Source organism: Ursus arctos, unplaced genomic scaffold, assembly GCF_023065955.2.
Source record: "Ursus arctos isolate Adak ecotype North America unplaced genomic scaffold, UrsArc2.0 scaffold_3, whole genome shotgun sequence".
Classification (NCBI taxonomy): domain Eukaryota; kingdom Metazoa; phylum Chordata; class Mammalia; order Carnivora; family Ursidae; genus Ursus; species Ursus arctos.
Window position 1 is genome coordinate 100,327,416 of NW_026622985.1, and position 560,656 is coordinate 100,888,071.

Sequence of the window (560,656 nt, forward strand, 5' to 3'; positions counted from 1 at the left end):
CAGGCTTACAGATGTCTCCTGATTTTGTTGTAAAGATGGCATTTGCATTTTTATTTTTCAATTTTCTTGCTGCTTTTGGGTGACTTTCAGGATGATAGGATGGAAAACGCCATCTTTACATAGCTAATTCTAAGTAAGAATCTCTCAATAAATTCTGGGTGGAATTTTAAATACAGAGGGAAATGGGTAACAGTAAGACTCCCTGAGGTCTGAAGCCACGAATGCCTTCAGGAATCCACATGGCAGAGGCTGGGCCAGTGCAGGAGACCAGATGCCTGGTGGCAAGCTGAGGGAAAGGCTTCTCTGCCAGATGCCAATGCTTAGGGCCCAGCACTGTGCAGGGGTCAAGTGCAGTCACTCAGGGGTTTGCAAGTGTGCTGCGATGATCTTACCCAAAGAAACTAAAAACTGTTCTCATAAGGAAGAAGCCAGATATCAGAGACAGCTTGAAGGCGACTTCCAGCAGGCAGCAGTCCGGGACGTGCATCCTCAGCACCCAGATGCCAGGGTCAGGACAACAGAAAGGTCTGCATCTTAAAAGCTTCTTGCCTTTTTTTTTTTTTTACCTTTTAGTGAAGACCCTTCTATAAATTTCAGCCTTTCTCAGCTTTCTCAGAGTAAAATAAAAAATATTTTCTGCTTCATCTTATCCATGATCAGGCCACGAAGAGCACACAATGACTGGATTCAGGAATAAACATGCTTCAAAGCTGTGTGTGCACACGTGTGTGTGTTTATCTATGTGCCTGTGTGTGCACACGTGTGTGTGACACAGAGGCGAAGGAGACGAGCCTGACTCTGTTTACATGGCTGTCTTCTATGAGCAGACTCTTCAGTTCCCGGCCTCCGCTTTGCTCAACAAGACAAGCATGGTTAGAACGACGGTCAGGGAGGGAGACGCAAATCTGAATAAACAAGTCTGGAGGAACGTGTCCATGAGACAGTGGAGGGGAGCGGTTCAGCACGAGAAAGTGAAGCGTCCACGATACCAAGTTAAAGAGAAAACACTGAAAATGGCCATCTTACACATTTTCAACGGTTCATCCCATTGTTCCCTCTACCTACCTCATTCTCCCAATACAGCACCGCATTCTCCACTTGGAGATAAGTGAACAGGCTCGGAATCCTCACAGTCACACAGCTGGCCTCCCAGGGCTGGGCAGGGAGCCCCCGTGCCCTAGTGCGCCACGCCTGTGCGCCATGCTGCACCACGCCCCACGATCCTGATGCATCATTAGTAGCGGGACATGCATAACCCCATTTTCTGTTGATTCTGGTTACTCAATAATAATCTTTCTTTTGTAAGAAAATAGCCTGCTCTGAGACAGATACTATCCAAAGCAATAACCATGCCCTCCACTTGACCTTCAGGCACAGCCACGGCCGGACCTTCAACGCTGCAGGGAAGGCTTCCCAACTAAGTGCACAACACGAGCCAGTGCCTTGTAAGAGCCAAACGCGACTCTCGTGAGCACCGCCGCAAACCGGGACAAGAAGCAGTGAGTGTCTGCCGGGAGAGCATGTAGGTCAGCATCACCCCCCGTAACTGCCCACCCCTCGCGAGGCATGGCGCTTGTGCCCCTCGGGCTTCCGGTGAAGAAGTGCCGGCATCCTCCCCAGATTCCAAACGAGTTATGATTCCTTTAGCTGAGGATATTCTGTGCTTCCTTCCTAATTTTTCATAGAAAGTGTTCTGTGGAATGTGTTACCCGATAGCACCACAAACCAGACAGGAGAGACGACAGTAAGTGCACGTATTAATTACGCACCGTCGTCGTCAGAGACAGGGAAATATGCGGGCCCACGCCAGCACTTCCAGAAAAGCACACATGAAACGTCTTCAGCAGGAATTACGGCCACGCTGGATTTGGTTTTGAAGTAGTGTTTTGCCTGTTTGTTGTTCGCTTGCTCATCGTGGGACAGTGACATCGGCAAGCCATCGTGAGCGCAAATATCCCACATTCTTCAAAGATTCTGGGTCCAGAGTCCAGAAGGCTGAGTCTGAGGCCCAGGCGCACTGCAGAGCAGCGGGGTGACTGCTCACCTCTCGGGGCTCCGTGTCCTCATCTAAAGGATGGGGGTTGCATTCACTCACCACACGCTCCACAGATGCAAGTCGAGGGTATCTGAGGTGCCGGGCAGAGACCAGGGAGGGGGTGCAGCGCGGTGCGTGAGACAGACCCAGGGGCCCCGCTCTGGGGCACTCGTGTGGTGCGTGACAGCAAACAGGCATCTCATGCCTGTAGGGGCCATTTTGTGTCATACCCCAAATTCAACCATCCCTCCTGTCAGGAACATTCTGCATGGGAAGTCTAGGCCTCTGACCACCGACTGGACGGGATGTGAGTTGTCTTTGGGGCAGGACCAGCTCTCCTCACAAAGCGACCAAAACTCTGAAGAGACACTGCTTTTATCATTTCTTCCTGGAACAAAACTATGAGAAACACTCTTCTCACTGTCAATCAATAGAGGGAGGACTGCGGCTTTTCCCCTAAAACACACAATGAAATTACTGTGGACTTTGAGGAACCAGAGAGCCCTTCCCCACTCTACTCTGACAACGGCCCCGGCATTCCTGTTGCACAGTTGAGTTTTCGACATAAATTATGTGAGGCCACATGTATTTCATCTGGGTTGATTCAAGAAATTACAAGTGTCCTAATACTCAGTGACAGAAGTTGACATATCAAAGGGTTCACAGGAACACCAACAAAAAATAAATCACCATTTCGCTGCCCCTCCCCAAAACTAAATTCCTCATTTTACAAAGACCATGTAATCCTTTCGTTTTCAAACAAATACCACTGCACCATTGTTATTCTAGCATAAGCTAGCATAAATCTTACAACAAGGAGCATGTCCAACGAGCTCTTTAATAGCCCTGCTTGCGGGGCTCCTGCCTGACACGGGGCCGCGGCAGAGTCGGAGGGGATTACGCGCGTCAGCCCCGTCAGTTGGTGGCAACGGCAGCACAAAGGATCGACCTGAGAACTCCCCACAGGAAACTATGCTCTGTGTTTTCCTGCCTCGTAAAAGGAGGGGGGAAAACAGCTATTAAATTAATTGGCACTAAAAGCATGTAATAGTTATCTAATCTATTAATTTTTAGTTGAATATTAACTCTAGTGTCTGCCATGACACGCATTTGACCTGCACAAGGAGCCAGGTCACCACCTCCGTCTTTGAAAGGAGACAAGGGGTTGGGGAAGCGAGGGGGAGGGCATTCTTTCGCTCTGACCTTGTATTCGAAGATTGTGTTTGCTTTTAGACAAGTATTGACTTTATGTGGGGCCAACCTCGTTGAGCCTGATGTAGCACGTTCCTCCGTGAATTTTAAAGGACCGCAGTTCAAGAGGTAGCTTTTAACTCTCAGACGTTTGGAAAAGTTAAGGTGATACCATCATTCTTCAAAGGAGAAGAGAGCATTAGTTCCTAAGGAGAGAGCGCAGGAAGCGTTGCCCAGGGCCTCTCAATAGGACGGATGATGACGCAGAGCCCCCAGGTCTGTTCTCCCTGTGGTCCCCCAATTTTCTATTCCACATTCCAGGAGCGAGCATGAACTCCGGAAGAAAAATCATAGCAGTAACAATCTTGCCATTTGCTTGTGCTTTTAAAAGATATGGCTAAACCCAGAGTGATTCCTTAACCTGTCCACCTCCTTCAGAAGAAAAACCGTGAAAAACTATGCAATTCCCTGGAAACTATCTGATGATCCAAACCACGTAAGGACTTCCCACCCAGTGACGGGAGACACTGGGACAGACACAGACAGACTCTGGCTGAGGCCGCCCTAGGAGGGGTTCCCAGGCTCCCCATCACCGTCTGTCACTCTCTGTGCCGGTGTTTTCTTACAGCCTGCGTCCTGGAGCTCAGAACTTCAAACCTTGGGTTCATGGCACAACAAAGAAAGTTGGGTATTTTCACAAGCAACGAGAGTCTCATTGCAGTGTTCCTCTACCGGAGAGCTGCGTGCCCAGGCTGCAAGGCGTACTCAGTGGAGAAGAGCCCAGCCAGCCCGCAGGGAACACAGAAGCACCTACTCATTGGAACAAGGCATTGGTTGACCGTCAGAACCATTCAACAGAAGCTGGTGGGATCACCAGGCTGCCCTCCACACGTCCTCGAACGACAGGATGCCTGTGTGGAAACAAGTCCAGCAGGTGGGTGCTCCCGGGGAGCCCACCGCCTATGAATCAGAGACCGCCTGTCGAAAGCCCACCATTGGTCCTGATAGCAGAAGTGTTTGTGACCCACCTCCCAGCTGTCAGAGGGAGTCTCTGACCAACAATGGCCTCTCCTTGATGACAGCGTGGAGGAGCCCAGGGCAGAAATGCCCCCGGGTCCCCCAGGAGCGACTTGCAGGTGCTCCCAATCCAGAAACCAGGGAGAAGCCCCAGACTATCCCTGTGCTACAGGCATATTGCGGTGCGAACTCGGAACCCCGCGGGGCTCCGTGGGCAAGTGCAGTTGAAACAGAGAGCATTAGTTTAAAAATGATTTTGCCAGCTGTCATCAAGTTCCAACAACCACATGTGTCCCTGTGTCTTTGGTGAGTATATTTTAGTACTGAACATCAGATAAAACTATGGAATGGATTCATCGGGCCCAGTGAGGGCTGCCCAAGCTTGCCGCGGAAATACACTCTGCAAACAAGAGCCCGTGCTCAGACCACCACCTGGGATGTCTGTGGCCGGAGGCGTGGCTCTGCGGGCACATTTTGCTTTAGACACCCGCTAACACCTGCCTTGTGGGAAAGACCCTGCTGTGAGAGTCAGAACGGCTCCAGACACTCCCGCCACGTTCCCTGCTCCCCCAGCAGCCCCCAGGCCCCACTCCTGAAGAAAGTCGCGGGAGAGGGATGCCGCACCAGCAACGTGAACCGAGCGCACCCCCCGCACAGCACCTCCCGCCTAAGCACGCCTCCCTGTCGTCCGTCTGTTTATATTTTGTCTGGCATCCAGCTTTAGATTGTGTGAAAATGCCTGGCACTCCAATAGCAGAAGCACGAAATACCGCGTAAGATCAGGGTCGCTAAACGAGGTGGCTACACGCAACAGCAGGTGCTCAAAAGTCAGGGGGAGCGCGTCAGACCATTGTTACACCTTCTCGTACTCGCAAGTGACTTCACTGCGTTGTGTGCTATTTTCCCATGATTCACTCGTGACCTCCGTGGTGTATGAAACACCAGGTGTTGTGCTAACATGTTATACATGGACTACCTCATTCACCCTTATGAAAGATAAGGTCATTATCCCCGCTTTTCAGCTAAGGACAAACTGACGCGCAGGGAGGGCCCAGAGCTCATCCAGACTGAAGAGGGAGTGGCAGCGGGCTGGGACTCACCCCCAGGTCTCTGTGACCTCAGAGCGGAGCCCCCGACCAGCCAGGGGGCTGCTGGCGCATGTCCCTGTCGGAGGGGCGGCAGCAGCCCCGGGGCTCGTTAGCCGGCTCCCGGTCGTCAAGCGCAGCCCGGGCTCGTGCGGCAAGGCTCTGCTCTGTAGCTGCGCAAGGACCTCGGCTCCAGCTGCAGACGTTGGAATGTGCACAGCTCATTCCAAGGCCCTGGCTACACGCTGCCCTTCCCTTCCTAAGAGGACAGGCCCCGCATCTCTGATGCCGCAGCCCCAGGGCTCCCATCCACGGGGTCCGAGTGGGGCTCCCGGGATCTTAGGGGAGTTCCCCGGCCACCGCTGCTGACAGCCCAGCCAGCTTGCCCTACGGCGCGCTTGTCCCCTCACCCACGCCGGGCACGGTGGAGCAGTTGCGCCTTCCTCCTGCTGCGCTTGAAGCCACATGGGCTCTTGTCCAGCCGTGACCCCGTTAGGTCTGGCGGAAAGCGGGACCAGATGGCTCCTCCTCTCCCTTCCTAGTGTGTCCTCTGTTTTTAAATAAAGGCGATTTCTATCTCTGCCTGACCAGGGTTACCTGCTGTGAATTATTTTTTTCCAAAAGTTAGGAGGCATACCTAGTTCTCACCATCTCTGCAAATGCCTTCCTGAAAGAGGGCCAGGCAGAGAGCCCATCCCACCTTGGTTTACCCATGACTCTGGCCTCCCCCCTGAGATCCAACCCTTGAAGCTGGTTGGATCCAAGCCTTCCTGCAGGCGACAGGCCTATTTTTCCTTCAGATACACTAGAAAGAGAAAAGATGTAGAAGAAACCAGTGTCTCAGCTCTCATGAACCGCAGTGTCTCAGTGGAGGTTGATTTTACTGACCTAGAACTGTGTTAAATGTGTGTGTCGCGGCTGCAGGCCCAGGTATCGGCACCCTCCCCAATGCTCTCTACCTGTGCGAGCGCGGTGCTCTCAGGGGCTCTGAGCACTGGCATCCTGAGGCCGAGGCCCTCCTGGGGAGTGGGGAGCGATGCATACAGCCAAGTGCGGCTCATTTACCGGGGCCCAGCGCTGAGAACAGCTGCCTTTCATCATTTCCCTCCAATTAATTTAGGCAAGTGTGTCTCCTCCTCGGCAGACGGAGCCCACAGACAGCAGGTGTTGATGATAATGACATCAAGCAATATTTATCAGGTGCCAAAATTTAATGGGCTGCCGCAAAATTAAAATGGTTTTGTAACTCACAATGAAGTGTCCATCTGAGGTAGAAAGTGTTTGCTGTCTTCCATGATTCTTGGTTTATTTTGGCCAAATGATGAAGTAACTCTGAGGTGCGCTGTTTCCCTTGAATTCTTGTCTAACAGAACAGCAGGCGTTTCACAGATAAGAGCTGTAACTTTCGGAAGAGCTGGACATTTCCAAGTATGTTTGGAATTCAGAAGGACTGTAGCCATTACGGTGTGTGTCTCATTCCCAGCCTGAAGTCCTTGGCGATGGAATGAAGGGCTGAAATGGGGCAAAGTGGTCTCTTTTCCTTTCGTGTGGGAGGAAGCAGGATGGGGTTTACAGCAGTGCTCTCGGAAGAGCGGGTTATTTATTACACCGCCCCGACACCGTGCCTGTGTTACCGTAGAGACGGCACAACTGTATTCTATGCACTGTCTTTTCTGCAAAAGAGAACCAAATTCTCTCAGGCCACAGACCATGTTTCCATCCATTCTGCTCACCAAGGACATGCTTCCCTGACTGCCTGGGGTCTGGCCCAGATGTCTGGGCTGGATGGTCAGTGACACCAAAGCAAACCTGGTCTGTGACAGTGAACGAGACTTTAGTGTGCACCCTGAAGGACGAGGGTGGGAGGCACAGAGATGCTGAGCGCTCCCACAGAAGTTCTGCCAAAAACGCTGCCTCTAGAAAAGCAGCCATCCAGCAGCACTTAGGCACAGGGCCCGGTGTGCCAAGAGAGAAGTTTATGAATGGGGTGTGTCCCACGGTCAGACACAGAAGTGAGCATGCCCTGTGGCCCGTAAGTGGCATCATGACTGCCACCAGCACTGCCCTTTATAACCAGGTGTGTTCAAATGCAGGCCACGCAAGCAGCAACTACCTTCCTCTCCAAAAGTGTCCCCAGAAGGTGAAGTGCTGGGCCCCGCCCCACCCCCTGCTCCACGAGGGCTCCCCGCTGCCTTTCCTGCCTCCATCCTCAGGCTGCCTCGACTCCGTCCAGCCTGGGCAGCCATGTGTTCTCCTCTGCCTGTTACTGTCCGGTGGGGCAGCAGGGCACTCAGCAGAGTGTGGTCCCGCCAGGTAGGGGGAGAAGGACCCAGGTGTCTGTTTATTCCTACTCACCACACGCCCCCACAGCCACAGAATTACACATTTAAAAAGAAAATGATGAATTGGTGCTTTTCGAAATAAGTACAACACAATATAATAAAATTTCTAAACAAGCACCACAATCAGAACAAAGAATAAGGATAGGAATAGTAGGATGAGCCGGGAGCGACAGGGACACATCCAACATACTCTCATGTTCTGTATGTGCCCGAGCTGGGGACACAAGTCTGGGTCCAAGTGTCTAGTGTCAAATACACGGGCAAACCTCAGCTCTTCTAGGCTCCAAGGCAGGCCCCCCTGTCAAGACAACGGGTGCAAACAGCATAGCAGTAGCCTCACGGTGCTCACGGCCATGAGGTTATAGGGTCCCCTCCAGCCGTGGCCTCAGTTGCTAAAATGCAATTCAGAAAGGAGCAGTTTGTAGTCCTTCAACAGCCAGGGACGCCCCAGTACCGGGCCAGCCCTGGATGTGCAGTGTAGGACGGAATGGTCTCAAGACAATTATGGTCCAGCAGGGGAGACAGGCAGCAAGCACTCAAGTCCGTATACACGTGCAGAATGTAACCAGTGTGTGCAAGAATGTGAACACGTATGTTGAGAGAGGCCAGCAGGGAACTCGGAGTGGAGGGGCAATGTTATAAATGCATCCTGAAGGCCGAGAAGGAGCTATTCATGCAGGGAGGGAGGGAGGCTTTCAAAGAAATGGGAAAGTGGGTGTGAGCGCTCCATGGAGGAACAGCAACCCCACAGGGTCCAGCAGAGAATCCACGGGTCTGCAAACGAACATATGGAAAAAGCACACCTTTGTTTTCACCAACCTCTTACTGAACTCCAGCGTTCGTCCAATGATGAATGTAGGCAACCAAACCTGCCACCTCTGAGATCACGGAAAATTTCACGTCCAGTGACAACTGCTGAAGATCTCCCAAAACAGTGCTCGGGCTCAGTGCTGCCCCAGAGCCTGGGGGCGTGGAGCCACCAGGTCCGACACCTGAGCAACACTTCTCTAAAAGCACAAATGTCACTATGCCGCCAATTTGTTGCACCTTCCTACAACATAGCTTTCCTCTAGAGCAACCAGCACAACATGTCTTATGCACTGCAAAATCTTATTTTGAGAAGGGACGCAGAGGCTTCACCCAAGGTCTGTGGGCAATCGATTTAACAAATAACGATAAAATTAAGAAAACTCTAGATGAACTAAATCTCTTTCAGAGGTTTCTCCATCGATGCCATTTTGTGCAAATGACCGTTTGATAATAACTGAATAGCAGTGGGATCCAAAGTAACTCACCACAAGAAATAGGAAAAAGAAGGAAAACCACCTCTAACGAATTTAAAAATGGGGAAATTCAATATCCACTTATGATCTATTACTTCCAGAAAACTATGGATAGAAGAGGATGCTCTCAACCAGATAAAAGACGTCTTCAAGAAATCGACATCAAACATGGCCCTTCGTGAAATGTAAGCGTCTTCTCTGTGAGGCAGGGAATGGCGTCCAGCCTCACCACCTCTGTCCAACACGGTACTGGAGGTCTACGTGCTTCCATAAGACAAGAGAAAGAAACCAAATGCAGAAGCACTCAGAAAAAAATAAGACTGTCAGTACTCACAGTTGATGCAACTTTAACTTTGTAAGTCTAAAATCGAAGAGAATCTATGGATAAATTATTAGAATTTGTAAGTGAATTTAGGAGGGTTACTGGATTGTGGTCAACATATACAAATCAATCGGCTATCTTTGTACTGACAGCAAACAGACGTAATTTTTAGAAAAGAAAAAGATCATGTAGCAGATGCTTGCAGTGCCCTGAGCTGCATCCCGCTGGGCAGCCTGACTTCAGCACAGCTGTGGTGGACAGCTCCACGCACACTGATGGCCCCACAGCAAGCACACACGTGGGGTCTGCTCGTCCGCTCCGTGCACTGGTCCAAGCCCTGGACGTCCTCTCGGTCTATGCACAAAGACACTCAGAAGTACAGCAACAGGGACAGTGATGGAGGCAACCCTCAACCATTGCAGGAATAGGATTGTTGACAAATGTCCCAGCCTGTCCTCTGGTGGGAAAATCCCAGGACCCATTCTCTGTTTCCCGTGAGACTGAGTCCCAGTTGTCCACAGTGGTAGGAGCTCACTAACACCCGCCTTCCTGGCTTTCCTCTCTTTCCTGTCCCACACTTGCTGCTCTGCTTCTTGGGACCATATTCTAAATGAACTAACTGCTCCCATATCCTTGTCTCGGGCTCTTCTTTAGTAGAGTATAAACAGAAGCCATTTATAGAGCTTCAAATAATACGTATAACGATGAATGAGTCTTACAGAGCCATGCGAAACTTCTCTGCAGAAAACTATAAAAGAGCATAATAAATTAAAGAACTTAAAAAAGTTATAGTACATAAAGCATTTGTAGGTTGGAAGGGTACATATGGCAAAGATATTCATTCACCAAAATGGTTCTATCTATTAAATACAATGCTAATCAAAACCCAGAAGACTTTTTTTAGAAACCTGATGAGCTGATTCTAAAACTATACAAAAATTCCAAGAGCAAAGAGTAGCAAAAATGCTCTTGGATAAGAACAAAGCAGGAGACATGCTTTACTAAACATTAAGAACTTTTAAAGTTACAGTAATTAATATGCTGTAGTATTGATGAAACAAGAAACAAATTGACAATCAGAACAGAAAGGACAGCCAGACATAGGCCCCTAAATGTACAGTCACTTTGTTTAATACAAATGTGGCACTAAGACATGGGGAGAAGTTATTCTTTGTAATAAAAGATTCTAGGATAATTAGATACAATATATATTTTTAAAGGCCTTGATTATTATTTCACTGTGCATATAAATCAATTACATGTGGATAGTAAAAAGAACCACAAAAAGTAAAACAAGGAAGTTTGCTAAAAATAATACAGGAAAAAATTATTACTCTTTCTACTTACAATCATATTTATTGTCTACCCTTCACTTTTTAAGGGGCATTACAGGTTAATGATTGCTTAAACAGTGTTGTTTACTGTACCTTTATATATATAAGACACTTTAGTCTCACGTCATGACTTCTACTTTTAAGGACATTTTAGTGTTAACATCATGACTTAGTCTGTGTTAGTCTCTGTCTGTGTTTTCTTGATGTACTTTTGCCTAACCCTGCTCTGACTTTTTGTTCAGGTATGTATTTTATGAGTGGCTTGTTTTTCTTTCTGAACCACGATGAAAGGTTTTGCTTTTCATTCAAAATCTTAACCCATTTGTATTTATTGTTATGACGATATTTTCTCTTGTTATAGTTATAATTTCCATTTTATGATTTCTTGTTGCTTCTGTGTTTTCTATACTTTAAGAAATATAATTGAAAAGGTCTCACTTAATAAGCAGTTATAATAAAGCATAAAACATCTAGAAATGTAAAACACCTTGGGAAATGTGCCAGACACCTGAAGAAGATTTAAAACTTTACCTGAGAGGCATAAAAAAGGCCTCACAGAAACGGAAGGGTAGAGCATCACTACCACGTCGGTTAAGCTAAGGATTATAACACCACCAACTTTCCTCAGGTTAACTTGTATGTGTCTTGCAATTTCCATGTCAAATAGCTTGATTGCTGTTTTGGTAATTAGATGAGTGAATCTAAAATTTATATGAAAAATAATCTGGCAAAAAGTATAAACATATCTGAAAACCTCAAGATAACAGATGCAGAGCTACAAAGAGCCCAGTGTGAGGTGGAAGAAGACGGGCAAGAGGGAAGGAGCCTGGTGGGAACGAGACGCTGGCAGGCGGGAAGGCACCGTTTGAGAAAAGGCGTCTCACGTAGCAACAGTACACGTGTGTGGATTTGGTGGCGAACACATGTTAGAAATGCACACCACCCCAACGCTGAAGCCTCAGTTTCTGGTCTGTTGTGCGGGGGCTGCAACAGCATCCATGGGAGGGTTAGTTACACAGATGGACACACGGAACATCCTCGGAACAGGACCCGCTGCACCGCCACCGCTCGGAAGGACCTGTCCGCGGCCGCCATTATTCCCGGCGTGCTCGAGCACGTGACAGACTCTGAGATTCCTACAGGAAAGAAGGCTAATCTCACTTCTCCCAAGCTTCCAAAGAATGATTTGAATGGAGCATGCCTTTTCTAAACCTATCATCTCTTCAAATACCTCATACCCTTGGCCCTGAGCCTTCAAAGGAACGAGAATTTAGGATGTAACAAGGACGACATTCAAAGTTACTGGGGAAAAGAGGAGCACTTTTTTAAAATGATACAGAGAAAACTCAACTATTTGGAAAGAAATAAAATGAGGACCTCATTCCAAACTTTGTATAAAAATAAACTATAAGATACTAAATAAACTGAGAGAGAAACAAACTAGAATAAGTGAAAATTGATTAATTAATTAATTGAAAATAAACTACAAGACACCAAACTGCATTTGTTTTCTAAAAACCCCTGTTTTAACTGTGAGGTAGAGGTTGCCTGTATTAGCATAGCCTTGAGGCAAAAACCATAAGGAAAACCTTGGCAGATTTATAATACGATCACTTATAAGTTCCGCAAATTAAAACATGTCATAAATACAATGAAAAGGAAAACTAGCAACCTTTTAAAATATTTGCAGGTATAATCAGTAGGTAAATTAGGAAAACTATGGCCCAAATGGGAGATCATTTAACAAGAAGAGGTGTGATATCCAAAGTAGTATTTAAAACAATTCAAAGAAAAAAAGTAACCAGATTGCATTTTCCCCCATCAACCTGGCAAAGATTAAAGCCCACCTTCGTCAAGTGTCTGGGGAAATGGACAGTGTCCCCTGCAGACAGTACTGGCCTACACTTCCTGAAGGTCACTTTGGAAACTGTAGCAAAAGCTTTAAGAATATGAAGCAGGTTGGTGTGGACGCTTCAAGCCCAGGGGCCGAAGCTAAGGCGTCATGGAGGCTGTAAAGACCGTTATCAAAGCACTGATTCCCGTACCAAACATCGGAGCACAGTGTTCACGAGAGGCTGGCGAAATAATTTTGGTATTGTTACAAGAGAGTCACCTCATGCTGTAGAAGGATATTTAAATAGTTGGGAAAATGCCAAAGACACATTATTGGACCACAAAAAAAAAAAAAAAAAGCAAGCAAGCAAGCAATTTCCCCAAGGGAAATTGTCCGTGTGGTGCGGGGGGAGGCTGAGAGACCGAGACGGGAGACAGACCCGAGCCCCTGACAGCAAACTGTTAGATGATTGTGTCTCTTGTGTGGCGCAGTTTCCAGAGGAAGCTCAGACAGCTGGTATCTCGGGCTCCCGCAGAGCCGGGCCGTGGGTGAGGGTTTGAGGACGAGCAGCTGGCAACGGCGCGGGCAAGAAGAGAGGCAGAGAGGGAACCAGCGTCTCCCTGTGGCAGGCGCCCAAACCCCCCTCACAGGGCTGGGAGACAGAGCAGAAATGCACCCCAAGGTGCCCTACCTGAGAGATGAGAAGCCTGTGGCTTTAATCCACCCCATCCGCCACTGAGGACCACTGGGGGCACCGGCGAACCAGAGCGTCTGACCTCTGCGTGGGGCTTCAGCAGGAGCTCAGGTAGAGGGCTGCAGGTGCTAGCGGGCAAAGCCACGAGGAGGATGAAGGATGCTCAGGGACCAGGCAGAGTACCTGCAGCTTCTGGTCAAGATCGCCAAAGAAGAGCAAAAAGATGGAGATTATTCTTGCAACCATATTAAAAAACAGAAAAATAAAACCCTATTTGGGACACACCTAAGCAGCATACATGACAGTAAGAGTACAAGAACCAGGGCAACCTAGTCAACAGTGCCGGACTCATGCCCCTGCGGCGTTGGGGGGGGGGGGCAGGGTGCACAAGCAGAGGAGCTGGGGTATCCTGCCCCCACCAGTGGGGGTCCTGTGACAGAGCAGGCTGTGTAGACACAGGCCTCGCCTGGGAGGGGCGGGCAGGTAACATCGTTTGCACCTCACATGTGGTGTGGCAGAGGCACACGGAGGGAAGAAAGCAAGTGGGATGGCACCGGCGTGAGCGGCATCCCGCCACCCCTCACTTGGTCAAACTGGGCACAGAGTCAACAGCGCCCTCTCAGCCAGCACAGACCTGCTCCCCACCAGCCCAGGAAGGGAGTCAAGCGATCCCTGATGATACAGTATTAACACACAGACTTCCAACGTTCTACCTTAGGGCAGTCAGCTCAGCCCCGGCGGCAGGCGGGGGGGGGGCGAGCTCCGTGCTGCTGCTGAATGCTGCGTTCCGCCAATGCACAGCAGCGCTCACTCTTTGCCACACTTCCTACTTCTGACCCAGGACTGCGTGTCAGTCTTTTCTCACAAGGATCCGATGGCTTGCGACACAGAGTTTGCCTGAATGGACAAGAAAAGACAGACAGAATCGCATACAATATGCAGAGCGTCGGCGAGAGCGGGCATGGGGCGCTCTGGGCCGCCCTGCACGGCCACACGCTCTTGGGACACAGAGCGCCTGAGCAAGGAAGACAGCCCATGCTGTCTGGGCCTGGCTCACACCTCGCCTCTGCCACTTCAGCCCCGCGGTGAAATTAGTGGTGAACGTTCAGGCGGGGTCCCGACAGGACTATAGGGTGACAAGTGATACCAGAAAAGCTGAACATAGAAACCGCTGATGGGTGTTTTGGCACTGGCGTGGACTCCATAATGCCTCTAAAACCCAGTCGCAAATTTGTAAATCAAATCAAAAGTATGTGAAATGAGCCCAAGTGGGAGAGATAAGTGGGGATGAAATCAAAGGAGGGGTAACATATTGCATTGTGAGTCTGAATTTAAAAATGAGAGACCATCTTGGAGGGAACTAATCACTTTTTGGCAGAATAGTTTCCTTCCAATGAAAGTTCCGATGCAGACTATCAAGTGTTACTTGAAATAGTTTCTGCCTCATGTTACCTTTATTCTGATCTTTTTAAAAACTGCCATTAAGTTTAGTTCAACTCACACTGATTTAGCAGAAGGTTGGTGCAAATAGGGTTCGTGCGACCAGAGTCTGTTGTCAGAGTGCTATACAATGCACCCATTGATTGGGGCACAGCCAACTCCCTCTCCAGGCTGGCCCCCATCCCTATCTCACCCCAAACCTGGAAGGGGGGAGAGCAAAATCCACAGACACCACCCCTGAACTGTGGATTGCTTGTGGCTACATGGGTAAATGGCCACTTGAGACATAGGCATGCACATCTAAGGAGAATTGTTTTCATAAACATCCGTGGACAGAAAGTTACTCGGGGGATGTCCAAAGGGGGGCTGCCAGCTCCTCCTCCGCACTCTCTGCCTGGGAGGTCTGGACGGGCCCCAGGCTTCATGAAGCTTCTGACCACGAACGCAGCCAGCTATGTTTGTGGTGGAACGGACCCAAAGCACAACGCACCTGTCCCCAGGCCTTCTCCTGCACACGCAAGCACATGGCCTGCCCACAACCTCAGGGAAACACAGGCTCTCTTCAGATGCTGAATATTATTTTGACTTTAGCCTGGGACCTGTAAGTGAGCAAAAATATTTTTAAAAACTCACACATTTGAAGCGTGAGTGGGTCTAGCCTCGTGGGCAGACTTCCAAGGCACAGCCGCCTCATCGAATGAAAGCGGCTGGTCCCTCCTCATTGTGCTTCAGACCCCGACATCAATGTGCTGACTCTGGGGTCCATATCTAAACTGCCTCCCTTGTGTGTCCTGGGAGCAAAATCTCAGGGCAGATGGGAAACGCAAACCAAACAGAACAAAGCCCAAATCCCCACAACTGGAGGGACAACTTTGCTTTACAGGAGCTAGAAATAGTCTTGGCAGCGACGCCTTGTCTGAGGGAACATTTCAGGCGACCGTGCTTGAGGACACATCTTATCTTCTGTGCTAATGCCACTTTTATTGGGCTCTGCATTTTGTGATTGCTGTGGGGCTTGCAGCTGTTGTCTTGTTCCACACTCCTTTATTCCTTTCGCCTACCCAGTGCAAGGGAGCCCTTCCTTTCCTGGGTATATACGGCGATCGTTTTCATAAATACTCTATTTTTTACTAGAAGTATCATATGTGCATGTCTTGTGCTCCAACCGAATCAAAGGATGCTGTAGGACATGGCCTCTATTCATGCCGTCACCCTGTCATCCCCAGCATCATGCTAGGCACACAGCAGGAGCTCAACGAGTATTTGTTGATTAATGGAACTTGAACCATGAAAGACAGCCCTCTTTGGGGAGCTCCATCCCTTAAGTGGGCCAATTAGCTTGTCTGCTCCCCATCACCACTGATGGGATATTGTGAATTACCCACGTCTACAATCAGCGGATGCAGGTACTCATCATTGTGAATAGCTTTCCACTCCTTCAGGCTACCAAAAATAGCTGTACAGTAAACTCTCATTATGCAGGATGATGGTAAGATGGGGTATTCTAATTAATTAAACATTCGAGGGTCAGTAAAAAGAACATATATATGCAGAAGACCAACTTTTACAAAATGAGAATATAATAAGATACAGTTAGTCCTAAAATCATACCAAACATGATATAACTGCTTCATTCGAGAACGGACTAAGAGCCTCGTCTCGGACCTTGTGCTGTGCACACAGGGTGTCAGTTTGGAGAGAAAACCTGTAGTGCCATAAACATAGCATGTTCAAAAGAGAGTCTGAAATCTTCCCTGACTCCTGATACATCTGTGAAACTCCATTTTAAATGTTCTAGGATCAGCACTATTTTCATTAGCTGAGACTTTAATAAGTTACATCAACTTCCTGGCTGCTTTAATTCTGGACAAAGGGTGATTAAAGAACACAGCTTCCAGACTTTAAAGTGAATGAGAAGAAAGTTTGAGAGAAAATTTCCAGGGAGCTAGAATGTTAGGAGTTTCCTGACTCCCACAATTTTGTCTGTCTCGCTCTACAGGAATTAATTAATTAGTATTCTCTTTTTAAAATTCTATTTTGGTCACGCGTGTTAACAGCCATTTCAGCAGAAATTGAAGCAGTTAAAATTAAATTTTGGCATATTTACACAGCTTTTATTCAACTTTAAATTTATTTATTCAAAGATTATCTAATGAACAAAAAAAGAATGTATTAACTATTGTTTCTGGCTTTTTAGCCTGGGAAATGTAGGTTTCGTTATGCATTTGCACTCAGAAGCATTTGAATAGTAAGAATATTTTTAAATGAATAAAATGACATTAAAACACAACGTGGACCCATAAATCTGTGGTTGTTAACCCAGGCCACACACTAGGATGACCCAGGAGTCCTTTAAAAAGCCACGCCCAGGCCGTGCCTGAGCTTTTTTTTTTTTTTTTTTTTTTTTAATTTAAATGTTCCAGGGTGGGGCCCAGGCGTGCTTTCGCTATTCAGGGAGATGCTAACCCGAACTGAAACCCAATACTGGGGCAGAGAGAAAAATGAGCTTCTTAATTGAATATGTATTAAAACAAGAAGGATCTGTCCCATGTGAACAAGAGAGGAAACTCCCATCTCTGTGGGCAAGGGCCACATCCGCGGAGGAACATTCCCCAGCAGGACTTACCCGCGGTCCCGAGGCACTGATGAGCCGCCCCTTCTCCTGTCTCAGCAGGCTTCCCTCACCTTGGTGCTCCTCACACAATTCCAAACCTTAAGGGAAAACGAATCCACAAAGTCTTCTCATCTTTCTATTAATTTAGAAGTGGCCCAATCCCTCACAGAAGGTCCTGGAAGCAGAAGCATCCCGTAATTGGTTCCCACATATTTACACTGGGCACACAAGTTTGCTCACCAGATAACATCTCGGGTGAGCGTCTGCGAGGAGGTGGCTCGAAAAGCTCCCTATCACGACATCAAAGTAGTTGGGAGATGAAAGGGCATCTGTATATTTGCATCATAAACAAGCTTTACATATTAGATATTCCAAGAATCTTTCATTTTAACAGGTGGAAAAACAAGGACAGAAGCAGTTATGTCAAACACAGAGCCTCCCTTGTGGTTGGTGATTCAGTTTGTGCGGCTTGGGAGAACCACTGCAATTAAGTGTCTGATGAGCAAGGACTTGTTCAGCTCTTTGTAAGGTACAGTGTTTACTGATCCCTGGTTTATGGGGTAAATCTATCAGCATTTGGGCACAGCTGCAAATAAATTTTATGGGGACGATTTTTATGCTAGGGAACAAATTCCAAAATTTTTATGTCCTTTCTGAAGTTTTGTAACTTGAGCAGGGCAGCTGGGTACGTCAGCCTGCCTAGTGCACGTGAAGACCCGCATCGCATAGGGTTGGGGTTAGGGACAGCATCGCTCCGGACTGTCTTGCTGCAGGTCCGCGGGGCAGGACCCGACGCAGGCCTGCCGCTCAGCTCCCCGGCTGCACAGCGGCGAGTGGGGACCGCCACTCCTGCCCTCAGCAGGAAGCAGGCTGCCCTGTCCAGGTGGCTCACCATCCTCCTCCACCTGTGTGAGGCAAGGAGCCAAACGGCTCTCACCAAGGAGACTCAGCAGCAGACCAGGTGTGTCTACCTGTACCAGAACCTTTGAAAGAGTCCCACTCACACGCACTGCACGTCTGAATCACAGAAACACCTCTCTGAGACGGCTTTCAGAAGGAGAACACCATCATTTGTTGGAAATTATGATCTACTGTCCACACAGCAGTCCTATACACAAAATACTTCACTAAAATGCCTCTCCATTTAGAACGATGTTATCTAACACTGCAACTTCAGCCTCTTTCAGAGATAATGTTTGGAACACAAGGACCTTGGAAATATTTAAATAAATCAGCTACTTGATGCCATCACGGGAAGACACATTTCACATCAGCATCATTAAAGACAGGTTCTTTCATTACATGTATGAAAGAAATACAAAAAACCCACACTGTTTTGTGAGCCACACTTAACCCCTGAGAAAGCAGCAGGTGCCACTTGGGAGTGGATCCTAGCCAAACGCAGCCCCCAAATACACAGAACTGACCCATTTCCTTGTGTGCTGCTGCCATCAGCTAACATTTATTGGGCATTTATTTCTGTGGCATTATGCTGATTGCTATTTGCTAAAATAAACATTAAAAAAAAAATCCATACCCGTGCCCTCAGAACCCTGGATATTTTACTGGGAAAAGCGAGACTGGGGGGTCAGAGCACTTTCCGGTGAGCACTGGGCTGGGTGTAGTATGACAGAAATGTGCCAGATGCTGACTGAATCCCTGAGAAGGTAGACCAGTTGCAAAAAGGCTGGCACTTAGACCTGGCGCTCAAGCGGCTTTGCTCCTTCTGAGTCTGCCCCTGCTCCAGGGCAAGAGGAGCCTGTGTCCAGTGGCCAGAGCAGGGTGGGGCGAGGGCCACACATCAAAACAGCTCGAGATATCCTTGGGGCTAGATTCCCCTCCGCCCCGCTGCAGACCATGGGAAAGCCTGGAGTATGGCCACAGGCCCATGCACCCACACAGCCCGCCAGCCCCTCACCATGCTACGGCATCATGTCAGCTCCGGCACCAAGACAGACGTAGAGCTCCTGCCAGGGCCTGGCGGCGGGTGTGCTGAATGCCCCTGCTCTTGATTTTCTGCACACAGCGCTCTCTGGAACCTTAACCCTGTGGGGGCAGGGGAGGGGGTAGCGTCTCCTGCCTGCCCTATGCTGCTCTCCTCCCCGCTCCCTGCCTCGGGGTGCGGGTCAGAAGCACTCAGCTCTTCACGCCCCGTGCCTCCTGTCCTGGGCTCCCCACCAGGCACACGCAGTCTGCTCCACGGACCTGCTCTCAGTAGCCTCCTGGGAATAAAGGACCTTAGAAAAGATTTCCTCTCCTGACAAAGCCTGGAATTCATGATTATTTTGTCATCATAAAAATCCTATTCGGGATGTCAAAAGTTGAAAATCAATGTCCTTTCTTCTTTCTACCCTGTAACAATGCCAGTCATCCACAAAGGGGTATCTCGGAGAGGGGAGTGATTTTATGCTTTTTTGGCACAATTACACCTGAATTTTTCTAATTTTATTTTCCAATTGTTTGCTACTGGTATATACAAATTCAATTGTATTTTTGAATATTGACCTTTTACCCCAAAACTTTGTTAAATACACATATGTATTCTAATAAGCTGCTGTTGTTGTCAACAATTTAGAATTTTCTATGTAAACAATCAGGTTGTCTATGAACAAGGACCATTTCATGTCTTCATTGCTAATTCGTATGCTTCTTCTTTTCCCCACCTTCCTACACTGGTGAGGACCACCAGTACAATGTTGAACAGAGGTGATGACAGCAGGCCTCTCTGAGCTGTTCCCAATCTTGGGGGAAAGCATCCAGTCTTTCAACTTTGGGGATTATGTGACGTGAAGGTCTCTGTAGCTGCGTTCTACCAGACTGAGGAAGTTCCCTCTATCACTAGTTCCTTGAGAGTCTCATTTTTTATCTTAGTTTTTATCAAATGCTTTTTTCTGCAACTATTGAGATAAATACACCCTTTTATCTTTATTCAGTGACTATGGTGGGATATACTGGTTTTCAAACATTAAACCAACTTTGCATTCACAGGATCAAGCTCATCTGGCCATGATGTTTGTAACGTGTTGCTGGATTCCGTGCGTTACCACCTTACTAGAGATTTTACCATCGATCTTCCTAAGAGACAGTGGTCTACAATGTTCTTTTTCTGTGAGTCCTTTGTCAGGCTTTGGCATCACAAGTACACTACCCTCATAAGATGTGTTGAAATTTTCTTTCTTTTTTTGTGTGTTTTCTATTTTTTTATTCTTTTTTTAAAGCTTTCATTTAAATTCCAGTTGGTTAAAATATAGTGTAATATTAGTTTCAGGAGTAGAATTTAGTAATTCATCACTTACATATAACACCCAGTGCTCATCCCAACAAACACCCTCCTTAATGCCCATCACTCATTTAGCCCGACCCCTTACCCACGACCCCTCCAGCAGCCCTCCGTCTGTTCTCTATAGTTAAGAGTCTCTTATGGTTTGCCTCCCTCTTTTTTTTCTTTCCTCCATGTTCATCTGTTTTGTTTTCTAAATTCCATGTATGAGTGAGATCATATGACGTTTATGTTTCTCTGCCTGACTTATTTTGCTTAGCTCCATCCACGTCATTACAAATGGTAAGACTTCATTTTTATGACTGAATATTATTCCATTGTATATATGCCACATCTTCTTCTTTTTAATTTGTTTTTTTATTATGTTCAACTAGCCAACATATAGTACATCATTAGTTTTTGATGTAGTGTTTAATGATTCATTCATTGTGTATACACCCATTGCTCTTTCTCTATTTTCTAAAAGAATTTTGTAGGATTGGTAATATTTCTTCCTTAGGTGTTTGAAAGAATTCACTAGTGAAATCATCTGGGCCTGGAGTTCTCTTTGTGGGACATTATTCTGAGAAAGTTTAAGGTCTTTGATAGATAACAAAACCTATTCCGATTTTTTCTTTGTTCTTATGTCATTTTTGGTAAGTTATACTTTTTAAGGAATTTGTCCATTTTAATTTGTCATTTATTGACAAATTATCAATAAATTTATTAAATTTATTGGCATAAAGTTGTTTATAATATCTCCTTATTATACTTTTGATGCCTGTAAGATCTATAATGATCTCCCCTCTTTCATTACTGATACTATTATGTTTTCTCTTTTTTCTGAGCCATTATAGCCAGGGATTTATTAGTTCTATTAATATTTTCAAAGGTCTCGTTGAGTGTTATCATGTTCTCTGTTGTTTTCGTACCTTCCTGTTTCACTTATTTCTGCTCCTACCTCCATGATTTTCCTCCTTACAGTGACTTTGGGTATCACATGCTCATTTTTTCTCTAGTTTCTTAAAGTGGGAAATTAGATCATTGATTTAAATCACTTCCTTTCTAAAATAAACATTTTGGAGTTATAAATTTCCCTCTAAGCACAGCTTCAACTATGCTCCATAAAATCTTATATGTAGTATTTTCATTTTCATTCAGTTTGAGTTATTTCTCTTTTCCACTGTGATTTCTTCATTGACATTTCAGTTTTTTTTGAAGTTCATCATTTAACATAAATATTTGTTATTTTTCTAGAGCTCTTATTCTTATTGATTTCAAATGCAATTCCACTGTGGCCATAAGACAGACTCTGTAATATTTCAATCTCTTGAAATTGATTGAGTGTTGTTTTACGGCTCAGCGTGTGAGTTACTGTGATAAGCATTGCATGTATGCTTGAAAATAACACAGATTCTGCAGTGTTGCATGGAGTTTCCATAAATGTCGATTAAGTCATTTAGATCCTATAACTTAGATTTATAATTTAAATGTATAGATTTATAAATGTATTAATTTATAATCATCATTTATTGTTTGGATCTTATATCTTTACTGACTTTTTGTCTCGTTTTTATAGATTATTGAGAACAATTTTACTATGATACTGCATTTATGTCTCTTCTCTGTTTTGGTGCATGTATTCTGAAACTCTGTTACTAAGTTTATATAAATTTTTAGTTATGTTTTGCTGATGCAGCCCTTCATCATAAAATGTCCTTCTTTACTTTTGGCAATATGCTTTGTCTCAAAGTCTATTTTACCTGGTATTACTGTAGCTACTCTAATTTTTAGTGATTACCTTTGCAGTATGTTTAGTGCACTAAATTTAAATATATATATAAACCTGAAGTTTCTCTCTTAGGGCAACATATAGCTGACCTTGCTTTTTTATCAAGTCCAACAATCTGTGCCTCTTCATTGGTGTTTCAGTCATTTATATTTCTATCGAGTATTAATATGGTTTAATTTAGGTCTACCATTTTACTCTTTGTTTTCTATTTATCTTGTTTGTTTTTGGTTTCTCAGTTTCTCCTTTCTTGCCTTCTTTTAGGTTAATCACAGTTTTTTTGGCATTCTATTTTAATCCCTGTATAGGCTTTTTAGCTATATTCTTTAAAAATTTTTTAGTGGTTGCTCTAGAGATCACAATGTACATCTATAAGTTATTACAGAGATTTTATATTTACTATTGTATTACCTCACATAAAATACAGGGATCTTAAAATACTATAGTTTCCTCCCCCCATGTACTATTGCTTTCATATATATTACCTCTGCATTCATAGTAGAATAGTTTCATAATTTGTATTTTTAAAAATTCTTTTGTCTTCTTTAAAAATTAAGAGAAGAAAAATATCAATATAGTGTTTACCCATGTATTTACCATTTCCAGTGATGTTCACTAAATCTTCTCAATCCAATTACCACCTGTTATTTCTCTTTAATCTGAAGAACTTTCTTTAGCATTTATTAGTGTAAGTATGCTGCACGTGAATTTTCCTAATGCTTGTTTATCCAAAATGTCTTTCATGTTCATTTTAAAAATTGCATTAATATGTTTTATCTAACTCAACATATCTAAAATATCATTTCAACATGCACTCAGTGTAGTAAAATTATTACTGATATAGTTTACCTTTTTTTATTCATGCCAAGTCTGTGAAATTTGGTGTTTATTTTACACTTACATCTCCGTTCAGACAACTCATATTTAAATGCTCAATAGCTTTCACCAGTGACACTGAACTGGACAGCACAGTCCTGGAATGTCTCTTGGCCTTCAATGTTGAAGACTAGCTTCATCGATATAGAATTCTAGGCTGATACTTTTTAAAAAAGATTTATTAATTTATTTTAGAGAGAAAACACGAACAAGTGGAGGGGCAGAGGGAGAGAGAGAGAGAGAATCTCAAGCAGACTTGGCACTGAGTGTGGAGTCCAACACGGGGCTCAATCTCATGACCCTGAGATCGTGACCTGAGCTGAAACCAAGAGTCGGACTCAACCAACTGAGCCACCCAGGGGCCCTGACACTTTTTTTATTGCCTCACTTTAAAAATGTCATTCCATCGTCTTCTGGTTTCTTTGGTCTCTGGTAAGAAATCTGCTGTTAACTGTATGATCCTTCACCTTATGTAACATGCCATTTTTCTCTAACTGCTTTTTAATGTTTTATATTTGTATTTTAGTAACTTAACTACCATATGCCTACGTGTGTGGGTTGATTTTTTTTTTTTTTTTTTTGCACTCAGGGTTCTTTAAGCTTGCTGTATTTGTAACTTGATGTCTTTAATCCAATTTGAGACATTATTAACCATGATTACTTCAAATGTATTTTTGTGTTCCATTATCTTTCTCATCTCTTTTGGGGATTCTAATTACCATATATTAGATGACTCAATATTTCTCCACAGGTTTTGGAGGCTCTGTTTATTTTCTTCAATGCTTTTTTCTACTTCAGAATTGATCATTTCTATTGACCTATTTTCAAGTTCGATGATTCCTCTGCCACCTACATTCTTTTAAGTCAATTCTGTGAATTTTAATTTCTCTTACTGAACACTGAAGGTCCACAATCTCTATGTACAGTCCTTCGCCAGAGTTGCCACCTACACGTTCATCGCGCATCTGTTTTCCTTCAGGTTCTAGCACACACTTTATTAGGTGCTTCAGGGTATTTGTCTGCTCATGGCAATATCTGATTCATTCAAAATTATTATTTGCTGCTGCTTCTTTTTTTCTTGATTAGGAGTCACATTTTCTTGTTTCTTCATGTATCTAGTTTTTGTATTATTATTAAATACAAGTCATTATGAGGAAGACACTGAAGTCTCTGGATTCTTTTATGCTGCTCTGGATTCTTTTATGCTGCTCTGGATTTTTATTTTAGAAAGCAGTTAATTAGGCTGGCTCAAACTCCATGCTCCACAGCAAACAAGAGCTAACACCTCTGTTTAAGTACATTGGCTTTCAGATGCTGCCTTCCACCAGATTTTCTGGGATCTCCCACACACAAGCATAATTTAGCAGTTAGCCTATTATTTGGGTGGATTTTAAATGCAGATTTGCGGCACTCTCTTTTTCAGGATTTTCCCTCTTTCTAGATGATCTGCCAGCTCCAAATTCTCTCTTCTAACACCTCAGTCCAGAAACACTGCAAGGTTTCTCCTCTGCAAAGCCACAGATCGTGGAGTACCAGAAGGCAAAAAGGTGTGAACTCAAAACTGTTACCAAGTGCTTGAATTTGAAAGGTAGTCTCTCCTCTAGTTCTACCTACTTATCAGTTACACTCCTTTAACCACGCCCACACACACACACAGTTGTTCAGATTTTGTGATTAACTATGGGACAGTTAATCTGACTGAGCTATTCCATCATTACAAATTTCAACTTCCACATTGTGGATTTTGAGTCTAGTCTTACGATAAGCTCAATAGTTCCTATGACCAAACTCTAACCTGAACCAGCATGAGATGTTTCTCTTCCTTTACTTTTCCCAGCAGGAGTTCTTACAGTACCTCGAACAAGTCCTGTGGACCAGACCATGTTAAGACCACCAGTGGAGATTTTTTCTCATACTCTGAAGCCAAGCCGAGTAGAGCAGTACATTGAAAAGTATTGCAGAATTCATCTAAACTTGCCATCTCCCTCCCCAGAAAGGTAACCACAACCATCTCCCATAGACAATACTCTGAAGCTCATGTTGATTGTATCCCCTAAAATTCATTTGGGTTAAAAAAAAAAAAAAAACCTGATAAACTGCAAATCTTCAAAAAATCTATTTCTGAAACAAAATGTCCTTCTTGCCCCCTTTCCTTACCTGGTTTAGAACTAATCAACCTTTTTTATTGTACTGTTCTATTAAAAATATTGTAAGCTGGCTTCATTTTACTAGAGCCTAAACCTGAGAAAGAGTCAACCATGTTTACTAGCCCAGCTAATCATGACTGTGTGTCCAAGCTTTATGAATGTTTGTCTTCTTTTTTTTCTCTGTAGGGCAATATAAATTTAAAATGAGAGTAAAATTCCTAATATTTACTGATCTCAGTAGGAGAAGGAAGGGAAGAATGGGGGGGGGGTAAACGGAGGGAGAAATGAACCACGAGAGACTATGGACTCTGGGAAACAAACTGAGGGTTTCAGAGGGGAGGGAGGTGGGGGATGGGCTAGGCCGGTGATGGGTATTAAGGAGGGTGCATATTGCATGGAGCACTGGGTGTTATATGCAAATAATAAATCATGGAACATTACATCAAAAACTAATGATGTACTGTATGGTGACTAACATAACATATTAAAAAAATTTTTTTAAAAATCGTAATATTTAAGTCTGAGATTTAAAAGGAAACTAGCTATCATTGCTATATATCTTGATGAAAATAATATGGTAATAATTTTTAAAAATATAGAAGAAAAAGAAACACTCACAATGAAATACCACTATACCCCACCAGTCTGACAATACAAAGTGTTGGTGAGATGTGGAGTATTTGTTATTTTCATCATTTCTGTGACACCAGGCTACAGAAAATGGGACCCATGGGTTGAGCTGTCCCATTGCTCATACTAACCTAGAGGTGCTAGAAACACGAGGGTAGGAGGTGCGCTGAGAAGCTGGTGGATATGAAAATTGCTACATCATTTAGGAGAATATTTTGACATCCACTGGCAGTGATGAAATTTACAAACATCCCACATCTCCCCAACACTTAGCACTGTCAATCTTGTCAACCTGTAATGTTGAACACAGACCTACTCTTCAATCCAGCATTGTCACTCCTCATTTTTCCCTAAATAATCTCATGCATATGTACAGCAACACCCATGTAAAAGAACATTCTTTGCAGTGTTTTTGTGCAATAGCCAAAACTTGAAAACAGCACATGGTGATCAATGGGAGAGTGGATAAATACACTTTGGTATGTTCATACAAGGGAAAACCATACATAAATAAAAATGAAGCCATATGAAATGAAAAGAAAACTATAATGCCAGGCAACTATGTGGGTGAACTTCACTAACATAATGTTGGGCAAGAGAAGCAAGACACAAAAAAAGAGACCACATGATTTAATTAGTATAAAGTCCCAGATAGACTTTCCATACTATGTGGTTTCAGGATGCACATATAGGTGGCAAAATGGTAAAGAGAAGCAAGGAAATCATTACCACAGATGTCAAAGAAATTGTGGAGAAGAAGGAAGCAATACGGTAAGGGTGGTGGATCCATATATTTTTGCTTGAAATTATTTATTAACCTTCCTTCACACTTAACACACTTTTTCATATGTATATTTCACAATAACATCTTTAAAATATAATAAAATTAAGAAATATTAATGGTCCTGAAGGCCACTAAATATTTAGCACTTTAGTACTTCCAGGGCTTTAAGAAAGTTTTGAAACACACCTACTTGCCACCATCCCCACTCCCACCAGCACCATAGTGCTTTCCTATTGTTCAAGAATTCCAAATGAGTCCCTATTACATATATTTACATGTTAGAATGTTTTATCCAAATGCACGTCATAAATAGTTGATGAGAACCAGTGAAGATTGTTATGGAAAATCTTTAAAACACTAAGGATTTCTCCTCCTCCTCACATTTATTAGATTGGCATTAACACAAATTATCTCAAATAAAGTCTACTGTGTTTTCAGAGCAGGTTCAGAGGGGAAACATTCCCATTCTTCCTCACACGAACCATAGGACCCTCTACTGCAGGTTGAAACAGCACCTCCTTCTGTGGGTAAGACCACTTCCGTGGTCTTTGGTGACTATGTACTCAGGGCATAAAGCAGCTGGCCCAAATCTTAAACCCCCTCAGCCTCGGAGATTTCAAAGATCCATCTCATTATGCTTCATATGCATAATGCATATGCATAATGCATAATGATCATTCAGTGACCTGAATGATCACTTCTGATGAGAAGTCCCCACAAGACTCTGGGCTCCCCCACCCTGTTCTCCCAACCTTGCTCTTGGCCCTAAAGTCATGCCTACCAACAGCAAGTTTCCCACCTCCCTGCACATTCTCCTCCTGCTCCAACCACAACTGGCGGTGCTCTGGGGACACTGCCTTCACGACCCATCTGTCACATGACTCCTTGCCCTCACTGCACTTCTGAACCACCTCCCCCTCTTCTGTAATAAACAAAAAGATTCATTCAAGGACATGGAATCAAACTTTACTATCCTTTCCTATTCTGTGGCTCTCCCTAGTTCATGGCTGACCCTCTCACCTCGCTCCTTCCTGTGGACTCCAATACCACCTTGGACCAGGGCTTCTCCACAGTGGCACTTACCAGCATTTGGGGCCAGATAATTTGTGTGGGGTGTTTTTGCGTACATCGTGGGATGTGTAGCACCATCCTTGGGCTCTGTCCGCTAGATGCCAGGAGCCCCTCCCAGCTGGGACAACCAAACTGTTTCCAGATGTTACAGAGGCCCCCTGACAACACCTCCCATAAATTGTTGCTTTAAATGATCCATCTCCTATCTGAACTTTCAATTCCTTAACCGTCTTAACTCTAACAATCCCATCCTCCACCAACATTAGATACCTCTCAAAGGGTAGACGCTAGACCACACCACGTCCCCAACCTCAGTCTGGGACATTCCACGCTGCAGCCTCATCACTGCTCCCAGTACACTGCTCAGACCCGGCCGAGTCTCTGTGCATCACACCCCTCACCACCCTGGACCCTCAGTCCCTCCTTCTCCAGCTTCGATTCTGAGATTTCACTACAACTGTTACTAATAGCTTTACCTCCCTTGCTCTCCTGTTCAGATTAATTAATGCAAATTTTGCTCACCTGGAAAATCCCTAACTCTGGTCAAGCCCAGCTATCTGCATCTGAGCAGGTGAAAGTTGCTGCAGAAAATCCCTCAATCTGCTAACAAGACTCACATCAAGTGTGTGGCCAGTGGTCTCAAGAGAACACTCACAATGCCAGACAGTGCTGCTCGGCTCCCTATGAAACCCACTCCCACATGTCACTGACAGCCAGTCCCTGCCTCCTCCTCCTCCCTTCCAAACTTCCATGTACCACATCCTCCAAAATTAATGGTCCGTAAACTATCCTACATCCCTCTCACCTCCCAAGCCCTCCAATCTACCTGCATCTGTCCCTATGTCCTCTGTCTCTGCTGTTTCACAAAGAGGATCTAAGACCAACCCCCAATGTGCACCCACTGCTCACACCCCTACAATCAAACTTCCCTCTCCCATGGTGTGGGGTCTCTCTTTTCTACCAGATAATTCCCGTTATCAGATGAATGTTCCCTGATAGCACTCAACTTAGAAACAAACAAAACACAAGCCGTGTCCCCTCTGCACTGCCTGCTTCTTGGTGCTGCCCACGGGCTGCCCACTGGCTGGGCCTCAACCCCACCGACCCTCCAGCCTCTTGGCTCCAGCCCACTGGCCTCCTGGAGGGTCCCAGGACACACCAGGGCCCTGGTCCGTGCTCTTCACACAGATGTCTGGGGGGCACTCTTCCTTACCTCCTTTACTCAAATGTTCTGGTGCCATTTAAAATTGCAGCCCTTCCCCCAACACTCCCTAACTGTATCTAACATAATATACATTTTACTTATTTCATTGATTGTCCTTCTCATTGCACTAGAAGAAATGCTCCCTGAATAGAAGAATTTTTCTGGTTTGTTTACTGCTGTATTCCCAGAGCCCCCTATATAGCAGGTGCTCAATAAATATTTGTTAAGTCGATGAGTAAATGAATAAACAGTGCATATATGCATGACGGAAGGAAGTGTTACCTGTTTATTGCCTGTCTCACGACAGCAGAGAACATGGATTGCATTTTATTCTTTACTTTTGTGCCCACAGTGCCTGGCACACAAAACTAGATGCTTAATAGTTCATCGACTAATCTTTGAGTGATGGCCTTCTTTTCACTTTTCAGGTCTCTACTCAGCTAGAAAAGGACAAGCTTTTGAATATTTGGTATTACTTGCATCCCCCCAGAGCAAGGAAAGTGCTTGTCATATTGTTCAGTAATTATTTCTTCAATAAACAGGGAGACATGCACCATCACACATAGTGATTTCACCAATTTCACCAAAAATAAAGTACAATATGTTTTTCCTTGGATGTGATTCTAACTCTGGATCAATGTTTTTAAAAGAATTTGTATCCCACATATCCAGGCAGCATTGTGACCAGGCAGAATGAGACCATGTTACAGGTGTCCCTCCTGAGGGGCGGGTCATCCAAAATGACCCTCTTTGTCCCCGAATTTATCCTTAAATTTAAAAAGGCCTCCTTTAATATAAAAGCCATTCTTCCTTTCGAATTACAAATATGCCTTAAAAAATAACTTTAAACTGATTCTTGTTGCTAATGTTAGGGGCAACTGGTTGACCCTGTCCCTAATGTACATCCTTCCCACACGGCAGCCACCTGGCCCCCACCTGCGGTCCCAGGAAGCTGGAATAATCTGACCTCAGACAGCGGAATGTGTACTACCCTGGGACTCACACCTGGCCCTGTCCTGCCAGCACCCGAGCTCTGAGGGGTGGGCTTCTCCTGTGGCTTGTTCTTGAAGCCGAGTCCCTATCAGAAGTCCCAGTTCTAATATCAGGTTCTTACCTTGTTCTCTGTTAGGCACCTGCCCACTACTCTGCTCCTTGATGCTTGGAATCTTCTCATGTCCTTGCAGATCCCCATCCCAGACGACCAGCCCAGCCAGTGACTGTCCTTCTATCCGTGTGGACCTCCCCAGCACGGGTTATCTACCAGCCTCTCCAACTACCACCAACTTTGGTCTTTCCAATTTCAATCAATCCCAGGATATCCGGTCTAGGTACAGCTAATCGGATGATGCAGCCACTCCCACAAAATGTGGTATAAACATCTCAGTAGGAATGAAGAGTGTGGTGGGGACAGAGGGTCTCAGGATCTTGTATAGGGATGTGCGTGTGTGTGCGTGTGATGCACCAGCCAATGCATCCCGGAGACTCAGAGCCTGTGCTACCATGCTCCATTGACAGGCCGCTGTCAAGAAACCCAGGTCTGCCTCAGACAGCTCTCCAGATGGCTCTGGGTCCGAAACCGCAATGGCCCCAGGCACACGTACATACTAAAATATCCCCGGGTACCCACGGGCACTGAGCAGCCACTATTTGTCACTAAAGCCACACTATGCTAGGCTTTCCGGGGAAGGGCCAAAATAAAGAACACAAGTCTGCTCCTGTGATCCTGAAAGAGGAGGCCAAGAGTGAGGCATGAAACCAAGGACTGCCAACAGGGGTACGAGGCAATCTGAACACAGAGCTCATGACTCTGACTAGCACTGGACCCCGTTCCCATGCCCGTCCCTCCCTGGCCAAGTTCAACGAAAGCCCAATCAACAGGCCCCTCACTGCATTCCTTCTGCACAACCCATGTGAATGCAGAGGGTGATTTGGGGAGCATGCCCAAGAACAGGGCCTGTTTGTAAGCAACCATCTCTTTCTCCTGGAGTCCTACTGTCCCAGTCGTCTGCTCCCGTGGTTATAGGTTACCTAGTAATGGTCACTGATCATTTTGCATGAGTTGGTCTAGACCCTTCAATTAGACCACAAACTTCTTAATGATGAGACCCCTCTTCCTCTGGGATCTCCAGAACACTGAGGAACGGGTTCAGCCACATGGTAAGTCCTTAGTCCTAAACCCATGCTGGTTTGAGGGTACCCAGTGCAGGGATGCTGAAGATCTCCAACCCAGCCACCACACAATGCCCGAGGACGGGATCTTGGCATAATTTTGGAGGCAGCATGAGAGGTTTAAATTTCAGATCTTCAAAGACACACTTTAATTTCAACTTCGGTTTGAAGTCAAGTGCCTACTATGTGTCAGGCACTCTGCTAGGGGCCAAAGTACACACTGGTGTATAAAACAAGGCTTGATTCCCCGATATCAAGAATTCATAGTCAAATGGGGAAACATAAATAAGAATGTGATTAGAAATATCATAAATGTTAGTGAAGGAAGTAAACAGTAGAAGACCAATCAGTGTGGAGGAAGTAACTCTCCGACAAGAGTATGTATCAGAAAGCGCCAAGGTCTCCCTGAGAACTATTACTTCACCCTAACAGAGGGTAACAGTAATACTACACAGACGCGCCATGCAGCCAACATTTCAACTAAGGCCAGCGGAAAATAGCAAGAGCCTCTGTACCTCTGTAGAACATAAGACTCCTTCCCGACAAGGGCCTCTCCAGGCTTGTCAATATTTTTTCTACTCCCTATCCTCTGTTCCTCACAAGCATGCAATCTTGAAACCCAGCTGAGAAAATGAGGCCACGTGATTTAAGGTCATATAAACGCACAGGTCAGGCAAGAACCTCTCAATCTGCACTTACGTTTAGCTGCACACTCTCCACTAAGAAATGCAGGAGCCTCGGGCGCCTGGGTCAGCTAAGCAGCCGGCTCCTAGTTTCAGCTCAGGTCACGATCTCAGGGTTCGAGATCCGCGTCAGGGATCGAGTTCCGCATCAGGCTCTGCACTCGGTGGAGAGTCTGCTTCAGGATTCTCTCTCTCCCTCTGCTCCTCCCCCCACTGACTTGCTCACTCTCCCTGTCTAATAAATAAATAAATCTTTTAAAAAAAAATGCATGAGCCTTCAAATGCCCAGTCTCGCTGTCTGAGATATCTATTACTCATTCAATGCACAGGAACAGACTTAACAAAAGCGACAGCACTTGGTTTCTCATAGGGCCTGGACACACCCCTGGAATGAGAGGGGGAGTATCCTGAATTCCCTATGAATTTGGCTGGGCGTATTCCCAAATCTAGCTCTGAGGCTGGTAAAATGTATAAATGATGTCTCTTCACAATGCACAAAGATTTAAATTTCCCCAGCTCAATTATAATTAGAAAATATCTAAACTTTACCTCAGTGATTTGGTTTCCCTATTAATAATTGGATCTCCAGAATTAACTTCTTATAAGAAAACCTTTCTTCAGACACCCAGTTCTGGTTTCACAACATGCTACATGGAAGAATTTCTGGCTTCCCGTAAATTCAGACTATATGAAAGAATGAGGGGCAGGCGTGGTTTGGGGGGACACTGACACCATTGCTTTTGTGGCTGTCAGTGACCATCACAACATGCCTCCTTCTTGAGCAAATACAGGCTATTTACGGGAAGATGTTTAAGTGGACTATTGATAAGGCCAAAATTTAATCATCGTGAACTAACCAGAAAAGTAATTTGTACAAACAACTGGATTTCTAATTACAATAAACCACCATTCAAATCAACACCTACTTTCAACATAGCTCCTGGGAAGAAATCCCCTATATTACATGAATAATGGGCTGGATTATGTGGAAGAGACACCTGCTGATTCATGTCCTCCTGGAAGGAAGTATCTAGTGGTCTGCCAAGAGGCTCTGTAGGTGACCCTCTCCTGATGAATACTTTTAACAATTTGAGTAAAATATTAAAAAGTGTGTCCATCAAGTGCATATGTAACAGAACAGAGGAGAAATAATACCTTGGGTCACAAATACTTCACAGGCTAAAACAAAACAAAAAACCAAAAACTAGCTAAAACTAATGATATAAAAAGTTCTAACTTCAAAAGCTCAACTGCAGAATCTAGGGGAAACTAAGGACGGCAATTTGTGTTAAAGAAATGATAATAATCCAGAAGCGGTTTTGAATGACATCGTTTAAATACGGTCCATTGGATGACAGACGATTATATTCCTCACCCACAGAGCTAAGCCTCGTTTGCTTGGCGTCATATCCTGGCAACAGCATACACTGGGCATTTAATAAATCTGGGCTGAGTGAATTAGTGGACAAGGCAGCCCACAGTGGCCCCCACAGAAGGTCTGGTGTGGTCAGGACACGACACTAGTCTGTGCAGACGAGGCAAGGAATGGCCCCATGGGGCTGACACCCACCAGCATCTGCAGGAGTTCCGATCTGAAGCAACCTGACTGAGACGGGCCACTGATACAGTGTCCCAAGCCCCAAGGCAGGCCACCGACATCCTGAGAGGGTGCTGACCAACCTGGATTTTTAGAGCAGCGAGAACACTGCAGGATGCCATCCTGGTGGGTACACATCGCTACACGAGTACTAACCCACAGAACGCACAGCCCCGCCCTACGTGTGCACTACGGACTCCAGGTGATGGGGACATGGTTCTGTCAAACGTGCCACCGCACCACTCTGCTGAGGGATGCTGTGCGGGGGTGCGGGGGGTCGGGGGCACACAGGAACTGTCCCTACATTCTTCTCCACTTTGCTGTGAACCCAAAACTGCTCTAAAGTCTTTTAAAAAGATAAAATTAGTGAAAAAGCTATCAATGTTAATATTGGGGAAAGTAAAAACTAAGCAAAAAACTGAGTAGGCGTGATGACAGACCTCACTGATTCGAAGGACCGCCGTACGGCACTGGCACAGTCCCTGCAGGGGCGAGGGGCTGACTCCCAGGGAGGTGCATTTTAGTGACAGGAAGAAGGAACTTTGTCCAAACATGGAGCTGCCCGACCATGACACACACTGACCTGGACAGCAACCATCTCTCTGTCGCGGGACTCATCACGGAGCAATCCAGCCACCTCCCATCAGGACTGCTGAGAGGAACTCGTCTGTTCCTGCAATGAAGCACGCGGTAAGTAGCTGCTGTGTGCCTGGTGTACAGGGAGGGCAACGGTGCGAGAAAGGGGAGCGTGCGGAGCAGCCCTCGGTGGCTCACTCAGGGCGCTGGCCTGGGTCGGGGCAGGAAGTGGGAGGGGACGGGCCCATGCGCCATGGCGACCAGCGACGTCCTCCCTGCAGGCTCGCAGAGAGTCAGAAGCGAAACATGTTGCAAACACGCTGGTACCGAGTCCCTGAATGTTTCAGAATCTTCCAACAGAAGAGATGCAGGATAAGACCACAGGCCTGACTGCATCATCAGGTAACACCCGATACCCCCTGCCTGCTCTCCACACTGCAGACTTCCGGTGACCCAAGAACAGAGCCGTAAACGGCTTCCTGCTAACATGCCATCTGCAGTCACACCCAGAAGACATCTCTGTGGAAGGCTCGCACTCACAAAGGACATAACTCGTGGAGCTCATCAGGTCTGCTCTTCTTAAATCATGGGGTAAAACCGAGAGGAGCCCCCCCCAGGCTGGTATGCCCAGATTTCAGAGGACAGGCCCTGGGGCCCTGGCTGCCACCTCAATGCACACAAATCCAGGTGTCTTTCCACTCCCTGAAAAAATTTTAAGGCAAATCTACTTTCCTTCGGGAGACAGACGTTCAAGGTCATTTGGTCATGTGGTTTCCACGTGAAGACCCCCGAAGGGGGCAAGTGTAGCAGAAGCCAACGCCAGCCGTGCACGCATCCACAGCGACACTGCACAGCAGTTACTCGGCAATCCCCTCCTGCTCTGTAGGAAGTACCTTCCCGGTGCTTCGGGGGTGGGGGAGGGGGAACCACACACTGGTGCTTGCTCGTGGAAAAGCTGTTCGCCACGGAGCCAGTACAATGGGCTCAGTTTCCACGTGAGAACCTCAGAGGAACCGAGTTAACAGACTGGCGGGCTCCGCAGAAAGCTGCTGTCTGGTCAGATGTGAACATTCGGAATTAGGGGGAGTAAGAGCTCCCACAAGCAGATGGGTTGGAAAATGTGAACTCATTCCCTTTGCTTTCTGGGAGGGCTGAGACTCACCTGCATGTAACCAAATGTCTCCCAAACGCACGAGATCTTAGATCCTTTTTAAGCCATTGAGAAGGCCCTGTTTGAGGAATACAGACTTGGTTCAGTGACCACCTCGGCGAACACTGGTCTACCGTCATGGAGACTGAGGTCCAGAGAGAGGCATGGCCAGGTGCAGAGGCAACACGTGATGGCAACAGGTGGCACAGGAGTGAGGCCCCTGACCACAGGCCACAGCTCATTCTTCCATATCCACGCTACCGCTCTGTGAACGAAAATCACCCCAACACATAACCAGCTCACACGCACGCAGACGAGTTCCCGATCCACAGGTATTTCCGTAAGCATGGTTTAATAGAAATGTAACTCAGAAAAGCATTCCGGCTCCCTACAAAGGCTTCAAATGCAACCACTAAAAAGACTTCAGGCTAAATCTGAAAGGGGGGAGGGACAGCCGTATTATGCAACAATTTGTTGTCCTTGCCAAACACTGGTGCTTAGAAGTTAAGAAGAGACAGCAGGCGCACCTGTGTCCATTGGCATCAAGTTAAATCGATCCAAAAAATTAGGCAAACAGCCAATTACCTGTCACCCAAAGATTCACTTAAAGGATTTAAATAGTTTTTACAAGCATGAATTTAAATTTTCCTTACTCCTAAGATAGTCTTCCTCAGATATTTACAGAGACATTAAAATTTTATGATAGTATTCATGAAAAAGTAGGAAATAACCAGGTGCCTAGCAGCAACGTGTCAGTAGCTCTCTGGGGACCCTCAGGTAAGGTGTAAGTATAAATCCTTTCACCATTCATTTGCACCTTTGGTATTTCTGGTTCCAAATCATCGTGATCATACGTCCCTGCCATTTCCCCCAAGCATCCTGTTGGTTCTTACTCTCTGCGACAGATTCCATCCCTCCTTCCACAGCAGACGCCCCCGATTTCTACTCTGCCAGTCACAGCTCTGTGCCCCCAGGAGAGAACTGAGCAGACAGACAAATTACCCTGTCCTCATGAAGTTTACACTGCAGACGGGTTATTAACACAATCACAAACCTTGCTTTGTAAACAAATGTTTTTCTCTTCTTCAAAAGTAGACAATGACAGCACATGGAATATCAGAGAAATACACTGTCGAACTCATTCCAGCAGAGAGATTCCCTGGAATTCCAGATTCCCAAATATGTGCTTGCAAGGAATTCCCATGATCAACAGGCAGTAGTGGGAAAGACATGTCGTAGGTAAGGGTTTCCTCGGTGGTTTCAGCTACTACAGCAAGAGTATGCCATACATTTATTTCTCTCCCTGAAACTCAACAAGTAGGTACTTTTAAGAAAAGTTTTAAGACAGTTTTCTTTTTTTTTTTTTTTTGGTTATAACTTAGTGGGTAAACAACAGTAACCGGGGGCATTATTTTAGCACTGTATAATTTCTGAAGTGCTTTCCAGAACCAGTCCAGACATGTGGATTGTCTATGAGTCGCACACAGCCATATGGCATCAGGTGGGGTAGGAAATCCCCCGCCAACAAGCACACACGGACCCCTGGCCTTAGACCAAGAGTGACGATGGGGTGTTTGGACCTTGTCCTTTGGTGAGCCACTGACTCACCTCCTGGAACGATGCGTTGTATTGGGGTCACTATGAGAGATCGCTTCATCAAAGTGCTCACTCCAAATCCTTCATGGAGCAAGTAACGGTACAAATAATTAAATTTCTTGCCACGTTTGTGGTTGTTGAGGACACGGCATGCTAACCATCTGGGCCTAATAGAAAAAGCCCAAGGTAACTACTGTTTGCATCCAGTTCTCAGAAAAGGTTTGCTTCTCCCCAGGAACTAAGATGTTTCTTCTTTTTTTTTTTTAAGATTTTATTTATTTATTTGACAGAGAGAGAGAGATGGCCAGCAAGAGAGGGAACACAAGCAGGGGGAGTGGGAGAGGAAGAAGCAGGCTCCCAGCAGAGCAGGGAGCCCGACACGGGGCTCGATCCCAGGACCCTGGGATCACGCCCTGAGCCAAAGGCAGACGCCTAACGACTGAGCCACCCGGGCGCCCGTTTCTTCCTTTCTAATGATAAGAATATGGTTCTCACAGCATCTTCATTTTCATCATCCATTCCAGGAAGCTCAAAACCGAATGTGAGGCAGAAATATGCCTCTGTGGGCCTTTAATCTATTTGTGCTCTTTTCCTCGGTTACTACTCTTTTACTCGCTTCTATTTCTATGCTATTACTTCTTATTAACAGTGTTTTTCTGCTGCTGGTTTTAAGCTGCCTTTAATCCTTTTCTGGAATGAGTGGGACCCAACAGTATGCACACATTCACATAAACCTTCAACTGACAGGGAAATTATTCATACACATTCTAAGTGCTAGGGCCAGGGTAACAGAACCTGATGGACCTAGAACTGGAACTCAGATCTCTGAAATATTAGTCTGTGCTCATTTTATTATGCCCCTCCATTCCCCTTGTTAACTTCAAGTAAATACCCAGGACACCTTGTACAGGAAGTGTCTGAACCTGACAGGCCACATGCGCCTTCCCTCCCTGGGACCCCCTCTCCCAAAATGATCTGGTGTGACTCGACGGCTGGTAACAGTTCATCTGCGTCAATCTAAATCACCAATAGCGACAATAAAAATTCGCTTCAATTTATCTAAAACCTAAGCTGGTTTGGCCCAAAATGGATGAAGTAACTCGGTGGTTTCATTCCACCAAGAATTCAACTTTAAAAAACACAGGCCGTAACTAAAATTTTTTTAAAAGGCAGTTGGCTCTAAACTCCACCAATGCTGAGATCGATGTCTATGACCTCCTGGCAGCTAAAGATAATCTCTTCTTAAACTTTTCCTCCTGCCCAGCAGAACTCCCTTTGACTTACTTAGGGTTATGTCCAGACATGTGGATTGCATCTAGAATGACCAGTCCCCAGGCACAGAGCGAGAGCTAAGGCAGTCCTATCAATTAACAGGCTATGGTTGCAAGAGAAGTTCTACTGTCCCTTTACCAGTTTTCAAGCTCTGGCTAAGTGACCATATCCCAAGTGGGAGTTTGTTTTTCTCCCTCTCCATTGATCTAGGGGCCCCAGTGGCGTGTCTTCCAGGGAGCTGAACACCACTTTATTTAATATACTGATCCTGGGATTCCGTTAACATAAATGGTTGCCTACCTTTTTAAACCTGTCCACTGCAAAGACAGATTTCTGTTCAATCTGAGACTACTTAAGTTGTCTACTTCATCATGACGATTATCCCCTTGCCTGCCCCCTCTGGCAAATCTTTATGATTTACTAATAATAATTACAGAAGTTTCAAATGAAGAATTATAAGCTGTCAGACGGCCAAGTGAAGAGTTGACCAGTCTACGATCTTGGCATCTACATCAAGGCCACCAATAAAGCTAAACACAACCTATTTCAACTTAGAAATGCAAAGCATTCGATAAACTATTTCAGCCAACAACTATGCATCAAGGTGCTTCTAAGACTCAGACTGGGAATGCTTCGCTAGGGGTAGTGTCATAAGCATGAGACACAAGGCTGTTTTCAGGTGAGCTCATATGCCTGGGTTCTGGTGAGTGGGGAGAGAGGAATGGGCAGGGTGGGGTGAGGGGCTGGAGACCACGAGAGACAGGGCATCAGTAAGCGGCTCCAGAGACGAAAAGGAGGGTAACCGCACAAAGGGACCAGACAAGCACCGAGCCGGGAGTAGGAGGCGCAGGGAGAGTGAGGACAGAACACAGGACACAGCAGGTGTTGGCGAGGACTCGGAGACCAGGGAACCCCAGGCATGGTCACCGCGAATGCAAATGGGTGCGGACGCTGTGGAAAACAGGATGGAGGGTCCTCAAAAAACTAGGACTACAACATGTGATCTAGCAAGCCCCTTCTGAGTCTTTACTCAAAAGAACTGAGAGCAGGCCCTTAAAGAGCTGTCTGCTCTCCGAGTCACTGCAGCATGACTCACCGGATCCCAGATGTGGAGACGGCGGCCAGCAATGGACAACTGGAGAAAGAAGATGGGCCGTGCACACACTAGGCAGCCCTTAGAAATCAGGGAATGTGCAACATGCCACAACATGGTGAACCTTGAGGACACTGTGCTCAGTGAAATGAGCCAGCCACAGAAAGACAAATCCTGCATGAGGCATCTATAGCAGCCAAACTCACAGAACCACGGAGCAACAGGGTGGTTCCCCGGGGGCTGGGGGCGCTGAGGGCGGGGTGGCGGGCTGCTGCTGACCTGGGGGCCTGAGGTCTCCTGCGGAGCAAGGTGAACAAACTCCAGAGCTCCGCTGCACAGCCGCAGACCTGTAGTCAGCAACATGTACTGTCACTTACAAAGCCATTAAGAGAGTACATTTCACATGAAGTGTTCCTGCTACAATAAAATAACACTTTAAAAAAAAGAAAAGAAAGGCCACAGGAGAGGGAACAAGACGCACCGAGTCGGTGAGGTGGCAGAAGGCCGCTCAGAGCCCTAGGGACTGGGGTTGGGAGCTTGGGGTCTCCTATAAATGCCACAGAAAGGCCCTTTTAAAGTCTCCTAAGAAGAAGAACAAGATCGGATCCCGTTTTAAAAGTGATCACTGTGACTTCTGCATAGACCAGAGGAGGACGAGCGGAAACAGGAAGACCAGCAAGGAGGCTCGGCACCAGTGCCAGGTACCCTTCCTGCGCCAGCTCACCTCTTCGACCCCATGGCCCTTCCAAGAACTGCAGCCACCGAGACACACGCATTAGTAGCTGGGATGCACGGGAGCATAATGTGTAGTTGAAGGCTGTCCACGTGCAACACCCAGTCACCTGCATGGCCCTGAGTCGGAGGTCTTTTCCTCCCTATGGTATCTCAGATATGCCCACTAGAAACCAGCCTGGAAGGAAACCATGACAACCACAGGAATTCTCCTACCCACTGACGGAGCTTACAGCCCTCACCACGAACCCACACTAGATGCTAATTGCTCAAATTAGCCCGCGAGCAGCGTCCCCACTGACGAAGGCCGGTTTCCCATGAGGAGCTGTGCAGAGCCCGGTCTGCCCCGCAGGCGCAAGCATTTCCAAACGGTCCTGAGTAGTACCGGCTCTGTGAACGTGACTCAGGGCCCAGGGGCTCCACGCCTCCCCCCTCGACTCACCCGTTTTCTCTCTGAGGCTTTGAATAAGATTTAACTTTGAAATAGGATTCTGCTGTCTCCCCAAATACTGAGAGTCCCGTAAGTAGTGATCTCAGAGGACACTTACAATCTGGTGACCTGTCCTGTGTCATCTGGCCTGGCTTCTGACCTCTGTGCTGCTGTCCAGACCGCTAGTGACCCTCCTGCTACCTGGGTCAGCCGATGTGTCCGCTTCCTACCTCCCTGGGCCCAGCAGCAGCATGTGACCTGACGACTCACCCCCTCCCTGTGGGGATGCCCCTCCCGCCCATGCCTGCGGCCCTGGCTGCCATGTGAGCACACACACCGCAGTATGCACACAGAAGCCTCCAGCCCAGGCCTCCCTTCCAAATGCCGCCAGACACTAGCATCAGCCTTCTGAACACGACCAGTGTGTGTCCTGCAGCCACGGAAGCTCAACAAGACCACCATCGAACTTACTCCTCTTCCCCAAGCCTGGCCGTCTCCTGTTTCCACAGCGACTGCAGCCGTCACGTCTCTTGTCGGAGCCCTTCCACATCGCGTGAGCTGACAAGCACTGTGCGTGTGCACACACGCCTGCATAAGTGTGCATCTGCGTAAAACCTGCATCTTCACCCACGGCGAGGCTCCAGTCTGTTATAAGCTAACTATATTATATATACTATGCAACAAAATCATTCTATTCTATGTATGATGAGTTGTGGGCTTCTCCCCGACTTTCTTCCCCTCTATCATAGCCCCCCTCATACTCAGTGGCCACGGCCTGCATCACTGTTTCAGTACCTAAATTAGAAACAGCCAGAGGGATGAGCGCATGTGACAATGACTCTGCGTTAATGGGGTACCGTAACAAGGGACACATCTGAATTGTAGAGAACGCTTCCAAAAGCAAGGGCTAACCCCAGATGTGCTGATGCTTCGTTGCAGAAGACCTTCGGCATTGTAGGAGGCTGGATAACCAGAATTCATGTTCTGTGAGCAGAGCCTTCTGGTGAGTGCCACGTTCCCATGGTGGTAAGATGCCTGCTCGGCCGAAGCCGGGCTGCCGGTCTCCTGCTGCATCAACTGGCTCCGCTCAGCCAAGGCCACCCTGCCGTCCCGCGAGACTGCGCCCTCATGGCATGCAGGTGCTGCTCGCACGCTGGCACCAAAACAGCACAAGTGCGGGACCGAAGCCCAGCACGGTGAGCAGAGGGAGAGAAATCTGGCCACACAGTGAGAACTGCCTCGCCCCGTGCAGGCAGACAGCATGAATCCGTGCCTGGTGTCTCGGGCACCTGCGGTCAACCAGCTCACAAACACACCTTAGCCGCTCAAATCAGTTTCAGGATAGCAATGACAAAGAACGTTTTCTAACCATTAATTATAGCTAATGTGTAAACTGAGGACAAAAGCACAGGAATCGACTGTCTTTTATTTGTCCTTAAAATACTACGTGCATTTGCATTATATCTGAGTATCTTCTTTATTCTCTGCCAGAGATTACTGCTATGGACCACATCTGTGTCCCCCCAAATTCGTGTGCGGAACCCTAACCTGCAGGGCATGGGTTCATGAAGGCAGAACCTCAGGATGGCTTAGTGCCCTGGTAAGAAGGGGCACCAGAGAGCTCGCGTCCTCTCTCTGCTCTCCCTCGAGTGACCGCGATGCGGGACCGCAGCAGATGCTGAAGCCGCAGTGCCTTTGGCCCCCAGATCTGTGAGAGGGCATGTCCGTGAAGCCGCCCACATCCGTGGCATTCTGCTCCAGCAGCCTGAACCAAGACGAGGGCCCGCAGCACGGCACGCTGATCACGCAGATCCGTCAGTACAAACGGCGCTCTCTGCCCACGTCTCCCTACGTTGCAGGTGTGCTCTCCGCACATCATCTCTCGGATACCCTCTCCACACTTACATACCCCCAACAGCTGCTTGCATGTCCTCACAGCACTCGGACTGTTTTGGAGTATTCTCTCCAACGCTGAGTGTCCCGCATTAAAAGTACTGACAGCTAGAATCCACCAGAAGTCATCAGAAAGGTGAAGTACTGAACACCACTGTTTCAGGAACTTTTGAGGAGCCGAGAAGAGCAGATGTGGGGACGATATGCAGCTGTTCTGAAATGTCTGCAGGGCTCACCGGCTGAGAGAAACCCATCTAGGCCCCTCACAAGGCAGGAAGGGGGCTAGTAACTCAGCTGCTAGGTTCCACACAAACCCTGGCCCCGACCTCAGGTACCCTCTTCTGACACCCGGGACAGCCTCAGCACGCGCAGTGTGATGTGAGATCCTGGATCGTGGAGGCAGCACTCGCATTCCTGCACGTGCGACGGTGCTCGGCAGAGAACCCTTCATCCTGTTTTATCAACACTTAGACTAATTGGCCATAGACAGCGTGAGTTTCACATCATTACCTGCACAGACATTTATGGACTGAAATCAGAGGTAACTTTATTTGTTGACCATGGTGAAATCTGAGGTTTGCCAAAAGGGCTTCTTGACAAATAATACTGTCTGCCACTGTCGGCCATGGTCCCTCTTCTTGGACACGGCCTGAGATTTGCAAACACCAAGTCACTACTGGGTTATTGTACATAAACAACTCCCAGAAGAGCCCCGGGGGTGGGCACAGGGTTAGTCGGGGCTCTCCTAGCCTTGCCACAGTCATACACCCACGTAGGAGTCAGATTAAGCTCTCCAGTGCCGGCCCTGCTCACAGGGGGATTCAGCAGTTGGCTGCATACATACAACCCTCCTCCCATTGAGAAGTGGGGTCTGCACCCACATTCTTCGAGGCCAGCTGGGCTCAGAACGGGCAAAGAAGGGTGAACGTGGAGTGGAGAGGCAATAAACCGGTAACTTGAACCCTCAGCTTACAAACTGCCTCCCAACTGCCACGCCCCACCTCAATCTTCCACTCGGCCGTAGTGACACCCCTTAAAGTAAATCACATCATCCCCTCCCCTCTCCAGCCCCATGCTTCCAAGGGCCCTGGCAGCCTCTCCACATTTTTTGCTGCCCCCACACTCTCTGCTCCTGCCACAATGCCCTTCTTGTGGGAACAATTTCCCGTCCCCAACACACACTCCCCATGATGGTTATTAATATAGGTGTCCATGTGACTGGCCCATGGGGCACCCAGATATTGGGTCTAACATTATTCTGGGTGCATCTGTGAGGGTGTCTTGAATGAGATTAACATTTGAATCAGGAGACTGAGTAAAGCAGATTGCCCTCCCCAGTGTGGATGGGCCTCCTCCAAGGAAGAGAGAATTCTCCTGCCTGAAGAGGCTTTGAGCTGGGACATCAGCTTTTTCCTGCCTTTGGACTCAAACAGAAACTTCTGCTCTTCCTGGGTCTCCTGCCTGCCATCCACACATCATGGTACTTCTCAACCTCCATAATCATGAGAGCCAATTCCTTATAATACATTTCTCTGTATACTACAAGATATATACACATGGTAACTAATAGGATAGTTGTACACATAGTTATGTAGTTCCCAGGTCCTGGCAGACTGAGGCCCCGTTCATCAGGACAGGGAACTTGAGTAGGATGAGGGACAAGAAGTTCATCTAGAGATGTTGTGGCACTTGTGGGACATGCAAAGAGCCACGTCTATCCAGATGGCAGGTGGGTCTGGGTCCAGCTGGACGGGAGTTGGCAGCCACTAAGTCATCAGAACTGCAGGTATGGCCCCACTGCGGGATGGCCAATGCCCGGGACAGAAGCCTGGGAACCACCAACATTTGGGGAAGAGCCAGAAGAGAGGCACACTACTCTGGAGGTGAGACAACTAAGAGTGCAGGGAAGCAAGGACCGCACAGAGCCTCAGAAAGGAGACAGTGGCCAATAGCAGCCACCAAAGGGGTAGGACCCAAACCACCCTGGGCTCAGCGGCTGGCCCAAGGACTGGGGCAGGGGCAGGGAATGGTTCTAGTGTACTGAGCAGCGTCTAAGAAGTGAGGTACTTAGTTTGAACAGGAGGAAGAAAAGGAGTTGCAGGGAATGGAGACCCAGGGTCAGGGAGAGCTCCTCTGAGGCTGAGAACTCTTAAATATAGTCAAAAGCATCAGGAAAGCAGGGACATTTGCAGAGAGAGAATGCTTCTTAAAGAGAGTTCACTGCAGAGGTGGCCGGCAGAGCAGACCCCCAGGGGCGCAGGCGGGCAATGGCAGGAGCAGGGAGGGGACCAGCACCAGAGGCATGTCACCCTAGAGGACAGGCAGACCATCTGATGAGGATTTGGGGAGGGGGGAGGGGGACAGAGGCAGAGGCTGGTGCAGGAGGTGTGAAGCCTCTCCAAGGGGGGCAACAGAGTGGGCACGTGTCACTGGGCAGTGCTGAGGAGGTCCAACACGGCAGCCACCTTGTGACTCTTGGCACCATGGCTTCAAACCCACCTTCCAATCAGGGTTGAGTTTTGCTCCTAACTTCTTGAGGCCACAACCAGCTCCTTCCAATGGGATCTCAACATGTTGCACAGGCCAACAGCCAGTGCAGCGCTTAGCACCAGCACCACTCGGAGAGCCTCCATCAAGACAGGCTCCATGTCGGACAGACCTCCTTCCAGCAGCCAGACTCTGCAGACAGCTCCCTGCCACCCATCCCCCCGGCTCATGTCGAGGAAGCACCTTCAATCCACCCCTGCAGCTCACACGAAGACTGAGAAGTGACGGCCAGCCACACCCAGGGCAACGTGGAGCTTTTCATGCCTGGCAGAGCAATATGCTCAAAGGCATTCTTGGACGAAACCCATCCTTTGTCAGGGATCTGGAAGTGAAAACAGATCGCATATTAATTAAATTCACAAGTGATAAACACACGGAGCTCCCAGCCGTCGCTGAGCTGGGAGCCAGGCCAAGGCTGGCGGGGACAGTTCACTGGCCGGTCTCCCCGTGGCCCCTCGCCCGCAGAGACCTGCACCACCCGCACCTCTGCGGCGGAGCCCGGCTCACCCCTGCTCAGACCAGTCCTTCTCTCCTCCGTGTTGCTAAGAGAGTATTCAGTCGCTGAACTGGCCAACAACCCAGGTTAATTGCCTATACAGGGGTAGGGATTTCATGTGCCATCCTTCTGGGAATACTTGTCTGTTAACAGGGGAATGCTAAAGGCTCAGGAATTTGACCCAGAGGTACTCCAATGGGATGTGAGGCAGGATGGCCGCTGACGGAGTGACGAGTACAGGAGGGAAGACCCAGAGCCTCCTACTTGCAGCTGCGGGAAGGTGGGTTTGGAGGCAAAGAGGCTGCAGAACCATCCCAGAGGGTGTGTGCCACTAGGAGCGGAGAGCCAGGTCGGCTGTGGGATCAACGGGGACAGAGGCTGGCTGTGGGCATGCAGGGTGACTCATGCAGGAGGGCCACCCCAGATCGGCCTTCTAGGATGGGTAATGTTTAGATAAGCAGACACGGTCAGCAGCAGGTGGAGCGGGAGGACAGGCCATTCCTGGCAGAAGCAACAACCTATGTCAGTTCAGGTCGATGGCCCAGTGTCCCATGGAGAAGGGAAACGCCAACAGCATGAGGCCACATGGCAGCGGGCCGGTGATGGAGGGGGCTGGGCGCCACACACACTCAGTGCCAGGAGAAACATTAAAAATAGCTTTGGGGAGGAGTGCGCCCGTGGAGCACCCTGACATGACGACAAGGTCCAGGTCCCAGGGTGGTGGAGGGTGAATTCGGAGGAAGGCAGTGTTGGCTGACAGACAACTTTATGTTACCAAGTGAAATTACAGTTGGGGGATCTGGAAGGATCCTTGAGGAATGATGTTTGAAGGAGGGCTAAAACATGAGCGGCCCTCAACGGAGGTCTGGCAGCAAGTGGGGGGTCAGCCATGCAGCCTGCAGGCAAGATGGACACACGGGCAGTGTGAGGACTGAGCCGGGGTGGACGGACAGATGGAAAACAGAGTGCCTTCAGCTTTTATAAGCATTCACATGGAGCCAAACACACGCACACATGTACACACACCCACACGTAATCTGAAACCACCCAGTGCCCAAAATTCTTTTCAGATTTAATACTATGTAATTAATTAACTGCAGAAGAGGTCTGTCATAGCTGAGCCAGAACGTAAAATAACATTCAGGGTATGAAGAGCAGTAACACCTCAGGAACACCCAGTTGAAGACGAACCAGGCAGTTCAGTACAAAGGAGCAAAGTCAAGTGGGACAATACACGGCACTTAACTCTAAATCCCAAACAGGAGTAAAATGAACAAGGGTTTACCAAGAAGATGCTTTTATAACCATGGCCTTCAGAATTCAGTCTCTGCCTGCAGGAATGACTCACAGAGAAATTAATGAAAGTGACCACCACGACAAGAAAAAGCTAACAGCAATCAGATGTCGAGCGCCCATGAGCCAGGCTCCACAGTGGGGGCCGCAGACACAGTATCTAGTCCTGCTAAACCCCGTGGCCGGCTGGAATCCGGCCATAATTACCGTTCTCTTCCTATAGACTCAGAGAGGACATCCAGCACACTCAAGGTCATGGAGCTGTGATAATGTAAATGTTATTGCTGACACCTGTTAAAATTCCATTTTTGAAACAAGGGGAAAATACTCGAATTCAATGATCTAGTTTCAAACCTCCCTCGTTGTTTCCTTTTCTCTTGAGTTAGCAAAACCCCTTTCCTGCTTACTGTCCCAGCCAATGATCTAACTCAGCACCCCGGAGAGCGGCGTCCTTGCTCCTGGCCCTTCCCCAGGGCTCCAGGAGGGTGTGAGGCCAGACCCTCGGAGCCCATGGAGCACGGGACAGTGCCCTCCTCCCGTGAACCCTGCAGCCCTTTGGGCCAGGGCCCACACTGTCTCCCTGGGTGGGAAGGACTGTGAGGCCATGGCTGAATCTGGGGAGACCCTTCCCTTGAGGCCACACAGGGAGGGCAGCATGCCCGGGGGGACCACCAGGCTCCGTGGTCCCAAGCCATCTCCTCCCCACATGGCAGTGCCCCAGGCTCACTCAAAGGGAGGAAGTGACAAATGGGGGAGGGAACTCTTAGGTGTCCCCTACTATGTGTCCCTTCGCCGACGAGAAGCCCCACCATCAGATCGCCCAGAAGCCTTAGTGGAGCATGGCCCCCGTTCTGTGTCCCCTGGGGGCAGGGACAACCGGACCGTGCTTCCGCTGCTTGGGCCTGGAGTCCGCATGGCTGACTGTCCGCCCACCTGTCTCATCTGACGCTCCGTTGAAAGCCTCGGCAAGCTCCACGTTGATATCAATGCTTTCTCCTCAGAGATAAATACAGCTGGGGAGCCTTTCAGAAGTTCTGGTCCCGTTTATTGAAGGTGCCGTCTCCAGTACGCCTTTGTGCTAGTTACCGAGCCAGCCTCCGAGGCGGGGCGCTTGGCGGAGCTGAGAGCAGGGCTGGGGGGCTTTCTGACCTTCCGTCGGACTCCCAGATGCTTACAAGTGCCCTCCACACACAGGGCCCCCGGGCCGCAGTCCTTGGCTTTGCCATATGAAGAAGAAAGCAAAAAGGAAACGAGGGATATCCCTAAGATATAAGAAGCCTTAATGCCACAAGTTTCGAGAGACAGCTAATTTTCTTACGTGTCCTGACAGCTGCTGGACATTCATCCCCATTTGGCTAACACTGAACTTTGCAGAGGCGCCTGTGGAGGCCGCCTCTGAGCCTAGGCCGCTGGAACCAGCAGCTTCCAGAACGGCTCTGCTCCACGTAAGCCCACGTGAGCATTTTAATTTCTCACTACAAAGTTTCGTGGAAGTGTATTTTTAAATGTATAAATATTTATGCCCTTATTTTAAAAATGCTTCGGCAGTCATTTTGTTTCAAGATGCTGGACTGAGCCCACGGCCAACCGAGGGGCACTCGGGTCCCTTCGTGAGGGAGCTCCTTCCCCTGGAAGAGGGGGGTCTGGCGGACAACATGGTGCCGAGCAGCCACAGGAATCAGACATCTCGCTGGCGACCACTCCTTAAATCCCGAGGTCATGCCTTGGAGCCTCGGGGCATCCCTCAGTGTAGACTCCTCTTTTCAGAGACTGAAATGGTTAACCACATCGAGGACCTCACCCTTCAGGCGCCCCCATGGCAAACTCATGGGAAATGGCTAAACCTTAATAAAACAGCGGCTCTATCCTGACCCAGTGATGGATGAGCCTGAGTTCATTTATTCGGCAAATATTTATTGAGCCTCCAGGATGTCAAAGGCCCATACCGGTGCCGGGCTCTGCTATTACACTATTAAATGTTAAAACAATTAAATTTTTCTGTGTCTAGAATGGTTTATAACTTACTCAAAGTGCTCTATGCAAAGGACCCCTGAAGTGTGCGGCGAGTTAGCCACAGAGATTTCGTCACTGACTGTAAATCACACAACATAAACAAATAAGAACATTATTTAAATGAGAGGCCCTTTACTTACAGAAACCGTATCACAGATATTTTCTTTCAAGATCTAATTAGATTTAAAGCTTCATTTGGGAAACAAGATGAAAATGAACGTCTTCTCCTAAGGGCATCTGGACGGGAGTAAGCTGCATGCATAATTTTTTTTTATCGTATAGCAAATTTGCCCAGGTAATAATCAAACAAAAGAACTCTGTTCTAGGAGGAGAGTAAAAGGGAAGAAAAAATAAACTGAGCCATGCATTGTGACAGTGGACGATCCCACCACCATGCTCCTGACTGGTCTCACTGACCATCAGCCACGGATTGTGACAGTGGACGATCCCACCAGCACGCTCCTGACTGGTCTCACTGACCATCAGCCACGGATTGTGACCATGGATGATCCCACCAGCACTCTCTGACTGGTCTCACTGACCATCAGCCACGGATTGTGACCGTGGACAATGTCACCAGCACGCTCCTGACTGGTCTCACCGACCATCAGCCACGGATTGTGACCATGGACGATCCCACCACCATGCTCCTGACTGGTCTCACTGACCATCAGCCACGGATTGTGACAGTGGACGATCCCACCAGCACGCTCCTGACTGGTCTCACTGACCATCAGCCACGGATTGTGACCATGGATGATCCCACCAGTGTGCTCCTGACTGGTCTCACTTACCATCAGCCACGGACTGTGACCGTGGACGATCCCACCAGCACGCTCCTGACTGGTCTCACTGACCCTCAGCCATGGATTGTGACCGTGGACGATCCCGCCAGCAGGCTCTGACTGGTCTCACTATTTTTAACCACTATTGGTGGAAAACTAATACTGTTTAATTCAGTGACTCCCAGTGTGTTTAAAATGTACAAATTCAAGGACAGTACTGAAGTTCCTAAAATAAAATACCTTAACATATATACATGGATGCCTCAGAGTGCTCTGACATTCAAAACAGAACAAAAGATAAGCTCCACCAACCCTTAAAGATGTGCGGTGAGTCACCTGACCCTTCGTAGGGCCCCTAAGTACCCAAATGCACAGATAAGCATAGACCAACTTAGCCTGCTGAGGCCTGCTTGCTTTGAAAGCACACAGCTCTACCCTAAACTCATTATATTAGGTGCCATTATTTGTCTGAAAATCATAAAAATATAACTGATGTCCACTTTGATTTAAAATACTATAAATAATACATAAATTTATTATATGAATAAGATATATTACATATAACATAATATAAAGTTAATATATATATTTGTAAAACAGATTGTATGAAGAAGAGATACACTAAACAGGAGGAATTCTTTATTTTGCAAAAATATTCTTTACTTTAAAGGAACTGCTGCAAAGTTCTTTTAAGCATTGAGCTCCCAAAGGCATTGAAGTGTTGGTCTATAGGGCAGTGACTTTTGGACAGAAATGTGAACTCTGGAGGAGCCACTGCTGAGCAAGGACAGGGCAGGAGTGAGCATCACATGACCTCTGGGGAGAGGATGCCCAGGGCCAGAGTGAGTCCCACCGGCTCCATCTGCATCCGCCCAGGGCTCCACCCTGCATCACAGCGGCAGGTGTCCGCACAGGTGCACTCTCTGTAGCTGTATGCAGGTTACTGGCAGACAGATGCCCGCATATTTGTAAGGCAGATCCAGAGAGAGGAGGGCCTTGTGAGGCTCTGTGCACCCAGGTGCTGATGCCCCTGCTAGCCGTCCCTCACCCGGTCAGCTTGGATCTGGCTTCCTGACCCCAGCCCCAGGCCCCTAGCTCCACATGAGAGCCCTCGCCAGACCAGAAATGTCCCTCTGTCACTTGGCCTGGCCCCCTAACAGCAGTGGGGCAGGCCAGAAGGCTGGGAACCACCTATTAGGACATCACCTATCCCCCGTCCTTGGCTCTGACCTCTCAGCTTGAGCCTGGACGCCTGGGCACAGACCACACGTATCAGCTACAAGGCATAGTCCACAGAGCCATGTCCCTGTCTCACAGCTGGACCTGGGTGAGGTGAGGCTTGGTCACGTCTTACAGAAGATAAAGGAGGGACTCCAAGGGTGGCCCCGAGGAACCGGCCGCAGTGAGCCACAGAGACCACAGGCAGCCACGCAACACTGTCTGCCACATGCCGGTCTTCACACTGAGTGACAGCCAACCAAAGAGGATGGGGTGAGAGGAATGGCGCTTTCAGCACAGGGGAAGCCCCCCGGGGATGAGGAAAATCTCATCCACAAATCAGGGAGGACAAAGCCTGCACCTTCCCCAGATGAGCACTACGTATTTGCGAAAAAACAAAAAATTTCTGTGGATTGAAATGTCCAGCTCGCTAAACATTATTATTCGAGGGTCTCCAGTGATGTTCGTGATGTTGGCTGTCAGTTAAGTAACGGGGGGAGGGGAGGTTGGCAGATGCCATGGCCTGTGATCCCTCCCCTGCTGAAGGAGGAGTCAGCACAAGGGGGGCTCAAGGGCCATGGTGGCGCGGTGTCCGCAGGAGGGAGACCCTTCCCCAAAGGAGGGCAGTCACTTGACCACCAGGGCTCATGACACTCTTTTCCTGACTTCCATGATAGGCATTTTCTACACTTCCAAGTAAGAAATATCTGGTCGTATTTTTGCTGAATTATCTCACACTTGAGAATCCTCACAATCCAAAGTATGGTGAGATCCTGTGAGCATCTGTGTCCTGCCGGCATCCTCCAGTTCACAGAAATGCCCATAATTTCCATGTCAGAGTCTACGCCGGCACCCACCAAACCAGCAATCCAGTTTGGACGCGCCCTCCACTCCCAGACCCGTGGTCCCAGCTACCAGCTCCACTGGGAAACTGAATGCCCGCCCCCTGCAGGGATCCGTGTCTCAGCCAGCCACACAAGCCAAAACCCAGGGACTCCTTCCATTGGCGCCTCTCAAACCAACCCCAGATTCAAATTCTAGCTGTTACCAAAATCCTGCCAGATTTTCCCAGTAAAGGTTTCCAAGCACTATACTTTCCTCTTCGGACCACCTCTGCCACCGTGTCTGAGACACTGCACCCCTCTCCTGCCCACTCTCCTCTTCTACAGAATTGTCCGTGCCCCTCTGAGATCCATTCTCACCCGACAGCCAGGGGATTTTATGACCACAGATCTGAACTTGTCATGCTTGTGCCCAAAACCCTCAGTGGCTTCCCAAGACCTTCCAAATCAATTCCACCACCCGCCTCCTGCTGCTGTATAAGCTCCACTGGCCCCACACCCTGTTTCTCCTGACACACTGTGACCCAGACACGCTGACCTCCTCCCTCCAACACAGCTGCCTGCATTCACCTCGGGGCCTTTGCACACACTGTTTCCCCTCCCCAGACTGCTCTTCTCTTAATTCCTGTTCTTCTGAAGCACTACTTCCTCCACAAAGTTTCTACCAACTTCGTTCCCCTTCTCTACACCCTCAGGACACCCTCTTCTCCTGCGCAGCACATGACATAGATTGTGATCACATTCTGAAGAGATTGTTGGATTAACGTCCATCTCCTGGCAGGAACGATGGCTCTTCACACTTCCGAATGCTCTGGGCCTAGTGTGTCCCAATTCCCTGCAGAATTGACTACCGGATAAATGAGCAAACAAACCAATCGAAGTAGTTGATACATCCTTCCACGTTACATCACATCCAACTTGGCTAAACCACAAGAGGCTAATTCCTCCCAAAGGTTGTGTGTTTCCTAGCTGGTGCTAAGAAGACCATTATAGAATCGGGATTTGGGACTTTTCTAGCATGACTCGTGACAGTCTTGATGGGATTGTCTATGGCGTCCGCACAGAAGCAGCCGAGAAAAGGAGCAGCTGAGCAGAGCACAAATGGAGTCTCTGCAGACATACGGCAAGGCTGTGGGGTCTGAGGGGAGGGGGGCACGGCAGACTCACACATGACACACCCAAGTCAGGGCTGAGGGACAGGATGGTTATCAAGGCCCACTGGCCCTGGCCACCATGACCCGGCAGGGAAGGAGCCCCCTTTCTGCCTCCAGTCTCTCCCTAGTGCCACCACTGCTCAAACCCAGCAGAAGTCAGAGGGCGAGGGGCCCAGATGATGAAGCCCACAGAGGTCAGCCCGCCGCGGCCCACCACAGGGCTGAGGATGAGAGGGAATGGTTTGGAATGCCAAAGAGAGTATTAGCAGCTCCCATGTCATCTGTGCTGTCAGATACAGAGGACGAAGACGGGCACCGAGGCCTTGTTTAGTGCGGGTCCCACAAGGTCATGCGGGTCCCACGAGGTCATGCACGGCGAGTGTGAGCTGCAGAGACAGCAGCAAGCAGAGTCCGGGGATGTGCCCCAGGGCCTCTCTGTGCTGTGGCCAGGCGGACCCGGCGCTGCCCTCACCCCGTCCAGCACGGTCCACACACCACGGAGGAGCTCACTTCTCTTCCCCTTTCCCCTCTTACAAGACAAGAAATGAAACTGGAGACATCTGCAAGCAACCCATGCTCCTTACAGCATGTTCGGCCTCCAAAGCCACTGGACGTTTTGCCAAGCTATAGTTCTGAGCTAATCAGGTGAACACACAGCACAGCACAAAGGGTGAGCTAAGGGCTGGCCTCAAACACTCTCCCCACATCCCTCCTCAAGTGCATTAAGATATTTTAGAGCTCGCTTGCAAGTTCCAACCTTAAAATCCTGATTATTTATTTATGCCCTTTTTGTCTAAGAAGTTAAATCCCCAAAGCATCTCAATTTAGATCAAAAGCAATTTACCAAACTCCAGCTGGCACACCTGTGCCTATGATTTGTTAATTACCTGCTTAGCATTTCCAGGGCTGTGAGGCAGAGGCGCAGCCTCGCCGGCTGCAGGAGAACCCTCTGATACTCCCCTCCTGGAATAGAGCCTTCCAGAACGCCTGAGGTGTCAGTGGGTGAAGCGATTCCACAGCTACCGAACCACATGCAGTCCTGCAAATTGCTTTTCTTTTCCAGGGTGAGGAACTCAACACCGAGCAAACAGACACATAAATGAAGTGAAGCTGCTGACATATTTCTTGGCTACCTGATCAAATTATATAATGGCACTAATATATCTTATCAGCAGTGATCTATCACACATGGGATCATCAAGTACTAGCACCCCATTTATTTCTCCAGTGCCCTTGGTTTACAATTTGGCTTTAGGATATTAGGAATAACAATAATTACTTGCTTTTACATTGCTTCAAACGAAAGAAATCATTAAACTGCACACATGAAAAGATGATCTCATTTCAGAGACGGCTTTGTTAGCTTTGCTTTCTTGCTCTCTTTTCCTTCTTCCCTCATCCCCTCCTTCTTTCCTACCCCCTCACTACATTCTTCACAGTCATCTGGGTAAGCATCACCCTCTGTAGCAGTATAACCAGTGGCGATGAATGCCAAGCAATTAAGAACATAGGGAGTTTATTATAGCAATGCAATGCAAAATGTTTTTTTCTGGGTCCCCCCCCCCAGTTTTCTTGTGAAGAAATGGAAAGCATAACCTTTTCTGAGTCCCACCACTGCCGGAGAGAGGCAAAGAAACTGGGGCTCTGTAGTGGGCTGCATCACATGCAAGGAGTTTTTAAGTCTTAATTTGCTCACTGCTTTTTCAATTAAACTCTGAGGGAGTTGAATATGCCCTGTGCTTTGAAAACATCTAGAAAATTAAGATTATAAAACGTACTGGCTTCTGGGAGTAAGTAGCAGAGCTGCAGCTCAACACCTCTGGGCAGCGGCTTTCTGATCCTCTCCCCCCCCATTAAGCCCCCACCATACTCTATTTTTATCTCTTCCATGAAACCTGCCACGTTTTAACTTGTGTTGTAATTGTAATTATGTCCTAGCTCGTTCATTACGCTGCAAGTCCCTTTAAGGCCAGATCCTATCGTGGATTCCTCTCTGCATCCCGCCCCCACCCTGCACCCACCCACGGAAACCACTCAGGACCCACAAGGACTGCCAGGAGCCGGCCAGCACTGTTGTCTCTCCCAGGCTTCGCATCTTTCTGGTCTTCACTCCACTCCTCTCCAGGAAGAGCACTGCAGCATCTTCCCAGCAGAGCATGTGTCTCCAATGTTGTTTCATGTTCCAACACAGAAAACTCCACCGAAATGTCTTCACAATTACCCCTCTCACTTCAGTCAGTCCTACGCCAAGAGCTTGATGTGCCGGGTTAGAAAAAATGGTATAAAAACGTATTCTAGTAGTCACAACGAAATGAATTCTATGCTTAATAACACAACGCGAACAATTTCAAAAAATACAATGAATAATGAGTCTAGAGCCACTCGTCTGTTTCCCTCCGTGCGGCGTGACATGGGCAGAGGTTCTCATTCGGGAATTGCAATCCATTTGGATAATGAAGCTAACAAAATGCTGTGTCCGTTGGGTGTCCTAGGACCCGTGAGTGTGTGCGTGCTCAAAAATGCTCACCTGTGATCTCACTTGTGCAAACGGAAGATAGAGGCATGTGTTCATTCAGTGACATAATGGCAGCACAACTAATGCCAAAGCAATGCGCCATCATCGCCCTCGAAACCCACAGGAATGAAGCGCTGTGCTGGACAGCACACGGGGTCGGGTTCCCTCTTCAGGTAGGGACCGCCTCCTCGGCTACCTGGTCTCACTCCATCCTCTGGCCGGCTGGAGTCAGAGCGCTCCAGGCTGACGGTCTCAGGAGAGCTTGCATCCTCCACAGACAGCCCAGAGTGCCCGACGGTCACAGAAGACCCGCGGCCACGGGCAGGGAGGGGCGGCAAACATCCTCGGGCTCAAAGCTCCTTAGGGTCTAACCCATGTGGGGGAACCGCAGCTCGGGCGACAGCCACTCAGACACACCAAGGCTCCAATCACCCAGCGCTTCCGAAGCAGTCACAGCCCGCGCTGCATCGTTTCTGGAGCGTCCGCGTGACCGCTCCCTGGCCCCCACACCTGCCTCCGTGGCTGAGCTTCGGGCAGATCCAGCTTCCCAGCCAGGCGTGTCAGGAGCACAGTCCACCTCTCCTCCCAACCTAGAATCCCATTGCTCATGGCTGATAACAACAATGAGAGACACCACGCCATGGTCCAGAAGGCACCCCACCTGTCCCCTCAGAAACACCCTGAGACTGAGCTCAAAGTGAGTTAGGGCAGCGCCAGGGGGGGCTCGGTGCCCCCGCATCCACGTCCCCCTGCCTGTCATGGAGTCACATGTTGTGCATTAGTGTTCTAGGGCTGCTGTAACAGATGAACACAAAAACAAGAGAAATGTGTGTCTCCCCGTTCTAGAGGACAGACACCCAACATCAGGGTGTCAGCAGGGTCGGTCCTTCTGAAGGCTCTGGGGGAGCGTCTACTACAGGCCTCTCTCCTGCTTCTCGCCACTGCCAGCAAGCATGGCATTGCCGATCCTCTGTCACTCGTGGCCTTCCTCCCGAGTCTCTGTGTCTGTGTCCTGGGCTCCAGAGCCCACCTGGTTCATCCAGGATACTCACATCTTGAGATTCTTAATTACATCTGCAAAAACCCTTTTTTTCTAAATAAGGTCCCACGTGGGTAGACATACCTTTTGGGGATGGGAGCCCCAGTCTACCCACCACACACACTCCTCCTCTGAATCCTTACAAACCCTGGTAACCTGTGCCTCATTTCTCCCGCACTGGTCAGTGAGTCGAACAAAACACCACTTCCCTGCAAAGTGCACGGTCAGCGCCATGGACAGGTGACATTGTTGCTAAGCAGCTTTTCCAGTGGGGCACACTGGTCTTGCCTTTCCAAACTCCCGGAGAACAAGAACAAAGGGTTTTGTTTTGTTTTGTTTTTCATTTCCATAGAACAGGCCTCTATTAGGGACATAATGTTTTAAACTTCTCTTGTGATTGTCTGTGGTTAGCTGCATTATTTCCCCGAGATTCGATTTTGTGGATTTGGATCAGGGAGAAGAGAGAAGAGCTGAGAGTGGAGAAGTGCTATCTTTGCAGACATTCCTGAGCAAGCACCTGCCAGCCACACGCCCTGCCGGAAGCCCTGTTCAGAGCAAGACAAAAGCAGAGTTGGGTCCTCAGGAGCTCAGGGTCTAACTGGGAACACAAACACGTAACAATTCACTATTGATACAATGTGATACACGCAATAATACAACCCTGAACAGAACATAAGGGCAGGACGCAACTCACTCAGCGGACAGAACTGAGGGCTAATGTCTCAGATGAAATGGCCCTCTGTCAGGTTTGAAGAGAAGGGCATTTAGAACAAACGACAAGAGGACAAAAAAGTAGAAAGAAATAAAGATTTGGAGATCATGCAGTTTTATTTGGGGGCAGAAGGTGGAGGAAGCAAAGCTTTAAATGCAGATTGAAGCTGGTTTGGAAGTTGCCTTAAATGCCACTTTGAACTTCTGTCCTATAGACAATGGGTGTTCTAAAGGTCCCCACCTCCTCAGCTGGGGAAGACCCCTGCCCCTGCCAGCATTTCTGCACATAAAAGCACAAATTGTTCACTGAAGGACTCCAGGGCTACCATTCACACGACAGTCCAGAAGAATGACCCCCCCCCCCGCCCCAGACTTGTGCAGTGTTCAACACTGCAACCGTATAGGGCCATCCTGCCCTTCATTCTCTCTTCCCACCCAACAGCCTTTTGTGTGAAAGGAAGATTTTTGCAGTTAGATATTTTGGGACTGGAAGCTAGTACTGGTAATACATCAGAACTAATCAGAATAAAGCATGACAGACTGTCATAAAAGCTTGCTTGGTAATTCATGCTAGCATTTATAACATATAAATAAGTCATGTATAGCGTAGCTGTGCAGAAAGCCTGCAATGAGAGAGTAAATAATAAAATGATGAAAGGTTGCCAAACTAGAGTATGTCTATCAGGGTATTACAGGAATTATTTTAAGGTTTCATTTAAGAAGAGAGCATAAGAACAGATTTATGAAATGGAAGGAAGTCCAAGCTGATCACTGGCACAAACTTGAAAGCAAGGCAGCGCTGTGTGTTGGGGAGAGCTGGAAGCAGTTAGCAGACCCAGGTGACCCAAAGCCACTGCCTTACCCTCTTCCTGAGGTCACAACACTCATGAGACAATCAGATGCTGACCATTTTACAGAGTCATTGTGAAGATCTTGTACGAAAACTGGGAAAATAGAAGGGGATATATTCATGTAAACCACAATTTTGTCAGGGGAAAATGAAAAAGCACGCTAAATTCTTAGGCATTGGAAAGGAAATGAAGAAGTTTACCCATTGTGAACTTTTCCCTCCTCCTGACTCAGATATCAGCATCTAATATATTGGGAAGACAATTAGCAATGATCCTGCATTAAAAAAACAGAGTCAAGAGAGAGCAAAGGATCTGACATATCTACAGCTAGAAATGCAGGAGGGGGAGACGGCTTAATTTTAGAAGGCTTGGGCCAAAGTATTAGCACACGGCGAGGGTACATTAGTAAGTCTGTACCCATAACAACACTGCCTTCAGCTTATTCAGGCCAGGCAGCTCAATACAAGAAAGATCGACAATTTGGAAGAGGTTCAGAGAAGAACAGAGTAACAACACTGTTAAGGGGCTGGTTTCAAGGATTGATGTAGGAGGGAAGATTAAGGACGCTAAGTGTGCACAGCTTCCCTAATCATGGTCTAAGTGAAGACAAGATAAACATCATCAGATATTTAATGGGTAGAAGCAGTGAGGATAGAAGGGGATTATTTAGACGAGATTCTCAATTTATGCAACACATTGTAAACTGTTGTGCAGAGCTACAGGATGAGGACTTGGCTCGTGGAGAGGACCTGGAAACGAAGTTGAGCCGAAATTGGTTTATAGGGCTCCACTTACTTCCAGGGAAGCCTCTATCCCAGCCATTGAAATGGCTGAAAAGATGAGGTTGATCTTCATTTGTGGAATGACAGGCTGTGCTTACACTAACATAAGCCGCATGTTGGCAGGGAATAAACTGGAATAAATGGATTTAGGCAAAATACCGATTACCCATCCCAGTCCTAGCATTCTATTCCAGGGAGCCACCATGAAGGAGAACAGAGCTGCAATTCTACTCCTGTATCTCAACGAAAAACAATCTCTCAAGTGTCTAACTCCTTAATTCACCCCCACTCCTTCCGGGTTGACTGGTATTTTCATTCTACCAAGACCTTACCCACTCACATCATTATTATTATTTATAATCAACACGTTCTACTGATTCTTTGCTTGCCATTGCCTCTGGCCATCTTTCGTGGTGACTAGATTTTGTTGCTGTGATGGTGGTGGTGGTTGATGGTGGTGACAGTGGTGATGGTGGTGATAATGGAATGGCGCTGATGGTGGTGATGGAGGTGGCGATGGAGGTGGTGATGGGGTGGTGGTGGTGATGGTGGTAGTGACTCTGGTGGTGACTGGTGGTGATGGTAGATGATGGGTGTGGTGGTGATGGTGGTAGTGGTAGTAGTGGTCATGGTGGTAGTGGTGATGGTGGTGCTTTTGGTGGTAGTGACTGTGGTGATAACAGTGGTGGTGGTGGTGATGGTGGAGGTGATGGAGGTGGTCATGATGATGGTTATGAAGGTGATTTGGTGATGGTGGTGATGATGATGGCGATGGTGGTGATGGTGGTGGTGGTGATGGTGGTGATGATGATGGTAGTGTTGATGACAGTGGTGATGGAGGTGGTCATGATGATGGTGATGAAGGTGATGATGATGGTGATGATGATTTGGTGATGGTGGTGATGGTGGTGGTGATGTGGCGGTGATGGTGGTGGTGGTGGTACTGGTGATCTTATAAACTACCTCCGAGGCTTATGCTAAGCCAGTGCTATGTGGGGGTCAGTAAGGATAGTGGGTATTTAAAAACTGAGATGTATCCTACCAGAAAACAATGATGACCAGGGAGACTCAATACCTGCAATTCCATGTGGGTTTTATTTGTGCATTATAAATCCGTATAAATGGTATTGAGCTACAGATCACATTCTGTTTGTTTTGTTGTTGCTGCCGCTGTTTTAGTTAACACCATGTATTTAGGATCTGTCTCTACCACTTCCGGGATGCGTCATTCACTATTTTCTGCCGCACCATGTTCTGCAGCATCCATCTGCCACCATGTGACCCAGTCATTCCCCAAGGGATGGATCCACCAGGTTGCCTCCCGCGTCCCAACACTACATTCAAAGCTGGAGTGAACATCTCAAACACTACACATATGGCGGACCTGTGCTGGAGTTTCTCCGGGGCATGCCCAGGAGTGGGATGGTTGCATTACGAGATATACAGAGTATCTACTTTTGCTACAGAATCCCAGACTGGCCTTCAGAATGATTGTCCTACCTATCTTTCCTCTAAACGTGGGGTAACTCCCATTTTCCCACATCCTTGGTAATACTCGATATTAAAAGATTGTCCACTTTTTGGTACTTTTATATATGTATGATGGTATTTCATGATTGTTCTGATTTTTATTTCTCTGATAACTGGAAATCAAGAACATCTGATTGATGGTAAACTTTCCGAGTCAGAGACTGACCAGGAAAATAGAAACCACACTAGGTATTTCAAATGAAGGGGATTTAATTTAAGGAACTGATTACAAAATTGTAGGAACAATGGAAGGAGGAAATCAGAAGGGGTGGGGACCCAGAGGTTAGTCACTGCAGGATGCCGCCGTACCCTCCAGAGAGCTGGAGGAGTGGGGAGGGAAACGTGCAGGCCACAGCTGCCATAATGCCGCTGTGGGAACTGCCAAAGGCCTTGGGAGACCCCAGCCACTGCAGCCAGGCCCTGGCGCTCCTGAAACCCCAGCCAGCAGACACCAGCACTGCCCGGTAACCACAGCTGCCAGGGCCACCAGGGGGCACAGCCATGACAGCCAGCTTTGGGCACTGGATCTCAAAGTTACCCACCGCTGCTGTTGCAGGAACTACCAAGGACCAGTGGAACCCAGGGAGGCCGACCGCAGTGACTCATTCCGACGACCATGGCGCAGGCCAGCAGACCTGCTTTTTCCGGCAAGATGAAGTCAGGCCAGTGTCATCCAGACTTTAAAAGCTCCCACCTGACCAGTGAATCACTGTGGCACTTGATTCATTAGCATCAGCTTCCAGGTGGTTCAAATAATCCCCCAAAGTCTGGGTGTCCCTCTCTCTCCAGCGCATGTGTCCTCAGGACCCCTTCGGGAAGCTCAGATGTAGATGTGCCATTGACTCCTGTACACGGATGTGGAGCCCCTTCTGCAAAGAGACTTGATCTTCCCATTCCTGAGGCAGTGGGCTGGCCTAGGTCTAGCAGATTGCAGGCGATGCCTTAGATGACCGTTTCTGTTCCCCCATGGTTACTTATGAGTACTGAGAGCTAGCTGGCCCCCACCCATTTCATTCCTGAGGACAGTGTGGCCAACCAGCCATGCCAAGTTTCCTGCAGTTTGAAGCATTTTTACTGTGCATTTTTACTGTCACTCCACACCTGCCGCCCATAAGGACAGCCAGCCAGCCCCATCTTGCCTCTGAAGTGACATGCCACCACGTGGAATTTATGCCTGGGGACAAAGTGCCTGCTGCAAGCAGGCCCCCATTTCGAAGGCAGCATTTCCTTCTGCGGCCCATGGCTTAGGGAAGACAGCGTTCTGGGCTTCACGAAGGTTCTGCAGCTCTGTCATCTCTGTATTTCTCAGGACCTTAGCAATGGGATGTCCTCGGGGCCTCTTGGCTGACAAAGGGGAGGGTGGGGAGGAGCCCTGTACACGACGAAGGACTTCCTGTACCCTAAGCCCGTGGACCAGGCTCACTGGAAACAGACTCTGAGGTGAGGAATGGTGGTGGAAGGTCTGCTGGGATGCACTTGGCAGATAGGCTGCGAGGGCATAAGGCAGGCAGGCTTAGGCACAAGCATAAGCAAACCGGCATCGTGACTGACACCAAGCCCTCATCCAATTTTATGGGCACCTTTGAAGCTGAGCAATCCTTTCAAAATCATTGCAAACGGAGGCAGCGGGGCTGGGCCTTTGTGTCCTCGCATAAACCACCTTCTGGAAGGAAGAGCTGTATCCGCGGGCCAGGCGGCTCCCTGCAGCCGCAGATGTTTCTCAGTGAGGCACCCTGGGAGCCAAAGGTGCTGCTGATCGCTGTGAGGACGGGCTCTGGGCAAAACCCTGCGAGGACCCTTGCAGCCCCCGTCCCCACTTCACTCCAGGGAGGCCCTGCTGTTCCCACCTCGGGGCTCCAGGGCATGGTCAATGCACTGCCCATGAGCCACCATGTCTCCTTCTAAGAAATGCCTGACCTGCGTATATCCCCTGCGCATTTTTCTATTCAGGCTCAAGTCCTTTTCTTATTAATTTACGGGAGTTCTTAATATAGTCTATTTAGGACATTCCAAATATCTTCTACTTTCCTACCCACCTGAAACTGTTATTAATGATGCTCTTCACTGAAGAGAAGTCTTTAATTTGGAGGCCACCACTCCAAAATTGTTTCACCCTCAGGCCTTGGGTCTTCTGAAATGTCTCCCCCGTCAAGATCACAAAGATATTCCACTGCATTTTCCTCTGTTAATTTTATCATTTTTTTTAATTTGCACAAAGTTTGACTCTACACATCGTGTGAAGTGGGGATATAACAGTCCTTCCCATTCAGTAAGTCAGTTTTCCCAAACCGTCTCTGAAGAGCCCGTCCTCCCGCCTGCGTGGGGCTGCCGGTCAGACCGTTCCCGCACACATGTGTCTGGTTCTGGGCCCTCTGTCCTGGCCCCCAGGTCCACTTAAAATTTCATGCACCAGCACCAAGTTCTCTCCTTGGTTTGGTTTGGCTTGGTTTAGTGTTCTGTGTTTACTGTTGACTTTTAACACCCTTAATATGTGGTAGGGGGTTTTTCCTGTTTGAGCTTCTTCTACAAACATTTCTAGGTTATTCATGCACCTTTATTTTTCCAAATAAATCCATTTCTTGAGTTCCTGAAAGAAATCTTGCTGGAATTTTCATTGAAATTACAGTGACATTATTGATTAATTTGGGACAAACTGACATCTTACAATGCTAAACTGTTCCACCCGGGAGCACAATGTCTCTCCCCATTAATTCAAATCTCCTTTTCCGTTTCCATAACAGAGTTTTTAAATTTTCTTACAAAGGTCTCCTGGATTCTTTGTCAGGCTAAGTTCTCCGCACTGAATGGCTGTGTAAGTATTCTCAATGTGGCTTTATTTCCCCCCACATAATCCAGCTGTCCACCATCAACGAGAGAAAAATGCAGCTGAGAGCTACAGGTTGGGCTGGAGTCCAGCTTCTCCACTAGCCTCTCTTGTGGCTTCAACAACTGACCTGCTGATTCTGCTACGTTTTCTCTATAGATACTTGCATCGTGTGAAAAATCCCCAGCTGGTCTCTCTTCTTCTTTACACCACGTGTCCTTCCTGGTATTGACTTTCCGTGTCCTGTCTCTTTGGCCAGGACACATGTTGGAAATGAGCAGGGGTAGTCGTCACCCATGTCTGGGTCCTAATCATAAATAAATTCTCTAAGGCTTCTCCATAAAATATGTTGCTTACTGGTCACTTTTGTTTATACAACCTTATAAAGTCAAGGAAATGTCTTTATATCCCTAATTTCTGAGAAGTTTCTTTGTAAGTAAATGTTGGACATCATCAAACGTGTTTTCTGCATCTACTGAGGTAACTGTATGACTCTTACTCCCTCAGTGCATTAATGTAGTGAATTATGGAGAAATTTCCAGTGATGAGACATTCTTGCTCTCCCAGAATAAGCCATGCTTAGCATAGCGCATCCGTAATACACTACTGAATTAAGCGGACACTGTGACACTGCTTTAGGACACTGTGCACGGGGATATTCGCAGAGTAGGCTTATATTTCTCATTTCTTCTGAGCTCCCACAGAGTCCTTGGACTTGATCCCTCTGCCTGGAATGTGCTCCCCTGCTCTTCACATAGCAGTTCCTTCTGGACATGAGGTCTGGTCTCACGTGTCATGTCCCCATGGAGGCCTTCCCTGACCGCCCAGACCTCTGCTGGTTACTCACTATCACCGAGTACTCTGCGAAATGGTTATTCATTGCTTACTAATTGTTGATCTCTCCTAATAGAATAGAAGTGTATGCAGAGCACGAACGTTCCCTGCCTTCTGTGCTTCCATTCGCCCACCACCCAGAACACAGAATACAACAGACAGTCCATCAGTATTTACGTGAATAAGTGGATGCCGCCTGGGGACTCGATGCGCCAACATTTTAAGCCGTGGGAAGCGCAGATCGTGCCAGTCCCTAAGGGACCGCCTGGAGAACACTGTAAGAAGCTACAGATCCTACCAAGGCTAGATGACACTGACATTCAGGTGTGTGTGACCAGACGAGACAGAGAGAGGAGAGGGCTTGTTTAAAATCAGAAAACCATAGACAGGCGTGCAGGCCACTAAAGATGTCGTCCTCTAAGGGGCGCCTGGGTGGCACAGCGGTTAAGCGTCTGCCTTCGGCTCAGGGCGTGATCCCGGCGTTATGGGATCGAGCCCCACATCAGGCTCTTCTGCTGTGAGCCTGCTTCTTCCTCTCCCACTCCCCCTGCTTGTGTTCCCTCTCTCGCTGGCTGTCTCTATCCTGTCAAATAAATAAATAAATAAATCTTTAAAAAAAAAAAAAAAAAAAAGATGTCGTCCTCTAACAAATGTCACTAAGCAAATCTTGGAGAATCCTTGCAGAAAGCAGCCATCCGAACACATTTTTGAGTCTTTAGGCTGCACACAGCAGCCTGGGGAAGGGGATATATAAACCAAATTCCCCAACCTTCAGAGCTGGAATTTTGCTGGGGCAAGTGTCCAACAAACAGCCAAAAGGCAGGACAAGTGGAGTATACAGACTGTCCCGGTCACTAATGGGAGGAGGACATGTGGGATCTGGGGATGACCAAGAAGCCACCCAAAGTGGCTTCCAAAAGGCTGGGCGGTCGGAGGATGTAGGGCTGGCAACGTGGCCAAGAGAACAAGGCCCAGAATGAGAAGTGGGGACATCCCCAGGTCAGAGACGAGGCTGGGAACGTGAGATGGGTGTCCCCAGCATCACGCACACACCGGCAGAACAGCGTTCTTTGCTGAGCGTGCCTCCTGCAGGAGAGGGCAGAGGCCTGAGTGGGCTTCCCCTCAGGCTGCAGGCAGCTTCCATGCTGGTCGGGTTTTATCACCGCACTAGACTACTACGGTGTGTCAGCCCGAGCACCCCAGCCGTACCCTGCAATGGCAAACCCTGCGGCCCACACAAGTGGGAGAAGAGGGGTCCCTCCTGTTGGGTGGAAGGGCCCCGAGAAGGAGAGCACCATAAGAAGGTAAAGTCCTCGTGCAAACGCAGGCAGCATATTGAGATTACTCTCCAAAGGGGCTATATTTGGTCATTCCTGTTCTGGACCTTTTTTCAGAGACAAGAAAGGGACCAGTTGCTAGAACAGCTTAACTGTGGTCAAGGTAACTCCCTGATCTGAAGGGAGGGATGGAAAAACTCCCACTTCCTTTTGCTCCCCACCGGATTGTGGTTTTCAGTCTGCCGTCACCTGCGTGAACCAACGGACTTGAGATAGTCACCAACAGTCCGTTACCGACCTCGCTAAAACTTGAACAGCCTTGGGCCACTAGGAAAACATCTCACTTTTCCACAGCTTGTGTACTTCCCAAAGATGCCAAGACTTTGCTTAAATGCCAACAGCCTTTAAACCCCACGAACACCATTCTTCCCATGGACCAGTATACTCTGCCCCTCCGTGCAGTTCAGATCACGTCATCTGTTCATACTTCCTGTGATTCTAGGAAGTATATCCTTAAGCAAGAGGGAAAGCTCGACCACGTCCACGTTTGCCTTCTGCTTATCCTTAGTTAGATGAGCAAGGTCCACGCAAGCTGGCCTCCTCCACTCCGCATCAGAAGGACGAGCAGCAACGTGGCTGCAAGAACCAGCACGAGGCAGGCCCCGGGGGTCTTCAGGAGGCTGGCACTGCTTTTCTGCCCCAGCATTCCCTCTGCTTTCATCTCTGGGGTGCACTTGTCACTGTTCCTCTGCACTCCAACACACAGCACTTCCATCAGGGGAAAGACCCAACAGCCGTGTTCACCCGCCTGTGTGAATCTCTGATGGCCTTGTTTAAGCTTATTTCCATGTATAGTATTAAATCAAGACCAAATGAAGAGCTTTAGAGGCCTTAAGCCCCCCAAAAGATTGCTACTCTCCCCCATTTAATTCAACAAAAACGCTATTATTTCCCAAAACTGGGTGCACAGAAATTCAACAAGTTTTGATTCTTCTTGACAATTTCTTCAATGCTTTAAAAAATAAATAAATTCTTTCCAGGACCTGTTTGCTCTCCTGATTTTGGAGCTTCTGTGTTGCTCATACCTAATCCCTGGTGAGACAACCTAGGGCTGGATGGAGGACCTCCTCCCTTCATAACAACTGCAGCGGCCACCACCGGCTTTCCTCCAGCTGAGCCAGGCACTGTCTGGGGCACCAGACTCCTCTCCGATGGTGAATCACAAGTCCCTGGACCTACGGAAATCATTCCAGAAACCCCAAAATGAATCCATGGTAATCCAGAACCTATGGGTCTGGAAACACACTTTCAGAGGAGCTGGATTCAAACTTCAGGAAATAGATAAGGTGCTTGCAACTGGCATTGCTGCTGCCGGTCCTAAGTGTCTCAGATAGGGACGTGGCCGCACAGTGGTCAGCGTGCATCTGGGGACGCGTGCTGCCCGGGGAACGGACGTCTACACCCTCAGCACAGGCTGGCCACCGCACAGAGCAGTGTTCCCAAATATAGTCACATGCATTATAGCACTGGCTCTCACAACCCTGTGCTGGGTGCCAGCTATGACTCCACTGTGCAGACAGGGAAACTGAGGCTCAGTGACTTTCCAAGGCCCAAGAGCAAACTGACCCTGAGCTTAGAAGCACAATCCAAATCACCTCTCTTCCAAGTGGGCCCAGGTTCCTCCAATGTTGTTTATCAAAACAAAATTCAACCAGGAAAGCAGACACACACCTGTGCGATTCTGGACCCGTAACAGTACTGCATTCACACTGGTATTCAGCGTGCTGATTATTTTTTTTTTTAAGATTTTATTTATTTATTCGACAGAGATAGAGACAGCCAGCGAGAGAGGGAACACAAGCAGGGGGAGTGGGAGAGGAAGAAGCAGGCTCATAGCGGAGGAGCCCGATGTGGGGCTCGATCCCATAACACCGGGATCACGCCCTGAGCCGAAGGCAGACGCTTAACTGCTGTGCCACCCAGGCGCCCCCAGCGTGCTGATTATTGTTACCAACAGGGCAGTGAGGGAAAGTCCTGCCCACCATTTGTGGGCTCAGGGGCTTAAAACAAACCCATCCTTTTTAATGGCCCACGATGATCAAATCAGCATTAGGGAGAAAGGCTCATGGTTTTAATCTCATTTCTTTTGGGTCACATTCAGTACCAGGTCATTGGGTGGACTGCACACAGTGGGGGAAGGCCCCCGGTTGACCCAAAGATTCACCCAGACATTCTTAAAATCTGTCGGGGGGCTGACTTGCCTGAAACATCGTATGGACACTGCTGATCTAAAGCAAGGACAGCGAGATTACCGGAAGCAATGACACCTAATAAAGTCATGTGATCTCTTCACACCAGTGGAAACGTAGCTGATCTGAGATTATGGAAACCACAGCAGAACTTTCTGGGTGATATCATGATTTTTGTGGGACTTTCTGTGTGTGTGTGTGCGCGTGTGTGTGTGGTGACATTTATGTGCATATTAAGTGTTTTTAATGCCAGGGACTATAGTAACAGCAATAACAGGATCCAGAGGTTCACTGGAAACCCACGGAGCCGATCCCAGAGGGAGGAATGTGCTGAGCACCTGCAGATGCAGGTGGGGGTAAGAACAGCAGCTCTCCAAACCGGAGAGCGCAGTCTGTCTCTGCCCCTCTCTGCTGATGGGGTCCGGTAGTGAGGTTTTCATAGAGCTGAATGAATGAACAGGGGGTTCAGCAGATACTTCACATGCACCAGCCGCCCTCGTCACCTTGGCCAGGTTGTGGGGGGAGAACCACCCCAGAAAGTCTGGCTCACCTTGGGAAGGGCAGGTGCTCTGTGCCTCGCCCTCCCACACTCACAGAGCTGGAGTGAGCACAGCTGCCCTGCCCGTGGCAGCGGCTGCCCTGAGGACCACATCTGCACAGAGAAGGATCAGGACAGGTAAGACGCTGCTGCCTAGGATGGGTTCACGCCAAGGCCTTTCCCTTCTGACCGAACCATGGGCAGACCTGGAGGCGGCTAACTTTTGGCTTTTACAGGATGACACCCTCCTGCTTGAGATTTCCAGTTCAGAACAGTGAGACCTTGGCCGGTTTGTAGGTAAATTGCACAGCACTTAGTGTGAAGTATTATTAGCTTAAATGCCTTCATGCTCTCCACTCTGTTTTTATGGATATATATTTCCATGCCGCAAAACCACATTGCAATTGGCAATGAAGGCGAAGAGAGGAGCCACCCAGGAGTGGACAGTAAGACAGGAGGCCAAGGAGTGAGCAGAAACGACCCAGGAGCTGCTCTCTGGCCCCTCGGAGAACACAGGGTGTGGACAAGACGACAGCGGGGAGTGGAGGGTCTGGAAGGGCCGCAGGAAAAAGGCAACCGGCATTAAGGACCCTCAGACGCAGCCAGCAGTGTCTGCCATAGAGTCACCTGCTGCGGGGCACATGAAGCTTGAAGTGATGGGCTGGGACCCTGCAGAGCAAACCCAGCTTTGACATTCGGCAGGTCCCCTCAGCGGTGGCTGGGCGTGTGTGGGGCGGACAGGGCAGAACACTGCTCTGCACTCAAGAAGCAGACCTTTTGGCAAGAGAGGTTAAGAATAACTGGGTGTGGACTACTGACTACAGGGGATATCGGAGTCATGAAGCTCTACATCTGTGTGGAGTAAAATTAAAAGTTAATTTCTGAGACAAAATGGCATCCACCAGACATTTAGGGAAGGATGACGTTTCAGACAGAAGGAGGAGAGGCATTCCAGGGGAAGAAACAACACAAATGATGGAGTGGGAAGAAGAACCTGGTGTGGTGGGTGAAGATGTAAGCCAAGTTCTTGGCGTGGGAGGGGGAGGAGCTGGAGGAGAAAGGAAGGGGGAGGGGCAGGGGAGGGGCTGGTAAGGGGAGGGGCAGAAGGAGGGAGGGAGGGGGAGGAACTGGAGGAGGGCTGGTAAGGGGTAGGGAAAGGGAAGGGAGGAGGCTGGTGGGGGAGGGGAAGGGAGGAAGCAGGGGTAGGGGCTTCACGCAGTGAGGGCCAAAGGACTGGCAGAGAAGCACCAGCAGGAAGGTACAGCTGGGTGTGGAGCCTCATCACCAACATCAGCAAGTGTTAGCTGAGATCCTGGACAAGACCCTGACTCGCTCAAGGCCTGGGTGTGCTCAGTAGAGGAGGGCTGCTGGCTGGACACGCCCCCAGCTGAGAGCCCCTGGAGCAACACAGTGGGGCTGGGCCAGCAAGAGGCGTCAGGCAGGGCCCCTCCTCCCAAGACCTCAGGCCTGCAGAGTCTCCGGCCGCCAGCACCAAGTCTGTGTGGTGACCTGGAAATGAGGAGGATGGACAGAGGACACCCCAGGGAAAATGTCTGTGTTGCTCTAAAACACTTGAATCCGAGGGTGCATGACTTTCAGCAACTCTTCATTACTAGAAAGAGATGTTTGCTAGGATCTTGAAATCACAAAATCAGGAAACAGAAGAATCAGGAGTTATTAGTACATGCCCCGCTAGCCCATCATCCCAGACCCCACCGTGTCACGCTCACATCGGCCGGCCCCCGCCCCTGCATTTATCTTCAGCCTGGTCATTGGGAGGAGGTTCTCCTCCTCATCTTCCTGGAGGTCCAAGGAATTTGTAACTGTGCCCTTCCTCTGCGTCCAAGCCCATAAATTCTGAGACCACCTGCGAGGCCCTGACTCATGATTATGGCCTTGAAAGATGCCCTTCTTCTCGGGACCTGACTAGTCCCCCCTGCCTGCCCAAATTCCAGCCGTGGCTGCTGTTGGGTCTGCCCACTAGCACTCACCCCGCTTGGAAAGTGTCTGTGCTGTGGACCCCATGACTCCCCACCTCCACCCTGAAGCCAGGCCCCACAGCCCCCAACAGAAAGACAACTGTTAAAGTCTTCATTTATAAAACCAATCACTGAAAGGTATTTACAGGCACCATCTTAGGAGTGCATAACACGTTTTTCTACATGCTCAAAGTTGGAAAAAATAAGAAAACCACATTCCAGATAATAATATACAGAGACACCATAGAACTTCAGAGGAAGGGGAGGGAGAATCAGAAAGATTTCACAAAGAAATCTGAGCTTGAAGTCAAGAATGGGATAGGTTTTGGAGAGGTGGAGAAGAGTAAGAGTTTTTAGCAAGAAAACATCCCATTTATAGCCACGGACTCAGAAAGCTCAGGATGTGTTCCGAGAACCCAGCAGGTCACCCAACACACACAGAGTGTTGCCGGCAGGACCTGCAAACCTCCGAGGACAAACAAGGACCTCCATGCCAGTGCCGCCAATTCCAACCAGCGACCAGAGCCTGGAGAAGCAGGTCACGGAGGAGAAGGGCCGGGGGCGGGTACAGGCGGAGTGGAAGGTCCACCTGAAGAAGCCCCAGCTCCATTTGCTCAGGCACTGGAATTCGGATCAGAAATGCCAGGGGCCCGGCCCACCCTTCCGTCATCGTGGCAAACTGCGGCCTGGGCGCTGAACCTTAGGGTCTCCATCTCCCCACCTTTAAAATCGGGGGTAGGAACAGATCTCACTCAAGAATTCTATGACGGGGGCGCCTGGGTGGCACAGCGGTTAAGCGTCTGCCTTCGGCTCAGGGCGTGATCCCGGCGTTGTGGGATCGAGCCCCACATCAGGCTCCTCCGCTATGAGCCTGCTTCTTCCTCTCCCACTCCCCCTGCTTGTGTTCCCTCTCTCGCTGGCTGTCTCTCTCTCTGTCGAATAAATAAATAAAATCTTTAATTGAAAAAGAAAAAGAATTCTATGATGGTGGTTACATCTTGATTTTCAAATAAAATTTCTGGGATGAGCAGGAAAAGCAAATCCAGATAGCTGTTCATTTGGTTCCATTTACAAGGGGCAATTGTGTTTGTTTTTCTCATTTTGGTGATGAAAGCCCAGGCTGTGTTTGCAGACCTTCCTTTGTATTCAAATCTGGCTTTACATGTCATATAGGAGCGACAGGTACACCCTGTGTGCCTGAGGTCTGGAAAAGGCTGAAAGGCCCCCAGATAATTTCTGCCCTGGAACTCCTGGGAGAGATCCGGGGTGCATGAGCTCCTGAAGATGCATTCGCTGTTCAAGAAGTGTCCCGTTTGGGGAGGCGGGGGTCAGGCACTAACTAGCTGGCAGTGAGCTGTCTGGAAAAGACAGGAACAGAGAAGTGGGGGAGCAGGTGGTTTGGGGGTGGGAACGGGTGGCTGAGCTTTCTCCTTGGTGAATAGCACTGGCCCTTGCTGCTCCGTCTTTTTCTGCTTCTGCCCTACGTCTCAAACCAAAAGCTCCCTGCGAAGTAGCGAAGACGCGGGAAGACTGGTTAGCAAGTGTCCGTAACACATCCAAGGTCCAAGGTCTTTCTCTAGTGAGACCGGGACAGGTGAGGCTTCGAGCAGCAGGTACGGGCTCCGTCCAGGCAGGTGAGGGATTGGAATTCGTGAGGCCCTCTGGCAGGTATCAGGGCGCAGTCGTAAAGAGATAATTCAGGCACTGAAGGATGGAAGTTCAAAGCCAATGACACAGAGAGAAATCTGAGATACCGAGTTCAAAGTCGACAGCAGCAAGAACAAATTGCCGCTGCGTCTGGAGCTGTGAACGAGGGCTCCTTGCAAGGCTCCGCCCGCATCTCAGGTCGGGCGGGGCTGCTGGGTCGGTGCGGGCGGCTTTGAAGTGCCCGCAGATGACTGTGAGGGCGCGGACGGAGCCGGCGGGGCCCCGCAGGAGGAGACAGCATCAAAGCCCGAGGTGCGGGCTCCACCGTTTGCTCAGGGCTGGGCCTATCTCCAGTTACAGCCGCGTAATCCACTGTGTTCACCACTGTTTGCTTAGGTTTAACACGGAGTTAGAATTCTGGTTTTGTTTCTCACTTAGGAAAAAAAAATAGCTTTGTACAGCGGGGTTACTAAATAAAACTCTGAGAACTCTGTTGCCCTCCTAGGATGACTTCTGGCCTGCAGTCTGATCCCTGGCAGGTTACTGTTGGTGTATAGAATTTCCAGGAGACTGGAAGGCTTTCGGAAGGCATTCTTACCTGCCCTGGGAACCACAGAGGCACTTCCCCCTCAGGCTCCGAGCCTGACGGCCACAGTACCCCATTGCTCTCCCAGGAAACACGGGACAGTGCCTGCACTGAAGGAGGCACTGCGCTGGGGCCTGGCACAGAGGAAGATGTCTAACTACATTCTCCACCCTTGAGGACTTAGAACGTCATGAAACTACACGGAGAATTCGGCCCCATTGAGTTTTCAGACTTTTTTCCAGCCGACAAAATGCCATCAGCTTTGTTAAGAAAAGCCGAAGGCCCTGAACTAGAACTTTGAGAATAAATGTGGTGGGCAGGGGCCAGCCCCACGAGAGAGCACAGCATTGCCAGGGGGTCTGGAGAGCACTCTTCCTGAGAGCGCTCTGCACGGTGCCGTCTGCAGCAAGAGACTGAGTCCCGCGTGGACATGTCTGGGCCCTCCTGAATATAGGGCACTGGTCACATGGCATGTGTTCCAGGTGCCTGGGACAACACATGTCCACGCTTACTCCCCCTAGCTGGCCACGTGAGTGTGCAACCAAGCTAAAGCACCTGGCATGAGTTCTTCCTCTTCAGACCCAAACCCCTGTACTCACATTGGACTGAAGTACTTGCGGAAAGATGGGCCACCGTCCCCAAAAATGACGGGCCACATCACACCAGTGGGCTTGCTCCCTATATTATCTTATAATGAACCATATATTTCTGTGAAAGAAAACTCGAGACACTGTAGTGTGTGATGTGTACAACACATCCTCTCTCCACAAGTGGTTGTTGACCGTGTCCTGATCTATCCACCACTGAGTCAGAAAGTGACAGGAAGAAAGAAGTCACAGACACTGCTCCTGTCCCCACACACTCTCTCATCGAGTTGAGAAGAAACACGTTCCCACCAAGAAAGAGGATCATGTGCCAGAATGACTCTGACGTGGCAAAACGCAGCGCTCTGAGGTTTTGGGGGGGGTGTCCCACAGGTGGCAATGAGAGGAGCAAAGACCGTCCGGAAGCAGGTCCGGGTGCTCCTGGACGATTCAAGAGTTACAGCAGGTGGAGGTGACGCGGGTTTCTCAGGACGCAATCTACAGAAAACAGCTAGAGCGAGGATGGGAGGGTGGGCGTGGGGAGGGCTTGTTTGAGGTGGGGAGACGTCAGGCTGCAGCGGGCAGACCGGGCCCTGGAAGAACCAGCCTCCGCAGGCACAGCCGCGGCCCCGCGCTGCGTCCCCATCATTCCCAGTCTGCTGACACAGGTGAACTTCAGATGTGTCCCCGGCCTCAGAGATCACGTAATCAAGCATCCGTGAGTGCTGGCTGCCCAGAGACGTGATGCAGAAGCCAAGAGCACCAGAGCGTGGAGGGAGTGCAGGAGACCCCAGCCTTTGGGAGCAGTGTGCTTCCACAGGGACATGGGAGAGATGGGCAGGAGAAGGAAACAGCTCGAGGGAGCAGGGACGGGAAGGGCGCAGGTGCAAACATAGAGCAGAGAGTGGGGACAAATGCAACAATTCTTCCAAATCTGAGCCTTTTTCTAGCCACTGCCGAGGGACGAGTCAACATTCCCATGCTGTGTCCTGCTGGTCCATGAGACTGCTCAGGATTTTGCCAGAAATGCACAAGTCATAGCACAGCCCGTCCTAGTCTTGTGTGCAGAGATGACTTATGCTGTATTTGCATCTGCAAACTGGCACCCGTCCCACACCTGACTCAGCCAAGGAACGTCTTCCTGTTGCTTGTGCAGGACAAAGACACTCGGCTCCTCCTTGGCATCCCTCTCTCATGGTCAATGCCTAATCTATCAGCAACACATAGGGCTTTACCGTCGGAGCAGAGGTGGGCCCAGCACAATGCGGCCCCTCCACAGCCATGCTCACGACTATGCTCACGGCCACGGTCCCCGGAGGCCCGTGTGCTTCTGCCCTGGGCCCGATGACCTTGTTTCAAAGAGAAGCCGCGTTCCCAAACCACAGAAGATAACCAGTGCTGTTGGGGACGTGAGAAGTTAGCTGTGTGCTGCTGGGGGGAGGCAGGTGGTGCAGCATGGGGACCACAGGCCGGCTGCTCTTGGAACCAAACGCAGAGCCGCACGTGCTACGGCAGCCTCACGTCTGGGCGGGTGCACAGAAGAAAGCGGGGACTCACACCCACGCTCATAGCAGCCATACTTCCAGTAGCCAAAAGGTGGAGACCACACAAAAGGACAGGTTGTTTAAGCACATTTGTTTATCCAGAGAACAGTATTCAGGCTTCAGAAGGAGGGACATCCCAACACCCAGTCCCACACGGACGAACCCCGAGAGCATCACGCTGAGTGAGGTAAGCCAGTCACAAAGGGGTCAATGCTGTGTGATTCCTCGTGCGGTCCCTGGAGGGCTGAGACTCGCAAGGGCGGAGAGTGGAGGGTGGCTGTGGGGGGCGGGGGGAGGGGACTTCGTGTTTCATGGGGACAGAGTTCCAGTTCTACAAGATGAGAGCGTCCTGGAGCTGCTGGTGGAGATGGTCGCCCAATGAGGTGAGTGTGCTGGACGTCACTGTTCACTTGGAGATGACGGAACAGGTCGAGTTTATCTTACATGTATTTTACCACAATAAAAAAAGAGAGAAGCCAGAGTAACGGCTTTCAGATGTGGATCCGACTGGCCGCTGCCCCACATGCAGCCCTCCAATGGCTCCCATCTTGTCCTGGGCCTTCTGCCCCCGATGCCCTTCTTGTCCCCGCTGCCCCTGGCCCCTGCAGCCCCAGGACGGCTCTGTGGGCCCCACCCGACTGGCACAACCCCCGCTGGCTTTGCTCCACAGCACTTTCCACCACTGACATAGCAGGGATTTTACTTATTTGCTTATTTATTTTCTGTCTCCAGAAACGAGAGTGCAAGTTCTATCAGAGACGGATTTCTCCTCTTTTAACCCAAACACCCAGAACAGTGCCTGGCACATAGTGGGCAGTCAACACCTAACTCCTACATCTGTCAGGTGAGCAAAGGAATGAATGAATATGTCAAGCTTAATTAAGTCAAGGACAGAAGGCATATTTGCTTCAAAATATTAGTATTTTCTAAAACTCTGAATCGGGGTATACTGATTTTTGCCTTTGTGTGAAAGTAATGTTGTTAAAAAGAGATCCATACGGCTGATGTGCACACAGCACAAAAACACAAGTAAGGAGGCAGAAAGTGGCTCTACAACACCAGGGTCCTGCGGGCCACGTTTGCTATAAATTCCTGCATCCCCACGACAACATCGCAAACGCGCGTGCGCGCGTGTGTGTGTGTGTGTGTGTTGAGGAGGCTTTCGCAAAGTTCGCAGTAAGAAGTAGTCGTAAGAACAACATCTTCGCTCTGCATTGTCCCTGCAGGTTATTTCTGGAATAAAATTACCAACTCAGGTCGCTGCACTGGATTTCACAGGCTCCGTAAGCTGAACTGAAGAACCACATTTTTGAAGCCCTGCACACAACTGAAAACCCGTCTTGAAAATGCCGATAATATTCAGACAAATAGCTGGATGTTTGGGCAGAGAATAGCATTCTTCACCCAGCAGCATTTTCTCCTAAACCTCAGCTGTCAACACGGGCGACGACCCCGCCTATCAGATGTCACGGCCATACCTGAGTCCCCTCGCCCACCAGCCACTTAAAATACTTCATTTCCTTTTAATCAGCATAAGCTCCGATTATCTCCCTGCAAAACGAGGCTGTTGTTTCCTGGCGTGGACTGAGGCAGCAGCACCACGGCCCAAGCTATGTCTGCCGTCTGCGGTCTGGGAAGGCCGCTCCATCCGCACACATCATACAGGACAGACACAGCTTCATGCAGACAGCAGGCAGATACTCTGGAGCTTCAGGGAGCACCACGTGTTACCAAAAACACAGAAGAGCAGTGCCTTTTTGCCCAGAAGGGAATTGTTTCTGGATATTTTGCTTCCTCGGGCTTCCTTCTAAACTGATGGGGAATAAAACACAGCTGGCTCACTCTTAGGAGCACAGGCACATATCTGGGCAACCAAAGTAAATTTGGAAACACAAAAGATGGGGCAGGTCATCCTTCTAATGGTTCACGATCGATGGAGGGTTTCTGTACGGTAAACTAAAAACGACAGGAGAACACTTCCTGCCAAATCCTCCAGAAAAGACATTTCTCTCAAATTATTTTCAAAGGGAGCAAAGCTCCTATTGCCTACATAACCTGATTATGTGAGAACATAAGGACGGCCACTCTGGGCTGGCGCCTCGGTCCCTCCGGCCCGGAGACACTGGAGGGATGGAGGGAAGGAAACCCTGGCTCTCCTCCCTGAGGTCAACCCTGAGGCCTGAGGCGGACCGCTGCCCCCAGTCCCCACATCAGCTGGGGACCCAGCAGCGCTCCACTGTTGTCCGTGTCTCTTGATGGACTTTAGCTTCACCCCCTAAGAGAAGGCTCCTTCCTGGCAGGGGGAGTTCCTTTTTTTTGTAGTCTACCCAAAGTGTATTTATTTGGGGGAGACGGAGGCGCTAGGATCTTATGTAAGAATACTAGGATTTTTAGAATAAGTTCTTATTTGCCCTGAGTGCCTCCCCTCTGCGTCCATGGCCTTGGGTCAGTTTCCCGGACTTGCCCTGGTCTTTTCAGCAGGGCTCCCACACCTGACCACACTTCTCTCCAGCACGCCACCTGTGCTACTGTATGACATCTTCGGATAATTCACTAGCGCGATCCGCATCTGTGCTGATCAGATGCAGCAGGAGGAGAAAGTTCTAACCTAGTAAGGAAATCCACTAGCTGTCGGACACACTATCAGGAGAGAGTTCTAGCCCCAAAGGGCAGATCAACAGAGTGATTGCTTCTCCTATTTTGTATGGTTGGGACGAATACCCACAAGCATGATGTTATGTCCCCAAAGCTGCATCTTGGCAGCTGACTTGTTAGTACAAAGCTTTAACTAGAGTTCCCCAATTGAAATGAGTGTTTTTCAAGATTTTGTCACATCATTAATAACTTCACTCAAAGATCACACATCTTTAGTTCAAATAAAGCATTCAACCATGTAGTTAGCATCTTGCTGACCTCACAAACAACCTTTGACAGTTCAGTAGAAGTATGACTAATTGCTTATCTCGTGTCTGTACTTACAAAATACTTCATATGTGTTGTTAATTATCTTTCCACGGCTGCACAAGTAAGGGATATAAAAAGGTGCATTTGTGTCTTTGAAATTATTTCATAAAAATTTGTGTAAGTGTATGCATACAGACACGCACTTTTTGTATATTATTTAATTGCAAAACAAAATGATTCGCTCTAAACTTCCCCGCAACAGTCCTAAGTGAGAAACAGTACCATTATCTCAAGGCAATGAGTTCACATCTACGGATCAAATTGCTTGGTTATTTCATTTAAATTTATAAACACGAAAGGTAAGTGCACAAGTTACCTCATCAGCTTTGCCAGGTTGTTCCCACTCCGTATTGTGAGGGACGCAGTTTACGGTGCCTTCAAAGCATCTGCTCTTCATACGTCCCAACCTGGGACAGCTGGGGTCCTTGAAGGGGCCGAGCCTGGGAGACATCAGATGCCATGATGGCGGAACACAGGGCCCACAACACTCGGCAGCAAATACGTGTTCCTATGTTCCTTTACACACTCTGGCGTTAAAGCAGCAACCCCTACTCCCCAAGCACTTCTTACTCACTGGGTGTTTGACCATCATGCGTTTAAGCTCAGAGAAGTCGCCCCAGTCTTTGTATCATGTGAATGGCAGGTGCGATCATCCCTTGTATTTGCCCAGTTCTGTCAAGTGACTTACAAACATCATTTGGAAAATGATAGAAACAGTGTTCAGTAGAGCAGGTAAGAATAATCGTGGCCCGACCAGTATGTGGAGCAAAGACCATGAAAAATAGAACTCAAAAATAAATAGACAGGCAAAGAAACAAGCTGGAATCTGCGACAGGTGAGCTCAGACCTGTGTGCACCTCCCCTTGCTCCCTCCCGACCATGTCACCTTGAAGGTCCATGAAGGAGCTTTCGATTCCTGAGCCTGCTTTCAGTATTTTAGTTTCAGAGTTTTATCAATTTTAAAGTAATTCATCCCAAAGAAAAAACATACCATTGAATATATACGTTTAAGTTTGTCAAGCATTGGTTTGGCTTTTGCTTGGCTTATTATTTGTAGGGAAGAATCTGAAGAAGTTCATTTAAAAAACTGCATTGGTAGAAATATACATTTGATTCCATTAGGTTTCTCTTCCTGAATGGGAGCCACTTTGAGTCACTTCCCTGAACTGTCTTCACCCGGGCTGCGGTTTGGGCCATGGACACGGAGGGAGACAAAGGACCAACGGGAGAGCCTTGAAAATCAAAGCTGTATTTATCTCAAGAACGATAAAGTCAGAGTTCTTTCACCAGCCAGAAATTATTTCAATGCTTTAAAAAAAATTACTGGAAGTACAGAAAGCTCATCTTTATAAAAATTATTATACCTTTAGTTTGCTTCCTGTGAAAAGGTCAGAGGGCCTAGATCCAATTAATGGTAAAAATCTACTTCAGTCCACGACATAATTTAGTGGGGACCACATTTTATTATTACCACCATCTCTGAGACAAAAGCTACTACTATGTTATGTCATCTAAGCCCATTCAGAAAGAGACTCGTTGTTGGACTAAATCTCCATTTATCGTGGAATTTTGTGATGGCAAATACGTCCGCTGTCTTGTCTGGAAGACAAGGGGTGAAGCAGACTGGTCTCTAAGTTCTTACTGTAAATTTGTCATTCAAATGACCACTTCGCGCCCTGAGGAAAAAAGAAGGACATCGCACAAATACCTTCCCTGCTCTAAGTTCCAAGGGTCCCTTTTGTGTGTCTTTGTTGTTTGTAGCTTAGGAGTTGAAGTGGGTTTTCCTGCCTGGAATGGTTGGAATTCTTCAAGTGGCAGGAGGCTGGGGAAGCCAGGCGTCATTGACGGCAGAACACAAGGGCCGCGCGGCTCAGCGACAATCCGCCAGTCCTACCGCCCCTTCCAGCCCACAAAGCAGACAAAGATGAAAGACGATGCGCTGCCCGGGAAGATGGGTCGTGCTCTGATGAAGACAGAGCATTCTGGCTATGGACAGACCAGTGCAGGCTGTTCACCAGGAGGGGGGCGCTCCGTATCACGGACCCTTCCCCCAAGACTGGTATGAGTGTGACGTCGTCACACCTGAGCCAAGGAGCCGGGTCAACCACCTGTCGGTCCGAAGAGACAAGGGACCAAAAGGCTCTGCTCTGCAGGCAAAGGTGAAACCCTGTGGGATGGTGGAGACGTCCTCGGTCACCATGGCCTGGCCACTTTCTCACCCCAAAGGGCACAGTGTGGATGCCTAGGACTGTGCAAGGGCAAGGAGCCATCTCAGGTGAAAAGGCCCTTGTGGTTCTTTGTGCCGTACCCTCAGTGAAGGGGATGCCTCTAACACGGTGTCACCCGTGTGGCCGTGTCACACCCCAGGGACCAGCCCCAGGCACGTCAACAGGGAGCCGCACTCCCCCACCACCTGCCAGCCTCCCTCCAGCTCCTGGCCTCCGTGGCCACACACAGCCCTGGATGCTTGTTCTGCTCTCATCTTCTAGAAGGCCAGTGAACGCCCTTCTCTACAGTTTCCTGGTAGCTGTGGACAGGAGACAAGACTCCACAGCATCCGAATCAGAGTCTATAACTTTCGTCGTCCTGAGCGTAACAGGACCATGAGTCTCCAGGAACACATTTCTTGGAGAGTCGTGTTCAACACCCGAATTCAGTGGTGAGCGACAGAGCGAGGCAGTGGGGACAGGTGAGCGCAGAGGGGTGACTAATGTGTGCAGCCGTGCTCCCCTGGATCTCTCCCAGCAAACGTAAGAAAACACCAGCGAGAACACTATAAACAGAAGATGAACGCATTCCTCCTTTGCAACTTGGGGCCATTCTTTTCTTCTCTGCCTTCCCTCTGCACCTCACAGAGAAAATGTCAGTCTTCTTCCCCATCAGTCATCACTTCCCGTCCCGAGAGCCAGGATGAGCCATTTGCCTCTCACTGTCGCAAGCTTTACAAACCAATTGCCCGCGTGCTAGAAGGCCTGAGAGAAAGGGTAAAGCCGCCAAGAAGCTGAAGCCTGCCTGCCCTCACTCTGACAGGTGGGGAGTGAGCCCACGTCTCTTTCATCTGTATTTGTCTTTCGTTCCAGTTTCTAGCCTGTTATCTGCTTATGGACAAAGGGAGCTAATATTAATTAAGAATGACTCCAAGTTCTTCACGTATCTTATCTTCGCAGGTGTAAATTAAGGGATCAGGGGATGCCCAAGGTCACAGGGCTAGCAGGCAGCCCGGCCTGGTGAGACTCCTAGGGCACGGATTACTCGATGGAGTGCAAGACATGGCCCAGTACAGGCACGGAATACACGTAACCAGCACTCGAACGACTGAGTCAGCAAATGCCAAATAATCTCATTAAGAACTTACTCCCCTTCCCCTCCTTTGAAACACACAGGCCTTTCTTCCACTGCAGCTACGGGGAGAAGGCACCTGGAAATGAACACATTAAGGATTTGTTGTGTCAAAGACATGGCCTCCACGTGAACATAATAAACACACAAGCCTACATAACAGCCCCATCATGGAAACCCAACACCATTGTATCCAAGTGTGTTTTTCTTGACTATCAAGCCCAGGGGCTGTCTACGATTTTAAAAATTATTAATAGTAACCCTACCCTTAACTAATTGCAGAACGAGGAGATGCGGGTGCAGGTCTGCCTAGAAACATCTCCCTACAGCCAGTGGTGCCAAGAGAATCACAGTGACCCCCAAGACGGGCTCTGTTCACACATGCTTGACTGAGCCTTCTATACTGAGGGAAGGGAGAAACCCACGGGACCATTGTGTGCCCCCCACGCCTGCCCTCCGCTTGCCAGAGACCTTCCCTTTCTGTAGACTCCACTTCCAGAATCTCGCTCGAGTCTGGCCCACCCTCTGTCTGTGCTGCCCCCCAAGACAGCCATTCAACATCTCAGGAACGAATTCATCTCTCCTCCCTTAGAACTGACCGCCGTGTCGCCGCCGCCGGTACCATGCCTGACACGTAGTAGGCGCTCATTAAATACTCTCCTCATAAATGGCCAAGGAAAGAGAGTTACCTCATGCTCTCCCTTCCCTCTGTCATTGTTTCCTGCACACTGCTAGCGTCAACCATCTAAAGTACTCATCCGTTTTAAGAACTGAGGGGTGAGAAATATTCTTCTCTGAGAAAGAATAGGCACTTCTTAATCTCAAAATAGATGCTCCGCAAGAGGAATATTTTTGTAAAAATAAAGGATAACCTGAGAGAACACACAATAGAACTGTAATTTTGACAGAGGAATTCGCTCTGCTCGTTTGAAGCATCGGCAGTATATATTACTCTGCATTAGCTACAGCGATAAATAGTGTTTTCAGATTAGAACACATCAATTACAGCGTTCCTGGGTATTCAGACGTCTTTTCCTGTTCCATTTTGTACACAGTTCCTCTCAGACTTCAAATCAGCGCTTCAGAAATATTTATTCACTAATTGTAAACTCATGGTGGCCATTCTTAGCTTTAATATTCTTGTGAAAACCAGGAAAGCCAAATTCGCCTTGAGCAAAATGTATTTATCACACTAAATGACGTATGGTTTTGTTATCCATCCAGATAAAAAGAATACTGGTAAAGTTAGAGGTAGAAGTAAATCTTAAACATATTTTCTGAACTGGTTTACCATTGAGAGCTGAAACTCCATTAGCAATCCAATCTTTTGTGGCAAACGTTATTCTGTGCATCTGTTCCTCTGGTAAAAATGAGTCACTAACATTTTAGTATGAGTTACTATTAGTAAATCACTTTTCTCCAAGTAGAAGGGAAGAACGGAACAGAAAAATGGGGAGGCAGGGGGGCAAAAGCATCAAAATTTTGCCACACACAGCCTGTGCGTAAGGACGTTCTCTCCCCCACCTCCTTTAAAAATCAAGATTGGGGAGGAAAGAGCCTTTGTACTATAACTGATGAGAATGGAGACTGGAAAAAATATCCTAAGTACAGTCCTTGAATCTCCACAGTTTGAAACACTACACAAAAATCTAGTGAACCTAGAATACCAGAAGCCGTAATTCCCAAATTCCGTTTGTAAAATAATAAATTAATGTGTTAAGAGCCTGCAGCATGGCGCCCTCTGGTGCCTGTACAGGGAAAAGTCGTTCTCACCCCCTTTGTTAGCTCGAGGGATGAAGAAGAAAAAACACAACAGTTATCCGTCATCACACTCAGTCCTCAAGTGCTACTAAAAACAAATACAGTCCAAAAATAAACTTGGAAATTATTCACAGTTTAGCCAAAATGGTCTTATTTTGAGACGGAACACGTTACGTTCTGCCAGTACCAACACTGAGTTCTTACAACACAGCAACTTCCCTAACTCTTTCCACATAAATATATTTTTAAATAACAAAAGCATTTTACAAGTGAATATGCTAGTGAGATTTCTTTGTCATGGGAATTCATGGCACAAACGGGAGCTTTCTCAGTCAAATTCTGTTCCTGAGGGCACAGGCACCCCTCCCCCCAGAAGGTAAACTTGAAGTCACAGATCTAAAATTGGACTTAGAAATTCAAAATACTTAGGGAAATAAAAGTGCAAAGACCTCAGAGTTGAGTTTACTTTTACTTCCCAGAATATAAGCACCCTCTCCTAATTGTATCTACTGGAAATGGGCATGACAGCAAAGCCCCCCATGCGAGCCCCACTTCGCGGCCGCCCAGACTCATCCCACCTCTGTCTGGTCTCTCATGCTGAACCGACCCCACTACTGGCAATAAGTCACGGTGTTTACAAAATCGCTGTTGAACACAGAAGGCTTTACTTTGCTTGTTTTATGTCATTTCTGATCTTCCTGACTTCAGTCTCTCGTACGCACGGCTGCCTGGTGAACTGTCCTTGATACTTCATGTCCTGTGCGGGGCGTCGCTCACCGACATTCTCACTTAAACATACTTGCTCCTCCAGTTCTTCCTTTCCAGAATATTCCACCACCACCACCACCACCACCGTCAATCTGATGCCTCCGGGCTCCTGTTCAAGACCGTTTCTTCCATAAAAACCCTCCCAATCTCTCCCACTTTCCTGCATGTGAATACTGGCCTTCCACACCATTCACATGGGAATTTCTGGAGATTTAATATTGTTATATTGATGTTTTGAGTTATAGGTCATTTTCCCAACTAGATGATGAGCTATTTTTTTGGATTTACGTGCAGAATGCTTTATACAGTATACAATGACAATAATACTTACTGACAGTTGCTACATAATTGCTATGCTCTCTGTGTTTACATAAAAACTCTGTAAGGCAGACACTACTATTTCCCTCATGTGGAAGACGAGGGGACCGAGCACAGAAGGTAAAGCTGCTCAGCTAGGACACAAGAGAGCAGGAACCCGAGCCCAGTCTGTCCGCCCTGCGGCCTGCCCAGGTCTTCACTGCCGCGCTGTGCTGCACACACCACCACCACCGATGGACCGCGGCACCCGGGGTCTTCACCGGCAAGTCTGACAGCAGCCGATGCCGGCGCGCACCCCAACATCCCAGCCACGTGGGGCACACCACATACCCCCCGGCAGTGCCACTCCAAGTGCACAGGTGGACAGCACAGAGTCAGGAGGAAGCACCAGGTCTGAGGTCTGCAGGACGCTGGGCTTCAGCCACTCCAAGCACTAACCAGTCTCTGACCTCGGGCAACTGGCTGCCCCTGTCCGGACCTCAGCTTTCTCATTCCTAAAACAATGTCCACTTTGCAGAGTCTGCACTGCAGGTCTGGTATCTTCTTTGATGCTAAGCTGACAACAGGTTGTGGTCCGGACTCCGGAAGCAAGCAGGGCACCCTCCCGTCCCAGCTGAGCTGTCTCTGGCCACACCCTCAGGGGAAAACAAACTTGATTTCTTCAGGACGCGACACCGCCTTGCCTATTTCCATGGCCATGTACATCATCTGTCTTGGTGGAATGCCTGTCCCCTTCCTCCCCTGGGCAGAGTCAGCCTCAGCTCAGTAGGCTTGGCTGCAGCACCCCCCCACACCCCCACAGGCTTCCTGGTCCCTCGGCACCGCCCCTGCTCTGCAGCCTCATCTCCCTCATAGTGGACTGATGTCCCTGTCCCTGTGACTGGGCCGCAAGCCCTGGGGACAAGGGCCCGACGCTCTGTAGCACGCAGTGCCAGTTTGAGAGAGCGCAATGAGAAGGGGTGGGGAGCAGGAGGGAGCCGTGCTGGGTCCTGGCCTGGGGCAGCGAGCCAGCCTGTCTTTGGTGCAGGCTGGGGCCACACGCACCCCACACCCAGTGGACTGTGTCCCACCACTCCCACCCCTACTCAGCAGCGAGTCCCAGCCCCCCAACCTCCACCTTCCCCAAGACCTCGTCTATGCTGCTCCTCTGGGGAGGCCCTGCCTTCCCAGGTTAGGCAGAGCACAGAGCGAACCAGGCTCCAAAGGCATCTGGAAGAACCACAAATCCATGCCAAGCCGCCCTCTGTGAGGGCCCCTTGTGTCTCATCCAAACACCCCACGCACAGCCCCCACGCACAGCCCCCACGAGGCAGCGAGCCTAACAAGGTGTCCCACCTCCATAAATGCGACCTCTGCCTCACAGTCCCCACCGGTGGAGTGCCCCCAGGTGGGGACAGTGCTGAGGACAGGCGCCATGGAGAGTTCTGGAACCTCACGCTGAAGGGCTGTACCTCCTTCTACCGACTGTAAGAGTCCCTCCTTACATTCTCTGCCAGCATCACTGTGCGTCTCTGATCTCTGAAGCTGCATCCAGCGGTGGCCTCTGCTGGGCAGGCCTCCCCCACAGCTCAGAGGCTTGGGCAAGGGGCACCGGGGAATCTGGGCTGAACCTGGGCCGGCCTTCTCCATGGAGTGCACTTCCCATTCATTCCCCAAAACACAACTACATTTACAGACAGAGCAGATGCTCAATTATTGCTTTTTGATCTTAATTACCAATCAATCTGGGAATCAATCTGCTGACCCCATATTACCCAACCCTGAATTCTTGCCAAAGTCACTGCATGTGGAGGAAGAGCAAGGACAGCAGGAAGAACTTTCTTTGAGAACGGAGATCCGAGGACAAAAAAAAGGGAAGGAGCATCGGTGTTTGGAGGCCACGCTTAGAGAATGAAGTCACAGACTGCAGAATGTCCCAGTGGAAAGGGGTCAAGGGCTCGAAGCTAAGCGGGAGCTCGGGGGTGCACCCAACCCCCCAGGCCGGCTTTCTGATCCAAGCTGCCCATGTCCTGACTCCAGCCAGACCACAGCCCAGCCTGCGAGGCAGCTGACCTCTGGGGGGATGTGGAGAAGCTGGGACACGTCCACTGCTGGTGTAAGATGGTGCAGCTGCTGAGGAAAGGTCTGGTGGTTCCCAAAACAGAGAGACAGAATTATCATATGACCCGCCAATCCCACTTCCAGGTATTCTGCTCAGAGCAGCATTGTCACAGCGGCTAGAAGGTGTCGCAGCCCAAATGTCCATCAACAGTGACACGACACAGATGTGCCCTCTCCATATGCCGGAGTATCCTTTAGCCATAAAAAGAAATGAAGTATTCATCTGCCGGAACACGGAAGAACCCTGACAACAGTGCACTATGTGACAGAGGTCAGTCACTAAAGGTCATGTGTAGTGAGTCCAGAACAGTAAATCTACAGAGACTGAAAGCAGACAGGTGGTTTCCAGGGCCTGGGAGGAGGGGAGGCAGGGAGCATCTGCTAATGGGGCTGGGGTTTCCTTTTCGGGTGAAGAAAATGTTCTGGAACTACACAGAGCTGAAGGTTGTACCACAGTGTGAGTATACAAATGTCAATGAATCCTTCACTTTTAAATGGTTAATTTTATGTAATGTGAATTTCACCTGAGTAAAAAACAAAAACAAAAAAATTAGATTTAGTTTGAAATGTGTTAAGATTAAACATAATTATCACTTTCTCTTACAACTTTTGCTTTGGACTTCTACCATCTAACCCAGTTGAGAGGCCCCACAAGAGCCCAGCCACCCAGAGCTTCCTCCAGAGCGGTGCCGGGGGAGCCGTCCACCTGCGACAGACACACTGGCTGAACAGCAGTCAGCCCTCCCACATGGGCTCCGAAGCCACGTGTGAAAACCTAAACTCATGCATGTTACTGTAGAGGCCGTACACATGACACAGAAACACCCCCGGGTTCCCGAGCCACAGAAACGTGGCCTCTCTGTTGGGAACAGCACAGCCTTCCGGAGTCCACACATTTCTGACACAGCCTCAAAGAGCAAGGCCGACAGAATCCCAAACCCCGTCATAATAAACTGGGAGCCAAGTGTGCTCCCTTCGGTAGGAGAGATGAACCGGGTGGAGTTAACTAGCTGCGCTGACTGCTCTTTGAGGATGAGGACCGCCACGGGGGTGCCACAGGGTTGTGGACTTGCGGCTTTGTCCCACGGGAGGGCTGTCATCCTCCATCTGTCCTCACTTGATCTCGCTTCCATCACTGGATGCCCCTGGACGCCAAACTCCAGATGGGAAAGCCTTGCTCTTCACTTTCCTACAGAAGTAACTGGATTTCTTTAAAGTAGAGGTGCTGTGCCTGCTAAAAAGAAACTTCACACAAATTTTTGGCTGCATGTGGCAACCTCTATGCACTGGGCTGGGCTCGGACTCTGTAGACGCTGTGTGTGTCTCCCCCGTGTCAGTGACTTTAACACCGCCAGCCCGTCGGCTCTGTGTCTCCCAGGCTGCCGCCCGGGCGTATCCACGGTCTAAAGGCACTCAGCGGGTGTCAGAAAGTGAAAGCGGCTGCAACCACCTTCTAGACGCTACTCCACAGAGCGGGACGGTGGCAGCAACGCGCCCGGCAAATGCTCCGCAAACACCCACCCACACAGAACACAGCGCCTGCCCTCAGGACACCTACTGCGGCTTTAGTCAATAGTTATGAAATGAGGGGAAGAAAGTCTTAGAAATTAAATCAATTATCATCAATATTTAAAGGAACGCTGTAATAAATTATTTTATGATTATTTTATAATTCACCCCATAATTTATTGATCTATAATTATTTTTGAGAGGCAAACCTCTATTATTAGCTTTATGACATTAGTTAACATTTTCCTTGAAGCGAAAGATTTAGCAACATCACCCACAGTTCAGTCATAATGCGCTGTCATTATTGACAGTATTTCAAATGAGGCTGTCTTCAGCAAGTGCAGGCATAAAGGCTAGTCGACTGAAAACAGGAAGAGGAAGGGAGAGAGATGGAGACAGATGGTTGCCTGGAACACAGATGAGGTCTGCAGGACGTCACCAAGTACCGAGCACTCACGACGTCACAGTGATGAGAGTGTGTGTGCGCACGTGTGCGCACGTGTGTGCGCGTGTATGCACGTGTCTGGGGGTGTTATTCTGAAAGTTGCCAGGCATACAGAATTGCACAAAAAAGATATCCCAAACCCAAAATAACAGCCAACACACCCTGTTCCAGGACTCATGAGTTTCCAAGAAAGGGGAAGAAGAATCTGGTTGCATATCACCTAACTGGCTTTCTGGCAAATAATTCTTCTACATAATCGCATAACAAGCTACAGGAGAACCCTGAGGGGAGAAGACATGACAACGGCAACAGAATCCACACAAGCACCCAGAGGTGCCCTCACAGGCTACAGGACACCCGGGCTCCTCTCCTCTCTGCAGTCCCTTCACTCAGTATCTCTGACTGCTGTTTATTTGCAAGTTTCAAATTTTTCTGACTTACAGAGTGAAATAATTCCAGGAGACTTTTTAAAGAAAACTGGGTTCTATGTCGCTAATAGGTTACAGGTGTTTTCACCGTGGACCCATGCGCCATGTACCCACCACTCTGGACTCACATTATCGGTGCTGATCTGAGGTTTGATCATGGCCACAACAGTAGTGAAAGCACTCTCAGAAATGACATAGGCGAGGCAGAGAAAACACTCAGTGAATTTAAGTAAATTGATGGAAAAGATAGGATAAAACACCATTTGAGCACATGTGACCCACTTAAGCCTTGCCCTAAAGGAACACGTGTGAGAAAGACTGGCTGTCAAGTCCAGTGCCAGCCTAAGATTAGCAATCTGCCCCCCAGCAGCCCTCAATAACACCACCGTACGCTGCCCGAACACGAGCCACGGTGAACCCTGAACACCCTGTTGACATGTCCACACAGAGCCACACCTAGAAGACGGTCCCTAAGCTTACTGCCCCACACAGCACTTGCTTCCTTCTGAGGAAACCTCAGGTTTCCTTATCTGTGGTTTGGTGAAGATGTCCCAACGAACTGCACATTGAACAAGCCAGACGCACAAGTGACCAGAGGCACTTTTATTGTGGTCTCCTACTGTCCCTTTCAGTAGCGACATCATCACAGATAACCTCTCTGCTCAGGACGGAAACCCAGCAGGCCCCGTAAATTCCCCAGCTGTTCAGGGGCCTCTGCTCCAAACTCAGAGCTCCCTCTTGAGCCTCCAGGAGTCTGACAGCCACCAACACAGCTAAAATGTGCTTCTCTGGAAAAAGTAATAGGCAAATTTCTGGGGAAACTGATAAAGAAAGAAGACAAAGACACAATTCAGTAATATTAGTCATGACTAAAGACACAGAATGCCAGATATAATTAATAACATAATGTCAAAATTCAAAAACTTGGACAAACAGATAAATTCTTTGTAACTTACAAGACCTCAAAAATAAACAGAATTCCTCGAGAGTCTTATTACTATTAAAGAAACTAAAGCAGTAGTGAAGAATTTTCCCAGAAAGAAAACACAAAACAAGGGGTTTTTAGAAGTGAGTTCTAAAAACTTTTTAAGACACAGACTATTCTATTCTCATGCAATTCTCTTCTTCTAGGGGATGAGGAGAGGGCCTGCTCCCACCTTACGAAGCCACTGTAAACTGGATGTCAGATTTACACCAGACCAATCTCACTGGTGAACACAGAACCCAAATCCTAAATAAAATATTCGTAAACCAGACCCAACAGTGAATAAGAAAACATTATATGTCCTGGCCAAGTCTGAGTTCTTCTAGATATGCAAGTGTTCTTATGTTGGAAAATCTATAATCTTCATTCCCCACATCCTCAGAATATCCTATGGTTATCTCCACAGAGATATGGTCAAACATCATTCAAGCTAGGAACAGAAAGAAACGTCTCTAACCTGGTCAAGACTGTGTCTAAAATACCTGTTGTCTTCATGGGAAGACTCCGGAAGCAGCATTCCCTCAAAATCAGGTGCTGTCCAGGATGCCCACTGGTGCTGCTCTAACTCAACACCGTGGTGGGGAGTGGAGCCAGCACATGAGGAAGTTAAAATACATTCAAGTCATGAGGATTGGAAAGGAAGAAACCACGTCCTTATGAACTGCAGAAGACACATAGCAAAAATCAATAACCTATGGGAAGATGTTCAATCTCACCAGTAATTACCTCAGTGTAAACTAGGAACACATGAGATATCACTCCACAGCCACTGTATTAGAAAAATCCAGAATCCTGACCACACCAAAGCTCAGAGATTATGTGGACCAACGTGTCACAGAGTGCAAGCTGACACAACCTCTTGGAAAGCAATTTGCTATTATTTTGTGGCGCTGAGAGTTTGGATGTCCTCCAACCCAACAATCCCACATGTGGGTGTACGTCCCACAGGAACCCTTGTGCACACGCCTGAAGAGAGTCCAGGGCAACGTCAGCTGCAGGAGAGCTTACATCATCAAAAGACTGGAAAGAACTCGAACGTCCTCAGTGGTGAATGGATACACAGATGGTGGCATGTTCACACCAAGGAAGGGTCTGCAGCTAGGAAAATGACAGACAGCAGCCAGGTGCAACAACGAAATCTCCTCAACTCAAAGGACTCTCAGAGCAGAGGTGGGCGAAGCCACTAGGGGACAACCAGCAGTGTCAGCAGGAGACGTGAGGAGTTCAGGTGACAGTTGCAGGCAGAGTCACAGGGCCTTTCAGGATGAGAGGAAGAGGACTTGGTGACAAATCAGCAACGAGGATTGTCAGGGTCAGTCCTGGGTCTCAGGCTCATGCACTTGGTCGAGTGATATCACTCTCTGAGATATGCACACAGGAGGGCATGGAAGAAGCATACATAATGGAAATTTAGAGAGGGTGGTGAGATTAGCCACTCTATAAGGAGAAGATGCCCAAGGGACGTGAGAAAAGACCATGCCTATGATGAGACAAGTGCAAAGGCCCTGAGGCAGGCATAGATTCGGTGTGATCAGGAGCATCAGGGAGACTGAGGGCTCCCAGGAAGCCGGAAGACAGGAGAGGAGGCAGGGAGCCTGGCGACGGTGAGCCTTCAAGGAGGGTTAGGTAGATTCCATCCTCCTGTGTCTTCTGGAAGTTCCCCCCACACAAGGAAGCCCCGTCTAAGGGGCACAGATAGATTACCCCCAGTAAAGTCAGGCGTTACTTTTGTAAATGAATAATCACTTCTGAATTTATTTCTATATTACTGATCTCCCCCTCAGGCAATTTAAGTTACTACTTGTAAATCACTATTCTGTCTCATTCACGTTCTTCTTTTCAAGCCTAAAATTTCCAATTTATCAAATCTCTCCCCCAAACTAAGGTTTAAAACTAGAGCAAAAATGCAATACTAATGAGCTAGAAATAGCATGTTGGTATAGTAACATCAAAATCTAAAATTAGATTTTGATCTATAAAAAACATAAAATTCATTATTGTGCTACTCGTTTCTGTCATTTTTCTCTGGGTCAAGCCCATTTCAAAAAGAATCTTTATTACATAGACTCACAGAGAGCCTGTCCCACAGTGAGAAAGAGATAGACCAGGTAATTGAAGTCCACAGGTAATCCAGAAACCTCATTTCAGTTCAATTTCAAAACTTTCTGCCATCAATACTTTATTATATCCACTCTCAAGTCACAAAATTGGTTGATTTATGAACTTGGACAAGTTTCTTGGCCTCTCAAGACCTCTATGTCCTCCATTACCAAGTTGGAGAGCCTGTCCAGATGATCCCGTGGCACCCCCAGCGCCTCCAGGACCTCCCCTTCCTCCCATCCCGCAGGCTGACGGCTCGTGAAGGCACCTCAAAACTCAGTTGCCAATGGATTAATAAGTAAGGCACTGAGCCATTTCACGGAGTCTCAGATCCAGATCTGCAAGTGTTCAGGCCACAGTAAATCATATGTAAGAGTAAAACTATACTAGCCAATAACATAGGATACTGTGACCTTATTTCATACAAACACACAAACACAGAGATAACAGAGGGAGGGAAGCCAAATACACGGGCTTTAAATGCCTGACGGGAAATACTTAACTAAGAGAAAACTGTGCTTCTGAAAAACAAAAGCTGGGTGATAACAGAGAAAATCGCAGACAGGAGAGATGAATCCAAGTTCTCAAAGTGCAGCAAAAACATTTAGAACGTCACCAATGTCAAGCCCTGTTGACCAAAGATTGTCAAACCGCCTGAGCAGGTGATATGTTTTGTAGCTCCACACGTTGAGTTTAATCATTATAACACGGCACAGATCCCTTCCCCAAAATTCACCTTCCAACCAACTTTGCTGGGATGCATTGAATGGATAAAGTGGGAAATACGTGTGGACCGGTTTTTCTCAACCCTGGGGTTTCTAAAACGCCGGTGCCAGAGCCCTACCCACAGCCAGCCTGACTTAATTGGACTGGGGTACGACCTCAGCTTCAGAATTTGAAGAAAGATCCCAGATGGTTCTAACATGCAGCAAGACTGAGAACCACTGAATACTCAAAAGTCAGGAAGCAAAATGGAGGAAAAGTCACAAGATAGGAGGGCCACGTAAAGAAGGGCATGGAGGCTGATCGAATTCAAAATCACCTTCTTCTTATCTTACCAAATCACCACCAAAGTGAGAAGAGGCTTCCGTCCTACAGACCCCGGGCTCCATTCTGTTACGTATGTAATTATATTTCCATTTCTTTCCTTCCAGCAAATTTTCCCACCGTGCAAATGACTCAAAGATTCCTATATCACCGATCTAGTCAAATGTGTAGGCCTTGTTGTCTGATAGGCCCGTGCAACTTCCTTTCACGTGACCAAGATGCTTGAAGACCACGCTTACGTGCCGTGAGTGTTCTGCATTGCCAGGCCTCCATCTATGCGGGCAGTACCAAGCCTGCCAGCTCCTCTACCCACACATGTCAGCAGCTATCTCAGCTGCAAGTTGGATCAAACCCTCAAGCCTGATATTTACAGTTGTGCAACCCTGCAAACGTTACTGATTGCGTGGTTTTCACACTGACCCAGTGAAGACGCTGCCGGGTCCACACAGGCCCCGTCGGAGCCACAGTCACATTCGCTGCGGCTGGTTTCAACCTGGGCCGCCCTCGGGCAGCGTCGGCAGAAAGCCAAGCTGAGTGCAGGGATGCAACACAGGACTCCGAGCGGTTATGTAGCCGTCGATCAGTCTGAGCTGATAGTTTAAGCTCAGGTCTCTGCTGTGCCTACAGGAAGAAAAAGATTCAAAAACTAAAAAAGCCCTTTTCTCCAGGATCCTCCGTATCCAGAGTACTCACACACCGCTGGCAACCGCCCGTCCCACCAGAGCCAGCTGGTATGCTCCCGTGTCCCCCACTGCATGACATTCCTCCTCCACCTACTTCCATCCACCCTGTCCTACGAGCTAAACATGTTTGTGCCCTGGACCCCCCGAGATAGTAAGACGGGAGAGCAGATGAGTTATTTTATAAATACGCATTGTTCTTATAATCAGAAAGAAGTAATACATTAAAAAAAACCCAATGCTCTGGAGTGTCGGAATGCTCATAAAACACAGATAGGAGCATAAATTGGTAAAGAATTCTGATGGAAAATTTGGTAAAGGAAATTTGAAATTTTTCAAAATAAGCATTTATTTTGAAAAGCATTTATTTATTTAAATTGATTACACTATAATCACATGTCTAAGAATTTGTTTCCAGGAAACAAAAACTTAGCACTAGTGGGCCATTTCACGTGTAGGCCATGTCCAAATGGGATTGCAGGTGGTTGACAACAGTACAGACCAAAATCAACCAACCCTGAGAAAAAGATGGAAGTCAGGAAGTAAAGATTGGCAATAGGTATAAGGGTGGTCACTATATATCTACATACCTACATGGATGGTGGACGGATGGATGGATGGATGGATGCATGGATGGATGCACGGATGGTGGACGGATGGATGGATGGATGCATGGATGGTGGATGGATGGATGGATGCATGGATGGTGGATGGACCAATGGGCAGGTAGACAGACAGACTCCCTGGCAGTCAAGGCATCATCCTTGCATCATCCTTATTTGAAGTAAATATATCAGCTCATGTGAACATAGAGTTTTCCCTGGTCCTGAGCAATGTGATTCTGAACTATGCCATCAACGGAAGTTTTCTTTAAAATGCAAATTTGAGCTACATGTGGCTGTTTCTTTATTGGCCTTATGGACACAACATAGAAGCATGACTATGTACCTTTATTTCTCTAAAAGTCCAAATGATATGGTTCAGGTCACATAGCCTTATCTATCTTTAAAAACAGAGCTAGCAATGGGGAATAGTGGAAAGGACTGACCATACCTTACACATCATCATTGCAGTCAAGCCTTCCACAGGGAATGCTACTGAAACTGAGCGATATTTGGCCATGCAGGGAGCAGACTGTCTTTTTGAAAAAGCAAAGGAACCCAACTTGTGCACTGGCCATAATGGAGGGAGCTGACAAGCAAGAGCTACTTGGACAGATCCAGTATTCGTGACTGCATAAGTAGTTTCCTGAAGCCATGAAGTCCACCAAACGAGCCACCTCTAATTTTTTGCTCCTATTACCGAATTCCCACCTACTCCACTGTAGATGTTTAACATCCCTCTTGTGTTACATGTGCCGATAGATTGCACATAAAATTAACCACTGAATAAGTACCTTTATTTATTTTAATAGAGGTATTTGAGATCGTCCACCCAAGTGCCAAAGGAAAACCACCAAAAATGATTATTTGAGTTTGGGCAAAATTGTAATTTAGATGATATTCTTGGCCCTAATTTGCTAAATCAAGGGCTTCTTGATCCCACTCCAGAAACATGAATGTAGGGCCCCAATCATCAGCATACAGGAAAAACACTCAATTTTTCTAAAAACAAAAAAAAAAGTGTACAAATATTAGAGTACATGTTAAACATAAAAGGGGCTAGGTCTCAACATTAGTTTACACCATTTAACATGGAGATTTGATAAATTAGAATGTCATTTTGCCCTCTTGGTTCTCATGATGGCATTAGGATAAAACGTCTAAAAAACCATTTAAAAGCTTAAATCAATATTAAGATCATTCAAATTGCCCAGTTAACAATTTCTGTCCATTGAGTCAAAGGTTGATGGTGGATACATAAATTCTATGAAATGTCTTGAAAGATGCTTGACGGGTTTCTTTTTCCCTATTAGTTGGAACGATGGGTGTTTTATAATTAGCACTAGGAATCAGAACAGAATAGTGATCTGAGAGAGAGAGAAAGAGAGAGAGAGAGAGATGACCCAAGACAGGTTTTAAAGGACAGACAAAGCCTAGGCAGCCAACAGGATTTGGGACCCTGGGCCATGATGGTGCCACCAGTGAGGGACATGTCTCAAGCTGTGCAAGCGGCCTCAGCCCCTGAATGTGTGCCTGCCCCTCCCCAGCCTGACTGCTCTCCAGAAGAGGCGCTGTCCACCGTCTCCAGAACGGTCTTATCCTAGAGAGGCTGAACGTGCACGGCTAAGAGCAAGCCTCAGACGGCTTCCACAATTTCCTTGCATGTCCAGCCGGGGGGACCTTCCTCTAGGTTACGGGGTTGGCTTTCACCTGTTTTCCTTAGTGCTGTTTTCACATCCTTGCTGAATTTAAGCAGCTAGCTAGGAAAATCTGACTCCGGCCAAGATTAATAAGAACATCTCTTGAAAAAAGAAAAGTATCTTTTTTAAGGCTATAATGTATCTTCTTATGTAAATTATTTCAAAAAAATACTCCATTTCATTGGGTATGTTAAACAGTTGTAAATTTACCCCAGAACTGGAACAGTGGGCCCTCCTGGATCCTCCTGGATGATGGCTGTGGGCCGCATTTTAAAAGACCAACTTTCAATGTGTAACTTTTCCATCAATCACACAAACACACACTATGCCAATCACACAGTTGCCTCCAAGAAAAAAAGAGACTTCTTCCTAAATCTTTAGAAATCAGAAAACTTTGGATGTTGCTCTACTATAGAATTTTGGCCTGAGATAGCAGAGAATAGTTTCTCCCCAAAGCAAATGTTCCATTTTTCCATAATTGCATTTCAATCACATATTTGGATAATCATCAATCACAGACCTAAAAATACTTATTAAACCTACAAAACTAATTAGTCCTACTGGGAATTCCACCAAGAGCGTCATCAGCTGCTCCTACCTTCTTCTCAGGTGAGTCCCCCAACCCCTTGGCTTTCAGTATGGTCCCCCAATATTCCCCACCTCCATAGTCAGCACCACAACCCACCCAGGGGCTCAAATTCAAGAGACCGAGGTCATCCTGCTTCCTTTCCTTCCCCGACACAGCAAGACACACCGGCCTTATTCCTACCTCCAGACATGCATATGCCGTTTTCATCTCCCTGCACCGAGATCACTCTGCCTGGCTGCCCACTAAACAATGTCTTCCCCCGAGGTCTTCTTCTAAATCAGTCCTAACTCTGTCTCTGCAACACATCTTTTGCTTCCTTCCAAGCACTGCTCCCTGCCTTTAATTGTTCATTTGTTGGTCACTTACTCTGTGCTGCTTCCCCCACTGGAGTGTGAGTCCCAAGAGAGCTGGGGTGGTCTGCCCACTACCAAGGCCTGCACGGGGGAGATATGCAGGAAGCACCTGCCAAATGGGTACTCGTGGTAGCAAGTACATGTAAGGATTGTGATACTGAGAAAAACACATGACAGGGTATAGATATTAAGTACCTGATGGACTGAACAACAGGATTCCCCCCGAGATGGGATTCTGTAAGAGCACCCCAGACGCGTGGAAGGGAGAGAGAAATGGTGGGGGCACACCAGCTTGGTCGTGCCTCAGCGACAAGGGGTGCGTTGCCATTGCTCAAGCTCCCATCTCCTAGAACTCAGCCGCAGGGCTCCAGCCCCATCACAAGGGAAGCCTGGGAGCCCCAAAGAGGGTGAGCTGGCAAACAAAGAGCATTTTCTCCACCCCAGGGAGAATCAGAGAGAATATTCCCCATCTGAGGAAGCTCAGAGACTGAGGCAGAAGATGCACTCGTGAGGAAGAATGTGGAGGCATGAGAATATTGGCTCTGATTTCACATGTACTATTAAAATTCTACCAAATGGTAGTTCTATGTTACATGAAATTGGGGGGGGGGGCATTTTTAAAACTCCCAAGACTGCTATGCAGAGGGACTCTGACTGTAACAGTCTGGTTCCTTCTCACGCTTTTGAGCTTGTTCTCGCCACATGGAGTTTGCATGGAAAGGTTGTTCTCACTTCAGTTCAGCTGCCCTCACACCCTCCCCATGGCGGCAGGACTCTAAGGATGGGTCCTCCTGGGGCTCCCTCTCCAGCAGAATCCACTCTACACAGTGAGCACAAGAGAAGAGCAGGGGTCTGGTCTTCCCACGAGTGCGCGTCCCGGGTGAAACCGGGCAGGCACAGCAGGTGCTTCCGATGCCTGGCCGCGGGCTGCCCTGGAGATCATCACAGACGATCCACAAACCAGACATACTCTCACAGCAGTCTGTCTCGAGACGCAGCTCCATGGGGAGCACCTAGCCAATATACACAGGGCAGGCCAGAGATGTGAAGGGGCGAGGGCACACAAGAGCCTCAACCAATGGGGAAGGGGAGATGTGCATAAATACTCCTGCCTCAAGAGGGCTACTCGGAAGTTCCACCCAGGGTCTCCAGGGCAATGAAGTCCAAGCAGACACCTACTGGTAAACACAAGACCCAGCGAGTTCTCCCTGCAGTGCCCACAGTTGCACAGAGCCCTTCACTTAGTGGGTCCCCACTAAGCTTAGCTTAAAGCTCTGCTGTGATTGTCTTGAATTTTATTCATCACTTTCGGACAAGGGATTCTGCGTTTTTATTTTGCACTGGGCCTGCAAATTATGGAGCTTGTCTGACTTATTGGTCTCTCTCAGATAAACCACTCACAACCAAATCCTCATCTCAGGGGCCGCACTAAGAGAAACTTGCACTAAGTCAGCAGAAAATGCTCTTTGCTTTTCCTTGTACTCCTCCCCTCCTCTCTGCCTCCTCCGTATTTCCTTTAATCTTGGGATATCACAACACATCACAAAGTGTGAAGCCTGTACCCCAGTTTTGGTCCCCCCATCAATCAAAGTCTAGCTGCAGTGAAGAGATTTGTATGGACAATGTGTGTTGTGGCAACACAATACAATGACTTTCATGACACTCACTGATCATTCCAAGAAGGCTTGCACCTCAGGACCTTTGCATTTACAGCTTTCTGGAATGTTCCTCTACCCATCATTAAGTGTCTAACATGGAGAAACACACACGTGTGCTCAGTCTGCTTCTACACAGACCAGGGCTGGGATATTCACAGGAGGAGTCCTTGTCTTCCCAGTGATTCCACACAGGTTCCCTCTGAACCCAAACTCCCCAAATACACGTGAAGTGACTTCACTTCACTTCACTTCACTCATCATGTGAATTGATTTCAGAGCCCACCTCAGTATAAACTAAAGTGTGCCTTCTCTACAGATGACTGACTCAGAGAGAACTCCCAAAATCCCGTGAGTCACCGTGCTCGCCTGGGAAGCTGTCCTCGCCCACCTGACTCCACTTAACCTGCACAACCTCAGGACACAGTCTTGGGCTTGTGGACATTCTAGAGTAAGAAAAAGTTTCATCAAGTATCCAGTACTGGACCATTTCCTGGGACAGTGCTCAGTGATTCACTGGAGCCCGATGAGCCCACATAAAATCTGAACGGGCAAGACACTGGGCGAGAACAGCTGAGACAGCTGAGTGTTTTCTTTTCCTTCAGAAATGTTCCATATCAACTACGTATTCATTCCATAATGGTTAATGTGAATATTTTCATCTCTGAGTCCTTTAATTTAATGTGTTGGTTGAGCACTTGTTATGGGTTGGCCATTATGAAAGCACAGCACACGTTTAAGATACAGTTTCAGTCCTCAAACAATAATAAATCTGGTTGGGAAAGCAATTTATTTATACTTGAAAATTGTGGTTAAGTTAAAAATATCCTTAAACAGACAATGTATGCTGTAGGAGAACAACAGAAGTTCCCTGAAGATATCAAGCACACTTTTACTTCAAGGTCTTTACACCTATGGTTCCTTCTAGAATGTTCTTTCCCTCAGATACCTCTAAGGTTTGCTCACTCCCTGCATTCAGGTCTCTGCTCAAAGGCCCTGTCACATGGGGACTTCACTGACACCCTCACACCCCTGCTCCCCATCTCCTCACCCTGCACGCACCTGCCAATGCTAACCTGCACTGACTCCTGTATTCCTAGTGCCTGTCCTCCCCTCCCAGCAAGTGCACAGTCTGTGGGGGCAGGAACTTGATCTGCGTCTGCTCACCGCTCTGTCCCTAACATCTGCAGGAATGCCTGGATCACAATAGGCATGGGACAAAAAGTTCTCAAATTAATGTTTAAGCAATGAGTCCTTACTTCACAGTCTGAGGTCGTGGGGATTCAGACGTCTTCTGGGAAAGGTTTCAACTGCCATATGAAATTACAAGGATAAGCCCTATCTCCCAACATCAGCACTTAAAATCATGCCAGCAAACTTTACTACAACTTGCTGATCACATATATACCCCAAATAAATGCTGAATTTGTGTACAAACAACATAGATCATTTATGACCAGCAGATAAAGACGAGCCCCGTTAAACATATTCTCAACTCTGGACATTAATACCAAGGCTGGTGTTAATTTTAGATGTCCACGTAATTTGAAGCAAATAAATTCCATATATATCTGAGCCATATCTTCTAAAGACAGACCTTTCTCAGCATGGATGATGCAAAACAGACAGGAAAGCAACTGTGACGCTCTCTCACCCGCTGCGGTCGGGCACTCACTACGGGGTTAGGGACGGTCCCCTTCTATACGACAACTGTTTAACTACGCTTGCTTCCTTGTTGGTTGGTTTCAGTCCAGGTGGTGTACTGTGCTCGCGGACTGAAATCGAAATTTCTTGCATGTGTAGTCTTCATCCAGTGAAATAAAATACGCTTCCAGAAAATCCCCTAGTGGCAGAGTCATGCATAAACCAGCCGAGCTGGGTGCCTGAGGCCAGAGGAAGGGCGAGCACCCTCTAACCCCCGCCACTCACTGCGCGTACCTCGCATCCACACCTCGCCTGTCCCTTCTCAGAACTGCTCTGACGTCCTTGTGGCACCACACCACTCGGCGATTACTTACCATAGCTATGTTGCTTGGCGTTTAAACCGTACATGGAGCAGAGTGTGTCCGTGTACAATTTCGAAATTTCCTAGGGTAGTTATGTAAAAGCGCACGGTCTCGGGTATGTGTTGGCCGACAGGTACTTCTGCTACAAAGCCTGGTGGGCCCCCCGCAATGACCATGCTTTGTGAACTGAGGAGGGAAAGCAGCCTGAGACTGAGCCCCAGCACCCATAAATGCCAGCCTGGGGCAAAGTGTGTGTTCCCCATGCTTTCTCTGTCCCCCAGAGCAAAACTCTCCTCGTGACGTGGAAGAATCACACGAGTGGAGACTTTTGTCTCTCTGATTAAATAGTAAAAGAATTCTGCTACAACGTGAAGACCATGCCAAAACAAAGAAAGATGTTTCAGAAAGCATTCTCTTTCCAGGGATGGAGAAGAGGGAGCACATGCTCTGTTCACACGGACAGAGGAAAACTAATGCACGGAGCACAGCAAACCCACACAGGTGATGAAGACAGTGCTTCTGCGTCTCCATTCGGTCTGCGTGCTTCCCAGTGGCCCCACCGACCATGGCAGATGGCATGGGCAGCGAGCACCATACTCTCTACCGGAACACAGGCAGACCCCGGTGTCCGATTTCACTGCCGCCCAGAACGGAACACAAACATGACATCAGGAGAGCCATCCAATTGGAAGGGCCACCTCCCTCTTCATCTCTCTGATAGAAACCAAGCTCTGGACACTGCCAAGGTGTGACTAATGCCTCCTGATTCTGAGCTTACCTTATTCCTTTTTTTTCCCATGTAATTCTGCAAAGCTTTAAAACAGGAAAGGAACATTTGGCCACGAAACGCTTTACACGAAATAAAAATCCCCAGCTCCAGTCCCCACCTCAGCCCCTCAATACAAAGCAAGTTTTATTAACACAAGGCAAGTGCTCAATTTAAAGAGAACCATGGGCATTAAAGCAGATTGTTTTATGTCTCTGACATGAATACTCCGGGTGGACGAACTATCAAGCCCTGGGTTCAAGTGTGATTAATGCCTAGTACTTGGCAAGCATCCAAACTTATTAAATCTGATGGAGTAAAACAGCATAACTTTCTCATATTATTTCCAAGAGATATGATTGGGCTGAACTGTAGTAGTGAAGGAAACTGGGAAGGAGCCGTGGTGCAAGGAAGAGGGAACTCTGGTTTATTTACAAAGAATTCCGCAGAGGGAGTGGGGTGTTTCAGCAAGTGTAGGCAGAGCTCAGTCACCTTGGCCCAAGGAAAAGAGTGAGGGCTGAACACAAAGTCAACACAACCTTCCTGTGTACCCTGCGGCTTTTCCACACCCCCGAGCACGGAGCCCTACTGGAAGAAAAAGGAAAAGAAAGTATCTGATAAATGCTCCCTCCTCCCCCCCAAAGCGAGTATGTCAATACATTCCCACACACGTCCTTTTGTATTCGGCATGGGAGATCTATTATCAGCCTGCTGTAAACGGTCCCTTTCCACGGACAGCTACACAATCTGATGTACGGTGTGTTGACATAGTATGTTTGCAGCCCGGACAAGCTTGTCTGAAACCGACTGTTCACAGATTTAATAGTTTAGGGATCGTGCATGCTTTGCCCTTCTGAGCTGGGTGCTGCTCAAACCAAGCAGTCCTCATCATTCAGACACTCACTGAATTCATTCAGCTCTGCTTTGAACAAAATGAAATTCCAAGGACACAAATACACAGAAGAAAATGACAGACTGAAGAGCCTGTTCGGTGTGTCCCATGTGCCGGGCGGGTGCTGAGCAGACCGGCCCAGGCAGGTCGACCCTCACCACAGAGGGACATGGAGGAGGACCCGGCCCACACAGACTCTGCCGAGACTTTACACACTGGCCATCCAGACGCTCAGATGCTTGGACTCGGGGTCATTATTTGAGAAAGAGAAACATACAAAAATGTGTGTAATATCTGAGCCCATCCCAGTCGATGACAAATCTCAAGGCAAATCTGAGACGTGGGAGGGAAGACGAATGCCCCCCTCCCAGTCTCTTAACTGATAAAAGAATAACAAATACAAGAGAAAAAATCTGCCAAACAACAAAGCTTCAATTTATTATACATGCTCATCAATTTAACCCAAAAAAACCCTTAAAAGCCTGAGGGTGATCCGGCCCCTTTAATACGTGGGCCCTGAGCGCGCCGCAGATCAAGGCCCAAGCCCCGGCCTGCTCTGTCTGCGAAGATGAAAGCCGGGCGAGCACAGGTGAGGGCTTTTCTTGAATCATCACCTGCGATTAAGCAAAGGAAAACGAGGGGAGAAGCGGTAAGCCGGACTCACTTTCAAACAACATCTCGGAGCAGGTGGATGCTTGCTGCGCATCACGGTGCTGTCTGCTGACGCGCTGCCCAGCCCCATTCGCCGGGCTCTCCTGAGTGCGGACCAGACTGCGCGCCGGGAACGTGCAGGAGCTCCCCGCCAGACACAGACACACAGCGCGTCTGCGCCTCCCCTGACATTCTCGGAATGCACGTTCTAACGGCTTGTCCCAAGCAAGACAATGACGCGCGAGGCGTAACTGAGCACCTAAGCACGAGGTCTCCCGAGACTCCAGCCCACAACACCATCACACATACTTGAAAGTTGCTAAGACAGTAAATCTCAAACATCCTCGTTACGAGAGAAAAATTGAGCGACTGTGTGAGGCGATTATTGTTAAGTAGACTTACTGTGGTGATTGTTTAAATACATTAATATATCAAATCCAAAAACAATCCACCAAGTAAATAAACATAAAGGTCTTTGTTTTACTTCATCCTCCACCAACCCTCCAATGACTGCAGTTACTAGGGTCTTTCCAAAGGCAGAGGAGTGTTCACCCAAAATCTCCAGACCTGACCCATTCTCCAGTGACAGGACTGTCCCAGCCAAGCTCTCTTCCTCCTGAAAGAGCACAGCGACTTTGGTAAAAAGACATCTCAGCAATATATTATAGCGCTTTGTTGTCATTTTCAACTTTTTTCAGAAAAGTCGCACTGTTTGAACGTGGCTGCCGCTCACGGACAAGCCGTCTTCCGCTGTGAACTGCGGGCACCCGCCTGGCCCTCGCCCCAGCTCCCTGCCACCTTCCCGGGGCTGGGGGCACACTCCACGAGCGGCACACTTAGTTCAGCCACACACCTGCAGAAAGGACAGCAGACATTTTTACCAACAGATGCATGGGCTCTAAAGGCATTTACTGTAAAAAGGAAACGGACAGTCAATAATGTGGGCTTTGCGTTTGTGCGCTGCCAATCAGGCAGCCCGGGAACTCGCACCAGAACTTCAAAAAGAAACCCCAACTGCATCAAAATGAGTATGTGAGAAGTTAGTTGAGACTGACTGCTCATATGATAGGAAGCTCCAAACATCACAGTTTTCTCCTACAGACCGTCTGGGAAGCGACGGGAGGAACGCATTCCCTCTTGTGTCACGACTCTTCGTGAGCTGCTAAAATTCCAGGTGCACCCTGACTGCTTTCATTTTTGTAAATCGATAACAAGGATCAATGAGAGCTTGCTTTCCGTCACTGAAGAGCTAATGGTGATCATAGTGCATTAGGCCAACAGAGAGAATAGCTGTTTTCGGCTTCTGGAAAGTATCTTCTCCAAGGTAATTTTTTTTTTTTTATCTCAATCAATGAAGAGAGCAGAGGCTCGTATGCTGCTGGGTCACCACCAGCCCCGTGCTGGTCCACATAGCCCTGCTCCCAAAGTCAGCCAGATGTCTACATCTTCTCTCCTTCCTGCGTCTCATATGCAATCTGCCAGATGCTCTGTATCTCGGTTGCTGGTGGGCCCTGTTTCATGCTTCCTACCTGGTGCCCGACTATCAAACTCTGAAGGCCATAGTTCCCACTCGCCTTTCTGTGTGTCCCAGAACAGTGACCCTTCCCAAGTCAAATCAACCTGTTGAGTGGAACAAAATCAAACCTTCTGGCTGGGTCTGCATCTGTGGTTCAGATCCTGTGGATTTCCTACCTTCCTAAGCGGATGATCAAACAGTCCAAAGCAGCGGTGTTGCCGGGTTCCCTGCTATGCTGTCAAGGAAGGAACCGGGGATGTACTGTATGGTGACTAACATAATATAATAAAAAATCATTATAAAAAAAAAAAAAAAGGAAGGGACTATGCAAGCAGCAGCACAGGCAGAGGGGCATACCCAAAATAGCACAGCCCTTCCTCTGTGTGCTTGCTCCCTTGAGCCAAACGGACCAGGCACAGTTCCTCAGGCCCAGCAAACAGCTGCACGTCACTCCTGCACCCTGAGCCACCACGTGAAATTGTGAAACAGAATTCTCCTGGAAGAAGAGTGCGACTCGGCGGGTTTGCCAGGCAAAGCCGAAGGACTGCATCACTGCTATGCCCATCCACTTTGTGCAGATAGGAAATACATGTTTCACCCCTAACAGAAAGGAACCTGTAGAATTTGTCAGTTCAAACTAAGGGTGGACGAAGAAGTACCAGGTAACAGCACTGTTCCCTCCCCTGACTCGCAGGAAGCAGAGGTTCCATGTGAACGGGCTTCAGCAAACCTGCCCTGGAGCCTGGAACATTCTGGGGAAAGACCCTGCAACGCTGGGACGACTTCCGTCGACACACGAGCCAGGCAAAGGTGGACGACTCCAGTCCAGGGAACAGGCTGGACCAGGTGCCCAATGCTCCAGTCCTGGCCTCCCACAGGATTTCAGGAAACTCGTGGATCTGCTAGGCTCCCCACGTAGCTGTCACTCGTCAGGATTTGGGGACACGTCAAGGTCAGGGCCTCCTTCCTTTCCTCGCTCCTGGCTCACATCACACCTTGCGAGCAGCCGGGCTCCGCATCCTCTCCACACAGGCCACACCAGCACTCTGTAAGAACGAATGCCTGCTTGCTGCGGGCGCCCTCACCCCACCCTGTGTCTTTCTGAAGCAGTGCATCCTTGCTGCAGGCACCTTTACACACGGAGCTTGCAAGCCCAGGGACCGTCAGCTCTGGCAATGCTCAACGGGAGCTCATGCTTGCTGCTGCCTGGCCACTGGCAGCCAGGAGCCGCGAGGGCCGGCAGAGGAAGAAGAGGCTCGTGAGCTGGCGCCTCCGTCAACCTCTGCACCCCAGCCACCCATCTGCACAAAGGGCCTCAGCCCGGCCTCCACCTGCCCACTCAGCACTGACGACGCTCGCATGGGCTCTCTCCTCAGGAACCCCCCACAGGTTCCGCTCAGAACCCAGAGCTGCGTACCCTCTGAGCACAGCTGCAGGGCCCACCACCTGCAACTGAGGACGACACAGAAATGGAGCCTACAAACCGCCTGTCCCTGACACTCTCCCATCTTCTGCGCTGCTGCACGAACTGATGGGCAGCGCTTGGGCCCCACAGCCAGTTGCCAGCAGCTTGTGGGAAGGCTGACTGAGGCAGGGTCCAGGTCTGTAACCCGAGAGAAGGGATCTACCTCATGAAACTGGCCGTTACAGACAGATCTGGCCGTGGGGCAAGTTCACAAGAGCCGCCGTCTGGCTGGGGGTTGCAAGACGGAGCAGAGAAATCAGTAAGTAAATACACGATTTCCTGGCAACAAATACCTTTTCAGTATATTTCAATATTTCATAAACATACTTCTATCGAAGAAGCTATTTGTTGTTCGTTAGACATCTTGGATGTTGTGTGGCAGCCCCAACGCTGGCTGGGCCGGCATCTGGCCTCGTAAAACCCACTTGCCTCCACCCCTCCTGGACACGCCCCTCTCCAGAGCTCTGCAGGGGAGGCACGGGGACAGACGTCCATGGCACTGCTGCATGCAGTGTGACGACTCTCGTAGGTACTTCTTAGGGAAGAAATACCTATGGAGGTCACATCGCCAGGTCCTTCCACAGCTTGGCTCTCCTTCCCACTTCCTATGCCATTCATTCAAAAAGAAGCCCCTGCAGGCCTCCGAGTTCCAGCCCCATGCGAGGCACTGGCAGCACCCAGCAGCAAGCAGGGCAGTGGGGCTGAGCAGGGCTTGCGTTCCAGAGACAGGAGGCAGGCCTATCCGTCCCGGGGACTCCGTCGACAGCAGCCTACCCCTCTGGTCCAGTTTGTTTCTTCAATAATTCTGAGCTGCTCCAACAGTTCCACATTTCTCTAAATTGCACGGCAGGGGAGGGTTTGCAGGGGCTCGGGTGGGTGCCGAGGTGGGGCACACTCAGTTCCGTAGGCCCTTCCCGGGCCCTCCCGGCAGCAAGGGCAGAGTCTCCGGTAGCCAGCACGCCAGCCACCGGCTTTCAGGAGCCGCCACGCTGGATGTTTATGCACCCAGGTTTACAAACTCATTACAAGACCCACGTGGTTGTCCGTCTGTCTGTCCCTTTTATAATCTCAGGTACACTCGCTCAGTCTGAATGTGCTTTACGTTCATCAGGCTGTGGAAAAACATCCCTTTGCACATGGCTGGGCCAGAGGAATGTTCTGCTCTCCTCTGCTCACATGCTCTCCCGGCAGGCCTCGTGGCCGGCGCAGTAATGCTGGCAAGTAAGCACCGAGCAGCCGCCCTGGTCGGCGCGGGCACGGGCCGCAGCTGCTCCACAGACTCGTGCCCGCGGTCACACATTAATGCATCAGAGCTCCGCTGCGGCTCCTGCAGATTCGGCCCAGGCCCTGGCCTGCTGCTGGGCTGCTCCTCCCATGTTCTAGAGCCTTTCAGAGAAAGCCAGCACCTTCAGGCTCCTCTGCAAGGCCAGGGCTCCCCTCACCCGGCGTCTGCTTCATCTACTGTCTCTCTGGCCTCCAGGAACCTGCTGCCCACAGTCTCTGTTTTAAATGCTTGTCCACGGGGCATCCGGGTGGTGCAGTCGTTAAAGCGTCTGCCTTCGGCTCAGGGCGTGATCCCGGCATTCCGGGATCGAGCCCTGCATCGGGCTCCTCCGCTATGAGCCTGCTTCTTCCTCTCCCACTCCCCCTGTCTGTGTTCCCTCTCTCGCTGGCTGTCTCTCTCTCTGTGTCAAATAAATAAATAAAATCTTTTAAATAAATAAAAGCTTATCCAGATTCTCGGGTCTTCAGGGTGTATCCACTATTTATTTATTGTTAACATTTAATGTACAGACCACTTGCCACTTGACCTTAACCATTTCTCCCCAAAAGCCACATGGTAACTGACTAGAGCAGGTGCCTCGTCATCCACCTTCCCAGCCTTTCCGTCATTCGCCAGTCAACCTTTGGCTTTACCCATGCTGCAGACGGTCACTGAGAACCGCAACGAGTCCGCACCCTGGGAAACAGAACGAGTGAAAGTCGCGGCAGACCTGGAGAGGCTCAGGGCCCCGGGGAGGAAGTCACGGAGCAGGAGCGCCATCCAGGTGGAGGATGCTGGCGAACGCCACGGGACGTGGAGGCAGGTGCCGGGGGAGTCCTGCAGAGTGGGAAGCTGTTTCTGTGTTAGGGGGTCAGAGGCAGCTTCATCGAAGAGGTGACATTTGACCCAGAAGTTGAAAGAGAGAGCTGACTGTGCAGACAGAAGGAGGGAGGGCGCTGCATGCAGGAGAAGCAACTTGCCCAGGCAAGGCGAGCAGTACAAGCATCTGTGGGCCATCCGCGGTCCTTCACTCAGCAGCGAGCGGAAATGGCTGGTAAGAGAGCTGGGAGCTGGACGCCAGATTAAGAAATGTAGACTCACCCGCCCACTCAACTCCCATTTCCTGAGCACTAATTACACACCAGGCACTGTTCTCATCCTGGGAATCCAGCACTGACAAAACCCCTGCCCCAGAACCCATATTCTAACGGGGTCAGCAATGGTGATGAAATTAACAAAACATGTCAGACTCAGAGTGTGATAAACGCTAGAGAAAAATAAGGAGGGTGGAGACAAAAAGAATGTCCAGGTAATGGAAATGTTCACTTCAGAATAGTTTTGGATTTGTAGAAATGATGCAAAGATGGTGCAGAGAGACCCCCTCAGTTTCCCCTATGGTGCACTTGCCACCACGAAGAAACCAGTGTCGCCATATCACTAGCAGAACTCCAACTTTGTCCGGATCTCATGGGCTGTTCCCCTCACATCCTTCTTCTGCTCCAGGACCCCACCCAGCACACCCACTGCCTTGCATCCTCATGTCCCCTTAGCCTCCTCTGGTTTGCCACAGTTCCCCAGCCCTCCCCTGGGTTTTTGTGACCTTGACAAGTTTCAGAAGTACCAAATACCCCTCAACGGGAGTTGTCTGACGTTGTTCCCAGGCTGGGGTTCTGCATTTTGGAAAAGACTGCCCTAGAGGTGACATGCCCTTCACATCATATCGTATCAGGGGATAGGATGCTCAGGAGCAGACTCACTGAGACACGAAGACAGACTCTGAGCAAAGACCTGAAGGAGATGAGGGAGTGAGACACGCAGGTACCTGGGAGGGAAGAGCTCTGAGCCTGGGAGACAGCAGGTGCAAATGTCCTGAAGCAGGAATGAGCCAGACATGTCAGGAACAGCAGGGAGGCCAGGGTGACTGGACATAGTGCCCAGGACAGCAGCACTAAATGAGGCTGGATGGACACAATAGCCAGACCACGGACAGTCTTTAAGAAATGAGGATTTTTTTTAAGTTTTTTGTGCAAATGAATGACATAATCCGAACAGTTCTCAGTGTGCCTTAGAGACTGTAGAAATCCCCTCCTCGTCTGGGGGTGGGGTTGTGAGAGCAGCAGATCCTGTGACCCCACTCTCCCTGCGGTTGCAAAGGATCATGCAAAGACTCTTCCCAAACCAAGTGAAGCCAAGTCAATCAGTCTTTCTCCTAGAAATTCGAGCCAAGAGATACAGAGGGAATCAGGTAGTGAGTGAGGGGCACTGGAGCTGGGAGGGCTTCAAATCTGGGCTGAGCTGGCCACTGTAGACTCATGTTGGAGCAGAGGAAGGCAGTCTACCAATGAGAGAAATGCAACCAATAGTTGTTTCAACCCCTGATTATGTGGCTCCCACTTCTAGCTTCCGTGAGACCCAACTGCTCATTTCCTGTCTTTGACTTCTCCAGTGCCTTAAAATGAATGCCCTTCCCCACTTCCATTTATGCTAACTTGAATGGGTTTCTGGTTTTTGCAACTAAAAGAACTACTGTAACAAGAAGATTAAGTTGACAAGTATACTTAGGGCAGAGTAGAGGGGAGGGACCCAGGATGCAGGTAAGACCTTTCAATGTCCTTCTGTGGCTCTGATGCAGCACTGCCCAATGGTGTGAAATAAGCTCGCGACGATCCCACTGCCAGTGGTGCAATTCATCATCATTTCCAGAGTTCTTAACAACGAATCCTGGAACCATAACACCTTAACACTATGGAAGCAGTTCGTAAGGGTAGAACTCCAGGCACCTGAGCACATGGGTATGGGAGATCATTCTGAGCAGGTGAGCCTTTCAAGTGCCGTCACTCCAATCCTCCCACCAGGTGACTCTGTGACTACATACAGGTGAGCGTGGCTGGGACTGCACCACAATATTATTATAATGCCCCTCCCTGCAGGCAGGAAGCTAGCATAAAAAGAAGGCATCCTGAACATTGCCAAAAGGGTTTAACTAAATCTCGAGCTTTGATCACAAATGTAACAAAAATATCTCATTATCAAACGATCTTGCCAATTTATTATAAAGCAATATTTCCTTTATACACATATCAAAGGAACTATTGGTACAAGAATCTAGAAATGTGTTAAAATAAATACTCCCCAGGAGCCCGGTAGAATCATTATGAAGGATGAACCCATACAGGTCTTCAGACGCCTTCAGATCCAGTCCCCTGTGGGGCAGAGAAGGGACTAGGGGACTGAGCTGAGAGATGACTCAGCCCCAATCACACAGCTGGTGACAGAAACCCAGGTCTCCACTCCTACTCACCCCTGCACCTCCCACACCAGCTCCAAAGTACACCAGTCGGAACACCAGGCCCATGTCATCACCGTCAGCCCCGTGATGTGCTCCTTTCTATGTCTGTGAGGTGACTGTTTACTGGTCCCAGGGGGGATGCACATTCTTCCTACACAGTTACATCCATAGGTTTAGAAAAATAAACACACACTTTCCCCTCTTCCCTCTCAGAAAAGAGAAGCGAGCTTTCACAGGAAGTGGGAGTGTTCGCACAGACTGCAAGGCACCTGCACCCTGAGCTGAGGAAGCGAGGGAAGCCCTGGGGCGGCCCGGGAAGGTGCTCCTCCATGGTCACGGTCTAAAGCAGAGCAAAAGCAGCCGTGCCTCAGGCTTAGCTTCCAGATGGTGGGAACAGGACGTCACCACTGCCTTTCCACACATAGGCGCTCCTTCTCCTTTATCTTTAACCTCTTCACTGCGTTGTCCTCTCCACCGACAGCGTTGCTCTGTTTCCTTTTATGGCAATGTTACTGCTCTCCTGTGCTTACTTTTCAATTTCTAACAACGTAGTCTGGAGTTTGGTGAGTTCCAACAACTGTCTCATAGACTAAAGCCCTGGCGCCCCACTCCCCTGTTCTCTCCTGCTCTGTCTCTCCACCAGGCCTCATACCCCATCTCCAGCACTGGAACAGTGGAAAATAACCCAGCATGGGCCACAGCCCGAGGGCTGTTCACCCAGAGAAAAACCACCTGCAGCAGGCAAGAGCACTGAGTCTGTGACCTTCCTGCTTGGGGCATTCCCAGCCCTCCTCTCCCCAGATCAGGTGGGAAGGCGCTGCAGCTTGGGGTTAGAGGTGGTGGGCTTGGTTCAGGGTTGGGGGCAAAGCAGCTAGAAAAGCAAGCGGGTACTGTGGGAGTAAAGAGCCGCAGGGCAGCTGAGATACGCTCACAAGTCACTGGCTGACAGTGACGTGGCACATGGAAGTGGGGATGCTGGGCAGGCTCTAAAATTACAGGCATGAGACATTTGTGAGATTGCTGCCCCTTCGCATGCACACTCAAGCCACACAGGGCCCAGAGGTCAGAGGGTGGAGTCCCTCCTATGTTCAATGTCAGAGTATAACCTCGAGTCAAGTCACTGTCAAACTACTCAGGCATGGGGAGACCTCTGCGGAGCAGGCTGGTGACAGCTGGGCAGAGAGGTGCATGCTGCACACTGCAAGTGGGACACCGCGTCTGAGCCCAGGCAGGCTACCTGCTGACACCCCCAGGGGCACAGACCAGAGTTACAGGCACCTCAAGGTATTACCTAAAATGGCCAGTTTCCAAATACAAGTTACCAGATACACAAACAAACAGAAAAATATAAGCCCTCCTGGGGGATGGGGATACAATCAATAGAAAGTGACTCCAAGTAGACCAAAAGTTGAATTTAGCGAAGATTTTTTTTTTAAGTTAGCTATTGTAAATATTCAAATCTTCAAAGGAAAATAGGTTCAAAGAACTGAAGGGAAATGTGTTAGGCATGAGTGAGCAGAGAAGGAACAGGAAAAACGTGGAAATCGCAAACAGGAACCAGACCGGGGCCTGAAGAGTACAAAGATGGAAATGGAAATGTCGCCTGATGGACTCAACCGCAGGGAGGGGCAGCAGAAGAAAATACTCAGTGAGTGGCGAGAAAGACAACAGAGATCCTTCAGTCTGAAGAAAGGAGGGAAGACGGACTGAAGAAAGATGAGCAGAGCCTCAGAGCCCTCAGAGCAACACTGCGTGTCCTAACATACATGCAACTGGAGTCCCAGAAGGAGACTTGGCAAGGGAAGGAAACTTATTTGAAATATTGTACAAAAACATCCCAAATTTGGTTAAAAAAAAAGTACCACAGAGATCCAAGAAGGTCATCAAATCTAGGTAAGATAAACAGTAAGAAAACCACACCTGGACAACAGCATAGTCAGACCACCAGAAGCCAAAGATAAAAATAAACTCTTGAAAGCAACCAGAGAAAAATGACCCATCACACAGAAAGGAACAAAGATACAACTGAAAGCTGATTTCTCATCACAAACAATGGAGGCCAGAAGATGCTGGAATGACATGGTCAATGTGCAAACAGAAAAAACTCTCAACCAACAGTTTTATGTCCAGTGAAATGATCTTTCAAAACTGGTAGTAAAATCAAGATATTTCTAGATGCACAAAAACTGATAGAACTTACTGTTACTGAAACTGCATCATTAGTGCTGATAAAGGAAGTCCTCTGGGGTGAAAGAAACCGACAGCAGCAAGTCACTCAGACCCACAGGAGAGAATGCAGCACACCAGAAATGGTAAATACATGCACAAATACATGCTTTTCTCTTTTATCTATTACCTTCTTTAAGAGTGTTTAAAGCAAACACTGTATGTGTTGACAGATTCTAACATACAGAATATATGTGTGTACCGGTGTACGTGTTTGTGTATGCGTGAGCACATGCAGCTAATTCTACTCACTACGCCAGAGCAAAATACCTATATTTTACCAGAAGAAAGTCATCGTTAATGTGAAGCAGACTGTAATGAGCTTACAATGCCTATATAACCTCCAGAGCAATCACAAAATAATTTTCAAGAAAATCAAAGAACTATAGGTAAGAAATCAATGGAGATAGTAAAGTGTTCTATGTAAATATTTAACACAAAAGAAGGAAGAATAAGAGAGTCAAACAGTAGACATGAATCCAACCATATCAAGAATTATGTTAAATACAAGTTTACTCCAACAAAAAGGCAGGATTGCCAGACTACACGTAAAAGCAAAATCTAACTATATGCTGTGTATATGAAACATACTTTAAATCTGAAAACACAAAGAAAGGAAAAGTGAAAAAATATGCAAAGTTCACACACAAGAGAGCTGGAGCAGCTGTATTAATATCCAACAAATAGTTTTTAATCTAAGGAATATTACTCAAGACAGTACGGTTCATAATGATGAAATGCTCAGTATAGCAGAAATGTATAATTTAGGCATATATGCCCCTAACAACAGAACTCCAAAGAGACAGATTATAGCTAGAGACTTCAGTCTTCTCTCCAAAATTGTAGATCCAGCAAACAGACAACTGGTAAGGACAGAAGTCTTAAACCACATAGTCAAAAAAATGATACCCCTAAAACTCTTCTCCCAACAGTAGCAAGATACACATTCTTTTCAAACACACATGGAACATTTACCAGGACTGACCACAGAGCAGGTCTCAATAAGTTGAAAAATCATAAGGAGCATGCTCTCTGACCACAGTAGAATTAGACTTTAAATTAGTAATAGAACAAATATTCTGGTAAATCCCAAAATATGTGGAAAGTATACTAGATACTTATAAATGACCAACAGGTCAAAGGAGGAATCATAATGAAAACACAGCTTGAACAGAATGAAAATGGAAACACCACATGTCTGAGCCTGTGAGGCGCAACTAAAGCAGCACTCAGAGGGAAATTCATCGCCAGAAGCTTGTACTGGAAGAGAAAGAAGTCTATAATCATTGACACAAAATTCCAATGGGAAATAGTGAAGTGACAGATACAGATCAATGAAACCAAGAAATGGTTCTCTGAAGAGATCTGTAAAATTTATAAACCTTTAGCTAACCTGATGAAATAATACACATACATCACTACTGGATATAGAGACCAGAGAAAGTGTGGCCATTTCTTATTTAAATAAACACACACTTACCAACAGCCCCATCAACACAACGCCACTTGTAGGAATCTACCCAAGAAAAACAAATGCGTCCACATGAGAGCTTCATGTGAAGGCTCATAACAGCACTATTCATGACATCTAGAAATTAGAAAAACCCACATGTGCATCCTCTGGGAACAAACAAAACGCAGTGTGTCCATGCAATGAAACGTGACTCAGCAGTGACAACGAATCACCTACTAAAACGTGCAGCAAAATGGATGAATCTCAAACCATCATGCTCCTGAAAGAAGCCAGACAGAAAAGACTACACACTGCATGATTCTTTTTACCCGAAATTGCAGGAAAGGCGAAACTCTGTATAGCTCAGTGGTTGCTGGAGGCCGGGGTCAGGGAGGAATTGAGCACAAAGGGACAAGAAGGGATTTGGGGGGGGTGATAAAAGTATTCTAAAATTTTATTGTGGTGGTATTTCCATGGCTTTACACTTCTCAAAACTCAGCAAACAGTATACTTTAAGTGGGTGAGTTGTAGTTTATGTAGATTACACAAACCAGTAAATAAGACTGTAGTATGCGTGTGTGTGTGTGTGTGTGTGTGTGTGTCACAAAGAAAGAGAGAGAGTGAGAGAGTGAGCTCAGGAGCACAATCCCATGTCACTCACTCGGTCGAGCACCCCTATGCTGAAACAAAGGCCCTCCACCTGGTACCACTGATCTTTGCAGCCTGCTTACTCATTACTGTCTAACATGCTGACTCCTGGGTAATCATACATACCTTACTGTTTTCAACCCCAAATCATTTGCCCCTTCTGACCCAGTTTCTTTAAACCCCATTCCACTATCTCTAGACGTTCAAATCCCAGTAATGTGTGGAAACCCAACTCATTCTTCTTTTTGCACAGTCCCTTCTGATTCTGTTCACCCTCCTTCCCACTTCGACTCTCCAGCCTCTCCACACTGGAAGCAATGCTTCCCTCCTCGGAGCTCCAGCCACCTCTGATTGCTCCCATCATTCCCCTCTGCATGATATCTTCAGGGTTATTGGCATAATCTCTCAGATTTCCAATATGGGAATCTGCTATGCTAAATACTGCCACATTCCAAATAACATTTATCACAGGTTTGCACTTGATAACCAGTGTTGAGCAAATCTTGATTTTGTCATCCGCATTCCCTCCAAATCTCCTGCAAGCTATTGTGAATGATCTCCGACATGCCAACAGTTCCAAGTCTTTCCTCAGCATGCTTCCGTTCCTGAGACACCTCTGGCCATTGGTCTGTCCCTGGCCCTCTACACCCTAGCCCAGGGCGGTGGACTTCCCGAACATTTAGCCTGCTCCCTGTCTCCCAGTAAACTCACCCACTCACAGCGTCACAAACACCTCCCTGACAATGGCTTTTCAATCTGTCCTTGAACCCACCCATCCTCCAGCCACGCATCTGCACCCTCTTCCTACCGGCTTCTCCCACAGCTGGCCTGCAACGACCAGAGCTCCGCGTGCCATCCTCCCCCAGGCCAGCTCCACCATCCCGTTACTCACTGAATTTCAAAGACATGTTCTTACGGTGTATTCTCTGACCCCATTCATGACTGCAAAGATAGGTGAGGTCAATCTTCCTCATTTTTTCATATCTCAATATGATTAAGAAGACAGTACTTTACACACCATAAGCAACCAACAATATTTTTGAATTAAAATGCCTTACGTTCATCTCCACAGCCAGTGACTGTGATGTGCCCCTTGGAGCAGTCTCTTCTGTTTCTTCCTATCCTCCCATCCCTGCCATGCCCTTGGTGTGTCTCACACTTGAATTACAGCCACGGGTTATCGTACATGTGCTGGTTTCCTTTAGAAGCTTGCCTCTCATTTAAACCATTAATTCAAGAGCTGTACTTTGCATCCATCTTCTGAGCCTAAAAAGCCTCTCCTATAATGGAGGTTGTGGCCCACTTGTCCAGTGTGGACCACGGGCTTTTTCAGGCATCTACAGCACCCCCTCCTTGCTGTTTTCCTTTCCTAGAATATCAATCCACCTGCTCCCTTATTCTCTGAATCATTACCACCCTTCAAGGTCCAGACCAACACCTCCCTCCGTTAGGAAGCTCTGCCATCCTCTCCAAGTCCAGAGCATTTATTGTCTCTACTGTTCTCACACACTTAGTATTTCAGAGGCAAGAATTTTCTTCTTCTAACAAGATTATAAACTCCCTGATATGGAGGGCAGTACTTTATTTGCAGCCCTTATAACTCCCAGCACAGTGTCAAGATAAAATAAGTAAGATCTACTACATCAGATTAAGAGGTCATGTGGTCTCCTAAGACAAAAATATAGATGAACACATTTGAGAATAGAGTGTACTTCCCAAATCTCTCCATTTTGCCTCTTTTGTGTAATTTCATTTAGGTTGGGACTCCAGATGTTTTCCCAGAATTAACATTTTTGTTTCCATTACATTGGTTTTCCCAAGAAAGTTACCAGGGAATTATTTTTGTTTATTTAGTAATTTAGAGAGAGAAAGAATAGCATAAATGCTTGAGACAATAAGGTTCAAAAAACTGAAATGTGAGTTTGATCCCTTCAAACCACCTCCATGCTATAAAGAGCCTTATAATAATTAAACCCCGTGCTCCCCACAAAGGCCACCAAGAACAATGTGAACGATGGGCATGAGCAGCAGGTGACAGTTTAGGGTCTCATGTGTCCCCACAGAGGAGCCCTTCACAGAACACAAGCCACAGGGTCAGCAACCACATCAGACAAAGGAGGCGATCAACAGAAACTCAGTAATGCAAGAAGAATCGAACAGGGCCAAGAGTACTCTCTTACACCTGAGGAATGTGTCCACCAGATCACTCTGGAGGAGAAGTTTATTCCTCATGGCTGGTGAATGGGCAGTCTAGTGGCTAGGGCCCCAAACCCAGGGAGTGGGGCGGGGGGGGGCAGTCCATTGTCTGGCTCACACCCCAGCTCCTGCCCCTCCCAGCCGTGCAGTCTCAGGGAGCTCCCTGCTCTGTCTGGGCCTCAGTTTCCTTCTAAGAAATGGACATAATAATAGTACTTACGTGTTATAATACACACATCGCCGTACTCGATAAACACCACCTACTAATGATAGGGTCATAACTGTTTGTGCTGACATGATCATCTGCTGTTCCCATCCCACCCGGCAGGTGCACTTGCTCTCACCTAGCCTCTGCTACCTTCATGAAGTACCACGTTACCGCGCCCCGTGCATCCTACTGGCAGCTGTCTCAGCTGGACAGGGCCCACCTGTTTCTGTTCAGATTCTGGTACCCAGACCAGGAAGGGCAGGATGAGCAAGAACCCCACAGGGAACACTGTTTTAACAAGTCTTGTTTCTCAGCATTGATTTGTTCTACGTAACAGTAAGCCACGTGGAGTCAGGACAACCAAACTCTGAATCCTTATTTTGGTTTTCCTGATTGATTGGTTTGTTTTTTTTTGTTTTTGTTTTTGTTTTTTTACCATCAACACATTTTGTTTATAATTCTGCTCAGCATTACCTTAGGCTAGACTCTCAATTCCACCATCAACATCACTACACAGTCTACATGACACAACCCTTCTTTAAAAACATTGCTACTTAATAACTTGCTTTTTCTTGCATATCTACACCCACCCATAGGACCTGACAACAGGATGCCTCCTTGTCTTCATCATCCTCACAGGTAAGAATCTGAGTGGAAGGAAGGCTATCATTTACGTGGAGGGGGGGTGATCAGCAAGTGCCCCATAAACCCAGCTTGTTGTCTCTCAAAGGGAAGACGTCAGACACTCTGAAAACCTCATATCCTTTGAAGTACAGCACATTGTAAGAAAATTGTAAACATATTTATGGTGAACATTTTTCCCTGTCTAGCATCTTGCCCGCCCCCACTCTATTCACACCTGCCTCCTCTGGCATCTGGACAAGGATTTAGGCAGGAGGGCTAGACGCCCTTCCCCAGCCCAATCCAAGCAGAGACTGGGCGTGTGAGCCGCGCTGGCCAGCTGAGAGCTCTTTCTGACGTATCTGTGTATGGAGGGGACGGGGGCCACATCCAGCCCCGTGGTCCTGCAGGTAGCCTCTGAAATGGGCCCTGCATGGGGGCCACTCGGTAGCTGCTTCTCAAACCCCAGGCTCCTTGAGCCTCTGGCCCCTTTCCAAGTCTGGTTTTCAACCTTCAGTCAAACTTGGGGCCTCCTCCATATCTTTCTAATAAATCCCCCCCTTTTTTTATCTGAAATGGTCATCGTGTCCACTGTTGTCAACTAAGAACTTTGGCTCCTACAATGGCTGGAGGCCGAGTATTTGTTATCATGAAGAATCCCACATCTGCTCTCACAGCAGGCCCCACTCTCCCTCCCCACTGCAGCAGGGTGATACGGAGGATACGTGCCATGTGCCTGAGATGATCCCATTCCCCGGTTTGTCCTCTCTACTTGGGGAAGTCACGTTGTCTCTGAGGCCATGAAGTGATGGGCAAGGGCGAAAACCCATGTGGCTGGGGCTGTTCCCACAGGATTACATTCATTTTGTGTCCTAGAGACACTGAGAAGTAAACACAAACATCTTCTGTGATCTGCACACCCTAACGCCCCTCATCCCATCCCCCACTGCCATCGCCTTCATCAAGGACACATGGGGCCCTAGTACCCGGTCCCTGCGGAGCCCAACATAGTCCATCCCCACAGGTGCTGCCCTGGAGAGCAAAGTGCATGCAAAGGAGAACCCAGAGCAGGTCAATTATGGCTGAGGTGCTAGTCCCCAGGAGCCCCAGGATGGAGAAGCAGAAATGCAAAGTCCCAAGGAGAGGGACAAATGTGGAACAGCAGCCAGCAGGCTATTGGTGCACCAGCTGCAGCGGCTACACGGAAAACTCTGGGCCACGAGCCTCAGGAGAGGAGGCGGCCCGGGAGCTGCGGTAAGGACACTGTGTGACACATACTCATTAGAAAGTGGGTGACAGCACAGATCCTTCTGGCTTGTCAGCTCTTCCTGTTCATTGTCTAGGGTGGAAGCCTCCAGAAAAACCACCACAGCCAGAAATCACCCTCCAATTCCCTGGGTCCAGCCTTTCTCCCTTTGACTCTGCCCCCAAAACAGATGTAATTAGCTCAAATCTATGCTTAAAAATCTGGGATAGCTTCCTCAGACATTTCTGGAGGAGATACAAATGGTTCAGCTGCTGTGGGAAGAAATTTAGCAGGTTCTAAAAGAGCTAAACACAGAACCACCGAGGACCCAGCAACCCCACCCCTAGATATTGACTCAAAAGAACTGAAACAGGAGCTCAAACAAATTCCCTGCACATCCATGATCCCAGAAGCACCACTCACAAGAGCCAGAAGGTGGAAATGACCCAGAGGCCCACCAGTCCATGAATGCATACACAAAATGTGGTCCATCCATACCCTAGAATGTTACTCGGCCACAAAAAGGAACCAAAGTACAGCCACCTGCTACAACATGAACCAATCTCGACAACACGATGCTGAGTGGAAGGTAACATACTGTATGATCCTACTTACATGAAATATCCAGAATACGTAGGTCCAGAGACAGAAAGAAGATTGGTATTGACAGTGTTTTAGAGCCAGAAAGAGGTGGTGGGTGCACAACAATGTGAGCACATTAAATCTTTAAAATGGGTACTTTCATGCAATGTTAGTTTCACCTACTTAAAAAAATACAATATGGGGACATAATATTCCCATTTTACACTGAGCTCAGGGCTACACTCAGGTTTACTTAGAGCATCTCAAGTCTTCGGCCTGCAGTGGGGCGGGGACGGGCCAGGAGGAACTGACTGTCCCTCGACTAAATGTGTGTGGCAATCCCGTCTGCATCTAGAAAACACCTGGGCCAGTCAGCAGGCCCAGAGGCCACCGGAGGTGGGCCTGGAAGTCACACTCCGTTTGGGGAAAGAGGCTGGTCAGTACTCGGATGTTAATGACATGGGGCAATCTTCCGTGTTTCCTATTTACCGTAGTAACTTCCAGGGATGAATGTCCTTGGACCTTCACAAAGAAAAGATGGGTGTTTCTATGCATTTCTCTTTGCAGCTTCCATCTTAAATGCAAGACTGGCCTATTTTTTCTCCTTCCCCTTCTCATTTGTGCTTTAAATTATTGGAAATCTGTTGCATTATGTTAACACACTTTTCATCTGATGCCTTCATGGACCTATTCGTTTTCCAGTGTTGGGCAGAAGTATTTTTAGCCTCCTAATGCTATTGATTTAATTACTTTTAATTTGATGATCTGTACTTGACATTTCTTGACCTTATGTTCAAAACTAAAGTCTTCATTATGTTCGCTCTAAAAAAAAATCATAGCAGAGTTTTCTTTGATTATCGGTCAAATGGTGTCACTGAAGAAAAACCAGGTGTCAGATATAAAGCTAGTAAGTATCAAATAGATTATAATATATGTGGAGGAAAATGCAAAGATATGACAGCTAATACAATTCTATCTTTAAATAAACTTATTCTTTTCCATCCTAGTCAAAAATAAAAATGCCAATCTAATAGAAATATATCAGCAGTGTTTATTACCTGCCAAGTGACAGGGTTCTAAATAAAAGTGATTCTGTGCCCCTGTAAAGTACACCGACACCAGTAAATCATGATCCCGAAAGCAGAACCTCATTTTCTGTGTGGTTAGTCGTCCTCTGCCCTCATGGACTGCCTCTTTCCCTGTGCCTACACCTGGTAAATGTGTGCCTCCCACCTCGATATCCAACAACATACCTTACCCTTTACACAGCACTAACTTGCAAAGAAACCAACAGCCATGAAGAAGTGTTATGGGTTTTTTTAACTATGGAAATAAAGGTGGAAGGAAGTCCACCAACAAACCCATTACTTCAGGAAAGACTTTCAAATAAAAATCTAAAACTCCTTTCTAGAAGGAATAAATGCTGCAAGGGGCAAGAAACTATAAACTGAGAGAAATTAGTAAATATGCAAAATGTGTTCTAATAAAGAAAATTGCACCAAATACTTCAAGAATTTCTTAAGCTCTGATAGAGTTTGAATAACGAGGACTGCTAACTTCTTACAATTATATTTGTTAGAAAGGTAGAATTCCCAAGAAATAAGAAGTAGTCTGTGCATCAGTTTGTTTTTTCTTTTCCAAGTGTCTCCTCGTGTGAAATGGGTGGTTGTGACATTAATAAAATTTAGGTGAATGAATAACATGGTGCTTCCCACAGTATATGGCAGGTAGTAAATACCCTGTGATTTGCTTCTTTCTTTACAATTTCAAATGCGTTATCTCATCTGACCTTCAGAGGACATCTGTGAGGTTCATAAACACCTCAACACGACCCTTCAACAATGGTTTCTCAGCGTCCCTTCTGTTGCCCGGGCGCACAGACCTGCACACCGGCTTCCTCTGCCTCTGAGGAGTTCGGAGTATGGACGTGTGAACAAATCATGTGAGAATAACACAGTAGATGCCAAGAAAGGCTTTTCCCAGGCGAGGAAAAGAGGGTGGTCCGCGAGGGCTCTTTTCAAGGACAGCACCCATCTGTAAACACAGAGACGGCATGCATGGTAAACCCACGAGATACAATCAGCACACGCAGTGTTTTAAATTCTGCTTTGCACGATGGTGCACACAAGCTGGGGCACTAATGCACGTGGGCCGGCCGTGGGGCCGCGTCGCTGTGAGGCGGGGCAGGCAGAACCAGGTGCAGCCCCGCGGTGACTGTCGCCAGGCTCCGCGCCAAGAGGCCAGAAGCTTGGAGCTGAGCAGAATGATGCACCTGACCGCTAGAGAAAACAGCCTCCGCGCCTGCGCAAACCTCCCCTGGGCCCCCTCTGCACCCAGGCGCACGGTGTCAAATGACAGCTCGGACCGTCCTCCCCGCAAATCCAAACCCCAACGCCAAAATAAGTGGAACCGAATTGAAGCACTTTTGTTTCTTCTACTCCCAGAAAACTCTGGCCACTTGTACTTTCCTGGTTTCAGTGGAGATAATACTGTGTAATTTTAGGACTTGATGATATAGTTTCAGGCACTTTTCATTAGCTAGTTCACTTATATTGTCCTGCTCGGATTTAATCATGCACAGTCATAGGAATCTTACAAAATCCTCAGATACTACCTGGCACCAGGCTCCGCATATACTTGGGCTTAATTTTAATTAACTCGAGCAAATCTGAAGGACAGGCAGAGAAAAATGAGAAAGATGCAAATAAAATGGAAGAGAAAACAGGTAACACGCTTCCTCCTCAAACATGGAGAAACAAAGAAGGGCCCCAAACAGCAGAAGGACCCCGCACCAGAGACGGACTGGTCGGCGCGCCGGGCAGCACAGGACCCCCAGATTCCATCATCAGTGCCCCCTCCGCAGTTCATGAACCCCCGGATCCTGCTGCCCAGCTTTTCTCAGTGTTATCAGCAGAACCCCTTCAAGTACAAAGAGCCAGTGACCTATTTTCTGAAATTAAACAAAAGCAGAAGGAAAGTGAGGGAGGTGCGGCTTGGTGGGCAGCCGGCCAGGAGGCAGGAGGCCCCCAGGACGCGAACTGCCGCCCAGGGCTCGGGAAGAACAGAGGAAATCCAATAATGTTTCTATGACTGATAGTAGCAGCACAGCGATGGTGTATACTGTGCTGATGAGGGATCCCCCGAACCCCGGCTTAGAGAGAGGAAACCCAGGGATTCTCTGTTGATTCTCCGTAACTCCATCTCCAGGTGAATCTGCAGGGAAATGACAGAAACGCCATCCCACCACCCGTGACTCAGCAGCTGTGGCCGGCAGCAAATGTCACTGCAGGCACAGAACCAGAAATTAGGAAGATGGAGGGCGCATAGGAAACACTCTCTCTCCTCTAGACACTGACTGCCCTAGAGACCTTGTTGGCTTTAAGGTAACCCAACACTAGAAAGAGAAAACATCACTCACATGACCAAGAGGTTAAGGAACTCGTATTTTCTTCTAGAAACAATGCCTTTCATTTCTGTTCATTGCCAAGCTCCTCCACGGCCTGGAGCTCGTGCTGTGCATGTCATCGACTGTGTGATGGCAGACCGCGGACGACCAGCATTAGAAAGGATGGTGAGCCACATTACATGACTGCGCTGACACAGTCGCTGTGAAGTCACTGAACCAGGGAATGAATGAGTGGGCGGGAGGGTGAATGAATGAGGTGGCACTGCGAAGAAAAGCTGCACAAGGAAACTGGCTCTTGAACTGAGATGGAGACTGAATACGCCCTGGATTCGCAAAGAAGTAAAAGAAATGCCAGGGGAAAAATCACAGGGTGAGGACGATTTCGGCAAGGACCAGGGCAAGCAAGGGAAGTGATTCACAGCAGGAGCCTCCGACCACAGAAACCAAAGTTCAAGGCGGAAACCCAAAGGATCCAGGTAAGTGTGGTAGTTTGCTAGGACTGCCATCACGAAGCACCGCAAACTTAGTAGCCTACACCGTGCAGAGGTCAGAAGCCCGATCTCGGGTGACGACCAGGCTGACCCCTTCTGCAGCTCTGAGGGGATCCGTTCCAGGGCACTCCCCTTGGCCTGTCGATGACCCCCCCTTACTATCCCACGGTGTCCCCCCTGCATGTCCATCTCCATGTCTGAATTCCCCTTTCTGTAAGGACACCAGGCATATAGGATTAGCACCACCCCAATGACCTCACCTGAACTTGATTTCATCTGCAATGACCATTTCCAAACAAGGTCATGGGGGTTAGGACGTCAACACACAAATTTGGGAGTTGCAGGGGGACACAATTCAACCCGTGGTAGTAAGCTGTATTGTAACTTTCACAGATCCTGTGTCCTAGAATGAGACGTATGGACAGCAAAAGACAGAATCTTACAGTACACTAAGGATTCCACACATCGTTCTTCAACAAATGCTCCTTGATTCGTATTTCTTGCCTAAAATATGAAGTTATTTTTTGTTCATCTTTATTAAGACTGGATGTCACTGATCTCTCCCTGTGGAGAACAGCAGAATTTTATTAAGCGAACATCTCTGTCAAATATAGGTGGAAGGTGGGTGGGGGGTGGGCTAACCAGGTGATGGGCATTAAGGAGGGTAATTGATGTAATGAGCATTGGGCGTTATATGCAACTGATGAATCACTAAATTCTACCCCTGAAACTAATAATGCAGTGTATGTTAACTAAACTTAATTTAAATAAAGAATTAAGATATATATATATTATTTTCGTGGCCTCCATTTTTATTAGAAAGAGGCAATCCTCTGCTCAGCTAAGTTATGGTCTATATTGCATTTTTTTCCCTTTTGTGTATCTGTAATCCATAAAGTTTCTAAGGTGAATATGCATTACTGTTTTATTTTTCTTTTTATATTTTGACCCCCTTCACCCATTTCTCTCACCCCCCATCTCTGGCAACCACTAACCTGTTCGGTTTGTCTATGAGCTCGGTTTTTTGTTTGTTTGTTTTTAGATTCCACATACAAGAGATCAGATGATGTGGTATTTGTCTTTTTCTGTCTGACTTACTTCACCGAGCATAATGCCCTCGAGGCCCATCCGTGTTGTCACAATGGCAAGACTTCATTCCCTTTTATGGCTGAGTAGTATTCCACTGTGTGTATGTGTGTGTTTAACAATTTCTTTATCTACCCAGCCATCAGTAGACACCTAGGTTGTTTCCATATCTTATTGTGAATAATTCTGCTATGAACGTGCAGGTGCAGACATCTTTTCAAGTCAGTGTTTTTGTTTTCTTTGGATAAATACCCAGAAGTGGGATTGCTGGATCACATGCTAGTTCTAGTCTTAAAAGTTTGAGGAAGCTCCATACTGTTGTCCACAGCAGCTGTACCAGTTTGCATTCCCATCAGCAGTGCAGGAGGGGTCCCTCTTCTCTACTTCCTTCCCAACAGCTGTTATTTCTGACCTTCCTGAAAATAGCCATTCTAACAGGTATGAGGGGATATCTCATTGTGGTTTTTACTTGTATTTCCTCAATAATTAATGATGTTGAGCATCTTTTCAGGTACCCACATCTGTGTGTCTTCTTTGGAAAAATGTCTATTCAGTTCCTGTGCCCATTATTAAATTGGACCGTTTGTTTTTTGCTGTTGAGCATATGGGTTTGTTCTATATTTTGGATATTAACTGTTCATCAGATGTAAAATTTGCAAATACCTTCTCCCATTCCGTAGGCTGCCGTTCATTCTGTTGACAGTGCCCTTCACTGCACAGAAGCTTTTTTATTTGATGTAGTTCCCCTTGTTTATTTTTCCTTTTGTCACCTTTGCTTTTTGTGACAGATTCAAAAAATCATCACCAAGACCAACGTTGATGAGCTTACCATCTATATATTCTTCTAGGAGTATTATGGTTTGAGATCTTACATTCAAGTCTTTAATCAGTTTTGAGATCTTTTTTCTTTTTGTGTATGGTACAAGACAGTGGTCCAGTGTCATTCTTCTGCATGTGGCTGTCCAGTTTTCCCAGCATTTTTCGAAGAAAGTGTCCTTTCCTCATTGTACATTCTTGGCTCCTTTGTTGTAATTAATTGACCATATATACACAGTTTTATTTCTGGGCTCAACTCTGTTCCATTGTCTATATGTTCCTTTTTATGACAATACCATACTATTTCAATTACTATAGCTTTGTAATACAGTTTGAAATCAGGGAGCATGATACCTCCAGCTTTGTTCTTCTTTCTCAAGATTGCTTTAGCTATTCGGAGTCTTTTGTGGTTCCATTTAAATTTTAGGGCTCTTTGTTCTATTTCTGTGAAGAATACCACTGGCATACTGATGGGAATTGCACGGAATCTATAGATTGCTTCGGGTGTTGTGGACATTTTAGTATCTAAGTTCATAACAAGAACTAACATTTACCAAGGACCATAAGCCAAACACTGAGAGCTTCACATACCCTTCTTATGGGGCCTCTTAGCAACATTATTAGAGAGGTCCTTTTATGCTCTCCCTTCTTCATTCAGGCAAAAGGAGGTTTGACTCACTCATCCACTTAGTGGCTGAGTGAGAACTCTGTCCCCACAGGCCAGACTGTCCAGCCTCTATGGCAACCTCACGGACAAAACAAAATTTGCTTTCAGAATCATGACCCAGACGAACTCAAGATTCTCAGTTACACAAAAAGACTAAATTTTGCTCACAAGGTATTGCTTCCTGTAACAAAAATAACAGCAGAGTTCATACCTTTGACAAGGACTTTCAAAGATTACCAGCAGATGGGTGAAAGGGAACATTCCCCGTGTTCAAGACAAACAAGGTTTTATAGCAACACGCTTCCCATTCACTGGACTCCAAGATTAGGTTTTCTTATAACCTGTGCCAGTTTTCCCCTCTTTACATTTTATGAAAATCTGTATAATTTTCATCTCCAATAGGCTCTCGTGGCCCATAAATTTTTTAAAGATGATTAAGTAAGGTTACTGGTTAAATCTTAACATTAAACACTGTGCCTCCAACTAAAGGAAGGATTCATTGCTTTCTCCCCCTTTGATATATTCTGACTCCTAAGAACAAAGTAAGTATTATTGTAATTATTACCCATTGCTACCCTAAATGGCCATGTATGAGGCTTTACAAGTGGATTTTTTTTCTTTTTTTTTTTCAAGTTTTTATTTAAATTCCAGTTAGTTAACATACAGTGTAATACTAGTTTCAGGTGGACAGTGTAGTGATTCATCACTTATATACAAAACCTGGTGCCCTCCTTTATCCTCATTGCCTGTTTCCCCTATCCCCCCACCCACCTCCCCTCCAGTAGTCCTCAGTTTGTTCTCTAGAATTAAGAGTCTGTTTTATGGTTTGCCCCTGTTTTTCCCCCTACGTTCATCTGTTTTGTTTCTTAAGTTCCACATATGAGTGAAATCATATTGTATTTACAAGGGGATTTTCAATTCACAGGCAAAGTTTACTGGTGCTAATTTTGTGGTCCCAATGTCATCTCCTTCATGAAATATTAATAATCCATTTATAATAATAGTTTCAAAATTCTACTTTATTTTGTGAAGTATAATTTAGAGAGCCTGAAAGTACACAAACTTTTGCAAAATCTAAACAATAAATTGAAGGACGGTATAACTCAACTTTCTAGAAACACAGTTTAATCTGAGGTCACAGAGAAGGAGTAGTACTGAGGATATTCAAGTGTGAGGACATCAGAAAAGGCATCAGCACAGAGACTAAGGATAAATGTCAGCCTTGTATGATACCTAAAAATAGACTTTTCAAAGGGACTTGAGGTCCCTAGTCCAACATTTTCTACAGGCTGTTTCATGAAACATTAGGTTTACAGAAAGTTAAAGTATATCCTACAAACTCAAAAGGGGGAGAGGATCAACAGACAATTTCAGGAAACTCTGAGTTTAATCAAATTAAGCAGCTTTCTTTAATTCAGAGTATTTAAAGACACTGCGATTCTCCAAGAGGGAGAAAAAATGTTCATTGTTTCCCAAATTCATTTGACAATGAAGACATTTGACAATGTTTTCCACAGAGCATTTTACAGGCTCAATGCACTGAAGAAAACATTGGGAGCTATTCATCAAATGGAAGCCCTCTCTATTGAGATGAAGACACTGGGACCAGGGAGAACGTGGGTCCCTGGACTAGAACTTTCCTGCTTCCCCTTCCAGTCCTCCTTGAACAGCCCACCTCTGTGTAATCCACCCATACTTTATAGTTAGTCCTGTGCACAGAATTGTACTTGCCTGAGGAGGCTCTGGGCAGAGTCCAACGCCCACACGCCGGCATACCAGAGGAACTACATACGCCACGTGTTAACAAAAACAGCAGACGTCCACTGGGCACTGCCTGTGTCTCAGGTGCTGCACCAAACAGTACAGAGGGGTGCTACTACGATCCCCCTTTTCCAAATGAAGGAACTGAGCCTTAAGATTGCTCAAGGTCAGTAAGAAATCAGCAGATTCAAACCCAACCCAAGCTCTTAACGACCACACACCAGTGAGTGTCTCTCAGGTTAAGTACTCGATAAATGCTGATGACAATGGGTAATGAGTGACCCAGGATGAGAACACCAGGAAAAGGTATTACCAAGGTTTGGGGTGTTCGCTCTCCATTGTTAGTGTACTATAGGACTGAGCTAATCATTAAAAGTCCTTGGTTTTGTCCTGAATCTTGTATTTCTACCTGGCCAGGCTTCTCTTCTTCTGAAATTATGCCAATGGGAGGCGTTCCACAAAGACTGCTGTCCCCTGTCCTTAATGCCTCTGATTTTTATCTAAGGTCAAATTCTTCAAGGAAGTAAAGGATGCAAAATATTTCCCAGAAGAATGGCGACAACAGAAGCCAGGGGCTTTATTCCATAAATTTTATCATTAAAAACCCTCTGTCTTTAAGTACTAAATTAATCAAAATTATAAAATTGGCATTGCTCCCCATTCTTCACTTACTATTCAGAGATGAAGAAGGTAGTCTTCTCAGTTATTGAGCAATAATTATGATCTGTGACTACCACAGATTCAGAGCATCACAGGAGCTTTCAGTGCCGTAAAGAGTGTCCATGATACTATGCCGAGGCTTTGGGGGGCAAACAATGTACTTGCAGAGATCAGACACCCAGAACATTTAAAAAATACCTAATTTAAGACATGCCATATTTCATAAGGTCAAGTTTTATAGCCAATGTCACATTTCTGAGTGTGGGGTTAGTTGAAGAGATCCCCGTGACTGGAGGGAGGAGAAGCAAACCTGGAGAAACTCTGGAAGGATGGGCCAGAAGCATTCTTTCTTGTGGACAGAGTGCTGAGGAGCCTGATGGCTCGCGGAGGGTAATGGCTGTCTGGGCGTCCCACGAGCTGTTATCTGTGAGGCAGGATATCTTCATTGGCCTCAGTGATCACCCCTTCCTACGCTGGAGATCGTTTTCTTGAGGTGATGGGGGCTTCCGGTCTGGGGAGTCCCCGAAACATAAAAGCTTCTCTTAAACCCATATTACACCTGCTGGAGTGATGATGTAGAAAGTCCCACCCACTTTGTCTCTGGGGAATCTCATTTCTACATAAAAGTGATCCCTGAAATTAATATTGTGCTTTCAGAGGGACTCCATGTCTATTTTTCCTGGTCTTATGATATTCCCATAAAATAGGAGATGTGGGCGCTTTATCCACCATTTAGCAAGTAAAACGGGAAGTCTGAGGCCCTCGGTGCTGGAGACAGAAATAAAGTGACCTACCAAATTGAGGGCACAGTCAGTGACTTAGGGACACGGCCTGAACATTCCATGGTAATTGTTAATTTTGTTTGTTGTGATCGAGGCATTGTGTTTACATAGGAGAATTCCCGTGTTCTGGAAGAATATGTGTGGAAGCTTTTCCGGATAAAGCACCCTGATGTCTAGAACATCTATAATCTACTTGAATAGGACTCAGCAAAAACGTTCTGGCAATATGTTCATGAAGAACGTGATGCCTATTTATCTGTGTCAGTTCTATCCTATTGCTTTTTAGGCTTAAAATTTTTCACAATAAATAGAAGAAAAAATAAAGTAAGCCATCGATAATGCTTAACATGTATCCTACAGGTATCATTATGTATTCTAAATCTCAAGATCTGGTGCAATTAAGAGTGTTTGTTGGAACAGCAAGAAGGAAAATGCACCATCTAAACTCCTCTATTATTAATACGTTGCACAAGAAACTAGGATCAATTCTGCTTGAGTCCAGAGAGAAACACACAGAATCTATCTGCTTGGACAGGCGCTAAACCGTGTCAGCCACTGCCTTGAGGAAGCGACAGCTCCGAGCCAGACAAAGGCGTGCCCTTGACGGTGACATTTCAGAGAGCCCTCAGAAGGCGCGCCAAGGCAAACAGTGAAACAGTGTCGTCCGTGAGAATGGCCACTGGCCAACCTTGCCCCCTGGCCGCCACCACTGGCTCCTCTTCCTGTTCGATACTTTTAATTTTGACCTTCAACCTCCCCGTGGCCTCCACTTGTTTCCGCCCAATTTCTGGGCCTCTCTCTGCAGGTCTCCTTCAAAGACGCTGCCTCCTCCTGGCTGAGGAGCTAATCTGGGGCATGTGGAGCTGGGCCCAGCCCCTCGTTCTGGGCCTCACATCTCCCTCCTAGCTCACACAGTTCAGCCTTGCTTCCCACCCCACAGAAAGGACAAACCAGAAAACTCCATACAACACGGGCCGAAGGAGCCAGATACACCCTGGGAAATTAATCTCATAGGTGGGTATTTCGTGATACCCAGAGACACATTCAATACAGGCCGCCAGTCCAGACAAACTCCACCGTGTATTTAGGCATGCTCCAAGCGAAGAGGTCATCACGTATGCAAGTAGGTGTGTTTTTGCGAAGTGCGTGCTTGTGCGTGTGTGTGGTATGAGACGGGCATTGGGTGACGTGTTCAGTAACGGTCACATTGCTCTTCTCAAGTGCCTCGCTCGGGCTACACTGATCTGTCAGGAAAAGGAACTTGAAATGTTAGCATGAGAAGTATTTTGCCTACTTGTAATATAGTGACGAAAAAGAGACCCGCTGCCCTTTGTTTTATGAATTAAAGTGAGGGATACATGTATACACCTATATACACTTTTATTTTTTTCAAATAGTAATTTAAAATGGTAATAATGGATGGCTTAAGATTGATTTCTTTTCCATGCAATATGGCTCATTATAGGTGCCTATGATATGTAGTCTGAGGTAGCCCAGTCACAAACCCATCCCCCGAAGGTCCATGTGTGTGATGCCCACGGTCCATCCCTAGTGCGGGACATTATAGGTACCTCCCGAGAACGTCGGGTTGCCAGGGTCCCAACAGCACATTGCTCACCCTGTCGGTGCATTAGGAACTCGGGCCAGCACAACGGGGCAGCTTAAACACCCGAACCTCATTTCCTCACAGCTCTGCCAGCTGGGCTAGTTTCCTCTGAGGCCTCTCTCCAGGGCTCGCAGACAGCCACCTTGCTGCCCCTTGCGCTTCTTATAAGGACACCAGTCAGAGGGGACTAAGGGCACATCCTAGTGATGTCATTTCCACTCACTCCTGTCTTTAAAGGCCCCTTTCCAAGTACAGGTGCGTTCTGAGGGGCTGGGGTTCAGACTTCAACATACAGGTGGGGACGGGGACACAGGCAGATATGGGAAAACTCCATTTATCTCCATTTAGAGAAGGAAACCAAGACACGGAGAAGCTCTGCATTCCTGAGGTTAAGGTTCGTGCATCACGACTGATGATGGATATCGGAAACTGTTCCGTCCTGCCTGCACCAGAGCGGATGGGCCAGGTGTGGCATGGAGGCCCATCTTGGTACCGGGGACGGCAAGACTTAGTGGTGAGACATGGACACTGCTCCTCCAGCTCGAGGACAGGAGCCCGGGAGGGCTCAGGACTGGTCGGGAACAGACCCGCCGGTGGTCACAGGTGAGAAAGAAGTGTAGGAAGCTGCAAATGTGGTCAACACAGATCTTCCCCACCAGGAGGCACCCCCTGCAGGAGGCCCTGAGAGCCACTCCCCTGCCGCGGGCAGGAGTCTCTCCTCCTCCATCTGCACCTCGCTGCGCGGCCCTTGCGGCCACCTTCACACCTCTGTTCCCCAAATGCCTTGTGCTCAGTCCTGCTCCTGCCTGTGCGTGCACAAGACTCTCCCAGCCACGGGATGCTGTGCGTGTCCTGAAAGCTAAGGCACCTGGAAACAGCAGCACAGAACCACTGGCCAGAGGGCGGCTGTCCCCAGCACACATTCAGCCAGGACAGACTCAGCCCAACGGACCCCATGTGTTAGCGCCCGAGCGACCCGTGGACTGGCCCATTCCCACCCACACCCGTGAGGCTCTCTCCACAGAGGTTCTTGTTGCTTTATTGTCAGATTGGATTTACTCTCCCCTCTCATTACAAGCAGGTGCAAGGTTTTCTACATGACTCTGCAGAGGTTCACAAGAGAACTAAAGATCTCTCGATGCTTCCCAAATAAACTACAAGTTTAATTTTCATTTCTCATAATGTTCAGCTCCTAGGTTAAAAACACGTGCTAGTTTCATAAATGGGAATAATGTCCTCTGAAATGACCTTTGTTACCATCTTGGTGGCAGGACCAAAAGAATGATAGAGCCTCATCAATTTTCAGAATACCACAGATTTGAGAGCAGGGAGATATCTTGAAATTCAGACAAAATCCTTTGAAGCAAGGAATGCTGCTTCTTCAGGCAGAATGTAGGTGCTTTACTTATGAGGCAAGTGTGCAGAGGATGTGCACACATGGGAGGCCGAGAGAGATGCCCACTGCGCCCCCTTGCCCTTGCCAGGCCGCCACGCTGGCGTGACCATGCACACTCTCTCCCATCCTCACCACCACTCTCCAGCCTTCTCTGCACGACTCTGGGACAGGAGCCCGCCATGGAGGAAGTGCGTTCCCAGACCCCGTGACTTCTGGCTTCCGGGTGAGTCCACTGGGAGACTCAGTCAGGTGACAGATGGCCAGGGAGCCACATCTCCAAGGCCAGTCCTCGTGCTTGGGGGCTTCCTCCAGCTCCAGCTCCCCGGATCCTGCAGGCACCAACCCCCTTCCCCCCTGGCCCCGGCTCGCAGCTTCCACTAGCTCTCTGGGTGCAGCAACTTCCCAGATTGTTTCCTGAGCTCCCCCATTCTGCAAGGAGACCCTTCAGAAAAGCTCTGCATTGGCATCAGTTTCTGCCAAAACCTTCACTGCCAAGACAGTAATAAAAGGGAAATAGGAAGAGATTTAAGCAAAACAGTAAGTCCCAATCAAAAGGCCATGTTCCTGTTACCTCAGTACCAATAAGACGGAGTTTCGACATTTAAAAATTTGGCAAAAACCACCACAGGCCTTATCAACTTGAACACAGGGAATGGAAAGGTCCAGGTGACGACTTAGCATCTTCACACAGCACGTCTCAGACACCGCGGCCCTCATGTGACCTCCTGTCCCACAGCAGCACCACACAGAGAACTGCATGGAGTGATGGCCCCATGAGGCCCACTGCTCTGTGCCCAGCACCCTGCAGAAGGCAGACCACCCCCCACGAGCCTGCTTCCTCCATCCCCTCACCTCTGTGGGAGTTCTGTTACGTGGAAAGATGCTGCGTCCTGTTAGGAACAGCAGATAAAAAGAACAGCATCGGCCTCGAGATGGACCCCCATGCCTTTAGTGCCATGCTACCTGCCCCGGGGAGCTCAGCTTCCTGCCCACAGCGACCTGCTAAACCAGCACCCATCCGAAAACCTTTCTCCACAGCAGCTCAGAGACAAGGAGTCAGTTGTGATTGAGAAAAACAGGATAAATGTATTTTTTAAAATCAAACAAACCTGATAAAGAAGCCACTGCTTGTAGGCTAGAAATTATCTCCTAGAGAAAAAAATGTCTCCTGCAGTTTGTTTAGTAGGAAAAGAGGTTTCTGGGTCCAGCAGTGGGTTTCAAGTTCCTGATTCTCCTATGGACTCTCTCTGAATCACTGAAGACCCACCGTGACATTTATGCTGCAAATACTCTTAAGCCATTTAGGGAATGATATACTGTTTACGCTCATCATTTGTTTTGAGGATTTTCTGACTTCCTCTGCCTCCGTGTTCCCATCAGAAAGGCTCGTCAACCATCCAGGCATTCAGATCACGGGCTAGCTTGGTCGGAGTCGGCAAGGCACTATGAAACGCTCTGCAACGAAACACGACTTCACAGGAGACCAAACGTAGGTACAAGGTCTGAAACATGTTTCCGGGGCACAGCCGGAGTTCCCCTCATTAGCACCAAGTTCTCCCACTCTGCCCAAAATGCGCTATGCTGCATCCCAAGGCACCTTAGTTGCTTTCCTTTGCCTGGGTGCTCTCTTCTTTTTGAACCGGGTTTCCTCTGAGGCTTAGATGTTGAACATGTGACAAGACAGCGTCACCTAGTGGAGAGAATGCCAGTGGAGACTCCAGGACACCCAAGAGTTCCCTCATTTCCTTGTGTCTTGGTTTTCTCTGCTATAAAATGCATCACCACCTTCCACCTCACTGATATATCACAGAGACAAAGGCCATCGATCTGGAAAAACTTCTAACTTGCCAAGGAAAGTTATGGTGGAGTTAGTCAAATCTCTGTCTTGAAAGTTCTCACGCATGATACTCTGGCCACGTAGCAGTGGCTTGAGGCTTCTTCTGACCTCCAGCTGGAGGGACAGGGTGAGGAACAGGGGTGTTTGGGCTTCGGTGTACTTCCCCACCAGTGGCTGGTGTCACTCCCTTCCGTCCTCAGTGGTCCCTCGAAAGGTCTGTGCGGACATCAGTGCTGCTCCTCTGAGGCTGTCTGTTTTGTTCTGGTTTTTACATTTTGGTAGGAAATTATGGAAAACTCCAACTGTATTTAACGCTAGACTTCCAAGGGCTCTAGAAGGACGTCTGGCAGGGCTCTGAGTCTTCTGAGACATTCCTCAGTCTACCCCCAATGCAGACGCCCTGTGTTCTGCCTCCCTGGGGTCAGATCCTTTCTGAAGACACTATTCTGGCCCTACCCACAACATTAAAACTCAAGAATTAGATAAAGTCGAAGTGGATGAACACTTGTAACTTACTGGAGAAGAAACCAAAAGTAAAGCTGTCTTAGCCTGTTGGTGATTTCTCATAGTTCAGGGGTCCAAGATCAGGGGCAGGTGGTGGGGGTCACTCCCTGGTTCCGCAGGCACTCTGGGGTTCCTTTTATAAGAGCACTGATCCCATCCATGAAGCTCCAACCCCATGACCTAATTACCTCCCAAAGGCCCCACCTCCTAACACCATCCTGTTGGGGTTAGGACTTGAACAGAAGGATTTGTGGGGGGAGGGGACACAAACGTTCAGACCATAACAAGAGGCAACACTGTGATGGAAATATTTACAGTTAGAGGATGACCAAAATTCCCTTTGGCTGTAAAATCGGCTTTGTCTCTATGTAAGACTCACAGCCAGGCTTCACAACTTAAACCAGCCCCCGTCAGTGGTTTCAACCAACCCCAATGTGGAGCCTGTGTCCACACCCCTCTGTCCCTTTAAGACACTTGCCAATTTTCAGCCTGTTTGCTTCAGTGAGATTTCCTCTACTGTGGTTTTCTACTGGGTCTCTGTTCCCTGTATCTTTTCAAATAAAATTTGCCTTTCTTAACAGAATATTCAAAATCTTCCCAAAATGTGACCTCAAACTTGTCAGCCTAATATCTCTGTATCACTCAAAGCAAGTCCTCCATTTCAGGACATCTCAGAGATCCCAAACAATCTCCCTGATTTCAGCCGACACAAAGCTCCCCTGGGTCAGCTCAGGTCCTCAATGAAGCAGATGCCAAAGGGGAGTGGGGAGTACAGGAGACTGAGTGAGGGGCACTCCACGGAAGATATGGGGAGAGGGAGCAGGAGGAGGCAGGGACAGTCCTCATGCAAAGTCACAGGCCTGACACCCATGAAAGGAAAGGGGAAGAAAAGAGGAAGGATGGCAGGAAGGCCCCCAGACCACCATGTGGCTGAGTCTCTGCCAGCCCCGCACGAGTTCCATAAAGAGACAGCCGGTGGAGGAGCCTCAGGACAGAGAGAAGTGGCCAGACCTGAGTACCGACACCAGCACACGCACGGGCTGGGAGCCGCCTGGAGGGCACAGACCTGGAGGTGCAGAGCGCAGGGCGTGTCAGCTGCCTGCATCCGGTGCACAGAGATCGGAGTGCTGTGGCCCATGGCTGTCATGACCCCCCTCTGGGCACCACAGCCCCACTTCTCTACATGCTTGTGCAAGCAGCTTCCCATGGCTCCTCTGGGCTTAGCTTCCCACAGGAGCTAGAAGTAAAAGTTACAGCCCTGTCACCCACCACCAATGAATCCAGGAAGTAACCTCCAGCATTTATTCTAAATCTCCACCTCTCGACTATCACTTCCTCAGGTCTTAGTGGCTTATTTGTGGCACAGCCCAGAAAACCTCATCTCTTCTCAGGTCACAAGTAGACAAGGGCAACCATGACAGTCCCAAGAGAACCACCAAGAGAGTGGCCAACACACTCCACCTGCCCCTTTGTGCACCAGCAGCCCTGCTTCTTCCACTTCTCATGGTCAACCACACCTGCCAAGACCGTGACTCTTGTCTGCAGTCCCTGGACACAAGGAGACCAGAGCACTTGGCAGCAGTTGGGCCTACAACGTAATTAAGACCCGGCTGTTCTCACTCTTGGGGGCCTAAGACCTCCTTGCCTGCAGAGCCCAGAGTGGGAAAGGACAAGATTATTACTATGAGGACAAACTGTTGGCCCTTCTGGACAAAAGAAGCCCAAGAAAGTCAATTTGCCACCAAGTGGCTGGAGAGTCTCCTTACGGATTCGTGCTATATCAGAGCTTAGCAACGACTTTAGTTGCTGGCTGGCTGAACATTCAGAGGAGCTGTAGCTAAATTAACTTTGGTAAGCGGGGCTCTCTGCCATTGAGGCCATGGGTCACCTCCACCTCTGCAACTATGCTCTCCATGATAGTTCTTGCCTTCCTAGGCTAAGGACCTGTCAGGGAGGTTCCAACTCTGTGGGCTACTTTTTTAACCATCTCAAGCACTTAGCCTCCCAGCCTCAGTTACTATCTATGCACCAATAACTCCAAAATCTGCATTTCCATTCACGAGTTCCATTCAAGTACATGTGTCTCAAGGTCTACCACCCATCTCCACTTCCATACTTCGCAGCATTTCAAACTCAGCCGAAGAATGAACTCATAAATTCCATGCAGTCTGCTCCTCCCACCTTTCCATCTTAGCCAATAGCACCACTGTCCAGAACTCATGTCCCATCAATCATAAACTCTTAAACACCTCTGCTTGCTCACAATCTCCACCTTAATCAGAGCCATTGTTGTCCTTCTTAGACTATAATAGCTTCCTAGCTGGTCCTTCTGGCTTTCCACCTCCAAACCATTTTTCATTTTGCAAATAGGGTAATAATTCAAAGACATTTACCTACTTAAAACAGCTCAAGAGATAATGCCTGATGTCATTAACATGGGTGAAAGGGCTCTTTGGTATGGCCAGAATTACGGAGAGTCTAGAAAGTATAACTAATGAAAAACAGCTAAAGAAATGAAATGGAACATGTATCTAGAAACTAACTGAGGGGAAGCCGTAATAGCCACTGTCAACTTTCTATGGCTCTGATCCTTTTACTTCATCCAAATGTAACTTATTTGAGAGTATAAAGTGAGAATCTAAGTTGACCTTTCAAAACAATATCAAAATTAGCAGCTATCATATATAGAATATATGACATACTCGTATATATAGAAATATGAATATAAATTCAAAATGAATACATTTTCAACTTATTTACTTTCTTGAACAGGTATCACATTGGTTAATGAAGTACTTTATAGCATGTTTTGTGGGGCCAGTATTCCCTTACCACTCTTTCTTTTTAAAACTTTCATAATTAGGGATGCCTGGGTGGCTCCGTTGGTTAAGCATCTGTCTTCGGCTCGGGTCATGATCCTAGGGTCCTGGGATCAAGTCCCACATCTGGCTCCTTGCTCAGCAGGGAGTCTGCTTCTCCCTCTGCCTGCTGCTCCCCCTGCTCGTGCTTTCTGGCTCTCTCTCTCGCTCTCTCTGACAAATAAATAAATAAAATCTTTTTAAAAAAATAAAAAATAAAACTTTCACAATTATTCGTAGTTATCCTGTTCTTAATTCGTGGAAACTAGTTAAAAATAGATAAAAATTATCCGGCACATAGTAATCTCTAGGTAAATGTTGTTAATAATAGTATTATTGCTTATTAGATTTATTCAGAACTTTAAAATAATTTTCTCAATTCAAAATAATAAACAGAGACTGCAATCCAATTTTCATTGATTATTTTAGCCCTAGCAATTCATTTTTAAAAGACTGACATCTCCACAGTATTCAGCGTCTGCATGAATGAACAGAAGATGTTTCTCCACTTATTCTATCTCTTTGTTTCTATCTCTCAATTAAATAAATAATAGTTTCCCTCAAATAGGTTCTATGCTTTCCCTCTTAATATTATTATTTTAGGGAGGAAGCACTGGCTTCAAAAAACAAAACACTAAACTAACACAAAAAAGGAGATTTTGTTAGAATATACCCCATGGAATTCAAAGGCAAAAAAACAAAATAATAGATGAATGTCACTGAAACAGGATCATCAGGAGCCATGACTCTTCTTTTCACCCCTCGCCCTGGAGCCACATTATTTTCTATTTCCTTTTACCATGAATGTGCTCCATTCTGGTGCTTCTGTCTTCAGACCAACTTCTCTACTTACTCATGGTTTCTCTTTCTCCATAATTTTAGTTGACACATAGCTTTGGTTTGCCATGGCCCATTTCTATCTTTGAATGAATTTAACCTCTGTCCCACTCCCTCACCAATGAACTCTATAGTCTCTGTGTCTCTTAGCTCATATTCATAAGAAAGAAAAATCTGATGTGTTGTTGGCTAGTCAGTGGCTGGTTTGGATTAGCAATTTCACTCCTGGACCAGTCACATTTGGAAGCGAATGTGATGTAGTGTGAAGAGCAAAGCAGTATAATGTAATACGAAGGCTATCTATATGTACAACAGTGGATGAGACAGGCATGATCTCTAGAAGTACAGGAAGTTGGTCAGGAAATGATAGACATGTCTAACAGTATTCTTAAACATTGTATACAAATTTGTTAGAAGCAGAATTTGCTTTTCATTATACATCCACAAGTTATCGCCATATATAGTAATAACCGTGCCATTTGTGTATTTATTTTGTATCCAGCAACTCTACTCATTGAATCCAATTGTTTTTATTCTGCTTCCTTTTAGAGTTTTGTTCTAACACTTAAAATAATGAGTGATTTTTTCCTTTATTTTAAAAATGTACTCTTATTATCATGCCATCTTTGCATCAGAATAGCATTAAATAATAATAGAATACTAAGCATTCACTGTTTTTCATGTTTTTAACAGTATTTCCTCTAATGCTTCACTAGTAAGTATAATGCAGGAAATTAGGAAATTATATCACAAATGTTTCAGAAATGTAGATGAATAGGGGCACCTGGGTGGCTCAGTCAGTTAAGCATCTGCCTTCAGCTCAGGTCATGATCCCAGGGTCCTGGAACTGAGTTCCAGGTCACGCTTCCTGCTCAGCGGGGAGCCTGCTTCTCCCTCCCCTGCTCCCCCTGCTTGTGCTCTCTCTGTTAAGTAAATAAATAAAATCTTTAAAAAAAAAGAAATGTAGATGAATAATAGCACACATGGGACAAGGTGAGACACTGAAGACCAGCTTGCAACTCCCAGACTTGAGAAGAAATCATAGTAAGAAAGATGAGGAAGAGAGGTGGGAGCAGATTATGAAATGAACTGGGAAACACCCTCTGTCCACTGAATATTTGAGAGTGGCTTTCCTGAAACTCCAGTAGCTATATGAAGCAGAAAGTCAGAAACACAGAGGGTGCTTCCTCCTACAGTGGTGGTGCCAGGCCAGAAAGGGTGTTGGGCAGAGCTCTCCTATCCCCCTGACATGGAGGTAGGCCAGAGAGATGAATGCAGAAAGCCAGCCCCTGACATTACAGTCATTTCACCAACTCTAGTCATCTTAAATAATATTTTTGGGTGGAGGAGAACTTCTAAAGGATAAAAATGATATGCTGTGAAAGTAATTACCGTGCCACAGAAACCCTTACATTATGTATTATTCTAAAATTGAATTTATAAATATTACAACATGCTATGAGCAAAAATCCATTCTGTTTTTTATAGTCATTATTTTTCCATGGTAAAATATTTTTGTTATTTACATGGGTTAAACCAGTTATGTTGATTATAACATGTCTCAATTAGCATAATATGTATCTATCTGCCTTTCCAAATAGTTTAAAATCTTCTTGGAACAGTAGCCATGGTTTATGCTTCTTTTATATTCTACATAGCAGCTGTCATTTTGCTGTAACTATGACAGGCATTCAATAAATACTTACTGAATATAAACAAAAATTGCAAAAAGCTGTTGATAGCCAGGAATCCCACTACTAACCTGGGTCATTATGTCATAAATACTTCCTATTGGTATCAGGTGCAACAGAGTTCAAAAGAGTTTGAATAGACTGGTATAAATCCATTTCCATCCCAGTTTGAAACGATCAGCCTGTAACATGGTGGAAAACTAGAGAATGTGATGGGTGTGCGTGTGTATAGGTGTGTGTACAAGCACAGGTAAAGCTGATTTTGCTTCACAGGTGTTTTGTTTTGTCTGGAAGAGACATGGGGCAAGTATAGCTCCTACAAGTCCAAAGCACAAGGCTTGTAAGAGAGCTCTTCAGCTTTTTCTCAGAATGAATTCATTTTTTACTTTTCATGTAATTTTAATAATCTTGGTGTCTGTCAAGTTTTTACACTGAATGTTTCACATAACACATAAAAGTTTCATTTTTTAAATAAAAACTAAAGATATTTTCTATCTACAATTCTCTTGAAAGAACTGGAATGTGCTTGGGACCAGAGGCAAAATAAAAATGTTGTTTTCTTTGGTTTATTTATCTTTACATAAATCAGAAAAACACGTTTTAATTCTTTGGAAGTCAGAGACCAAACGGGTGAATGGATATCAGGCACGATACATACAAAATTCTGCAATACCAACTGTGGAGGGAGGAGTAAAAGGCATGTATGCTAGCAGCCTACCGACGCACACGTCCGCCCAATGGTTGGTCAATAATATCATCTTCCTACACGTGGGATATGGGCCACGTGAACACGATGACCCACCATGTTAACTTATCCGGTGCTCAATCCCATGGGCCTGCTATTAGATTTATGGTATCTATTATTGAGTTGTAGATCAACCTAGATATTACATGTCAGTGTAAACACCTTTTCACACTCTTCACCATATAACTTGTCATTTTTAATCTCCTACAGTGATGTTAAGCATCTCCTTACCATCAAACTGTAAATACAGCATGGACCATATTTTCTACGTGACTAAAAGGGATGATTGAAGAGTTGATTGAAAAAGAAATTCCTTGATTCATTTCACCTGCAGTTCCCTAGGAATATGCTATGATTTATGTCCCAGCACGGGCTGTCTGATTAGTTCACTCTGGGCTAAAAAGGCAAACCATTAAAGGCATTAAAATTTCAACAAGAATGTTATCTGCACAGTAAGCACAAGAGTGACATCTTGTGCCTATGAACACATGAGTTCCTGCAGACCTGCCATTTCTCAGTGAAAATCTGGGGACTAATGAATCAGCACAGAGCCAATTTGATACTATTTAAGTACTAAAACTTACAAAATGCTGCCCGTGCCTTGGTATATGGACCAACCCCAGCAGGGGAGTCTGTTCTAACTTTTCACTTAGCTTATACAGTATGCAAATGTGGGGCCTTATAGCTTTTTTCATTATTTAAGTATGTCTGGATGTAACAGAAAGAGCACAGGACCAGCAGCCCAGAAGCCAGGTTTCCAGCCCTCGCTCTGGCCATTATCAACTCATTGTGCTATTTCCTCATCTGTAAAATAAAAGCTTTAAGCCTGAGGCCAACCACAGGAACACTTCCATATTTATAGTTCTTGGATTATTTTTATAAAAACATTGTCCAGAAAGAAAGAAAGAAAGAAAGAAAGAAAGAAAGAAAGAAAGAAAGAAAGCATATGTCATTGTTAAGTACCACATTTTGTGTGACTCAAGACTTCCTTGACTGCTGACACAGGTAATGGTTACCTACACACATGATAATGTTGCGTAACAAATAACCACAAACTTCAGGAATGCAAAAGAAGCATGTATTTGGCTCATACCTCTGAAGGTGAGCTAGGAGGTCAGCTGATATAGATTGGGTCTGGCTAGAGCAACTCAGCTCTTCTTGCTGGGAATAGCAGGCCATCTTGGGTGAGCTCCCACAGCAAAGACAGGTGCAAGACAGTGAGCAAAACACACAGGTCTCCGAATGCTGGCTTATAACTGCACACCATCATATCTGCCTTGCCTACTGGCCAAAGCAAGTCACATGAACCCAAAGTCAAGGGCAGGGAGGCACATCAGCCTTTTAGTGCAGGAAGTACAAATTCACATGATGAACCACGTGTTAGAGAGGAGTGAAGACACAGGGCAAGAACACAGTCTATCATGCCAACACAGAAGAAGAAAATTAACTGAAAAAGAGTAATCCCAATCCACATTTTCATTCACCTTACACAGCGGACACTCTAGCCCAGCTACGGGAACCCACTTGTGTAATTTAAGTGAATAAGTATTTGTTCTGACTACCTCTGAACAAGACTTGAGGTTGGACCGGGGTTATTGATTGGTTCAGCAAGCTCCTAGCACCTGTGAGCCTAGGTCTGCAGACGGTCACTGTGCAGGCAAAAGTCAAAGATGCTTCCTTCTCATTACACAGAATACTAGAAAATACACACTATATAAATACAAGTTTCACTCAACTGCTCTTCCAAAACATATATTCAAAATGCAAATGAATAATAAAGCAGATAGATACGTAACCTGAATCAAAAGATTTAGTTTTCCTTTTACAAATAACTTTAGAATAAAAACCTAAATGTGAGAAACTTGAAAATACATCGGTCAATAATCTGAATGAAAAATTATTTCTAATATGTTGGTACTAAAGTAATCTTTCCCTTCCCAACATTTTTATCTGATCGTATTTTTGTGAATTACATGTTCGCGTGATTCTATATCCAACACATTTCATGAGTGGACGTGAAATGTCTACTAAGGTCGGAGTACACGGGCCTAAGAAAACACATCAGTAAAACATTTCAAAAATTTGAAATATTTATTTGTTAGCTGAAGAGAATGAATAAATAAATTAATTAATTAATTAATTAAAATTCAAAGTCTCTGGAGAAGGAAACAGAAACATGGCACTAATGTGTTGTCTACAAGACATACAGTGGCTGGAATCAGAGGGACTAGTGACCTCGCTGTGATTTTAGGAATGTCCCCTTTGCTATGATCGCCACCTGTGAGCAGTTAGAAAACAGTCGGAGATAAGAATGATCAGAAAGAAGTGGGGGAGCTGCAAAATGCTATCTGTGATCCCTCAAAGGTGGGTTATTTCAAAGCTCTCAAAGTCCCTCTTGGATATATTTAAGTTACATAAAGCCTGAAATCCACTTTCTACTATTTCAGGAAGGTGTCCCTTTATGTCAGTGTCCCTTATAGAAGTCTTAAAACTTCCATCTGTGTTGAAAATCTCCCAAATAAAAAGTTGCAAACATCCAACAATCAGTAAATGTCTTCTAGCATCTAGTCAAGATGTCATAATAGAGTCAGTTTTTGACGAACCCTCTCAGCCCCATGCACTTAACATGATGGATAGAATCTACCAGACAGAAATCAAAACAACAAAAGAAACAAAAAAGACACTTGCAAGCTCAAAATGAGATAAACGGCTCTATGAACCAGAGGCAGCACACCAGTGTAACACTGGGAGCAGGACTAGAGTTTCAGGCTTGCTGGAAGTCAGGTCTGGAAAGAGACACACCAGCAACGATCCAGTGTCCCAGGCAGGGAGTAGCAAAAGCTCACACAGACCAAGACCCAAGCAGGTGTCTGACTCATTCATACGGCCAGCAAAACATGCATAACGAAGCCAGAGAATGACCTCACTAGAGCCGTCACACACCACTCATCCTTTTGATCATAAATGCAAAAATTCCAAATAAAATATTAGCGAATCAACAGTGTATAGAGATAAGCTATCACGACAAAATGGGATTTCACTTAAGAATGTAAAATGGTTCAGCATGAGATTATCTAATCAGGTAACCTATCAAATTAACAGATTAAAGAGCAAAAGCTGTGTGATCTCCTCAATGGATTCAGAAAACTCATTTTATAAAATTGGCAATCATTCATGCTGTTCAAATGATACACAAAATAGAAGCTTTCCTAACCTGATTCCCATCCCCCCTCCAAAAGGGATCATCAGAACCCACAGCAGGCTTCCCCTCTATCTATGGTAAAGTAGCTTGTGGCAAACCACTGTTCCTGCCAAGAATAAACAGAACATCTGGGGGTGGGGAGGGGGGAAGTGCCAAGAAGAAATTCTGTTTGAAAGCCTTGTGCACTGGGTGTTATACATGAGTAATGAATCATGGAACTTTACATAAAAAACTAGGGATGTACTGTATGGTGACTAACATAATATAATAAAAAATATTATTATATTAAAAAGAAAAAAGAAAAGAAAGCCTTGGAGAGCAACTGGGGCAACAGGGACTCGGGGAACAAGATGGTGAGGAAGGGGAAATCACATGGAAGGTGAGCCAACATCCTGCAGCTTTTCCCTTCAAGGCATTTGCTGATTCTGGTGCAAGGGGGGGGGGCAAGGCCGTGGACCTAAACAAAGGGCCGCCCACAGGCAACCCTGAAGGGCAGAGAAAGCCGCTAGGGCTTCAGCAGTTCTGCAGGGGTGGAGGAGTCAACTGGAGGTGTGAAAGACTAGGGCCCCGGCAAGAAGGGAAGACTGCTGGTCGCTGCAGGCTGCCAGTTCTCTCCTCCGCACACACGCCGGGGCACGATGCTGTGAAGGCAGGAAGATCCAGGATGCAGTAATGAATTTGCAGGTGGTTGCTAAGAAATAGGGGACTAGAGGCAAGGATGGGCAGGGGAGAGGGCCCGGGGCTTCACCGCTGGCTTTCAGCAGAAACATGTGGGAGGACAGGCAGATAGGAGATTTGCAGCCCAGGCCTGAGGGAGTCCAGCCCACGGCCAACAGAAGCCATCACATTCATGTGAACCCAGAGAAGAAGGGGTAGACCCTGCCTGGGAGAAGATCCCATCAGAGGCTTTCCTCTTATTCACACGCAATGTGCAGCATTAAGGGGGAGGGACACCTTGCAGGGAAAGAGACAGAGCCATTTCACCAAAAGTCAAGGAAAGACAAGCCAACAGAAATAGACCCATATCCGAAGGAAAGATTAAAATTATCAGATAAACAACTTAAAACAGTTATGAATATATACAAGGAAATGATGGGGAAAATGATGACAGAAAGGATATTCTCATCAGGAACAGAAATCTATTAAGAAGAACCAATGGAAATTTTAGAGCTGAAAAATACAGTATTTTGGAATTACAAATTCGTAGGAGCAGCTTACAGTAGATGATACTCAGTGGAAAGCAACACTTGTGACGTGGAAGGCAGGTGTGTAGACAGCATCCAGACGGCAGCCAAGAGAGAGCAGAGAGAGAACAGGGAAGGGCAGGGGACGCGGGACACAGGGCTCCAGAGGGACAAGGGCCACACAGCATGGAAAACAACGCACTGTGTCAACAGATGATGACGCACTTTCCTAAAACTAATGGAAGACGTCATCAAGCCACAGAGTTGGGAATTCCTGCAAATTCCAAGCAGGATCCATTGTGGGGGTGCTCAACAAACACCACGCTCGTGGTCAAAAGCTTGAAGCCCAAGAAGACGGCATAAAAAGCAACCACAGCCACAGAGATGTTTAGAATTCATAAAACCAACAGAACATGAAAAACCACATTACATTTTTTTAAAGTTGACAAATCAAGTTGTGAGCAAGTAAGTCATTCCCTCTTCTCGGTGTGAGAGCCTCAGATCACCGCGCTGAAGGCCCAGGGAGCCTCTCGCCCCATCTTTTGGGGATGACGTCAGAGGGCTCTTCCCCGAGCCCTGCCGCTCCCCGGTGTTAGGCTGGGAGTAAAGGCCCAACGTGCACCAAGCCCACTCTTCTTCCTCAGCCCACTTCCCCTGCAGGTGCAGGCTCTGCGAGCCCACAGCCTGCCTTCCATGTGCCTATCGCCAGCGGCTCTTGTGCCAAACGTCCGGTCACGGCCTACCGAGGTCCCCATGGGTCTGCCGACAATGTCTATTTTTCCCCACCGGTCACCCGGCCGCTAAGCCAACGCGCACCACCCCACGTGCAGGCTCAGACTGCAGATGAGGTGACCGACCAAGACGCGGAAACACAGTGGGATCAATAAGACAGCAGTTTGTTCTCTCTCGTGTCACACTCCAGACGCCGTCAGTGGCTGGATGGCAAAGGCCCCGGGCTGGCCAGTCAGCCCTGCCATGTTCAACGTGTGACAACCTCTGGGTCCAAGGCTACCAGTAGGCAGGTGAGGAGAGGGTCCGGGGCAGGGGCCTTCCGACTTGTGCGCATCTGTCATTGTGCACCTTAGCCACACAGCCACACCTCGTTGTACGAGTGTCCGAGCAAGGCAGCTCGAACTCTGACCTCTCCAGACACAGGAAGGACACGTAGAGGCTGACAGAGCCAACTCAGAGCACTACGGGGCCAGTCCCGTGACCCCACAAACCCTGGCCCTTCCCAGGGGGGACAGGTTTGCCTGAGGAGCTGGGCCGGGCCGACCAGGTTATGGTGTACGTGTCCTCACAGACTCACCACCGCACTTCTGTATCCTCCTCCCAGACCACCGCCAGGCTGTCGGCCATTCTCACCTCTTCCTGTCAGCAGGACCAAGTGACATCAGGGACTTAACTCCTGGCCCTTCGTCTACTTCCAGGCCAGCCTGTTGAACCCTGGCAGGTGTCCCTAGGTCCAGATCCAGGAAAGAAAAGGTCAAGGTATTGGCTTCCTCCCAGAAGACCTTGGACCCCCTCTACAAACAGTGTACCCCTCCCAAACTCTGCCTTCCAAGAGAAAAAGCTGAATTAATGTGCCAAACTATGTCATTCCTTCACTCTGATATGTAATTTTGCCAAGGCAGGGGTATAATTAAGAGACAGCAATTTATAGAACAAACAGGATTTCCTCTAAGGTAATTTCCTACATGCTCATAAAGAAAAGCAACGAGCAGTATCTTTTGTCTACACACACCACACACCATATACACACACATACACACACCGCACATACCACATACACATGCACCAAACACAGAGCTGCACACACACACACGTGGACCAGACACACACATACACACACCACACATACCACATACACATGCACCAAACACAGAGCTGCACACACACACACGTGGACCAGACACAACACACACACACACACACACACACACACGTACATTCAAGCCCTGGTGAAACCCCCACGTCCCAAATGAGGCATTCCATTACACAATAAATAGTATACACCACTCAGGATATAAGAGAGACTTAAGTAAGAGAATACATATTTTTTTTCCTGAATGGAAAAATTCAGCATTGTAAAATCTCAGTTCTCCCTAAATTAATAACCTAATTTCCATCTGAATCTTCATGAGATTAGTTTAGAAATTTGAAAATTGTATTTCACAATTGATGAGGACTCAAATAGGAGTCTATCTATGGACAGAACTAGGAAAACTTGTACTACCAGATAATAAAACATATAAACAGTAATCACAATGGTCTAGAACAGGTGGAAGAAATAATTATATGCATAAACAGAACAAAATGGAGTCCAAAAATAGATCCTAGCATATGTGGAAATTAAATATAAAATAAAGGAGGCATTTTAAATCACTGTAGTAAAAATGACCTAGTAAGAAACAGTTCTTAGAACAACTATATTGCTATTTAGAAAAAAATTATGTCCAACCTATATCTCAGATCTTACATTAAAATAAATTACAGGTAGACTACAGATGAAAGGAAGGGAAATAAGAGCATAAGCAGAAATAATTAGATGACTATTTCTGTAATCTACAAGGAAAGAAAGGTTTTCTAAGACTGATATCAAAGCAAGAAACCATAAATACTAGTCGAAATGAAAATGTAAAATATCTTCATGCCAAAAAAATGTTACTTATTGATTACAGTGAAAATAGTAATATAATCATATTGAAGGAGAAGGTATGGGTGATATAAAATAGTTAAATATTCTTCAGTCATATGAGGAAATCAGAAAACACAATGTCTAAAATGCTAAATCAAGGAATTGCAAGTTAGGATGGCAAACATTTGGGAAAAGGGTATCCCATTCACTGTTTGTAGAAACAGGAGTTGTTACAAATTTTAAAAAACAAATCTAACTATCTTAAAAAACAAATACACAGAAAAACGTACATGTACCTCTCTCTCTCTCTTTCTACCTATTGCTATCCTAAAGGGCCGAAAGTGCCAGTATGTAGAGTAGACAGACTTGAAGCCTAGTCATTTCTTGTATGGCCCTTACGCTTCTAGAAGCTTCCTTGGTCCTTATTTTGTGTGGATGGAGTCAATAGGCAGTGGTCTCACAGCTCATGACAGAGATCAGCTCCAGTGTTCCAACACCGTATGTAGACCCAGGCACATCCTGTTCCTGCTCCAACTCACTGCATGAGTCCGCTCAGCACTCTGGGCCTCAGTTTGCCCACCTGTCAAACAAAGTCGTTGGACCTGACATATAAGACGTTCCTAGTTCTAAAACTAAAGGCTCCATCACTGGTGTTAGAAATGATGGGTAATATGGTAGAAGGTCTTGGAACAGAACCAATCGACTTTGCTCTCCCCCCAAACCCCATTGTGTGTGTGTGTGTGTGTGTGTGTGGGTGTGTGTGTGTGGGTGTGGGTGTGTGCGCACGCGTGTGTGTGTGTGCGTGTGTGTGTGAATACACAGATATTCACATGCTGTTGGTTGTTTCTCTGGAGAACGCTGACCAGTACAGCTCTTCGATCCATCACTTGACCTTCACCACAACCCTGTGATGAAGATGTGACGGATGTGACCATGAGCAACCGTCACTAGGCCATGCACAGGTATCTCAGGCCCCCTCCCCTCCCAAGCTGCCCCAGTGATGATCACTCTGAGCATGGGCCGCTGTGAGCCCCTTGGAAGCTGTAAAGCATGTGAAATTCAGAAGACCACGGTCTGTGACCATGGTGATAAAAACACCAGGGACACGGGCATGCCCACCAAATCTGACCTCATGCAGGCTACTGGCCTGTTGCCCGATGAATGAGCTGTGACATCACAGCTACTGAGGAATCAGCCCATGTTAGAGTTGACGCAAGGAAAAGTTTTCTGTGAATGTTTCTGTGAAAAAGCAAAAGAAGTGAAGGGTACTGGTTTTTCATAAACACGTTCCAGAATTCCTCAGTGCAGTCTACGGCAACGGTTTCATTGATCATTCAAGCTCTGTTTAGGATCATCTAAACTTCACAATAAAGTTAAGGTACCAGCCAGGATAGTAAGACAGTTCCTGTAAAATCTGACTTTTTCCTCCTTGAAAAAGAAAAACAAAAGTGATACCATTTATGTGTAGGATCCATCCAGAAAGTTTTTGGTTAAAATATAAACAGGTTAACTATAGATTCAGCATGACTTGGGTAGAGAAGTATGTTGGATTTTAACACTTTCATAGTTTTTAAATTTGGGTCCTTAAATGAGATAAATTATCAAAATAATTAGATTCTCTCTTGGGGGCAAAGAGCCAGTGAAGACCCGCTTGTGGTACAAGTCTTGGGCAGGGGAGGGCAGCAAGAGCAGGCCGGCTTCTAACGCACTGGGTGGCGGGTCTGAGTGGGGAGCAGGTGTGTCCCACAAGACGACAGGGATGCGGCAGGGCCTCGCATCATTCCCACACACAGGCCTGGCTTCCCCGTGAAGAACTGTAGCCAATGAAATGAAGACCCAGCCACAGGCATCAGCGGGACCCGTCTCACCCTGGTGCCTGCTGGGAGGGCTGCCCTTCGGAATAATGGAAAATGGTGCTCCTGTCATCCTTTACTGTTTGGTCTACAACAGCCAGATGGTGTCAAGGGACTCAGGTTATCTGAAGGAGAGAAGGTGCCGCCCCAACTAAATGAGTCTGACTCTAACTTTATGGAACATACTAGCACTGTAAAGGAAAAACGGCAATCTACAAGTTTGGCTGACTATGAAATTTATGTAAAATTTGGGAGACACCATTTGGCTCAATCCAGGGCAGAGAAAGCCTCAAGAACTCCAGACCTTCTAGAAAGGTACCCTTAAGGTGGGTGCTGGGTTCTAGGAAATGGACTTCTGGTGTCCTCATCCCAGGGATCTGATGGTCTCTGTTGGAGGCATGTGATCCCCCAAAGATACAACTCACCTACTTGCGCTGTTGGCGGCTGTGCTCACCAGCCCTGGGACTACGACCAGCAGGTCTGCTGCCACATGAGCAACACGCTCTCCATGTACACATTGCTAGTCCTCATCGACCTCTGACTATTCTTTCACATCAGAAATTCATAAAGCAGCATTCTGGTTTTATGCATGTATCTCATGAATTTATTTAGGATAAATTTGTCCTAGGATTTGCAAAGCTCAAAGGTTCAATCCCAAACCCCAGGAAATCATGACGCCATCCCAGTCCAGCCAGCTGGACTGACCTTGGCAATCCCCTTACTACTGCCACATGGCTACAAACATTCTGAATTTCCATGGTTCTGCAAGATGAAATCTGTACTCCTTCACCGGGCACAAAAGATGGTATTGCCTGGCGCAGCCCAGCTCCCCAGCCAGCCCTGTCTTTGTCACACTGCACTTTGGAGCAATTCTCAAGGACGTATACCCCCACCCCCGCACTGTGTGTGCACATGTGTGCGTGTATGTGCATGTGTGTGTGCACGTGTGTTCATGTGTGCGCTGCATTCTTGTGTGTGCATGTGCATGTGTGTGCACGTGTGTGCACATGCGTGTGTGTGCCTTATTCATAAGTGTGCCTCCACACCCCTGGCTCCCCTCGTAAGCTCGCCCAGCTTGCAGGGTTTGGTGATTTACCTCCTCTTCGTCATGGCCAACCCCACGCTCCAGGCAGCGGGGAGCCTCTCGTCCCTGCCGTCTCTGCTGCACTGGCGACTTATCTTCTCTACAGCAATTATTTTACAATGTCTTCTTTCATGTCTGTCTCCTATACAGCAGGCTCCTAGAAAGGAGTGAGCCCATCATTGAACATTTAGGTCCCCGGGATCTGCGACCTGTGGAATACACACCCTGCAGGCATTCACCCAGGAGAAAAGTAACCTGTGCTTCAGAGGAAGCCTCAGTGTGAGCAGTGTCCCGGGCATCTCCCCATAGGCATGGGAGCGGAGGGAGGGAGGGAGGGTTCCCAGTGCCTCACAGCTGTGGGAGGGAGCAGCACGGCTGTCCTGGCCCGGAGCCCCTCCTGCAGCAGCTGTGACCCAGGAGGTGTGGCTCCAGGCCTCAGTGGGCTCTACTGCCCCGAACCAAGAGGGGATCCACGTGGATCCGATAGGAAAGAATCCCAGGACCTATGTCCCTATTGTCCAGGCCGATGCTCCTGCGGATTTATTCTCTTGTAAAAGTACCTAAGACTTAAATTGCCTGTAAAATCATAAATATTTTCTCCTGACAATTTTTTCTAAATTGGGTAAAGAAAGATATTAAATCCAATTTATAATAAAATAATCCAAAATTTGAAAAACTACTTTGTATTCCACAGGGAAGATTCAGGCAGGAGGAATGTTGCCGTAACCCTCACAGGCTTTGCGGATGGCTTTTCACCACGAATACCTCATTTTATGGTCCCATTTTTCTAAGTGATATCCTGAACTAAGGAATAATTTAGATAATAAATCCATTTCAATTACTGTCCATTAGAAGACAGGAAAACATTAAACCCAAGCAAAGCATGTAGGAATTACGAGCCGCCTTTCAGGTGAAAAGAGTGTAATGCACCCACAGGTAGCACCCTCGATTCCAGCCCGAGTTCTCTCTTATGCAAAGAGCACTTTCCCTCCAAATGACATGCTTCTCTGCAGCGCGTGCTCACAGCAAGCCCCTGAGGCCTCCTAACACAAGGTCGGCCACCCTGGCAGACACGCAGGACAGCGGGCCCACATGCCCTGCAGGATTCAGAGTCCCTCCTCACTGCATCCCTCTCCATTCGTCCTTTGACCCCTTCGCTCAACCATTCTAGAGCTCGAGACCCTCCTCCACTTACAGACAGAAGCACACAAGAGCTCACGTTTGGCTCCAACTTCAAATCTCTTACAGGATCTGACAGGCCAAGCGCAGGTCAGTGTCCACCCCAGTCCCACCCTGGGGTCATGGGTGGCCAGGCCACATCAAATAGATGTGTTTTTTAGGCAAAGCAGGTCAGAATCTCAGAGGAAGAGGGCTGGCTCAAGAATCAAGCAAATACCACCAAAATGTGTCCATTTCAGTAGTTTTCCCTAAATTTCTCCCTAAAGCACTTAAGAAAAAATACATTTTGAGGTAGTGATTTATGCTAGTATCTATTAAAAGATGGAGAGACTTATTTTTCTTTTTTCTCTGTGATCACAAGCTTCTATGTATCTTAGCCATCCTTACACAGTGAGGTCACGGGCAGGGAGCCCCTGCCATCCTCTCGCGCTCTCATGTCCCCTCATGTTCAACAGGAGTAAATAAATAATGATAATTTTGTTTCCATCACTCACATTTGTAAAATCATGGGACAGGCCTCATGAATCTAGTAATTCCAAGAGGCTTTCATGATGACTGCTCAGGACTGGGAAGGAGGAAGTGGCCGGCGAGGTTGATCAAAACACCTGTTTGTCACAGAAACTCGTACCGCACAGCCGTCGGTGCTACGCGAAAGGGAGGCACACACCCTGTGTGTTAACACTGCATTCTTTAGGTCTGCCTCTTCCCTCCCCAGTTACCATCAGGTGGCCAGGCCCACGCAGAGTGCCACCGCCCTTCAAATGAGTCCCAGAACCCTAACAGGCAACCCATTGATTAAACTCATTACCGCAGAGGGTAATGGAAGCAGGAAATAGAAGTGGATTTAAGAATGACGGGGATAAGATGATAATATTCAAGTCACAAACAGCCACTGAGAGAAGCCAGGATATACTTAGCCTTTAAAGATGAGGATTTTAGGGTTAATCCTACAACCCATGTTCCTACGGGCAGGATTTAATTGGGAAGTCCATAGAAAGAAGGCTCTTTGGACAGCAAACAGGAACAAAATGTGGGCACGAGAATGAGATGCTGAGCTTCAGGGCAAGAGTAAGCTGCTATATGCAGGAGAGAACGACCTCCCTTCTGGCTGATGTCCCTGTCCTGTGGGCGTCAGCACATAAGGAAGGCGACCTTCAGGAAGATCGCTCCTGAGTGGCTGACATAAGTAGGTGCTGCTCACTCCCGTGACGCGTCTTCATGTCTGCAGCGGTCACTAAAAGCACATACACGGTCAGCGGTCCCTCATCTGCCACCCCGCTCTCTGCCATGCGGGAGCAGACGGTCCTCCCCTGACGCATCGTCACATGCCTGAGTCACTCACCTCCCTTCATCTCGTCACGGAGGCATCTTGTCATCTCACGTCATCACAAGAAGGGTGAGTGCAGGACGGTAAGATATTTTGAAAGAGACCAGAGTCATATAACTTTTATTACAATATATCATTATAATTGTCCTATTTTATTATTTGTTGTTAATCTCTTTACCGTGACTGATTTATAAATTGAACTTTATCATACATATGTGTATATAGGAAAAAATGTAGTGTATATAGGGTTTGGTACGATCTGCAGTTTCAGGCATCCGCTGGGGGTCTTGGGACGCATTCCCAAGGGACAAGAGGAAACCACTGTAAATCTATATTTGTCTTCCATTACACTATGAGCTATACGAGAATTTGGCTAGTCATAGTGGGCAGTCGGTCTGGCTTATACAGAAGTAAGGAAATGATGGGGTTCAGGACACATTTCCCCCAAATATGGTGCCTGGACATAGAAATATTTCAAGGTAAAGGAGTTAGAGACCATGCCTGAGCAAGAAGGTCTCGCTGACGACCCCTTCTTCCTGAGGCAGGTCACAAGACCCTCATGAGACAGGTGCCCTCCCTGGACCCGGAGGAAGGGAGAGCCCATATCTCCCAGACAGAGCAACGCAGAGCAGAATCCCTCAGTCTCCCCACGTACCGCCCTTCCTACACGCTCCTTAACCTACCGTGTTCCCCACCACTGTCCACCCTGCATCAAATCCAGCATAAAATACTGGGGTCTGTTTCTTTGGGTCTTCATTTTCTTATGTTCCCATGACATGTGCACCTTGTACTGAATATATCTGTGTGCTTTTGTCCTGCTCGTCTGTCTTTGTCAGTTTGACTGTCAGACCCAGCCAGGGACTGTAGGAGGGTTGAGGAATAAAGTTTTACTCTCCTGCAGAAGGAAGGAAAGAAGGAGGAAGTGGGGGAAGTGGGGAAGTGGGGAAGTGGGGAGGGAGTCTCCTCTACCTGAACCCCCAGACCAAACAAGACAATCTATCGGCACAGACTGCAGAACGTTTGCTATGTTCTATGTGATTCTAGCAATATGGCTTGCTTGCTTCTGAGTGGCTCCAATGCATCGTTGATATAACTCAAGACACTGACACTCTACTCTTTCAGCTTATTGTCCCAGTTAATCATTTGAGCCAATACTTGGCGGACTTGTTTACTTCTTAATTGGCAAACCTACTCATTGTCCTAGAAACACACTCTAAGATGTCACACCCTGTGCCTTTTCTGGTTCAGCTTCCCCTATCATCCCATACCTCAACACCACACATATGTCACCCCCCACAAATTCCCCAGCCTTCACCTTTATCAGAAAAAGATACAGCATTTGACTGAGAACAGAAATTTCAAAATTATACTCTTCCAGTTGGCCGTTCTGGAGCCAGCCCTTGGCTTCATATTCTACACTTCTAATCCCAAATAAAGAGAATTCGCCGGGAAATCAGCACTCAAGAAAAGATTTACCTGGAGGCTGTGGGCTCCCAGAGTGTGGGAGCTTTTTCATCTTTACTGTCCCAATTCCTGGCACATAGATATTAGCTAGTCCGACATCAGTCATTACTGAAGGATTCAATTATTTTTATTGCATCATACCAAAGCTTTCACTAAAACTTCAGGTCATTAAATAACAGCTACCATTTTCCAAGCATCTCCTTGTGTTGGGGAACATGTCACCTAATTTAATCCTTGCAAGAACACTCTGAGGTACAGATTAGAATGATGAATAAAGGAGATTAAGTAATTTGCCCAGGTTCAAAAAGCTGGTAAATGATGGAACTAGTTTCCAAATCCAGACCTTTCTGACCTCAGATGAAAGTTAAAAATCAATGATCTTTGCTGACCAACTCTGTGATTAATCAGAACATTCATTTGAACATGACACGCCAGTCCCCAAAATGTGTAACTTAAAGAAGACCAACAAAACTTAGCTGAGCTGAAATCATAAGCACATATCTTTAGAACTAAATTGGGATGACGCACAGTGGCTTGCCTATCCAACATGAGATCCATATGTCGAACCTGCTCACTGCTCCTCAGGGTAAGGGAGCTTATGCATTTTCATCTTGCCCTCATGGGCAACACAGCAACATAGAGACAGGTGTTTCAGACACACATTACACAGTTGGCAAATATGATTACCTAAAACTTCCCTTAAAAACAACCCTTCTTGGGGCACCTGGATGGCTCAGTTGGCTAAGCATCCAACTCTTAGTTTCAGTTCAGGTCATGATCTCAAGGTCATGAGATCGAGCCCCACGTTGGGCTCACACTGGGCATGGAGGCTGCTAAGATTCTCTCTTTCCCTCCGCTCCTCACCCCCTCACTCTCAAAAAAATTAATAATTTAAAAAGTTTTTAAGTAAAAAAATAAGTGACCCTTCTTGGGAGCCTGGTGGCTCAGTAGGTTAAGTTCCCAACTTGATCTCAGCTTAGGTATTGATCTCAGGGTCATGAGTTCAAGCCCTGTGTTGGGTTCCATGCTGGGTGTGGAGCCTGCTTTAAAAAAAAAAAATGACCCTTCTTAAGCATATGTGGTTTAATGGAAGCCAGAAACAAGAGTAATAAGCAGAATTTTGACACTTACTCTGAGTATCTGCTACATAAGAGTTTGTTGACATTAATTCATATCATTTCTTATATCTTATATCCAAGACAGTAATTAGAGCCAGGGAGACCCTAGAACATTTTCAAGTTCCATCAGTGGTGTCCGTGGACACTTCTTCATAAACTGTCCCTCTGGTTCCTTCAATTCTGTATTAACCTCCACCCAAAGGTATCCCCGTCAAAGTTGTTACCTAATTAATTAGCTAACTCTGGGGTTGGTTCAGTTGAATTAAATAAGCATGTATGGAGAGCCGAGATGTGCAGATTCAGTGCTGGGCACCCATCAGCAACTTGACGTACAGCCCCACCCACAGAAGTCTTGGCACTTTATTAAGAAACGTAAAGAACACTTTGCTCTGAGCAATGACACTGGGGTTGAATGGCTAACGTCTTTGGGCTAGCACCCTGCCTACCTCCTGTGAGGTCAGCCATCCATCCCAAAGGCAGAGGTGAAAGAGAAATGTGGGGGCACCAGCTGCCCCTACTCTTCCTCCAGTCTGAAGGAGATGGAGCAGATGGAGCTGGAAGACCACATCGCACATTGCCCTGCCCCAAACCAGGGAGCTGCCCTTGCACCGCTCACCCCTTCTCTACTAAGCCTTCTGTAGCCTCCACTGCTCCATTCAAGGCCACTTCTAAAGATAGGAAAATCGCTTCACCCGTGATATAATTCCACCACGTAACCTATTTCTAGTTTAGACAGCAAGCGCAACCAGGAGTGAAAGTCAGCATCAAAGTAAGAAAAATAGTTCCTTTATAAAACTCCTGATTTGCCAGGTTAAAAACAACCCGCTCACAAAAAAAAAAAAAAAAAAAAAAAAAAAAAAAAAAAAAAAAACCCGTATATACATTTTTAAAATTTATATAACCAAGTGAAGTAAATTTTATTTTAAAACATAAATAAAAAATTCCTTTTTACCCTGAAGTATGAAACACACTGTTTGGACACACTTTTCATCTTATCGGCATGTCTTGAAAATAACTTTAATTTTAAAATGCTCATTGTTGATAGAGACCAAGAACAATCTATGCTAGAAAAGTCCTAATTAGACTGATAGCTGAAGGCATCAAAAACCTCATAATTGAAATAGAAACTGTGAATGAGTTCTGCTGCAGGTTCCCTGGTTTTTCCTCTGGAATTAATACTAGAGAGACCCATAAAAGATTAATCAAGACAAGCGATCAATAACTTCTCAAGTGCTAATAAGCACTGCCTTGTTCTGTGATATGTTGAGCAGTTTATCATGTTTGGCCATATGAAGATTTATAGAAAATCCATAGTTAAAACTGAAGGATGAGGTAATGCAGCACTTAGTAAATGAAGCCCAGTTAAAACTTAGGCTTGGTATCATGCATTCCCAAGATCTGCAGAAATCATTTTTGATCCACCCTCCTTTTTTAAGAATCACAAGAGAAAAAGAGTCGAGTCACTTCACCAGGGTTGTCAGGGGAGTGATGGAGACAGCACGTGCCATTCCCGTGATCGTCTGCCTGCTCTGCGGTGGGAGGCAGAAAAACGCCTTGGAAATCAATGAAAATGTTTTCTGCTCTCTTTTTCATCCAAGTATCAACTTCTCCTAGAAATTTTTTGGAAGTTATATAAACTTTTAGGACCATTTAGCTCTCTGCTTGCAATCAAGCTGATGGATCAACAGGTCACGTGTGTAGATGGGCTAATGGGGGATTAACAGTTCGTAAACTGTAGGTCTTGACCATCAGGTCACACCACTGAACTTTGCACCATGGCAGGCTATTAATTAAAAGCATCAAATTGTATGTTTCGTAAATTAACCTTTGAAGCAATATTATACTGACAAGAATATACCTAATCAAATAGACGGGTCACAGCGCTCTCATTCATGTGGGAACACAGACTAAGTGTGTGTGACTACAAACAGGCACACCAGTGGGTGTCCAGTTTTCTCCCGTGGCAACAATTAGACAAGGAGATACACATAAGGCAAATACGAAACCACTAGGTGAATCAAGGTTTAACATAAAGATATATAAAAAAATGTGGAAAAGGCCAAATATTCTTAATAAAAAATAAAGTTTGCCACCATACCAAACTGGTAGATGATACTTTTAAAGTAGATAATGTGAGAGATCCTCAACGATAAAGAAGACATTTCCTAGGGGAAATTCTGATATTTGTAATGCTTTCTGGTCCAATTACATTGTGAATTTTTTTTTAATCGGAAAATTTTGGTAAATAGTGAGATTTAAAAAGTTATGTTAACAATGGCTCCTACCATGAGTCATCCCACATACATACCAACGCATAACTGACACACTTGTTCTAACTTGGGCCACTTGTTAAAATTTATTTGAAATGCCTCTTTCAGAAGGTCATTTGATTTGATAGTTTCAATAGTGCCAAATCTCTTTTCATTTACAGTTCAATTCAAGGTGGGACTGGCCAGAAATCACACAGCAGCAAGCAGAGCAAGTAATTAGGCTTAAGAACAAAGGGTATGTTCCTATCCATCAGAAGTTGCCAGGGGACGAGGGCTGTGTGCAAGCAGAAGGTCATTTACATCAGTTAGCATGCCGTGGCCCTCTAGTAACGGAAAACTCAACCCGCAGTAGGAGAACGTCCAGAGCTCTCTGGGTTTCGAAGGTTAATGCAGTGGTTCAAGGACAGCACTGTGAACACAAATGACTTCCCTCCCTCCAGGCTGGCGCCCAGCAGTGACCTTGGCTACCAGACCTTGACAAGCACACCAGTGAACCAGTGAACGAAGCTGAGGCTTTCCATGACTCTCTCTCTCTGAAGGGGGGAAGAGCTTCTCCCACAGTCCCCAGAGAAGTTCTCCTCAGTCTCACAGGCCAGAACCGGGTCACATTCCCATCCCTAAACCAATTGGTGGACAGGCTCATGGGATGATCCCTGGATGAGCTGGGTCCTCGCCTGAGGTCAGTTCCTGCAATGGAGCTGATACACATGGGCTCACACTCCTGGAATGGCACAGATGCAGGATGATACAAATAATACTCAAAGCACACAGCACTGTGGTCCCCAGCCAAGGCCCAGCAGCCTCAGGAGGGGAGGTCAGAGCACAGCCCCGCTCTTTAATCTTCGTTAGCGAGGCAGCATGATTCTTATCACAACTCCTGTGCATTCGAGTCCCTCTGCGCATGTGGTTAGCTGCCCTTCTACCTCGCAAGATCTGGTTCAATGATTTAACTACATCAGAAACTATAACTAATTATTAAGGTACAGGTCAAGGTCATCGCCTCATAATCATAGGATAATTATCCTTGCTGTGTAAATCACATTATTTTGCTGAAATATAAAATTTACATGGCAAATAAACATTTAATTAAATGGCAAGTTCAATGTAATTATTATTAAGTAATCCATCAGAATATAAAATCACTACCCAATGGGTTATAATGATCAGCCCTGTTACTGCCAAAAGTTCCACATGGCTACTCATGTCTTGTAAAAGGAAATGATTCTAAAATAGAACAGAGTGCTAAAAAACAGAAGACTTTTTCTTTGTTTTGCTTTTTGTCTTGTGGGTTTGTTTGCTGCTGTTTGTTTTTACCAAATAGGGTCATAAGTCTTTTCATTAGGGCTCAATTCATGGAAGCTTAGAACACGGGGGAAAAAAGGCACAACGTAAGGGAAAGAACAACAACAAAGGAACATGAGGAAGAAACAGAAACAAACAAAATCTTAGGTTTAAAAGAAAGTCTGAAACCAAGAACACAATACAGTAAACCGTTGAAGAGGTGAGGGCTCCTTTAAAGATCTGTCTCTAATTTCTTGAGAATTTTAGATGGGAGAAAGACTTTTCCAGGTCCTCCTCAATAAGTGAATAGTAACAGGTCACCACAAGCCTCCCTTCATTAAACTTATTGACAGGGGGAAGCTCAGCCCCACCAATCCTATCTTTCTCATCATGGATTTGTTCTTCCAAAAAGCAGGACCGAAAAAAAAAAGAAAAAGAAAAAGATCTATAAGCAATTGGTATTCATGCCCATTTGGACGAATTTAAAAAAACTACAATCTAAGAATTTGGACAGATCACCTCCACATGCTGCATTTTGTTCTAATTTCTTTCTATTTTTCATCACTTTTTCCCATTCTTGCTCTCATTTTCCTTGGCCCTACAACATCTTCCATACTAGTTTCCATCAACTTTGGATTCCACAAGTTATGTGTATTTGCCATACATTTATTTTTTTTAATAATAATATTTTTTATTATATTATGTTAGTCACCATACAGTACCTCCCTAGTTTTTGATGTAAAGTTCGATGATTCATTAGTTGCGTATAACACCCAGTGCACCATGCAATACGTGCCCTCCTTAATACCCATCCCCAGTCTATCCCATTCCCCCACCCCCTCACCTCTGAAGCCCTCAGTTTGTTTCCCAGAGTCCATAGTCTCTCATGGTTCATTCCCCCTTCTGATTACCCCCCCTTTCTTCTTTCCTTCCTTCTCCTACTGATCTTCCTAGTTCTTATGTTCCATAAATGAGTGAAACCATATGATAACTGTCTTTCTCTGCTTGACTTATTTCACTTAGCATTATCTCCTCCAGTGCCGTCCATGTTGCAGCAAATGTTGAGAAATCGTTCTTTTTGATGGCCGAGTAATATTCCATTGTATATATGGACTGCATCTTCTTAATCCAGTCATCTGTTGAAAGCATCTCGGCTCCTTCCATGATTTAGCTATTGTGGACAATGCTGCTATGAACATTGGGCTGCCTATGGCCCTTCTCTTCACTACGTCTGTATCTTTGGGGTAAATACCCAGTAGGGCAATGGCTGGATCATAGGGTAGCTCCATTTTTAATTTTTTAAGGGACCTCCACACTGTTTTCCAGAGTGGCTGTACCAACTTGCATTCCCACCAACAATGTAGGAGGGATCTCCTTTCTCCACATCCTCTCCAACAATTGTTGTTTCCTGCCTTGTCAATTTTTGCCATTCTAACTGGCGTAAGGTGGTATCTCAGTGTGGTTTTGATTTGAATTTCCCTGATGGCTAATGATTTTGCCATACATTTAAGAGCTTTCATTTACTGTCTCTTTCATTCCTTGACAGGCACTGCCATACACATAAAAAATTATTCAGATTTCAAGTTAACCAACACTGAGAAAACAGTGTGGACTAACCTGGAATTTGTACAAAATAAGGAGAGCGAAGAAAGGCGGACGAGGCGGGGTGGCAGAAGTGAGGACATGGAGGATGGCCGCAAATGGGGGGCAGCAGCATGGGCAGGATGGGGAGATGCTGGCCCGGCCAGCCCCCCATCAGGGCTTCTTGCCCCTCTCCCTCCCAGCCGGATCCACACCACCTGCCAAAACCCCTGCAGCTTCTGATGTCTCCTCTCCACTTCTCCACCAGTGGAGAGCGAGCTCAGGTGGGGAAGCTCCCCCCTCAACCAGAGGGACAGAGCTGGGCTTCCCCACACCGCCCAGTGCCCCTGCTGACCTCATGATCGCGGAGGAGTGGCGTGACCCTTGTGCCTACCATCCTACTTGAGCATTCCCTACATTCAAGATCCAGTTTGTTACCAGCTATATCTCAATCCCGTGGCAATGAAGGGCATCATCATCTCACTCCCTCTGGGCCTCAACCCCAGTCAAACATGTTCTTTTCCCTCTGCCTTCCACCCAAACCCTCTGGTCTCCCTGAAGCACTCCATACCTTTCCCTTGTGAATTCCATCACAACTCAGTCTTCCTTCTTCCTCGGTTCTCTGTGGCATTTAACCCAATCTACACTCCATTCTCCCAAACCCTCCCCCCAAAGTCTCCCCATCTGTTATGTGACACTGACCCTTCCTGTCCTGGCTCCTTCCTGTGGCCACTCCTTGGCCCAACTCAACCATGTCTAAACAGCCATCATCACACCCTCCACCAGCGCTCCAGCCTGATTCCCCATTTCCACAGACCCTCGGGGGCTACTTCTAGAAACTTCTCCAATCAGTCTGAGACTTCCTGCTTTGTTCCTGGACCAGGTTGTTCCATCCCTCCCTGCCCAGTAATCTGCGGGGCCCCCACCAGCCCACGATTCTACCCCTCACACTCGCACCACTGCAATCACACCACACCAATGCACAATCCCAGCAAGTACAAATAACAGACTTATCTTCCTACGGGTGCAACTCTACTTATGGAACTCCACCTCAAAAGCAGTCCCCCCAAAAGTCCTCTTCATCTAAAGTTCAAGGTCTCTACGGCTCCACAAAATCTCATCACCTTTACTTGGGAGGTGATCCAGCCTTTAAGCTTCCTCATCCACTCTCGCCTTTCCCATGAAACTTTCTTTGAATATGATGATGCACCCTAACACCTTCCTCTCCAAAACCTTGAACTTACTGTCACCTTCACATATTTGGTATTTAGCTATGTATAGGCTTATATTATTACATAACTGTTCTTTTTTAATTTTTTGTCCCTACCAATTAAACTATTAATCTAAAGTTTATTTTTCATTATTGCTGAACACACAATGGTATTTAATAGCTATCAAACACTATTTTATTTACTCAGCAACTATTTATACAGAACTACTCGGTCACTGGTATTGTGCTGGGCACTGAGATACAGTGGTGTGGAAGACAGACAGGATTCCCACCATTAAGAGGTTTCAGTCTGCCCTGACAGGGGAGTTCATGTGCCACGGAAGCCCAGAGGAGGAAAACGTTGGACTTGGGAACATGCAACGTATACATATTTAAATAACGTACAAGCCAAACGATCCTTTCTATCACTGTCTCTGGATCAGAAACCCATCTACCTCCCTCACCTAAATCCCACACACACAGACGCTTTTAATCCTAAAACTCATTCATGCTCTTCCTTCTTTATGGCCTTATCCTCCATGAATGATCGCTATATGTTAAAATGAAATTCCAAAGCTTTATAACACACATGCCATAGTATGCGGAACCATCAGAGCCTTCTTTGCATGTATTCTTTTTTTCCTGAACAAAACTGTCAGTACATATTATGTTACCTCTGCAAGGGGATTACTTAAACTTTAGACAGTTAATCATCTATAGAATGCAATCACTGTGAACAATTCCTTCAGCTTCAGTTCATTTTACACCTGTCTGTGTAACATTATTGTCTCCAGATGCTCTGATCTTTTCTGGTAAGAGTGTGTTATATCCTCTCTTTCCTTGTATGCTCTAATAATATTAATACCCTAGATAATCTAAGAGAAAAAGCATCAATAGCATATAAATTTTAGCCTTCAATGGCATAGTAACTTCCTCTATGCTCTTTTCTTCAGAAGATCTTTAGAAGACCCATAGGTAACACTCAAAATAACATACACCTTTTCCTATATACTCCACTCTTGATTCCTATTAAGCATTTCTGTCTGTTTATTACAACCAGGTCTTCTCCGTTTCTGCTTTTCCCAAAACAGTGGACATTGATCATGTTTTCTGAAATGGGAAAGACTAATAGAATTACAAGTTAAAATGGATAGAAATCAATCTCTGGTTTGAGTCATTAAATTTAACATGCTTTTGAGTCAACTGTGTATAAGTGACAAGACAAAGCTGGATATCCCACTCTGGAACCTGAGAGGGAGATGTGGGTTGGAAATAACAATTTGAGAATCATAGACACATAGATAATATACAAAAAGTAAATGCTCCCACCTCTATCTGTAGGGTTAATCAGTATGCACACATAAAAGAAGGAAAATTAGAAGTACCATTTGAAAGTTCTCTCATTAGCAAGTCTGGTCATTGGTGTGAGACACCTAAAAGGTTAATAGCCAAAATGCAGGTGGTCACATTAATTCTTATGCACAAGTTTGAAAATCAGAAATATAACCAAGTAAAATATCATGGTTTTTCTTTGATTTTTCAAAACCTCCATATCTATATTACTTCAATCTAGAGTATTAATTGTGAAACATAAATAACAGTTAACAGTAACAAACTGCATCATTTAGAAACTACTTAGTAACAAACTGCAATGTTTAGTGGCCTCACAGTAACGAACTACAATACTTAGTAGCTGTGTAGGAACGAACTACAATACTTAGTAGCCTCATGGGAATGAACTACAATACTTAGTAGCCTCATAGGAACGAACTACAATACTTAGCAGCCGCAGGGGAATGAACTACAATACTTAGTAGCCTCATAGGAACGAACTACAATACTTAGCAGCCGCAGGGGAACAAACTACAATACTTAGTAGCCACGTAGGAACGAACTACAGTACTTAGTAGCCACGTAGGAACGAACTACAGTACTTAGCAGCCGCAGGGGAACGAACTACAATACTTAGTAGCCTCACAGGAACGAACTACAATACTTAGCAGCCGCACAGGCACGAACCACAATACTTAGTAGCTACATCGTAATGAACGACAATATTCAGTAGCTACATCGTAACAAACTGCAGCACTGGTGATCAGCGCGCTCACCAATACCAAGGCTGTCCTGAAGATGACTTACCAGAGGCTGAAATGGATTTCAACCACACAGCACTAATAACACTAATAGAAACCACACTGCACCAACATATTTCTGATAGAGTTTACAAGTGAGAATCCAATTTTATAGTGAAACCTCAGTGATATCAGGGTCTGGCACACTGATGGAAACACCTACTGGTAAGGAGACAGAGCTTTGTTTCTGAAAAATGCCACCTGTGTCATGTGGCAACAAGCTGAGTTAGGCTACACAAACTTGAAAATCATGCTTCCTCCATAAGCAAATGCATCCCTGGATATAGTTTATTCAGGATAAACCAATAGATTCTATGAATCGACTACCTGAAAACTGGAGACACAGAAAAATAAGGAGAATCACAGTGAGACCAACTTACCTGGAGGAATTAAATGGTGATTTCGGTGACTTGCTAGTGGCTACACGTGGACTAGCTTGAGAGTGGGAAATTCCTGGGGGCCACAGCTCTAGGGGAATCCCACACTTGTACAGGTTTTACCTCCAGGAGCCCCAGGAGATTCTTGAGTGAAGAGCCAAGAAAAATCCTCCTCTGTTTCTAGCCAGGAGAGGGGAAGGAACCATTCTGAAAGACAGCTGAGGAGCATTCACCATTACAAAGGCCTACTCTGCAAGGGAAAGGCTCTTCGCACCTAAGCAGAGACACTCCAGCCCCTCCAGCCTACCTTCCTCCTCCACGATGATAGAGGTCAGAGGTCAGCGGCCTGGGTGTACTTGCAGAAAGGCAGAGCATCAGAGAAGGAATAAATAAAGGAAAATACAAAATTTTTTTCATATTCTGACTTAATCTGAAAGATAACTGCTTTTTCCCCATTAGGAATCATAGTAACAATGCACGGGATGACTGCAGTATATGGGTACGTGCAGTGAATGACAGCAGTGGTACGAGGGATGAGGGGTCGTGACACTGTGTTATAAGGAGCCTGCCTGCCTCATGAAGCAGCATAGTGTTATTTGAAGAGAAATTAGCTTAGTTGTAAATGTATGTTCCAAACTATCAAGCAACCGCTGAAAGAAAATCAAGAAATAAGTATAATTGATGTGCTAAAGAGAAGAGAGAAAATGGGATCATATGACATTTTGATCCTATGACATCAATTAGAACCAGAGGAGGCAGAAGAAGAAGGGGAGGGAAATAAACAATGAGTGCAACAAACAGAAAACAGTTACAAACATGATAGACAGCAATCACTACAAATGTGAATGGCCTAAGCACACTCGTTAAAAGACAGAGATTGTCTTATCAGTGGGGATAAAAAGCCAAGACCCAAATAAACATGGTCTCCAAATACCTAGTGCACTTTCTGATTCCCTGACCAATCACAGCATTCCACCCAAGCTTGGAGCTCTGCAAGGATGGAGCCTAATTTGTTCACCGTGTCTCAGCAAAAGGATGGACACTAAAAATGATCATAATACCCCCCACTGACTGAGCATCTACTGTGTGTTAGGCATTGTGACCTCAAGACATGAGAAACCCTTAATGCCAATTTGGTGAATAGATGGATAAATTAATAAACCAGTTAATTAATGAAAGCTCCAAGCAAGCTGAGTTTTCTCTTCATCTGTATCTATGCCCAGGTTTCTTTTCTGGAGATCTCAGACCTGGGTTTATCAGAGCTGCATAGGGAGGGAAGGGCATAGATTTTACCCCAACACTAAGTTCTGCATGAAAAAATCATCTCAATTTAGTCAGTGAACTTTTTGTCTTTCCCTGCCTCGCCACTCACTAACACTGCTCAAGACTGTCTCCCTGCTCTTTCTGGCTGTGTACGCTTTTCAGGTGGAGAACAGGACATGAATAAAGGACACAGCCGAGCAGCTTCACCAATCAGGCTATCATTATCTAACAGATGTTTATCTAACAGGTAAAATGTTAAAAACGCATTGCTATGTTCAGCTACATAGGGTGCTGTGTAACCAAAGACAAAGTAAATGGGATGCAGAGCCTGAAAAATTGCTAACATAACCTGTAACTCCTGATCTCAGATGTTCATCAGAATTCACTATTGTTTTCATCGATTTACTTTATAATAAGACAGTCACACATTTATTATGTATTATATACGTCCAATATACTATCATTATTGTTTGTTTTGTCTTTTGAGGTTCCAGGCTCATTTCTGTCTAGAAAAGGGTTCTGGTACTAAGATATTTGAAAACTCTGATAGAGCAGTGAGAGCATGGTGTGGACTCAGACCGGAGCGTGAATTTTGGCTCTGAAACCTACTAGACTTAACACATGGGCCACACGACTTAACCTCTCGAAGACTCAGTTCCTTTATGGATTAAATATGGATAATACCTACTTCATAGTTCTTTAAATGAGGCCAACAACCTTGCTTTCTTGGTTGCCTCTCCTTACAGGGAAGCTATCACAGAAATACTGCCCTGGGTATTTTTTAAATGCTCCCTTTTGAGATACAACACTAAGTCAATATTTTGTAGGCTAGCAATGCCTTGCCAAGTGTCAAAAAGTAAAACAGCAGAGTGACTGGCTTCAAGGATTTTCTTAAATAATATATAGTTTTGGTACTGAGTAATTCATTAACAAAACTATTAGTACCTGATATGTTGTTGTCAAGTTTTGCAAAAATGGCATAAATGTTTAAGATGCCATCCACACAAGCTAACTGCCAGGAGAAAAGCAGGACTTTATGGAATATTTATAAGATCCAATTTAAAAGAGTTCCAGGCCGTCAGCAAAAAAAAAGTGCAAGATAGTTGCTTCATTTTTATAATTTAAGCTTCCTATGAAATTCAACAAAACAGAAAAGGAGGAGAATTTGAAAAATTTTAGGTGCCCAAATAACACTTTTCTTGAGATTGTTCAATATACTCATAGATGTATTTTTATATGGTTATCCATTTCTTTCCAAAGAATTCCTGAGATGTCATCAGAATTTCATTATGCTGCAAAAAATAGCTGGTCCTCGGTGGACTTTCAGCACAGTCAACATATGGAAGAGAGCAGAGAGACTGCATGAAATACCCACAGACGGACAAAGGCACTGGGATTATTAAACCGTCCGACAAACTGCACGTGCGACACAGTGGACAAAGCCCATCGACAGCGTGCCCTGAGTCACCCAGTGAGGAGGAAAGTCTCCAGCAGCTTCAACGTCTAGCTTTGTCTTCATACTGTGTGCTGAAGATGGGTCATCCCTAAGCAACAACCGAAGCTTCAGTCAGTAGGGAAGAAGTTCACGCCAATGATCTCGCTACAGTTCAACTTCTCATACAGAAAAGTATACAGTAAATGAACTGTATGAACTAATTTTTTTAAAATCCAGACTCACTTGCTCCAGGTCAGTGAAAGGGGGTGCCATTTACTGAATAAAACAAAAATTGTGTCAGACGTACTACCCTGATGAGCTTGAATATTGTGGCCTACTTCTAGGAATTTGGGGCCAGGCCTCATGCAAACGAGGTTTCTCCCGCTCTAGCATGTCGGAACTAGTCCAAAATAGAACAATTAAAAAATACACAGCTGAACCTAACAAAAAGAACAGAAAACCCTAGAGGCCAAGAGCAAAAAGAGAAGCCAGAGGAGGAAGTGTGTCAGACGATACTTTGGTGACCCAAGACTCCAGCGACTGGGAACTGACCTGTGGAGCCGCAGCTTCTGAGAGTGGCCTGTGCCTGCAGCAGTGAACTCCAGCCCAGCCTGGGGTCAGCCCGGAACCCCCAAAGGCCACCAGTCAGCACATGACACATGGCAGGATGCCTGCCTCTCTCCACAAGATACAGAATGGCCAAGTCCAAGAAGGAGACCAAGTCTGAATGTGCAACCCAGAGAGCAGGAGCTCCATGCACAGAAACTACTTTCAGCTCAGTCTGGAACCACGGACCCCTACGTGGGCTGAGAGCGCCACACTGAACACGCTGCGTGGGGAGCTCAAACCAGGACAGATGGAAGGCTCACTCACACGCACTGGCACGCACAGGCACACGTGTGCACACACGCACACACATATGCATGCGTGCACACATACATCACAATACACATCTTATTCTTCCCCTTTTTGAGTTGAGGAAACTGAACCACACAAGAATTATGTCATTTTTCCCCACAGTCAAAGCGCTGATAAGTAATACAGCTGATATTTGAGCCGAGGCAGTCTGGCTAGACTACAGTTTTTAAAACCCGATGTTAAATCCAACCTGAACCTTAACGCTGCTGCACTCACACAGCCGAATGAGACAGGAGAATGTGTGTCCCTGCCAACAGATGTCCCTTTGAACAGAGACTACCAACTTAGAGTCAGAGGAAATGAATGCAATTTAAGAAACAGCTCCCACAGTACCTGAAGGGAAACAGCCTTCTGTGTATGTATGAGAAAAAAATTAGAAAGTGATGAGTGAAGAGCACCGCTTCAGCTTGTCCATCCAAGAAAGGAGAAGGAGGGCAGTATGGACAAAAGGTTTGGGTCCCCAAATTTGTATGTTGTGGCCCTGACCCCCAGTGTGGCTGTGTTTGGAGATGGGGCCCATAGGGAAGTAGTCAAGGTTAAATGAGGTCACAAAGGTGGGAGCCGGATCCAACAGGATTAGTGTCCTTGTAAGAGGGGCTCCAGAGAGCTCTGCCCTGGGAGGACGCAGCCAGAAGGCGGACATCTGCGAGCCAAGGGAGAGGTTCTCTCCAGAGCCCGGCCATGTGGCACCCTGATCTCGGCCTCCCCGCCTCCCGAGCTGGGAGAAACAGACATCTGTTGTTTGAGCCACCCTGTCAAAGGTATTTGTTTTGGGACCCTGAGCTAACTAAGACAGAAGGAAATAAAGGTAAGAGCAGAATGGATGGAACAGGAGATCGGAGACGTGTTTTCCTTCATTGACTTCGGGAGCCATTTTCATCTACGGTAACTTTGGACACTCAGAACATAGGTCGTCTTCCAACTATTTTTCTTCTTCAAACCTGCCTTTGCTATTCTTGGCCCTTTTTAGTCTCATATCACTTTTAGAATCAGCCTGTCAATTTCCTTAAAGTACTGCCAGATTGTTATTGGATTGCCCTGAATCTACAGATATACTTGGAAATAACGACCTTTCTACAAAAATACGACATCCAATTCAGAACATAGCAAGTTTCTCCGTATATGAGGAGGGTCTTTAGAATTTTCAGTATAGAGATTTTACATATCTTTCACTAGATTTATTACTAGGTGTTTCATGTTTGGGATGCTAGATATGAGTTATTAAAATTATATTTCTAATTGCTTGATGACCATGTATAAAAATGCAATTATCATTAGCCTTACATCTTACAACCTTAAAAACTTCACCAATCAATCCTAATAGTTCACCTGTCGATTCTTTTGGATTTTCTATGTATACTTTCCAGTGCAATATCTGAACGCACTGAATCCAGTATCTGAACAATTTCTATTTGCTGAGTGATTTCTTCAGCTGTATTCCTGACTCTATTTTTCAAAGTAATATTCAGGAATTACACTTCTGGCCTATTTTAGTCAGATTAAGGACATCAGAGGAACCAGCGTCTTCTCTGCCCACACACCTTCAGCCCAGGCTGCACATACAGACAGCATACCGTGCTGTCTCTGTCCTTCTGAAATGATCTGTGTATGACATCATGTTCCCTTGTCTTTCCTTTGTCTTGAAAACAACCGTCTTCTTTGATTTTTTATCCCCAACACCTGCTGCAAGAATATAAGCTCTTAACAAATATCTCTGGAATCCAAGAGCCGAACAAAGTCACCTAAGTCCAATGGTGACCATGGGTTTCTCTATGTGAACTTACACAATTTTACCCAATCTTCACAAAAACCTGTGAGGTAGGAAGGGCACATATAATGAATAACCAGGTTACAGGAAACTATGGGTCAAAATAGTAATTAAGTGGGGGTTGTTGACAATTACAAGCCTGGCCTGGAGCAGAACTAGGGCCAGAGACACATGAACTTGTTTTTTGGTGTACTGTTTGCATACAAAAATGGAAACGCTGAGAATGTGACTCTGGGTTAGATTTGTGTGTGGTGTGCACATAGTGAATTGCTTTGGTTCATTATTGACAAATGCGTGTATTCTTAGCATCTGAGGCTTCAGGAGTCAAAGGGCCATTGCGGCTGCCGCGAGCCGCTGTGGGAAGCAAGGGGGCCTCCTGCTCTTCCTTAAAACGGACCGTGATGAAGCTACATGGTTCAAACCAACTGATCATTACAGTCAAGACAGGCTGCCATCAACTGAAGTGTGACTCACGAAAACTCACATGTTAAAGCCCTAACCGCAAATGTGAGTGGATTCGGAGAAAAGGCCTTTAAAGAAGCTGTCAAGATTAAATGAGGCCATAAGGGTAGGGTCCTGATCCTACATGACCAGTGTCCTCAAGGGAGGAGGAAGAGGCACCAGGGATGGGCGCAGAGAAAAGCCACATGTGAGGACACGGAAGAAGGCAGCCATCTGCAGGCCACAGACAGGCCTCACGAGAAACCCCACCTGCTGACACCTTGATCTTGGTCTTCCAGCCTCCATAACTGAGACAATAAATGTGTGCTGTTTAATTCCCCGCTCTGCAGGATTTTGTTACAGCTGCCCGAGCTGACAAAGACATGGGCACTAAATGAAGCTATCAGACACAGATCGTCTCTCGTGGGTCTGCTTATCCCTTGCTTCAACATCCTCCTCCCTCACTTCCAGGGACCCAGGAAACTCAAAACAATGGCTCTTCCACTCACAACTATCTTCTGCAGCAGCACCCTACCTTGGACCGTGCCTACCCTCAGTCCCAAAATGCTCCTATCCTGTGTGTACAACTTCATATGTGGATATAAGAGGACCCAAAGGAGAGGAGAGAGGGGCACACTGCTGTTGCAAGGACGAGTGAGGTCCCATTGGCGTAACGCAGCCCACCAGGCTGTCCACACAAGGGTGACCCCAACCACTGGGGGCACTTCACCCCGAAACAAAGGTAAGAGGAGAGGACCACAGCCGAGCAATAGGGTTCCCAGCTTGTTCTGATGCCGGGCCAACTCCTTTCCCACTTCATGGGTTATTCAGTGCAGTGAGAGCAGCACAGCAACCAAGGCAAAACAGAAAAGGTACTACCAGCAGGTTCCTTAATCCGTCCCTCAAGCAGAAACAGATCTGCTGGACAAACAAGCTTGCATGCACCAACCTTGCAACTGTACATTTATGGAAAACTCTAAATTTTTATAAGTAGTTAAATTCTTACCAAAAAATTCTTATTCCTTTGCTGCTTCTCTTGACTTCACAGAAGTTCTACCTACTATAACTCCTTTGGAACAGTCACATAGAGCCCCATTGCTGGGGTCAAATGAGGCTCATATTTCTAGTTACTTCTATTAGTATATCAATATATTATGAGAACATGTTTGTGGCTCTGTGCCGCCTGTGTAGCTTTCTTTGATGATTGGTCTTCCAGGGACGAGTGGACCATATTTTGCTTCTATATCCAAACCACACGAGAGCCTCACATTTTGTTCCAGCTATGTCCCACCAGGTCCCTGAACTAGTAAAATCCAATAACGTCCGTAGCTTAATAGTATTGTATCGCTACTGGGTATTTACCCAAAGGATACGAAAACACTAATTCAAAAAGATATATGCACCCCTATGTTTAAAGTAGCATTATCTACAATAGCCAAGATATAGAAGCAACCCAAGTGTCCACAGACTGATGAACGGAGAAAGAAGATGTGGTGTATACACATACAGTGGAATATTACTCAACCATTTAAAGAAATGAAATCTTGCCATTTGCAACAATATGGGTGGAGCTAGAGAGTATTGTGCTAAGCGAAATCAGCCAAATACCATATGACAAATACCATGTGATTTCACTTAGGTGGAATTTAAGAAATGAAACAAATGAACAAGGGGGATAGAGAACAGAGAGAGGAGCAAACCAAGAAACAGACTCTTATTCTAGAGAACACAGTGCTGGTCACCAGAGGGAAACACGGGAGGGGGATGAAGGAGGGCACTTGTCCTGATGAGCACTGGTGTTGTATGGACATGTTGAATCACTACACTGTACACCTGAAACTAACATAACACTGAATGTTAACTGGAATTAAAATTTAAAAATAAATAGAAAGTAGTACTGTGAAAATGTTAATTTCTTAGGTGTTTTTCTTAGTTTTGATCATTATATGATGGTTAATTTTGAAATCACCGTAACATAAAAAGTTTTTTTTTTTTATCTGACTTTGCCATTGGCCCGGAAATGAGAGTAAAGAAAACATTAAAGCTGGTGCCTGATTTCTGGTTCAGGAAGTGAGGGGTGGTGGTCCCATGGCTGTTAACAACGAACGCTCTACTTAGTAAGAAAAGAGTGGATCTGTTACCCACAATCCCCAAACCTTCCAGGGCTTAGGTGAGCAAAACTGTATTTCTCCCTCAAATGCCTGTCCCACGGGGGTCTCCCATCTTGGACTCACACTGCCGAGGTTCTCAGGGTGCGGATGGCAGAGGTAGGCGGGGAGGGCCCAAAGGCCTGCCCAGGAGGGGTGCTCACAGCCAGGCCAGAAGCAGAACACACCACTAGCATGTCAAGCCCAGCAGCCGCCACTCAGTCACGTGGCCAGCTTAATGGCAGGGGGAGCCGGGAGCCCAGGCTTTCTGTGTGCCCAGGACAGAGATGGCGGTGGGCTCAGGCTCCTCAACACCAGTCACTAGCGATGCATTCACGAGCATCCCACCTTCACACAACAGGCGTGGTTTCAGACAACGGCCATGCTCTGAGCAGAACCTCTGGAATCACACGCTCTCACGGTGGAATCACACAATTGTTCGTGAGAGGTGATCAGTCTGAAGTTCTCCATCTGGGTCCCAGGGATTAAGGTCACTGTAAAATCACAAACGGGGGTTGCTGCTCTAAGTCCTGTAGTTAGTCCAGAGTGAGGGTGAAAAGGCACCGCTCTTGGTAGCCTCTGAACTCACTCCAGGCATGAGAAAGGACACAACTAGCATTCAGCACAACCCTGCAACGGGCCAGATCTTTGTCTGTGTGCGACATAGCATTACCGGCTTGACTCCTCACATCGGCCCTGAGAACGAAGGGCTGACAGGCCCATTTTGGGGCCGAGGAATCCACAAAAGCACGAAAGGACACAGCCCCTGCTCCCCAGGGCCTCACCCTCAGGGGTTCCTGCAGCCACGTGCAAATGAGCGCATAGGTCGGGCTCCAGGGTGACAAGGCCTCAAAGTCCACGCCTTCCCACCTGTGACATGCAGCCCAAGGGCTCAGCAAGAGCTGTGACACTAAAATGTCCCAGCAGCAACTTGGCAGCTTTAAGGTGGAGGCAGTGCTATTTTATCTGGTCGAGTCCTTGTATTTAAAGGACCCAACCTGCGGAGTCTCTGGCCACATGATGCCTGCAGGGGCATCTTCTCTGAGTACTCCTATGAGTCATGTTAACACCGTGTTTAAAAACTGGGTTCAGGACACCCCTTCTCACAACTTGTAGCTTTTCTTGGTGAACCTCCACCTTTGGATGCTAATACAACCTGAACTTCTGGAAGTAACCATTCCTTTAAAAAATAAAACTATTTAACGGAAAAGGAAGTCGGTGTCCAGATCATGCATTTCCGCACTGGCTCTCTTGCATGACTCTGACAGACATTTGCCACTCTAATCAAACAACCATAGTTTGACAAAGCTGTGATCACAAAGACAGCATGGTACTGGCACAAAAACAGACACATAGACCAATGGAACAGAATAGAGAACCCAGAAATGGACACTCAGCTCTTTGGGCAACTAATCTGTGATAAAGCAGGAAAAAACATCTGGTGGAAAAGAGACAGTCTCTTCAATAAATGGTGCTGGGAAAATTGGACAGCTACATGCAAAAGAATGAAACTTGACAACTCTCTCACACCATACACAAAGATAAACTCCAAGTGGATGAAAGACCTCGATGTGAGACAGAAATCCATCAAAATCCTAGAGGAGAGCATAGGCAGCAACCTTTACATAGGCAGCATTGGCCACAGCAACTTTTTTCATGACACATCTCCAAAGGCAAGAGAAACAAAAGATAAAATGAACTTGTGGGACTTCATCAAGATAAAAAGCTTCTGCACAGCCAAGGAAACAGTCAAAAAAACTAAGAGGCAGCCCACGGAATGGGAGAAGATATTTGCAAATGACACTACAGATAAAAGACTGGTATCCAAGATCTACAAAGAACTTCTCAAACTCAATACACAAGAAACAAATAAATCATAAAATGGGCAGAAGATATGAACAGACACTTTTCCAATGAAGACATACAAATGGCTAACAGACACATGAAAAAATGTTCAAAATCATTAGCCATCAGGGAAATTCAAATCAAAACCACACTGAGATACCACCTTACGCCAGTTAGAATGGCAAAAATTGACAAGGCAAAAAACAACAATTGTTGGAGAGGATGTGGAGAAAGGGGATCCCTCCTATATTGTTGGTGGGAATGCAAGTTGGTACAGCCACTCTGGAAAACAGTGTGGAGGTCCCTTAAAAAGTTAAAAATTGAGCTACCCTATGATCCAGCAATTGCACTGCTGGGTATTTACCCCAAAGATACAGAGGTAGTGAAGAGAAGGGCCATAGGCACCCCAATGTTCATAGCAGCATTGTCCACAATAGCTAAATTGTAGAAGGAGCTGAGATGCCCTTCAACAGATGACTGGATTAAGAAGATATGGTCCATATATACAATGGAATATTACTCAGCTATCAAAAAGAACGATTTCTCAACATTTGCTGCAACATGGACAGCACTGGAGGAGATAATGCTAAGTGAAATAAGTCAAGCTGAGAAAGACAATTATCATATGGTTTCACTCGTTTATGGAACATAAGAACTAGGAAGATCGGTAGGAGAAGAAAGGGATAAAGAAAGGGGGGGTAATCAGAAGGGGGAATGAAGCATGAGAGACTATGGACTCTGGGAAACAAACTGAGGGCTTCAGAGGGGAGGGGGTGGGGGAATGGGATAGGCTGGTGATGGGTAGTAAGGAGGGCACGTATTGCATGGTGCACTGGGTGTTATACGCAACTAATGAGTCATCGAACTTTACATCAAAAACCAGGGATGTACTGTATGGTGACTAACATAATATAATAAAAAATATTATTAAAAAAATAATTAAAAAATAATTTTAAAAAATTAAAAAAAAAAAAACAACCATAGTTTGAAAACTAACACAACTGAAGAGACAGCTGGACTGGACCTACTTCTATTGAACTAGGTCCTCTCATTTTCCCCTGGGTCCCCGTGCCGTGTCTCCTTCTGGAGAATTCCTCTGGGCTTTACAATCCCTTCCCAGGTCCAAAAGACTCCCAACACTGTGCCCTGTGAACCCGGAGTCCTTTCTTTCTTTACTTTTCTTTCTGTTAATGAGTGTGGGCCTGAGTGACTGGTGTGGCATGCCCACAGGAGGTGAGTGCCTGATGGACGGCAGGGCTCTTTCAGGGGCTCAGCCCACCCATTAGCCATGCCACGGCCCCGCCACCACCAAAAACAAGCTCCCTCTGTCTCCCTGCGCTGATAGGGAGGCTCATTATCGCCGGCTGGACCGCGAGGGCTGCCACGGGTATGTGCCATCAGCCACTCTCCAAGCAGGATCTATTCATCACAAGTGCTGAGACCTTGAAAAGGACTCACATTCCTGAGTAATATTTGTTCCTATGCTAATTTGATTTTGGAAAAACCAGGTCTCCCCCCCCAAGAAAGGCAAGGAAGACAAGAGCAGGCTTTTAGCCAAAATAAATGGGAAGAAGAAACTAATTCACTGTCTACTCATCTCACAGACCCTCTCCGAGTTAGGTTTTAAAGAGGGTCCCCGGCTCTACTTGTTTGTCCCTGTGACTTAAGACAAATCCAGCTGACCACGGCAAAGCACTTCCTTTGTGCCCACGTCAGTTAATTGAAAGGGGACATGTTTACTAACAGCTTAATCTATTTAGTGCAAATACTCCTTTACATTCTTTTCCTCCATCAAAACAAAACAAAAAAGGCTTCAAAACTCGCATGGAAACTTCCAAAGTCATAAGCTGGCCTTCGCAGCCACGTGATGGCTTTGTGCACGTTAGCTGCACAAACATACCACGGTCAGCTCTTAAACGTCCTCCCTTTGTGAAATGCTAGGGCCAGAAGCTGGCGTTTTGAGTGGCCAGCCTCCATTATCACAACTCCACGCCGCGCGCATCACACAGACAGAATAATAGCAATGAAAGCTCACTTTGATCCAAAAAATCTCTTCCTCCAAGAATCAACTAAAAGAAAAGCAACTTTTATGTTCAGCAGAAATGACCAGAGGCTTCATTAGACTTGATATATTTAATAAGCAAGCAAGTGCTTGTAAGTTCACAGCAGACACAGGTCTGCTTTCCTGTAGCCGTTACATAGTTACATCAGGAGACATTTGTTTCTACCGAAGGAACTGGCTACACGGAAGCTTCAACAACAGATTTTCCAGAGAAGTACAATATAATTCTGATACTGTGCTTGCTTATATTTTACTTTAATATAATCTTTTAAATTGGATTTAACTATAAAACTTTCATAAAATTAAAATGCATGATCTCATAAAATCAAATCAGTCTTTAATTGAAATAATAAAAATCGCATTGAAGTAATGGTCTCTGAGTCAAGAGCCCGAGGAAGTAGCAGCTGCAGAGCCAATCTTTGCCGTCTGAGCGGCTATTTCTTCAACCTTTATGTAATTAAAAGATGAAGGTCAGATACAGACTCCAACTGCAGCCCGACTTGGCAGATCTCCCCCCCGCCCCGGCCCTCCTGCCCTCCGAGCAGGAGGTGGTGGAAGGCCCAACGCGCAGTGGAACGGCAGCACCAACTCTGGAGATGTTAACAACAAGACCAGCCCTGTGCCAAGTTCATACTCGTGCAGCTAGAGATGAAAGTGAATTTTTTGTTGTTTTCACTGCACACCAGAAATAATGTTTTCCCAGTATGATACACCATGATTGCTAATTTATGGATTACAGGATTTATAAGTATGATCTCCATTTTTTTCAAGTATCATGAAGGAAGTCAGCAAGAAAATTCAATTTTACAAATACGTTTTATTTCTAAGAAAGGCTCCTATTCATTTAAATCTTCAAGGTAACACGTGTTACTTTTGTGGGTCGAACAGATTTTGAATTTTTCTTGAGTGAGTGTAACAAAGGGAAGGAGGGACAAAGGAGCTCAGGGCAGAGCCAAGAGTAATCACTATTAAGTGTGTATCCTGGATTATGACAAACCTTAAGCACACAAGCTGGGCAGGAGAGAAGTGAGGACGGGGCGTGGGCAGTAGTGGGAACGCGGCAGGGTGAACAGAGATGGTTGTGCACAGAGCCTGCACAGACTGGGGAGGAGCAACTGGAGTCGGGGTGGCAGGGCAGAGCAGGCGCCCAGCCGGGAGTGCAGAAGAGCACACAGGCTAGGGAACGGCGAGGCCTGGTATGGGCAGGGCAGCAGGTCTGGGGTGGACCAAAACCTGAAAGAGGGGAAGCACAGGAGCAGGGCATGGGAGAATCAGCATGGCAGTACCATAGTTACCTGAACTATGGCAGCGGTGAGACTGAGGACAGGGAGCCAGGATAAAATCTTCCAGAAAGGAAATAAAAGGCACACATTAATGGGACTCCTGAGGGGCTCAGTTGGTGATGCATCTGCCTTCGGCTCAGGTCATGATCCTGGGATCCTGGGATCAAGCCCCACGTCGGGCTCCCTGTTCAGAGGGGAGCCTGCTTCTCCCTTTGCCTGCCGCTCTCCCCCTGCCTGCGCTCTTGCTCTCTCTCTTTCTCTCACTCTACATCTATCTCTCTGATAAATAAAATCTTTTTAAAAAAAGATTTAAAAAATTAAATTTAAAAAGAACACATTTAGTGGAGAACAAAAATTATTAAACTGAAAAATACAATCACTAAAATAAAAAACCCAATGTCCTAAATGCCACAGGAAAAAAGGAAATGACTGCACTGTAGGACAGAGCTGTGGAGATTACCTACAATAGGGCGTGAAAAGATGGGCCGGAGGCAGAGAGGTTAAGGGATGGATGGGAGGCAGCACGTGCCCAACACAAGTGCTCCAGGGCAGTGACGCAAGAGGAAGGGGAGAAGCAGAGTTTAAAAGACAACGGCACAGAATTTTAAAGAATCACTCAGAAATACTTCTCAAATCAAGAAGCATACTGAGTGACTGGGGGAGTAGACAAGTCAGTCTATCCCCTGACACACTGCAGTGAGTCTGCAAAACACCAGAGGTAAGATTTTCAAAGCAACTAGAGAGGAAAGACAACTAATGTGCACGGGACAAAGGCTGGCCTGTGAGCGACGACAGATGCAGCGCCCACGTCCCATGGGCACAGAGGCTACAGCCACAGTACCAGCACATCCGCCTACTGTTCACCACGTCCAAGCCTTCTTCCTTCTTGGCCCCGGTGCACTTCCTGCCACTCCGGTCCAGAACCTCTGCACAACTCGCCTGAATCGGCACAGCTGCCTCTCCTCTTATCTTCAGGCTTCTCCTTTCATTTGCCTGGACTCCTGCACCCCCACCCCCACCACCCCACAGAAACCTGACCACGGAGCCGCACGTGCCCTTTATCCTGCTACCCCTCCACTCAGACCTCCAGCTGCTACTGCGTGCTCGCTCACTGCACAACCACGTAAACAGTCTGCGTCAGACACTGGACAAGCACACAGATAGCAACCGAGTTCCGCAGCCTCAACAAGCCCAAAGCCTGCTGGGACAACAAATACATTGAAAACAACTAGTTGGAAAATCAGATGTCTCATATTATCAGTTATATATATATATAAATTACTGCAGAAATATAGAGACAAACAGGGAAAATCAAATGCTTCATCAGTGTCCACATCACCTTTGCAGAGGAAATGAGGACATCAAGTCCAAGCCCCTGGCCCACCCAAGGCCCGGGCTCTTGGCGATATGGCACCTGTCACTCCCCCATGTTTCCGGCACTCTAGTTCTGCTCACCGTGGGCAGACTCATCCCTTCCCTTTCCTCTGAGCGCATCACAGTACACCCACTGCAATCATGATGCTCCCACCCCTTTTCTCGACTATACTCGCTCCCTCCACTCTCCCACACCCACCTGGGTGAGACCCTACCACGAGCACGCCTCAGGCTCCTGCTGACCTTCTCCCTGACTGCCTGTTGAATGTAGGGACACAATTATTTTCACTTCTGTGTGTGACCCAAGTCTTCTCAATTTAAACTTTAAGCCCCCTTGAAGGCGTTGTGGAATAATATGAGACCAGAAGATGAGACTTCTTAGTTCTGACAATAAATAATCTTATAACCCTTGTATGATCTACTTAATTTTGTCTCAGTTTACTCTTCTATAGACTAAGGGTGACAGGCCAAATCATCTCTTCTACCTGCCTCAGCTCTCGGCTATTCCACTGTATTCTTCACGTCAGCGAGGACGACAAGACAGTAAGTGAGCGTTCAACAACTACTTGCTTCCTGATCTCTTCTACTAGCTTACCTTGCAGGCAAGCTGGAAGGAAGGGGCGAGGCCAGTCCTTACAAGGGGGACTCCCGCAGGCTCCCAGTCCAGCAAAGAACACCTGTATGATTCCAGAGGGACCCCCGCAAGCAGGCAAACACGGAAGGTGTAAAGTGTTCTTAAATACCTTATCAGGTACTGCGCATTGTCTGAGACCGACCTCTGCTCCGGGTCAGGCACCATGTCTACCACCCTTGTATCATGGTCAGACTCTCTGAGACGTGGTTTTGGTTAATAATTTTTTTTTCATTACTTAAAGGAAACAAAGTGTATCTGGCAAATTCTGTTTTCATTTCAGTCCTAAATGACAGAACGTTAACTAATTTTTCTTGGCATAAATGTTTTGTTTAGAACCCAAGGACCTCTTCCAGCTAGATATGAAACAAAACTGGACTTAAATCCATACATGTCACATCGCTTTTATTTCTAAAAATTATTGACAACAATTTACTGAAGTTGTTTCAGAAAGACTTCTCGGTGATGATAACCGAAATTGAAAATTTAAGATGACTTTTATCTCATGCATCTCTGACAAGCTGAGCATGTGGCAGAGCTACCCAGACTGCGGACGGGGCCTTGGGATCGGAGCAGCGAGAGGATGTGGTACACGAGCCAGGGCTCAGACAATGACTCTGCGCAGATACAACTTCTGGGGCAGCGGTTCGCGAACTTTAGCTCCACTGGAGTCACCTGGAGAGCTCGTTAAAGGACAGATGTTCCTGATTCGGGGAGTATGGGGGGGGGGCACCCCGGAATCTACACGTCTAACAAGTTCCCCCGTGAGGCTGATCCTGCTGACCCAGGGACCACCCCAAGAAGCACTGTGGAGAAAGGATGGGACGAGCAAAGGGGCTGTCGGCGTGCCAGGGTGAGGACCCCTCTCCCCAGAGACACTGGCTAGCTTAGTTACGGCACCTTTAAAGCTCCCCAGCTAATTCTAATATGCACCCAAGTTACCCATGAGTAGCCCAGGCCAGGGCATGAGCAAATTCCCTGGCTTTGTATCACTCACAGACCCAGGTAATTCTTAAGTCACCAACGAAGCCACTGACAGCTCTGCTGATTTTCTCCTCCCAACTCACAAGAGCAACATCCCAGGTCTGGTCCGGGCCCTGGGCACTGTGGTCTGTCCACATCTCTATCCCCATACTAAGTTATAAACTCCACCCAAGCAGGGACCTCAGCCATCCCATTTGCTGCTATGCCCAGTGCTGGGCAACACTCAGTGTGGATCTTTGCTGAATGAATACTCTGGGGGCCATTACAGCCTTTCACGTGGGGAAGAGCCATGGCCAAATCTGCATTTCACATGGGTCCTCCAACTGAACTTTGTACGCAGGATTTAAAGACAAAAACAGAGAGACCTTTTCTTGTATTGCAACAGTCCTGGAAAAGGTAAAGAGAATATTGGAATGCAAGAAATAGAAAAGGTTTAACATCATTCCAGGTAAAATCTGTAAGACTCAAAGACAAGAAACATTGCTTACTTTAGAGAGCATCTGTGGCTTTTATCAATAGAATTCTCAAAAATGTAATTAAGATATATTAAAGACGAAATACCAGACTTCTTAATTCTATCTCTGCCCCATTTCTCCTCTTGCCTTACTCTTCATCATGACCTGGATGCTATCTGACCCACAGAATCACAAAATGGGGCCTGCAGGGCCCCTCTCCACCATCAAGGTGAAGTGGCAAATATTGATTGGATCAGACCCAAATAGATTCTGAAATCACAAGTATGTTGCATGAGCAAGTGACTTAGCCCCCATAGCTCATACTCTTCTACCTGACATCCTCTCTTAGCCTGCAGCTATGGCCTCAGGAAGAGTACACTGTGACCAGCTGACTCAGAAATGGAGAGCTCAGGCCTGGTGTACAGATGGTAGTGTACCATATGCTGGTACCACCCAAAAATGGGCAGATGGGGCACACAGCCCCACGCAAGATGGCTCTGAAGGACAGCAGTGGAGGGAAATCCTCCCAACAGGAAGAAGTTCAAGCAAAGCACCCAGCTGCTCATTTTGCCCAAAAGGAAATATGGCCAGAGATATCATGAACAGTAGCTATCACTGTGGTGGACAGAGATTTGGAAAGAATATTTGGGAAATGGTAACAGGGAAGCCTTGGGAGGCAGCATGTGGAAAGACCTCTTGAACAGACACAGAGTGTGCATCTATTTGAGCCACCTGGGAAGCTTACCCAAGGGCAACTTCATCAGAGAAGGACTGGAGAACCAGGCTTATGACCGGCCTGCCTCTGTCCCCAGCCACCCGTGGCCTTGGCCCAGGGGCTCTTGAACAGCATGGCTGAGGCAACCAGAGCAAGGTTAGGGTGGCAACACGGACTCCTGTTCATGAAGGCTGATGTGACTACGGCGACCGCCCAGACTGCCAACCACAGAGACCAACTCTGTGTCCTCAACATTGCACCCCCCCCCCCCAGGGATAGCAGATGCCCCACAACAGTGTGCTGCCTGCACTTCCAACACATCCCCCCCCTTGGAATACACAGGTACTCTGAGTAAAGGCTTGTTTTCCCTGCCCACGGTGCTTTTGCCAAAATCACCACCATGAAACTGCAAAACACCTTTATCATCAACAGATACTCCACATAACATTGCTTCTGACCAGGGAACTCATAGCAAATTATGTGTGGCAATCCACTCATGTTCATGACACTTACTAGTTTGACCATGTTCTCTGTTACTGAAGCAGCAGGCCTAATGGTAGAATGGCCTTGTACACAGCTTGGTTATGGAACCAGGTGTGTGGGAACACCTTGCAAGGTTGACATATGCTCTGAATCAGTGACCAATATGAGGTTTGAGGTTCAGCTTGGGTGTATATCCCAGGAAATCCTTCCTGAGTCACACTTCCCAAAGCATACACACTCAGACTGAGCTGGGTCCTCCTGTATCACATACCTCCTCTTAGCATAATCATTACAGCACTTAACTAAAATTATCTGCCTACATATTATTCTCCCTCCGCCCTGAATTTAAATGCTCAAGGGCAGGAAACATGTCTTACTTGTCTCTATATTCCAAGAAGCTAGCATGATGCCTGCCCATATACCACGGTTGATAAATATTTAAGTCTATCCCATCAAGCTTTACAATGTATATGCTTTGACACACATACAAGCAATTCTGTAGCGGTCACCAAAAAATTATAAACACCAAGCAAACACATCGCTTCAATACCTCACCTTGTTATTTCATTCAACCCCAATCAGGATACTTAAATAGCTGTCTTTCTGACCACATCTCTTTGCATCAGAGCCATCTACTCCCATCAAAGTAGTCACACGCATACAAACTACAAGTTTTACCTTTTCCCCTGTATCCCATGCTGATCAAGTGTAAGATATAAAATAATCATTTAGAGAGGTTTTAGTAGATTAGAAGTAAAGGGACTAGTAAAACAATCATTAAGAAAATATTACCTAGAAAATTTGTAGACTTTAGCTAAAGCAATAATTAATGGAAAATTTGTGGTCTTAAATGTATATGTTAGAAAAGAAGAAAACTGAAAATAAATGAGCTAACCATCCTTCTCAAAAAAAAAAAAGAAAAAAAATGTAAAATAAATCAAAGAAAATAGAAGAATGAAATAATAAAGAGCTGAAATTAATGAAATAAAAACATTCAATAAAGAGGGCCTTTTAAAAAGCCAAAAGCTTGCTCCTTGAAGGGATTGGTGAAATTGACAAGTTTCTGACACTGAGCAAGAATTTACAGAAAAGGAACAAACCACCAATATCAGGAATGAAAAGCAGGACATCACTACAAACACTTCAGGAATTATAAAGATAATATAATAAACAACTTTATACTACAAATACAAACATTTAGAGCAAATTGAAAAATTCCTGGAAAAATACAACTCATCAAACTGACTCAAGAAATAAAACATAACTTAAACTGAGGGCTACAGAGGGGAGGGGGTGGGGGAATGGGATAGACCGGTGATGGGTAGTAAGGAGGGCACGTATTGCATGGTGCACTGGGTGTTATACACAACTAATGAATCATCGAGCCTTACATCGAAAACCGGGGATGTACTGTATGGTGACTAACATAATATAATAAAAAATCATTATTAAAAAAAAAAAAAAAGAAATAAAACATAACTTAAATGGCTCTATAACAATTAATGACATTCAATCAATCAATAGTTTTCCTGCTAAGAAAACATTCAGATGTTTTTATAAGTGACTTCATCAAACTTTCAAGGAACAGATCACTAATCCCTTAACAAAAGTGAAGGAATAGAAGGGAAATCCTTTACCAGATGAGGAATATCTGCCAAAATCTGAAGCAAATGTCACTTCAGTGGCGAAACATGGGAAGCATTCCTTTACTATCGGAAACAAAGCAATGATGCCACCACCTCTTCTCCTCGACACTGGGCAGGAGGTATGGCCTCCACAGCAAGAGAAGAGAGTGAGATTAAAGACCTGACAATTGGGAAAGAAAGAATTTCATTATTTATAGATGATGTGGCTTCTAGAAAACCCAAAAAGAATATTCAGGCAAATTATTAGAAAAATCAGAGTTTATCAAAATAGCTTACCAGACAATCCACATACAACAATCAGTACCATTTCTTAACCAGAGACAGAAAAGAAAAATAATACCATTCAAATAGCAATGGGGTATGAATCTGACATAAGATATGCAAAACCTGCATGGAGATATTTTTATGAAGGGTACTGAAAGGCATTAAAGAAGAACCAAGACCAAGTGCAAAGACCACGTCTGTGCACAGAGAGACTCAGTATCTTGATGTGTTCTTCCACAGCAGACACAGGCACAACAGAATCACAGTCCCAGTTCCCATGAGGCTTTCCATGGAATACGACAGGCTAACTTCAAAATTCATATGCAGCAGGAAAGGGCCAGGAATAGCCAAGATAACTCTTGAGGAAGGTGACAGTGGGGAGATGTAGTCCCCCAGAAACATCATAACTCCAGAGTATACAGGACAGTGATGCAGCACTGACAACCAACCACTGGAGAAGAACAGGAATCCCACAGTTAGACCCAGGCAGAAAGGTGGAAAGTTGATATAAAACGGGGATAGTTTGTATTCCATTGAGGAAAGGACAGCTATTTATCAAATGGTCCTGGGAAAAATTAAATGTCTACTCTGGAAAAAAAATCAGACTGGGTCCCTACATTCTACCATAAACATAGCTCTATTCTAAGTAATTCAAAGACACTTTAGGTGAGTATCTTCATGATCTGGAGGCAGAGAGCTATCTCTTAGAACACAAAAAGCACTAACCATAAAGAGAAAGTTTGATAAATTGGGCTACATTAAAATTAAGGACTTCTCTTTACCAAAAAATAATATAAATAAAATGAAGAAGTCCGTCACAAACTGGGATATTAGCAACACATCTAAGTGACGAAGGACCTACATTCAAAACGTATAAATTACCACATACGACTGTACTAGGGAAAGTAAGTGATATTAGATCAGGAGAAAGAGGATATGAATGGGGATTTCATGGCAGAGGAAATATAAACAGAATTATCACATAAACAGTTTTTCTACCTTAGTAATCAAGAAAATCAAAATTAAGACTGCAATGAGATTACACATTACACTTCACTAGATTTAAGAAGCTTAACAATGCCAAATGTTGGAGACACTGCCGGTTAGTGAGAATTTACCTACCCTCTTGGGACTGTATTTTGTTACAACCACTATGAAACCACTATAAAAAGCATCTTGAGGGGCACCTGGGTGGCTCAGTCAGTTGAATGTCAAACTCTTGATTTCAGCTAGGATCATAACCTCGGGGTCTTGGGATCCCACACTGGGCTCTGCTCAGGAGGGAGTCTGCTTGCAATTCTCTCTCTCTGCCCCTTCCCACTCTCTAAAATAAATAAATAAATCTTTTTTAAAAAACCATCTTGACATCGTTTTCTAAAGTTGGACACTTGCATACCTCACCTAGCAGTTATATTATCAGGTATATACCCTGGCAAAGTTCTTGCACCTCCACGTTCCACGTAGGCACTCTCATAGCAGCCCTGAGTCTAATAAAACAAACAAACAAACAAAGAAAAACCTGAATGGCCACTGGCTGGAGAATGAATAAACAAATTAAGGTGTAAGTATCACACAGTAGAAAACTATGCAGCAGTAAAAAAACAAATGATCCACAACTATAGGCAACAGCATGGATGAACCTTAAAAACAACATTAAATGAACAAAGTCCAGAAGATGATAATCAGTATGATGCCATCTGTATAAAGCTGAAAAATAAAGAGGAGAATGTATACACGTTGCTGAGGATTAAAAACATACAGAGTAAATATACAAACAAAAGCAAGGAGATGATAAACACCAAATTCAACATGATGGTTACTCTGCAGGAGAATCCTGGCATAGAATACGAAAGGAAAAGAGGTGCATGCAAGGCAGTCCCTGCATTGGGGTGGTGGGTTCAGACATTACCGCATTAAACTTTCACATATACATTTATATATAACATACAAGAGGCAGGAACCCTACTCCACCTTACCCTGACACCAAAACCAGGCAAACCCATTATAGCAAAAGAAAACCACATACCAATAACCCTCATGAACACGGACACAAAATTCTAGCAACAAATACTAGCAGATTAAATCTAGCAATACATAAAAAGAGTAATATTCCATTATCAGGTGAGGCTTATCCTAGGAATACAAAGCTGGTTCAACATTCAAAAATCAATTGAATCCGTTATATAACAGACAAAAGAAGAAAAACCACATGATCACATGAATTGGTGCAGAAAAGCACTTAACAAAATTGAACATTTATTCATGATAAATACTTGGCAAACTGATAAGAAAGAAATCCCTTAATCTGATAAGGGACATATACAGAAAAATCTAGAGCTAACGCTACATTTAATGGTGGAAAACCTGACTATTTTCTGCTTAAAACAAGAGAACCAATCACTACTCCTATTCAACATCACACTATAGGTCCTAGCCAGTTCAGTATGGCAAAAAAAAAAGAAAAAAACAGGTGCCTGGGTGGCTCAGTCAGTTCAGCATCCAAATCTTGGTTTCAGCTCAGGTTATGATCTCAGGGTCATGAGATCCAGCCCAGGATCAGGCTCCATACTCTGCAGGGAGTCTCCTTGAGATTCTCTCCCTCTCCCTTTGCCCCTCCCCCTGCTCTCACTCTTTCTCTCTCAAATAAATAAACCTTTAAAAAAGAAGGAAAAGAAAAGGCATACAGAAAATTTGCTGTATTCTCAGATGTCGTGGTTATAGAAAATCCCAAAGAACCTACAAAACAAGCTTCTAAAACTAATAAATGAGTTTATCAAGTTTGTAGGATACAAGGTCAATTCACAGAAATTACAGTTCTATATACAAGCAACGAATAATGAGAAAGAAAAAATTTAAAACAATACCATTTACAATAGCTCCAAAAATGATGTGTCTAGGTATAAATACAAAACATCTTTTGAAAACTATAAAATCCTGATGAAAAGAAAGGAAGAAAGACCTTATTAGATGGAGAAGCATACAATGTTCATAGGTTGGAATACTCTCTCCAACCAACCAAGAGACGTAGTGCAATTCCAATCAAAATCCCAGTAGGACTTTTGTATATACATTCAAGCTGATTCCAAAATCGATATGGAAAGGCAAAGAATCCAAAATAGCCAAACAACTATGAAAAAGAAGAACAAAGTTGGAAGACTCCCACTGTCCAATTTTAGGAATTATTTTAAAGCTACAGCAATCAAGACAGTATAGTTTTGGCAAAGGAAGGGAAAAAATACCTATCAATGGAACAGAATAGTTCAGAAATGGACCCACGCAAATGGCCATTCAATCTTTGACAAAAATATAAAGGCAATTAGAAGAAAAATGATAGTGTTTTCAATAAATGCTGCTGAAATAACTGGACATCCATGCACAAAAAAGTTTAACGCTGTTCTAAACTTCACACCTTGGGGCATCTTGGTGGCTCAGTTGATTAAGCACCCAACTCTTGATTTCGGCTCAGGTCATGATCTCAGGGTGTGAGATCGAGCCCTACATCTTGGACTTCACACTGGGCAAGGAGCCTCCTTAACATTCTCTCTCTCCCTCTGCCTCTGCATCCCCCCGCCGCCTCTGCTCACACTCTCTCTCTAAAAAAAAAAAAAAAAAAAAAAAAAAAGTAAAATAAATAAATAAATAAACCTCACACCTTATATAAAAAGGAACCCACAATGCACCATAGATCTAAATGCAAACTGTTGATCTATGAAACTCTTGGGAGAAATCATGGGAGTGATTTTGTGACCTGGAGTTAGGTAAAGGTTTCGTACATATGACACCAAAAGCAGAATCCTTGAAAATAGAAACTGATAAATGACTTCATCAAAATTAGAAATGTTTGCTCTGCAAAGACACTGTTAAAAAAAAAAAAAAAAGATAGGCTATAGACTGGAGAAAAATATTTGCAAATCACTTATCCAACAAAGGATTTTTATCCAGAAAATACAGTAAATCCGAACAACCCAATTTAAAAAGAAAAATGGGCAAAAGACTTGAACAAATGCTTCACCAAGACATATAAATAAGCACCTGAAAAGATTATGAACATCATTCTCCATCTGGGGAAACTTAACGCATGCTGAGCTAGAACCACATTAGGACGGCCACACGGAGGAAGGCCGAGAGCAGAGGTCAGAGGAAGAAAGAGCGACCTCACCTGGTGCTGCGGAGGATGGAGAGCAAACGGAATGCCCCCCGGTGCACACAGGAACGCAGCAAAACACCCCCACCACAGGAACCACAGGCCCACTCTGAAATACTTATCCGAGAAAAATGCAAACATAACCTAAAACAAAACCAGCACGTGATTGTTTACAGTGGCTTTATTTATTGTTACCAAACACTGGAAACAACCCAAATGTCCACCAACCTGTGAGAATAACCAAAGTGAGGCGGATGGAATATATCTCAGCCATGAAAAGGAGCCACAGATGCAGGTCACAGTGAATGAATCTCCAGTGCACAACGCTCAGGTGCAGAAGCCAGATTCAAAAGGACACATATCGTATGATTTCACAAATATGAACATTCTGGAACAGGCAACCCTACAGGCACAGAAAACAGATGAGTGATTCCCAGGGGCTGGTGGTGAAGACAAGGGACCCAAGGAACCTTGTTGTAATGGTGGTCATGTTGTAAATCTTGATGGTGGTGGTTACATGACTGTTTGCATCTGTCAAAGTGCATGAAACTGTACAATTTAAAGGGTCTGTGCATCATTTATCTAGCCATACTTGACTTTAAACACATATCAGGTACAGAAATCTAAACTCCTGGGAAACCGACTGCTTCCAAGAGGGAGCTGAGGCAATGGGGATAGAGGGGTGCCTGAACAGACTGTGGCACCTCCATGCCAGGTAGCAGTTTGTAGCTTTGAGTAATACTGTTATAAGCTCAAATCTCCTTTTAATAATTAAATCTACAAACACAGATGGAACAACATATCTAAATACCTTTTAAGAGAATCACAGTCATAGTAAAAGTTGAATATATACATACACCCTACGCCCCAAACCTCTTTCTTTTACCTTTTTCTTGGTCTGAGTCATTGTTCGTTAAAACCAGAGAGGAAATGGAAGTCCAGAACAATCCTGGAAAACAATTAATTTATCTCACAATATAATCAACTCGACCTCAATAAAAAGAATCTGAAACCAAATGTTCAAATGAAGAGTATATGCCTTTGTTTTCCACCCAGTTTTCACGGTGTTTAAACAAGGATTTTTTAAAGCCTTGACTTTCAGAAGGTCACATGTGCAACATTTCCCTAAAACTTCGTCTGCTCTCTCAACAAGGTGAGTTTCTTAATGCTGCTGCCAGTCAGGTCAAAGGCACGCCGAGGGGAAAGTTAAATAAAAAGCTATCTCGAATAGCATTTTTTAAAAGGCAAACACCAACCTTGTAAGTATTAAAGCACATTCTAAAATCCACTCTGATGACAGTTTAAGAAAGCCGCTTTTATGTGCACGGAGCCCTGCTCTGCAAGGTCTTTTAAATGCGAGTGTTTACCTAAAAATACAGGCAAGGGCCAGAATCTGGCCTTGAAGAGGCGCCTTTTGATTGCACACAGTGAACTCAATCTTTAGCTAATAAATTGTCCCACACCTTTGTCTCGCCCAAGAAAGGCAGAGGTCTGCTCTCACAAGAACGTACAAGCCTCTTTCAAGGAGCAGGGCTTTTCACTCTGCATCTCTGTACTTGTTGATTTAGAGCTTCTGTGACTGACAATGCACATCACTGGCTTTTTTTTAACTCTGTCATCTACGCTACTGAGCGTACTTTGACTCAGATCAAAGTTGAAAGCTTCTAGAAAGATACACAAACCACAGTGTGACAAACAGCACGCTGTGTTTGACCCGGCAAACAATAAATTACTTTCATCAACCCAGGTAAAGAATCCCATGTTTTCAATTCGGATTCTGAGGTTTGAAATGATAGAACTTTACCACATTCTCCAAGAACGAAGAGCTTTAAATAATAAGGAAAAGACGTAAATGAAACTCACATACTACAAGCGCTGAAATTTCCACTGTTCAAAGGACTGTGGTTTCAATTTGCCCTTGTCTGAAGCTATTGTAAAGTTTCAACTAGGTAGCAGAAGTTCAACTAAAACATGTTAATTTGACTCTATTTTCTTAGTTGAGAAATAATTCGTAGCATGCCTGTGGCCAACCAGACTATATAAAAACGCCTTCAATATTATTCAACAGCACAACCAACTCTTCCTTTCCTGCATAAACCTTTACCGCAAGGGGCCCTTTAATAAGGAACGCAAACAACAGTGGACAAGACCTGCCCACTTTGCCTGGGTTGTGCACTCCCCCGACTGTAACCACCACTATCAGCAGAGACTATGACGGCTCACTGAGCATCTGTTACCTACTCCGCACCGGGGAAGTGCTTACACAGATGACCGGATTTCGTCCCTGCAAAAATCCTGGGAAGCAGAAATTTCTACTCCCATCTTCCAGATGAGGAAACTAGGGCACAAAGAAGTTAAATAACTTGCCCAAGGTCACAAACATCTAGAAAGTGACAGAGCCTGGACCTGAACCAGTCTTTTACTTCTGCATTGCACTCACAGAGTGAGAACACTGAATTCTAACAACCGCATGAGTTGCCGTAATGGCTTAAGAAGGGACACACTGGTCTTTTATTTCAAATCCTTCCTGAATCAAAGAGAAAAAGTCTTCCTAGTTTATCCTTACTGAGCACTTTAATTATATGGGTATTCCAACAGGGAAAACTGTGAATCCACAAATATTCATTGGGTGCCTCCTAAGACAGAGTGCTGAGATGTGTGGTGGGACCATAGTAAATAAGAAAACAATTTTTGATTTTGTAAGAATTATGTTTTTGATTTATTTTAAAAATATTTTTTTGGATTCAGATGTCCTTCCAGCAACTAAAAATCAGTAAATCCAAAACATGTGAGCAAAACATCCCACATTTCAAACCATCACTAATGCTTCTATCCCCTACGATGACCCAGAATAATTAGGAAATGTGATTTGTGCCATTTGGGCAGCAATTGATAATCACAAAACAAAAATGGGGCAATTGTAAACTGCTGGATGAAAGCTATGGTGCTTCCTCTGTCTGCCAGAACAGTGAGTAAGACGCAATAAAATGTGTGAACACACTGTGCTAGCGAAAGCCCTCGTCGTTAGAGTGAAAGGAGCATTTTCACTCTTGGGCAAAAACAATGTTCTCGACTGGCTGTGCTTAGTGATGCCCATGTCTTATGGCTATAGACATCTTTTTCAAGGGTTATTATAGAAAGTCCTATAGGAAAAAAATCCTTTCAATTCAGAATCTAAAGCTTCCTTCTTTCCACAATGAAATATTGTTTGAGTTTCCAGACAGCAGAGCACTTTCCCCTGGGCTCCACCCCTCCTGTTGCCCCTTTCCTAACCCTGCTCTGTGGCCTCAGACAGCTCTCCTGAGCTCCCCTCTTTGCAAGGACCCCACTGTCTCAGCACCGACCTGGCCGGGTGTTCCCTGCACTCGCTGACCCCTGGCTTGCTCCTAGCCTTCAGCAAACAACCTGCAGGACAGTGGTTCTTGCCCACAAGGAGCTCAATGGCTCTTTATAAGCCCGTTCCCCTCCGTCCCCTCCAATGCCCTTCCCCAGCCAGACCTGCCTTTCCCAGGCCCAGGACGGGTCTTCTCTACCTGCATGTCTATCATCCTTCTGGGCACATCCTCCCATACTCGGCAGGCCTACCTCCTCTATGTCATCACAGCCCAGTTCTGCCCTCCAAGCTCATTCCAACCCCACACGCATACCTCCCAAACCACAAGTGCTGTCTCTGCTCAGAACCCGCACCAAACTGACCCAGTGTTCCTCCTCGGCTCCTTGCACCTGGATCTTGTTTCTTCGTGTGCACATCTTTCTTCTCCTTCCAAACTCACCTCTCCTTGAGGGCAGGGCTCTCACCTGGTCTCCCTGGTTATCTCTACAGTTCTCAATGTCATTTTTTCATAAAATAGTTTAATGAACAAACAAGTCAAACATAAATTTAAAGACACGGCCATCAGCTTTCCTAAATCGGTTATGTTGAGAATAACACAGAAGTGGACGCCAATTAAAATAAATACAAAAATACATAAACGAAACCACTGAGAGGATTACAATAAAATAGAACAATTTTAAAGAATGAGAAAACTGATATTTTATGTATTATTCTTTTACTTAACAGTTCCTTTTTGTCTTTATGCTAGCATAAAACACACCTTTTTCTGTTAAGGAAGTTTAAGCTCAGTAACAGTTAACATGACGCTTGTCCCAGTGCAGTGTTTACTGCCTCCATGAACAAGTATTTTAAGAGTAAGAAAGCATCTCAAGGCACTCACAATAGGACACTCACAGCTGAGGCAGCGGGACCCTTTCAGGCCTCAACTGTAGGCATTGCTGTGCACACAAAGCGTGATGATATCTTATAAAATCACACACCTGCTACACTTTAATATATTCCAAACACTTTCCTTAGCATCCATTTAAGGGTAATAAAGGGATAGTGACAGTTATTATAATAGGATTTAATGTGAATACAAAGTATAACCAGTCTGCAAGACTGTTGCTACCTAAAGGCTCATGACTAAGAAACCGAGTGCAATCAAAAGGGAAGAATGGGCACTTCACTGTGGAAACTCCCAGAGGGTTTCAGCAATGGTGAAAATAGATACGAGTGACATATAGAGGGCTCAAACGTTCACAAAAACATTTACTTCCAAATTACCTTTGTCTGTGAAAAAATACAGAGATAAGTGAACAGCAGAAAAGTAGCCTAATGGCCTCGTTTTAAACATTTGATCTATGTATTAACAAATTCTAGACTCGCGGATTAAGATCTCATTTTAAAAGTAGTAATGATACGTTTCATCTGTGAAAACTAATGAACAACCATCAGCGAAGCTGTTTTCTTACATCCAACAACTTCACTTGCCTGGACAAAGCAGGTCATGCAGCCAAGCTTGGGTCGGGGCACAAAACTACGAAGACTCCAGACAAAGAGATTGCAAAACCAGCTCCAGGTCATCACTCCTCCCCATACCCGCACGTGATGCCAGGCGACTCTGCAGCATGGCCCGTTCTGATTCTGGGCCCCACCATGTGACTTGCTTTGCCTGGTAGCACACTCCCAGACACACAAGCAAAGGTTTGGAACAGGCTTGTGCACTGGGGCCTGGCCCCTCGTGCTTCGCCATCACCACGAAGAACACGCCTGGGCTAGCCAGCCGGAGGATAGAAAGCTTGTGCAGCGTGGCTGAGTTGCTCCAGTCACCCCAGCCAACCGAGATTAGCCAAGAGCCTGCCAATTCCACTGGAATGATAGCTCTTTTTGGTTTCTTCTTCAGTAAATTGCCTGTTCATACAGTAAGGTGATCCCAGTTGAGACCAAAATAACCTCCAAGCTAAGCCCAGCCCAAAGTGCGAACCTACAGGCTTCCTTGTAAGTCAAGTGAATCCTATTGTTTGAAACCACTGACTCTGGGTGGGAGAGGGGCTGAGATACAGCATAACTGGAAGGACAGAAGAGTGACACTGAATATACAAATGGACTGTTGCCAGACCATCCATGACAAAGAACACTGACCACAACCTGCAGCAACTGGCCCGTGAAGTCAAACCACAGACTCAGGAGCAACTGGCCCCAAATGGTCAGGACCCAGCTGGTGACTATGGCCCCTCCTTCCAACTCAGGACAAGCTAGAGAAAGCCAAATATGCCTCATACCAGCCACGCAAGATGTCCCACTTCTCTCTAGCCCACTCCAGCTTCCCTGTGCCAACAACGTTCATCAGGGCCCACTTGAACCTTCCCCTGTTCCCTGTGCATCTTCCCCACTCCCCTGCCTGCTGCTGAGTGTCACTGGCTACAAGTGATGGTGCTGACTCCCCTGGCACAGCAAGCTCTGAATAAATACCTCTGTGTCCCCATCTGACTGGTCTTTCCTCATTTCTACAACATGAAGGACATAGAGAATTGTGAATATTATTACGAGCCATAACAGATACATAACCAGAAGCCACATGGATGTATCATAGAGTATGATTATGGTTAATCTGAATAAATAATGCCAGATCAAAAAACTACATTGACACACTTGTTCACTTCTACTTTGACTTCAAAAGCATCGTCTTTTGTCACAAATGATTCAGAAGACTCTTCCTCGTGTTACGAGGAGCCTCTCTCAATCCTCAGCCTGCAAACCTTTCTCTCTTGAAGCCCCTTCTTGCCACCATCCTTGTCATTCTCTCCTCTACAATCATCACCTGGTCCGGGGCACCTGGCCGGCTCAGGAGGTAGAGCATATAACTCTTGATCTTGGGGCTGTGAGTTCAAGCCCCATATTAGGGGTGGAGTTTACTTAAAAATAAACAAATAGGGGCACTTGGGTGGCTCAGTTGTTAAGTGTCTTCCTTCAGCTGGGGTCATAATCTCAGGATCCTGGGATCGAGCCCCATATCAGGCTCCCTGCTCAGCGGGGAGCCTGCTTCTTCCTCTCCCTCTGCTGCTCCCCCTGCTTGTGCTCTCTCTCTGTCAAATAAAGAAATAAAATCTTAAAATAAATAAGTAAAAACATACATACATACATAAATAATCATTACCTGGTCTAATTCTGCCAGATTTTCAATCAATAATGGCTTTATGTCATTTTTATCAAGTCCATTGAATCCCAGATCTTACACGAGATTTGTAATATGACCTTTGCAATCTATTTGCCTCATATTTTTACAAGTTTGCAGTGTCCCTTCTGTAAGACACTCCCAAGGATCCTGATGGCACAGATGACAGTGGGACAGGGGAAGGGATATTCATTAATCTTATAAATGGTTCAGTAAAGGAATTCAATAATAAAAGTAGGATATCAGTACCTCAATGTTTTCATAATTTTCCCTATACTTTAGAAAAATCTTTTAGAAACAAAAAATTGGTAGTAAAGAACATTTATCAAATAATAAAACTCAATAATTTTTATTTTAAAATAGCAAATATAGTGTGATTCCCCTTATCTCAAATTAATTTTCACAATCTATCTGTATATGTGCATTTTAAATACAGCTAAATAATGTTTGCAAATGTTCACCATAATTACTTCTGGGAGGTGAGATTTTAAGTGTGTGTGTGTGTGTTTACTTTCTTCTTTGCACAGTTATATATTGGTAGAAATGTTATAATAAGGTTCTATCATTTGACAAAAGAAGTAAGGGTATTCTTACAGAAAACCCAAAACTTGAAAATATACAAATAAAGATCTAAATCTATTTATTTGATAATTTCCTGACAATTCATGAAAGTGGAAGAACCAGAGAAAAGTTTAGAAATATGAACACACCAAGTAAACAGTAGGTACTAGAGGACGAAGGGAACACAGAAAATCATCCTGGGGTCATAGCAAATAAGGGTAGAAAGACTAAAAGGACAGATAATGAGGGAGAAAGAAAAAAATATCTAATGAAGGGGAATAAAAGGAACTAACACAACAGTTAAAGGAAAAACAAAACAGTCAAACAAGCAAAAGCTTGTCCAGCCTTACCAATTTTGGTTTTTACTCCAACACAGACCTTGCACCCATCACTCCCACCCTCACACCAAGAAAAACGCTGAGTAAACTGAAAATCAACAACTCTTCTTAGAGCAACCAGAGGCCTGGGGTCACAGGGCAAACCACCCATCCAAAAACCAGAGAGAAACAGGAATGCAGGGCACCACAGCTTGCTAGGTCTGGCTGAAGCTTGCAGGTACACTACATGGTAACTGATAACCACTGGATGCTGAGTGTGGATGAGCTTTGGGGTTAAAAACCACAGCAGGTGCCGTCTTATGGAGCTACCACACTTTCATGAGTTTTACCAGCAGGAGCCTGACCAGGTGCTCCCAGTGAGTACTGCACAAAAATCCCCTAGTGCTTGTGGCAGTGGGAGGGGTAACTAGGCATTCTGAAATACAGCCAGAGTGTTCTCTTCTCTTCACATTGCTCTAGGGATCTGCCCTCAGGGGAAGCATTCTTGTTGGAGTCTGTGTGACCTGGGGAAAGGACAACTGATGGATTGAGACCCTGCTCGTTTTCCTGTCTCATATAACGGGAGGGGGAAAAGGACTGAGGGACTCTTGTAAAGATCACAGCCCAGGGACATTAGTCCATTAAAAAAAATGAGGATTCAATCATAATATTGTAGAATGCTTCTCCTCCCCAATACCTTGCCCCATCAATAGAGCTCCAGTATAATCAGAGCGGGTCACAACTCAGTGAGCTGGTAATGGAGGCACAGCAACTATTTAAGGAGTCTCAAGTGATACCCAAGGACAATGGAGGTGCACCCAGTAAGAACACTGAAGGAAATGCAAGCTTTGGCACCTATAAGTACAGTGAAGATTGAACACAACACAACTACTCACCAGATAAAAACACAGTTCTCATTAAAGGCCTATTTGCCTCGGTTCCTATTACCCAATACATATGTCTGGCTTTCAACAACAAAAAAGGCATGCAAAAAGGGAAAAAAAGGCAAAAACAGAAGCAAGAACACCGTCTAAGGAGACAAAACAAGCATCATAATCAGACTCAAATATGGCAGAGACTTCTGGAATTATCAAATGAAGAATTTTTTAAAACTAGGGTTAAGATGTTAAGGGTTCCAATAGGAAAAGTGAACAACATTCAAAAACAGATGGGCAATGTAAGCAGAGAGATGGAAACTCTAAGATTCACAAGGAAATGCTAGAAATCAACAACACTGAGGCATAAATAAAGAGTGCCTTGATGGCCAAGGAAATCAGTAACCCTGAAGACATGTCAATAAAAGCTTCCCAACCTTACACTCACACAGGAAAAGCAATGAAAAAAATGGAAGAGAATATCCAAGAACTCTAGGGCATTTTCAAAAGATTTAGCATACTTCTAACGAGAATACCAGAAGAAAAGGGAGGTGCATAAAAAATACTTGGAGTAATAATGGCTAAAAATTTTCTAAAACTAATGAAATACATCAAACCACAGATCCAGCAGTCTCAGAGAACATCAAGCAAGATAAATACAAAAAAATGTACACCATGGCATATCATATACAAACTGTAGAAAACAAAGAAAAAGAGAACATCTTGAAAGAAGCCAGAGAAAATCACCTTACCTATAGAAGAATAAGAATGGCACCAGACTGCCCTTCAGAAATCATGCAAGCAAGAAGAAAGTGGAGTAAATATTTAAAGTGTTGAAAGAAAAAACCCCACTAACCTAGAATTCTGTATCTAATGAAATTATGCTTCAAAATTGAAGGAGAGTGGTCCTGAGTGGCTCAGTTGATTAAGCAACTGATTCTTGGTTTCAGCTCAGGTCCTGATCTCATAGCTCATGAGATCCAGCCCCACGTTGGGCTCCACACTCAGCGGGAGTCTCCTTGGATAGTCTCTCCCTCTGCCCCTTCCCCCACTCACTCTTTCCCTCTCCCTCTCTCTCTCTCTCTCAAATAAATAAATATTTTTTTAAAAGTGAAAGAGACACTAGCAATGAACAACCTGATAAGGAAATTAAGAAAATAATTCCAAAAGGAGAGGCAAGATGGCAGAGGAGTAGGGGACCCCACTTCAAATGGTCCCCTGAATTTAGCTGGATATCTATCAAAACATTTTGAAACCCACAAAATCAGCCTGATATGTAAAAATATATATCTGGATTTCTACAAGCAGAAAAGTGACTGCTTTTTGCAAGGTAGGACATGCGGAGTCATGAATCTGCAGGGACATATTGAAAGATAAACAGAAGAGGGAGGGAGTCTCCATAAGCTGGCTCCTGGAAAGTGATATAACACCACAGCACAAAATCAGAACTCTTAGAAATCTGCTCTAGTGAACACATCCCTTTCTGAAAGGGGCTCTAGAAATGAAAAGGGAGAATTCTAGGTAGGGCATTGTGGTCTTGGGATATGAAGAACCACAGAGCTTTGTAAAGGGGGTACCTGAACCAGCAGAGTGCCCAAGCAGAGGAGCCAGAAAGCAGGTTATGGTCAGCGAGCCCAGGAAGGGACTCTCAGCTTGGATCACCATAAACCCTGAGCTAGGCCGGTGGATAATCACTCTTTTCCTGAGCAGCCTGAAAAAGTCTAGAACTTGAGACCCAACCAGGCAAGAACTCTCAGGGTGGTAGCGGCCCCGAAAGGACATTAGAGCAGCACCCAGACATGATCCAGGAGCTTTGGGTGTGTGCATGAGCCCGGGGCAGCTCAAGGTTTTAGAATCACAAAGGGCAGTGGCACTCCCAAGCCCCTGGGACTCCCTCTGAGAGAGTTGCTGTAGGCACGCGCACAGCGGAGGCTGCGGTTTCGGGAATGCATACAGAAATGGTGACTGTCCTGGAGGGTTTATTAAAAAGAGAAGACTGTGATTTTTCTGCTCTGGGCCAGAGGTTTGGATGCAGGCCATTTTTGCTCTGATCCTTGGAAGAGGCATGGAAAGCCTCCAGGGAACAGAAGCCACACAGAGAACAAGTTTCCACTGAGCCCGTTCCCCTGACAGGGGGAGGGGCAACCCTGCCCAGGCAGGGTTACATGAGAAACAGCATGGCAGGCCCCTCCCCCAGAAGATAGGCTGGAAGAACAGCTGGACGACAACCCTATGGATCCCATAAGATTGTAAAATCCCAAGGCCAAAGGAAAATAGTATATTGAGCTCCAGGTGTTGACTCATGACTTGTTTATTTCTCAGACAAAATTCTCCTTTTCTTTTTCTTATTCTTTTTCTGTTTTTTTTTCTTTTTACCTTTCTCTCATTTCAGCTAGATGTTTATTATATCAACTTATATTTCATGGTTGCTTTTTAATTTGTATTTTTTCACACCTGTATGTTTTATAGATATATGCCTCATTTTAGTCCTTTTTTCACTCTTCAATTTTATCTATGTATGTGTGTATGTGCACATAAATATATATATATATATATATATTTTATCTATGTATGTGTGTATGTGCACATAAATATATATATACATAAATATATATATATATTTTATCTATGTATGTGTGTATGTGCACATAAATATATATATATATATATATGTATATATATATATATATATATATACATATATATATATGAAGTTTTGCTTTCCTTGCAATTTTGGGACATAGTGTCCTCTAACACACAGACCAAAATACACCCAGGAACAACTGGAACATCCTGCTTTGTCCACACTGAGAGATTATAGGTTCTCTTTGCCTCCCCCCTTTTTTTTATTTTTTTTATTTTTTAATTTTATTCTCGTGTTTCATTTTGGCTTTCTTTTTCAGTGGTGGCTTCTGACCATTCTGGATTTTGCTAGGGTGCATCATGCTTAAGTCATGGCTAATATTTTGAACTCTGCTCACTCACTCAACCATCTCTTGATAGAATGACTAGAAGGAGGACCTCTCAACAAAGAAAAGAACCAGAGACAATGTCCCCTGCCACAGAACTAATGGATATAGATCTAAGCAAGATGTCAGAGACAGAATTCAGGATAGCAATCATAAAGTCAATAGCTAGGCTTGAAAAAAGCATTAGTGACAATATAGAATCTCTAAGGGCAGAAATGAGATCTAATTTAATCAGGCCGAACTAAAAAATGCTATGAATGAGATGCCCTCTAAACTCGATACTCTAACAGCCAGGATAAATGAGGCAGAAGAGAGAATCAGTGATCTAGAAGATAAGTTGATGGAAAGGAAGGAAGTTGAGGAAAACAGAGATAGGCAGCTAGTAGCACATGTTGGAGAGATTAATTATGCCATGAAATATTCCAATGTCAGAACTATTGGAATCCCCAAGGGGGTGGAAAGAGAGAGAGGGCTACAAGGTATACTTGAGCAAATCATAACTGAGAACTTCCCTAATCTGGGGAAGGAAACAAGCATTTGAGTCTAAGAGGCAGAGAGGACCCCTCCCAAAATCACTAAAAATAGATGAACACCCCTACATATAATAGTGAAGCTTGCAAATTTTACAGCCAAAGAAACTATCCTGAGAGTAGCTAGGGAAAGGAGGTTCCTTACATATGGAGGGAGGAACATCAGAATAACATCATACCTATCCACAGAAACGTGGTAAGCCAGAAAGGGCTAGCAAGACATATTCAGGGTACTAAATGAGAAGAACATGCAGCCAGGAATACTTTATCCACCAAGGCTGTCATTCAGAATGGATGGAGTGATAAAAAGCTTCGAGGAAGGGCAGAAACTGAAAGGATATGTGACCACTAAGCCAGCCCTGCAAGAAATATTAAAGGGGATTCTGTAGAATGGGATAGGTTGGTGATGGGTAGTAAGGAGGGCACGTATTGAATCATCGAACTTTACATCAAAAACCAGGGATGTACTGTATGGTGACTAACATAATATAATAAAAAAACATTTTAAAAAAGGGGGGGATTCTGTAAGCAAAGAGAGATCCCAAAAGCCACATAGACCAGAAAGAAACAGAGAAAACCTACAGAAACAGGGACTTTGCAGGCAATACAATGGCACTAAATTCCTATCTTTCAATAGTTAGCCTGAATATAAATGGGCTGAATGCTCCCATCAAAAGACATAGGGTTTCCAGATTGGATAAAAAAGCAGGACCCATCCATATGCTGTTTACAAGAGATTCATTTTGAACCTAGAGACACCTCCAGATTGAAAGTGAGAGAATGGAGAACCATTTACCACACAAATGGACCTCAAAAGAAAGCTGGGGTAGCAATCCTCATATCAGACAAATTTTATTTTAAACCAAAGACTGTAGTAAGAGATGTAGAGGGACACTAGATCATCCTTAAAGGGTCTTTCCAACAAGAAGATCTAACAACTGTAAATATCTATGCCCCCAACATGGGAGCAGCCAGCTACATAAGCCAACTGTTAACCAAAATAAAGAAACATATTGATAATAGTGCATTAATAGTAGAAGACTTCAACATTCTACTCACAGCAATGGACAGATCATCTAAGCAGAAGATCAGCAAAGAAACAAGAGCTTTGAATGACACGCTGGACCAGATGGACTTTGTAGATACATACAGAACAGTCCATCCTAAAACAATACTCATTCTTCTCGAGTACACATGGAACCTTCTCCAAAATAGACCACATACTGGGTCACAAATCAGGTTTCAATTGATACCAAAAGATTGAGATTATTCCCTGCATATTTTCAGACCACAATGCTTATGTGGAACATAAGGAATAGTGCAGAGACCATAGGGGAAGGGAGAGAAATCTGAATAGGAAGAAATCAGAGAGGGAGACAAACCATGACAGACTCTGGATTCCGGGAAACAAACTAGGGTTACAGAAGGGAGGGGGGTTGGGGAATGGGGTACCTGGGTGATAGGTATTAAGGAGGGCACGTATTGTGATGAGCACTGGGTGTTATATGCAACTAATGAATTGTTGAACACTACATCAAAAACTAACTGAACATAATAATACATTTTAAAAAAAGAAAAAAAGAAAAGAATTCTATTTACAATAACATCAAAAAGAACAAAATATTTAGGAAAAAATTTAACCAAGGAAGTGCAAGACTTTTATACTGAAAACTACAAAATGTTGCTGAAGGAAATTTTAAAAGACCTAAAGAAATGGAAAGATATCTTGTGTTCAAGGATTGGAAGGTTTAGTACTATTAAGATGAGAGTACTACTAAGGTTTAGTACTACTGGAAGATTTAGTACTTACCTCTCCCTTTTATATTCTCACCTCACCCTTTCATATTCTTACCTCACCCAAAGATACAGATGTAGTGAAGAGAAGGGCCATATGCACCCCAATATTCATAGCAGCATTATCCACAATAGCCAAATCATGGAAGGAACCGAGATGCCCTTCAACAGATGAATGGATTAAGAAGTTGTGGTCCATATATACAATGGAATATTACTCAGCTATCAGAACGAATGAGTTCTCAACATTTGCTGCAACATGGACGGCACTGGAGGAGATAATGCTAAGTGAAATAAGTCAAGCAGAGAAAGACAATTATCATATAATTTCTCTCATCTATGGAACATAACAACTAGGAAGATCGGTAGGGGAAGAAAGGGATAAAGAAGGGGGAGGGTAATCAGAAGGGGGAATGAAGCATGAGAGACTATGGACTATGAGAAACAAACTGAGGGCCTCAGAGGGGAGGGGGGTAAGGGAATGGGATAGACCGGTGATGGGTAGTAAGGAGGGCACGTATTGCATGGTGCACTGGGTGTCATACGCAACTAATGAATCATCGAACTTTACATCGGAAACCGGGGATGTACTGTATGGTGACTAACATAATATAATAAAAAAACATTAAAATAAAAAAAAGAGATACACACACTCAATGTGATGAATCCCCTATCAAAATCCCAATAATGTTTTTGCAGAAACAGAAAAATACATTCTAAAATGCATATGGAATTTCTAGGAAACCAGAATAGCTGAAACAATCTTGAAAAAGAAAAGCAAAGTTGGAGATCTCACACTTCCCAATTTCAAAACTTATTACAAAGCTACAGTATCAAAACAGTATGGCACAAGCTTAAGGACAGACACACAGATCAATGGATAGAATTGAAAGCCCAGACTAAACTTTCACATCTATTTTAATTGATTTTTGATAGAAGTGCCGAGACCATTTAATGCAGAAGGAACAGTCTTCAAAAAATGGTGTTAGGAAAAATAGATATCCACAAATAAATGAAGTTGGACCCTTGCCTTACATCATATATAAAAGTTAACCTCAAATGGATCAAAGACTTAATTGTAAGAGCTAAAACTATAAGACTTGTAGAAGAAAACATAGAGGAAAATATTCATGACATTGGGTTTGGCAATGATTTCCCAAATATGACACCAAGAACATAGGCAACAAAAGAAAACAGATAAATTGGACACCACTGAAATTAAAAACTTCTATGGATCAAAGAAGACTATCAAGAAAGTGAAAAGACATCCCACAGAATGAGAGAAAATATTTGCAAATCACAAATATGATAAAGGTTTTATATCCAAAATACACAAAGAACTCCTAAAACTCAACAACAAAAAGACAAATAAGCCAATTATAAAATGGACAAAGGACTTGAATAAACATCTCTCCAAAGAAGACAGATATACAAATGGCCAAAAAGCACACTGAAAGATGCTCAACATCACTAATCATCAGGAAAATGCAAATAAAAACCACACTAGCAGGATGGCTATAATGAAAAAAAAAAACTGGAAAACACCAATATTGAAGAGGATGTGAAGAAACTGGAGCCCTCATACGATGCTGGAGGGAACATAAAATGGTACAAACACTAAAAAAAAAAACAGTTTGGCAGTTCACACAGAATTACCATATGACCCAGCAATTTCACTCCTAGGTATATATACAAATACATGTACACAGTAGTGCTACTGGTACTAGCCAAAAAGTGGGAAACCACCCAAATGTCTACCAGCAGATGAATGCACAAACTGTGCTATATGCATACAAGAGAATATTATTCAGCTATAAAAAGGATTGAGGTACCGATACACATAACATGGATGGAGCTTGAAATATTATGCTAAATGAATGAAATTATTGTTCCATATAATGAAAAGGAGCAATATATTGAGTGATTAAAGCTTATGGATGATAAGTGAAATGAATGATAGCAAAATTATAAGGGATGGGAGGCAGAAGTTAGGAATATTTTTATAAGGTCCCTGCACTACTCATGAAGTAGTATTGGGTTATTTGAAATTGGATCCAGGTTAGCTGTAAATGTAATGGTAAACTCTCAAACAATCACTAAAATAATTTTTAAAAGAAGTATAATTGGGGTTCCTGGCTGGCTCAGTCAGTAGAGTATGCAACTCTTGAACTTGGGGTTGTTGAGTTCAAGCCCCATGTTAGGTGTAGAGATTGCTCAAAAATAAAATCTTTTTTAAAAATAAAAATTAAAAAGTATGAACGATATACTAAGAAAAAAGAGAAAATGAAATCATATAACTGCTCAGTTAAAATCACAGAAGGCAGGAAAAGAGGGGAAGTTTTTTTTTTTAAAGAAACAAAGGACAAATAAACTGTAGAAACAGTTTGTTAATCTCCACAAAATAACTTGCTGGTTGTGCTGAACTCATAGATAAAGTTGGGAAGAACCAACATCTTATACAGAGTGAGTGTGAGTCTTCCTCTTCAGGGACATGGAATATCTCTTCATTTACTTAGATCAACCTTGATTTCTTCCATCAGCTTTGTGGTTTACCTCATAGAGATCTTGTATGTATTTTATTAGATTTATACCTAAGTATTTCATTTTTTGGTGCTAATATAAATGGTATTCTGCTTTTAATTTCAAATCCCTCTTGTTCATTGCCAATCTATAGGAAAGTGGTTGGCTTTTGTATCCTGGGACCTTGTTACAATTGTTTATTAGTTCAAAGGGGGGTTTTTTTTGGTGTTTTGGTTCTGGGTTTTTGTGGGGGTTTTTCGCCAATTCTTTGGGATTTTCTACATAATCATGTCATCTGTCAACAAAGATAGCTTTATTTCTTCCTTCCCAATCTGCATACTTTAATTTCCTTTTCTTGTCATACTGCATTAGCTAGGACTTTTGATATGAGGTTGAATAGGTGGTAAGAACGGACGTTCTTGCCTTGTCAGAGGAGTAAAGCATCTAGAGTTTCACCATTAAGCATGATGTAAACTGTAGTGTTTTTGTAGTGTTCTTTCTAAGTTGAAGGAGTTCCCCTCTATTTCTTATGTGCTGAGAGTTTTTATTGAGAATGAGTATTGAATTTTCTCAAATACCTTTTCTGCATCTATTGATACGGTCATGTGAACTTTCTTCTTTAGCTTATTGATGTTATGGGTTACATTAATTGATTTCTGAATGTTAAATAAGTCTTGTATACCTAAGATAAGTCCCATTTGGTCATGGTATGTAATTCTTTTTATACATTGCTGAATTCTATTTGCAATATTTTACTAAAGAATTTGGATCTATGTTCATGAGGATATTGGTTTGTAGTCTTATATCTTTAGCTGGTGGTGGTATTAAGGAAATGCTGACCTTATGAAAGGGGAATTCTCTGTACTATCTAGTTAATTTATCAGTAAATGTTTTTACATAAAAACTATTAATTAAAAAATCTACCTTGATTTAATCAGGAAACAGCTCCCTCTCTATGAAACATATCAGCGCATAAACCAATTCAGGTTCAGAGAAACTGTGCTTTAGCTGCAGTGGTTGGCAACCAGCATGCACTGATGTCCCAGGTTATTGTAGAGACTGTACTAGTAGCCTGGCCTTTGTGATACTTTTACATACCTCCCAAAACTTTCAGTTAGGGCAGAAAAATTACCAATGTCTGAAATAGGTTCACATTACCCAATCAAACTCCTTTGATACAATGAATATGTACTAATTGCTTTTGACAAGATTTTTTAAACGTCTGGTACATGGTGAGCACAGCATTTTTAGCATGAATATCTTTATCATGTTAGTTTTTAGATCATAACAGGACACTGTTCTTTACCAAAGTGATAAATTGCTTCTAACTATATGGGATTCAACAACAAAGAATGAATATGCTCCATTTTCTATTCAGAAAACAAGTTTTTAAGAGAGCTCTTTTGTTATACCCATGACTTTATAGACAAAGAACTGAAATAAGATGATTTCTCCTCATTTCTCCAGTGCACTAGATATTTTCATCAGTGTTACTTTACCACTATTGTAATGTGAACAGGAATGATGTAATCATCATACCTCTTGTTAGACATTAAATATATATATATATGTATGCATTTTGCCAGAGGAGTTAAAATAATTTATCCTAAAATCTTTTTCTTTCTTTATTAAAAATGAAAAAAAAAATCTAGCATAATCTCTAGCAAAGAAAATATTTTAGGAACTCCTACCAGTATACCTGAGTTTCTACAGTGACCGCTGCTGTGGGAGGAGGAGAGACTGCAGATTTCTCCCAAAACTGCTGGATCTCATGTGTCGCAAAATACGGAAAAGGACTTATTTGTGGGGAGGGGAAGGAAGCCCTAGGGTAGAAGCAAGTTTAGGAATAGAAATCAATAATAAATCTGTGTTAGTATAAAATTAAAGGCAATACTAAAGATTAAGAGAAATAAATTGAAGGAAATGCTTTTTCAGTGACAATTAAACTTGAAAGTCGTGTTAAGGAAGAAGATGGACTCTGTGCCTCTGACTTCTGCTCCTTACATTTATTCTCAGTGTCAAGGACTGTGTTAAGAGAGGCAGGAATAGAATATGCATTGGGTAGGATTACAAAGAAGAAATGTAAGAGCACTGAACTATTAAATAGGAGAGGAGGAGGATGTTGAACCAATAGAACCATTCTGACCCACGTAGGTGTCTAGTGGGGACTATGCAGAGGGGCACGTGAAAACCCTGTGGGCAGGGCGTACTAAAGATCCATACATTCCCAGCATTACTGTCCATGACTTGTCTCTGGTCATCAAGGAAAAACGTCATCCTCAACCTGCAAACTCCAGCTGCCATTCTAGAATTTGGACGCTTTCTCTGCTTTGCCTCTACACAGACAAGAGACAGTATAAGATTCCCCTCCATATCAATGTTACCCACTTAAATAGCCAGGCCTTCCCAGCCTTGGACCCTCTTCTCTGAGACATGCAGGCATCACCACCTTTCTGGTCACGATGTTTACACACGCGTCTCTTTAATATGGTGCCATGCACGACAGCTGAGTGCTTAGGCATCAGAGCACAGGTGCCCAGCCCGTTCATTCCAGGCACATCCCCTCCCTTCTGTGTGTGACTGAGCAGGGCAACCACACACCACTGGTCATGTATGTACACAACAAATTGTCTCTTGTCTTCTTCAGTCCTTTCTCTTCAGATCACTCCCAGGACATTCAATTCGTGTTTTGAAACTCTAAAATAAATTAGTCATGTGAGTGCTTTTGCAAAGCACACTGAACAGCACCACGGAGAAGGGACCCCACAAGGCTTTTAGAAAATGCAAACATATTCCACCTATGTGCAGTATCTTAGGCCCATCTTTAGACAAACAAAACACTAATGCCATAACATTAAAATATAAATCATCAAGAGCACTTTTTGGGAGTGAGACCAAAAACAGAACACACTGCCTGGAGGAAGGATAAGGGACATGCTCCCCACCACATCTTCTTCAGACATCAACCATGTCAGCTATGATTTTGTCAAGAATTACAAAGTAAGAATTACAAGGTTAAATTTCCAAGCAAAAGCCTGCAAAGAAATATTCTGTGTAGCTAACAAGAAAAACCATTTCTTTTGGACAGAAAACATGCTGGTAGTAAAATTGTTGTTTGTTAAACACTTGGATGCAGGGGGAAAATTTTTAATGGGGATTTTTCTTAGGACTTTATGGAGTTCAACAAAGATACCTTAAAATGGATACAGAGAGTAACAGGCACCGTACTAAGCACTTCATAGACATAAGACACTTTTTAATCTAACCACAGTTATAAGGTGGTTAATAGTACACCCATTTAAGATTATTCCTGTTACGAGTGACAGAAAACCAGACCCAAACTGGCTGAAGCATACAGGAAACCTATTCACTCAGGTAAGTAAAAAACAGAGAAGGGCTGGCTTTGCGGCTTCAGCTATGTCGCCAGGGCTTGGACCCTGCCCCAATCAGTGCGGTTTCCTGTGTGATCCTCTTCTGAAGTTCACGGGACGGCCCCACAGCACCAGCTCTCTTGACATGAGAGCTGGAACAGCTGCAGTTTCATGTCTTCTCTTGTTTCTACGTCAGTAGAAAGAATTAAAAGAATTTTCCAGTAGCTCCCACAAAAATACCGAGTCCACCTGACTGGCCAAGCTAGGTCATATGCACATCCCAGCTACGTCACTGTGGCCAAGACACTGACTTTCTAACTAGCTCAGGCTGGTCATGTTCCATCCTAGGACTGACGAATCCCCAGGGTTGTTGCTGAAGGGCTGGCAGATGCTGATGAGAGAAGTAGCAAATGTCCCCTTTACGTATAAGGTACCCATAGTTTCAGAAAATGAAGTAACTTGCCAAATTCAGACCCCTAAAAAGTCAGTCTAGGTCTGAATTTAGTCTACCTATCTAAACCCAAAGCTTTCCCACCCTGTCCTCTTTACAGTCCTAACGCTCTCACAGAATGAAAAACTCTAAGGACCACAGAGAGACCCCTACTTCTGTTCTAGACCCATCACCACTGAAACATAAATCAAGATTACAATATTTGTTTGGAAAGTTTAAGAACTTAAGACTAACTTAATTATGAATTTAATTTGGCTTATCAAAAAATTTTAGTTTGTTTTTAGTCTGTTTTTTAAAAATTTCCAGACAGGAGTGGCCAGCTTAGAAAATTTAATTCCACTAAGGAAACAATTATCTGAAGTAGAGCTTCAAATTACTTGTTTCACAATAGAATACTATCTATTCCAGAGTCACCTCAAACGTTTTAACTTTTAGGTCTTTTAATGACCAATGATCAATTTCTAATCAACTTGGTAACTTCTTTAGACCTGCTTTCAGAGGTCTAAAAAAAGGGGGGGGGGACGATTTGCATTTTTATGTTTTATTTATAGTTTCAGCTTAACTTTATTTCAATAAAAGTCCAAACATAAGTTTAAATAACACAACCGAGTCACTGTCATTTAAAAAAAAAAAAAAAAGACAAACTTCTACTGATTTCTGCTTCTGGCCATGATGGGAGTTTTAGGAACCAGATTTAAGCTCTTATCTCAAAAAACTAAAAAATCAGACAAAATGTATGAAACAATGATTCTGGGGCACGTGACTATTCTCCTTAAGCAAAGGGAAACCAAGTGAACAAGGAAGAGGCCACAAGCAGAACAGGGCCAACAGTGGATCTGCGGACACAGAATTAAAACCTGCAGGAGGCCCTGTGACAGAATTAAAACCTGCAGGAGGCCCCACAGGGCGTCAGAGGCGAGGCCCTGGAGAAAGAGCCCGGGGTCTCCAGCCAGGTTCTGCTGGCTGCCAGAGAGTGGGGGACAGAGCACCCGTCCGAGCTCAAGCCCGGCCCCCGGGAAAGCGCCCGGGGTTTGCTCAGGTCGTGGGGACCCCGGGGCGCTCGAGAGAGTCAACCCACTGCTCCCAGGTAACTCAAAGTCACTCCAATGAGCATGAAAAAGCCAGCACCCAATAATATAAAATTCGCGCCCGGCATCCAATCCAAAATGGCCCGGCACCTAAAGAAGTAGAACACAGAGAATCCAGGGAAACGTCCAGGAATGACAGCGGGTGCGGGCAGTGCACCTGCAGGAAGAGACCCCCGCAGGACCGGCGCTGGAGGGCACGGCGACACAGGTCACCCGAAAACAGAGGGAGACGAACTGAGAATGAATTGAGCATCGGTGAGCTGACAGGTGCACACCTATCAAGAACGGACACAGATGTAAGTCGGCGCACAGGAGAGACATCTGAGCAAACATGGCTGAGAGCCAGTCAAACGTGCCGAACCCCCCAGGCGTCCGCAGCTCAGGGAGTCCACCCAGGGCGCGGACGAGCACACCGCGAGCGTGCGCCACGTGGCCGTGCGCGAGACGGGGGCCGGCGAGCGTGCTCTGTGCGAGGGAGACGAGCCGGCGACGGACAGGTCGGCCGAGTGCCAGGGCAAAGCCGCCGAGCATGCGCAGTATGGCCGTGCGCGGGTCCGCGCCGCAGAGCAAGCGCGCTGTGGCCCCGAACTTGGGGCCCGGCGCGGGGCGGGGCGGGGCCGTTGAGCATGCGCGCCGGGTTGCTGGGCAACGACGAGCGGCGCGGAGGCCTGGGACCGGGTTTGGTGCCGGGAGCAGGTGCGGCCGGAGCTAGCGGGGCGGGAGGGGCCGCGGGGACCGTGCCGGGCAGCCCAGATCCTCGGTCCCCAGTACCGCCGGCTTTATCTTGGCCGCTCTCGGGAGGGCCCCAAAGCGGGGACGGTGTCTGAACGCGGTGACGCCGCCCGTCACTGGGAGGGAGCCGAGCCCAAAGGTACGGGGGTCCCAGAAAGCGTCGGAACCCGGGGGCGCTACCCGCTCAGGGCCGGCTCGTCCAGACGTACAGACAGGGAGCCCACGGGTCACCCGGAATAGCCGGCAGGTGTCCCACTGTCCTGTGCGTGCTTCTCATTAGCACACGGCCACTGCGACGGAGCGGCAGCTAAGGACTTGGGCACCAGGATGGGCAGTGTTGTTACCAAGCCCTAACACTGTTAACCAGTTGTTAGTAATGCAGTTAACCAAGAAAGAATATTCCCATTCATGTTGGCTCTTCAAACTGGCCAAGGATTAAGTTTCTAACCCGCCACTCCTGCAGACCAATTATGTAATCCTGAAGAAGTCACTCATCTCTGGAGTTGGACAAAATATCTGATGGGTCCCAACCCTGAACTGTGATGACACTACAGGATGTAGAAGGGGCAGAGTTTTCAAAAGCTCACAGTACAGATACTCGAGGTAAAACTGTGGAGTGTAGACAGCTAGCTGCGACTATTAAAGAGTTTCAGTGTGATGTAAATTCTGTTCTGCCAGGCGATAGGCATTTCGAAAGTAGAAGATTCTGGAAGGGATCCACAGCATTTTAAATATCTTGTACCATTTCTGCAGTCTACACAGTCCTGATGCAACACTAGACAGAAATTTCCTTCGTGCATCTCAAGGCCAGAATTGAAAGCGAGCAGGGAGAGGCTGCAATGAACACCATGTAGTTTCTAAAGCGGCTTCACAGCCACTGAGCCCTGGAGACCTCACAGCTCTGTTTCCACAAACCCCACTTCTACCCTCTGCACTAATTTAAGGCAGGTGTTGATCCTTAGATACATAGTTTGGAGTAATTCCTTGCTACTCTTAAAAGTAGGCCTCATTTCCTAGATTAATAATTTACCGTTTTTCCCCCATTCTGTGTATTTTGGCCTTGTCTTGAGAAGCTATACCTTTGCCTAAAAATTAAAACGACCGATTCAAATTCTTCCCCCCGTTTCAAAGGGAATTAGAGCAAAATAACCATTTACAGAGTATCTTCTGCATGAAAAGGCCCATTCAGATACTCTCCAAAGATGGTCTCATTTAATCCTAAACATAACCCTGCAAGGAGTGTATTATTACACCTGTTTCAAGGTGAGGCAACTGGAAGTCAGACAGTCAGCATCTCACCCAGCTCACAGCTAGAGCAAGACTGGAAGCCAGGTTTGCCCCCCATTCTGTCCATGTTCCAGACAGACTGCAGGCAGCCAGTTACTCCCCATGCATCCCAGTATATTCATTGTTCCCTTTCCCCCCTAAATAATAACCAGTGCCGAGGTCCTGAGTGCCTTTGCTCCTCTGGTACCTGTAGTGTAGTGTGTTCACTTTCCTCTTATCTGTCCTGCAAATCCCAGTTTAAATGTTCTCTCTTTAGAGGTATTTCACTTACGGGGCTGCCCGGCTGGCTCAGCTGGCGAAGCATCTGCCTGCGGCTCAGGTCATGATCTCAGGGTCCTGGGATCGAGCCCCGCGTCAGGCTCCCTGCTCGGCGGGGGTCTGCTTCTCCCTCTGTGTGCTCTCTAATAAATAAAATCTTTAAAAAAAGAAAAGAGGTATTTCACTTACTATTCTCTGGTCTTTTCAGTTTCAAATTTTGTTGTACTTACATATTATATAGACCAATGCACTGTTCTCATTCAAATTCGTATGTTCCCTCCAGCTAGCTGGAGGTTTGAGGACAGGGCCCCACCAGTCATGACTGGCTTGCATCCCACCAGAATCACAGTGCGTAGCTTAGTGCTGTGCTCTGGTAGGCATTTCCATAGCAATCAGACTCTCAAACATACCTTCCCTCTAGACTTTATAAGAGATGTTTACATACACTCTAACTTGGACTTTCTGTTGATTATGTTTTTACAGTGGAAGAATTAAAGGAATGTGATATGATGATATAACTTGATATAGCCAAGCAGCAAGTTTGCCTGACTCAGCATGTCAAAAAACAAGGTACAGAATCCTGTTCTAAAAAAAAAAAAAAAAAATACTGTTTTAAATCAAATCTTGCCATCTGCAATGACATGGACGGAACTAGAGGGTATTATGCTAAGCGAAATAAGTCAGAGAAAAAGACAGTTATCATATGATTTCACTCATATGTGGAATTTAAGAAACAAAACAGGATCAAAGGGGAAGGGAGGGAAAAATAAAACAACAAAATCAGAGAGGGAGATAACCCATAAGAGACTCTTAATCATAGGAAATAAACAGGGCTGCTGGTGGGGAAGGGGGTGGGGGAATGAGGTAACCGGGTGATGGACATTAACGAGGGCACATGATGGAATAAGCACTGGGTTTTATATAAGACTGAGAATCACTGACCTCTACCTCTGAAACTAATAATACATTATGGGCTAATTAATTGAATTTAAATTCAAAAAAATTTTTAAATAAAACAGTTTTACTCATGACTATATTTTAATTCAGCTGTTTGAAAGTATAAAAATAAAGTTGCAAACCTCACTCCAATGAGGAACTATCCACCATAGTACTGACTGCAAGCAGGTCATAGGTGCCCAGCAGTTTTATTCCTTGTTAAGTTTTTGCCAAAAAAAGCACATACTTAAATGCAAGATTCCCTTTCATATTCCAGAAGCAAGATTTCGCCTCGAATCTAATTTAATTGTAATGAAACAGAATGTGTTCAGGCATGTACAGCTTTTATAGGTCATAATGAATTAATTCATATTATATTTAAGACCTTAGTAATTAAATGAAAAGATGTTACTATGTCACCAACATAAATGATGAGACTGGGCTTTCCCACACTTATGTAACGTGGGTCAAGCATTCTTCACTATTAAAGTTGGTCTAGTATGCCACCCGGATTGAGTATTAAAGCCTAAGTTTTCGTCCAAATGATATATAATGTTCCATATATAAGTCTTTTTTCCTACTTTTTAGGGTCGTTCATTGAAACAAGATAACTTAGCAGTCACTGCAGTTGCTTTACAAGATCACATCTTACATGATCTTCAACTTCGAAATCTTTCAGCAGCAGATCATTCCAAGACAAAGGTACAAAAGAGAGAGAGCAGATCCAAATCTCTAAAAAGAAATACAAAAGCAATAATAGATACTGGACTTAAAAAAACTATACAAGGCCCTAAAGTGGAAGATCCAGAAAAAGAATATGTTCTTGATCCAAAACCACCACCATTAACTTTAGGTAAGTTAATCTTGTCATTCATATTTTGGCTCATTAGAGCTAAGGAATCTAGTTGAGATTAATAGTACAATTTTTTCTGGAACAGAAATGGTTCTAATTTATAATCTTACAGAAAGAATGTATGTAGTAAAGTTTGAAAATGACGATGGGGACAATATGAGCAAGAAAATAAAGACAGTACTACATAGGATAAATAAAAATAGTAGAATACAATTAATATCCACTAATCCACATGGATGGAAATCAATCAATCAATCAATAATGGAAAAGAAAAAGCTCGCTCTTACAGTACAATGACAACTAATAAATTTATAGACAGGGGCCAGAAATAGAAAATAACCACCCAGCCAACAGCACGGTAAGATCAAGCATCAGTGGAAGCTAAGACGCAGGATGTGGACGCAGCCTCTCAGCGCGCCCACGCACCACAGCGGAAGCATAGCAGCCTCATATTGGTGACACTGTGCCAGCAGCACCCTGACCACGTGACCCAAGTGCCATCACCAAAGGGATACATGCTGACATGCCCCCCACCCCATGCTCTGAGAAACGTGCAGCAACCCCTTCAGGGTATTCTTGCCAAAATGCGTATCTGAATTTAATCACAAGAACACCACACCCACCCAAACTGACGGACACTCTACACACTTCCTGGCCAGTACTCTTCAAAAGTGTCAAGAAAAGCAAGTGAAGACAGAGAAACTGTCCCAGATACAAGAGACAAAGGGGACATGACAACTGAGTGCTATGTGTAATCTGAGTCCCAAAAAAGGACTTCAGTGAGACAAGAACGAAATCCAGTACGGAATACAGATTAATTGGCAGTGTTAGATCAATGTTAATTTCCTCGTTTTGATCATTGAACTAGGGTTATGAAAATATTAACATTTGGAAAAACTGGGTAAAAGGCACATGAGGATTCTTTATACTGACTTTACAACCTTTTGCAAGTCTCAAATTATTTTAAACTGTAAATTCAGAAATAGAAAAGATTTTTAAAGATTTTTAAATGATGCTGGGCATGGAAACTAGGTTTGTCTGGGGGCGTTGTGCCCTTGCACAAGTGCAATGGATGGAGGAGGTGCGGGGAGTCCTGCGGGCTGCAGCTGCAGGTGTAGAGCCTGCTGCTACTGCAAGGCCAGTGGAGACTCATTACTTCCCGCTGCGCTGCAGACGGTGCCACTCGTCCTCTGGGAAATGGCGTAGCTCAAAAACACACAGAGGCTCGGAGGGATGTCATGCAGTCATGTAGTGAGTATCCTGTGCATTTATAACTTATGAAGATGACCAACTAGATGACCATCATAGTCAGTTTAGCAGGAGAGGTTTAAATTAGACATCAGGAAGGACTTCCCAATTTGGAAAATAAGTGAGGTTAAAAAGGAGCTCTTTATGAAAAAGAAATTTTTAACTATGATGCATATTAGTTACCAATACGTGTTGAACCATATGCTCTTCATTATTATCTATTTATCATATTGCACTCGGGTCTCTTCTTGCTGATTTTCTGGAGTTCTTTATGCACTCAGCATATTAATCCCTGTTGATGTAGCCACTGAGAAGGTCTCTCAGTCTGGCACTGTCTTTTAATTTTATGTGTTATTTTATATTGAATAAAACCTTCATTCTGATTACTGTTAAATCCATCAGTTTTTCTCTTTATTATTTATGCTTTGGGTGATTAAGAAATCCTTACCCATTCTGAGATCACAAAGATTTTCCCACATTTTCTTTATTTACCTTCACAGTTTTGCCTTTCATATTCAGACCTCATCACAGTTTATTTTGCATACAGTACTGGCAAAATCAATTGATATAAAAATTGACATTAGATTCCTCCCTCAAACCATTAGCTATTTTTTCTTTGTGGACCAGCAGCACCACCTTTTGCCTATGCCAAGTTTTCCATGTTCATACAAGGCAGGGAGAAAGAAAGAGTCGGATGTATGATTTAGGGGCTTCCGTTTCTACGTCAGGATTTTACTGTTTTAATTCTTCATAGTTTTGTAATATGTCTTAATAACTGGCAAGAAAAGACCCCAAATTTATTCCCCCAAATCTCAGAAGTATATTCTTTCCATACACTAAAATACAGGGGGTGATATTCTAATTTTATCTTTGTGGAGACATGCCTTCTAAAACCTTCCATTACTCTGCATCCATATGGACCAGCTTCTCTGTGGGACTGGTGCAAAGCCGTCAGCCTGGGATGTCTTCTCGGCATCACCCTGTGGGCTGACTCCCTTTGGTTCTCTTGCACTGGATCCTCTCTCCCTGATCGCACAGCTTCTCCTTCTTAGTTGACGCCCTTATTGGGGAGAAGTGGCTCCTCCAGCATCTTCCTGGGAAAGTGCATAAGAGACCAGTGTACAAGCTTATAGACACAAAGATATCTTTATTCTCTCACAGTCCATTGACAGTGAATAAAGAATTTCAACATGGGAGTCTTTCTCAGAATTTTGAAAAATTTGCCTTCTCACGTCTGGGTTGTTGGAAGCAAGTCTGATGTAATTCTGACTCCTGACCCTTTTTGAGACCTGTCGTCTCTCCCTCCCTCTTTCTCTCATACACACAAACACACAAAACTTTGAGATCTGCTTTTTGTCCGTACAGCTGTGACGTTTCACAGTGGTGGGATTTGGTGTGAATCCTTCGTTCTGGGCCTTCCTGGGGCCTCTCAAAGAAACTCACATCCTCTTCTGGGAAATGTTCTAGGCTATTTTAAGATCTTTACTCTTGATTTTCTGTTTTCTTTATGGAATGTCTGTCTTTCAGATGTCAGGCCTCCTAGATTGTTCCTTTAGGTTTCTTATCTTCTGTCTCCTGCTTTATCTCGTCTTCCTACTTTCTATGAGATACTTTCACTTCCTCTTCCAGTCTTTGAGTTGACTTTCACGTTTCTACTATAAGATCTTTGATTTTTAAGAGTTCTTTTTTGTACACTGAATGTTCCTGGTACAGCTTCCTGTTCTTGTTTTGTATATGTAACACTTCACTTTCTATCTGAAGAGAGCCCACAGGGTGGCACTTTACCCATTCCCTCATTTGGGGGTGGTGTGCGGGTGGACGCTGGTGCTCGTGCCCCCGCCAGCACTGCGCCCCAGCTGTAGCAGCCCCCACTGGGATGTGAGCTCTGTGCTTGATCCAGAGGGGACACATGGTGGGCTCTCAAATATTGCTGAGGTAAGGAATTGATCCTGACAATAATTATACGTCATAAGAATTTTTATCAAGGGAAGAACCTGATTGATGCTCTTTCTGTGAAGGTCACTAGTGGCAAAAAACAAAACAAAAACAAACAACACACAACTTACCTGGAAGAAGACAACACTGAAGGTTGAAAGATAAATTAGGTGAAAAGTAAGAACCTTTGGCCAATACATGTGAAAACCTAGTATTCTTCAACTTTTCTTCCTGAAAATTGGATAGCAGTCCTGCCTACTGTAGAGAATATTGTGAACATGATATAGCTGTAGGGAATTCTTCATAAATAAAAGCATAAAACACAAGTGGAAGGTATTATTACCATTGACTTCAATGCAGCATGGAAGAGCAGTATTCCACATATGGTGGAAGAAAGTGGTATGTGTTGCTTTCAAATTTGTTTACCAAATAATGTCATTAAACTGTATATGAGTACTATGTTCTAAATATATTGCAACTTCTATTTCGTATTGTTTTAACTTTAGCACAGAAGCTGGGCCTCTTCGAACCTCCCCCACCGCCACTATCCTCAGGTGAATGGGAAAAAGTGAAACAAAGATCCATCCTGCAAGGAGACTCTGTGCAGCCATGCCCAGTATGCAAAGAAGACTTTGAACTTCGCCCCCAGGTGTGTAGCCTGAAGATCAGATAAGCAGGCTTGGGGACTAGACTGAGCTGGAGCCTAAGATCCCAGGCTTCATTTTTCTAGTTTCTTCCACCTACATGACCTCAAATACTTTTACATTTTCTTTTCCATTAATTAAAATGTGTGTGTGTGTGTGTGTGTGTGTGTGTGTGAAAGAGAAAGAGCTAAACACCCTCATTAAATAGTTTTGTTTATTTACTGAATGATATTCTCAAGTACAAAGTTCATACAAAAGGAATGCTCCCATTCCACCAGCTGGAAATAGCCGAGGAGCGACTGGAGGCCCTGCTAGGAGGAGCCCAATGCAGGAAGAATGAAAGCAAATGGGAATTTTAAGTTGTTTTATAAACTGAAATCATAACAGAAAAGAAAAACTAGGCTTAACTATCTCCAAAGAATTTGTGTAAGAATCTTTAAGTAAAATCTTTTAATAATCTTTATTCATGAAACTTTACCACAGTAAGATTGATGATATTATAGATAATATGTAATCAGTCTGGGTCATACGTTTTTCTGTACATACTATGTCTGCCTAATCTTTTGTAATCTCTTAGCAGTTAGGGATGCTTCTACTGCTAGAATTTTGTGTTTTGTTATAAGCTAGTGGCCACCCTACAACAGTTCCCTATGCATGCAGCATTGTGCTTCTTACAGAGCAGACACTTGGACATTTGCTGGAAAAATATAGCAAACGGAGTCAAAGCAGGTCTAAAATTCATAGCCTGGGAACCTCGGGCTTTACTCACTACCTGGCACTTATAAACTCTCAAACTTAATTTGTTTTAATGAGTTTCATCGTTAACAAGTTAGTTCACGGTCATAAAACGTTTGTTCTTCACTAATTTGAATTCACAAGTTATTTTAAACATACTCATTGTATTCCACTTCTCTATCAAGACCTAATCTTACATATATGAAAGCTGGGTATTTTGGAAAAATTTTAGCCCTTAAACCACAGAATTATCATCTAGGATAATTTAGTATTTTAGTGCAGCAAGAGTTAATAGAACCACAAGGAGTCTTTCTGCCCCCAGCAACCTCTTTTTTAATTATGCTATAAATATTTAGCCTGACTGTGTATGAAGAATGAAAGCTTACACTGAATATCTTCAGCAGGGCAGCGGGGGGATCAGGATGCATCATGCCCACCATTTCTTCCATTCTGTTTTTTATAAATTTCTCGCTAAATTATTATTTTTGTTTGGTTAACAGATAGATGCTTGTGTTTATTTTGCATTTTCAGTTAGTTATTGTGCCGTGTTTAGGTTTTTCCTTCGTTATACACAGTACTTGGCATTTCCCCAGCATTTAATGATTTCAGAGGACTTCAGTAATTCTTGTGCATCACTGAGGGAGGCATTGTACCCACTTAACAGATGAGGAAATAAGTCAAGTGATCTACAGCAGGGTGGCTCAGGAAGTGTTCTCAAGGTCAGGTGGAGTCTAATCCCAACTTCTAGGACATTTTTAGTGTATTTACCACCTCTTAATCGTTTATTTTTATCTTAGAGAATGTTTGCCAATAACAAAAATTTACGGACATTTAAAAGTATAATATTTTAGGGGCGCCTGGGTGGCGCAGTCGTTAAGAGTCTGCCTTCGGCTCAGGGCATGATCTCGGCTTTATGGGATCGAGCCCCACATCAGGCTCCTCCGCTGGGAGCCTGCTTCTTCCTCTCCCACTCCCCCTGCTTGTGTTCCCTTTCTCTCCGTCAAATAAATAAATAAAATCTTTAAAAAAAAAATAAAAAAAATAAAAGTATAATATAAATACACGGAAGTGTATTCAATACAGATCATCAAATATCTGTTAATAAAACACTCAAAGATTATTCTATATAGCCTAAGGACAGGAGTTAAGATGGAGGAAGAGTAGGGCAACCCTAAGATTGCCTTGTCCCTCGAACACAGCTAGATAACTATCAAATCATTCTGAACACCCAAGAAATCAATCTGAGGACTGAGAGAACAAAACTGCAAGTCTGTAAGTAGAAAAGCAACCACCTTTTGGAAGGTAGGAGGTGCAGACAGTTGATTTGGGAGAGATACAACTGTGGGTACTGCGGCGGGAAAGGAGCCCTGTTTACAGAGACTACCGCAAGGTTTTCTACACAACAGAGTGCAAAATCTCAAGTTTTAGAAGTCTGCCACCGCCAGGGTCATGCCTGGCTTAAATGTGCTCAGGTGGGTAGGCGGGATGGACTCAGGAGTGGATAGGATGGTCTGAGGATCCCCTGCGTTACAAAAAGAATGGGTGGCATCAATATGCTTCACTGTTTCCAGGCAAAGGAGCTGGGACTCTGGTTGACGGCAATGAGCATGGGTGCCCGCACTCTGCTCCACCTTGCCATGAACTCTGACTGCTGTGTGGTCCTGCGACCACTTTCCCAGCATGGTCCAGGCAAATGGCAAAAGCACAGCAAGACCCTCCCCCAGAGGAACAGCGCCGGTCCATGCCACAGGTCCACAAAGTTTGTGGAGTTGTAAAACCCAGTCCTACCTGGGATAAAACAGCTCGGACACAGGTTGGGTGAAGGCAGGGATCTGACAGAAGCTAGGAACACAAGAGTGGTGACTGATTGCCCTTCTATGAGGGCTCACTGAAGAGTGGCAGGGAGCAAAGCACTTTCAGCGCCAGACTAGAGAGCAGGGTGCCGCCATATTCATCCTACCCATCAACGCTGAAAAGTCTTCAGGGAGCAAAACAGCGCCACCTAGTGGAGACTGGCGCTGCTTACACCAAGCCCCGCCCCCCTGCACCCTGCAGGTGCACTTCCACTAGAGCATGTCCACCTGAGAATCAGCGCAACAAGTCCCTCCCCCAGAAGGCCAGCAAACACCTGGCAGGTACACCAAGTCTACTGATCATAGAGTACTGCAAAGATTAATTAAGCTCTAGAGGAAATAGGATTTAGCTTACTTTTTAAATTTTTTTATTTTTCTTTTTAATTCTTTTTTATTTTTTAATTTTTATGTACATATTTTATATATATATATAGATTTTTTTTAGATCTAACTTCTTTTAACAAGTAGACCAAAAGGACCTAGTTGTGTTTTTTTCTTTTTTTCTGCACAAAATGATAAGATGGAGGAATAAATCCCAAAAGAAAGAACAGGAAGTAGAACCGATGGCCAGGATTTTTTTTTTCAAATTTTTATTTAAATTCTAGTTAGTTGACATACCATGAAATATTGGTTTCAGGAGTAGTATTCAATGATTCATCACTTAACATACAACACCCAGTGCTCAACAGGACATGAGCCCTCCTTAATGCCCATCACCCATGTGGCTCATCCCCACCCACATCCCTCCATCAACCCTGTTCTCTATCTTTAAGAGTCTTTTATGGTTTGTTTCCCTCTCTTTTTTTCCTTCTCCCTCCCATATGTTCACCTGTATTGTTTCTTAAATTCCACATACGAGTGAAATCATGTGGTATTTGTCTTTCTCTGACTTTTTTCACTTTGCATAATATACCCTAACTCCATCCACATCATGGAGAATGGCAAGACTTCATTCTTTTTGATGGCTGAGTAATATTCCTTCGTGTATATATACCACATCTTTATCCATTCATCAGTCGATGGACATTTTGGGCTCTCTCCATAGTTTGGCTATTGTTGATAATACGGCCAGGGATTTAATCAAGACAATATAAGTAAGATGTCTAAACAGGAATTGAAAACAACAATTATAAAGATACTAGCTGGGCTTGAAAAAAAAGCTTAAAAGACTCTAGAGAATCCCTTATTGCTGAGATAACTAAAATCTAGTCAGGATGAAATGTAAAATGCTATAACTGAGATGCAAATCCAAATGGATGACATAAAATGAGGGTGGATGAAGCAGAGGAACAAATCAGTGAGACAGAAGATAAAATTATGGAAAATAATAAAGCTGAAAAGAAGAAGAAAAGAAAGGTAATGGATCACCACGGTAGACTTAAGGAACGTAGTGACTTATTAAAATGCAAAAACATTCGTATCATAGGAGTCCCAGAAGATGAAGAGAGAGATAAAGGGGCCGAAGGTTTATTTGAGCAAATTCTACCTGAAAACTTTGCTAATCTGGGGAAGGACACAGACATCAAAATCCAAGAAGCACACAGAATTCCCATCAAATTCAACAAAAGCCAGCCATCGCCAAGGCATATCATAGTCAAATTCACGAAATACACAAACGAGGAAACAATCCTGAAGGCAGCAGGGGGGAAAAAGTCCTTAACCTGTTAGGGAAGACAGATCAGGTTCACAGCACACCTGTCCACAGAAACTTGGCAGGCCAGAAAGAAGTGGAAGGAAATATTCAACATGCTGAATGGGAAAAATATGCAGCCAAGAATACTTTATCCAGCAGGGCTCTCATTCAGAATAGAAGGAGAGACAAAGAGATTCCTGAACAAAAACTAAAGGAGTCTGTGACCACTTGACCAGCCCTGCAAGAAATATTAAGGGGGACTCTTTGAGTGGGGGAAAAAAGACCAAAAGCAACAAAGACTAGAAAGGAACAGAGAACATCACCAAAAACACCAACTCTACAGGTAACACAATGGCACTAAATTCCTGTTTTTCAATAATCACTCTGAATGTAAATGGACTAAATGTTCCAATCAAAAGATACAGGGTATCAGAACAGATGAAAAAAAAAAAAAAACCAAGATCCATGTATATGCTAGCTATAAGAGACTCATTTTAAACCTAAAGACACCTGCAGATTGAAAGTGAGGAAGTAGAGAATCATCTATCATGCTAATGGTTATCAAAAGAAAGCCAGAGTAGCCATACTTATATCAGACTTATTTATCTATCTATCTATCTGAGACAGAGAGAGTGTGTGTGTGCATGATCTGGGAGTGGGGAAGCAGAGGGAGAAGGAAAAGCAGACTCCCCGCTGAGCAGGGAGCCCGACGTGGGGCTCAATCCCAGGACCCTGAGATCATGAACTGAGCCAAAGGCAAATGTTTACCTGACTAAGCCACCCAGGCACCCAAACTAAATTTTAAAACAAAGACCATAACAGATGAAGAATGGGGGTGCCTGGGTGGCTCAGTCATTAAGCATCTGCCTTCGGCTCAGGGCGTGATCCCAGAGTCCTAGGATTGAGCCCCGCATCGGGCTCCCTGCTCCACTGGGAAGCCTGCTTCTTCCTCTCCCACTCCCCCTGCCTGTGTTCCCTCTCTCACTGGCTGTCTCTCTGTCAAATAAATAAAATCTTAAAAAAAAAAAAAAAAGGAGATGAAGAAGGGCATTATATCATAATTAAGGGGTCTACCCATCAAGATCTAACAATGGTAAATATTATGGCCCCAACTTAGGAGCACCCAAATATATAGATCAGTTAATAATAAACATAAAGAGGGGCACCTCTCAGTTGGTTAGGCATCTGACTCTTGATTTCAGTTCAGGTCATGATTACAGGGCCGTGAAATCGAGCCCCACATCAGGCTCCATGCTGGGGATGTGCATGCATGGGATAGGTGGGTGAAGGGTATTAAGGAGAGCACTTTTTGTGATGAACACTGGGTGTTGTATGTAAGTGATGAATCACTGAATATTGCACTGTATGTCAACTAAGTAAAATTTAAATTAAATTTAAATTTAAAAAGAGAAAAATCCCAAATACACAACCTAACCCTACACCTAAAGGAGCTAGAAAAGGAACAAGAAAAAAAAACCTATAACCAGCAGAAGAAGGGAAATAATAAAGATTAGAGCAGAAATAAATGATTTAGAAACAAACAGCAGATCAATGAAACTAAGAGCTGGTTTTTGAAAGAATTAATAAAACTGACAAACCCCCCAGCCAGACTTATCAAAAAGAAAGAGAAAAGTCCCAAATAAACATAATCATAAATGAAAGAAGAGAGATCACAACGAACACCACAGAAATACAAATAATCCTAAGAGAATATTATGAAAAATTCTATGCCAAAAAACTGGGCAATCAGAAAGAAATGAACAAATCCCTAGAAACCTACAAACTACCAAAACTGAAACAGGAAGAAATAGAAAATTTGAACAGAGCCATAACCAGCAAAGAGATTGAATCAATAATCAAAAATCTCCCAAAAAACAAAAGTCCAGGGCCAGATGGCTTCCCAGGGGAATTCTACCAGATATTTAAAGAAACATTAATACCTATTCTTCTCAATCTGTTCCAAAAAATAGAAATGGGAGGAAAACTTCCAAACTCATTCTATGAGGCCAGCATTACCTTGATTCTAAAATCAGACAAAGGCCCCACTAAAAAGGAGAATTACAGGCCAATATCCCTGATGGACATGGATGCAAAAATTCTCAATAAGACACTAGCAAAACGGACCCAACAGCACATTAAAAGGATTATTCACCACAACCAAGTGGGATTTATTCTTGGGCTGCAGGGCTAGTTCTACATATGCAAATAACTCAATATGATCGCCACATTAATAAAAGAAAGGATAAGAAAGAACCATATGATCCTCTCAATAGATGCAGAAAGAGCTTTTGACAAAATACAGCATCAATTCTTGATAAAAACCCTCAACCAAATAGGAATAGATGGAACATACCCCGACATCATAAAGGCCATATACAAAAGACCCATAGCGAATATCATCCACAATGGGGAAAATTGAGAGCTTTTCCTCTATGGTCAGGAACAAGACAGGTATGTCCACTCTCACCATTGCTATTTAACACAGTACTGGAAGTTTTAGCCTCAGCAACTGACAATAAAGAGAAATAAAAGGCATCCAAATCATCAAGGATTTGGAGACAACATGATACTCTATATAGAAAACCCAAAAGACTCTACCAAAAAAAACTGCTAGAACTAATATATGAATTCAGCAAACCCACTGGATATAAAACCAACATACAAAAATCTGTTGCATTTCTATACACCAATAACGAAGCAACACAAAAAGAAATCAAGGAATTGATCCCATTTATAATTACACCAAAAACCATAAGCTACCTAGGAACAAACCTAACCAAAAAGGTAAATGATCTGTACTCTGAAAACTACAGCACACTTAATTAAAGAAATTGAGGAAGACACAAAGAAATGGGAAAGCATTCCATACTCGTGGACTGGAAGAACAAATACCATGTCTATGCTACCCAAAGCAATCTACACATTTAACACAATCCCTGTCCAAATACCACCAGCATTTTTCACAGAGCAGGAACAAACAATGGGAGACTCTTCAAGACGGAGAACACACTGAGGGTTGCGGGAGGGAGGTGGGTGGGGGATGGGCCACATGGGTGGTGGGTATTAAGGAGGGCTCTTGTGATAAGCACTGGGTGTTGTATATAAGTGATGAATTACTGAATTCTGCGCTGGAAACCAACATTGCCCTGTATGTTTACTAACTAGAATTTTTTTTTTTTTTTAAGATTTTATTTATTTATTCGACAGAGATAGAGACAGCCAGCGAGAGAGGGTACACAAGCAGGGGGAGTGGGAGAGGAAGAAGCAGGCTCATAGCAGAAGAGCCTGATGTGGGGCTCGATCCTATAACGCCAGGATCACGCCCTGAGCCGAAGGCAGACGCTTAACCGCTGTGCCACCCAGGCGCCCCTCTAACTAGAATTTAAATAAAAATTTGAAGAAAAAAAATAAAAAGAATGGGGACTTGAGCACACAAAGGATGCTATTAGATTAAACGGTGATAATTTAAAAGGACCCAGATTACTGAGGCTTTCCAGTTTAGGCTTGTTGGCAGTAAGTTTCAAGTCGAGGTTTTATAACTTGGTGAGTTCTATTTATTGCAATATGTCTTCCATTCTTCCTATTTGAGAAGTAAGGAGTAGAGTAGAGGAGGGGGGTCCCTAAGATCAGGTGCCCAAGTATCTGAGACGTCAGTGGTCCCCAGAGTCTTGCCCGCCCTCTCTTCTCTTGGTCCCACACACTTGAGAGAAGAGAAGCCAGTGGCTGAAGGCTCAGCCCCCTCACCAGGCTCCCGCTGTGCTTGAAGCTCACTGGTGCTGGTGTCCTGCTATCATCCCCCCAGCTCTCCTTCCGGAAGAAACACCCACCTCCCTCCTTATCCTACAGCCCAGAATATCACTGTGTGATAGGGAATCTGGGTCACAGAGAGGTGATATTTTCCTGTGAGCGTACTTCCCCCACATTTAAGAAAGAAAAGGTGATTCCTATGTCTCCAGGATTTACTTCTGAAACTCTGTTTAAATTTAAGTGTGTTACAGTTAACAAGCTGTGATTCTAAGCCCTTCAGGGTGCCGCTCAGTTGAACAAAGCCCCACACAGAGATGCCTGCTCCCCCTCCCTCTGCTCCTCCTTCCCCCCACATCCCCAGTGTGGGCTGGGCCTTCCCCCCACCACACACTCCAGCTTGCACCCCTTCTCAGAGTCTCCCCAGGAAATACACCTACTTCAGAAGTTGTAAATATACACTAATTTTAATGACTTAGTAGCAAACATCGCATGTTTGATGTTTCAGATTGCTGTTAACTTAGTTTTTCTTGTTGAATTATATGCCTGTGCTGTGCTCAACTTCAATACTAAATATTAGAAGTATCAAGGTTATTAATCTGCTTTTTTAATTTTTCAAAGAAACAACACAGCCTACCTTTTAAGCATTCCGAATTTTTATTTTAATTAACGCATTTACGCTGTTGCTCTTTTAACACTAATTTAAACTTCAAACATTTTTTGTCTTCTCTTGCACAGGTGCTGCTTTCATGTTCGCATGTGTTTCACAGAGTGAGTGACTCCGGCTTCCCTCCCCTCAGAAAGTGTGCAGTGCGTCAGCCTTGTAGCTCTCACTCCTCTAAAGTCTAAGAAGAACCGCGTATTTTATCCATAATCACCACTTAGAGTTAGAAATCTGACTTTAGGCTACGGTACAATTCATCCTGTTTTGAAAATCATGAGTTTTATGTGACAAAAGAACCACAGCTGTTTGTGTAACACTGTGCTGTTAGTAATGCTCATCACGGTGACTGACAGCTTGCTTCCTACGACTTCGCTGCCTGGGAGCCTGCTACACTGGGATCAGCTACCTTGACACAAGTGGTTCTCAGAAGTTTTTGATGTATCTGCATGTATGTTCTTGTAAAATTTCATTTTTGGAACAAGTTTCATGAGGAAGGTGTTAACATCTGATGAAACTTCTTCCCTTTATAATCTAAATTGGACTGTCTCATCATTATGAGAGAAAAGAACACTATAATTACATTAGAAGTAAAAATGTTATTTATAAGTAATTGCTTATAAAATTTTAAGTGAAATGTTTTTCTTCAGGCATGCCTCCAGGCTTTTGAAAAGTTCGCAAATAAAAAAACCTGCCCTCTCTGTAGGAGGAACCAGTATCAAACCAGAGTGATTCACGACGGAGCCCGGCTATTCAAAATAAAGTGTGCGACGAGGTAGGAAGGGTCCCCTCACCCATGGACACACCCTGCTGCAGCGCCAGCTGCGATGACTCATTTTAAAGCAAGGAGGGATTCTGCCTTGGCCCTTGCCTCCCCAGGGCCTTACCCTGTTCTGAAGTACCTGTTAAGGCCATTCTGAGTGAGTCACTTCAAACATCTGTGTTCTAGGATCCAAGCTTGCTGGAGGGGACACGTGGTCAGGAAGTGGTACCAAGACCTGAGGAGAAAGGTACCTCCCACAGATGCCAAGATGAGAAGAAAATTCTTTGAAGAAAAGGTAGGTCAAGATCCTTGAATCTCCAAGTAGTCTGTGCCCACCAGTGATTCACTGGGGTCAGGGAGGCCCACAGAGGCAGTGAAGCCCGGAAACTCACTTCATTTGTAGGCTTTGTACAAACTCTTGAGATCCGCTGAAAACCCCATTCAACATAAACTGGCTTTCCACCCCAGGTGGTAAAATACACCTACATTTTCTTTTCTAGCTAAATCATAAAATTCATAAAAGTGGAAGAAGGTTAAATTCAAAACAAATTTGGTTTGGCCATTTCGTGACACTAGCTTAAATAATCTCTTCAGATAAAGGAATGGATAAAGCTTAAGTTTTTCACATCCCCTGAACGGCATGTTGAAAAAATTTTATTTATAAAAATAAAGCTCCCACTGTGCTACAGTTTCACCAAGTGTCTCCTTGGGCCTCATGAGGTCACCAAAATGTGAGTTTCAGAAATATAATAACCTCAGTTTCTACCCTTTCTTTAAGCCATTTTTTAGCTTTTATGTTTACTTTTTGCCTTACCAATTTCCATCACTGTACCCCATCCAAAAAGGGCAGGCGTGGTAGACCGGAAGGAGGCAGCGGAGCCCGGGCTCCGGCCTCAGTCCTGCCTCATCGGCTGGTGGCTCCAGGTGAAGCCTCCATCTCCTCACGTGTAACAGGACAGTAATGCCCTCGACCCTGCAGGGCTGCTCTGACACTAGAGCACAGCAGGCACGTGAGAATGCACGGCCGTCATACATGTTAGGATGCTGTCTGAGCTCATCTTTATGGTAACTACCTTCGGATTTCATCATAGTCCATATTGTTCTTGGCAGCATTCTATGACAGAACAGTGTTCTGACATCATGTGGGCTTTAAATCACGAAGATAAAACTCACAGTTGCACTTTCCTGTAATCATTATTTATGGTAGGGTCCCTTACACATTTATTTAGATCTTCCCTACACTTAACTTGATTTTTGAGCCTGCACTCCCGTTTGGAAAACGAGTGATAGAGGATTACTCTTGACTGTATAAAAAGATCCCTTTTCTCTCCCTAACTGTTAAGTCCTTCAGCATGTGAAGCCTAAGTGACCTCAGTCCTGTGCTTTGGGGGAAGAGGCTGATGTTCACCGTATGCTTCATGGTTTTATCAGACTCCTAATCTGACCTTCTCTGTGCATCTTGTAACCTCGCCATCCTTGTTTGTGCCCTGGGTGAGGGGCTTCTTGACAGTGCCCAGGACTGTGTAGGGATCCTGAAACTAAGCACATTTAGGCTCGACTCTCAAACAGGATGACACCAGATTTTCCCAGTACCCTTCCTGATCACTCAAGCAGTTGGTCCAAGCAATGTAGTCACCAGTGTGTGCAAGAGAAAATCAGGATCTTGGCTGATTGTGATGTCATTAAATCTCAGATTTAAGCAAGAAAATACACTTCTCTGCCCTCAAGAGTAGGACAACATTCAATGCAATATATGGATAAATAACCCTAAAATCCTATGTATCTTGAAGACGAGAAGACTGAACCGCTGGTGGAGAGATGAGCCTGTACAGCAAGGGCAGCCTGAGCATTGGGCGGAGAAGCCGCATGTGCTGCCCTGCCCTGCACTGCACCAGGAGGGGTCCGCTCCAGCTGACACCAGCATGGGGCGGCTCCGGGACATGGGCAGCGCCTACAGCAGCGCCTACTGGTCACTGAGGTAGAGGCAGGCGGGGGGAGCTCAGAGGCTATGGAGAGAGAATCTGCCATTCTACATGTGAATAAGAAAAGCTGTATTTTCTGAGCCATTCATGCACCTTATGGCATGAATTAGGGAGCAAAGGATATTTAAGGAAAGGGGACAGAGTCCTAGTGAAAGCCCCTCTTCCCGTTTCTGCGTGTGGGGAGGACAGGAGAAAAACTTTGCTTTGTTCGCCACCACCCACTTGACAGAAGAAACAGCAAATCGGCTAAAACCCCTGAGAACTTACTGGGAATGTGTGCCACCTTCATCTTTCTTGACAGTGAGCCTTTGCTCTAACTACTTACAATGCGGTGTGCTGACCTCCTTTCTCCATCTCCACTCCTCTGACCTTTGTATCTGGTTTTAAAAGGTCCTTGTCTGTAGACCAAGATAATGAATTCAACCTAACCTGGAGTCTTCAGTTCTGTTCCCCACAGTGAACCTGTCTTTTGGGCAGTTTATCACTTCCTCAGCAACATCTTCCCTCTCCATCAGAGACTGGTGGTCTCTTGAGGGGTCACTCATGCTCAAGTCAGTGAGTGACTGTGTCCACGGCAAGTTTTCATCCTTCTCATACGTCCTCCTCTGGCTTTCCTCTATTCTGTGTTCTGTCAGCAATTCTAATATATTATTACTCTTAGTAATTCTAATGTAATACTGTTTTGGCTTTCAAATCAGAAATTGTTGATTTTTTTCTCTTACAAAATTTTAATTACAGATGATAGTCTTCTACCTATGTGTATAAATATTTTTTCATTTGCATACATCATCTTATTATAATTTTTGAAAATATAGGCTACACTCTGCTTTTACATAAAGCAGAGTTATGAGGCTCGACTGACTATATATCTATACACAAAACACAAATGCACACACACATGCTTGCAAAAGACACACACTGTAATTCAGATCATTCCCCAAAAGTATTGATTTAGTATTATACTCAATTTGTTGCACAAATAGGCATTTTATAATTGCTTCAGCTATCTATTTTTTTAATTAACTCTATAATCCTCAGCTCTCTCTGCTAGTTCCCTAAATGTTCTCTTCAATTTCATCATTCCTCACTCTACTCACTTATCCCATTTGGCCATAAACATTGTCATCTATAAGCCCAAACTTCATTTTATTTTTTTTAATCCAGTTAGTTAACATACAGTGTAATATTAGTCTCCGGTATACAATTTAGTGATTCAGCACGTCCATACACCACCCAGTGCTCATCACAACCAGTGCCCTCTTTAATCCCCATCACCTATTTAACCCGTGCCCCCACCGACCTCCCCTCTAGTAACCGTCAGTTTGTTCTCTAGAGGGAAGAGAGTTCTTGGTTTGCATCACTCTCTTTTTTCCCCTTTGTTCATTTGTTTTGCTTCTTAAATTCCACATATGAGTGAGATCATATGGTATTTGTCTTTCTCTGACTGACTTATGTCACTTAGCATTGTACTCTCTAGCTCCATCCATGTCACTGCAAATGGCAAGATTTCATTTTGATGGCTGAGTAATATTCCACTGTATGTATACACCACATCTTTCTCCATTCATCAGTCAATGGACACTTGGGCTGCATCCATAGTTTAGGTATTGTAAATGATGCTGCTATAAACACAAGGGTGCATGTATCCCTTTGAATGAGTGTTTTTGTATTTTGGGGGTAAATACCCAGTAGTGGGATTACTGGGTCATAGGGTAACTGTAGTGTTGACTGTTTCCTTCACTATGCAGAAGCTTTTTATTTTGACATAGTCCCAACAGTTTATCTTTGCTTTTGTTTCTTCAGGAAACATATCTAGAAAAAGTTGCTATGGCCAACATCAGAGAAATTACTGCCTGAATTCTCTTTAAGGATTTTTATGGTGTCAGGTCTCACATTTAGGTCTTTAATCAATTTTGAATTTATTTTTGTGTATGGTGTAAGAAAATGGACCAGTTTCATCCTTCTGCATGTTGCTGTCCAGTTTTCCCAACACCATTTGTTGAAGAGACTTGTCTTTTTTCCATTGGATATTCTTTCCTGCTTTATTAAAGATTAACTGACCGTATAATTGTGGGCTTATTTCTGGGTTTTCTATTCTGTTCCATTGATCTACGTGTCTGTTTTTGTGCCAGTACCATATTGTTTTGATCACTACAGCTTTGTAATATAACTTAAAGTCTAGAATCGTGATGCCTCCAGCTTTGCTCTTCTTTTTCAAAATTGCTTTGGCTATTCAGGGTCTTTTGTGGTTCCACACAAATTTTGGGATTGCCAAACCTCATTTTAAATAAATGAAGACAGGGGCACCTGTGTGGCTCAGTTGGTTAAACACCTGACTCTTGAGTTCAGCTCAAGTCATGATCTCAGGGTCATAAGATCAAACCTCACACTGGGCTCCATGCTGGATGTAGAGCTTGCTTAAGATTCTCTTTCTCCCTCTCCCTCTGCCCCTCCCACCCTCCCACTTTTGCTCTAAATACATAAATAAATAAAGACAGCATTTACTGTCAGATAGTATATTAGTAGGTACATACTCTTATCATTGTTCCTGGTTGCCTATACGGGTACATGCCTTACACAGTTGTCTGCCCTTATCCCTGGGAGATGGGTTCCAAGATCCCCAGCCGATGCCTGAAACCGCAGATGTACCGAACCCTACATATACTACATCTTTTCCTATACATACATACCGTATAAAGTTCAATTTATAAATTAGGCACAGTAGGAAAGGAACAACAACAAATAATAAAATAGGACTATTATAACAATATACTATAATAAAAGTTATATGACTCTGGACTCTCTCTCTCTCAATATATCTTACTGTCCTGCACTCACCCTTCTTGTGATGACCTGAGATGACGAAATGCCCCCAAGACGAGATGAAGGGAAGTGAGTGACACAGGCATGTGACTTAGCATTAGGCTATACTGACCTTCTGACAGTGCATCAGGGGAGGGTCATCTTCTCCAGGACCATGGTTGGCAATAGGTAACCAAAACTGTAAAAAGCAAGACTGCAGGGAAGGGGACAGCTGTGTCTGAATGTCTATGTGGTCAGAGCCCAGAGGCTATCCTTTCTTACACACACCACTTCTTAGTCATTTACTGAATGGCTCTTACAATTTAATGAGTTTTTCCTACCTATTTAAAACTCTCCTGCTCACCTATTGGCATGGTCTAGGAAATGTTAATCTATAATTTTAATTTATAATTTTAAATGCCAATGTGTTTTAATGAAATCTGAAAATTACTGAACTATTGAATTTCACATTACCCAGGATTATATAGATGCATCCAGACCATGTGGATATATATACACAAGTGATAGTTTGCGGAGAACTTATATCGATAAATTAAATTACTATAAACTACTGGGTGAAAGGTTGTTGAGGAATAGGATATTCACACAGTCTCAAAGTATCGACCCACAGATTACGTATAATTTACAAAGAGTATGAGAAGTCTTTACATTGGAAAGGTCTGACAGACATCTCAACCCAACAAAAGAAAGTACCAATAACTGGACAAGTTGACACCATGTGCTAATATGCACAGAGTGCACTAGAACAAAACATCACCTTTGCACTTTCATGCCAAAAATGCTTAACCTGAACCCAATCAAGAAAGCATGTGATCAGGTAAATCCAAAATGAGGAATATCCTGTAAAACAGCTTGTTTGGACTATAAAATGTCACTGTCATAAAGACAAAAGAAATGGCTGAGGGATGTTCTAGAATAAAGAAGTCTGCGAACTATAAAATTAAGATGTACTGACAGGTCTTTGGTTGGATCCTGGATCAAACTAAAACAAAAACGTGTAATAATCGGGATATTTGGGAATGCAAATATGGATCATTATTATGATGGTGGTATGTCAATGTTAAATCTCTTCAGTGCATTACCAGTATTGTTGCTGTTGGGTATGGTGTTCTGGTTCTTGGGAGGTACATGCAGAAGGACTTAGGTAGGGGTGGTGTGTGGTGATGTTTACAGCTAACCCTTAAAGAGGTCACACACTCAGACATAAGTACATACATACAGAAAAGATAATACACTGTAGCAAAATATTAGCAATTAAGACATAAGGATAAACTCCAGCAGTGTTGCACTAGGATGCACAGTTTCTAAATCCAAGGCAGTGGACTGGGAATCGGAAGGAAAGGGAGGATGGGAAAAGAAAGAGAGAGGGTATACACAAAAATAGGTTTCACAACTTATACCAAAATATACTCTGTATGGAACAAAGAGTTAAACAGGAAAATGGAAACAATGCATTTAGAAGAAAGCATTATAAATTTATGATCTGGGAGTGGGGAAGACCTTTCTAGTAGGATTTTAAAACCACACACACAAACACAGACACACAGACACATACACACACACACACACACACACACACCATAAAGGAACTGACTGCTAACTACATACACTTACGGATAGGGAGAAAAATTAAGACCGATGACAAATCAAGCAAACATATGTGCAATTCAAAGGACCAGGAGCAAACTTCCTTAGTACGCGACAAGCAGTTACAGAAGGAGGACTACAGATGTGTGGTTACTATATAAAAAGATGTTCAACCTGACTCATAATTTTAAAAAACTAAACAAAAATAAGAACCTGTTTCACTTATTAGATTGGCAAGAATTGAAAAATGTGATGATAATTATCTAGTATTGATGAGAATGAGGGGGAAATGGACATTCTTCCAAGCCATTGGTAGGACAAGGAACGTATATCCTTCTGGCTGACACTTCTCTGAGCCCTCCTCTAGAAGTCACCCTACAGATATCCATGTTCACTTAGATGTATCCATGACTAGGTTCACTACAGCAATGACTATAAAAGAGAAAGAACCATAAACAGCCAAAGAGTCCGCCACCAAGGAAAATCCACACAGTGATTACTACACAGCAACTATAAAGACCAAGGTAGACCTACATGTGGGGCAGTAAAAGATTTCCCAGAAAGGGCAACAAGAAAGAATAATAAGTAGAAAAGGTAGGATGGTAGGGTTAAAATATAACATGGGGCACCTGGGTGGCGCAGTCGTTAAAGCGTCTGCCTTCGGCTCAGGGCGTGATCCTGGTGTTCCAGGATCGAGTCCCACATCGGGCTCCTCTGCTGGGAGCCTGCTTCTTCCTCTCTCACTTGCCTGCTGTGTTCCCTCTCTCACTGGCTGTCTCTCTGTCACATAAATAAATAAAATCTTTAAAAAAAAAAAATATATATATATATATAACAATAATTACAGCAAACATGATTGAATTTCCCATTAAATATCAAACTGGAATTACACTGAAAAAAATCCACTAATAGCTGCTTATGAGAGACATATTTGAATCAAATGAAATAAAAATGCCCTATATAAAGGCATGTTCAAAAATAAATGAGGCAAATGCAAAAAAAGAAATATAATGGAAAATTACAGGGCACCTGGGTGGCTCAGTTAAACATCTGCCTTTGGCTCAAGTCAGGATCCCAGGGTCCAGGGATTGAGCCTCAAGTCAGGCTTCCTGCTCATCGGGGAGTCTGTTTCTCCCTCTCCCTCTTCCCCTCCCCCCTGTTCATGTTCTCTCTCTCTCTCAAATAAGATCTTTAAAAAAAAAAAAAAAAAGGCAGGGGCGCCTGGGTGGTGCAGTCGTTAAAGCGTCTGCCTTCGGCTCAGGGCGTGATCCCGGCGTTCCGGGATCGAGTCCCACATCGGGCTCCTCCGCTGTGAGCCTGCTTCTTCTCTCCCACTCCCCCTGCTGTGTTCCCTCTCTCGCTGGCTGTCTCTCCGTCACATAAATAAATAAAATCTTAAAAAAAAAAAAAAAAGGCAAAAGCCATAAAAAATAGAAAATCAATAAAATAAATGAATATTAAACTGCATCTGGAAATTCAGAGTCTAAATTACACACTGTCCTGGCACTCACGACAGTGAGCACACTAGTATTCTATGGTATATAGCTAATGCTATACTTAGAGGCAATTAGTGTTAAGCACATTTATTACTAAACAAGAAAAATGAAAAATAATGAACTAACCAGTCCAGTCAGAAAGCTATTTGAACACTAAAGAATTTTTAAATGTAGGAAGTAGAAAGTATAAAGATAAAAGAAGTAATTTATTAGGAAAAAAGTAAAACCAGTAAGTGAAGCCAATAGCTGGTATTTGGGGAAAGAGAAACCAGAAATGAATATCTCAACAGTGTTTAAAAACTAACAAGTACAAGGTAAAGTCTCACCAGGGTTAAAACAGATAAAACAGAATGCAGACACAGAGAATGGGAGGCATAACCATATATGTGGAAATCATTTTAAAATGATAAAAGACTTGTATGCAAATTCATGCTCTTAAATCTGAAATTGTAATTAAAATTACCTCCTATCAAAATAGGAAACACAGAAAGAAATATATAAAAATGACTGAGAAAATTATATTAAATCATCTCAATCTTTACTGAAAATACACTAAATTAAACAGCCATTCCTAATAATGACAGCAATCTCGAGCTAAGTGACATTTCCTTATCACAGTAAAGACCATACATCAGAAACTAAAAACATATTTTTTAGGTAGTGAAACCCTAAAGATGCAAAATAGGTTACCCACTATCATCACACTTTGGCCAATCCTTCCAAAGCAATAATACAAGAAAATAAAATACAACATGTGTGTGTTTGGATGTATTATATAGTACATAGTACATATATTATCTATACATATTGATTTAAATTCAATAAAATCATTTGAAAAGTTATTAGAACTATTAGAAAATGTTCAAATTCAAATTAAATATGCAATAATTATTTCCTATAGAGCTACAAGAATCAGATACAAAGTGCAATGGATAAGGATAGTTAACACCTAAAAATAAACTTAACATGGAATGTACAAATACTGATCAGAAATAAAATATTTTCTGGGGGTGACATTAGCAACATGGCCAAATAAAATGTTCCTCACTCATATCCACCCCCCCTTCAGCAACAACAGTCTGGCATCCAACCACAGGTAAGAGTGCCTCTGTGGGAACTGTGGGATCCAGCACCATAGAGCAAGGGACCCAGAAGGAGTCTCACCCACCCATGTGTCCAGTAATAGGGATACACACCTTGGTTCCTGTGGACCCTGAAGTGGCCCATGAACCTTCTCTAGCCCCTCTTGGCCACAGTCTGTGAGCCCCTGGAGAGCAACACCTCAGACAATTACCCACATATAAGAGGACTTTTGTTAAGTCCAGGTTTCCAAAGGAAAAGCTCCACAACGCCCACGGGAATGCTGTGGAGAGGGTCAGAGGAGGAGTTACACTTTACCCATGTCACCCCTCCCTCAAGGAGACACAGCTCAGGGCCAAGAGAGATCTTCTTGCCCATGATTTCTCCTGCAGGGGAACATGAGAGCATGTGAGTGAGCACCCAGCTTCTTCGGCTGTGTGGGACACATCCTTCCATCAGAGTACTGAGTCACAAGCTGCATGACTGGAGGAGGGAAGAGGCTGGAAGAGCAGTAGACAGACTCTCTGAGGGCATGAAAAAGACAAGGATCCTACTGACTGTTGCAGCCTCCATCAAGAAGCCCCACTGGGGGTGCCTCATCTGCAGATCCCCCCACAAGGCCTTCAGTGCTACATGTGCCTCACCTACACCCTGTGGCTGGCTTCCTTTCACACTCCTGATGGTGAGAGCAATCTCTGGCAGATGGCTAGTAAGCACATGCAGAAAGCCAGCCTGAATCTGTGGGCCAGGGAGAGACCACAGACCCAAACTTTTACATCACCCTTGGGAAAGCCAAAGGGAGGCCATCAGCACCTTGCCTGACATGATGCAGAATCCAGAGAAGGCATACAAGCATAAGAATTCTGCCACAAGAGGGAGCAAGATGTGGAGCAGGTGTACCCACACAAGGTCGGAGAAAGCCTCAGAATCCATAGCAGGGCTGACAGGTCTCCCCTGACTCCAGTCAGTAAAGACATAGGAGGCAACTGCTACTTTGGTTTGATGAGAGCAACACAGGACTGGAAGAAACATGAAAATCAGGGAGACATGACACCACCAAAGGATCTCAGCAACCTTCCAGTAACCAACCAAAGACGTGGAGAGCTACAGGTTACCTGGTAAAGAATTTGAAACAGGTGTTTGAAAGAAGCTCAATGAGGTGCAAGAAAACACAAAAGGAGCATCTGATGGAATCAGGAAAACAATACATGAACAAAATGACAAGCTCAACAGAGAGAAATAACAAAGAACCAAAGAAGTTCTGGAGCTAAAGGACAGAGATAGTAGCACTATGAGAATGGATCAAGCAGAAGGAAGAACCTGTGAATTAGAAGAAAGGAATTTTGAAATTATCAAGTCAGAGGAAAACAAAGAAAAAAAAGGAATTAAAAAGAGTGAAGAAAGCATATGTGACCTTTGTGATACCATCTGAGGAAACAACCTGTGAGTTATGAGAATCTCAGAGGAGAGAGTAAGGGTTTTAGAAACCTTGTCAAAAGAAATAATGGCTGAGAACTTCCCAAATCAGTGAGAGATTTGGGTAGCCAAGGTTATGAAGCTCAGAGTCACCAAAGTCACTTTAAAGAGATCTTCCCTGGAGAGCCTGGGTGGCTCAGTTGGTTAAGCATCTGCCTTCGGCTAGGGTCATGATATTGGGGTCCTGGGATTGAGCCTCAGGTCGGGTTCCCTGCTTAGCGGGGAGCCTGCTTCTCCTTCTTCCTCTGCTCCTCCCCCATACTTGTGTGCTCTTGCGCTCTCTCAAATAAATCAACAAAATCTTTTAAAAATAGAAATCTTCCCCCAGATATGTTACAATAAAACTCAAAAACCAAAGAATCTTAAAAGCAGCAAGAGAAAAAAAAAAATTCCATACCCCCAGGGGAACACCCATAAGGCCATCTGCAGATTTCTCAGCAGAGACCTTGCAGACCAGGAGAGAGTGGGACAAAATATTCAGACTGCTGAAAGGAAAAACTTCAACCAACAACACTCTCACTCTCTCTGGCAAAGGTATGCTTCAGAAATGAAGGACATTTAAAGATGTTCCCAGATAAACACAACTGAGGGAGGTCATCACCACTAGGCCTGCCTTACAAGAATGCGAAAAGCTCTTCCTCAAGCTGAGATGAAAGGATGCTAATTAGTAACATGAAAATATATGACGATAAACAACACATTAGTGAAAGTAAGTATGTAGGCAAATTCGGATTCCACTAACACTGTAATATGATGAACTCCGTATATAGTTTAAAGGACAAAAGTATTAAAAATAAGTACAGCTACCCCAATTTGTTAGTGAATGTACACTATAAAAAGGTAAACTGTGGGGCACCTGGGTGGGTCAGTCGATTGGGTATCCAGCTCTTGATTTCGGCTCTGGTCTTGATCTCAGAGTCATGAGATCAAGTCCTGCATCAGGCTCCGAGCTCAGTGGGAAGTCTGATTGACACTCTCTCCCTCTGTCCCTCCCCCTGCTCGCACTTGCTCGCACACACTCTCTCTCTCTCTCAAATAAATAAAATCTAACAAAAAAAAACAAAAAACAGAAACAAAAAAACACAAGCTTGCCAATAATATGAAGCTTGAAAATCTAGCATAGGCTGAGATATTTGAAATAAAGATACAACTCTTGGTCTTGGGTTCTCATCACCATCCAGCCGGGGTCAGAACTAAACATGCGCACTCAAGTCCAGCTGCAGGAGAAGCAGTGTGTGTAGCTCTCCTAGTAATCCACCTTTTAAAAAACCAAATAAATTCCAAAGCCAGAATGAACAATGACTTTATCAAGGCTCCTCTGGGTGGGAGCCTAGCTTTGCAACATAGTGACATTCCAGAAATGCTGGGTTTTCCTCCAGAAGTTTGCCTCGCAACTCTGCCTTCTGACACCTGTGCTTTTCATGTGCCTGTCCACCCGCCACCCTCCCCACCATCTAAATGCGCATGGAACTGTACATCAGCAAACGGTTAGACGTCTAATGTTTGAATTTTAGAAACTGGAAAGTTTACAAAGCAAAATGTGCAGTAACAATATGCTACCTTCAGGGGAAAAGTCTATAATTAATAGGAAAGAAAGGCAAAGAGGAAGAAGAGTGTGATATTTTTAGGCATAATAAACTAGGAGGCGCTTGCTTTGTGTAGAGCTTCAAGATCTCACCAAGATGGACATGTTTTTAATACTGTAGATTAGATTAGCTCACGTCATTCTGTTTTTATAAACTGACCTCTCTTTCTTGGAACAGAACTCTAGCCTTGCCTCTTCCTTCCTCTGTTACAGGGGGATTAATGAAGTCTCTTACTTTAGTTTCCACGCACCTATTGGATGTTAGCTAATTAATAAAATACAGAGGTCATCTTTCTACAAATAGTAATGCTTCCATACACTGAGAATTTCTTTTTGCAGGTGTGTCTTGCTTTAAAATATCATTGGCACATTCCTAACAAACTGAACCAGAACAAAGTGATGTCGTGTTATAATGTGGGTTCTTTTAAATAGATTACAGTCCTGTGTAGAGAACTGATCAGATGTTGGATTTTGTCCCTGAGAGTGTCAGAGAATTCAGCTGGAGTCAGCAGTGCCTTTGTGAGAGCGGGCCCTGGGGCTGTCCGGGATGGCACAGCAGTCCTGGGGCAATCTCACAACATGTCTCGGTGAACTCCAACGAGAGCTGCCCGGAGAGGTCAGGAAAGCTGCTGTGCTCATACCTGTCACCCATGTGTACCGAAAGCCCGAGTGTTGCCCACAATGCAGTGCTTGATCCTTGAATGCCTTTGATCCTTATCTAGAAATTCTGCTAGCATATGTCATATAATTGAGGAACGGTCTTTTATTGCTGCAATTAAAACTTTTCAAATGCATTATACTATCTCCACCCGAGCTAAAAGTCCTGACCATTGTTTGAAAAGTAAGGTTAGTGATTTGTCAGATGCTGTGGTTGACCTGAGGGGCTGCCTGCGCCCACACCCACCTACATGAGATTTCTCCTACTTTTTTCATTGACATCTCACCAAACAGCATAATGGTCTTAAAGTTTGTTTAGTCTTTTGACTTCCTTTATCACATAGAGATGGCAAACATTCTGTTGCTAACTTGAAGTGGCTCCAAGCAGCAAGACTGGGAGGATATTAAACCAGTAAAAGCTTATCAACTGATTCATTGATATGCTGTAAATTCCAGGCTTTTCATTTTGCTGAGGGTGGTCATAAGTCAACACATTAGTAAGCAATTTGCTGACATCCAGACGGATCACTTAGAGAGGCCTCCCGGGCAGACAAAGTTCACCTGGGTACTTTTGTTAGTATATTTTTTTAATGCTTAGCCAGTATGTTACTAGTAAATGACCAGTAATTGCTTTACATATCAATAACCTAAATTCTTACTTATCAAATATCTGAAATATGAGACTTAAAAGGAAAAATAAATGAAGACATTCATTCTTTTTAAAACTGAATATTTTACACACTTTGTTTCTGTAGAATTAATAATATTAACCATTGGCTTTAAAACTAGAACTCAACTGTCTTTTTTTTCTTTTTTTTTTTTTTTTTGCCAGTTCTTGCCCTTTCAATTACTAAGGGCATCTGACCCAAATAACAGTAAGGAAATAAAGCAAGAAGGAGCTGAATACATTAGAACTTGAGATTTAAGAAATAGTTAATAATAGCTACACTGAGGACATAGCTTTGAATTGGCCACAGTAGGTGATCGATAAGTATATGTCGATCTAACTTTACAGATATCACCCTTGCTAACTTCTGAAGACGCGAAGCTACAAGAATATGGTCACGCCAGTTCACTTTTAGAAATCTGCTGTAAATATATACTGAAAGATTTTCAGTATATGTTTTAACAAGCTAATGTCAATGTTATGATTAAAAGCTAAACACCAATGCTTTGTTGAATCTTGATAGTTGGAAATAACTCAAAATCTTTCCTCATAGGCATTGTTCTTTTTTTTTAATCCCAAAAAGGATATTGTACTGCACTCCTTTAGAATTTGTACGTTGGGGCATATATGTGTCCTCATTTCTAATCTACCACAAACTTAAAATCAAGATTTTTTTAATGAATGCTAAGGGCCTCAGCATGAATCAGGTGCTTCTCTGAATCTAAGGAACTCATTCGAGGAGATAAGAAATACACACAGGAAAAAGATAACAGCATCCAGCCAATGCTAAGTGCCCAGGGAAGGGGCCACAAGTGCTCTGTGAGAGCTGAGAGAGCGAGCTCATCTGAGAGGAGCCCACGCACACTGGGCATACATGCAGCCTTCAGAAGCCATTGGTGCAGGGAAGTCACGGAAACCGGAAAACAGGACAGTTATTCATGGCACTCTGTAAGTGACTGGCCAGCTGGGAAATTCCTACAGGAAAGTAATGAGAGGAAAGGTTGGTGCAAGGCTGCAAGGCTGCAAGGGATCTCAGCCTCCAGACAGGCCCAAGATGAGGAGTCTGGGATCAAAGGAGAGGTGTCGAGGCCAGTGCTCCAAGAAGGCAACATAGGCATCAGAAGAGGGCTGGAGATAGCCCGGCTCCTCCTGCCACACAGGCCCCCGTGGCCTTCTCCTACCTGCTGCCTGTTGCAGCTGTCAGAGCCACCCCAACTCCACCCTGAGCCACCCCCAACTCTGAGCCCTGCGCTCAGCCCTCCTTGTTCCCACCCAGCCTTCCTGCAAGCTAGGAGGCCCCCTTGTTGAAGGTCACCTGGGTCCCCGTCTCGCACAGTGCAGTGCAACCACAGCTCAGCCATTCCCACACTGTTGTATCAACCCCGTTAATCACTCACCGCGCACTGAATGGTGAAGTTATTTAGCTTAGATTGAGTAAACTCTGTTCTATAGTCATTAACCACCATTACATAGAAAAGGAATTATTACTTTTCTCATTTATGAAATGCTTTTAAAGTGCAACCAAGGAAGAAAGTATGATTTGTTAACAAATGTGAAAATGATATTATGTTTGTTAGGCAGAATAGATAGGAAAATACAAATTAAACTGTTCCAAGCCCCTTCCAGTGACTGATGCCTGCAGTTTTGCACTTGGCAAAACTTGTCCAGCTCCCTCTCTTCCCCCCCCAAATCCCTAGGGCCACCTCCTTGGTGGGGGGTCCCTGTCTGCTGCACCCGCCTTCCTGTGGGGGGGGGACGACAAACAACATGTGTTGTTAAGAATGTAAATTTCAAAAAGTAGTGAGAGTCATAAAAGTAGAAGAGATGCAGAGGACAGGGAGCAAAGTACAGCGCAAGGGGTTTTAGGGCAGGGAGGACTGCTGAGATGAAGGGGAGTGGCGGGGGGGGCAGTGCAGACAGCAAACCAGAGGGACTTCGCAGACAGGGTGAGTGGCTCCAGAGGCCTGCACTGGGGGAGGTTCCCAAGTAGGGAGCGCAGGTGCAGGGTGGCCAGTAGCTGCTTGCACTCTTGTTGAGGTGAGAGCAGCAGGAGCTCCACCTGGGCACTCAGCAAAGGGCGGGCCTGAGAAAGAAGCCGGGACACAGGAACACTGCCCAGTGAACACTCAGGCCCTTGTTCAAAACCAAAACTTTCTTCTCTGGCCGTTCTCAGTCAGCCTGTCCCTCTTTCTCTCTCTCACTCTCTCTCTCTCTCAGTCAATCCTGGTGGTTTTTATCTGCTATTTAATGTTGTTCCAAGCAAAGAAAAAGTTTTAAAGTATTAGCATGAATTTTATGCTGTACAACAGTGCCAATTTTAAGAGAATCTAATTCATATGTGAAATCTCCAACATTACACAGTTTGCATCTCCTACCTCATACCTGTGTATTTAACTCTTATGCAAAGAGATACAATGCTAAACAAAACTGAGTCTGAGCCCTCGGCTCACAGCAGGGAAGGGACTCTGGGTCTCCCCGTGCCTCCCTTTCCTTCTGTGTGGTCATCTCTTGTAGAAGTACGCGCTGAGGAGAGGACATGAAGGGCTCCTCTGGGAGCCAGACTTTAGGAGGCAAAGGGGGCATGGGGATAGAGGTGCCAGCTTGATGCAGAAAGGCTACGAATTTTTCATATGGGAAGGAGATACACAGACTTAAAAAGCCCAAAGAACCTCAATATGATTTAAAAAGAAGGCGGCATATCTAGTGAAGCTGCAGATTTGCTGGAAGTAACAGCAGAAGCCAGAGGATGGAGGAGGACATATCAGCCAGCCTGGAATTCTCCACGTACCAAATGAAAATTCCAGTCGGGAACAGAGGCAAGAGGTGCATGCCTGGCTCAGTCAGAGGAGCACACCAGTCCTGATCTCAGGGTCGTGAGTTCAAGGCCCACGCCGGGCATAGAGACTACCAGGAGGAAAAAAAAAAAAAAAAAAAAAAAACAGAGGCAAAAGAAAGACAATTTCAGAGAAAAATGGGGAGAGTGCCACTAAAATGTCTTCACTAAGGGAAATTCTGAAAGATGCCTTTCACGAAGAAAGAAAATGATCCCAGATTCGCAGACTCAAGAAGGGGTGAAGTGCAAAGACAGTGGTGACGATGTGGATAAATCGCATGGCACGGACTCTGTAAAGCGACTACTAATGTCCTCCAGGATTGGAGGAGAGGAAGAGAGAGCCTGAGAACACGACAGGGACATACTCAGGAGAATATCCAGGCCAAGTGCTCCAAGATCCTTGCTTATGTGAGAGGAAGAAAATTCTGATTGATTTTCGACGTTAAGAATTTCAATATGCAGGGGCGCCTGGGTGGCACAGCGGTTAAGCTTCTGCCTTCGGCTCAGGGCGTGATCCTGGCGTTATGGGATCGAGCCCCACATCAGGCTCCTCCGCTATGAGCCTGCTTCTTCCTCTCCCACTCCCCCTGCTTGTGTTCCCTCTCTCGCTGGCTGTCTCTATCTCTGTCGAATAAATAAATAAAACCTTTAAAAAAAAAAAAAAAAAAGAATTTCAATATGCATTGCTGAGGCAACCACTAAAAGAACTGAAATGGAGTTTTAACCTTCAAATTAGTAGAGAGAAAACTAGGGAGAGAAATTTCCACTGAAGAAAAGAGCAGAGATCAAAGCAAAGTGACAGCGGGACAACTAGAGACACAGACAGGATCACACTGAGCCGTCTCCAGACCGGACGTGCAGGTGAGGACAAGCCCGGCCACAGGTCACTCGGAAGAGACTCTTATGCATGAAAAGAAGAATGAAGTGTGTATGACACATGCGTAGATACACACACACAAGCACGCACACACGCACGCACAGAACAAGACGGGGTGCTGACGTCAGACCAAACAGACGTGAAGCCAGGGCACCAGGGAGAAGGACACACAGAACACCCACCAGCAACTGTAGCACACGTGCTGTTTCAAAATACAAACAGACCCTTAAAAACACTGACCGTAAAAATTCCCATCACACTGTAAAGAATTAAAATATGCAGAGCACGGTCTCTGACCACAGTGTACTTAAGCTAGAAATTTAAAATAATTTTTAAATAACTAGAAATATCTCACACATTTGGAAATTCAGAAAGAGTTCTAAATAACCTGTTGGTTAAAAAGACACAATAATGGAAACCAGAGAATATTTTGAACTGAATTAACAGCAAAATACATAACAAAACTTGGGGAATATGACTAAAGCAGTATTTGTTTCTTCTATACTAGGTATCTTTTGCAGAATCAAACATTTGAGTATAGAATTAGTTTATAATTCTCACATATTATAACATGTTCTGAGCATGTAGTTACTGTTTTGTTATATGACACCAATTAGCATTCAATTGGCACACTGAGCATTAAGACCCATCCTCCCCTGATTTACTCGCTGCACCTGCAAAACTGCAAGCCCGTGTTTTCCACAAGCACCGAAGTGCCTGCCATGGTCAGTGCAAATCCTAAATCCTCAAGAAATGCAAAGATGGAGTGGGAACCCTTGAAAAACACCGTAGGGTGTAACAGCCCGAGGTCCAGAACTCCCAGCCCCCACAGGAATCTATAGTAATAAAGGCAACAAGGCGTATGCCAACAGCACTGGTGAAGGCGGGAGGAGGTGTGCCTGGGTAAGGTAACACTTAGGGCTGTCCTCACCAGGGCCACTTGGGAGTCACCAAACACAGCTGTTCAGAGCATATCAGCTGTGTTTCCATCTAAGGTGCTTTATCTCAAGCTGCAAGAACTCATCCACATGTCGGAACAGTCTGGATTCCTGCAGTTAGCCGGGCACACACAGATCTATTAACACACACAACATGTGAATTAATATAATATAAATGTGTGTGTCAGGGGCGCCTGGGTGGCACAGCGGTTGAGCGTCTGCCTTCGGCTCAGGGTGTGATCCTGGCGTTCTGGGATCGAGCCCCACATCAGGCTCCTCCGCTATGAGCCTGCTTCTTCCTCTCCCACTCCCCCTGCTTGTGTTCCCTCTCTCACTGGCTGTCTCTCTCTGTCAAATAAATAAAATCTTAAAAAAAAAAAAAAAGTGTGCGTGTGTGTGTGTGTGTGTGTGGCCTCCACATTTACTCTGTTGCTCTCTAAGGGACCTCTGAAAGCTCACAGTGATACCTAACACCTGGAGCTGGGAGGTCACACCCCCAGGAAGGGTGATGAGCTGTGGTAAATAACTTTGACTCTTAAAATCAAGCAGGTGACTTCTGCAACAACAGTTCTTAAACTTGAGTGAGCATCAGAGTCCCCTGGGGAGACAGTTAAAACACAGCTGGCTGCCGCTGCCCAGGTTCTGACCCAGCAGGTCTAGGACACGGCTGGGAATCAGCATTTCTAACAAGCTCCAAGGGGATGCCGAGGCCGCTGGTCCCAGCACAACAGTTGAAAATGAGCCCCCAGGTCAGTCATTCACACTCATGCATCTTCTCCAGACAGCACCTCTGTTTTCAGAATATGCCTCATAACCCGAAATCCTTTGTAAGGTCTGGAATAGAATGTGACCCCTTTTTTTCTGAGGCATAATTTTGAAGGAAGAAAAGATCTTACATTCCATTCTATGTATATATAGGAAATTGCTCTCACTTCAAGAAAATTCAGAGAGCACATGGATCATGAAACATGAATCGGAAGGCCATCGTACAGATTTACACAGTAGGGAACTCTTCTCTCAATCATTTGTTTCAAGATTATAAAATAGTCGAAGAGACAAAGAACAAAGAAAATTAAAATCAAAGCCCTAGGACACACTGTCAGTTGAAGAACCTAAATTAAGCTACAGCTGCCTGGCAATTACAATTAGGGTCAGCGTGGAATAGAATCTGATTCCTAACAGAAAAGCATCTTCCTCCAGGCCTCTAAATACAGATGTTCCTTGACTTACGATGGAACTAGGTCCTGATAAACCCATCATAAATCAAACATATCATTAAGTCAAAAATGCATTTCACACACCTAACCTAGCAAACATCACAGCGTAGCCCAGCCCACTGTAAGTGTGCTCAGAACTCTCACGTTAGCCCACAGTTGGGCAAAGTCATGGAACAGGAAGCCTCTTGGACAATTAAGTGTCAAATACCTCCTGGAATGCACGGAACGTTGTACAGAAAGTGACAGACGGGACAGCTGTGTGGGTACAGACGGTTGTCGGTGTTATCAGCCATTGACCCTTGTGATCGCGTGGCTGCTGGCATCAGGGGGAGGGTCAGACCACATATCATTAGCCCAGGAAGAGATCCATATTCAGAACTTGAGGCGTGGTTTCTACTGAGTGTGTATCGCTTTTGTACCATCATAAGGTCAAAAAATTGTGAGTCAAACTACTATAAGCTGGGGGGCATCTGTATGGCTAAAAAACAACTGCAAACAAACCCCCAAAACGTAGATGCCTGGAAGATTCCCACACACACCATTAAAACCCCCAACCATCAGCCATGCGGGTGCCTATCATGTCACAGTGTCACCTTTCCCTGAAACCCAGCACTCATCCTGTACCAGCCGGGGACGAAGGCCAGCAAGGCTCACTCACCACAGCTGCCCTCCCTTCCTGTGTGTCTCCACGTCTTCTTAGGCGAGGAAAAGAAGTGGAAGGGTACACTTCATCCCTGAAGGAACCTTCTGAGGTTCAAACTTGGAGTAGTAGCTCTGGAGTGGACTTACACACTGCATTCTGCCGGGTGGGTCCACATAAAAACAAACAAAAAAACACACACACATGAGATGTCCAGTAGACTGGAATACTTGAAAGCTGAAAAGTCCTACACCATCTAGAATCTATGTACTCTGTATCACTCATCTAATTATCTCTGAGATTCTGACAGGCTTCGTTCACGTCACCAAGCCCAACAACATGAGACAGGTGTGCTCACTCAATCAGGACACTTCTAACTGCTGGAGCAAACGACCCCCAAATTTCAATGACTCAAAGTAGGAGCTTTGGTCCCACTGAGTGCAGCATGCCACCCTGTAGAAAGCAGGCACTGTCCTTTCCAGCCTTTTGCTGTGCCGTCCCTGAGGCGGCAGAGACCTGTGTGTCCAGCCCGAGACCCCACCTGCATCTGGAAGAGCTATGTCATGTGGCCAGCTAGCACGGGAGGAATGAGAGGCCAACTTCTATAGAGAGCTCTGTGCTGCGGAAAGACCGCCAAGAGAGTAAGAAGGTGACAGACCCCACAGCCCTTGGAATAGATGATTCCATACCTATTTACATCAGTCTTCAGATGTTCCACAAAGGAGCCCCTGCTGCAGCCCTGGTTGAGCGACGTCTCCGTGCCTCAGGCGCTATGGTCGCTCTCCAATGACCCGGCTCTGTGTAGTGATGTCTGCGTGAGCCACAGCCAGAAACCGCATGTGCCTGCCGAGTCCCTGAAGCGAGGCCAGTCCAAATCGAAACAGGCTAGAGACACACAGGATCTCAAAGACTTAATAGGAAAAAAAGAATAAAATATCTCATTCATAGTTTATTCAACTGACATATTTTGAAATAACAGTATTCTGGATATGTTGGGTTAAGTAAAATATTAATATTAATTTCACCTTAAAATTTTTTTTTAAATGTGGCTTCTGTAAGTTTTAGGATTACTTGTGGCTCACGTTACATTTCTTTTGGACAGGGATGATACGGTACTTAAAGGGTTTTTTCCAAGTGTATCACAATATTTTGAGAAAACAAAGAAAAATAATACAGTCTATCCCCAAAACTTTTTTTTAATTTGATATAGTTGGCACACAATGTTACAGCAGTTTCAGGTGTGTGACGTAGTGACTCGACGAGTCCATACAGCATGTCATGCTCACCACAAGCACGGCTCCAATCGGTCCCCTCACGACACTGTCACGACACCACTGACCGTATTCCCTCTGCTCTGTCTTTCATCCCCTGACTCATGCATCCACAGCCGGAAGCCTGGGTCTCCCACAGCCCTTCACCCGCTTTGCCCATCTCCCCACCCTCCTTCCCTCGGGCAGACATCAGTCTGTTGTCTGCATTTATGGGTCTGTTTCTGCTTTTTGTTTATTAATTTTTTTTAGATTCCACACATGAATAAAATAATATGGTAACTGTCTTTCTCAGTCTGACTTATTTCACTTAGCATAATACTCCCTAGGTCCATTCGTGTTGTCTCAAATGGCACAATCTCATCCTTTTTATGGCTGTGTAATATTCCTGTGTGTGTGTGCACCACATCTTCCTTATCCGTTCATCTATGGATGGACACTTGGGCAGCTTCCTTATCTTGGCTATTACAAACAATGCTGTAATAAACATAAACAATGCATGTATCTTTTCAAATTAGTTTCATTTTCTTTGGGCAAATACCCAATACTGGAACTATTAGATCATATGGTAGTTTTAAGAAACCTCTATACTGTTTTCCACAATGGCTGTCCCAGTCTACATTCCCACCAATAGTGCATGAGGGTTCCTCCCCAAAACTCTTTAATAAAAACCATTCACTCTGCCCCCACCCAATGCCCTAGCTGTTTCCAGTCTTTTCTCAAAAGATTTCCTCGACTGTGATTCCCTTTTCTCTGATAATCCAGATCTTTACAATCTAACTGAAAACCATGACACCATTCTGCCTTCCAAGCCCATCAAAGGAGATTGACTTCTGGACTCTTGAAGTCCTTTGTAATCACAAGATCACTTTTCTATCTAGGCATTGCTCCTAACGTGTTTGTTCTGGGGACCTCATGCAGGACTTATGGCAGGATGGGCAAACCATCTAAAACCCGTAGAACTGTAACCAAGACACTAACAAAAGAATAACTGTCTTAATAAAACCCCTACTGAGGGGCGCCTGGATGGCACAGTGGTTAAGCGTCTGCCTTCAGCTCAGGGCGTGATCCCGGCATTATTGGATCGAGCCCCACATCAGGCTCCTCCGCTATGAGCCTGCTTCTTCCTCTCCCACTCTCCCTGCTTGTGTTCCCTCTCTCGCTGGCTGTCTCTATCTCTGTCAAATAAATAAATAAAATCTTTAAAAATAAATAAATAAAACCCCTACTGAAGATTTAGACATGTTAAATTTCTAATAAACCAGTAATTGTAGGACTTTTCCCTTTTTGAAAAGAAGTGATGGTATCTTTGGAGAAACCAGGGAGAATCACACAGTAAATATTTCCAAATCAGAGCACACACCAAACAGAATCTGGGGAGGAAAAGAGAGTGAAGGATATCATGTTAAGCTACTTTGCAACTGTGACTTCTACGTGATGTAGGCATGTTCCACTTTGCTAATCAGATATGAGTGAATTCTCACTGCAAATCCATGCACGGTAGCAGGAGAGTCTGTAGTGATTTTGCCTCACCTGGCAATTCCAGCATGTCATTCGGAGGTGACAGCGCACCATCCCACAACCAGCTAAATCATTTGCCTAAGATCACTGTGTTTTTCTAAGTACTTTTGTATCAAAAATGTAGTACTTCATTAAAAAAAGTAGTACTTTATGAAAAGAACTGAGCTGGGGGGGCCATTAGAGAACTCTATTTAAGGACAGTACTTTCAAAGCAAACGCTTTAAAAGTTCGAGATAAAATGTAATATGCTGCCTCCATTATGGTAGACTGACAAGGGAAACAATTTTAAAGTAAGTCCTAAAGATCTGTTCTGTAGCAGGGGGCCATACAACTGTCCATAAATTGATTACCTCCCATAAAGGGATTTTTAAGGTCCTTAGGCAATGGGAGTTTCAAATTATGATTTTAGGGCTTGGTGAGAAAAGCAGAATGAATAGCTAGTTTAAAAGAAGGGGATAATCTTTCTCTTAGACTTCCTTTTTTTTTTATGGTCACACTAAAATGATCATTCATAATCTGCAACTACAGTGGAAAGGCAGCTGACAAGCAACGGGATGGGAAGAGCACTGGTTCCAACAGCCGGGCAAGAGCTCGAGGGCACTGTGGCCACACGCGGTGAGAGCCCTGCTCACAGATGAGAACACATGCGACCACAGCAGGGTGATAATGGGACTAATTTTGCGCAGTTCTGATTCCTTTCTCCTCTCCACTTCCTTTTCCATTTTATTAGCTCTCAACTTTTAATTACAATGTATTCCTTGTTAACCACCACCAAGACTTACAACCAGGTGGACCTTTTTGAATCTCTGTGCATCAACTATCTAGACATGGCTTTCGTAGGTAAATATCCATAAGTCTGTTTCCCCAAAAAGTCTCATTCAAAGCTAGAGACCTGAGGAAAGTTAGTAAAAGAGGTGGTCAGGACTCAAGAAGGCACTTCCCTTGCACCTACAGGTAGAATCTCCCCCTGGTCGTGCTAGCGCACTACCTCCCGTGTCCTTTCCAGTTCACAGAGATCAGTCACCGCATACTGTGCTCCTACAGCACCGACATAGAGGACCTCTTCCAGGAAATCGACCACTGCCTGGCCATAAACCGAAGTGTTCTTCAGCAGCTGGAGGACTGGTGTGGCCATGAGCTCACAGAAGAAGACTGGGAGAAGATCCAGACCCAGGTAGGCATGGGTCACTCACTGGAAGCAGCAGAGCCCCCAGGAGTCTGGGTACATTAGAGGGGAGACTTGGGGACCCTATGGTGCTGCACTTTCTGCCCTGGCTGTGCCTGTACCCTGAACCTTTGTCGTCCAGTCTGGGGTAAGGTCAAGGCCCTTCCTGTTGGAAACTCTGCTTTGATGACACCTTTTTGTGAATAATGAAAACACAAAATGGAAAAGACCACCCCACATGTTAGCTTCCTGGTTTCCCTTCAAGCCCTAGACTGTCCTCTTGTGTCTGTAGTAGCCCCGGGAAAAAGAGACTCAGAATTCAACAGAGGAAAAACTTACTTAGAAAATCATTACAATATGAAAATTTATAAAGAAGTTGAGCAGCCATATAGGGTCAAGGATTTTGAAAGACCACTCTATTGCTCAACTACAAGGAAATCTATACCATTAATGTTCAGCATTTTATAAAGTATTTTTGTTTGTTTTAAAACTGCTTATCAGAAGCGGTTGCTATCCCTTTCCATTTTCCACGAGACTAACAGTACATGTATAATTAGTGTTATTGTAACACAGGATGAAACTTCATTTCTAGAAGATCCGTGTCTCTTGGTATATACAGTTCTCACTTAAATTTAGGAAGCTTCCCATTATGACAGAGCTACTACCTGCAAGACAGCTCACGTCCTCTCCTGTGTTGCAGGCTCTGCACCGGGAGACCTATGAGTGTCCCATCTGCCTCACCCCACTCCCAGCCAGCAGCGACGGTCACCAGGACCTATCAGGGACACACTGCGGCCAGCCTTCCCGGGAGACAGTCCTCCTGTCCTGCTCACATGTGTTCCACCACACGTGCCTCCTTGCTCTGGAGGAGTTCTCCTTGGGGGACAGTTCTCCTTTCCATGCTTGTCCCCTCTGCCGCTCTTGCTATCAAAAGAAAATTCTTGAATGTTGAATTCACAGTCAGGAAAAACTGTATCATTCCTGGGCGGCAATGGGGTGGTGGGGGATTACCTCAATTTTGTACAAATTGTATGAGTTTGGGGTTAAGTGCTACAGTGTAATCTGCTCTCCAATGAAATATACTCTTAGTAGCTGTACATAGGAACCCAAACATATTTTAAAAGCTGACAACCTATCCTTTTTTTAGTCTTTAGTTTATAAAAATTTCAAATTGATGAGTTTAATCAGTTGAAATAAGTAAGGAATGGGTAAAAACTTGAGCTTCGGAGATTCTATAATTTAGTGACTTGCTCTGTGCTTCGAGTTCATCAGTTGGGATTGCTCCGAACAGCAGAATCACTCCCTTTCTTTCATGGTCATCCGATTAACTGGCCTATTTCCACGCGGTTCTGATTGGCAGCAGCTGGACCTGCCAGGCCATCCTGGCAGGCTGTTCCCAGGCTCACCTGTGTACACGGTTACTTATATATAGCTAGCGTCTGACCAACAAGCTGGTAACCTAAAAACACTCTTCAAATTGTCTTAGGCCCCCTGCCATTCCTAATACTTGCTTTGTAGTAATCGATTTATGTCTGTGTGATAAATTACTATAATACTTCAGCACTTCAAATATGTAAAGCCAAAGTATAAAAGCAAAAGTCAGTGGTATTCAACATCAGAAGATAGTAAATCACATTTTAATAACTTAGAGCCATACTATTTTCGTTTGTACATGAAGAAGAAATCCATGAAACCGCTTTGATCAGAAGCATCTGACTGATTTGTTCTTCCTGGGAGTTTGGTTGTTTACGAAAACAAAAGTACAGTTGTATAGGTCGGGAACCTGGCTGCCGTAGCAGATAAGGCCCCACATTTCTGTGGCTTACAGAGAAGCCACTGGCAATGGGCTGAGGCTAAGGGGCTGGGCAGTTGCTCTAAGTGGCCCCTGGCTCCCCGGCTCCTCTGCCCTGAGTCGGCGGATGTTCTCATTGCTGGGGAAGAGCAGGCAGATGTTTTTGGCCCACGCTTGGGCAGATGGGCACACAGCACCATGCCACAGCTAACTACAGGCCAGAGACAGTGAGTGAGAACCCAGGAAGAAAAAGACGCGGGTCACCAAGCCCAGGTACGTACATGTCAAGGGTGTAGGACAATCCTAATATCTTATGGAAAGAAATAAAATATGTATTTCTATTTTTTAATCTATTTATTTCTAATTTTTTTTATTATGTTATGTTTAATCTCCTTTTAAAATGCTAGTCTGGTATGTTTTATTTATAAATAGCTGTGTACATACATATCACTTATGAATAAATACACATATATTGGGCTGTGCTCAAACATTTTTTAAATGATGGAGTATCCCATTGCAAAATTTGAACAAGAAAAATTTGTCCAATATTTGTTACAGTTGTCCTCCCTCATCCATAGGAGATGTGTTCCAAGACCTCCAGTGGATGCAGGAAACTGCATATGGGGAACCAAACCCTATTTTTCTACTATATTTTCTCCTACACATATATACTTATGATAAAGTTTAATTTATAAATAAGGCTGTACTAAGAAATTAATAATGATAATAAATAGAACAACGTACTCTAATAAAAGTCACGTGAACATGGCCTCTCTCTCAAAACATCTCATTGTGCTGTACTCACCTTCTGCTGATGATGAAGTTGAAAGAGAAAATGCCTACATGACAAGATGAGGTGAGGTGAATGATGTCGGCCTGTGAAGCTGCGTCAAGTTATTACTGCTTCTTCTTCTGACCTGTCAGGATGACAATCTGCTCCAGGACCACGGAAAGCGGGACTATGGTTGGGGGGTAGGTGGAAGGGTGGGGGACAGCTGTAACTCAGACAGTGCTCTGAACAGGGAGTAAGCACTTCTGTCCTGAGAGAGCAGAGGGAAGCTGTTCACAGACCTCAGGCGTCCATTCAGAAGGCCAATGAAGCAGACGTCTCTCTCTGCTTCATGCCCTGACAGGAGAGCAGAGCCATGTGACCAAAGCCTGGGCAGTCTGATTCCACTGCCCCAATCTTGGAACCTGGAGGGAGAGTCCAAGGTTGCATGGGTCACTCGGTGACAGGAATGAGGGCCGTTTGTGGCCACATCCCAACACTTGTCCCTGGGCATGACGACCTGGGTCTTGCTGCCCAGACTCCCTGCGTTCCTGCCTTCCTTCTGAACCCATTTCTCAAGCTTTCCCACTGGTATCTGTGCTGCTACATATCCTTCCAGTAAACTTTTTTCCTGCTTAAGTGGGCAGAATCCATTTCTGCTCTGTGCAACCAAGTACTTTACTTGACATAGGAATTAGTGAGTTGTAGGCAACACTCAGGAAACTCAGTGGGGATGGCATCTGGAATTGGTCCTCACTGGGGATGAGGGCAGTGAAAATCTCATGAGTGCTCAGGGATGAGTCTCGGGCAGCTGTAACAATCAATGTCAAATCGGGTCATTTTCTTATCGAAAAGCCTTCTGGAATGACAGTCCATAAAAGGTTTGGGGAGACCCAAGTCTCGACCACAGAACGATAAACAAGGGCTTCAGTGGGGTAGCTGCTCCTCTGGACAGGTGGACGATGATGACATGTTTTCAGGTCAAGTCACAAAAACCATGTGGACTTCCATACGATTATAGCATAGCCTCAGGTCTCTTGTATAAAAACTGGGTCACTGACCAAGAAAAAGTTGGGGCCCCAAGAAGTGGGGCATCAGTACAGGACGTGGGAAAGGAAAATTCTGTGATGCTATTTAAATCCATCATCGTAATCATGTTTACATTGCCCAGTGGTTGGGTACTTGGTTTATTACCATTCTGATTAGTAAATTCCAGTTTTGTGTCACGGGATCAGGGAATAGAATGTATCAGTCCTGTTCCTGTAATAGTGCTTGCAACAACAAGCACTTATTTCCTGTTTGTTGGATGGGGGTTGGCTGGTCTGCACTGGGCTCAGCTGGGCTTGGCTCCAAAACGTGAGTTAGATCCAGACATGTTCCCTGAGCTTTGTGAATTTGGTTTCTGGCACCTGCAACCAAAGAGTTCTGATGAATACAAGAAAGCACAAACTCAGGTAGAACCAAAGAAGAGAAAGCAACAAGAGTGGGGACAAAGAGGGGAAGGAAAGAGGCTGAGCGACACGTCACGAACACCGCGTGTACTTGCTTTGGAAGCACTGCACATTTGGTTCTGAGCTTCCTAGTAGTGGACCCAAAAGGGACACTCATGTCTGTTACACAACTCGTCGTGTCCACGAGTTAAAAATAAGGCAAGTGTTCAGAAAAGAATGACTACTCTTTTTTTTCTTTTTGAGAAGTGTCTCCTCTCTTCTGTTCTTTGAACTGGTCATTGGAGCGGCCATGGAGGAGCATCCCACAGATCTCATTTCAAGAGAATCGAATGTGAGGAGTTAGTGAGCTGACATCTGCCTGCCACTGCCCCTTCAGGTCTGCCTGAGTGCTCGCACCGAGGCCATATGCTTCCAGGCCACCCCGTAGCACCATGGGGGTCCAGACCCTGCTACGGGGGAGCACGCCATTCACACAGATACATATTCCCACCTTGTGGACAACCATTGCTCATCCTCAGACATGACTTTCACCATAAAGACAAAACTTTATGACACAATAAAATGGTGTTCACTTTGGTGTCCCTTCAGATATGTAGTGGTGAGTTACATGGGACAGATTTTGTAAAATGTTCCTCAGTATGACGGCCACTCCATGGTCAATGACACCAGTGTCTGAGCTCGCTCTGCTGCAGTCTACTGGGGATGCTCTCTGTGCTGTGTCTGGCTTGCTTGTCCAGAACATCTGTAAGCGTGTACGGACTGTGTACTTCACGTAATTCTGATGCGAAATCACGTCCAGTGCTACTTTGATAAATACTGGTTAACAGTTAAGTTTCAAAGTTACTCCCTAGTAAGTACCAGGACTGTTTGCTTCTTTCATACAAGCCAATTTGCATATAAATTGAAATACCTTAATAGACAACAGCGTGTTAAACATAGTTAACTACTTCCTGGAAAAGCTGAAAGCCCATGAAGGGTACCTGCAGACAGAGCTGTCCTGACTGTCCTCTGATGTGAGCCACTAGCAGCACCAAAATTTCCATTTAAAATAAATAAATAACACAGCATAGGGAATACAGTCAATGATGTCATGGTGACAGATGGTAGCTGATGTTGTGCACCTGAAACTAATGTTAACATTGTGTGTCAACTATACTCAAAAAAATGTTTTTAACAAAAATACAAATGAATAAACAATAGGTGGATCTGATCTCCTATTCTAGCAAACTAGGCAAACTCAAATGCCTTCTGCAGCCAAGCAGGTAACAGATTAGTGAAGAAAGCAGTTATTATTGCCATGATTCCAAAATGTGGACCTTAATGTTGCCAGATTTTCTAATACTTCAAAAGAATATCTCTCAATCAAAAGACGCTTAATCTTTTGACACTGACAGCAATATGGTATTGGCATAAAAACAGATCAGTGAAACAGACAGCCAAGAAACAAACCTATCCATATACGGGCAATTAATTAATGCAAAGGAGCCAAAAATATGCAAGAAGGAAGGAACATTCTCTTCAACAAATGCTGCTGGGAAACTGGAAAGCCACATGCAGAAGAACGATACTGGACCACTATCTTACCATACACACAAATCAACTCAAAATGGATTAAAGACTTGAACCTAAGACCTGAAACCCATGAAATTCCTAGAAGAATACACAGGTGGTAAGCTCTTTGACATTAGCCTTGGTGATGACTTTTTGGATTTGACACCAACAGCAAAGGGAACAAAAACAAAAATAAACAAGCAGGACTGCATCAAACAAAAGAGCTTCAGCATAGCAAAAACAAAAACAAAAATAAAACAACCCCCCCAAAACAAAAACAAAAACCCACAATCAACAAAATGAAAAGGCAACCTACTGAATGGGAGAAAATGTTTGCAAATCATATACCTGCTTCAGGGTTAATATCCAAATATATAAAGAACTCATACAACCTAATAGCAAAATAAATAATCCAACTTAAAAATGGGCAAATCTGAATAGTCATCTTCCCAAAGACATACAGAGGGCCAAAGGCACATGAAAAGATGCGCTGTTGGTAGGAATGCAAACTGGTACAGCCATTGTGGAAAACAGTACGGAGGTTCCTCAAAAAAGTAAAAATAGAACTACTGTATGATTTAGCAATTCCACTTCTGTGTATTTATCCAAAGAAAATGAAAACACTAATTCAAAAAGATATTAGCACCCCTGTGTTTACTGCAGCATTATTCACAATAGCCAAGATATGGAAATAACCCAAGTGTCCATCGACAGATGAATGGATAAAAAAAAAATGTGGTTCACATATATACTGGAATATTATGCAGCTATATAAAAGGGAAATCCTGCCGTCTGGGACATGGATGGACCTCAAAGGCATCCTGCTAAATGAAGTAAGTCAGAGAAAGACAAATACCATATGATCTCCCTTATATGTAGAATCTAAAAAACCACAAAAAAACAAATGCTTAGATACAGAGAACACAGATTGGTGGTTGCCTAAAGTGGGGAGTGGGGAGTGGGCAACATGCATGAAAGTGGTCAAAGGTACAAACTTCCAGTTATAAAATAAGTCCTGCTGATGTCATGTATGGTATTGCAACAACAGTTAACAATACTGTATTGCATATTTGAAAGCTGCTGAGAATAAATCTTAAAAGTTCTCATCACAAGAAAAAAAGATGTGTAATTGTGTGGTGGTGATCATTTTACAATATATGTTAAATCATTATGTTATGCACCTGACACTAACAGAATGTTGTATGACAATTATATTTCAATTTAAAAAAGACACTGAGGTTACAGCTATTAGCTAAAACAGCTATGGTATTGTAGAATTTTTGTGATTCGTTCATGTTGACTAAATTTTTTAAATGTTGAACTGGCAAAATCACATGTTTCAAGTTGAGCACAGCCCCCAGGCCACTTGCTTGCCATCTATGTATTACACAGACACACTGGGGAGGGAGGCCATGAAGATCAACACCGTACGATGTAACCAAGTATTCTGGGCTTGGAGAGTTTTCTTTTAGATGGATTACCACAATGACATCCTAGTAAAGCACCCACAGCATAACTGGCTTTGAATGACGCTATTTCTTAATGTACTTTTCTAAAACCATTTACTAAGATAATCCAAAGTAACCTGGTGGATGTGATTGTTGGAAGTTGGAAAACACCCCCCCCCCCAAATGAGTTAATTTTAGCAGAGCTACTCAGTAGCCAACAATCAGGTAGCAAGAGCAGTTGTTTGTCTGGATCCATCATGGATCAAGACAAAAATATTAACTGTGTTAAGAGACAGCAAAGGGGAAGAAAAGTCTTCTTTGACCCTCTTGGATTCCTGGCTGGGTCTAAAAATTAAACTGACAAAGACTGTTTAACAGGAGAAAAGCACACAAGTATATTTAGTACAAGTTTTACCTGACACAGGAGGCTTCATAAAGAAATGAAGACCCAAAGACAGAGACCTATTTTCCACTACATCTGAGGAAGAGAAGGCAATTGTGGGAACTACGACAGGTTAAGGAGTGTGAGGTAAGTGTGTAAACCAGGGAACTCAGCAAGGCCTGTTAGGATTCTTTGAGATGAGGATGCCCCTTTCCTCTGCTATAGGGAGGACATCTCTCACAAGAGGGTCTCGGACCTGTTTTAGGCAAGACGGGAAGAAGGGTTAACCTCAAAGGCCTTCAGCTTAAATATTCAATATGCCAATGAGCCGCATGTGAGAGTACTATAACCTGAACCTGACCCCATGTTTGCTTTCTGCAGGGGTGTAGACATACATATAACTTCTCTAAAATGGTGTGAGAATTGTATCTCTGGTTCTCACACTAGTGTTACGGGATAAAGTTCTCTTTAAGCCCCAATAATCAGGAATAATATTAAATTCATAAGCCTAAGTCATGACCTGTATCTGCCCAGAGAGGGAAAGACTTAAGATCAAACATTGCACTGTCCTCGGCAGATTTTCCATGAGTTTTGTTGAAAAACTGCAAGGTTCTCAGGCCTACATGTGGAAACACACACACTACAGTTTGTCAAGGAAATAGCTGGTGTACAATATCAAAAGAATGCCTGTACAAGCTTGTACTGGGGGTGGGTGAGGAGTAGCACATGGTCTTTTGTGAATACACGATCATCTCTGGATGCAGCCTAGCTAGACCCTGCGTACAGGGCTGAGGTGGGCAAGTCAGGGACCACAGATATTTGTGCCCTTGAGACCGCACACTTCCTTCTGTTCCATCCTCCGCAAGTACATGGCTTCCATCCCTGAGGGCACTTTGCAGATGAGTTAAAATTTTAGGTACATGTTTCTGAACCAAGCATAATTACTTTACAGCATAATTCTTTCTTACACAATGTCTCTAGGATTTTTAAATTGTTGCAAATGATTAAACAGTTGCAAAAATAGAATTCCCATATCCCCTTCACCAGCTTCCCCTCATGTTAACACACCATAGTAAAATTATCTAAACCAGAAATTGACAATGATACAAAAGTGTTAACTAATCTACACATTTTATTCAAATTTTGTCAACCCTCTCTGGGACGTTTTGTGAATAAAAACTTTCTTTGCCAACGTGAATGCTAATGTGTCTAAAAGAATACATCTTCTAAATTATAATTCAAGTGTATCTGCTAAAGTCACCATATTAACTGGAGGTTTCCAGACAGCAGAATGAGTCACTGACAAGATCTACAGAAGTCAAGAGTAAATTTAAGTATTAATAATTCAAAACACAAGATTAGTGTTTGTTTGGTACATTAACAGAGGAGAATATTCTTCAAAATCAGTTTATGAGATACATTAATTAGAGGATTTAGGATATAAAATTTAGAAAAAAGCTCAATTTTTATGGACATTTAGTTCATGAAAATAGCATTCAAATCACACATACTGTTTAATATATGGTTCTGTCACATTGGCTCGTCATCTGGGGAAACAATAAAACTAGTCAAGGATAGGTTAGAATTGCATTCAGGTGCTCCTATCAGATCTGAGTACAGCCGTCTGGATACATGAGGAGTCGCCATCTCCACAGAAGCCAAGGAGGGAGGCAGGGCAGCTGTGCATTCAGTGGGCATCCAAACTCTTCAAGCTGTCTGCACCAGCAATTCATGATCTGAAGTGGCTCTTGGAGTCCCAGCTGTCACATCCTGTCCATCCATGGCACCATCAGCAGGAGAGAACCGGGGAGGTGGGATGGTGCTTCTTCTGCCTGACTGGCTTCTTCCAAGTCATCTTTCTGGAGGTCCCACATGATAGGCTGCATAAACTCCCAGGTCAGATCCAAGCCACATGGCCACACCTACCTGCAAGGGAAGCTGGGCACACTGCCACCCTGATTAAAACTGGGGCAGGGTTGCCTGGCATGAACAGTTACTGTGTGGCCACTGACATCTCTGTACAACCATTATCTCATTCCTTTCAACAAAATAAATCTAGATAAAGTGTTGATGAATTATGAAAAAAAAATGAAGACATAAAAGTAGTTAGGTTTGGGGTAATGAAAATGATCTGAGATCACATGGTGAGGACGGTCACACAACCCCAGGAATATACGACACATCAGTGAGTCATGTGCTTTAAGAGTGAATTTTATAATATGTGAATTATATCTCAAGTAGATAACGAAAAATACTGGGATATATTTTTAAGTCTTAGAGTAGAGAAGGTCTAAGTATGACACCAAAAAATTATGGGAAGTTGCAAATTTTGACTACTTCAGAATTTAAAATGTCCATACAGAAAAATAAAAACCCAATGTGGAAAAATACACACATCAGAAAGACAAACATTTAGTCCATAATATACAGAGTTTTTATAAAACAATGAAGATATTATGAAATACCAAAAGAAAAATAGGCTAAGTATATTTAATGATAATTCACAAAAGTAGAAATACAAATAGCTCTTAAAAATTAAAGTTCCCCCCCAAAAGTTATTAAAAATGCAAAGAAAAACAATTCAATATTTGCCTCTCAGGTTAGCACTAATGTAAAAGACTGGCAAAATCCAGTGTTAGCTAGAGAAACACAGCTTCACACACTGTTGATGAGAGTATATATTGATAGGGTCTCTCGGGAAGTAGTTTGAAAATGTGCATTGTCTTTGATCCAAGACTTTAGCATCTAGTAAATAGTGGAACTGGGTCACCTGAAGCAAGCCGCTGCTCCAAACCAAATCCCTCCAAGTAATTAATAATAAGACATATGTATTTGGTCTTCCTCCCCATTCCTGGCACAGAGCTAAATTAAACCTGCGGAATTTCCTAAGTGATAAAATCAAGGTGTCTTCTGATACTCATTAAGAGGCCCCTTTCAACCATATCTGAGCTTATGCTAATGTGCTGTCTTTTGGAAAGCCCCTAAGGATGGTCAGTGGAACCAACTACTTTGTTGGTCCCACCCTTCTGACCTCTGGGGAGTGGGGAAGGGCTGGAGGTTGAGCTAATCACTAATGGCCAATCCTTTAATCAATCATGTTTATGCAGTGAAGCTTCCATTAAAAAAAAAAAATCCCTAACTGAAGGGATTCAGAGAGCTTCCGGGGCAGAGAGCACATGGAGGTGCTGGGAGGCTAGTGCACCTGGAGAGGGCATGGAAGCTCTGCGCCCACCTCCATCCCTGGCCCCGGGCAGCAACTCCATCTGGTGTTCCTGAGGTGTATCCTCTGTAATAAACAGGTCATCTAGTAAGTAAACGGTGCCCCAGAGTCCTGTGAGCTGCTCTGACACATCACGGAACCAGAGGCGGTGGTGGGAACCCTGATTTATAGCTGGTTGGTCAAAGCACATGGGACAACCTGGACTTGGGACTGGCATCTGAAGTAGGGGTGGGTAGCCAGTCTTATGGGACTGAGCCCTTAACCTATAGGGTCTGCACTAACTCCACATAGATGGTGTCAGAATTAAATCAAACTGTAGGATACTGATGTGGTTGGTATCCACAGAGAATTGGGAGAATAGCTTGGTGTAGAAAAAAACCCCACAGATTTGGTGGCCAAAAGTGAAGTACTGAGAATACAGAAAAAGAGAAGTTTTTCACCACTAATTTCTAAAGCAATAATAGAACAATGTGCTAAGATATATGTAAAAATCCATTTGTTAGTACTTATACCCATTGAATATGATATACCAGCTACACGGCATGACAGAACAGCTACAGCCACTCTAATACTAGAGCATGTCCTGGGTTCTTAGAGGCCACTGTTGATCAGCAATATATCTTTTAATAAGAGCTTTTCAAGAGAGAAGACATTAAAACATTCACAAAGGATTTTTAATAACTGATCAAACTTTCCTCCTCAGATTCACATTTAAATCTCTACCCCCTCACATGCAGACAGTAAAGCTCTTTCTGTTCACACTGACCCTCAGAAATCATATATATCAGGTGCTGCTACCCTACTTTTCATAACCTGTGCTTGTGAACTTGACTTCTACAGTATGTTTAGGAAGAACGTAATACCAAAATCACATTCGAGAATAACTGGGCTTTGTCTGAATTTCCTATTTGATCACATTTGAACTTGAAAACACTGTTACCTAATTGAATTACACAGAAAAGGAAGCTAAATAACTTCTCTTCAAAACTAGGCCCCAGCTCTACTCCTCCAAGAAATATGTATCAACCACCTAGTTTTGAAATTTTATAATCCATTTTTTAAAGTTTCAGCAATTTCTATTGATTTTAATTACATTTTTTGCAGTGCAACAAGTAATCTGCATACATAATACTTTTGCTTCAGTATTATTTGCGATAATGAATTCTACCTAATATTCAAAAGCCAAAAAAGGTTTTTGTGTTTGTTCATCTTTCAACTAGATCCTGGAAGTCACGTTTTTCAAACTAAAGTTGACCATTCATTAGTAATAGTGTGGTTTGTGTCTAGTACTCTAAAAAATAGAACAGAAAATGCCAGCACACATCACATACAGTAAAAGTAGGTACTACTTTGTTAAATTTTTGTTTACATGTATAGAAGTATGGGTGTGTGTTACAATGTAAAAAAGTATTTCCTACTGTGGTCAGAGAGCTGGAAAGCCACTGCTGTTAAGACTTCTGCCAGTGAATTCACCAGATGCCAAGGGCATTTATTCTTCTGAGAGCTCTGGATTAATAAGAGGCCTGGACCACAGGTAGGTGTGGCTCAGTCCTTTTATGGAAAAGATTAGAAGAATCAAATGTATCTAAATAACCCGAACAATTAGATGACATACATGATTTCATTGCTGATGTTACATTTTAGCTAAAAACGGTTGGAAGAAACTCATCTACCAATAACTCCACAACAAAAACAGAAAGAAAACATTCATTTCTTCCTCAGTCCAACATCTCATCAGAACCATGACTGCCCCTTAAAAAACTGACATGGAAGTAACCTACATACACCCTTAAGTTTTAGCCACGATGGGATTCAAGATGTAAAACTAAAACAAAAACACATTTGAAGGCTTATAAGCCAAAACATGAAATCACTTTTTGTAAAATTTTAATTTCTAAGACATTTAAAAAGTCACACTAAAAGTACCTCATAGAAACACACAAGGCCAACAGATAATTTGTAAACAAAACACTCTGTAAACAAAAGTAATATACCAGTGCATCTAAACATTAGTTTAAAAGTAACATCATACCAGTTTTTTTAAAGTCAGTACTGCATATATGCTCATATTTTTAAAAAATTATTTTAAGAACTCTACCTTTATACATTAAATACTGTGCTAACACTAACAACAAAGAAAACCACACAGGGTTTTCAAACGATGTAAGCCTATGTTGTAGGCAGGTTAAGTGGTTACGGAGGCACAGAGAGGTAGGTCTACTGTGCTCCAGCAAAGCAAGGCCGATGTCGACGCCCCTAAGAACACGTATACGGAGTACAAGCCCTGAATACATCCAAGAGTCAAACCATGCAGGAGATTTCATCCCCATCCACTAATCAATCAACCTCTCAGTGTGGCGCTGAAGGAACTAACCTGTATGTGCACACGTGTGCACATGCATGTGTGTGCAATTTTCACAGTCTCTTCTTTTAGGTCTATTTTTATATAGAATATATATATAAAGCTAAGTAAATACTGAATCTAAGAAATGCCTTGGAAAAGTCAGTAAAAATTACAAATGTTATAATCTATAAAATTTATAATTTTAAAATAAGTATCGCAGAACCAAATATTAAGAACTGGCTAAGTCTCCTCAAGAAACTTTTTAACTACAGTGTCTAATGCCCCTTTAAAGTTGACCCTAAGGTGAGAAAGAGTCAACAGAGCTTCTGACTTCACACAGTCACCTAGATCCCCCCACCCAATGAGAACAAAACGGCCATCCCCAGGGCCACTCTGACCGTGGGCACAGGGCACTCTGGCATCAGGCCGTCTGCGGCCTCCTTCACTAGCACAACAACTACAATGAATGAGAGACCTGAGGGGTACCTGTCCTTACCAGACTTCAAGGGCTTGGCCTCAGTGTGCTGCCACCCATTTCTGTCGCGGCCTCATGCAGCCAGCCTCTAGTGTGTGTCCAATAGAAGCACCTGCATTTAGACTAAGTCTCTCACTTAAGAGGAAGACTCTTGTGTATGTGACCAGGAATATACTCTTTACAGAACCCCAAGTGCTTGTAATCATGCAGCAAAGAGAGCATAAAACCACCTGCATTTGTTCCCATGAAAGGCATCTGAGACCCAAGGCTCAAAGCTGTACCTCCACACGAGGTGTATCCTCTGTTCTCAAAAGCAATGAAGTGCACCCAGTAACAGCCATAGGAATTTATAATACATTTTACTGCTTACTAATCCAAACCTAGCCTAAGTTTTTCGATGGAAAGAAACTTTCAAATGAACAAAGAATTGATACAGACATTGAAAAGTTTAATATTTCACTCAGAAAATTTCAGACATCTTACAAATACCCAAGAACTTCCTATGGATGTGCCCGGAAACCAGTGTAAGTTACAAGTGATGTTCTTTTAAGAACTTTCTTTTTCTTCTCCCTTTGATCTAGTCTGCTCAAAATATGGATTGCAAGCAAATTTCAGTAAAAATCAAAGCTTGCAATTAATGTGTAAATAGGTGTAATTACCAGTGAAATTAGGAAACAGCTAACTTCTATTAATTTTCTCAGTATGCAGATCCTATGCGGAAAGATTTACCAATACTAGACCTGTGGTATTCACAGAGTGTTGTTTAGAATCACAAAATGTTCTTTTACTTTAAAACTGGGCTGTACTTTAATGACAAGAAAAGCTCAGAAGGAAATGCAGAGGAAAAATAAAGGAGAGGTATACTCAATGGAACCTAGGAATACACAAATTTTTCTTATTATTTTGGCTCTAAGTGGAAAATTTTTATGACAAATATATACAGTCTAATTTTCATAAATTTCTCGAAAAAACCCTTTAAACTCAACAAGTTGAGAAAAATGTTCTTTTACTTTTGTCTGAACACAGACAATCTGTCACCATACACATAGTGCATGTGAACATACGTATTTATAGAGACTGCATAACTACGAAGTGTGTGCAAAGGGGCTCATCTCTTATTTCTGCATGCACAATTTTCAGTACTCTATCCTCGTGGATGGTAACACAGAGTTCAATTTTATAGTTTTTATTCAGTGGACTTAAAGTCAAGAAGCCATCCCCCAAATTATTTACAATTTAATAACTGAATGATTATCGGATCATGAAACACTGAAAAACTATTCTTACATCATGAATGCTGACACTGTGCAACTGGGTGTTAAACTAGTAACTTTTGTAAATCTGAGGTTTAAACTGGCATATACGAAAAGTAACCAAGGCCTGAAGAATGTGTTGACAGAAGGGGTTTCTACCACAGAGCATTTGCAGTTTCACAGCGGACACAGGAGCACAAGGAACTGAGGGATTTTTGAAAAAAAGCTTAAAAAATTGAGTGTACATATAGCCTATAAGGCAAAATCTAAGTTACAAGTGTATTTGACACTGGCAACTATGTTATGAGAGGTAATACTGAATGCTGTATACATAAGATGTCAGAGAACTATGATTACATAATACTTCCTACACAGCTTACTACACCGTACAGTGGAAGGTATCCCCCCATGGTTGAAAACCATGGATCAGGTTTTCAAAAGAATTTTGTATTTTTCCCTTGACTCAAAGTCCAGTCAATGTCATTCTGAAATATAAACCAGAACTATGCTTTTGCCTTTTTCTCTAAGGAAGTGAAAAATACCATTTGCATACTACCGTTCCAATGCACCCACTGCAATACCAGCATATATAAACCTGCATTTTTGCAGGGCCTTCACTTCACATACAAATACCAAGGATGCCTTTCACAACGGCTTCTCCATTTTGAATAAAGTATATAATGGGATTTAACTGAATTCTTAGAAAGCCCCAAAGTTTGCCTTTTCTAACATTGTCATATGGGTGATTGTATCAACTGATGCAAGCAAATGTGTCCACAGAAGAATGTGCTGCCCTGAGGAACCTGCATTTGGCTGGAAACTATAGGGTCCATCACACACTTAAATGAGAAGGCCTGTGGCAGCCAAGTTCTTAGGAGGTTATGAAAAAACTGGTGCTGCCAGGCCCAGGCCCTAAATGTGAAGCACAGTCAGTGCGCGTCATTTCTGACTGACGGGGATGTCGGGAGTGTGGGGCTCCCAGGTCTCTTGATCGCAGAGTGCTGCTGCGTGGTGTCTCACAGTGCTTTGTGATGCCCGTTTGCAGACGGCTTTGATGTTTCTGAATCCCTTGAAGTATTTGATAAGTGAAGCTTATGAAGCCCTGCAGAAAAATTAAGAAAATGGTGAGAAATGATGTAGTGTTGCGTGGGTGGGCAGAGGGCTAACGAGGCAGAGTGTCGAGTGTTACTGTGAAAGCGGTGATGTGCTTGCTGGCCAGACCCCCTTTAGGATGAAAGAACTCTTGTCCCCACTGGAGGCTCCCAAGGGCCCTAAGCAGAAGACAGTTGTCTTTTAGGAAGCCTTGCCTTCGTCTCAATTCCATGAAGCTCTGGGGCCCGTGGAAGCTTCTGCTTTCTTCTCTCTGCACAGTTAGTTCCTTCCCCACTTGCTGCCCTCCATCCAATCCCAAGAGCACCCTCTCATACACCTCCTCCTGCAAGCGTGTCCCAGCCCCAAAGTGTGCTTCCCAGGGGAACTAACCTGAGACAAGTATGATCCCATTTTTGTTTTAAAATACACACATGCAAGTATACATACAGGAAGACATAGAGAAAAACACACCAAAATATTAAACACGCAATTAAGAGGAAAAGCAATGGAAAACATGACCAAAAAGAAAGAAGAAATGGCAAAAGAATAAATTGAACATAAATATTTCATTATTCAAGGATACTTCACAGAATAAAAAGTTATCGCTATGTTTTAAAGTTACGTTAGTTCCCCTCTGTATCATACATCAGCCATTTACATAATGTACCTGATATATACAATAATACTGTGCAACTCACAAGGATAACAGGGAGAAGAAAATCTAAGAGTTTATGTGGCACCAAAGCTCTCAGCACTTATTAATAAAATGAAGCACAAAGATGTTCAAGAATACATAACCAGCACATCTATGGAAAAGATTTTGAGGAAACATTTTTACGAGGCTCAGACCTTTGTGACACATCAAAAACATACTTGGATAAGATTCTATTCCCCTAAGATTCCAGAAGTCTATCTACCTGGCAGTTAAGCAATTTTATATCGCTCTTAAGTACAGCCCTCTGAATTTTAAAGTTTCTACCACCTGCATACCTTAATGCAAGAAAAGGTAAAATTAAGCCCGTCTATGATGGATGAATGGGAAGGAAAAAAAAAAATTCAATCCAACACAAGAAACAGTTCTGGTCCCAGGAACGGCCAAACCACTGAGTGACAACAGGAACCCACAGCTGTTGGGTGTGGGGAAGCGTGTTTAAAGAGGGCCTGCTAGTGAAGGAAGTAGGTGGAGAGAGAACCAGTGGGGTAATCAATACCCGAAGTGAAAAGGAATCCCCTCTGAGGATAATTTCCATTATTACTTCCAAATTTGGGCACAGCACAGGCTTCACATCTTTAAAGAAAACTACAGTGTCTCTCTGCAGAAACAATCACCTCCACCACCATCTGGTTTTTATCTACTATGTACCAGATACTCTATGAGACAAATACTATCATTATCAATTGACATAGCAGCAGAGGAAAAAAGCCTACAAAACAAAGGAGGGGGAGGAAATAGTTAAATTTTGTAATCATATTATGATTCCAGCGAAATCAAATTTAAGATCTCAAATCATTCACACATTATTACATATACTTGATGAGGAACTTTTTCTACATATAATGCATTTCTTCCTTAAAGCATTCCAAAGAGTAACAGAAAACATTTGGAAAAAAAACAAATCCATCTATTAGTTTTACACAAGTGTTTTAATTCTACTGCCTGTTATGGTCAAAGAGCTGACACAACATACATGACTTCACCTTAAGTTAAACGATATTTCACTATATTAATAAAGACTTCCTTAGAAAGATGATATCCAGAATACTGAACTCAAAACCAAATTTACTGCAATTCGTCTACAACCATCTCATGTTAGTGACTGGTAAATGGTAACTTACCTGACATTATGGCTAACTTATCTCACTGATGCTACCACGGGCTTAAAAATGAAGTTCTAACTTTAGACATTGGGCTGAGAGAGCTGCTGATTCCCACCTCACCCTGCAGAGTTTAACCTGGACAGCATTATGAAACCTAGGCATGAAAATCCATAAATTATCTGGTGCTTCAGCTGAAATGAGATGTCACTTTCACTTCTAGGCACTATTGTGCCAGCCATCCCCTCACAGGGTAAATTTAATAAAATACAGATGAATAGATAATTTGAAATCTTTTTTCCTTCCCAAAGGTCATCCCTTCAATCACAGGGGTTGGAAGAACTTGGTGGGGTGCAAAGTTTTATTGTTGCTTAGAAGGCTGAAGTTATCTGGACCTTAATGAATCAATCACTACGTAGCCTTTTGCGACAGCTTAAAGCCACAAGAGAATACAGAGGATAAGCACTCAAATGATGTCAAGTTAGGTAAATGACCTAATGTTAGGGTTTTCTACAATAAATCACTGCGTTTCCCTTCTTTTATTCTAAAATTACTCCAAACCCAAGAGGGTTTATATAGCAAGACAGTTTATATTGCCCTGGTATTCCTTACAATATAAAATAAAACTTATAAAAATATAAAATAAAATAAAAACATATAAAATGTTTAGTACTAATGTGGAAGTAAGCATGAAAAACTCATTCATAAGTTACATTTATACCCTTTATACCTTAGCCAAACCTAAAGTTTTTAAGACTGTCACAATGCATGTGACTTACGGAATACATGATAATGAATGCCCTCTCTCCTATTAATGACAAGAATATTAATATTTTTATCCTGAGTTATTTGGCTTACTGAAGAGAATTATGCATCAGCCTGATACTTCTAAAATCCAAGTAATCAAAAGAAATCTGTAACTAAAAAATGGTAAGAGGTATCATTACCAAAAAATAAGTCTCTAGCCCATTATTGGCCTCACCTCACCACGACCACCATCATCATAATAAAAGAGCTAATTTTATTGAGCTCTTATGATGTGCCAGGACTTTGCTTAGGCCCTTACAAGAAATATGCCAGTGAATATTTACAACAGTCCTTGAAAGAAGAAGATACTGTCACCATTTTACAGATGAGGAAGCTGAGGCTTAATGAGGTAATTTCACACAAGAGCATAACCAGTAAGTAGTGGGTCAGAAATGGGACCTCTATGGTTTCACATAGCAGGAAAAATGAACAGATGAAGATTTAAAATTAATTCAAATGACAAAATTAAAAATTAGTAGAAAGAGAGAAAAAAAATATCCATAAATCTCAGAATTACCTAGGGCCTTGAAAAGTTCTTCTCGCACAGCAGAGGTGAATTTTCTGACCAGACACAATGTTGTCACAATAGCAAAAAGCAAATTGTAGGATAATACAATATAGAAATTTCCCAGCCAATTAAACCTTCCAAAGTCTCCAAGTAGATCAAATCTAGTGATTCCTGTTAAAAATAAATAAGATAACCCTTAATAAAATAGGGTACAATATACTTAAATACATGACAAAATAAAGTACAAGTCAGATCAAATTCCACGGACTTTCTCGTTTGTTAGTGGGATTCCTAGTTAGAGTATGTAATTGTTACCTTGTGGGACAACCTCAGACAGCCCTAACCTACCTTCTCCACACGTCACAGTCTCTTGGAAGTGATGGGGCTGGAGTGAATGTCCCTTGGCACTCACTCCACTTACACTGACAAGAAATCTACTGTGCTGCTCATGGAGAGAATGGGCACAGCGTGCTCAACTGAAACAGGAAACAAGCATCATGACGGAGAAGAAACCTGACAGACCTTTATACCTCTCACCTCCCCGCTACTTGGTCCCTCTCTCCATGCAGGTCCCAGGTCAAACATTACCTCCTTGGAGAGGGAAACTGTTTCCTCTACATATAACAGCTGGACCCTCCACAGCCATCTGTCCTAATTACATTTCTTTGTAGCTCATGCTACCTGAAATATTTCTTTTCCTTTCTGGTTTATTTATTGCCTACTTTCCCCACTAGTATATAAAGCCTATGAGAAAAGGGACTTTGTTTTTTTCACTCCTATAATCCTAATGCCCAGAGCAATGCTTGTACATACATAATAGTTACTACATGAATGAATAAACAACCAGGGTGATTCCTTTCTGGGTTGGTGGGGTGGGGGGCAGTGGGAATAAAAACATTATTAATCTGAGCTGGAACCACAGGCTTGTGGAGTAAAATGGCAAACCTAGAAAGGCAGTTATCTCATACATACATTGAAGTTACTTAAATTCACCTATATACATTTTAAAAAACAAGTCTTTTTATTCAAAAGAATAATTCAAATAGTCATCCTATTCAGTAATAATATGCCATAGGCCAAATACTTATTGGAAAGAATACGTGAATGTTAGGATTTTTCTGACCACTGGTAAATAAATAAGTAAACGGCATTCAGGTAATTAGTCAAGTGACAGATGATGGGACTGTTGACAATCTTCAAGGAAGAAAATGAAGAGCTAGTTGGGGCCATATAAAAATCTAACCATAAAGGACTATATAAACAAAATCTTGTACACCTTTATTTTTGAGTGGTCTAAGGATTTCAAGAGTAACCAAACTTCATTTCACTCTATCAGCTGACTTTTGAACTTAGCTCTCATCCCCACCCAAAGCAATCCCACCACCTATTACAGGGACAGACTCCACAAAAGCAGTGCATAGAGACAAAAGAAAAACCTTCACACCCAAAAGTATCACAAAAATAGGAGGTTTCAAGAGTAGTTCTTTTTTTTTTTTTTAAGATTTTATTTATTTGTCAGAGAAAAACACAAGGAGGGGAGAGGCAGAAGGCGAAGCAGCCCCCCCCCCTCGCTGAGCAAGACGACCAGTGCGGGACTCGATCCCAGGACCCTGTGTTCATGACGTGAGCTGAAGGCAGCCACTTAACCGACTGAGTCACCCAGGAGTCCTAAAGAAGTAGTTCTTTTATGGCCACATTTACACAGGATCAATGTATTTGAGCTGTAGAGACAATAATCTACCATAATATTTTAAAGAGAAGATTAATAAAAACATACAGTAAAATGTCTTTTTAAAGAAGGTAAAGGAACCCAGACCCCAGGAGAATATGCCACGTAGACTACACATCATGAGTCATGGCAACAATCATGGCCACAGTTTCTCAGATAAAAGCCTTAATAAAACTTTACTTTGGGCGCCCGGGTGGCTCAGTCAGTTAAGCATTTGCCTTCAGCTCAGGTCGGGATTCCAGGGGATCGAGCCCCACGTCAGGCTCCCTGTTCAGTGGGGAGTCTGTCTCTCCCTCTCCCTCTGCCCCCCACCTACCTCGTCCTCTCCTGTGCTCTCTCATATAAATAAAAAAAAAAAAATCTTCAAAAAAATAAACAAAAAACTTCACTTTGTCAAAGGAATACAGATCTAATTATATATTTTATTTTTCAAACAAAGTACTATTTAATTTATCCTAGGAAGTTATCTATAGACAAGACACAGTCCTTCCAAAACAAATTTCAGTGATTTCAGCCCAAGGATCCCAGACAAGAAATTTATTTGATCTTTAGGACCAAATACTCCTTTGAGAATCTGGTGAGAGCCATAGATCTTTTCCCAAGAAAAACACAGATATGCATATACACACAAAATCCTGCATATGATGATGCTGATTTGTGGAGAAACTGATAGATCACAAAATAAAAACCCTTGTCCAGATGATCCAGAAAAGTCTTACCTGGTCTCAAGACATTTTTAATCACCATTAGCAAAAATAAAATTAGAACACATATACCCAATATAGGTGCATTTAATTATTTTAAAACTATATATGTACTACTCACTGGCTTTTACATTATATACAAAGGACAGACTTTAAAAAAAAAAACAATAAATGTAAATAGGAGTTCTCAGTTTCTTCGCACAGCCCAGTGACCGACTCTGTGAATGCTGGGGGGACAAACCACTTTGGACAGCACTGGAACATACCAAGAAGTGACTGAGCCGCTACCCTGAACCTGGCCTATGTACCGCACTGGGACAGCAGTGCCACACGCTGAGCTCAGTGAGGAGAAGAGTGCACTTAGCACAGGGACAATGGAAGGTACCTTATGAACAACGGGAAGTGCTTTCACTAGGACTTCTTGGTGGATTCAACTTGGTATTCTGAGAGTCAGGGCCAAGACTTCATATGAAACCCAAGACAGAGAACGGTCTCCTCTTTATAGGTTTGGTCCCAGGGACATCTCAGGTTAACCTCATAGACAGAAATCCAGGAGCCTATTGCTACAGTGCACCAAAGCACTAGGCAAAGTATCAGATTAGTTCTAAAGACGCTGTTGTTCCAAATGTAATTTAAATACCTAACTAACATTGTCTGATTAAAAGATCACTCTGGAGATACGAGTTAAGATGGCGGAAGAGTAGGGGTCCCCTTTCTCAGCTGGTCCCCTGAGTCGAGCTGGATATTTACCAGACCATCCTGAACACACACGGAATCAGCCTGAGACGCAGGAAGATACATCTGGATCTCTACAAATGAACATCTCCAGTGCTGAGTATTGAGGTACGAAGCGGGGAGCCGTGAAACCGTGCACAGATATCGGAAGATAAACGGAAGGGGGAGGGAGCCGCCCCGTTCGGGCGCCGGGAAGCGGTAGCCACCTGCACGGGGGAGCGGGCGGACTCGCGGACCGGCACCTGCGTGAGAGCAGACAGAGACCTGAGCCGGGGAACAAGCGCAACCAGACTGAAGACCAGAGCTCCAGAGTGCGGGAACCACACTGAAACGGAGCTCTGGAGCGCGCGGGGGCGGCTGGAGGCTGGCGGTGTTAGAAACACAAAGGACAGAGACGCAACGGCCCTGGAAGTGAGGGCTGGGACGCCGGGTGTTGGGCACACATCCCGGGACACTGTAGGGTTTAGCAGCACCAACAGAAACAGAGTTAAAGTGGCCAGAAGAGCACAGCGGAGAGCGGACTGCAATACCTCCGTTCTGAGACAGAGGCTGGGATTCGGCCTCTGCTGCTCTGACTCTCAGAAGAGGCACAGCAAACCGCCAGGGAAAGCTGCCAAAGAACAAAAGCCTGGAAATACTGGCTCACAGTGTGCCCATCCCCATCCCCCCTCGCAGGGGACAGGGAAACTCCACCCAAACAGGGTTGCCTGAGTACCAGTGCGGCAGGCCCCTCCCCCAGAAGGCAGGCTGAAAAATTAAGAAGCCCACATCCCTAAGGTCCCTACAAAACAAGTGCACACTGCATGGGTCCTGGTCAATAATTTGGGCTCTGGGCATCCCCGCAACCTCTCCTCATCAGAATTACGAGAAGGAGAAATCCCCCCAGCAAAGAAAAGACAATGAGTTTGTGGCCTCTGCCACAGAACTAATGGATATGGATATAACCAAATTATCAGAAATGGAGTTCAAAGTAACATTGGTCAGAACGATGTGTAGACTTGAAAAAAATATTAACGAGAATATAGAATCTCTAAGGGTGGAATTGAGAGCGAATCTGGCAGAAATTAAAAATGCTATGAATCAAATGCAGTCAAAACTAGATGCTCTGACAGCCAGGGTGAATGAGGCAGAAGACGAATCAGCAAATTGGAGGACAGGATGGTAGAAGAGAAATCTAAAACAGAAACTGGGCTCAAAAAAATCCAATCTCAAGAATGTAGGTTACAGGACATTACTGACTCAATGAAACGATCCAATGTCAGAATCATCGGCATCCCCGAGGGGGTGGAGAAAAACAGAGGTCTAGAAGAGATATTTGAACAACTTACAGCTGAAAACTGTCCTAATCTAGCAAAGGAAACAAGCATTCGTGTCCAAGAGGCAGAGAGGACCCCTCCCAAGCTCAACCACGACAAACCTACACCACATCACGTCATAGTGTAATTCGCAAATATTAGATCCAAGGATACAGTATTGAAAGCGGCCAGAGCAAAGAAATTTCTCACGTACCAAGGCAAAGGTATCAGAATTATGTCAGACCTGTCTACACAGACCTGGAATGAGAGAAAGGGTTGGGGGGGCATTTTTAAAGCTCTTTCAGAGAAAAACATGCAGCCAAGGATCCTTTATCCAGCAAGGCTGTCATTCAGAATTGATGGAGAAATAAACACCTTCCAGAATCGCCAGTCACTAACCAATTTCGTAACCACGAAATCAGCCCTACAGGAGATATTGAGGGGGGTTCTATAAAGGTAAAAAGGCCCCAAGAGAGACACAGAACAGAAAGTTACAATCTATAGATACAAAGACTTTACAGGCAACATGGCATCATTAAAATCATATCTCTCAATAATCAGTCTCAATGTAAATGGCCTAAATGCTCCCATAATGCCACAGGGTTGCAGATTGGATAAAAAGAAATGACCCATCCATTTGCTGTCTACAACAGACTCATTTTGAACCTAAAGATACATCCAGACTGAAAGTAAAGGGATGGAATACCATCTTTCACGCCAACGGACCTCAAAAGAAATCTGGGGTAGCAATTCTCATAGCAGACAGACTGGATTTTAAACTAAAGACTATAGTTAGAGATACAGAAGGGGACTATATTATTCTTAAAGGATGTATCCAACAAGTGGATATGACAATTATAAATATCTATGCCCCCAACAGGGGATCAGCAAGATACACAAGCCAACTCTTAACAAGAATAAAGAGAAATATAGATAAAAATATGTTAATAGTAGGGGACCTCAACACTCCACTATCAGCAATAGATAGATCACCTCAGCAGAAAATCAACAAAGAATCAAGAGCTTTGAGTGCCATACTCGACAAGTTGGACCTCATAGATATATATACAACACTACCCCAGAACAAAAGAATACTCAGTCTATTCTAATGCACATGGAACATTCTTCAGAATAGACCATATACTGGGTCACAAAACAGGTCTCAAATGATACCAAAAGACTGAAATTATTCCCTGCATATTCTCAGACCACAATGCTTTGAAATTGGAACTCAATCGCAATGAAAAATTTGGAAGAAACTCAAACACTTGGAGACTAAGAACCATTCTGTTCAAGAATGATTCGATAAACCAGGAAATCAAAAATCAATTTAAACAATTTATGGAGACCAACGAGAATGAAAACACAACGGTCCAAAACCTATGGGGCACTGCAAAGGCAGTCCTAAGGGGAAAATACCTAGCCATCCAAGCCTCACTCAAAAGAATAGAAAAATCTAAAATGCAGTTTTTATATTCTCACCTCAAGAAGCTAACAGCAACAGAGGGACAGGAGGAGGCAGCAGGAAGCAGTTGACCACGCACGAGGAAGCAGTTGACCAAGATTAGAGCAGAGGAAGCAGTTGACCAAGATTAGAGCAGAAATCAATGAATTAGAAACCAGGAGAACAGTAGAGCAGATCAACAGAACTAGAAGCTGGTTCTTTGAGAGAATCAATAAAATTGACAGACCACTGGCAAGACTTATCCAAAAGAATAGAGAAAGGACCCAAATTAATAAAATTATGAATGAAAAAGGAGAGGTCACAACCAACACCAATGAAATTGGAAGGATTATTAGAAACTTTTATCAACAGCTTTATGCCAATAAATTAAGCAATCTGGAAGAGATGGAGGACTTCCTGGAAACTTATAAACTACCAAGACTGAAACAGGAAGAAATTGATTTTTTAAACAGGCCAATTAATTATGAAGAGATTGAGTCAGTGATAAACAACCTTCCAAAAAATAAAACTCCAGGCCCGGATGGTTTTCCTGGGGAATTCTACCAAACATTCAAAGAAGAAATAATACCTATTCTCCTAAAGCTATTTCAAAAAATAGAAACAGAAGGAAAGCTACCAAACTCATTCAATGAGGCCAATATTACCTTGATCCTCAAACCAGGCAAAGACCCCATCAAAAAGGAGAATTACAGACCGATTTCCCTAATGAATATGGATGCCAAAATCCTCAACGAGATCCTGGCTAATAGAATCCAACAGTACATTAAAAGGATTATCCATCATGACCAAGTGGGATTCATACCTGGGATGCAAGCGTGGTTCAACATTCTCAAATCGATCAGCGTGATACATCATATCAACGAGAAAAGACTCAGGAACCATATGATCCTCTCAATTGATGCAGAAAAAGCATTTGACAAAATACAGCATCCTTTCCTGATTAAAACCCTTCAGAGTGTAGGAATAGAGGGTACATTTCTCAATCTCATAAAAGCCATCTCTGAAAAGCCTACAGCAAATATTATTCTCAATGGGGAAAAGCTGGAAGCCTTTCCCTTAAGATCAGGGACACAACAAGGATGCCCACTCTCGCCACTATTTTCAACTTAGTACCAGAAGTCCTGGCAACAGCAATCAGACAACAAAAAGGGATAAAAGGTATCCAAATCAGTAAAGAAGAAGTCAAACTGTCTCTCTTCGCAGATGACATGATACTCTATATGGAAAACCCAGAAGACTCCACCCCCAAACTATTAGAAGTTATAGAGCAATTCAGTAATGTGGCGGGATACAAAATCAATGCTCAGAAATCAGTTGCATTTCTATACACGAATAATGAGACTGAAGAAAGAGAAATTAGGGAATCCATCCCATTTACAATAGCACCAAAAATCATACGTTGTCTTGGAATTAACTTAACCAGAGACGTAAAGGATCTATACTCTAGAAACTATAAATCACTCTTGAAAGACATTGAGGAAGACACAAAAAGATGGAAAAATATTCCATGCTCATGGATCGGAAGAATTAACATAGTTAAAATGTCCATGCTACCCAGAGCAATCTACACTTTCAATGCTATCCTGATCAAAATACCAATGACATTTTTCAAAGAACTGGAACAAATAGTCCTTAAATTTGTGTGGAACCAGAAAAGGCCACGAATCGCCAAGGAACTGTTGAAAAGGAAAAACAAAGCTGGGGGCATCACAATGTCAGATTTTGAGCTCTACTACGAAGCTGTGATCACAAAGACAGCATGGTACTGGCACAAAAACAGACACATAGACCAATGGAACAGAACAGAGAACCCAGAAATGGACCCTCGGCTCTTTGGGCAACTAATCTTTGATAAAGCAGGAAAAAACATCCAGTAGAAAAGAGACAGTCTCTTCAATAAATGGTGCTGGGAAAATTGGACAGCTACATGCAAAAGAACCTGACCACTCTCTCACACCATACACAAAAATAAACTCCAAATGGATGACAGACCTCGATGTGAGACAGGAATCCATCAAAATCATAGAGGAGAACATAGGCAGCAACCTCTACGACATCGGCCACAGCAACCTTTTTCATGACACATCTCCAAAGGCAAGAGAAACAAAAGGTAAAATGAACTTGTGGGACTTCATCAAGATAAAAAGCTGCTGCACAGCCAAGGAAACAATCAAAAAAACTAAGAGGCAGCCCATGGAATGGGAGAAGATATCTGCAAATGACACTACAGATAAAAGACTGGTATCCAAGATCTACAAAGAACTTCTCAAACTCAATACACAAGAAACAAATAAACAAATCAAAAAATGGGCAGAAGATATGAACAGACACTTTTCCAATGAAGACATACAAATGGCTAACAGACACATGAAAAAATGTTCAAAATCATTAGCCATCAGAGAAATTCAAATCAAAACCACACTGAGATACCACCTTACGCCAGTTAGAATGGCAAAAATTGACAAGGCAAGAAACAACAATTGCTGGAGAGGATGTGGAGAAAGGGGATCCCTCCTACATTGTTGGTGGGAATGCAAGTTGGTACAACCACTATGGAAAGCAGTGTGGAGGACCCTTAAAAAGTTATAAATGGAGCTACCCTATGATCCAGCCATTGCCCTACTGGGTATTTACCCCAATGATACAGACGTAGTGAAGAGAAGGGCCATATGCACCCCAATGTTCATAGCAGCATTGTCCACAATAGCCAAATCGTGGAAGGAGCCGAGATGCCCTTCAACAGATGACTGACTGGATTAAGAAGATGTGGTCCATATATACAATGGAATATTACTCAGCCATCAAAAAGAACGATTTCTCAACATTTGCTGCAACATGGATGGCACTGGAGGAGATAATGCTAAGCGAATTAAGTCAAGCAGAGAAAGACAATTATCATATGGTTTCTCTCATCTATGGAACATAAGAACTAGGAAGATCGGTAGGAGAAGAAAGGGATAAAGAAAAGGGGTTAATCAGAAGGGGGAATGAAGCATGAGAGACTATGGACTTTGAGAAACAAACTGAGGGCATCAGAGGGGAGGGGGATGGGGGAATGGGATAGGCTGGTGATGGGTAGTAAGGAGGGCACGTATTGCATGGTGCAGTGGGTATTATACGCAACTAATGAATCATGGAACTTTACATCAAAAACCAGAGATGTACTGTATGGTGACTAACATAATAAAAAATATTATTATAATAAAAAATAAATAAATAAATAAATAAATAAATATCGATCACTCTGGACAACACACGCAGCTCTTCAATTCTGAAAATCTTCTATAAGACTGAACAGCAAGAAACTTTAAACAATCACTCCCCTAAACCTCCATCTGAGAGTTTTATGTCACAGTAATAAACTGTAAAATGTACTTTTTTGTTAAAAGCAGCAACACTTAAGAAAAAGTAACAATACTTAAAATTTTAACTTAACATTTATTGTACAAACATGTAATACTTCAAAATCTCTATTTCTGGAGAAAGACATAAAAGGGTATTAAGGCAGCATATTTTTAAAATACTACTAACTTTTTTAGTTAGTTGTATTTTTTAATTAGTAGTATTTTTTAATTCAATTATCAAATGCTGTTATTTAACTCTCCTAGTCAAATACTGAAATGTTCACTCCCATCCCGAAGTCATTTCTTTAAAAGATAAGTAAAATACACACCAGGTAAAAAGCCAAGTTAACAACTATCAGAAAGAACGAGTTCTCAATATTTGCTGCAACATGGACGGCACTGGAGGAGATAATGCTAAGTGAAATAAGACAAGCAGAGAAAGACAGTTATCATATGATTTCTCTCATCTATGGAACATAAGAAGCAGGAAGATCGGTAGGAGAAGAGATAAAGAAAGGGGGGGTAATCAGAAGGGGGAATGAAGCATGAGAGACTATGGACTATGAGAAACAGAGGGCTTCAGAGGGGAGGGAGGTGGGGGAATGGGATAGACTGGTGATGGGTAGTAAGGAGGGCATGTATTGCATGGTGCACTGGGTGTTATACGCAACTAATGAATCATCGAACTTACATCGGAAACCAGGGATGTACTGTATGGTGACTAACATAATAAAAAAACATTAAAATAGAAAAAAAAAAAAGCCGAGTTAAGCAGTGGCTAAGTACAGGCCATATTATCTGGATTATCTGTGAATAATACGCACTAAGATGCAGCTAAAACGTTTTATGCATAATTCCTTGAATAAAGATCTTTTTCTATTCTTACCTATACAAGAACCAAGATACAAAACCTCATTTCAGGAAAGAGCTGGTTACTCCACCTACAATATGAATCATGAGAATTTACCTTTGCTAGCCCACCTGGGTTGACTCTGATTTCTAGCAAGCATACTCCTGTTCCTTACTAACAAGAAGAAACTGAGAGTTTATAAAGCTTGACAGACTGAAGGTATCATTAAAGTAACTTTACCAATAACTTTACCAATAAACTTTACCAATAAACAAATAAACTTTACCAATAAACCAGATGTGCTGGCATCTCACACAAATGGCTGACATGATATCCACGGCTTTAACGTAAGATTCCCAAAAAGAATACATACATCTTGTCATAAAAGGATGAATTTATAAGTTAAATGTTCTCTGATAAAACACCAAGATTGGGGCGCCTGGGTGGCTCAGTCAGTTAAGCATCCGACTCTTGATTTCTCCTCAGGTTATGATCTCACTCAGGGTCATTGTTTAAAGCAAAAATGGAAACAATGTATGATAGGGCTTATAATGTGTACAAATAAAATGTATGATAACAAGAGAAGGAGACTGGCAGGCTAGAAATGGAAGAACACTGTTGGAAGTACACTCTTAGTATACTATACTAAGTGCTATGATTTTACATGAAGGGGGACTGTGATAACTTATAAATCTATGCTATGAACCAGAAAGCAACTGTCCAAAAAATACCACAAACAGTTACAGATAATAGGCCAACAAAGAAGATAAAGTGGAATCATTTTTTTAATGCAGCTTATCCAGAAAAATTAAGATAAAGAGGAAAAAGGGAACAAAGAAGAGATGGGAAGAAATAGATTTTAGCAAGATAATAGATTCAAACATAATAATATCAGTAATCATACTCGAAGTAAATGGTCTAAACATCCAAATTCAAAAATGAAAATTAATAGACTGGATAAAAGAGCAAGACCTAACTCTACATTATCTGTAAGAAATGAACTATTTAAATGTAAAGACACAAACAGGTTGAAAGTGCAAGAACGGAGAAAAGTATACTATGTAACTATAATCAAATGTCACACAAAGTAGATTTTACAGCAAAGAATATTACCAAGGATAAAGAATGTCATCATCACTATCATAATTATAAAGGGGTCAATTCATCAAGAGAACATAACAGCCCTAAATACTTATGAATCTAATACGAGAACTTCAAAATACATGAAGCAAAAACAGAAATGTAAGAATAAACAAATCTACAATCTTAATAGATTTCAAAACTCTTCTCTCAATAATTGATAAAATAAATAGTTAGAAAATTAGTAAGGATACAAAGAACTTGAGTAATGTTATCAACTAAATTGACCTGACATTTATAGAACACTCTACCCACGAATACAATACACCTTTTCAGGCACAAAGATATACGAGGATAGACCATGTTCTGGGCCATAAAGCAAGTCTCAATAAGTTCAAAATCATTCAAGTCATATAAAATATATTTCCTCCTCACCTCAATGGAATTAAATTAGAAATCACTAACAGGGGGCGCCTGGATGGCACAGTGGTTAGGCGTCTGCCTTCGGCTCAGGGCGTGATCCCGGCGTTATGAGATCGAGCCCCACGTCAGGCTCCTCCGCTAGGAGCCTGCTTCTTCCTCTCCCACTCCCCCTGCTTGTGTTCCCTCTCTCGCTGGCTGTCTCTATCTCTGTCAAATAAATAAATACATAATCTTTTTAAAAAAAAATCACTAACAGACAAATCACTCTGGAAAATTCCCAAATATGTGGAAACTAAATAACAGGCTTCTAAATAATCCATGGTCAAAGACAAAATAAAAAAGGATACTGAACTGAATGAAAATGGAAACACTACAGATCAAAATTCAGGGGGGTAAAGCCGAAGCAGTACTTAGAAACTCACGGTGCTAAGTGCCAATGTTAGAAAATAAAGAAGATCTCAAATCAGGGAACTCAGCTTCAATTTTAAGAAAGCAGAAAAATAAGAGAAAAATAAACCCCAAAATAAGTAGAAGAAAATAAATAATAGTGAATCAATAAAAGGAACATAGAAAAAGAATAGAGAAAAATAAATGAAACTAAAAACTGTTCCGTTGAGAAGATCAATAAAAATCAATAAACCTCTTGGGGCACCTGGGTGGCTCAGTCAGTTAAGCAGCTGACTCTTGATTTCGGCTCAGGTCATGATCTCCAGGTCATGGGACTGAGCCCTGCACTGGGCTCTGAGCTCAGTGGGGAGTCTGCTTGAGATGCTCTCTCTCTCCCTCTCCCTTTGCCCCTCCCCTGACTCGTGCACGCATGCATGTGTGCGTGCTCTCTCTCTCTAATAAAATAAATCTTAAAAAAATCAATATACCTCTAACAATACTATTAAAGAAAAAGAAAAGAAACAAATTACCAATATCGCTATGAGTAGGTAATTAGCACTGCAGTGCACTGATGTATCTATCTATACTAGAGGGATAATAAAAGAACTTCATGCCAAAAAACCTGACAACACAGATGAAATAAACAAATTCTTTAAAACACATTAACAAACTCACTCAAGAAGAAATAAATAAGCTGAGTAGTCCTCTATCTATAAAAGAAATTGAATTTGCTGTTAAAACCTTTCCACAAAGTAAATTCCAGGTCCAGATGGTTTCACTGATGAACTATATCAAACACTGAAGGGAAAAAAAACCCAATTCTATAAAAACTCATTGTCTTAGTCCATTAGGGCTGCTGTAACAGAATATCATAGACTGGGTGGCTTGTAAACAACAAACACCTACTTCTCACAGTTCTGCAGGCTAGAAGTCCAAGATCAAGGCTCTAGCACAGTTTGCGTCTGGTGAGGGTCCACTCCCTGGTTCACAGACTGCTATCTTTATGGCAGAAAGGGCAAGGGAGCGCTCTGAGGCCTCTTTCATAAGGACACTGATCCCATCCATGAAGGTGGTGCTTCATGACCTATCACCTCCTACAGGCCCCATCCCCCTCATACCATCACAGTGGGGATTAAGTTTCAACATACGAATTTTGGGGGGACACAAACATTTAGTGTATAGCATTCATCCAGCAAATTGAAGAGGAGGAAATACTTCTGGATACTTTCAATCAAGACAGCATTACTCACATAATCAAAGCCAGAAAAAAGTTATTAACAAGCAAAAAGAACTACAGATCTATGCACTCATAAATACAGATACAAAAATCCTAAGCAAAATGTTATCTAGTTAAACCCAACATTTACAAAAAAAAAAAAAAAAAGGATACTATGTCATGACCAAGTGGGGGCTATTCCAGGAATGCAAGATTGATTTAACAATCAAGAATCACTCAGTGTAATTCAGCACATTAATAGTCTAAAAAAGAAAGCCACGTGATTATGTCAGTAGATTCAGAAAAAGCATTTAACAAAATCCAACATCCGTTCCCAATAAAAACTCCAGCAAAGGAGAAAAGAAGGAAACCTCCTCAACCTGGTGAAAGGCATCTACCAAAGTAAACAAGCAAAAAACCACCACAGCTATTATCAGTTAACAGTAAAGGACAGAATGCTTTCTTGCTATGGTGAGAAACAAGTTAAGAATGTCTGTTCTCACTGCTTCTATTCAACATTGTCCTCGAAGCTCCAGATAGTGCTATAGACAAGAAAAATAAATTAAAGCATCCATATTGGAAAGGAAAACGTAAAACTATCTTTATTCACAGACATCATCCTCATCAACAAAAATTCAACAAAATCTATAAAACAGATACTATTACTAATAAGTGAGTTTAGCAAGGTTGCAGAATAAAAGACCAATATACACAAATCAACTGTATCTCTATGTATCAGCCATGAACTATTATAAGAAATTAAATTTTTAAAGAAATACCATTACAACAGATTCAAATGTGCAAGACCTAAACAAAAAATGCAAACTTTGTAGAGACAAATTAAAGAACTAAATAAGTATACACTGTTCAGGGACTGAAAGACTCAATATTGTAAAGATCTTAATCCTCTCCAGTTTGTTCTACAGATTCAACACAATCCAAAACCCTCGCAGACATTTGTGTAGAAAATGACAAGCTAATTTAAAAAGCCACAGGGAATGCAAAGGACTTAGAATAACTAAAACCACTCTCAAAAAGAACAGACTTCACTGCCTGATCTCAAGTCTTACGCTCAGTCTACAGCAACCCAGACAGTGCAGTATTGATGTAAAGACAAACAGAGACATCAATGGAACAAAATAAGAGTCCAGAAACAAACCCACACCCACACATACATGGACAACTAATTTTCCATGAAGTTTTCAAGGCCATTCAGTGGGAAAATGAATAGACTTTTCAAGCAGTGGTGCTACAATAATTGGCTACCCATATGCAAAAAAATGTATCTCAATTCATACCTCATACTATACACAGAAATTAACTCAAAATGGAGTTAATTTCTAGATCTAAGTACAAAACCTAAAACCTAAAAGTATAAAACTTCTAGAAGAAAACACAGGAGATAAATAAGTGATCTGGGGTTAGAGAAAGATTCAGTATACTAATATAACACCAAAAGTACAATCCAAAAAGAAAACTTGGTAAATTTGACTTCATGAAAATTAAGGATGTCTGTCCTTTGAAAGACATTGTTAAAAGAATAAAAAGACAAGCCATCAAATGGGAAAAATATTTGCAGATCACATATCTTGATAAGGAACTTTTATCCAGAATATATAAACAGCACCCAAAACTCAAGAATGAGAAAATAATGCCAATTTTTAAAATGAGCCAAAGATCTGAACAGATACTTCACCAGAGATATACAGACAGCAAATGAGCGTTCTAGTCATCTGGGAAATGCAAGGTAAGTCCACAAAGACATACCACGACACACCCATTAGAATGGCAAATGTTAACTGATGAACTATACCAGTATTGGTGAAGGTGGAGAGGGACCAGGATTCCCATACACTTGTGCTGAGAATGCAAAATGGATAAGCACTTTGGAACAGTCTGGCAGTTTCTTAAAAAATTAAGCATACACCAGGCTTTCCATTTTCTAGTTAATACCCAAGAGAAATGAAAGCATATGCCCATATACAGACTTGGATGTGAATGTTCAAATTGTGGTCCACACATAAAATGAAACACTACTCAACAATAAAAAATGAACTACTGATATATGCAACAACCTGGGTGAATCTTAAAATAAATACACTGAGTGAAAAAAGCCAACAAAAAAACAGTACATATTGTATGACTTCATTTATATAAAATTCCAGGAAACATGAACTAACCTATAGTTAGAAAAAGCAGGTCAGTGGTTGCCTGGGGATACAGGGTAGGGGTGTGATACAGTGGGAGAGGTGTGAGGGAAGAACTACATAGGGCCAAAAGGAAACATTTTGAGGTGACAGGTATGTTCACTATCTTGATTATGGTAATGATTTCACAGGTGTACAAATAAGTCAAAACTTGTAAAAAAAAAAAAAAACTTATCAACTATATACTTCAAATACGTACGGATTATGATATGTCAATTATACCTCAGTAAAGCTGTTAAAATACATTTATTAGTCTTCAGACTATATACACACCATTAGCATGCATACCTATATTAGTTTATGGCTGTGGCAATTAGATTTAATTAGAAGTTCTGTATTTCTGTATTTGGTCTTGCATTATAAGTTAAATTTTTATAGTATTTTTCAGTCCCTATCATATTCCTAACAGTATACTGTATACAGTATACTGTAGGAGTTACAAAGTAAGTACGTAAGGTATTTATTCCCTTCATGGATTTGTCTTCACGTCCTAAGAAGTGAAGACTTTCAATAACATATTTCATATTTCCATATATATTTCTAGTAAAACTAAATGCCTGTGCAGTTAAGTAAAATGGGAAACTAAGAAGCATGAATTCCCACAGATGTACTGAAAGCTGCATGCAGACAGAGCAACCCTTTCCTCAAGGAACTGACAGTTTTATGGAGGGAAGAGAAAAGTGAGCATTTAGAACACAACATGCTCAGTGATGAGGCAGATGTGTGGAGAATGAAGAAGGGCGATGGGAGAGCACACAGGAGGGATGCCTAAAGGGCGGAGACTCAGGGAAAACGTTCTCTGTGGGGTTAATGGCTGAGTCAAGTCTTGAATGACACTGTGCCAGGGAATGGGGTGTGAACAAAATCACTCATGTCAGATGGAGTCACATGTTTAAAGGTATGCAAAGTAGAGCAGTACTCTGTTCCCACCCAGTACACCCGAAGAACACCGCTATTATTAATCATGGTTCAAAGCAGGTGAGGCTCAGAGTGGCAAGAAATGAAGCTGGACATACGAGCAGGGGTTAGGTTTAAAGGACCTCCTGTGCCACCTTAATGAGACAGAACCTTATTCTAATGGCAAAAGTCTCTGAAGCATAGAAAGCAGGGCAGTGACAGGATTACATTTTCCTTGTAAGAGAAGGGGATGGGGTGCTAAACTAGCCATTAAATCATGAGAAGACTTTGCATGGAGAGGAGGGAGGATGGAAGGTGCTCCTGGTTAAGTTCTACCTATACTAGAAAGGCCCCTGCTGTCTGCCCCGCTTCCTCTATCAAGTGCCTATCACTAGGGTAACAGAGAACACTCAAAGGCGGACTCACAATCATAAAAATAGGTAGACCTCAGGAGTAGTTAGATTACCACACCAAGGAAACAGAGGACAGAGCAAATATTTACTGTCTACTATGTTACTGTGTAAGGGTCTTTAAAAAAATAACAGTTTATTAAGACAAAATTCACATATCATAAAATTAACGGTTTCAAAGAAAACAATCCAGTGCACTGAGTACATTCACAATGTTGTGTAAATTTACCTAGTTCCAAAACACTTTCATAACCCCAAAGTGAAACCCCAGACCCACTAAGCAGTTTCTACCCATAACCCCTCCCCCCAATCCCTGGCAACCACTACACCTATTTTCTCTCTCTGTCGAGTTCCCTACTCAGGACATTTCATATAAATGGAATATTACGACGTGTGGCTTTTGTGCCTGACTTATTTCACTTAGGATCATGTTTTCAAGGTTCACCCATGTTGTGTCAGTGTCAGAATACCACTCATTTCCTTTTTTTTATTTGTGGTAAAAACACACACAACACAGAATTTACCATCTGAACTATTTTTAAGTGTACAGTAAAATACATTCACGCTATTGTACAACTAACCTAAAGAACTTTTATCTTGCAAAACTGAAACTGTACCCATTAAAGAACAATTCCCCATTTTCCTCTTCCCCCCACCCTGCCCCAGACCCTGGCAACCACCACTCCCCCTTCTGTCTCTGTGATTTAGATGACCATGGGACCCTCATGTAAGGAGAAATCACACAGTATTTGCTTTTTTGTGACTGGCTTATTTCACTTAGACTTCATTCCTTTTTATGGCTGAATAATATTCCCCTGTATGTATTGGACCACAATTTGTTTATGCATTTATCTGTCGATGAACTCTTGGGTTGTTTCTATCTTTTGGTTATTATTATAAGGGTCTTTTAAAATAATAAAACTAAAATACTTGGTCAAACAAGCTTGAAACATGGAAATAAAGACAATCAGGATGGACAATAGACACCTGATTTCTTAGTTCACCTATTCCAAGACCACAGTCCACACTCAACGCAGGGCACCCACTGACACCACAAATACTTATTAACTAGATGCTGGAAGGGATAAAAAGATGCATAAAATATGGTCTTGTCCTTTATGGGAATGTAAAGTTTCTTGACAAAGCCAGTAGATGCAGGTATGTATAACACAAGGCTGAATGCCTAAGAATTTGAGAGCTTCACGTGTGACCAGACTGTGACCTGGCCTTAGAGGATGGGGAGGAACTGGACAAGCAGACAGGTGAGGAGAGAGGTGGGAGCAATGTGAACCAAAGCTCAGAGAGGGCAAGTGTGTTTGCAAATATCAAACCAATTTTAGTCACAACTATTTACACGGTACAAATTTATTTTGTCCTAATATGAAGGCAACTTAATTAGTAGGCCAGATGAACTGGACTATGTGAATTTTAATAAACTAAAAGCCAGTGAATGGGAATGAAAATCACTGTCCAAGAAGCACCTAAGTTCTGATTTTCAAATAGGTGAATAGTTTAAGCCCCCCGAAAATTGGACAGAAACTGTCTACTCTCTTCCTGAAGAAAATATCCAGAGATGGAGCCTCCACAGTGTCCCTCAATAACACTTCCTGACCTGGAAAAGCAAATACTTCTTCAGTTCATTTCCTTTGGTTTCACTTCTTACTCTATTCTCCTCAAAGAAAAGAACACCTGTTTAGAATCTACTTCATGAACGTTCCCTAATAATAAAGTATTGAAAATAAAATCATAAAACTCAGCTCTCTGCTTGGATTTTACAGGAGTCTGATTCTTCTTACTTCTTTGTAAGGGAAATGGGAAGGAAGAGGCAAATGTGAGAAATATTAACAAGATGAAACTGAGTATCACTGTTAGGTGTCAGCATGAAGAAGTAGAGGCATCTAACATAACTCTCAGGTTTCTGCTTTGGCCTGTTAGATAGAAAGTGGCCAAGGACTGAAGGAAAATACAGAGGAGGGAGGGAGGAAAGAGAAGGGGCAGCGGGAGGGAAAGAAGGAGGGAGGGACAGAGAGAGACACACACACCAAGTGTGGGTCCTGCTGTAGAAATGACCAGTGTGGGATGGCACCCACATGGAGTACAGAGTTGGGATTATCTGCTCTTCGCTCAGGGGTACGTGCTGGGTTGGAGGTTTGGGTTTGGGGACAAGTATACAGGTACAGCTGAGGAGCAGGAAAAGAGATAGCTAAAAATGGCCAAAGGAGAAGAAAGAAACAGGGGAATGGGGACCAGAAATAAAGAAAGAAGAGATATGGGAAGTGGGATTACAAACAGCAAATGCCATGGTGCAATTAAGACAAAAACAGAATCCACAAGATCAGATAATTAAGAGGTCACTGGTGACCTGAGCAAAAAGAGATAATTAAGTATTTGGAGTCTGAAATTCACTTTCAGATGACTGAGTTCCAGTACAGGAGATGATTTCAACTCCTGCTGGACAGCACACTGAGGTCTGGAGGCAACAGAAAGAACAAAACAATGACCAGAGTCAGCATCCTGGTAACCCCAGGTGAGGATTTCACATTTCCTGCAGAGACACCAGGTATGTCTACATATGCACAGAAGAAGATGTGAAGACCTGGACATTCTGAAAAGGGGATTGGGAGTAAAACTGGTGGTCACAAGGAATTGTAGCCTGATCTCTAATTTTAGTATTCTTTATAAGGAGAATTTATTCATGTCTATACTTACATAATTAATTAAAATTAATTTTAAAATAAAATCTCCTACAAATAAAGAGATAATACATTCACTGATCTCAGAACTGATTGTGTGCAGGTGTGCTATAAAGTACTCTCGGCCAGGCTAAGGCCTTTTTTCTTAGTACAAAGTAGACCCTTATTTTAGCTTACTGTCTGGTTTTTAATTGTAACATTTTAAGGATTACATCTTAAGCCGCTTTCTAGCTAAATTATCCTAACTAGAATTATTTTCATATAAAAATATTTTATAACAAACTAAAATTTAAAATATTTGAATGTTTGTCAACAGACGGCTATATTATTTAGGTAATGTGTAGCCAACATGACTTTTTCTCAGACAGGACTATGTTCCCTGAAACAAGAGTGGCACCAGAAGAATACAACAAGTAGATACTGCAAATAAAGAGCATTTAGGGATTGAGCATTAGTTAGTCTCTTAACTCTTTAATGCATCTGACACAGAATACTTTCTCTTTATTAATAAATATTATAACTAGATATAGATTTATTATTCACATATAAGAACAGTAATCACCCAAAAGACAATTAGTGCCACTCTCTCTGCAATATAACTGAATATAAGTAAGTCATATACAAATTTTTTGCTGAGAAATTTTTAATTATTTTTATATCAAACTCATAGTTAGGAATACATATTATGATTTATACTTCTATTTTGCACTTGTCATTTCTAAGCATCATTCACTTTTGTTTTACACTGAGAATTGGAAAGAACTGGCCCAAGGTAAAGATTAATAGTATATTTGTGAAACCCCAAATCAAGACTTCTCCAAGATGGACCAGTTTTTAAACAGGTTCCCTTCATCAAGGAATGAAAAAGTAATCCACTTTATCTCCTACAAGATGAGGGACTAGATAGGACCCAGATAAGAAATATATGGAAATACTAAAAAATAAATTCAAGGTGATTCAAAGGGGTAAATATTCTTGTTTAATATCATAAGTATATTTTCTTTTAAAACTCTGCATTTTGGGCCTTGTATAATTTACAAGTTACAGAAAGAGCTTCAAGATAACAGAACTATCAAAATAATTTTAAAAAAGAAATTAATGACAGTATTGCAAGGTCTGTTGGTTACATTTGAGAAAAATCTCCCCTGTTAAAGGAGATTGCAAGTAACAATTGGAAAAAAGGTCCATCTCTCAGTAATTTCTTGATTAAGCATAATACAGAGCATGTCAGCAATCCTACAAAATCTTTCTTACAGAATTCATTGTTGCTTTTGAAATATTTGATTACAGAAAAGTTTGGGCATCTACAGAGAGTTCCTTAGGCTTGGTCCTATTCTGTTTTCACCTTGTTTGCCAGCCACCTCCTCCAGTCAGGGTCAAACAGTAAACTGTTCACTGCACATATGGACATCAAATCCCCCAAAATGTTGGATTCTTCAAAACTGAAGTCTAAATAGGCAGCAAAGCAATGTTTTGGAAATCATATACACTGACATGACATTACTTTTAAAGGACTTTAAAGAGTTCGAATAAGAAATGTTAAGCTCAGATTCTTTGTCTTTCCAATAGACAACAAAACCATCATTTATATTAATTATATTTAGCTTAAAATACACGGTCAAAATCGTCCTCATGACTTAATTCTTAGTTGTCAAGTATATGCTTATAAAATCTACTCTGTGGCAATTTTGCAATTAGTACACATTTTTCCATATTCAAATATAAGAAGCTCATCAGAGGAATTCTTTAATGAATGTGTCCTATCACACCAGGCACTGAACTCTAAAGCTAGAGTTTAATGATGCCTCCGTTGCACTAACACCACCAGCTAGCAAATTAAAAAAACCAAAAACCAAAAAACTCATATACACTATCATTTTGAAGCAAAAATATCACCAAATCATTTTATACAGGATTCAATGTATTTTCAATTTATAATTAAAGTAAAAACTATCACTGATAAATTGTTGAAATAAGAGAAAAGCTGCTCATATACAGGTAACGTTGGATTTTCCTTGTTATTTCATGTCTCATTTCACTTCAAGGGACGGGGTGCTGCTAGTGGGATTCCCAGGGGCAGATGAGAGCATCCTAAGGGTCAGGCTTTCCTCAGGAGAGGCAAAGAGAAAAAGTAAAAACTTTCGCAGCTTGGAATGTGGTTGTGAAACACATCCTCTATTCTAGGCTTATGAGCTTTTCAGCTGGTAAATCAAAACCCTGTTATACACCAGGATAACATTCATGACAATTCTCCACATTTTATCTTCTTAAAAATCAAAGGCTCAGTCCTAAAGGGTTAATAGAGGAATTACAAAGTAACTCTCTAGTTTGCATTTCCCATAATACTAAAATAAAGCTGCTTCTTTTAGTCCAGAAATTTGCTTTTTTAATACTGTGAAAAGCCTCCGTGAATCTGTTTAACGTATTTACTTCTTTTCATCTATTCAGTGCCACTGGGCATAACCTGTAATGCAGTGCGTGTTGATATTTTGCAAAGCGCCACATGACTCACTGTACCCTAATGCGCTCCATTAATCCTGTTTGGACAGCTGGGTCCAGGCGTTTGTTAGCTGCATTCTAATTGTCCCATCTTTCTTTTTCTTCTTTTTAGTTATCTCTATGGCAAACTATTCAGGAATTTAATTTGTTGATCTTCAAAAAGCAAATTTTGCCATTAATTTGTTTTCTTTGTATTAAAAGTATACCTACTGTGCAATTTTCTACCATAAAATTAGTATATATCATTATTAACAATTAATCTTAAATAACAGATCACAGTGAGTTTTATAAATGACTAAATGGTAGGGTGGCTATAATATCACAGAAATTACTGTTGGATGGTCATAATACAAATGATATCACTTAGTTACAAATGAAGTTACTAACGGGCATACTTTTGGCATTTTCAAGATTAGCACACCATAAGCAGATGTCAAAACAATAACAAGTCCTATAAAGCAAACACAAAAGAAGTAAGACCACTAAGTAAATAAGCTTTGTATTAGTCTGTGAAACAGTGGTCCCTTTACATTTATACTTAGATTTCACTTTAAAACGAAATTCTTGGTAAGCACTGCACAGATAACCATAAAGCCTCTATTTCCCTCTTGCAGCCCGCCTCCCTGCTGGCCAGGAGTCTTGAATCAACAACAGAGGCAATAGAAGACGTAAACAAAAGCAACTCAAAGTGACTAGTAATTTTTGTTATGAGCAAGTTGCCGAGGTTGAATGATGGGATTCTTCTAACCATTTGTGAACACTCTTAAGTGGAAACCTAAGTCCAGAAAACCAAACAGAACTGCCTAACGGAAACTTTTGTCTGAAATAATATTTAGCCAAGAAGTGAGATCACAGCCTGCAACATGCTTTATAAAAGATAAGAAGGCCAAGTGAAGAACTGTTCAACTATTTCAATAACAATGTAGAAATGTATTACTTTTAAAAGATGATCAAAGTTCCTGTAAATCAAAAAATTAAGAAAACTATATAAATGACAGGCAAGAAAAAAATTAAACTACAGGACGTCCTTGAAATCAGCGCATGCTCGCAAAGACCTCACTGTTTTTAAATCTATTTCATGGACATGAAGCAGCTTAAAATAAGTTTTATACATTTACAGTTTTTTAAACCACATGCTAATTATAAGTTTTAAAAAACATTTCATACAAAAAATTAGTTTTATACTTTCTAGACATTAAACATTTTTTTTAATACCACAATTTTCTCACCAGAGAACTCAAAAGCTTAACTAGTCAGTGGAAAAAACTGTCCACTGTTTGGAGAAGGAACATTTTTATGTATTTAAAAAAATAAGTGGTCTTTAGTTGATAAAAGTACTTGTTTTGGTATGGTTCTCTACATTAAATGAAGTACAGAAATAAAGTTATAAAATAATGTGAAAGGCAATATTATATTTCAAAGGATGATCTTTTTGAAAAAGTGCAGAATCTAAAAGTTAAGGCAGAAGTTTAAGAAAGATATGTTAACAAGGTATGGACTTTGAACAGACATTTCTCCCGTAAACTTACCCAGTGTTCTTGACATCACAGGCAGTGCAGAGCTCAAGACCAAGATGGACACACAATTCCCAATGATCTGTGTGGGGATCACAAAGAATATTGGGCAGACAGCAGAATGATAAATGCAATCAATCTACTCACATTCTGGGAACTTAACTGCACATTCTACTTACCTTGTACTATCGTACTGTACTTTGCTAACTTCTTAATGATATTACTCAATATAGAATTTAAAGAGAGTAAGAAACGTTTTCTACAAATATTTAAAGTTACATCTGTAAAGTTCTAGAAGATATTTACAGTAGCTAGCACAAATATGAAGTTTAGAACATTTAAGTTACACCTCGAACAACGCATTTTACATTACTGATCGAGGTTGCCAATTTTAAAAAGGTTTGCCTGTCAAGTAAAATAGAATGAATACATTTAATACTTCTAACTGTATTTTTAAAGCCAGACTACTGCTCAAGATATATGCTACTTCAAATACGTTCAACTATTATAAGATTTAATACCAAAAAGCTAGAAATCTAAAACCCCTAAATTCTAATAATTCATTTCCAATGTATCCTATGCTTATTCTTTCATATTAAATAAAAGGAGCTGAAAATACTGATTAATGCTGATGATCACTTAAACTAGATGCTAAGTATCTCAACAAGTCATAGCATTCTATAGACAGGTACATAAAGTACATAAAATAACTTTTCCCTTTTAAAACAGGCTGAAAATCTGTGATATATAATAAAAAGAAAAGAAATCAGCAGCTCTTATTACTTATTCTTCATGGTCAGCCTGTGGGAATATTTTAAAAAGATGCAGTCACTATATAAGGTAACAGTCTTTGTTATTCCAAAGCCAATGACACATTGTAGGAAGTCAAATTAGCCTCAGACTACAAAATGTTTCTGAATAGAACTCTTCCGTCTTGCTTTAATTATTCAAATTTGAAATACTTTGTCTCTACTACTTGTAGCAACTAAGTTCTTCAGATTTCAAACAAGCTCCCTGAAGTACAGTTTGCACAATCAAAGTTACTCATTAGCAATACGTTTTCTTTAGAGGAGAAAGAGTCCTTTCAACAGTTTTCTGTAGCTGGTTAACAAGCTCTGCGGTTCTATGCATTTACAAGTGAATGGATGCCATCCAAATTAAACAGAGCAGCACATCCTTTTCCCACTCATTTCAGCATTCTGAAAATCTTTCAGTTTGTGTTTATGCAATTTACAAACAAATACCTATCACTGCAAATGAACCATTCAGGGCGATTACAAAATAAAACAGTTCATTTGCCTTTGAACGTAAAAGGGAGGCACAGCCACCTAAAACTTTACCTTACCTTTGTCATAGTTGTGTCATCCTTCTTGGGAATAAAATTTCCAAAAAATCGGAGGCTATAGAAACCGACAACAGAGGACACCATAAGATAGCTGTGAGAATCAAGGAAAAAACTCTCCAAAGAATGCAAGTTTCCTTAAGTTCTCAGTAGTCTCCAGAAACTCTTAAGGTCCAAAGGAAAAACAAAACAAAAAGCCACTTGGCGTGCTTGAGGAAGACTGACTTGTTTTTCCCTTTTAGACAAGTGTCTTAGTAAATTACCACTGTCTCAGGAAACTAAACAGAAAATTTGTTAAACAATGTTTAGTTAAAGAAAGGATACAAAATCAAAATGATTTCAAGTGCAGCTCCCACAAAACCAAAAGCAGAAAGAGAAGCATTTCCTATTCCAGGACCCTGGGGGGAAAAAATCACTTTTCAGAATTCAATGACACTATGTATTTGCTTTCCCTAAAACTGATTCATAAATACAGGAATTAGGAATGTTTAATACCCTAGAATAACATCTAGATTTTAAAGGACAATAAAACATGACATTAGACTACGTTCATCAACTAATGCAAGCACGTGTTAATAATTTTAACAAGCTCTAAACATCTCTGATTTATCTCAAACGTAATTTACTTATCAAAATGATATTATGCTTATTGATATTATGCTTATTGTCCTGAATATTGTTGGAAGAAATTTTTTTAAAACAGTACCACAGGAATAGAACATATAATTATTTAAATGAACCCTGAAACAACATATAAAAATTATACAATTAAAATGTATCAAAGTAGGCTAAGCATAGAAAGAAAGTGAATGTGCATATCCTATTTCTACAGTTGAAAGTTTTGATTCCCCAAATCTTCCTTGGGAATTCAGACATTTTTAAAAGACATACCTTAATTAACACAGATTTTTTTTTAATGTAACACTACACATTTTTCCAAAACATTATACCTATTGTCAAAACCTATCTTTATCTAGAACTTAAAAAAACAAGCAGAAAAACTAATATTTATTAACGAGACCAAACAGGTAAAAAAATAATTTCTTACTAAAGTAGAAAGAATATTTTCAAAGCTTACCAATTAAAGGAAGTATTCAAATATGAGCTACTTTTCTACTATCAGCTTTAATTGTATCAAACAAAAATACCAGGAAAATTAAGAATGTACAGTGAGGTTAATAAAAAATAAACCAATAAATAACACCATACATGTCATGTATACATTCTAATTTTGACATAAAGAAGTAAGAATACTCATGGAAATTTTACATACATAAATAAATCTAAGAACTATCACTTTTTTGTCAATCTTTTGACAAAGAAATGAATAATGCTAATAGAAAGCTTACTGGCCAGGTGAAAAACATTTTGGAAATATTCCCTGTCTCAAGAGAAGTCCTCCAGGCAGGATTAAGATGATCTGATTTATTTAAACAATTATGCGTGGGCCCTACCAGGTATAAGTCCCTCTCTACGATACACTAAGGGGATGGTCCATAAATGTACCATGGGGGCTTGGGACTTACGCATTGTGCAATGTATAAAAGAAGGTTACAAAGTGAATAGAAGCCAACACAGTAGATAACTTCCTGCTCTATCAATGAATTTGGGTCTAAACAAAAGATAAAGACCAGGTTGCAGACGAAGTACTATTTAGTGTTGCTGTTCACCTGTGGAATGAGGCACATGGAAAGCATGCTGGCAGGCTAGACAATGGGCAGTAACAGAAGGCACAAGGTCCAGCAAAAGTTAGAGCAGGGCAGCATCTAACTGGAGAATACGGCTGAAAAAAAATTAGCTTTGAAAGAAAAGAGTATCTCATCTTGGACTGAAGGGAAGAAATTTAGGTTGATATTGGCTTTTTTCTATGAGAGGAAAAGTATACATTCTCTGGTTGAGAGAGAGAAGCAGCACTAAAACCCTGGAAGAATTTTGAAGTCCTTTCTATGGGGAATAAGAAAGCTACTGACTTCGAAAAATATAAGAAAACGTTAAAATGTAAATGCTAACTTTAAGTCATCAAAAGTTTACAGAGACTCCTAGAAGTACACCAAATATGAATCTTTAGTGATAACTACCTTCTATATGGAAGATATATTTAAAAAGGCTAAGAGAATTTAATAGAATCATCAACGTTTAAACAAGACAGAAAACAAAGTTAATTCATGAAAAGATGTACATCTGACTCTCCTCCAGTAACTAAACATTTGACTCAGTTTCATAAAATGTGTGACTCTTTTGAAACATAAGTCCCTACCAACCATATATCAAGATCTTTTGCAAACACTATGAATCGATCTAATAAACTTCTTCCACATCACTATTTCAGAGTACACATTTTCTTAAAGAATTACAAATATGAACTTTAGTAAAACAAAAATAAACTGTGATACAAAATCTAAAAGGAAACTCTGATATTTGATAAAAGGATTGGCCAACGGAAAGTAAGAAATTAGAAACAAAAGTCACAGTTCACAAACACTGTTTATGAAGGCTCTTTACATAAAGAAATTCATACAACCTGAAACATAAGTGCAGAAAGGTGATGTTTTAAGTTACTTATTTGAAACACTCGGTATATATACAGAACACTTTTGCAAAAGAAAGACATTTAAAGCACTTTACCCTTGTTCCCTTTGGCATGGCTGTTTCATCAACCAACAGGCAAAGAATATTACAAGCCACCAAGAGGACCGAGATGGACTACAACATAAGAAATGATCATCAGTTCCGAATTTCACAGATATTTTGTAAGTACACATGTATTACAATCTAAGTTATCGACCAAATATATGCTTCAGAACAGAGAAGTCAAGATCAAAATTCTACCCACAATCAAACTGAAAGTAATCAAACTATCTGCAAAAACTCCAGAGTAAACTCTAAAAGCTTCTGCAAATTATTACAATTTCAAAGCTTGTGACTAAAGCTAATAATATAGATTCAGTTACTGACGGATTCCACCAATTGGAAAGCCACAACTCCACAGATTTAAAAAATGATTAAAATGTTATCAAAACTAATTTAATAATATAATTTTCACATCCCATCATAGAGTCTGAAGCAAGATAGCTGCAATACCTCGTCTCTTAATTCTAAACAGCACAAAAGAATAAATGTCCTGCTTTCATGAAGAAAGAGTTAATCTTGAGGAGTTTTTAAAAATGCAATTACCATTTTTGCTCTATTGGGGTTTTCCAAATAAAGGTATAGATGGATTTTAATCCTGTTGATAGAAAACCAGTTTACTTGAAACCATTTAGCTGAGGAAGTTGCCATACTCAAATACCAAATAAATAAATAAAAAATAATTTGCTTTATTTAACTAGGCAAATAAATTCTTACTGTCTCAATAAGAAGAAGAACCATAACAGCAGGATACACCAAATTTCTTTCCCATGCTGAAGCTTTTTTTCGCCTTTCTATTAGGAAAAAAAACAAAATACAACAAAAGATTTCCAAAAATTCTCTCCAGACCCACATTTTCATTCCTTACTGCTATAACCAGTATGTATTATTTTTATATAATTTCTTTTTCGCAAACATAAATTATTTTTAATTTTCCTCCACAAACTATAAAAATCAGACTTTTAAAATCACTTTGCTACATTAAATACCTCAATTCTATGATGATTACATTTTAGCTCTGTAAAGACATTTCAGTTGCTAATAAAATGTACTGTTAATACACAGCTTACTATTAAAATATAGAAATATTTGCATTTGATGTAGATTTACATATTGATATAGATTTGAGTGAATAAAGTAACATGAGTAAAAATCCCCTCTAATCTAAAGATAAATATCTCCAGTTTACTAAAGGTGGAAGCAAACTTCCAGCTACAGTGATCTAGCTGATATCATACCAATCCTCATGCTATGAACAACTGGTAAAAAACAAATCAAACTTAACCAAGAAAAAAAATCTGCATGAAGGAATCACAGAGCTACCACGACAAAACTGTGAGGTCAATACTCTGTGAAATGGATTGATGTGAGCCTTCACATTTGCACTATCTTCAACAGAGTTTTCTAACATATAACTGACATGGCCCCATGAAGCTGAGAAATCAAGCAAATATTAGTGGGTAAAAGAAAATGATGCTGAAGCAATGCTTTCAGCAAACTCAACAGCATCAGGAAAACAAAAATTGGAGTATGGGACTACCAAGGCAGCTAAAATTTGAGAGGTTATGATCACAGAGAAAAGGAAAGAAAAGAAAGGGAGCCTAACATTCAGCCTCTTGCCCTTCAAGGCACCAGTGGCCAGCAGGCTGACAGAGTGACAGGAAGGTACAGCAAAGAGCAAAGCTTCTGTGGCGTTCACATTTCTTGAGATAAAAACTTAAGTTCAGGGTTCATGAAGAGATGGTATCAGAGTCAACAACAAAACACCCAGGCTTTCACTTAGGAAAGCTATACACTAGGAGCAAGGCCAAACTGCAAACTGACCGCCCCTTGTGAAGACCAAAGCCACTCTGGAACGATCACCAGCCCAGATAGACGAAAGGATTTGTCCCTACTCTAACTGCCTACCAGAAGAAAAAGTAAACCCTCTCAAGAAAAAAACATTATCCAGAGTTTTTATTTTGTGTAAGAAATGCCTCACACTCAGGGAGCCTGGGTGGCTCCGTCATTAAGCATCTGTCTTCGGCTCAGGGCATGATTCCGACGTTATGAGATTGAGCCCTGCATCAGGCTCCTCCACTGGGAGCCTGCTTCTTCCTCTCCCACTCCCCCTGCTTGTGTTCCCTCTCTTGCTGGCTGTCTCTCTCTCTGTCAAATAAATAAATAAAATCTTTAAAAAAAAAGAAAAAGAAAAGAAAAGGAACGCCTGACAATCAAATGTTCCCTGGAGATAGGACAAAGAAAAAAGATAATAGAAACAGACTTTCAGTTTATCCAGAAATTGAACTTACCAGAAAGAGGCCTTAAAATGACTAATATGTCCAATAAGATAAATGACAAGATGGCAAATGTCATAATTTGAATCTACAAAATAACTACAAAATTCTGAAAATTCTAGAACTGAAAAATACTGTAAAATTAAGACTTGAAGAGATAATTTAGCAATAGTTATGATACAGCTGAAAAGAATGAAATGGAAGACACATCAATAGAAAATACCATGGCTCAAAGAATGTGATAAAGGAGGGGAAACTCAGAAAACAATACAGGAGTGAAAAGGTCTAGCACATGTGCAGCTAGGGTCAAAGGAACTAAAAGAAAAGGAGCAGAAGCAATATTTGATGAGACAATGGCCAAAAAGTCCCCAAATGGATAAAAGACACTAGGCCATACACTTACAAAGTGCTGCAGATCTCAGAAGAATAAACACAAAGAAAACCAAACCTGAGCATATCAGGGTAGAACTACTAAACAAAGACAAAAAGAAAATCTTAAAAGCTTTCAAAAGGGCAACAACACAACTTTAAACCAGAAATCAGAAGATACTAGAAAGACATCTTTTCAATGTTGAAACTACCAAATAAGAATTCTAAAATCTGGGGCGCCTGGGTGGTACAGCGGTTAAGCGTCTGCCTTCGGCTCAGGGCGTGATCCCGGCGTTCTGGGATCGAGCCCCACATCAGGCTCTTCTGCTATGAGCCTGCTTCTTCCTCTCCCACTCCTCCTGCTTGTGTTCCCTCTCTCGCTGGCTGTCTCTATCTCTGTCGAATAAATAAATAAAATCTTTAAAAAAAAAAAAAAAAAAAAAAAAAAAGAATTCTAAAATCTGGGGCGCCTGGGTGGCTCAGTCGTTAAGCACCCACCTTCGGCTCAGGTCATGATCCCAGAGTCCTGGGATCGAGCCTCACATCGGGCTCCCTGCTCAGTGGGAAGCCTGCTTCCTCCCTCTCCCTCTGCTTGTGTTCCCTCTCTCTCTGTGTCTCTATCAAATAAATAAAATCTTTAAAAAAAAAAAAAAAATTCTAAATTCTGTAAAAATGCCCTACCAACGAGAAGGTAAGTAAAAATGTTTTCAGGTAACAAAAACTGAGAGAAGTCATTGCCAACAAACCAGCACTAATGAAATACTAGCAGATGTTTTTCAAGCAGAAGCTAAATGAACACTGGAAACACAAATCAGGGACATACAATATAAAACACCAGTGAAAACCACTTCATATCCACTAAATTGGTAAAAATGTAGAGTCCGACACTTTCAGTTGTTGACAAAGATGTGGAGCAACAGGAGCGACATGCCCAAAACAAATGCAAAATAATAAAACTATCTGGGAAGATAATTTGACATTATTTTTAAAAAGTTGTATATCCACATACTCAATGATCCTATAATTCCACTTCCAGGTAGGTACCCTGAAAAACATATGTACCAAGAGACATGGAGAACAATGTTTATACCAATATTATTCATAATAACAAAAGATAAACACATCAAATATCCATCAACAGCAGAATGAATAAAGGAACTTTAGACAATACGGTGTGGTTTATGAAAATGAAAATGACAGCAACCTACAGAATGGGAGAAGGTACTTATAAATGATATATCCACTAAAGGGTTAATATTCAAAATATATAAAGAACTTACACAACCCAGCACCAAATCAAAAAATGAACAGAGGACTTGAATAGACATTTTTCCAAAGAAGACATCCAGATGTCCAACAAACACATGAAAAGATTCTCAACATCACTCATCCTCAGGGAAATGCAAATAAAAACCACAATATCATCTTATACCTCTCAGAATAACTAAAATCAATAACACAAGAAATAACAAGTGTTGGCAAAGATGTAGAGAAAAAGGAACCCTCAAATACTATTGGTGGGAATACAAACTGGTGCAGCCACCACTGAAAACACTATGGAGGTTTCACAAAAAATTAAAAATAGAATTACCAAACAATCCAGTAATTCCAATACTAGGCATCCAAAGAAAACAAAAACACTAATTCAAAAAGAGATATGTACCCCAATGTTTACTGTAGCATTAATTTACAATAGCCAAGACATGGAAACAACCCAAGTGTTCATCCACAGATGAATGGATAAAGACGGGATATATATACATTTACATACACCACACACACATACATACACACACATACACACACACACACACACACACACACACACACACAGAGGAATATTACTCAGCCACAAAAAAATAATGAAATCTTGCCATCTGCAACAACATGGGCAGAGTTACAGTATACTGTGCTAAGTGAAGTAAGTTAGTCAGAGAAAGACAAATACCATATGATTGCACTCATGTGGAATTAAAGAAACAAAACAAAACAAAGTAAAAAAAGACAAAAAAAACAGACTCAAATACAAAGAACAAACTGGTGACTGGCAGACAGGAAGTGGGTAGAGGATGGGTGAAATATCATGATGAGCACTGAGTAATATATGGAATTGTTGAATCGCTATATTGTACACCTGAAACTAATATAACATGGTAATTATGCTTCAATAAAAAAGAAAATGAAAATGAATAAATTTTCAGCAACAAAACACTGGACTTCATTTCTGAAGACAGTAATAATAGAGACCAATTTTCCATCCATGCTAAAACAATTAGGAAACCAAAAAATACATGCATATGAAACAGTTTCAAGACTTGGATGTGTGGTCACAGAAAGACAATGATCTCTGAGATATGGGAAGCAAACAAGGCAAGCCCTGGGTTTGCCCCTGCTTACTGTCTTGTGACAGTTTTCTGGCCACAGGACAGGCACAGGAACCCAAGCAAACCCCAACTCATTCCTTGAGTTGAGGACATAAAATGAGAGTGTGGAGAGACCAAGTTAGCTGGACTATACAGAGCAAAGTACCACAGACAAAAGTCCTCAGAGAAAGAACTCCATGGATCTTCAAAGGGTCATCCTTGAGTCTTCAGTAGGCTAAAGATCAGCTCAGGTACATGAACAAACAACCCACAGCTGAAGAAAGAACCACTCAAAAAGGTCAGATGGAACAGCAGTATCCAAACATCATAAAGGGCCAAGTCCCACAAGATAGGAACGAGACCTCATAAATCAGGAGCATTGTTGCCTTAGTGTGGGAACAACTGGCCCTAAAGGAAATGCTGCTCTAGTCCTACCTGACGAGCCTTTAGAGCAAAACCCAAGAATATCAAACTGCTTCCAAGTAACTTAACTGCATCCCAGAACAAAGTTCCACACTTACGGAAATACAAAAATATCAGCACCTAGCAATAAGATCCTCAGTGTCCACTGTCCAATCAAAAATTGCCAGGCAAGCATAAAAGCACAAAAATACACACAATAATGAGAAGAAAAGTCAATCAATCAAAATCTATCAAGAACTAACACAGAAGTTAGAATTAGCAGATAAAAACATATATATTCCATATTTTTTTAAAAAGTGGACTAAAATCACAGACTAAAAGGTCTAAACAGAACTTCTAAATTTAAAAACTGCAGTGTCTGAGGATGCCTGGGTTAAGTCAGTTGAGCCTCTAACTCAATCTCAGCTCAGGTCTTGATCTCAGGGTCACGGGTTCAGGCCCTGCACTGGGCTCCATGCTGGGCGTGGAGCCTATTTAAAAACAAAACAAAACAAAAACAAAAAAAAAAAAACTGCAGTGTTTGAGAAGAATACAATAGATGGGATTAGGGGCGCCTGGGTGGCTCAGTCGTTAAGCATCTGCCTTCAGCTCAGGGCGTGATCCCGGCGTTCTGGGATGGAGCCCCACATCAGGCTCCTCCCCTGGAAGCCTGCTTCTTCCTCTCCCACTCCCCCTGCTTGTGTTCTCTCTCTCTCTCTCTCTCTCTCTCTCTCTCTCTCTCTCTCGCTGGCTGTCTCTATCTCTGTCAAATGAATGAATAAAATCTTAAAAAAAAAAAAAAAGATGGGATTAAATGCAGATTATATACTCAAAAGAAAAGAGCAGTGAACGTGAAGATATAGTAATAACAACTATACAAAATGAAACACACGGAGAAAAACATCCGGAAAATAAAGGAAAATCTGTGAGTTTGGGGGGCAACTTCCAGTGGGCCAGTGTACATGTAACTGGAGTCCCTGAAAGGGAGGCACAGAGAGGAAAAGAAAAAAACATTTGGAAAAACAGTGGCCAAAAATGTTCCAAATCAGATGAAAACTATAAATTCCCAGATCCAAGAGACTCAATGAACCCAATGAATAAGAAGCATAAAGACTACTACTCTAAAGCACATCTGAGTCAAACTGTGCAAAGTCAATGACAAAGAGGACATCTTAAAAGCAGAGAGAGAAAAAAAGACAATTCAAAAGATGAGGATGACAGAAGATTACTTGTCAGCAATAATACAAGTGAAGAGACAACAGAGTGACATGTCTGAACATCAGGATCCGAAAAGTCATTTTATGCACGTACAAAACAAAACAAAACAAAACAAAAAAGGGAGTATATACATGTTTATCCTCTCCCCAAACTAAAAAACAGTCTGTATCAATAGCTTTGGACAGATTGGAAGCTTGTAATATAAACTAAAGATTTCATAATTTTTTTTAATATTTCAGACTACAGGAAAGTCTTTGGAAAGAATCCAAGACCAGTACATGAGTCAAGAACAAAAATGTACAGTACCTAATTTTGTCTTAAGAGTCTTCACATTTTCAAGTTCTTGCTCCAACTCCGTTATATTGTATTCCACTGATGAAGATAGCCCTATCAAAAGCAAAAATATTTTAGAAGCATTACAACAGAACCTTGACAGCACAGAATGGGTAGCCCTCATATTTAATTAAAATATAAGATAACACACTACAAATCCTGATCCCTGAGAATAAAAACAAATGCTGCTGTGATTCACAGGAAAACATATTCATTTTTTTACTACTTAAGACCACCAAGTTCTTGCTGATTAAATACTACATGTTTCCTAGAAAATGCCTTCTTCAATAAAATTTTTACTTGATCTGTTAATTTTTCATTAATGACAAAAGTATCATGATTATAGAAAGTGAAAGAAAGTCACGATCTCCTTCTCTATCCCACCCCCCTAAAGTGACAATTGATAACAGCCCGGTTGGTGCTTCCACACCTTTCTTCATGATCATGTAAATATTCATATATACCACACACATGATTTCTATTATATATTTTTAGGAATGAGTTAAATCGGACATGTTATTTTACCACTTGCTTTCCTAGTCAATGATACATCCATGTTTACAGATAGTGCCAATTCCCTTAACAGTTGAATAACATTCCAAAGTATGGATGCATTTCAATTTTATTCAGAATTATTCCACTTATGACTAGTCAGGTTTTCCTCTATTCTTTGCAACTACACACAATGTTGCAACAAAAATTTCTGTATGCATATCCAGGACATTCTAATTCTATTGTTTCTCTAGGACAGATTCCAATATTTCTATTGCCGAGTCAAAGGATATAAGCATTTACAGTAAAGAGATATTTAAAGGTTACTTCCATCCAAATATTGTAATTTATTGTAATGATTTAAATATTGTAATAATTTTAAAAAATAAGGGCACCTGGGTGGCTCAGTCAGTTAAGCATTGGACTCTTGATTTCGGCTCAGGTCATGATCTCAGGATCGTGAGATCGAGCCCCAAGACAGGCTTTGCATTGGGCATGGAGCCTGCTTAAGATTCTCTCTCTCTCTCCCTCTGCCCTTACTTCCACGCTCACATGCACACACATGCACTCAGTCTCTCTCAGAAAAAGAAAAAAAAGAAAAAATAACTTATTGTAATAATTTACATTTCCGTGTATAGCTCTTGAAAGTACCTATTTTCTTCCTATATTTTCCCTAGCACTGGATGTTGTAATTCTTGAATTTTGGCAAAAATGTTGGATAAAAAAATGTTTTCTTATTGTTACTTTAACATGCATTTCCCTAAATGTGGTTGAGCATCTTTTCAGATGTTTTTCACATGGATTTTCCCTATTCACATTTTCTACTTATTTCTATAATGACTTGTATATCTCCATATTCTTTCTATTTTATCCATTAAATTCTGAAATGGATAAGTTAAAATCCCCCACTACAAACGTACCTTTATTGGTTAGGTTTTCTCAGTTTTAAAGAGTTTTTTTCATTATGTATTTGTATTTGTCTGCTAAATTTTTCGGGTTCCTATAAGACTGTTACACCTGCCTTATGAATCACACCTTTTATCTTTAGATAATGACCCACTTTGTCTTTAATGTTTTTCTGCTTAAATTCTGTTTTGTGGACATTAAGTTCTACTCTCTTTTTGTTTTTACCTGCCTTACTTACTTACTGATTTATTACAGACTTACATATAAGAGACAAAAAAAGAAAGACTAAAATTAAAGGTATATATATGTGTGTGTGTGTGAGTGAGAGAGAGAGAGAGAGCTGAATCTTATTTGAGGTTTAACCTTATCAGTTAGAGTTCGTTGGTTATAAGCAACTGAAATTGACTGACTGGTTAAAACAGAAAAGGAAGTCATGAGACAGAACCAGCAGAAAAACTTCCAGTTTTCCTGGAAAGGAGAGGAACCAGGCAGCTGGGAGGCTCCAGGTGGCAGGAATAGATGGACTGTCTCCTCATAATATTATACCTGGGATGGGCCCGTCCCAACTATTTTGTCTTCATGTTGCTAAGATCAAGAAAAAATTTTTCAGTCTTTATGTTGCTAGGATCGAGACTAAACTTCCAGTGTCCTAATGGCATAGGTCAGAGTCACATGTTAATTCCTTGAGTAGGGGAGGCAGAGAACTTTGACAAGCGGTTCCACAAATGTGATCAAACAGGAGAAACAACAAAGCCCAATCAGATAGGTGCTTATAGAAAAACGGCTGAATAAACCAATCTGACAGGCTCTTGTTCTTTAACAGTGGAATTCAGCCCATTTACATTTACTAAAATAAAGTATTTGCATTCAGTATAATTTTTTATAACAGCTGATAAACTTGATTTTATACCTTCCATACTACTTGTCTTAACTTCTGAAGTGTTTTTTTTTAATTTTATCTTTATCAAAATGAAACATGCACACAATTCCAAGTGCCACATACTTGCACAAGGCACATACATACATGCTGCCTTCTTCCCAGTTCCACCTACCCAACGACAGCCACTTCAAGTTGTTTAGCTGATTCTTTCAGTATTTGTCTTCCTAGCACTAAATAAACAGCTTCGCTTGCTGGGTCTTAATTTTCCAGCTCCAAGTATTAACTATGCCCTTCCTACCAAACCACACCCCTTGCCATTCCCCCCCCACCACGTGGATTATTGGACATTTTGGTTACATCAATATTCAATGTCTGCATTATTACAAAAGAAATGCCATCCACTGCTTCACATAATAAACTATGATTAGCTTTCCTTTTTTCCACATAGGATTCTTTCCACCGCTAGTAGTAGTCATTTTTCCTATTTGCTTAGTCTTCTATGTACTTACCACTGTCTCAAAGCCACCCTCTCCTCCCAAAACATCTTTTTCTCTTGGTGTTTAAATTCCTATTATCCCATTCATTGCATTATCTGGGAGCAACTTCTCCTGGAGTCTTGAGACCTGCCCTGGCCTGGCCAGGCTGCTCTCTGGGCCTGCTGCACACTGGCATCCCAGGCCCTGTTCTCTCCTCTCCTATGGCACATCTCTTATTTCCAACTCTGCCTTTCTCACTGCTTCGCTCCCTTATTTAAGTGGCACATGGCCTCTCCAGCAGCTTGCAAAGAAAAGATGAATGGGAGGTAGTATTTTTGAGACTACATAAGACTGGATATTTTATCTTTGCTCTTATAGTTTGGTTAAATATGAAATCTAGGTCAAAACTAATTATCATTCAGAATTATTAAGTCATTGTTTCATTGTTTTCCAGCTTCTAGTGCTTCTGAGAAGTCTGAAGTTCTTCTTTCTGTCCCCTTGAGTGTGAACTGCTTTCCATCTTGTGAAATGCATGGGATCTTTGCTCCCAGTGTTCTTGCAGCGAGTCCCTTTCCGTGTACTACGCAGGGCACTAATGAGCCCTTCCAATCTCCAAATTCACATCCTTCGGATCTGGGAAATTTTCTCTCCTCTTCCCATTTGGAATTCCTGTTAGTTGGATGTTAGATATCCTGAACTGGTTCTCTAATATTCTAAACTCTTTTCTCCTATTTTTGCCATTTTTACCTATCTTCTAAAGAAGTTCTTTATCTACTAGTTCTTTAGATAGGTCATTATTTCTAATTATCAAGAGTCTCTTTCTGTGCACTAGATACTCCATTTTTATGGAATCCTGGCCTTTCTCATGACTGCAATCTTGGTCTTTCTCAGGATATTAACAGATTTATTTTTAAATATTTTTCTCTAGTGTATACTCTGTCTCCCTCAGTGGTCTTTCTTATTTGTTTTGGCCTCTCCTTTCATGTGGCTCAGAAGTCTGGTGAGTCTTAGCTGTCTGCTCATATTTAAGAATAAAGCACTAGGACACCAGTTGGTTAAGCATCCAACTCTTGGTTTCAGTTCAGATCATACCTCAGGATTGTGAGATCAAGCCCCACATGGGGCTCCACACTCAGCATGAAGTCTGTTTCTCCTAATGCTCCTCCCCCCACTCGCAGGCGCTCTCTGTCTCTCCCAAATAAATAAAATCTTTGGGGGAAAAAAAAAGAATGAAGCACTAAACATGTTAATGTGAAACTCAAGAGTGTGTGGGTGGTGGCTGACAACTTCTTATTGGGTAATCCACCCAGGTCTTTCATGCAGGATACCTTACTGCTGGCATCTGTGGAGCTCTCTGGGCTACACAGACTCCCCAGATAAGACTCTTCTGATCTCCTTGGGGTATTAAAGCATGGCGGTCCAAGTGAAAGGAGATGGGAGCCTGTGTGCACTCACCCCATCCTCTACTTCACACTGTGTCCAGGCCATAGCCTCTGTTTCACTCTCTGGAGAACAACCCTCCCTCTGCTCTTGGGGCAGGAAAGAGGCAGTGCCTGGTACCTTGGATGGAAGGAAAAAATGTGGAGACCAAATCGCTTCATCAACAGACTCTTCAACCAACCCTCCTTATCTTAAACTTATTCCACTTCATGTCCACTTCCGTATCTGGTGGTGCCACCTCTTAAGACTTTGGGGGATTTCAGGATATGAATCAAGCACAGATGGCTTAGCATTTAGCTTCCCTGGGTCTGCTAAACTGCTTCTAAGGTTTTCTTAGGTCTGCTAAATTCCAAATTTTATTGGGGTTTTCTCAAGTTCTCATTCTCTGAACCTCAGGGTTCTCATATGTGAAATGAGGTGTATTTATTACAGGATGTTTTCCACTGAATCAAAAACCTCAAAGTAGCTTAAAAAAAAGAAAATAATTTCATGAAATTAAAAGTTTAGACACAGAGTGGGCTTCAAAGTGGGTTTTCCCATAGCTCAACAGTGACATCCAGGGTCAGAGTGCCGCCATCCACAAGTTGGCTTATTATGAAGACTGGTGGCTCTTTCTTTCATGTAATTTCATAATTTCTATTTATTCTGCTCTTTATTTCTTCTTTTCTCAGCTAGTAGAATTTCTGTTTATTCTTATTCCCCATGTTAATTTGGCACTTCGGTGGTTACTTTCTCACTGTTAACACAAGTAGACTTGCACTTTTTTTTCAATATAACATAGTTATAACCCCATAGTGATGCTTTAGTGAATAACTTTCCTGCACCAAGGTGAAGCTTTCATTTTTTTTTTTAAGATTTTACTTCTTTATTTGAGAGAGAGAGAGAGAGAGTACGCACGCACAGAGGGAGAGGGAGAAGCAGACCCCCACTGAGCAGAGAGCCCAATGCGGGGCTCCATCCCAGGACCCTGAGATCATGACCTAAGCCAAAGGTAGACGCTTAACAGACTGAGCCACCCAGGTGCCCCCAACTCACATGAAGCTTTCATGATACTTTTATCTGTTCTTTCATTGCTTCCCACCCACTCCTCCTAAATCCTAGACTTCGCTGAAATTGCTTTTAAAATATTTAGTATACTGGGGTGCCTGAGTGGCTCAATTGGTTAAACATCCGACTCTTGATTTTGGCTCAGGTCATGATCTCAGAGTCCTGGGATCAAGCCCTGAGACAGGCTCCATGCTGGGCATGGAATCTGCTTAAGACTCTCCCTTTCCCTCTGCCCCTCCCCACACCCCCATCAAATTAATTAATTAGTATAAGATTATTACTAAATTTTTCTTTCAGTGTAAAAGTTGCCATATCCTTAATGCCTAAAATAGTACCTAGCACAAATTAGATACTCAATGTACAGATATAAAATGACGGAATAAATGAATATCTTTTTTGGCCCTAATATACATATTTATAAATATGAGTTTTTCGTTGCAATCTTCCCCCCAACCCTTAAAACTAACGCTATTATTCAATAATCCTTAACAGGATACAAACGGGAAGTTTGATGTTGATTTCTCTCTCCTTCATAAGTGATTTTTCTATGTGAAAGCTTGTAAGGTGTTTTATTATCACTATTCTTGGAATTTGACAATGCTACACAATATATCTAGATCTTTTAAATGTCCTGTTTAATAATCTTGTCCACGACTCTGTGGTCTTTTAATCTGCACTAAAATCTTTCTTCAGCGCATTGACATTTTCTTCTATTATTATTTACTTAATTTTTTTCTACTTGTTCTTTTTCCTCCTTCTAGATGCTTACTGTTTAAGATTAAGTAGCTTAGCTCTACAGTCTGTGTCTTGCATTTCATTGGTATTTCCTTCTCTTTGTACTTTTGGTTTGTCACATGAAATGGTTCTCCCACTTGATTCCACCAGATAATTAATTCAATTCTCAGAAAGACTACACTCATTCCCTATTGCTGCTGTAACAAAGTACCATAAACTTAGTGGCTTGAACACTACAAATTTATTATCTTACAGTTCTAGAGGTCAGAAGTCTGAAATCTGGGTGTGAGCAGGACTGTGTTCCTTCTGGAGACTCTAGGAGAGAATGTGTTTCCTTGCCTTTTCCAGCTTCTAGAGGCGCCTGCACTCTTTGGCTCATGGTCCCTTCTTGAGGTCACTTTACCTTTACTTCCACTGTCACATTTCTTTCTCCAACCCTCCCTTATAACAATGCTGTGAGGACACTGGGTCCACCAGATGATCCAGGCTAATCTTGAGACTCTTCACCTAATTACCTTACAAAGTCCCTTTTGTCATAGAGGGGAAATATTTACAGATCAGGGTGGTGAGGACTTGGATACTTTTGCAGGGTCACTATTCTGCCTACCATAAGGGCTATTTCATCTTTTGTCTACTGAATTTTTAATTTTTTTTTTCATATTCTAGGTGGTCTTTTTTCTTCTCTAATTAGATGTCCTTAAAAGTCCATGTTACTTTTGGGGACTAGGTAAAAATTCTTATTTGTCTCTCCACTAACTTTTAACTTCAGTGGGAATCACTGCTCTAGATACTCATCTTAACCTTCATCACTCAGCCTTAAGCAAGTGATCATTTTTCTTTATGCACAGCTACTGTTCCCTTCACACTGAATCAAGTCAGAGAGTCCTTCAAACAATGACAAACCATTTTGAGGGCCCAGCAATTTCTGTTTTGGAGGCCTGGAGATGAACTGGCCAGAAACAATGATGCAGGAAGAAGTGTCAGTGCGCTGGTGTCTCTCTCTGCAGCAGCACTCCTTTTTCAAAGGGAGAAAGAAAACAGAGGACTCAGGGCCAAAGTGCAAGATGGCAGAGGTGCTAATGCACTAGGAATTCGAGGCTCTTCTTCTAAGCCCTCTTGGGAGAATCACAAAAGTCTAGTCTTACCCTGGGTTTCTAGGAAAGGTAAGTACTGTGTCCTCTGCATCTCCTTCCTCACTTGCATCCATCACTGAAGAGAGAAAAATTCAATACGTTCTCTTTTGGAGAGCCTGAGGTCTTGAATGCACTAACCTGTTCTACAGTACTTCCAGAGCTCCTGAGTTGAATTATTTTACTAGTCAATATATAATTGACATTTATAGAAGAACAAGGTTAAAGACAGAGATATTCACCAAGTGTGGCCCAAAACTACTAAACTTTGACTATGAATGTAAGTTTATAGAGTTTCTGGTAGCCGAAGCCAAAGGGAGACAAATTATGGAGTCAACGAATACCTCCATATGAGAAGGAGACTTACAGTAAGATGGCATAGTATTATAAGGTTTGCAAGTATCTTTGAATCAAAGCTTCAACTAAATAACAGTATTATAGATACCTTTTGCTTTTTTATCCCATTTCTTCATAAATTATACAGTATGTATCTGTAGCTCATTTAACTTCACTAATTACAATTCCAAACTATACTTCATTCCCTATGTTTGTAAAGAAGCATTATTTCAGTAACCAGTTCAGTGCTAGAGAAAAATAATCTGATAGTATTCAGAATTTTGAAAGGGCACAGGTATCAAAGGAACAGTATTCCTGCTGCCTATTTTAAGTTATGTGAAAAGACAGAAATGCCTACTTTGTGGGTGTGATATCTACAAAGTTCAATACAAATATCTAAACCAATCACAATATTTTTCAAAGGAAAAATAACTAAAGTAGTATTTCTGAAATGCTGTATTTTTATTTTCAGGTGACACAATGCTAGGCATACAACAGTTAATAAATACCGACTTGCAAACAAAAATCAAGAATACATTCTCATTATCTTCAAACAAAGCATGCTTTCATTAAATGATTAGATTCACCTGGAATAACACAATTTTCAAAGACATTACCATCCTTTACTATATATGTACCATTACCTTAGTGAGGAAGAGCAAGCTTGTTGAAGCAGAATCTTCCATTATAAATGACCAAAGGAAAGATGGCTATTGTAAGGAATCAAGACACACTGCAAACAATCACTGGAATGTGACGGGAATTTAAGCTGCACTAAAAAAAAATCATCAAAATATCCTGAACAATTGTATTATCCTTACTTTATTTCAAAATGAATCTAACATGTTCCATGTCAGCATTGTCTAGTCAATAAGTCAAATTGGTAGACAAAACCTGTCTGGACTAGTCATGAAAAATAAAAAGGGATTCTCCAAGAAAACCACAAAGCAGCTCATTTAAGGTCAATTTAACGGTATTATTCTGTTTTTCTTCCAGCCTCGACGTAAGATTTCACTACCTCAAAGGAAATTAGAAGAGTATCTATTTGCATTCCCCTAGGTGATTGGCAGTTCAACACCAATTAGTTCAAAATTACACTGTTACTAGGGTGCAATAAAAACAACACCTTTCATCTTCCTTACACAGGTAAGAATACCTTCAGAGCCAATAACTTTGATCAAGTAAGTATTTTTGATCCTGCCCCACCCGTCTCTTTGGATTCAGGAAAACTAATAGCTGAAGGCAACTTTTCCCGGCTTTATTCTTAAGCTGAAAAACTAGTGTGGTATTGAAAATATTCTGTGTCCAAGATAACAAAATTTCCCAAAGCCCAGCATTTCTTCAATAACTAAGCCTTAATACATAAGACAGCTTTAAGTGACATTCATATGTGAAAGGGAGATACTAATTATTTAATTTAAAATATGTAATGCATTTTTTAAAATAAATATAAATCTCTAAATTGGTATGTAAATGATTCAAATAATGCAAAGCAATAAATCTCCCTAAACAACTTAGTGTCCTAAACTAAGTTTCATAATGAATACTATTTAGAAGTAGACACCTCTAGTATAAACAGATTAGTTTTTCATTTAACTTTTTAACTTAGCATATAACCAAAAAAAAGTTGATTAGAAAATCTGTTGCTATAACTCTTTAAAATTTTGATTATACTTAATACATTAAATTGACCAATGTGATCTCTATCACCAGATTGTGAGGTCCCTCGAGTACTTTTTAATTATTTCTAATCACTTAGATAATTTTGTTGTTTAAAGCCCAAGACTCCTTAAACTTCATAGAGTGAACAGTCTCCGTCCTCTTAGCAAACACCAATCACTGTTCAGCACAGAGCCACTGCTGACGAGGCAGACCCCAGAAAGTTTTTGAAAACTGAAGCCTGGACATTCAAATCTCTAAAGCATCTATCTCAGCATCAACAAACTCTGTTATTATCTATAAAAGAGACAGACAATCCATACACTCACTCTATTTCTATTCCATCTTCAATGCTAATATTTGTTAAAATATTAGTTTCTATTTACTTGTGACATATCCACAAAAATATCGCTAAGTACACAATCAAGTAATGTAAGACTTTCGACAGCCAACACAATTTGAAAATTCAAATACACTTTCATTATAAACGACCACAAGACAGAAAATATTAAACAATCAGCTTTAAGAACATTATAAAAAGCTATGTACTGGTGCACCTGGGTGGCTCAGTCAGTTAAGCTTCTGGCTTTGGCTCAGATTGGGATCTGGGGGTCCTGGGATTGAGCCCTGCACCAGGCTCTGCAGGGAGTTGACTTGTCCCTCTGCCCTTCACCCCACTCGTGCTCTCTTTCTTTCTCTCTCTCTCTCAAATAAATAGATAAAATCTTTTTTTAAAAAAAGCTATATACAATTAATTGGCTTTTTTTTTTTACCTTAGATATAAGTTATTGGTAGATCTTAAACTAGATAAAATATTATTTTTTAAACTTCATATTTATATATAGTACTATCATGAATACTATCATCAAAATAGGCTGTGGTCGAACAAGTGGCTCATGTATATTAAATTTTATTTTCTGCTAACAAACTTAGATCATTTATATACAGCAATCTCCCTCTAAATTGCAGAGAATATATGATACTTGACTCTTAAGTTACTCTACAGTTTGTTTCTCCAACTATTCCTCATCTACTGATACTATATCTTATCTCACAACTCTTCAGTCACCTCACATCTTGCAACAAATCATTTGTTTGGGCCACCATTATAGTCAAGAAAGTGATTATATGGCTCAAGAAGCTGAATAAATTGTTAGCAAGGTATCTCTCATTGTTCCAGACATTTGGACCCAAATGTTGGTAATCTTGTTAGAAAGAAACCACTTAATTAGTCTCACCAGTAGAGTTAATATTCTTTCCTGTTAGCTCAGGAAGTCAAGATATTACTAGACACTTTCTTCTTTCATAGTATTGCCAAAAAGGGGGGTCACTGAGTGTCAACAATTTTTGCTATGTATGTTGTTGATGAGAGTTGATATTTGATCACCTTTAACCAGTCCAAACCCATCATTGCTCAAAGTGGCCCAGGGTCTGATTCATTCGAGATATTCTCAACTTCAGTGATACAACCAACAGTAAATCGTATTCCTAGAATAACCATTGCTAGACTATAGAAGAATAGCTAAAGAAAATCAAAATGAAGGTATGTAGAGAACAGAAGATGTGATACAAGTTTCCTTACAACATAAAGGGTGTTACCTAAAAGGCTTCAGTTAATAACGACCAAATCAGCAAACTGTATTGACGGTGATGATAAAAAAATGCCTCTGACAGTATGCAACTACTCTAAACCAAGCATAAATACCACCGTAAACCCTGGCATCATCATAAAACTGCCTGGCAAACTCAACATAGTGATAAATAAGCAAGATTCTAAGACTGATGGTGAACAATTGCTTCTGACAGGTAACTAAGTTCCATGAAAAGATCGAATGAGTTATTTTTTTTCAATCTTCTGTTTTTCAGAATACAAAGGTACTGCAATGTGACACTCCACAAAAATGAAACAAGTATATTTTCTGTGTTCTTAAGAATAAAGAATTAATACAAGCTTCAATGAAAAAGGCTTTTAAAAAAAGATCAAAATCAAGCAGGAAAGTAATTTCTACCAAAATTGATATACTAACTTTTTATCATGAAGATGAAAATAGTACCTAACAAAATCGAATTGAATCATTAAGTTCAAAGTCTACAATATTTTAAAATAAATTACATTAAAAGAACTGTCAAGGTTTTGAACTTAAACAATAAAAAATAATTCCTATTCATTATGGTACTTCTAAAGTTACCCAGTACACCCATAGGCTATATACACACGAAAGCTAATTATTTCAATTAATGCTGTTGCATTACTTAAACATTTAAACATGCTAATGATATATGCATCCTCTTAATCCTGGGTAGGAATTACAAAAGATTTTCTACCACAATTAATGTAATGGGACTTTCTGTTGGGCTACTCTTCTAGGGTCCTGGAGTAGAAATGGATCTTGATTGCTCATATTTCATGGCTTCACACTAGGGGAAACCACCTTATCTCTGCTTCTTCACTAACACCCCAGGGCATAAGGTCCTCCAGCCCCACAATCTTGGCTTGTCTTCAGAGGTCTCTACTACTGTGGGCCTTCCTAAATAGTGTCTCCATGTTAATTCTTTTATCCTATCACCAAATTTTATTTCTTCTGCCTTCTTCACTTCCTTTCGGTAAATGACAACTCTCCATCATGCATGTTTTTCATCTCTTCATTTACTCATCCAACAAGTATTTATCACCAACCCACTATGTGACTGGGGACATCATGGGATCAGGAGTACAGAAAGGAAGAAAACGAACAAAAACCCCCTGCCCCTATGCAGTTCCTGTTCTACTATGGAGAAACTGGCAATATATAAAAAGAGAAACAGTACGTGAGAAAGTGGAAAGTATTACAGGAAAACATAAGGCAGGAAAGAGGGAAAGAAGTGCCAGAGCAAAGATGAAGCTTGGCAATATTAATCATATCCACACGGCTCCAATGTGGGAAAGCCCACTGAGAAGGGGATCTTTAAGTAAAGACCTGAAAGACAGGAAGCAAAAGGGAAACACAATGCCCCGGGACAGGAGGCAACAGGCCAGGGAAGAACTGGAAGGAGACTGCAGGAAAGAAGTCAGAGAGCACATGGGGGCAGAAAGGGAACCACTGCAAAAACTGGTTTTTATTCAGATTGAAAACGGGGGCCACTGGAGAACTTTGGGCAAATAAGTGAGAAGATCTGACTTACATCTCAAGCACTTTTTCTGACTTATAAGGCCAAGGATAGACACATGAAGGCTAATTAGGAAACAACTGCAACAATCTAACCAAGAGGTGACTGTCACTCAAACCAAGGTGGTGACATGCAAGCAGATACTTTGAAGCTAGAGCCAACAGCTTTGCTAAAGGAATCCTTATGGGAATTAAGAGAAAGAGACTCCAAGGAATTGGCCTGAGCACCTAAAACACTGGATTTGCCACCTATAGAGACAGGTCAGCTGCAACAGAAGCAGAAATGGGGAATAAGATCTTCAGCTGATTTTGGACAAGGTATGTTTGAGATGCCTATGAGGCAGCCAAGTAGAAATGTCTATTACACGGATGGAGAGGTCAGAGGAGAAGTCAGCAGCATATATATGGTATTTAAAGCCATGAGACCAGATAAGATAACCAAAGGAGTGCAGGTAAACAGACAAGAGAAAAGTTTAAGGACTGAGGCATGAGGCGTTCCAGTGTGAAGAAGCTATGGACAGAGAAAAACCAGCAGTTTTTTGAGAAGCAGTAGCTCCTTAAGTAAAAAAACAAGGAAAGTGTAGTAAACTGAAAACCAAGTGGAATGAGGAGTGTGGTTACTTGAGGACTCCAAAGTCACTAGCCAACTTGACAACAGCATGTCAGTACAGTAGTGGGGGGCGAGAGTGGCTCCATAACCAAATGTGGAGCACAGCAATGAAACTGATGAGTGTACAACCCCACGAGTTCTGCTATAAAGACAAGCAAAGCAATGAGATAGTGAGCCATAAGGGATAGGAGGTCAAGACAGACTGATTTCATTTCCTTCTTTCCTCCTTTCTTTCTTTCCTTTCTCTTTCTTGCTTTCTTTCTTGCCTGCCTTCCTTCCATTTATTCATTCTGTTGAGAAAAATTATAGCAAAGCTCTACGCTGAAGGAAATGATCCAGTTAGAGAAAGATTGGTTATGTCAGAGAGACAGTAGAATGGCCAGAGATGTATCCCTGAATCAGGGATAAGGAACTGAATCCAGTGCATGAGGGGAGGGCTGAGCTTCACCAGAAGCACAGACAGTCCACTCACAGCATCAGTAGAAAAGGCAGCACCTGTTGGGGGAGTTGCAGGTAGATGAATCAATCAAGGAAAAAGCTTATCAATATTTCAGCATGCTTGCTTCTATTTTCTCAAGAAAAGAGGAAGCAAGGTCATCGGCTGAGAGTAATGGTGAAGAAGTCTTGAGGAAAGAGAAGACACAAAATGACTCCAGGAGAATGTAAAGTACATTTAATATACTGGTCATACATTTAAGGAAACGCCAGGCAGGGAGTTACAGTCAGTCAGTTGAACAGGTGTGCGTGCTGCGAACATGAAGAGCTGGCTATGACCAAGGCTAGAGTTTGGCCAAGCAGAGAGAAGGGAAGAGAACTGAGAGAGCAGCACACTGAGTCAAACGATGGCCCAGGAATTTAAACCGTGTGAGGCAGCGAGGGTCTGAAGGAAGTGAGGGAGAAAAGGCAGTAAAAAGTTACTAAGATGGACAGATGGCATGAAGAACCATAGGGCATGGCACACTACAGGCAGTGAGTGGAGAGTAGGGTGACCGATGGTGAGACCACACAAGATTTTGTCCCCACTGGTGACAGGCCTGTGCTGTGGCCCCAGGCAGCAAGTGGCTGAGAAAGACCATTAAAAGAGAGGTCTGTGGATGGCCAAGCAGGCTGGAAAGGTCATCCATGTAGACACTGAAATCACCAGTTGTGATAGGCATAGCGGCAGAAAGAATGATCATGAACAAGGAACTATAACCTAGAGGATGGAAGAGGACTTGCCTGGAAGGAAAGGAGTGAAAAGGGAGAAGTCACGATCTAATAACATGAGATTCAAAGTGTGTGAAAGCAGCAGAAGAGAATGAGAGGACACCTGCCCAAACTCCTGGAGGAGTGAAGTGAGGGCTGTGGGAAAGAACAGAGCTACCATCTGAGGGACTGAGAAGCAGTACATGCTGGGAGAGCCAAGTTTCTTCTAGCAAGAGGGAGAAGACTGAGGATCTAGGTGGCTCTGCTAACAAGACCCAGCAGCTCTTAGACCCACATGGTTCCACATGGTATAAGCAGAGTTTCAGGAGCTCAGGGACTGTAGGAAATCAGGTCAGAAATGAGACGTAGAGAGATGTGGGGGACAATCTGAGATGCAAGGGTCCTGGATATTCTGGGCTCCTTATGCTGACTACCAGAAAGGGGGAAGGACAGAATGCAAGCACTACTCCTCCTGGCCTCAAGGCAGACACCAAAGTAAGACTGTATGTTGGGGCCTAGAGAAGCAGGAGCCTAACAAGGACAGGGCTGAGTCCTGGGACATCTCCTCACTCCTGTAATGGTGATGTGGACACTAGGGAGGGCTGTATGAACCAGATGGCTAGAGATCTGGGGCTCCCTCCTGCTCCAGGAATACATACAACTCCTACCATCTATTTCTCTTGTTTTCAAGTATTCCAGTTAGAAATGGCTAACAGACACATGAAAAAATATTCAAAATCATTAGCCATCAGGGAAATTCAAACCAAAACCACCTTGAGATACCACCTTACACCAGTTAGAATGGCAAAAAATGGACAAGGCAGGAAACAACAAATGTTTGAGAGGATGTGGTGAAAGGGGATCCCTCTTACACTGTTGGTGGGAACGCAAGTTGGTACAGCCACTTTGGAAAACAGTTAAAAAGTTAAAAATTGAGCTACCCTATGATCCAGCAATTGCACTACTGGGTATTTACCCCAAAGATACAGACATAGTGAAGAGAAGGGCCATATGCACCCCAATGTTAAAAGTTAAAAAGTTAGAAAGTTAAAAATTGAGCTACCCTATGATCCAGCAATTGCACTACTGGGTATTTACTTCAAAGATACAGACGTAGTGAAGAGAAGGGCCATATGCACCCCAATGTTCATAGCAGCATTGTCCACCATAGCTAAATCGTGGAAGGAGCCAAGATGCCCTTCAAGAGATGACTGGATTAAGAAGATGTGGTCCATATATACAATGGAATATTACTCAGCCATCAGAAAGAACGATTACCCAACATTTGCAGCAACATGGACGGCACTGGAGGAGATTATGCTAAGTGAAATAAGTCAAGCAGAGAAAGACAATTATCATATGGTTTCTCTCATCTATGGAACATAAGAACTAGGAAGATCAGTAGGAGAAGGGAAGAATGAAGGGGGGGTAAACAGAAGGGGGAATGAAGCATGAGAGACTGTGGACTCTGGGAAACAAACTGAGGGCTTCAGAGGGGAGGGGGGTGGGGGATTGGGATAGGCCGGTGATGGGTATTAAGGAGGGCACGTATTGCATGGTGCAGTGGGTGTTATACGCAACTAATGAATCATGGAACATTGCATCAAGAACTGGGGAAGTACTGTATGGTGACTAATATAACAAAATAAATATTTTTTAAAAAAATCTTATGGATCCTTACTCTTGTTTTTTCTCTTTTTCAGCCAACTTATCTATGATCTTGAGACTCAGAAGTTAAATTCATCTGCTCAAGGTCTGGTGCTTAGAAGAAGATGAGCAGGGGCGCCTGGGTGGCACAGCGGTTAAGCATCTGCCTTCGGCTCAGGGCGTGATCCCGGCGTTCTGGGATCGAGCCCCACATCAGGCTCCTCTGCTATGAGCCTGCTTCTTCCTCTCCCACTCCCCCTGCTTGTGTTCCCTCTCTCGCTGGCTGTCTCTATCTCTGTCGAATAAATAAATAAAATCTTTAAAAAAAAAAAAAAAAGATGAGCAGTAAACAGAAAAGGGAGGAGAAAAAGCCAAGCAGACCACTAACAGGATGGCTTCTTTATAACACTGATTTACACTATAATAGTGTACAGGTTAGCCTGATTTTATTAACATATTTTCTGAAGTAATATTAATACTAATAAAACAAAACTAGCACCAACAAGTGATAAACAGGAACAATGGAGAAGTCACAGGCAAGTATTCCATCAAAGAGCTATACTGATATTTTTAAAAACCACACATGGAAATTCAACTCCAATAATACAATAACTACCACAACAAGTTATATATCTTCCAGGAAAAAAAATGTTATGTTTTTTCAATGACTGTGAAACTAAGCTCAGAGCAAACCACGCAGCTGTCCCAAAAATTTCTGTGGTGTGCATCACACCTCCCCACGCAGACCAAGAAAGCACACTCAATGGCCACTAGCAAAACACCACCATGAATTCGGGGGTAAATCACTGCTGTAAAAATTTTTTAATCTTTTACTCTTATTATTACTCTGCATTTCTGTTCAATAGCCCAGATTATAGGGCGCCTGGGTGGCTCTGTCGGTTAAGCATCTACCTTCAGCTCAGGTCATGACCCTAGGGTCCTGGGATTGAGCCCCATGTCAGGCTCCCTGCTTAGCGGGGAGCCTGCTTCTCCTTCTCCCTCTGCCCCTCACCCTCCCCCTGCTCGTGCGTGTGTGCTCGCTCTCTCTCTCTAATAAATAAATAAAATATTTAAGAAAAAATAGCCCAGAATAAAAAATATTTTAAATTCACTTTTTAAGAATAATTTAAACTGCAAAATAAGTGTTATAACAAAATCCATTTGGCGTAATACTAGATTAAATAAAACCCATGGGGATGATTTCCACTACTTACCTTCTATGATCTAAAAAAGTAGGTTCCACGCCCAGTGTGAAGCCCAACATGGGGCTTGAACTTACAACCCTGAGATCAAGACCTGAACTGAGATCAAGAGCGGGACACTTAACCAACTAAGCCATCCTATATTATCCCTATATTATTAGCCCTATATTATCTATACTTTCTTAAAAAAATAGCAAATCATAAAATACTGGGGTTTTTTGCTTTTTTTTTCCCTCTGCACACATTGATAAATACACCCTACTGAAGCTTATGATTTTAATCTATATTAGTCAATATGCCCATTTTACTATAGAACCATTTATGTTACAAGCCTGTTGTTTTCTACCTGAAACAGTCCACGGTGCTAACAAGGAGCAAATAACAAAACTACAGCAGCTATCCCAACATATCATTAAAGAGTGTCAACAGAAAGGACTTTAACAACCTACCAACAGAGCACTTAGAAGTGGTGTCTGGCTTACCAAAATGGTAGAAAATAAAATTATACTTAGCATTAGCTATCATATCATGCTTAATCCTGTCTAAATTATATTTCTGTGCTAGTCAGGGCTTTTTGTTCGTTTGGGTTTGGCTTCATTTTGTAATACATCTAGCCTTCTGGTGACTACCTCTTTTTCAATTTCTTTAGATATAATGATCCACTCTGAAATTTGAGGAGCCAAAGGATCTAGAAAGACTCTGGAGGGACTTTTTCTGGAAGTGAAAAGTGGGAAAAGGCTATATTTTTGGTTTAGTTTTGTTTTAATTCAAATTCTTTAATTACGGGGCACTATATTTTTTTTAATTAAGTAGGCTCCACATCCAGCATGGAGCCTGATGTGAGGCCCAAACCCACACCCTGAGATCAAGACCTGAGCTGAGATCAAAAGTCGAAAGCTTAACCAACTGACCCTCCCAGGTGCCCGCATGGGGCACTATCTTTTACTCTCCCTAGTTCTCAGCCTCCTGATCTGTGAGACAGAAAGACCATATACCTCGGGCTGAAACATAAACTGCACACTACGGGCAGCGGCACGACAATTCAGGTACATTTATCATGTATTAGCATGATTACCTAAGTAAGACAAATTTATAATAATATTTACTACTTTAATGAAATTTTATAAAGCTGACAGTATTGAGTAAAGTTATAATTCTGAAATAAAGTAGGCTTAAATATTAAAATAGCTTTAATAATATTAGAAGAATAAAAGATACATGTAGTTCCAGTCTAAAAGTTATTGGTACCAAAGGATACAATATTGTTGCCAAGAATTCTCTAAAATACATAGAATCTGAAATTCTTTGATCTAAGAATAAAGGTCTAAACGTTAGCAACACTTTTGAGTTGATGATTTAAATTCACTATTTGTAATTGAAGAAAGTAGGTATATTTCTTCCTATTTCATACTTAAAATAACTTCCATTTTGTACCTACTCTTTAATTATGATCCTGAAATACAGTTAGCTATTAATAATCTGATCTTGGGCTTGGTTTTCAACATTAAAGGAAAAAAACAACTTTGCAGGTTAAGAAAGTGCAGAGTGAAAAGCATTTAAGTAAAATAGAAAGAAAATTTACCCAAACTGTATCATTTCTCTGTTAAACTATGTCATTACTCTTTTTTTCACTGGTTCTTCATTTGAAGCCAAAAGGATGAGTAAATAAAAATTAAACTTTAAGATCTTTCACACGCTTACTTGGTTATCATAGCTGATAATGAACACCATTCCCAAATAACAACAGAGCTCCTAAGCATAACTGAGACAGTCAAATTTGGCACCTAGTAGCAAAGAGACATACTACTTTTGATCTTAAAGATTTCAACAGGAAAGAAATGAAGGATACTGAAGTCACTAAGAAAACATGCAAATTTGCAAAACCTTAGTAACTAAGTCATCATGCTTAAAATACATAGCAGTAGAGGTGTACCTTAGCGGCCAGTGTCTCGGAAGTGAACTGGTCTTGCTAGATTACAGCTAATCACAGCTAGGGAAAGACGGGAACTTGACCGTAGTGCCGCTAGTCTTCAGCAAAACTGTCCTCACCTGGGACGTTCACACATTACTCTTAAGGCTTGACCTGGTGCATCAGCAGAATGTGCTAAGGCTTGTATTTTTCCCCCTCAATTAGCTGTCTTTTTGAATTCAATAGTTTTTTTTGAGCTTAACTATGGAAAATATACGTACCATTTAGTCGTCTCTGGAGTGCTTCCTCCTCTAGGGTAATAATATAAATTTGTTCATCCAGGTCTTCAAGAATCTAAATTCAAAGATCAAACCATTGACTAATGTAACATTACAAAACTAGTGCTTATGAGAACATTTAGGCTATTTGGCCTATGATTTTAGATAACCATTCAAAATCATTAGGAATTTAAAATAAAAATACTCAAACTGTTCTGCTTATAAGTTAAGGAAAAATATTTCAGCATATAACTAAACACATCAAAAGTTGACTATTAGAAAGTCTACATATATTTAAATTTAAAGGATTAAAGAACACTGCTCTCTCAATGACAAATAAATGTATGAATTCTCAATATCCAAAAGGCTAAATACAGTAATATCTCTCAGGCCCAAACCAATATTTTAAAGCAAGAAGGAATAGATTAATCTGTCCAACACTGGTTTTTCATTTATATTTACCTACATAATATTTAACACACGATACTTATAAACTCAGTAACTACCACGCGATACTTTCCACTTACATCATCTGCATATATTAAAAATTTTCTGCAAATTATGAATACTGGTATTATCAAAATCATTCTATAGATAGAACCCTAGAGAAATATGCTTGTATATACCCCACTCACTACTATGTCATACAACACTAGTAAAAAACAAGAACGACTAATCAATCACCAATTATATAGAATATTATCTGCACAATATTCACAACTGATAAAACCTAAAATATGTTTAATTCTAGATTTGTTAATAGCTATCCTTCCTGAAATGATCCTAAATATCTTCCTAGCTCTGGGGAAAATCTGAAAGAAGCCCAGAGCTGATATATTTAATATAATTCAAACCCAAACTGCTTATCCCAGCAAAACAATAAATTGCGAGAAGTTGATGAACAAAGCAAAAGGGTGGAAACCCTATATATGTATATCCTTTCAGCTCCCTGATTAGGTATTTTCATAAAAAGGAGTCTCAAAGCACGCAACTCCTATCAGGTATCAAATCTGCCTAATTTCTATAAAAATTATTTAGAGCAATCCAATAATCCCCAGTATTTCAACAAATACTGGTAATCCCTTATTATCAATAGGCATAGCTATCACAGTAAAATAAAACAGTAAAATAAGAACAGTAAAATAATAACACACAAATAAACAAGTACAAAAGCTGACCAACCTTGGAGAAAATGGTGGAGTGACCCACTTCAGCGGGCCACCAGTAAGGGCCTCCCCCAGGAAATGACCCCTGAGTTCTAAGTGGGAAAGACTGGGCAGATGGACAGTACCAGTGCAGGTAGTGGACTGGGCTGAGTTCATCCACGACAGGCTCTGAGCCTAAGGAAGGCAGGGGCTATATCTTTGTAGGTTGTGGGATCAAGTTTCTTTCCCATCAATGTTCTCACCATTTCTACTGTTTGGATCACAATCCAGTTTTTACTTTTCTTAAGGTCTAGCCCATACAAAAAGATTTCTTTTTACAATGCAAACTGTTAGTGACTTACCACCATGGGCCTGTCTTCATGTGAGTGAGTGACAATGAGTGGCACACAGATATTTGTGTTAAATGCTTGTGTGAATCATCCCCTTGATTCTACAACAACCCAATGAAAAACAGACTGTTATCATCCCCATCTTATAAATATGCCAATAAACAAGGGTTTGGCAAAGAAAAGTTATCTGCCTTTTGAAGCCTACACTCTTAACCACTCTGAGCTCATGCGGACCTAAGTATGAGTCAAACACAGTCCTTGACCTCAAACAGCTTACATTCTAGTGTCCAGGAGAGACAGAATGAACTCAAAAAAAAAAAAAAATTACAGGGTTAAAATAACTGTTATAACTGAAGCAAAAATAAAATGTTACAGAAGTTCAGAGGAAGAAAGATCCCCAACTTCTAGGTGGGAAGAAAAAAAGTTCTGGCAAGTGTTTTTGATAATAGTAGCCTCTTAGCTGATAATTAAGGGGAAAGGCATTTGGATCAGAAGAAACTATAAGCAAAACACAGAGGTGAAGAGGTATGAAGTACACTCAGCAATAAAGTGGTTCGAGTACTCTGGAGCTTATGGCAGAACAGAACAGTGGCCCAGAGCCCAGGGTCTGAAACCAGTCTCTGGGTTCAAATCCTGCCCCATTCTCACTGATCTGTAATCTTGTACAAGCGACTTAATCTCTCCGAACTACAGATAACGGAACCATAAAATAAGACCACCACCTAACTTACGGGTTTGTTAACAGGATAAAATGAAATGTGTGTAAAATACAGTACTTATCACAAACACAGAGCCTACACTGACTGAATATCATTAATATTGCATGTTAGGAGCAAGAAAAGAGGCGAAGATAATTAAAGTTTTGACAATAATGTTAATAAGAGACAAGTTTAGGAGAAAACTCAGCTTTGGGAAGGGTGTGAAGTAAGTGGTTTGGTTTTCTAGGAGCTGAGCTTTCAGCTCCGTGGGGTATTCAGGTGCAGCATTTACAATGCGGTGTGGTTTGTTTTCAGTGCCTTTTGCTCCCTAGAGTTACACATTTACAAGTGTCATGAAAGTCACAGAGGTGGTCAAGAGAACAGAGCAGAGCAACGTTAGATCAAGGACAGAACTTGGAACATTTGCCTATCTTTAGGAGGCCAGGAAATAGAAACAGAGAAAGAGATAAAAATAAATAAATAAATAAAATAAAGCTCTGCCAGAGAATCAGGAAGAAATTAAGAATGCAGTGTCATACAACCGCTTCAAGAGGGAAGTGAATTTCAAGATTTGATAGAATGTTTTATTTGAGTGTGTATACATTTATGTAGCAAGTTAAATAATCCAATTTTACTTTTTAAAAAGATATGAAGAAATTATTTGTCATGTATTTTTTAAATCTTTCAAAATTAAGCAAGCATTACTAAAAGAATATCTACTACAATATTCCCCAAATTTTTCCTTGATTAATTACCCTGATAGGAAAGACAAACATAGAAACAAAATAATTTAATAGGTACTACTAGTGAAATACAAACGAAGGGGAATATGAAAAGTGCAGAGAAAGAAGCTTGATTATTTCAACTTAAAGAAGAGGTGAGGCAAGGTTCAAAGATAGGCAGTGAGCGCAGCCCACATCAGAGCCAGGCCTTGAGGAGGCTGTCAGGTGGCTGGAGTAGGCAGGGCGCATTGATGGGAGGAAGCCCCAGACACACCTGGAAACTGAAAGCACACAGCCCATTGTGAGCACAGCCCATCAGCTGGTGAGTGTGGAATCAGAGTCGAGGGGGCAGGGCGGGAGCAGAGGCTAGAGGTCAGTGGACCTGAGTTCGCACGCAGTAAGGACCCATGAAAATAATGTAAACGGAAAGTTCCTTAAATGCAGCTAAGAATTCTTTTCATGTGAGTAAATATTTGACAAAAGAGCTAGCTAGAAGCCAAAGAAATTAGGGACAAATCATTAGGATTACTACTAACTGAAAATCATTTAAAAATGAATATATGGTAACTCTGAGATTAAAGTGAAAAGTATAATCAAAATGCAACATGCAGACAATTTCTCAGAGACATAACTGCTCTGAAAATCAAGGAATATATGTGGTAAATTTTGAAACATAACAGAGTTACTACTGCTATAACAGACACCTAAAATACTTGTATTTGTAAATTTTGTCTTAAAATTTGCTAGAGGAATTTCTACCTGAGTGTCCACAGTTAAGTGTTTTAAAAGCAAAAAAAATTTGGTTTCCAAAGATGAAAAAGATTAAAACAAAAGCAAAAATAATAATGAGGGGGGCGCCTGGGTGGCACAGCGGTTAAGCGCCTGCCTTCGGCTCAGGGCGTGATCTCGGCGTTATGGGATCGAGCCCCACATCAGGCTCTTCAGCTATGAGCCTGCTTCTTCTCTCCCACTCCCCCTGCTTGTGTTCCCTCTCTCGCCGGCTGTCTCTATCTCTGTCAAATAAATAAATAAAATCTTTAAAAATAATAATAATAATAATAATAATGAGGTCACAAGCCCACAGAAATATTCTGTTTCATTGTTAATTCACAACCTAAAAGATGTTCAAAAGTAAGCACATTTATTTAACAAACAAGATGACACACTTACTGTTGGCTTCACCAGCAACTGACCCATCACTGTGAACATGCGGGAAAGGCCAACGGGGGTACACACTGCAGGAGAGACCACAGAGAGGAAGCAGATAAACTGCTAGGGCAAAACACAGAACAGACTCAAAGATTATCGCTTTAAGGAAACTCTTGCCTTAAATTTAGATTCTCTCAGTGTTTTGTCAGAGGATGCTTCAACTCATCAATAAAGAAGCTAGAAGGGGTGACAGGTGGAGGATGAAAGATACCTGAAGACTGGAGAAGGCTTAGTAATAACAAGTATTTTCACTTAAAAGAAATTAAAGAAAACCAACTAAAGAGCAGATTAAATTTCCAAGTGCTGATGGAGTTGAGAACCAAACAACTATTATCTTAACTCCTTTTAACTACATTTATCTGCTTATAATATCCCTGAGATACGCGGCAATGCCTCAAGTAAAACTGAACACATTTTAAATAAAGACCACAAATTCACCACACAGAATTCTGCGTTACCACTCGAAAGAAGAATCTAATGCTTCAGTGGCTGTGTGCCTGTGGGTGCACGTTCATGTGTGTGCCTGTGTGTGTCTCTCTACAAGAGAGGTTTTCCTTAACACACGTGTTTTATTTCATGGCTTCAGCTTATCAAAATGTATTTTAACATAAAAAAAAAGTTCAGGGGGGCGCCTGGGTGGCACAGCGGTTAGGCGTCTGCCTTCGGCTCAGGGCGTGATCCCGGCATTATGGGATCGAGCCCCACATCAGGCTCCTCCGCTATGAGCCTGCTTCTTCCTCTCCCACTCCTCCTGCTTGTGTTCCCTCTCTCGCTGGCTGTCTATCTCTATTAAATAAATAAATAAAATCTTAAAAAAAAAAAAAGAACTCCATTTTCACATCAACATTAAGCCAGAAAAATACTTACAGAGAAGTAACAAACATCCCATCAGAGATATACAGGAATATAAATAGGGTAGGTAGAACTCCCAGAGATCTGTAAAGAAACACAAATATATTTTAGTAAATCCAAAACGTTGTACATTAGAATACAGCTTGACTATAAATTAATGTTTGATAAACATAATTGCCTATTTGAGTCTACTAAACCATATAATTTCTAAATTGTACAATAAAAAGATCTAAAATAGAAGAAAAGGAAATAACCCTCTTGCAAAACCTGTTTGGAGAGAGAAAAAGTCTCCATGGAATTTTAAGAACAGAAACCAGCTAAGAAACAAAAAAATCTTAAAAGCTGCTTGCTCGTTCTGAATACAGCAAACACATGAACACTCATTTCTTTTCTTAAACATGTCTAAGACTTGTTAACTCTGTAAATGAACAACAAGGGCTAACGACACAAAGAATTATTAAAATATTCACGAAAGCAAATGTGTAATTACACACCCAGTTCAGCGTCCCGGAGAGAAGCCGGCTTACCATACAAAGACTCCATGCTCGCTGCGTCTTTGTCAATAAGCGCCGAGGCTACCCACACTATCCCAAGTATAAGGAGTGCGAGAAGGACAAGCATGACCAGAGTTTCTAAAATTCGGGCTCGGATTCCCTGAAAAAGATAATGGAGATAATTGTATTTTATTTCATCTCATGATTAATTAGGTTTTTAACTATATGAAAGCACAAAAATTCTTTGGAAAGGGAGAAAATTTATAATTATTAGCAAGACAAAAAACACTAGCTTTACAGTGTCATGTTTAGACTGACTTCGCTTTACAAAATTATGTGGAATACCATTAAGCTTTAAACAACCCAAAAAATTCATCATGAAAACATTTCTCAGAACTGGGTTTTAAAACGCAGGTTGATGAATTTTTGTCTGTGGTTCAAAGTGAGGGCGTCTAGGATGACTAAGGTCCGCGGCCAAGCAGCCGTGGGAGCGCCAGAACCCGTGAGCCCACACAGTGCCAGGTCCCACAGCAGCAGCCACCAGCACCGGCCCCACAGCTGCCAGCGCCTCACCACCCCCTTACCCTCCCTCCCACCCCCCGCAGCTACCAGTGTCTCCTCCCCTGCCAGCGCCCCCACCCCTCCCCCCTGCAGCTTCCAGTGCCCCCTCCCCCACTACTGTCAGGGCAGCCACCAGCACCTACCCACCCCCTCCGCCTTCCCCCCCACAGCTGCCAGCACCCCCCAGCCCTTCCCCCACTCCTGCCAGTGGCCACCCCGGCTCCCGCAGCGGCCAGCACAGCCACCAGTGTCCCCTCTGCTCCCGCCAGCACAGCCGCCAGTGCCCCCCAGCTCCTACAACCACCAGCGTCCTCTGCTGTGCAACCCAGAGACTCCCTGAGCAAAGCCTGCCACAGAAACCCAGGCCAAGCACAGGGCATGGCTATCAATTACGTACTACTCCTTTCTTCACATTAGATAAAACCATCATTACTTCTTGTGCCTGGAATATAATAAACCATCTTTATGCACAATTTTGTTTTAAATATAAAACAAATTCTTTTTTTTTTTAAGATTTTGTTTATTTATTTGACAGAGACAGCCAGCGAGAGAGGGAACACAAGCAGGGGGAGTGGGAGAGGAAGAAGCAGGCTCATAGCGGAGGAGCCTGATGTGGGGCTCGATCCCAGAATGCTGGGATCACGCCCCGAGCCGAAGGCAGACGCTTAACGACCGCGCCACCCAGGCGCCCCTAAATATAAAACAAATTCTGACCTCAGGGCCAAACTAGAGGCCAGGCTTCTAAACTTGAAACCTATTGGACAAGGCAAACAAACTAATAAAAAACAACTGTCTTATATTTCTGAAAAGTACCAAGTGATTGAATCTGTACCTAAATTCAAAGATTCACACTGATGTTCTATACTGTAATACGCTAATGTACATCTAATAAAACAAACAAAATTAGAAGTAAATCCATGTCTCTCGATAACCATCTCATGTAATCTCTTTCCACATTAAAAATAATTTAAAGGTGTGCGATAAAGACCTAAAACATACACTTATTTTGATTTCACCCTATATTATTTGCTAATTCGTGAATTAAAGGGATAGGCTGCACTTCAATCACAGCACACAATCCTCAGATGGAGAGGCGAGGGAATGCCCCAGCACCCTGGCGAAGTAGCCCCAGCCCCCCACGATGATTCCAAGTTGGAGGGGCCTGCTCTTATAGTCCAGTCCTACCACAGGGCTGCCCTGGGCAGGTTAAAAGATGTCATCCTCAATGTGCCGTCAGCACACCTTAAGTGTTCACAGAAAGGGAGGCCAGTGGACCAGAGTGAATGACGCTTGCATTTTATTTAACACATCAGATCTAACAGTAGTTATGATTCGAGTGAGATGAAATACAGTCCCCAAACATACTACTAAAAAACACTCTCCAGGTTTCCTCACGAACTCTCCAAACCTGCACTTCACAACTTTCAAACCACTTATGATACCAAAACATGACCGCCACCCTTTTTTCTTTTTTTAAAGAAGGCTCCACGCCCAGTGTGGGGCTTGAACTCACAACCCTGAGATGAAGAGTTCCATGCTCTACCAAGTGAGCCAGAGAGCTGACTACCTTTTAACGGTAATTTCTTTTCCCTTCCTTTTATCTGAGCAATAGTCTTTTTTTGTAAGCAAGAACCTTCTTATTACACATCAAATATTATGTGGAAAGCTTATAACAGATCAAAAGAATAGGTGCTCTGATGCATATGTGTAATACCCTTTCAGCTGGTCTCTTCCTATCTCTGACTAGAGCCCAAATCCTGCCTGCCTCCAAACAGCACTTAGGAATATTAGGGCTCCCAAAACACCTAACAGGTGTCTTAAGTGTTACGAAATATGAGCTAAACACTTGTAACCGTGTTCTGATATATGAACTAAACAGTAGTGATTCTTGGAACTGAGACCCACTGTCCCAAAAAAGCGTTTTAATAATATAATTATTAAACAATTATAATAATGTAATAATAAGTATAATATATAACCATTACGATGATATTAAATGTTGGGGAATCAATCTACCATAAGATTTATACTTTGGTAAGAAATATTTCTTAGCAGTTAAATGTATTTTTCTTCAAATATGTTTTTCTGCATTGGAAGCCAGTGCTCCATGAGTCTCTCTCATTTCTGTGCATCTCACAGAGGCAGGGATAGCCCATGTTCTGGACTTTTTTTTTTTTTAAGATTTATTTATTTTGGGGGCGCCTGGGTGGCACAGCGGTTAAGCATCTGCCTTCGGCTCAGGGCGTGATCCTGGCGTTATGGGATCGAGCCCCACATCAGGCTCTTCCGCTATGAGCCTGCTTCTTCCTCTCCCACTCCCCCTGCTTGTGTTCCCTCTCTCGCTGGCTGTCTCTATCTCTGTCGAATAAATAAATAAAATCTTTAAAAAAAAAAAAAAAAGATTTATTTATTTTGGAGAGAGTGCACGCACGCATGCAGGGGGGGAAGGGCAGAGGGAGAGGGCAAGAGAGAATCCTGAGCCAACTAACCAGTGAAGGTGGAGCCCAACACGGGGCTCAATCCCATGACCCTGAGATCATGACCGCAGCTGAAATCGAGTTGGATACTTAACCAACCGAGCCTCCCAGGAGCCGCTGGCCTATCATTTTAAGGATGTCTGGATAGCAGACAGCCTTGGAAAATAGAGATGGTGTCTCTCTGATGGAGAAGTAGATCTGTTTCCTACAGAGCAAAGGGCAGGCAAGTTCGCTTGCAGCCCATTTGTGGGTTCCCCGAAATCTGAGATTCTTCAGCTGTGATCTGAGCCCACAGTAGAAGCAGCCTCCACCTGAGCCACACTGTCCCCATGAGGCTGGTGGGACGGAGTGTTGTCCTGGGGAACAGGAAGCTAGCTCATGGCTTGCCTGTTCTGAGTACTGAAGTCCTTTGTCTCTGATCCAGGAGTCTCATGTCTACAACCACCATGCAGGAATCTAGCAGACTTAATTGTCAGCTTGCAAATACAGTAAAATCTCAGACCCTCCACAATTCTGGCAGCTTTGAGTGACAAGTGTGGGCAGCTAACATGGCTTTCTAGAGAAGAACAAATAAGGGCCCACAAGGTTGGGTTAAGGGCAATGAGAAGACTCCCACGATCTAGCAGTGAATGCTCTTACCCAAGCAGTAGGCAGGTGGGAGAAGTAAGGGTCCCCCAAGGACCCAACGTGCTGATGCTTGTCAGAGACTGAGAGCTGCAGGGGGAGCTTGGTCATAGCCCCTTCTCCCAGACAGGAGGGGTATTATCATGTTTGTGTAACACCAAGTCCTACAAGGCCAGCTAAAAAGATTATGGTTACAAGGAACTATTTTTCTTGTATACTTTGTCCTTTTCTGTATTTTCCAAATTTCATAGAGTGAAAGTGCATTACTTTAAGTAATATGAGAACAAATTAATGTTGTTATTAATTTTTAACTTTTTTCTTAAAAGAATTAACTTCCAAGAGATTGGCACCCAGAAAAATAACTTTTAAAATATCTAAGTTCAGTTTATGAGACAGTATAGTAAGCTAGTTCAGGACCCCAACTGCAGCAGCAGACTGCTTGGGTTCAAAGCCTGGTCCTATCACTGACCAACTGTGTAACACTGGGCAAATTTCTAAAACTCTCTGTGCATCAGTTTATTTCTTTATAAAATAGGTTTATTAATAACATCCCTACCTTACGGGGTCATTTTAAGGATCAAATGAGTTAACATAAGTAACATGCTTAGCATTAGGCTGGGTGCTTAGTAAGCGGAATATATGAGTTAACTGTATGGCTCAAATTACTGCCTTTGTTTTTAAAATTTCCAAGGTTTTGGAGTTCACATATCATTTGTGTTTCTGGATTAAATTTATTTCCCCTAATGCCAGCTTATCATCTTCTTCCCATCTCTTGTCACCTACCATCCACAAACCTATAAGAAACAATCCCACGTTTCTTGATGTGAATACCAGGTAGACAAGCACTTCTTATCACTTCCCCTGCCATGATGATTAACGTGCAAGCTCCTAATGAACTCGACCTCCATTCTGCCACAGCCCCACACATGCACTAGCCTGACTCCCTTGTCTCTCAGACCCACATCTAAGATCTCAGGCCGTGAGACTGCTCCATATTTGTCTCTGATACCTCCAGTCCTCTAACCTATACTGTGTCTCCATCATTATAACCTCCACTCCCTCAATCCACCCAATTCCTCCAACTGGTCTTGTTTTCACTTGCCTAAACCCTATGTCGAACTGTGTATTTTAATGATAATCTAGTACCAATAATATTCTAATATTCCTGGTCCTTCTGATTTCCACCAGATAGCTTAATTCCACTGGTGGCTCATTCCTTGAATTCTCAGTCCTGTGAAAGAAATTTACAAAACCTTGAGAAATGTGTGCTATTACATTCCAAAGTGGGCCTTTGCTGTTACCCGGCAACACTTAGCTGATCTCAGGCTAACAATTCCCTCAATGATTTTCCAAATGTTTTCCATTCTCCCTGACCCTAATCTCATTCCCTACTTTCTAGCAAATTGCAGCTGCCCTTGCCTCTTCCTTAGTAGGACATAACTGGGGAGCCTGCACATCCCTCAGCTTCCTTCCCCTACCTCTGATTTCTCTGTCTCTGTTCTTATTTCTTCCACTCTTTATAGAAAGGAAAATGTCTCATCCCTTTCCTCCCATGGCTCAGGCTTAGATGTTCATCCTTTCAAAGTGCTGGATCAGTGCTTCTCAAACTTTGGCATATGTCAGCACTACCAAGAAGCTTGCCAATCCCTGCGAACCAGCCCAAAGACATCTCAGTCAATTCTGATGAAGACAGCTGATCTGATGAAGACACCAGATAGACTGCTCTGTTCTTCCCCTTGGTGATCTTGCCTCCTCATGTAACCAACGACCCTGAAGTTTATATCTTTAATCCAAATCTCACCACTGAGACCCAGACCGTCCGTACATCTGAGCTGCCACCTCCCCTCAAGTATCTCACAAGTACTTAAATTTAATTCTAAAGTCAAACTTATCACTTTATCCCCTCAACCTGCTCCTTCAGTGTTACACACCCCAATTAATGGCACCATTACCCACTGTGTTCTTTTTTCTGGATGCTGCAAACATCCTTGTCATCCCCCCTCCTACTGCACCCTCCAACATACACACACACAGACACACACACTTTGAACTCTGATCTATTCAAACACCAAATCCTTCTGATTCTACTGTGTCATTAATGACTAAATCCATCCACTTCTCCTTCTGCCACCACATCTGTCTCACCTGGACAACTCCCTACTTTGCTAGCTAGTAGTCCAGTATCCAACTCTTGTCTCTCTCTGCCTGACCTGTTGCCTACATTGCAGTGGGAATGCAATCTTTGCATAATACAACTCTGATCATGTCACTCTTAGTCAGAACTTGCTAACAGAAGTACAGGCCAGCAACAGGGAAACAGGCACCCTAATGCAACAACAAATAAACATCAAATCTCATTAGCACCACCTCTAAGCAAATGAGGTGCTACACACACATATCCCTAAAACTTTCTTCTGCTATTTAGTGTACAAAATAATTATGGATGAAACAAATATAGATGAAACAAATTATTTATGATTTAATAGCATACAAAAGTGCTGTCCAATAGACCCTTCTTTGATGATGGAACTGTTCTATTCTGTGTTATCCAATAAGACAGCAACTAGCCATATGTGTTTATTAAGCACTTAGAATGTCGTTACTATGAACGAAGAACTGGACTTTTAATTTTATGTAATTTTAGTTCTTTTAAATTTATATAGTCACACATGGCTAGTGGTTACCATATTGGTCAGAGCAGATTATTAACAGCCTGCTGCTAACAAAATCTGATATAAGTACTCTCTGTACTCTCAAGTACTTTTTGGTTATTTTTCTAAACCTAACCTTGATATAAAATCATTTGAAAACAGCCTAGTTAAAATAACCTCATTTAACATGCTATTGCTCTACTTAATATTTTCATTAGCATTTATGTCAAAAAGAGGTAATCTACTACTAAATTCAAAAACTACCCCTATCTGTTTACATTAATAAAAATTACATTCTCTCATTAAGAAAATAGTTTTTAAAATGCAGCCTACATACGACCCATCTGACAGTGATATCAAGGTTCAAGACCCACACACTTATTCCCATACACTGACGAACTAAGTCCTCAAGTAAATCTCTTTGTGTTAAAAAAAAATTACATGTGAAGTTTTTCTAAAAAGAAACAGAATATATAATTCCAAGAAGATGCTTTTTTCTATTACATATGTATGAATGATATCAAGAAGAAATGCCTAAAATGTATACTCACATGCTTAAGCAGTCATAAAAGAATCGTTTAACAAAAAAAAGACCTCTGTAGTCAAATCGTATAAATGGTTCAAAATTTACTATCAATATTTCTTTTGAAAAATAGTAAATAACTCACAAAAAGAAATCTGCTCATTTTCAGTTATCAATCTAAGTATGAAAGAGTGAATTAGCAATATTACACTTACAGAAAAGGCTGCCACAGAGGAAGTCATGGAAATTGTTGGAGAGGATTTATGAAATACTGAGGATAACTGCTGTAGGATGAAATAACCGTTATTCTGACTCAGTCCACTAGGAGGCCAGGACAGTTATGTTTTTCTTTTAATTGTATTTTCTTCTTCTTTTTCTTTTTTATTAAATGAGACAAAAATCAGCCCAACTTGAAATCAGTAAAGTGTCACATTTATGAGCTTTAGCAACACCAACAGAAAAACATAAATTTTTTCATTATGCAATGTGGCAGCTTTTTTTTATCCTCAACAACTTTAGGACAGAGAGAAGAGGGGTAATGGGGCTATAAATAACCAGAGACTTCATCTGTTAACTCAGAATTGACTGGTTCCTACAAGTGCCAAAAATACATAAACTCTAGCTACTACCTTTCTTAAGATCATAAAAGTATTACAAAACTTAAAAAGTACAGGCTTTTTGGCATGCAACACGTGAGATTTTTAAACTTTTGTATGTGATTCTGTCGGCAAAGTAATGAAAGCATTGGGAGAGCTTTTATCGCTACCATTAATCACCAGCACAGCAGCATATAAGCAAAAAATACGCCTACTGCTCATTTTTCAAAATCGGGAGCTAGGAAGCCCCAAGGGGAAGGTTCCTATCAACTCTATTCTTGCATATGCTGAGCTAAAAGATGTGCCAGATGTCAGAATAACTTACTGAAATACCCTGCAAATAACAAAGTGGCAAAACATTGTCAGAGAGGAAAAAGGTGTCCATTAGTTTATCTTAAAAAGTAAGGAAGGTCTCCTGAATATAAGATCACAAACTATAAGAACTTGAACTTATCAACAGTTGTACTTCTTTCAAGTACTTTTGAATGTTTGTATTATGTCATATATTACTAAGATCTCAAGAACTCTGTCATATTTTTATCTCCAGTATGAATACTTAACCCCTCCCCAAAACCATAAACCTAAGTTACTTTAATGAAACTCCACCCCTTTTATTAAAATCATAGTTCAATAAGCACTCAATGTACTAGTTAAAAACAGCATTGAAACTGAGTACTTTCTTTCTGCTCATGAAACACTATATTGTTCTTAAGAAAAGCAAGCTATATAATTACGCTAGTTTCATATCAATATTATTTTGAAAATTACAACTATCACGACATTATAACAGGTTAAATTAAATAGGCTAGTAAAGACTAAATACGTGTAGACAGATTTCTTTTTAGATTTAAATAAGCACTGAATGGGTAAAAGTCTAAAACATTAAAAGAGTTATAATTGCTGTTTGAACTTTTTGTGCTGGCCAACTACACACTTAATTGCTTTGTCCTGAAGATCAAGGAAGTGACAATTACAATGTATATACAAAAGCTCTAACAATAAGCTGACATGTTTCTATGGTGATGAAAATTTAAACAAGATTTTGCCTGGACATCTTGGCCTCTCAGAAGGTATGGAAACACCATGTGACATACTGTGGCTCTACCTATCAGGAAAGCCTGGGGAAAATTTCTACATTTACAGAACATTTAAAATAAATATCAAGCCACTGTTCATTTAACAAAAAAGAGTCTCTTAGGAACACTAAGATAAGGTTTGCTCAGCATGCTATCAAGACTGCACCAAATACATATGCCGTCATCTGGGGAAGATCGATAGAAACACTAAAGAGGAACAGAAAATAAAGGCAGGTATTAATTCTTTTAAACCATGAAAAAAGCTACAGACAAGCATCAGTAGAGTGTCAAACATTTCCCCCCCTTTGCTCCCAAGGTAATCATTAAGAGTTTGGGCAAAAAAAGTTTTGGTCCCAGGTCAAAGAAAACAGCTTTACAGAAAGATTTGTTAAGCTACAGTGAAATATTTTTTAATATTAATATTTTCTGCATTTAATGTAATCTATTTAAGATGGAAAAATTAAAACTATAAGATGTTCAAGTTAATAAAATTTGACAAAGAGAATGTATCTTAGGATAAGTTAAAAACACTATCATTGCCAGTTCACTTAACTAAGATGTTCATTGTATTCGAATTTATGAGAAACTTTCCACGATGTTAGACAAACAAAAATCCTCAAGATCGCAAGTAAATAAATTAATACAGCAAGTAAATGAAACAAGTAAATAAAAGAACTGAACCATAAAAAGACTGCAAGGACTTTATATTAAAATTTTAAAACATAATTCTAAAGTTGGAAAAAATATTTCTCAATATACTACATCATATCAAAATAACTTAATGGTCAGCCAGTAAAAACCTTTCCTTCTACTTCTTTTCCAATAACCTTTAGTTATCAATTTCACAGAAAAGAAGAGATGGGAACTGACATTTGCTGAGCTCCTACCAGTTGCTTTATATGTGCTCACTGAACCTTCACGATAAATTAGAAGGTAAACGGTATTATAAATGAGGAAGCTCACATCCCAAAAAGTTTAATAATCTGCCTATAGTCACCCTGTTCAAGGCTTGCCAGCACTCACTCTAAACTCAGGTTTGTCAGCTTTCAGAGCCTGTGCTTTCCACCTCCTCACACAACAGAAATAAGACACCAAAGACAAACTGATGTGGAAATAGGGAGGTGGGGGAGAATGCTTCAAACATACTTAAGACAAACCTCTAATTTAGTAAAGGAAATAAAGCAAAATACATAAAAGCTTCTTTTACTAGAACATTAATTTTCAATTCCATAATAGCAAACTCATGCTGAGGTCAAATCCTCAGTCCCATAACAAAGATTAGGGTTTTTATCATATCACTACAGCAAAATGTACAAAATATTAAAGTGTAGAATATAATAGAAAGTACTGCCACATGATTTAGATGTGGCGTCACATCACTTATGTGGCAAAGAGTACATTCACACAAAAAGCATTAGGAATTCCAAAATACCACATAAAGCTTAGGGCTCTCTGCCCTCACTCCATTATCTGAGTTGGGCCCATGTCTCCCTGATTTCCACATTCCCTCCAGTTCTCAATAAAAGCTGCTTTGGCTGGATAGGTGCGCATGCATGTGTATTTTATAGTTTCCCATTGAAAACCAAGAAATTGGCATTTTAGTTTTACATATCAGCTTCAATTTGGGTAATGTGAGCCCATCACCAAGAAATAAATAGCCTTTTATTCCTTCCTATTTTTAAATAATGACAGTATACTGTTTAGCTCCGTATGTCTATAAAATAGCTGTGGATATACCACCCAACTTAAAGGAACATCATCACAACCACTGGGGCACCCATGTGGTCCTCCCAGCTGCACCAAACTTCCACGCCAACCTGGCCAAATATAACCACTGATTTGAATTGCCATGCTCGTCACTTATTTACTTTTATTTTTTATTGTGGTAACATACACGTCATAAAGTTTACCAAGTGTATAGTTCTATAGCATTAAATACATTCATTCACACTGTTCTACCATCAACATCACCATCCATCCCCAGAACTTCTTCACATTCTCCAACTGAAACTCTACACTCATTAACAATAAGTCCCCATTCCTTCGTGCTCCTGCCCCCAGCCCCTAGCACCTACCATCCTATTTTCTGTCTCTATGAATTTGACCGTTCTAGGGACCTCGTACAAGTGCCATCGCAGTATTCATCTTGCTGTGTTAGCCTTACCTCACTCAGCATAATGCTCTCAAGGTTCATCCATGTTGCACCATGTGTCAAAATTTCTTTACTTCTTAAGGTGAAATAATATTCCATTGTAGATGCATACTACACTTTGTTTATCTATTAATCCACTGGTGGATACTTGGGTTGTTTACACCTTTTGGACATTAAAAATAACGCTGCCAGGAAAATAAGTGTACAAAAAGATCTGTGAAGGAAAGAGAGGAAAACGGCAGTGGAGTAGGAGGACCCTAAGCTCACTGGTTATCAGAGGGGAGGTAGGCGGGAGGACAAGTGAAACAGGGGATGGGAACGAAGGAGTGCACTTGTCGTGATGAACACCAGGTGGTATATGAAGTGTTTCACTACGTTGTACACCTGAAACTAACACTACTCTGTATGTTAACTAACTGCAATTTGAATAAAAACTTTTCTAAATGAATAAATGAGTATCTGTGGAGTTCTTGCTTTCAATTCTTATGTGTATATACCCAGAAGTGGAATTGCTGGATCATATATAGTAATTCTATTTTAATTTTTTGAGCAACCACCATACTGCTTGTTTTCCACAGCGTCTGCACAATCTTACATTCCCACCAAGAGTGTACGAGAGTCCCATTCTCTCTACATCCTCACCAATACTTGTTATGGTTTGGGGGTGTTTTGCAGTTGTTGTTAGCAGCCATCCTAATGGGTGTGAAGAAGCATCTCACTGTGGTTTTGATTTACATTTCCGCAAAGACTAGTGCTGTTGAGGTCTTTCATGTGCTTATTGGCCACGTGTATGTTTTCTTTGGAAACATGTCTATTCCAGTCCTCTGCTCCTTTTTTATTTGATAGAACAGGTCTCATCACCATGTTCTTCAAAATTGTTTTGGCCATTCTTGGCTCTGTGTTCCTCCATAAGAATTTTACTATCTGCTATCACATTCTTTAAGAAATCTGTTGGAATTTTTTTTTTAGAATTGTGTTGATTCTGGGGCGCCTGGGTGGCTCAGTCGTTAAGCGTCTCCCTTCAGCTCAGGGCGTGATCCCAGAGTCCTGGGATCAAGCCCCACATCAGGCTGCTCCACTAGGAGCCTGCTTCTTCCTCTCCCTCTCCCCCTGTGTTCCCTCTCTCGCTGGCTGTCTCTCTGTCAAATAAATAAATAAAATCTTTAAAAAAAAATTGCATTGATTCTGAAAAATAATTTGAGAGCTGTTATTTTTACCATATAAAGAAAGTCATAAACATAGAATAACCTATCCATTTATTTAAGTCTCCTGTAGCATTTTATATTACAGGAGACTCCTATATTATTTCCATAAAGATTCTACATATCACTTGTCTCATTTTCAAAATACCTTAGGCAATCTTGCTACTATAAAAATATTTTTAATTAGATTTTCTTTATTGCTGTTATTTCTTGATTTTTGTATATTATTTTTCTATTTTAATCTATACTAATTTTTCCTATTAATCTTATATCTAGGTTCCTTGCTCAATTTTCTTATTTGAATTAATACTTTAGATTTATGGGATTTTTCAATAGACAATATCACCCGTTAATAATGACTTGTTTGTTCCTTTCAATTTTTCCTTTTCTTCTCTAACTGTGCTACTAGTAACTCCATTACAGTGTTATTAGAAATAAAGGATTTAAGATGGCATCCCAATTTTAGAGTAAATACTTTTAACATTTTACCATTAAGTACAATGTCAGTTACAAACAGAGTAGATACCCATTATCAGGTTAAGAAAGTTCCCTCAAGTTCTTAGTTCGCTTTTTAATCATGAATGGTTACTGATTTTGCTAAATGTGTTTTGTGTCTCTTTGGAGGTGCTCGCTTGATTTTTTTTTCTCATTTACTTTCCTAATATGAATTATAGCCATAGATTTTCGAATGTGAAACCAATCTTGCATACCTGAAATGAAATTTTCTTTGATGATTTTTTTTGCATACTTGGCTGAATTCAGCTTAATATTTTCTGATTCACAAGTATTCACGAATAAGAATGGCCTATAATGATCCTTTCTTATACTATCTTTGTCTACTTTCAGTATCAAGATTATATTAGTGCCGTAAAACTGTGAATGTTCCATCTTCAAATCTCTGAACAAATTTGTATAAAACTGAAGTTATCTATTCTTTGAAGTCTGGTAAAAATATCCTGCAAACTGTCTGGACTTGATTTTTTTTAAATCAGAATAACTGTAGAACTTTCGTTTCTGGCAATATTGAGAATAAGATATCCTTAATTTCCTCTGCCAAAAAATGTCTACAATGCTAGATCAAATATTTTTAAATCTCTCTGAAATCTTCTCTTTGTCTATTCATTCTGAGCAATACATTGAGTTTGGTACCTCTCACAGTGTTGGCTTTTCCCAAATATCAGGTCATTTTCTGAATCCCTACTCATCTTTATATTTAAGAGTTTTTATCCCTCCTGTTTTCTTTATCACCTCCTGACTCTGGTGACAGTAGAACTAGTAAGTGGATCTAGAAAGTAGATCTAGATAGGCAGGATCTGGTTCTGAGCGACATGTCTCAGTAGCTTGTATCTTGGTGGACACTTCTAAGTATTTACCAGACACTCTACCTCCAGAACCCCCATTTTCTGTCAGCCTATAGTATTACTGCTGCTAGCTAACTGCAGCTCCCTCTGAGTACCCTGGTCCTTTCTGTTCCTCACATCCTTTACCAACAGAGCCAGATGGTTTTAATTTTTGTTAAGACCAGGACAAAGAAGAATGTGAAAAACACAGATATACTTAGATAATTGGAAACGCTAAAATCAATTTGCTATTAGATGCAAAACTGGATAGTATCCTATGGGTACATAATAAAATGTTTGGGGCCACCTTTTGTATAGAAAAGAAATCAATTCTATCAGACAAAATCATTTTCATTGCTCTTACTTTCCTACAAGTTAACTCTAACCCTAAAGACATGTAAAATAGCCAATTCAATATAAAATCAGCCAAAGGTACCCACGCCTACAAAATCGGATGACTACCATGGTCCACTACACAACGCCTAGGACTCCACTGACAGAACACCCAGGATCTCTTCTGCCCATTTCCAAGTCTTGGACTTCTCTGCCCAGCACCAGAAAATTTATGTACACAAAATAAATTATTATTAAAAAGGATATAAAATACATGTACACACTAATTATAATTACACAATACTCCAAATACAAATATTGACAGGTAATTTGGAATGATATAAAATATAATGTTGGATTAATTGGCTTTCTATGAAATTGTTTAAATTAAAATTAAAATATTAATGAAAAAACAACAGAAGTCAAGATACATAGGACAATCAAACAAAATCATCAGCCTCATGAGTATGCTTCATGCAAGCCCGATATGACAGGAAAAGTAAACATTAAGGACCCTACAATACAGATGCATTCAGGAAGGATTTGTACATTTGTAGAAACCATCTTGGAATCTTGAGGATTTCTGAACATCAGATGGAAAAGATCTTCTTTGAACAGTAAGGCCATGAGAGGCCAAAACAGTCTACAAAGCTAAAGAGGAGAGAGCAAAAGAAAAGACTGTGTGCCCATATTTGCTGATGAAATCAGAGCCAATTCAAGCTGAGACCACAAAACCTCCCAATCTGGAAAAAGGCCAAAGAATGTTCCCAAATTAACAATTAGCAAATTAATACTGTATTCCAGATAAAGGGCCAGTAAAGTTAACAGGTACAGAGAAAAGAGGAATCAGGGAGATTGGTTCAAGATGATGGATTATCACAGAAGACAGGAAAAATATATAATAAACAATCAATCAATTAATCTGCACCATACCTAGCAGCTGCAACAATACCGAGCATACAATAAAATGGCCAATAGGAATTAAATGAATGAATGATGCTAGAAGACAAGACTGCCATCAGTAGATTAATAATGTTAAGAAATCCCTAAATGATAGAAAGTAGACGGGTTCAAATCTATGGAGAAATTATAGACTAAAAAAAAGGGGGGGGGGAAATAAGAAAAGAGCAGTGATTCTAAAAGCTACAGCTTCTAGTCAAAAGTCCAAAAATTACAGGGGTGCCTGGGTGGCTCAGTTGTTAAGTGTCTGCCTTCAGCCCAGGGCATGATCCCAGGGTCCTGGGATCGAGCCCCACATTGGGCTCCCTGCTCTGCTGGGAAGCCTGCTTCTCCCTCTCCCACTCCCCCTGCTTGTGTCCCTCTTTCACTGGCTGTCTCTCTCTTTGTCAAATAAATAAATAAAATCTTTAAAAAAAAAAAGTTCAAAAATTACAAATAAGAAATATAGAAAAGATCAAAACACAATAAAATATTTAAAAATAATAGATAAGAGTAATATTCTTATATAAATTGCCTTAGACTGAATAATACAGAGAAAAATTAATTTAGATGCATTCTTTTTAATCACCTCACAAAATTAACTACATAGATTAAAATATTAGATATTTGTAAAAACTCACAGAAAAGGGTGTAGCTAAAATAAAAAAGACTACATTATTCATTCTTGGCTTTGAGGGACATTTATTGTCAAGTCCTGAGTTTTCTCACACAATTAATTTAAAGGCAATTAAACAGCACATGCCATAGTTACATATAGGACCAGGTCAAAAACATATATGGATTATGAATCTTGCATTATATTAAATGAACTTTCTAAAACCAACTTTAATTATATATTTATATAAACCATTTTTAACTAAAATTTACTTAAAAGTATTATACATTAGGTTAAAATGACAATGATACATAATGCTCTGAAACAACTTTTATGCTAATTTCTTATCATAGGGTTTCTCAGCAGGTATTAAATACTGAACCCCAACTCCTAGGAGGTAAAGGCCTGTGGAGGAGACTTTTGCCCATAACTAAGGCTGACAGTACAGTCTTCCCCTATCAGTGGGCAAAAGGTGTGAGTGCCTGTGTGGAAACATGGGTGTGTGTGTGTGTGTGTGTGTGTGTGTGCATGTATGTGTGTGTGTGTGTGTGTGTGTGTGTTAAACAAGGAGGCCCTTTTGCTGAAGGCTTTCAGCAGGGTCTCGGTTGCATCTCCTTGCCTCTATGCACCTATGATCCTCTGCCACCACGTACCAACCTCGCTGTCCTGACCAACACAGCCAAGGCATCACTTACTCACTTACTATTCGGGTTTTATGGTGCCTGTTCAGTTTGGTCTTTGGAGATTTTTCTTGCTTTCCTGGAACTTATCTATGCATTTAATCATACAGGGATTTGGTTATACAGTTAAATTTTTGACTTGGTTCTATTTAACAATGATAGATGCTATTTAACTTCCTTTAAACTATGTAAAAAAATTCATGAGTTGACATCAGACATCATATAACCAGATCCAAACAAAGCCTTATGTGTAAAATATACAGACTAAAATTTCTCTATGCATTACAACTTATAATGTTTTAATCTCTAACATCTTGAAGTTTTAAAAAAACTAATTTATTTTTTATAACCTTTTATAACCTTCATATTTTATTTCTACGTACTGAAGTAAGAGAAGATTTCAGACAGTTATTTGCAAATGTTTCTCAGTAAGTAACACTCCAGGCCAAAGTTGTCTATTTTTAATACATAAAAAGCCAAATTAGATAAAATTATTATTCAATTTTTCTCTGGTTAGCCTTAATTTTGAAGTTCCAGGGCCATCTTAATGTGCAGTACAGAATTTTTAATGAGGCAAATACCTTCACCACTGGGTCTGCAGAATCATGATTTGTCTCATCATTAGTTGTATGTTCTTTATCCACATTGCACTTAAACCTCGGCGCCCCTTAGATTCATGGTATTTAAATAATCATTCACTATAGCACTAAATGACTAAGAATTTCTAAAAAAGAAAACATACAATGCTCAAAACCACTAATGCGGCTTGTGGGGTTCACCTGAGTGATCAATCGATCAAACACTGCAACCATGAGCATGCCCCCTGATCTCCACTAAAACCTGGCAATCTCACCAAATATACATTCACAATCTCTCAAGATGTTTTCTGTTAAGGAAAACATATACATTTATTGATTTTTTAAAAACAGAAATAGTATGAGATATCTTTTTAGAACTGCACTGCAGTAACCCTTCTCTAATCTCTAGAAGGTTTGAGAACTATTTGATTAGTCAATACTAACATGGGGAAAAAACACCCTTCAACATGTAGTACTAGCTCTGCCACAGACTATGTCCTGGGAGTGTCCCAAGAAAACTTGGGCTTTGAGACATTACCTAGAAGAAATGTGTAATAAAACTTGCCTTAGTTACTTCTCAGATATTTAACAGATCAAATGAAATATATGAAAGCAGTTTAAAAACAATAAAATACAAAACAAGCATGAACCTTCAGTGATACCTGGCTGCAGGGAAAAAAGATGCTAGTGCCTGTTCTATGTAAGAATTAGATTTGGCACATAAGATATTAGGTTAACAATATTAACACTATTTTCAAAGTTGACTTTAACTTTTCATCAGTTCTATCACAAGTACACACTAGCATCTGTCTTCCTGCCTCTGAGGCACTCCAACCCAGGAGGCGTGCTAGTCCTCCACTAACAGGCCCGGTGGAGAAGGAAGCTGGGGATAGAGCACCATGGGCAGGGGAAAGCGCCACTGCTGAACACGTGGCCCTTGAAGGGCATGGCCAGGAAAAGGAAGACGTTGACACCCTGGCAGGCGGTCAACATCCCACCAAGCAGGCTGCAGTCAGGCTGAGCTCCAGCACAACGAGAGACCTGGAACTACCAGTCTCACCCAACAGGCAAAAATGGTGGTGACTGTGGGGCTCATTCCTAACAGCCAGCTAAAGAATCAGGATAGGGGTGGGGGAGATACGGTTTTGTAAACCAAGCCAAGGATGGTAAGGATTCTGTAAAGACTCACTCCATTTGTGAAGAGCCTCATTATAATTTAACCCGGAGGTTCTGGACTAAAAGCCTAAACTGTACCAAAACAATGAAAACTCCCATGTCTTCTTTTGTGTTGAGGTTCTAAAATGGTTCTAAAAATAACACACCCTGAAAGACAACCATGCAGGAACCCATAACCAGCCCCCTCCAGAAAGGGGAGCACTGATGCATTTTTAGATCCTTCCTCTGACAAATCGACGGGACCTAAGACCTATTCAGCTTTTATGCTTCATTTTTCCTGTACAAAAGCTTTGTCTGGGGTAGGCTAAATATATATATTTGGGAATACCATGGTAAATAAGAGAAAAGGACACACCTACAAAAAATCACAATATAATTATAACCCCTGCTGCAGGGGGAAGAAGCAGGTCACCGCAAAGGAGGCCCACCAGAAAGACTTCAGGAGCAATAGGAGGTAGCACTTAAAGACAAATTCCACCCAGAAGTGAGAAAAGCGCTGTTCCTGGGAGAACAGCACATGAAGACAGGAGGCCATGAATGCACCTGGAAAGTGCTAGGCAGGGTGAGAAGTTCAGTGGGATACAGCTTGGGGAATAGGAGAGCCTCCTGAAAAATGTGGCCTAAATGACAGATGAAAGCCAAATTTCCAGAGTTGTAGATATGTTATAGATTTTAGACTTCATTTTGTTGGCAGTTAAAAACTATCAAATAATTTTATGAAGGTAAGTTACACAATATAATTAAGAAAACAATGGCAGGGGCGCCTGCCTGGCTCAGTCGTTAAGCATCTGCCTTCGGCTCAGGGCGTGATCCCGGTGTTCTAGGATCGAGCCCCACATCAGGCTCCTCCGCTGGTAGCCTGCTTCTTCCTCTCCCACTCCCCCTGCTTGTGTTCCCTCTCTCACTGGCTGTCTCTCTCTCTCTCTCTGTCAAATAAATAAATAAATAAAATCTTTAAAAAAAAAAAAAAGAAAAAGAAAACAATGGCAGAAGGCAGTGTAGAAGTTACTTTGTATAGGAAGGAAACTGGAGGCAGAAAAAAACAGTAGGACAGTGGTTTAAATAATCCAAGTAAAAAATGATGAAGCCTGAACTAAGGTAATGGCAAAAAGAAAAGAGGAACATTCAGAACGCTTAATCAGAAGCTATTCATAATAGTGAATCCAGTATTTTTAAGTTATCTAATGCACTAAGTTCTTATTACAAAGTAAAGTACTTTATTACATCTCTCCTAAAAAATTTTAATCAGAAGTGTAACTTAATTCTGGGCATTTAAGAAGGAAACAAAAATCATCAAGAGATCAGACAAATCTTCCTGATAACTCAAAAAAGCTTTAAAATATTTTAAGCCCTTTCCAAGTCTGTTTTAAAAATCAACTGCTTATAATAAAAATCAATACTGATTAATTAAAGAGTAAAGAGAAACATTAAATATCAAGTAATCCCAACTAAAATAAGAAAGTATTCAAGTATTTAAATCTATTTAAATCTAGCATTCTAAACAACTTCACATTTCTTCTTTGTGTTCTAAAAAAAATAACAGGAAATGTTTTCTATGAACTGGTTGTTTCAGTACTTAATTCTAACTTTTTCTTCTTTTGACATAGCCTTGTTTTTTCGGTTTTTGCCTGCTAATCTTATTTTTAATCACTAAAAGAACATACACATTCATACACACACACACACACACTTCTGACAATTCAGTGCTTTAATATTCAATCATTCTAGAACAGTTTAAGAACTGTCTTTCTTGATAAGAACTTACTTTGCTTACCAGATGTGCAAACCAATAGATTTTTAAGTAATGTAACTGCTAATAACTTCAGTTTTAAAGAAAAGCAGGTATATCACAACCTAAAATATTCCCTAATGTCAAAACTATCAAACAATCTAATTGCCTTTGATTTATCTGATTATGCAACTTTTACTTCTTGTACAAATGGGCCAAAAAAATGGGTTGGTAAGTAATATACCAAGTTTCAACCATAGACTGGCAAACATTTCATAGAGATCAGAAGATTAAAAACTGTGCCATGCTGAATAAATTATTTTATAGACAAATAAATATAAGTTTAAATGCCAAACAGAAGATTTTAACAGTCCAAACTCCAGCCATCCTGTGGACCTGTGGGTGTGTGCCATAACGTGCCATAACCAGGTAAGCAGCTCTCTAGTCACCATGAAATTGGACATTAATTTTACTTTCAAATATAATTTATTCCAACCAAGGGTAGATAGTTTTCAAGTCCCCCCCCCCGCAAGAAAAGCTTTGGAAAAGAGACTCTAATTGACAATGATTATTTCCATAAAGTTGTTTCATGAATATTGGAAGTAGTAGGGCCAATTTAATTAAGAGTATAATCACTTTAAAATCTGAACCTGATTATTTTTTATTTCCTCCATAGTAAAACTTTTCCTCATTTCACAAAGAGCCCTAAATTGTGAGACTTTAGTCAATAATTTAATCATCATATAAAATAAAGTTTGAAGTTTAGTTACCTATTAAACATAATACTTATTTTTTTACAACTTATACTGTTATAAGATAAAGCAGTTTCTATTTCAAAAAGCAAATAAATAAAGCTATGTTGACACCACTATAATTTCTTATATGTAGCTTTGCTATCATATATAAAAAATAATCCTACACAAATCTTCCTGATGTTTCGTATCAGCTTGCACATAGCCAATACATTTAAGCACCTACTCATAGTGGCTGATGCTACTGCGTCTCATATGGTAGGTGAGACAAATAAGACCCTCAGCAACCCCACATGGAGGTAAGTACTGCCAGACCATTTTACAGATGTAGACACCAAGGAACATGCCTGAAGTCCCACGTCAGTAAGAAATGTCAGGATTTAAGTCAGATACTCTAAATGCCAAAGCTCACAATTTGTCCACTATACTATTATGCAAATTTAGCCTTAGAGCAGAGATCTCTCATTTTTTGATAGATGGACAGAAAGACGGAAGTGCTATATAACAGTCCAATTCAACATCTCATACCATCTCAAAGTATATGGGTGCCAGTGATACCTTTTAGAAACACAGCTGCTATTTAACAGTAACGGTTCCTGTTACTGAAATTATAATTTAGTTCCCTCCAATATGCAATTGTACTAAGAACAATGATAAAATTAAGACCATTTCATGAACTAAATGATTTTCAATTAAAAATCTTTATAAACTCAAATAATTTCACATGAAATAAATGTATTATTTTCCTCAAAGTAATACTTTTATACATCTCCCATACGCCATGCTTCAATAAATCGTTATAACCATGCCTTTTATGGTAGATTAACAATCCCAAAAGGAACCCTGAGCATAACAATGCTACCAGGCTCAAATGTTTTAAAAATAATCATCTTTATCCATGTTGTTTCTATGGAAAACAATGAGTGCTCCCAAGTGGGGGAGGGCAGAGAAATTCTATTAATAAATTACTGAATGATTTTTTTTCTTGAAGGTGTTGGGAAAATCAAATTAACACATAACAATAGTTAGTGAGATATGACTCCATTTTCTGTAATAAACACCAAGATCAAAACGCACCCAAGGTAAATTTCCTTGCGAGCTTCCCAGCAGGAGTCTTCCTTTTTGTATGTGATTTCCTCTCACCCACAAAAACCAGGCCAAATACGCGCATGTGCCGCTAACACTAAGCAGCACTTCCTTATTCACTCATGTCCAACAATTTATGGATGATCAGTGGCAAAAACGAGCAAAAATAATGAAAGAATGCAATGAAAGCTCCCTGAGACCAAGCTGGACTTCCTACTCATTTCTGTGTCTCTTTCAGATGGAGGCCTGATACAAATTAGCCACTGGGGGGAAAAAGTCATCTGGTCATAAAATACAGTACAAGGTCACTTTTATGTAAGTTTGCCAAAAGGGACATAAACCAGGACAATTTCACACTGTGACACAGGATAGAAGCATATTAAAACAATCTCTGTTCCTCCTCCATTGTGCTGTCACAGTGCTCAGCTTTATAGGCCTTCCCAGCACCGGCACCGGGCTCTTCGCTTCCACCTGGTCAGTCTAATTAATTAAGAAAGGAAGTTACCTCAAATTCTGTACTTTTTGCTTTTATTATCAAGCACTTCGTTTGAAGTTATAGGAGTTAACCTCTTAATCCTACAGACCGTGTGCTATGTTCTGGACATTTGGGGATGTCTGGATAGCTTGGATAATTGGTCAGGATGTTGCTGTCGCTTATGTTAAATTTTATGCCAAGACTTCAAATCAAAGATAGGCATTAAGGTGAGACGCAAAATAAAGTTACTCCCAGAAACATCTTTGGTTTGTGAATTAATCTGTCACTGATTATATTTTTTTCACTTTCATTAAAGTGTTGAATCTTTGCCTCATAACATCTGAACTCAAAGTAAGATGTTAAAATATAATATGAAATAAACATATTCCTAACTCTTATTTCAACCCTGGCCGGAGGTTAGACCTTCAGAGTTCACGATGCAATCAGCAAACATCTTCTGACATCATCCCACATAATCTAAAGGTCTCTCTGAGGCAGAATGGGAAGAAAAAACCACACAGCTGATCTGAGGTTTGACAGCAACAGCAGTGCTATTGGCCCCAATACCCTTGTACTCTGGTATATGACTGAGTAACCAAGATAAAAACTGCCAAGAAAGCATCTCCACCACAAAACAACACCCAGCAGATGCAACCTTTTTTCATCAGAATTGAAACGAATATTAAGATGCAAGCATGGGATCAGGTTCAAACACACATGGACATGTATAATGCTTGACACAATACGTAGAGATGACTACGAAATAATATAAATTTGATAAACATTTAAGTGCTAACAATAAGTTAGAGTTCTAAGATAAAAGTTACTTTCTTACTAAAAAAATTTTGCGTTATCAAAACCATTTACATTCTCCTACCCTTGAGAATATAAAGAATGGGAATAGTGAGGAGATGGTCCTAATAAAATAGAAACATGCACCATGGTAAGGAGAGAGAAGAAAGGCTTATTTAAGGCCCTTAAAAGGGCATGGTCAACCCCCCAGGCCTAAAATGTCCTGTTTGAATTAACATAGTGGTTTAATTAAAAACTAAGTAGAGAATTCTACTTAATTTGATTTTCAATTCAAGCTCTGCATCCGCCCGTAGCTAGTGGCCAATTTCCGCATCTCGGCACAATATGCAAGGGGCTGTTTTAAAATCGATTGCCCAGGGGAATCAATGGGAGTATGGTGGAACCATATGCCATTTAGGGACTCCACCAGACTTAGACATAGTAAAACAGCACCAGGAGGGTGGCCAAAGGAATAAAAAAGAAATTTAACTTAACCATATTTCAAGTTTGTCATTACTCAAATCATTGTGCTGAATCTACCAATTAGAAGTGTTTTCTAAGCCCTCCTTAATATCCCTTCAGAACTAGATGTGTCTAATGGCAATGAGCAAAGAGCTTTAAAAGCTACACACAAAGGAATATCCTTGCTAGCCAGCTGTGTTAAACACGTCAATGACTGTGATACATTCGCGCTTCAATGAGGCAGCAGGTAAAGTCTGAAATACAGTCTACAACACTGTGTAAAGAGCTACAGACCTTAACAAACATTATGTAAAACCTGCACAAGTCAATTCCTAGAGTCTTATATCAGAGAAAGGCATAACAATGAAAGGCTTAACCGTATACTTTATACATTTAAGACTTAACCATGCAATGCTAATAACCCTTGCAACTTCCATGTAATTCATTTCAAAACTGAAAAATATGAATATTTAAAGTGATATGTCACGATTAGCTTAATTTAAAGCTTTCCAAACAATTCTAATAGGGTCTACAATGCACCCAATCTTCAAGCAGGTTTGATTTTGCTTCAGTCCATGCCATTTCAAAATGGGAAAAATCATTTGTTACCTTAAAATTGCCCAAGATAATATGTGAATAAGTAAGAACTGATCGTACTTAATTTAGTTGCTTTCTGATGATCCCACAGAACATTTATTAGTGAAATGCATTAAACTCTAGAATGATGGCACTAATAGCTAACATATCCTGGGCTATGTGTTTTACATGAATAATCTCTTATTTAATCATTACTATACCCATTTTACAGAAAGAGAATCTGAGGTCCAGATGAAAAAACTAGCCCAGGCTGTGAGACTCAAAGGGCAAATTTTCTCACCTTAGCACCCTCACCCTCTATCTCTCTGCCACAGGCGCCTTCTCCTTGGTGCAGAAAGAGCAGAATCATTCCACCTCTTCTACCTCCAAGCTACAGCCCCATTTCCCTTCCCTCCTCTAATAGCTTTAAAGACCAAGTACCTTCATTTGGTTCCTACAACTCCCAATCACTGTCCAACAACACAAGTCAGACAAATGGTAACCAACCATCCTGAGCTCTGGCTCCTTGCCCTCCTTTCAGCCCTTTGCTGAGCTGGGGAATCACCTGGACTGGCCATGTCCACTGTACCCACTGTAGTCATCCAACACAGCAGGCCCCTCAGAAATCATGAAATAGAGCTGGTGATCTTGAGGGATTCTGAGGAGACTAACATAGTCAAAGATCTGCTTAGAAAAGAATATTCTTTTAAGTGTTTATATAGACATAAAAAAAAACTTAGAGGAAAGAATGCTGTACAGTTGTAGGTGTGAAATATCTTCGATTGCCTTCTTGTGTCCTTCCTCAAGCTGCTTCTCCCCTTGGACCTTAGTCTACAAGGGGGAACAAGAGAGCAGTGACATGTCACTGGGGTTTCTGTCAGTTTTTTTTTTTATTCTAGAGATGGTAATTCTGCTCCATTAAACGTAGCAAGTCCCTCTTCTAGTTGGTTAGTTCACAACAAGGGAGGAAAACAATGTGGAGACAAGGGGTCTGTCTACATTACACACTGTTTTTTAAAATAACCTATTTAACTAAAAACTAGAATTTTATAAAGAGTATAAGTCAGGTAGCGAAATGTATACTACCAAATATGAAAATAAACTTAACACTGAGCTTTACCAATTGCTTTTGTACTTGGTAAGATTACACACGAGGCAGAGATAAGACGAAAGAACAATTTGCATATTTAAAGCAAACATCAACACAGCAATGTTGGTGACATATGTTGCAACACTCTGTTTAACACGACTAGGTGCGTGATTGATCCGGTATGGTGATATCTCTACAAAACACAGTGCTTCACATTGTGTGGTGCACGTACTCCTTCCTTCAGTGACATATGTCTCTATACTTAAATAAAACAGTAGATGCAAAACTCTTTTTCAAAAATTTTTTGCCAACTCCGTTATCTATAGCACAAAATCCAAACTAACTGGCAGAGCATTCAAGGCCTCCAGGATGTGACCCCAACAAGATTCCACGTACCCTGATCTCTCACCAATTTTCCATTATAAGTGTCAGCCATTCCCTCAATCCAATCAGAATCCATGCCTTTGCCCAAGCCTGGAATGCCACACTCCAGCAAAAGCCTGCTCACCCTTCAAGTCTCAGTTCAAGTGCAGGCAGACTCCTCCCGTGAAGCCTTCCCCAATTCCCTAGGTAAATCAAGACCTTCACTCCTTTCAGTGCCTCCCATTGCAGCTGGCTGTATAAAAGTTCATCACACTGCGTCCCATTTGATTGCACCTCTTCTTTCTCCCTCTGTCTATCCCTGGAAATAGGAGCCCTGTCTTTTCATTTCTGTCCCCAGCAAGGTCCTAAAGTAGCATAATTAATTACTTCTTAGTAGGTGCTTAGTAAAACTCTGCTGAATGAATGAATATCCATCAAAAGCTTTGGTCTAAAATTATACAGAAATCGCTTTCTCAAGTGTCTCCTATGCTCTCACTTCTTCTTGATGCTCATTCTTTCCAGCCCTCTTTAATACAATATTTTACATTCCATTCTTCTAGAAACTCTGTCTTCTGACTTCCAGAAGAGCACACTCCTTTTGCTCCCCTGCTTTCTGCCAGGACCTGCTCAGCAGTCTCCTTTGCTTCCTTCCTCTGCCAGCAGGCCATATAGTCCTCTTTTCCGCTCCAGCCCCATTTGTCCTTGGCCACCTCATCCACTTGGTCGGCCTCAGTTAACTCTCTATAGTGTTGACATGTGAAGACCACAACCACTTTGGGATGGTTAAAAGCAACCCTAGGTTTTAGGACCAGTTCTGAAATTGTACATATGCGGCCCTTAGACAATTTAATAACACTTAATATATCTGGACCTTAGTTTTCTCCTTATAAAAGGAAGGTTTGCACTAAATCCCCTTCAGCAAAACTCCTATAATTTCTTCAAGAAGTTATAAACACTTAAAGAATTTTTAAACTGAAACTACACAATTCTTTCAACATTATACAGATGACTTAAATAATTCAAATACGTCATGATAAAAAACAATTCCAATATATCAAAGCCAGTTTTCTTGGAGCGCTTGGGTGGCTCAATGGTTAAGCATCTGCCTTCGGCTCAGGTCATGATCTTCAGGTCCTGAGATCAAGTCCCACATCGGGCTCCCAGCTCAGTGGGGAGTCTGCTTCTCCCTCTGCCTCTCCCCCTGCTTGTGCTCTGTCTCTCTCTCTCTCTCTCTCTCTCTCTCTCTCTAATGAATAAATAAAATCTTAAAAAACAAACAAACAAAATCAATTTTCTCAATGTCAGGTTGGACTGCCAAACACAACCATCCATTCTGATCTCAGAACGTTCACTACATATGAAATCAACTCTGAGTTTTAAGCTTCAAACTATTCAAGTATGGAATAATATCTAGAAAGCAGAAAGCTGCATCCACTAAAACAACACTTTATCACCTCTCAGTGACTCTTTCCTGGCATCCTTCGACACATAGATCTAAAAAGTGCTGTACTTAAGGTTTAAAATCAGAAAACCTGTCAAAACGTGAGACTAACAGTTTCATTCGTAAGTACCTACAAAAAGTTATATGAGATAAAAAGCCATAAAAAGTCAGAGTTTACAGCTTCCCTTGCCAAATTTATTGAATTGGCATTATAGTATTATTCAACCATAAGATACACAGGCATACTTTCACTTCATATATCACAATACGAATAGAACTAACAACTAAAAAGGTGTAATGTGTCTATAAATAAACTGTAACCTAGAACTCATTTTTGCCAAGAAGTATTAACTACTTAAATCTTTGTATTATATTCCAACTGTTTATAGCAAAAACCTCCACAAGCTATGAACAGAAACACTGTTCATTTCACTTTAAAATGTTATATTCAAAGACAGATGAAGTTATTACCACTGATACAGTTTGGACTGATTGTTTAAGATGCTCTTGCAAAGTCTACTGTTCTGCCCATTTCTAACTGCCCACATTCACTACAATCAGTAACTCACAGTATCTTGGGAATTTGACTATCTAAAGGAGCATGTTTGATTTCATAATATGCTACTCTCCTGAAAATACTGGATATAAAGTAACTTTTACATCAAGGTATGTTTTAATATTTTGAGAATTTCATGTCATGCTTTAAACTAAATCGAGAGCGCCTAAGAAATGAAGAATAGCTATTTTATCAGCTTTATTCTCTACAAACAAATATTCCACCAAGTTTATACATACTATAAAAAACATACGAAGGTCAAAAGATGACTTCCTCCCTGTGGACATACAAAATCATTCAATATGCAATATTATTAATATTGTTGTCAACATGATTAATATTAATAAGATGTTGTTAGTACTAAACTTTTTGTATTTCAAATGGTTGTTCAAGACTGCTTTTTTCTAGCTCAACATGAATGACATTTACCTCTTAATCTGACAAATTTAATTCCAAAATATGATTCACTTACCTTTTTCAGGCCAGCAAAACCTTCTGATTCCAGAAAGAAAAAGGCAAAGGGCATCAATACAAATAAACAAAGGTTGGAAAAGAGAGAAGCAAGATTCCACAAGCCTATAAAGAGGTAGCAAAAAAAAGAAAAAAGATTAGAGACAGGCTTTGTCAAAAAAAAAATTACTATGCTAAATTATATTAGTCAAAGATCTATACTTTTTAATAATAAAAAAACATAAATTTGAAGACAGTGGCCTAACAAATCACCTAAATTTAGAAATGAGAAAATACTTTCTGTAACTTTGTAACTTTTACCTACTAGGAAAAACCAATACAGAAACTAGAAATATTTTTCCTCATGTCCTAAAACAAATTTACTAAAGATATGACAAATGCAAAGATCCAAAGACACAGTCTCTTTAGACATATTGGCATCTGAATATTTAAATTAGAGCCACTAGCATTTATTGAGCACTTAATAATTGCCAGATACTCTATTAGACATTTTACATGCATAATATCATTTAATTGACGCCTCATAAAAACACTAAAGGTAATAATTAGCATGTATTGAACCCTTCTGTGCCAAGCACTATTCTGAGTGATGTACCAAATTATACCAACTCATGTACTGAGTAATGTACCAATATTATACCAACTCATAGGAATCCCCCAACAAGACAGAGGCATAGGCCGGTTATATAACTTAGCCAAGGTTGAAGAGCCTGCCAGTGGCAGAGCTAACTCCTGGGATTTTTAAAAACCACTATATCACAGAAGTTTAAGTAAGTAATTCTAAGTGGGAAGGAAAATATAAAAGAGGCAGGCAAGTTCATATCACCTTTTCCCTCTTTGGCACTCTCTGTACTCTTATAAAACCACAAAAAAAAAAGCTACTAAGATGATAATAAAAATAGATTTAGAAAAAGAAGACTAAGTCTGTCTTTGGGATTATGTCTGGCCAAACATCTTACACCTTTTATAGGTAAAACACTCAAATTTAAAAATGATTTTCAAAATAATGCCTATAATCCTTATAAAATCAAGAGTTAAAGATAAAATTATGCTAAAGCATAAATTCAATCTACTACATGCACTTATCATTCAGTGTTTTGGAAAATGGGCAACAGATGTTCTTTCAAGGCCCTTATTTAGAAGGCACTACTCCGGGGCGCCTGGGTGGCACAGCGGTTAAGCGTCTGCCTTCGGCTCAGGGCGTGATCCCGGCGTTACGGGATCAAGCCCCACATCAGGCTCTTCCGCTATGAGCCTGCTTCTTCCTCTCCCACTCCCCCTGCTTGTGTTCCCTCTCTCGCTGGCTGTCTCTATCTCTGTCAAATAAATAAATAAAATCTTTAAAAAAAAAAAAAAAGAAGGCACTACTCCAAGCACAGGAGACACAGGAACAAACAAAACACAAAACTTTTGTTTTCACCAAAATGTGGTATGAGGAGTCTTCAGTTTCAGCCATTCTAACAGGTATATAGTGGTATCTCCTTACTGTTTTAATTTGCATTCCCCTAATCAATGGAGAATAACATGAACACCTTCATGAACTCATCTGTCACCCATTTATATCTTCTTCAGTGAAGAGTCTCGAGTCTGTTGCCCATTGTTTCATTTGATTGTTTGTTTACTTATTGCTGAGTTTGGCAAGTTCTTTATATATGCTGCATACAAGTCCTTTATCAGGTATTTTCTCCCCATCTGTAGACTGTCTTTTCATCTTTTTACAAGTATCCTTCAAAGAACAAAATTTCTTGATTTTGACAAAGTCCGATACACCAATTTTTTCTTTTACAGATCATCTTACACAAGAAATTATGGTCTAGCCCAGTAACACTAAGACTTTCTCCTATGTTTCCTTCTACAGGGGTTAAAGTTTAAAGATTTACATTTAGATCTATGATCCCTTTGAGTCACTTTTGTATATGATGCCAGGTATGGACTGAAGTTCATTTTTTCCCTATGATTATCCAATTGCTCCAACACCATTTGTAGAAAAGAATACTCTTTTTCCACCAAATTACCTTTGCACCTTCATTGAAAGTAAATTGGCAATATATGTGCAGATATATTCCTGGATCCTCTATTCCATAGAGTCGATCTATTTATCTTTATGCCAGTACCACACCATCTTGATTACTATGGCCTTAAAATAGTCCTTCAGTTGGGTAGTAAGTCTTCCAATTTTGTTCTCTTTTCAAAGTTGCTTTGGCTATTCTAAGTCCTTTGAATTCGCATCTGAATTTCAGATCAGCTTTTCAATTTCTTAAAAAAAAAAAAAAAAAAAAGCCTGCTGGGATTTTGAATGAGATTGAATTTAATCAGTAGACCAATCTGGGGAGAACTGACATCTTAACATTGTCTTCTTATCCATGAACATGGTATATCTCTCCATTTACTGTGACATTCTTTAATTTTTGTCAGCAGTGTTTTATAGTTTATAGTATATAGGTCTCACACATCCCTAAGTATATCATGTTTCTGATGCTACTGTATACAAGTGGCATTTTTTTAATCAACGTCCAATTACTCATTGCTAGTATATGAAATGCAATTGATTTTTGTATATTTATTGTGATCCTGCAACCGTGCAAATTCATTTATTGGTTCTAATAGCTTTTTAATTATAGATTCCATCACAATTTCTTTTTTTTTTTTTTTAAAGATTTTATTTATTTATTTATTCGACAGAGATAGAGACAGCCAGAGAGAGAGAATACAAGCAGGGGGAGTGGGAGAGGAAGAAGCAGGCTCATAGCAGAAGAGCCTGATGTGGGGCTCGATCCCATATAGCCGGGATCACGCCCTGAGCCGAAGGCAGACGCTTAACCACTGTGCCACCCAGGCGCCCCTCCATCACAATTTCTATGTAGACAACCATATCATCTGTTAATAGAGACAGTTTCACTTTTTCCTTTCTAACCTCAATGTCCTTTATTTTCTAAAAATCGCCAGAACAATGTTGAATAGAACTGGTGAGAGGGGATATCCTTGCCCTGTTTCTATTTGTAGGGAAAAGCATTCAGTCTTTCATTAAGTTCAGTGTTACCTGTAGGGTTTTTACAGATGCTCTTTATTAGGATGAAGAAATTCCCTTTCATACATAGTTTGCTCAGAGATTTAATCAAGAATGGATGCTGAATTTTTCTTCTGCTTTTTTTTCCTGCATGTATTGTGGTGACTTTCCTTTTTTAGGGTTTGAATATCGTTAATTATATTCACTGATTTTTCGAAAGTCATAATGTATTATCCTTCTTATAAATTGTATTGGATTTGTTAAATTTTGTTTAGAATTTATGCATATATGTTCCTGACGGAAACTGGTCTGTAATTTTCTTTTCATGTAATGTCTGTCTGGTTCTGGAATCAGGATAATGCTAGGCACCATGAATTAGGAAGTTTTCCTTCATTTCCAATTTTCTGAAAGAGTCTACACGAACTGGTATTACTTCTTCCTTAAATATTTGGTAGAACTGACAGTAAAATCTTCTTGGCCTACAGGTTTATTTGTGAGAACATCTGTAACATTTCTACAATGTCTGAGAGACTTTAGTAGTTTTTGCCTTTCAAATTTTTCCATTTCTTTAAGGTGTTGTATTGGCATAAAGGTAGCACAATGTGCACTAATTATGCTTTTAATACCTGGAGAATCCACAGTGATGCCATCTCCTTCATTCCAGATATTGGTAATTGGTGTCTTCTCTTTTTTTTTTTTTTTTGCTAATCAACCTGGCTGCAACTTTATCAATTTGATTGATCTTCTCACTTTCTCTGTATTTTCTCTGTTTTCTATTTCACTGATTTCTCCTCTTATCTTTTTTTTTATTTCCAATCTTTTTAATTTGGTATTCATCTGCTCTTTTCTTCCTGTTTTCTTAAGGTGGAAATTGTGGGCACTGATTTCAGACCCTTTTTCTTTTCTAAAACAGGCATTTTAGTGTTAAAAATTTTCAAATGTTTTATTTTTGTTTTCATTTAGTTAAACGTACTTTCAAATTTCCCTTCTAATTTTTTCTTTGAGGGGCGCCTGGGTGGCACAGCGGTTAAGCGTCTGCCTTCGGCTCAGGGTGTGATCCCGGCATTGTGGGATCGAGCCCCACATCAGGCTCCTCCGCTATGAGCCTGCTTCTTCCTCTCCCACTCCCCCTGCTTGTGTTCCCTCTCTCGCTGGCTGTCTCCATCCTGTCGAATAAATAAATAAAATCTTCAAAAAAATTAATTATAATTTCTTCTTTGACCTATTAGTTATTTCATTACCAAATAATTGAGGGATTTTCTAAATATGTTTCTGTTACTAGTTTCCCATTTAGTTTCATTAGATAACATATCTTGTGTGACTTAAATTCTTCTAAAAGTATTGATACTTATTTTATGGCACAGAATATGGTCTCTCTTGGTAAATGTACCAAGTGTACTAAAAGAATGTATATTCTACTACTGTCAGGCAGAGTGATCTATAAATACTAATTAGGCCAAATTAGTTAAGAATGCTATTCAAATCTTCTATCTTGTTAATTTTCTTAATTTGTTCTATCAATTATTAAAAAGAAGATATTGATAAATCTGCATAGAACTGTGATTTTGACTATTAATCCTTTCATTTCTATAAGTTTTTGCTTCATGTATTTAATAGCTACTTATTAGGTAGATAAATGTTTATAATGTTTTGATGAATTAAGTCCTTCATCATTATGAAATGATCTTATTTATGCCTGGCAAAATCCGTACCCTTTTCTAATAATAATATACCTATTCCAGCTTTCTTCTTCTCTTGCTCTAAACTTACTTGTGTCTGTACATTTAAAATGGGTTTACTGTAGGCAGCATATACTTGAATCTTTCCTTTTTATTCAACGTGATAATCTCTGCCTTTTTTTTTAAGTTTATTTATTTGTTTATTTTTAAGTAATCTCTACACCCAATGTGGGGCTTGAATTCACAACCCTAAGATCAAGAGTTACATGCTCTTCTGACTGAGCCAACCAGGTGCCCCAATCTCTGTCTTTTAATTGGAACTTTTAGACCACTGATGTTTATTGATATAGTCAGGTTTAAGTCTATTGATTTGCTCTTTGTTTTCTATTTGTCTCATTTTTCTTCCCTTTTTCTTCTTTTTCTGTGCTCCTTTGGATTAACTAACTTTTATGATTCCATTTTATTTCTTACAGTTGCTTATTGACTATATCTCCTTGTTGAGCTATTTTAGGGTTACTTGCAGTTTTATCACATACACCTTAACTCATCACGATCTGCTTTCAAGTGATATAATTCTTCATGTACAGCATAATAATCTTCCAATAGTGTATTTCCATTTCTTTCCTTCTGCCTTTGTGCTATTGTTGTCATGCATTTTACTATATATGTTATATTGTTACTATTTTTTAAGCAGCCAGTTATCTTTTTATTTTTTTAAAGATTTTATTTATTTGAGACACAGAGCAAGAGAGAGAGAGCACATGTGGGGGAGAGGGAGAAGCAGGCTCCCCGCTGAGGAGGGAGCCCATTGCAGGGTTCAATTCCAGGACCCTGGGATCATGACCTCAGCTGAAGGCAGACGCTAACCAACTGAGCCACCCAGGCTCCCAATTATCTTTTTAAAAGACTTCTATAATAAAACTTTAACATTTTACCACAAAATTCAGCCAATAACCTGAATGAGCCTGGAAGCAAATTCTTCCCCAGAGCCTTCAATAAGGAATGCAACCTCATGAAAACATTCTTATCTACCAATTCTGAATCTGTGTCAATTATGTCAGTTGTGACTTATTTTTCTCCTCATTATGCATTATACTTTCCTGTTTTGTACTCAGCTGTAGACTCAAGGTAGGCAGAGTGAACCCCCAAAGATGTCCATATCTTAATCCCTGGAATCTGTGAATATGTTACATTACATGGTATATTAGTATTCTAGGGCTGTTCTAACAAAGTACCACAAACTGGATAGCTTCCCACAACAGAAATTTGTTCTTTCACAGTTCTGGAGGCTGTAAGTCCAAAATCAAGATATCAGTAGGGCCATATCCCTTCTGAAGGCTCTAGGCAAGAATCCTTCCTTATCTCTTACTGGTAGCTGCATTCCTAGTTCTTACAGATGCATCTCTCCAAATCTACCTATGTCTTCACATGGCCTTTTTCGAGTGTGTCTGTGTCTCTGTTTTATCTTCTTATAAAAATACTAGTAATTAAATTAGGGCCCACCCTAACCCAGTGTGACCTTATCTTAACTAATTACATCTGCAAAGACATTATTTCCAAAGACGGCCACATTCTGAGGTCCTAGGTGGACCTGAATGGGGGGAGAAGGGTGGGCAGGAAAGAGGACCATTATTCAACCCAAGACACATGCCAAAAAGACTGCAGATACAATCCTTAAGGTTATGAACCTTAATATAGGGAGACAGAGAGATCATCTTAGATTAGCCAGGTGGGTGAAACCTACCAGGGTAAATCAGGGAGCAACTCAACCCACTTCTGCTGGAGAGGGTCACATGAAAAACATAAGAGGTGGGCAGCCTCTAGGACAAAGACCAGCACCTGGCAAGGAAATGGAGGGCTTCAGTCTTACAGCCACAAAGAACCAAATTCAGCCAATAACCTGAATGACCCTGGAAGCAAATTCTTCCCCAGAGCCTCCAATAAGGAATGCAACCTCATAAAAACTTTCATTTCAGCTCCCCCCCCCCATAAGAACATCAGTTTAATAAGACCTTACAAAGAGAAATGTCTAAACTGAGAACTGGATAGTCCATTAATTCTATCCATCTGTAAAACAAGATGTTTCTCTGTGTAACTCTCTCCTGTCTAGTACTCTGCCCAGAACCTCCAGCCACCTGCCCCTGCAACCATAGCCTGCACCCCAATCTTCCCAGCAGCACCCTCAAGCAGTTGCAGGACTCATACCCTGAACTGCTATTCTTCAGTGCCTATGTTTTCTTGAAAACTTAGTTGTTTTAGATGAGAGGGTATATACACTCTATCTTACTTCATCTTGGCCAGACTATATGTAGCTTTTAAACTTGAATACTGATTTTCTCAATTTTTTTTACTTCATACCTGAGCCTTAGTTTTGGATAAAACAATAAACAGAGGGAATGCTCTGAACATAAAACACCATAGCAGATCACTCATTCTTTACTCACTGTCCTCATGAATTTGCTAATCTTTAAAAAACTGTTTTTTTAACCTGTAGTTACCCACCGTTTGAAGATGACTTCCCAAAAACTTATTGATGTCCTTGCCCCTTTTTTAAATTGTTTCAACACACAACTCAATAAAGCCTAAACCTCAACTCCTATGTCTTTGTTTTCTCTTACTAGACAAAATTGTTCCCTATTGTAAAATACCCATTCTCTTTACTCTCTTGCCTGAAATTCCTAAAATATAACTGCTCCAGTACACATTCTACAGTGGGCCTCTAGGATACTTCACGAAACCATCAAGCTTATTCTTTTTTCTCCCTTTTCTATACCCTGCCCATTATACTCTTTGATACATTTAGAAAGTGCACTCTAATCAAATGATAGTGTCCTAGGGGTGCCTGGATGGCTCAGTCAGTAAGTGTCTACCTCCAGCTCAGGTCATGATCCCAGGGTCCTGGGACCAAGCCCCACATTGCATTGGGCTCCCTGCTCAGTGGCGAGTCTGCTTCTCCCTCTGCTTGCCACTCCCCCTGCTCATGTGCTCTCACTCGCTCTCTCTCTCCATAAATAAATATTTTTTTAAAAAAAGATAGTGTCCTAAAAACATATTAAACATAATGAAATCATTGCAAAGCCTCACTTTGTTAAGTTCCTATTATACTATTCAATACCTGCTACTTTCAATTTACACTCTGAAAGGAAAAAAAAAACACTTAGAAAAAAAGTACTAGTTTTATACCTTCTCAAAGAATTGCTTTAAATTAAAAGGACCTCTCTTCCTGTTTCTAATGGTCTAAATAACAAAACACTTTAACAAAACACTTAAGCAGGGTAGACATACATTTGTAAGATTCTGAAATTAAGATTTGTTCAAAATAAGCAAAAGTTTACTTTTATTTTAATGCACCAAGAATAACAAGGAAACACAGAATTTTGGAGCAGAAAAGAACTTTGAGATCCCTTGTTTAATTCACTCAGAAACCAAACTCTTTTTTTAAAAGATGTTAAATAAATGCCACACAAATTCCATAACTTACAAATGATAGACAAGGAATTAGATCCAAGATCTCTTGCTCTTTCTGCACTACTGTATGGATCTCACACTTAACATTCTGGATGAAAAAAGCACAATATTTTTAATTTTGTTAATATCATCTGCTGAAAAAAGCCATCAGTTTAATAAGATTTCACTAAAGGAAATGTTTAAACTGGGAATATGACAGCTTATTAATTCTATCCATCTGTGTGAAACAAAATTAGTTGAGCTTCTGATCAGTTTGTAAGACACTGAAACAAAATCAGCACTTCTACTGTGTTTATATGTGAGCACATATACACCCAAGCTTTCTGAAAACACCAAATACAGAAAGGTTTTAACAAATCCAACTTCGATAAAACATTGAATGTACGATATGTACTTTGTGTGCTATAATGTCCCCTAACAAAACAAGGCATTCACACTATTCATGATTTCAAAGGCCTAAAATTCCTGATGGCAGATGTCTGAGTGAGTGGCACTTTATATCTGACCAGCCTAAGTTTGCATCTATCAGCTATATATGAGCTAGAAAAGGAACTTCAACTCTGTTTCCTCATATATCAAACAGGCTCTAATTTAACTCATAGGGCTCTCATAAAGAACAGAAGAGAAATAGCATAGCAAATACTCAACAAATGTCAGTGCCTCCCGCCAGCCATCTCAAAATAATGCAAATGATCCAAACAACTGAAAAATTCTAATGCACACCAGCAATTTGACCAGATAAAGACAAGAAAGTGAGTTACAGCTAAAATTAGCTCTCAACCTTTCCCAAAGAATTATTCTCATAAGGGGCGCCTGGGCGGCTCAGCCTTTGGCTCAGGTCATGATCCTGGGGTCCTGGGATGGAGCCCCAAGTCTCCCTGCTCAGCGGGGAATCTGCTTCTCCCTCTTCCTCTGCCCCTCCCCCAGCTCATGCTCTCTCACGCTTGCTCTCTCAAATAAAATCTTTAAAAAAAATTTTTTTTAAAGTATTCTCATTAATTACACCCCAAAAAGCTTATAAAACAAAAACCTGTATACACGACATTAAAAATATATAAAAACAACAATGACCAAAAATAGATACAGAAAGTAAACTGCAAAGAAATACACCAAATTACTCACGATGTGAATGTACTAAAATTATGGATGATTTTCTTCCTACTTTTCTACATATTATAAGTTTTCTATAAGGAGCAAATAAAGACCTTTAAAAAACATGAAACATATTTAAACCTCGTTGTGAAACTCAAAATTCTCCAAATCCCAGTTAGGTAATCTCCCAGCAAAATGCTGGGCTTCTCATCAGCCATGCCATTCACTCTATTTACCAGCCTCACTGACTACACAGTTCAAATCCCAGTTTCAGCCAAATCACAGATTACCACTTAGCAGGGAGCTCAAAGCTTGTTCTCAAATAGCTGCCACCATGAATATAAACCCCTGAATGCTTAAAATCTATATACTTTTATAACAGAGGGAAAACTTTATTACTTTCTATAATTTGAAACAACTATCATTCGTAGCACAGAAGGGGACTTTTTTATTGTTCTTGAGCTACAAATATACATACTTCCAGAATTCATCCTTCTGATCATAAATGTCCCCTTTCACACAGGGAAAGCTACCAATTTTTCTCTGAAAATCAAAAGTTAAGAAATAAAACTCTGCCTTGGGCAAAAGCTCACAAGTCAGAAAAAGTATCTGCTCTGACTAACCCACACACTTAAAAATGAAGATAGTTATGAAAAGCTAAATAAAGAAATCTATATCAACAGATACCAACAAGCAGCAATGTCTGCAGAACAAGTGAAGAAAATGATGAGTATGATCACAAAGATTCTGAATACCAGCTCATTTAGTTTGACATGAAATTCGGTGCCTACACTTTTACATACTGAACTTTATATATGTGTAATATATGTGTGTATATATGTCCATATATGTATGCTATATACGTGTGTATATATAATACATACGTGTGTGTGTATATATAAAATTTTAAAATTTTTTTATTTCCCCCAACTGCCCCAGGAGGCTCAACATTACTACTACTGATTTTGACAACCACAACTGTAGAAATGGATATAATATGATACAGAACCTCCACTGTATTTTTGCAAGAAATATCCACTTAACACAAACAATTTGAGAGTTGATAGTCTTGTCTTAACAGGATAATCATCTACATAAATAACAAGTTTTTATTCAAAGTCTAAATAATTAAATGCAAAAAATTAAGTTTATTTACCAGAGTAAGTAAATGTGAAAGTTTCAGGCTTAGCTTATGCTAATTTAATTATTAAATCTATCATATATAAGTTAAAGTTATTATGAGAAAAACATCTAATATAGAGAAAAGTAATATAATCTATTATATATTTCTAAGTAGTAATTATATTCTTGACAATTCTGTAAGACTAAGTTTTCAGCATTTTATAAACATATATCAGACATACATACATAAATATCCCTTAAGAATTATTCTGTAATTTTGATGAAACTTACCTAACATTAAATTAGGACTAATATATATTACCTATGACTACATATTAATTTATAAAATAAAAATATTAATCAAATTTCTCTACTTCAAAACACTAAAATTACTTCGATATAGCTAAATTACGTCTATATAAGCCAAAAACTTCAATAAATTACTTCAAATATAACTAAAATTACTTCAATATAGCTAGAATCCTTCAATATAACACAAAAAATTCAAAAACCTTGTAGTTTGTCTAAATCAGTATCGGTGACAACCTCTCTGAAAGATGTCCTATGACTATCCCCCAAAGATGTATCTGAACTTAAACAAAGGTTATTTACTAATCCTAGAATACTTCCTTTCAAACCAAACCAAACTGAATTGCCGGATCACCATAGGATGCATTAACTTCTAGCTCCATCTGCTGGAGTCACAAAATATTCCAAAATTCGACATACAATACTATGAAGCAAATATCTATCACTTTTCATCACATAGACCAAAAACTTCATGAATTTAAAACAGAAAATTAATCAGAGTTCAGCCATATTCAGTAATTTCCAAAATGACAAATCTAAGTTAAAATCAGTATTTCAGTGGAATTGAGGCTCTAACGCAATTGTCAAAAAATGAGTTATGTAATAAAAAAATTCTACCAAGAAAGCAGAAGCCTTAGAGAAAGACAAGCTTGCTTTTGCACAGTAAGTATTGTCTGAACCTCAGAATTAGAACAGCTTCTATTAGAAGAAAAACAAAAAATAAAGAACAATTTTAGCAATGAGTTGTGAAATTTTTTACCTTAATATAACTTTCTTCTTGTAACAAAAAAGTAACACATGTCCATTGTAGAAATGTTATACAAGCACCAAAAAATTTTTTAAATCCTGTAATTAATCCTACCACCCAGAGAAAAACATGTTTTTCAACATCTTTCGCTATCAACAAATACTCTTCTACATCATCATCTGTAATGACCAAAAAAGCACTCCACTGTTAGGATCCACCAAAATTCAATTAAGCAAATTTCTTACTTTGACACTTAGAGTGTTTTATTTTTAGTATTATAAACAATACCTCCATTAACATCCAGTAACTACAGTGATGCATATTATGACAAATGACTATTAAGACCACTTAATTAGAAACTACTAGTAACATTTAACTAATAATGGTGTATTAAACTTTATGAAGGACTGACTTTTGATTTAATATTTATACGTAAGTAGATGTAATAGTTCTTTTTCTTTTTTTTTAAGTTTGATTGCTTATAATCTAGAAGTCTGATTTTTTTAATCTTCTGGGGGACTTGAAAATGGATAAAATAAAGATGGATTTTGTATTGTTCCTTCATTATATCCACAACAGCATATTGTCTATTCCTGTTGAAAAATCAAAATAAAACACCCATACCTTCAAAAGACTAGTGAGGTTCATGGTGGTTATCTTTTAACAGAGTAAACGTCAACTAGGCAATCATGTTATAAACGTGTGTCTCCGTTTCATAAGTGATTATGGACAACTTAGCAAAAATTGGCCCCCAGTGGGGGAATACCTCAAAACCTGAAGAATTATTTCCTGACTTTATTTAAGGCTACAACTTAACTCCATCATTCTCCTACCTTCCAAAGATTTATTCCTGTTTAGTTTTTATTTTAATTTTAATCTCATCTTACATAAAATTACCATTTTAAAGGGAGTAATTCAATGCATTTAGTGCATTCACAAGTCATGCTACCACTACCACCATCTCACTCCAAAACATGTCTATCACCCTGAAAGGAAAACCCATTAAGCACTTGTTTTCAACTTACGGAACTGAAGAGTTTCATATTTTTCTGCTAAGTTTTTAACAAGATACAAAGAAAGTGAATACAAATAAATACTTTCTTTTTTCTATCCATTTTTTACCCTTTTCCAATTTTAACAATAAAAATGACAATACAAATTTTAGCTACCATTTTAATTTGTCTTCTCTGCTCTCTTTGTACCATCCTACGGTAACTACAGTTGCCAGCATGTCATACCCACACTGAGTGAGTGATGGGACACACCTCACAGCATCCAGCTGACAAGTGACAAAGACCCTGGGCTAAAACTGCCAATGACCAGAGGATTACCATTCTGCTTCATTCCAGCTCCAATATCATTTTTGTATATCACATTTTTCAAGCTATTTTAATCATTTTCCCATTGTAGACAGAGATACATCTTGCTACATGATACAGATTTAGAACTAAGGTTAGTATCTTAATTATTTATGCTACTAAATTCTGGCCCACAGAAGTGAAGTGGCATTCTAACGTAATCTTGTTAACATGTGACATCTCAAATCCATGTGCCCAAAATCCAGACACTGTATTTAATTCAAATTAAATATATTTATACATACCAAAGCATTCTCAATACATACGTTGGCCTAATCCATGTGATTTACACACTAAAGGCACAAGCAATCAAAACCATCCACTGACAATTTTATAGGATAAGCCATTAAATTTCTTTTCAAATTAAGTTCTTTTTTTTACCAAGGTATTCCTAATGACACAATAAATAACTTTTATTCACTCAACAATGAATCTTTATTGGACAATTTCAGTGTGAAAGTACTGGAGCAGTGATCGATGGGAGATTAAGAGAATTTCAGACATATTCTGAGACCTCAAAGAATTTGGCATAAATTCACAAAAGGCTTAACAAAAAAAGACAAATAACAACTCAGGAAAATCTCATAAGTGTTACAAGACGATATATGATTGACAAATGAATGTGGATGATGTAACTGCACTGGGGTAAAGGAAATCATCAGACTTTTCAGGGACTACTAAACACTGGCTCTGAACTGATACTAATTCTAGGAGACTCAAAACATCACAGTGGCCCACCAGTCAGAGCAAGGGCTTATGGAGGTCAGCTGGTCAACAGAATGTTAGCTCAGGTCTCACATGTGTCACAGCTGGTCTGTAAACCCGATCTATGGTCACATCCTCAGTGCCAGAATGTATAAGGAACGGATACACTTCACAGCTAACAGAATCCCTACTCTGGTCCCCTGACCTGTATAGTAAGGGCTATTACAGTGGGAAACGCCAAGTGGAAACCCCCAGAATTGCCTCTAAATAGGAAAATAGTAAACTAAAATTCATACCACATCCCCAAAGGAAATGCAGAGATTAGCACCACCATCAAGGGCTTGAAAGACACAGAAGTGGTGACTCCTACATCCCCAAAATAGACAGACCTTAGGACAATGACAGTGGCTTATGATAAGCCTCACTAGGTGGTGACACCGGCTGCAGCTGCTGTTCCAGATGGGGTTTCACTGCTTGAGTAAATTAACACACACCCTGGTACCTGGTATGTGACTCCTGATGTGACAGCGGCCTCTGTCTCCATCTCTGTCCATAAGGCCCACCGGAAGAAGTTTACTTTCAGCTACAAGTCCAGCAAAGCACCCTCACTGTCTTACTTCAGGGGCACTCCAACTCTTCAGCCCTTACGTTATAATTTAATTCGCAGGAATCTTGATTGCCTTTCCCTTTCACAAAATGTCACAGTGGCCCATTCTAATGATGACATTGTGCTGACTGGATCTAGTGAGTGAGAAGTAGCAAGTACTCTAAAGTTATTGGTAAGACATTTTCATGTCAGAGGGTAGAGAATAAATCCAAGAATAATTCAGGGGCCCTCTATCACAGTGAAATTTCTAGGGGTCTAGTGGTGTGGGGCACGTGGAGATCTCTCTTCTCAGGTGAAGCATTAGTTGCTGAATCTGGCTTTTTCTACAACCAAGAGAGGCACAATGTCCATGGGCTTCTTGGGATTTTGAAGGTAACATATTCCTCATATTCTTCCTCTGGAGTGTTATTCCAGCTCATTTACCAAGTGACCCCCAGAGCTGCCCGTTTACAGCAGGGTCCAGAACAAAAGAAGGTTCTGCAACAAGTACAGGCGGCTGCACAAGCTGCTCTGACACTCAGGCCATTTGATCCACAAATCCAATGGTGCCTGAAGTGTCCACGGCAAACAGGGCTGCTGTTTGGAGCCTTTGGCAGGTGGATCACAGCACAGGCCCTTAGGACTTTAGAGCAAAGCCCTACAGCACTACAGCCCTTCTGGGACATACCTGAAGGACAGCCCTGCACAGGTAACAACTCTCTTTTAGGTAACAGATCTTGGCCTGTTACTGGGCCTTAAAAGAGACTGAACACTTGATCACGTGCCACCAAGTTACCATGTGACTGGAGCGGCCCATCATGAACAGGGTGTTATCTGACCCACCGAGCCGTAACATCAGACATGCAACAGCAACACTCCATCATCAAATGGTAGTGGTATATACATGATCAGGCCCAAGCAGGCCCTGAAGGTACAAGTAAGTTACATGAACAAGTGGACCAAATACTCATGGTCTTCACTCCTGCCCTACTACTTCTCTCCCCCAACTTGCACCTAGGGCCTCATAGGGAGTTCCCTACAATCAGCTGACAGAGGGAAGAAAAGACTCAAACCTGGTTTACAGACGGTTCTGCACGACACCAGCCAGAGTGGACAGCTGCAGCCCTAGAGCCCCTCTGGGACATCCCTGAAGGACAGCAGTGAAGGAAAATCCCCCCAATGCCCCTGGTTATTCATTTGCTTGGGAGAAATATCCAGACATGTAATTATAAATTCATGGGTTGTGTCCAGTGATTTGGTTAGGTGGTCAGGAAGAAACATGACTGGAAAACTGGTAACAAGGAAATTTGGGGCAGAGGTATACAGATAGTACTCTCTGAATAGGAAAAAAAAAAATGTGAAGATATTCCTGTCCCATGTGTCTCCTCATCAAAAGGGGACCTTGGCAAAGGAGGAGTTTAATAATCAAGTGGATAGGACTACCTGTTTCACAGATATTAGTCAGCTTCTTTCCCCAGCCACCCCTGTCACAATCCAATGGACTCATAAATAAGTAGCCATGATGGCAGGGTGGAGATTATGTACGGGCTCAACAATGTGCACTTATACTCCTCAGACTCACCTGTCTATGGCTACCACTGCATGCCTAACCGCCAGCACCAAAAACCAACACTGAGACCTCAATATGGCACCATTCCCAGGGGAGATTAGCCAGCTACCTGGTGGTGGGTTCACTGAAATGGGCCACTCCCATCATGGAAAGGGCAGCATTTTGTCCTTACGGGAACAGACACTTACTCTGGGTACAGATTCACCTTGAACACAAAGCTTCTGCCAAAACTACTATCTATGGACTTTCAGAATGCCTTGCCCACCATCATCACAGCAGTGCTTCTGATCTAGGAAATACTTCACAGCAGAAGAACAATGGGCCCATGCCCTTGGGATTCACTGGTCATTCACGCTTCCCACAATCCTGAAGCAGGTGGTTTGATAGAATACTGGAATGTCCTTCTGAAGACTCAGTTACGGTGCCAGCTAGGTGGCAATACCTTGCAGGCTGAAGAAAGGTCTCTAGGAGGTTGTTTCACCCTGAATCTGTATTCAGTATATGGTGGTATTTCTCCCATAGCTAGGGTTCACAGGTCCAGGAATTGAGGGGTAGAAATGGGAAAGGTAGCACTCATTATTATCCCTACTGACCCACTAGCAAACTTTCTGCCTCCTGTTCCTATAACCTTAGGAACTAGTGCTGCTAGGTTAGAGGTTCTAGCTCCAAAGAGAGGAACGTTTCCACCAGGAGACACAACAATGATTCCACTGAACTGCAAGTTCAGCACTTTGGGTCCTCATGCCTCTCAATCAACCAGCAAGGAAGGGAGCTCTGACCACCAAGGGGAAACTGGACTGATCCACCACAATGGAGGTAAGGAAGTGTGTGTCTAGAACACAGGACATGCATCAGGGCATATCTCAGTATTACCATAATTTGGCCCCATTAATGATTTTTTAAAAGCCAAGAAGCAAGAATGTCTAAGGATGACAAATCTTCAACCCCAAGACAATCTAAGGGACTAATAATAAGCACTCCCTCGAATGTCATCAACAAAGTTAAAGAAAGCTATGAATTTAGAAGAGAAAAATGAATTTAAAGATTTATGAAATTCACTACATGCAACAAAGGATACAGACCTACCAAAGATTTAGCAGAAACAAAGCCAGGGGTCATAAAACCCTCAAGGAAACTTTCCAGGGCTTATATCCCAGGCCTCCTGAAACCTATTCCTAAGAGTACATTTAGAAGCAGTAACATCATTTAAAAGGTTCTTCCTGGGGCGCCTGGGTGGCTCAGTCATTAAGCATCTGCCTTCGGCTCAGGTCATGATCCTAGGGTCCTGGGATCGAGCCCCGCATCGGGCTCCCTGCTCAGCAGGAAGCCTGCTTCTCCCTCTCCCACTCCCCCTGCTTGTGTTCCCTCTCTCGCTGTGTCTCTGTCAAATAAATAAAATCTTTTAAAAAATAAATAAATAAATAAAAGGTTCTTCTTCTAGTTCCCCACCTTTCAGATGATATGGGTTACTGGAGTTCAAAATTATTGTTTATTACATATGCATTCAACACGTTTATTAGGCAATCGCTATGTGGGAATCATTGTTCTAAGCCCTAATTTATAAACAAAATATTTGAGCTTACACACCTTATATTATAATGAGAAAGACTACCAATTAAACGAATATATTTACTTCCAGAGTTAAGGCCTCCAGATATAGGGCATGTCATGTTTTAGCTCTTACTTCCAGTCCAGAAACAGAATATTAGAAATAGCCTTGATTTAGAGTACGTGGTCATTAAGTATAGCATGAAATTTCTACTTAGTAAAACTGGAAACAAAGGCCAGTTCACCTGTCATACTGGTTAGCCCAGCTTGAGACCACCTGCACTGCTGGTAAAAACACCTGGAGCCCAACCCTGCAAAATGTATGTGCCATAGTACCCACAGCTTTACAGAAAGCTAGAGCCAAGGGGAACCATGCTAAACAGTCTTCCTCAAACATTTTAGACAATACATGTAAAAACCATTTTCTAAATTATATATTATTCAAGTATTTTTAATAACAAATAACATGTCATCTAAAATAACTCACCAAAACACTCATAGCCATTACTTTCCAGGTTGTTTCCTGCCTTTCACAACAGCTGACTTTTCAGTAGAGGATTTATTTTTTGTATCAATTTCAGTTTGCTTATTTGAGCTTTTTTCAATTGCTAAGCAAAAAAAATGGAGTAATTTCTTTTTATTCAGTTAATAATTAGTCCTAATTTTACTGAATTCATTTGGTCTTCAGAGCATCATGACTCCATTTGTTTCTACTTTCAAGCACAATAGAAACTACAAAGGCCAGATTCAAATATGTGATTAAACCGTTAAAATTTTTCATGTCAAAAAAACTGTTTAAGCAGTATTAAAGGACAAATGGGAGGAAAATGTTTGCAATTAACCTCTGATAGACAACTAATTACTTAAAAAAAAAAACACTGCAAGTGTAAAAAGGAATGAAATCCTGCCATTTGCAACAACACGGATGGAGTGAGAGTATAATGCTAGGAGAAATAAGTCAGCCAGAAAAGACAAATACCCTATGATTTCACTCATATGTGCAATTTAAGAAACAAAACAAATGAGCAAACAGACAAAACAGAGAGGGGCAAACCCGGAAACAGACTCTTAACTACAGAAAACAAACTGGTGGTTACCAAAGGGGATGGAGTGGTGGGGGATGAGTGAGATAGGTGATGGGGATGAAGGAGGGCACCTGTGATGATGAGCACCGGGTGGTGGATGGACGTGCTGAATCACTACACTGTACACCTGATACTAATATTACACTGTATGTTAACTAACAGGAATTAAAAATTTAATTAAAAAAAAGAAAGAGGGGGAAAAACACTGTAAAAATGGGCAAAGGAAACATAGGTAGGCAATTTACAAAAAAATAACCATGAATGACCTCTGAGTATGTTTTGTAAATGTTTACCCTTACTAGTAATTAAAGAAATGTACATTTAAGAGGGGAAATGTTTCATGTTTTTGAATTGGAACTTTTTTTTTTAAGACTTATTGGTGGGGAAGGGGCAGAGAGAGAGAATCCAAGTGGACTGTACTGAGCATGGAACCTGATGCAGGATTCAATCTCAAGACTCTGAGATCATGACCTGAGCAGAAACCAAGAGTCAGACACTTAACCAACTGTGCCACCCAGGTGCCCCTTGAACTGGCAGGTTTTAAGTACCACCCACAGTTGATGAAGATGCATTCTGGGAAGAGGAGCCCCTCCCCTATCCCACCAGTGAAAGTGAAACCACTAGTGGAATTCACACAGCTTTTCGGAATCAGGAAATATCTTCTCAAAACTTTTAAAGTGCACTTACCCAGAAAGTGAATTACAGAAATTTATCCTAAGGACAAATATTTATTTGTAAAGATGTACACTGGAGCCTTTTTAATTAAAAAACTGGGGGGGCACCTGGGTGGCACACCGGTTAAGCGTCTGCCTTCGGCTCAGGGCGTGATCCCGGCATTATGGGATCGAGACCCACATCAGGATCGAGATCCACATCAGGCTCCTCCGCTAGGAGCCTGCTTCTTCCTCTCCCACTCCCCCTGCTTGTGTTCCCTCTCTCGCTGGCTGTCTCTATCTCTGTCAAATAGATAAATAAAATCTTTAAAAAAAAAAAATTGGGAACAATCCATGCTTATAACAGCTCCAGGCAATACTGTAAATTACACAGAAATGTAGTTAATGGCATGGAAACCTCCCCCTTGTATGTTGATTTAGGAAAATACAAATTATCAGTGAGGCCATGAAGGTTTCCATCTGGTTATGCATCCAAAGGAACACACCTTACTGAAGGCTACAGGCCACAATATTCACAATAGCTCTGGGGTTGTAGGATTGTAGGTAACATTAATTTTCTTCACCGTATATTGCTTCCCAAATATTCTACAACAAATGTAGCATTTCCTTAAACACAAAGGACTGAGAGAAAAGGTAGTTGTCTGTATAAATTCTAGATGAATTAAAGAGTTATGCACAAACAAAATCATCTTTAGAAAATGAGGGGGGGAAGGGGTATCTGTCACATCTCAGGAAGGGAAAGGATCTTCTAAACACAAAACAATTAGAGAAACCAAAGGAAGAAAAAAGACTGGACACTGGATAACATACAAATGTTAATAATTCTGTCAGTCAAAAAAGCAAATCAAGTTAAAAAGAAAAATAACTAGGGGCGCCTGGGTGGCACAGCGGTTGAGCGTCTGCCTTCGGCTCAGGGCGTGATCCCGGCGTTACGGGATCGAGTCCCACATCAGGCTCTTCCGCTATGAGCCTGCTTCTTCCTCTCCCACTCCCCCTGCTTGTGTTCCCTCTCTCGCTGGCTGTCTCTCTCTGTCGAATAAATAAATAAAATCTTAAAAAAAAAAAAAAAAGAAAAGAAAAGAAAAATAACTAGAATATATTTACAAAAATCTAATAAAAAGCTGATGTGTTTCACATACAAAGAAATCACAATTCAATAAGAATAAAGGGGGGAAGGACAATGAAACATATAAAAAAGATCTATATATTAGATCTTGTAATATATTTTATAAATTAAAATTAAAAGATCATACCTCACTAAAAATTTCTAGAAAATGGCATAGTCAAGATTGGAATGCAGGTCTATTTGGCCTCCAAGCATTATACCATGTTGCCCACAGTAAGTAAGTCACTTTTTTAACCACATTAATTTTAAAGTTTGTACTTGACAAAAGAGCTTTTCCCCTTCAATTAGACATTCTTAAATGACAAAAGTAACTAACAGAAAATAAATGAAGTAGAAAACTATGGCTACTATTTTTAGGACTTAAATGAAGGTTGAGTTCTTTTGACATATCCAGATAAACCAAAATTCTCTTACTAAATATTCAAATGAGAACTTATATATCAAAATCATTGTTAAGTATAAAGACTGCTTCTTCATTAAGTAAAACAGAAAAGCCTTTCACAACTAAGAATAGGAATAGTAAGTAAAATCTGGTTTTCTGATTTTATGACGGACTCATGGTTTATTGGAGGAAGATGCAAATTATGAAGGAAATTAAGAAAAGGCAAATCTAAAAATACAGTGCAGTAAAAAAAGAAAACATTCATTGTGATTATATTAAGCAATATATACTAACCATGAATCAGGGAGCCATTTAGCCACTGAATATAGTAGTTTTGAGGAAAAGAAAGCAGGATTTCATTGCTGATTATTGAAAAGGGTAAAAGCAAAACAGCCCCAGCGGAAACTGCCAGAGTGAACGTGCTCAAAAACAACCTGGAAGAGAAGAGATCATTGTCATCAGCAATTGGAAAAGGCAAGAAATACAGTAGAAATTCAAAAAGGATAAAAAGTCTTAAATCTTTTAAACCAAAAAAGTTACATAAGATTTTTATTAAATATGCGTAGTTGGGACTCAAATGATATATGTATGATACTAGAAGTTCAATTAGGTGTACTCTAAAACTCCTCACTCTGTGATAAAGGTCATTAACTCGAACAAGCAGGCGCTAGAAGAATCACATATAGAAGACAGAGTACTTTGCACATTTTACAAAGAATAAGCCATAGTCTCTTTCCTCTTTTAAATTTGATTATTTCATAATTGCATTTAATTAACAACTTTGGCAAATACATCCTAACAGCAATGCAAAAACTGATTCAGATAAAAAAAAAACTTGTGAAAACAGTATAAAAAACAAATCAATTCAAATTGGTTATTTCAAGAGAAAAAAACAACAAAGCCAGCTACCTCTTAAAACGGGTAAAGCAAAATAAATTATACTAGGAAACAGCAGGGAAATATTAAACAATATTCTACTATTAAACAGTACTTAAAACACTATTTTGTCATTTTTAAAAATCAGATATTGCTAATAAATACTAATACAGAAAGATGTCTAAAATAAACTACGTAAAAAAGAAAAAAACTGAAAAAGGATGGACAATAAAAAGAAAACATGCTTCCCCGCCCCCTCAAAAAAATGCATTTATACACACAGGAAAATAGAGGTTCAAAAAAAAAGCCCAGCATAATATAAAACAACCCCACAGGAGAATGAGATTCTAAGGTGTTTTCATTTTCTCAGTTACACATGTCCTAAATGTTTAAAATTTTGTATCTAATTTTTAAAAAAAAGACTAAAAAGGCAAAGGAAAAGAAAGCCTCACCAACATTAGAGATGGAACCTTAATAGCCATCCCATTAAAGTCAACATAGGAAGAACATGAAAACAAATGTAAGAAGGTGTAAGAAAAAAAAAGACATACTAAATGCTTGAAATACACATCCGCTAGAGTAACTTTGAGACCGATGCCATCTTGTGGCAACCAACAGAAGTGTTTTCCTACTTAAAAGCCAAAGCAACCATGAAACCTCTGTCCAGTAAATCATTGATAAGGTTTAAATGCAGACCATATTATACATACCAAAAATACAACTCAAATCAGACACAGAAAAAGGCTTAGAAGCTGTTTTGCTGAGTGGGCATGTTTCCTGGGAAAAGCACTGGGAAAATGTCCACCCAGGTCCACTGCCAACTCTGGCAACTACAGCCAGGGGCCTGAAGCATGGTTCTCTGGTTTTGTCCTTGCAAGTCAAGTGAGGAAGTTATCCCAATCACTACCATTTCTTCCTTCCAATGCTAAAAGTAGGATTAAACCCACAAGCTTGCCATTCTAGGTCCTGCACAGCTATTCTAGTACATGCGCTAGGCTCCTCTCACCATGACAGACTCCCGCATACAGTGCGATGTACCCAGCCTTCTCGTACACCAAACCTCAATGCGTTTCATGGCTCCGCGCTCCGGGGCACAGTCAGCTCTGTCCCTAAGGTCCCCTTTATGTCATTTGCCCTGTGAAGCACCCTGAGCACGACTCTCCACACTCCTCTCAGTAGTCAAGCCCTCTCCTCTCAGCTCACACGTGACTGACCACATAAACAGCAAGAATGCCAACCACAGTTTCCAAATCAAAAACTGGGACCTGTAATCTGACAAAAACCTAAGCTTATAAGGGCAAATAGGTAAAGTATTTGAAATCATGAACGATCCAGAAAAGCCTGAATGTTTGGTCACCATAACTATAATGCCAACTCTCAACAAAACACTTCCAGAATCCACTGCATTTCAGGTACTGTGACTGGGCTCTGGATATACAGACAAGATGCTGCCACTCTCTCACACTGCCCGTGAGCACCCACTACTCAGAAAAGGCCAATGCAATGCAGGTCAATGCTGGCAAGGGGTCCCTAAGGTAAGGCCCTGAGTCAAGTCGAAAAAGGGCAGCAGTGGTCATAGCTTACAGACATACTGAAGTGCCCCTCAGATTAAAGTCACGTTTCACAAATGTTGTCTTCTGAAATGGAGCAGACTCTGAGGACAGAAGCCACAAGACTTCCTGGGGGTGGGAGCAGAGAAGGCTCAAGGCCTACTCTGAGTTTTTAGCCTGAGAATGGGAATGGTGGAGCTGGTATTGCCTGTGATGGAGAAGGCCGCAGCTGGAGAACACTGGCAGGGAATTAGGGAACTCCACTTTGGCCCAGCCTTGTGTCATGTCCACGAGGCGGGAGCATCGCAGAAGCAATGCCTCACACTTTTCTTTGCAGGCTACCAGGTGGCCTAGAACTTCTGTCCACCCCATTGCTGGTCACATTCTGACTGACCACTGGTCAGGATGGTGTCTGCCAGGGCTCTTTAACATCACTCTTTTCCCTTCTAATTAATAAGTATTTTGCGGGAAGCTAAGTTTGAAACTAGGAAAAATACCCTGTTCCTTCTCAAAAAGTTTATTCATTTACTGATTCCTATCAGTATGGACTCAAGATTTTTCTATTTTATTCTGTGTATGATCCATTACAATCTTTCTCCAGACACTGAGATTGTCCCTGATTGTTGTGAAAGCCCTTGAAGGCTTCTGAGTCTTTTTGACATGCACCCCATAGCTCTTGGAGCACTTGCTTGCATTCTGGCAGTACCACATGTATAAAATGAGCCTGGAACTTCCCCTCCCTTATCCCTGCAGTCAGCTTCTCCCCCAATGAAACCTGGTTCCTATTAGTGGAAAATTGTATTTAGAAGCACAGATCTGGTGTTAAATATACTCATTGCTACTGGGGTGTCATGCACCCAGTGGACAGGCAAGGAACGCAAGTATACACTATGCGTACATGTACATATGCACACTTACATGCACCCACCTTTACATCTAGATCTGGTGCAATAACTTTATATTGAAAACCATGAGTCCACACTGATAGTCCACTTGCAAGTCCAATTGCAATGCAACAACCCTGTTCATTTTCATTTTTCTCCCTTTCCCCTAACCGCAAATGGCTCCCATCACCTTTAATGGACCAATCCCCTGGAAATGATCTGACACTCCCACCCCGTGCAGAAGCATCTTCCTGCTCAGGTGACTCCCCATTCTGGACTTCCCTACCCCCTCCCCAATCTCTGATACCTATGCCAGGCCATCCCTCTGGGAACACACTCCTCAGCCTACTTGGGCTCTGTCATCCTGCATGGATGCCCTCCCCAACCTCTGACTCCCTGTAACAGAGCATCCCTGAACACATATGGGTACCCCTCATGATCTCCTCAAGCTGACACTCCATGTCAGGATTTCCCACTGCAGGGAAAATTCTCTCCCTCCTCTCAGACCCTGAGAGCCCATACCAGATCACCCCCGGGGCTCTGATACCTTATGCTAGGCCTACCTCCTGCAATGGGAAACCCTCCCCTCACCTGCAAAGGCTCAAAAAGTTTCATCAGTTAGGCATTCTATTTTTATATCAATAACTTAAATCCAAATCAAATCAACTAACTAGCCAAAAGTAGCTCTCAGAAAATGTAGTTTTTGGTTGCAAAGTTAATTTGGGGGCACAAGTAGATACAAACAGAGAACAGAACAAAGGAGCAAAGGAGAAAGCAAACGTGGGTCTAACGGGAGGTGAGAAAAGGCCAAAAAATATGCTTCCCATTTGACATGGGTGCTGAGCCAGTTGTGGAGATCCCTGGTTCAAGTGGCCAGGTAGTGTTGCCAATCACTACACTTAAGAACTTGTCTGAGCTCTTTCCCTTTTTTCTCCTTATTCAGCAGACCTATCCTTCCACTTCCTCCTCTTCGGTGGAGGAGGGAAGACAAGGAAAGATGGTGGAGAGAAGGGAGGCAACCCTGAATTCCCACGTACTGTGCACCAGCACCAACACTGGATTATTTTGCAGATGTGATTTAATCCACACAACAGCACGACAGAGTAAGTGGCAGCTCTCCTTCACAAACAGAGAAAATAAATCTTTGTTTCTCAATCTCTTCTGACCTCAAGTTAATCTTGAGTTCGGAATTTGAACCCAGATCTGCATTCCTCTTCCCTTCTCACTCATTCTATCACACGAGGGGGGGAAAAGGCAGTGAAAGCTAAAGGGTGATCACTGGGCAAAGGGGGGAGGGAAGAGACTAACCCTGATTCTCTCAGGTGCCCTCCCCCCTGCTCCCTCTCTGGTCTTTAAGTGCACACCCACCTGCCCACAGGAAGGGGATGTCAGCTCCAGTCACCTGATGCAGGAACCACCTGCCAGGAGAACCCAAAGCCCTCAGACCCGCCGTAAGAGTAATGGCAGCAGAACTGGTGAAAGCAGAAGGGGAGGTCAGGACTCCTATGCCTCCTCACAAGGAAACGAGGCACAGCCACTGTTTCATAGAATACACCACAGGGTAAAGCCTAAGTGATGTGTTCTGGTCTGTTGGTAAATGACTGATCCACAAATGCACGTACATAGATTTACCACCAAAAGTGGGGCACAGACTAAACAGACAGGAGAATGGCACACATCTCACAGGTACTTACTTCATCCCTAGAGGATTTCACTGGGAATTATATCTGCCCTTTACTTCAGTGTGTGAAGCTTTTTGAGGTAAGTGAATTATTTAGACAGAGAATTTATACAGTAATTTAGACAGAGAAAAACAATAAATCACTTAAGAATTTTCACAAATGTCATGGTGTTAGGAATAAAACTACAACCCCTAATCCTATAAATTTAAATCAAGTAATGGGCCTAAATTTTAAACCCACAGACCAAGAATTCCCAGTATAAAGTTACAGATGTTTTCCCTAGGCCATTTAAAATAATTTAAGTTACCAAATCTAGTAAAACAAGGTCCATTTATATTCACTGTTCAGCCATGAATCGAATCAGCCCTTTTAAAGTCACTTCTCGGCTGAAAGTATTTTTTTATTGAAGTGAAATTCACATAACATAAAATTAACCATTTTAAAGTGAACAATTTAGTGGTATTTAGTGTAGTCACAGTGTTGCACAAACACCACCACTTTCTAGTTCCAGAACATTTCGTTACCCCAAAATAAAACCTTGTATTCATTAAGCAGTTGCTCCCCATTCTGCCCTCCCCTCAGTCCCTGGTAACCATCAATATGACATTGATGGACTTACCTATCTGGATATTTCTCATAAATGGAATCATACACTATGTGACCTTTCGTGTCTGGTTTCTTTCACTTAGCATGATGTTTTCGAGGTTCCTACATGTTGTAGGACGTGTTAGTACCTTATTCCTTTTTATGGCTGAGGAATATCCCAGAGTACATGAGAGTATCCATGTATGTCTGCATAAGTACAGGCAGCCTTTCTCCCTTTCCCTCACTTCCTCTCCACCCCAGGCAAAAGATGAACAATCTGACACTAATCGTGAAGAAACAAATCCTGTAATCTTCAGAAGTATCAAGGTTAGGGAAGTCAAGAAACTACTGAAGAAGGGTTTCAGTCTGAAGGCAACTAAAGGTACATAACAAATACAGGCATGTGTGATTCTGAACGGGGTCCTTCTGCAACAAAGGACATGAATGGGACAACTGGGACAATCTGAATGGGGCATGAGTGGTACAGCATCAATTTCATTATTTTGACGGTTGTATGGCAAATACACAGGAGAACATACTGTCTATAGGCATTATATACAAAAGTACCCTGAGGAAATGGAGAACCAAGTCAGCAACTTCTCAAACAGTTCTGGGGCAAAAGGCTCTTTTTTGTTATATTTCTAACTTTTCTATAAATTCAGGACTATGCCAAAAAATTTTCAAGTATCAATCAAAAAGAATCCTGGAATAAAAACCTCTCCAATGTAGTTGTATCTGTGTGGTTTCAAATTTTAGTCAAGCAAAATCTCACAGAAAGAAACTCACTGCTTCCCATCCAGTTTGATACCTCAAAAAAAATTAAAGAGTACATCAATCATATATCATCAGCATATACAAGCAGAAAGAGAGCTACAGGGAACCTAAAGAACCATCTGAGTCCATCTCCCTGCTGCAAGCAGGGAGATGTTCAATCACCTAGAACAGATGTCTATTCCCTATTCCAAGACTGTCCCAGTCTTCTCAGCAGACCATTAAACAGCCAAGAGTTTTCTTTCTTATGGCCCAGCAACTTTCCCAACCATAAGCCCACCTCCTGGTTAAAACCTCTGAAGGTAAAATTGTCAGCTCCTCAAATAAGCAAATTTTAACAGGAGATGGTCAATCCTCATTTTTCCATGTACAGCTGATCCTTGAACAATATGGCTTAGAAATGCACAGGGCCACTTATAAGTGAATTTTTTTTAATAAATATAGTACAGTACTGCAAATGTATTTTTCTCCCTTATAATTTTCTTAACAGTGTTTTCTCTAGCTACTTTATTGTAAGAATACAGTATATAATACACATAACATATAAAATATGTATTAATCAACTGTTTATGTTATCAGTAAGACTTCCAGTCAATAATAGGCTATTAGTAGTTAAGTTCTGGTTAAGTCAAAAATTATACACAATTTCAAAATGTGCAGGGCCAGCGTTCCTAACCCCCATGGTGTTCAAGAGTCAACTTTATATTTGTTTATACGTGTTCATAAAGATAGGGTTAATATCGATAAAAGCATTGTAATATTCAGGTGAATTTTTTCCACATTTATGCCCAAAGGTGCAAATCAAATTTGAAGAATTTATGACATCAAAATTAGAAACAGAACAAATGAATTTTAAAATACATACGAAATCCTGTTGACTATGGCATCTTCGTCTTCTTGTTCATCTGTAAAAATGGTTAAGGCATTAATTTTTTTAATCTTCAATAAAATGTTTCATTAATTTATTAGAAAATATAAACAAAAACAGAAATTTAAAGAAGTAATTATTGAAAAGAACTGATTTTCAAAAAGCACTGTATTTATTTCAACATGGATCCAAATTTAAATCTCATTACATAGGATAGAATTACATAGGATAGAATGTAGTTAGAGTGTTGATTAACCAAAATCCTGATTAACAAAAAACTATTACATGTAAATTGAAATTTTCAAATATTCCAACTATTTTCCAAATACTATTGCTCAAGAAAATAAAACTTAGTAGAACCTTAGGACCACTGTCATACAATATAAATGAAATCATAATTGCTAATGAATAAAATTTTTTAGTTGATAATATCCAACAAAAATCTTTACTATAAAATTAGAAGTCATAATCTTAAAACTCATATACTTTTCTAAAATTTGAGTTTGTCATTATTAATGGTAATAAGGAAGATTCTCTTGGACCAGTCTAAACCATTTAGATACCACTGCCTCAATACTTCATAATTATTGTTCAAGTTACAGACAGAAAAGTACTAAGTTTTGTATCTTTTACAAGTAGCAGATGCCCTCTGCTCCTACACTCACTCACCTCCCTCTTCCTCTCTCTCATGGCTGCTAGCCTTCTCTTTGTCCTCTCACATAAATTTCCAGCTAAAGAAAGTATGATCCAATTACAAGAATATTGCACAACAGCCCCTGGCCCCCCCTTCTTCTCAATACCTAACTGGGGTTGTTCTCAAAGGCTTTCTTTCTAGGTCTCTGTAATTATGAGTGTCCACCTGTTTCCGTGTCAATGGTGCATTTGAGCCATTCTCTTACTCCAATCTCCATTCTTAATTATGGGCTGCCCAAAATAGCTTTACAACCAAAAGGACCATAAAATAACAGTCACAATGAATTTTTATACTGTTGTGCACACCCCCAATTAACCATCAACTACTGAATAATATTTTAATAGCTTCATATAAATTTTAGTTCTTCTCCCTACATTCTACTAAGTCCAGGGTATTCATCACCCCTCCCTACCATTACTTTAAAAATCATCTAATATGGGTGCCCCGGTGGCTCAGTCAGTTGGATATCCAGCTCTTGATTTCCACTGGGGTCATGGTCTCAGGGTCACGGATCAGGCCCTGCATCAGGCTCCATGCTCATCAGAGGGCTCAGGGGAGTCTGCTTGGGACTCTCTCTCCCCCTCTGTCTCTGCCCCCCACCCTTGCTCACACTCTCAAAATAAATAAATATTTAAAAATCGTCCAAATCATCTAATAAAACCTCAATTTACCTGCTCGTCATCCCCTAATTTCCCCTAAAATGATGCATTTATATTCATTAATTCTCTCTCCCCCCTTCTTCGATGTCCATAATCATTAAAACCTGATGCCAAAACATCTTTAAAAATAGCTAAGATACTGTGTTGAATTTGCAGGTCTTCAAATTTTTGAGAGATTATAGATTCTAAGAAGTATTTTAGTGTAATCATAGAGTCAAACACTAGAGCAAGCATTATTTCCTAATTGCTTTCAAAAGTCTAACAAGTTTAATATTATAACATAAAGAGCTCCTATTATATGGAATCCTTAAGTATTCATATGGTACCCACTATTAGCCCAGCATCATAGGTAGAAAATCCTGTGATTTCTAGAAAATAGCTCAGATTTAACAGAAGGTAGTAAGGCAACTATTCAGGTCCTTACAAAACCCTGGCACAAAAATCTGTGAATTAATTAGCACAAAGTTCATTTTTAAAAAAAGAATAGGGGATGGAACCCCTGGGTGGCTCAGTCAGTTAAGCATCTGCCATCAGCTCAGGTCATGATCCCAGGGTCCTGGGATCGAATCCTGCATCGGGCTCCCTGCTCAGTGGGGAGCCTGCCTCTCCCTCTGCCTGCCGCTTCCCCCACTTGTACTCTCTACAAATAAATAAATAAAATCTTAAAAAAAAAAAAAAAAGAATAGGGGTGCCTGGGTGGCTCAGTCAGTTAAGCATCTGACTTCGGCTCAGTTCATGATCTAAGGGTCCTGGGATCAAGCCCCGCACCAGGCTCCCTGCTCAGCAGGGAGTCTGTTTGTTCCCCTCCCTCTCCCTCTGCCCCTCCCCTGCTTGTGCACATGCTCACTCTCTCTCTCAAAAAATAAATAAAATCTTTAAAAATAATAATAATAAAAATTTATTAAAACAAATATTTAGTGGTCCCTCTGGTAGACAGGATATATATGAAATAATTGAAAGAATAATACATAATTAAATCTTAAATTGATACTAAATGGTATCATGGAGACTCTAAATTCTACACCAATTTAGAGAAAGAAAATATAGTCTACTAGTCAGAGAAAAGATGGGGTGGGAGTATGCATGTTCAAACTCAGAGCCAGTCACAAGAACCTATATATCCTTATAAACTGTAGAACTTCCCAGATACTGAGCAGCCCCACACTATTCTTGGTTGGACATAAGAATGGTGGTAAACAAGGGCCCAGGTCTAAGAGAATGATGACCCTGCAAGCAGTCAGATTCCCTGGAGGTTACTGCTTACTTTTAGTACCAGGCTATTGTGCCCTTCCATCATGGCCATACTGAATATATATCCTACCATAGTGACAGGCACAGTATATAGCCCATACACCACATACCAGCTGGCATGATGATCTAAGTTTTAATTACAATGTTTCTACTTGCCTGATTTTCTCTTGTATCTTGTGATGATGAAATAGGAAACAATGTAGAGAACGGCAAAAAGAAGGAAACATATCTGAAAAAAAAAATTAACAGTTCATTTACATTTGTTGCATATTTTTTTTTAAATTATAGAAGATACATCTTTGGTATTTATACATAAGAAGGATTCAGTATATTAAAAAGTAAAATTTTTTAGATATTTTGCTAATATAAAGTTTTGATAAAATATTAACTTATATGAACTAAGTCAAATAGCCAGTTTTTAATATCATTACAGGAAAAAAAAAAGAGCCCAATGAAGATCATTCTTTTCATAACTTAACTGAATTGTTTTCAAAATCATATGAAAGTGTAAAGAGCCAGGCCAACACCAACAATTCTGAAAACCAAAGTCAACAAGATGCTACTATCCCTTCCAAATATCAAACACACTATAAAGCTTCAATAACATTTAAAGAGTGTGATGACACCAAAACTTGACAGATAAATGAAACATGCTATTATACAAAAATTTATATAATTTGGTTCTACACACAGGAGGCATCACAAATCAATATGTGTGGGCAAGGGGGAATAATCATTTAATAAACATACCACACATCAAAATAAACAGCAGTTGAATGAGAAACTTTTTAAATATTAAATTCAAATTAAATTCCATTTAATTTTATGGGGATGATAGGTAAAAGAGAATGGGTCAAGGAACAGGAGATCTCATTATAGTCAAAGACCAAGTGTGCAAAAGAAAGCCTAGAACTATGGATCAGGGTAAAAATAGTTTGAAGACTCTCAAATGAAATAATTCCAAGTGATCATAGTCTAGGGAGCACACTTATGCATGGATTTCTGAAGAAGGGTTGTTGGCCACATGACTGAAAATGACCTTAGATCTAGGTGTGAACAGCCACTGTACAATGTCATCTAGGAAATGACAAACTGAGAATGGAGAGTAAGACCATCAGCCTCATAAGTCACAATTCTTCCAAATACAAGTGAAGTGGAAAACTGACAACAGACAATAATGACAGTGACCAAAGAGGAGCCAAAAGTCAAAAGCATCAAACTGGCCTGCAGCTGGGAGCCCATTAAGAACTCCAGAGGGGTTCCGGTTCCAATATGGCAGAGGAGCAGGAGACCTAAAGTTCGTCTGGTCCCAGGAATTTAGCTAGAGAGCTACCAAACCATTCCGAATACCTATGAATGCAACTGGAGAACGAAGAAAAAAGTAACAGAAACTCTATGAACAGGAAAGCGACCACTTTCTGCAAGGAGGAGAAAAGATGGCGGATGAGTAGGGGACCCCTTTCTCAGCTGGTCCCCTGAGTCAAGCTGGATATCTACCAGACCACCCTGAAAAGCCATGGAATCAGCCTGAGATGCAGGAAGATGCATCTGGATCTCTACAAATGAACATCTCCAGCACTGAATATGCGGTACAAAGTGGGGAGCCATGAATCCATGCACAGATATCGGAAGATAAACGGAAGGGGGAGGGAGCCCACGCACTCGGGCACCGGGAAGCAGTAGCCACTTGCACTGGGGAGCGGGGCAGACTCGCAGACCGGCACCCCCAAGAGAGCAGACTGAGACCATGGCCCGGGAACGTGCATGACCAGACTGAAAACCGGAGCTCCAGAGCGCGCGCGGGAACCACACTGAAACAGGGAGCTCGGGAGCGCGCGCAGGAACTGGAGGCAGCTGGCGGTGTTAGAAGCACAACAGACAGAGACATGCCAGCCCTGGAAGTGAGGGCTGGGAGAGCGGCTGTGGGGCGCACAACCCAGGATGCTGCAGGGTTTTTACCAGCACCGACAGAAACAGAGTTAAAGTGGCCAGGGGAGCTCAGTGGAGAGCGGACTGTGATCTCTCTGTTCTGAGACAGAGGCTAGGATACGGCCACTGCTGCTCTGACTCTCAGAAGAGGCACGGCAAACCGCCAGGGAAAGCCGCCAGAGAACAAAAGCCCAGAAATACCAGCTAACATTGTGTCCATCCCCATCCCCCCTCGCAGGGGACAGGGCGACTCTACCCAAACAGGGTTGCCTGAGTATCAGCGCGGCAGGCCCCTCCCCCAGAAGGTAGGCTGAAAAATCAAGAAGCCAACATCCCTAAGGTCCCTATAAAACAAGTGCACACTGCCTGGGTCCTGGTCAATAATTTGGGCTCTGGGCATCCCTGTAACCTCTCCTCATCAGAATGACAAGGAAGAGAAATCCCCCCCAGCAAAGAAAAGATAATGAGTCTGTGGCCTCTGCCACAGAACTGATGGATATGGATATAACCAAATTGTCAGAAATGGAGTTCAGAGTAACAGTGGTCAAGATGATGTGTAGGATTGAAAAAATACATTAATGAAAATATTAACGAGAATATAGAATCTCTAAGGGCGGAAATGAGAGCGAATCCGGCAGACATTAAAAATGCCATGAATCAAATGCAGCCTAAACTAGACACTCTGACGGCCAGGGTAAATGAGGCAGAAGAATGCATTAGTGAATTGGAGAATGGGATGGTAGAAGAGAAAGTTAAAACAGAAACTTGGCTCAAAAAAATCCAATCTCAAGAATGTAGATTACAGGAGATTACTGACTCGATGAAACGTTCCAATGTCAGAATTATTGGCATCCCCGAGGGGGTGGAGAAAGAGAGAGGTCTAGAAGAGATATTTGAACAAATTGTAGCTGAGAACTTCCCTAATCTGGCAAAGGAAACAAGCATTCGTGTCCAAGAGGCAGAGAGGACCCCTCCCAAGGTCAATCACAGCAAACTTACACCGCATCACGTCATAGAGCAATTCGCAAATATTAGATCCAAGGATACAGTATTGAAAGCAGCCAGGGGGAAGAAAATCCTTACGTACAGAGGGAAAAATATCAGAATAATGTCAGACCTGTCTACAGAGACCTGGCAGGCCAGGAAGGGTTGGCAGGGTATTTTCAAAGCTCTATCTGAGAAGAACACGCAGCCAAGGATCCTTTATCCAGCAAAGCTGTCATTCAGAATTGATGGAGAGATAAAGACCTTCCAGGATCGGCAGAAACTGAAGGAATTTGTAACCACCAAACCAGCCCTACGTGAGATATTAAGGGGGGGGTTCTATAAAAATAAAAAGGCCCCAAGAGTGATACAGAACAGAAATTTACCATCTACAGAAACAAAGACTTCACAGGCAACATGATATCATTAAAATCATATCTCTCAATAATCACTCTCAATGTGAATGGCCTAAATGCTCCCATAAAACACCACAGAGTTGCAGACTGGATAAAAAGATATGACCCACCCATTTGCCGTCCACAAGAGACTCATTTTGAACCTAAAGATACACCCAGACTGAAAGTGAAGGGATGGAAAATCATTTTTCATGCCCATGGACCTCAAAAGAAAACCAGGGTATCAATTCTCATATCAGACAGATTGGATTGTAAACTAAAGACTGTTGTTAGAGATACAGAAGGACACTGTATTATTCTTAAAGGATGTATCCAACAAGTGGATATGACAATTGTAAATATCTATGCCCCCAAACAGGGGAGCAGCTAGATACACAAGCCAACTCTTAACCAGAATAAAGAGACATATAGATAAAAATACGTTAATAGTAGGGGACCTCAACACTCCACTATCGGCAATAGACAGAGCACTGGTGCAGAAAACCAACATAGAAACAAGACCTTTGAATGCCATACTCGATGAGTATATACAGATGTATACAGAACACTACACCCCAGAACACCAGAATACTCATTCTTTTCGAATGCACATGGAACTTTCTCCAGAATAGACCATATACTGGGTCACAAAACAGGTCTCAACTGATAACAAAAGACTGAGATTATTCCCTGCATATTCTCAGAACACAACACTTTGAAACTGGAACTCAATCACAAGGAAAAATTTGGAAGACACTCAAACACTTGGAAACTAAGAACCATTCCGCTCAAGAACAATTGGGTAAACCAGGAAATTAAAAATCAGTTTAAACAATTTTTGGAGACCAATGAGAATGAAAACACATCGGTCCAAAACGTACGGGACACTGCAAAGGCAGTCCTAAGGGGAAAATATGTAGCCCAAGCCTCACTCAAAAGAACAGAAAAACCTAAAAGGCAGTTTTTATATTCTCAAGAAACTAGAGCTGGAACAGAAGAACAGGCCCAACCCACGCACGAGAAGGCAGATGATCAAGATTAGAGATCAATGAATTAGAAACCAGGAGCACAGTAGAGCAGATCAACAGAAATAGAAGCTGGTTCTTTGAAAGAATAAATAAGATCGATAAGCCACTGGCCAGACTTATTCAAAAGAGTAGAGAAAGGACCCAAATTAATAAAATTATGAATGAAAAAGGAGAGGTCACAACCAACACCAATGAAATAGGAAGGATCATTAGGAACTTTTATCAACAGCTTTATGCCAATAAATTAAACAACCTGGAAGAGATGGATGCCTTCCTGGAAACCTATAAACTACCAAGACTGAAACAGGAAGAAACTGATTATTTAAACAGACCAATTAATTATGAAGAGATTGAAGCAGTGATCAAAAACCTCTCCAAAAACAAGAGTCCAGAGCCTGACGGATTCCCCGGGGAATTCTACGAAACATTCAAAGAAGAAATAATACCTATTCTCCTGAAGCTGTTTCAAAAAATAGAAACAGAAGGAAAATTATCAAACTCATTCTATGAGGCCAGTATTACCTTGATCTCCAAACCAGGCAAAGACCCCATCAAAAAGGAGAATTACAGACCGATTTCCCTGATGAATATGAATGCCAAAATTCTCAACAAGATCCTAGCCAATAGGATCCAACAGTACATTAAAAGGATTATCCATCATGACCAAGTGGGATTCATCCCTGGGATGCAAGGGTGGTTCAACAGTCGCAAATCGATCAGTGTGATAGATCATATCAACAAGAAAAGAGTCAAGAACCATACGATCCTCTCGATTGATGCAGAAAAAGCATTTGACAAAATACAGCATCCTTTCCTGATTAAAACCCTTCAGAGTGTAGGGATAGAGGGCACATTCCTCAATCTCATAAAAACCATCTATGAAAAGCCTACAGCAAATATCATTCTCAATGGGGAAAAGCTGAAAGCCTTTCCCTTAAGATCAGGGACACGAAAAGGATGCCCACTCTCGCCATTATTATTCAACATAGTACCAGAAGTCCTTGCAACAGCAATCAGACAACAAAAAGGGATAAAAGGTATCCAAATTGACAAGGAAGAAGTCAAACTGTAGCTCTTCGCAGATGACATGATACTCTATATAGAAAACCCAAAAGACTCCACCCCCAAACTACTAGAACTTATAGAGCAATTCAGTAACGTGGCAGGATACAAAATCAATGCTCAGAAATCAGTTGAATTTCTATACACGAACAATGAGACTGAAGAAAGAGAAATTAGGGAACCCATTCCATTTACAATAGCACGAAAAATCATACGTTGTCTTGGAATTAACTTAACCAGAGACGTAAAGGATCTATATTCTAGAAACGACAAATCACTCTTGAAAGACATTGAAGAAGACACACAAAGATGGAAAAATATTCCATGTTCATGGATCAGAAGAATTAACATAGTTAAAATGTCTATGCTACCCAGAGCAATCTACACCTTCAATGCCATCCCAATCAAAATACCAATGACATTTTTCAAAGAACTGGAACAAACAACCCTTAAATTTGTGTGGAACCAGAAAAGGCCCCGAATCGCCAAGGAATTGTTGAGAAGGAAAAATAAAGCTGGGGGCATCATGTTGCCGGATTTCAAGCTATACTACAAAGCTGTGATCACAAAGACAGCATGGTACTGGCACAAAAACAGACACATAGACCAATGGAACAGAATAGAGAACCCAGAAATGGACACTAGGCTGTTTGGGCAATTAATCTTTGACAAAGCACGACAAAACATCCCGTGGAAAAAAGACAGTCTCTTCAATAAATGGTGCTAGGAAAATTGGACAGCTACATGCAAAAGAATAAAACTTGACCACTCTCTCACACCATATACAAAAATAAACTCCAAATGGATGAAAGACCTCGATGTGAGACAGGAATCCATCAAAATCCTAGAGGAGAGCATAGGCAGCAACCTCTACGACATCAGCCACACCAACCTTTTTCATGACACATCTCCAAAGGCAAGAGAAACAAAAGATAAAATGAACTTGTGGGACTTCATCAAGATAAAAAGCTTCTGAAAAGCCAAGGAAACAGTCAAAAAAAACTAAGAGGCAGCCCACGGAATGGGAGAAGATATTTGCAAATGACCCTACAGATAAAAGACTAGTATCCAAGATCTACAAAGAACTTCTCAAACTCAATACACGTGAAACAAATATTCAAATCAAAAAATGGGCAGAAGATATGAACACTTTTCCAATGAAGACATACAAATGGCTAACAGACACATGAAAAAATGTTCAAAATCATTAGCCATCAGGGAAATTCAAACCAAAACCACCTTGAGATACCACCTTACACCAGTTAGAATGGCAAAAATTGACAAGGAAGGAAACAACAAATGGTGGAAAGGATGTGGAGAAAGGGGATCCCTCTCACACTGTTGGTGGGAATGCAAGTTGGTACAGCCACTTTGGAAAACAGTGTGGAGTTCCCTTAAAAAGTTAAAAATTGAGCTACCCTATGATCCAGCAATTGCACTACTGGGTATTTACCCCAAAGATACAGACGTAGTGAAGAGAAGGGACATATGCACCCCAATGTTCATAGCAGCATTGCCCACAATAGCTAAATCGTGGAAGGAGCTGAGATGCCCTTCAACAGATGACTGGATTAAGAAGATGTGATCCATATATACGATGGAATATTACTCAGCCATCAGAAAAAACGATTACACAACATTTGCAGCAACATGGACGGGACTGGAGGAGATTATGCTAAGTGAAATAAGTCAAGCAGAGAAAGACAATAATCATATGGTTTCACTCATTTATGGAACATAAGAAATAGGAAGATTGGTAGGAGAAGGAAGGGAAGAATGAAGGGGGGGATAAACAGAAGGGGGAATGAAACATGAGAGACTGTGGACCCTGGGAAACAAACTGAGAGCTTCAGAGGGGAGGGGATGGGGGATTGGGATAGGCCAGTGATGGGTATTAAGAAGGGCACATATTGCATGGTGCACTGGGTGTTATACGCAAATAATGAATCATGGAACATTGCATCAAAAACTGGGGATGTACTGTATGGTGACTAATATAACAAAATAAAATTATAAACATTTTTTAATTAAAAAAAAAAAAAAGAACTCCAGATGGATAAGAGAATGTTAACACCATCACTACTTCCTCCCAAAATCCTGGAGTAGGGAAAATGGGTCAAAAAGGAAACCAGCTATTGGTGAAGAAATGTAAATAGAGGGGGTCTTCTAAGTAGATGTTAAGGGTCGGGGAGATTGTTTATAATGGAATGGTTAAGTCTGAGAAGGGCTGCAAGAGTGCTGGAAAGAAGAGTAACTGGGCAGAAATTCTGTGACTTATGAGGTTGAAGTCAGAGGAATCGAATGACCAAGGCAATTAATATTTATTACAGAAGCTACCTGAAATTCAATTCATTCACCAATTACTTGTCATGAGCTAACACTACACCAGGCACTCTTTTCAGAACTGAGAACACAGAGGTGAACAAAACAAAGCTCCTTGCCCTCACTGAGCTTACATTCCACTAAGAAAACTGATAACCAATAAATAGTCAACGGGGCAAATGACAATTAGTGTAGGATTAGGGGAATAGGGAGTGCAAACAGAGGTGAGGGGGCATGCCTCACTAATAAGGTGACAGCTGAGGAAGGACTTGTGGGAGAAGAAGAGAGCAAGACATGCAGAAATCTGGAGGGAGGGTACTCAAGGCATAGAGAACAGTCACAACAAGGGTCCGAGAAAGGAAAAGCCCCGGTGTGTTCAAACAGCAAGAAAGAAGTAAGAAGTGAGGTCACACAGGAGTTTATACTAAGTGTCAGTTCTCACAAACAGTGAAGAGTTGGTTTTTACCCTGGGTGAGACAGGAATCCACGGTGGGACTCTGAGCAGAAGGGTGACAGGATCTGACAGAAGGCAAAAGGCTCACTCTCGGTACAATGTGGAAAGTAACTTAGAAGGTACCAGGTCTAAAGCAGCAGACCAGTTAGGAGTGTCCTGCAATCATCCAGAAGAGAGGTGACTGAGACCTGTGTAGTAGAAATATCAAAAATTATCAAGTTCTGGGTACATTTTGAAAACAGACTTGACAGGACTTGCAGGGATAAGTCTTGGCCTAAGAAACTGGAAAGAGAGAGTGGCCATTTCCTGAGTCAGGAAAGATTATGAGTAAAGTTATTTCTCATTGGAAATAAAAAGTACAGTTTACACTGTTGAATGTGAAATACAACACTCAGGTGGAGAGGGTGGACGAGCTGTTGGATATAAAAATCTGTACAGTCCAAGGAAAGGAGCCTGGCTAGAATTTTTTTTTTAAGGTGAGGAGCAGGGGGACATAAGCAGATAGATATTTAAAGCCCTGAGACCAGATGAGATTTCCATCCTAGGAAGTGAGTTCAGCCAGAGAAGTCTGAGAACCAAGCCCCGGAGCTCTCAAATATTTAGAAGTCAACCTGACAGAAGGAATCAGGAAGAGCTGAGAAGCAGCAGAGAGCAGGTAGGAGGCAAACAAGAGACTGTGATGTCCCAAAAGCCAAATGAAGAAAGTTCATGTAGGAAAAGGGAATTATCAGCCGTGTCAAATGCTGCTGACAGGCCAAGTAAGATGAGCACTGAGAATTGACAACTGGATTTAGCAACATGGAGGTCATCAGTGACCTTGACAAGAGCTGTTTTTCTGAAGCGGTGAACGTAAAACCCTGACTGAAGTAAATTAAGAGAGAAGAAGAACTGAAAATAATATGTACACAGTTCTTATTAGGAATTTTATGGTAAAGGGAAGCAAAAGAAATGTGATGGGAACCGTGAAGAGGGTTTTTTTTTTTTAAGATGAGAAAAGTTACACGTAGTTGCAATAACAATCAGGTAGAGAGAAAAATTATTGATGCAAGAAAGAAAAAGGAGAAGTGCTAAAGCAATGTGTTCAAGGTGAGGAGCTAGAAATAAACGTACCCCTAGTGAGAAGGAGGAGGAGAAGCAGAAGAGGACAGAATATTTGAGCTGCATTGCAGGTAGGTAAGCAGATGTGTGGTAAAAGCACAATAACATGCTCTTTTGATGGTTTCTAGTTTCTCAGTAAAATAGAAGCCAAGTTCCTCAAGTAAGAGTTACACGTGGAGACAGAATTCACACGGGAGGATGACACCGTAAATGGAGTAGAGCATATAGGGTAAGTGAGAGCCACAGCAAGATGAAATGGACTTCACAGCTGCAGGCAAGCCCAACCTGAACCTCCAAGCCAGGCAGGAGGCCCACTACTGTTCTGCAACATAATGGCCTGGCTCTTAGATGCCGGGGAAGCTGCAGGTAAAACGAGCAGAGGTTTGAGGATTCTAACAACTACCCTATATTCTCTCCTCCTCTGTACAGCCTACACTTGCAGACTGCACTGGGTACCACTCACTCACTCCTCTAATCACAAATCTGACTCATGTCCCCTGCCCAACTCCAAGTGCTCTGGCAGTGGTCAGTCAAGACCTACCAGCCAAATTCCACTCCCACAATTTCACCTGATCTCTGAGCAGTCCCTCCTATTTCTGCAATCATCCTCCTTCTCTGATTATTCACCCAGTCTCCATCACTAGCTTCCCTCTTCCTGCCAGCCTTTAAACATTATTCTTCTACAAAAAAACAAAACAAAACACACTATTATTCTTCTCTACGATTTCAGGGCTGAGCCAGATATCTATTCTCAATCCACAAACTCCTCACATGTAACCTAATCTGCTACCAGGGTTTTAACCATCAACCCCCAGAAATCCCTGGACCACAGTCTGAAAACCACTGGATTAGGGTATCAGCAAAAGTGAGTGACGGGTGCCAGGGTGGCTCAGTCGGTTGGGCATTTCGCTTTGGCTCAAGTTGTAATCCCCTGGGCTCCCTGTTCTCCCTCCCCCTCTGTTTCTCCTCTACCCCACTAGTGCGCACCCTCTCTCTCTCTCTCTCTCACTCTCTCCCTATCTCTAAAATATAAAATTAAAAAAAAAAAGTGAGTGAAATGAATGGCCATAAATCCTAAATAGATTGGGGGGAAAAAAAGAAATCAAGCACAGAATGATGGATTAATGGAGGTATCTATCAACTGAGGTTCCCTGTAGAGCTGCAATAAAAGACCAAGGAATGTGGAAGAAGAAAAGGTTATGATTAAAGAATGTTTACAGGGGGTTAAGATGGTGGAGGAGTAGGGGACCCCTTTTTCAGCTGGTCCCCTGAGTCGAGTTGGATAGGTACCAGACCAGCCTGAACATCCATGGAATCAGCCTGAGACGCAGGAAGATACATCTGGATCTCTATAAATGAACATCTCCAGCGCTGAGTATTGAGGTACGAAGGCGGGAGCCGTGAAACCGCGCACAGATATCGGAAGATAAATGGAAGGGGGAGGGAGCCGCCGCGTTCGGGCGCCGGGAAGCGGTAGCCACCTGCACGGGGGAGCGGGTGAACTCCCAGATGGCACCTGGGAGATAGCAGACTGAGACCGTGAGCCGGGAGCGCGCGGGGGGCGGCTGGCAGCTGGCGGTGCTAGAAACACAAAAGGACAGAGACGGGATGGCCCTGGAAGTGAGGGCTGGGACACCGGGTGTGGGGCGCACATCCCGGGACGCTGCAGGGTTGAGCAGCACCAACAGTAACAGGGTTAAAGTGGCCACAATATCAGTGGAGAACGGTCCGCAATCCCTCTGTTCTGAGACAGAGGCTGAGATTCGGCCACTGCTGCTCTGACTCTCAGAAGAGGCACAGCAAACCGCCAGGGAAAGCTTCCAGAGAACAAAAGCCTAGAAATACCGGCTCACAGCGTGCCCATCCCCATCCCCCTTCGCAGGGGACACAGAGACTCTACCCAAACAGGGTTGCCTGAGTATCGGCGCGGCAGGCCCCTCCTCCAGAAGGCAGGCTGAAAAATCAAGAAGCCCACATCCCGGGGCGCCTGGGTGGCGCAGTCATTAAGCGCCTGTCTTTGGCTCAGGGCGTGATCCCGGAGATCCGGAAAGGAGTCCCTCATCGGGCTCCTCCGCTGGGAGCCTGCTTCTTCCTCTCCCACTCCCCTGCTTGTGTTCCCTCTCTCTCTGGCTGTCTCTCTGCCACATAAATAAATAAAATCTTTAAAGAAGAAGCCCACACCCCTAAGATCCCTATAAAACAAGGGTGCACGGCCTGGGTCCCAGTCAATAATTTGGGCTCTGGACAACCCTGCAACCTCTTCTCATCAGAATGACGAGAAGGAGAAGTCCCGCCCAGCAAAGAAAAGACAATGAGTCTGTGGCCTCTGCCACAGAACTAATGCATATGGATGTAACCAAATTAATCAGAAATGGAATTCAGAGTAACGATGGTCAAGATGATGTGTAGACTTGAAAAAAGTATTAACGAAAATGTTAATGAGAATATAGAATCTCTAAGGGCGGAAATGAGAGCGAATCTGGCAGAAATTAAAAATTCTATGAGCCAAATGCAGTCAAAACTAGAGGCTCTGACGGCCAGGGTAAATGAGGCAGAGGAACGTATTAGCGAATTAGAGGATGGGTTAGTAGAAGAAAAAACGAAAATAGAAGCTGGACTTAAAATAATCCACGCCCACGAATGTAGGTTACGGGAGATTACGGACTCAATGAAACGATCCAATGTCAGAATCATCGGCATCCCCGAGGGGGTGGAGAAAAACAGAGGTCTAGAAGAGATATTTGAACAAACTGTAGCTGAAAACTTCCCTAATCTAGCGAGGGAAACAAACATTCGTGTCCAAGAGGCAGAGAGGACCCCTCCCAAGCTCAACCACGACAAACCTACACCACATCACGTCATAGTGTAATTCGCAAATATTAGATCCAAGGATACAGTATTGAAAGCGGCCAGGGCAAAGAAATTTCTCACGTACCAAGGCAAAGGTATCAGAATTACGTCAGACCTGTCTACACAGACCTGGAATGAGAGAAAGGGTGGGGGGAGTATATTTAAAGCTCTTTCAGAGAAAAACATGCAGCCAAGAATCTTTTATCCAGCAAGGCTGTCATTCAGAATGGATGGAGAAATAAAGACCTTCCAGAATCGCCAGTCATTGACCAATTTCGTAACCATGAAACCAGCACTACAGGAGATATTAAGGGGGGTTCTATAAAGGTAAAAAGGCCCCAAGAGTGATACAGAACAGAAAGTCACAACCGATACAAACAAAGACTTTACTGGCAACATGGCATCATTAAAATCATATCTCTCAGTATTCAGTCTCAATGTGAATGGCTTAAATGCTCCCATAAACGTCACAGGGTTGCAGATTGGATAAAAAGAAATGACCCATCCATTTGCTGTCTACAGGAGACTCATTTTGAACCCAAAGATACATTCAGACTGAAAGTAAAGGGATGGAGTAACATCTTTCACGCAAATGGACCTTAAAAGAAAGCTGGGGTAGTAATTCTCATATCAGATAAATTGGATTTTAAACGAAAGACTATAGTTAGAGACACAGAAGGGCACTATATTATTCTTAAAGGATGTATCCAACAAGTGGATATGACAATTATAAATATATATGCCCCCAACAGGGGAGCAGCAAGATACACAAGCCAACGCTTAACCAGAATAAAGAGACATATGGATAAAAATACATTAATAGTAGGGGACCTCACACCCCACTATCAGAAATAGACAGAACACCCTTGCAAAAACTAAGCAAAGAATCAAAGGCTTTGAATGCCATACTCGACGAGTTGGACCTCATAGATATATATAGAACACTACACCCCAGAACCAAAGAATACTCATTCTATTCTAATGCCCATGGAACATTCTCAAGAATAGACCATGTTCTGGGACACAAAACAGGTCTCAACCGATACCAAAAGACTGAAATTATTCCCTGCATATTCTCAGACCACAACGCTTTGAAAGTGGAACTCAACCGCAAGGAAAAATTTGGAAGAAACTCAAACACTTGGAGACTAAGAACCATCCCGCTCAGGAATGATTCGATAAACCAGGAAATCAAAAATCAATTTAAACAATTTATGGAGACCAACGAGAATGAAAACACAACCGTCCAAAACCTATGGGATACTGCAAAGGCAGTCCTAAGGGGGAAATACATAGCCATCCAAGCCTCACTCAAAAGAATAGAAAAATCTAAAATGCAGTTTTTATATTCTCACCTCAAGAAACTGGAACAGCAACAGAGGGACAGGCCTAATCCACGCACGAGGAAGCAGTTGACCAAAATTAGAGCACAAATCAACGAATTAGAAACCAGGAGAACAGTAGAGCAGATCAACAGAGCTAGAAGCTGGTTCTTTGAGAGAATTAATAACATTGACAGACCTCTGGCAAGACTTATCCAAAAGAATAGAGAAAGGACCCAAATTAATAAAATTATGAATGAAAAAGGAGAGGTCACAACCAACACCAATGAAATTGGAAGAAGGATTATTAGAAACTTTTATCAACAGGGGCGCCTGGGTGGCACAGCGGTTAAGCGTCTGCCTTCGGCTCAGGGCGTGATCCCGGCGTTCTGGGATCGAGCCCCACATCAGGCTCCTCCACTATGAGCCTGCTTCTCCCTCTCCCACTCACCCTGCATGTGTTCCCTCTCTCACTGGCTGTCTCTATCTCTGTTGAATAAATAAATAAAATCTTAAAAAAAAAAAAAGAAACTTTTATCAACAGCTTTATGCCAATAAATTAAGCAATCTGGAAGAGATGGAGGCCTTCCTGGAAACCCATAAACTACCAAGACTGAAACAGGAAGAAACTGATTTTTTAAACAGGCCAATTAATTATGAAGAGATTGAGTCAGTGATAAACAACCTTCTAAAAAATAAAACTCCAGGCCTGGATGGTTTTCCTGGGGAATTCTACCAAACATTCAAAGAAGAAATAATACCTATTCTCCTAAAGCTATTTCAAAAAATAGAAACAGAAGGAAAGCTACCAAACTCCTTCTATGAGGCCAATATTACCTTGATCCCCAAACCAGGCAAAGACCCCAACAAAAAGGAGAATTACAGACCGATTTCCCTAATGAATATGGACACCAAAATCCTCAACAAGATCCTGGCAAATAGAATCCAACTGTACATTAAAAGGATTATCCATCATGACCAAGTGGGATTCATCCCTGGGATGCAGGGGTGGTACAACATTCGCAAATCTATCAGTGTCTTAGATTTTATTCAGAAACAAAAATTCAGAAATCATATGATTCTCTCAATAGATGCAGAAAAAGGATTTGACAAAATACAGCATCCTTTTCTGATTAAAACCCTTCAGAGTGTAGGAAAAGAGGGTTCATTTCTCAATCTCATAAAAGCCATCTATGAAAAGCCTACAGCAAATATCATTCTCAATGGGGAAAAGCTGGAAGCCTTTCCCTTAAGATCAGGGACACGACAAGGATGCCCACTCTCGCCATTATTATTCAACATAATACTAGAAGTTCTTGCAATAGCAATCAGACAACAAAAAGGGATAAAAGGTATCCAAACCGGCAAAGAAGAAGTCAAACTGTCTCTCTTCGTAGATGACATGATACTCTATATGGAAAACCCAAAAGAATCCTCTCCCAAACTATTAGAAGTTATAAAGCAATTCAGTAATGTGGCGGGATACAAAATCAATGCATTTCTATACACGAATAATGAGACTGAAGAAAGAGAAATTAGGGAATCCATCCCATTTACAATAGCACCAAAAACCATACGTTACCTTGGAATTAACCAGAGACGTAAAGGATCTATATTCTAGAAACTATAAATCACTCTTGAAAGACATTGAGGAAGACACAAAAAGATGGAAAAATACTCCATGCTCATGGATCGGAAGAATTAACATAGTTAAAATGTCCAAGCATGTCTATTGCTAGAGCAATCTACACTTTCAATGCTATCCCGATCAAAATACCAAGGACATTTTTCAAGGAACTGGAACAAATAGTCCTTAAATTTGTGTGGAACCGGAAAAGGCCCCGCATCGCCAAGGAACTGTTGAAAAGGAAAAACAAAGCTGGGGGCATCACAATGCCAGATTTCGAGCTGTACTACAAAGCTGTGATCACAAAGACAGCATGGTACTGGCACAAAAACAGACACATAGACCAATGGAACAGAATAGAGAACCCAGAAATGGACCTCAGCTCTTTGGGCAACTAATCTTTGATAAATCAGGAAAAAACATCCAGTGGAAAAAAGACAGTCTCTTCAATAAATGGTGCTGGGAAAATTGGACAGCTACACGCAAAACAAAGCTGGGGGCATTACAATGCCAGATTTCGAGCTGTACTACAAAGCTGTGATGACAAAGACAGCATGGTACTGGCACAAAAACAGACATATAGACCAATGGAACGGAATAGAGAACCCAGAAATGGACACTAGGCTCTTTGGGCAACTCATCTTTGACAAAGCATGAAAAAACAACCCGTGGAAAAAAGACAGTCTCTTCAATAAATGGTGCTGGGAAAATTGGACAGCTACATGCAAAAGAATGAAACTTGACCACTCTCTCACACCATACACAAAAATAAACTCCAAATGGACGAAAGATCTCGATCCATCAAAATCCTGGAGGACAACATAGGCAACAACCTCTATGACATCGGCCACAGCAACCTTTTTCATGACACATCTCCAAAGGCAAGAGAAACAAAAGATAAAATGAACCTGTGGGACTTCATCAAAACAAAAAGCTGCTGCACAGCCAAGGAAACAATCAAAAAAACTAAGAGGCAGCCCATAGAATGGGAGAATATATTTGCAAATGATGCTACAGATAAAAGACAGGTATCCAAGATCTACAAAGAACTTCTCAAACTCAATATGCAAGGAACAAATAAACAAATCAAAAAATGGGCAGAAGATATGAACACTTTTCCAATGAGGACATACAAATGGCTAACAGACACATGAAAAAATGTTCAAAATCATTAGCCATCAGGGAAATTCAAATCAAAACCACAATGAGATACCACCTTACGCCAGTTAGAATGGCAAAAATCAACAAGGCAGGAAACAGCAATTGCTGGAGAGGATGTGGAGAAAGGGGATCCCTCCTACATTGTTGGTGGGAATGCATGTTGGTGCAGCCACTCTGGAAAACAGTGTGGAGGTCCCTTAAAAAGTTACAAATGGAGCTACCCTATGACCCAGCCATTGCACTACTGGGTATTTACCCCAAAGATACAGACGTAGTGAAGAGAAGGGCCATATGCACCCCAGTGTTCATAGCAGCATTATCCACAATAGCTAAATCGTGGAAGGAACCGAGATGCCCTTCAACAGATGACTGGATTAAGAAGATGTGGTCCATATATACAATGGAATATTACTCAGCTATCAGAAAGAATGAGTTCTCAACATTTGCTGCAACATGGACGGCACTGGAGGAGATAATGCTAAGTGAAATAAATCAAGCAGAGAAAGACAATTACCATATGATTTCTCTCATCTATGGAACATAAGAACTAGGAAGATCGGTAGGAGAAGAAAGGGATAAAGAAAGGGGGGTAATCAGAAGGGGGAGTGGAGCATGGGAGACTATGGACTCTGAGAAACAAACTGAGGGCTTCAGAGGGGAGGGGGGTGGGGGGATGGGATAGACTGGTGATGGGTAGTAAGGAGGGCACATATTGCATGGTGCACTAGGTGTTATACGCAACTAATGAATCATCGAATCTTGCATCAGAAACCAGGGATGTACTGTATGGTGACTAACATAATGTAATTAAAAAACATTAAAAAAAAAAAAAAGAATGTTTACAGATTTCTTAACTTAGTATTTAAAGTTAGAGAACAAAAGTGTCAGGAATTCCAGAAAGTTCATGCAGAAGCAGAAGATGAGAAGGCATGAAAGGTAATGAACAAAAAGAAATTAAGAAACAAAAATGCATGCCATAAAATGAAAAGACTAATGGAAAGCAATTCATTTAAGACTGGAATTCAAAAAGAATGGTTAACAATTATAAAAACTATAAATATTACTAATTTAAAAATAAAAGCCACCCATTAGAAAAATAAAAATACAACTACAACAGACTGGAACAAAACTCACAGAATGGATTAGACTATTTTTCTAGTTTCAAAGGTGGGACTAGGAGCAAATGCTCCTCCCCTAAATGTGTGCACCTTCAACAGAGAGCAACCCACAGGGTTGACGGAAATGAAAGCAAGCTGTCATGATGCCTCTTATGGTCCCTATATCTGGTGGGAACAAAAGGAAATTACTAACCAAAAAAGAAGAAAGTCAAGGCGCCTGAGTGGCTTAGTCGGTTACAGGCCTGCCTTTGGCTCAGGTCATGATCTCAGGGTCCTGGGACTGAGCCCCACATCAGGCTCCCTGCTCAGTGGGGAGTCGGCTTCTTCTCCCTCTGCCACTCCCCCTGCTTGTGCTCTATCTCTCTCTAATAAATAAATAAAATCTTAAAAAAAAAGAGAGAGAAAGTCATTACAGCTCCTCACCACTAACAGCGAGTAACATACAGCTGATAAGAAAGGAGAGGAACAGGCTCTCATCGTTCTCTAAAAAGACTGAGATTTCCCTCCTGGTCGGGGAGGAAGAGTAAGGTTACGAAGGTCACAAGCAGAAGCAATACCAGTTGCATGTCCTCTGTGCCAGCTAAACCAGAGAACAGTAATTCAGCCCTCTCGGGGGTCACATGGCTTTAGTCCTGATGCTGATCAAGAATGGCTATCCTATAGGGGCGCCTGGGTGGCTCAGTCATTAAGCGCCTCCCTTCGGCTCAGGGCGTGATCCTGGCGTTATGGGATCGAGCCCCACGTCAGGCTCCTCTGCTGGAAGCCTGCTTCTTCCTCTCCCACTCCCCCTGCTTGTGTTCCCTCTCTCACTGGCTGTCTCTCTGTCAAATGAATAAATAAAACCTAAAAAAAGAAAAAGAAAAAGAATGGCTATCCTAGAAACATACACTCTTCCAAAACTGAAACAGGAAGAAATAGAAATTTGAACAGACTGATTTCTAGTAATAAAACTGAATGGATAATGGAAAACTACCAACAGACAAAAGTCCAGGACCTGATGGCCTCACAGGTGAATTCTACCAAACATTTAAAGAACAGTTAATATCTATTTTTCTCAAACTATTCCAAAAAGATATAAAATGGAGAAAAGCTTCCAAATTCATTCTACAAGACCAGCATTACCCTGATACCAAAATGAGACAAAAACACTGGGGAAGAAAAAAAACACAACAACAGCAACAATAAGCTGATATCTCTGCTGAGCATAGAGGCAAAAAACCCTCAACAAAAACTAGCAAACCCAATCCAACAATACATTTAAAAAATCATTCACCACAATCAAGTGGGATTTATTCCAGGGATTCAAGCATGGTTCAATATTCACAAATCAATCAATGTGATACATCATACCAACAAGAGGCAGGATAAAAACCATATGATCATTTCGTAGATGCAGAAAAAGCAACTGACAACATCCATTCATAATAAAAACACTCAACAAAGTGAGGTTAGAGGGAATATACCTCAACATAATAAAAGTCATATATGAAAAATCTACAGTTAACATCATACTCAATGATATAAAACTGAACACTTTTTCTCTATGATCAGGAACAAGGCAAGGATGTTCACTCTCACCACTTTTATTCAACAAAGTACTGGAAGTCCTAGCTGCAGCAATAAGGCAAGAAAAAGAAAGGAAGTGGGGTACCTGGTGGCTCACTCAATTATGTGTCTGACTCTTGATGTCAGATCAGGTCTTGACCTCAGGGTTGAGAGTTCAAGCCCCGCACTGGATCCATGCAAAGCATGAAGCCTACATTTAAAAAAAAAAAAATTGCTAAGGAAGAAGTAAAACTTATTTGCAGATGACATGATACAATATATAGAAAACCCTAAAGATTCCACAAAAAAACTATTAGAACTGATACTGAATTCAGTAAATTTGCCGGATACAAAATTAATATTCAGAGAACTGCTTCATTTCTATGCACTGATAACAAAGTAGCAGAAAAAGAAATGAAAGTAACAATCCCATTTACAATTGCACCAAAAATAATAAAATACCTAGGAATAAACTTATCAAGGAGGTGAAAGACCTATATTCTGAAAACTGTAAGACATTCATGAAATAAAGATGAGACAAACAAATGGGAAAGATACACCATGCTCATGGACTGGAAGAATATTATTAAAATGTCCATTCTAAAGCTATCTACAGAGGCACTGCAATCCCTACCAAAATACCAATAGCAGTTTTCCCAGAACTAGAACAAATAATCCTAAAATTTGTATGGAATCACAAAAGACCTTGAATAAGCAAAGCAATCTTGAGAAAGAAGAACAAAACTGGAGGTATCACAATCCCAGATTTAAAAATATACTACAAAGCTAAAGTAATCAAAACAGTATGGCACTGGCACAAAAACAAGACACACAAGTCAACGGAACAGGATAGACACACCAGAAATAAATCCATTATCTATATGACTAATTAATCTTCAACAAAGGAGACAAGAATGTACAATGGGGAAAAGACAGTCTTTTCAATACATGGTGCTGGGGAAAACTGGACAGCTACATGCAAAAGAATGAAACTGGACCATTTTCTTGCACTATACACAAAAATAAATTCAAAATGGATCAAAGACCTAAATAGGAGACCTGAAATCATAAAACTCTAGAAAAAGATAGAGCCAGTAACCTCTTGGAAATCAACCTTAGCAAAATACTTGTGGCTATGCCTCCTGAGGCAAGAGAAACAAAAGCAGGGGCGCCTGGGTGGCACAGCAGTTGGGCTTCTGCCTTCAGCTCAGGGCATGATCCCAGCGTTATGGGATCGAGCCCCACATCAGGCTCCTCTGCTGTGAGCCTGCTTCTTCCTCTCCCACTCCCCCTGCTTGTGTTCCCTTTCTCGCTGGCTGTCTCTATCTCTGTCAAATAAAGAAATAAAATCTTTAAAAAAAAAAAAAAAAGAGAAACAAAAGCAAAAATAAACTATTAGGGCTACACCAAAACAAAAAGCTTTTGCACAGCAAAGAAAACCATCCATAAAACAGTCAACTTAATGACTGGGAGAAAATATTTGCAGGTGATATACCTGATAAGGCGTTAATATGCAAACTATATAAAGAACTTACACAACTCAACACCAAAAAAACAAACAATCCAATTTAAAAATGGGCAGAGGACCTGGAAGAGACATTGTTTCCAAAAAAGACATACAGATAGCCTACATGAAAAGATACTCAACATCAGGGAAAAGCAAATCAAAACCACCTCACACCAAAAACAAACAAATAAGCAACACCGCACACCAGTCAGAATGGTGAGTATCAAAAAGACAAAAAATAAGTGCTGGTGAGGATGTGGAGAAAGGGGAACCCTTGTGCACTGTTAGTGGGAATGTAAATGGGTCAGCCACTTTGTGAAACAGTATAGATATTCCTCAAAAATTAAAATTGAAATACCATATGATCCAATATTTCCACTACTAGGTATTTACCTGAAGAAAACAAAAGTATTAATTTGAAAAAACGTATGTACTATATGTGTACTGCAGTATTTTTTACAACAGCCAACACACAGAGATAACCCAAGTGTCCACCAATAGATGAATGGATAAAGAATATGTGGTGTGTGTGTGTGTGTGTGTGTATATATATATATACACACACACACATTTATATATATTTATATTTTAATATATTTTAATATATATTTAATGTTTAATAATTTATTTTAATAAATTTAAATAAATTTATTTAATTAAATAAATTTAATATATACTTAGATAATATATAAACCTATTGAATGCACATTAAATAGATACTATATATATATTTGTATTTTATATTTATATATTTAAACATATACATGTGTGTGTATGTGTGTATGTATACATACATATACACATACATACATAATAGAATATTACTCAGCCATAAAAAAGAATGATATCTTGCCATTTGCAGCAACACGAATGGACCTAAAGGGTATTATGCTAAGTGAAATAAGTCAGACAAAGAAAGGCAAAATACCATATGATTTCACTTACATGTGGAATCTTAAAAAAAAAAAAATGAAAAGCAAACAACCAAACAAAATGGATTCTTAAATACAGAAAATAAACTGGCAGTTGCCAGAGGGAAGGTGGGTTGGAGGATGGGTGAAATAGATAAAGGGGATTAAGAGGTACAAACTTCCAGTTACAAAATAAGTAAGTCACTGAGATTAAAAGTACAGCATAGGAAATATAGTCAATAATATTGTAATAATGTATGGTGACAAACGGTGACTACATTTATTGTGGTGAGCACTGGGTAGTGTACAGAATTATTGAATCAATATGTTGTATACCTAAAACTAATATAACATTGTATGTTAACTATACTTCAATTATAATTTTTTTAATTAAAAAAAAAAGGCTAGGCATTTGGGAGTTGAATTACCCAGTCACAAGTAATCTAATAATACTTTTAAAATACATTGTTAAAAGCTAAAATTCTTTTTTTTTTTTAAGATTTTTTATTTATTTGATAGAGACAGACAGTGAGAAAGGGAATACAAGCACGGAGAGTGGGAGAGGAAGAAGCAGGCTCCCAGCGGAGGAGCCCAATGTGGGGTTCGATCCCAGAACACCGGGATCATGCCCTGAGCCAAAGGCAGACGCTTAACGACTGCGCTACCCAGGCGCCCCTAAAAGCTAAAATTCTTAAATTCCAGGTATAAGATTTGAACCTAAATTCAAATTGGTGCATTATAATCAAACTGTACTACCTAGCTTTTCATTCAAGGCTGATGGGCTTCAACTATTTTAGGGTAACCAGAGGGAATGAGTATCATAAAAGAGTCATGGGTGCAAATAGGCTCAAGGACTGCTACCATGAACACATTTCTGACAAAATCTTGGCAGAGAAATGAGGAAAGTATAATTGAGCCAATAATCTCACCACAGCTGAGAGCCATAGACACTGCTTTATTTTAAGGTCACTAAATCAAAAAATAGAGATGTTAAGTATCCTTTAACATTACAAGGTAACCACTAAAATAAAATTAAAATTCAAGTTACCCTAAGAGCCAGGAAAACAACAATAAAACAAAAATCCAGACTATGTAGCAAAAGACAGGAAAACAACAATATTATGAAAATAATACTATAACAGATTAAAGATGAAACATTAAAATCAAAATTGTAAATGAGACAAATTATTAAAAGAAATCTCTCGCAGATAATGGACATATCTAAAATAAAGTGACTTGGGCGCCTGGGTGGCTCAGCTGGTTAAGGATCTGCCTTCAGCTCAGGTCATGATCCCAGACTCCTAGGATGGAGTCCCCCACTGGGCTCCCTGCTCAACGGGGAGCCTGCTTCTCCCTCTTCTCTTCCCCTCCCCCCATTTGTGCTCGCTCTCACTCTCACTCTTTCTCTCAAATAAAATCTTTTAAAAAAATGAAATGAAATAAAGTGACTCAAAAAGATTGAAAACAAAAGGATAAACAGAGACAAACCAGGCAGATGCTAACAAAGAAGCTGTCTTTTTTTTTTAATACGGTGTGAAGACAAAATAGGGCAACTTATGAATAACGGTATAACCCACAAGAGAAGAAAGAATCCTCATGTACCAAAAACACAACACCAAAATAACTTTTTAAAACTGAATATGCAAGGGAAAATGTAAACCACTACTTTAGTTGGTAGTCTTCAACTCACCATGAAAGAAAAAGTAAATGCAAACCAAACAGATAATAATAAATAGGAATTTTTAAAAGTAATGAGAATGCCCTAGTAAATAAATGGGTTTATCATACTCAATGTTACATATCCCTATAAATCCATGTCCTGCCACCCCAATGTCCCAGGCCCTCACGACTAATCTGCTTGTTTCTATGGATTTGCCTATTCCAGATATTTCATATAAATGAAAACATAATGTGTCTTTCTGTGTCTGGCTTCTTTCCCTTAGCATAAGGTTTTCAAGGTTCATCCATGCTATAGCATGTACCAATACATCATTCTTCCAGACTTTTTATAAGAAAAATAAAACTCTATTTGATTAAAAACACATTGAATGTTCTGTTGCTAGCAGCTCAAAGCATTCTTTTCAGATACATTTGCATATGTTCATTGTTTGTTTATAACTGCAACAAACCACCTTTCAGAGATAAGAAAACAAAATTAGCAATACTCTATCTCCAGAACAATTAACATGACTTTGAAACACAAGCTGATATACACTTTTCTGTTATTAGCCCCATCATAATAAATTGCCGTGTCCGTCAATTTGTGCGTCAAAAAGGGTAAAACAGTATTTTCTCACAATTAACAGAGACCTTTAACAAGGATTAAATATTCTGTTTTTCAAGATTATCACAGTGAATGTCAAATTCAGTAATGTCATCTACAATATTACACTTTATTACTTACTGATATTTTTCAGATTCTGTATATTCTTACATAGTATCTCACCAACCAAAAGTTCCGTAAATCCCTTCTAAGACCCAGACTCCAGCGAAAGGTAAAGGAAAAACGGCTTTACTGGGGAGAAGCTGGCACCAGAGCCGCTGTCACTCATGCTTTGTCCTTCGTGTTCTACATCCCAAGCGCAACTATTCTACCCACAAAGTTAACAGTACTTCGCACGACCGCGGATTTCCATTAAATGTTTCATGGAAATAAAATCTGTCTCCTAAACGTTTTATTAGTTTAGACATATTAAAGATACTAATACAAACAGGAATTTGTTTATTAGTTTATTGGTTTTATTAGTTTAGACACATTAAAGATACTAATACAAACAGGAACTATCTTATACGTCTCTTGAATCTTCCTGAGTGCCTAGATAAATAATTCTAAAATAAACTGAGTAAATTATATTCCTTCCCACTGCTGGTTCCTTAACCTCCATCAGGCCCAATCAGGGAAAGTGGAAGACACTTTGAATAGGATGAAAGACAGAAGTTTAATTAAGACTGGATGTGATTTTTCAATATGTGAGAGTGACCATAAAGTTATGAGATGAGCCAAAGTTGTCACCAAAGGAAGGGAAGAGATATCCAACAAAGGGTCCTTGCAAGCAGCAGGGGGAGAAATGAAACTGCTTTACAACGATTTCCTACCAAGTTTACCCATGCAATAACCAGTTAAGTACTGACATCTGAACGATATTAAGTCTTCCTTCCAGGAAAGGAATAGCTACTAATTCAGATCTTCTTTTTTAAACCAGAGTACAGTTTTCCTCACATAGATCATGTACATGTTTTGTTAGCTTCATATCTAAGCATTTTTTTTCTTCGTGCTAATGTTAATGGTATTGTATTTTTATTTTCAAATTCTAATTTTTCATCCTCGTATACAGAACAGCAACAGACTTTTGTGTATTAAAGTTGTATCTTAATGTCTTGCTATAATCTATTAGTCCCAGGAGTTTTGTTATTATTGACTTTCCGGGATTTTCTACCTAGCTTATCATGTGATCTGAGAATGAAGACAGTTTGCTTTTTCTCTTCCCAATTTGTAGACCTATCAGTTCCTTTCCTTTTCTCACTGTATTAGCTAGGACTTCCAGTGCACTGTTAAAAGCAGTGATAAGAGGGGACATCCTTGCCTTGTTCTGATCTTAGAAAGCTTTTGGTTTCTTCATTATGATGTTAGCTGTAGATATTTTGTGGATGTTCTTTATCAAGCTGAGGAAGTCCTCCTCTATTCTTGGTTTGGGAGCTTTTATCATAAATGGGTGTTGGGTTTTGTCAAATGCTTTCTGATAGGATATTAAGAGGATTATATGCTATTTCTTCTTGAGTCTGTTCATGTGATGGATTACACTAAGTGATTTTTGAATGTTGAACCAGCCTTGCACACTTGGTTTTAATAAATCCCACTTGGTCATGGTGTATAGTAATTCTTTTGATATGCTATTGGATTTAGTTTGCTAATATCTTCTTGCAGAACTGTGCATTTATGCTCATAACAGATACTGGTCTGTAGTTTTCCTTTATTGCAATGTTTTTGTCCAATTTTAGTATTAAGGTAATGCTGGCCTCCTAGAATGAGCTGGAAGTATTCCCTCTGCTTCTATTTTCTGTTAGAGAATACAGAGAATTGGTATCATCTTCCTTAAACGTTTGGTAGAATTCACCAGTGAAACCATCTAGGACAGTTTGGAAGGTCAATTGCTGATTCAATTTCTTTAAAAGATATGTTTCTCATTCTATTACACCTTATTTGATTTCTACCATTCCTTGGTTCTTAAAGTTTCCATCTCTTTGCTTACATTATCCATCCGTTCTTGCATGTTGTACACTGTTCCCATTATCACCCTTGGCATGTTAATTAGTTATTTCAAATTCGGGCTTTATAATCCCCAAGTCTCTGTCCTATATAAATCTGCTTCTGATGCTTGCTTTGTCTCTTCCAACTGTATTGTTTGCCTTTTAGTTTGTTTTTAAATATTTTCATTAAAAGTCAGACATTATAGGGGCACCTGGGTGGCTCATTCAGTTAAGCATCTGCCTTCCGCTCAGGTGATGCTTCTTCATCTCCCTGTGCCATTCCCCCTGCTCGTACTTTCTCTCTCTCTCTGTGTCTCAAATAAATAAAATCCTTAAAAAAAAAAAAAAAAAGTCAGACATTATATATATGGTAAAAGGAACTGGGGTAAATAGGTCTCAGTGAGGTTTATGTTTAGCTGTGAGCTGGGCTGTTTACTGTTTGATGGAGCTGTAGGAGTCAGAAGCTAGAATGTCCTCTAGGGTGCTTGGTTTTGTCTCCCCTGTTGCCTTTGGTTTTCTCTAGAGACTTCCTCTTAAAGAGAATCTGAGCCTTGCAGTTCTTTTAGCTGTAATCCCCTGTTATTATACAGAAGCCTGACTGATGTGGTTGAAAAGGGTGGTTCTGGTAAAAACAATTTCCCTTGAGAGCAGACCTTTTGTCAAGGTGAATAAAATGTTCTGGTTATTTCCCAGAATGGTTACTTTCCCTCTCTCCTGCCAGAAGCACTAGGGGGACTTTTTTTATTTATTTATTTTATGTTTTATTTTATTTTATTTACCCTGAGAACCTAATAGAGCTCCTAGAAGTGTGGAAGCACCCCCTAAGAAGACTGGACCTCTGGAGGTTCAAACTCTCTAGCTAGTCCACACTAAATCTCTAGCAATTAATTACAGCTTAAGTGTTCCTACCAGTACTAGCTACTTATAGCAGGCTTCTGCTATATAGGCTTTTGTTTTGGATAAACTGTGATTCTACATATCCACCTCTCTTTCCAGTTTTCAAGGCAGCAATGTGCCCTATAATCTCAATGCTCTGATGAATCTAAGAGGAGTTGCTGATTTTCAAATTCTTCAGCCTTTCTCCCTGTTGGGGGATGGGAATGATGACTTCCAAGCTCTTTTCAAATTGGACTGGAAAGCAGAAGTCACCTATATGTTTTATGGTTTTATCTCCTACTTTTACATCTTTGATTTACTTGGGAATTATTTTTTGTGTATGGTGTATATGATGTAAAATAGTGTTTTAAAAATACTTTATTCTCTGTGGGGAACTCTCTTGGGTTCATCAGTTGGCAGCTGCTTGGGAATCTTCTTCTGATATGCAGTCTCTGCACCGATTTAATCCAGATGAGATATCCCAGGGCTTCTTTCTAACTTATTCTGTTTTACTTTTAATTTTAAATGTAAGTTTTTGGTTGACAGAGTAAAAATTATTTTAATCCTTTTTTTAAAAAAACACAAGGTGTAAGATCATAATGGAAAGTGCTTTCTCCCCCATTTTAATACTAAGTAGTTTGGAATAATTTTTAATCTCTTAATGTGCCTATTTTTTTAAAAGAGAAAGGAATTCAGTTATTACAATGTACTAATTAAATTAATATAAGCACTCCCTACTATGGCAACTTACAATAAAAAATAAACATTACTTGTAGGAGGCTATTCAAATTGTGTTGTATATGTCATTATTTCTGTGCTTATCTTACGTATTTTTTGGCAGTTAGTCTAAAAGAGAGTTCCTTTACCCTGGCACTTTTAACATTATAGGCCGAATAATTCCTTGTTGCTGCAGGGGTCCTTTGCAATGTAGGAGTTTGGTATCATTTTGGTCCTCTACCCACCAGATGCCAACACATAATCCACGACCCCCCCCCCCCGCCAAGTAGCTACATTGCTACGTTTTCTGGGGCGGTGGGGGGGGGGGGGACCCAGTTGAGAATTACTGGTCTAATAAATGAATGCTGAATGTGGAAAAAGGAAATGATGTAAAGATCGTATTATTTGGTGTTAATTTTTTCAAATTGATAATAATACAATAATAGTAGGGGACTTCAACACCCCATTCATAGCAATGCGCAGATCATCTAAGCAGAGGATCAACATGGAACAAGAGCTTTGAATGACACACTGGACCAGACAGAATTCACAGATATATACAGAGCATTCCGTCCTATAGCAAAAGAATACATATTCTTCTAGAGTGCACATGGAACATTCTCCAGAATAGATCACACACAGGGCCACAAATCAGGTCTCAACTGGTACAAAAAGACTGGGATTATCCCCCACATATTTTCAGACCACAATGCTATAAAACTCGAACTCAATAACAAGAGGAAATTTGGAAAGAACTGAATACATGGAAGTTAAAGAGCATCCTACTAAAGAATGAATGGGTCAACCAGGAAATTAAAGAATTTTAAAAATTCATGGAAACAAATGAAAATGAAAATACAACTGTACAAAAACTTTGGGATATAGCAAAGGCGGTCCGAAGAGGAAACTACATATGCAAGCCTTTCTCAAAAAATTAGGAAAGTCTCAAATACACAAGCTAATCTTACATCTAAAGGAGCTGGAGAAAGAACAGCAAATAAAGCCTAAACCAAGCAAAAGAAGAGAACTGATAAAGATTAGAGCAGAAATCAAGGAAATAGAAACCAAAAGAACAGTGGAACAGATCAACGAAACTAGAAGCTAGTTCTTTGAAAGAATTAATTAGATTGATAAACCCCTGGCCAGACTTATCAAAAAGAAAAGAGAAAGGACACAAATACATAAAATCATGAATGAAAGAGGAGAGATCAAAATCAACACTGAAGAAATACAAATAATTATAAGAACATATTATGAACACATTAGGCAATCTGGAAGAAATGGATGCATTCTTAGAGATGTATAAACTACCAAAACTGAAACAGGAAGAAAGAGAAAACCTGAACAGACCCATAACCAGCAAGGAAATTGAAGCAGTAATCAAAAATCTCCCAATAAACAAAAGCCCAGGGCCAGATGGCTTCCCACAGGAATTCTACCAAACATCTAAAGAAGAATTAATACCTATTCTTCTGAAGCTGTTTCAAAAATTAGAAACGGAAGGAAAACTTTCAAACTCTTTCTATGAGGCCAGCATTACCTTGATCCCAAAACCAGACAAAGACCCCACCAAAAAGAACAATTACAGACCAATATTCCTGATGAACATGGATGCAAAAATTCTCACCAAAATACTAGCCAATAGGACCCAACAGTACATTAAAAGGATTATTCACCACGACCAAGTGGGATTTATTCCTGGGTTGCAACGGTGATTCAACATCTGCAAATCAATCAATGTGATATGCCACATAAATAAAAGAAAGGACAAGAGCCATATGATCTTCACAATAGATGCAGAAAAAGCATTTGACAAAGTACAGCATCGTTTCTTGATTAAAATTCTTCACAGTGTAGACATAGAGGGAACATACCTCAACATCATAAAAGCCATCTATGAAAAGCCCACAGCGAATATCATTCTCAGTGGGGAAAAAGAGAGCTTTTCCCCCAAGGTCAGGAACACGACAGGGATGTCCGTTATCACCACTGCTGTTCAACATAGTACTAGAAGTCATAGCCTCAGCAATCAGACAACAAAAAGAAATAAAACACATCTGAATCAGCAAAGAAGACATCAAACTCCCACTCTTTGCAGATGACATTATACTCTATGTGGAAAACCCAAAAGACTCTACCCCAAAATTGCTAGAACTCATAGAGGAATTCAACAAAGTTGGCAGGATATAAAATCAACGCAAAAAAAAAATCAGTTGCATTTCTATACACTAACAATGAAACAGAAGAAAGAGAAATTAAGGAGTCGATCCCATTTACAACTGCACCCAAAACCATAAGATATCTAGGAATAAATCTAACCAAAGAGGCAAAGGATCTGTACTCAGAAAACTATAGAACACTCATGAAAGAAATTGAGGAAGACACAAAGAAATGGAAAAACGTTCTATGCTCATGAACTGGAAGAAAAAATACTGTTAAAATGTTTATGCCACCTAAAGCAATCTACACATTCAATGCAATCCTTATCAAAATACCATCAACTTTTTTCACAGAACCGGAACAAATAATCCTAAAATTTGCATGGAACCAGAAAAAACTCCGAATAGCCAAAGGAATGTTGAAGGCATCACAATTCTGGACTTCAAGCTCTATTATAAACCTGTAATCATCAAAACAGTATGGTACTGGCACAAAAACAGACACATAGATCAATGGAACAGAATAAAGAACCCAGAAATGGACCCTCAACTCTATGGTCAACTAATCTTTGACAAAGCAGGAAAAGATATCCAATGGAAAAAAGGAAGTCTCTTAAATAAATGGTGTTGGGAAAATTAGACAGCCACATGCAGAAGAATGAAACTGAACATTTCTCTTACACCATACACAAAAAGACTCAAAATGAATGAAAGACCTCAATGTGTGACAGGTATCCATCGAAATCCTTGAGGAGAATACAGGCAGCAACCTCTGAGACCTCGGCCACAGCAACTTCTTGCTAGACAAGTCTCAAAAGGCAAAAATGAACTACTGGGACTTCATCAAGATAAAAACCTTTTGCACAGCAAAGGAAAACAGTTGACAAAAACAAAAAACCGACAGAATGAGAGAAGATATTTGCAAATGACATATCAGATAAAAGGCTAGTATCCAAAATCTATAAAAACTTATCAGACTTAACACCCAAAGAACAAATAATCCAATCAAGAAATGGGCAGAAGACATGAACTGACATTCTCCGAAGAAGACATCCAAATGGCCGACAGACATAAGAAAAAATGCTCCACATCAGTCAGCATCAGGGAAATACAAATCAACACCACAATGAGATACCACCTTACACCAGTCAGAATGGCTAAAATTAACAAGTCAGGAAACGACAAATGTTGGTGAGGATGTGGAGAAAGGGAAACCCTCCTACACTGTTAGAAGGAATGCAAGCTGGTGCAGCCACTCTAGAAAACAATACGGAGGTTCCTCAAAAAGCTGAAAATAGAGCTACCCTACGACCCAGAAATTGCACTACTGGGTATTTACCCCAAAGATACAAATGTAGTGATCCAAATGTTTATAGCAGCAATGTCCACAATAGCCAAACTGCGGAAAAAGCCAAGATGTCTACCGACAGATGAATGAATAAAGAAGATGTGGTGTAATATATACAATGGAATATTACTCAGCCATCAGAAAGGATGAATACTTGCCATTTACATCAATGTGGATGGAACTGGAGGGAATTATGCTGAATGAAATAAGTCAATCAAAGAAAGACAATTATCATATGGTTTCACTCATATGCGGAATATAAGAAACAGCACAAAGGACCATAGGGGAAGGGAGGGAAAACTGAATGGGAAGTCATCAGAGAGGGAGAAAAACCATGAGAGACTCTTAACTACGGGAAACAAACTGAGGGTTGCAGGAGGGGTCGTGGGTGGGGGGATGGGGTAATTAGATGATGGGCATTAAGAAGGGCATATGATGTGATGAGCATTGGGTGTTATACACAACTGATGAATTACTGAACACTACATCTGAAACCAATGATATACTATATGTTGGCTAACTGAATTTAAATTAAAACATATATATACATATATAAAGAAAATGAATCTAGACAAAGACCTTATTTATACCTTTCACAAAAATTAATTCAAAATAGATCAAAGTCTTACATGTAAAACATGACTGCAAAAAATGCAGGTGATCTTGGGTTTGCCAATGACTTTTTAGATACAACCTGAAAAGCATAATCCATGATAAAAATGATAAATTGGACAGGATTATAATTAGAAACTTCTGCTCTATGAAAGACACTCGTAAGAGAAGATATGCCACAGGCTGGTGGAAATTTGTACAAAACACACAGCCAGTAAAGAAGTGACCCCAAAATATAGAAAGAATTCTTAAAACTCAAAAAACAAGCCAATTAAAAAGTGATCTAGAGATCTGAAGAGAGAGCTCACCAAAAAAGATAAGCCTCTTTCTTTACCACACACAAGAATTAACTCAAAGTGGATCACAGATATAAATGTGACAGCTAAAATTGTAAAATTCTTGGAAAAAAGTACAAGAATCTTTATGACCTTCTAGAACATGACATAAATACAAAAGGGACAAAAAAATTTTTATAGGTAAAGTGCATTTCAACTAGATTAAAAACTTTTGTGGTGCAATCAAAAAAGTGAAAAGATGACTGAATGAAAAGAATAGAAGAAAATATGTATATGCAAGTCATATGTCTGATAAGGGCATTATGTCCAAAATATAGAAGGATTTCTTACAACTCAATAAGGGAAAAAAAAAAAAGAACCCAATATGAAAAAAGACAAAGGCTGAATAGACATTCCTCCAAAGAATATACACAAATGACCAATAAATACACGGAAAGATGTTAAACAACACTAGTCATCAGGGAAATGCAAATCAAAACCACAATGAGGGGTGTGTGGCTGTCTCAGTGAGAAGAGCGCGCAACTCTTGATCTTGGGGTTGTGAGTTCAAGCCCCACATGGGGTGTAGAGATTACTTAAATAAATAAAATCTTAAAACACACACACACACAATGAGATAACATTTCATACTCACTAGGATGGCTATAATTAAAAATCAAGGGGCGCCTGGGTAGCTCAGTCAGTTGAGGGTCTGTCTTTGGCTCAGGTCATGATCCCAGGGTCCTGGGATGGAGCCCCATGTTGGGCTCTCTGCTCAGTGGGAAGCCTGCTTCTCCCTCTGCCCTCTACCTGCCACTCCGCCTGCTTGTGCTCTCTGTGTCAAATAAATAAATATAATCTTTAAAAAAATAAAAATGACAGTTAATAACAACTGTGAAAGAGGATGTAGAAAAATTGAAATGCAATAGAAATGTGAAATGGTGCTCCAACTTTGGAAAACAGTTTGACGGCTCCTCAAATATTAAACATAGAGGTATCATACAACCCAGCAATTCCGTCCAAGAAAAATGAAAACATACACCCACACAAAAACTTATACATGAATGTTCACGGCAGCATTTTTCATAAGAGCCAAAAAATGGAAAAAACCTAAAGGTCCATTAACTAAAGAATGAATAAACAAAATGTGGCACATCCATATAACGAAATATTATTTGACCACAAAAAAATGAAGTATTGATGCACACTACAATATGGATGAAAAAACATCATGCTAACTGAAAGAAGCTAGACACAACAAAAAACACATATTGCATGATTCAATTTACATGAAATATCCAGAATGGGCAAATCCATACAGACAGAAAGTAGATTAGCGGCTGCCTAGGACTGGAGGGAAGAGAATTCAGGGGGAAATGGGGAATAACTGCTACTGGGTATAGGGTTTCTCCTGGAGAGAAATAAAAATAGTCTAGGATTAAATTGTGGGGATGACTATGCAACTCTTGGATATACTAAAAACCACTGAATTGGGTGAATTATATGTATGTGAATCATATCTTAATAAAACTCAAAAAAAAACAATTGAGTTTGTTTCTGTGAAGCATTTCCACTGTTCTGATGAGAACAAAATACAGACACATATATGAACTGTTAAATATAAATTGCATAATTCCAGTGACTGCACATGGGTTCAATGCTCTTACATCTGCATTTAAAACTAGTACTGCACTATTTCTATACACTAATAATGAAGCAATTAAGAAAACAATCCAATTTATAATTGCACTAAGAAATAATAAAATACCTAGAAATAAGCTTAACCAAGGAGGCGAAAGACCTGAACTCTGAAAACTATAAAACATTGATGAAAGAAACTGAAAATGACGCAAATGGAAAGACATCTGTGCCCATGGATTAGAAGAACAAATATTGTTAAAATGTCTATACTACTAAAGCAATTTACAGATACAACGCAATCCCTATCAAAATACCAACAGCATTTTTCACAGAACTAAAATGAACATGGGGCACCTGGGTGGCTCAGTCGGTTAAGCGTCTGCCTTTGGCTCAGGTCATGATCCTGGAGTCCCGGGATTAAGCCCCATATCAGGCTCCTCACTCAACAGGAGTCTACTTCTCCCTCTGACCCTCCTCCCTCTCGTGCTCTCTCTCACTCACTCTCTCTCTAATAAATAAAATCTTAAATAAATAAAACGAACAATCCTAAAATGTGTATGAAACCACAAAAGACCCTGAATAAACAAAGTCATCCTGAAATCGAAAAACAGAGTTGGAAGTATCAAAATTCCAGATTTCAAGTGAACATTCATGTACAAGTTTTACTACGGAGCTGTGGTAATCAAAACAGTATGGTACTGGCACAAAAACAGACACATTGATCAAGGGAACTGAATAGAAAACCCAGAAATAAACCCCTAACTATATGGTCAGCTAATCTTCAACAAAGGACACAAGAATATGCAATGAGAAAAACACAGTCTCTTCAACAAATGGTCTTCGGAAAACTGGACAGCTACATGTATAAAAATGAAACCGGACAGCTTACTTACACCATACACAAAAATAAACTCAAATCAAAACCACATTGAGATACCACCTTACACCAGTGAGAATGGCAAAAATTGACAAGACAGGAAACAATAAATGTTGGAGAGGATGTGGAGAAAGGGGAACCCTCTTACACTGTTGGTGGGAATGCAAGTTGGTACAGTCACTTTGGAAAACAGTGCGGAGGTCCCTCAAAAAGTTAAAAATAGAGCTACCCTATGACCCAGCAATTGCATTACTGGGTATTTACCCCAAAGATACAGACGTAGTGAAGAGAAGGGCCATATGCACCCCAATGGTCATAGCAGCATTGTCCACAATAGCTAAATTGTGGAAGGAGCCGAGATGCCCTTCAACAGACGAATGGATTAAGAAGATGTGGTCCATATATACAATGGAATATTACTCAGCCATCAGAAAGGATGATTACTCAACATTTTTATCAACATGGATGGAACTGGAGGAGATTATGCTAAGTGAAATAAGTCAAGCAGAGAAAGACAATTATCATATGGTTTTACTTATTTGTGGAACATAAGGAATAGCAGGGAGATCATTAGGAGAACTAAGGGAAAAATGAAGGGGGGGAAAACAGATGGGGGAGACAAACCATGAGAGACTAAGGACTCCAGGAAACAAACTAAGGGTTTTAGAGGGGAGGAGGGTGGGGGGATGGGCTAGCCCGGTGATGGGTGTTAAGGAGGGCACGTATTACATGGAGCACTGGGTGTTATACATAAACAATGAATCATGGAACACTACATCAAAAGCTAATGATGTACTGCATGGTGACTAACATAACATAATTAAAAAATTAAATAAAAAAATAAAATAAAAAAATAATGATAAACTAAAAATGGTTACGTACCTAAATATGAGACCCAAAACCATAAAAAGCCTAGAAGAGAGCACTGCAAGCAGTAATTTCTCTGACATTGGCCATAACTTTTGTCTCGATATGTCTTCTGAGGCAAGGGAAGCAAAAGCAAAATAAACTACTGGGGCTACATGAAAATAAAAAGTTTCTCCACAGCAAAGGAAAAAATCAACAAAACTAAAAGACAACCTACGGAATGGGAAAAGATATTTGCAAACGACACATCTGGGAAAGGGTGAGTATCCAAAATATACTTTTAAAAAAACTTATACAATTCAACACCCAAAAAAACAAATAATCCAATTAAAAAATGGGTAGAAGGCATTAACAAACATTTCTTCAAAGAAGAATCAATGGCCAACAGACACAGGAAAAGATGGTCAACATCACTCATCATCAGGGATATACAAATCAAAATCACAATAAGATATCACCTCACATCTGTCAGAATAGCTAAAATCAAAAATATGAGAAACAACAAGTGTTGGCGAGGATGTGGAGGAAAAAGAAACCCTTGGGCACTGTTGGCAGGAACGCAAACTGGTACAGCCATTGTGGAAAACAGTACTGAAGTTCCTCAAAAAATTAAAAATAGAGCTACCCTATGAACCAGTAATCACACTACTACTTACCCAAAGAATATAAAAACACTAATTCAGAAGGATATATGCACCCTTATGTTTACTGCAGCATTGTTTACAATAACTATGGAAGCAGCCCAAGTGTCCATGAACTGATGAATGGAGAAAAAAGACTGGTATCTATATACAACGGAATATTACTCAGCCATAAAAAAGAATGAAATCTCGCCATCTGCAACAACATGCATGTATCTAGAGACTATAATGTAAAGTGAAATAAATCAGTCAGAGAAAACAAATACCATATCAATTCATTCATATGTGGAATTCAAGAAACAAAACAAATGGACAAAGGAAAAAAGAGACAAACCAAGAAACAGATTTAGCTACAGAGAACAAACAGATGGTTACCAGAGGGGAGGGAGGTTCATGGAGAGATGGGTCAAACAGGTGAAGGGGATTAAGAGTACACTTAACTTGATGAGCACTGAGTAATATATGGAACTGGTGATTCACTATACTGTATACCCGAAACTAATTAATAATACAGTATGTTAACTACACTGGAATTAAAATAAAAAGTTTTTTTATTTAGAACAACACTGAATATCAAACAAAGAACAACACTGAATATCAAACAAAAAACACCATGGCAATTTAGGGGAAAAAAACGCATAATAAAAGAAAGAGCTTTATATTTTAGTACCTCTAACGGCATTTTTTCCCCTGCTTTTTGAATAAAGAATCCATATTTTCACTTTGAACTGGGCCCAAAAAATTATGTAGCCAGCCCTGGAACATATTTAAAAGCTACTGCATGGAACTTCCTGGAGGATAAGTACCGAAGCAAAATCAGAATACAAATATGAAAAAAAAATTTCCCATTAGCTTGCTCTTTCATTATCTAGATGCCCCTCAAGTTAACAAAGCTACCTCAAGTGCTCTTGGTAACTAGAACTCTGAAACTCATTCAAAAATCATCTATTCTTAAAGAAGCTTAATTCAATACATCAAAGTCAATAGAAATAATAAATCCCAATGTACTAAGTAATAATTATGTTTCCAGTACCATACCAAGCCCTTTTCTACCATTATCTCAATTAATTATCACACCTTTAAGATAGGTGTTACAAATCCCATTTTCATAGACAAGAAAATTAAGCTTCCAAGAGATAAGGAACTTGCCCAATATCACACAGCCAGTAAATAGCAAAGATATGACTGGAACCTACACTGCCCCAATCCAAACCAAACAAATCTACCTCCTTGCTCAGCTTTCAGTACTGCTGTGCAATAAAGAGCAGCTCAGGCTCTCAATAAAATATAATAGTTAAAATTTTGTGTTTTGAAAGAAAGTATTACACTATGAATAACAATAGTATAGGCCTCAATAAGACATCTGATATTCAAATATACAACATCAACAAACTCATACATCAATCCCATAGAATCACTAAAGAATCATGAATTAGCATGCTAGTGAAATAACCCTGCTTGCAGTCCTAGATGGTCAGCTTTCTGTCAAATTCCATATTTAGTTATGATGCTCTTTGAAAGATACATAGATTTGAGGAAAATTAAAATAATGTTAGATAAATGACTTCTAAAGGCCAAAACCTGTACTTTAAAAAGTATGTGGGGGACACCTCGGTGGCTCAGTCGGTTAAGCATCCAACTCATGGTTTCGCCTCAGGTCATGATCTCAGGGTCATGAGATCGAGCCCTGCATGAGGCTCCTTGCTGGGAGCCTGCTTAAAATTGTTTCTCTCCCTCTGCCTCTGCCCCTCCCCGCCATGCTCTCTCCCTCTCTCTCTCTCTAAAAAAAATTAATTTGTTTATGAAAGGGTATGTGGAATGTTCCTGAAACTTAAGCCCCGAAGAAGATATGTGAAAAACTGATATTAATTAAATATCAGAATACTTTAACAATTCTATCTAGAGAATCTATGGCCTACACAACTGAAACACTACAAGTTTTATCACGAGTCCTGCCACAAAAAGACCCACAAAGAAAAGAAAATGATATTGTATTCCCTCTTCAACTTCAAGTTCCCAACTTGAAGTACATGCAAATTTAATTCTACAAAGCTTTTTAAAAAACAAAAAACTCTGGCATCCCCAAATTTCAAGTCACTCCTGGTGAAGATGGGTCAGCAATGGAAAGACAAAGTGATGACAGAGAAGGAGTTTTTGCAATATCACCTTGGGAAGGCAAATCCAAGCCGCAGAAGGCACCCCACTACCGTCTATGGGGGCAGCAGGAAAACAGGAACATGAAAGATTACAAGTGCTCTCACATGGAGTCATCACAGGCAGAGCTAGGGTTCGACACCCAGCGATTGGGAAAGGTCACTCAGAGCGTTTCCCACCACCACCACACAAGTTCTTCTGTGCTAGTGGAATGATAGCAGGGAGCTGGGTCCCAGGAGTCAACAACTCTAAGCCAAAAATCAGAAAGACATCTGGATGGAAGGACAGACAGAAGGAAATACTTCTCATAATGCATATTATTCAAAACAATCCAAAATGCATTACAAGGATCCCACTGAAACTCCAGGGAAGGGGATTCTGAAAGTTCTAACAACAACAGATAACAGATATTAACAGTATAAAATTAGAATTTATCGTCTTTATTGTGTGCCCTTTCTGAATTGTTTCACCTTAAGTGCTAAAACATTTACAAGGGCTTTCAAAAATAAATTATGAGCTTTGTTGCCTCATGTCTGTTTTTTCTCATAATGCCTTAAGTTCTCTGAATTATCTTACCACCAAGGTTTTCAGAAAATTAACCTATACTACTATATTTGTACATAATCTTCAAAACCTCATCATGAGTAAATATCTATAATTACCTTCTACAAATACGGTGCAGAATAAAACAAAAGCATACAGCTCTCAGAGAATATATATTCTATCCTACTGTATAACATTAGCTTGGAAACAAAAGGAAAACTAACACTAGAAATCGTGCTGAAATGATATAGCATTCTTTGGATGCCTATACCTCTCAGGAAATATACTTCCAACTATCACTTAAGACGGAAAGAATAAAAAGAAAAAAAAAATCTTACATGCAATTAGAAATGCCTCAGTCTCCTTTAACCCCAAGTACAGAACTAGAGAGAAGTGAGGTATACTCACAAGAGCAGTGAAGGTCAAAGCCTCCTGATGAAGGATTTGAGTGGCTGCTGTAACCAATTACCACAAACTTAGTGACTTAACACAAATTTATTACCTCATGGTTCTAAAGGTCACAAATCCAACATGGGTATCACTGGGCTAAAATCAAGATGTCAGCAAGGCTAGTTCCTTCTGTGGACTCTACGGAGAACCCATTTCCTTGACTTTTCCAGTTTCTGGAGGCTATTCACTTTCCTTGACTTACCTTCAAAGTGCTTCACTCTACCCTCCTCTTGTTGTCACATCTCCTCCTCTGACTCTGACTCTCCCACCTCCCTCTTGTAAGGACACTTGTGATTACACTGCATGCACCCAGATAATCTAGGACAATCTCTCCCTTAACATAATCACATCTGCAAAGTCCCTTCTGCCATGTATGATAACATAAAGGTTCCAGAGATTACCACATGAACATCTTTATGGGCTACTGTACCACCTACCAGGGGAAATTCATTTAACCCAGTTTAGCAAAATCAAATACAAAGAATTCTCTGTACCTCTATTCCATTCCTTTTTGCTCACCTATTATAAAATCAATATATGTCAGCTATTGGATTTCTATTTACTACACCATTCCACTATAAGACTTTATGGACCACACTGAGAAAGAGAAAAGCAGCCCCTGACATCTGGAAGCTACCCTGCTACTACCAGCTAGGCCTTAATGTCGCTACAAAGTGGCCAGCAGCTCAGAGCGAGGCACTCACAGCTACGTCTTGATGATTCTCCTCTTGAAAATAAATAACTTCGGAGAACATCAATGGCAGAGAAGGGCACTCTGTGACCGTAACGGACAAAGAATAAACAACACCACTCTGTAATCAGACCTGAACAAAGCAAAAAACATGAATACCATCCAAATCATAAAAATGACCAAATATCTCCCTACCATGGCTTATATGAATGACTTGCTTCTTTACCAACTAGTTTTAACTTCACCCCACCCAGTCTTCTTTCCTTCTATATAAGATTAAGATAATCACAGAATTACCTCTGCTTCCTAACAGCATTCAATAAAGATCAAAGCCCCATTTCCTTAAATGCTTTCCAAAACACCCAACACATGCCCAAATGCTATTTTTACAAGTTCCTTTCAAATGCTCTCTTATTGAAACACCCCACAGTTCCCAATGGTATGCATTTTCCCTACTGCAGCATGCAATCAACCCAACTTGTCCAACTATAGGTATATCCCTGGTAGACTTTGCTGGAGAGCAGTAACAAAGCTCAGAAAAGACTACAGACCTCCAAACAACTGCATTTCTTTTCTGTGTGTGTGTGTGTGTGTGTGTGTGTTATGTTAGTCACCATACAGTACATCATGCAAACAACTGCATTTCAAATTTAGATACAAGATTGATGATCAGGTCCCATCTTCTGCCCAACCTCTCTTCTCAAGAGGGAAGGGCTAAAGTTTTTGTTTTGTTTTTTTTTTAAGATTTTATTTATTTATTTGACAGAGACAGCCAGCGAGAGAGGGAACACAAGCAGGGGGAGTGGGAGAGGAAGAAGCAGGCTCCCAGCAGAGGAGCCCGATGTGGGGCTCGATCCCAGAACGCCAGGATCACGCCCTGAGCCGAAGGCAGACGCCCAACCACTGCACCAACCAGGCGCCCCAGGGCTAAAGTTTTTATCTGTGGTACATGGAGTGAGCCATGGAGATGATGGCAAGACCCTGGTAGAAAAAGGTAGGTAAACTCACCTAGGGAAGCAGTGTAAGAGAGGATGATTCCTGGCACCTCCATTATATCACCACTCTATTTGGCCAAAAGGAAGCCAAGTAAATTAAAGGGTCCTAAAATCTCCACTGTTGTAGAAGTGCTAGTGAATCCCAGAACTGTTCCCAAAAATACTACAGCCAAGTTAGGGAGCTTAAACCATAGCCAGAAAATTCCCTGCCACCTAGTTTCATAGGTTCTCCTTGGTCCTTTCATTAGCTTTACAGGCATTTTATGTAACCAACCTAGTTGGATCCCACATAACCCCGTTATGGTGGAGGTTTAAACTTTATAGGACCGCAAATATAGTACAGGCTGTGAAATCGGTCTGCCTGGATTCAAACTCTGGCTCCATCACATGCTGACTATGCCACCTTGGCTACATGCTGTGAAATACCTACTTCATATGCTTGTTGGGAGACTCAAATGAGATACCTAGTAAGCACTCAATAAATGTTATTTATTATAATTTAGTGAAGGGATTATGAGGATTTTTTGGTACTGTTATGTATTAATCTGCAACCATTTTAAAGTAATAGCTCTATCAGTGAAAGTGTTATCAACATAAGAAAACCATCTGGAAGGTACCATCTAAGTAAATGCACTCAAAGAATAGATGTACTGGGGTGCCTGCGTGGCTCAGTTAAGTGACCGGCTCTTGATCTCAGCTCAGGTTTTGATCTCAGGGTTGTGAGTTCAAGCCCCTTGTTGGGCTCCATGCTAGGTGCAGAGCCTACTTAAAAGGAAAAAAGAATAGATGGACCAAAAGACAAGTGATGCTATGCAACTACGGCAGGTATAAAGAACCAGAACATACAAATTACTGTCCATATTTCAGTTCTCCTGCTGGGTATTTAATAAGCTAGAGTCAATGTTTTAGTATCCTGGGTAATAGTTCATGGGTGCATACTATTTAAAAATAGGTTAATCAAAAGCAGGTCACACATGAACCAAAGAAAAATTTGTGTATGATTCAAGGATTATAATTAATCCAATTCTGTGCACCTGAAGTTCAAAAGAAAAAGGAAAAAAAGCCAGCAAAAGGAAGAAAGAAAATAGATCATTACCACCTGGTTAATAGATTTTTGCTATGTAATCATTGACGTAATTGACAAGAGAACTCTTGAGATACTCATAATACTAAAAACAAAACAGGATTATTACATGACTATAAGTTAAACACTATACAATATACAAAAATTAACTCAAAATGGATCAAGGACACCAAATGTAAGAGTTAAAACTCTAAAACTTTAAGAAGAAAACATAAGTAGAAATCTTCATGACATTGGATTTGGTGCTGATTTCTTGAATATAGCACCAAAAGCATAGGCAAAAAAAGAAAAAATGTGTAAAATGAACTTCATCAAAATGAACAACTTTTGTGCATCAAAGAACATTACCAATAGAGTAAAAAGGCAACCCACAGAATGGAAGAAAATATTTGCAAATCTGACATTTCATAAGGGATTAATATCCAGAATATATAAAGAACTCCTGAAAGTCAACAACAAAACAACCCAATTCAAAATGGGCAAAGGACTCAAATAGATATTTCTCCAAAGAAGATATACAAGAACCACATAAAATCGTGCTCAACATCACTAATTATTAGGGAGATGCAAACAAAAGCCACCATGAGACACCACTGTACACCCATTAGGATAACTTTTATTTTTTAAAACAACAGAAAACAACACGTGTTAGTGGAGAAACTAGAATTCTCAAGCGCTGCTGATGGGAATGTGAAATGGAGCAGCCAGCATAGAAAACAGCATGGCAGTTCCCAAAAAAATTAAACATAGAATTTTTTTATGTGCTCTCACAATTCCACTTCTGGATATGCCCACATCTAAAAGAACTGAAAGCGAGGTCTCAAAGAGATATTTGTATACCCCTGTTCATAGCAGCACTATTTACAGAGGCCAAGAAACAACCCAAATGTCCAATGATGAATGAATAAACAAAATGTTGTATGTCCATACAAGTGAATATCATCCAACATTAAAAAGGGAAAAAATTCTGACACATGCTATGAAATGCATGACACTTGAAAATCTTATACTGACTGAAATAAGCCAAACCTGAAAGGACAAATACTATATGATTCCACTTATATGAGATAGCTGGAATAGTCAAATTCATAGAGACAAGAGTAGAATGGTGGTTACTGAGAGCCTGAAGGAGAAAGGAATGGTAAGTTAATAACTCATGGGGACGGTTTCAGTTTGGAATGACAGCAAAGTTCTAGAGATGGACAGTGGTGACGGTTGCACAAGATGTGAATGTACTTAATGCCACTGAATTGTACACTCATACATGTTAATTGTACGCTATGGATAGAGTATCAGAAAAAAAGGTAAAACTTATAGCATTACATGGCAAAACCAAAAAAAGAGTTGAATCAAAGAACTGGCAACATGTTCTAGAGAAAACTCAAGTATTTATATTCACCCTAAAAAAGAATAATTTGAGAAAAGAATGCCAAAGACTGGAAACGCAATCAGCTGGTTCACTTCTGCACAGCTTCTGTACAGGGTGGAGTACATTCACCACCCAGAGGTGCTGGTTTGGAGGAAGCTGGGGTGACAAGGGGAAAAACTAAGGAACTTTAAAATCAGCACCAAAACTAAGTTGTTTCCAGAGTAGCAAAGGTAATAAAGCTCTTGGCTATTATAACATGATCCCTTTCTCAATCCAAATGATAGAATATCTAATTAATTAAAAAGTAAAGCCAAAAACAAACAGATCAATGGAACAGCATGGATTACAAAATTAAACCCCACAATTACAGTTACCTAAGTCATGACAAAGGTCATAAGTGGTGCTAAAGAGACTGGACATCCAGGCGGAAAAAAAAATGAAGGCTCCTACCTAAAAACATACACAAAAAATAAATTTCAGATGAACTGCAGATCTAAATGGGAACAGTAAGTCAATAAAGCATTTAGAGAAAACACGGATAATATCTTCATAATTTTGGACTAGGCAAAGATTTCTTAAACAGGACACAGAAAGTACTGACCATAAAAGAATTTTTGTTAAAGTGAACTATATGAAAATTACGAATTTCTGCTCATCAGAATATATATCATTGAGTATTAAAGCATCCACAAAATGGAAAAAAACTGCAATACATATATACATGACCAAACTATCATATTCGGAAAACATAAACCTTGCAAATCAATACTTAAGAGATTAAAGGACTAATTTTAAAATGGGGTAAAGTCTTGAAGACGCTTCACAAGAGTTCCAAATTACCATAAATATATGAAAAGGTACTCAAATTCATGAATTATCAGGTAAGTGCAAATACAGTTTTTTGTTCAATAAATACGATGAGATGCTTACTACAATGTCTCAAATTAAAAGACAGAACTTGCTGAGTGTTGGTAAAGAGGCGCAGCCAGCTCGCACACAGTGCTGTGGGAGTGTGCACTGGCACAAGCACTCGGGAAACCGCAGAAAAGCCGTCCCACTCCGACATGCACACACATGTGCACCAGAAACCAAGGACAAGAAGCGCCGGAGCCCACACCCGGGCACTACGGAAGCGCCCATCGGAAGTTGTGCTATAGTCACACAACCACAGCATTCAGAACGCTCCTTATTCCAACTATGACTGCGCAAAGTGATGCTCAATTTCCAAGACCAAGAACGACACAAACGAGGCGATTCTACAGAATTCTACAGAACTTTTTCACCTGCTACCCAGGGCTGCGGCCGAATGCGGGGCTGAATGTGGGAGCCGTTAGTTAGAAGAGGGGACGGGTGTACACACGCGCGCGCGCGCAAAACGGATCCACGGCGCGGCTACGGAGACGCAGACACAAGCACGCCGTGTTGTGGTGCAGAAGGAAAGGTAAACCAGCAGCCGTCCGAGGCCGAGCAGCCGGGACGGCACGGGGTACCCCAGCACCACGGCTTCCAGAAGGAGCTGCCCCGAGCGCGGCGGACGTCGCCTACACCCAAACCCGCGGGGTTCTGAGCTAACGCGAGCGGGGCCGGACAGCGGGGCCGCGGACGGTCGGCACACGGGCGCCGCGGCCGAACCGAGCCCACCACCAGGTACCGCACGCACGCGGGTCTGCCGGACCGGCGTCCGCCCCCCGCTCCGAGAAGAGCGCCGAGGGGACGGCGCAGGTGCCTGCGCGGCATTGCCCGCGCAGAAGTCCGCCGGCCCAACGGCACGGCGCTGCGCCCGCCTGAGCTGGGGCGCGGGGGGCCGCGGGGGGCCGCGGTGCACCCGGCACTGAGGGCTGGGGGCGGCGGGCGCTGGACGCGGCGGGGGGGAGGGGCGGGGGGCGTGGCCGAAAGCGCGGCCGGGCACGGGGGGTGGCGGGGCACGGGGGGTGGCGGGGCACGGGGGGTGGCGGGGCCCGGGAGCGCGGGGCGCTAGGGGGGCGGGGGCGCAGGGCACCGGGGGCGACCGCGGCCGCGGCTGGCAGCACTGCCGCAGGGGGGGGGCGGGGCGCGGGCCGGCTCACCGTGGACTCCCGCACTTGGCTGTGGAAGTGCTGCTCCCGCGCCGACACCTCGTCCTGCCCTTCCATCCTCCCTCATGCCCGCCGCCGCGCCGCCCGCGTCCGCGCGCTCCGCCGCACCATCGCCCGCCGGCCCGGGACGGGAAGAGACTGACAGCCGGCCGCCGACCGCAGGGTCGGTGACCGGGAACCCCGCCGCCTCAGCCGCCTCAGCTGCCGCCCCAGCCGCCGCCTCAGGCGAAGCCTCTCAAGCTGTGGAGGGCGGGCGCGGGGCGGGGCCGGGGAGGGACCTGACGTCAGAGGAAGGCGCTTAGCGTCAGAGGAGCGCGCCGCGTCGTCTGCGAACGGGAGCCGCCGAGGGGCGTGGCCTACTGGGGAGGGGAGGCGGGGCCACGCCCCCGGGAAGTGGAGGCCCGAGCCAGGTTGTCAGGACCAGTACGGAGCGGGTTTGCGGGAGCAGGTTCTTCCTCCTTTAGGGGTAACAGGTGGGTGGCCGGCCAGTCTCCGTGCAGTTCCCGGCAGAAGGGAATCATCGTGGCCCGGCACCCAGCACAGCCTGCAGAGAACTGCGCAGAGTCAAGCAGGAGGTCTCTCCCCGGAAAACTTGCGCTCAGCCAAAGCAGGTCAAAGGCCAGGAGGGACGAGCTTCGGACGCGTTAGGGGCGGACCCCTGGAAACCTGGCTTCTGTGGATCTGATAACGGGTGTCCCCGCCTGGAAGACGTAGATAGACCTGAATGTGAGGCCCTTGCCAACTCGGTAGAGTCGCCCTCTCTGTCCCCGTTGTGTTTTACGACCCCCCGGGACCCTCGGCAGAAGTTTATATTCGGGACCTCCAAACATACCAAACACAGTCATTCATCCCCATTGTACGTTCGGTGTGGGGTTTGTTTTTTGTTGGTTTTTTTTTTTTTTTTTTTTGGATTTTTGCCATGAAGCTGAGTTTGAAGGAATATTTATCATTTTACTTTTGGATTTATTTGACTATAAAGAAGTCATTTAAATTGCTATTGGCTGTGTGATTTGGGGGGCATCTCTAATTGAGAATTCTAAGGAAGTAAAAAAATCTAGCAATTGTTTTCAAATTATTTTAATAATATATGGGCATTTAGATTTTTCAGTATCTTTTGCAATTTTGAGTTAAAATTTTTTTCATGATTCAAAAACAATTTTTTTTCCTACGGTCTCCAAAAAGCTTGTCAAGCCCATATACTTTGCTTATGATGCAGTATGCTGTAAATTGTTGGTAGTGGGAGCACTCAACATGAGGTTTGTTCTGAGGGAGTGCCCCTGCTGCCATAAGTTGATAAGAAACCAGGAATGCTTCCAATGCTTAAATGCAATATTCACTTTTATTTTTAAAATGTCTCAGAGCCCAAAAGAACCAGGGAAAGACAAAGTATCTGAGTCTGTTTTTCTAGACACCCAGACTCTGAGAGCTGGGTTAAATCTCCAAAACAATCTGCATAATTTCTGGGTTAATCTCAACAGATCAGAGGGTAAGCAGATCAGATTTTAAGATGTATGTTATTTAGATGTGTTCCAGAAAGTGGATGCATGCATTTCTGCTCTTTCTAACCCAACCACCAAGCATCTAGATCTTTCTGTTTTCTTTAGCCCTTAGCCCAGGGTAGGAGGCTTCAAAAATGGCCAGAAGCTCACCCCTCCCTATACATTCTCCAGTTTGCTTTGTGGCTTTGCCCCCTCCTTCCATCAAGAAGTGATGTTTATTTTCCACCCCCTTGAACATGGGCCTGAGCAGGTGACTTGCTTTGGCCAAAAGAACAGTAGAAACTATGAAGCTACTTTGAAAAGTGCTTCTGCATCAGGCCTTGTCCCTTCTTACCACCCCTGAGCATCCTCCAGCTGCTACTGTGCAGATCAGTCCCAACCAAGCTAGAGATAGGGATCCCAGTTTTCTCTGTCACCTATCTGACACACTCTTTTCTGCATCCCTCTGAAACAAATCTTCCCAAAACACAGTTTTTCTCCCCTGTTCAATGCATTGCAATGCAGTTATTCTCACTGACTGCAGAATAAAATTAAACTCCTTAACTTGGCATTTAAGAGCTTGACTTTGGGGCCCCACCCCACCCTTCCAGACATACTCCCTACTTCATTCCCTGAAGACCTCTTTGCTACGGCCTGGCTTCCTCCACTCTCTAATCCCCAGTGCTAAGGCCAAGCCCTTTACCTATTCCATATCCTCTTCCCTATTCAGAGTTAGTGCTACCTCCCTTCAGTGTTCACACCAAGACCTTCCTTCTCAGAAAGGGGAACCCTCTTACATGCCGGTGCGAATGCAAGCTGGTATGGCCACTCCAGAAAACAGTATGGCGGTTCCTCCAGAAGTTAAAAATAGAGCTACTGTATGACCCCGCAACCAAACTAGTAGGTATTTATCCAAAGGATATCCAAAGGGTTGCTGGAGGGGAGGTGGGGTGGGGGGTAACTGGGTGATGGGCATTAAGGAGGGCGTGTGATGAAATGAGCACTGGGTGTTATATGCAACTGATGAATCACTGAACTCTACCCCAGAAACTAATAATACACTATATGTTAATTAATTGAATTTAAATTTAAAAAAATAAATAAAAAGACCTTTCTTCTCCACAAAGTCTTTTCTGATGATTCCAGACTCTTCATTCGCACATTCATCCCAAACTGTGGGGATACAATGGAAAGACTGCTGGGGTGCCTGGGTGGCTCAGTTGGTTAAGCATTTGACTTCAGCTGAGGCCATGATCCTGGGGTCCTGGGATCAAGTCCCATATCAGGCTCCCTACTCAATGGGGAATCTGCTTCTCCCTTTCCCTCCATCCCTCCCCCCTGCTTCTGCTCTCACGCTCTCTTGCTCTCTCTCTCAAGCAAAGAAATAAAAAAATTTCTCAAAGAAATAAAGCCTTTAAAAAAAGGAAGGAGGGAGGGAGGGAGGGAGGGAGGGAGGGAGAAAACTGTTTCAGTCCCTGGTCTCATAGAGCTTACAATCCAGGGGTAAAGCAGAAACCTTACAGAGGTTATATTCCTAGCCATTCATTTGACCCTTAGCACACATGTCCTTGTATCTGTGTCTATTGATAGTCAACATATAAGCTGTTTACGGTCTAGGGCATTTTTTCTTGCATCTTGTAAACATCTGTTTACTTCCTGTTACTTCCTGCAATACCTAATAGAATGTCGTGCAGAAAGCAGACACCTAACAAATATTTCTTGGTCAGTAGCTTGGTTGCCCTGAGAAATTTTTCAGACTTCTTCACACTTCAGTATGTCTTCAAAATTCTATACCGATGTAAATAATTGTGGGGGCCTTGCTGGTGCTTCCAACCTTACCGGCCAGATGTCCGTAACGGATTGTTACTCTGTCCTCTGGTTTCCCTGCCATGTCATGTCTTTGAAACTGCTAACATTCCAGATAATTCCCCTCGCTTCACTAGGCCTTGCTTTGATTTTCTTGGTCACAATGAAATGTGAAATGATATAAGGTGACAGAGACCATTCTTTTAACCTCTTTATGCCCTAAACAAAACCAAGCCAAGCAATATTCAGATGTAACTTCTACTCCTTCCAGCCTCTGTCAGAGGTGAGGTTTTTCTCTTTCCCTTAGCCAAATACAGCAAGAGAGACAAGCCAAGGTCTAGAAACAGCCCAGCTATTCCTCCGCAGTGGGATGGGTAAATAAGCTGTGATGTGTTCATGCAATGGAATAATACCCCGGGGTAGAAAAATGAACCAACTACAGCTGCGAGCAAAAATATGGACAAAGCTCTGAAACAGTGCTGAGCAAAAGAACAACGCATACAGTATGATTCCATCTGTATAAAGTTCCAAACCACACAAGACAAAGCAAGGTATTATTTAGGGGTACAAACATGTAGTAGAACTATAGAGAGAGGGGGAGAAGGATCAACTCCCAGGAAGGAAGGTCAGGACAGAGAATGGTGGGAGGGTGTGCGGGGGCTGCAGAGATGACTGTGCTCATTGCTAAGACTTACCATATCTGGGCCCTGAATCTGGCTGTTGCCACTTGCATGATGGATCCCACAGGGTCTCCCCGTCACGTCACTGCAGTGGGTCTCTCTAACTGGCGGAGCCTGGGTCACGTGGCTATACCTGACCCACAAAGAAAGTGAGTATGTGGTATTTTCAGCTTGTTTTGTGGAACGGAGTCCCTGCTTCCCAGGAGAGCGGATTCTCATAACATAGAAAGGGGCTTCTGATATGGTTCAGCCTAAAGGAATTATTTGGTCGAGATAAAGTTCTCTGGTGACCCAGCATTACCAAAGTGTAACATTTAGACTCTCTAAAGAAACAGCTGAACGTTAGGGCTTTGCTAACTGATAACCAGCCAGCGCTGTGCTGGAGACCAGCTCTCAAACACCAGATGTTAATTTTTAGGAATTTTCTGAGCCAGTTGTTAAGCATAACCATTATTTCAAGTTAAGTTATATAAACTTACATCAAATTACATTTTTAAGGGACGCCTAGGTGGTTCCGTCAGTTAAGCATCTGCTTTCGGCTCAGGTCATGATCCTGGGGTCCTGGGATCGAGCCCCGCGTCAGGTTCCCTGCTCAGCGGGAGCCTGCTTCTCCCTCTGCTTGTGCTCCCTCCCGCTCGCTCTCTCTGACAAATAAATAAATAAAATCTTTTTCAAAAAATTATATTTTCTAAAGGTAGCAAATATTCAAAATCCATCATGTCTTAATTACTTTATTATGCTTTACTCTCAGCTGTGCTCTTCAAGTTACTTAACTCTACGGCGGGGTGCTACTCTTCCTTCAACAACTGCACTTCGGCAGCTGGAATCAGCCATGGTGGGAGCATTTACACCACGGAAATCAGCAAAGGATACAAATCAGGCCCCTTTTTCCTCCCCCTTGTAGAGCAATTATTAGTGACAGCATACCATGGGAGCTGCCGAAGTTTTGGAAAGCACCTCGGTGAAGATTTTCCGTATCGGGAACTAATGCCAGCCAGCTGGTCAAAGCTGGTACCCTTTGAGGGAAATTGAGGAGAATGAGACACTCACCTGGCTAATCATCCCAGGTGCCTGGAGAGGTCGAGGGCTCCTCCAGGGTGAATAGGATTTTCTCAAGGAAACAGTTCTTCTTTTTTTTTTTAAAGATTTTATTTATTTATTCGACAGAGATAGAGACAGCCAGTGAGAGAGGGAACACAAGCAGGGGGAGTGGGAGAGGAAGAAGCAGGCTCATAGCAGCGGAGCCTGATGTGGGGCTTGATCCCATAACGCCGGGATCACGCCCTGAGCCGAAGGCAGACGCTTAACCGCTGTGCCACCCAGGCGCCCCATCAAGGAAACAGTTCTAACCCCATGAGAGCACAGCTGGGTCAAGAAACATTCATCACTTCACATTGATCGGAACTCACCAGTGGTTCGTGTATTTGTTGGTCCTCCACAGGGGCCAAATAAAGTCATTGTTCCCTGTCACAAGGGAGACAGCGAGCTCGGGTCCAGGTGCAGAGAGGGGATAGACGTTGTGGGGGTTCATTAGTCTCCTGGAGCTGCCATAACAGAGCCCCTAGGCTGGGCGGAGCCACAGACTCTTGATTTCTCACAGCTCTGGAGGCTGGAAGTCTGACTTGAAGGCGCCGGCGGGGCTGGCTGTCCCTGAGGCTCTGTCTTCTCGGTGTGGTCTCTCTGTGTGTCTGTGTCTCATCTCCTCTTCTTATAAGGACGTGAGTCACATTGAAGTACGACCCTCCCATATGACCGCATTTAACTTAATCACCTCTTTGTGTTTTTTGTTTTGTTGGTTTTTTGGGGTTTTGGGGGGGTTTTGTTTTGTTTTTTTGGAGAGAGAGAGAGAGCAGGGGTCAGGGATGGCGAGAGAGGGAGAGAGAAGAGAATCCCGAGCAGACTCCACGCCCAGCACAGAACCCAACTCGAGGCTCAATCTTATAACCCTAAGATCATGATCTGAACTAAGTCGGATGCTTAACCAACTGAGCCACCCAGGTGCCCCAACTTAATCACCTCTTTGAAGACTCCATCCCAATTAGAGTCACATTCTGAGATCCTGGGATCAGGATGTCCACATGTGAATTTTGAGGGACACAGTTCAGCCCCTAACAGGGAGCATGTTAAAGTTCTTGCCTGACTGTCTGCTTTTCTCAGGGAAATAAACAGCAAGATCGTCCTCCAGAGGGAAGAATGTAGTGTTGGAGGTCCTGGGAGAGAAAAGGTATGACATATCCACCAGGGGTGCTCATAGGAGTAGACACAGTCACTAGAGGGCAGGCAGGGGTGGACAGAGTCACTAGGGTACTAGCAGCGGCAGACACAGTACAGGTGCAGGTAAGGGTGGACAGAGCCCCCGGGGGCAGGCAGGATGGACGACGAGAGGCACATCGTTTCTAGGCAGCAGTAAGCTCTAGCTTGGCGCCAGACCCCAGCATCTAACTGCCCCCTCTGCCCAGTAGTGCCCTGGGCCCTGCTCCCAGTCTTTGTGTTCAATGCTGGCCAGCGTTCGTTAACATCAGTAGATGAACTGCCCCTTTGAAAATGAGATGGGACAGTGCTTATGAACAGTCTCAGTCATTAGAGTACTGGGTTGGAATGCCAGCTTTACGACTTCTTGGTTGTATGGTTTTGGGAAAGTTATTGATCTGCTTTGTGCCTCTGTTTTCTCATCTGTAAGTAATCTGGAAATAATGAAGAGGCTTCGCTGGCATGGTCATTGTGATGAAATGCCATAGTCACAAAGTCCAGAGGCACCCTAAAGTTAGCTGTCATCATCAAGGTCATCTGAAAAACCAGGACCTAAGCATGCATTGTGCTGACATTTACATATTGGGTCATTTATCCACAAAATAGTCACAAATTTCAAGGAAATTCATAGCAAACTTATAACTCTTACACTGGGGATTAAAGAGAAAAAGGTTGCTTAAAATGGAAGAGAGGAGTTTCAATTTGCCAAGATATTGCGTGGCTGTAGTATCCAAGAGTTGGAACTTACAAGAACCAACCAAAGGAAATGAGGGGATGTGGACCTGGCGTTCGAGGGGCTGGGGGCAATTACAGGGAATCACGGGAAATCTACGTCCACAGATAAAAAGAGCATCCCCTCCTCCACTTGCCCTTCAACCCTTGGTGTCAGCTTCTGACTTTGACAAGATTCTGTCTTAGGTGAGTCACATGGTTTTCACCTGCCCTGCTAACTCTCACTGAAGTATGAATAAAGAGAGGCTCAGTCGGTTAAGCATCTGCTCAGGTCATGACCCCGGGGTCCCGGGATCGAGCCCCACATCAGGCTCCCTGCTCAGCGGGGAGCCTGCTTCTCCCTCTGCCTCTGCCCCTTCCCTGTGCTTGTGCTCTCTCTCAGATAAATAAATGAAATCTTTAAAAAAGAAAAAGAAAAGAAAGGGGGACCCACTGAACTCCAAGCAAAGACACCTGTGCAGACGTCTTTAAAGGTTCCCCTTGTAGCATCCACACAAAAATGCCTGATGTCTGATTCAGATACGACCCTGGAGGAGGTGCGCTTCCTCACCGAGGTGTCACTGGTGGCAGGGAGCAAAACAGCAGTAGGGACGACAGCCTGGGCCAACACAGCAGGAGAATGAGGAGGAGATGGGACACGCCGAGGCCGGTCGGGGATGAATCAGAAGAAGGACAGGGCGTGTTGTCGGCCTCGTGGCAGCCACGGTTTTGTCAGGACGGGCTGCCGGCACGAATGTGTCCCTGCGGCTGAGTGGGGCCTGCTGGGGCCCGAAGCCAAGGTGCAGAAACAGTCTGAGAAAGTACCGTTGGCTGGGGGAGCCAGCTCGCAGACGGCTCTAAAGGAGGGAGTTAAGTGCTCAGGAAAAGGGAGGCTGACCTTACACTTTTTATGATAGCTTTTAGTTCTTCTGTCTAAGGAAAACGAAGGAAACGATGAGGAAGGTAGATTTAAGAAGTGAGCCTCTCTCTCCTCTCCCTCAGATCCGCTCTCTGGGTGCAGCCAGGGGTGAGGACTCTGGCCGTTCCTCCTACACACAGAGGAGCGTTGGTTACGCCAGCTGGAGCTATTTTGCCACTGGATACTTTCATTTGACGACTTATCTTGGCTCCGGCACCACATCACCATGCACAGCTCTGTGTCATTCTCCCCGCTGCTTCATTAGTGCTCCATTGACTAGGACTGTTGACATGTATTGATCTACTCATATGTGGATAGACATTCAGAACGTGCGGTTTTTTATTTTCTAGTCTATTGAAAAGAGACCATACCGTATATCCTTTGTACATATCTTTGTGCGCACTTGTGGGAGCCTTGGGGGCAAGGGGGCCACTGGAGAGAATCTCCTCAGGTTTGCTCCAGATGAAGCCAAGGCAGCCCAGGTGCTTTGGGAAAAGGCCACACGGGGCCCAGGCCCTGTCCCAGCAGAGGGTTCCCAGGGACGCCTGGTGGGACAGAGCCAGAGCTGGGAAGGGAAGGGGTCACTTTTGGAGTCTTCACTGGCCCCCAGGCCCGGGGAGGGAGACTGCCTGTAGGGACCTTGGGGAATTCCCCCAGCGGAAGGCAGACCTCATCCAGGCCTCGCTCAGAGCTCTCGCCCCTAGGACAGGCCCAGTGAGGGTAAACAAAGTCAGCAGTGCCTGGCAGGGAGGTCGGTCGGGGCTCTCGGGCTGATTTCAGCGGCTTTAGAAAACACTAATTTAGCCCCTTGAGCCCAGGCCACATGCTTGCAAACTGGGCCCTGGGAGGGAGGGGTGGCGGCAGGAGGGACACAATCCAGGTTCACCGACCGTCATAACGAGTAGTCGCTGTACAAGAACCAGCCCCCAGCTGCCGGCTGTGACCTCCCGGGCACGAGGCCAGCACCTCGGCCAAGCGCTACTTAAGGAGCTAGAAAGGCCTATCTGGGTAGCCTGAAACGCCGACACACACATCTTGGTTGCCGTTTGCGCTCCCGAGCTGCAGCATGCCGAACACCCTGCTGCTGATGTTCCTCTTTTACCGTCTTTTTAACCCAGTGTCCAAGTGAATGTCATGAAATCACTCTATCCAGGAAGTCAGCTCGGTCATGTCCACGACGTAAACTAACAGCAAGCTACAGAGTGCCATCAGGGCGCCCCGACGCTCGCACAACGTGTCCTTCGGGAACTTCCCGCCAGGTCAGCAGGACGTGGGCATCCCCCCAGGGGACGGGACAGAGGAACCGCTCAGCTGTTGCTGGGGACACGTTAGGGTTTGTGAGAGACCGCGGTCTGAGAGGACACAGAAGCATGACTCCATCCCCGCAGGTCTTGCTGATTCGTGCGTTTGCCTTCTGGGAAGGTTTCTTTGACCATAACACATAAAGACAAGCACACAAACAAAACATGAGTCTGACACCCTACGCAGCTCTATGTTTTAACGTGATGTACGGCACAACCGAAGTTCTTGCTGTCATTGTTTATGTATCTGTGTGTACGTCTTGTCTCCGTTAGTATCCGCTCCGGAAGGGCAGGGCCAGGCCCTGTAATTTCTCTCTCTGCTGTTGCCACCGTTCCCCCCGGGCCGCATGGGAAAAGCTTGCTGTAGGCCATGACTCGGAGGTCACAGACAGTAACGGACTCCTCGAAACACCTTGCTTGCTCAGCTCATCAAGAAATCTTCAAAGGAGGCCAAATGCCCTCCAAGCCGAACACTTAAAAATTCAACACAGGAACCACAGACGCAAGCCCTTGCTTGGAAGATGCTGCTGGTAGAAAAGGCTTTATTAGCTCACCCGTTTGTGTGATGAGAGTGGTGTGTGCCTGGACTGGCAGGGTTGGAAACATTGACAGGAGGTTGGGATCTGTCCCTGACAAAGGCTGACACCTGGGCTGCAGCCTTGAGCTCTCCCACCTCCCCCTGGCTCGGCCAGACGGCTCCCACCTGCCTGCCACCCATCCTCTTGGGAGGGGGGACTTGGAGGAGGCAGCCTAGCGGCTCTGGGAGCCCGGGCGGAGCTAGGGGGCAGTCGTGCTGCACGAGCCGCTCAGGACACAGCACCCGCCGTATTGCAGGCGCAGCGGCTTGGGACTTGCGGCCTCCGGAGCCGAGTCTCTCTCTCCTGTCCCTGGAGCTCCTAGGCTTTGAGCTAGGAGCCCCTCACAAGTCAGAGTACTGACATATTTTGGTGCAAAGATGATGCTATTTATCCTGCTTATCTTTACGCTTCATTTTTCCTTCATCGTGGACTTAGCCCAGATCTTAGGGCAATGTCTTATAATGGAATCAACAGACGAGGTTACACAGAAGGAAGCTGGGGCTGGGAGGGGTCAGTGCTCAGCACATGGTCCCCAGGAGCACGGTCTTGTCCCAGCACAGGCTGGGCGGCCTGCCTCTCCGTCCTCCTTGCTGCCCCCGTGGGCTCTCCCACTGGGAGCCCCACCGAGCCAGCCGCACGCCTCCCTGGGGAATAGGTCTTGACGTGGGATGGCCTCCCAGCTGGGCCTGACCAGCCCATCACTGAGAACACCCTGCTTGTATGTGGTATTTGGTAGCCCACGAAGCACGTGTTACTCATTATTTAAATTCACAGTAACCCACCGAGGTAAACTAGGGTTATTGTCCTTTTTCAACAGATGAGGAATCTGAAATATAAGGTGAATAGCACACCCAGGCTGACCCAGCAAATGAGTGTAGAGGCAGGAGGCTCTGAACTCCTAACCTCTGTCCCAAGCCCAGAGCCTTCTATGACGTGCCCACGGCCAATCCAGGAGAAAGGGAGAGAGCGGGGGATGCGAGTGGGGGCAGCACAGACATATGGATGTAGACACGGTTGTAGTGGAGACAGATGTAGCTATGCTACGGTATGGACCTAGAGATCATAAGTGTAGTGACAGTCATTGATACGCTGTGACTATCGGTCCGGTGACAGTTATGGATGCAGAGGTGAACATATAGATAGACATTGACAGATAGAGGCAGAGACAGAGGCAGATACAAAGTGCTCCTCTGAGCTGGCCAAATTAAAATTCTTCTTTTTAAAGATTTTATTTATTTAGTTGAGTGAGAGAGTGCAGAGAGAGAGAGAGAAGGCACACTAGCAGGGAGAGCCGCAGAGGGAGAGGAAGAAGCAGACTCCCCACTGAGCAGGGAGCCTGATGTGGGGCTCGATTCCGGGACCCTGGGATCATGACCTGAGCTGAAGGCAGACACTTAACAGACTGAACCACCCAGGCGCCCCCCAAGTTAAGATTCCAATATGCAACTAGAAAGCCCGGGTCTAGATACTATAGCCCCTGGCTTCCTCCAGTCCACGGACCTCCTTGCTGAACGGAGGCCACACCAGGGAGTACACGATGCTGGTTCCATAGACTGAAAGGCATGATAAAATTTCCCTCTTTCTTGTTCATCAAAATCAACACTCTATATAGTTAGAAAATTTTGGAGCTTCCTGGGACAGCGTGGGAGACTAATTTATAAATAGTTCTCTTTGTCTTTATATATGCAAGGATAGAAGGGAAGCTCAAAAAAAAACAGTAAAATATTTGTTACATGTTTTACTATTATAAAATTAAATTTTAATTTAAGAGCTTCGATACATTTCTAACCATGGTAGATTTTAAGGTAATTATGTGTCTCTTCAGTAATATATTTGCTATCAACTTATTGCATAAAAGGATTGCTTGTGAATTCAAAATTATTTTTAGATTTATAGCCCTTTCAAGTGAAAAAGGGGTTTTTCAGAAATACTTCCGATTTCCAATGTCTGGTGAATCTTCCATTTGCCATCAATAATGCCTCCTACAGAAATCCTCCTTCATATAAATCCAGCCTGACATTCCTATAACGCACAGTGCAAGAGTGCTCTTAGGGCAAGAAATAATATCCGTGTGAATTATATTAGGCCAGCCTGTGGGAAACATTCATCCCACAATTTATGAATTCAGATGCTCCCAGAATATGCTTTGGTATTCTAAGGAAACGTAGGTGTTTTCATTTTCGTTGGCTGTCTTGATAAATGTTTATTGTGGGCACTGTGAAAACTGCTGATCTGCAAAACCATTTTTGTACTCACGTGTTTGCCTGCCTCTAATGTTTATTGCTCCCATTATCAAAATTGTACAGCTCTATTCTGCAGCCTAAGGTTGTTTGCTGTTGTGATTTTTTCCAACATAACGACGTTGTGAGTGGCATCGGTGGAAGCCTCGAAGTCCGATGCCCGGCTGCACACCTGCCTGGGCTCAGTCTGTCCGGGGGGAGCTGGGGAGGACGGCAAACACAGGTCTGGCTGGAGAGACTGTCCTCTTACTTTATGTCACTGCATGTGCTGTGCAGTGTTGTGTCGTGTTGCATTATGCTGCCTGTAGTATACTGTATCATATTGTCCGGAGACCACAGAGTCACTGTTGCAATGCAGAAAATAATAATTTTGTGGGGACTGAGGGTAGAGTAAGTGTTTGGGCTAAATGATACACACCATCTACACTGTCTACACCCACTGAGCAGTTGCTACTCTCTTCACTTTGTCCTGCACTGTATCATTACAATATGGGGTTTGATGGGGCACGTGGGTGGCAGTCGGTTAAGCGTCCGACTCTTGATTTCGGCTCAGGTCACGATCTCAGGGCAGTGTTGGGCTCCACACTCAGTGGGGAGTCTGCTTGAGTTTCTCTCTCTCTCTCCCCCTCTGCCCCCTCCCACTGGTCGCTCTCTCTCTCTCTCAAATAAATAAATAAATCTTTTTTAAAAATGTGGGGTTTGATTTGTTCATTTGGTTGTTTTAAAACTTGAAGTCTGGGATCTCAAAACTTACCCAGCCTGCTGCCTCTGGGTAAGTGTGTGTGTGTGTGTGTGTGTGTGTGTGTGTGTGTCCTGAAGATCCCAGGGAACTGGGATGCTACAATTTATCTTCATAACCAGTTCTAATGCCCGAGCTCCTGAGTCAGCAGCCTTTATTAATACAAGTGAGGAGGCTCGATTCCTCTCAGGCTACACACTCAGTCCTTCCCACAGTGACTTCTGTCTTGCTTAGCTCCTGGTCTGCACCTGGGAGTGGGATTTAACCTGTTATTTGAATAATATTTATAAGAAAAGGTATGCAAATAAACATGTAGCATTAAATGAAGAATTATTTGTGAAAGCCGCTCAATCACTTCCTGTAGTTAGCTCACTGAAAAGGAACCATACACTCTCCTTTTTCTGAAAGATTTTTTTCAGAAGCATTAGAAATCCAAGTGGGAATAAATCAGATTAATTTTCAAAATTAGCAGGGATAAGCTTTATTCTGAAATCATGAATGTTCTCTTTTAATTAAATTCAAATGCGGTTAATCCGTCTTAGGCATGTTGTAATATTAAATAGTAGACGGGCACGTGGCAGGGGGAAGCCGCGAATACCCTTAATCCCTGTAAATAATTAGACCGGTTGGCTTATAAAGCATAATGTCTAACATTGTAAAAATCCCAACCTTCTACTTCTGTCTCATTGGCAAAAATAATCAGGCTTGTGCTAGGCACACACACTAACACAGGAATTCAGTATTGTTGAAGGACACGCCGAGGAGGTACAGAGCCCCCGTTAGCTGGCAACGGTTTGTTCAGCTTGGTGTTCCTCTTCCCAAAAGCATATCAAGAAAATCATTAGATTAGCAGCTCTCACAATATGCTACTGCTCAGCCAGGTCATCAGCCAAGCGGTAGGGACAGGAGTGCCCCACCGACACCAGACAAGAAGCAGAGCAAACTAGCACCTCAAAGTCTCTGAACATTCGACTCTTCTCAGATCCCCAGCTCACAAAATAGGCCAGGAGCTGTATGCTGACCCTACACAGAATGACCACCTGCCGCCAAAATAAAAGCTTTGTGCTGCACCCAGAGTCCCCAGTCCAAGAGCCGAGATGTCTGCAGACAGTTGAAGATCACCTGTCACACCCGGAACTAGAAATGTCACAACAAATGAGAAAAGACAACTGGTGCCAACAACAAAATCAGATGCTGAAATTAGCGGTTAAGAATTTTGAAGTGGACATCAATAAAAATGCCCCAAGGAGTAATTACAAATTCTCTGAAAACAAATACAAATTAGAAACCTCAGCAAAGAAATAAAATTATTTTAAAAAATGAAAACCATGATTTCCGTGTCCACTTCTTTATTCCAGAAGCTCCTTTCTGAGGAAGCGAGCAGCTTAGCGCCGTCTCTGTCCACTTCGGCCACCGTGGCGTACCCCGGCCTGAGCCAGAGAGTACAGAAGAAGACGGTGCCGCCCCTCGACCTCATCTTCGGGTCCTTGCAGAATAGCCCCTGGACTCAGGTGTGGCGCTACGAGCACGTGAACCGGCGAGTAGAGGGCTAGATCATTGACAAGTGCACGAGCCTTGGATGACGCAGAAGAGATTTATTCTAAAAGTCAGGAAAACAACGGGCTCAGATCATGCTAAAAGGGGATGATGTTACTCTGCTCCAAAGTGTCTCCAACTAGAGATGATCAACAAAGTGAGAAATTCTAGGGAAGGCCACAGAGTTTGCTTTTTTGAGGTGTCGTTTGTTGGGAGGGTAGTCCAAAAAAAATTTGTTCATACTGTTTTTTTTAAGATTTTATTTATTTATTTGACAGACAGAGAGCAAAACGGGGGGAGGGGCAGAGGAAGAGGGAGAAACAGGCTCCCCGCTGAGCAGGAAGCCCAATGCGGGACTGGATCCCAGAACCCCAGGATCATGACCCGAGCCGAAAGGAGACTCTTAACCAACTGAGCCAGCCAGGCGCCCCATGTTCATACTGTTTTGATTACCTTTATATTATTACCAGATGACAATAAATGCTGTGAGGTGGTTTTTACCTAAAAAAGTAGTAATAGTAAATAGAGAATGAAAATTATAGAACTGGAAAAAAAAAACGGTAACTAAAATGGAAAACTGACTGGCCAGGCTCACAGTGCAGTAGAAACGACAGACGAGAAATCAGTGAACCTGAGGACAGAGCAGTGGAATTTACACCACCTCAACAATAGAGAGAAAGTGACAGAAAGACATGCACAGAGTTTCAGGGACTATGGGACAATAATTAGAGATCCAACATTCATTTCCTGAGAGTCCCAGAAGGAAAGGGAAGAAGGGTAGAGCTGCAAGCGGATTTAAGGAAACATTGGCTGAAAACCTGGGAAATTTGGTAAAATACATAAATCTCCAGACTCAAGAAATTAAGTAACCTTAGACAGGCTAAGCCCCCCAAAATTCATTGAAGATGCGTCAAAATTAAACTTCTGGAAACTGCAGACCAAGAAAAAATCTTGAAAGCAGCCAGAGGGAAATCACAAAGTACCCATAAAGGAACACCAATTCAAAGGACAGCGGGTTTCTTGTCTGAAACCACAGAGCCCAGAAGGAAGCGGCATGATGTTTTTCAGGTCCTGGAAGAAAAGAGCTGTCAGCCACAAATTCTCTATCCTCCGTGAAACTACCTTTGAGAAGTGAAGGGAAAATAGAGACATTCTGAGAAGAAGAAAAATGGAAACGTGTGGTCACTTGCAGAACGGCCACAGGAAGTCCTCGGAAGCTCAGGGCAATGAGGCAGGCAGGGGCCCCGGGGACATCAGCAAGGACAGCGACGGGAAGATCAGAAACTGGCAAATATCATAGGCCTGCCTTTTCCTCGTGAGTTCTGTGCATCATCTTTGATGATTGAAACAAAAATTGTAACACCATTTGATATTCGGGACCATGATATGTGAGAGTGAGGGAAGAAAAGCAGCCTAAATGGAATCAGGGGTGGACGCTTCACGTCAAGAGGAAGAACGGGGGCCGTGGAGTCTACACTCCCTGAACGCTCATCTGAAGAGACTGACCAACTGAACTACAACACGGAAAGCTCATATCAGATTTGGGGAAAGCACACTCAAACATGCATGCTTAGCTCTGTATCGCTGAGACCCACTGCTTGATTGAACAGTATTTAAAATGTATGAGCACTTAAAATGTGTGGACAGAAAAATCTCTCACGTATTTTTCCCTTGATTTAGCAATAGTCAAACCTGCAAATGCATAAATTTATCCTAAGTGATTGCAAAGATGGCGACTTGCATCCTGATGACTCCCTCTGTCTGCAGTCAGAGATTCTAAAAACCGTTACCTGATAAGCCCTCACTCTGTAGGGCACACGTCCAGAAGGTCTTACTCTGCATGCGAAGTGGCTTGTGACCTTCTCTTTTGCCTGGAGCAGGAGTACTGCCTTTTTCCTCCACGCTGTGTTTCAACAACCACCTGAAATTGGATGAAAAGAGAGGATGTGCTTAGCCGGCGGTCGAGCCGCAGAGACGCAGCAGCAAACGCCAGACTGGGAAAAGGGATGGGGACGCTAACAGACGCCAGGGAGGCAGCCCTGCAGCCAGAGCCCACTCATGGGTGGACAGCTGCCGGGAGGATGGCCCTGCCTCGGGGGACTGTGGTCTCCCCGCTCGCCCCCTCAGACTACGGATTGGCCATCTCGGGGCTCTTCCTCCAAGGGGCAGCCTCGGGGGCATCCTGGTGAGGCTGGTGTGGTCTCCACCACTCTGTTTCCGGGCCCTGTGGATGGCGGTTGCCCCACACCTGCCGGACTTCTGTGAGGTCGAGGTTCCATGTACCCCAACTGGACAGCCTGAGCTGTTTCACTCTAGGCTGACCCGCCTGGGCCCTCACCGGCCTCTGTCTCAGGTCCTGCTTCCAGTCCTGCCTCTCCCTTAGGGATCCCGGCTGTGCAGGGTCCAGGAGAGTCGCTGGCGCCCTAGCACCCTGCTGTGGAAGACAGAAGCTTGACCACAAGAAGGTGCCCTCAGGCGTTCTCATCGGAAGGCTCTACTGTGGTCAGGGGTCCCCTTCCAGCCTGTGAGGGGGAGACCAGCCTTGCCCTCCAGTCCCCCAATCCAGCAGCCATGGTAACGATACAATAACGTGGGTGTGTCCCTCACACTGAATTCGCTCTAGGTCCTCTGCTGAAATCGAGTTTCTGACCTGTAAAGCTCAGGGCAAGAGCCTGAACAATGAAAAATTCACTGAGTTAATGAATCTGACCCTGGGAGACCCTTCCCTGGAGAAGCATGCTCTTGACTGCGGCCCAACCGATGGGCAGGAGCCGGCCCTCAGTCATGTGAAAGCTAGACGGGGAATAAGCAGGAGCCATTAAAGGAAGGCACACCGCTGGGGAAAAGCTGGAGACGTGGAAACTTGCCCTGGGGCCTGGGCCCCTGCGGCCTCCCTGGGCCATTCAACTGGAGAAAGACGCCTGCACCCGTCAGCCCCACCTACCCTCTGCCGGCACCTGTGCTTTCGGCTCGAAAGGCAGATAGGACTCTCTTGGTACCCATTTGTGTGTAGACGTAATGCCACACACACAAAAAAAAAAAAACTCACTAAATTCAGAATTATTCAGAGAAAAAAATAGAATCCAGAATACTGTGAGCTCCCCTGGAAAAGTAGAAGGGACAGTTGTGGAAGTGTTAATATTTCTACTGTGTTGAGACCACACTTCAAGTGTCAGGTTTCCATGTTATTGTGAGATATATATATAAACAGAGGAATTATTATAATTCCGTCATAATTTGCTACTTGACCAAAATAAACTAATAAGATAAATAAATACGGCTGCTTTTGCCCAACTGACTAATATGACCTGAATGGGAATAAAATATCGGATGAGCTGGAGACACCACGTTGAAACTGGGTTAGCGACAGAAACTCAGTGTGCTGTTTTGATATAATTAACGTGATGATTTAATGTGTTTTTAGCTCAGAATCGTCGTAAGGAGTTTTTTTGTAATAGCGTAGAAATGAATCCACACTCGTCCGGGCTGCAGAGGAATAAAAGGTTGTCATATTTTTGAGTTCTCTTGGCAGAGCAATCCATCTCGCACTGCGCAGGAGAACGGAGATGTTGTTCTTCCCATCATTCACGGTCATTATTTAACGTGGGGCAACGGCCACAGTCTTCATTAATATATTAACCTATGGCTCAAAAAGGCCTTGCAGTAAACCAAACGAGGACTCCTCATGACGGGTTTATATCGCGGGGCTTGGAGAGATTGACCATCAGAAACACTGACCTCAGGGATAAGCCTAATGTTAGCTGCGGATGGTAGGAGCCCAGCGAGCAAGCGGGGAGGAGGCCGGCCCAGCCCTGGCTCACGAGGCCGCCCAGTGCGTGGTAGAGCGCCGGTTAAGAACGGACCCAATGCAGCACCTTGCAGCTTGAGAAAGAAGTGGGAGAGCCGCTGCTTGGCCTCGGCTTCTGCTCGTTCCGTGGCAGCCCCACCAGCCTCCTGGCCTTTGTCCAGCTGCCGGCCTTTGCCTGGACCGCACTCCTTGCTCTTCCCCGGGCAACTTCCTTTAGGGAAACATGGAAGAGAGAGATCGAGACCGAACATCGCCTCGCTGAGGCCTCCTCTCGCCACATTTAAAGATCGAAGCCCACACCAGCCAGAGCTGCCCCTTCAAGGCTTTGTTTTTGGCCACATGCGTGTCATTGACATGCAATGTATCTTATTCATTTGATTTTCATTTCTCTCCCCTGAAAAGTGAATTCCATAAGGTCCATAAAGGAAGGAGGATGAGTCAGAGCCCCCAAGCAAGAAACAGAGGGAACCTGGAATTAGCTTCTTTGAGGACAATTTATTAACAGAGGTATTTCCCAACATGTGGATGGAGGCGGGGAAGGCTGGAGTGAGGCAGCGTCCCAGGGCTCAGCTATATGCACTCCCCCAACTCCACAGCCACTCCTCAATGCCCACCCTAACCAGAAATCAGAGGGCGGGGGCTCCACTGAATCAGCCTTCAGGACACAAAAGGGCAAAGGGTAGAGGGGCATCTGCAAGGTGACACAGAAGGGAAGTCGGGTTTGTCCGCTGTTGAATTTCCATCACCACTGGTGTATAGGACATCCAAGTGTCCTGGGGCTTCTGTAACAAAGGACCACATGCTGGGGGCTTAAAACAATTGAAACACATTCTCTCATGGTTCTGGTGGCCAAAAGACTGAAATGAAAATTTCAGCAGGGCCGCACTCCCTCAGAAGACTCCAGAAAAGAAACTGTCCCACGCCTCTCTGCTAGCTCCTTGTGGATGCAGGCACACCCTGGCATTCCTTCTCTTGTCAACATGCCACTCCAGTCGTGGCCTCCGTCTCCACAGGGCCATCTCCGTGTGTGTCTGCCTCTGTGTCTGTCCTTATAAGGACACCAGTCAGGGGCTCACCCTAACTGAGCATGACCTCAACTTCATGACATGTGGGAAGATCCTATTTCCAAATAAGGTTGCAGTCACAGGTCCTGGGTTGAACACTTCAACACAGTTCAACCCACAGTCATGAGTACAATTCACACAATCCATGTGTGAATTGTACTCTCCTGAAAATAAAAAAGAAAAGAGTAGTAAAGTTTGGGGGAAATTCGACCAGGTCATTAAAGGGCCTCATTCCGTTATATACCTTTTTTTCTTTTCTTGATGTTATGTCACATTATGGGCACCAGTAAATCTCCAAGAGAAGCCAAAGGACAGGATTTAGTGCCAGAAAGAAATCCTGAAAAAAAAATTTTTTTTAAATCAAAACCCCAAGGAACTAGAAGCAGGAAGGGCAGCATACAGTCCAGGCAGAGGACCCAGGAGAGGTTCAGAGCTCAGCAGCATGGCATTCGCGATGGGAGTAAGTCATCCCCTCACCCCTGCATGCACGGCACAGGGACCAGCCTCCCCTCATGAGGGCTCTTCTCTAAAGAAACAGAATGGCTCCAAGGCACTGCTGGGTCTCCCAACCACCCACCCTGAAGCGAAGCCCAACACGGACGAGCCTCCACAGAGATGCGAAGCCCTCTCTCAACACGCTGGTGCCTCCGTCCTGGCTCAGAGGCCCACAGAGAACAGCCGGATGTTCCCAGGAAACCAGAAATATGAATGAGAAAGAGCAAGAAAACAGGAAAAATAAAACCAAGAAACCATATGTACCTATGGTCCCAAGTCAATTAAAAAATTACAGTGTGGGGGGCGCCTGGGTGGCATAGCGGTTAAGCGTCTGCCTTCGGCTCAGGGCGTGATCCCAGCGTTATGGGATCGAGCCCCACATCAGGCTCCTCCGCTATGAGCCTGCTTCTTCATCTCCCACTCCCCCTGCTTGTGTTCCCTCTCTCGCTGGCTGTCTCTATCCTGTTGAATAAATAAATAAAATCTTTAAAAAAAAAATTACAGTGTGGGGCACGTGGCTGGCTCAGTCAGAAGAGTGCGTGACTCTGGGTCTCTAGGTCGTCGGTCTGAGCCCCACATTGCATGTAGAGATTACTTAAATAAATAAATAAACTTAAGAAAACTACACACAGGGTGTTCGTAAATACATCAACATACGTGTGTTTATACGTGTGTATCTGTGCGGTGCGAGAACGTGTGGTGGTACATACATGTGTTTATACGTGTGTATCTGTGCGGTGCGTTTACGTGTGGTGGTACATACATGTGTTTATACGTGTGTATCTGCGGTGCGCGTACGTGTGGTGGTACATACGTGTGTTTATACGTGTGTACCTGTGCGGTGCGAGAACGTGTGGTGGTACACACGTGTGTTTATACGTGTGTACCTGTGCGGTGCGAGAACGTGTGGTGGTACACACGTGTGTTTATACGTGTGTACCTGTGCGGTGCGAGAACGTGTGGTGGTACACACGTGTGTTTATACGTGTGTACCTGTGCGGTGCGAGAACGTGTGGTGGTACACACGTGTGTTTATACGTGTGTACCTGTGCGGTGCGAGAACGTGTGGTGGTACACACGTGTGTTTATACGTGTGTATCTGTGCGGTGCGCGTACGTGTGGTGGTACATACGTGTGTTTATACGTGTGTACCTGTGCGGTGCGCGTACGTGTGGTGGTACATACGTGTGTTTATACGTGTGTACCTGTGCGGTGCGAGAACGTGTGGTGGTACATACGTGTGTTTATACGTGTGTACCTGTGCGGTGCGAGAACGTGTGGTGGTACATACGTGTGTTTATACGTGTGTACCTGTGCGGTGCGCGTACGTGTGGTGGTACATACGTGTGTTTATACGTGTGTACCTGTGCGGTGCGCGTACGTGTGGTGGTACATACGTGTGTTTATACGTGTGTACCTGTGCGGTGCGCGTACGTGTGGTGGTACATACGTGTGTTTATACGTGTGTACCTGTGCGGTGCGCGTACGTGTGGTGGTACATACGTGTGTTTATACGTGTGTACCTGTGCGGTGCGCGTACGTGTGGTGGTACTTTGTTGTTGTTTTCAGTGGGTTTCCCTCGTGACATGATGTGGAGCATCTTCTCATGAGTTTATTTGCCATCTGTGCATCTTCTCTGATTAGATGTCTGTTCAGAACTTTTGCCCATTTCTTAATTGGGTTGTTTATTTTCTTATTGTCGAGTGTTCAGAGTTCTTTGTAGAGTTGGGTGACAGTCCTTTATCAGATGGGTCTCTTGCAAATATTTTCTCCCAGTCCGTGCTTGTCTTTTCACTGTCTGACGTGGTCGTTCGCAGAGCAGGAGTTTAGTTTTAATGCGTCCGGCATATCGACTACTTCTCTCATGGACCATGTCTCTGGTGCTGTGTCTGCGAAGGCATCCCCACACCTGGAGTCATCTTGGTTCTCTCCTCTGACATCTAACGGGAGTTTCATAGTGTTATGTGTTTTACCTTTAGTCTAGAATCCATCTTGAATCAAATTGCTTCTGACGGTATATATATTATAGACAACTCAAAGTTGAAATTGATAAGGTTACAAAACCACGATGAGATACCACCTCAGAACGGTCAGAACGGCTAAAATTAACAACACTAGAAACAAGAGGTGTTGGCGAGGATGTGGAGAAAGGGGAACCTTCTTATGCTGTTGGTGGGAATGCAAACTGGTGCAGCTACTCTGGAAAACAGTTTGGAGTTTCCTCAAGAAGTTAAAACTAGAACTACCCTAGGATCCAGCAATTGCACTACTAGGTATTTACCCAAAGGATACAAAAATACAGATTTGAAGGGGTACATTCACCCCAATGCTTATAGCAGCATTATCAACAATAGCCAAATTATGGACAGAGCCCAAACGTCTATCAACTGATGAATGGAGAAAGAAGATGTGGTAGATACATATACTGGAATATTACTCAGCCATCAAAAAGAATGAAATCTTGCCATTTGCAGCAACACGGATGGAGACCTAGAGAGTATTGTACTAAGTGACATAAGTCAGTTAGAGAAAGACAAATACCATATGATTTCATTCAATGTGGAATTTAAGAAAGAAAACAGATGAGCATATGGCAAGGGGCAAAGAAAAAAAGGATAGTGAAACAAACCATAAGAGACTTCTAATGATAGAGAACACACTGAGGGTTGATGGAGGGAGGTGAGTGGGGGATGGGTTAGATGAGTGGTGGGGATTAAGGAGGGCTCTTGCTATGATGAGCACTGGGTGTTGTATGTAAGTGATGAATCACTGAATTCTACACCTGAAACCAATACTGCATTGTATGTTCACTAACAAAATTTGAATTAAAAAGTAGAGAAAAAAAACAAATAAAATTGATAAGGTTAATGACGATCTCATAGAGATATCAGCACCCCGTGTTCACTGCAGCAGTTTTCACAATAGTCAAGATATGGAAACAACCTAAATGTTCATCAATAAGTCAACACGTAAAGAAAATGGGATGTAGACATACAGTTGGACCTTATTCAATCTTACAACAGAATGTATGTTATAACCTGACACGTGCTACAACATGGATGAGCCTGGAGGACAGTATCTTCAGTGAAATAAGCCAGACACAGAAGGACGAATACTGCATGATCCCACTTATATGAGGAATCCAAAAAAGTCAAACTCATAGAAGCAGAGAGTAGAATGATAGTTGCCAGGGGCGGGGGGAAGGGAGAAACGTGGAGTTGTTCAATGAGTATAAAGTTTCAGTTATGCAAGTTAAATAATTTCTAGAGATCTCCGTACAACATAGCGCCTAGAGTTAGCAATTCTGTACTATACACTTCAAAATTAGCTCAGAGTGTAGATCCCGGGGCTCCTGGGGGGCTCCGTCAGTGAAGCATCTGCCTTCAGCTCAGGCCCTGATCCAGGGTCCTAAGATCGAGTCCCGCATCGGGCTCCCTGCTCAGCGGGGAGCCTGCTTCTCCCTCTCCCTCTGCCCCTCCCCACTGCACATTCTCTCCCTCTCTCTCTCTGAAATGAATAAATAAAATCTTTAAGACACAAAAAACAAATAACCTGTTAAATAAGCTTGCTTAGCATGATCGAGTCAGATGCCGGAGTCAGTCAGACAAGAACGGCTGTGTGGATGTTGGCATGATGCTGTTCCGCTGTTTCTTGACCATAGCTGAGCAGCAGATTTAGTTGTGTCCCGAGGCCCACGGGGGACCCAACGGTAGCTCTGTGTTAGCTGTTTATTTAATTTCAGAGGCCGCGTGACCAGACAGACTAAGAACTGCTCTAAAACCTTCACAGGTGAGGGCTGCGTAAGGAAGAGCCACCGTCACATCACTAAACATGGACTTTATGTCAGAAGGCCATTCCAGCCCGCTCCCATTTTCTCAGTGACATTATGATAAAGGCAAAAGGTGCATTAAAAGCTTTGGATCTATACTGAGGTCATAAAATCTCGCACATAGACAGTTCCTGTCTGGGCATTCGTATGCCAGAAACAGGTTGATAAAAGCTACAAGGGGCTCTACGGCGGCTGCAGTGCCGCTCTCTCCAGCACAACCCGACGCGCGCTCGTTGGACACCAGAGCGCACCCACGAGGCCGGTGCTAAGACACAATGCGCTCCAATAAAAGAACTTGTTTGCTACTTATTTTCTCGGAAAAATTAATTGAGAAATGCAATATTAGACTTGCCTCATTTTTCAGGATAAGACTCTGATGTAACTACAGGTCTACACCGAGCCCAGACAGGTGGCCTCTCCACCCCCAGTAGACACTAGAGATGTGGAATCTTGAGCCGTTAGGGGTAAACGTGATAAAACTCTAGAGGCAGTGCAGAGTTCGTCATCAGAAAAATGTCTTCATCACGGCAAAGCGACAGTGCCAGAAAGAGGGCAAAACAATCAAGTGTGTGTTGGGGTCGATGTTGACACTGGAAATCTGTAAAAATGGCACTTGGAAGGACAGCATAGACACCAGCATCCCCAAGGTGATCCTTGTGGACTTGTAGACCCACACTCCACCCCCGCAACAGGAAGGACCATTTTCCTGGCAACGGAAAGATTAATCATACATTTCACAAAGGAGACACAAAGTTCGGTAATGTGAGACCTTGATTTACAATGGCCTCCTGATTTACAGTTGTGTATTTTTAAACCACGTTATTTAAAACACAGCGAATTTAGAAGCTAGTGTGCAGGCACCAGCTGATTGCTGCTGAAGATTTACTCTGTGCTAATACGAAAATTATTCTGTCTACGTTATTCCCACTTCTCCCACGCCGAGAGCCGACCTCCAGTAAAATTGCTTGTCAGGTGATAGATACTGGTTTCCTCCGGGTAGTGACTATCTCTTTGTCTTTTTTTCCCCCGAAATACAGTTTAAATGCCACAGACACAACATAAGAAAGATGCTTTCTAACAGCAGCGCTCTGGGTGAATAGAACAGCAAGTGTTTTTAAAGGGGCCCTTTCCGCTGCGTGACCAGCAGCTGCAAATGGCTCGTTTCAGTCAGAGGGCAGACAGTCCAGTAGATGAGGATGCTGCCTGCCCACCCTGCCCAGCAAAGCGAGGTGGGCCCGCCAGCCACCCCCTCCCGCTTTGCATCCTTGTCCTGCCGCCTCTGGGATTGTAGGGGACACCCATGAACTGATATTTTTAAAAAGCTTGCTGGAGTGCCTGGCTCATGGCAAACATGCGGTAAATATTAGCCACCCTTGTTAGCACAGAAACGTGAAAGTCTATCCAAGCTCATGATCGTTAGGACAAGACCACCAAATGATTTTTGAAGATCCTGTTAAAATTCTCCGAAGAAGTATGTTGCAGCATGGATAACTAAAGTAACCAAAGTGAGCCCACGATCTCCTGTATGCACCTCAAAATCCAAATGACCAGGGACCCCAATTCTGCTGCTGTAAAAATTTCAAACAGAGTTGGGGAAGGAGAAAACCAAAAATTCTTCGGGTTTAGAAAGAAAAGAGGAGTTTTCTACACTGGTTACTTCAAAATAATTGTTCCAGTATTATTACTAGACTTTGCTTTTCTTTAAACCGCTGTGTTAAGTTGGATTCTTTCAGAACCAAACATTGAGTCAAGGATTTAAATGGTCACAGGAGGACCTGCTTCCCGCCTGCGGCTCCCCTCCCTGCCCCTGGTCAGACCAGAGGAAGGCACCTGCCCCAGGATGCAGTAGGCTTGTGCTGTGTGGAGGACACGGGGGGGGGGGGGAACTCTGACAAAAATGTCTTCTACAACCTTACGCTTCAAACTTTTGGATATTTTCTGAAATTCTTACATTGAACTTCTCATAATAAAAAGAAAAAAATGCTTCCATTCAGAAGAAAGCAAAATATGGATGCCTGGTTACATTGCCAGAGTTTCTGGATGGAGAAGAGCATGCCTACATTTAGTCCGGGATCTGAGCAATATTAATGGGTTGGTGACTTCAGCCAGTGATGATCCTAAGTAGAATTTTATGCTAATTGAAAAATTTTATTTCAAAATTCAAATGATTATCAGCTTGCTCTAGTGTAAGCAAGGTGCCACATAAGCAAGACCAAACAGCCGTGAAGACAAAAAAATGGACATCCTCAGTCCATTCTGGCCCAGAGCACGGTAAACACAGGCCATCAGGATGGACGGTCTCACACGGGAACGCTGATGGGAAAAACACCATCCATGCTTGCCCTGCGTGGACACAAGCTGGCCTGACGATCAAGTCTTGCACAGAAACAGCAAAGCAAAGACAGCACTGAAAAGAGTGAGAAATCCTACAGAAGTAGTGAAATAGACATAAGTGTGATCAAGAAGGTGAAGTCCCCACGTGGAGACTGTCACTGCCCTAATTCGAGGGCATTTAGGTAATGCATGCTGCGAAGGGGGGAAGCCTCTCTAGACAGGAGGAAGCCACTGAGAACAGGAGAGTGTACAGAAGGAACAGAAGAAGTAGTGAAAACTAATGGCGCATCTGGAATACAGCCAGCAGAAGACCGAGCTTTCCGTTACCCAAACGCAGAAGAGCTGACCGCAGGGTCCGGACCGGGGGACAAAGGTTTCCTAAGGACTTTGGTAATCAGGAATGAGATTGATGACCGAAGTGAAAGCCGTGGCGTCAGTAACAAAGGGATCAATGACACAGACAAATACGTTTACAGATCATCGCCTCAACTTGAAGACTGCAAAGGCCCAGACGCATCAAATTTATTTATAGATCAGTGTCTTAATGTGATAAACAGTTGGCTTGTAAACTACAAATACTGAAAATCACAACAGATAGCTATGACTTTTGTTCCTCTCCTTTACTGCATGAGAGATGTCAGTGCAGGTCTGTGACTCAGGGACAACTCCTTAGTCATCTGGGGTGTGGTGTCAGAGGCCGAGCCTACCCCACAGCTAACTTCTACCAAACACAGCACTCAAGGCCTGTGGACACTCAGCTAAGAGCCTGGAAGCCTCTCCCACGGAAATGTCCTTTTCCACGTCTGGTCTGACCCGGTGGCTGCAGTCGAGCGCTGGACAAGTGCCGTCAAGAGGGAGGCCGGACCTTGCAGCTCCAGACCCAGCCGTTCCATAGCTAATTAATATAGTAAGGAAAAGACTCTCAAAGTTCCTTTTTGCCCTGGTGTGACTGCATTTGGGCGTTCCAAGGACTCCACTCAGTCACACATTTGCCCAACAAATACTTGAGTGCCTACTGCGAGCCAGGAATGGAAGCAGGTCTGGAGGTAGACGCACGGCTGCCAGAAGTAGAAGACAGAATCTGAGCTCTGCAGTTGGGGAGACAGAGGTGAGCGCTCAAGGGAAGCAGGAGGCTGCGTCTGGGCGCAGCAGGGGGGTGATCAAGCAGAAGGGGCACTTCCAGCCAGAGGGCAGTCAGGGAGGTAGAAGACCGAGCGTCCTGCCAAACCCAGGACACGTGCAGAAGGGAGGCCAATGGGGGAGCTGGGGACAGGGACCCAAGTTGGCCGAAATGCCAGGCTTTGAACTTGGTTCTTCTGGGAGCCACAAAAGATCTTCAGTGGGAGAATGGCAAGGAGAGATTTAGGGTGGGAGTGAGCACTCCGGCAGCCCACGGACTGGAAAGAGCCAAAGGCAGGAGACGGTGGGGCCCGCAGGGGGCAGGGGCCACCAGGGTGGAGAGGAGGAGACTCTGGGTCTGGCTGAATGTGCTCCGGCAGGGCAGGGCACCGGCATGGATGCTGGGGAAGAAGTCTCGCTGGGGTTCGGCAGGCCAGGTGGTGAAGGAGGCAGAGGAAAGGAGGTGTGTGTGACCTTGCAGCCAAGGGTCACCCACAGGGCCTCTCTAGATGCTGACCTTTCACCCACCGGACAGCAAAGATGGAACCCCCGAGGCATCCGTGAAGGAGAGGCTGTGGGGACAGGTCCTCACCCCCGCAAGTGCAGCACAAATGGGCACAGCTTTGGTCCTGCAAATATGGCATTATCAATGCATTTAAAAAATATACGTATACAGTTCCTGGAAGCAACTTCCAGGATGACGGTCCTGTGAAGCACGTGCCCATTCCTGCAGACACACACGCACGATGTGTACTAAAGCATTTTTTAGTAGTGCGAGAAACGTGTTTTCAAGAGGAAACCACCAAATACTCCTCATTAGCAGACTGGCTACAAAAGTGGTGCCCATCAAGCCATTGGAAAGAGTTGGGGACCCAGAATCTGGACTCTCGGATGTCAAGGGTCATCCTGGAGGCTGCTGAACCCAGATCCTGACTCCAGGGGTCTGGGGAGGACCCTTGGCGCTACGTTCCCCGCAGGCCTCTGCTAATGCTGCTGCCAGGCCCCAGGCTGCTGATGTGGAAAGAAACCTAAGCTGGATCTCTCATCAACTGTAAAACAGTACGTCCTATTTTGGTAAAAAAAACAATAATAATAACCATAATCATAATGCAAGTTAATATATACATTGAATATCCAGAAGGATATGTATTTCTGGAAAACAGAGCATATGGTGGACTTCTCCTTTTTACTTACATACGTAACTATAATGCTTCCAATTCGGGGCGCCTGGGTGGCTCAGTTGGTTGAGTGACTGCCTTTGGTCACAATCTCAGGATCCTGGGATGGAGTCCTGCATCAGGCTCCCTGCTCAGCAGGGAGTCTGCTTCTCCCTCTCCTGCTCCGCCTGCTTGTGCTCCCTCTCTCTGTCTGTCAAATAAATAAATAAAATATTTTTTAAAAAAATAATAAAAAATAATGGTTCCGGTTTTTATGGTGAGCAGGAATTATTTTGCATCAGGAAAAAAAATTGAATCAATAAATAGATGCACTGAAACCAAAAAAAAGTTTGTGAGCCTAAGTGTTATGGACAGAATGTTTGTGCCTCCCAGAATTCATGTGTTCAAGTCCCCACCCCCAGGGTGATGGTGCCGGGAGGGGGCACCTTCAGAGGTGAGTAGGTCAGGAGGCTGGAGCCCCAGAATGGGATTAGTGCTTTCATAGAAGGGACCCCAAGTGCTCCCTCACCCTCCCACCAAGTGAGGACACAGCGAGAAGATGTCTTCTGTGAACCAGGTCGGGATCTCCCAAGCCGCTGGATCTGCCAGCACCCAACCTTGGCCCTCCAGCCTCTGGAACCGTGAGAGACACATGTCTGCCGCTGAAGCCCGGCTCTGTGGTCTTCTGTGAGATAAGGCCGGACCGAGACACGGAGTTAAAGGCTACACTTTGAATTGTATATCATAGCACTCTTAATAGATCATTCATGCTATTATTTTTAAAAAGCTGTCAGGCAAAGCCCCAACCTGCCATTTTTTCCAGGCTGGGGGGGACAAGTGTCTGATGCAACAGCTTGGTGTCTGCCCTTCGATTCTGACCCGCCTCGGTCAGTCCTGCAGGCAGGAGGGTGAGCTTGTCACCACGCCAATCTACTTAGGTTGCCCCACTTCTGCACCGAAAGCATCTCCCCGGTTTCCTTGCGCTCCCAGAATGAAAACGCAGCCAAACCTGTCACACCTGGCCCGGCCTGGCCCCCGCCCTGCCTCCTCCGGCTTGTGCTCTGCGCACCCACGTGCACATGCCCCGTCCGGTTCTACCACGGGCAAGGGTCCCTTGGTGGCATCAGCCTGTTCCATTAGTGGACGCTTTATGCTTGCGTTCCTTGTCTTGGCAACAAGACGGTAAGGCCTCTTCTCCCCCCACCCCAACTGCTCTCACCGGGGAAGAAGAACTTCTGTCCTCCAGCTGCCCGAGGCCCTGGTCGGTGGGGCCACGGCAATTTGCAGGTTCGGAGAGTGAGAAGTAGCCTCCCTCGCTGTAGGGTTCGGGGTTGAATATACCCCCAAGAGTCATCTGCACCAGTCCCTCACAGAATCCTAGAATCCGTGGCTTTGGAGCACAGCAGTCTCCACCGTAAGGAAGCCCGAGCCAGCCCAGGGCTCCGAATGATTCACAAATGCCAACTGATTCGGGAGGTCATGGACATTGATGGCGCAGTTACCATGTGCCAGACCTCTTCTAAGGACTTTGCATTAATGAATGAATTTAATTCATTTGCTTCCTGTTAAAATGGGTTAGAAACAAGGGTCTCTGGCTCCCTCTCCCCAATGACTATCGGAGAAATTATTCAACAAGAGGGAAGCATGGACCCCAGGGCGTAACAGCAGAAGCGAGAGCCCCGCAGAGCCTGGAGGTGAGGACACGTGGAGACAAGCTTCCTCATCCCTGCTCTTGCTTCGCCCTTGCACATGGAGAGGGGCCGGGAGGGGAGGCACCCAGGAAAACAGCGGTGGGCCAGCACCTCAGCGTCCCGCTCCTGCTCCCCAGACCCCCAGGACTGGGGGCTGCCCCAGGAGACCCTGCCTCCCCTGACACTTCTCTCCTGGAACTTCGTGATCTGCACAGGTGGACAACGCTGCATCTCTCCCCACGGCTCCTACCTTCAGCCTCTGAAATAGTCATTCCCAGAGTGTTCGTAGCCCGGACAAACAAGCCCTCACCGGTAGACCTGAGGAGCACCACAGCCCCAAATAAAGACGAGAAAGGAGATGACTAGTAGCATCGGACACGGAGTGAAGGTGTAACAGACCAAGAACTGAGAGCGGGCCTGGCAGAGCCACTGAGGGACAGCAAGAGGGGAGCAGTGTAAGTTCCACCATGAAACGAAACAAGGAAGTTGTTTTTTAAAACCTCCTTCATTTTTACAACAGCCTTATGGGATAGGCACTATCATCTGCCCATTTTGCAGATAGAGAAACTGAGACTCAGCGAGGTTGAGCAGATCACACAGCTAGGAAGTGGTGGGGTCAGGATTTGAATCCCAGCCCCAGAGCCCAGGCTGTTGAGCACTCTGAGTTCTGAACTTTTATTTGGTTGTCACTCTTGTCCTTCCCGAAGTTTTTCATTTCTCTTCACCAGCAGGCCATGAGTACTGCTTGCTTCTACTTCCCTCCTTCCTGTCTGCTCTACTAGTTTGCTAGTATAAATTACCTGGTAACAAAGCACCACACACCAGGCAGCTTAAAACAACAGAAATTCATGGTTTCAGTCCTGAAGCTGGACGTGGGAAATCGAAGTGTGGGCAGGGCTGCTTGCTTCCCCGGGCTCCAGCAGAGAATCTGTTCCAGAACTCTTCCAGCTCCCCTGGTTCCCGCAAATCTTGCTATTCCTTGGCTGGTAGCTGCTTCTTTGTGACTTCTCCCTGTGTGTCCAAACTTCCCACTGGGATGTCCAGGAAAACCTCCTCTTACCTTTTTTTTTTTAATTGAAGTATGACTAGCATACAGTGTGATATTTGTTTCAGGTGTAACCTCCTCTTAACTTGGTTACAGCTGCAAAGACCCTATTTCCAATAAGGTCACATTCCCAGCCTCCAGCAGACCGAATGCCTTCTTCCGGGGACAGGTGTACTGATAAGTCAAGGAGCATGGCAACCCTAATAAATAATGAGGTGAGCCATTACACCGTATGTGGAGAGATCCGAGGCCTGAGGTTGAGTGAAAATAAGCAAGTTTCAGAATAATAAGCTTAGATGAAGTTTCCCCGTAAAATACACACAGGAAATAACACTAATATTTTCCCTACGGATGTATGAGAAGCAAGCACGTCTGAAGAGTCACGCCCTACAGACAACTACGCTTACTTCTGTAGCAGGTCGCCAAGAGGCCTCTTTCCCGTAAGCTGTAAGGTTTCACGCATTCAATGAGCACGTATTTATGTACTCGTCACGCAGTTAGCATTTACAAAGTGTTAGGAGAGCAGAAGCCGTTGGCTCCTGGGCGGTTCCCTGCGCTACCGCCCTCCCGCCAGCAGGGGGCGCCGTCCCGTCCCGCTCAGCGCCCGCTCTGCCCGGAAGTCCCGCCCCGACCGGAAGTTGGAGTAGGCGCATCCTGGAAAATGGCGGCGTCCGCAAGCGCCGGAGTCACGGGCCGGCGCGGCCGCCGGGGGCGCGGGCCTTATAGGCGGCATGGACGTGGGGTACGCCGCGGGCTGGGGGACGGCACAGAAGGGGCCCTGAAGCGGCTAAAGCTAGCTGTGGAGGAGTTCGTGCAGGCGAGCTCCGAGGGTGAGATCCCCGGCGGCTCCGCGGGGCCCCGGACGGGGGGACGCGGGCGGGTGGGCGGAAGGAAAAGCCGCAGGGAGCTGAGGAAGGAGAAGCGGCACCTGAAGAAGGCGCGCCGGCTGCAGAGGACTGCGGGCCCCGCGCAGGGCCCGGGTCCGGGCGGCGGCGTCGGGGGAGCTCACGGCCCCCTGGCGGAGGAGGTGGCGGAGGCGGTGGGGGAGGGCGGCCAGCCGTCCCCTCGTCGGGCCCCACCGCCGACGGCGGGGCCGCGACCTCCCCAGGCCAAGGGCGCGCGGGCCCGCACCGAGGCCAGAGGTCCCCCCAGGACAACAAGGCCCTCTGCAGCCGCCGCTGCCGCTCGGAAACGGGCGCTTCTGGCGGCCAACGAGGAGGAGGACCGGGAGATCCGAAAGCTGGAGCGGTGCCTTGGCTTGAACAAGCGCAAAAAGAAAGGAGGTGGTAGCTCCGTACCGCTTAGCTTTGCTCGCGATGGGCTCGACTACATCCTGGGAGCCCTGGGGTCCGGAAAAAATAGTGGCTTGTATGAAAGCAGCAGTGAGGAGGAAGAGGTAGAGGATGCCGGACAGACTCTCCCCGAAAGTGACTTAGAGAGTGACGAAAGTGACTTAGAGAGTGGCACCGACGGTGAAGGGGGAGAGGAGGATGTGGAAGAAGAAAAGAGCAAGCTGGGAGCAGAAGCCGGAGCACAGGTGGAGGAAGAGGATGTAGAAAAGGATGAGCAAAAAACAGCAGAAGGGAGAGCCACGTGGGAAAGGAACCAAAAGAGAGTCCGCTTTGCAGAAGAAAGGAGTGAACCTTCCTCTGAGGACTCTGACACAGCAGATCAGGTATGGTGTGAACAACCTAAATTCTGTGGGGTTTTTCCCGAAATAACCAGTGGTCGCAAGAGTGGGACACAAGTGACCTATTGATGTATTGGTAATATTGAGCCAAGTGTGGGTGAATCAGGTTATTATGTCTATTATGCTTTTTAATTTACATGATAAAGAGTTCAGGGAAAAAACATCTCCAAGAATTTTTGTTTTTGTTCTTTTAAAGATTTTATTTATATATTTGACAGAGAAATGGCCAGCGAGAGAGGGAACACAAGCAGGGGGAGTGGGAGAGGAAGAAGCAGGCTCCCAGCGGAGGAGCCCGATGCGGGGCTCGATCCCGGAACGCTGGGATCACGCCCTGAGCCAACGTCAGGCAGATGCTTAACGACTGAGCCACCCAGGCGCCCCCTAAGGATTTTTTTATCTGAGAAAGTTAATGGCCGTTCCCACCAGTTGTCCTAAGGTGGCATCTCCTTCATTCGGTGTTTACTGCCTCAGCCTCCAAACCTGACTTTGAATCCCCTCCCCGTTTGCTCTGTTCTGGCCTCTGATGTATTGCAAGGACATCTCTCACCCCCCACTTGGCTCTGCCCTCACCTAGTCCATTTCCTGTCCAGCTGCTCCTGTAGTGAATCTTTGAAACACAGAGCTAGTCTACAACATTCCCTTGAATAAAGTTGTACATTGAAGATCAAGTTCAAAAGCCATGACAGCAGTCAGGGCCTTCACAGGCTGGCCCCTTGCTTTAAAATAGCTTCACCTCAGCATGCACCTTACAGGCATCCTGTGATGGCATGCACTTCCTTCCTCGCATCTCACTGTTACAGCTCTCTGCCCCTAAATATATGTATTCCTTCTGCCTGCACGGTCTTTCCTCATCTTCTCACTGCCTGTGGTTATCTGTTCACATAGGACACCTCTGGGAGTCTTTCCCCATCTTAAGTATATGAACTAACTGGCTTTCGTTTCTACCCTGTGCCTTAGCATCGGGCACTTTGTGAGCAATCTTTAACTGCTGTCAGTTCCTCTCCTTTTCTTTCACAGCCTTTTGAGGTATAATTAACATACAGTCTGAACTAATGGTGTCCAAGAGCAACAGTTTCTATGTACGTAAACGTGATTTCTCCAATTAAGTTTAAACTCCCTAACAGCATGGGTCATGCCTTACAAACGTTTGTCACCTAAAGCCCTTGTTTAGGTGCCCAGGGAGTGTTGGTCAGTGGTAATGATTTGTAACCTTCCCCGTGGATGATCTAGGAAATAGTGAGCAACGGATTGATTTTGATTTTGTCATGTATACCTACATATTAGTTTTGAACAAGTTGGAAGTTATTTTAGGACACTCTCCCTGCAAAACTGCAGAGAGATGCATTTAGTTGAGGTGCTTATGTACTGCCGTGCTGGCCATAAATTAAGCCTGGGCAAGTGCAGGTCGGAGAGCTCTGGTGGGCAGATCCTGGGCGGCGCAGCCAGGTCTGCGGAGTTACAGGGCGGAGAACGCGATGAGAACGTGCGCTGACAGTCACGGCAGCGGGGACCCCCCAGCAGGCTGTGAGTGGAGCGCCCACTCAGGACTCCCCAGGACGCTCAGCAAATTTCTGACGTGGATTAAGCCACAGTGGTCAGTAGTTACAGCTTCTGCCCGTCCTCGGGACCCTAATACATAAATGTGAACATAGCAAGCAGTGAAGTGGAACTTGTTCAGTGTAAAATTTTTGTAATTCTGTCCTTTCAAGGAGAGTCTTTGTGAAAATGACGGCAAGTACATCCCCCCTCATGTGAGGCAAGCTGAGGAAACAGCAGGTGGTCAGAAAAAGGAGGGACTGGAGAGACTACAGAAACACGTCAAAGGTCTGATCAACAGGTAACCTCGCCCATTGCCATCCCGCGCCGTGCCAACAGCTTGTCTTGTTTGCTAAAATTAAAGAAACTCACTGACTCCGGCTGCGGTGGTTGTCGGCGCCTTTCTGTTCCTGTCCTGCTGCAGCCAGATCTGTACCCTGAAAAGCAGGAAGCCCACCTTTTCCATTTGGTATTTTGAGCCCTTCAGAGTCTGAAAGCCACACAGGTGCCCACGTGGTGGTTCTCGGAAGTCCCAGGAACACGGCTGGTAGGGCCTTCCCCCACTGTGGTGGCTCCGGCTCAGAAATGTGGTCTGCAGCCCCCGTGCTCATTCCTTGTGGTCGCACGTGTGTGCGTTCTCTGCGGCAGGAGACGTCAGATCCCTGCCCACAGTGAAGACAGGGCCTTCCCAGCACCACGTGACTCTCTTCCTCGCCTTTGTGGTCACACCCAGTCCCCCCCACACACACACACCCACTGCTTTGTTTTTAATGAAAACAAAACACTATTTCCAGGGGGCCTGGGTGACTCAGTCCGTTGGGCGTCCAACTCTTGATTTCAGCTCAGGTCCTGATCTCAGGGTCATGAGATCGAGCCCACATTGGGCTCTGCACTCAGCAAGAGTCAACTTGAGATGCTCTCTTCCTCTCCCTCTGCCCCTCCCCCCATACTCGCTCCCTCGTACACTTGCAGTCTCTCTCTAATAAATCTTTTTAAAAATTTGTAAGATTTTATTTATTTATCTGAGAGAGAGTGTGCATGTGTGCACACAAGTCGGGGGGATGGGTCAGAGGGAGAGAGAAAGCAGACTCGCCCGCTGAGCAGGGAGCCCGATGTGGGGCTCGATCCCGAGACCCCAGGATCATGATCTGGGCAGAAGGCAGATGCTTAACTGACTGAGTCACCCAGCTACCCCTAAAGAAATTTTTAAAACAAAAAACACTGTACATCCTGGAATTTTACCAAACGTGCTATTTGAGTGGTCAGTGTCCGCACAGGGGCAGTGAGCATCTTCCGGGTGCGTATCCATCCTTCCCCTCTACCTAGTAAGTGGAGCAACCTTTTCTCAGTGTGGGGACTAAAGATTTTTATGCTGGCCACTGACCAAAAAGTGGAAAAGTTGGACTTTTTCCCAACAGCACGTACTGATGTGCTAAGTAAGGATGCCTCCCTGCTTCTGCCTGGGACGCTGGGTTAGGGTACCAGTGGAGTATCCTTGTGGTCTTAAGGAGAGTCCGGTGTGTGCTTCCCCAGGGCCACATGTCAAGTGGAAAGACAGCGGTTAGGTAACTGCAGGATTCCAGAGGGTTGTGTGCTATTACGTGCAGTATATGCTGGGTTATTGGGGCGAGATAAAAGCTGTTCTTGGGTTAAATGTGTACATAACATAGGGTGTGTTGGTTTCGTTTTTTTTAAATCGATCTGAAACATCATTCCTGCTGTGAGGCCTCACTGCTGCTCCGCCTTGACCATTGTCTGCAGGTTGAGTGAGCCGAGCATGGCGTCCATCAGCGGGCAGCTGGAGGAGCTGTACATGGCCCACAGCAGGAAGGACATGAACGACACTCTGACGGGCGTCCTCCTGAGTGCCTGCGCTCCGGACGCCGTCATGCCCAGCAGGCTGGTGAGGGAACACGTGCTCCTGCTCAGTGTTCTCCACCACACGGTCGGGGTCGAGGTAGGGCTCACTTCCCCTGCGCCGCGCTTCACCGCGGGCCCCATGCGCCAGACACCATGCTGTCTCTGGCTCGGGAACACTTGGTCTTGTGTTTGGTCCACTCTAACGTGCCTTTGTCGTTTATTTTTCTCTGGACTGACATTTTGGACTTGCCTTCGTTTCCTTTGTGTTCCAGCTCTAACAGGGACTCGTTTCAGGTATCGTGCACAGTGGTCTGTGTGGTCTTCCTACTCAGGTATTCCTCTTTCATATGTAAGGAGGCCAGCAGCAAGGGAGCTAAACCCCGATTTAATAAAGTGAGGGCGATATGTGGCAGGGCCGAGGCTTGGAGCTGCCTGGGCGCCCTCCAGGCAGTCCCAGACCTTCCTGCATCGGTCTGCGAAGCGGGGCCTTTGTCAGGACACCGTTGGACAGTGCGTGTAAAGCTCCTGCGTGAGGGCTGGTATGAGGTGGGTGCTGCCCAGCGAGCAGTTGTCCCCACTCGTCCTGTGCTCTTTGTCCTCGCTCGGTGGCTCTCTGGGTTAGTGTCGGGGGGGCTGTGTGGTGCCGGCCCCAGTTCTGACAGAAAGACCTCTTCTGTCACCTCAGACGGTGACTCACAGCCTCCCGGGCAGTATTCCGCTCCCCCAGTGCGGTCTATCCCAGGGTTGTTGGAGGAAACCGCTCCGCTCACAGGAGCTTATACTGAGGCCCGGGAATGAACGGACCGTTAGCGAGCAGGCCTTCATTTTTCCCAGGTGATGTTCATACTTAGAAGAACTCACTGACTCTTTGGGTCTTTCTGTGGGGCCGTATCTTTCATGGTGGTGTTGGTTTCTTTGTCTTCGGATTGCCCTCCTCCCAGGAATGGGCTTCGGCAGCAAAGCACCGTGGACAGCCTGGCGCCGGGGTCAGGGCCGCACATTGCTGCGTCCCTTCCACCTGTCCTCCCAGTTCCGAGCAGGGCCAGGAGGGTGGGCAGCCCCATCTCACACCCACAGCAGAGCCCGGGAGAGCTGTGAGCTGGTGCCGAGGTGGCGGCCACAGGGTGCTCTGCGGCAGTTGTCAGCACCCGGGTCTGCACGCTTTTCTCTCTCTTTCGTCATCGGCTCCCAGAACTCCCTGGAGTCTTGTAGAGCAGGCCTGGGCAGGGCTCACTTTAAGGCCACAGACCTTTCGGACTCACTGCCCTCCGTGCCTCGAGAGGTTCTGCGGTGAAAGCAGTGTGCCGTGTGGAGAAGACGGTGCTGCGTCTGCCGTGTGGCCGCGGACCTGGCAGTCTCTGCGCCAGTTTCTTCCCGCGTAGAGCCGCTTCAGCGAGTGCTGCCTGCGGAGAGCGCATTCGGGGGCATGGCCCGTAGGAAGTGCTCAGTAGAGGTTGGTTAGTCGTACTAACTTCCGCCTGATGCGGGAGGATGTTTTCGGGTCGAAAGTCTCTTCTCCTCACCGTGTGTCCTGCCACTGCAGGCTTCATGGCTTTCCCTAGACAACCTTGGAACCAGGCTTTCCCACCCAGCAGCAGTCACGGCCTGGGAGGTTTGGAAGGTGCAGATTCTAGGACCTTCTGGGCGTGGGGAGGTGGGGCCAGAGAGGCACAGGCCCCGAGTCTTCTGGGCAGCAGGACTCTCCGCGCGACGTCTGTGCCGGCTATTTAGAGAATCTCTCTTCTGAAGTAATTGTTTTATTTCTAAGAACTGTCCTCATTTTCGCATGAGACCCTGTGAGTCCCTTCTCTTCATTATGAAGCATAATGGAACCACCAGATGCCATTCCTGGTGTTGTGGGAGTGCCACGATTCAGTGCTGTCATTAGACGGCTTTGCTCACGCCCCCTGTCCTCCTGCGTCACCCCGTGTACTTCGTAATCAGGAGGATGCTCAGAGACAGTAGTTTGAGTTACAGTTAAAGCTGTAGCCCAACCGCCCCCAATATGCAGGGATTCACTGGACTTGAACATAGGAGGTGACTGGTCCTACTTCTCATTCAGACGTCCGCTAACACAACGGACACCTGAAGCGACTCATTCCGTGGGAAGCAGTTATGGTAGTTAGCTAACGAGGCCTCGGGACGGCACCGTTACGCTTCTTGGCCGTTCTCTGCGAGAAACTCCCTCCCGGGAATTCACGGAAGGACAGAGTCTGTTACGAAGCCCATGTTGTCAGTTACTCAGCTGCTTCTTGGTAGTTTAGAAATAAAAATCAGCTTTGTACAGATCTGCATTAAATTCCCCAAGTCAGAATTAATGTGTGTTCTTAAGTAACGTCAGCAGTATGAATGTTACTTGTATTTTAAATGTATCCCAAGTAGGGGCGTCTGGCACACTCAGCTTGTGGTGCGTGCAGCTCTTAATCTTGGGGTTGAGAGCTCCAGCACCACGTGGGGTGCAGATTAGTGAAAAATAACATGCTAAAAAATAAAAGTCATACTAAGTTATATTTTATTTTGAAGATATTAACTGGAATCTAAAATTTTGATGAATGTTAACGTAATTATTCTACTTATGTGATTGGAAACATATCTAAGTATGTTTTATGCCCGAGTTTTTCTTGCTATCTGCAGAGTTCTGGTTTCTCTTCAGGTCATATCTGAACACAGTACAGTAGTCGTAGTAGGAGGGTGTATTCTTCCTCATCCACGTTTCAGGTGGTCATTTCGTGGCCGACGTTCCTCCCTGCCAGCACCGAGCCTCTGCCTCTGTCCCCTCCAGCCTGAGCTTGAGCCGGAGAAGCAAGTGTTATTAATAGCAGTACATTTTTAGAGCTGTAGATGTGTTCTTAACATTTTTAATAATTTTATTTTTTTAGGGAACCAGAATGGGTGCTGGCCAAAAATACGACCTTGTTGATTTCAAAGACCAGAGGATGTACTTAGGGGTCTGGGGGCCACGGCAGATGGCCTCGTGTCGTCATTCACTGTAGCCCTCCCACATGTACGTGCTGTACATTTAGACTTCTGTCTTTAAAGTCCACGCCGTGTTGGAGTTTATGCCCTACTGTGTGTATATTTTATATGTTAACTTAAAAAACACTGATTTTTTTCAACATACATTTAAGTTTGTTGAAAGAGGAAGACGGATTCCTACGAATAGCTTGTTAATGTTTGATTTTTACATGTTTACAGTGATGCTTTCTCTGCTCTCCTTGTCCAGGTCGGCGCTCACTTTTTGGAGGCCGTGGTGAGGAGGTTTGATGCTGTCTATAAGAGCGGAGGCCCAGGGAAGGAGTGTGAGAACCTGCTTGCCGTCGTCGCCCATTTGTATAACTTCCATGTGGTGCAGGCTTGCCTGGTCTTTGACGTTTTGAAAAAACTTATCGGAACGTTCACAGAAAAAGATATCGAACTGACCCTGTTAATGCTGAAAAATGTAGGCTTCTCGTTGAGAAAAGATGATGCTTTGTCACTTAAGGAACTGATCATGGAAGCCCAGGCCAAGGCCAGCGAGGCCACTGGCAAGTTCCAGGACCAAACCAGGGTACGCCTGACCTGCTTTCTGAGTGCCTGAGCGCTCACACACTGACCAGAGCTTAAAAATAAGTATTTGGGGTAAAATCACATTTAATTTCTTAGTGATCCCCATTGTCTTCTGTCTCATCAGGTTTTGTGGCTTTATCATCAGTATGTGAATGAACTTGTTTTTCTGCTAAGAAGTCAAATATTCTGTGAATTTAAGAATCCGTTTCTTTAACATTTATCTATTCAAAAAATGTTTACTGAGGAAGGCTGCGTGACAGAGGCCTCGGGCGTCAGCGCTCTTGGATTTCCCGCTGTGCTGCTTAACAGTGACGGGTCCTGAGTCTTCCAAGCCTTGGTTTCCCCATCTAGGAAATGGGGGCTGATTGTGGCTCCTTCCTCATCTGCCGGTTGAGAGGCATGGGTGAGCCACGGAAGCCCATAAGGGGAGAAAGGATATCACTTTAGGAACAAGAGAAGTGTTCATGTCGGGAGCCTTCAGGGGAGCAGGGCAGGAGGAACGGGCAGAGGCTGGCCTCAGTAGGCCTTGTAAACCCTTTCAGGGACTTGGGATTTTATCCTAGAGGCACCTGAAGGGTTCTAAGCAGGTAAATGATGTATGCCGTTTCCATGGCACTTTGACTATACCAAGAAAAGAGGTGGACAGGGCAGGAGACACCACCGCAGAGGTCTGACAGGGAGCCTTAGCATAAGTAGCAGGGGGTGTGAGGTTAGGAGTCAGAAGTGACCAGGGGGCGTGGGCTGGAGGGAAAGGTGGATGTGAAGGATGGGAAGGGCCAGCGTTACCCCTAGTGGACAGCAGGACAATAGGAGGAGACAGACTCAGGAGGGAAGACAGGCCCACTTTGGAAATCCTGAAATGAAGTGCTGGGATCAGCCATGAAGCGGTACGGTCTCAGGAGCTGTGCAGGCTGGAAGTTGCTGGCGTCCAGTGGGGAGTGGACAGAGCCCTGAGGTTTTAGAGTGCCAGCATTCACTGCATTGTTGAGGGGAGGGGGGACGGGGAGGCTCCTGGAGCCAGGTCCCAGAGTGTCCCAAGGAAGCACTTGTCCCTGGATTGAATGCTCAGAGGCCAAGTTTAAAACACAAAAGTCAGCAGAGGCAGGAAGGAGCTTCTGTTTTCGGGGATGGGGGGATGGGGAGTGCCCATAATGAGTTTGGGGTTTCTTTGTGGGGACAATGAAGATGTTCTGAAATTGATCGTGGTAGCTGCACACCCCTGAATGTGCTCAGTGTACACTTGTAAACGGGTGAGGTTTATGGTGTGTGAATTAGATCTCAAAAAATAGGTAGTATCTGGGGGAATCTCAGAGAAAGATATGCATAAATTCTTTTTTATTCTTGCAACTTTTCTCGAATTATGATGTTTTCAATTTAAAAGTTAAAAAAGGTGAGAAGGCCAGGAATGGGGAAGAAGTTGAAATATAGTGGAGAGAGAGGGCAGCTAAGACCGAGAGGCGGGAGGGGTACTGGGGGTGGGTCAGAGGTGGTGGGGGGCGGAGGGGAGAACGGCAGATCTCGGGGTGCTCGGGGTCCCAGTAGAGGCCGGGTGACACAGTCATATTGAAACATGTGCTCCCGAGCCAGAGGTTCCTGTTGGCGGCAACTGTTTCCCCGGAAGAGCATCTCCGGTTTACACGTGGGCGGTGCTGACCCTGTGCGTGGCCGGAGTCGTTCTTCCCAGGTCGGAGGTCCGTTGTTCAGGCTGTGTGAAACGATGGTTTCTTCTGTTTCCGTTTTCTTTAAGGTCCGGTTTATGCTGGAGACCATGTTGGCTCTGAAGAACAATGACATGCGTAAGATCCCAGGCTACGATCCCGAGCCCGTGGAGAAGCTCAGGAAGTTACAGAGAGCTTTGGTAAGGCACTTTCTTTTTCTTTTCTTTTTTTCATTTTTAAAGATTTTATTTATTTATTAGGGAGAGATTGAGCACAAGCAGGGGGAAGGGCAGAGGGCAAAGCAGGTGCTCTCCGCTGAGCAGAGAGCCCAACGTGGGACTCGAACCCAGGACCCCAGGATCATGACCTGAGCCGAAGGCAGACGCTTCACCAACTAAGCCCCCAAGGCGCCCCTGGTGAGGCACCTTCGCTTCTTGCTCACCGTGAGCTCCCATGTCTACATGGACTGGTTGTGAAGCCATGGAAGGCAGTTGGAGCGGTCAGTCAGGTGCCATATCTGGTTAATCAGAGTTCCAAGAGGGGTACCTGGGTGACTCTGTTGGTTGAGCAGCCAACTCCTGATCTCAGCTCAGGTCGTATCTTGGGGTGGTGAGGCCTAGCCCCGTGTCAGGCTCCGTGTCCGCGGGCAGTTGGAGTCTCCTTCAGATTCTCTCTCCCTCTGCCCCTCCCCCTGCTTGTGCATGCACCCTCTCGCTCTAAAATGAATTTTAAAAATCTTAAATCTTAAAAAAAAAAAGTTCCAAGATACAGTAAGGAAACGTCCCATTTCTGTGGTGAGACCCTCAGAGTGGCCCGGGTGCAGGGCCGTCCCTGTGAGTTCAGCGTCCCCAGCACTTAGCCTGTGGTGCTCAACTCGGGCCATGCAATAGAACTCTCTGCTTTGAAAGAGGGCTTAGGCCAGGGTCCCGCCCAGACCACTGAAGTCAGCGTTGGGGGGGTCTCACCTGTTGAAGCTCCCCAGCTACTCCTGATGAGGGGCCGCAGCTGAGACCCACTGACATCCCCAGCCGGGGGTCCTTCAGCCCTGGCTCTGGCAGGTCTGGAATCGTTGGCTCGGCAAACCCCAGGCACTCCTAGGCAAGTTCTCACCACCAGTTCCATGCAGCTCTCCTTGAGGCCTGCGTCCAAACCTCTTCCCTGGTGTGACAGCTTTCCAAAGACAGCCGTGTTTGGGGTGATAGACCCACAGACCTCAGACAAAAGCAGAGTTTACCTCTATCTTTGGTGCTATTGCAAACTGGCTCCCTGTCCCAGTCGTCAGTGACTGAGTACGGTATTCGTGAGCCAGCAGTTCCGTGATCAGAAACAGAAGAGGCCCGAGAGCGACAGTAGTGCAGACTGTGAGCCAGCGGAAGTGTTTCACTAGCTCCTTTCTCTCAGGTGCGCAGCGCTGGCTCGGGCACGGAAACTCAGCTCCGAGTGTCGTGGGACGCTGTCCTGAACGCCGAGCAGACCGGGCGCTGGTGGATCGTGGGGTCCGCGTGGAGCGGGGCCCCCATGATTGACAACAGTCAGCAGAAGATCCTGGAGAAGCAGCCCTCCGGGATGGTACGAGAATCCTGTGCTGCCCCCGCCCCCACGTCCTGCGGTGTGCCCTGGAGGAGCCACTTTATTCGTCATGTGCTTCTGAGGTGTACTGGCATGGGTTTCTTCAGAGACCTTAAAGAAACTTACTGTTTTGTGATAGAATTTCATGGAGTTTCTATGGTTTAAGTCCCAAAGTAGCACACGTAAAGGACTTAAAGTTGAGTGGAATGAGGGGAGCATAGGAAAACGAGCCCTCAAGTTGCAGAGACCAGTCTGGAGAGGCAGACAGCTGTTTCCCAGGAGGGGTGGCTTCCGGTCCATTAGGCAGATTTCAGATTGTCAAAATTCCTTGTATTTCTTTGTATTTGCTGAAGTCCATATGTTATTCAGATTTCCTTCATTTTCTCCTAATACCCTTTTATCTCTCAGGATCCCATGTCACGCCTCATCGTCCTGGCTCTTCTGGCCATGGCCACTTCTCTCTAATTTATGTCATTATTGCCTAGACTGACAAGTCGTGCTGCTCCTGAGAAGCTCCCCGGAATCAGGCGGTTTTCTCCTCCTGTGTTTGCCTTGTCTCTTGCTGTGGCTTTCTCTTATGGGGGCATAACCAGGAATAAAGACTTAGCATTCACATATATGTATTTCCATGTAACTTATAATCAATCTTCGGTAAAGCCATGGAAACATGCATGTTATCTTTTAGAAACTTTGTAACCACAGTAAACCAGACTAACTTTTCCTTGAAACACCTGTGTGGTCTGTGCCTTAATTGCCCTACCCCTCTTTCAGGTTAGTGGGAAGATACTAGAACTCGCCCGAAAGCAGAGAATGAACACTGATGTCAGGAGAAACATATTCTGTACAATAATGACTAGTGAAGATTTTTTGGACGCGTTTGAGAAGCTTCTGAAGTAAGCATTAGTGCAAACTCCTTGATTAGATGTTGTTGAAGAAATCAGCCCAGTTGAGGTTTGTGTTAGGGAGGGTCAGGTCAGATGCTGCTCGGGGCAGCTGGGCTGTCCTCTCTGCCCTCCTGCCTTGGTCCGGGCATCTTCTGGTCAGCAGTCTTGCTCCTGCTAATTGGCCACTTGTGGTTCCAAATTGGAAATTTTATGATATATTTTGATTAAAAGCATTAGGTGACCAACTGATTAATCACAGTGACTGTTGGTTGTCATAAATTGCTTAAAATCCTCATATTGACGTTGTCTTCCTGATTACTTCTAAATTAAAAACTTCTTAGTATAGTTTCTGTAATGAATTGTAAAAAGATTTTTAAAGTACCTGTGTATCATAGCTAAATCGTGGAAGGAGCCGAGATGCCCTTCAACAGATGACTGGATTAAGAAGTTGTGGTCCATATATACAATGGAATATTACTCAGCTATCAGAAAGAACGAGTTCTCAACATTTGCTACAACATGGACGGCACTGGAGGAGATAATGCTAAGTGAAATAAGTCAAGCAGAGAAAGACAACTATCATATGATTTCTCTCATCTATGGAACATAAGAACTAGGATGATCAGTAGGGGAAGAAAGGGATAAAGAAAGGGGGGGTAATCAGAAGGGGGAATGAAACATGAGAGACTATGGACTATGAGAAACAAACTGAGGACTTCAGAGGGGAGGGGGGTGGGGGAATGGGATAGACCGGTGATGGGTAGTAAGGAGGGCACGTATTGCATGGTGCACTGGGTGTTATACACAACTAATGAATCATCGAGCCTTACATCGGAAACCGGGGATGTACTGTATGGTGACTAACATAATATAATAAAAAATCATTAAAAAAAAATAATAAATAAAAAAAAAATAAAAAAATAAAAAAAAAAAATAAAATAAAGTACCTGTGTATCTTTACAACATACTTCTCAACAAATCTGATATTAATTTTCCATTATGTGCTTCAAATGCGGAATACCCGGCACGAGGACAGGCCTGCCCGCAATACCTGTCTTATGACTCCCACCCCCTCTCCTCTGTTCCCTTTGAACCAGACTGCCAGGCAGGATGTGCTCTGAAAGATCTCTTACTCCTCACCGTCTCTGTTTCGCAGGCTTAGACTAAAGGACCAGCAGGAGCGGGAGATCGTTCATGTTCTCGTGGATTGCTGCCTTCAGGAGAAAACCTACAACCCTTTCTATGCGTTCCTGGCTGGCAAGTTCTGTGAGCACCAGAGGAGCTTCCAGGTAACCCCGCTAGCAGCCCGCCAGTCACCTGTGCTCTGCTGTTTCCCTAGACGCTCTGTCTGGTCACCCCACCGGGAACGAGCGCCCTGAGTGAGGCGTCCAGCCTGGGCTGAGCGCCGTGTGCAGGGGACGGTCCCAGGGCCCACACCCTACGGCCAGGCCCCCTCTCAAGGAGAGCAGGTGGGCGTCGCAGAGGCGGCATGACTGGGGCAAAGGATTGCTGGGCCCGCTTTTCGTGTGGCCGCGTCCCCGGGGGAGTGCCTCCTTGACCTTAGGTGACACCAGCCTTCTCTGATCTTTCTCAACATTTCTGCCGTTTGGAGGGGAAAACCCACAACAGAAAGAAATTACTGTGTAGGAAAGGAGGGTGTGTTGCTCCTGGCTCATCCTGACTCGACTTTGAAGACACGACAAGTGAACAAGGAGTAGAATGCGTCTAGATTACGTCCTTAGCGACTTGTTCTAACAGTGGACTGCACTGTAACTCTTTCTTCTTATTATTCCATTGTTCTATTAGATGACTTTCCAGTTCAGCATATGGGATAAATTTCGGGACTTAGAAAATTTGCCAGCCACTAATTTCTCTAATTTGGTTCACCTGGTAGCCCACTTGCTGAAGACGAAATCGCTTCCACTTTCTATTTTAAAGGTTTGTATCATGGATGAAATTATTAAAAGCAATGAAAACGATAGTATGATTCTTTCTACTTGGGACCTTAAGAAAATGCATTTCTTTAGATTCTGACTTACCTGGAAAGTATGTTTATAACACCGTAGCCGTCCTAGAAAGTAGCCGGAGTGGCTTGCAGTGTAAATGTCCCTGGTAAACAAGGCGCGGTTCCAGTTGTGCGCTCGTCTCCGAGACCCTCGTTTGCCCTTCGGACTCATGTGCAGGTCCTAGTTCTGAGTCCTCCATTGGCCGCTACTGCGTCGGGAGGAGGACGGGGAGCTGCGGTGCAGGACTCCACTGCTGCTTCCTTCATGGTGTCCCCCGGCCGCGCCCCAGCCCTGCCGTGTTTCTGCGTCACATCCAAGCCAGTGAGGCGTGAGGTGCCCTGCTGTTGGTCTGGAGTGGACAGGGGAACCAAGACAGTGGATGTGCGATTGGAGGTGGCCGCCGGCCTGCACAGCGGGACAAGTGGGCCTGGCCTCCCCGAAACAGGAGCAGGGAGGGATCCTGAGGGCCAGAGAGAGTGCCCAGGCCTGGACTTCTGTGCCTCTTGCTCCCTGGCCTGCAGACGGACTGCAGACGCACAGTTCCTGCTGATGCAAAGCTCCTGCTGTGTGTCTGTATCCATCCACCAGGGCACTGAGGCGGGCTCACTGTGTGTCTGTGGGGTGTGGGACTAGGTTTGGGCCACTGAGCCTTATACCGCTTTCCAAAAATGACAGTGGTACAAAGCATGGAGAGTACAGGCCTTCCTGTTGCTGGACTAGATCTTGCCTTCAGTTCACTCAAGTGTTAAGCTCCCAGCAGAGGAGTTTCAGCAGAACCTAGAGCTGTCCTTGAAGCTCGTGCTGGGGTCCTCACTCCCCCTCCCACCACCACCCATTCACAGGCGCCTCTCTGGTTCTCAGGCGTGCTTTGGAACTCTTCCCACAGATGGCACGTCCTCTCGTGTCACACGCTGTCACACTCCGTGTGGACAGCGTTGTCCTACCCCACGTTCCGAATATCCTCTCACAGTTCTTTAAGTCAGCATGAGTTTGAAGTATATCCATATTAATATCTGTGATTCTCTTTTCTGATCTTATCACTTCTGTGCCGTATTCTATTGTGTAAGTGTACCAGAATTTATAGGCAATTCTTAGGGAATATACGTATTATATGAGTGATATTCTCCTAGATCTTAATTTTCTATGTATGGTTTTAATCAGGGGGTAGTTTCTTTAAGGCATGGAGATACATATGTTTGGATTCTAGAATTAAATTCCTGATTCATGGAAAGCCCCGCCGGGCAGGTTGCTCTCGACAGCGGTGTGCACACCCCTGCTGGCAGAGCGCGCGAGGCCCCACACCCTTGCCCGCAGCTCTTCACCTTCTGTAGCTGGAAACAGCCTTACTTCAAGGGGGCGGGTAATTTTTTACTCTAACTATTTTTAGAAATTATTGAAAACATTGACTAAATGTAGCTTGTTCTCTCTGTCCTGACTCTAATTAGGTAGTTGAATTCAGTGAATTGGATAAACCCAGAGTCCACTTTTTACGGAAAGTGTTATATATTCTGTTAATGGAAACAGAAGTTGAAGACCTTGGTTCCATTTTTGCAAGGTATGTTCCCAGCTTGTTTTGTTAAAACATGTGGAAAAGAGATAAAGAGAATTGTTTTCGTTTACGCTGACTTAGAAAAAGCGAGGTCATTACACACTAGGTGCAGCTAATACGTTATTTTCAGTTTTCAGTTTAAGCCGATACGTTACACGTTTAATTCGGGGAACATGAAACTTGCCCAACAGCAAACTGGTGACGATCTCGAACATGTGGCCCATGTTGTGAAGCTCTTAGTGGAGAATTCTGTGTTCAGCGCAGTTAGGTTGTGTCTCCCAACTGGAGATCCCTAGACACCACGGCCTGGAGAGACGAGCTCATCACTGACGCCCGTTTCCGCGCCTCTTTCCCAGAGTGTGTGACAACCCGAAGCTGGGCTTGTTGAGAGAAGGCCTGAGGCTCTTCATCAGCCACTTCCTGTTGAGGAACGCGGAGCTGCACTCGAGTGCAGAGGAGGCCGGCCTGCTGAGAGAGAGGGCGGACCTCTCGACTAAGGCTCTGCAAGGCAAGGCTTCGCTGAGAATGTAGTCCGGAAACGGAGAGGAGTGCGGTGGTCATTTGTCTGAAAATGTCCTTTTTAAACCCAAAAGGCTTATTCCGCTAGCCAGGTATGCAAGCTTGGGGAGCTATGCCACGGTCTGTTGTATTTAAGATACTGTGTTTTAGATAATTGCTCAATTCAAGGTTGTATTGTGTTTATGTTTTAAACCGTTTTCTCATGTCGGTAGATAGAATGGGGTGAAGAGAAGGTAGGGAGGGAAGGACAGGCAGACACGGGACATGTTCTCTGAGGGTGCGGTGTGGCTGTGATCACGTGTGTGATGGTCTTATTTTTCACTAGACAAATAGTCCACTAGGGGGTGCAGTTATAAAGAAGTTGATGCGTTTTTTATCTTTTTTATGTATTGATTTAAAGTTCAGAAACCATTAGTTAAACATGGTACGGGATACTAAATTGATTTATTTCAAGAATTGGGACCGCGAGTGTGTTGGAAAAGCAGTTACCTGCACAGCATGGTGCCTGCGGGAGCAGCCCACCAGCGCTTGCCCAGAATTCTCACGTGCCGAGGGAAGGACACTTCCCGTGTGTGTCTGTCACTTACGCTCATCAACTCCAGGTTGTAAAGCACTTTATTAAATAACTTTGAAGTCACCGGATAGATATCGGGCACTTGGTGGGTGTGCCTGTGAGCCGGGTTCTAGGAGTAAGTGTGAGTAAAACAACTGCCACCTGCGAGGAACCAACGTTTATCTAGTGAAAGACACACCCCACGAGTACAATCAGCCCTGGCTGATTCTGTGAAGAAGTAAGTCATACATCGACAAGTTGTCTGGTCTTCTGCTCTTAGAATTTGCTTCTGTTAAGTGCTGCAAATTTGAGTTCAGTGTCATCTTCAGTTACTGAAAAGTCATCAAAATGTGTGTATAGAATAGGATTTTCTACAGCATCAGCACATGACCAGCAGCGCGCTGTCCCGTAGGGTGGTCACCTGGACTGAGTGAGGTCACCCCTGTGCAAACTCCTCTTTATCGCAGAATTTCAAACGCCATCTTTACGTGACCCGACAGCAGTTCGTGTTTAGAAATCACGCGAAGTCGTAAGCGTCTCCGCGTGCGTCCCTGAACTAGTGGTTTAAGTCTTCAATGCGCCAGGAACATGGAAACCTGTCTGATGGCCTCTCCTGTGCTTGTTGACCCCCCAATGGCCACACCACACCCATGTCTCCCAGCCGGTTCTGAACCTCATCCCCAGAGAACAGAGTGCGCTCGCTGAGGGCCTCCACTCTCTCTGCAGCTTGGGGTCAGGCCAGCAGCGGTCAGTTCTAATCCAGGTGCCCGCCTCCGCTGAAACCTGGCACTGCTGCCTGCATCCAAAAGTCTGGCTCGGAAGGAAAATGTGTCAGTCGAGCTAAACCGCGTGCTTCCTGACACAGTCGACTTGCATTCGGTGCAAGCTCCTGCTTCCTTGAAGACTCGCGGAACTGACCTGAGGCCTTTCACTGTGGGGGCAGCCGCTAAGACCGGGAAGAACGGTTCCCCCATCCCTGACGTGCACGGAACCTAGCTGGGGGCGTGGCTGGGCTCAGGCCGACTTTTTGCTGAAGATAAACTTCTGTCAACTGAATCCCCTTTTTATATTGTTTTTTGTTATTAAAACAATAAAAATGTCCCTTTGCCATGGAATATACTTGTGACTTAATTCCTAATGTCCAAGTCTTGCATGTATTATATGGCAGGTTATCCATAAATTTGGTCTTTTTGAGTGTAAAAGCCCTTTTTAACAGCAGAATAATGGGTTATCACGTGTTAGTATGCTTTCAGAAAATAATTATATCCTGATCAAAAGCTGCTGTGAATTCAGACTTGTTTGTAAATATATAGGTTTTTTAAATGTATTACAACAGTACCCAGCATTTGGAAAATACTGCCGTCAGTGCTTGGTGTATATGTAAATTTTTGGACTTCTTGTGATGCAGGTTGAGAACTATTGTATTGATAGAATTTCTGAGAGGAACTTGTCTTTTAGGGGATTTCGTCTTTTTTTTCCCTTCAAGTAATCTCTATCCAATGTGGGGCTTGGACTCACGCGCCCAAGATCAGGAGTCGGACGCTCTACCGACTGAGCCAGCCAGGAGCCCCTGGAGGATTTCATCTTTAAAATAGAGAATAAGGAACTAATGTTTAATGTACTAAAATGTATAAATAAAATTATTTTTTGTATTTTATTTAAAGTGCCAGTGAAGGTTTATTTTGAAAGAACCTTATCTTTCCATGTTTAGGAGATCTGCCTAGCCTGTGGTTTGGGCTACACCTAAAACACACAGTCTCCGTCTCTCTCCTCCCCTCCCTCTTTGCCCAAAGATGCAGATGAAGCAAAGGAGGCAAAACGTTAACCAGTAGTGGATCTGGGTGACGTTTATACAGACCAAGTATATTCTTACAACTTCTCTGTAAGTTTTAAATTATTTCAAAATAAGGAATTTTTATAAGGCATTCATAATGCAGAACTCATCCTTCAAAGTTTTAAATACCCTTGATGTTTTTTCACAAAAATAATTAAGCAAATCACCTTTGCCTCTTTTTTGTAAAACGTTAATTAGGCCTTCCAGTGTGAACAGTGATAGGGTTTCCGTGGTTTGCTTGGACTTGGGGCACCTGGGTTAGCAGGAGGAGCTGGAGTGGGTGGAGGGGAGGTCCAGTTCATTCCCTGATCACGGGGCCACGGTCAGAGCCTCAGGAGCAAAGCCTGTGCCTGGGCTGGGTCGCCTTGGGCACAGAGTCACCCAGAGCTGAGCCCTCCTTGAAGGGGATGTGCAGGATTCGGACTCCGTGTGTGCACGCAAGACACCAGCACCCTTCCCACCCGAGGCACGGGATCGGACTTTCCTGCCACAGGCCGGCCCACCGGTCAATAGCGAGGCCCAGGGTTTTCTTCTGAACCATTTGAGAGAAAATTGCATCATCACACCCCTTTACCCTAAATGACTATTTCCTAAGAACACCATCTCATTTCCAAAATCGGGAAATGCTGGCAGAGTCCATTCGCTTGGGTTTTGGGGCTGTTCCCTGTTAATGCCGTTTACACCTGCTCCTCGGTGTGCCGTGTCGGGAGACACATGTCGTCGACAACGGTAACTGGTCAGCGGTGGAGGCAGTGCTGGCTGGGCTGTGCCCCGGCCGCTCATCGCCCCTTTGCAAGTCAGCGGGGAACCGTGTTAACCTCTCGCTGTGTCCCTGCCCGCCCGCAGCCTCCCCGTGGAAGGCAGCAGTCACTTCTCTCTGGGATTCTCTGGGTCACATTCACGAACGAGCAGCTTGACTGAGCTGTTCTGGGTCAAGCGGGAGGAGCTTCCCGCCACAGGACCTGCCAGCCCAATTCCCTCATGGACCACGTCTCGCCGAAATAGCAAGTGGCTTCTGTTCTGTGCACTGAAGGCTGATAGGGCAAGATGCCAGGCCCTGAGCGCCACAGAACACCCTGCCTGATCCTCGACCTCCCCGAGGGGCCACTGAAGTCCTGTGCTTGACTCCATTCCTCGTCTGGCCGCCCTGCCCCTGATGCCAGAGCGCACACAGCACCCTGATCACGGTGTCCTAGCAGCCAGCTGGCTATGGATGCGCCCCAGGTGCCGTCTGGCGTGGGATTCAGCCACGGACCTTGCCTCTCAGATCACACCCCTCGGTGACTCGCTTCCAGCTCTCAGTGTTGTGTGCGTGGGTGTTGTGTCTCTGACATCCGCTCCAAGCCTCTGCCCGGACGTCCTGCATAGAAGTGCGAATGGTCGATCCCGTTCCGTGCTTCCTGGGGGCCTGCCCAGTGCCGCCCGGCGAGCTGAGCCCGGGGACAACCTGAGCTCCAAGACCTGGTTGAAGGCTGACCAACAGGTCCCATGGTGAAGGTGCTCCGGATGTGTGAGGGGAGCAGCCAGCGATGCCCAGAGGGACGGGGATGGAGAGCTTCCCACGAGGAGGAGCTGAGAAGGCCGTTCTGGGGGAGCCACCGGGCACGGAGCCCTGCTTCGGCCTGGCCCTGGACATGGCAGTCACGCCACAGGGGCACATGGAGCTGGACCAAGGGGCCCCGGTCTCCACGCTGAGGACGTAGGGTTTGGTCAACAATAGCAAACCATCAAAGGATCATGGAGAAGATTAAGTCCCTGAAGTTGGGTTTCAAAAATACTGACCGACGAAGCACAGCTCTGGATGGACAAGTGGGCATGCTGGTGACAGGGACAGGCCAGTTGGCGGGTTCCGGTGACTTTCCCGGCTAGGCGTGCTGCACCCAGGCCAGTGCAGCAGCGGCAGCAAGGGGAGCACTTCTGCAGACACCTTGGGGGAGAGGGCAGCTTGGCCTCTGGCGCCCTGGAACCCCTGGAGTCAGGGTCGGGGGGGGGCAGACGTACCACCTGGAGGTGGGAGGCCCCACAGGAAGTCAGGCGACCCGAGGGCAGTGGAATTTGGCTTTGGGGTAGTCTAGAACCAATTCAAAAACACAACCTGGGGACAGCAGCCCGCTAACAGCGGAGGCAGCTTCAGGCAGAGATTGTGCAGGAGCTAAGTGCCCGGAGCCCCTCGAGCCCCTCATGAGACCTCCGTGAGCACACAGGGTTGAGAACGCACAAGCAGGTGTGTCAGTAAGGCTCCTGTGCAACTGGACAGGGTTACCAGCAGTGGGGAGAACGTGGGTTTTGTCAGGAGAGTAATCCTGGCCCAGGGATGCGCACTCCCCTTTCTCACCCTTGAGGTTCTCTACCCTGCACTACGCGACGGCGCTGGCAGGGGGGCTGGCCAGTGCGGGGTCGAGTGCACAAGAAGGGGACGCTTATCTTGAGTACAGCTGGATAAACGATGAAAAATTATGTTTGCAGGGTAAGATGATGAAAGGGAAATGTGGCCCGGCTTCGAGTGCTCTGAAGGTGCAGAGGTGATGTCAGGCGTGGGGAGGGCCGCGCGGGCTCGGAAAACAATGCCCTGTGTGTGCCCACGGGCCGCCAGAGCCCAGCGGGGTTGACCTTGAGCGTGTCCAAACAAGGATGTATGGGCCACTGACCTTCACGGGTTATCAAGGCAATGCTTTCCCACCCCTTCCCCTGAAGATTGCCTACCCCCAACGAGGTGTGCTGCTCCCATGCCCCCTGTGCGCTCAGTAGGGACCTCACTATGGCCCACAGCTGCGGCCCGGGGCGGTGGGAGCAGCGCCTGGGGAGGACGCCCTTCCCCAGCAGAGCCAGAGACAAAACCAGGCCTGCCTTCAGCCTGGGCCAAAGTGAAAATGATCAGGAGTATTTAAAAATTTATTCTTTCTAGAAAGGCATTCATAATGGACCACTCCTCTTATTTTCCTTTGTCAGAAGTGTCTCCAAAGGAAGAGGGCACATTCCTCCTGTTGTGTTTTTGGTGGCCACGCTTGCCTTTTCTCCTTTCTGTATGTCCATCCCCGTGCGTTTATACTCACACATCAGAACACTCAGCTCCCAAAGCCTGAGCCTGCGTCTCCTGAGAATGAGAACATTCTCCAGGGCCCCTGCCACCGTCATCGCACCTGAGAGCCGGGTGCTAATCAGTGCCAGAAGCTAACAGACCATCTGGCTTGAATCCTGCCTGTTGTTCTGAAGTGAGTTTTCTAGAGCTGTTTGTTCCCACCATCAAGAATACAAAATGAAACAAGATGAAACCAGAGAGGGAGACAAACCATAAGAGACTCTTAATCTTAGGAAATACACTGCGGGTTGCTGGGGGTGGGTGGTGACCGGGTGAGGGACATTGGGGAGGGTATGTGTTGTGGGGACCACTGTGTGTTGTGTAAGACTGATGAATCACAGACTATACCCATGAAACTAATACATTCTATGTTAATTAAAAATATATATGAGTTCCACATGTACATTTCCTTTCCCTTCCTCTTTAGTGTCCAACACCTCCCTGTCTGTTTCTTAAGAACGTTCATGACGCCGGGCTTGTGAAGAGTCCTGGCCGCGTGTTACCTCGAATCCTGAACGTGTCTGCGAGCCTCGGGGTGAAACTTTGGGAGCAGTGCTGCGGGGATGCCAGCGCCTCTCACAGCGGTGAGGGGGCCAAAGTCAGGACTGCGGGTCCCAAGTTCATCACTTAATTAAGGTCAAGGCCACCAGACCTCTCCACAGTACAGGTACATTTTTACCTTTGTCATTATTAAGGGAAATTAAGCACCAAATTTAAGGACATTTTACAAGGGGGAAAAATGGCAAAGCGTGGATTTCCTGTTGCCCACCAGTCGTTAGCTGGTGGCTTAGGCAGCCATTGGTCACCCTTGCCAAACCTGAGAGCTGCAAAATGGTCATTTTCTGTCACTCCTCTTACATTCTTAGCTGGCATTCTTATTTTATTTTATTTTTTTTTAAAGATTTTATTTATTTATTCGACAGAGATAGAGACAGCCAGCGAGAGAGGGAACACAAGCAGGGGGAGTGGGAGAGGAAGAAGCAGGCTCATAGCGGAGGAGCCTGATGTGGGGCTCTATCCCACAACGCCGGGATCACGCCCTGAGCCGAACGCAGATGCCCAACCGCTGTGCCACCCAGGCGCCCCTGGCATTCTTATTTTAAAATGGGTCTTCCTAGTGGAAAGCCTGGCCGGCTAAGTCAGCAGAGTGTGCAACTCTTGATCTCGGGGTTGTGCGTTTGAGCCCCACATTGAGTGTAGAGATTACTTGAGTAAATAAATAAAAATAAACTTAAAAAAAACATGAGCAGATAAAATGAGTCTTCCTCTGCTCCTCTTCGCCGTTTCCTGGAAAAGATCAAGCTCTATGCGTCTTTACTGAAGTAGTGACAAGTGATTGCCTGACTTGTACACGTTGAGATGTTACCATTGGCCGTGGCGAGCACAAAGGGTCTGTCCTCCGCCCAGTGTGCGGGAGCTGCCAGGCTGGGGTGGGCTCAGCGGAAGCACAGCTCTTCGGTCTTCCAGGTTGGTGGTGTGGTCTTCTGCCTGTGGGGGGCCAGGTCCAGCTGGGTGGAGGGAAGCCCTGGGTGCATGGCTGAGCTTCCGTAACTCCCAGCTGCATGGCCTTGAAACCCTGGCATAACAACCCTTCGTGGCCCCATACGTAGGTTTGGGGTATGTTTCTTACTACACCATCCACACAGTTCTGTTACATTGTGCGTGGGCTGTTAAAAACAAAGATTAGGCACCACGTTGTGCAATCCCACTGTAATGAGGCAATGATGACCCTCACAAGACACACCCCTTGTCGGTTGTAAGGTGCAGAGGGACGTGAGTGTCAGACCTGGCCAGCACCGCCACCGGCCCGGCTCACAGCCAGCTCCTCCCTTGACCGTCAACCCATGGCAGCCGCCCCATCTTGGAACTACTATTGCTGAGGAAGTCAACTTGCCGTTTACGTTTTCTCTAATTGTTCGGGGGGGGTTGTGAACATATATGATTGATCTCTGTAAGACTTGGACGGGCTCACTAACAACTCATTCAGTCATGCTGTTCTCATGTCTTCTTTACACTGATCTTTACTCCTATCCATGAATGGAGCAGGCAGGGTGACCAGCTGTCCTGGTGTGTCCAGGAGGCAGGGGTTCTCAGGATGGAGCTCCTTTGGTGCTAAAGCTGGGAAGGTCCCAGAAAGCTGTGAAGGGAAGGTCTTCCTAAGTCCCAGAGATGATGTGCAGCACCAGACAAGGTCTTAGGCAAAATCTGTGGGGACGAGACCGGGCTCAGAGACTGCAGTGCAGCATAAGCAAGGAGGACTCGTTACTGCTCAACCAGCCTCACCTGCGGTGCCCGTCGTCACCCCTGTGCCCGGAGGGTTTCCAGCAGCAACGCCAGCTCTGTCTCTGTCCCCAGCATTTCCTCTTCCCCCTATCTTAATCAACAACTTGGCCAAATAGAAAGTGTGCTGACCGGTTTGGCTAACAACCTGACGTTGGCAGGAGTAAGGGCACATCTCACTCTTGGAGTCTGTGATTTTACAACCCATGACAACCTTTATGTCCTTCGGAGGACCCAGCACTCTTTGTGTCCAGGCTGTTCTTATCTAGACCAAGGAGGTTCCTGTGGACTGAGAGTGAGCGAGCTTTGTTACTTCGCGAAGTGCAAAGAGGATGGTCTCTCAAGTTATTCTCCTTTCTCAGTCCCCAGTTTGCCACGAACATCATTCCATAGGTCTGTGTCAGCCCCTACTTTATACTTCTTAAAGGCTGACGCATAATCCAGAACATTTTCACTGTCTCTGGGAAAATGATCCTTATGAAAGTAAAGCAAGGCTTGCAAAGAAGTCCAAGATGAACCCAAGGTGCTGAAAGCCCAGAAGGTTCTACAGGGGTGCCTGGCACCCACATGCCCGAAAACTGAGGCCTGAGATTATTTCTAGTGTTGTTATTACTTTATTTGCCCAGGCTTGGCCAAAGCTCCGATTTCCTAGAAAGACTGGACTCTGAGCAGATGTGCCCGAGGGCATAATTATCAGACAAGATGCAAACGTGCTGCGTTAGAAATGCAGGTTTCCTAGGCAGTGCTTGTCCCGCGCTCACTGCGAGAAGAAAAGCAAGTTCCTGTGTGTAGGGCATAACGCGCACTTACTTAACTCATCCAAAATACGACGTGATTATTTGAGGTTTATTTTATCCTTGCCCCAAACTTCTGATTAGTGAAGGAAGTGCCCTCCAGGCCAGCCCCAGACCAGCAGGTGAAACCCATATAGCCCTCATTAGCACCCTTGCACTTCTGGACTCCTATGGACAATGAGGTTTCTAAAGCGCTGTCTGCTTTCTAAATCAGATTTAATAGGGCAGACAGAGTCTGCTTTTCTCCTTTAGCACCTGTGGGACCAACACTGCGAGACCAAGCTGCAAAGGCCCCTGGCAGCACTGGGACTCGGGTCGGCAGCAGGGGCTGGGCCTGGGGAAGGCTGCAGACCTGGGGTTTGTCCCGGGACGTGGCCTTGCCTTCCACACCCTGTAAATTCACCTGGAACCGTGACATAGAGAATCCTAAAATACAGGGTGGGCTTTGGGAGTTCTGTCCCGTGTGTGTATGAACGGATGTGTGCGCCTTCGGTCCTGTTGACCCAGCTCTGTGTCCCTGTAGAGGAGTCGAGTGAGTTCTGTCTTCCCAGAACCGTGGGTCTGGGCCGCCGCGGGAGCTTGTAGAAGGAGGAGCCCCATTGCCACCCATCACTTTCCAGAGCTGCTCCCCTCAGGTGGGTCTTCCCCAGGGTAAGACTCGGCTCCCACGGGGCCTGGAAGAAGCCCGCACTCTGCTCCAGGCCTGTGGCCACCTGCCCACCCGAGAGACCAGCATTTCTAGAGCTCTCACTGTGGGCCTTCGGGCCGAGCTCCTGCGAAACGTGCAGCAGAAGAGAAGCAGCCGCTGGTCTCGAGGAAACTTGTGTTTGGCAGCAATCTCGTGAGAGTCCGTGATGGGCGATCTGGCCACTTCCCCACCAGAGGTTAGGGGCCCGATCCACTGATGGCAGTCAGAGGGTTTCACGTTCCCACCTTGTGCCTGGATCCTAGGGGGGCTTGTGCGGTCTCTCGTCCCTGCTCACCCCCTTTCCCGCCGTTCTGAAGGCTTAGGGGGCTCTGGGGGGCAACTCCTCAGGTATGCCATGTGCCCACCAGCCGAGCTCTCCCCGGGTTGGTGGGAAGCGCCTTGCCAGCCTCAGGGCTCCCGCCTGTGGGCGGAATCAGAAAGCACTTTGTCACCTGTGAGCATGAGGCCCGGTAAAGGCAAAATAGTGTCACACCACCTGTGATTAGGAGGCAGCTGGCACTGGAGACTGAGTAACATTTATGAGTAAATATAATTTATTTCTGTTCTCTGATTATGAAGGTCACGGTGGTTTAACCCTGTCGGGAAGGCCTCAGACACATTATCTGCTCAAATAGAACTGGGAAAGAAAACACCGGCAGTCATTAAAAGTGAATTACTTTGTTTTTTGAAGATAGAAGGCCTCCAAAGCCTCACGGTGTGGGGGACGTTGGGGCCTCTCCGTGGGCCCCCTGCAAATGGGGAGCTTCAGAGAGAAAAGCTCACAGGCAGCCACCAGAGAGTCGGGCAGGTCGTGAGCTCCCCTGGCGGCTTCTTGGAAAATGCTGGATTTTTCAAGCAATTGTAGAAGCTGCCGAGAGTGCACTAGGCGGCACTTCCGGTGTTTTCTTTCCCTGTGAACTAGAGGGAAGGAGCTCTGAGCACTGCAAGGCCAGCCTAGACTTCTGGTTTTAAATTTAGCAGAGGACTTGTATTTTTTGATGCACTGCCTTTCTTTTTCCGAGTGAAGTGTTTGGCCAGGGATGATCGTTTTCAGTCCCTGGGGACCCAGTGAACTGTGGCTTCTCCTCACTCCCCAGCCCTTTGGGGATGTCCTGGTCGGGATTGGCTTATGTGAGCTTCATTTAGACATGGTGACGCCTGTAACACAGGAACGTGGGGGTGTATCTGCGCATCGTGGAGGTGGGCGCAGCATCCCGCGGGCCGCAAACTGCTAAGGGAGAGCCAGGACCGAGGGTTGCTCAAACATCCGGGGGGTGATGTTAACTTTGCTGAGCTGGGGGAAGAAAGCGGCTTTACTTATGGGCCCTGTTTATGTGTTCATCTCTATGCGCACTGGGAACTATGGGAAGTTTAAAAAGAACCCAAACAGACCTCGAATAGGCAAATTCTTAGGGGCAGAGTAGAGGGACCCAGGGGCCGAGGGGACAGAGTTTCTGTTGGGGATGATGGAAGAGTTTGGGGTAAGCAGTGCTGATGGGTACACAGCATTGTGAGTGGATTAAATGCCATTGAATCGTACATTCACAAATGGCTAAAATGATACGTATGGCGTCGTGTGTTTTACCACAGTAGGAGTCAAGAACCGACACCAACAAACACATGTGGCACCGTCTGTTAGTTGTTTCCCAATGTCCGTTCACCCCCTTTGTCCTCCGGAACAGAGCTAGGCCTGCAGCCAACTGGAAACATCCGTGTTCCAGTTCTCAGCGAGGCTCACGGTGGCCGTGTGAAGAGCGCTCACCAGTTGAAGAGAAAGTGCCGGTTTCTGAACTCCTCGCAAGGACACACGCTTATTTGCCCTTCGTCCTTTGCCCTGTTGGCTGGGATGTGGAGCCTGAGCGCCAGCTTGAACCTCGGAGGAAAAGCCACGTGATGAAGATGTGCCATGAGACAATGGGCCTGGGCCGCTGGTGATCGTGGGGCCCCCAGCCCAGCCCTGGACAGCGGAGGTGTATAGGAGAGAGAAAGAAACGTCTCTCTGTGTTTGGCTCTCCTGTCGGTCAGCCCACCTAATCCAGGCTGAGAGGCTAGCTGACGCGGTCCGTGCACTGACGCCACTAGCAGGCCCCCGTGGGCGACGCCGCACTCGATAGTAACAGTTAAGGCCATACAGTCATCAGTAGGGCGGTAGCTTTGTGGCTGTCTCCAGGATGCTGTCCCCTCCTGCCACCTGACCATCTGCTCAGCTCTCCGGCCCACAGCATAGAGACATGGCTCTGCTGTTCTCTGCCTTCTGTCCAGCGCCCGGGACGGGGGCCCTCTGCTCGGGCACAGTGACTTCATCTGGGGCCAGCGACACTGGGTAAGAGGAAGGAGAGTGAAAGCGAGGTGAGTCCAGCAGGAAGAAGAGCATGTCCAGATGTGTGGACGCAGACACTCCAGCAAAGGGGATGCTGCACGGATGCCAGGCAGGGCAGAGGGCATCTGAGATCCCTACGCAGCGAGGGCATCATCCGTGCCCTGCTCTTAGTGGCACATAGCCTCGAGCATCGAGGCCTAAGCATCTTCTTCCAGAGATCTTCCCAAGTCCCTAAAATTGGCGGTGAATCTTTTATGTGAAAATTGTGTTTTTCTCTTTTATTTTCTAGAGTGGTGTCAAATATGTGAGTTAATTTTTAAAATTAAGAAATTATACACCTGGGGCGCCTGAGTGGCCCAGTCAGTTGAGCATCGTTCTCTCGGTTTCAGCTCAGGTCATGGTTTCGGCTCGGGTCATGTCGTCAGGGTCAGGGGATAGAGCCCTGCATCAGGCTCTGCACTCTCTCTCCCTCTCCCACAGCCCCCCCTCCTCCCTAAAATCAATAAATCTTAAAAAAGAAACTGTGCACCTGAGCTAAAACAGTGGTTATAGGTCAATTAGATCCCAATCAAAGAAGAAAAAGAAATGACACGTTTCTCTCTCAAAACTCTGGTTGCATGGCCCACATGCCTCTCTGTTCTGCGTTCTGGAATACTTACACCAGCAGAAGGGTTAGGAAGGGAGGATGCAGTGGTCTGCGCACAGGATCAGAATCCCACACGATTCCTCAAGGCCTCTGATCCCTTCCACCCCAGCCACTGAAAGCAGGCCGTGGTCATACAACCCGCTTCCTCACACTGCCGTCACCCCTGCACGTCCCAGGTCGCGGCTGCGGTCCCGGGTGGCGGCTGCGGTCCTGGAGGACTGTGCTGAGCACTCTAGACCGGCCTTGGCCTTACATTACCATGAGTTACAACCTTGCACACAACCTCGTGTATTCATGTGCCTTACACCGTATATAATGTATGTGTTTATTGTTTGTTATTCTTCTCCTCCCGAGACGATGTGATCAGGAGGATGGAGATTCAGGGCTGTTCTGTTCACTGGTGTATGTCGGTGCTTGGAACAGTGTCTGACTTAGAACAGGTGTTCTGAAAAGTCTGGTTGCATGAATGACTGCGGGAGCCGGCTCTTATCTGTTCTGCAGTGTCACACGGGGATCTGATCCGAGGGCATATATGGGAATCTGATGACCCCCCTTCCTGAGAACCTTTCATCACCAGGATAAATCCACCGGGGTGGCAAGAGGCGCCAAGGACATGTTGCAGACCCAGGAGAAAACAATTTGCATTTGCTGTACAGATTTATCTATCTTAAAACATGAAGTGCACGTTTCCTGTCATGATACCGGCCTCTGTTATAAAAAGCCGGAGCCGCGCGGCCACAGGCCTGGGTCTCAGCCTGGGAGGCGGCGCGGGCCGCAGTTTGCAGGAAGCAGCTAAGCCTCCCGCGGGGCCGTCTGCCCGGGCGCACGGCCGGCTGGGGGGGGGGGGCGGGGGGCGGAGAGCGGGGCCGCCCTTCTCTGCGCACTAACCCCTCTCCCAGACGGCCCTGGTTCTCCTTTCTCTAGGTCTTATTTCACGACAGAACGGGAAATTTTATCCTTGGAAGAAAGGATAGTAACAGGGAAAGTGGAGGGGACAGGAAACCCGGAGGCATTATAAGAAAATGGGTGAACTTGGAACCCGAGCCCCTTGTGGAAGATCCTCATTCCCGCCCCTTTCACAGCCCGGGGTGGCGAGGTCGGGAGGGCCCGAGCGGCAGGGGCGACGGGTCACCGCATCCGGCGCAGGACCCGGCACGGCGACCCCACCTCGGCCGGCTGGCCCTCCCGCCCCCCGGCGCCCCCGGCCTGACCCCGCGCCCCGCCGAGATAAGGCGGCGGCCCTTTGTTCCTCCCCCCAGCTGGGTAAACCGCGCCCGCCGCCCCCCGCCCGAGGCCGCCCGGGGTGGGGGCACCCTTTGTCCTGCCCGAGCGCGGGCGGACAATGGCCCGGAGGAGCCGCACATTGTCCGGCGCCATGTGTACACCTGGGCGGCGGCAGGTGCGCGGGGTCGACGCGGGGCCGGGGGCGGGCGGGGGGGGGGGCTGGTGGTGGGTCTGGGGGCGCGAGCCTGGCTGGGGGGAGGGGGAGAAGACCCGCCCCCCGCCCCTCCCCAGCCCGCTGGCCGGGGGCTGCAACAGCGGGCCTGGACCCGGCGAGGGGCGGGGAGGGGGTTTCTCCTCGGCGTCCAGTTGGGGACACACCTGGCGCGTGATTTACGAAGTGAAAGTGTTAAACGAGGCCACCAGCTGGAGGCCCGACCCGGCTTTATGAGTTTTATTAGGTGCCCTATTATGGAAAATAAACTTTAATCCAACCATAAAAACCAAATCTGAAAAACATACTTGCCCTTTAGTCTGAACAGTGCAGCATTCTTGGCGAAGGTCACACCTCCGAAGGGATTAGTTTTATTGACGGAGACACAAGGCGCCGCAGGACTTTGATACGAGATGGGGCGCCGCGCGCGTTTGCGGGGAGCACGCCCCCACGTCGCCCACACCCTGCACTGGCCCCTCCCTGCGCGTCCCGCCCCGCCCCCCCCCCCCAGCGGTACCTCCTCCACCCCCCACCCACCGCTCTGCGCGGCGCCGCGGGCCACTCCCCCCGGAGCGCACTCCCGGCCTGGCCTGCCCGGGGACCCTGGGCTGGAGCGAGGGGCGCAGGGAAGCCGGCAGGGCTGAGTTAACCACAAACCCGGGAGGTGCTCCATGGCACCCGCCTGGACCTGGGGCCTGGCGCTCAACAGCGCAGCCTCGGACCCGCCGACGCCCTCCTGCTCTGGTCCAGGGCCCCCGTCCTGTGCCTTCCCTGCGATTTGGCTTTTCCACTGCAAGTCTGCTCTATCTTTAAGGAAGGGAGGGGGTGGAGGAGGAGAGGAGGGAAGGCAGGCCTGTCTCCGTTTTAACCATCTTAAGTGTCAGTACAGTACTGTTAACTGTGGTTGGGCACAAGATCTCTAGAATTTTTTCATCTCCCAAAACTAAAACTGTACCCATTGAAAAGCCCCCTCCCCCTTCCTCCCAGGCCCTGACAACCGCCCTCCTACTTTCTAAGAGTGACTTAGATTCCGCTTGTGAGGAGCGTTATACAGTATTCATCTTTTTGCCACTGGCTTATTTCATGGAGCGTAAGGTGCTCAAGGTCCCTCTGTGTGGTGGCAGGTAGCAGGATTTCCTTCTTCTCAAAGGCTGAATAATATTCCATTGTGTGGATATATTTCATTTTCTTTTCTCTATCCCACTGTGGACACTTCACGTTGCTTCCACCTCCTGGTTATTGTGAGTGTTGCTGCTGCTAGCACGGGTGTGCAAATCCCTCTTCCAGATCCTGTTTTCAGTTAGCTTGGATATACAACTAGAAGTAGGATTGCTGGGTCATCTGGTAGCTCTAGGGGTTTTGTTCTGTTTTGTTTGTTTTTGAGGAAACTCCACCCTGTTTTCCACAGCGGCTGCACTATTTTGCATTCTTCCCGGCTGTGCACAAGGTTCCAGTTTCTCCATGTCCTCGTCAACACTTGCTAGTCTCTGTTTTCGTTTTTTGTAATAGTCGATGTGAGGGGTGTGAGGTGGTATCTCACTGTGGTTTTAATCTGCAGTTGCCTGATGATGGGTGAGGTTGGGCATCCTTTCATGTGCTTGTGGACCATGTGTATGTTCACTTCAGACAAATCTCTATTTAAGCCCTTTGCCTATTTTTAAATCGGATTCGTATTTTTGTTGTGGAGTTGTATGAGTTCTTTGCATTTTGGAATATTAACCCCTTATCAGATATATGATTTACAAATCTCTTCTCCCAGTCCTGGGTTGTCTTTTCATTCTGTTGACTATTTCTTTTGCTGTGCGAAAGTTTTCAAGTTTGATGTAATCCCATTTGTCTATTTTTGCTTTTGGTGTCATAGAAAGTCCTTTAAGTTGATCTTACCAAGCTGACTTCCCTCTGGGGCTGGGTTATGGAAGGTCCACCTCAGAAGGAACAGACCCACTTCCTCTAGGTTCTAGTCATTTCTGCACTTCTCAGACTCTGCTTGTTAAAGCTCCTGTAGGGGCCTGGGACCCTGGGCCACAGCTCTCCCAGGACTGGACAAGAGACCTGTGGGCTGTCACCTGGAAGATACGTGTAGATTGGTTTCTTTGTCACGAAAAGGGCTTAATCCATGTCCTTTTGTACATGCTGGAGACGCTCACGGGGGCAGGTGCCCCTTTTCTGAGAACGAAGGACGACCTCCCACTAGGGTGAAGAGAGCCGTGCTCAGGATCCGGCCTTCGGTAGGCAGGGGGTCAGGCTGGGCTTCCCAGAGGAGCCCGTCCACTGGGGTGGGGGCCTTGCTGGGAACCCAGGCCCCGGGCTGCCGCGACCCGGCGCATGCAGGGTCTGCATGGCGCCCTCTCGGTCGGTGGAAAGCGGGGAGGCCAGAGCGACAGCCCTGGGGAGCGTGGGCTTGTGTCCCCGTGGGCTCGGGCTGCGAGGACCTGACTCCAGGTCGTGGAAACAGGGTCCTGGGGGGGAGGGGGCACAGAGCCTCTCACCCCCCTCGCGCGGCCAGCGGGGTGGGGGGCGCGCCCCGCGAGGCGGGCGGAGCAGGGCCTGGCGGCCGTTCATTAGGGGGAATGAATTGTTCGCCGTGCCCGGAGTGGGTGAGGATGAGCCAGTGATTATATTTAAATTTGCTATAATTGATTTGGGGAAGAGCTACTGTGACAAGAACGAATTGATCATTAAATTTATTAGCGAGATAAATTCCGCCGCGATTAGGCAGCTGGCTGCAGACGCCGGGGCGCGGGCGGTCGGGCCTTCCCGCCGCCAAGTCCCCGCGCCAAGGCCGGGCGTGCTCTGCGGGCTGCGGCGGGTCAGGACGCACGTCCGCCTTCGGGGCTGCGCTTCCCCGCGCCCGGGGCGAGCGGGCGGCTCCCGACGGGCTGGGGGGTCTGTCCCGTGGGGGGAGGCACCCCACGGCCCGGCCCCGCCGCCCCCGGCTGCGGGCGCTGAGGTGGGGGCGCCGCCCGAGCGGCCGAGCAGGGGGCCGGCCCGGGTCGAAGCCCGCCGGGAGAGATCGCTTCAGGCTCAGCTGCGCCAACGCGCTAGAAATCACCGCGCCGTAGACGCGGATCGCCAAGGTTTGGTTTTGCTTCTAACCCCGAAAGACATCTTTCTCTCCTCGCCCTCCGCGGCCGCCCTCTACAGCTCCCGCCCGCTGTCTCGGGCCTCTGGCCTTCCCACCAGTTGCAAGCCCCGGCCCCGGCCCCCCGCAGCACCTTTGGACCCCGAGATGGCCGGGGCCCGCGCCCTGCCGACAGCTGCTCCCGCCGGCCTCGGCTGACGTTGCATTTTATGGAACGAGCCCGGGCGATAATGAGCTGCCGGAGAGGATATGGATCTCACCCGGGCCCGAGGAGAGGAGCGGCCCCGCCGGCCCGCGGCAAACACCCCAATGAAACGCCTGGCCCCGCTGAACTCATTCATCAGCTGGGAGGACGGCGGGGAGGGGGCGCGGGGGCTGGGGAGGCCAGGGGAGAAGCCGACGGACGGAGGAGGGCCCGACGGCGGGAGCAAGAAGCCGCGCGCCCCGGCCGCCTGTTTCCTCCCGGCCCACGAGCCGCCGCGGACCGTCGCGGGGGGCAGGGCAGCGGCGGGCGCGCAGGTGGAGCGGGGCATGTGTGCCGCACATGGCGGCGGCCGGCTGGGCAGGTGATTGATGGCGCGCGCTGCAGGTCTTATTAACCCGGAGCCCTGGCAGCCCTGGCGCGAAGCGATCCGGTCGCCCGCTGCTGTCCTTGCGGACATTTGCACAGATCCCGGGAACACAGCTCCTGGCCGGAGCTAGAAAGGTCCTGCGGGAGAGAGGGCCGGGGGCGGGGGGGGGGGGGCTAGCCCGGGGTTACTCGGGGCAATCAGGACCCCAGACGCCAGGAAAATCATCTCGTCGTTTTAAATCTTATTTCCTGAAACATTCAAAGAGCGTGTTTCCACTCCTGGAGCGCCAGGGAAGCAGGCCTCAAGGAAATGAAAAAATGAATACTCAGAATCCAAAATTAGCTTCTGAGATTCACGCCTTCCGACTCGCGCTGACACCTGGTCTCAGGTATTTCTACCAACATTTCACACCTAGGACGCCCCAGGCGGGAATCAAGTTCCCCGCCCCCGGCACAGTCCAGGAGAGGAAGTGTTCCAGACACCTGTGTGCAATTCTGATTTGCACCTCTTGCTGTCAGTTGCAGAATACTCCCCCCCATCATTTCAACAACAAAAATAGTAAAGCGTGCTTTCATAACTCACTCCCCAAAGATCTGCTCTCTCATCCAGTAAAAAACCAATTTATTTTACATTCCATCATGGGAGATGGGAGAAGCTAAATAATAATTTAGCATGCATAAGTAGACGTTTCTTTATATATATATATATAAATACAATATACAAAAATAAAGACAGTACGGTTCTGAGATTTCCAGCAGTTTGAATGCTCATGACATAAAGTTCCCCCTAAGACAGGTACGCACAAAACATTTTCCCTTTGTCAATACTCAGCAGAATGGTGATTCCGGAGAAGGTTTCAAGTTTTCCAGGTCGTCCAACACTGTAGGTTCCTGCCTTCTCCATTCAGGAATACGGGAGTCGGAGGCTCCCCCTGGTCGTGGTCAGCTCTTCTCACAAACGCCACCCCCCAACACCAATCAAAATTAAATTAAAAAGAACAGGAGTCCAAATTTGAACCCGCTGGGCCACCCTCTAAAGAGCAGCCCACACAGGCAGCCCCTGACGGTGGTGGCCTGGTTCACAGGCCTGCGGGGCTGCTGGCTGCCCGAGGGGCGCGGGGCCCCTACTGGGGTGGGGGCTGATGCCCGGGCCCCCCGGGCCGTGGAGGTGGCGAGTCGGCCTCGGAGGAGCAGTCGGAGGAGACGGCGTGCGTGCTGGCGCCGTTGCTGTAGGGGAAGTGGTCCTCGTCCTCGTCGTCCTCGTCGTCCTCGGGGTCACTGTCCCTCAAGTCCCGCAGGCGGCGTCCGCTGCCTTTGTCCCCGACCCCCGGCGGCCCCAGCAGCTCCTCCTCTCCCTTGTCGTCCGCACTGCCCCCTTTGCTCGCGCCCCCGCCCCCCTTCTGCTTCTCGGCCTCCTGTGCCGCCTGCTCCTTGGCCTTTTTGCTGCGTTTCCACTTCATCCGCCGGTTCTGGAACCAGATCTTCACCTGAGAGCACGGAAGGGTGTGAGAGAGCAGCCACCTCCATCCCCACCCTTTGTCTCTCTGGAGGCCCCAGGCTCCTGCACCTGCACCCCCTGGGGCCTCGCCTCCCTCACGCTGCCCAGGGGTGGGCTTCAGAGTAGGGGGCACAGAAGCTCCAGGAGGAAGGAGCTCCCCACCCCCAGGCATCAGCAAACCCAGCAGTGGGGCTGGGGGATTCCAAGGAAGCTCAGACTAGGACCTCCACTGCTGGGTTTTTTAGGGGTGCTCTCCCACTGCCCATGGAGGGCCAGAGCAGCTAGCGTCCATATCTGTAAATCTCTAGATGCTCCCTCTCTTTCTGGAATAAAATTTCTCAAATGTGGCCTGGGGACCATTGCTTCAGAATGCAGGAGTGGGTGGAAGTGTCCTTAAAATGCAGATTTCTGGGTCTCACCTCGGCCTACTGAACCAGACCTCTGGGTGGTATATGAACCCCAGCGGGGCAAATGCGAACTCAGCTCTCCCCCGGAGTACGTCATAAAGGCTCTGCTCCAGGTGCTCAGGACAGCAGAGGGCCCAGAGTGCTGAGCTGAGAGTGTCCCCTAGGAGGCCAGCCTGGGTGGAGGTGGGGTGGGGGCAGGGGCAGTGTACCTGGGTCTCCGTGAGCATTAGCGACGTGGCCACCTCGAAGCGCTTGGGCCGCGACAGGTACTTGTTGAGCTTGAACTGGTGCTCCAGCTCCAGCAGCTGCTGGCTGGTGAAGGCTGTGCGGGGCCGGCGGCACTTCCCCAGGAGGTTGGACTGCGCCTGGGCTGGGGACAGAGAGAGGCATGAGGCCCGCGGCCTGAGGCCGTCCTCCGACCCCCCAGTGCCACCTGGCGAGGCTGCCACCGGGCTCACCACCCTGCTGTGACTTCCTTCAATGTCAGCGCCCTCTCCCCAAGGGACCTGGTGACAGGAGGCGGCCCCAGAGCCCAGGACCCGGATGCCAGGTGAAGCCGTAAGGGTTTGGGTTTAGTGGGACTCAGTTTTTTGGTTTTTTTGTTTTTTTGTTTTGGCTCAGGGTCTGTGTGTTCTGATTAAAGAGAGACTATCACCCAGGGCAGCTCTGTCCATCTGGGGGGGAGGCCAGTGTAGAAGAAGTTGACAGGCAAGACACTGAGGCCAGAGAGGCAAAGCTCCTCTCCACTCCTTGCCCAGCCTCCCCCAACTCAGCCTCAAATCCAAGCAGGTCTCAGGAATTACCAGTGCCACTTCCCTTAGCCAGCGACGAACCAGTTCAGGATTCCCACCACCACCAACTCAACTACAAAAGGAGGAGAAGTAGGGCAAAGGCAAGGAGAGTTGGAAGGGAGGGAGGGAGGGAGGGAGGGAGGGAGGAAGGAAGGAAGGAAGGAAGGAAGGAAGGAAGGAAGGAAGGGAGGGAGGAAGGGGGGAAGAAGGACCACATCTTGGGCCCAAACATGTGAATTCATCACACTCCCCACTGAAAATTCTTCTTGACAGCCCTGACCCCAGGGTGCGGAGAGGCAAAGCCCAGGGAGACTGGAAGCTTCTCCAGGGCAGTTCTCATTTCACAAATTGAAGGCCGAGGCAAAGGGGGGGATCTGGCTTTCTGAACGTTCAAGGAGGTCCTTTGGCTGTATTTACATAATTTCACACGGTTACATCACAGAGAATTTTATGACCTCAAAACAAGACTTCCCTTGATTTCCCAGGAGCCTGACAAGTGTTGGACAATAAACGAAAGGGAAGAAAAGAGGCCAGCCCAGCGGCTGAGTTCAGGTCTCCCCCCCCCCCCCCCGCCGTGGGCAATTTGCTTTACGGGAAGGTCCACGCCCCCAGCTTTAGTTAAATGAGGCCCCAATTCCCAACTTGACAATACATTAGAACTTTAATTAAAACACTGGCTCCAAAGGGACCATTTGGGAAATGCCATCCAACAGCAGAGACAACCAATTAAAGGAAACAAAACAGGTTTTCCAGCGACCAGAGGAGGGACTCTCAGAACGCATTCCGGCATCCTGGCCTGTTTGTTATCGCCCTTTAGGATTTCTTATTCAGATTTCTTTTCTAAACTTAAAGCTGGCTGGTTTTAAGTCTGCTACTTCTAGGTCAAGATTAGGAATCAGGGATGGGCAAAAGGGATGTGACTTTCACCAATTTTCAGAGCGACCTTGAGCTCCACGCAGGCCCAGGAAAGCACGAGGGCGGGGGGGCAGGGAACCCAGTGCCCAGGGGCGGTCTGTGTGGAGACCACCAACCCCCTCAGTGGGAGACTAAGCATCCCAGGCTCTGGGACATTCAGATCATAAAGGAATATCCATGGGTGGCTTTCCATCAGAAGGGGCTTGTGGGCTCTGCTCGGCAGCCGGGCCCAGGAAGGGTGCCCTGGGTCTGGCTGACCCGGGATCGGCAGGATCACATGTGTCCGAAGCTCCAGCCCCAAACTGAAAGGTGAGCTCCAGCTTTCCCTGCTGGGGATCAGGAGGGGCTGACTTCCACCTGGACGGGCTGGGTGGCCATTAGGGTCTTCTGGGAGCTAAGCTGGAGAAAGCCTGGGGTGGCTAGGGGCACACAGTCCACAGGCTGGGATTTTCTCACCCGGCTGTGACTTCTCCAGCTCTCAGGTCCCTACTTTTCTCTGTTTAGTCACAACCATGGCTTCTAGCAGAGGAATCTGAATTCTGCCAAGTGTTTATTTTTGTTTTCTTTTTTGCTTTTTTCCCCTCCTATGTCTGCATCTCCTCAGTCTAAACACATCCACTCAGAAGGAAACAATGGGGTCTCTTTGTTCGGGTGTTCTGCAGCTGAAAGCATAAAGTCTCATGCATCAGCCTCTGCGTGGAGCCCGGGTGGGGCGAGCAGAGGGGAGATCCAGACTCCCCAGAGTGTCAGCCCAGTGTGCCTGCCCAATAGGCCAGAAAAGTCGAGTGGGCTCACGTCTCGGAGGCATACCACCTGCAGGGCGAGCATGCTGCCCACAACCCAGCAGCTCTCAGGCTGGGGTGGCCAGCCCTCCCTCGCTCCTCTCTTGGGGAGGGGTTCACTCTGTGTCCGGTGCCTCCAATTCTGGGGGCGGGCACCTGCTACTTACAGTCCACAGGATGGGGTTCATGAAAGAGGCACATCTCCCCTTCTGGAGAAGGGCACCACTGTTCTGTTCAGGTCAGGCCACCTGCCTGCTGGGCATCACACCCTGGACCTAGCGCCCTTACAGAGGCAGGCAGAACACCCCCTCCCCCGCAAAGGGTCAGAGGGTATAGCCAGGGACTGGCCTTGCGGCCCTGGCCTCCTGAAGCCCATTTCTTGTTCTCTGCTCCTGAATCTCTCCTCCTGGGAGGGACTGGGTGTCTCTCCAGAACCCATAACGCGGCACCTAAGTCAAGTTCGTTTCCCTGGAGATAAGCCCCCGGTTTAGGTGGCCTCGATCCCCGGGCCAGCCTAACTTGGGCGCTCTTTGGCTCGCCTTCCCCCACCACTTCCTTCTCCTCTAGCCTGTCGGTTAATCATTAGATTTTAGTCTCACACCTCCAGCGGCCCCTTCCCGTTAGGAGAGGAAGAGAAAGCAGGGCTTGCGCGTGGCCATTTTAATAATTCGCTGCCGATTCCACAGCGTCCAGTCCACATGAGTCTTCGCGGGCTCCGGGCGGAGCCCAGGCGGCTTCGCGGCGCTTCCACCGCGCTCTCAGAGCAGAGAGCAAGGAGAAGGAGGTGCCGGTGGAGGAGGATGCGCGGGAAAACGTGTGCCAGGACTCCCTCTCCCCCATTTCTTCCTTCCTTCCTCCCCAGGCCCGGGGGCCGCGCGGTACTCACAGTTAAAGTCGGGCATCTTGGGCAGGATCATGCCCGCGGTGGACGCACGCAGCCACTGGTCCAGCTGGAAGGTGCCGGCGCCCAGCTTGATGGGGTCGGCGGGGTGCGCAGGGTGCGCGCCCTGCACCTGCGGGTAGGAGTAGGAGAGCGCCGGGTGTTGGCCGGCCAGCGCGGCGGCCGCCGCCGCCGCCGAGTAGCCGTAGACCGGGTGGCCGTAGAGCGCCGCCTGCGCGGGGAGGCCCGCGCCGCCCTGCGCGCCCCCGGGGTGCAGCCCCAGCGCCAGGCCCCCCGCGGCGGCGGCGGCAGCGGCGGCCGCGGCGGCGGCGGCGCCTGGGTGCGCGTGGTGGTGGGGCCCTCCGGGCCCGCCGCCCGCGCCGCCCGCGCCTCCGCCCGCGCCGCCGGCTCCCAGGAAGCCGGGCTTGGGCAACAGCGCGCAGTGCGCAGCCAGCAGACGCGGCGGCGAGGGGCTCTCGGCTTGCAGACGGTCGGCGGGCGCCGCGGGCGGCTCCGAGGACGCCGGGCTGCAGCTGCCGCTCGTCCCGCCGCTCGCCCCGCCACCGCTCGCTCCGCCGCCGCCGCCGGGGCCGGACGCGGCGGCTGAGAGCGACGTGACCAGGGCCAGCGGCGCGGTCTGCGCTGAGGCCGCTCGCGGGGGGTCCACGGCCAGCAGTGCATCGATGCGGAAATTTTTGGATTTTTCCATCGGCTCGTTTGGGGCTGGCGAGCAGGGCCGGGTGGTGGGTGACGCGGCCGTGTGCCGGCTCGCGGAGTCTGTGCGTGGCGGTGGCAAGCCCCAGGGTTCGGTATTGTTATGGTGATTATTTGCCAATAATCAAAGTCGCCGCCGGAAACTCAGCCGAGGGTGACCATGGTCCGGGCGCCTCCTCCGTGCGGGCCCCGCCCCGGGCCGCGCTCGCATGTGCTCGCACAAACTCGCACTCGAGTGCCTGGACGCGCCGGGCCGGGGAGCCCGGCTCTATTCGCTGGACTCTCGGGAGACCGCGCCGAGGCCGCTGGCGCCGTAGTGGGGACCCGCGCCCCTCCGCGCACTTGAAGCGCAGCGCGTCCGCCGATTGGCGCGCTCTGGGGGGGCTCGGGGAGGGGCGCCGGCCCGGCCATTGGCCGAGGGGCGCACCTGTCACCGTCCCGGCCGCCCGCCGCCCCGCCCCTGCGCCGCGGGGTCCTAAACAACCGGGGTGCTGAGCCGCGATGGCGGGGCGGAGACCGCGCCCGGGGTTGCCAGACTCAGAGGCTCAACCTAGGGACCCTGCTCGCCCTCCTGCAAGTGCTGAGCGGGACTGCGGGCGATAGCACTCCTGGGTCCCCGTGTGGGCCCCGCTGTCTGAGGCCAGCTCCGGAGACACGCCGTCCCGCTCTGGGCTCGGCGTCCCCTAGAGCCCGCGGCTTGCGTCTTCTCGCGCCTCCTCGCCAGCACTTGCGTTTGTGCACTTCTGCGTCGGGGAGCCCACGTTGCTTGCAGATCTAGCTGCTTTGCTCAATGACCGAAGCACAACGAAGATCAAATCGGTCTCCAAGCCCTGCTCCTGGGTCTCCAGGGTGCACGGGAGCAGTTTGTGTCCCTGTCAACCCTCTGCAGGTCGGACCTCCTCATCTCCTCGGGGAAGTCCTGTGCGTTTCAGGTGTTGTGTGTGTGAGCGAGAGTTTGCCTTCCACAAGTCCTCGCCTTGAGCCCCTGCCCCGTCTAAGTGGAGACGGCAGAATCTGTGAGCCCCGCGGCCTGCAGGACCCAGGTCGGCTTGGAGACGTTGCCCACCTGCCAGTGAGACGGTCCTCAGTGACAGAGCTCTTCTTGTCTGCGGAAGGATACCCATGGGCATACAAGAGACAGCACCCACCTCCGTTCTGGAAAGCCTGCGGGAGCCGGGAGTCCTCCCGAGGCCAGTCACTCTGACCCTGGTTAGTCCCCAGGCAGGAAAACGCAGTCTCTCTCCTCTTCCTACCTGCAGCTTGGGAACTGGGGCGAAAGGGCTTCCTCTGGCTGAGCAAGGTAGTGGAGTGAGAATCCAGACTTCACACCCGCCCCTCCGTCCCCCATACACACACTTCAAATATTTACAGTAAAAGCACTTCCAAGGGCTTTTCTGAAGCCGAAAGAATCAACATGCAGGTCGGGGAGTCAGCGGCCACCAGCACGAGGCTTTGTCAATAGTTCCATTAGACCTAGTTATCTGGCCCCAACAGGGGAAAGAATGCAGGAGGGGGTTTCGGTTGTTGAAGCCAGCTTCCTAAGCAGGTGAGAGGTGAGTAAAGAACAGGGCGGGGGCTGTGGGCGGGGCAGAGGAGGAAGGAAAAATCAGGGCAGGTAAACTTTAAAATTAGGAGATCAGGTTGCTACAAGAGGGATTTTTTTTTTAAAGCTAAGTATAGGGCTAGCTTAGTTTCCCTTCAAAAGGCTTTTTGCCTTGGCAAGAGTTGATTGCGGTGATTATGTTGGCAAGAGCCGAGTTTCTTTTCCATTAAAACAGGGTAGTTCCAAGGCACACAGTACCAGCTGGAAATTAGGAGGATAGCAATGGATAAGGGACAGCGATGGGAGTAAACATTATATAGCTTTGCAAAAACCAATGTTAACTTGTAAATAGAAGTTACAGCATGTACATGGTGTTTGTCGTGTCTTTAGATGCTGACTCCTTGGGGTGGTGAAAACACAGTCCTGACTTGAAGCAGAGAGAGGGGAACACTTAAATTTCCTAAACAGTGCTATATGCCATGAGCTTTCTAGAATTCTCTTCTATCATCTTTACTGTGACACTACAGAAGGATTTTATCCTCTCCATTTCAGAGAGTAGAGGTTCAAAGAGGTTGAGACTCTTGTCCCCAGCAAACCGTTAAGCCTCGTAGTTTGGAGTGGAACCAAGTTTGATGCGGGGACCACACAGCTGTCACCTGCTGCCCTCAATGCTCCAGGGGTCCCTAGCCCTGTTTCTCCATGTCTATCCATTCCCTTTGGGGAAGGAGGGTTTAGGAAGGAGACCTGAGATTCTTAGCCACCTGTCCTGGGCAGGAAACCCTTCACCCTCCTAGGGACAGTAATGACATCTTGGCTGTCACTGCCTCCCCAGAAGAGAGCAGTCTTGGCCTCCACCTCTGACAGGGGTTCGCCCTAAGGCTGACTGCCTTTCCCTACTCCCCCCGGCTGGGGCAGGACTCCTGGGATGGAGGGCAGTGATTGAGGAGCCGGGGGGGAAGGGAGTGAATGAAACTCCCCAAGAGTGATCTTGGAGAGCCTGGGGCTCTCTCTTCTCCCTAAAATACCCCCCTCCAGGGCTATTTTAGCTGGGGACAGGTGTGTAGTGTATACACAATAAATCTCCCATGTTCCTCAACAAAATCATGCTGTGTTTTAGAACCCTCAGAGGATTTCATTTCACCCCCTCTTTGTTCCGCAGTACCCATGCTCCTAAACCCCGCAAAATCCGTGGCAGGCGAGCCGTGGTGCGTGCGAGTCCTCCCCCTGAGACCAGCTGACAGCGCTTCCTGGAAGCACAGACTGGACAGGTATGTGGGGGTCCCGCAGGCAAAGGTTCACCTGGTTTTACCCCCGAGGCCACACCACCTACAGGGGCGCCCAGGGAGGCATCGAAGAGGCACTAAGCCCGCGGTGGGTCCAGGTCCCGGCCGCCCCTCTAACTGCGGTGAGACTCTGGGTGCTGGTGCTCTTTGATTTTTATGGATTTCTGTTTCTTTGTTTAGAAAAGTTGGGGTTAGGCCAAATGCACTCTATGGGGCCAAAGGGCTTTAAAATTATCATATATTCTGTTGATGCTAAGAAAAAGTTAATACAGATGAGAGGTTTTCTCTGAAGTTGTGTGGAAAGAGAGGGACAGAGAAAGAGGGAGAGGTCTTGGAAGTTTGGGGTTTTTGTGTGGTTTATGAGGTGTGAAGCTGAGCACTCCGGGGCTCTTCCTGTCTCCAGCATCTGTATTGATCCAGCCCAGCTGGCTTTGAAGAAGGTTTTGGGCAGACAGGAGTGGGGCTTGCGTCTGTTGGAAGGCCCTAGCGAGAGATCAAAGGTCTGGTCCCAGCAATATTCCCAAACCCAGTCTCCAGGTGACTCCCCTCTCCAGCAGCCCCAGGGGCGGTAGCCAGCCCTGGAATGACTGGGGGAACCCTCAATTTCCGATTTTCGATTTCTGGAGCAACGGCAAAGGCCTGGTGCACCTTTCATCGTCTTGGCTCCTTCCCTGCCTGGGACCCCTTTTCTCTCTCCACACAGTCTCCCTTCAAGATACTGAATACCACCTGCAGTCACCCTTCTCCCACTATGTAGAAAGGAGAATCGGTGGTTTATACCAACAATCGCAGAAGAAAAAGCTGTTTGTAATTCCATGTCTATTCATGTCTGGAATTATGTACGTATGAGGTTGGGAATAAAACCTGTACATTCATTCACACATTCCGAGGCTGGGGGGCAAGCATCATTTGTTATCATGCATATATTGCTTTCTTCGTGTGAAGTGGGGCAGGTAGAATAATTAACCCAAAGACCACCTGGAAGGGCACTTGGCACTGGGTGCAGCAAGGCTTTCTCGGTGGCCCCTGCTTGCTTCCCCCTCCCCTCCAGTCCAGGGAGATGCTTGGTGCCCAGAGCCTCCTCCGGGGACCTGCGGGCGGGGCCTGGAGTCAAGCAGGCACGAGGCAGGGAGAGGGGGCTGGAGGAGAGTAGGGGGGGCTGGGGTCACCGGAAGGCGAGTGAGGGTGGGGGTAGGGAGGAGGAGGGGCAAATCTGCACAGGTGTCCCCTTCCCCCCCAGCGGAGCCCCGAGGACTAAAGGTATCACGTTGTTAGCGCTGCCCTTTGATCTGCTGACCTCCTTTCTGACCCGGGGGGCGCTGGGCCAGTAAAGGGTTCTGGAAAGGGTGGGACTCCGCTGTCGACCAACCACTCCAACCAGCAGTGCGCCCTGCCAGAGGCGCTGGGTGCCTTTTCTCGACCAACCACTCCAACCAGCAGTGCGCCCTGCCAGAGGCGCTGGGTGCCTTTTCTCGAGGTCCCTCCTTGTGGGCCTTGCCCTTTACACCTGGATTTTGTGTGGCCCCTTTAGAGATCGCTGCCGCAGCTGGAGGCCTGACCCTAACTGAGCCCACCTCCGAAGTCCCCGAGTCACGGGTCTGTCCCTGTGCACCAGGCCCTGCCCCAGGTGCAAACAACCAGCCCACACAGGGGCTTCCTCCTGGGTTTGGGCTGAGAGGTCAGGAGGGTGCTGCAGGGTTTCAATGCCTAAAAATTCAGCAACTTAAGGGCCCTCTATTTTTGGAAATTTTCTCCAGATACAAAAATATCTGCTTTCTGCTCAGACCTTGGGCAGTCTCCCAGCTTCCAGGGACACCAAAGAGAAGGGACAGGCCTTGTTGGGGGGGGGGCGTGCTCAGCCCCCACCCCTCGTATGGAGTCAGACCATATCCACCTGCAGTTTTCTTTCTAACCCGGAAAACTTAAAGTGTTTCCAGCCTCTCTGTTGCTCTGGGTTACAAAGGAACAAATTCCTCCCAGGACATTGGGGAGCATGGGGAAGGTCACCACGTGAGCCCCTTTTATCAAGCTGGGGGGACAACAGTCTTCAACAGAGATGAAGAACGTCCCCCAAATAGCCTATATTTTTGTTAGAGGATTTTAATTTAATCTCAGGTTCCCTCTCTGATGCTGTTGTCAGGAACAAGGACGGTATAGAACACACATGCCCGCGAAGTCAGCCTTTCCAGATTGTTGCAACCTCCATGACCCTCTCCAGATAAGCTAACACCTGACCTGCACTTCGTGGGGAGCGAGTCTCGGCCTAGGGGCTTTCTTGTTTTAAGATCGGGCACAACGCACACCTGCTTTAGAGGGGCCCAGCTTTGCAGTCTCCCCCATAAAATGTGTCTAGTCATGGAAGTGAAGCTTGCTTTCTAAAGGCTCCACACTGTGGTTCTGGGACCCTGTGCCCGAGGCAACCCCCTCCCCCCACCACAGCTGAAGGAGAGGAGCGAGGAGCTCACACTAGCAGCTCTGGCCCGGGGAGAGCAGACCGACCCAGGCCGGGCGCACTCCAGCCGGACTGTCTCGACTGCCCTCAGGAACGAGGCTACAGGGGAGACGCAGGTAACAAGATGCTGCTCGCGAGGTTCTAATGCTTTGCTATGTGAACTTTTTAGTGCATTCTGCCTCCAAATTATGGCTGGCTAGTGGCATGGTAATGTCCAAATCCACGGTGGATAATGGCAGGAAGTCGCCGTTAATTGGTCTCTTTAGTAGTGCTGAGGTGGCAAAAGTTGAGGCTGCCGGCTGCTGGGGGGAGGGAGAGAGAGAGAGGAGGAGGAATTCCTTCTCATGTCATTTCCCAAAGTTGGGGGGATATTCCTCAAGATGGGCAAATGGTGCCTGTGGTCACATTCTCGTCCTTCCACCCTGGCCTGGCTTCTTCCACAGGTGCGCACTCCAGGCCCAAGGGGCAGATGTCAGGCTTGGAGGCTTGGGGTGGACTCGTGGGGGGCGGGGGTTCTGTTTGCACGGAGGACTTGGCTGGCTTGCGCAGGACCATATTCCCACGGCGCCTTCCTTAAGCAGCTTCTCCCCCCACGTCACACCGAAGCCCCATTTCCTCACGGCGAGGGTGGGAGTGTGGTCTGGTGTATCAGGGACCCGCTACCTACCCTACCATGTGAACAGGGAATATTTTACCCAGGAGGAATCTGAAGCTGATGGCATCCCGGTAGTAAGCGTGGCTTGGGAAGCACCGGCTCTGGGCGCCCTGCTCTGCCGGGATGCCCCAAGCACTCACAGTAGGTGGTGTGCCTCAGTGTACCTTCTTGCATAGTCTCAGCCAATAGAGATTATAACTGAAAAACATACTGGTGTCCCCAGTCTTACAGAGAGGCAAAGGAAGTCTCTGAGAAACCAAGGCACACAGCAGAAGGGCCAGCAGTGACTTCCAGTCCTGTGGTGGGGCCTTAGCCAGAACCCACTCAGTCACATTGGCCATTATGTTATAATCTCCTCGTGGCAGGATTCTAATCAGTTTTTCCCACTTGGCCTTTGACCTGCCGGGCTCCTGCTGTCCAACGTAACGGTGGTGGAGGTGCAATGTTTGCTGCTGAACGCACTGGATCTGGGGTCCCTTCTTCCTGACGCCAGCGGGATGGGGCCATTTGCCCCTCTGCTCTGTTTCTGCCCAGACCTAGGGGTGGGGGTGGAGAAAGACCCGCCGCCCTGCCCCCGCCCGCTTCTCCTGGTCTCCGGGGCTCTGTGCTGCCGGCAAGATAATTTGGCTAATGAACTCGTTAAAGGGCCCCTGGTGACCTGCCCCGGCCTCCCCTCGGCCCATCTGGGAAATTCCATTGAAAGGCTGAGCGCCTCCTCGGCCTCGCCGCCGTCTGTCGCCGCAGGAGGCGCGAACCCGCTGACGCTGGGCCCTTACATTAAAATAATTACCCGGCGGAACAGGTGGCCCACCCTGGACGCCCGGGCGCATCTGGGCCGGGGAGCCGCCGCCGCCCGGGGAGGGCAGCAGCCCGCCTAGGGGTGCGAAGGTCAGGCCCGCCGCGCCGGCAGCCGGGAGGGCGGAGAGGGGCCTTCTGGGGGGGCCCCCCCGGGGCTCAGCGGCCCAGCCGGTGGAAGCCTGACGGCCGTGCCCCCCCAGGCGGAGGGGAGCGGGCCGCCAGAGTGCGGGGAGGGGTGGGTGTGGGGGCAGAATCGCGAACTCGCGCGGGGCCGGCTCCGAGGCTGGAGCACATCCCTACATCGGGCCGCGCTCCAGGGCCGAGCAGGAGCGGGGGCGCGCCGGCCGGGCGCACGTGTGCACGCGTGTGAGAGCGCGTGTGCGGGCCTTTGTACACGCGCGTTTTGAGTGTGCGCACGTGTGCGTGGTGGAGGAGGCCAGCGTGGCTCCCAGCTCTCCCTGCCCGCCTGGGAAGCGTCGGGCTCCCCGCCGTTAGCGCGCCGGTTTCCAGGTGGGGAAGGAGGTCCGCTGTGCGGCTTAGAAAGAGCAGCGCGATCCAGGCGCGGGGCCAAGCCTATTGCCAAAAACACATATTACACTGCGACATTCTGTAAATGAGATAATGATACATAAACCCGGATGATAGATGTGACATGCCTGGGATGTCTTCTCTAAATTAGCTGCTCGCATCGACTGCTAATAATGGTGAGTTTATGAAAGCAATTTCAGTGCAAAATGCGAGCCGGTCTTCTTACTCTAATCAGCCTGCCTCGGCTAATGCATGAGGGGGTCAGGCTGAGAATTATTGACACGCCCGTGCCCTTAACCTGTTTCCCAATAAAGCTGATTAGTTTTTGTCAATTCATCAGCTAACCACTGTTGCTGGAACTGCATCAAAGCCTTATTTGCACAGGGGAAATCAACAAGTCACAGATCAGCTCCATTAAGGGGAAGCTGGGCCAGGACGGTCCTGGGGCCCAGGGACGCCCCACTGACCTCACGCCCCCAGAGTGGCTGACAACGTGGCCCCCTAAACTCCAAGCACAACAACACAAATGAACATGGCAAATTGCTGGGTCCGAAAACTTAACTCTTTCTGTGAGAGGAAGCCTCTGCAGTCCAGTGCTCTGGGGCACTTGTCCTGGGCCCTGACAGTCCTGGTTGGGGCCAGGTCGCCATCCAGTGGCCCCAGGCAGCGGGGCCAAGGGGGATATTGCAGGGGCAGAGAGCAGAGGGTACAAGTGGGGGAGCCTCAGATTGTCTGTCTCAAGGCCTCGAGTCCTTCCCCTGCATCCAGAGAAGGCGGCGAAAGGCCGTGGAGTGCCCATTGCGAACTGGGCCAGGACAGCGTGGGTCTACACCTGAGCAGTGAGCAGAAACTTGGTATTCGAGCAGGGTTACACCTAAGCCTAGAGCTGACCCTGACCTTGCTTAGTGACCTCCACAGGCACGTGGGAGAGGGCACTGGGGGTGCAGCTGGGGGAGGGATCTTGCATGGCTCATCCACTTTGCCCCAGGTGAGCTGGCTGCACCGTGGGCCGCCTGGCCTCTCCCCGCAGGCAGGACTGGCAGATCTGCCTATGGGAGGAGGTGACCTCAGGCCCAGGCTGGTGGACGGGTGGGGTGGGGGGAGGAAAATGTGCTCTGTCCCTTTAAGCCCTGGGCCGCTGTCGCCTCCCGACCCCATCCCCCCTCAATTTAATTTCATTAAAACAGAGCATGAATATTTCTATTAAACCTAAAATGAAATATGAAGCCATTTAGACTCTGCCTGCACCAATCACCCAGATTTATGACTTTTATTCATCACATCAAGAGCTTGGAAAAATGAATTTTCTTCACCCAGGAAGGAAATAAAACCTCAGGCTTGGTCATTTCCAGAAAGCTGTTAATTTGACCGTGTGGTAATTACTTTCACAATTAACTAAAATACAAATCAACTTGACAAATTGGGCTAGTTTATATATTAATTAGCCTGCTTAAATTTATTCATTATGAAAAGACAATTTAAGGGGACCTGTGGTGTCTGTTTTATTGCAATAAATTATTGTTAGGAAATGGGTCTAATAAAATATCTTAATATTTAAGGATATTGTATACGCGAGGGGGGATGCTTTATTGACAATTTCAGTTTCCAATTAGTAATTTTGTTGTAATATATCCGCGAGCCCAGGACTCGCCAGCGGGCAGGCGGAATTCCCCTGACCAGGGGCAACAGCCACTGTCTGGGCCCGGCTGTGGGCGGAGAAGAGGGAGTTCTGCCGGGAGGGCCGGGGTCGGATCGGACGCAGACACAGGTTTGTGACTGGAGCGTTCACCGAGGCACGGAATCCGGGCCGAGATGCGGCGCTCGCCCGGGGCCGCCTCCTATTGTCAGGGGCCGCGGGGGCTGATTTAATAGAATGTCGATAGAATCATTCGATGCCTTTTAGCTTGTGATCTTTATAAATGTCCCTCTATTAAATTAGAAAATGATTCTCTTCTCGTTTAATTGTATTCTTTCGTTTCTTATTTCCAATTAATTAGTCCTATCGACGTTGCAATATTTTAAGTGACTCGAGTCCGTTTCCAGTTAGAATATATGGGTCAGCACATGCAATTTTATACCCGACAGAACTATATAATGTGGGTTTTAACTACTCGCTTCTCATCTGTCTTAACTATCTGGCCCGAATGCGCCCCCTGGCCGCCTGGCCGCTCCCTCCGGGGTAGGTGGGCACCCTCCGCCACCCCGAGCACTCCTTTGTAATTCTGTTTTAAATCTAGTCCCAGCCGCCTGGCGGGAGGGTGCGGACAGCGCGCTGAGGATCCCACCGCCGTGCAGTCCTCGGGGCGCGCGAGCCTGCGTCTCCCCAGGTTGTCCTCGGAGCCACTTGGTGCCGTCGCCCCACGCGCACCTGCGCGGCCCCGGGCCCAACGCCGAGCCCGCGGAGCGAGAGCCCGGCGAGGCCTGGGGCGGGTTCCCGGGGGCGCAGAGCGGAAGGCGCTGGCTGGGCCAGGCTCCCCGGCACCTTCTGTTCCATTCCTGCCCCCGACTTGCTGCCTTGCAAGACTCTAAATCACTTCTCAAAAACAAGGCCTTTGCCCGCCCAGGCTTCTGTCTCCAGGCCCCCTCGACCTCTGTGAAGGAGTAGTCTGGCGCCCCTCACTGCGGGGCCGCACCTGGGCTTTGGGGACCGCCGGGTGGACCTTTCCTTGACGACGTTCTTTTCCCCAAAACACCCAACAGCTGTCGCGAGAGCTCAGCTTAACCGGGGAGGGATACACCACTCTTTAATTCATGGACAAATTAATTCCTCCCAGGAAGATTTACGGGGCTGCTGCTGGGGCCGGCGCCCTCCCATTGTGCGGGGGCCTCTGGGGCTGCTGTAGGCCCCAGCCCCCCACCTCTCGCCCCCGCCCCTAGCCCACTCCCAGTCCCACCACCAGGCCAGCCCCAACCCCTGCCGGCACGCAAAGTCACAGGTGGGGCCGTGGTCCCGCCCCGCCGCGGGCAGAGGGGGGCGGGGCAGAGCCCACCGGGTGGGCGCCAGGGTCCCCGTGGCCCCTGCTCGGCTGCCTCCCGCTGGGCGCCGGCCCTTGTGTGCCCTGAGGGTCAGTGGCCTGGTGCCCAAGGCGCGTCCTGCGAGGTGGGAGATGGAGGGTGCCAAGAACCAGGTCTGTGGGACTCCTCGGTGCTGTCAGCACCCCTGCGAGCACCCCAGGCCCCATTGAAGCTCCCCTCTCCCCAGGCTTCCGGCCAGGCTCCCACTCACCAGCAGGGCAGGCTCCAGGAGCTATCGCTGGGAGAGCGGCCAGAAGGTTGCAGCCACTAGCCCGTGCCTATGTCCTGGAGCCCCTTAGCCTATCTTCCCCTCCTTCCAGGGGGAAGGAGGGTGAAAAGCTGTTTTGTGTATTTCTGACCAATCCCTCCCTCCCCACGTCTTTCAAATAGTTGCCCAGTCACCTCAGGTTTCTTCTCCAGAGCAGAGAGACCCCCATTTCCTCTTCAAGGCCTATGTCCTTAAAGTGGGAACAGGAGCCTCACTGAGGAGCCCTGAAGGTGTCCCAGCCCCGCCCCTCAGCTTGGCGAGCGTGGCCACTTCCACAGAAAGCTCTGGCGTCTCTCCTTCCAGACCTGGAAGTGTCCAGCTGACTCGCTGCAAGGGCTGGGCTGGCTCGGGGAGGAGGGGAAAGTTAACATTTCGAGTAAGGACTTGGGCCTGTTTCCTGACTCCCAGCGGGGGCTGCTTCTGTAACCCCTCTCTGCAGGACACACGGGCTCTCCGGGAGAGATGGTAGCTGGGCGCACGGGGGTCTTTGATGCAGAGGCGTTGTTTGAGCGGAGAGGAGGATTTTAGACCAGGTGACGCTGGTAGCCCATTCCTTCAGCACTTCTGCCTGAGACCGGGGCGGGAGGACCCTGCAGTCTGAATGATTCTGCCAGGCTCCTAAAGCATCTCCAGTCCCAGCCATCCCAGCCGATTAGCCTTTCTCCGGGGTACAAAGGGCAGGCCACCTTGTTTCATTCACCCCAAAGTCGTCTGCTGGCCAAAATAAAAATTTGCTCACCTCCTCTTTCTGGTTATTAGCCAGGGTTATCTACTGACAGGTTAAGGGGGGAAGTAGCCGTCAGCAAGGAGAGAGCACGAGAAAATCGAGAAAATTGCGGAGATGGGCCTGGCTCCCTCATCCACTGTGGGGTCAGGGCTGTGCCTGGAGCAGAGTGGATGAACTTGGTTTTCATGTCCACTGTTCAGTCGGAAGGCGCTCGGAGCGATGGTATGAGACAGGCCCGGGCCCTCCTCATCTCCCGAAGTGGGCTGCCTGCCAGGCTAGCGAGAGCCCCTGCAGACTGCTCTCTGCAGCACCCGCTAGGGGAGCGTGCCACGCCGTGGCTGGGCAGCGGAGTGCAGTGTCCCCTCCCTGCTTGGGGGGACAGCTGCTCCTACGCGTTCTCGTCTCGGCCCCAGACGGGCTATGGGACAGGATGGGGAGCAGTGAGTACTTATTGAGTCACTATGTGACCCGCTTGGGACCCAAGGATGGGCAGTAGCTTAAAATATGAAACAATTAGAAAACCCCATCAAATCATGTATAATGATGTATAAGAACGAGAAAGAGGGGCGCCTGGGGGGCTCACTTGAGCCTCCGACTCTTGGTTTCGGCTCAGGTCGTGATCTCAGGGTCGTAGATCCAGCCCCCCCGTCGGGCTCTGTGCTGGCTGTGGAGCCTGCTGGGGATGCTCTCTCTCCCTCTCCCTCTGCCTCGTCCCTCATCACCCCCATGCTCTTTCTCTCTCTCTCAACATAAATAAATAATAAATGAAATCACAAACTTCAAAAAAAATTATTTTCGATCATAAGGGAATTTTTTAAAACTTTTTTTTTTAATATGGTAGAAGCTTAGTGGAAAAGGGGTAATTTACATTGTTGAAAAATCTAATACAAGCAGCTGCCATAGGCGGTCGTATGCCCATTTTACAGGTGAGGAAACAAGACCTTTGGTTGATTTGCCCCCAGACCACATTCTGAAAGTGGCAGAGTCAGGATTTGAACCGAGGCCTGTGTGGCCCAAGGTTCTCCTTGCTCACCTCCTTATTGTGACAGCTGGGTGGCTCTTGGCAAAGGTGGCTTTGCAACAGACCGACCCGAGTCCTAGTGCCTCAGAGGGAAAAAGATGCCGTCTGTACACAGGGGTGATGTGCCCTGTCAGCAGGATAAAGTTCCGTATCTCTCTCTCTCTCTCTTTTAAAGATTTTATTTATTTATTTGACAGAGAGAAGGGAGCATGAGCAGGGGGAGCAGCAGGCAGAGGGAGGGAGAAACCGGCTTCCCGCCCAGTAAGGAGCCTCATGTGGGTGGGGCTCGATCCCAGGACCCTGGGATCATGACCTGCGCCAAAGGCAGATGCTTCACCAACTGAACCCCCCAGGCGCCCCAAAGTTTTGTATTTCTTTTTTTTTTTTAAAGATTTTATTCATTCATTTATTTGACAGAGATAGAGACAGCCAGTGAGAGAGGGAACACAAGCAGGGGGAGTGGGAGAGGAAGAAGCAGGCTCCTAGCGGAGGAGCCTGATGTGGGGCTCGATCCCATAATGCCGGGATCACGCCCTGAGCCGAAGGCAGACACTTAACCACTGTGCCACCCAGGCGCCCCACAAAGTTTTGTATTTCTGGTAAAACAAAACAAAACAAAACCAAGCACCTGTGCTCTATTGGCCAGTTTCTTGGTCACCGGAGAGCTGGAGTTCCACCAGCGGTGCGTTCACAGCGCCCTACGGGGCACCGAGCCATGGGGCAGTTAGGACACAGAGAGGGCCATTAACGCGAACCGGTGACAACTTGTGGAGGGCAGCAGCTGGGTGCCAGGGCCACCTGAGGCAAGGAGGAGATTATAAAGATGTGCTTTGGGGGTTGGGGAGGAGGGACGACACAGAAAAGTCTCCAGGTGATTCTGGCAATGGCTCCCAATACTGGAAGGTAAATCTTAAATATAAAGACAGTTAAAGATAACATTTAAAAAGCCAAAATAAGGGGTGCCTGGGTGGCTCAGTCATTAAGCGTCTGCCTTCAGCTCAGGGCGTGATCCCAGGGTCTTGGGATCGAGCCCCGCATCGGGCTCCTCCGCTGGGAGCCTGCTTCTTCCTCTCCCACTCCCCCTGCTTGTGTTCCCTCTCTCGCTGGCTGTCTCTCTCTCTGTCAAATAAATAAATAAAGTCTTAAAAAAAAAAAAGCCAAAATAAGACTACAGAGTTAGGACCAGAAAAAAATCGTAACAAATAGGGGGCAAAAGTGAGAAGTTGTTAAGATCTTTGAAATCGCCGCGTCTGGCCATGTCTCGTGATGGACCCGGGTGAGGGGCGGAGTGGTGGCAGGCTCCCGACTTTCTGCTCCCCACTCCGGACATCTCCCCAGGAGACAGGTCTCTCCAAGCTGTGGGGAAGTTGTCGCCGGATGCCAGGAGCAGGAACCCAGGAATCGACTCAGGCGAGAGCTGGTAAAATCTGAGGTACAGGGGTCAGGATCTAGCAGCTGGGGAAGGAAAAAGGGGTGGAATTCCGGCCAAGGTCGTCGTGGACTGCCGCCAAATGTGTGAGGGGAGCTCCAGTGTTTGTGTGGTGGGCATTAAAATACCATGAATCATTGACAAGAAACCAAACAGTGCTGGTCTATATACCTATTCGAAACCATATTGCTCCAAATACAATCAAATTAGAGCCTTTCCCCAATTAGGTTACGCAAACGCTTACAGAAAGCACAGAGAGTGATGCTGGCGGGACACATGCTGGCGGCCCCCACCTTGCACCTCACGCAACACAGAGACTCTCAAGCACGCGGGCTCAACACCCGGGTTCTGTCAACATTCTACCTCTAGATAATAAATATGAGACACAGCACACACTGCTTTTAATTGCCTCGATAAACTGGGATTAACCCCCAAGTCAGGCTTCACTATTGCAATTAAATGTCCTCAAATAAATTGTTTCCTCAATAAACAAATGGAAGGGGCCGTGTTTGCCCTGAATAATAACAGGTGTAATATTTTACTGGCTAAAGTTAAGTATTAAGTGGAATCACTTGCTGGCCCTGATTTATTCCCTGAGATCGGAAAGTCATTTTTCATACGTCATGGGCCGCTTCGGTACTGTATAAACAGCTAATAATGGACTAAATCAACCCGGCTCGACCTTGCATTTCACCTAAAGCCATCAGGCCTCAGAAACCGGGTGCTGGGGGTTCTGGGAGAGTCAGGAGCTAGAAGCTGTCCTGGAAACGCAGCTGAGTCTCTAGCTTCTAGGATTCGAAAGTTAAGAATCATGAACACCTACCTTACACAATCCAGGGGCTCTTTACACACATGCGTTTCCTCTGGGTTTTCTGGTTGCAGTAGAATGAGCTGGAAGGCTTATCCCTAAGAGGAGGCTGATGATGGAGCTGATTGCCTTTATTCCCTTCATTGGCAAAATTGCACAGGAAATTCTTAGAGCCATTATTTCTCGTTCCTCATGAATGCTCACCTCAGCTTTGATGCCGGCGGACATAGGACAGACTTCCAAGGCCATCAGTACCCACGGGCAACCTTTGGTCTCTGTGTCACCCTTGAGTTTCGAAGGGAAAACACAGTGATATGTCCTGGGAGGTTGGGGGCGAAGAGTGTATTAGTTCTCAAATAACCAGAATCTGTTCCATTCTTCTAGAATAAAGTAGAATAGAATAATATACTTATTCCATGACCATCTGTAGGGTGTAGGCCAGCATTTTCTCAATGGTGAATGGTGACTTGTTCAAACAGGGGCCTACTAAAACGTACTCACCACTGTTGCCTGTTAGTTTTACTTGGCCGTTTTCAAAGTGTGTATTCTTTTCTTCTGGTTCCCAAACAAATATCCAGTCATGGGAATTTGTAAGTAAGCATTTTGGTGTTCATTATAAATATAGATTGATCTGTTTATAATCTTCTCGTAATTTATTTAGTCGATTGCTTCTTAAACTTTGCAACATGAGAGCTCCCATTTTACTCTATAAACCTCACACTTGCATACTTAACCACAATAAAAATAATGCATTGCTTTTTTTTTTTTTTTTTTTTTTTAGTCAAATGTATGACCTCTGGCCCATGTGGGAGTGCTAACACCTGTAGCCCCGAGCTGATTCCAGCTCAGAGATGCTGCAGACATTGGTCAAGGCAGCCTCATGGGGAGAAAATGCAAGGTTTCTATTAAGCTTTCAATATTTTGAAAAGATCTGAAAGACACCGTCTTCCCCCTCCCCCATGACTACCTTCCTCCATGCCTGGTGACCTGGAGATTCTCGGTTGGGATTTATTGATTTAGTTAAAGAGCAATTTAGGGCACATTTTATTAATCTCTTCATCAGCATCACTACACCCCACCCTTCCCATTTTCACATCATTCTACGTGACTAGCGAGCCGTTCTTGTCTGCAGTTAGTGAATCTTCCACACTCGCGGTACCGCAGGGAGGGGCTTGCTTGGGCTCCCACACGGACCGAAATTATGCGTGGGAATTATGGGCATGCCTTCAGTATGTCAAAGCAACCTTCCTTAGCACCGATGCCCTGGAACTTGAGATAAAGAGAGGTTGGTTTTCCCGAACTATTATAAAATGTCTCCCGCTGATAAAGGATACCAGGTGAAGAAGATAAAATATTTAGCATGCAGGACCTCATTCAGAGCATGAATATATCTACAGATAATTGTACGTTCCTAGGAATACTTGATGGGAAATATATTGATAATACAATTTTTCTTTTGAAAGGGGTTGTAATGATTGCAAATTTGGTTAAATAATTAAATTAATAAGAACTATCTGATTCAAACACGGGTCTTTTAATGATATACAGAGCTGATAATATCCGTCTTGCCAGCTAAAGAGATTTTAAAAGACTGCATCGGGCCATCGACAATTGGAGCACCTAGCTGCCCTTTATTAATGCAACATTCACCTTTATATTAAAATGCATTTAAACATGGCCTGAAAATATTAAAGAAAAAACAAATACAAAATAGTTCACAACAATATCCTTATTTCACTGTTGTGAATAAAAAAATCTTTTTTCGTTTTCTACAAAATACAGCTTTTTAAATTTTAGGAAATCCATTGCAAAATGGAGGTAAAAACACCTAATCCGTGTTAACGCATTTCAGAACAGGATCTTGCAAGTCGGTGGCAAGTTCAGAGACCGTGCATCTGTATTTCGTGTGTAATGTGCACACTTCGTCGTTGGCGTGCGGGAGTTTGGGTGAAGGAGCCTGGCGGCTGGACGCGGCTCCCTCCCTGCATGTTGTTACGTGACGCTGGATGGTTACTTGGTCCTTCTGGGCATGTTTCCTTATCTTATCTGTAAAATGGGGATAATAACATCTGTCGACCCTAACATTAATGAAAGTACACATATGCAGCATCTGGCATGCAGTAAGTGCATAATACATGCTGGCCCACTCGGTGTGCATGCCTGTTATGGACTGAATATTCGTGTCCCCCCAAATTCGTATTTGAAGCCCTAAGCCCCAGTGGGATGGTATATGGAGGTGGGCCTTTGGGAGAGGATTAGGTTTAGATGAGGTCGTGGGGGTAGGGTCCTCGTGATGGCATTAGCACCCTGACAGGAAGAGAGACCCCAGAGCTCCCTCTCTGCCACGTGAAGACGCGGAAGAAGGCAGCCATTGGCAGAAGGCTCTCCCGGGATGGGATGGGCCGGAGCCTCCGTTTTGGACTTCCAGCCTCCCGAACTGTGACAAAGACATTTCTGTTGCTTGAGCCCCATGACTTTGTTAGGGCAGCCCACACTAAGAAAGTGCCCAAAAACTGAAGTTGAAAACCAGAAGCTAAACTCGCTGTGCTTACACTTTGACAGCCTGCGGTGTGCGCATTAGCTGATTTAATCCTCGTGCTTCTGTGAGAGAGATTCTATTGTTGTCCCACTTTACAGATGAAGAGACTGGGGCTCAGAGAGATCCGGTAAGCTGCCTGAAATCCTCTAGCTGGTAAACTGATTCACTCTGACACCCTTCCCTGTGTGTCTGGCCTGTTTTGCTGGTTTCCCCCAGGGCCTCGCAGTTGATTGGCAAAGAGAGGGTCAGGCTGGGTTTCGGAGACGCAGATGCCCTGGAGAGCCCTGGGGGAGTCCGGCTCTCGGAGGCTGAGCCTCACCTTCCTTGCTTCTGGCTGCTGGAGGTCCATGGCCCTGGCCCGTCTGGTGGGACTCGGAGCTAATCCTGAGACCTCTCCTGGTCTGTCCCTCCTGGGTCCTTCCAAGTGAGTGAGGAACTTGTGACCGTGGCACGCCGGATCTTGGGGGCAGCGTATGTGCAGAAAGCTGACTTGCTGCTTCTCCAAGCTCACGCGTCTTCTAGGCACAGAAGGTCACAGGAAGCAGTGACGTGGCTCCCAGAGGTAACCTGTCCGGCCACAGAGCCGGGGAGAGCAGAGCCAGGATGAGGCCGGCCCGATGGGGGACTCCAAGCTGACACCTGTGTGAACATCCCAGTCTTCTGTCTCCTGAACAGCAGGGGGTCTCCCCAAGCAAGAGGGAGACCAGGGTGTCTGAGCCCCAACCCAGGTGATGGCTGGCATCGGGGGGGGGGGGGCTCATTGTAGGCCCAGCACAGTTCGACGTGCTTGATAACATACCAGCTCATTTGAATGCTCACGACCACAAAAGTCTGTTTTTCAGAATTGAAAACTGAGACAAGGAACTTGCCCAAAGTAACAGAGTTCGCAGCGGTAACGCTGGGATTCAAACCCAGGGTCCTGCTACCTTCTGATGAGTGTGTCTGGGTCTGATCCCAGGTTGGGGACAGGACTGCAGTTAGAGTCGAAGGCAGAAGCTCCATCTTCCTGGCTGGGTACCAGGGATGTGGGTGATAGGTGAGGCTGTGGCCCTTGAGGCCCACAGGTGTCCAAGTGGGTGCTGGGCTTGGGGCAACAAGACGGGTTCCAGGTCCCGCGGGCCAAGGGGAGTTTCGAATGTCCTCTCAATGGGGTCACTCTGGGCTCGAGGCCTGGCTGGCACCAGCTCTGCGCTCTAATGGGCTCACGATGTATTAACCAGGAACAGAGACGCGTCAGGGCTCCGAGGTGCTCTCTGCTCTGCTGCAAGGGTTCTCCGTCCTTCCTCCGCCTTTCCCGCCCAGCAAGACCCCAGGTGAGGACGGCCGCTTTCCTCCGTGTTGTCACGGCCAGCGTGATGAGGACCTGGCAGGGCTGTGGCCATGGCGAGCAGGGCGGGGAGAGGGGCTGACGAGGTTAGTGGAAGGGCACAAGGCAAACGGGGTTGCACCAAAGGCCAGAGCAGACCCGTGTCAGAGCTGAGAGCCCAGGCGAGGAGGACGCGGCCTGGGTCCTGTTGTGTGGAGGCCGTTCCTTCTTCCCCATGGCTTCCGGAGGCCTGCCTCTCGCAGGAGCCAGCCGCTGGGGTGGGGTGGGGGGCGGCAGGGAGGCTCTGAAACAGCCGGGGAGCAGGCAGGAGTGGTTCCAGGTGCTGGCCGGCGGTCAGAGCTCCGCCTTGGGCCTCGTCCTCGGCCGGGATGCCCGGCGATGGGAGAGCCCCTCTGGGTTGTCTGAAGACGGCAACACCTTCTCTATTTTGAAACGGCCGGAGGAGAGCTGTCCCAGGGCTATGGGCTTGGGCGTCCGTGTCTCAGTGTCTTTTCGTCTTTAGAGGACTTTCCAAACACTAAGTGCAATTTATTAAAAAATGTTTTGTAAAAAATTAATTTCCCAAGAGGTTCCTCTATATTACTCTAATTGCTTTTCCTTGACTGACTAATTTTTTAAATAGCAGTTTTATGAAAAAAAAATCCAAACATTTCTAGATGAGAAATGTCTCAGTGGGAATTCAGCGTTCAGTGGGGTTTGTAATCTTTATATCTAGGTTTATATATTACCCTTCTATTGACACTACTTTTTGATTAATATTGTGTATAACATTCCTTAATGCATCAGCAGAATTAATTATGCAGAAACATTCAGGCACACAGACTTTATATTGATGAAATGACGTTTTATTGACAAAATGACAGTTTAATACTGAGCTTTTCTGAAGCTGTATATCCAATCGATTGCCTCAAGTCTGTGAGCGGATCTGTCGGAGTAAGGGCGAGGTAAATCTGTCCTGCCGTCACCAGGCACTCCCCGCGGGGGGGTGTGGGGCGCTCGAGGCGTGCACGGGACACGTCGGTGGACCTCTGCGTGGGGACGGAAGCTGATTCCCCGCTGGGGGATTGAGCTGCATTTCTTTGACCAAAGTCGGCAGCTCACACCCTTCACGGACTCAGGCTCATGTCCCCCTGTTTTGTGCTTTGTGTCCCCACAAAATGCATACGTTGAAGTCCTAACCTCTGGTACCTCCTCTTGGGGCCTTGTCTGGAGAGCTGGACTTTACTGGGGGCCAAGTGGAGATGAGGTCACTGGGGGGCTCAGGTCCAGTATGACCAGTATCCTCAAGAGAAGGGGAAATTCAGACACGGCCATGAGCGCAGGGACGATGCTGTGTGCAGTTGGGAGCTTGGCTGCCAGGAGTCAAGGAGCCACCGGAGCCGAGAGGGAGGCCCGGCACGGACTCCTCCGGGCACCTGTGGAGGGAGTGCGGCCTTCGTCTCAGACTTCTGGCCTCCAGAACCGTGGGAAGATAGACGTGGGGTGTGTCAACCACTCAGCTCCTGCTGCTTTGTTCTGACAGCCCTGCAAGACCAATATCCAGTTTCCAACCTGGGAGAGGCTTTCCTCTGTCCTCTTCACACGTGGAGACCGCAAGCTGGTCCTGTCAGCTTCTCCGCGGAGCAGCCTTCCTGGGCCCCGGAGGGCTCCCGAGGGCCTAGATGGTGGCGGGAAGCCCACGCCCACCAGGCCTGCGACTCAGTGAGACGTGGAGGGGCTGGCGGCTGGGCTGCGCGGGGGGCCGGGCCGCGGCCCTAAGAAAGCAGCTCGCGCCGGCCGGCCGGGTCCTGCTGGGGGCTCGTCCCGCACGCTGGGGGCTCGTCCCGCACGCTGGGGGCTCGCACGGTGCCGCTCCTGACTTAATTCACTTACCCCTCCCCCTCCTGCTCCCCGGGGGCGACAGGCCTGGGGCAGGGACCGGCCTTCTCAGAGGCGGAGGGGGGAGGAACCGGCCGCGGCCCTCGCAGGCCAGGCCGAGCCCGTGTGAGGACAGTGTTCCTCGGGGTCAGGAGCAGGTCAGCAGCTGCACAGCCCCAGCCACGGCACAGCTGCCTGGCATCGCATGCGACACGCTGTCTCAAGCCACCCTCGGAGCCGGTGGGAATCCGCAGCCCGCTTACGGCACCGACTTAACCGGCCATTTCAGCAGCGAGGCCTGAGCACAAGGAGGATCGTTATTGGGTTCAGTTTCATCCGCTCTCCTGCGCCACGAACATTTATCAGAAGGGCCACACCTATACTTGCCGTTATTAGTGAGGCTGCCAGCGCGACTTCCGTCATTCCACTCCGCGGGCCGATGGCCGCGTTGGCGAATTATCCCTGCCCTTGCCTGGCGTCCGTGCCTCCTGGTCTTGCCGCCAGCCCCTCACTGCCACCTGCCCTCACTGCCCCTGCTCCCACCGTGGGGGGACCTGGTCTTCTGCCCTGGGGTGGGTTCTGAAGAATCATGCGGCTGAACTGGGCCCTTAAATCAGGGCCGTTCCTGCTCTTGGGACATGTTCTCTTGGAGGCCACCCTCGTTGTGAGGGACGGTCCCACCGTCCAGGCCGCCGGAGAAGGTGGCTGCAGGCGACCTTTGGTGTCCTTGAGACAGTCTTGCCTGAGCAAAGAGTTCCGAGTCGGGGCTGCTTGTCTGTGCCTTTTGGGTTCAAATTGGATGTCCCTGCTCTGTGTCTGGGATTCCTGACCCTGAGCTCTCAGGGGTCAGCGAGCGGGGACTTCTGCCCCACTCTGGGACGCAGCACGTGTCGGCAAGCTTCAGCCCCTCACCACAGGGCAGTGGACCGCCAAGGAGGACCGCAGCCCAGCGTGCTCACGGCCGATTCTCCGGTCGTGACACCTGGCACCGCGTGCCTTGTCGACACAGTCACTTTATGCCAGGCCTGCTGTGTCTGCTTCAGCACGTGGGCTGGCGTTTGCAGCCTTGTGGGAGGGGGCCCGTCTGCGCCCTGCAGGCCTGTGCCCTACGTGATGTCCAGTGACTTTGGCTCCGACGTGACTGCAGGCCTCCGTGAGCACACCTGCTTTCCAGAAGCCACGTCAGACCCGAACACCGCTTGTCACGATGTCCTTGCCAGCACGGCCGGTAAAGTGTGGCAACTCATCATTTTCTTTCTTTCATTACCGAAGATGCTGAACTTTAAAAAATATATACACGATTGGCCTTCTGTATTTTCTCTTAGATCATGTCCTTTCCCCTCTGCTTGGAATAGCTTTATTGAGGTGTAACATGCACAACAAACCACACATTTTTAGAACACACAACTTGAGGGGCGCCTGGCTGGCTCAGTCAGTAGAGCATTTGACTCTTGACTTCAGGCTCGTGAGTTTGAGCCCCACATGGGACGTAGAGTTTACTTTAAAAAATAAATGAGGTGCGCCTGGGTGGCACAGCGGTTAAGGGTCTGCCTTCGGCTCAGGGCGTGATCCCGGCGTTATGGGATCGAGCCCCACATCAGGCTCTTCCGCTATGAGCCTGCTTCTTCCTCTCCCACGCCCCCTGCTTGTGTTCCCTCTCTCACTGGCTGTCTCTATCTCTGTCGAATAAATAAACAAAATCTTCAAAAAAAAAAAAGTTAAAAAATAAATAAAAAAGGCAAAAATGTACCACTCGTGAAGTTTTGACCTGGGTATACATATGCAATGAGACACGACTACGGACACATCCGTCACCGACCAAAAGTTCCTCGCGCTCCTCTGGAAGCCCGGTCTTTCCCCTGGCCTTCCGTTCCTAAGCAATCACCGGTCGGCTTCCTGTCACCATAGATGATAGATTATATGTAGCTAGATTACGGATTAGACATACACTATAGAATATGGATTCTTTTTTGTCTGGCAAAAAAGATTCAGCCATATGTTCTGTATCACTAGTTCATTCCTTAAAAAAAAAAAAGTGGTAACAAACCACATTTTTAGATAGTGTCTTTTGCCATTTTTTGCCCCATGAGATGCTCAGCTTTTTCTTATTGATTTATAAAAGCTCTTTCTATACAAAGGCCCTACCACTTAATTATCACATATGTTGCAAATATTTTCCCCAGGTTTTTATTTAAAATTTAGTTTTTGTTATTTAAAAATATGTTAGTATTTTAAGAATAATGTCATTTGTTTGTTCACCAGGACTGGTACTCATAAGTCAAAGAGAAATAGAGCCACGTTCTGGGTCATCTGACATAGTCTTAGAGCTTCTGGGCATCTCCTTCTCAATGGCTATTTCTTCTGGGGGAGAACACACAGGATGCCTCCATCTCCGTGATTCGGTGAAGCAGGAAAGCGAACGAGGACAGAGTGAAAGTTTGCAGAGTGCACTGAATTCCAACTGGAGAGAAAAACTGGGGGATGCGTTCTTTCAGCTGTTTCTACTGCAGTCCTGTTTTGTCCCAGAATTCCCAGGTTCGCACACTAAGGACCTGCTTACTTATGCGGTTTGTGAAAATGTCTTAGGGCGTTTTCAGCACCCTTCGCTCCTCTGTCCTTCGGCCTTCATTACACTCACCCGGCAAAGCGCCACCCAATTTCTCTTTGTGTCTACACCGTTGCAGCTGGGCACATAACCAGGCTGACTGCTGTCCCCTGAAACTGATTGTCATGGACACTACTCGGGCGTATCCCCTCCCCCAGCCCCCGGCAACCCCTGAGCTGCTTTCTGTCTCTATGTACATTGGCCTGTTCTGGAATTTCCTATCAAGGGAATCCGAGAACACGTGATCTCCGGGACTGACTTCCTTCACTTCGTATGTTTTCAAAGATGATCCGTGTTATAGCAGGGGTGAGTCCTTCATTCGTTTTTATTGCTAAATAATAGTCCGTCGCGTGGAGAGACCACATTTTATTTATTTACTCATCACTTGATGAACATTGGGTTGTTTCCGTCTTTTGGCACTCATGAAAAATGTTGCTTTGAATATTCATGTGCAAGTTCTTGTGCGGATGCGGGTTTTCACTGCTCTTGGCTTGTCCAGTAGCTCTGTGTCTAAGGCTTTGAGCAGATGTGTGACGGTTGAGTATGAGGGTTTTCACTGCTCTTGGCTTGTCCAGTAGCTCTGTGTCTAAGGCTTTGAGCGGATGTGTGACGGTTGAGTATGAGGGTTTTCACTGCTCTTGGCTTGTCCAGTAGCTCTGTGTCTAAGGCTTTGAGCGGATGTGTGACGGTTGAGTATGAGGGTTTTCACTGCTCTTGGCTTGTCCAGTAGCTCTGTGTCTAAGGCTTTGAGCGGATGTGTGACGGTTGAGTATGAGGGTTTTCACTGCTCTTGGCTTGTCCAGTAGCTCTGTGTCTAAGGCTTTGAGCGGATGTGTGACGGTTGAGTATGAGGGTTTTCACTGCTCTTGGCTTGTCCAGTAGCTCTGTGTCTAAGGCTTTGAGCAGATGTGTGATGGTTGAGTTTACGAGTCGGCTGGACGGGCCACCGGCACCCACACACATGGCCAGACATTACTCCGTGTGTTTGAGGGTGTTTCTGGACGTGATTGACATTTGAATATGTAGAGTGGGTCAAGCAGATGGCCCTCCCCGATGTGGGTGGGCCTCATCCGCTTGTGGGCAGGCGTGTGGAAGCCGGAACAGAACAAAAAGGCTGAGAAAGAGGGAATTCTCCTGCCTGACTGTTGAGGGGGAAACTGGTCTTTTTCCGCCTGTGGACCTGGACTGAAGCACCCGGTCATCTTAAGCCTCAAGTCCGGCGGCTTTTAGACTGGGGCTTAAACCCTCTGATCTCCTGGTTCTTAGGCCTTCAGCTTGGACTAGAACCACACAGGGTCTCTCCTGGGTCTCCAGCTTGCGCACCGCACGTCTTGGGACGTGTTAGCCTCCATAATTGTATGAACCAATTCGGGCCCACGGGTCTCTACACACACACGCACGCATCCCGTTGGTCCTGCTTCTCTAGAGAACTCTAATAGGGCCTCATGATGGGATTCGTGCCCTTATAAAGAGAGATAGCAGACAGCTTGAAGGTGCTTGTCCACAGCCAGGACCAGAGGCCTCGTCAGAGTAAATCTGCTGGGACCTCGATCTTGGCCTTTCTATCACCTACAACTGCGAGAAGTAACTTTCTGTTGTTTGAACCAGGCAGTCGTTGTATCGTGTTACGGCAACCACACTGCTGAACACGAACGGCCAAATTGCTTGTCAGTGGCTTCACCATTCTGCACTCCCACCGCCAGCGTGTGCGGGCTCCTCCGTGCCCCTACGGCACTACCATTACCTGCCTTTTTTGTCATAGCCGTCCCAGCAGGTGTGACATGCTCAGAGTGGTTTTTTTTTTTTTTTAAAGATTTTATTTATTTATTTGACAGAGATAGAGACAGCCAGTGAGAGAGGGAACACAGCAGGGGAGTGGGAGAGGAAGAAGCAGGCTCATAGCAGAGGAGCCCAATGTGGGACTTGATCCCGGTACGCCGGGATCACGCCCTGAGCCGAAGGCAGACGCTTTAACGACTGCGCTACCCAGGCGCCCTCAGAGTGGTTGTGATTTCATTTTCCTAATTGCTAATAACCTTGAACATCTTTTGGGGTGCTTATTGGCCATTTCTAGATGTTCTTTGAAGAATATCTGTTCAGATCCTTTGCTCATTTTTAATGGGCAGTTTGTCTTTTTGTTGTTGAATCATAAGTGCTCTTTACATAGTCTACATATGAGTTCCTTTCAGAGCTACGATCTGCAGATATGTTCTCCTACTCAGTGGGCTGTCTTGTCATTCTCTTGAGGGTGTCCCTGGAGGCACAAACATGTTTCGGTTTGATGATGTCAAATTGCAAATTTATTGTTCTTTCGTCACGTGTGTTTTTAGCGTCATGTCTTAGGAATATCTACCTAACCCAGGTCATGAAGACTTGCTCCTGTGTTTTTTTTTTTTTTAAAGATTTATTTATTTATTAGACAGAGACAGCCAGCGAGAGAGGGAACACAAGCAGGGGGAGTGGGAGAGGAAGAAGCAGGCTCCTAGTGGAAGAGCCTGATGTGGGGCTCGATCCTGGAACACCAGGATCACGCCCTGAGCCGAAGGCAGACGCTTAATGACTGCGCCACCCAGGCGCCCCAGCTCCTGTGTTTTAGTCTAAGAATTTTTACAGTTTCAGCTCTTAAATTCAGGTGATCCACGAGGAGTGTGTAAATTTCTGTGTGTGCCGTGCAAGGAAGGGGTCCGAAGTCGTCCTCTGGCATGTGGCCATCCAGTTATTCCAGGAGCACTGGTTCAAGAGCAGGACCTCGTGCTGCCCTGTCAGGACACAGTAAACGCGGCCACTGAGGTAGCTGTTGGAAGTCTAGGCGGGTTGTGCGAGGTTCAGAAGGCGGGAAGAGTGACACTCACGCTGCAGGCGTGGGTCTCCCGGGGCTGCTGGGATGGTGGGCGGCTGCCGACAGCGGACACTCCTGCCGGCTCGCCGGTCTGGAGGCCAGAAGTGCAAGATCAAGGAGTCGGCGCTGTGCCCCCAGAAGGCTCCAGGGGAAGACCCTTGTTCTCCCGGACTTCTGGGGGTGGTGTCGGGCCTGGGGACCTGTGGCTGGCAGCTGCACCCCAAGATCTGTTTCCGCTGTCCAGGGTCATCTTCTCCCTCTTCTTGTAAGCACACCGGTCCTATTGGATTGGGGCCACCCTGCTCCAGCATGACGTCATCTTAATGAACTCCAGCCACAACAGCCCTATTTTTCAAATAAGGTCACGTTCTGAAGTCCTGGGGATTAGGACTTCAACCTGCCTTTTCTGGGGCACACTTCAAGCCATGACACCCACCATAAGGAACTTAAGAGTGTTGAAGAAGCAAATATAACACGCGTGGAGCATGAGACCACGCAGGAGGGCACGGGACACATGCTGGGTTCTCCTGCGGCTCCGTGGATCATGAGACCATGCAGGAGGGCAAGGGACACATGCTGGGTTCTCCTGCGGCTCCGTGGAGCATGAGACCACGCAGGAGGGCAAGGGACACATGCTGGGTTCTCCTGTGGCTCCGTGTGGGACCCATGGGATGAGAAGGGACCTGGGGGACGAGGAAGAATGGGAAGGAGTGGAGATTCTTCCTCGAGGGAGAACTCTGGGAATAGTAGCCTGGAAGAAGGAAGAACCAGGTCCCTCATGGGCCTGCAGCAGCCCATCCCGTCCCCTGTGGGGCACTGAGCAGGGTGCCAGAGGCCAGACCCTTGGCTCAAGGCAGCATAGACTGTGGGGTGGCTTAGGATCCAGGGCTTTCCCCGGAATCACGCTGCGGCTCACATTTCCCTGAGAAGACATCCCTGTCCACCCCTCCCATTCCGACCTTCCCCCTGCCCTCCTGCCCCCCCGGCTCCCCCCCAGTTCTTCCTGCAGAGCCATACCTCCTCAACAACCTGCGTGCAATGTCCCCATCCTGAGCTTTGCTTCTAGCTCAGGAAGTCAGGTCCACCTGGCCGGCAGAACACAGGAAGGCAGATTACACGCAGGATATTAAATCTGTCAGAGGGTGGCCATCCGCTGGCTGGCTGGGATTGCCAGGCTGTTCTTACGTTTCTTTTTTTTTTTTTTTTTTTAAAGATTTTATTTATTTATTTGACAGAGATAGAGACAGCCAGCGAGAGAGGGAACACAAGCAGGGGGAGTGGGAGAGGAAGAAGCAGGCTCATAGCAGAGGAGCCTGATGTGGGGCTCGATCCCGGAACGCCAGGATCACGCCCTGAGCCGAAGGCAGGCGCTTAACCGCTGTGCCACCCAGGCGCCCCTGTTCTTACGTTTCTATTTCCATGGATAGCATTGATTCCGGCCATTGGATCAGCAGGTCAACTTGTTCTTTGCCTTGCTGAGAGCAAGGCAAGAAACAAGCTCCTGGATGTAATTGAACATCTTCTTTCTACTTCGCATAAGCATTTCCTGACTACTGTATAGAAAGGTAGTTGGATAAGCAGATGAAAAGCAGCAAGACTTCGGCGTCCATGCGATAGATGGTGATATGCACAGGCCACCAGAAGGCCACGTAAGCAGACACGTCCTCCAACCCGGCCACTGGCCTCGGGTTGAGCCTCTGCAGACGTGGGACGCGTGCAGCCCGGGAAGACCAGATGCCCGTGAGTACTGGTTCCGTGTAAACACGGCAGGGCCCTTCAGGAGACTGGCCTGCACACGCAGTGACCAGCATAATGAAGAGAGAGGACACCTTGACATTTTGTGTGTCGCAGCCCGATGATGCCACATGAAAAGAGATATCTCAGTGCTAATGGAAATGTAATGGATGTAAACCTGCAATCCTTACAGTGACTCAGAAGGCCAGGAGCTCACTTGTCAAATAGATAAGGCTGGAGGGAGCAGTGGGAATCCCAAGGCATTCATCCTGGCTGTCCTGGTGCCAAACGCTAATGACTAACTGATTGTTTTAGTTCCTATAGGTACCACCAATATTTATTGTATTCTGCAGATCGGGCTTGCCTGCTGAGTAAATCAATAAGAGCTTCGTTGTTTCATTTCTTCTCCCTCGACGACGTGTCTGTGGCACCGGCCCGACACCCTGTTATTGATGGGATGATCCCGGAGCGGAGGCCCTGGAGGAGCACGTCAGAGGCACTCCAAATTCGTAACAGGAGTGCTCTGGTGGGACCCGCCTACTTGTGGCTGCGGATCTCCCCGCTCAGGGCCTCCCGGCCCCGCCAGGCCCCCGCTGTGGGAGCTGCTGGCACGTGGTTCACTGTCACCCTTGCGGGGCCCTGTGCTGGAGCGCACGCTAGCCCCCAGGGACGGGCCTTGTGAGGATTCCGTGGATGCTTTTACAACCATCCATGAGAGTCGAAATGGGGTTAAATGTTTGGACTGGAGGAAATACTCCAAGAGCAGGCAGGCCAGATCCCTGATGCCTGATTCCTGCCTCACCCCCGACCTGTCCCCACACCCCACCCTCAACCCCACACCACTCCGGGCCTCAGAGGGCCCGACCTCCCTAGTCCGCGGGCTTCTGGGGGATTCAGACAATGAGATGCAGGCGGAAAGGAGAAGCCGGCACGTTTCTCTCTCTGACTCAGCTGGAGGTCTGCATGGGCCCAAGCTGCCTCTGGAGTCTGGCAAACGGTCCCCCTCTTGCTCCCGGGTCTTCGGGAATGGTGGTGGCTTCCGGCCGCTGCGATCTCTAGTGCGCCTCTAGTGGTCACCCGCTTGGTTTACCTGCTCTTCCGCCCTCAAGACCTCCCTTGCTTTTAAATCCTTTCCAGTGTTTTCTGCTGTTCTGGTTGGAACCTGACTCCGGTCCCCATCCTAGGTCAGGGATCCACCATCTTTCTGCTGCCACAGATGGCTTTGGCACTGTGGTAGAGCCCGTGGACTGCTTCGTGGAGGAAAGCTTTTCAGCGCATAATGAAAAATACCTGGGCTTAAAAAGGAAAAAATTATACTGAAACATACTTATCAAAACATTTAAACAAATATATGCGAGAGTCATAGGCACACCTCTTCATCAGCGGGTCACGCGGCGAGTCTCACGGAGGCTCCAGCCCTTCCGTGCTCTGAAGGAGCGATGTGCGTACCCGGAGTCCTGAGATCTCTGCAGAAACGTGGTGGGTCTTGAGCTGTCTGCGGTCACGTGATGTTAGAAGTATCTGTGTTTGATACACTGAAACTAATATAACACTGTGTGTTAATTATAGTTCAACTTGCTAAAGAAGTATCTCTGCTTTGGGGGAACCTCGTGGCTCAGTCGGTCAAGCATCCAACTCTTGATCTCAGTTCAGGTCTCAACCTCAGGGTTTTGAGTTCAAGCCTACTTAAAAAAAAAAGTATCAATGCTTTGTATTGGTGATAGCGTGAGCTAATGTAACAGTAGTTGGTTGCCACGTTCATAGTTAAAGGGCATGCCAAATTTTAGTTGGAGGTTAGTGAAAATAAAGGTAATTATTTCTCATCCAAGTTCGCGGACTCCTGAATTTTACCCACAGTGCTTTTAGGGGTCTATGAAATGTAGATTAACAACGCTTGCCATCGACAAGCCAAACGTCCCTTGGATTTCCAGGCTGAGACTCATGCCGTCCTTCCCCCAACTGGCCATTTCATCGTTACCCAGTTTCCGAGTGACCCCACAGACGTCTGGACACGCTGCTGCCTTCCCCATCCCGGTGCCCCTGTACACTTGGAGTCCTCTGGTCTCTGGGGCTGGCTATTCTCAGCGAGCACCCCTAGCTGGGTGCCCCAGAGTCCCACCTCCTCCACGACTGTCTTTAGGATTTGAAAGACTCTCTCCAACTTCCAAAGCCCTTCAGGCACATCAACTTCGGGGGCGGGGGTGGGGATAAGTGCAGGTTGGACTCTCAAAGCAGAGCTCCACTTTTAATATTTTAGGGAAATTATAGAATAATATATTTCCGCACAGGAGACAGTTTCCTGGCCCCAAACAAACCATTCGTCAGTTGTGGTGCGAGCAGACTCTTTTCCTAATGGAGTCATGTGCGCGTGTCTTTGGCCTCGTCAGAGTTCTGAACTGGGTCAGAGACAGACGTTTTCTCGGGGTTGCTGTCGTGCTCAGGTGTTGGGGGACGGCGCCAGGCGCGGGGGGCCCGACCTCGACCACTGATCTTCGCGCTCTTGTGCTGGGACCGTGGGACTGAAAGCTTCCTCCACGAGAAAATGTGGGCACACTGCTGATGAGAGACCCCCCCAAAGTCAGTGACAGCAGCGCTCAAAGAAATTGTCTTTTCTCTCCCTTTAATGAAATGGACTGGTCAGGTAAAAAATTATCGACGCGACCTGTGTCCGCAGATGGTATGTGGACCGTCTTCACGGGGCCGGGGGGCTCTGTGCGGGGCACCTTGCCACACAGCGTGTTGGTGTTGTCCTCGCGTGTGTACCACGGGAGCGCGTTCTCTGCTGGCTCCGGAGGCTGGAAGTCTGGGATCAAGCCGCCGCCGGCAGGGCTGGTTCCTTCTGGTGGCAGGGAGGGAGGCTCGCTTCCGGGCCTCTCTCCAGCTACTGCCGGTCTGCCGCAGTCTCTGGTGTTCCTTGCCGTGTACATGTCACCCCGTCTCTGCCTCCCCCTTCCATGGCGTTCTGTGAGCATCTGTCCCTGCGTCCACATCTTCGCTTCCCACAAGAACACAGTCACATGGGAGCAGGGCCCACCCTAATGACCTCATCCTAACTCGATCACATCTGCAAAGACCCTATTTTTAAAGAAGGTCACATTCTAAGGCACTTAGGGCTCCAATGTGTGAATCTGGGGGACATAATTCAACTCGTAACGCATATTATCTTTTCATAAATTAGAAGCTTCTCCATGCAGGAAGCATGTCTCCAGCTTTCTTTTATGGTAGAATTTAGTAAATACCAGCTGAGCAAAATTCACACAGAGCCCAGGTCCTGCCTCAAAGCCACGCTCAGATCAGCCAAGGATGGAATAACAGAGGCCGAAAGAAAAGATTCCCCCGGAAGAGATTCTTTCCCTCCATCTGCTCATGTCCAGTTGTTTTTCTCCATGTCTTAGAAATTCCTCCGGCCATGGAGTGGGCAGTGAGCTAGAAACCAGCATGTTAAACGTCAGGCACAGCTGTGAGTTGCCACGTTCGGCCGAGTAACACCTGTCGGCTGGTGTTTGGACCGGTTGCCTTGCTGCCTGGAATGGCTTCTGGTCCCAAATGGAGAGTGGCAGCACAGCACTGGAAATCCCCTGTGCTGGACAAACTGGGGGCGGCCCTTGGCTGGACGGTGCAGGAAACGCTGACCCGAGCACCGACTCCTCATACGAACCGTTTTTACCATCTGCTGTCAGCTCGGCGCCAAGTCCTGTGTGGGCTGCAGGGTGACGAGGCAGAAGGAACTCACAGAAGCTGGAGAACCACATCCCAGGCGCGGCTCTGCCCCCGGGTGATGACGGGCATGGCATGTAGCCACCCAGGGCATCAGTCTTTCCATCTGCTCAAGAAGGGCCTGAGCTCAAAGAATCAGCTGGGTCCTTCCAGTCTTCAGGTCTCTTCCATGACCTGCCACGTGCCTGGGGCACCACTGTGACCTGATCCCAGGGCCAGCGGCAGCTGCCGTCAGAGTGTCGGCCCAGCCCGGGCCTCCCGAGCGCTTGTCTTAGGAAGTGGAGGTCTGGGTAGAATGGGAATCGCCAGGCCATCTCATGGACGCCCCAGGCACAAGCACACAGAGCTGGGCCATATGTCTCCCGGAACTGGACTGCCTGAGACCAGGCTTCTCCCTGGTTCGTGGGGACACGTGGCCTGCACGTGTACACACACACACACGCACTTGCACACGTGTGCACACACATGAACACACACACACAGGCACACACTCCTTCGGCTTCCCTCAGCGCTGAGTGGCCTGGCTCTCCTTGACCTTCTGTCTAGGAACCCGTCATCCACGCTGACTCCTGGTGTCTTAATACAAACTCTCTAGGGAGAGAGGAGAAATGGATTGGCTCGGGCTGCTTGGGTGGGTGCTCATCTTGGTCTAGTCAGGTGTAGAAGGAATTTAGGGGGAAATTACAAAAGCAAGAGCGGAAGTTGGGGTTGGGGCAAATTCTCTAGGAAGGAGCGTGGGAGGGGCACTGACGCCACCAGTGATGTTTGTATTTCGAGAAATGTTTATTGATTGACCGAACAAAGGAAGCCCTGAAGTGGCCGGATAGGTAACTGCAGTCAGAGCTGTAACCCCATCCTGAGTGCAGGGGGGAGCCAGGAGGACCCAGTCCACCTTCCTCCCAGCCCCTGGGCCCAGGCTGGTCCCAATAAATGTTCCCACACGTGTTGAGCCTTGAGCTGGTGGAACTGTGACAAAGGACAGGACAGCATTCACAGACAGCGTCCTGCGGTGGCCACAGGCAGCCCCAGCCAGCCTGTTTCTGCTCCCGACCTTAACTGGAACCCTGCTACCGTCCCTCGGCTTCTCGCCGTTCTCTGAGCCTTCCATCCCTCCCGTGAACTATCGATGTATTTGCAATAAATCCCTTTTTTACTTAAGTTAAACAAAGCTCCTGATTCTTATAGCCAAGAACCCCAACTAATTGGCACTTAGTAGATGATTGCTGCATAAATGAGAGAATTCATGGCCATGGATTGCAGAAGGCAATTGACTATGGGCTTTAGGTCATTCCTCCTCACTCTCTTGGTGCCACCGGGCGGAGGCCGGCTGGGTGCACTGGAATCCTGGGCTCTGCCTCTCTTTCTGTTAGAGAATGACAACACTTGCCCCGGGGAACCTCGTGAGGGAGCTGGGCATTGTCTTCAGTGCCCTCCCACACTGAGCTTTTGCCCTCTTCCCACCCTCGGATACAGTCAGTGATTAGGCTACATAACTTAAATATTTATTGAGTGTGTGTCTTATGCCAAGAAAAGACCAGGAGCCCTTGACCCAAGTTGCTACTGAAAACAGTGCTGTGATGTATGTCCCCATAAAGATGCCTTTGTACCTATTTACAAGGGCGTTTGCAGAGGAATTCGTGGGTCAGAGGGTATGTTCATTTAGAGTTGTGAGAGATAATACCAAATTGCCCACCGAAGAGAGCGCATCAGTCCCCCCCACACGGAGTTGTGTGCGGCGGGCCTCATCTCTTGCCCTTGCCCAGACTCTGTCTTTGCCAGTCAACTGAGGAAGTTTCCTTCTAGACTTGATTTGCAATGTGCTTTTGTTATCAGTGAGGTGGGGGTCTTCCCACGCGCTTGAAAACACTCGTATTTCTACAGATTATACAACCTCTTGGCTTCTGCTTTTCCATCAGTGAAATACACGGTGATGGTGAGCGGAACCCCCGGCTGGCGTGCAATTTCCATTGGACATGGGAGAAACGGCGGCTTCATACATGTTGGTTGTCTGACGGCCACGCCACGGGCACGAGATACGGTGCACGAAACAATCAGAAAAAAGCAAAAAGTGGAGCACCTTGGGGGGCTCCGTCAGTTGAGGGTCTGACTCTCGGTTCCAGCTCAGGTCATGATCTTGGGGTCGTGAGATCGAGCCCTGCATCAGGCTCCACGCTCAGCAGGGAGTCTGCTCGTGTGTGCGTGTGTGTGTGTGTGCGTGCGTGTGTGTGTGTGTCTGCTCCCCCTCCCACTCTCTCTCTCTTTCACATAAATAGATAAAATCTTAAAGAAAAAAGAAAGAGGTGACTTTAATCCGAAAGAAAAAAAGAAGATTTGGATGTCGTTCAATACTGTCTGTGCCACTGTGATGAACAAGGTTAGAAATCGCAGGTCCCGCTGACCAGGACACCAAGCAGTTGAGGAATCAGTGGACCCTTACTGAGAGCTCCCCTGGTGGTTGGAAAAAGGCCCTTCTGCCCCACCAGGGACTTGCCCTGGGGAATCTGAGACCCTCTGCTTCCTGTGGGTTCCCACCTAGGCGCAGGTGGGAAGTCTCTCCCAGACTCCATCACCTTCCCTGCCTCCCATCTGCCTGCAGAATGCTCCCCTCCCTCTGCAGACCCCCATGCTCTTCCCACTCCTTTCTGGATCCTTCTCCTTTTGTTTGAGCTCTGGCCTATCCAGGCGAAGCTTCTATCGCGGGTCCCTGGGGATTTGCTGTGAAACAAGGGATCCCGGCCCTCCTTCACTGCTTCTGACTCCCACCCTTCTGAGAAAAACCTGTCCTAATGTCCAATTTGCAGGCGGGTGCTTGGTTTAGGTTGAAATTATGGACAATGTGTCAAAGCCATTCATAAGATAATTAAGTTAAATGTATTAAAAGCCAAACCACAAAGGTTACTTGTGAATAAAAGGGGCATCTTTATGCATGAAATAACCCAGGTTGGTCTTCTCCAGTGGTGGCATGGCTCAGGGGTCAGTTCCAGTCCCCTGTCACCATGTGTCTGCAGAGCCGCTGGGGAAAGGCCAGGAAGGAGTCCTGACTGGTCAGGAAAGCCAACGGAGGGCCGTCCCCTTGTGCTGTTGCAACATGGGTCCCAGGCTTCACAGACGAGCTACAGGTCTGCCCAGGACTGAGATTCACTTCCCTGTTGCTCGGGGCTGCCCGGGCCTCTAGAAGGATAACCCTAGCTGTGCCCCCCTCCCCATTATAAGGCGCTTCCCATTTCAATCGATGGTGTTTGTGGGTAACCTAAAGCCTTTGATCCAAGGTTGTTTACCTGCCCGGGGACACCAATAACTGTCCTGAACAATGGCTCAGCTCCAGGGAGTTATCTGAGACCCAGACCTAGTTCCAGAACAATCAACTCTGAGTTGTTTAAGAAGGCTGTGTACATTAAAACAGCCATAAATCACGGTAATGAATCCACCAGCACGGGGAGAAATTCATTACACATCTGATCCACGGGGCTATTACTTCAGGGCTCGATGCACATGCTTTTGAGGGCGGTAAACGCAGGACGAAAATGCAATATTAACGCACCGCCCCATAAACGGAAAACAAAGTGCATTTAAGGGGGCGGAGGGATAAGAACCCACCCAACCCACCCAACACGTAAGTGCTTTATTATTATAAGATTTCTTGGGGCCAACAGTTCAGCAAGGAGAATTTATAAACATATTTCAACCCTTGGAAGGATTTCTGCATAATTTGCTTGGGCTCCCAAAACGAGGTGGAATGCGTCTCCGGGTCTCAGCAGAGCAATAAAAGGAGAGAAGTGGCTGTTTGTATGTGCACATGATTTCACAGCATCTGAAATGCTTCCTACTTTCCAAACGAAGTGGGTCTGCCTCCAGACTAGGAGCAATGGCCGGACCCAAGAACGTCTGGAAGAGGCACAGGACGCTCCGAGCACCGGCGCGTGCCTGCCAGGCAAGCCAAGGTCAGCTGTCTTTCTGAAACCCTTTCAATTTGGAAGGCAAAACGCTGATGCATTGGGCCCAGTCCTCATTTGATTTCCATTTGCAAATGAACAGGAATGATTTCTTCCACTTACCCTTGGTGATTAACCGTTGGCAATCAACGCCGCACAAACAAATGAGCCTGCCCCAGTTTTCAGCTTCCTCAGTTTAGACCCTTGAGAAACGTCCCGTCTTGGCTTTCTGGGTCAGGAGTGAACCAGCACAGGTAACTCTGAGGGGTTAACCTTGGCTTTGGGGTCTGGCCTGGTTCTTACCATAAGTCTTTTTGAACATTGGTCCTTTCTGGGTTCTTTCAAGCAGGTGACGGCCAGGGAAAGTGACTTTCGTGCCGAACGCGACTGGCCGGCCCTGCTGATCTGCGGGCCAAGGCACAGCAGGGGCATGTGGGCGACTCTGACCATCAGGACGCCTCTCAGAGGGGTCGTTGCGAAGAGTCCCCTCACTCTGGCTCTGGGGGAATTCTGCATCGCCTCCTCACCCCGGAAACTGGCAGCACAGGGTCCTTCAGTCGTGGACCCGGGGCAGCCCCTCCTCCCGGACGTGCCCTCTGAGCTGCCCTCGCTTCTGTCGGACACAGAACTTCCTGAGGCTGCCGCAAACAGATCAGGGATGTGTGTCTGTGAAGGAGAGAAGGATGCCCTCTTCCAGGCCCAGATACCCCACATACGAAGTGCCCCTGAAGCTATCTTCAGTCTAGGGCAAGCGTCCCATCATCACTGGGCCCTTCAGGGGGCAAGGGGGACGCGTAGGGCAGACGTGTGGTCGGCAGGAGAGGGAGGGAAGTCATCGCTGATCTTGGATGAAAGAAGTGGAAGCTCTAGCTGTCCTACGAGCACGGTCTTATCACCAACTCCCCTCCCCGGCCTTCCTCCTTTCCCTCCGGCCGCTCCTGTGCCCACCCGTGTGCTGGCCCAAAGCCGTCCCCCGAGCCCACCGTCAGTCTACTCGTCCCATCCGTCACCAGGATGCCTGGAGTCCCCCCAAACAGCTCCTGCTTCTATTTCTTTTCAGCCCCCGCCCCCAGTCGCCCCCAGCGGTGCCCACCTCGATTTCCGTGATCGGTGCTGGTTTTGCTGTGTGTATCACATTTGCATTTTCTCAGGGTCCAGGCCTATGCTCCGTCCTCCTTCTAAACCATCGTCCTGTGGAACTAATCCAACTTCATGGTTCTCACTCCTGACTCGGCATCTCTACCCTCAGCCTCCACGGACTCCAGACGAAACAGTGGCCGCCGGTCTGTGGTCTCCAGCTGGGTGACTTACAGGCCGCTCCCACCCAACGGCTCCAAGACTGCACTCTCATCCTCACCCTTAAAACCACTCCTCTTCTAGTACCGTGTCGGTCACGGTGCCACCAGTCGCTTGGGTGACTAAGCCAGGCACGCAGGAGTGCTGTGGGGCTCGCCTCCACCCTCCCCAGGACGCCTGGAGGCTTCCACCCCAATCACTCCTGAGTCCCCCCTCTCCTTTAAGCCCCCGTGGGTATCAGCTCGGACGGTTGGCAATCGCTTGCCGCTCTCTGCGCCTTGTCTTGACTTTCTCTAATCCACTCTGCACATCGGAGCTGAAGGACATTCCAGACATTCCAGCAAAGTTCTTCAATAGCTTCCGGTGCACAGAGAATGAAATCTGAAGTCCACAACGTGGCCGGAGAGGCCGTGCAGGACTCGGCCCCTGCCACTTCTGCCTTGGGTAGCCAACTTCTTGCTTGTGTTCTTTCTGGAACCAGACTCAAAGAGCTCCCACGTTGTGGAGTGGTGTCCCTTCTTGTAGGTCTTTCTACAATTCACTACTCTGGCCTGAATGGCAATGGGTGAAAAGGACAGACAGAACCCACGGGGGAGAAGAACGACACCACCGGACCTCTCTGGAACTGCTGGCGGTAACATGAATTGGCTCAACCACGTTGGAAAACTGTCCGACAGCATCAGCTAAAGCAGATCGTACCGACAGCCTGTGGCCCCTAACTCTACTTCTCCCCGTGCTCCCAAAAGACACACACAGGAATGTTCACAGTGACAAAACTTATAATAACCCCAAACCGGGAATAACTCAAATCCATCCACAGTGGCGGGATATTCATTCAGTGAGGCAGCAGCCGTGACGGTCACACTGCCCTGCCGACCACAGCTCCCCAGCCACACTTCGGTTCGAGTTTCCTTTCAAAACCAGGGACGTGCGACGTGTCCACCAAGCACTTTCCATCTAAGGATCCACGTCCTTTAGTTCTGGGAATGTACTGGATTTCATTTGTCGTACTTTCCTCTTTCCTGTTCTCTCTCTTCTCCTTTTCTGGAACTCCCGTCCGTCTAATGTTTGACTTTGGGGGTTGAGCCTCTCATTTCCTTATTTTCTTCTCCTACTCAATCTCTTGGTCTCTCTATACATTTTTTTCTGACAGATTTCTTCAACTTTCTTTTCCCAACTCTGAATTTGTTTAATCAGTATCCTGTATTTTTAGTGTCTAAGCCCAGTTGGTTACTTGTGAACTGCTCTTGGTTTAAACGAACATTCTGGGGGACGCGTGGGTGGCTCAGGGGGTTAAGCATCCGACCCTTGGTTTTGGCTCAGGTCATGATCTCGGGGTCGTGGGCTCGAGCCCTGCGTCCAGCTCTGTGCTCAGCGTGGAGTCTGTTTGAGATTCTCTTTCCCTCTCCCTCTGCCCCTCCTGCGCGTGCGCGCTCGCTCTCTAAAATAAATCTTTAAAAAAATAAAGTAACATTCTGTTCTATTGTTTCATAAATCCAGGATCATCCCTTATTTCTCAAAGATATTCATTAGCGTGATTTGGTTTTTAGTTTTCTTCTGTTCCTTATAATACGTTTGCTTTTTATAACTTCTTCTGTTTTTCCTTAGTTTTATCTTTGTCTTTATATTGGAAGCTTTCCTCAAATGTCTTGTGGTATTTGGCTATCAGTTCACCTTTGGGAACAAGGCATTAAAAAGCTGTTCAGGGCTCTGTGTATGTGACGGATTGAAGACGGCCACACATTCTCTCTCCTCCTCCTGTTGAATGACATCCTGAGACTGCCCAGGCCAGCTCACGAGCAGCCTGTGGCTTCCGCCCAGGCTTCTTGGAATTCTTGCTCATGGAGCCCAGCCGCCATGCTGTGAGGAAGCCCAAACGTCCCCGCGGAGAGGCCCATGTAGGGAAGAACTGAGGCCAACAGGCTGGACTGAGCTCCTAGCTGACAGCCATGGGACTGAGCCATTCTGGAAACCGCCCCACCGTGTGAAGGAGAGTGTCTCTGCTGAGTTCTGCCTAAACTGGAGATTTGTGAGGAAAAGCAGTGAATGCTGTTTAAGCCACTGTGTTTCGGGGCAGCGCGCCACATGGCGTATGAAACCGCGGGTGTGCATAAGCAGGCCTTTCACCGAGTGCTATTCACTCTAGGTAGTCAGGTGGCAAATGGCCTTTGCTAGGGAACTCCTAGATAGCGGTGTGTGTGGAAAAGATGCTGTCCACCTCCGGGCTGGAGCCACGTGTGCCACCATCTCTACCCTCCGTCTCCACAGCTCTTTTCATCCAGGAAAATGGAAACTCTACTACCCTCTTTTGTTTCTTTAACCAGCTCCAGTTGGTTTCTATTTCTTGCAACTCAGAGGTCTAGCTAGGACATGTGGAACTGAGCAAGGTGTGTGTCCGTCTTGGAGAGGTTGGCGGTGTCTGTACAAGGAGCTGCAGGTGGCAGGCTGGCTTGGCTGGGGTCACTGTGGGTTCTGAGGTAGGCTGTGCTGGAACCGCATCTCTCTGATGATGGGAAGACTCTCTGTCTTCTGAGCAGCAGGCGACTAGAATACAACTGTGTTGAGAAGTCTGACTTGACAGTGGTGAGTGGTCTGGACTGAAGAGGGAGAGCAAAGCAGAGGAGATAAGTTCATTAATTCAACAAGTGTTCATCGGGCTCCTTGTACAGCAGGGCCTCTTCGTGGCCCTGGAAGTGCAGCAAGGGACAGAACAGACAAGGTCTCTGCCATCTACTTGGGAAAGACATAATGTACGAGGCAACACGTGCATAGGATAATTTCAGAGAGCAGAAACAGTTATCAAAGGAACCGAATGACGGCCACCTGGCTGATTCAGTGAGCGGAGCGTGTGGCCCTGATCTAGGGGTCGTAAATTTGAGCCCCATGTCGAGGCTAGAGTTTCCTTAGGAAAAAAAAAAAAAAAAAAAGGAACCAAATGAGATGAGAAGAGAAACAGTACTGGGGAGGGCGGGGGTCCACTTTAGATGGGTGACCAACAAGACCTGCATGGGGTGGGGGATGGAAGTGATAATTAGGACAGAGTTTAACTCAGGAAGGACTCGAATCAGTCCAGTCGAATTCCACAAACGGTTATGGAACTCAAATCGCACCTGTGGCATATAATCCAGTAGTTCGGGGCCTGAACGGAGTTATGGGGCTGAGTGGAGGCTGGGGGTTCGGGGGCGCACAAGAGGCTGGTGCATAAGAAAGTTGTACTAGTGTCATTGAAAGAAGTCAGAATGTCTGAGAGTCAGTCTGAGGGGGAAGTTGATTCTTTCCATGTGGGATTTGGTAGTTTGGGGTATACATGGGACACCTGAGTGGAAATGCCCCATAGACCCAGAGGCCCAGCCTGAGAACATCAGCTCCGTTCTCTCCCTGCACCTCCTCGTCCACGTGGCCCCCAGTGCTGCAGCACCTGCCTCTGGACACGCCAGCCTCGGTCTTTGACCTCCTGTCCATGGCCTACGGCTTGGCAGGGGCCACTGTCTCTGGTTTCCCTCACGCCGTGAGGCCCACGGGAGACGCTCCCCAAAAGTTTGCTGAATGAGATAGAATCTGAGATGTGCGAAGAAGAGGGGGTGTTAACTTGCTGAAATTAGGAGTTGGCAGCACTTTCATACTTTTTTCCAGACTGGCAGGAAAAGGAGGCCGATGGGCTACCCAATGCCGGCGTGGCAGAGACATCTTGGCACGGCGGGCATGCTAACACCGTGGCCGTCTGCTGTCCACAGGAAGCTGGTAGAGCACACTCGAGACGAAGGGCAGCTGGGGGCTTTAAAGAAGGCACTTCGGCAGGTGTTTGGGGGCCTCAGAGCTGCCTGAGCAAGCAGCATCCGTGTTCTGGGCCATCTTCTGGCTTAGGGTCATTGCCCAACACCCCCCTCCCCCCCCCCCAGTAATTCACAGTGACCCTGACATAGGAGGCAATCAGCATGGTGCCAGGGAAAGTCTGCTGAGCGAGGGGCAGGCAGGAGAAACCGAGTCGCTTCTTGAGAACCACACGGTGGGTTAGAGGAGGCAAATGGTAGAGGAGCCCCCCCCCTTTTAAAAATCACATCTTTGGGCTTCAGGACTTGAGACAGCCGGTCGCGAGCAGCTCTGGGGTAGCTAAGCACTTGCACCGCTAGGCTGTCGCACAGTGATCCCTCTCTTCCCTCCTCTGTACCCCCTCCGACAAGATTTACTGAAGTCAAATGAACCTTGGTTCAACCTTGTTCTCAGGTTCTAAGTGGTCGTTTCATTTAAGACATTTACCTAAAAGCCCTTTCCATAGAACCAACTCCTGCAGGCATGCTGCCAGCAATTAATGAAAGATGATAAAATAATAAAAGAAGTAATACATTAACTATATTACCCTTGCACATTTGGGCAGTCCTTTTCATTATATCCTCTTTATGGACATTCTCCAGCAACATTTGAAGAGCTCCTTTATTGCTGTTCTGTGACTGTTTAGGTTTCCAGACATTAACAGGCTACTTAAATGCTAATGCTCTGTTCTGCTCTCTGTCTTTGCTGGTGGGCTTTGATGCAAACGCTCCGTGGGGGTCCATGACATCCATACCTTCCCCTTTCTGCTTGGAGAGGGAGCGGAAAGAGAACTTGGAATGACAGGTTTCACTTTTGGGCTCCCAGCCCCTGGAGGAGATTGCTTGCTAATTAAGAGAAATGATGCAATTGGCCTCCATCTCTAATTTGCTTAAAGGACAATGTGGTCTAGGAGCGACGCGTCCCTGTGCAGCCCTAGGATTTCCAGGTCACAGTCTGTGGTGGGCAGGCCTCTCACAGCCGGAGCAGCAGGGCCGGGGTGACCCAGTGCGTGCGGTGCGTCCACGCCTCTGCTCCACCTGCTCGTCCTCCACTCCCACCCGAGCCTTGACCAGACTCTAAAACCAGTCTGAAGCTTACACGTAAGGCCCAGCTGCTGCTTTTGCAAAACTGCTGCTTTGGGAGGAGAGGAACGGCGCCCAAGTAAACCACCAGCTCCTCTGGCCGCTGCGGTGGCCACGTGACACAGTTCTGACCAATGAGATTCGAGTAGAAGGACGGAGGTGACTCCTGGGAAAGTCTATGTGACCATGTGACAATTCTGACCAATGAGAGGTAAGAAGTATGGGCACCATTTCTAGGAAAGTACAGCTAGCCTGACACAAGGAGCACTCCTTCCTCTCTTTCCTTCCTCCTTCCTCTTTCCTTCCCTTCTTTTCTGCCTGGCAGAAGGACAGGTGTGCTCTGGACAGGCAGCCTGCATCCTATCAGCCTGAGTCTGGAAGCTCCCACGCTAGGAAGGATGGAGCAGAGAGACCGAGAGAGCCTGAGTGTCTGGCCACACTTTTTGAATTGATGTGGGCCAGGTGTGGGTCACCTGCCTGGGGACTTGTAACTTGAGACCAAGTCCCCAGGCATAGGAGCCACTGTTGGGCAGGGTTTCTGTTTCTTGCAGCTGGGTCCGTTCCTGGCTGATCCAGGATCTTACCAGGGACAGAGTTGGGCTGGGTGAGCAGTCATCATCTTTGAAGCTTGGACAGGACTGGGTACCAGCCAGGGGTCCTCTGGCCAGCACAGCCTCCCCTCTGCTATAAACTTGATCCTCATGGCCTCCGTTCCTCCTGTCCTGGTCACCCTTGTTCCTGAGCTTACTGGCAAGAGGTGACCTCTGGAGTCCTTGCCCAGGACTCCTGCTGGGGCCTCCCTCCCTCCCCAGCTTCTCATGTTCTGTCCCCACCTCAGCCACAGCTTCCAGTCCTGAGTGTCAAGGGAGGCGCAAGCCCTCTACTGCCACCTCGCCAGAAGCTGACGGCTCTAAAGGCGACAGACTGAGCGATGGTGAAGTGAAGAAGACGCCAGAGAGTTGCAGTGGGCCTCCATAAGCCCGGGCTGTGCCCTAACAGAGCACATTCTGCAAACCTCCTGTGTCTGCCTTCCTTCTCCAAAACCTCAATCTAGGAACTGAGCTCACTTTTTTTTTTTTTTTTTAGATTTTATTTATTTATTTGACTGAGAGAGAGTGAGCACAAGCAGGGGGAGCGGCAGAGGGAGAGGGAGAAGCAGGCTCCCCACTGAGCAGGGAGCCCAATGCGGGGCTTGATCCCAGGACCCCAGAGTCATGACCTGACCCGAAGGCAGACCCTTAACCAGCGGAGCCCCCTAGGTGCCCTGTAGCTCATTTTTCTAAGGAGAGAGCCTTAAGAAGCTGGAGTGCTGTGGGGAGAAAGCAGTCTGTTGGCCCCTGATGCCTGTGGCCTCCCTGGGGTCTCGGACAGATGCTGTCAGGATGGGAGAAGACCGACGTCCACTGCAGCACACATTTCAATGGTCTCTTGTAATTTTACTTTCCAGCTATTTTTATCAAGAACTTAATTTTTCCCTGCAATGGAGTTACTGGTCCCTTTGCCTAATTATACTCCGATTCTTGGAAGCTGAATGTCATTCCAGTTGTGGTTCCAGTGTGACAGCGTTCTGGGGCAAGGCCTTACCGCTTCCCTCCCATTTCCTTCTATTCCTGAAGATGTCCCCAGAGGGGAGCTGCTCTCCTGTGACGGCTTCCAGCCTCTGCCCCATCTTTTTTCTCTTCAGAGTTCCGGCCTCTAGTCTCTCTGATAAAGGGCAGAAGTGGGGCAGACAGGATTGCGATGCAGTGGGGGAGGGGTTCCCAGCACAAGTCAAGGTCAGGAGCCCAAGAGGTCCGAGTCTTTGGCAAGCTGGAAACAGGGTGACCAGGACAGGAAGGGAGGCTGGCAGCCAAACAAGAAAGCAAAGATCTTTTCTAAACTTCGAGTGTTTCCCTGCTCCCCCCTTTCTCACGCGACTTTCCTGGATGTGCTCTGCTTCTCTGCTAAGACTCGAGGCGTCTCTTGGCTCTTGAGTTCAAAGGGAACGTCTCGGCCTGACCGCTTGTTGTGACTCAGCTGAGTCCCCAGCCAGGCGCAGGGCATGCTGCATCCCACTCCAGAGAGACAGTATGATCTTGTCCTGACCTCGGACCTGGCCCCGACTCCAGTGAACACCGAGATTTAGTCGGGGAGGAGCTTGTCTACACGGACACGGGGAGCCCCCTAGAAAATCTCGTGTCCGTAGTGGTTGTCGAGGGCTGAACACTGCGGAGAGCTCGGCTTCAGGGCTCGCGGCCATGAGAAGGTTTTGTGAATTCGTGAGCACCTGTGAAGGGAATCAACTTTGCCTAAAGAATAAAACGGGCAAACACAAGTCACCAGTAAGACCAGGCCCTCGTGTTCATCAGCTCACCTGAGCAGGGACGCTGCTCACCGGTAAGACGCCGCCGCGCATTTACCGTATTAAAATGTTGTGAGTGCTTCCTCTCAAGCATCTCTTCTATTCCTTTTCATTTTGATCTTGGAAGAAAGGCTCATAACCTTTCAATTTAGACATTTTATATTATTCACTATGGAAATCAAAAAGCTTTGCCAGATTGGAACTGAAACGTCAATTAATTGTCAATTCGTCACATTGAGTAATTGATTAATTGGCACAATGTTAATCTCTAAATCAGTGGTAATAAATTACCTGGTTTTTAATCCTGACCTTCAGAGTGCTCAAACTCTTCAAATTGCCACTGTTCTGCGGGAAAATGACTGATGGAGCTACATTCCTCCCATAATTTTGTTGCTCCTAAAATTTCTACCTAATTGAGAGTCACAGGAGTGCGTGGACGCTGGCTGGGCCGGCGCTCCCTGCCTCGCGCAGACGTCAGGGTGGGAGGGATGGAAAGTGGGTCAGGGCGCCGGCTGCCCCAGGAGCATAGCTCGCTTGATGGGTTGGGTTTGGGGGTGGTTTTTTTGGTTTTTGTTTTGTTTCAAACCCAATCACTTTAATATCGCTTAGAATTAATTTAATAGGTGCCCTATTTACCAAAAAATTTATAGCTAAGCCGCTGGGACAGTGTCCTTTTCTTTCACGGACGAGGCCGAACGCGGAGTATGTGGTAACCACGTTCTTTGCTGTTTTCGTATCTGGCTTCCCGGTGTTTTGGTTCCACAAATCCCATTTTCTCCTTGAGTGAAGGAATCAATGCGTTTGGCCTGACCCCACATGGTTTGTAAAGCTTAACACTTTTGGCGTCTGGAGAGCTTTGGGAAGAGCTCCTTTGAATCTTCCTCCCGAGCCAGGGTTCAGATTTTTGTCCAATGCGGGTGGGCCTCAGGGTGAAACCGTGAGGTGGGTGGGCCTGCCTCCGGCCTGCTCCGCTCTGCGGTCAGCATCCTCCCCCTTCTCGCCCGACCCTTCTCTGTTTGCCACTGAGGCACCACAGACACCTCAAGTGTGGACTTGCCGCCTTTCAGGGCTGTTCGAGAGTCACCAAATCCTCCGGAAGGAACCCCAAAGCTGCTCTCCGGACGTCCGGGAGCCCCCACGGGCGGTCCTGGCCCCCGCCCGTGCAGGCTTCTCCTCACAGTGTGCTTTGGGGGCTTGTTCGTGGGCTGACGTGGGACTGGAACGTGGGCTCCTCTGAGGGACCATCGACACAGGCAGACCAAGGAGCAGTCACGTTGTTGTGTGAACCCTACCCAGTGTCCACACGGCCGGGTTCTCCCTGCCTTGTGCTGGCCGCTGTCTTTCTGTCTTTGGGGAGTTGCCGTAGCCTCCTGAAGGCTTTCCCATCAGTAAAATGAGACAAATGTTGCTTACTTCCTAGGACAGCTTGGAAAGCTTTATAGTACGGGAAGAAAGGGTAGGAAATGTAGCACTGGATATGCAAACGGGGTGGTGGTGTTACTGCCGGATGTTTCCGGGAGTTCTGGTGAGATTCGTGGCTTTTCTGGGAACCCCAAGCATAGGACCGTCAGGCCTGGGGGTCTCCTGACCCTGGTCTCTTGGGTCCATCAGGACCTCAGAGGGGTCTGCAGTGTGGACTGGATCTCCTGACCCTGGTCTCTCAGGTCCATCAGGACCTCAGAGGGGTCTGCAGTGTGGACTGGACTTGGCCAGGCCCTACATGTGAGGAGATTAACCACCAGGCCCGGCCAGGGTGGCCCGAGGGCAGCCTTCCCTGACGTGGGTGAGGAGGAAAAGTACATCTGTCATGAGGAGGCCAGGAGGACAAAGCAAAGGGGAAGGGCCCGGGCTAAAGACTTGGGGAGGGCGCCATGGGAAACGGCAGCGTGTACGTCCTGCGCCCATGCATTTTGCCAAAAAAACCCTCTTCAGAGTAAATATCACCTATGTCAGATTCTTCCCAGAGATGCTAGTCTGCATGAGACCGGCCGTCCCGTGTCCTAACACTTAGGCTCAAGAATGCTGGTGAAAAGAACAGGAGGGGCTCTCGCTCCTCCCCCATCTGGGGCTGCCGTCCTCAGGCTGCACCTGGCCTTTAGGAATGCCGACGCCGCATTCCCTGCACCCCTGCAGCCCGGCCCTGTGCTTCTGGTAGCCTGGTAGAGGCCCGATGCTGCCTGACATCCTACCGCAAACGGGGCAGCCCCCCACAGCAAAGATCTATTTGAGCCAAAGTGTCACCAGTGCTGAGGCTGGGAACTCTTGCGGTCCTGTATAACCCTGTAACCCCATTCCCAAGTACTGCGTATTTTTTACAAGATTTTATTTATTTATTAGAGAGAGAGAGCACATGAGCAGGGAGGAGGGGCAGAGGCAGAGGGAGAAGCAGACTCCCCATTGAGCACGGAGCCAGCCTGGATGCGGGACCAACCCCAGGACCCTGGGATCATGACCTGAGCCAAAGGCAGACTGAGCCCCCCAGGCGCCCCAAGCATTGTGTATTTTAAGTAAGAACTTAGAGAGACTACTCCCTTAATTCCAGGGCTGTCCCCAGTTGAGGGTGCGGTGTCGGTGTCGTAGGCCTCCTGGAGGATGTGTTGATGGGGACGTGGGGAGGAGAGGGTGGAGAGAGGCCACGGAAACTCTGCTCTCCCCTGGGCTCAGTCGTGTGGCCAGCAGCCATGAGGATTCAGACTCGAACTCTTTCCTCGGCCACAGTATTTTCTGCCTCAATGGTACAAATCATTCCTTTAATTCATTTCCCTTTTTTTCTACATAGACAATCAGAGGGCAAGTCTGTTTTCTCTGAAAATACTCTCTTCCTTGCTCGGTGCAGGAGTACCTGCGGCCACACACACAGAGGAAATACTACCGCCAACAAATTGTGTTGACTAGATTTACACTTCCAGGCAGGTGGCTTTACAGTTTCTGAGTAAGAGAACGCATATGTACAGAGCTTTGCCAAGACTTTGTCCTGATTCATCTCCCTCCCCCACCCCCAAATCAACTTCTAGTCATGGCGGAAAATGCCCAGTTCTAGAAGGCCCTGCTCTGTGTGTCGGAGGTCTTGAGTCAGGACTCCTCCTTCCAAACAACAGCATACGGGGTGCAGGGAGTGCAGTACGGACGGGGCAGGAATTGGCTCCCGTGAGTAATGGGGCCCCCACTGGGCTTGTGAAAGGCAGCATCTGCCTACGACAGCCTTGTCCTCCTGGGGAGCCGCCAGCGTGGGTGTCCCGTGTCACCACCAGAGCCGCCGTGCTGGTTCTGGGGGAAAACTCGGAGACGTCTGCACAGAGCCGCAGCGTGAAAGCTCAGGCGTCCCAGGACGGGGCACGCGGACCGGGCGCAGGGCTCTTACGGCCAGGGCACCCCCACAATATTTACACCCTCGTGCGCCAGTTCGGCCTGGGAGCGGAGGACAGATGGCTGCCCAGCTTCAGTGTGTAGAAGGGACCCCACACACGGCTTCGTGTTTTCCCGCCACCGCAGCTGCTTAGCACCCAGATCCATTCCCCGAGCGGGAGGGGGACGTGCCAGCCGGGAGTGCAGTGTGCCTTTTCGGCCAGGCGGGGCTCGGTGTCCCCAGCTCTGGCTCCTCGAGCTGCGCTTGGATCACGCCCTCAGAGCCCACTCCGGCACTGAAGCCACCGTCCTTGGCTTTGGTTGGGGGGTTTCCACAGGGCCCGTGAAAAGGAGCACGGGGAAGACAAATTGCCCGTTTGTTGGAAAGGGAAAGGGCTACAAATCAATACTGGGTGAGCAAGAGGGAGAGGGAGCAAAGGTCAGGTAGCAATGGGGGAAAGACCGGGGAGGCTGGGCATAGGACGGGACAGGAAGCGCTGCAAACCAAATCCCACTTTCACACCTAAAAATATAAAGCTGTCAATTTTCATTAAGGATGAAGCAAATGAAATCTAGATAGTGCCAAACAATTAATGACTTTTAATAACCCTCGTAAATTTGGATTTCATCAAACCGTGTTGCCCCCCGCTGACGATCGCTACAAGAACGGGGAGCTGTTAAGGGGAGACTAACACCTGCGTAAAAACGGATGCCGCTGACATCTTTCCCAGGTACATCAATTATAATTAAAGAGTAATAAGAATGCCGGAATGGACTGCTTTAGCACTTGGATACAGGGGCCCTTGCATTTAAAATTAAATCCATTCATTGTAACTACTGTACTTGTGTGATCCCGCAGCCAGTGCACAAACTAATTCATGACTTTGGCAATCACGCCGTCTTTGTTAATTAAGGACCTTGATTTATTTCACACGGGGGGGCTGCGAGAGTGTGCCCAAAATCACACTGATAAAGGGTCATTAGATCATTTTGTTCCAGACAGTTTAGAAACTGATCATGAAATATGTCTCTAGAACCTGGACCAGGAATGATCGGAGGAAGATGCACGAGCGGTGGGTTCTCAGCGGCAGCCAAAGCTCACAAGGAAAGAGGTGTGGTTTCCTCTTGCCTGCATGGTGAAAATTTATTTTAAAATAAAAGATTTTTAATGGCGCTTGGCATTTTTTCTGACTCTTCCAGGTGGTAGTGGTTTTGATGCCTCCGCTCTGACTTTGGCCGGGGGAGGCTGGGGGGAGAGAAGGAGGCATTGGCTTCCTACCAGCCAAGGCGGGTTCGCCTGCGGGAGGAAGATGCGGGCAGGGTGACGGACGGCGGCAGGGCTGCGCTAAGCCCAAGGGCACCGAGACCAGGGGGGACAAGATGCTCCTGCGGGGGCGCCCAGGAGGGCTGTGTCTGCACCTGCGGGTCCTTCCCCGGGACCACGGGCAGGGCCCTCACCCGGCGGTGGTGAGAGAGTGGCCCAGCAGCCTGGAGCGGGGAGCCAGGTGTCACCCCTGCGCTTGGGGAGACACGGGCGATTTGCTGGAAAGGCCACAGGTGGAGGCAGGGCAGGGCAGTGGCGGGCCAGGTGCAGGGCAGGGCAGGGCGGAGGGGAAGACGAGGGAAGAGTCTATCGGAGCCCTAGGCTCCCAGGTGAGGGACTGTGGGGGTGATGTCATGAGGAAAGTTCTGGAAAGGGGAGAGACTTGTTGGAAGCCGAAATGCACTGAGTCGAATTTGGACACCTGTGGGACAGCTGCGGGCAGAGGGCAGCCTGGGGGGACCCCTGACCCGGCTGAGCAGGTGGGGGCTCCTGCTCTAGAGATGGAGGGGGAGGAGGGATGCCCCTTTCCTGTAGCAGGTGGATGACGAGACCCTGAGGACCACGTCGCCCTTTGTGTTCCCGCTGCCCCCTCCTGGCCGTCACCTCGTCCCCAGTGCCGCCAGCACCCCCAGTGTCGTCCTCCCTGGTGTCTCCCGTCAGGCCGGCCAGGCGCCCTCAGTTTGCAGCTCTCGATGCGTTGTGTCTCCTTGAACGAGACAGGAGGCCTCTCAGGACGGGGTATCCCTCACTCACAGAACAGCGGAACAAGTGTTGACCCCACCCTACCGGGCCAGGCGGGCTTGTGCGCATGCGATTACGTCAAGGATGTTGACGTGGGGAGACTTCCTGAATTATCCGGGTGGGCCCATGGTGACATATGGGTCCTTGGGAAAGAAGTGGAAGGTCAGGGTCAGAGGAGGAGATGTGAGGACAAGCAGAAGTGGGAGCGGCGTGATGGCCGGGAGGTGGCGAGCCAGGGAACGTGGCAGCCTCTAGAAGCCAGAGGGGCAGGAACGGCAAGATTTCCCCCCCAACCCTCAGAAGGAGCCAGCCCTGCTGATGACTCACGGTAGCCCCTGGGAGCGTGTTGGACCTCGGAGCAAGAACGGTAGCAAGACTGGTCTGCGTGGTTTTAAGCAACGAGATTTGTCATTTTTTACAGCCGCCACGGAAACCGGTGCCACACTTAACGTTTCCATCTCCTACAGCTGAAGACTCAAGCCTTCCTTGCTCCGTAAGAGCAAAGCTTAATAAAGTCAGGAAGCTTTGCCCAGCGTCCCTGGGAAGGGATGATCTCGGTGCTCAACTGCGCCCCGCACACCTGCAGACACCACACTGGCTGAGGGGTGAGGACCCGGAAGGCGACCTTGCAGCCTTTGCCTCTTGCCTGGGTTTCTTCCCCCGCCTGGCCACAATGCCACAACCCCAGTGCTCCGGGAACGCCCCTAGCTGACGTTGGCGTATTCAATTGTTCCCCTAAGACTCTCCGCAGCAACCAACAGGCCAGTCCGAGGAACCTGATCGTTTCTTCCAAATAATTGATACATTTTGGCAGCATAGATGGGGCATCGTCTGCTTTTGGATTCTGACGCTCTGCACTTCCAGTTTTCGTTTTAATTTACCCTCACGACACACTCGGTATCTTCGGTCAGCCACATACTGTGCTGCTCGTACATTGTTTCACATCAGAAGGAGTTAAAAATTATTTTAATCTTGAGCATTTTTTCAGCTTATTGCTTTAAGACTCTTAATTCCTTGGGAAGCTCCCGGGATTTCACAACCTCACGTAGAGCCGTGTCAGGTACAACGGATGGATGGCTCTCGCGCAGGGTGACCGTCACCGCACCTGATGGATTGGCCGTAACACGCGGCTTGTTGTAGACAGAACAGCGCCCGTCCTGTACCAGGTTGCGCTACGCTTGGTCGAGATAACGTGAAGAAATCTCAAGTATGTGCCGCTTCAGTCACAAGATACTGTTCAAACTGTTGTAAGGCAGGTCCTATGAGCGTGTGAATGGGGAAGGAGATGAAAGTCGCAGTGGGACACATTTCCCCGCGTAGGGAGAAGAAGTGTCCCCGAGAGCAGGGACATGTTGAAATGTGTCAGGGATGGCAATTTCTGGAGCACAAAACTACATGACGTTGTGACTTTGGTTCATGAATCGCTTGTCTGGAAGCAGAGAATCCTGACAGCAGCCTCTGTCCGGCCTTGGGAACAGGACGAGTAACTGGAGAGGAGGTTTGCTTGATTTCATTTCGTCTCACAGGCTGAGTATATTTTATGGGTGTTCGTGAAAGGCGTGATTTATGCGTTGAGACTCCTGGAAAAGCTCATGGCTTTTAAAAATAATTTCTGAAAATGAATTTCTTTTTAGGGTCACTGACTTTACCGTGTAGCTCACGACTCAGGCCTTTCCAACAACAGAGCGTCAGCGGCTCCCCTCTTCCTTCAAAATGCATTTACTCTTTTGAAATCTTAAAAGGAAATACTAGGCATGTAAGATATGCCCTTCTTTTTTGTTTTAAGTTTTTATTTAAATTCCAGTTATTTAACAGACAGTGTTATATCAGTTTCGGGTGTACAATGTAGTGATTCAACACTTGCATACATCACCCAGTGCTCATCACAAGTGCACCCCTTAATCCCCATCACCTATTTTCAACCCTCCCCCCACCGACCTCCCCTCCGGAAACCATCAGTTTGTTCTCTATAGTTAAGAGTCTGTTTCTTGGTTTGCCTCTTTTTTTCCCTATGATCATTTGTTTTGTTTCTTAAATTCACATATGAGTGAAATCATATGGTATTTGTCTTTCAGAGGTGACCACTACTAACACTTTTGTGTTAATTCTTACAAAAATTGTACATTCAACACATGCACACTCCTAAATTGGCTACAAGATGGCCTTTGTGATAAAAGCCACATTATAATTAGCATAATCCTTTCCACCGTGTATTTCTTTTTTTTTTTTTCTGGAGCTAAACTTATTTATTTTATTTATTTTATTTTTTTATTTTTTATTTTTTTGCATTTTTATTTTATTTTTTAATAATATTTTTTTATTATATTATGTTAGTCACCATACAGTACATCCCCGGTTTCTGATGTAAAGTTCGATGATTCATTAGTTGCGTATAACACCCAGTGCACCATGCAATACGTGCCCTCCTTACTCCCCATCACCGGTCTATCCCATTCCCCTATCCCCCTCCCCCTCTGAAGCCCGCAGTTTGTTTCCCCCTTATCTGTAACCTATTCGTGCTCCTGTCCCCCAGCACTTCTCTCAGCACCTGTCTGTAGTAGACGAGACGCCCACGTTGGTCGATTGAATCTCAGGGAGCCTACAAATATTTCACCAGCTGGAAAGTGCCAGGCTGGCTTGTTGCTCCAGAGCCGAGGCCCACGCAGAGGTTTTGGTCTCTGTCTACGTTGTGGAAAAGAGCCCCGTTCTCAGGCTGATTTACATATCCATCACCTCTTGTAATTACCCGTGTGTCGGGGGAGGGAGAAGCTTTAACTTAAGATCCACCTGCTTTGAAAATTTCAAGCATACGGTACAGTGTTTATTGTTCACTAGAATCACAGTGCGGCCGGGCAGGTCCGGAACGTATCCGTCCCGCAGAGCTGAAACCGACACTCTCCATTCGCCCTGGGCAGCCGGCCCCCCAGCAAACGCCCCCCCGCCCCGCATGAGGCTCCACCTGCACATGAGGCCATGTGGTATTTGTGGCAAATGGCAGGGTTTCCTTCTTGTTTGAGACTAGGTAATCTTCCGTCGGGTATATAGGCCACATCTTTCCTACCCATTCAACCACGGAAGGACACTCGGGTTGTTTCCCCGTCTTGGCTGTTGTAAGTAGTGTTGCAGTGAACATGGGGGTGCAGATGCCTCTTTGAAATTCTGATTTCAGATCCTTTGGGTACAGTATATACCCAGAAGTGGAATGACTGGATCACAGGGTCGTTCTATTTTTAATTTTCTGAGGAACCAGCATACTGTTTTCCATAATGGCTGTGCTAATTTACATTCTCACCACCAGCGCACAAGGGCCCCCTTTTCTCCACAGGCTCCCGACATCGGACGTTTCTTGTCTGGCTGATAATTGCCGTCTTAACACGTGTGAGGCGACATCTCGTTGTGGTTTTGATTTGCATTTCCCTGCTGATGAGTGATACTGAGGACCTTTCCACATACCTGTTGGCCACCTGTGTGTCTCCTTTAAAACAATGTCTATTCAGGTCCCTTGTCTGCTCTTTAATTGGGTCATTTGTTTTATGCTATTGAGTGGTATGTGTTCCTTATATATTTTGGATACTGACCTTTATCAGATACATGACTTGCAAATATTTTCTCCTACTCCGTAGGCTGGCTTTTCAGTTGCTGGTTTCCTTTGCTGTGCAGACACGTCTTAGCTTGATGCCGTCCCACCTGGCTACTTTTGCTAGGCATTTGTGGGCTGGCCCTTCACCCCCCACCCCCTACTCACTGATCAGGATTTCCAAGGACGTCTTGAAAGCAGCTGGGCTGAGGCTTCCTTGTGTCCCCCTTCTGCCTGTGGGATGCTCCTTCCCTCGCTACTACCCTGGCAGTATTCTAAAAACGTTAAGGATGGACAAGCTCTTCAGCTCAGACTGCCATCAGCCTTGCCCCTGGCCAATCCTGGGCTAGGATGTAGCAGATGACAGCGAGGGGATAAAGAGGAGGAAGCAGAAGGAGTAACGGGGGGGGGGGGGTTCCCCCCAGTGGTGTCCCCAGGGACAGTCAGTGGTGGTAACATGGCATGCCCCTCACTGATCCTGAGGGAGAATTCTGAGTCAGGCCTTGGAAAGGGGGGAGGGAAGGGGCGTCTTTGCCGACGGTTGGGAAGCAAACAAACTCTGAGACCCCACTTCACTTCTCTAGGAGCCCCTCTGGTGTATTACTCTCAAAACTCCCTGCAGATTCCTTGACTATTTATTTATTTACTTATTATTATTTTTTCTTAAGCAGATTCCAACTCACAGCCCTGAGATCAAGACCTAAGCCGAAAAGAAGAGTCGGACGCTCAACTGACTGAGCCCCCCAGGCACCCCAGGATTTCCTTCCTTTTAAAGCTGAATGATAGTCCAAAATTCCTTGACTTCCTCAACCCATAATTTAAAAACTTGCTCTGAGGAGCCTGGCTGGCTCCATCAGTGGTGTGTGCAATTCTTGATCTTGGGGTTGTGAGTTTGAACTCCATGTTGGGTGTCGAGATTACCTAAAAATAAAATCTTTAAAAACAAAAACCCCTTCCTCTAACCTGGTAGGAGAAAGGTAAGGGTCTTCATCAATTGTAAATCGAAGCTCATCCCTACGCTGCTTCACGTCCTCCTCTTAGGAGTCGGACAGGCCCCCGGGGGCTCTTTTTTTGGAGGCAGAATGCAGTTGACTGTCTTGGTCATGGCCTTCCAGAGCTGCCCCTACCTGTCTCCCAGAACGTTCTCCCCACGCTGGGCTCCGGCCCCACCATGACCCTTTGGGTCACAACAGGCCACACCTGCTTTGGGCTCAAGGCATTCCCTCTGGGCTATTCCCTGGGTCCCAGATCCTCTTCTTCCAAATCCCTTCCTGGTTGATTCCTGCCAACAGTCAGGTGTCACTCACCCCCCCTCCTCAAAAAGGCTTTCTCGACATTTTGTAAGGCATTGCCCCCCAGCCTGCCCCCTGTTGGCATCACACCATCTGATCTTATTTTCCTCCAAGCCTGGGTCATTGTCTGATGTGTCCCCAGACTGAAGAGCTCCCGAGAGCCAACACCTGGTTTGGGTTTTTCTTGTCATTGCTAGGCCCTGCGTGTAGACAAGAGCTGGGTACAGGGGAAGCTCGGGAGCACTTTATCAAACGGGACATGAGGCAGACACGAGAGTTGATGGCACCCATTCGATACCCCAGAAATATTGGAAGTCCAAAGACCCACATGGTGTAAAGTTTCAGAATATTAGGAATGAAGATCCTGAACATTTCTGGAGTTGGAGGAGGAACAAAGTTGTATACAAAGGATTGGAAGTCAGAGCCTCATCAAATCTTCAGAATCATCGAGGTCAATGATGAGACAATGAATCCAGTGCTCTACCTCCAACCAAATTATTATTTACGTGTGAGGATAGAAAGAGACATTCAGAGACATGGAAGAGTCACAAATCGACTTCTCTTGTATTCTTCCCTACCAAGCTATTGGCAGGTGTGTTCCACCCACTGGATGAACCAGGCCCTGGGGGAATCACATTTCCAGAGAAACAGCTGTGTAGTCCCAGAGACAGGTGTAACTGACAGGTGTGGTTGACAGGTGTGGCTGAGAGGTGTGACTGACAGGTGTAGCTGACAGGTATGGCTAGCAGGTGTGATTGACAAGTGTGGCTGACAGGTCTAGCTGACAGGTGTGGCTGACAGGTATGGCTGACAGGTGTGGTTGACAGGTCTAGCTGACAGGTGTGGCTGACAGGTATGGCTGACAGGTGTGACTGACCGGTGTGGTTGACAGGTGTGACTGGCAGGTGTAGCTGACAGGTATGGCTGGCAGGTGTGATTGACAAGTGAGGCTGACAGGTCTAGCTGACAGGTGTGGCTGACAGGTGTGGTTGACAGGTGTGGCTGACAGGTGTGGCTGACAGGTGTGGCTGACAGGTGTGGCTGACAGGTCTAGCTGACAGCTGTGGCTGACAGCTGTGGCTGACAGGTGTGATTGACAGAGGTGGCTGAAAGTGTAGCTGACAGGTATGGCTGGCAGGTGTGATTGACAGGTGTGGCTGACAGGTATGGCTGACAAGTATGGCTGACAAGTGTGAGTGACCGGTGTGACCAACAGGTGTGAATGACATGGATGGCTGACAGGTGTGACTATATAAAAAAGAACATTGGAAACATTGGGAGATATTTTATAGGGCTGCTGTGAAGTGAAAAACTGGACATTTCAAAGAAAAAGAAATACATTAAAAATTAGACAGTTATTGGGGCACCTGGGTGGCTCAGTTGGTTAAACGTACAACTCTTGGTTTTGGCTCAGGTCGTGATCTCAGGGTCATGGGATTGAGCCCTGCTTGGCGCTCTGAGCTCCATGCAGAGTCTGCTTAAGATTCCCTCTCTCCCTCTCCCTCTGCCCCTCACCCTGCTCACACACACACTCTCTCTCTCAAATAAAATCTTTTAAAAATTAGACAGTTATTTTTTTAAAGTAAGCTCTACATCCAACGTGGGGCTTGAATTCCTGACTCTGAGGTCAAGAGTCAAATGGTCTACCAACTAAGCCAGGCAGGTGCCCCCCAAAATTAGGCAGATATTAACTTCTGGGAAAAGATTATGTAAGAAAGGAAATACCATCATGGTATAGATTTATTGTGCTGTCCGTATGATAGCCATGAGACACAAGTGGCTATTTAAATTTTAATTAATTAGATTAAATACAATTCAGTTCCTCAGCTGCATGGCCACAAAAGCTTATAGCCGCATACATCTAGTACCTTCTGTGTTAGCTCAGATTTGGACATTTCCATCATCGCGGAAAGCTCTGTTGGACAGCGCTAGCGTAGAACTTGGGTCAGCAGTGAAAAGTATTTACACAGAGTCATAATGATGAAAACGCTAAGTGTGGATGAACCATAAAATTGTGATATATCCGGGGCGCCTGGGTGGCTCAGTCAGTTAAGTGTCTGCCTTTGGCTCAGGTCATGATCCCAGGTCCTGGGATGGAGCCCCATGTCAGGCTCCCCGCTCAGCGGGCAGGCTGCTTCTCCCTTCCCCCTGCCCCTCCCCCACCTCATGCTCCCCCCCCCAATAAATAAATAAAATCTTTTACAAATTTGTGATAAATCTGTCCTGGGGAGATGGAAGAGGGTAAGGGGCACGGGGAGCTAGGACCCTCATCTATGACATCACGGCGTCTAATGCAACCAAGAGTTGAAGACTGAAGTGTTGAAGTGTCAGGGCTGGCTGATAATGCATATTACATAGAAATAAGGCAGGAAATAACCAGAATGAACGACTAAAAGAATTGAAAGCCGCCCCCCTGAGGATTGACAGTAGGGTAAGTAGAGACCTCATTAAAAATGTTTTATGTATACAAAAATCTGTACATATTTAATGCATGTAACGTGATGCATAGGAGATGAGTGATGTACTCATGAAACCATCACCGTGATCTATGCCATACACCTATCCATCACTTCACAGGTTTTCTCCCACCCCCTTATAATAACAGTTATTATTATTATATGTTTTTGGTAATAAGAACACTTAAAAGATGTACCCTGTTAGCAAATTTCCAAGCGTCGAATAGAGAATTGTTTGCTCTAGGCATGACACTGCATGACAGCTCTGTAAGACTTGCCCACGTCAGGTAACTGGAACTTTGTATCAATTACTCCGCAAGTCCCCCTTTCTCCAGCTCTTGGCAACGGCCATTCCACTCTCTCCTTCTATGAGATGTTTTGTTTGTTTGTTTTGCTCGGTGTAAACAGGCTTTCCTGAAGTCAGTGCTTCTGTAAAGAGACAGAAGACAGTGTTGACATAAGCACAAGCTGCAACACTTCACAGCTTCTCCAAGAAACGTCAACAAGGACAACGAGCATGGACACTACAGTGGAGAATCGCGTTCTAGAAGCATTTTCAACCATTTTTAAAGAAATGCTTATAACATCGTTCTATCCTTCTATGGGATCGACTAGTTTGGATTGCTCATATAAGGGGCATCGTGCAGTATTTGTCCTTCTGTGACCGGCTTCCTTCACTGAGGATACTGTCCTTCCGGTTCATCCATGTAGTCACAATGGGCAGGATTTCCTTCTTTTTTTAAAAGGCTGAATAGAGGGGCGCCTGGGTGGCTCAATCGGTGAAGCACCTGACTTCGGCTCAGGTCCCGATCTTGGGGTCCTGGGATCAAGCCCTGGTCAAGTCCCACATCAGCTCCACACTCAGTGGGGAGTCTGCTTGTTCCTCCCCTTGCCCCTCCCCCCGTTCATTCTCTTTCTCTCTCTCAAATAAATAAAATCTCTAAAAATAAATGAATAAAAACAAAAGGCTAAATAGTACTCTGTAAGATAGAAACATCACAGGTTCTTTATGTCATCGTCCACTGAAGGACACCAAGGTTGTGTCTACATCCTGACTATTGTGAATACAGCCGCAGTGAACAGGGCTGCAGACCTCTCTAGGAGATCCTGATTTTATTTCCTTTGGGTAAATTCCCAGAAGTGCGCTTGCGGCATCATATGGCAGGTCTATTCTTTGAGGACCTCCATACTGTTTTCCACAGTGGTCGCATCAGTGCGCATTCCCTCCAACAGGGCATGAGTGGTCCCTCTTCTCCACATCCCTGCCAACACGTGTTGTCTTTTATTTTTTGTATTTTTTGATAACAGCATCCTCACAGTGGGAGGGGCTCTCTCATTGTGGTTTCATCTGCACTTCCCTGATGATGAATGATGTTGAGCACCTACTCAGACATCTGTGGGCCATTCATCTGTCTCCTTTGGAGAAATAACTGTTTAGTTCCTTTGCCCGTTTTAAAATCTGGTTATTTGGGTTTTTGCTATTAAGTTGTAAGAGAGACCTACTTTTGTTAAAAGCTTTACAGAACTAGCTGAGTTTGAAAACCACATTCATATACTACTGTGAAAAAATGAAAAATAATCAAAACCACGAGCATTGCAAGCATACCGTACGTGTGGGAGACAGACTGCTTTGGGGCAGCGGGCAGGGGACACCCGAAACACAACGGAGTACTTCAACAATATCTGACACTTTACTTACTGATTTGTTTTGAGGGAAAGGGTGGGAAACAAGTGCAGGAAAGATTTCTTAGATGTAGGCATTTAATTAATAATAATCAAATACCGTGTGCACACAGGCATTTGCTATACCCTGTGTTTGAAAACTATTTCGGAGAAGAGGGGGCCTGGGTGGCTCAGTCGGTTAAGCCACTGCCTTCGGCTCAGCTCATGATGTCAGGGTGCTGGAATCAAGTCCCGAGTCAGGCTCCCTGCTCGGTGGGGGGTCTGCTTCTCCTTCTCCTTCTGATCCCCCTGCTTGTGCACTCTCTCTGTCTCAAGTAAATGAGTGAAATCTTAAGAAGAAAGAAAGAAAGAAAGCTATCACAGATGGCAAGAGTCATGCCAGACGGGCATGGGAGCTGGGCAATCCGAGCGTCTGGAAAAACAATGATTACAGTGGGTTAAGCACATCAACTGTATTTTCGTTGACACTAAAACACCTTTGCTGTTACCTAGTGGGTCCAACTGCGGGTGAAGGGCACCGCCTTCCCCGACACCGCACTCGCTTCAGACACCAGTTGGAAGTTTTGGGTCCCCAGGGCTATCCTCACTTCTGAGCAGCTGGCTACAGATTCTGGGCCACCCTCAGGTTCAATAACTGAGACTAAATTAGAAAGTCTAGAAAGACTCGCAGAACTCAGGAAAGAGCTTACTTATGATTAAAGTTTTACGATAAAGGATAGAAATCAGAACCAGCCGAAGGACAACACACAGGACAAGGTCTGGGCATATCCCAGTGCTGTTTCCTTGTTCTTAGGGACGCGTGACCCTCCCAGCATCCAAGTGTGACTCTACTCAGAGTATTGCCAGTTCTTAAGTCTCCACCTCTCCTTCCCCTGAGAAGGTGGCGGGTCTTCCCTGGGGTTGGGGCCTCCCCTCAAGCCGCATTAGTATCAACCACCACTGTGGTCCACATGAGGAGTAGGGACTTGCCCATCACGTGGGACCGCGGGGGGGTTAGCGCACCTCTACAGGACAGGGACCAAGCCACTGGGCTCTTTAGGACCCAGTGGGTCCTGTGGAGAACACTCAGGAGCCAATCAGGCATTTATTCGAAGCTGGTAGATGCAGGTAAAGAGCCAATCAGGCATTTAGCCCTCTTTTTCCTTTTTTATTGTATCAGGTTACAAAATATTGAGGAGAGGAAATTTTTCGTTTTTTTTTTTTAAAGATTATTCGTTTATTTATTTTTGAGAGGGAGAGAGAGCGAGAGAGAACACAAGCCGGGAGAGGGGCAGAGGGAGAAGCAGGGCTCTTCACTGAGCTGGGAGCCCGACACGGGACTCGATCCCAGGACCCTGGGATCATGACCTGTGCCAAAGCCAGATGCTCAACTGACGGAGCCCCCCAGGTGCCCGAGAGGAAATTTTTCTCAGTAGAAGTTTGTCACTAGTGAAGAATGAGGGAGTGGATCGGAATCCACGAGCTGGCATCTCCCCGTCTGGCACCCCCCTCATGGAGTCAGGGATCGGGCAATGATGGTCGGCAACAGTTCATGAGACAACAGGACCACCAGTGTGACCGGCCTCCTGTGGTGCAGGGCCCCCCCAGTACGGGACCCCCCTCCCCTGGGAAGCAGTCTACCAGCAATGGCACCTGAAGCTGCCCGGGCCCCCAGACCTCACTGGTTTCCTCCCCAGATGTTGAAAAACAAAGAAATAGAGGGCAAATCTAGAGATTAAAATACATTTTGGAGACATACCAACAAACTGCAACCCATGAGCATCATCTGAATCCTGACTCGAACAAAGTAAAAAATTATGAGACAATCAGGGAATCCAAACACTACCTGGATATCTGATGAATTAAGTAATTATTTTTCATTTCTATGTGTGTGATCATGGAACTGTGGGTATGGTTTAGAAAAAGAGCAGTCCTTATCTTTCAGCAATACATCTTGAAATAGAATATGGATGAAATGATGCAGGATTGGGGGTTAGCCTCAAAATGATCTGGGGCTGGGAAGAGGACTGCAGTCCATGGAGGAAACGCGATCAGTTATGAGTTGGTAACTGTTGAAGCTGAGGGATCCATCTGTGAGGGTTTACGGT

The 560,656-nt window shown here is 44.8% G+C and overlaps 4 protein-coding genes and 1 pseudogene across 9 annotated transcripts; 3 read left to right on the forward strand and 2 right to left on the reverse strand.

Moving 5' to 3' along the window:
- Positions 1–208,829: 208,829 nt before the first annotated feature.
- RNF32 (ring finger protein 32) lies at positions 208,830–250,320 on the forward strand. 2 transcript variants are annotated; one of them, XM_026479219.4, is made up of 9 exons: positions 208,845–208,916; positions 210,981–211,067; positions 212,022–212,286; positions 215,976–216,118; positions 224,817–224,849; positions 225,390–225,514; positions 225,689–225,797; positions 249,156–249,323; positions 250,015–250,320. In XM_026479219.4, the coding sequence occupies exons 2-9, from the start codon at positions 211,053–211,055 to the stop codon at positions 250,264–250,266; spliced, it is 1,110 nt and encodes a 369-aa protein (XP_026335004.2). In that variant the 5' UTR covers positions 208,845–208,916; positions 210,981–211,052; the 3' UTR covers positions 250,267–250,320. The 2 variants fall into 2 exon arrangements, with proteins under 2 accessions (XP_057160466.1, XP_026335004.2); XM_057304483.1 differs by lacking the exons at positions 249,156–249,323; positions 250,015–250,320 and adding an exon at positions 227,196–229,549 and having other exon boundaries at positions 208,830–208,916.
- On the reverse strand, positions 248,950–429,938 carry LMBR1 (limb development membrane protein 1). Of its 3 annotated transcripts, none has more exons than XM_026479220.4 (17): positions 429,671–429,938; positions 384,901–384,973; positions 382,138–382,177; positions 375,219–375,358; positions 354,467–354,570; positions 327,182–327,308; positions 326,670–326,738; positions 325,764–325,828; positions 321,682–321,754; positions 302,574–302,654; positions 296,357–296,433; positions 295,637–295,714; positions 293,336–293,409; positions 293,015–293,105; positions 291,685–291,751; positions 268,231–268,392; positions 248,950–253,284 (listed from the first exon to the last, which is right to left on the reverse strand). In XM_026479220.4, exons 1-17 carry the CDS (start codon positions 429,734–429,736, stop codon positions 253,124–253,126), a joined length of 1,548 nt encoding a protein of 515 aa, XP_026335005.1. In that variant the 5' UTR covers positions 429,737–429,938; the 3' UTR covers positions 248,950–253,123. The 3 variants fall into 3 exon arrangements, with proteins under 3 accessions (XP_026335005.1, XP_026335007.1, XP_057160465.1); XM_026479222.4 differs by lacking the exon at positions 248,950–253,284 and adding an exon at positions 257,822–265,101; XM_057304482.1 differs by lacking the exons at positions 248,950–253,284; positions 268,231–268,392 and adding an exon at positions 257,822–265,101.
- Positions 429,939–437,281: 7,343 nt separating this feature from the next.
- Positions 437,282–444,060, forward strand: LOC130542127 (small nuclear ribonucleoprotein E-like; annotated as a pseudogene).
- Positions 444,061–461,093: 17,033 nt separating this feature from the next.
- On the forward strand, positions 461,094–479,486 carry NOM1 (nucleolar protein with MIF4G domain 1). 3 transcript variants are annotated; one of them, XR_003311613.4, is made up of 12 exons: positions 461,094–462,134; positions 463,859–463,986; positions 465,447–465,642; positions 468,769–469,092; positions 470,839–470,949; positions 472,151–472,318; positions 473,090–473,211; positions 474,359–474,491; positions 475,009–475,140; positions 476,654–476,763; positions 477,114–477,368; positions 478,297–479,486. XR_003311613.4 is itself a non-coding variant. In XM_026479225.4 (11 exons), exons 1-11 carry the CDS (start codon positions 461,121–461,123, stop codon positions 477,286–477,288), a joined length of 2,613 nt encoding a protein of 870 aa, XP_026335010.2. In that variant the 5' UTR covers positions 461,094–461,120; the 3' UTR covers positions 477,289–479,486. The 3 variants fall into 3 exon arrangements, 2 of the variants coding, with proteins under 2 accessions (XP_026335010.2, XP_044248193.2); XM_026479225.4 differs by having other exon boundaries at positions 477,114–479,486; XM_044392258.3 differs by lacking the exons at positions 477,114–477,368; positions 478,297–479,486 and adding an exon at positions 476,888–477,103.
- A 15,761-nt stretch (positions 479,487–495,247) lies between these two features.
- Positions 495,248–500,845, reverse strand: MNX1 (motor neuron and pancreas homeobox 1). Its single transcript, XM_048212945.2, has 3 exons — positions 499,838–500,845; positions 496,673–496,833; positions 495,248–496,045 (listed from the first exon to the last, which is right to left on the reverse strand). Exons 1-3 carry the CDS (start codon positions 500,538–500,540, stop codon positions 495,683–495,685), a joined length of 1,227 nt encoding a protein of 408 aa, XP_048068902.1. The 5' UTR covers positions 500,541–500,845; the 3' UTR covers positions 495,248–495,682.
- Positions 500,846–560,656: the final 59,811 nt, after the last annotated feature.

Excerpts from the sequence above, each read along its gene's own strand:
- NOM1 (XM_026479225.4), top strand. The coding sequence starts at position 461,121 with ATGGCGGCGTCCGCAAGCGCCGGAGTCACGGGCCGGCGCGGCCGCCGG. Across the intron at positions 469,093-470,838 it reads AGTTCCAGGACCAAACCAGG|GTCCGGTTTATGCTGGAGAC; the intron begins GTACGCCTGACC and ends GTTTTCTTTAAG. Across the intron at positions 470,950-472,150 it reads GGAAGTTACAGAGAGCTTTG|GTGCGCAGCGCTGGCTCGGG; the intron begins GTAAGGCACTTT and ends CCTTTCTCTCAG.
- MNX1 (XM_048212945.2), bottom strand. The coding sequence starts at position 500,540 with ATGGAAAAATCCAAAAATTTCCGCATCGATGCACTGCTGGCCGTGGAC. Across the intron at positions 496,834-499,837 it reads CAAGATGCCCGACTTTAACT|CCCAGGCGCAGTCCAACCTC; the intron begins GTGAGTACCGCG and ends CTCTGTCCCCAG. Across the intron at positions 496,046-496,672 it reads TAATGCTCACGGAGACCCAG|GTGAAGATCTGGTTCCAGAA; the intron begins GTACACTGCCCC and ends CCGTGCTCTCAG.
- LMBR1 (XM_026479220.4), bottom strand. The coding sequence starts at position 429,736 with ATGGAAGGGCAGGACGAGGTGTCGGCGCGGGAGCAGCACTTCCACAGC. Across the intron at positions 354,571-375,218 it reads AAATGGCTCCCTGATTCATG|GCTTGTGGAATCTTGCTTCT; the intron begins GTTAGTATATAT and ends ACCTCTTTATAG. Across the intron at positions 326,739-327,181 it reads GAGCATGGAGTCTTTGTATG|ATCTCTGGGAGTTCTACCTA; the intron begins GTAAGCCGGCTT and ends GTTTCTTTACAG.
- RNF32 (XM_026479219.4), top strand. Across the intron at positions 225,515-225,688 it reads AAAATAAAGTGTGCGACGAG|GATCCAAGCTTGCTGGAGGG; the intron begins GTAGGAAGGGTC and ends TCTGTGTTCTAG. Across the intron at positions 249,324-250,014 it reads GGGAGAAGATCCAGACCCAG|GCTCTGCACCGGGAGACCTA; the intron begins GTAGGCATGGGT and ends CCTGTGTTGCAG.